General features: G+C 41.4%; 3 protein-coding genes across 10 annotated transcripts; all 3 read right to left on the bottom strand.

Annotated features, from left to right (window-relative positions):
- Positions 1-18,678: 18,678 nt before the first annotated feature.
- On the bottom strand, positions 18,679-259,778 carry ROR2 (receptor tyrosine kinase like orphan receptor 2). Of its 2 annotated transcripts, none has more exons than XM_073344892.1 (9): positions 259,252-259,778; positions 80,875-80,952; positions 62,440-62,727; positions 61,218-61,248; positions 37,739-37,866; positions 26,458-26,772; positions 24,957-25,202; positions 22,886-23,088; positions 18,679-21,721 (listed from the first exon to the last, which is right to left on the bottom strand). In XM_073344892.1, the coding sequence occupies exons 1-9, from the start codon at positions 259,358-259,360 to the stop codon at positions 20,279-20,281; spliced, it is 2,841 nt and encodes a 946-aa protein (XP_073200993.1). In that variant the 5' UTR covers positions 259,361-259,778; the 3' UTR covers positions 18,679-20,278. The 2 variants fall into 2 exon arrangements, with proteins under 2 accessions (XP_073200993.1, XP_073200994.1); XM_073344893.1 differs by lacking the exon at positions 259,252-259,778 and adding an exon at positions 82,541-82,577.
- On the bottom strand, positions 248,976-252,618 carry LOC140911725 (histone H3.3C-like). Its single transcript, XM_073345341.1, is given in 3 exon segments — positions 248,976-249,213; positions 249,215-249,374; positions 252,576-252,618. Coding segments are annotated over 3 exon segments (441 nt in total).
- A 38,863-nt stretch (positions 259,779-298,641) lies between the features above and the next one.
- Positions 298,642-351,278, bottom strand: SPTLC1 (serine palmitoyltransferase long chain base subunit 1). 7 transcript variants are annotated; one of them, XM_073344881.1, is made up of 15 exons: positions 351,152-351,277; positions 345,016-345,123; positions 341,868-341,962; positions 337,000-337,093; positions 334,477-334,549; positions 323,318-323,450; positions 319,329-319,458; positions 316,039-316,128; positions 315,232-315,339; positions 311,469-311,564; positions 311,069-311,165; positions 310,233-310,287; positions 303,854-303,971; positions 301,802-301,875; positions 298,642-300,334 (listed from the first exon to the last, which is right to left on the bottom strand). In XM_073344881.1, the coding sequence occupies exons 1-15, from the start codon at positions 351,260-351,262 to the stop codon at positions 300,241-300,243; spliced, it is 1,476 nt and encodes a 491-aa protein (XP_073200982.1). In that variant the 5' UTR covers positions 351,263-351,277; the 3' UTR covers positions 298,642-300,240. The 7 variants fall into 7 exon arrangements, with proteins under 7 accessions (XP_073200982.1, XP_073200990.1, XP_073200983.1 ...); XM_073344889.1 differs by lacking the exon at positions 351,152-351,277 and adding an exon at positions 344,362-344,392 and having other exon boundaries at positions 345,016-345,062; XM_073344882.1 differs by lacking the exon at positions 315,232-315,339.
- Between the last annotated feature and the right edge of the window lie 84,442 nt (positions 351,279-435,720).

Below are 435,720 nucleotides of genomic sequence, written 5' to 3'. Positions count from 1 at the left end.
AAGGGTTGAGGGGTACAGCACACAGAAACAAGAGACCAAGCTCTCCCTTTATAACTTGTATACTCTGCTCCTAGAGAATGCAAGGTTAATACTCACACTAATTCCCAAGATATATGAAATTCCTTTTCATTGCCTTACTGCATTCCACCCTTTGAAGCAGTGATAAGTTATCACTCACTTTTCTTGGACTGGTTTCAATATTGAGTACTTTAAGTTTATTCCTAAGAGCCTTAGATTTTTTTTCTCCATTTTAAATTCCTATGGACTTTAAATGACCTTCCCCAGACTTCTGTACATTTTTTAAAAAGCAATCTCACTCACCATTGCTCCTTTTCTCCAATTTTACCAACACAAAACTACCTCCACTTGCTTTAGATAGATGGCTTAAACTAAGATTTTTATACATACAGAAATAATAGCCCAGCCCCATCAGTGTGACTTCTCCCATGGGTAAAGTTAAGCACATTCATGTTTGAAGGACCTGAACCTAATAAATAAGATTCTGTTACTGTGTGGAATCCAGTTAGAGCCCAAACCCAAAAGCATTCTGCAAGAAGAACTGCTACTAGCTTCAGTGGGAATTCTGGGAGAGAAAAACTGGAAGAATCAGTCCCATCATTTCCTCAGAGGAATGCTCACTAAAGATTTTCATATGACAATATCAGACCATAATTACTTTGATATTGCAGTACAATTTTTCATTAAAAAAAGTTTTCAAGCTTGGCATTGAAAGAAAGTAAAAGTAAATTTAACGTGTGCAGCCCTACGTTCACTGGAAAATTATTCAAGGAGAAATACAGGAAACAAAAAATGAAATACAAGAATGTAGGAAAATACTGATTACAAAGACTTGAAGAATGCCAAATTCATGCAAAGCAAATATGTAAAAATGTGATATATACACTTAACACTTAATGCATCTATTTGGTATTATAATAAAACCTAAGTAGTAAATCTCTATGAAGGATAGGCAAAATTTCTCTTTAAAAAAAGAGCTTAATCTAAAACATGAACTAGACCTGAATGCAAATTTTTCTGAGATTCTGAACAGTTTCTCCTTACTTATTTATATTTTCATGCATCACCACATTTTTGGGGGTCCAGACAAAACTGGAAGTGCTGAAATAGCACAGGACAGGATGCTGTATTTCTACCTTAAGTAGAAGTAAGTAGTACTGGAAATCTTGTTTCAAAGTCTGTTTTCCAGTCCACTTTTACTGACACAGGAAGCTCTGACAAGGTTGAGATAAATATCTAATTCTAGGTGCTTATTCTGATCTGCACCATCCAGTATTTTAACTTCTCCTTTCCACTAATATTAGTTGGAAGTTTAAAACAAACTCTGAACCTAACACTATGCAACTCTGGTTTGCTTAATGCTTATTATTATTATTTGTATGACAGTAGTCCTCAGAAGCCACAATAAGGATTGGGGCCTTCCTGTGCTCAGAGCTGTACAGATGAACAACAGACAACTCCTGCCCCAAAGATTAAGCTCATGGAGAAAAAAATAAAGTGACAATGCAAATGGACAGTTATAGAATCAGAAATTCCATCAGGATGAGCACAAAAGTATTCTGCGGATTCTACCCTAAGGCGGCATGTAGAGAACCTACACAGCATGCCCCCCAGCATGGCTATAGTCTAGACAGTGTGACACTGTTTAGGCTAGAAGAGTACGGATATGCCAGAACCCTACACATCTCTCTACACACCCAAGCAGCGCCTCCCATAGCTACACTGCCATTTGTAGCAATGTAGTGTCCCTGCTGCCAGAGCCTTTCATTGCTGCATGTAGCTACTCACTGCTGTGTGGACGCAGATCAACTTTCACTGTGGTGTGTAGCTACCTATATCCTACATGCCACCACCAGTGTAGGCAATGCCTGAGATACAGTCTTAATTGGCCACAACTTTAAGACCGTGCCTTCAACCCCTGTCTTTAGTACTATGCCCCAGCACTATGCCTCATGGCATGGTGATGGCAGACCTGGCAGCTGCAAGGGGAGTCTGGTGCAATAGTGGCTGGAAGAGCCAAGCACAAGGGACCTATGGAGACTCTTTTCAGCCAGAAAGGCCAGAAGGCTGCAATAGCTCCGTCCTGTACAAGTAGGATTTGGGGTGTGCTCATGTGTGAACCCTGACCCAGGGGCTGGCCCCTTGGTGGTGGGGGATCTGCAGGAGGATGGGTGCACGTGTCGGTGGGTTCTCTCTGCCTGGGGGGTCACTCAGTCCGGGCTGGGCCCAGAGCAGTGCCTTCAGCTGGGTCATCCGGGCAGACAAAGCCATATCCCCTTTCCGGTTCTCCTTCCTATGGCACCACGCCCAAAGAGGGAGCCGGGGTTGGGGAGGTTGTGTGGGTTCTCCTGCTGTAGCACTTTGACCCCTCCACAGTCCCTTCCCCTTGGCCCTCCAGTCTCATTGGTGGGGGAGCCACCCAGCAAGTGCATGGGGCACTGCTCCTGGTCTGGGCGAGGGCAGAAGCGGAGGAGTGGTGTGCACGGCGTATAGCCTCTGGTTCTCCCACAGCAGCTCCAACCAGTGGCACAAATGCATTGTCCCTGTTGCACCTCAGCCAGTAGCCAGGGTCCATTCATGACTGCAACTGCCCCACAGGAAAGGGGTATAGGAGCTGCCTGCTGCTGGGTGGGGCCACTGCATCCAGCAGCTTCCCAGGGGAAAGGAAGGGCTCTGACCTGGGGATGGGCTGAGTCCCAGTGGTCCTGTACTCCTCTCCATCCCTGGGTTGATGTGTGTGGCCCAGGCTGGCTCCTAAAGCCAGGTCCAATACGCTCAGTGACAAGAGAGAACAGGATGAGATGAACCCTCCGCCCAAGAGAGGGACTGGGGACAGAGAGCCCCAGGAAGCCCAGCTCATTGCATCTGTGATGGGCTATTATAGCAGGGAAGCCCTAAGGGATGCATAGAGTAGAGTTTGGTGTCCATTAATGAGTTAATTGATTGCCAAATAACCAGTGTTAACCAACCATCTTAGATCAGGGTTAGATTATAACATCACAGCCACGGGGCCCCCTGTGAATACTTAAGTACAGACCAGACCACTTCGGTAGGGTGACCAGATGTCCCAATTTTATAGGGACAGTCCCGATATCTGGAGCTTTGTCTTACATAGGCGCCTATTACCCTCCATCCCCGTCTCGATTTTTCACACTTGCTGTCTGGTCACCCTACACTTCAGTCTCCTTCATCACCACCATGTTGTAGTATATTCTTTCAATAGGCCTCTGTCTGTAGTGCTATTTACATATGTTTAAAAATACCAGCGAGCTCCCCCACATGCTTCAGGCTGTCTACCTCTGCCTTCCTTCAGGCTCCCACTTCTCCCGCCTTCCAGGGCTTCCCCCTCTATTTACCCCCTCAGCTCTAGCACCAATTGTTAATTGATCTTCCAATTAGTCCCAGTTAAACTATATTGGTGGGAATTTGAGTGACAGGGTGCTGAGTCAACTCCTGCCTCAGCATACCCTATTACATTCACCTTGCCAGGACTACTTCCAAGTCCTCCTTCTGCCCTTCCCAATGCAGTTCATTATTAGGATTTTAATCTCTGCTACTGGACAGAGTTTCACTTGTACTGTTTCTGCTGTTGTGAGCAGACTTCATTGGCCCTCCCAAGTGACCAGAACATTCTCTCACACTGGCCCAACAACTATTTAAATATTTTTGTAAAATAAGTGAAACAGCTTCAGTAGGAAAGACAGCAGTTCCTCAGAGCCCCTTGCACAGTGGTCCAGGCACTCATCTGGAAGATGGGACACCTGTGTTCAAGTCCCTGCTCTGAGCCAGGCAGGTGAGTGCTCTAAACACTAGGCTATGGGGTAAAGGGGGGCACCACCACCCTCTTGTTTTTTGTGAGAAAGAGCTGACCTGGCTTAAGCAGGTAACTCCACACCAGCTGTGAATGCTAAGTAGAGGGAAACACCTCCTTCCAGCCCAGAGTTTGGTGCCTGACTTCCTCTAAAAGACAGGGCTTAAGCCACCCCACTCTTTTCAACGTTTCCTACTGGCTAGTTTAGGTGGCTCCTTGCTCAGAGTGCTGGCTCTCATAAATCCCATTCCTAGCCGACTAGCTCTCCCCGTGCAATGTATAAGGAGCCCGTATGCCTAAGTCAGGGCCAATGATTCCAATGGCTGGCCGGGCACCTAAAGATAGCTTATGCAATACTGAGTTTAAGTCCCTTCTGTGGATCTAACCCTGACTGACTTCACTAGAGGACTGAGACAGCCAGTTCCAATGTAGGATACCAGTAAGATCCTTTGGACCATATTTGTAAATCATTGCTTCTTGTTTATCCCAAACCTTTAGCAACTCTGGAACCTGTATACAAGCACTGAGTGCCTCAGGCTCCTTGTTTTGTGTAAGTACCTGTGACACTAGATCAAATAACACTAACTCTATGGTTGGTTGCTTTCAAAATACCCCACTGACAAAACAAAGTTTTACTCCCACCTGTTATTGTCGCTCTGTCCACGTGGCTCAGGATCAAACACTGGTACATCATCTGAAAGGAGTAGTGAGACCTTTTTCAGGGCACTTTGGTGTAACCACAAATTCTTTTAACAAAAACATAGCCAATCTCATCAAATATGTGATCAGTTTTAGACTATATATATATTCAACAATTTCCAGAACCAGGAAGTTATAAATCTTTGAAAAATATAATGTTTCACTCACAATTAAATTTATAACTGTATTTTCAAAATAAATGTATTAACTGCTGTTTATTAAAAGCAGACCCTTGCTAATATATGCATGCTAGTTTCCATGCACAAACCAAGAGATTAGATTTTCCTGCTAGGTTATTTTGGCAAAGATCATGCTCATGGGCATAATCAAGTTAATGAAAGCCATGACAGAAAACACAGTATGTTCTATGAATATATATGGTATCCACAGAACAAATTAAGGTGTTAGTATGGCACATTACCATGTAAAATAAACGTTTGGAAGTGCTTTCTGGAGAAAGGAAATGTAACATTTGGGTTATATTAATGGCACATATGCTGGAAACAATTTTAAGAAACCAGAATTCTACACCATATTTTAATAGTACAATGATTACAACATAGTGAGAACTTATCTTACAGAACAAAAATGGTTGTTCATGATGGCCTTGATCCAAAGCCCATTGAAGTCTATGGGAATCTTTTCATTGACTTCAGAGGGCTTTGGTTCATTCCCTATAAGAACATTTGTCATTATAAGATGCATCTTTTTACTTCAGACCATTTTTCAGAAGTAAAGTGCCCTTTGTCAATTCAATGGTGTCTATGTATCTGGGTGCTTACACATCATAGTAGTAACTAAAGTACCTCACAGCCAACTTAAACTGTAAGCATCCGGAGGCAGGGATTGACTTCGTTATGTGCTTATACAGTGCTTAGCACGATGGGGTCTATAACTGGGATTAGTAGGTGCTATATATAAAAATGATTAATGAATTTACCCCATGATACCCGTGTAAGTTAGGGAAAAAAACATAAGTGACTGCCCAGAGCCACACAAGATGACTGTGGCTATGTTGTGAGTTGAAAGCAGCACCCAAGTCCCAATCCAGTCCCTTGTATAATGTATTTTATTTTTTTGATGGGAATTATGTGCATGTTAGGAAAAGTCTAGACATCCCCAAGACTACCATGGGGGAATAAGGAGTTAAAAAGACAATCTCAATTTTGTGCATAGTTTTGTCCATGCAGACACTTAAATGGACAGTTTGAACATTCACTTATGCGTGCAACTGAGAGAATTTACCCGGACCAAATCATCACTTGGGAGGAGAACTATTGCCTTCACATGCAATTATCAGAGTAGGTGCAGGGGGATCCCATTACATCTCTTGTACAGAGCAGACTCTCTGGCTGACATGGAGCTATCAATACAGGAACTGTAGATATTGTTTTCATTAGGACACATGACCCAGCTGTCATGCTGTCACCCAGGAAAGAGTGTGCCTGAGAGGCCTGCGATGCTTCTACAAAAATGTATCCACAAAAATGTTGCTATTCATATTAGCATTGTTACAGATTCCAGCATAGTATTGGATTCGACATGTGACAATTCATGGTTCACATTACACATTTGATCTTGGAGTTATAAAACGAAAACATTCCTAAGATTTGAAGAAAAGGAAGCATTCATGTTTTACAAGGTTTACATGTAGAGGCCATAACAAGATTAGAGATGAGCTCGAACTGCAAAATAAGGATCTGGGTTTCAGATAGACACCTTAAGGTTGTTTGGATGTGGGTAGGATCCATCAATAAACCACAAAATGAAAGACATTTCTTTTGTGCTTTCTTTTATGTTGGTGCGTGTTTTTCAGTATTCTAAGTATATATTTGAAATAGAAAGAGTCTTGTAGGTTGTCTCTAGTGAACACTATTCCAAGTTTCAGAGTAACAGCCGTGTTAGTCTGTATTCGCAAAAAGAAAAGGAGTACTTGTGGCACCTTAGAGACTAACCAATTTATTTGAGCATGAGCTTTCGTGAGCTACAGTGTAGAAAATACATTAATGAAAATACATTTCCCAAGTGTAGAAAATACATTAATGAATGCTGTTCTTTACTCCCTGACACATTTTTCAAAGGAGAACGTCAGGAATAGGTTCTAGGATGGGGAAATGGAGGAAAGATAGAATGCAAGTTACCTGCTCCACAAGAAGAAATGAACTTGTAGTCCCAAGTATTACACAGTTAACCGTTAGGAGTCTAAATTATTCCACCATTACTTTATACAGAAATAATCATTCACTATGGTGGGACTTAAGCAAGGCAAGCAGAGATACATGAAGGAGAGGCATACCCTGGCTGGGGAAATGAGGTATATTGTGGGAACAGCCACAATGTGAGAAGCCTATAGTCAAATCTATTTTATAAGCCTTTTCTCTATCCTTTTCAGGTAGCATCTCAAATACATATTTAATTAAAATTTGATATGACAATAATGGAGTAGTAAACAGACAATATCAGATTCATAACTATGTCTTTCATAGGATTAACAGTTTTGTAAGATATATCTTTACCATAATTGTAAAATCTCAAAATATGTTTGAGAATAACCAGCCCCTATTTAATGTAAGTCACATTAAATCTAAATTAAATTCACATATGACACTGAAAGTCTTACCATTTTTAAGGCCCCAGAGACTACCTCAGCTTAGTCAGCTGCTGCTCTAGTCTGCAATCAAGTTTCTTAGATACACTCCATAAATTAGTAAAACGGTTTGTGATTCTGAAAGGAATTCATTTAATTTGTTAATGATGGTGCATGTTGAGTTCACACAAAGTGGTAAGTAACAGGGTTTAAAATTCCTACAATTTTACAAATCCAGTTTCATTCCAATAAACTCCCAACAAACAGCCAGGAGAGATTTTGGCAGCTGTTATTTCTTGAAAATTAATTTTGATTTAGGACAGTCAATAGTTCCAGTCTTATAAAGTACTTCAAATCTACTTCCCTGGACTATTTTAGAAGTAATTATTTTCAAATTTAATTTGAAATTAGACTTTGAGGCAGAATGTCTAACTGAGCAAATATATCTTTCAGCCACAAAAACACAGTATGCAGTAACCAAAGCACATTTATATAATCAAATCCTCTGGTGATTAATGCTTATTTGGTGCACAGATACAAACATTTGATTTCATTAAAAGGAGGTGGTAAATTCAGTCCTTAAGTCTTTCCAAATTATTCTGTATTTAGAGTTAACAAAAAACCCAGTGAGCAGATGTATTATTTCCCATTTTAGTCTCAGGTGTTAAGGAGGACAGTTAAACCATCAGGTCCGCTGTATTTGAGATAAAGTAAAGTTCCTCTTTCAGATCAATGGAAATGAGAAGTAACTATATCTGACCACGAGTTCCTTTAATATTGTATTATTTTAAAATCTGACTCTCCTGGAGATTTATAACCTGTGAACCCCATACAAGTTCCACTTCCTGCCATAACCTCAGTTATATTACTTCCCTCTGCTTGTGCAATGTGCCACTGCTCTGCTAAGATTTAAAGCTATGTTTTCAGTGTGTTCCATTTAAAGAAAGTGACTTCGTACTTCTTCTTCTCTACTTAATGTTTTGCATTTCCCCTGTTCTACCTCACAAGCATATCTTGTATTAGGACAAAAAGTTAAAGTTAAGTTGCTTGTGTATTGAAGAAATGACATGGGGGCCGGAGGGGAAGCATGAGGGAGGTACTAACATACATAGAATCATCTACAAGGATTTACTCCCTAATAAAACAAAGAATATAAAATAGTCTACACCAGTTGCGGCACATACTAGGTGAATGAGAGTCACAATTACTTAGGCCTAGAGTTTGACACGTGCTTATAAAGATAGGCACAAGAAAGGGCTTTCAACGGGAGTTATTAGATTGTAAACTCTTTAGGGCAGAGACCATATCTTTTTATGCTTTTGCAGCACCTAGCACAACGGGAGCCTTATTAGAGCATTTTCGTGCTACTGTAATAGAAATATTATATACAAATAATAATTGGATGCTTTGGATGTTAAAAGATTGGATGTTTTTTGGGGGGAAGCTCTTTGATCTGTGTTACACAGGAGATCAGATGAGATGATCACAATGGTCACTTCTGGCCTTGGAATCTATGAATCTCCTTGTGTCTCACATGAAAGGGCCTTCAGAATTGCAGTGTCTGCACTATGAGTTGCACAGGAATTGCTTCCTCAGTGTACCCCAAAGTTGGTTGGGGCCATAGTCCACCCCCTCCCACTCAGCACTAGCCCACATAGGGGCAATATGCTTTACCCCATGACTGCATGAAGGGTGATCTAGAAGAAATTATGTCTCCTTGTGCCAGAATCCCCGCTGGAGCTTATTGTGAAGTGGTGTAGCTGTTCCCAAAGGGCACCTAAATCATTAAAGTAAATAAAAGTTTGCTTACTACTGCTAGCAGAAACTCTTTGGTTTCAGACTTGCAAAATGTCTCACCTCACATTCATGCCTAGAATCAGACCAGGTGCCCCCTTGCTTGTTCACATAAGACATCACTCTGGAGTTGTCAGTGAGTAGCTGGACAATCCTGCCCTGAATGTGAGGCAGGAACTACTGAGATATTGTGTGCAACTTGAGTATGTTTATGTGAAGCTCCAGCCTCGTTGGCAGTCCACAAACCCTGAGCCTGAAGGGTGCCCAGATGTACCCTGCCAGTCCTACCCCATGGCTGAGACAGCCCTTATCAGAATCATGGGTGGGGACTTGGGGAGAGAAGAGAACTCCCTAAATGTCTTGGCTCTTCCATCAGTTCAGCAAGGACAATATCCTGTCTGGGATGCATACCAGCCTATCTAGATGGGGAAACTGAGGATGACAGACTGCCTTGAACCATGCCCCCAGTGCCCTGAGGTGCAGCCTGACATAACAGATCAAATATGTATATGCGGCCATGTGACTTAAAACATGAGGCAAATGCTGACAGTGGTTTGAGGATGGCCTTCAGGGGGGTGCAAGGAGATCCCACTGAATTTGAAACCTGGAAAGAAGCAGGAATGCTCCGGCACATATTGAATCCAAAATGACATCAATGAATTCTATTCTTTGCAGAGTGATCTCAACTTCTCTTTGCTTATTTTCAGGCCCAGGATGTTGAACAGTCATGTTGTTTGATGGACTGTGGCCTGTACCAGGTGCGGAAGGACCCCAGACTAACTAGTTGTTCAGGTAAGGACACACGTGGAGATCTTTTTTGCAGAGGTATGTAGCCACTAGTGTCATGCACTTGGTAAAAACCCTCGGTGCCAATGACAGGCCAAATATCAGGATGGTGAATTGGTAATGATCTTCTCCTACAACAAATCTCAGGAATTTCCTGTGGGCAGAATGAATTGCCACATGGAAGTATACATCCTTTAAGGTTGGGGAAGCACACCAGTCTCCTGCATCTAAGGAAGGGATCATCATAGCCAGAGACACCATATGGAACTTTATCTTCTTGATGCGGTTCTGAATGTCTAGGATGGGTTGGAGACCTCCTCTGGCCTTGGGTTTTTGAAAATCCAGGAAATAAAATCCCCTTTCCCAATGAAGAGAGGACACCTCTTTTGTGGCTCCTAAAGAATGTAGAGCCTAAACTTCTTGTCTTAGCACAGACTTATGAAAGGGGCACATAATGAGGGCTGTGGAGGGGAGTTGAAGTGGGGGTGGGGAGCAGAAAAGGAAGTGCAGAGTATATCCGACCTGCTTAGCACCCATTTGTCTGAAATGGAGGACGGTCATGAATTTAGGAAATGGGATAGCTTGTCCTGGAAAGGTGGGGAGGGCCCAGTGAGATCCAGATCAGGTAGTATGCTGTCATCATCATAAGAGTTAAAATTGCTGCTTGGAGATGCCTTGAAGAAGAGACAGAGGAAATAGAAAGCATTGTCTTTCTGCTCTGGAACCTTTGCCTTTTCTTAGATTTTGGTCAGCTGGATGAAAGGGGTAGGCTATCGTCTAGTCTGGTATTGAGGACAATATTTTGTCCTCTTCATGGCAGGAGCATAGAGGCCCAAGCACTTCAGAACAGCTAGACTTCTTTAGGGTATGCAAAGCTTAATCCATTTTGGATGAAAACAAGGCACATCCTTCTAAGGGGAGGTCCTCAAATTGTGTGTTGCACTCCACAGGAATTCCAGAGGACTGTGACCAGGTGGAATGGCACATCATTATTGTCATCACCATGACCCTGGCTACAGAGTCTGCCCTATCTAGGGAAGCCTGTTGGGCTGATTGAGAAATAAGGTGGCCCTCAGCAATGAGTTATTTGAACTGCTCACTGAGGATGTTGGAATGATACTGGGCTCCAGTCATGTCTGGTCCAAGCATCCCAATCCATGGCAGAACTCTTTACCAAGCCACGGTGATAAGAGTGGGAGCTCTCGACTCTCTGTACTGTGACACTTGAGAGCCTACTTCAGAGTAACCTGAAAAAGGTGATGTGATACTGGAGGAGTCCTCTGTGACTGATATCTATAGGGGCAGGAACAGAGCTGGAGAGAGCACAGATGGCTTTCTAGTAGCTGGTGATGTGTGGCATGGAAGATTTGGAACTGAACCAGAGGAGGTGGGAGGAGGTGGTACTGAGCCCAAAGCCGGTGACCCCAGAGAGAAACATCCTGGTACCAAAGATCTCTGTAGCTGCACAGGTCTTCGGCCTGAAGCAATAGCAGTACTTACAGGCATAACAAGTCCCTGGTCGCAGCGTAAACCTCTGGCTTAGTTGGTATGGAACAGGTTGCTGACCTACAGGGATCACATAGATGACTGCTTAGTTGCCACCAAAGTAGCTGGTCTCAACAGTCTCTGAGAGGGCAGCAGCGTTGACAGCTCTGGTCACTGTAAATAAGCCAGTAGAGGGGAGCAGTGAGCTGAAGCGCACATGCTACCATTGGTACTGGAATGCCTTTCTGTGGAACAGTCCCGCACTCTGGACTTCAAACAGACAGATTCCAACATCTGGTTATGCTTTTGCGGCTAAGTCTGGGGCCTCATAGAAGACAGTCATGGAAATGGGGATCTCCTGCAGCCTCTTTCTGCAGGCAGAACTGGAAGAGCACTTCAGGAAGGAGTCCTGAAAGAGTTTCCCTTGGACGACTCAGGGTGCTCTGGTGCCAGTCTAAGTTATATTGGAAGCGCTCATCCCTCAGGTTCTTCATTCTGCTCTTAAAGCTGTGACAAACGGAGCACCTGTCTCTAACATCACCCTCACCCCAGCACTTAAACAGCAGGAATGAGGGTCACTAACAGGCATAGATGTTTTGTAGTCCGCATAAGGTTTGAAACCTGGGGACCTTGGCATAGGGCACCTGGTACAGGGTGGGATCTGAACATCTGATGGAGTGGAAAATCAGACTCAAAACTAAATTTCAAAATGAAAAGGAGGAAATAAGAGGAAAAAACCTAAAATTCAAGAACCAAGAGGTTTACTTTGTTCATAGAAAACACAAACACTTCAACCACCGATGACTTTGCCTGTGTGACCAGAAAATAAAAAATTCTGCCCGTGTAAACTTGAAAAAAGTCAGAACTTGATTAGATAAACTTTACTTCCAGGTATAATGTTAGTGCTATTGAGCTGTCTCAGGGGCATTGCTAATGAACTATATAATGTTACTCTTGGGTAAGTATCTGAAAGTCTGAACCCAAATCTTCTGAGACTAAGTGATCCCTGTGAGAAGTCTTCTCACAACAAACCTCAGCTCACTCGCCTCACATCCCACACTGCCAAAGAGGGCTTCAGTGGAAGAATCCTTCCCATATGGAATTAAATTCAATTGTTCCTTTCTGTACTGAGAAGCAGAGCTCAAAATCAGATCACTAGTGAGATTGGGAGTGACGGCTACACTGAAGCAAATTTTCCTTAGCGTATTAGAACTACAATGTGCCCAACAGGGGCGGCCCTAGACCAGCTGTCAGCAAATGGCGCCCTAGGTGAACCATGCAATCAGCGCCCCCCACCCCCAAACCCCAGGGGCAGATCTAGGCTGAGGTTTTTGGTAAACTGGGAAATATTTTGCCCCTTTTTTTCCTTTTAATGTTTTTTAAGCGTGTTTTTTTTTTTAAACAGAGGCTTAATTTTTCAGTTTGTCCATCTGTCTGTCCAATCAATGTTTCTGAGATCAGATAAAATAGAGACATGAAATTTTCAGAATAGATTTGTACACGACAGCTAGATGATATTTCAGGCTAATTTCAAATAAAAATGCATTAAAAATGTTAATTATAATTTTTATTTTTACAAATCCAAAAACATCCATTACACTATCCTGCTTCAGCTGCCATTACCACCACATCCAATATAGAAAGAAATAAGAAAACTCTTAAATGAACTTTAACCTGTACTTACAAAACATTGAATAAAAAATACTCTGTGCTCTTAAAACATGACTTTCCTTGCTTTAAGTTTAAAAAATTCAGTCACTAGTTCTTTTAGATCCAGTTTTCCAACTATTTCATGCTCTATTGACATAGCGGCAAGTCCAACAAGTCTCTTGCATCGCTGTTGAATGCAAATATATTTTTATCAATTTTAACTTTGAGAAGCTACGTTCCCCACTAGCTGTAGAAACTGGCAAAGTGAAAAGAATGCGTAGAGCTATAAAAATGTTTGGAAAACTGTCTGTGAGTTTATTTTCACAAACAAACTTCAACACTTCTTCAGGAGTGGAATGTTTCTTAAGTTGTCTTGAAAAAGCCTGAAGCTCGCTACACAAATCTGTAGCATCAATGCCTTTTGAATTTTCATGAGTCAATGCCGACACCAGTTTTATACAAAATTCTCTCATCTGTTTTGCTGTTTTCTTTTGCAAGCTGTAGATCTCATATAGAAAGCCAAATACTGACTCTAGTTGCTGCATCTGTTGAAATCTTTCATCAACCGAGTGAATAGCAGTGTCAAGGACTGCAAAGTAGAAATTAACTTTGAACCTTTGTTTTGGGTTCTGAATGGGTGTGTCTCATCCTTCATAAGAAAACTGCTGTTTCTTTTGCCAAATGCAAACTGGCTCTGGTTCAAATTCTGTCGGAAAGTCTATTCAGCAAGCTTTAAATAATCTACCAGAGTTCTTTCGAACCCTTCATCACTTCTGAATTCCTCCAGAATATTTTTAGTTTGCTGCAGTTTTTGAATAGCAGAATGTACATTCAAGTTATTTTCCTGAAGCTGCTTACTAGTGAGGTTAATCTTGAAAAAGATATTATACCACAAAATGAGTGAAGTCACAAATTTGAACTTGGAAAGGCCATTTGCAAGAGCTTCTGCATCTGAATGTCCCATATTGCCAGATAATCCAGTAAACGTAGTATCATCAGAAATTTCAATTAGGGCATCATAAATGTTTCCAAGTTCATAGCGAAGAGGCTTCAAAGCATCAATGTGACTCTCCCATCTTGTCTGACTAAGTGGTTTCACAGTTAGAGAATTCACATGGCGAGTCAGAATCTCCCAACAGCATGTTGAGCTTGAGAAAAACATATAAACACATTGCACCAGGTCAAAGAAACTGCTTGCCTCCAAACATCCGGCAGCATCACAGACAATCAAATTCAGAGAATGTGCACTGCAAGGAACGAAAAGGCCCTAGGATGGATTTCCATCATTCTCCTTTGCACACTATTGTCTTTACCCTTCATATTACTCCCATTATCATAGCCGTGGCCACATGAGCTTTCAATAGATAATGACATTGTTTCAAGCTCTTGTAGAATAGTTTCAGTCATAAATGCTCCAGTCGTGTCCTTCAGTGGTATGAAACCCCCCAAAATGTCCCTCTATAAGCACTTCAACATTATCTTCATCTGCAGACTTTTCCATATCCACAAAACGAATGATTATCATTTGTTCAACTTGACTCACATCTGGTGTACAGTCCAGTATTATTGAAAAGTATTTTGCAGAATGGGCAGATTCTACAATTCTCTTTTTAATGGTATTTGCTAGGATTTGAATCAGTTCATTTTGCATATTTTTTCCTAAGTAATAAACCTGTGTTTCATGATCAGTTATTTTAAGTAGATGCTCCTTCATGACTAGATCAAACAAAGCTAGGTATTCCACAAATTTTTTAAAGTTTCCATTAGCTGGAGTGTATAATTTTTCATTTCTACCATGGCCGCAGAATGCTAAATTTTGCCCATCGAGAACTCTCACTAAAGCAATCAGATGCTCTAATATTTATTGCCAGTATTCTTTTTCCTTGATCACAAGTACATTTTCTTCATCGATAGTTTTTCCTTTTTTCAATTCTAATTCAAGTTTTCCAATTTTGACAACAGTCCAAATGTTCTGTACTTCTTTCATGTGAAGAGAGAATTGAAGATATGCTTTTCCAGTCCTTCGAACCATTTTCAGTAATTGATGTACCAATTGCTTGATTTTCTAAACAACTTGCAGCAAAAGCAAAACACAGAGTCCTTCGACACTGAATTTGTAATCAGTTTCAATGAATTTCTTCCCCATTAATGAGTTTCCTCTTGTAATGCTGAGCAGAGAATTTTCTTTTATTTCCATCCTTAGGGAAGGGAAATTCATGAACTTGTTCGGGTCCATGTTCCACGAGAATTTGCCACACACTGCATCACATCTGAGCCATGGATCTGTGTCCCCATACTGTAACTTCCTCATCCTTTCTTCCTTCTACTTCAATTTCTGCATGGGTCTCTGAAGGTGAATACATTTTCTCCACTTCCATATCAGTCTGATGCTGTGAGCTGCCTTCATCTAGAAGTAACTTTCCATCATCTTGAGTTTCCAAGTTGCTTTTTTGTGGATGTGAGCTACCCTCATCTCGAAGTAATATACCTTCATCTTGATGTTCCAAACTGCTTCCATGCGAGTGTGAGCTAACCTCCTCTCCAAGTAAAATTCCTTCATCTGGATGCTGTGAACTGCTCCCATCTTTATTTGGATTAAAGCAAAGATATTACAGGAAGGATCCCGGCTGTTTTGCTTGGTCCTTTTCCTTCTCAGCTCATTGATGATACTCAGCTCCTGAGGGTTTTCTTTTTCCTCTTTGTGCCATGGGGCATTTGAATATTTTTATGTACTGTGCTCCTGACTGCAAGCATTATAGTGTTAAGGATAGTTGGCGATTTAAACCACATTGCAGCCATCCCAACATGTCTTTTCACTTCTTAAAGGTTCAGTGATTAGTAACATACTCTAACGTACTTATTAAAACAGTTACTTACAGCTTTTACACGGAAACAAAATGACCTTTTTTGATGTTATAACCTGACATTGGCTGTTTGGAAAGTAATCCCCTTCCTCACGGTTACCCGCTTGGAGTGTGATGCCATCGCTTTTGTAGTCTATTCAGCGTTAATGCTGTAAGTTTTCTTTTATGGACCTTATTTATTACATTTGAACCAGTTATAACAAAGAAAGTTCATAATTATATATTCTGATAATAAAGCTAAGGTTTAATAATGCTTAAAGATACTCACATTTTGGATTTATAATGCTGAGAGACGTTATTCTTTATTCTTTGGCACCAAGAAACAATTTTCCACAGTACTTGTTCATTTCTTAACCATCTACCTGCGACGTGTGTTAAAATGACCGTTTGACATCTATCAACTCGTGATATCTCCGCTCTACATGAATTTCCAGCTATGCGACCTTGATGTATATTCGAGTTAGGTGTCACTAGCATTGCAGCTCTTGCCGCTGGTGGATGTTTCTCATTGTGGCTGAGTTATTGCTTATCAAAACTGTGAAGTGGGTCATCTTGACCCTACGTTGCAAATTGAAAAAAAAATCACTAAAATACTATTTATATTTGCAGTAAATAAAAGATGACATATTAATAAATTCTCAGAAATATAGAGAAATGAATTACAATTCATATTCTCTCCGTACATGCACAGGAATTGAAATAACATCGTAGTTATTTATTTGTATTTTTCTCCATCTTTTTCTTTTTTGTTTTTTTTATTTTTCCCCCTCAAAATTGGTGCCCCATTTAACTTGGCACCCTAGGCGACCGCCTAGTTCACCTACATGGACGGGCCTCCCCTGACGCCCAACCCTGGCAGATCCAGGAAGCTCAGTACACATGTTCTTATGGAGGGGTGTGCATGTGATCACTTAGACTTGTGGGTCAGGCTTTATGTCAATTATTAGTGTCAAATATTAAACAGTGTGATTTAAGTGATGCCTAAAGAATGAAACTTCCTCTCAAAGCTCAGAAAAATAGGATACATCTGTATTTATAAATTTGTGTTATTTATGAAATTGTATCTCTGCTTTCAAATTAGTTTTTCCCCACATAAGTAAGAGCCTACAATGCTCTTGGAGTGGTATGGCAGAGTGACTTTTGAGGGACTGTTTTAAATCCACATGAACTGAGGCACTGAATTCATTGGCTGGGAAAGTCTTACCTCTTACAGATGTATCAAAGTCATAGAAGGGCTGCAAGGGACCTTGAGAGATTATCATGTCCAGCCCCCTATGCTGAGGCAGGACCCAAGTAAACCTCAACCATCCCTGACAGGTGTTTGTCTAACCTGTTCTTAAAAACTTCCAATGACAGGGATTCCACAAGCTCCCTTGGAAGCCTATTCCAGAGTTTAACTACCCTTATAGTTAGAAAGCTTTTCCTAATATCTAACCTAAATCTACCTTGCTGCAGATTACACATTACTTCTTGTCCACTGGAGACGGGACATGGAGAACAACTGATCACAGTCCTCTTTATAACAGCTCTTAACATAGTTGAAGACTTGTCAGTTTCCCTTCCATCTTCTTTTTTCAAGACTAAACATGCCCAGTTTTTTTAACCTTTCTTCATAACTCAGGTTTTCTAGACCTATCATCATTTTTTTGGTCTCCTCTGCACTCTCCCCAATTTGTCCACATCTTTCCTCAAGACTGGCATCTGTAACTGGACACAGTACTACAGCTGAGGCCTCACCAGTGCCAAGTAAAGCCAGACAATGACCTCCCATGTCTTACATACTACACTCCTCGTACTACACTAGAGTGATATTAGCTTTTTGCAACTGCATCACATTGTTGTTGTATTCAATTTGTGACCCACTATAGCCCCCAGATCTTTTTCAGCAGTACTACCACTTAGCCAGTTACTTCCATTTTGTAGTTGTGCTTTTGATTTTCCTTCCTAAGTGCAGTACTTTGCACTTGTCTTTATTGAATTTTATCATGGTGATTTCAGACCAATGCTCCAATTTGTCAAGGTAATTTTGAACTCTAATTGTATTCTCCAAAGTGCATGGAACCCTTTCCTGCTTGGTGTTATCTGCAAATTTTATAAGCATGCTCTCCATTCCACTACCCAAGTTAATAATAAAAATATTGAATATTACGGGATCCAAAACTGACCTTAGAAACAGTTTTTCAACAAGTGGAGGACCCCCACTTTATAGTATCTTCATCTAGACCACATTTCCCTGGTTTGTTTATGATTATCATGGTTTCTCAAAAGCCCACGGGTATATTTTGTACTGCCGCCTTTCTTCTGCTCTGTAGTAAAAGCAACTAAAATAGCTGGAAAAACTAGAAGCAACATCCCACCACTATGTAACGTGAACTTTGATTTTATATGCATCCTTTAGTTCAGAGCAGCATTTTGCAATTCAGATAATTGAAGTATTTATATTTTTCCATGTCTCACCTGATTTTACAATGTTTAGAATACTCAAAGGCCTGGCAATTAGCAGAGCACAAATGGGATAAATGGGGAAACAAATGCCTAAAGAGTTCCCTTACACTTCCCCTCTTCCACCATCAGTTGGGTTGAGAGATGATTTAGGCTTCACATAAGGAGAAAACAAATCATAAAATGCTTGATTTTTTTTCTGATTGCATTGATACGCTAAATTTATGAGCGGTGAGGATGCAGATTAGGAGGGTTTATAAAACCAAAAATTGTGAAGATGTTGGATTGTATTAACTGTAGTAAACTTTAGGATGTATTGTTCAGAACTGGTTCCATTGTGCATCAGTAATTAATATTTGATTTCTCTTACTGGAGAATTTTGGACATCACTTGACCAGCCTTGCCTCTAATTCTTTGTCAGTAAATAAAAAAGTAAGCAAAAGAGAAGATGACAAGCGGAATATGCTGTTACATATCAAAGCCAAAATAATTAAAAAAAAGACAAAAGTAGTAATTCCAAAATATTTATAATGTTTTATTAATAGCATCCAAAGCCGCCTTACATGAACAAAAAGCAGTAGAGCTTTTTCATTGTTTTCCTACCAGTGCATTTCCAAGTCCAGGTGAAAAGCTAGAAACCAGTAAAGCAGTGACTTAGGCTGTAGGTTACAATGATGCACACCTTGTAAGTAGATCCAAATTGAGTATAGTAGTAGTTCAAAAAAAGCTGTAACCATGAGGAACTTTGGCCATTTCCACTTCTACAGTGTACTTCATTTCACAAAGTGTTGTAACAAAAATAACTTCTGTAGGAGCTGTAAAGATAACTTAATCCAACGTTTTGCATCACTTTATTGGATATGCTGTGTTGGATTTACAATTTATGACTATACTGCGTGTAGGCTATTACAATACTACAGTGCGTGTGTGTATTACAGAAACAGTCATGAAATGTATAGACCTGCTTATATATTTTACAAAATGAACCAAAAAAATACAATAAAACTGCATCCCAAGTGGATAATGTAAACGATTAAATTATAAAGCCTTTTCTTCAAAGTTCAAAATACTTAAATGAAAAAGGTATATAAAATGTAATAAAACATAAATTACATTTAAAGATCTGTACATGATTCATCTTGCAAGAAGCACAAAAACAGCATTCTGTACAATACTGCTTATTTTGGTCTTCTAAAATTCAAAAATCCATTTTCACTAAAAAGGCAAGAAACTAACAAGGTTTTACATGCAATCTAGCACTATCCTCACTAAAATCAGGTGAGTTCATAACCCTGCAAAAAACTTTTAAAATGTAGAAATATGTATCTTAAGCCCTTTTCTGTACTTGACAACCAACCTGCAACAGAAGTTGGATTGTTAAGTTAGTGCACAGCCTCCAATGTGTCTGCTTTTGGTTAACAATGTATTAAGGCTACTTGCTGCTAAAAATATGCAGCAGTGAAGGAACTCATTCACAGAGGAAATCAACTGATCTCATTGGAAGTTTCTGCCATAGTCCCTGGGAGTAATGTAAGAAAGACATTCTCTCTTTTCTCACGTTATGTCCCATTTCCCTAATTTTCTGCCTATTGTAATACAAACATGGAACGATATTCTTAACTTGTTTTTTTCAGATTTAAAAAATAAACATACAATCTCTTGTCCATTATATCAAAGAGATAAATACTATATGCTAAGCTGTCCATCACATCCAGGGCACTTCTTCACACTCAGAGCAATCCTGCGTGCTACTGTAGTTTGATTCCTTTTTCTGTTATTGACTTAAGAATAATTCACTAAAATTACAATCACAGATCATGATATACATGATGTGCAATGCTACTCCGCAATATGTTGCACAGCAACAGTACATTATAGTAAAGCAGCCTCTCTCAAGAACGGTAGTCAAAAAAATTAGAAACAGCAATTCTATACCATCATGTTTGTTGCCATCAGATTTTTGCAATGATCAATAAACTTGGTATATCATTACTGCTGAATTTTATTTGATTTTATTTTTAAGTTTGGTCAGTTGTGGCTAAAAAGTCAGATCAAAATGAATGATCTTAAGTCAAAGGGACTACAGTCTCCAGCTGCACTGAAGTGATGTGAAACTTTCTCTTAGAAGTGAGTCCAATTTTATTAGGCTTCGGATTGAATCTCCGCTTCATCCATCTGAAGAGTGTCATTATCCCCTAGTAATTCTGTTTCTGGTACAGAACCCTCCGCCTCCTCCTCTTCCTGGACAGGTTTTTGGGCTACATCTTCTGCTCCATTATGTGTATCATCTGTACCCTCTGAGAGCAGAGCAGCCCTGTCAGCCACAGATGCATTGGAGGGTGCTGTTGTTACATAGCCTGTGCTGGTAGAACCACTCCCACTGTGATGGGAGCCTGGTTTTGGAATCATCTGTGGAGGGATTTGCTGTGGAGCCATTTGCATTGGGATTTGGACAGGGTAAAAATTTGGCAAGTAGGCGCCATACGCTGGCATCGGTTGATAACCATTGACAGGAATGTAGAGCTGAGGCGGTGGGACCATTGGTCTGATCTGCCCTTTCATTTGTATGAACTGTGGTTGAGGGAAAGCTTGAGTTTTCTGCTTTGGTCCAACGTACCTGGCATTGCTGATATTACTAACAGGGCTTGTGCTGAGAGAACTTGTTTGTGTGGTGTTGCTTGCCCCAGAGGTTTGTGCTGAGCTGTTGTAATTAGAAATGTTTCCCCACGTTCTTAGTCTATTGTGAATATCTTTAAATCTTGGTCTTCTGTTGGGGAATTCATTCCAACATTCCAACATCAAAGTGTATATCCATGTGGGGCAGTCGTCTGGACATGGCAAAACCTGTCGATTCCTTATCATTTCAATGACATCCTGGTTAGAATAACCACAGTAAGGCTGTAGGCCATAGCTGAAAACTTCCCACAGCACAACTCCATAGGACCAAATATCTGAATCAACAGAAAATTTGCCGTACATGATAGCCTCAGGGGACATCCATCGGATAGGAAGAAGGGAATTTCCCATGAGTTTAAAGTAATCAGCAGAGTAAACTTCCCTGAAAAGGCCTAAATCAGATATTTTCACATTAAGCTTATCAAATACCAATATATTTCTGGTGGCTAAGTCCTTGTGAACGATATGATGACTTGAGAGGTATTCCATTCCCGCAGCTACCTGAGTCACAATGTGAAAAAAATCTGCTGGTTCCAGAGCTGATTTTACTGTCTTGTCATCATCGGTGCTGCCAACATCAGAATGGGGAGATCTCATAACTAAAAACTCATGGAGATCACTGTGGGAACAATAACTAAAAATCATGCTGATGGGCTGTTCTTTTGTCACAATTCCCAGCAAGCAGACAATATTTGGGTGCTGTAAACGTGATCTCATCATTGCTTCATGTTTGAATTCTTCCCGAAGAGCCAATTCTGCTTTGTCTTTGAGTGTTTTGATGGCAATAGCTTGTGTCTGTTCACCAGGCGTTGTACCAAACAGATGCCCCTTGTAGACTTTTCCAAACCTCTCTTCCCCTAGCTCTTCCATAAACCTCACAGTAGACAGATTGATCTCTTTAAGTTTAGTCTGGAAAAAAAATCAAGGTAATTCATAGTATTTTGTAACACTACAATTCTCTATTAAAGACAAAACTAATGGTTACATGCTACCACAGGATGACGGTTTTGTCAAAGTTTATTTTCCATTTATATCATTGTTGTATGTTCAACTAGATCTTCATTTTACTCATAACCCTGAAATGGATGATACTATTATCAGAAGTCCAAATTTAATTCTGTTGGAAGGTGAGCATGATTATTTCAATTGATAAATACAAAAGAGCACCATATTTCTGCAAGTTGAAAAGATTATCAATTCTGGGTAAAATTGGCAGCTTTAGAAACAAGGGAGTACTTGTTTAACCATAGGGCAATCAGACCTGGTGTATACTGCCCATACAGCTCTGCCATTAAACCTCATTCCTTAATGGATTCACAAAATTAATACACAGTTTGGTTCAACTGGAATGTCCATTCTTTCAGCTGACAGTTTCCTGAACAGGTGTTGCCAACTGTACCAAATTGTGTATTGTCTTTTTGAACTAACATTTAGTAAATACTAGGATAAAAAAAATCTACTTTAGATCTGAACTGAATTCTAACATGGAGACCTTTTAATTAGCCAGAAAATCATTCATATTCTGGAAGTTAAAAAATAGACGTTTATCAAAAATTTAAAAAGTCATTTTGATTGTACTGTCTTCTGAGGTACCCAGGCTTAGAAGAATATTGTACATAGACTCTTCCATATCCTCTTTCCCCGGTCCAATGAGGACTTCAGCATATTGGAAACCAAAGTAGAGTAATTTGGAAGGAAAACTGTTGCATGTACTGCTGAAAACAAGCAAAACTACAGGCCATTACTGGGGCAAAATTAAGAATGAATCATAGATATCAAGATTTCTAGTCACTTAAGTAAGAAGACAAAGCAAAGAATGACTAGGAGTGCCAGTTACACACACAGATACAAACTACACAGAAATAATTTTGTATTGAAAGCTGTATTGACTGTGGATTTGGGTGCTCAATTTTGGGAGATACCACAAAGGGCCTGATTTTCATAAGTTGGGTGCTTTGTAAACACTCTGAAAATCAGGCCTTTTACAGATGCCTCAATTTGGCCAAAATGTAAGGCATTCAAAACCACGACATTTTTCACAATCTTGTCCTTTAAAAAGTCTGCAAAAAATACCTGTTTGTGCTGATTAATAAGTGGCATTTCCATGTCCTGGCTAGGAGATGCCATCAACTGGCGACGTTGGGGTGTAGCAGCAGATGCCTTTTGTTTGTTTCTACACACGCAGACCAAGAAGAAAAGGCAGGCAATAACCAAAGGGATGGCTATGCTAGGAACCAGAATGTAGAGGATCCCCATTTTGCTGTTGTCACGTGGACCTGTTGGGATTTAAATATTTATTGTTTTCAGGTGATGTTGTTTTTTTAAAGTATTCAAAAGCAAAGTAAATTTAAAAAAAACTCGTGTGAATATTGAGACTAATCTTTAAACAAAAGAAGCAAATCACATGATTTTAAAACAGAAGTTACATTCTAAGTACAGGCTTTTAATTCCATCAGCCACAAACTAATTTTCCGTCAAATATTCCTGAGAATAAATGTTGAATGGACATGGCAACTAGTGGGTTCAAGGATACGCAATGAAAGCATTGGATCCATTTAATTTATAGTGTTTCAGATGTAAAATAAACTATTATTGAACTTTCCCAGTACAGAAACTGCAGAATACAGACTGTTGTGGAATTGCATTAACTTGCTTACTGGATGAAGTACAGTGATTAGTCTTCATCATTATACATGTAGGTATGCACGCATGGGCGATCTCAATGTGATAAACTGCAGAGCATATGACAAACAGTCCTTATCATCCAACTTTATCCCTTTCATGAGCACTTTGCCCATTACTTTAACTCTGCCAACACTACTGTGTTGGCCCACAAAATGTGAAATCTCTCCCCACCTCCAAATTATTTAGATACCATTGAACTTTTTGGTATCAAGGTAGTCTTATTTCTCAGGCAGACACGGATAAAAAATAGTGTCAATATAAGGATCTCTAAAGCATTTCTAAAATATTTTTCTGTAAAATGTGTGGCATATACAGAGTACAGGACAGCATGGTATGGTACAAAAGGTTTTATTGGCACTCATGTGGGATGCCTTATGAAATTTGTGACTATGCCATTTGTGAGTGCTTCCCTCCCAAAGTCATATGAATAAAATCTTCATAACATATCATCATGTAATATAGATTTTTTCTTTTTAAGTCAAATCAAGTAATGAAGTGAGGTAAACCAGAAATTTTACATTTTACAGTTTTAATTTTAAGTACTGCCTGTCTGTAATTAAGCAACGTTTGTGAGGCCTATACTTCACACTTATCGCAGCAGGGATCGTGCCTTTTTCCTTGTTCTGCACAGTACTGAGTTCACCTTTGGCACTCAAACTACCAGTAATGTCTCTAGAATGAATTCTATGCTAATGCATTGAAGCTAAAGGGCTGTAATAAAGTGTCACTATAGGGCAGGACTCCGTTGGGTTAACTAGGATGGCTTCTTGCTAATACTAATGTAAAACTGATTCATGAGCATTTTCACTACTAGGTATTTAGTCTAGAAGATTTATTTTAAAATCATGATCTGCATGGTGCCTTTGATTCTATGCTTTTGATTTTGTTTCCTATAACCAAGTATAATGCTTTATCTCCCTCTACAGGATGTGTGAATTATCATCTCCTTTTTCCAATGCCAAAGCTGGGTAAAGGCGACTTTTGTTGGTTTCTTGGCTTAGTACATAGATTGCCATCCACCTCAAGGCCAGACTGAGAATCTATGTTCTCCAAACTAAGATGCCTTAGATAGAAACAGTAAGATAATGCTGAATAGCGTTACATAAAACCAAATTATTTCTTAACCTATATTCAGAGCAACACCAACTATATTAACCAAATCAGAAACTAAACTGTATACGGAAATACGATATATCAAATGTATGTAATATCGTTAATTATTGTCTCTGTTTTTTGCTCCAGAAATACCATAAATAGGCAGTACAGAGTTCCAGGCAACAAACTTTGGTCTGAAAACAACATTACAAACGTGTAACAAGAAACAATGGTGCCACACTACAACCAATGAAAACATTAGAATTGTAAATTTCTCAATGAGTGATACTCTAACAATTAGCAATATTTAAAACCATAAAAGCTTTAGGACAGTAGTAAAGGGGAAATAAAAGAGAATACATACTACAAGACGGTACTTCACACAGTTCCATGCGTACGTTTTTATTCTGTGTAAAACACCAGGGACCATCCATCTGACTTCCAGGATTTCGGCAATATGCATGTCCACCTCCTAGCTCTGGAAACTGTGTGCTTGTCAGATCATGGTTATGAGGATGCTGGGAATTCCAATGCTGACAATTGTGGCCTGATTTGGTGACACTAATGGTCCCTCTATAATCAGCTCCAGAGCCATTGTAACACTGGTGATCTGTAACAAGGGATTTCACATAAAATTAAAATAAACGAAGAGAACACTTTATTACTGCTGTTCTCACATGTAGAACTTCACCCATTAGAGGGAGTGCCATGAATCCTAAGAAGCATGGGAAATTATGCTTGCTATTAGCCCCTGGAGCCAGATTTGATTGGCTGACTCCTTCCCTTGCTTGGTTATTCTCTTTCCCCTGATCCCAGTTGCTTTTGTTTTCTCCATTCCCTCCGGCTGGTATCTTTTCCAACTCCCTGGCTGATTTTTAATCCCTCTTCCCCCACAAACACACCTCTTTGGCTGATTCTGCTTCTCAGCTACCTGGAACTAATCAGCTCCTAAGTACCTCTGCATTGCAACTCAAATGGTTACATTTCATCCTAATTGACCCCGACCAGCTCTACAAAACTGCCCCTGCTGCTCAACTCTGCTGATTGCTAGAAGAGGAGGAGGTACTGAAAGGATGGGAATTCAGAGTAAGCTTAGCAGACTATGAATCTTGTCAGCTATCTACGTATAGTCATGTTAGTCTAATGTAGCTGAGCACGTGGGTATGGCGATCAGTTATAGGGGAATGGAGTAGGTAGAGAAAAATAGCAGCATATAATAACAATGAATCTAACCCTTGGATGCTAATAAAACACCCACAGATGCATGCATCCAGTATAGCAAGGAGAATTACAGTCCCAGCTTGATTTGCAGGATTAATAGTCCATATTAAAAGAACAAAAGTTAATTATCCTAAAATGTATAGTTTCTTAACAGCCATTTCAAGTGAAGCTTTTGTGACCTACTTAAAGATTATTGAAATTCAAACAAAACCTACACATAGATGGATACGGAGTCTCAGCCAAGAGGCCAAGGACTGAACAGGACAGGTGAGTGAACTGCACTCTTACTACACAGGGATCCTACAGAACAGAGTTGTGATACACTGACAGTGGCGTGGGGAAGCTTTCACTTGTTTCTGGTGTACTTCTTGTGTGGATACAGGCCTTTATCTTCCAGAGTTGTTAATTCAGCAGCTTTCATGATCACTCAATTCCTCTAAGCGTCCCATCTAGCTCTATATTTCGCAACAGTGCAGATTATGATCAGTATTATGCATTATGAAAGACAATCAGATCTCCTTATGAAAACATTCAGTATGACAATAAGTTTATGTAGCTAGAGTCACTGTAGACCATCTCATTTTATAATCTTGTCAGTGACAAGAGAAATAAAAAAGCTCAAAGCTTAAAACATTAAACCTTACATCTGTTGAGCCGTTCTACAGGGATCCCAATTCTTATGCAGTTGGCAGCCTCCAGAGTGTCAGGCAGTGGCAGGTCCTCACACTTGGGCAGTTGTAGTTGCATCAGGATGAGGGGATTGGACCTAGCAATGTTATATTCCTGCCTACAGAGGTCATTCTCCAGAACTTCACATTCATCCCGACACAGCTCCCTTGGCTTGGGGGTCCGAGAGCGCTCATCACACAGTGGAAACACAAAGTGGCAGAATGATGGAATGGCAAACTGCGAACACTGATCAGATAAATGGGTAGAAGTGCCAATCATGGTAAATGCGGCTGGAAATAAGCAAAAATTACTGGATGAGCACTAGTACATAATAAACTAAACAAAACAAATAAAATAGTTTTTACGTTAACACAGCACCCTGTGTCTTGAAGGATCTCAAAGCCTATCTTTCTGCAGTATCAATAAGGTGGAGTGTGGAAGCTAGGCCGACAAATAATTCACAGAATAGTGGAAAGGAAATATTGGCTAGACTTAATGGGGCAAACCCAAATGCTGTTGTATCTTTAACGTCCATGCAGAGTGCACAGGACCTCAGTTTCGATGGTGTGATTCAAGAAACCCTTATAGAGTAAACTGTATGGTGCTTAATTTATTTGTCTTAGAAGGACTGAGCCAACCCTGTCAGGACTTCAATCTGTAGTGTCAAGGTTTCTAGTTAGGTCAAACCTGAGTTTAGATCACTAGGCCTCATGCTTTCTCCAGACATTTTCATTAATAAGCCACGCAATCTTTATTTTCAAACCTTGCCAGACAAAAGGAAGGACTCTATTAACATTTTGATGATATTTTACAATGAGAAGCCCGATAGCAGGTGCTGAGATAAAATGCATATTGATAATCCCAAAGCCCCAGTCCGATTAAGACAAGTGTCACAACTCACTAAGGACTTGATCCTCCCCATAGGCACTGAACGCCTACATACTGCCATTTATCTGGGAGTTTTCTTTAACGTTTTAAAGAAGAGATAAATAATGATGTGCATCATGTATCCGAGGGATGAATCAAGCCCTAAATATAGTAATATTCCCACACAAAAAAAATTAACTTTGAGTTAGGATTGTTAGACCACTTATTCCACCAACGCAAACCATAAAAAGCAAGGAAATAAGCTGTTAAATCATTCAATGCCCCGTCTATGATCCACTCATTAGGTCCTCTCCTCAGCTTCACTACCATACTTCCACCAATTATGCCAACATATCTCTTCCTGAACAGGCAGAATGTAAGGCAGTGGGTCACGGCAGCTCTGGTCAGCACTGCTGACTGGGCCGTTAAAAGTCCCATCAGTGGTGCTACCCGGCTAAGGCAGGCTAGTCCCTACCTGTCCTGGCTCCGTGCTGTGCCCTGGAAGCGGCCAGCAGCAGGTACAGTTCCTAGGTTGGGGGCCTCAGGGCTCCAAGTGCTGTCCCCTCCCCGAGCACTGGCTCCGCACTCCCATTGGCCAGGAACCAGCCAATGGGAGCTGGGGGGAGGAGGGAACAGTGCCTGTGGGCGAGAGCCGCATGCCTCCGCCTAGGAGCTGAACCTGCTGCTGGCCGCTTCCGGGGCGCAGCAGGGTCCGCAGTGCCAGGAAGCCTCCCTTAGCATTCCTGCTGTGCCGCTAACCGGGAGCCACCTAAGGTAAGCTCACACCGCAGTCCCCTGCCCCAGCCCTGAGGCCCCCCCAAACCCAGAGCCCCCTCCTGTACCCCAAACCCCTCATTCCTGGCCCCACTCCAGAGCCCTGGCCCCCTCCCGCATTCCATCCCCCTGCCGGAGCCACTTCCCACACCCCAAACCCCTCAACCCCAGCTCCACTGGGTCACGGGCATCAACAATTTTCTTCAACTGGGTCGCCAGGAAAAAAAAGTTTGAAAACCACTGATCTATCCCCTGCACATCCCTGATAATTCCTCATCTCCCCAAAGACCCACTCAACCCTTCATGTTTCTCAATCTGCCTACTCCCCCAAAGTCTCCCTAGAAGCCATCCTCATATCCCCTAGCCTCTAGATTGCTTCCCTTATTCACCAGGTATACTTATCTAATTCTTCTTTGAACTCAGTTATACTTTTGGCCTTCACAACATCCGCTGGAAACGAGTTCCACAGCTTGACTTATGCATTGTGTGAAGTACTTCCTTACGTTTATTTTCAACCAGCTGCCTATTAATGTCATCGGGCCATCCCCAGTTCTTGTGTTATGTGAAGAGGTAAATAATACGTCCCTATTCACTTTCTGCACACCATTCATAACTTTATAGACTATTACCATACATACTCGATCATAAGCCGACCCCCCCCCCAAGATGGATAAGTAAAAATGGAAAATTTTTATGACCCATTCATAAAATGACCGTATAATTCAGTGGTCAGCAAACTTTGGCTCCTGGGCCATCAGGATAAGCTGCTGGTGGGTCGAGATAGTTTGTTTACCTCAAGCATCCACAGACACGGAGGTAAGCTTAATTAAACAAAGTGTCCCAGCGCGCCAGCTGCTTACCCTGACGAGCCAGGTCAGAGACTGGTGGGGAAATTTTTTGTGGGGGGAGTAATCCCTGTGGCCACCCCCCACATGACCCCACCCCTAGCCTGGGACCCCCACACTCTCCCCATCTCATCCCTTCCCACCTTATCTGGGGAGGATGTCTCTGGCCTGACCGGAGCTGCTCCAGCGGGCCAGACCGGGCGGCGTGGCCACAGCGCGTTCCAGCGGGCTGGGCCGGGCGGCGCGGCCACAGCCTGCTCTGGTGGGAGGGGCCGAGTGGCCTGGCTGCAGCCCACCAGCCCTAGAGCTGCAGCTGCTTCGGAGGCTGCGGGGGAGAGCAGCATGGCCAGAAGCGGAGAGACTCAGGCCCCGCCTCTTCCCTTCTGGCTCTGCTGGCTCTCTTTGCATCCTCTGTTGTGGGGAGGGGCTGTGTCCCATCTCTTCCTCTTTATACCCATTCATAAGCCAACTCCCTTCTCTGGTGCTTCCCTTTTTTACTAAAAAAATTCGGCTTATGAATGAGGATATATGGTATATCCCCCCGTTAGTCGTCTCTCTTTTCTACGATGAGCAGCCCCAGTCTTTTCAATCTCACCTCAAAAAGAAGCTGGCCCAAACCCCAAATCATTTCTGTTGCCCTTCTCTGTACTTTCTCCAATTCTAATATATCTTTTTGAAATGATGGGCAACCAGAACTGCATGCAGTATTCAAGGTGCGGGCATACCATTGTGACGTTATGATATTTTCTATCTGATTATCTATCCTTTTCCTAATGGTTCCTAACATTGTTAACTTTTTTGGCTGTTGCTGCATATTGAGCGGCTGTTTGCAGAAAATTATCTAAGACGACTCCAAGACCTCTTTCTTGAGTGGTAACAGCTAATTTAGACCCCCATAATTTTGTATGTATAATTGGCATTATGTTTTCCAATGTGCATTACTTTGCATTTATCAACACTGAATTTTCATCAGCCATTTTTTTGCCCAGTCACCCAGTTTAGTGAGACCGCATTGTGACTCATCACAGTCAGCTTCGGACTTAACTATTTGGAGTAATTTTGTATGATCAGCAAATTTTGCCACCTCACTGTTTACACTCTTTTCCAGATAATTTATGAAAATATGTTGAACAGCACTGGTCCCAGTACAGATCCCTGGTGGGCCACCCCTCTCCATTGTGAAACTGACCGTTTATTCCTACTCTTTGTTACCTATCTTTTAACTATTTAGTGATCCAGTAGAGGTCTTTCCCTCTTATCCCATGACTGCCTACTTTGCTTAAGAGACTTTGGTTAGGGATCTTGTCAAAGGCTTTCTGAAAGTTCAAGTGCACGGTATCGACTGGAACACCCTTGTCCACATACTTGCAGACCCCCACGCCAAAGAATTCGAATAGATTGGTGAGGCATAATTTTCCTTTACAAAAGCTCTTCCCCAACATATTGTGTTTCTATATATGTCTGATAATTCTGTTCTTTACTATAGTTGCACCCAATTTGCCTGGTACTGAAGTTAGGCTTACCAGCCTGTAACTGCCAGGATTGCCTCTGGGGGCTTTTTAAAAACTAGGTGTTACCTTAGCTACCTTCCAGTCATCTGGTACAGAGGGTGATTTACTGTGACAGAGAGCTGAGGGCTAGCTCTTGAGACAGCACTCTGGTCAGTGTTAGTACTAATTACTAGGGCTGTCGATTAATCGCAGTTAACTCACGCAATTAACTCAAAAATTGATCATGATTAATCGCAGTTTTAATTGTACTGTTAAACAATAGAATCCAAAATAGTTAATAAATTTCAATTGGTATGTTTTTCTGAATTTTCATGTATTTTGTATTCTGTACTGCAATTGAAATCAAAGTGTTTTTTTTTATTATAAATATTTGCACTTTAAAAATGATATACAAAAGAAATAGTATTTTTCAATTCACTTCATACAAGTACTGTAGTACAATGTCTTTGTCATGAAAGTGCAACTTACAAATGTAGATTTCTTTTTGTTATATAACTGCGCTCAAACAGTGTAAAACTTCAGAGCCTACAAGTCCACTTCAGAGTCTACAGTCCTACTTCTAGTTCAGCCAATCGCTGAGACAAACAAGTTTGTTTACATTTACAGGAGATAATGCTGCCCTCTTCTTATTTACAGTGTCACCCGTAAGTGAGAACAGGCATTCGCATGGCACCTTTGTAGCCAGTATTGCAATATATTTACATGCGAGATATGCCAGACATTTGTATGCCCCTACATGCTTCGGCCACCATTCCAGAGGACGTGCTTCCATGCTGATGACATTTGTTAAAAAAAATGTGTTAATTAAATTTGTGACTGAACTCCTTGTGGGAGAGTTGTATGCCCCCTGCTCTGTTTTACCTGCATTCTGCCATATTACAGCATGTTACATGTTACAGCAGTCTTGGATGATGACCCAGCACATCTTGTTCATTTTAAGAACACTTTCACTGTAGATTTGAGAAAATGCGAAGAAGGTACCAATGTGAGATTTCTGAAGAGAGCTACAGCACTCGACCCAAGGTTTAAGAATCTGAAGTGCTTTCCAAAATCTAAGAGCGACAAGGCGTGGAGCATGCTTTCAGATGTCTGAAAAGAGCAATGCTCCAATGTGGAAACTACAGAATCCGAACCACCAAAAAAGAAAACCAACCTTCTACTGGTGGCATCTGACTACATAATGAAAACGAACATGCATCAGTCTGCACTGCTTTGGATTGTTATCGAGCAGAACCCATCACTAGCATGGATGCATGTCCTATGGAATGGTGGCTGAAGCATGAAGGGACATATGAGTCTTTAGCACATCTGACACAAATATCTTGTGATGCAGGCAATGACAGTACTATGAGAACGCCTGTTCTCACTTTCAGGGACATTGTTAACAAGAAGTGGGCAGAATTATCTCTTGTAAATGTATACAAACTTGTTTGTCTGAGCGATTGGCTGAACAAGAAGTAGGACTGAGTGGACTAGTAGGCCCTAAAATATTACATTTTATTTTTGAATGCAGGTTTTTTTATACATAATTCTACATTTGTAAGTTCAATTTTCATGATAAAGAGATTGCACTAAGTACTTGAATTGGTGAATTGAATAATACTATTTTGTTTTTTACAATGCACATATATAAATATAAAGTGAGCACTGTACACTTTGTATTCTGTGTTGTAATTGAAAGCCATATATTTAAAAATGTAGAAAACATCCAAAAATATTTAAATAAATGGTATTCTATTATTGTTTAATAGTGCGATTAATCAAGATTAATTTTAATCGCTTGATAGCCCTACTAATTACAGACTTCGGGTATTGTTGCTCTCTGTTCATGCGAGGAGGACCAGGGAAGTGAGCGGGTGAAGGAATAAGCCTCCTAACAAGATTCCCCTAGAGAAAGTACTCAGGGGGAAGAGAAGGAGACAAACTGAAAGCTAGGAGAGCCTGACAAAGGGAGTCCTCTGATTAGAGACACCTTGCCCCTCACCACCTACCCCTTTTGGAGAAGGGGTTGAAGCTGAGATACAGTGTAAAAGTGTGGACAAACTGACATGTATTGGTGGAGGGATTAAAGCACCATAAATAAACTACAAGTTGGTGCTTACAAGCACTAAGGTCTCAGGGCAGTCTGAGTTTGCAAAAGAGGCAAAAGATATTGCACGCTGCCCTGTCACAACTCAGGGCTTGTCCAGGATTGTATCCATGAGAATGGGGAACTTAACAGAGAAGCTGGTGTAGAGATCTGGCAGTCTGGGTGACGGAGGGAACACTGCAATGGTGGTGGAGCCACAAAGAGATATGCAGAAGACTGTCCTGACTTTCCAATCCCACAAGAAAGAAAACTGTCCTGGCTTGCCTGGTAGGCTGAGCAGTGAAAGAGCCTTCAGGAATTTATAAGGGAGCAAGCTCAGGTTCAGCAGCAACTCTTGTAAAGTTTGGTGAGTCCTGCGATGGGAAACCGAGCACAGGACTCTGGAAGATGGGACCTGCAGGTGACCCTGATGTGGTTTTGCTTACTTTAGAAAAAGTGGACATAGGAGCCAGTTGGGACAGAACAATGTGGGCCCTTCAGCAGCCACCCTGTTTAACCAGGGAAGCACAGTTTGCGTATATGACTCTCAGTAGAGTCTTTGCCGTGGTTAAGGGAGCCACCCTGAACCAGGTGGGTGTGTCCACAGAAAAATACTGCCAGAAATTGAGACGCACAAGATGGATTAGGGGGTTACAGCCCTGTGCATTTGCACAGAAATTAACAGACTGGGCCACTCATTGGTTAAGGCCTGATACCCAAACTGGAGCGGGAGGCAGGAGAGATTATGGGCTCTGATTCTGGAACAGTTTCTTCAGAGTCGCCCTGACAATACCAGAGTATGGGTTAGGTGCATCAACCAGTTAATTTTACAGAGGAGTTTGCAGAGGTGGACATTCCTAGAGTAAGTCGGTGGGTTATGGAACTAGATCTGGGAAGGAGGAGGAGGACTGGGACACCTACAGCTGGAAAGGGCCCCAAGAAGATGAAGGAGGAGCCCGATGAAACTCTGGCAGGGGCTTGGGCCACAGTGTATTTCCAGTGTGGACATGACAGACATATACATGGACTGTGGGCTTTCATTGTTTTGTGGGTAGGCCGAGACCCCCAGGCAGGGAAGAAAAAAGAAAGTACAGTACCTACCATCTTAGTAATGGTAAGAAGGAGGTACCGAGATAGGGAGGAGGCGCCAAATGGATCCAGTGGACATGGCTTCATTCCTTTCGCTAATAAGGTGGGAGTTAATGAAACCACAGAGGATACTGGAGGTAGGGTCAAAACTGAATGTGTACATGGGGACATGAAATTCTGCCCCATGGCACAGGTGTCCCTGGAAGTCAAGGGGACATGAAGGTGGAAACATACAGAGGTAGTGGATGGATTGCCCCACTCCCTTGTAGTGGGCACAGAGGCCCAGGAGGGAGGAAATACAACCTGCAGAGCAAGGAAAAAAAACGTAGAGGAAATAAATGAAATTATAAGCCACGGACAGAGAAGTCCCCCCACTGACGTGGGGGTGGGGCCAAAGGGTTCGGAGTGTGGGAGGGAGCTCAGGGTTGGGGCAGAGGGTTGGGGTGTGGATCTGGGGTAGGGATGAGGGGCTCTGGGCTGGGGTAGAGGGTTGGGATGCAAGGGGAGAGGGCTGTGGCTGGGGGTGCAGGCTGCTTCAGGACTACAGTGGGGAGAGAGGACTCCCCACAGCAGCACCTGGGCTTGGGGGGAGAGGTGCCTCTCCTTGCCACGATAGCTCCGGGGCTGGGGCTGCGGAATAGGCGCCCCTCCCCTGGCAGGGCCGGGCCTGGGTTTGGGCTGCCCATCTCCTGGCTGCGGCAGGTCTGGGGGCTGAGTTGAGGCCGGGAGAAGGGTGCTGCTGGAGCTGGGCTGCTCCTCCCTCAGCCATGGCAGGTTAGGGGCTGGGCTGGGGCCTGGGGAGGTTCCCTGAGCACCTGTGCGTTGCTTAATAGGCTGCTACATGGCCGCACAGTTTACATGGAACTTAGGACCCCATCAACAACAAAGAGGACTCAGGCAGGGAGAACAGCTCAACAGGCTGCCCTCGGTATGATGACATGTGGGCAGAGACATAATTATGAGGACAACCCGCATCCACCCAATGCAATTTTTGTGGGTGGAGAATGGATGGACCCTATAATAGGACCCAAAATGAACAACATGAGGACTAGAAGGGGCAGAAGCCTGATAGATCCTCCTGTAAAGGAGGAAGAGTATGAGGGAAGAAACTCCTAAGAACATAAGAACAGCCATACTGGGTCAGACCAAAGGTCCATCTAGTCCAGTATCCTGTCTTCTGATAGTGGCCAGTGTGAGCTGCTTCACAGGGAATGAATAGAATAGGTAAACTCCCTTCTGTTGGGAAAGGGGAGGAGGTATGTGACAGAGTACTGAGGGCTAGCACTTGAGCAATCACTCTAGTCACTATTAGGACTAATTAGGTTTCCCTGGGGAAGACTTAATTGGACCGTGGTGTGTATCTGGTTATCAGGCTAGATTGGCACTAATGAGCTGATTAACAGGGAATCTGTATAAAAGGGCACAGGAAGAAGGCTCAAAGGCTCAAGGGGAAGAGAAGGAGAGAAACAGAAAGCTAGGATAACCTGACAAATGGAATCCTCTGAGTAGAGACGCCTTATGCTCCACCCCCTCCTTTTGGAGAAGGGGTTAGAAAGTTGAGCTACAGTGTAAAAGTGTGGAAACACTGATGTGTTTTGGTGGAAGGATTAAAACACTGTAAATAAAATACATGATGGAGTTTACAAGCAAGAACATCTCAGAACACTGTGTTCATGGAAGAGACGTGGGTACAGCACACCATTCCATCATCACACTTACATACCACAGTTAGTAGTTCTGCAGTTTGGTATTTGAGTTCCTTCAGAACTCTTGGGCAAATATCATCTGGTCCTGAGTACTTATTACTGTTTAATGTATTAATTTGTTCCCAAAGATCCTCTGTTGACACCTCAATCTGGGACAGTTCCTCAGATTTGTCACCTAAAAAGAATGAGCCAGAATGCGTGTGAATCAGCATGCACAAAGGAAGTTTGGAGTTCTTGAGGGCTGAGGTTGTTTAGCTGGAGAAACCCAAAGAAAGGTGAAGAAAATGGCAACTGTCAAGAAGGGTAAATTAAACAAACAAACAAAAACCACAAGACGTCAGCTGGCTTTTCTTTAAATTCCAAGAGTTGGCAACATTGTGAATAACTGAATACTTCACACCACCACAAAATGTCAGGCTACCACAGGTAAAATTTGCTCTTCAGTTCCTGAACAAGACTATTTTATTCTTCAGTGAAGTAAAAATGACTGCAAAGACCATATTGCTTACTTCACTGAAAAAACAAAACTGATTTTTTAGTGTTAAATGATACAACAATATTGCTAATCCTGAGCATCCAAAAATCATGAGTCAGATCTCCAATAATCATGAGATTGGCTTAAAATCATAAAAATAATAAATTTGGGTCTCTGTTTATTTGCCTTCTGACTTTTTGAGTCTCTAGAGGTCGTGTTTACAAGCTTTTCTCCAGAGCCATAAAGGCTGGAAAGTTTTTTTTAAATGAAAGCTGAGATTCTCAGATATCACATGACTTTAGGAGATAAGATTTTAATTAAAAATACCAAATATCAGCTGGCTTTTGTTTAAATTACAAGAGTTGGCAACACTAAAATGAATACTTCACACCACCACAAAATGTCAGACCACCATAGGTAAATTTTACTCTTCAGGCCCAGAACAAAACCCATACCTACATGACATTTTAACTGTCAGTTTTAGCTTTGGACAGTAGGTGTCCCTACTACCCATTCACAAAGAGCCACAGTCTTCACTATACAGTATATACCTCTATGCAAGTACAAATGGAGAGGTTTGGGTTTGTTTGTTTTTTTTAAAAAAGAGATTGCTTATTAGTTGAGAAACAGCTAACAAGCTCAATCCCCCAAATACAAAGATATTTACTTAAAGGCTTTCAATATACACTGAAGGGTTACATTTAAGAATCTCCACAACAACTGAGCACATTGCAAAATCTATAGCAATTAGTCCACAAGGCATTTGGTAAACATCTCTCAAAATTCAGATACTTTTAAAATACTATTTGGTCATGCCTTCTCATTACCACCTATATATGCACTAAGGCCCCAATCCTGCAGTTGCCTCTGCATGGTGGATCCCTGTTCCTGCACATGGCCACATGGAAATCAGTGGCACTCTGGGCAGGCACAGGGCTAATGCCTGCACAGATCTATTTGCAGGATCTGGGTGTAAGTGCTGTATCAAACTTTATTAATAAAGAAAACTGACATCAACTCCACAAAAAACATAATTCGAACCCCAGGCCTGCATACCAAACACACAACCCCCACAAACACCAATATTACTCAATCAGCATGCAGAAGGCCACATGTATATGGGAACAAATTTAACTTGATCAAAAAGTAGCTACATTTTCTGGAAAACCTCACTGCAGCAAACATGTTAATCCTTTTCTTAAGAGTTTAAATATACAGTGATGATGGTGAGCTAAATGGTAATAAATAGGATCATGTTTGGTTTGCTTTGCTCCTTAGAGGTGTATGGATTTATCTGACTGCTCTAGCAGAGGGGCATTAGAATCAACTGCTGCTAATATCACTGATCACTCTGGCGTGGTTCTGTGAAGAAACTGAATGTTCATCTACTGTGCCGGAAAAATAATTAAACTTTTGAACACCAAATGTTTCTGAGCATGTATCAAAATGGTGTTCACAGAAAGAATTATCAGGAGTAGAGCATGGAAAGGTCATGACTTCGTTTATATAGATCAATGTTAAATCAGAACTCTCCTGGGATTTTGCAGAAAAAGGGAGGAAGCCTAAGGACAAAGTCACCACAACAGTTTTTCATTACACTACAATGCACTTGGACTTTTAAAAATGTACTTCCATTTGAATCTATCATGTAAAACACACCAATATAAATTACAAGCTGTTAAAGAGTCAAGCCTTTGACACTTCACTTAAGATGAAAAATGTTTTTAACATGATAGCAGATTTTTGGCCTGTAAAACAATGTTTTTCAAATATAAGAGAGAGAAAGGGGATTGCTTGTTCAAACCTAACTATAAGGGTAACTTATTGATAAGTCTATGTGGTAATAAAACTAGTAATGTTGGCGCTTGAACTGAATACTGGAACAAATGATTATTGTCCCACTAGAGGCATATAATCCTACCAGTAATTCGGTTTTCAATTTCTCCTTGCATCTGGAGGGAGTCCACGTAAATGGTCCTGTTTCCAATGATTCGTGCACATGCAATTCCCCTGTAAGGCTGACAGAACCCGTCTTCATGGTAATCTTCTCTGCAAAAGACAAGGGGAGTCTATAAGTGCATCTGCAGATGTCCAGCTGTCCCCAATGAATTTTTAAGAAATATATTCTTAAAATGACTTAAATCTGAAACTCCTCAATACTCCAGGTGCTACTGCCTCCCCTATGCCTACCTTCACACCACTTTGGAAGTATTTATGGGGGCACCACTGCAAACATCTAATTCAAGAAAGAAGGTAAAACCAAGAATAATCTCTAAATCATAGGCTAATGGTAATGGGATTTGACATATGAACCTATTAAAAAGCTGTTAAACTGAAACAGTAATATAGATCATGTTACACATCCTCATGTATTTCTGGCATCTGACTGCATTGAATACAATTAGGCAAGCAGTTGGCTCTCGTCTCCCACCTCCTACAATTCTTTATTTCCTTAAGCAAATAGCAAAATAGGACTTGCCCAAGATTCATTTAAAATACGGCATAATTCTGAACCAAGAGTTGGATAAACAGAATGAAAAGTAATTAGGTGTTAACTTCTTTTCTACTCCCCTTGTTTAGATTCTTGAGACAGACACTCCTTTGCATGGGTGAATAAAGGGGAAACGGAGGGAAGCAAACCTGTCACGCTGTGGTCTCCCATAGGAGGGGCCACCTTATTATAGACTGCCATTTATTACATATTTGCCAAGTGCCTAACATAATGGAGCTCTGACCTGGTTGAAGCCGCTAAGCCAGGGGTGGGCAAACTATGGCCCACGGGCCGGATCCAGCCCCGGCACCTCAGGGCCTTGGATCCGGCCTGCGGGATTTCCCCCCCGTGGTGCCGCAGGCCCTGCGCCACTCTCAGAAGCGGCTGGCACCATGTCCGTGGGGCCCTGGAGGGGAAGGCAGAGGGCTCCGTGCGTTGCCCTTGCCTCCAGGCACCACCTGCCGCAGCTCCCATTGGCCGGGAACCGGGAACTACAGCCAATGGGAGCTTTGGGGGAGGTACCTGGAGGGGTGGCAAGGGCAGCCCGCGGAGCCCTGTGCCTCCCCCTCCCCCAGGGCTGCGCAGGGACGTGGTGCTGGCCGCTTCCCGGAGCAGCAGAGCCTGCCCTGGCCCCGGTGCGCACTGCTGCCACCTGAGAGCTGCTTTAGGTAAGCAGTGCCAGGCCGGAGCTCGCACCCCTCCTGCCCCCTGCCCCCAACCCCCGGCCCTGAGCCTCCTGCCACACCCACACCCCTCCTGCACCCCAACTCTCTGCCCTGAGCCCCTGTCGCACCCCAATCCCCTGCCCTGAGTTCCCTCCTGCACTCTGCACCCCTCCTGAATCCCAACCCCCTTCCCTGAGCCCCCTCATACACCTCACACCCCTCCTCTTCCCCAATCCCTTGCGCTGAGCCCGTTCCTGCACACCGCACCCCCTTCCCCCGCACTCCCTCCCGCACCCCAACCCCCTGCCCTGGCCCTGCATACAATTTCTCCACCCAGATGTGGCCCTCGGCCCAGAAAGTTTGCCCACCCCTGTGCTAAACCCTACCACAATATACATGTTAAACATTAATAAAGTAAGAATTCATCCACAAATGCTGAATGAAGATTAACCACCACGGAGACATTTCACTTTTCTCCAATGGGAACAAAGGACAGGTGGAATCAGAAGGACAAGTTAATTGCCACAGTGAACAGTTTTCAGCTGCACACTCATTATCGTATTAAAACCTCATTTTCTAACAATTCCTAAATACTCAGAGTCCAAAAAAATTGAAGTGTTGCACAAGCTGCACAGTTTAGTCAGCCCAGACCACACCAATAGGAAAGTCAACGATCTCCATAATGAACCGCATGAATATGAAACCTGTTTGACCTCTTTCATGAAGGCAAAGTTCAAACACTGATCATGAGGAACAAAGTCAGTTAAGAGAACTATGTGTAACCATATCTCACCCTCCTGCTCCACCTCCCTGCCAGCATAAAGCATTTGAAGGAATAAATAATCTAATTAACAAGGTTTTGGTGACAAGAGCAGTATGATCACTCAGGTTCAGTTTGTTTATTTCTGTCAGAACTTGCAAATATCGTTCAGATATGTTGTATATACACATGTTAATACAGAGTTTCTCTGTGGAATTTTATAGTCAACTACTGATTAAACTGAAATAAGGCCATTATCTTGGATGGGCACAAAAATTAACAGCAATCAGATGTCAGAGGTTCTGACAGAAGCAAGACTCTTGTTATTAAAATGCCATGTTCCAAATGAATCCTTTATATCTCTCTAATATAGCCAGGCAAAGCACTAAAATGAGTCTGGCAAGTCTGGCTGACAACTTCAAAGAAAACGGTCTCAAATGCTTATGGGTCAATATACTAAGAGATAAAGTGTAAGGTGTAGTATTAGCTGGTGTCTGCTACAGACCACCAAATCACACTAGGGAAACAGGATGATTGGCTCCTTATGCACCTACCTCTAATGTGTAAGGAAAAAAAGCTGCATGATCACAGGGGACTTCAGTTTGAGTGACACATGTTGGAAGTCTCATGTTTCCAGTGCTAAAATATTATTGGAATTTCTATATATTATACATGACATTTTCCTAATTCAAAACATGTTACAATCAACACAGAGGAATTCTATAATAGACCTAATCTTGACAGATAAAGAGGTACTGATCACAGAACTAAAAATTAATGGTAGCTTAGGTACAAGTGATCATGACTTGATGATATTTATAATGTGCAAACAGAATAAAATCCAAACCAGTAATATATACTTGGTGCTTTAGAGGGGCCAATTTCACAAAGCTGAAAACAATTCTGAGCCATATCAGCTGCAAGGAAGAATTTAATCAGAAAAATGTGGAAGATAATTGGGAATAGTTTAAGAACGTTTTACTACTTACCCAAGAAGCCACAATCCCATAATCGAGGAAGAAGGCCATACTGGTGAAAATCAATCAATCGCTCTGTGTGTGTGTACCCCAACTCTCTACCCTGAGCCCCCCTGTCGCACCCTGCAGCCCAATCCCCTGAGCTCCCTCCTGCATTCTGCACCCCTCCTGAACCCAACCTCCTTCCTTGAGCCCCCTCCCACACCCGACATCCCTCCTCTGCCCCAATCCCTTGCCCTGAGCCCATTCCTGCACACCGCACCCCCTCCCATACCCCGCACTTCCTTCCGCACTCCAACCCCCTGCCCTAGCCCTGCATACAATTTCCCCACCCAGATGTGGCCCTCGGCACACACACACACATGCACGTATACATTAGAAGAATGGGGAAGTTGAATGTAATGAATATAAATCAGAAGCTAGGAATTATAGAACATTGATCAGGGAAGCAAAGGAACACAAGAAGAACTCTATGGCCAGCAGAGTTAAGGTCAATAAAAAAGGATTTTTTAAAGTATGCAGGGAACAAAAAGAATCCTAATGAGGGTATTGGTCCATTGCTAGATGGAAATGATAGAATTATCAATAATAATGCAGAAAAGGCAGAATTGTTCAATAAATATTTCTGTTCTATACTTGGGGAAAACAGATGATATAGTCTTATCATATGAGGATAACACTTTGCATTTCACTAGTATCTCAGGAGGATGTTAAACAGCAGCTACTAAAGTTAGACATTTTAAAATCATCAGGTCCAGATAACTTGCATCCAACAGTTTTAAAAGAGCTGGCTGAGGCGCTTACTTGACTGCTAATACTGACTTTCAATAAGCCTTGGAACAATGGGAAGTTCCAGAAGACTGGAAGCAAGCTAATATGTGCCTATATTTAAAAAGAATAAAAACAGGATGACCTGGCTAATTATAGGCCTGTCAGTCTAGCACTGATCCAGAGCAAGACAATGAGGCAGCTGATATGGGGCTTGATTAATAAAGAATTAAAGGAGGTGTAATATAATTAATACCAATCAAGGTGGGTTTATGGAAAATAGATCCTGTTAAACTAGTTTATCTTTGGTTGATGAGATTACTAGTTTAGCTCAAAAAGGTAATAATGTTAATATAATATACTTAGATTTCTGTAAGACTTGATACTGCACAACTTTTTGACTAAAAAACTACAATGATATAGAAGTTAACATGGCACATTAAATGGACTAAAAGCTGGCTGACATTGAGTGGGTGTGTTTCTAGTGCAGTTCTGACAGGGACTGGTTCTTGGCGCTATGGTATTTAACATTTTTATCAATGGCTTGAAAGAAAATATAAAATCTTCACTGATAAAGTTTGCAGATGACATAAAAATTTGGGGGAGTGGTAAATAATGAAGACAGAGTGATCTGGATTGCTTAGTAAACTGGGCACAAGCAAATAATACGTGTTTTAATACATTTAAACATAAATGTATACATCTAGGAACAAAGAATGTAGGCCACACTTACAGGATGGGGATTCTGGGAAGTAGTGATTCTGAAAAAAAGATCTGGCGCGCATGCGGGATAATCAGCTGAACATGAGCTTTCACTGTGATGCTGCAGCCAAGAGAGCTAATGCAATCCTGGGATGCATAAACAGGGGAATCTTGAGCAGGAGTACAGAAGATATTTTACCTCTGATTTTGACACTGGTTTGACTGTTAAAATTACTGTGTCAGTTCAGGTGTCCACAATTCAAGAAGGATGTTGATACATTGGAGAGAATTTAGAAAAGAGCCACAAGAATGATTAAAGGATTAGAAAACATGCCTTATAGACTCAAGCAAAAATCTATTTAGCTTAACAAAGAGAAGGTTAAGGGTGATTTGATCAGTCTATAAGTACCTACACAAGGAAAATCTACATTCATAATTAGCTTTTCAGTCTAGCAGAGAAAGCTGTAACATGATCCAACGGCTGGAAGTTGAAGCTACACAAATTCAGACTGGATATAAGACATATATTTTTAATAGTGAGAGTAATTAACCATTGGAACAATTTATCAAGGGTTAAATCAAGGGATTTTCCATCACTGACAATTTTTAAATCAAAACTGGATGTTTTTCTAAAAGATCTGCTCTAGGAATTATTTTGGGGAAGTTCTCTGGCCTGTGTTATACAGGAAGTCAGAGTTGATGATCACAAAGGGCCTTTCTGGCCTTGGACTCTATGAGTAGTAGTGACTTTGAGTACTATGCTACATTTAATCCTTTTGACAAAGGTAGTCATGTTCAACAAAGCTACAGAAATGGTGGCACAGATAGCCCACTCCATGACTAATGTTCAATTAATTTCACTCAGCTGCGCATATAGTCAGCATGGGGCATAACACATGGAGCAAAAGTACAGGGGAAATTGTTGAAAGAAAATGAGAGGGGCTTCATTCTCCATTCAAGCAGAGTTCTTTGGAGTCACACGACGCTTTTGATATTTGTCCCAAACTAGATGCCAGTAACTGAATTTCTGGATGGAGCAGAAGTTAGAGTGGCTGAAAATAGGCAGAAACACAGCCTCTTCAATTTTCTGCTGCTTGAGCTGAAAAGGTTGCTCTGATCAACGGTACAAGAACAAATCTTAAATTTAACTCAGCAGCTCATGACAGCTCAGTTTGTCCCAGGCTACTGAGATCCTAAAGATGAACTGCAAAGGAAAAAAATTTTTTTGCTTTTGTCTTTTACTAATTATTTATGTATGTTTAAAGATTACCTCACTTTTCCCAGGTTGTTATTGTTGGGGTTTTGTCATTGTTGCTGTTTTTTGCTTTCTACTTGTTTTTAACAGAGAGGTATCAAGAAGACTAAAAGTCTTTACTTCCTGCTTTGTTTGTTTGCTTTTTTGCTAAAGAACACTCTCAAAGTCTGGAGATCTAGAGCAGCAATTTCTTAGGGCTGGTCTACGCTACATTGTTAGGTTAACATAAGCTACCTTGCATCGACCTAAGCCGTGTAAGTGTTTTCATTTGTATTTGGTTCCCATCGACATTAAGTGCCTCTCTACAACAATTTAGTAATGCCACCTCCATGAGGTACGTAGACTCATGGTCAACGTAATTAGGTCAACGCACTGTCAGTGTTGATGCTGAGTTGCTTATGTTGACTCCTGAACGCCAGCAACAGTCATCCTATTATGCCTGACACTGACAATACAATTGACATAAGCACTCCTGGTGAGGACACGCACTGCCGACACAAGGAGCCAAGTGTGCACACACACAAGCAATGTAATAACTGCAGTGGCTGTATACCAACGTAAGTTTGGTCAACACATTTTTGTAGCGTAGACTTGGCCTTAGTGTTTCATTAAAGGGGAGATGCAATGCAATTTTTCTTCAAAAAGAATTATTCTCCCAAGTGTTTGTCAGTAGTTTTAAACAAACAATCTGACTGAACATTCCCATTTCTCTTAACACCCAATTTCAGTCTCTTGTGATGATAATCCCACTGGTCTTCCTGCACTGCAAGGAGTACTCCAGCAAAAGAGAGAAGTCAAGAACTGATATTTCTAATGTAAAATCAAAGAGGGAGAACAACCTTTTGTGGGGAAAAGATGGGGGAGGAGGGGGAAATAAAAGCCAAGAAACACCGAGGTTTGTCTTTATGCTTCATAAGAAAAGAAAATGGTCTTTTTAACTTTTGCAGCTGATGTTCAACTCATGCCAGGCTCACAGGACCCATGTCAGAGAGTAAAGAGGGCTCAGCATTGATAAGGGAGTGTGTGTGGGGGGTGGAGTTAGCTCCTTATCACACATACATTACAACCTAGTTAAACACAGTCTCTCCAACTGCTATCCTACAACTTTGAATCTGTGAAAGGAAGGAAATATATATGCAATATGGGGAAAGCAAAACAACAAACAAAGCCCTAGATTCCTTTTCTCTATAACGCAAAACACACTAGAGTGCCATCTTCCCATTCAGGTGGCATTTCAGGCCCCCATAAACCTTTTGTGTGCTTTGGAAACAGGAATGTTATAAGAGATCTTTCGAAATAATTTGTTATGCAGAACTGAAAATATCTTCAATTACTGGTGTTTTGTTAAACATTTATTATTTCCATATAAATAATCACTTTGCAATCATGTAACGTCAACTGTACTTAAAGGTTATAGAACAATATAGCTTCATGCAAACATACATCTCATTTGAAATATTTACAATATATAAAATGCTGTGTACGACAGGCATTGCATAAATATACTGAACCCACTAATACATACTATTTACACTACTATTATTAATCATGTTTATTATGTAGTGCCTAAGAACCAAATCAAGAATAGGGCCCATTGCACTAGGGACTGTACAAACACAGAGCAGCAGAGCCCTGATGAGCTCACAATCTAACTAAGCAAGACAGGCAGGGTGGAGGAAGGGAAACACCACACTGTGATGTCAGCAAACAGCAGGTTAGTGCCACAATTTCTTTTTTTGGGGGGAGAAGGGGGTTTAGTAAGGAGGGGATCAGCTACATGGGCAGAAAAGGGAAGGGAGAGGTGACACTGAAGGGAAGGCGGGTGAGGGAACAGGGCAGGGGAGAGGGGAGCCTGAGCGACAGGTGTGGAGTGAAGAGACTGCGTAAGGGGGAAGGAGAAGGTTGCAGCAAACAGCCAATCAGCACAGTGCAGTGGCGGCATTTTCCTCATCATGGCCCCCTGCAAAGCGCAATTCGGGGGCCCCTACCGGCGTTGCTGCCAGTCATGTTAGTAGGGGTCTGTGTCCCTGCATCATCTTGCTGGGCAGTGTTTGTGATTCACTTTGGCTTTCACTTTGTCACCAGGGACAAGTAACTGAGTCACCCTATCGGAAGCCCAACTCACTGCTTCAGACCCCCCTGCAATTGCATGGGTTGCAGGTGCCTAATGCTGCCACTGAGCATAGAGCAGAGACAATCCAGTTAAAACTGCAGCAAGTTCTCTGAATGTCCAAAGATCCCTGCTTTGGCTGCAGCTGCTCCTCTGGGCTGGCGTGTCTGGCTGGCTCCTCTTCAGTTTTTTAGGAGAGGGGAGGCATCATCTGGGTTCTAGTACCCCCAAAGTGGGGGTAAGAGAGAGTCTCTGCTGCATTGTTCTGGAGCCAGAGGTGCTAAGGGGTGGGGTAGCTCCACCTGGCCCCCTTTTTACCCTTTTCCCCCAGTGCAGCAGTCCCTGCTTTGACTGCTTATCTAACTCTTCTTACCGTCTAGAGTCTCTAAATATTACTTTAACTTTATAGATGATACTCCACCACCTAGACAAAGACATCAAAGAAAAGACCTACAAAACAAAGGGGCCTTTCTTAATGGAAAAGCTGAAATAGTGAAAAGAATAAATATGAACAGAATGCAACACACGATAACTGTAACACAATCTATTGTACACAACTGTCACAGCTGAACAGGCTGGAGGGCATATTAGAGGAAAATGTCCAAACAACTGAAGAGTGACGCATGGAAACTTCATTCTATATTAAATTCCTTTCCTGGAGGTAAATAGGAATAGATAAACCAATAAGAGCCTAAAGTGGGCATGCACTTGGTGTCCTTGACAATAAAGAGGATCAGACCCAGTGGCTTATGTTGAAAAATGTAGAATATTCCTAGTTTAAATTTGGATGTTAAAGATGATATTTCATATGTTAATACATGTTACAAAATCCCAGACAGAACTTCAGGCAACAGGAACACACATGATGGCACACAGGTTTTACATAGATGGAGCACAGAAACACGATGATTTAGAGATTTTTAACTATCAAACAGAAGGGTTCATTGAACGCATTTTGAAAGCAGGTACTGCTAAGAGGGACCTAATATTTGCTAACGAGAGCTTTTCTTCTTTCTGTCTTGGTCCCACAAACTCAAGCTAGAACATAAGGAAAACTTATACATTAAAATTACTTTGTTTAAGAAGTTAAAGATACCATACTCTTTCCTGCAAAGCTGTGTGTCAACAATAAACAGGAATTCTCCTACCTTGAACATTTTACTATTGACTAACAAATTGTTAGCTAAGGCAAACTAAGGATATGAATTGTTATCCATTAAGTAGGTATCCAGAACTCGTTTATATCCTATTCAACTGCTATCAGTAAATCATGGCATTAAGCGTTGTTCATGAATAATTTAGTGTTTTACTTTAAATCAAAGATGTCTGTGACAATAGGAGATAGAGAGATTCTTAAGTGTTCTTAGTAATAATGTTGATTCATTTCTCTGCTCCGATAACAATTAACAGATTGAACATTAAGTAACTAGGAGCCCAATCCTGCCAGATGAGTGAACTGGAGTTGAGGGAACTCAGCAACTTGAAGGATATTAAATCTTAATGCAAAAAAGTATTTAAGAATATGCTTAAATCTGTGCCAATTCAGGAAAACACAGAGGCAAAAGCGCATGTGTTTTCCTGAATCAGAGCCTAAAAGATTAAATAGTAAAGAGCCTGATGGAGTTTGCATTTCTGCTGATCGATACACAAAATAAAAATGTAATTGTACAAATATTTGGTCTACAGGATTGTTAGATCTGGGCTGGTTATTGTGCAATATCTACTATTGTCACTGTCCACTACGTGCACCCAAACATCAAGATGATCAGCATTCTAAGAATCTGGACAGATATATTTCAGAAAATTAAGTTTTAAAAATAAATATCCCATTAATCTATTGTACCATATGCAAGTAACACAAAAGGATTACTTAAAATAATTTGAGGGGGATTTCTCTTTTAATGTAATAAATGGATAAATAGATTCATGGCCCCATATGATTGTTATCAAATTAGTAGGAGGAACCCTCATATTATATTCTAACAACCATGTAAGAGCAGAGGTGGGTGAACTTTTTGGCCCGAGGGCCACATCTGGGTGGGGAAATTGCATGCAGGACCATGTAGGGTTGGGGCAGGGGGTTGGGGTGTGGGAGAGAGTGTGGGGTGTGGGAAGGGGTGTGGTGTGCAGGAAGGGGCTCAGGGCAAGGGGTTGGGGCAGAGGAGGGGTGTAGAGTGTATGAGGGGGCTCAGGGTGCAGGAGAGGATGCGGAATGTGTGAGAGGGCTCAGGGCAGGGGTTGGGGAGCAGGAGGGGTCTGGCAGGAGGCTCGGGGCAGGGGTTTGGGGAACAGGAGGGGTGCAGGCTCTGGCCTGGCACCACTTACCTGGAGTGGCTCTGAGGTGGCAGCAGTGCACAGCGAGGCTAAGACAGGCTCCCTGCCTGCCCTGGCCCTGCGCTGCTCCCGGAAGCGGCCAGCACCACGTCCCTGCGGCCCCTGAGATGTGATGTGCAGGGCTCCATGAGCTGCCCTCGCCTGTGGGTATCTCCTCCGAAGCTCCCATTGGCTGCGGTTCCCATTCCTGACCAATGGAGCAGCGAGGGGCGATGCCCGCACGCGAGGGCAGCGCACCAAGCCCTCTACCCCCCACTCTCCCAGGGATGTGGTGCTGGCCACTTCGGAGAGCGGTGCAGGGCCTGCGGCGCCATGGTGGTGGCAATCCTGCAGGCCAGATCCAAAGCCCTGATGGACCAGATCTGGTCCGTGGGCCATAGTTTGCCCACCTTTGATTTAAAGCAACCTACAGAATATAACAGATATCTATAGTTAGTTTAAAAATTCTGTAGAAAGGATATCATGAAAGGAACTGGTAAGTGCCTTTAAAAATTTCCATCCATATGTCCACAATAAGCATGTAAACCTCAACTTCTGACTCTCTCCCTATGTTACTGACCTCACCTACTCCAAGATAAGAAATATTATTTAATTAAAAATTATTTAATGTGGGAAGAGGAGATTTAAGCCATCCCTAACGACAAGTAGGAGTGGAGTTGCAAAGATATTGGGAAGACTAGAGTTGGCTAGTGCAACAGGCTCAGTAGAGTGCCTAAACCTAAACAGACGGGACCAGATCTTCAACTTGTATAAACAGTCACAGCTCAAGCAAAGTCCATGGTGCTATGACAATTTATATAAGCTGAGGATATGGCCCATGAATGTTGGAACCACACACTCATTCAGTTTTGGAGCACCCCAGAATATAGTTGTTACAATATTTAATGTTTCAGGCCTTTAATCTAAATAAAGTGAAATGGGATGTTATCAGACTTTCACTGGCATTTGATTGGTTGGCGATTAACATTTATTTAATTTTGTTAAGAAAAAGTTATCTAGAAAGAATTCCCTGAAAAAAATGGGACTTCAAGCAAGGGGCATTTTATTAGTCGAAGCTCCAAAATTACTATCTAAAAATATCTAAAAAATAAAGACTGTCCTCCAAAACAGCATCAGGCATGTTTAATTTGTTACTTTTAATTAGATCATGTGATGTAATGTATTAAACCAAGTATTCAGTATGCACCCAAACATGCTCATGGCATTCCCATTTGTTGAAATGGTTATACTGAAATTTTATTGGCTGAGCTCGCGCAGGCCTTACGCTCAATTTGACCGCATTTCTCTGTTTGTACATCTGTAACGTGATAATGTGCTGCATCCAATCAATTCTGAAATTTCAGGGAATGTTCTATGGAAGGTGGGTGAGGTAATATCTTTTATTGGACCAACTTTGGTTAGTGAGAGAGACAAGCTTTCAAGCTTACCCAGAGCTCTTCAGGTACACAACAGCTGGGAGATGCGATTCCCTCCTTGGGAAGACATTTACAGGCTAGCTCTGCTGGACCTCGTGCCTAAAAATAGCAGTGTGGCTGTGGTGGCTTGGACAGCTGGGGATTATACTTGGGCGCTCAGTCCTAGCCACCACCTCTGCTGTTGCATCCACACTGCTACTTTTAGGTGCTAGCTTGACGAGAGCTAGCATGCATCTGTGCTTAAATTCCCTTAAATTTTCTATGACAACTCTGCCTTCAGATGATGGGGTTTTTTTGAAAGTTTCAGCAACAGTGGCTCAGTCATTTCTAAGAATGAGGTTAGGGAAAAATACATGTTTTGCTCATGATAAAAAAAATTACAACCATTTCATTGAGAAGCTTTGGCACCCTCATGCTTCATGAAATTAGGTGGGGGAACAAGCTTGGTGTCAGGAATGTGCCTTTTGCAGTTCCCATGAAAAACTGCCCAAATTTGGCCAAATTATAAGCCTTTCTAAAATCTCAGTTCACACACACAGAGTAGAGACTTGACAGAATTTGCCAGTCAGTTCTCCAAAGATTCTTCCTGCAGCTACTACTTCTGGCTACTGCAAGTTGCTGGGGTGCTGGGACCTAGAACTCAGAGCAGGGAGACTGTCTCTCCTGTGCTCTCAATGACTGCCCCTGTTGGCACCCAGGCAGTATGGAGAAAGCCACCTGACTGAAATTCAGAAGGGTCAAGAACCAGATTTGCTCGTGGTGGAAGGAGCAGACTGAGACAAGGAACCTGGCTGCGGGAGGGGTAGGAGAGACTAGGACTGAGAATAGATGCGGAACCTCGGACAGGGAGCCTGGGAGTGAGGGGGAAGACTGGAACTGCAACAAGGAGTTTGGTGGGAATGGAAAGGGGCAGACTGGGACAAGAAGCTGGGGGATGGGGAAGCGATATGGTACTTGGACAGAGTTAGAAGTGTCTAATTACTAGAGAACACACCCCTCCAGAACCTGGAATGGAACCCAAAATTCCTAAATCTCACCATTCCTCCGCTGTCAGCAAATATCTATGAAACCCACTGGCCAATTGTATCTCTCATCCCCTCTAGTGCTGGCCCACACAGAGGATGAAAACCTGCTATGGCTATCAGTTACTCACTTAAGAGGCAGAGATCAGTGTAGCGGAGCCAAAGTTTCCAACCCTGATGAGCCATGCAGATGTCAATATAATTCCACATGACTGATATTTTTTCAGTTTGCTATTTTAAAGCGCTTGGAATGACACACCGATCTCAACCAATGCCTCTGGAATTCAAGGGAAGTTTACATCAAACAGCTCCCAACTACTATACATTTCCTGAAAGGGTGCAATATGCATAATACTAAATGATCATTTTCTTTTAGTTTTTGTTCCTTTCAATTCAAAACCAATTACTGGGTGTCAATCATCATTTATTTCTAAAGCATTCTCTTTTTTTCTCCATCCTCCTTCGAATTCATACTTCAGTGCAACATCTATTCGTCTGAACTCTGCTACTATATTATAAAAATTAGTGGACACTATCGTACAAAGCTCTGGTAAAGCAAACTGGCCTATGTTCAAAAGTCACAATTGTCATTTACTTTGGGACTCCATGCACGTCAAGTTATGCCAATTTATTGGTTATAAGCAATGGTACATGGCAGCTGCATAAATTCACCTAATCATATATAAAGTTAATAATCAATAAAAATACTTAGAAATTCAATTAAGAAAACAAATATTGTTCCTAAACTTAGTACGGAAGCACTTAGCTTTTCATGCCTCACACTAATGTCCTGCATGTATTGAGATTTCTGTCAGCTTGGGTAATGGAGATATGAATGTACAATGACCATTGTTTTCATCCCCCCCCCCCCCCGCCAAAAAAAACCCAACCCAACTAATAATGGCAGAAAAACACATTTTAATAGCAGCACCTGGTAACCTCCTAAAGCTTTTACATACTAATCTCAAACATGCTGCTGACAGCAATCAGAGAGATAGTGAGAGAGAATGAGAGACACTGGAGCACTGGGCTGTAAACAGTCGACTAAGCACACCACAACCACTTCAGACCATCTCGGATCATATTTAAGAAGCAGCTACAGTATTTCAACCCTGCAAACACAGAATACAACCTCCAAAGAATGTTTTCTCTAATTTCAGATTCTGGTTTAACAGATTTGGCAGTTATAATTATGATTTAGTGTAACATTTAATAAACTGCAGTCCATTGCAACAGAGGAGAGAATGGAAAGATAGACTCTGATCTTAAAAAGAAAAGAAAAGAAAAGAAAAGAAAAGAAAAGAAAAGAAAAGAAAAGAAAAGAAAAGAAAAGAAAAGAAAAGGAAAGGAAAAGAAAGAAAGAAAGAAAGAAAGAAAGAAAGAAAGAAAGAAAGAAAGAAAGAAAGAAAGAAAGAAAGAAAGAAAGAAAGAGGGAGTTACCTTCATATTAAACAATTTCCTAATACCATTGACAGCTCAGGCAGGTTTTTCCCCACTTTCTGGGAAACCTGCTGTAGTAACATTACACACATTTCATGCACTTCTTTTAGCCCTTTGAGTATTGCAAAACAATGAGCCATTCTATTAACACTTAGTCAAAAGAGGTACTTTTCAAAACTGATTTTGTAGAATAAAGTAGGTGAAAATGTCAAAATTTCTGTAGTTCAACATATCGAGAGAACAGTTTCACAAATACACAGAAGGGCTGTAAATGCAACAAGAGAAAATTTACCTCCCATTCTGAATTTGGAAAATACTGATTTTCCAACTCTAAAGCAGGGGAGATATAGCTTAGGCTTGTGAATTTCACTTGTAAACCAAAAAAAAAATTTCACTTGTAAACCAAACAAAACTAAGTTTGAAACTACTTCTTTCATGCTTGCAGCTATATAAACCAAAACTGACAAAAATGTGGCTATGAAGTAACTACCCCTTTTTTTCATATTACTATCAGACTTAATAAAATGTCAAAAAAGACATTGTGGTTAGTAATTTTTGGGCGGGAGGGTGTAAATGTTTTACATTACTTAATTTTTAGAGAAATATTTCCTATGTCACCTCATATTTTAGACTTAATGGGGAATTAGAAGCTTTTTTTTAAAAAAAAGTCACTTCTATTGGAATTTTTAACCTATTTTTATTACAAACACCATCTCAGATAATTTTAGTTTAATTAAAAAGTAAAAAGCTGTCTTTTTTCAGTTTGTTTACTTTGTACTGTCTGTTTCACTTTTTCTCAAACAACAGTCAATTAGGTACGTTTCACATATTGTCTGTGTGGTTCTATCAAAGAGCAAAAGGGGAAAATAAAGCATTTAAAAATAGGAAAGCGTGATTATGAAACCATAAAAATAGGCAGGATGCCTTATGGGCAGGTGTAATACCTGAAATTACTTTTAACTCATTTTTTGAAATTGACTAGATTTTATGATAATAGTGTTCCCTCTATCTTCTTGCCTCCCCTCACCCATGCATACCTTTCACCCACTTTAAGGCCAGTATGCATCCTAAGGCACTCTAATTAAACTCAATGTGGCATAAAATGCTGCACAGGAAGTCACAGGAACAAACAACTGCCCTTTTGTAGGGACACAATAAATACTTTGAAAGCCATTTAAGTTACTGAACAGTTGGGGTTAAAAGTAAATTCAAAACAAACTAAAGATCATCAGGGATGTCCAACAGCTGCAGTAGCGGAATAAGCCTTAGGGCTATCGCTAATTCGCATATCGATTTACATATACACATTGTTTAAAAATAACAAATGCACAAACAAGCCCTACTTGTAACTTCTTTGACAGAATAATTCAAATTGTTTCTTTGATCTCACCAAAAATAAGTACCTGTTACCGATCAGCTCCCTTCCCTGGGAGAGGGCATCTCTCCCTTGTGTTCACTGGGAGAGGGCATCTGGGAGTCAAATTTTATGAGGTCAGAGATGCATTTGGCCTTTATCTATACGCTGTGCACCTGAGTTACTGCTTCCCACTTGACCAATGTGATAGCATGCTGACTACTAAAAACAAACTGCAGCTCTCTAGCCAAAAAGATACATTTGACCTCTACTGCATATGAAGGAGGCACCTGGGGAACACTCATACAAGTTGTGTGTCAAACCTCCCACATGGTGACATTAGACAGTGCATTTATATCTGTCGGCAAGTTTACATTTTAAACTCAAAGTATGGGATTTACAGGAAAACAAACATTTACCACATTTTTATACTTTTATCTTTCATCAAATACATTACAGGACTGTATGTTGTAGCCTATGTGAAGCAAGGTTGCAAGTAATATGTCCAAACCCTTCAGACAATCTTAAAAATTCTGAAGTATTATAAACAGATGGCAATTTTCCCATTTAGCTATGCTTATAGCAATAAAAACAGATACATACTTCACAAGATGTGACAGAAGAGATTCAACTTTTAAGGATAAATAAGCCAGAGACAGATGCTCTATCTTCTGACCAAAGTCAACAAACAGATTTAGAAGAGTCATGTTACAGGGAAGAACAATGGCCCAGATCTTCAATTGTGGCCAATGAGAACACAGCACAATTAAGGAAGGGGAGGAGAGGCACCCTTTGCATTTCCCCCAACCCTGTATTAGCTATGTGTCAGGTATGTCCACCGTAACATTAAGTTAGCGCAGCCTGAAGTATGCTTTAAATTATGTCAGCTACCCATGTCCAGTAGGGGCCAATCTGACAGCTGGAGCTCTGCAGAGCATAAGGAAGCTCTGACCAGAGCCCCTTCTTTCTGTGTCAACAACAGGGTGCGGGAGCATAGGATCCCCAATGTTACTGTAAGATCTCACAATAAATGACCCTCCTATAGCTGATATTCCTGTTTTGAGGGCCAGGATCTGCTAGTGGTGCAATAAAAATATCATGTTTAGACAATGGCATGGAAGAAGGTAAAGTTCCATTGTACGACTTCATTTTTATATTTGGGTTAGTATTTGTTTTGAGAATCCAAACCACGTGTATTAATAGCAACAACCTCTATTAGCCTATTTTTCAACTTTTCTCAGTCAACCCTTTCTTTATGAAATCCAAGACCATTTTTTATAGGAAGGGAAAAATCCAATCTGTTACAGTCCTGCTACCAATGCCACTCAAATGATCAAATTGCATGTGTAGAAACTAACATTTATTGAAACTAGTACATGTAGCATTAACTCTGAACACTTTTTTAAAAGGAACCGTGAATGAAACCATAAAGGAACAGACACCCCAAAGAACCTAAAAACTTTGCTGCCTATGACCCTATCTCCTTGGCCTTGACCTCCCCATCCCCCAAACAAGGGGTGAGGGACATGGTGGCAGAATGTTCTGGGGGACAAATGGGTCATCCCCTGAGCAGGGTTTGGGGGCCAGATACATGCTGGTCTTCAGGCACAGTCTCAGGCTCATTGTTCCCCTCCTGCATAGTCACAAGGCTCCCCAGGAGGGATTTTGGGTGCCAGTCCAGGATGTTGTGCAAGGAGTCCTGTGGCTACGTCATCGTCATGGGGTAGGTGGTTGGGTCCTATGTCTCAGTATTGATACGTTTCAGCATTTCAGGAATGCAGTTGTTCAGCATCCTTCAGTATCACAGACAACTTCTGCAGCCCCCCAGAAAGGAGCATCTGCTGAAAATGGAAGGGTGCATGAACTAATGGTTTTAAAATTTTAATGCATTGACGTGTATGTATTTCTTCTTTGAAGGCTGGTCATCAGTTGGAGAACATACAATTTTGAAAGTACCAGACTGGAAAAGGGCATGATGTGGGGATCCGGCAATCTATGCCAGAGAGATATTTGTACTACTTGTCACCCCTGTACTTATTGCTGAATGGAGGGGTCTGGAGAGCTATGAAGGTGGACCAAGCAAATTGGCACTGCCATTGAACCTTAAGAACCAGCTTGAGTTTCTGCTGTACCAGAAATTTGCTGACATATGCTTACAGGACTGGCAAGCAATTTGCATGGAAATAGACTATATTCCAAGCTAGCAGATGGAGCCTGCATGGAGAGGGAGTCGCAAACCAATGCAAATGCCCACCCACCCCCAAGCCTCCCCCTGCACTGTCAGGAAACCTGGTCCCTTTATCCAGCAAAGACTGGAGAAAGGAACAGGGAGGAATAAAGAGTCACATTCCGTGAACTTTCCAATCAAGACTGCAAGCCACTCGCCTCCCCATTGCAAAGGGACACTGCAGGGTGTCTGTGCAGCTGTGGGAGCAGATCCCTCACCCATCCCCCTTTCTCCTGACTTGTGCAGCCTGGCTTCAAGCAGGAAGACGCTGGACACTAGGGACCGGCAATGCTTGAGAACATTCATACTGTGACAGAGGACCACTGTCACATTCCTCTCAGAAGCAAAGGTTCTCCTTTTCCGTCCCGGCCCTGATACTAAACCGACCCTCCCTTTCGCATAGCTCCCATTTGTAGAGCTGTGGAGGATTACTGTACTGAAAGTCTGTGATCTTGAAAGGAGCAGAAAACAGCTGTAACTTTGGAGAACCATTAATCACATACAAATGTCCTGTCCCCAAACCTGAACTTTCTCCCCACCCCCACCCTTGCTGTCAGACTGTTGGCCAACAAACGCACAGACCCATGAGTAACATGATAGTTAGCTGATAATCTGTTCTATAGCTTCTGCCAAAAGCTGCATAGTGGTTCATGGTAATTCAATAAAATGTTGAATTTAAGTTGCGTTTTGGTTGGGGACCATTGTATGTGTTGACAGAAGGGGTGGGTGGCCTTCCAGTCCTCCATGCAGACCCAGAGAACGAGGGAGGGGATGTTGGTGGGGAGGGTGGAGTTTTAGCTTACTTGTCTTGGGTTCTGGTTTCTGCTGAGTCTCAGGGCCTCCCTCCTTTTCAGAAGGGACTTGCAGAACCAGCTCCTTCACGCAGAGGTGCAGGATAACATCCTCTTCTTCCTCTGGGGCCTCCTCCTCCCCTGTCCCCACTGCTTCCACACCCTGGCCTTCTTCAGCACCCTGTCAGACAATGAGGCTGGCGGGTTTGAGGAAAGGGGTCATGTGTCCCTCAGGCTCAGTACTGGGAGTGCTGGAGAGCACCCAGTCCAGCTCTTTGAGAATGGTCATGTTAGAGGCCCCTCCCAGCGCAACTGCTGGAGTCTTTTGCCCTGTGGTACTGGAACCTGGGATGCTTTATCTGTCCCTGGCACTGGGCTGGAGTACAGTGAATGAGACTGGTGCCAGCCCCTCCCCAACTTCCCAGTACAAGTGTAAGTTCCTCATGCTGCGGGAGAAGTCGTGGAGTACAGTGAACTCAGACCACACATTGATGAGCACCCAGGTGTGCTCGGCTGACCAGATGGCTACTTGCTATTATGGGTGAGAATGATGGGACAGAGACCTTTATAGATTTGGGTAAGGGTCAAGCAGGAAAGAGTTTGGCGCATTGTGAGAACAGGGCTGGAAGACTTTTGATCGTGGGACTCAGGACATGCTCCTTGCCCCTGTCCACACTACAAACTGGCACAAGTAGAGGGCTATGCCATTGCCCAAGGCATGTTCATACCCACACTGCTCAGGTATGCTAGCGTTCTTGCCCTACACATGCCTTCAAACCCATATTTCTGAGGTTTAGATGTGGATCGCAGAGGGATTCTCATACAACCACCTGCTTGGACCCACGTCCAGTTGACGGTGGAGACATAGCTCTAGGGCAGGGACAGGCAAACTTTTTGGCCTGAGGGCCACTTCGGGTTTCCAAAATTGTGTGGAGGGCCGGTTTGGGGAGGCTGTGGCTCCTCAAACAGCCAGGTGTGGCCTGGCTCTGACCCCTATCTGACCCCCTGCTTCTCGCCCCTGACGCTCCCCCCCCACTCCCCGGGACTCCTGCCACATCCACCTCCCCCTGCTCTCTGTTCCCTGACTGCCCCCCACTGCCCCGTCCAACCCCTCCTCTCATTCCTGACTGCCCCCCGGGGACCCCTTCCATTTCCCACCCTCTGACCGCCCCAATCCCTATCCACACCCCAGGCCCCTGACCACCCCCTCAAACTCCCCTTCCCTCTATCCAGAGGTGAAAGTAAGCCGGTCCAGTCCGGCTTACCGGCAAGAGCCAGTATACCATGCCGGACCGGACCGGCTTCCCCGGCGGTGATTTAAAGGGCCCAGTGCTCCTGCCACTGCAGGGAGCCCCAGACCCTTTAAATCACCTCCGGAACTTCGGCAGCTGGACTTGGGCGGTGCTTTAAAGGGCCACGGGCTCCCCGCAGTGGCAGTACCCCTGGGCCCTTTAAAGCACCACTGGAGCCCGGCTGCCAGAGCTCTGGCAGTGGGACTTGGGTGGAGGCTCCCAGCATTGGCTGGAGCACCGGGCCCTTGAAATCCCCGCCTGAGCCCAGCTGCCGGAGCCCCGGGGCTCTGGCAGCCGGGCTCCAGCAGGGATTTAAAATGCCCGGAGCTCTGCGGTGGCCGGGAGCCCTGGGCCCTTTAATTCACCCCCTGAGCCCTGGGGCTCCCAGCCGCCTCTGCAGCGGAGTGATTTAAAGGCCCCAGGGCTCCTTCTTTTCTGATAGAAGGGCAAATTGCAATTCCTTTTCAGAAGTGAGTAACGTTGATCGTAGACGATAACAGGATTACACAGTAAAACAAAAAGGAATGAGTTTTTGTTGTGTCTAACCATTCCTCTACTGCTGTATTATGAAACGGAAAATGTGACAACCTTCAAACCACAGCAAAGGACGGTCAGACACTTTAAAAAAAATAAAAACAAACAAAAAAACCAACTTTCCATTATAGATTTGAAAGTGTGCTTTTACCACGGCCATCAGCCAGGGAATTAAAAGTTAATGGTTGGATAATACAAATCACCAAACTAGAATTGATTTACAAACCAAATGTGGTAATTTTGATAAATCTGTATTTTTACATCTTTCTGGAAACATACTCCAGAACTTTACAGATAATTATAAACCTTTATGGAAAAATTTTAAACCAACCTCTTCTAGAAAGTCTTTAAAAGAAAATTAAAATCTGTATGTCTTTAGTGTAAATGTTATACAACCTTACTTAGGCTTTTATGAAACCCTATTGACCTCATCCTTATTGAAGTCTACAGTCCTTTTTTATATGGGCAAATCTGACTCTTAATGTGTTTGGCAATCCTTGATTGTTACACAGTCTTCTAGAAGCCCGGTTTAGCATATGGCCGCAACATAAGCATATGGATTAAATGAAAATTTATATGATAGATTATATCAAACAGATAAAGGTTGATATTCTTTAAGACTTAGGGATTGTTTTAAAATGAGGTACAACTGACTTCAGTGTTCTCACTGAAGTGTATCTTTTTAAAAAACATTAATACCAAGAGGCATGGAACTTTGTGCTTCAGATGGAAACTGGATTGGATGGCTAATGAATAAAATGAGCCCTTTGTTCCGCACCAATTCCTTCTGTAGTCTAGTTCTGCTGGCAGTTCAGAAGGCCATCTCTCTCCTCCTCTTCCCTCACGCCCTGCTCCCACCCACCCATGCATACATGACTGGTTGCATAATTAAAAAAAAAAAATCACTTGCAGCCACAACAAAAATTAATACTTGACAAAATACAAGACCCCAAAATACAATGAAAAAGACAGAAGTATTGATCGGATATACCTGGAAAAAAAACCCCAGATATTTTCAACTAGAAGACGAGCAAATAAGAAAGCCCAGAATCTTGGTGCATGTCAGAATTACATTCAGCATACCTCAGAGAGGGGCAAAAGACGTTAAATAAAACTGGATTCTCTGGCTAGCAAGGCTACTTTAACCTATGTCTAGCAGCTTATGTTCTTGATGGACTGTTCTGACCGCTAGGAATAAATAGTTGGATCACCCCAGTCACATCCTGTTTTTCCCAGCCATGTTCCCTATGCAAAGCTTCTGGAACGGGAGCCTGAATCTGTCTCAAATACTTCTTAAATACACATATTAATTCCTGAAAACAAAAAATTAATTCCAAGGCATTTAAAGATTGCTAAAGTGATAATTCCACCACCAAAAATAAAAGGCAAGAAAACATTAAAGTGCTCACCCAACCCTTGCAACTTCTTCCATATCCACCAGCCAAAGAACACACGTCTTCCCATTTCCACACAAAATATGCAGTCTTCAGTTCAGACACTAGAGTCATCAGGGATGGATGCTTTCTAATTGTTTGGGATGATGATCTCTTATTGTGTTGAAGGAGAAGGCTAGTGTGTATAGTCAGATGAAGATTTAATTGATGGTGACATTTAAGACTGGTGTGCTAGATTATTGTTTATGGGGCGTTTAACACTTTGTGAAGTTATTGTTGGTAACATTCCCCAGGAATATTATTTAGGTGATGTAATGAGGATGTACAATGCTGTGCACTGTTTTTCAATAGCTGATATTTGGTATTGAAGTTAAAGTTCCTCCTTGTGTGTGAAGATGAAGAGAGGAGGCGTGTGGCTCTGGGTGGTGGATATAGTCAAGTTACAGTAATGCTGAGAAAGCAAAATCATAGTTGTAAGTTGCAACTGTGGGGTGAGGACTAACTAGTGATTTTCTTGCTTTTTTATGCTTGTTTTCATGGTATATGCACTTGAATGAGCACCTATGTAGAAGGAATTTCTGAGTTTCTAATGAAGTCTGTATCAGTGGAGTGAAGTCTAATAGTTATCAACATTGTTAGCTATCAGTGGTGACATGTATTCTCTTCCCTATGTCTCCCCAAAACCCCACTCCGCAACATCTCTCTCCATACCCACATCCATTATTCCCTACCCACATTCCAGATCCCCCTATTTCCCTACCACATTCAGATTTTAAACATCAATTGTAGGTGGTTTGTGCAAAGAAATCTGTATTTCAAGTTGCCCAACAATTTCCATGATAAGATCCTGTTGCTAACTGTTAAATTTAAACCATTTCATGCAGAAATTGTCTATGTAAGGTGTCTGCCAATGGCCACTTTTTTTTGTGGAAAGTTTCAGGTAAAATGGTTCAGTCATTTCCAGAAATAAAGTTAGGGGGAAATATGTTGTTTTGCCCATGTTAAAAAAAAAATCTTACAACTATTTCTCTGAAAAGCTCTAGTGCCTCCATGCTTTGGAGAAAAGACTTAAAATTTGACAAGGGACTGGAGGGGAGGGGGAGGTGGGAAGCTGGGGCGAGTCAGCCTGGTGTCAGGACTTTTGCCATACCTGTGAAAATGTGCCTAAACTGACCCAGTTATAAGCCTCTGAACAATCTACTACTGAACACTAGCTTCACAGAATTTACATGAAGAAATGATACAATAAAGCTTACTTAAATTTATTCAAACAAATGCAACAGTAATGGCAAAACAAAGCCAATCTTCCTTCTTTTTTTTTTTTTCTTTTTTTTTTTTTGGTAATTTGGTTAGCCCACCAACTCCAGGCAGCTGACAGAAATAAGGAAGCCATCATGAAACATTCATGTATAAATTACATTACAGAACAGAGGTTTCCTAATTATTCAGAGACAAATACCTGAACTAATTTTACTTGATTTTTCAAGTTACAGTAACATAACATGGGTAAAGTTACAACCACAGTGACCTAAAATTTGACCTCTTCATTTCTGACCACCAGTGTTGCTCATGCTTGTCCTGTAAATGGTTACTGTCTAGAATCACAGTTTTGCAGTATTTTGCATCTCTAAAATACAAAATATGCAAGCAGAAGTTGCTTAAGAAAATTCTGTCAAACCAAAACTAACTGTAATACAATGCTATCCTTGTTTGAAAAGACTTCAGCCATTCTGAGGGTTTTCAATCAAGCTAAATATTTTTAGCAAAGACATGTGGTGACTGCCAGCAGTGTTTACAGGATTTATGACCCAAATTCTTTCACAGCAAAATCATTAAGGATGCAGTAAATGATTTCCAAAAAGTACTTACTGAAAATTGTGATTTGGGCTGTTTGTTGGACCTATGAACATAAAACAAATACAAATTATTGACAAATTCAGCTCATGACTGTAGCATTAAGAAAAGCTAGTAGCAGGCTAAATAGAACTCCATAGATTTCTTTAAGGAAGGTTTGCAAAGCATCAAATAAAAGGCTGTGAGTTCCTGCCCATAATACGGTTATTTTCAAAACCACAAATAAAAATCACATGAATCTTCTGTCTACTCAGGCAGAAACCTGAGTGGACTTCATTTTTGTTAGAATGCATCTCATGGTATAGAAACATACACCCTCAAAAATACAAAGCATTATCTTGGCATATCACTTATCTCTTACTAAGCCCAATTAAAATCATTTTAGGCTTAATATCAGAGCTGTTAGGATGTGTCAGGGGCATGCCTATAACCTGTGTCACAAAAGGAACATGATATGATGCCCTAGTATTTAATACATCTCTCTAAACAAATAGCGGAGTTAGTCATTACCTTAACAATATTAAACAGTATCTAGAAAATGGAGCGTCCCTAGAGTTTTGTGCCACCACCTCAGGGACTTTTAAAAAACACATAAAAAGAAGTCCTGGCTGCAGATTAAGTGACCGATCCCTCAAAAGGGATGAGCTCCTCCTACCAGGTACTGTGTGCCCTCAACTTCCATTAATTTCACCCATTGGAGGGCATTCAGTCTCTCACAATGATTGGGCTCCAAACTACAAACACCAGTGAACACTTTGAACTGTTATTCATTCCCCTTTTCCTTTCAAAAGCTCTTTTTTACAGAGTGAGTTCAGGGAGTGGTCCTGCTTTGAGCAGGGGGTTGGACTAGATGACCTCCTGAGGTCCTTTCCAACCCTGATATTCTATGATTCTATGAATATTGTGATAATTTGAAAGCAATGAAACATACCATTTTTGTACCTTGTACTGGGTCTTCTTTAACATTTGTGATTTTCTTTGAGATGTATATTTACAGACCATTCCATCTGTATTTCCTTTCTTTTATTGCAAGTAAATGGGTATCAGGTTTAGCTAAGAGCTCTTGTGCATAACAAGAGAGGTCTTAGGCAATAACTTTTATTTATTTCTTTTAATGCTGAGGGAGTTTTTTAAACAGCAAATTAATTTCTCATTTTGCTATTGTGAAAACTAAGAACTAGGCTATAAACTAATTAAAGTAGTCATAAAAGCCACATTTTAATGCAAAATGACTCACCAAGCCTTACAAAAAGAACTCCTGTTGCAGTTATTGTCTTCATTCCATTAGTAGCTACACACTGATAGTACCCAGTGTCAGTAGTGTCGAGATCTTGGATTCTTAACCGTGAACCATAATCTGTTTTTCTTATGATGATCCTTCTTGGCTCCTGAACCACTGGTGCATCATTTTTTAACCATCTGACATTGGGGGAAGGATTTCCTGCTACCTTGCAATGGAGAATTGCTGTCTGGCCCTGGACTATGGTGATATTGTTGACTGGTTCCAGAAAGGTCAAAAAGTAACCTGTAAAAGTGAAAGTTCAGAAAAGATCAAACTTCAGTGAAATTTGCATAAGAGACTGCCCAAGGGCTCATTTTTATGAACAGCTCTTTAAAATGGTTTCAGTTTTCTTTTAAATATATGCTAGGCAGAAACACAATTCTCATCACCCTGGATTTGGAACAGTATCATTCTCCAATTTCTGTCTCATGAATGAGGGCTTACCTACACGGCAAGTTACACGGAGATAAGGTAAAATGTAAATTTATACTACTATAACTGCCTGTGTGGAATTCTGGAATAAGATTTTTTCTCGTCTATTTAGCTTGTGTCATAAGAATAGCCATACTGGGTCAGACCAATGGTCCATTTAGTCCAGTATCCTGTCTTCCAGTGATGGCCAGTGCCAGATACTTCAGAGGGAATGAACAGAACAGGGCAATTTCAAGTGATCCATCTGCAATTTTTGACAGTCAGAGGTTTAAGGACACCCGGAGCATGGGATTGCATCCCTGACCATCTTGGATAATAGCCACTAATGGACCTATCCTCTTTGAATGTATCTAATTCTTTTGTGAACACAGTATATTTTTGGCCTTCACAACATCCTCTGGCAACAAGTTCCACACTTTGACTGTGCATTGTGTGAAAAGCTTCCTTATGTTTGTTTTAAACCTGCTGCCTATTAATTTCATTTGGTGACCCCTAGTTCTTGTGTTATGTGAAGGAATAGGTAACACTTCCTTATTCACTTTCTCCACGCCATTCACGATTTCATAGACCTCTACCATATCCTAGAAAATGTACTATAAAATGTACTGTATTTGTAGAAAGATGGACCAATTTATTTATTTTAATACTAACGTCTAATTAGTGAGGAACTACTATATTATTTAGAAGTCTCCACACTTGGATGGCACAAGCCTCTTCAAATGGTTTGCAAAATGGAGTGAATATGTATTCAATGTGTTGTGGAAAAACATCTCACCAATGATGTAAGGTATAACTTAGATGTGTTGATATCATCACTGAACTGAACAGTATTTAATAAATAAACACAGGCTGTTTAACATTCATATCAGTATCAGCAGTTTTGAGCTCAAGAACGGCTGTTGTATATGTAGAAGTAGCAGCATCGGGATGACCTGAGGTAAGGTCAGAAATCTAGGAGATCCTTAGGGGAATGAAAAGAGGGAAGTGGAAAGAGGAGGAGGAGAAATACAGGTGGGGATAGAAGGAGAAGAAAATGAAACAAGAGAAAAACATAAGGGAAAGATGAAGGGAGGAAATAAAAGAGGATTGTGAAAGACAAACTAAGACAAAGGAGAGAAGACTGACAAAAAATGTGGATGTGGGAGAAGCTATGCTGTTGGCTCACTGGCAATTTAGTCACTAAGCCACAAAGGGTAGAAGCACTGCACAAATAGGATACTGACCCATGGTTTTGGCCAGGTGGGCAGAGATAGGGAAGACAGAGAGAACAGGTTACCAGAAATCAATAAGGCACTCTCCTGGAAGGAGGAGCATTAAGAAGGAAACATGTCCAGCCTCTTCAAAAGAAGTGGAAGTGTCACCTTGATGTAGGGCCTTTTTGAAGGAAGCAGTTAAAGATGGTAAATAAGACATCCTGAAAAACCTCTTCAAAAATTTGATTCTTTTAAAAAAATAAGAGGGGAAGGGGAAGGAGGGAAGCAAAGAGCAATTCAAAAGGGAAAGAACATAGAAATGAGGGAGACAATGATTAAATGGAGCATCGGAGAATAACAAAAAATACAAGGCGGCAGAAAGTAAAATTATAAAATTGGATTGGTAGTTGCAAAAATAAAATTCTCCCCAATACTTTGCAATTCTATTTAATTGTCTGTATGAAGGAGATTACACAATCACGCACAAATGAAGCTACATTTGTTGTAATATAATTCTAGTTAGATTTTATTTTTGTAGTGTTTGAACTAAAAGGATGACATGCCTGCATGTAGACAGAACATCCTCACACTGAGGATATGTATCCAGGGGAGGGGACCCCATTATTAGGAAGAGACGAGTAATAGTAATGGAAGATTTAATTATTAGAAATATAGATGTCATAAATATAAAGGGAAGGGTAAACCCCTTTGAAATCCCTCCTGGCCAGGGGAAAGCTCCTCTCACCTGTAAAGGGTTAAGAAGCTAAAGGTAACCTCGCTGGCACCTGACCAAAATGACCAATGAGGAGACAAGATAAAGGGTCTCTGTCTGTCTATACGCTATTTCTGACGGGGAGAGTCTTAGAACTTTTAGTAAGTAATCTAGCTAGGTACGTGTTAGATTATGATTTCTTTAAATGGCTGAGAAAAGAATTGTGCTGAATAGAATAACTATTTCTGTCTGTGTATCTTTTTTGTAACTTAAGTTTTTGCCTAGAGGGATTCTCTATGTTTTGAATCTAATTACCCTGTAAGGTATCTACCATCCTGATTTTACAGAGGTGATTTCTTTACTTCTATTTCTATTAAAAGTCTTCTTGTAAGAAAACTGAATGCTTTTTCATTGTTCTCAGATCTAAGGGTTTGGGTCTGTGGTCACCTATGCAAATTGGTGAGGCTTTTTATCCAACATTTCCCAGGAAAGGGGGGGTGCAAGTGTTGGGAGGATTGTTCGTTGTTCTTAAGATCCAAGGGTCTGGGTCTGTAGTCACCTCGGCAAATTGGTGAGGCTTTTTACCAAACCTTGTCCAGGAAGTGGGGTGCAAGGTTTTGGGAAATATTTTGGGGGGAAAGAAGTTTCCAAACAGCTCTTCCCCAGTAACCAGTATTTGTTTGGTGGTGGTAGCGGCCAATCCAAGGACAAAGGGTGGAATATTTTGTACCTTGGGGAAGTTTTGACCTAAGCTGGTAAAGATAAGCTTAGGAGGTTTTTCATGCAGGTCCCCACATCTGTACCCTAGCGTTCAGAGTAGGGAAGGAACCTTGACAATAGACAATTGGGTGACAATGTCATGTCACAACTCATGATGAATTGCTTGTCGGATGCAAAGGTTGCAGACCTCTCGAGTCACTTAGACAGAATTACGTGCAGTACTGCAGAGCCATTGGTAGTTGTGGTACGTGTAGGTACCAATGACATAGGGAAAGATAGGAGAGAGTCCTGGAGGCCAAATCTAGGCTGCTAGGTCAAAGATTAAATCCAGGACCTCCATGATAACATTCTCTGAAATGCTTCCAGTTCCATGTGCAGGGCCAGTTAGACAGGCAGAACTGCAAGGCCTCAAGGCATAGATGAGCCGATCATGTTTGAAGGAGGGATTTTGGTTTATTAGGAACTGGGGAATCTTGTGGGAAAGGAAGAAGCTATAGAGGAAGGACGGGCTGCACCTAAACCAAAATGGAACCAGGCTGTGGGAATGTAAAATTAAAAAGGTTGAAGGCGAGTTTTTAAACCAAGGGAAAGCTGACAAGTGCAGGGGAGCACATGGTTCAGACACAGACATTCTTTAGGGAAGGATTTATTAAAAGGGATACCCCATATCCTAATAAAGAGGAGAGGATAGAAGTTGAAAAGTACAGGTAGGAACTAAAGAAAAACTATCAAATGAAAAAGAGGCCCATTCAGTTACATTACATGAAGACAGACAAATATTGACAATTTTTATAAGTCCTTCTATATAAATTCTATGTCTAAATGCTAAAATGGGTTAACTTGAGTACCTGGTATTAAATGAGGATACTGATATAATAAGCATCATCGAAACTTGGTGGAATGATGATAATTGATGGGGCATGGTAATAAGAGAACAAAATACACAGGAATGGCAGAGTAGGTCACAGTGGTGGAGAAGCGGCACTATATGTGAAAGAAACCATACAGTGAAATATAGTAAAAATCTTAAATGAATCAAACTGTACCACAGAATAGCTATGGATAGAATTTCATGCTTGAACAACAACAATATACCAGTAGGAACACACTACTGACTCCCTTCACCAGTATGATGACAGGGGTTGTACAATACTCAGATTGAGATTAGAGAGGCTACAAAAATAGAACACCCAATAATAATGGGGGATTTCAACGATCCCTGTATTGACTGGGAAAATGTCACCTCAGAACAGGATACAGAGGTGAAATTTCTAGACACCATTAATGACTGCTTCTTGAAGCAGCTAGTTCTGAAACCCACAAGGGGAGAGGCAATTCTTGATTTAGTTCTAAATTGCGTACAGGATCTGGTCCAAGAGATTAATATAACTGAACCACTCGGTAACAACCACCACAATGTAATTAAATTTAACGTGTGTGTGTGTGCGTGTGCGCAGGGGGATACTAAAGAAACCCACCACAGTAGCATTTAACTTCAAAAAGAAGAACTACGCAAAAATGAGGAGGCTCTTTAACCAGAAATTAAATCACAAGAGTGAAATGCCAGCAAGTTGCATGGAATCTTTTTAAAAACACCAAAATATAAGCTCAAATTAAATATATGACCCAAATTAAAAAAAAAAAAAAACAATTAAGAGGATGAAAAAAATACCACCATGGCTAAATAGAGGAAAAGAGGTGGTTAGAGACAAAAAGATATCATTTAAAAATTGGAAGTCAAATCCTGCTTAGGAAAATAGAAAGGAGCATAAATACTGGCAAGTCAAGTGTAAAAGTATGATTAATCAGGCCAAAAAAGAATTTGAAGAGCAACTAGCAGAAGATAAAAAACTAACAGCAGCAAAAAAATGTACATCAGAAGCCCTGGACAATTGTGGTGCTAAAGGAGCACTCAAGGAAAACAAGGCCATTGTGGAGAAGCTAAATTAATTCATTGCATTAGTCTTCACTGCAGAGGATTTGAGGGAGATTCCCACACCTGAGCCATTCTTTTTAGGTGACAAATCTGAGGGACTGTCCCAGATTGAGGTGTCAATAGAGAAGGTTTTGGAACAAACTGATACATTAAACAGTAATAAGTCACCAGATGGTACTCATTCAAGAGTTCTGAAGGAACTCGGATATGAAATTAAAGAATTTCTAACTGCAGTACATAATCTATCACTTAAATCACATTCTGTGACAGATTACTGGAATGTGATGCCAATTTTTTAAAAAGGTTCCAGAGGTGATCCTAGCAATTACTGGCTGGTAAACCTAACTTCACTACCAGGCAAATTGGTTGCAACTATAGTAAAGAACAGAATTTTCAGAAACACAGATGAACATGATATGTTGTGGAAGAGTCAACAAAAAACTTTTGTAAAGGGAAATCATACCTATGTGAAGGCCCAAAGTATAATTGGTTCAAAAAAGAATTAGATAAGTTCTTGGGGAATAGGTCCATCAATGGCTATTAGCCAAGATGGTCAGGGATGCAACCCCATTCTCTGGGTGTCCCTAAACTTCTGTCAGAAGCTGGGACAGGACAACAGGTGAATTGCCCTGTTCTGTTCATGGCCTCTGAATCATCTGGCAATGGACAGTTTTGGAAGGCAAGATACTGGGCTAGATGGACCATTGGTCTGACACAGTATGCCCACTGTGATAATCTTATGTTCTTAGAAAATCACCAATTGACCTTTCTGTATCTTTTTATACCTTCTTTATTGGGAGGGGTACAAGTAACTAATTTCTAACTATTATTTGAATTTAACATTTCTGAAGAACACCCACACACCAGTATTTCAATTCGCAACAGAGAATGCACTTCCATCCCACCACAAATTAGAATAGCAATTTCCAAGACTATCTCATCCTTAACATAGTATTTAAAAATTCCAAAACTGATATTGCCACTTTTACAAAGCCAGTAACAACAACATAGTTTACTTTCGCTTTGGGTTGTCAAGGCAGAGATGGGAGGAGGAAGATGGCCAGGTTGCAATGATTCAATATACTTGTCAAAGTATGGGTTTCCAACGATACCACTTACGTCAGAAAAAATATTTAATGAAAAGAAACAAAAATAAAGTTCTGCTCTCCAAGTTTGACAAAATCATCAAGCCCTAAGTTTGGGGCATTTGTATGTAAAGACATACAGTTGACAGCTCTAGTGTGGTAGCTATCTAAACGGAAGAGGAGTGGAACCATAATTCTTGTGACTACGGATGGGGGCACAAGTTTAAACAGGAAGTTTAGCAGCTGAGTGGGCCAGGAGTAATATGTTAATCACAGGTGATGGGGCAGGAAGGTTCGGCAGAAAAGATGAGACTGAGGTCTGTGTCGTCGTGTGTGTTTGTTTGGGGGGTGGGGGGGGGGGGGGAGTTTTGGCTGCCAGAGAACGTTTTGCACACAAGAGTAAGAGACACTGGGATGCAGCAGCACCCTGTGCAGTTTGCCAGTCTTATCCCACAATGGGATCCTCAGACGCAGAGGCACTTGCAAACGGGGTGAGGCAGTAAGGGAATATCTGAGTCTCCGTTAAAGGGCACCCGATACAAAATTATTAAAAGTTTGGAGCTCAGTTTCAGAGACTGCTCACATCATTTATCCATCCTTAACGTCATCAGTGAGAATGTTCTTTGAATTTGTTGGTTTCATGGCAGCGTCTTTACCTGAGGACAGTGAAAGCCTGGGCACGATCATTACAGCACATAGTTCTATCACATACATAGGGCAGGATCTAATATAGTAGTACCTACCCTTTTCAGTCCCAGGGCCCAACTTTATTCCAAAAGGGTTAAGGGGCAACAATTGATACTTTGGGTCATTTCTTCTCATTTCCTCCACTATACTTGTGCCACCCAAACAGCAATCAGGGAGAAAAAGCCACCCACAAGTCACTTGTCTGGATTCCCCAGGCATGGGGGATTTTCGAGGGGCTAGCATATTTGGCTACTATATTCTCTTTCTGCTACCCCTGGCTGTTCCCAGGCTGTTATAACCTGAACCATGTCATAGAGTCAGGGAGCTGTAACTGGTTGCTGGTGCTTTCCTCCTTTTCTTCCTCTCGTGGGCGTTCTGCATGGCTGTATGGAGGAGAGGGGCTATCCTTTACTAGGTACTTCCTTCGGCTCAGGCAGAACCAGTTGAATTCCCATCCTTGAACTACCCAGTTACTCTCTTCTCTCTTCCCTGTGATATAGCAGATGGACAGATCAGAAGCTGCTCTGCAGTTGTAGCCGGGAAACAACAGCTGCTACTCAGAGCATTCCCAGGTCATATCAGAGCTGCTTCTGGTTCTGCCAGGCAAGTGGCAGAAGGCAGTTGGGGTCACCGTGCTGCATACCACCTCTCTGTAGTGAAGGGGCTGCTTTAAGCACTTTTGTTTGAAAACCAAAGGGTGCAGTCAGGAAGCACTCTTTCAATTCATAACTAAAAACTTTTTCTTCTTAATATGATCACCCTTAAGAGCCACAAATTGGCCTCCAGCTCATAGGCTGGGCACCACCTGCTTCAATACTTTTTACTGTAAGCTATTTAAAAATCTTGACTTGGAGTGAATTTGGCTAAACCAGCCTAGTCACAGACATTCCCTTGTAAATTAAAATTTATTCAACTATAGAATGGTATTTAATTCAGCGAGATAGGATGCACGAGAGGTAATTATTACAGATCAAAACCTCAACCACAAAGGATTACTAGACAAATTGGCTCAAATTCATTTCTGTGCAATTTCAGTGAAACCAGTTACTCTAAGAATGAATTTGCACCACATCTTTTAAGTGATCCAGAATGTGTGATCTGAACTTAAGAACCAGATACAAAAAGTGACAGGAACAAAACTGCTATCAGAGAAAGAAACACCAGTATTCTATGGCCAAATTCAGATCTGCTGTGACCAGATGCTATTTCCCTGAAGTCAATGAAATGAAATCCACTTTCATTAACTCTGCCTTTGACTCAAATTCATTTTTTTCTCCTGCCATTTTTACAAACATGTTCAATAATATTTTAAGTTACTTTGTTATGACAAATCAAGTAATAAATATTTTTGACCTACTGAACTACGCTGGCACCAATGTTTCCTACCAATATCCTACAGAAAAAGTTAAAAACATAAGCACAATGTACTACACCCACCCCATTTCTGTATCAGTACCCTGAAGCACACATTCTTTATTTGGTAGTTTCATTTCTTCTGAGAAATGATACAGAAGCCTGCTGTTTACAGAATTTACTAAATCTGAAGTAATTGTATGACATTGCAGCCAGCCATTTGTTATGCTGCCCTGTTATTTGAAGTTCTTTTCAGATAACCTATAATTGCAAATCTTCCAAACAAAGTGGAAAATTTAACCAACTATATTGTTAAGAATGTTTTCTTTATTTAATTTCTGTGGTGATAATGAACAGTTACTTTTTATGGTGCATGGTATGCCACAAACATTGTGTGGATTCCACTTAGATGCAATGATTTGGGGTAAGAAACTGATTTCTTTCATTAATTGTGCATCTCATGATTCCTAAAAAATTTGGCGCTCTCTCCTTAAAAATATTCTGTTTCCCATAAATGTATGAAAAAGTGAAATGCAATGTAACAGAACTTGAATTTATGTTTACGTATTTAAATTGTGTCTTGTGAGCAATACTTCAAATACTGTGCCAGCCAACTGGAGACTTTGTAAACTTAAACCGATTTAGTAATCTGCTATAGCAGTGGCATATGTTAAGAAACAAGGAAAGAAAAGCCCCTACAAAAATGGCGAAGGTTCACTATGTTCAAATAGTATTACTGCAGTTATAAATATGCGTTATGTTCCAACAATTACATTTGCTTTGGGATACAGATATTCAAGTAGAAAACTATTATTTTTAAAAGTCCTATTATATTGCACACTAATTTGCTCCATTATATATAAGTTATTGTTATGGAAACTTTGCTTTACTCTGACTTTGATCCAAAGCCCATTGAAATCAAAGGAAAAACTCCCATTGCCTTCAATAGGCTTTGGATCTGCTGTCTGAATGCCAAAGATTCAGACAGAAAAATCTATCTGCTGGATATTTCTGCATTTGCCATAGGCACAGTAGTTTTAAATTAAACTTCTCACATGTTATGGTTTATAAAATGTCTTACAATCAATTCTACTATTCCATCTTGCCTGGACAAATTCAAAAAACTGTTCTGTCAAGAGTTTAGAGGTTAGCAAAATTTAGTCTACATATCAAATTATGATAGCCCTGGCATCCCACATATACACTAAGTTACAGAAACAACTGACACTGCAATATAGTCAGAACTCTTTTATATATTGAATTGCCTCTGTTAGATTGCCTGTTCCTCATCTTTTAAAATGGAATGAAAATAATATAAATTACAGCAAACAGAATCTCACAGTAAACAGATTAAGATGGAGCAGTGATTCTTGTGACTGTTGGAAAGACGGTAGAAATAAGGAAACGTCTTTCACAGATTATGGGAATATTATCAAACTGTTACCAAATTCTCAAGAACAGTTATTAAACAGGTTAAAAAACATACGCTACAACTACCACTAGACTGATCATACTTTTGGGCTTCCCAATGAAGAAAATATATATGGTTTAAATAATATCCATCTTGGAACACATAGCTGACTGCAGCAAGAAGTGAAATCACTGCTACATGCAAAACCTCACTCACAAAGGAAGACCTTTTAGGTAAAGATCTCAAAACAACATTCTGGAAAGAGGCCCTACCCAGGTCAATGATAAAAAATGCATGTGCAATGCCGTAGCTTACATTTGTGTGTGTGATCACCATGAAAGCATATTTGTATACACACATAGGGTAGTTGCTTCATGTAAATGTAGGCACACAATTGTGGGAGCATTTGTGAGTTTAGATGTTCAGGCACACACATAGATGGCTCAATTTTCAAAAGTGCTGAACTCCCAGAAACTCCTGGGTGCTATAAGGTTTTGAAAGTTGGCCAGAAATTTCAAAGGCATCTAAAAGAGTTACATGCTTCAAATTCCAAAGAATTTCACTGGGTCTTGGACAAATGACTCCCTTAGGGTGGAATTTTCAGAAGAACCCGTGTCTAAGTATTAATTTGGAGCCAAACTTTAGGCTTCTATTTTTTTAAATCTTGGTGGTCATTCTTCTATTTTTTTCCAACTTTTCTGTTTGCTATATATTTCCCCAAAATTTGTTTTCAGTTTGACCTGAAACTAATTCTATTTTCCAATTTTTCAGAGTTGCCAACAAACTAAAATATAAAATAGTTAATAACTTTTCATAACGTTTGTTCTTCCAGATGCGTTGCTCATGTCCATTCCATGATAGATGTGTGCGTGCCGCATGCACACTTGCTGGAAATTTTTCCCTCAGTGGTATCGGTAAGGCAGCTCTAGCACCCTCTGGAGTCACACACGTATGCGCCGGTATAAGGGGTGCCACCGGCCCCATACACACTCAGTTACTTCTTGCCAGTAACTCCAACAGAGAGGTAGGAGGGTGGGTCATGGAATGGATATGAGCAACACATCTCGAAAAAACAATAGTTATGAAAGGTTAGGAACCATTTTTTCCTTTTTCAAGTGCTTGCTCATGTCCATTTCATGCTCAGTGACTCACAAGCAATAACCCCAGAGGTCAGCTCATGGATGTGCTGACTGCAACACTGGTCTCCTGAAACTGGCATCGTCACGGGCCTGTTGGGTGATGGCGTAGCAGGATGCAAAGGTATGAACCAACGACCATGTGGCGGCTCTACAGATATCGTGGATTAGTACCTGTGTGAAGAACGCTGCTGATGAAGCCTGGGCTCTCATGGAATGTGCAGTCATGATGGCCAGAAGTGGAACCTTTGCCTGCCCATAGCAAGCTCGGATACAGGCGGTTATCCAGGATGAGATTCTTTGGGATGACACAGGTAGCCCGCTCATCCTTTCTGTTACTGCTACAGCGAGTTGTGTGGACTTGTGGAAGAGCTTGGTACTCTCAATATAGAAGGTGAGGGCCCACCTAACATCCAGTGTACAAAATATGATGTTCCTCTGCCGTCTTGCGAGGATTTGGGAAGATAGGAAGAAAAAGGTCCTAGTTGTTGTGGAACTGTGACACCACCTTTGGTAGGAAGGCCAGATGGGTTCCTTGAAGAACACCATATAAGGGAATTCTGACATCAGGACTTTGATCTCAGAGACCCTTTGGCCAAAGTGATGGCCATCAGGAAGGTGACCTTCCAAGAGAGAAGCAGTATGGGGCATGACGCTAATGGCTTGAAGGGAGACCCAGTGAGCCTCAACAGGACCAAGTTTAAGTCCCATGAGGGGATCAGCTCACGAACCTGAGGGTAGAGTCTTTCCAGCCCCTTGAGAAACCTGTCATCTCATGGGAGAACACTCATCTGCCATGAACTGGAGGGTGGAAGGCTGAAATGGCTGCCAAGTGAACTTTAATAGATGAGAGAGCCAGACCTTGATGCTTTGGGTGGGGCAGATCATCCAAGATAGATTGCAGAGAGGAGTGGAATGGAGAGAGATTCTATTCAGAGATTCTATTCTATTCTATTCAACAAATAAAATGTCTCCACTTGGCCAAGTAAGTAGTCTTGGTGGAAGGCTTTCTACTACCCAGCAAGACCTGTTGAACCTGTTCCAAGCAGGCCTACTCTTCAGGGTTCAGCAACCATACCATCAGGTGCAGGGAGGTGAGGTTCTGGCCAAGCAACCGTCCATGGTCTTGTGAAATCAAGTTGAGGCAGGGTGGGAGCATGAGTGGAACTGCCACTGAGAGGTTCAGAAACATACCGAACTGTGACAAGGTGCTGGGCAGGAATCCCTGAGCCAGCAGACAGAAAGGGGGAAGCCAGAGAATGGAAGAAGAAGGGTAGTTCTTCCTTCCTGACTGCAGAGATTGAGAATTCCTTAAGGCTGAAACCCCGAAGCTTTAGATGGTGAGAAGGTGGTGAGATTACATGCTGTAAATAAACTGCACAAGTGATCGCTGAGCCAGAATGTCTCTGAGTGGTTTTTGGAACAGAGTAGAAGCAGGAGCAAAGGGGGGGAGGGCACCCCTGCTACGCCCTGTTACACAAACCAATGCTGGTGTGACCGCGCAGGAGTTATCAGGATAACCTTCGCCTTGTCCCGTTTGATTTTTAGGAAGACCTTGTGAACCAAAGGAACAGGTGGGAAGACATACAGTAGGCAATCTGCCCACAAGAGCAGGAAGGCATCGGAGAGGGAGCCCATGCTGTGCCTGTGCAGTGAACTGAACTGATGGCATTTCCTGCTGTGTCTGGTGGCAAACAGGTCCACCTGGGGGGACCCCCACTTCTTGAAGATGACACTGACTAGCACTGGGTGAAGAGACCATTTTTGGGGAGAGGAAAAGGATTTGCTGAGGCTATCCACAATCATATTTCAGACTCCTGGGAGATGTGACGCCTTGAGATGAATAGGAGTATTTCACGCCCGAAGTCCCACAGCCTGTGGACCTCTTGGCACAGGGCTGAAGATTGAGTCCCTCCCTGCTTGTTGATGTAAAACAGTGGTCTCCAACCTTTTTACACACAAGATCACTTTTTGAATTTAAGTGCAACCCAGGATCTACCCTGCCCCTTCCCTGAGTCCCCGCCACTTCCCCGAAGCCCCCCCTCCCCACTTTCACCGGGTTGGGGCTGGAGGTGTGGGCTCTGGGCTGGGACCGAGGGGTTCAGAGTGTGGGAGGCGCATCTGGACTGATCCTGGGGCAAGGAGTTGGGATTCAGGAGGGGATGAGGGGAGCAAGCTCTGAGATGGAGTTTGGGTGCAGGAGGGGGCTCCAGATTGGGGCAGAGTGCTGAGGTGCAGGAGGGGTATGGGGTGCTGGCTCTGGGAGGGGGCTCAGGACTGGGCTCCCACCGGGCGGCACTTACCTCAGGTGGCTCCCAGGAGGCTCCCTGCCTGCCCCAGCCCCATACACTGCTCCTGGAAGGGGCCAACGTGCTCCTATGGCCCCAGGGGCAGGCACATGGCTCTGTGCATTTTCTCTCTCTGCAAGCACAGCCCCTGCAGCTCCCATTGGCTGCAGTTCCCCATTCCCAGGCAATGGGAGATGCAGCAGTGGTGCTTGCAGGCAGGAGCAGTATGCGGAGACCACTGCCCCCCACGCCCACCCCAGGGCCGCTGAGGCATGCTGGCCGCTTCCAGGAGAGGCCTGAGGCCAGGGCAGGCAGGGAGCCTGCCTGAGCAGCAGCCCCATTGCACCACCGGACTTTTAGCAGCCAGAGATTGCCATCAACTGGCAGAGGCTCCAGGATCGACCAACCTATCGCAATCTACAGGTTGGTGACCACTGATGTGTAAAACATTGATGCCGTGTTGTCTGTTAAGACCTGCACCACTTTGCCTGAGATCTGGGGAAGGAGCACCTGGCAAGCCAAGCGTACCGTAGACATTTAGATGCAGGGAGAGTTCTTCCTGGGACTAGAAGCCCTGGTTCCTGACACTGCCAAGGTCTGACACCCCAGATCTGACACATCTGAGACCAAGGTTACTGATGGATGAGGGGCAGCCAAATGCACCCTTTCATTACAGATCCTGGGTCTCTCCACCAGGTCAGTGAAGCAAGGACCAGAGGTGAAGTCATGAGTATCGAGTCCAGAAGGTGTCTGCTAGGAGAGTAGACTGACACCAGCCATATCCAAAGGTGTCTGAGGTACAGCCTTGTGTGCTACACCATGTAGGTGCATGCCATGTCACCCGCCATGTCACCCAACAGCCTGAGGCAGACCCCAGCTGTCGTTAGTGGGTGGATCATGACTTTGGAAATCTGGTCCAACATAACTTGGAAACGGGCAGCCGGTAGGGAGGCCATGACCTGGGCTGAATCGAGCAATGCCTCGATGAACTCTATTCTCTGAACCGGGACCAGGGTTGACTTCTGCTCGTTTATCAATAGACCCAGTGCCTGGAAGGTGACCTGTACTGTGCTGATACTGTGCCGCAGCTGAGCCAATGACCGACCTATGATCAACCTGTCATCAAGGTATGGATAGACTTGCATGCTTCGAAGCCTGAGGAAGGCTGCCATCACCACCATACACTTAGTCAAAACCCATGGGGCTGCTGACAGACAGAAGGGAAGAGTAGTGTATTGGTAGTGGTGTTACCCCACCATGAACCTGAAGAATCTTCTGTGGCTGCAGAATAGAGAGATGTGGAAATAGGCATCCTTTAAGTCAAGGGTGGAGTATCAGTCTCCTGGATCCAGGGAGGCAATGATGGAGGCCAGAGAGTCCATGGAGAACCTCAGTTTCTCGAGATATTTGTTGAGGCCACGCAGGTCCAGGATAGGCAGTAGTCCCCCCATGGTCTTTGGGATCAGGGCTCGAGGAACCTCCTCCACCAGCTCCATGCACTGGAGGGCTTGCACCTCCTAGATGAGAAGCTGCTTGTGAGGGGTGGATGAAAACTGAAGGATATAACCAGCTGTTACTGTACTCAATATCCAACTGTCTGATGTTATATAGGACCATGCTGGGCTGAAGGGTGACAGGTGTTCAAAAACAAAAGAGGAGGTGCATCTGGAGCTGAGACTGGTATAATGCCCTTGGGCATACCTTCAAAAGGCCTGCTGGCCCCACCAAAGTATGTGTGAGAGCCTGACTGGGAGGCAGAGGTAGAAGGGAGGGGTTGTTGTCGTTTATAATCCTTCTCCTTACTTCTGTAGGGCTCCTGCTTGGAAGGTGCGTGAACCTGGAAGGTTGCTGGTGCCTAAAGAGCTTCCTGGAGGCTGGTGGCATATAAAAGCCTAATTAACAAAGTGTAATTCTTGAGTCCTTGAAGTTGTGGAGCTTCAAGTCTGTCTGCTCAGAAAACAGGGAGGAGCCTTCAAAGGGGAGGTCTTGGACAGTCTTCTAAACCCCATGAGGAAGGCCAGACAATTGAAGCCACGAACAGTGCCTCATGGTGACAGCTGAAGCCATAGTCCTGTCTGCTGAGTTGGCCACACACAGAACTGCCTAAAGGGAAGTTCTGGCCACAGTCTTGTCCTCCTCCAAGATGGCCATAAATTCCTGCCTTGATTCCTGTGGGAGGGAGTCTTTACATTTGGACAGCGAGTCCCACAGATTAAAACTGTACCTCCCCAGTAGAGCCTACTGGTTGGAGATACATAGTTGGTGTGGAAGAAAAATAATCTAATAAGACCTTTCCAATTTTTTTAAGAACTCCCTATTGCAGGATAATAGTATGTGCTAAGGAAAGATGAGTAAAGGTCATCTTAGTGGGTGGCCAAGAGAAAATATGACAGCAAAAGAGTTTCTGAAAGCCCGACTATCCAGCCAGTTCCGCTTAAAATTCCCCTAACCGCAATATTGTTATGGCCTACTGTTAACTGCACTTGGCCTATGATTTACCCTCAAAGCTTGCTTAAACTGGAAAAGTTGCTTATTGCTGCAATATGTATGATCTTGTCCTTATAAGGCATTATTGGAAGGGTCTGTGGAAAAGTATCCATGCAGAAGCGTATTGTTCGAGAATGCTACTGAAAACCCTATATAAGTCTGTTGAAGTGTATGGAAAATAGAGCAGCTTGCCACCCTGCGTGGGGCTATGCTGACTCTCCTTGCATATATGCTTGCATAAAATAAAAAGCCTCAGGCGATTCTGACTCCTAAAATGACGAGTTGTTAATTTTCCACTACATTGGAAACTGCCCATTGAATAAACCTTCTGTCCAAAGAAGTCCAGTCTCTTAGCTTCTTTATTTTTGGGGGTAGCACTCAACTGCCCCGTCTTTCCTGCTCATTCACCACCGACACTACCAGGGATCCCAGGGGAAAGTGCGAATAAAGGACGTCAAACCCGCTTGCTGGGACATAGTATTTGTTTTCTGCCTTCTTTGAGGTGGGGGGCAGAGAAGAAGGGGTCTGCCACAGTGTCTTAACAGGCCCCAACACTACCTCATTTATGGGTAAGGCCATGCTGGAGGGAGGAGCGGCAGCCAGATTGTCCATCAGGCTGTACACCAACTCCTTAAGCTCTTCCACCTCCAGACCCAAGTTCGCCATGAACGTTTTCAGGAGGTCCTGGTGGGCCCTGAAGTCGTCTTGAGGGAGTAGGGTACTAGGGCCTGCAACTGCCTCATCCAGGGAGGAGGAGGAGGCGGCCTGTGCTGGAGGAGGGGCTCCCTCCTCTTCCTCTGCTTTGAATACATCCATTGCAACCACCTGCTGAACATCGGCACTGGGATCGATGCTGGAATCCGGTGCCGGGTGGATGAGGTAGTGGCCCACCTTTCTGACACCATCAAGTCGAGTGGTGGGAAGGGGATCCTGGTATCTGTGGAAACCCCCAGAGGTTCCAGTACATTGGCCAGTGGCCTGGTGGCTAGCTGCCGGCGGGAGGGCCGGTACCGAAATCTGGAGGCTGGGTATCGACAGGTCTTTGAAGGGGAATCCTTCACTCCTTCCAACTCCTAAGAGGATTCTTTCCTTGGAGACCATGGTGATGCAGTACTCGCTTCCACCATTGGGCAGTGCTGAGAGACTGGGGACCAGTGTCAGGACAGTGACCATGCATTGATACCATGGAGGGCTTGCCTCAGGACGGTGCCTCATACTGGGACAGAGCTTGATGGACTTCTTCCCTTCTGACCCTGGTTGCCCTCACCGGCAGGGGTCCTTAGGAGTCAGCGGGACCAGAAGGGACAGCAGATCCTTCGCAACCTGAAAAGCCTCCGGTGTCAAGAGGGCCAGGAACCATCTGGCTACATGGCTGCTCATGGGATTCTGTGGAAGGTACTCTAGGCGGAGTCTGTGGAGCCATCAGTGGCTCGGGGGAGGACAAGTGGACCGATGCAGGTCTCACTATGCCAGCTCCTTCCTGCTTGCCTCTATTCAGCACAGGGAATGGAGAATGGTGCTGGGAAGAACATTGTACTGGAGGAGTGCTCGGTGCTGATTCGGAGAGGCTTAGTTCTGAGGCTGGTCTGAGGGCCATCTCCATAAGAACGGCTTTCATTTGAATTTCCCTGTCCTTTCTGGTATGGGGTTTGAAGTCCCTGTAGATCTGGCCCTTCTCTCTAACATGAGACTCCCCAGCCACTTTAGACAGCTAGTGTACGGCATCGGCTTGCAGCAAGAGGCACATGGCTTGAAGCCTGGGGAACAGGGCATGTCCAGCCCTTGGAGCAAACAGTCCCTTGATGACAGGGACAACTACTATATACACTAACTCTAACTAAGAGCTATGTACATTAACTATGACCAAGAAAATCCAGCCATTGGGAAAGAAAACCTTGCCACAGCAAGAAGGAGAGAGAGATGGAGTTATTGCACACAAAGAAAACCGTTAAACCAATGAAGATACATAAACTCAACACTAAATATGAAATAAGACTCTCCACCAACAAGAGAAAAAAGAAAAGATAAATAGCAGCTTTGCTGAAAAATATGCTTGTTACTCCCCAGGATGCAATAATTTATAAAGGGCCATATGATTCTGTTCCCATCTCCTCCTCAAATATCTGCTCTGTAATATTATCAGCAGTACGATGTTTAATGATACTATACCATGACCATTATTCTCGTCAATTAATAGTATTTTGCTTGTTTATAGCATCCTTTATATAATGGCAGTTCTGGGGCTTTGTCACTGTTTTCCTTTCCCCACTGTGACCTTGCTTTAGTATTGTGTGTGGTAAGCGAGCTGGCAGAAAGACATTACCAAAAACAGTCATGTCAAAATACAGATAAGTAATGCAAACATGCATTTCCTGAGATTGTATCCAAACTGGAATGTAGCATCTCATAGGTATGTCACTTTTAATGCTCCCTATGGAGTAACAGAATGATATGGTTTTATTGAGTATGTAACAGAAACTACTATTTTTTGTTTTTTTGTGGTTCAGTCATCAAATTACCCAACACATTTCTGAAGGAAAGTTTAAACAAAAATTAATCCTGAGACTCCTGGAATGTAGATGAGACCACTGATGAGGGTGAGTATTTTCCATACCAATATTAAGTCACATTTGGGACACAACAGGGGCAAGCCCTGTGGTACAGCAGTATGTCAATACACACTATGGAACTTTTAGTGCACATCAGTAGGGTCCACATGGACAGTTAGCGTGCAGAATGCTGGAGTACTGTAGATTTAAACCCTGGCTTGTCAAGCAGTAAGTGTTTGTGTAGACATGCCCTATCTTTCTCACAACATATTGATGCCTGGGTAAACAAAGGAAGTACATAACAAAAATGACTCCTTTGCAGTACATTTAGTACATTAGTACATTTTAAAGTACACTTTTACTCAAAAGAAGAAAAGAATTGAAATCATTCTTATTTTTACCTTTAGGTGTTGGAATTTGCCTGTCATGTCCATCCATTTGACTCACAGGATCATTGGAATCTGGTATCTCCATTTCACCTAAGTGAAAAATAAACCATTGAAATTTTAAACCAGTTGAGATTGAGTTGATCTTTCTCTTCTTGAACAGAATAAAAATATTGGGTATTTAAACTCACTTGGGGCCAAAACTTGGCCCCACTGAAGCCTGTGGCAAAATTCCCATTGACTTCAAGGGGATCAGGAATTAGCCCTTATTGACTATAAGATCTATTCAGCACAACAAATTGAAGGTATTGTGCTTGACATAGTGACAGCATTAAAAAGTGTGTTACAGTTCTATCCACACATAAAAAATAAAATTCAAATACTTTCTGCAAACCGCCTTTGTCATATCAGATTACTCAGTAGTGAAACTCTGTTGACATTCTTGAGCAAAACATGGCATAAGATTTACTTTTGAGAATATATTACATTCATTTAAATTCTATTTTCACAGGTTAGACCCATCTCTGATGCCTTGTGCTTCCCAGCCCCAACACCACCTTTTGAATGATGATCTAACCACCCACCAAGGCATTGAAAGACAGCAAAAGAATTCAAATCAGAGTGTTTTATAACTACACATTATTTGCTATTTGTAAAAGTCTCTTAGAACTGGGGGCTTGAAAATCTGGTATTTTCCCCAGCCAGTTCTATCATTTTACCATTAGCGCACACTCAGACTAAGGCCAGAAGGGACCATCATGATCATCTAGTCTGACCTCCCGCACATTGCAGGCCACAAACCTGCCCACTTCTGAAATAAACCCATAACCTCTGGCTTAGTTACTGAAGTCCTCAAATCTTGATTTAAAGATTTACAGAGAATCCACCATTTACTCTAGGTCAAACCAGCACACTGAACTCTCTTCCTCCCCACCCCAATATTCCAAATGGTGTTGAAATTAATATCTTTTTGTTCAACTTTTTGTTTACGCACCAGTATACAATATCACAGCACAGCACTGGAAACTGTTAGTTGGCTGCTCCTGAAGAGCAGTAGGGACAGCATACAGAGGGTTTTTTATTTTTATGGTTTTGGGGAAAATTATGACTACTGTTGCAGGGTTTTGACTTTTTTTGTTTTAAAACATTCTTTCAGCAACAGGGAGTGGGTAGATTTATAAGACATACAGTTATAGAGCTGCTTTCACTAAACCTACTTCTCGCAAGAAACAGCTCAGCCACTAACTCCACCAGAGGGGTTCCCAGCTCAAGCAGAGATAGGTGCCTCCCTGCAGCTCAGATGTTGGACACTGAACTCTGTGAGGAGGTGGGGCTTGGGAACACCCCTCACTGACATCTCCCATTGGCTAGTGTGCTGGCTGTTATGGCTCCCATTCTCAAGCACCTCTCTCTCCCCACACATTGTATCGGGAGCACCTAACACAAGCTTTAAGGATTCCAGTGTCTTTCAATGTGCCCAAGTCCCTTTGTGGATCCAGGCAAAAGTACTTCATAATCCTATACTCTTTCCTGTGGTTCACTTCACCTAGCTACTTTGGTAAAATTACACTGCCTTGTCTCCACTAGGATTGTTACAGTGGGACAGCTAATGCGTGTTAATTATTCTGCTGTAAAAACACTTTTTTTTTTTTTTTTTGGCAGTGAAGCCAAAGCCTCATACCAAGAGTTGGAGGGGAACGCAGAGTGTCACAATCCTGGAGAGGCGCTCTTTGAGTCACATGTGCATAAACCCAGCCTGTTCTCAATGTTTTTCTCTCAACTGATGACTTCAAGTGATCGGAGTACACTGGGAATTACAAAAGAACAGGACAGTTTTACAAATAAAATTTTGGACAGGCGCTGTTATGATACATGATGACCTACACTCACACTCCTCTATGGAATGTTCAATGCCCATGCAATGATTTAAGTTCCTTGACTATTTTTTTTATGTTATTGATCTATGCTCAACTTCATTTCCTGTGTTTTCTGCATTCCTTTATCAGTTAAGTGGGATTCTCAAAAGGGACAAACATGAGAAGCCTATACAGAGCGGTCTCTCTCTTCCCACACCCACATCCCTAGTTGGTGTTTTTTAACTCTCACATTAGAATGGAATGAGACAAAAGCATCTGCTGATTTTAAAATGCTTTAATAATAGTTTTATGTAATTCCTCCTTGTGCTTGGTATGTTTACGTCTGGCAAAAACATTTGTCTCCAGATGTGCCTTATCAGAAAATAACTGCAAACCACAGACAGTATACACCAGCAAAGTCTCCATGACTAAGCAATGTTAAATTGAAAAATGCTCTGTGTGGGCTGTAAATTATAAATCCGAAACAGATCTGCCATTTTCAACTGTCACTATAATGAAAGAAACATTTTATCTTTTAAATATTCTAATCTGAAAGTTTTCTTTTTTAAACCATATTTATTATGAACTCTTAATTTTAATTAGGGCTGTCAAGCGATTAAAAATAATCACAATTAATGACAAGATAAAAATAGTAGCAATTAATCATGGTTTTAATCACAGTGCTAACAACAGAATGCCAATTTAAATTTATTATAAATATTTTTGAATGTTTTTCTACATTTTCAAATATATTGATTTCAATTACAACAGAGAATACAAAGGTTTCAGAGTAGCAGCCATGTTAGTCTGTATCCGCAAAAAGAAAAGGAGTACTTGTGGCACCTTAGAGACTCACAGATTTATTTGAGCACACGAAAGCTTATGCTCAAATAAATTTGTTAGGCCTGGTCTACAGTATGCGGTTATTTCGGAATTATCCGAGTTACCTCAAAATAAAACTGGTTCCGTCCACATGACCAAACCAGTTTTTTTCGATTTAAAGGGCTCTTTACTCCGATATCTGTACTCCACCTCGGCAAGTGGAGTAGCACTAAAATCGAGATCGCAGTTCCGGATTACAGGTACTGTGGACGCAATTCGACGATATTGGCCTCTGGGAGCTATCCCAGAATGCTCCCTTGTGATTGCTCTGGACAACACACTGAACTCTGATGCACTAGCCAGGTAGGCAGTAAAAGCCCCAGGAACTTTTGAATTTCCTGTTTGGTCACCATCAGCACAAGTGACTATCAGCACAGTACACCATCACAGGTGACCATGCAGAGTCCACCATCACAGGCAATCACGCAGTCCCGGATTCGCAGACGAGCTCCAGCATGGTCCGAACGGGAGGTACTGGATCTCATTGCATGTTGGGGAGACGAATCTGTTATGGAAGAACTATGTTCCAAAAAAAGGAACGCAAATACGTATGCTAAAGTCTCCAGGACCATGCCGGAAAGAGGCTACTCCAGGGACACAAAGCTGTGTCGTACATAAATCAAGGAGCTCAGGCAAGCGTACCAAAAAGCCAGGGAGGCAAACGAGCGCTCTGGGTCACAGCCCCAAACATGCTGCTTCTACCGTGAGCTGCATGCAAATTATGGGGGGTGATGACACCACTAACTCCACCACTGTCCGTGGACACCTGCAAGGGGGGAGTAGCACAGAGCGAGGAGGATGAGTTTTTGGAGGACAAAGAGGAGGAGGAGGACAGTGCACAGGCGGCAAGCGGGGAATCTGTTTTCCCCCCTAGCCAGGAACTATTCTTAACGCTGGAGCCAATAGCCTCCCCCTACTCCCAAAGCATGCTCCCAGACCATGACCCTGGAGAAGGCACTTCTGGCGAGTGAGAGCTTGATCGGAGCCACGCAGGGGATGGCGGGAAACCTAGTCGCGCTGGGCTGTTCGCATTTAGTTTAAAGGGCTCATCCCTGCTCAGAGCCTCATCAGAGCCCTGCGGGGTGTGGGAGGGGGGGGAATAGGGGGGAGGGTGTTGTGTGAAGCAATCATCCCAGAGAGCTCGCAGGCTGCCTGCAAGCTGAATTCCGTTGCCTGGCCGCTGCCTGCAAGCTGAATTCTGTTGCCTGGCCGCATGTGATGGCTTACTCACACCAAAGTGGCAGGCACTTCAGTATAAGAGGCAAAATGAGACCTTGTACAGAAAGAACATGTGCTGTGTACTATGAATTGCCTGTTTCACCGAGAAACAGTGTCCCCTTTGTTCTCTAAAATGTATCTTTTAAAATACTACCCTCCCTTTTTCTCCTCCTGCAGCAGGTCCAAATGTTTCAATGTGGCCCCTATCTACTCCATCCCAGAGGCTGGTCCAGATTAGAAAGCAGAAAAAAAGAACTCGGGACGACATGTTTGCCGAGCTCATGCAGTTCTCCTGCACTGATAGGGCCCAGTTGAATGCGTGGAGGCAAACAATTGTGGAGTAGCGTAAAGCGTTACATGAATACGAAGAGAGGAGGGATATGCGCAGTGAGATCAGGCAGGATGCTATGGTCAAGCTCATGGGGGAGCAAACTGACATGTTCCGCTGTATGGTGGATCTAATGCAGGAAAGGCAGCAAGACCACAGACTGCTGCTGCAGCCCCTGAATAACTGCCCTCCCTCCTCCCCAAGTTCCATAGCCTCCTCACCCAGACCTTAAAAGTCTGACCTTAAAAACTTCTAAGGAAGGAGATTCCACCACCTCCCTAGGTAACGCATTCCAGTGTTTCACCACCTTCCTAGTGAAAAAGTTTTTCCTAATATCCAACCTAAACCTCCCCCACTTCAACTTGAGACCATTACTCCTTGTCCTGTCCTCTTCTACCACTGAGAATAGTCTAGAACCATCCTCTCTGGAACCACCTCTCAGGTAGTTGAAAGCATCTATCAAATCCCCCCTCATTCTTCTCTTCCGCAGACTAAACAATCCCAGTTCCTTCAGCCTCGCCTCATAAGTCATGTGTTCCAGTCCCCTAATCATTTTTGTTGCCCTCCACTGGACGTTTTCCAATTTTTTTCACATCCTTCTTGTAGAATGGGGCCCATAACTGGACACAGTACTCCAGATGAGGCCTCACCAATGCTGAACAGAGGGGAACAATCACGTCCCTCGATCTGCTGGCAATGCCCCTACTTATACAGCCCAAAATGCCATTGGCCTTCTTGGCAACAACTGTTGACTCATATCCAGCTTCTTGTCCACTGTAACCCCTAGGTCCTTTTCTGCAGAACTGCTGCCTACCCATTCGGTCCCTAGTCTGTAGCAGTGCATTGGATTCTTCCGTCCTAAGTGCAGGACTCTGCACTTGTCCTTGTTGAACCTCATCAGATTTCTTTTGGCCCAATCCTCTAATTTGTCTAGGGCCCTCTGTGTCCTATCCCTACCCTCCAGCATATCTACCTCTCCTCCCAGTTTAGTGTCATCTGCAAACTTGCTGAGGGTGCAATCCACACCATCCTCCAGATCATTTATGAAGATATTAAACAAAACCGGCCCCAGGACCGACCCTTGGGGCAGTCCACTTGATACCAGCTGCCAACTAGACATGGAGCCATTGATCACTACCCATTGAACCCGACAATCTCGCCAACTTTCTATCCACCTTACAGGCCATTCATCCAGCCCATACTACTTTAACTTGCTGGCAAGAATACTGTGGGAGACCGTGTCAAAAGCTTTGCTAAAGTCAAGGAACAACATGTCCACTGCTTTCCCCTAATCCACAGAGCCAGTTATCTCGTCATAGAAGGCAATTAGATTAGTCAGGCATGACTTGCCCTTGGTGAATCCATGCTGACTGTTCCTGATCACTTTCCTCTCCTCTAAGTGCTTCAGAATTGATTCCCTGAGGACCTGTTCCATGATTTTTCCAGGGACTGAGGTGAGGCTGACTGGCCTGCAGTTCCCAGGATCCTCCTTCTTCCCTTTTTTAAAGATAGGCACTACATTAGCCTTTTTCCAGTCGTCCGGGACTTCCCCCGATCACCATGAGTTTTCAAAGATAATGGCCAATGGCTCTGCAATCACATCCGCCAACTCCTTTAGCACTCTCAGATGCAGCACATCCAGCCCCATGGACTTGTGCTCGTCCAGCTTTTCTAAATAGTCCCGAACCACTTCTTTCTCCACAGAGGGCTGGTTACCTCCTCCCTATGCTGTGCCACCCAGTGCCTGCTTCCAGGAGTCTGGGAGCTGACCTCGTTCGTGAAGACAGAGGCAAAAAAAACATTGAGTACATTAGCTTTTTCTACATCCTCTGTCACTAGGTTGTCTCCCTCATTCAGTAAGGGGACCACACTTTCCTTGACTTTCTTCTTGTTGCTAACATACCTGAAGAAACCCTTCTTGTTACTCTTAATATCTCTTGCTAGTTGTAACTCCAGGTGTGATTTGGCCTTCCTGATTTCACTCCTGCATGCCTTGTCTTTCAGATCAGCAATGATTTCACTGTTAAGCCACGCTGGTCGCCTGCCACATTTACCATTCTTTCCACACATCGGGATGGTTTGTCCCTGTAACCTCAATAAGGATTCTTTAAGATACAGCCAGCTCTCCTGGACTCTTTTCCCCCTCATGTTATTCTCCCAGGGGATCCTGCCCATCAGTTCCCTGAGGGAGTCAAAGTAAGCTTTTCTGAAGTCCAGGGTCCGTATTCTGCTGCTCTCCTTTCTTCCCTGTGTCAGGATCCTGAACTCGACCATCTCATGGTCACTGCCTCCCAGGTTCCCACGCACTTTTGCTTCCCCTACTAATTCTTCCCGGTTTGTGAGCAGCAGGTCAAGAAGAGCTCTGCCCCTAGTTGGTTCCTCCAGCACTTGCACCAGGAAATTGTCCCCTACACTTTCCAAAAACTTCCTGGATTGTCTGTGCACTGCTGTATTGCTCTCCCAGCAGATATCAGGGTGATTGAAGTCTCCCATGAGAACCAGGGCCTGCAATCTAGTAACTTCCATGAGTTGCCAGAAGAAAGCCTCATCCACCTCACCCCCCTGGTCCGGTGGTCTATAGCAGACTCCCACCACGACATCACCCTTGTTGCTCATGCTTCTGAACTTAATCCAGAGATTCTCAGGTTTTTCCTGAAGTTTCATACTTGAGCTCTGAGCAGTCATACTGCTCCCTTACATACTATGCAACTCCCCAACCTTTTCTGCCCTGCCTGTCCTTCCTGAACAGTTTATATCCATCCATGATAGTACTCCAGTCATGTGAGTTATCCCACCAAGTCTCTGTTATTCCAATCACATCATAATTCCTTGACTGTACTAGGACTTCCAGTTCTCCCTGCTTGTTTCCCAGGCTTCTTGCATTTGTTTATAAGCACTTGAGATAACTCGCTGATCATCCCACTTTCTCAGTATGAGGCAGGAGCCCTCTCCTCTCTCGCGCGCTCCTGCTCGTGCTTCCTCCCTGTATCCCACTTCCCCACTTACCTCAGGACTTTCTTCTCCTTCCCCCGATTAACCTAGTTTAAAGCCCTCTTCACTAGGTTAGCCAGCCTGCTTGCAAAGATGCTCTTCCCTCTCTTCGTAAGGTGGAGCCTGTCTCTGCCTAGCACTCCTCCTTCTTGGAACACCATCCCACGGGCAAAGAATCCAAAGCCTTCTCTCCGACAGCACCTGCATAGCCATTCGTTGACTTCCACGATTCGATGGTCTCTACCCAGGCCTTTTCCTGCCACGGGGAGGATGGAAGCTTCTCTGATGTGCGTCATCAGAGAAGCTTCTCTGATGTGCAGCGCGCCTTGCTGCACTCTTCTAATTGCCCTGTTGTCTGGCTGTGCAAAACTGGCCATCAGGCGATTTGCCTCAACCTCCCACCCCGCCATAAATGTCTCCCCCTTACTCTCAAAGATATTGTGGAGCACACAACAAGCAGCAATTACAATTGGAATATTGGTTGTGCTGAGATCTAACCAAGTCAGTAAACTGCACTAGTGCGCTTTCAAACATCCAAACGCACATTCTACCACCATTCAGCACTTGCCCAGCCTATAGTTGAACTGCTCCTTACTACTGTCCAGGGTGCCTCTGTACAGCTTCATGAGCCATGGCATTAAGGGGTACGCTGGGTCCCAGAGGGTAACTATAGGCATTTCAACATCCCCAGCAGTAATTTTCTGGTCTGGGAACTAAGTTCCTTCCTGCAGCTGTTCAAACAGACCAGAGTTCCTGAAGATGCGAGTGTCATGCACCTTTCCTGGCCATCCCATGTTGATGCCAGTGAAACGTCCCTTGTGATCCACCAGTGCTTGCAGCACCATGGAAAAGTACCCCTTGCGGTTTATGTACTGGCCACCCCGGTGTCCCGGGGCCAAGATAGGGATACGTGTTCCGTCTATCGCCCCGCTGCAGTTAGGGAACCCCAGCCCATTAAAGCCATCCACAATGGTCTGCACATTCCCCAAACTCACTACCCTTGATAGCAGCTGGTCAATGATTGCATTGGCTACTTGCAGCACAGCAGCCCCCACAGTAGATTTCCCCACTCCAAATTGATTCCCGACTGACCGGTAGCTGTTGGGCGTTGCAAGCTTCCACAGGGCTATGGCCACTCACTTCTCAACTGTGAGGGCTGCTCTCATTTTGGTGTCTTTGCGCTTCAGGGCAGGGGACAGCAAGTCACAAAGTTCCATGAAAGTGGCCCTACGCATACGAAATTTTCTCAGCCACTGGGAATCATCCCATACCTGCAACAGTATGCGGTCCCACCAGTCTGTGCTTGTTTCCCGGGCCCAGAATTGGCGTTCCACAGCATGAACCTGGCCCAACAGTACCATGATCTCCCAATCACCACATGCCGTGCCATCTGTGTCCATGTCCTCATCACTATAGTAATTGCACTGTCGTCGCTTCCTCGCTCGGTTTTGCAGGTACTGCACATACTGCTGGATAATGCGCGAGGTATTTACAATGGTCAAAACTGCAGCAGAGATCTGATCGGGCTTCATGGCTATGGTGCCTGCATGGGTAATCCTGGGAAAAGGGCGCGAAATGTAGGAGAGCAGAGTGGCAGCGGAAGCTGTGCTGTTTGGTTCATGGTAGCTGAACAAAGGCTGAAAATGATTGTGTTCTGTGGCTTTCACGGAGATGGGAGCCCAGGACAGACAACATGGAGAAGCTCGGAAGCATGGCAGTAGCAGGAGAGCAGAGTTGGCGGCGGAAGCTGTGCTGCTTGGTTCACGATGGCTGAGCAGAGTTGAGTTGGAGAGGTGGATTCATAGTAGCAGGAGAGCAGCGGTGCACTGTCTGCTGAAAGCAGTATGGCGTTTGCATGCCAAAAAGGTACAAAACGATTGTCTGCTGTAGCTTTCTGACAACACACACCCAGAAACACCTGCGAGAATGTTTTTGCCCCATCATGCACTGGGAGCTTAACCCAGAATTCCAATGGGTGGCGGGAATTGTCGGATAGCTACCCACAGTGCACCACTCCGACATTCGATGCTAGCCTTGGTACTGCGGATGCGATCTGCTGAATTCACGCGCTTTAGTGGAGACACAGAAGACCGAATGTATCAAATAGCTTCCGAAAATTCGAATAGAATAATTTCTAAATAATTTTGTCCTGTAGATATATCCTTAGTCTCTAAGGTGCCACAAGTACTCCTTTTCTTTTAGAGAATACGAAGTGTACAGTGCCTCACAGAGGAAGGGAGGACAGGGTAAAGGACGAGAGGGAGAAATTATTATTCTTTATTACAAATATTTACACTGTCAAGAACAAAATAAATAGTATTTTTCAGTTCACTTCATACAAGCACTGCAGTGCAATGTCTATCATGAAAGTGCAACTTACAAATGTAGAATTATTTTTAACACAACTGCACGCAAAAGACAAAACAATATAAAACTTTAGAGCCTAGAAGTCAAAGCACGAAGAGGCATATGAATGTTTAACATATCTGGTATGTAAATACCTTGCAAGGCCAGCTATAACAGTTCCTGCAAACGCCTGTTCTCACTTTCAGGTGCCGTAAATAAGAAATGGGCAGCATTATCTCTTGTAAATGTAAACAAACTTGTTTGTCTTAGGCCTGGTCTACACTGGGGGTGGGAGGGGCAGAAATCGATCTAAGATGCGCAACTTCAGCTACATGAAGTTGACATACTTAATTCTACTCACTGCGGTGTCTTCACTGCATTGAGTCGACTGCTGACGCTCCCCCGTCAACTCCACCTGTGCCTCTCGCTAAGGTAGAGTACAGGAGTCGACGGGAGAGCACTTGGCGGTCGATTTATCGAGTCTACACTAGACACGATAAATTGACCCCCGTTGGATCAATCGCTGCCCGCTGATCCGGTGGGTAGTATAGACATACCCTTAGCTACTGGCTGAACAAGGAGGACTGAGTGGACTTGTAGGCGCTAAAGTTTTACATTGTTTTGTTTTTGAGTGCAGTTATGTAAAAAAATAATTCTACATTTTTAAAGTTGCTCTTTCACGATAAAGAGATTTCACTACAGTACTCACATGAGGTGAGATGAAAAATATTCTTTTGTTTCTTACAGTGCAAATATTTGTAATAAAAATAACAAAGTGAGCACAGTACACTTTGTATTCTGTTGTAATTGAAATCAATATATTTGAAAATGTAGAAAAACATCCCAAAATATTTATAATAAATTTAAATTGGTATTTTACTATTAAGAATGTGTTAATTGACCGCCCTAATTCTAACCCTGACATTTCTGAACTAACAGTTAAAGCAACACAGAGCTGTATTCAACATGAAATATTCCAAAGATTTTACATTGTACATGCCTCTGAATCAGACCTGCCAATGAGTCATTTTGCACATGGAAAGCTTTTTCCCTTTAAATTAAACAATATGAGAGAACCACAGGTTCAAAAGTGCCAAGAGCCGCTCAGAGGAAGGGTTCATGCACCCACTTCTCCATTCCTGTTGACTGCTTCTCTCAATTTTTCATAATTTTACATTCCTGACGTCTTAATACATTCTCCTCTGCTAGAACTGGATCCACAGTGCTGAGCTAAAACAGAAAATAATCCTTGATGTATCCCCCACCCATTCACTCCCTGGATTGCTATGGCAGAGGGAGCCACGTTCCTTGTGATCTCTGCATGAAGTCTACACTGCTGCTAGTCCTTTGAGACCTCACACATCTCTTCTCCAGCCTACATCTGAGACCTTGTCTGTCATTGCATCTCTTCTCCACTCCGCTGTGTCAAGATCCCAAATCTGATTTCCCAATTTGCCCCTTCCTGGTGGCTACTCTCCCATTTTTTCCTTTCTTCCCATGCATTTTTCACACCATCATGCACACATGGACTGAACAAAAAACCTCCAGTTTATTTCCTTCCAGGGCATCCTGTTTGACCATTCTAGACTGTAAATTCCTTGAGGCGGCTACGGTCTTCACTGATTTCTTGCAGAGTGAACAGTATATTTATTACTAAGCATATGAATAATAATTACAAATAAAAATAAAAGTAACAGTAATAATGGTATATCATATCTGTGTTCCTAAACATTAATTTGGTTGGGAGTCTGGAGAATAAAAGGTTTTAAAACTTAAAGGCTCAAGCTGTTCCTCATATTGTATACAGAATTTAAAATATTATGCATTTAAGGCCATGGTTTAGATATTCCTGCTATTACAACTGGGGGGAGAACTGGTTGGCTGCCATGTTACCCAATACTTTAATTGGTAGCGATAGAGGAGCAGACCTACTGGATCTTTTCAGATGCATGACTTTTATGTTTGTGCTACAGTGTCTTTACAAGTAGATAACTTTTGGTAGATAAGACCTAATTGCATATTATTACGTTAATTTCAGATGTGACAAGAACACCAGACTTCATGTAGCAACAGTGCTGTTCAACCTTACCAAAAAATGCCACCCATTCACTTCAATGGGTGGAGCACTTGACAGGGCTGGCACTGAAGAGGGAAAAGTCCCGTCCAGCGAGGAAGGAAGATACTCACTGTGGGATACCAGATAGCTCTCCCCTCCCCTACGGGAGTCTTGATCTCCCACTGGCCAACTGGGGGGAGAAGGATGCTGATTGGCCAGCATGCCCCAGCTCCCAGGATTTAACCTAGTACAGGGACCATGTGGAGCCTCTTTCAGCTCCATTCCAGCAGCCCTGCTCTACCCATACTGACCTAGGAGTGGACCTGACAGATGCTGGGCCTGGGGCTCATAGGATAAAGTAAGACCTTGTGGCCCTTATGGGCCATGGTCCCCCGCCAGCACCTCCTGCACTCTCTGTCCCCCTCGCAGGGAGGAGGATGGCAGAACTCAGAGCGAGTTGAATCCTGGTAGGTAGGCTGAGGAGAGCCAATCCTGAATTACGGGTTATATGGTAAGGAGCACGTAACCCCCTCACTGTAACCTATTAAATACTTGGTATAAAACAGTATGGGTGATGGACAGGTAGTTCCCCTCTAATGTGTTAAAATGTATTAAAAGTTGTGACCTGCTGTTTATTCCATGAATGTGACTGTCGTCATTTTGCCGCTGAGTCCACATCAAAACTTAAGTACGTCAACTAGCAAAGGATGGATACGCAAGTGAGCAACCAGGATTACAGGTATGAAAGAATAGGTGGAGGATGAACTGCCATCACATTAACTGTATGCAAACAGCTATTATTAAATAATTGACTTGGAGAGAAATGCGCATGATCTGAAGCCTAGCTGCGATAGTATCAACTCACATTGCTAAAATGTTAGCTGAGTAGCATGCTGGTATGTAAATATGTAGTTAACTGAAGTCAGACAAACCACCATGGCTACTGTGGAGCACTCAGTAACGAGAGTGTCAATAGTCCCCTTTGAAAATACTGACCGACAGAAAAAGGAGCTATTAATCGCTCAGGCCAACAGAACAGATCCTTAAGAAACCATAAATAGAAGAAAGAGATTGACGTAATTTCATCTTTAATGCTTTATCTGAAAGACAGCAGCATCGGATAGTACTGCTCTTTCTTTGGATTGGTTGAATTATACATTGGTCATAAAGAGTAAGACTACAGAGACAGGTCTGTGAACTGAACTCCTAACCTTTTGGTACTAAGCAATTAAAGTATACTGATAAAATCTGAAAGAGCAGTAAGTCTCATCACTAGGTTCTAGCGGTTTTGTTAGTTCATTGTGTGTGCTATATTTGTTGTTTGCATAGATAAGAAATCTCTTAGTTCATAAGAGCTTGTATGCCATAAGCTAGTTATGAAGATTTTATTTTTTAAAGAGTCTATTCATTATTCAATAAAAGAAAACATAAGAGAACAGACTGTGTTTTTGCACATACTTTGCAAGGATGCAGCCATGCTTGCAAATTTCAGAAAGAAAAACAGTAGTGTAAAAATCAAGGTCCTTGCCCAATTTGGATTTAAAAACCAACCCTCTACACTAAGCACGGTATTATCCCTTCCTCTGTCAATTCCATCCCTTTCAGAATGTACTCTTTTGTGATAGAACATGAGGAAAAGTGGTCAACTTGATAGGGATTTGGGAGGTAGACAGTTTAGGCCACCTTTTATAAAAATTCTTGGGACTCCTTCTCATGAACTGGCATAGAAGTAAACATCCTGTAAGGCAGAGGCAAGATTGTCCTAGCACATGTACCAACACAGAATTCGTGATTTCTCAGTTGAACAAAAAGTCTAATCACAGGGCATACACAACTGGTAAAATAATAGTTAAATACTCATTTCAGAATTTAACTATTTACATGTTTATCAGCCATACAAAAAAAAAACCCCAAAACAGATTACATGTAAGCTCCCACTGCTTAAACACTAACCATTTTTATATTTTAAAAGAATTATTTGTAAATTATAGCTGAGGAGCAAACCTTAGGTCTTAGTTCTGTCCAATCCTTTCACTTATCAATATATATTAATCCAGGAGCTGAATTAATTTTCTAGAATTAAAATAGTAACACACCCCCTTTACCACTCACTATGTCAACCTTTGACTTAGGTTCTAACTTTATTTCAATAATATAAAACTCCCAAAAGAAAAAAAAACTTCAGTTTAATACCCCCTAATATTCTGTTCTTTTCTTCATAAAACTTTGTTGACCTTCTGTCAATTACTAACCTCTAGAACTCCCCAAACAAAGGGCCCACTGTCGGCTTTGATTCAGCTGCCAATCTGATTACTTTGGATTTGGGAAGCAGGCTATTTAGGTTGCTGAATCAGGGCCTTTAATTGAAATTCCTTTTCCAACATCTTCAGCCCTGGCAACCAATTGCAAAGTGAGCTTGGCAAACCTGTAAAGGGCGGTGAACAGTCCACAAAAGATGCAGTTAGTACTACATGATCAGTACACTGCTTTTATAGTTACAGAAGATTTAGGAGTTCTACTTTTTCTGTGACAGTTGTCATTTCACATAAAAATACAAAAGAGGGAAAATGTCTAGACTTTTTGATTCAGTTGTTTGGTGCCAGAGGCATTACATACAGTTCTTAGAACATACACAACACACTGTGAAGTTATCTAAACAATTATTTCAGTGTAAAAGTTGATTTTTTTGATTCCTCAGGGAAAGTATCCTTTAACATGATCTCAAGCTAAACTGACAGCAATAGGAGCTTTCACTGTTAAAATGTTAGAATTTGAGTCAGCCTTTCTACATCTGCTCTAACTTCAACAAGAGCTAACCAGCAAATTCACATGATACAAGAATGTTGAACCTAAGAGAAATGCCAACCTTACAAGTAACTAAAACTCAAGTCGGCACAACACACATCTAAATAAGAAGCCATTTTACTAGGAGTCAGAGAGATATATATAAGTTGTTCTCATTATTTATAAGCATCTCTCTTGGAATCATGAAACTTGTTTCCTTAACATAAATTTGTTCTGTTTTTCATGACTGCTAGACTGAAATCGTTCATTTTTAGAAAAATAAGAAAAAAATACATTGAAACAAAATATATATGAACTAGAGGGCTAGCTCACATTTGGGGCCAATCAACCTTGACAGTGGCTAATGCATTCACTTTTTGGTCAGAAATTTTTGCATAAAATTAAAATAAGTTTTTAAGCAATGCATGCTATATCACCTTCATACAACCCTCTCCTGTATTATCTACAAACAAGATTTCCAGGATGGACTTTTGTATAGAGGGTGCCCAATCTTCAAATGATTGCATTTTAATAGGACTTCAAAATCGCATAATCAGAGACTCAGTTGGCACTTAGGCACTCAAAAACGGAATTTGCATACATGTACTAATCTGAATGTTTGTGCTCATATGCTTATTACGATATATTAATTTGCCTATGTTTGAAAATTGATCCTCCAATATCAAATGCATGTCCCCAAAAAGAGATAAAACACCTTATTCAGTGTAGCATTAAAAAAAAAAGCGGAATCTACATAAAGCTGGAATGATCTTGATCTCCACAGGAAACCTTACCCCCACTTCCAAAAAGAAAAACCTTACAATGAAGATTTGTAGTATATCTACTTTTTACTCATTCTCCAGGTGCCCCTACATGTAGCATCAGGTCAATGTTAAATGCAGAACCAGTCCAGCCATCTAAAATAACAATACCAGAGATTCATACACAGAGTTCAGCGAATCATCTGATTCATTCAGACTCCTCATCTCATTTATGCATATTCTATACCACACAGCATTTCCAACTCCCTATCAATTTTTTGCCTTCCATTTACACAGCTCACATTTTGTGAGTTAAGCTGTTAAAATGACTTAAAATTCTTCCCTCTGCATATCATAGTTGCATCTTAAAAGTGAAAGGTCAAATGCTATATAAACCTTAGAGACACACATGGAATAAATATTTATTCCGATCTCCTTCAGAATAAAAACCTCATTGAGAAACAACAACAACAACACTGTGCTAGCAACTAGTTATGGTTTCATATTTAAGTCCCCATTTTCAAATACAAATTATTTCTGAAAAAGCTGAACTATGGTATAAAAATTGTCAGTCAAAAAGATCTTTAAAAAAGGATAGGGTATAATCCAATTTATCTGGTTTTGTTAGATTGAGAGAGAGAAGTAGAAGGTAATAGAAGACCTGAGTTCAATTCTCTGCTTTGCCACAGATTTCCTGACTGGCCCTGATCAAATTACCAGATTTTCACAGGTATTTAAGCACCTAGAGATGCAGATAGGCACCTTGTGGGATTTTCAAAAGTGTGTAGGTACCTAACTCCCACTGACTTCAAAATCTGTCCCTTAACCTCTTTGTTCCCCATCTGTAAAATAGAAATAGTAGTATTTCCTTTCCTCATAGGGAATTGTGAGGCTACATATAATACAATATGATACAGATTGTGAGGTGCTCAGATATGATAGGGGGGAGGGGACATATAAGCACCTAAGACAAGACAGCTAGAAAGATCTAGGCATGAAAATAGGGGAGGGTTCAGCAGTTAACATAATTTTCAGAGTTCTAACTGTAAAACAAGTCCTGATTTGCCAGGGACTTACTCCTCAATGAAAAGGAGTACTTGTGGCACCTTAGGGACTAACAAATTTATTTGAGCATAAGCTTTTGTGAGCTACAGCTCACTTCATCGGATGCATTGAAGTGAGCTGTAGCTCATGAAAGCTCATGCTCAAATAAATTTGTTAGTCCTTAAGGTGCCACAAGTACTCCTTTTCTTTTTGCGAATATATACTAACACGGCTGCTACTCTGAAACTCCTCAATGAAACATTTAAAGGAGTTTGGTTTAGAAACAATGAAGCTATAAAAGCAAAGAGAAGGACGTGAATGAAGGTGAAAACACACTTGTTAGAGCATAGGACAGCAGGGGACCCCATCAAGAGTCCATAAACTTTATCTACTAATAGAGGCCATATTTTTCTATACTAAATGGAGAAACTATATTGTCTATGTACTCATAATAAAAAGGGGCAAGGAAAACAGGCTTTGTGAATATTAATAAAGAGATGGCCAGGGCCAAATAAAACTGTGTTTCAAGATAGTTAATAATAAAACTCTGTGGTATTTATGACATAAAACACTTGAGTCATTTAAGCCATGAAGACACGTCAAAGTCGTATGTGATTTTTGCAACTTATGAACCCCTAAATTGACTAGCTATCACAAATACACACCATGTCATACGTAGAAACCATATCTATGTTAAACAGCTCTGAAGCAAAAACACACACCGCTAAGTCAATACATTCAGGAACATGTAAAAACCCTTAAACTTTGTGGGGTTTTTTGGTTTTTTTTTTTTTTATAAAGGGAAAGACATGGAACTCAAGCTAGCTTTCATAACAGACAGTAATTATTGGTTAAGTGTTCTACTAAATAAAACCTTTTGGAAAACATGGACACATTCCAAAGCTCTTCTCCACCTCAGCTGTAAAATCTTAACTTAAAAGCACTCAACAGCAGCACTAAACACACCTGCAGCTCAAAGAACCTCAAGTTAACAAGACAATTATTCATGACGTTATCACATGATTCATTATTTTACTGCTTCTGGCTGTGAAAATAAAACAGTCTCAACCAAAAGACTAAAAATAATCATGATTTACGAGTATAACACTCCACCATTAGGAGAAAACAATTTTCATAGTTTCTCAGTTTCTAAAAAATCATTTAAAATCCAAAAATACAAGTCCTGTGTGCAGCCTTGGGCTGAAATCTTTAAAGACCCCAGATGAGAAAAACACCCCTATTCAAGGAAGACACTTAAGCCTGGGCTTAACTCTCAGCACATGCTTAAGTAATTTCCTGTATTAGGGTCAAAGTAATAACATTAGACCCTCTGTTATAGGAAGTAGGCTGAAAAGAATATAGGTCACAGTTGAGTCTGACAAAGAAAAAATATTTTATCCTAAAAGTCATTTTCACATTTTGATGGTTGATTACCATAAATTACGATGCTGCAATAACGTTAAACTTTTGGAAGGCTATCAACTAGGGCTGTCGATTAATTGCAGTTAACTAAAAAAAATTAATTGTGATTAATTGCACTGTTAAACAATAGAAATTTATTAAGTATTTTTGGATGTTTTTCTACATTTTCAAATATATTTTACAACACAGAATACAAAGTATACAATACTCACTTTATATTTTTATTACAAATATTTGCACTGTAAAAATGATAAAAGAAATAGTATTTTTCAATTCACCTCATACAAGTACTATAGTGCAATCTCTTTATCATGAAAGTGCAATTTACAAATGTAGGGTTTTTTTGTTACATAACTGCACTCAAAAATAAAACAATGTAAAACTTTAAAGGCTACAAAGAGATTCATATGTCCCCTTCATGCTTTGGCCATTGCTCCAGAGGACATGCTTCCATGCTGATGACACTCGTTAAAAAAGAAGGTGTTAATTATATTTGTGACTGAACTCCTTGGGGGAGAATTGTATGTCTCCTACTCTGTTTTACCTGCATTCTGCCATATATTTCATGTTACAGCAATCGCAGATGATGACCCAGCAAATGTTGTTCATTTTAAGAAAACTTTCACCGCAAATCTGACAAAACGCAAAGATACCAATGTGAGATTTCTAAAGATAGCTACAGCACTTGACCCAAGATTTAAGAATCTGAAATGCCTTCCAAAATCTGAGAGGGTGAGGAGTGGAGCATGCTTTCAGAAGTCTTAAAAGAGCAACATTCTGATACAGATACTAGAGAACCTGAACCACCAAAAAAAAAAAAAAAAAAAGTCTGCTGGTGGCATCTGATTCGGATGATGGAAATGAACATGCACTGCTTTGGATCGTTGTCGAGCAGAACCCATCATCAACACGGACATATGTCCTCTAGAATGGAGGTTGAAGCATCAAGGGACATTGAATCTTTAGCGCATCTGACATGTAAATATCTTGCGAGGCCAGCTACAGCAGAGCCATGCGATCGACTGTTCTCACTTAAAGGTGACATTGTAAACAAGAAGCAGGCAGCATTATCTTCTGCAAATGTAAACAAACTTGTTTGTCTGAGCAATTGGCTGAACAGGAAATAGGACTGATTGGAGTTGTAGGCGCTAAAATCTTACATTGTTTTATTTTTGAATGTAGTTTTTTTTGTACTTGATTCTACATTTGTAAGTTGCACTTTCATGATAAAGAGATTGAACTACAATACTTGTATTAGGTGAATTGAAAAATACTATTTCCTTTGTTTTTTACAGTGCAAATATTTGTACTAAAAATAAATATAAAGTGAGCACTGTACACTTTGTATTCTGTATTGTAATTGAAATCAATATATTTGAACATGTAGAAAATATCCAAAAATATTTAAATAAATGGTATTTTACTATTATTTAACAGCTTGATTAATTTTTTTAATCGTTTGTCTGCCCTAATATCAACATCTTGTAACTATCTTCCAAAAATAAAAAAATTACATCAGTCTGAAAAGAAGGGGTGGCTTGAGTGCTAGCCAATCTACTCTCCTACAAATAGCAAGTGCAAAGTATTATACAGTACTCAAGAAACGAAAAGTTTTTTTAAAAATGGTAAAATATTTGTGGGTAAGCACTTACCATCTCTATCTTACCAATACAGAATTTGAAATAGAGACAAATTAGCACTAAAATTTTTAAACCTGTGAGCCTAAAGTTAAATATTAATTGAAGTAATGTAAGCACCTAAATAAAACGTGATTTTTCAGAGGTGCAGCGTACTCAAAACTTCCTAATGCACTGTAGTACAATATTTATTCTCAAGTAGTTTAGTGGATGCTTAGAATTATTTTCTTTGAAATCAGCTGACATGGCAATGCTAGACAAATTCCATGCAGACAAACAGGCAGATGTGCGTTATTACCACCATGTTTGGGCTTGTCTTCACTAGAAAATTAGGTCATTTTAGAACACAACTTTGCAAAGTTATGTTAACAAACACAATGGGATTGTGACCATTGTGTTTAAAACTTCATGTCAGCTGATCGCAGATCAACCTTACTTCAACCATAGGTTTACTCATGACCAGCTGACGTGATGGTTAAACATAACGTTTCTGGATTTGTAGATTGCAAAGTTGTGTAGAACACTGCATTAGTTAATATGACTCCTCAAGGTGATGTTCTAACAAGACAATTTTCTAGCGAAGAGAAGCTTTTAAATACAACTACTGCTTATAGTTTCTACATATACAAAAGGTGGCCACCTCTCTCCCTTGCTAGGGATAACTGTACAGAGATGAATGAAACTGGATGGCTCTGGAAAATGGGATAGAGTCTCTGTGAAACATGCCACCAGTCTGAACAGAATTCAGGTAAGCAACATCTGAAAGTCATTACCATTTTGGTGGATTTGTGTGGTCTAGGTGAAACAAACTGTTCTAGTTCCTACAGCATATGTATTCTCATCACAAAAACTGAAGTACTATTGCAATTGATGTTAACTGGCATCACTGTTGACCGTTTCAGTGCAGCCCAAAGGCTGTGTTAGCACAAAGACTCAGGGCTGGGATAGAGGTGCATGAGCAGGTAAGCTTGCAGTACTATTCTGTGCTGTAACTGCGTTGTGGACAGAGAACTTCTCAGTCTGCATGCAGTCAATCTGAACTTTCACAAGCAGTCATGGATGGTTTTTAAAAAAATAAAAAATAAAAACAAAACTAAAGTGTGTTTAGTGTATGGAATCTGAATTCCCAGGTAGGGAGGATTCAGGAGTAGAGCTCGTCAAAATTCTTCAATTTTTAAAAACATAAATAAAAATTTTAACAAAATCAGAAAAAAAAAATCATGAACATTATTTATACCGGTTTTTCAGTCAGCTTCTTCTAATGTTTGGGTTCACTGCACCCAAATTACTATATTTTGATGGCAATTACATTCTCTTTTGAATGGGCTTTCTTTCCAATCCAAAAATGCACACAAAAACTATTCTTAGTGCACATCCCACAGTCCTGCACGTGCATATTGGGGCACCAGGGCTAGTGGTATTATCTTTAGAAAATAAGAACAAGGACCTTGCAGGTACACTCCCTGTTCAGGCATAGTCAGTGCTGCATTTCCTATTTGCCAGTCTTTGAGTGCTGCTTCGGAAACTGCCACTCTGCACCACTTTCTCAAGCAACCAAACTACCTCTGTGTTTTCTGGGGAGCTATAGGGGGATGAGTTTTTAAACTCAACACAGCTCAGCCTACTTTCAGCACTGAGCTCAGGTTCACATGCTGTTTAACTGTTCTAGGCAGGACAAGTGCTTCCTTCTCCCACTGAAGAACCTGTCTGAGCTCTCTGATTAAAACTGAGAAAGGATAAACAATCTCCACATGAGAAATTCCTGTTTCTCCTCCTTCTCAAGCCTCCCTTAAAAGCTACAGGAATGATTCATAGCTCAGCAACCTAAAACAGAGCTGCTGCCAGTTACTCTTAATATATTTATTTTAATTGGTAGAGCTATAATAAAAAACTTTTCTACGCTACAAAAAGACAAAATTTACTGAGCTTTATTCTTTCCTCAAAATAAAACACTAAAGCAAGTAACTGAATGGTGGGAGTATACCCAGCTGGAAACACTTGCAGCTTTCAGTGGGTGGACAGCATGCAACCAAAACTAAAATCTGGTCACAGTTCCACAGATTCTAGCCAACAAGCTCATTCTCAACAATACACTGATGTACAGAAAATGTCTTCTGCTGAGCTTGCCTGAATGCAAAGGGCACAGTTTCCTAAATCAGCATGTGAGCACATGCACATGCAGGCACACGCACTTGTGGGTGGGTTTTCAAAAGCGTTGGCAGTTTGAGCTGAACTGCGACATTTTCTCCAAGTCAGGCAGGGAACTCCTATAACTCATTATCCAGTTACATGACTGCAACTCATGTTAATCACACGCAGTTCATCTGTAATCACATTATGATGATCTACTCTTAATAGCATCATTTAAGGAAGTCGCCACACTGTCACATTAATGAATTGGCAAAGTGAATGGCTATCCAGAAAGTGACAGCTACTGAAAATGCAGTTCAACTCAGAAAATGATTGTAAAACTGGCACTTTCTTACTCAAAAGGTCTGTTCCCTGTGCATACTTGTATCTGCTTCCTTTACTGTGTAAAACATGCTTTACTATTTTAAATTCCTATTACCACTGTAAAGCCAACACAACTTTAGGATAGTGAGCTTCATAAAATAATTTATGAAGTTTTGATCACAGAATTTCCATTGTTGTTGATACATAAGCCAGAAACACATCTTGACCTTTAGATTCCAAGGTGAGAACTGAAAATCAAAGAAAAAAACAAACCCCACATCTAATAAACTGAGTAAATTTGATCTTGAAGTCAGTCACATTCAAACACAGAACACCACATGCATGTTTTTACACTCATTTCCATTGTATTACTGTAGTTTAATTAAGGCCACTTAATTTCAACACATGCAACAAAAACTGATGTCCATGGAAAAAAGTGCTCTAAACATATTCATACGCAGAAGTGGAACAAGCTGTGCTCTATTATACCCCAGCAGTATTTACTCATGTAAAATTGATTGGTTCCACCCTTAAATTATGAAGTCCACAAAAGTAGACACCAAGGCCAAGCAACTGTCAGATACACCCAACAGTACTCCTAACAGTTCTGAAATATGACACAGTTTCACTTATCTTTGGCATTTGAATGGGATTTTGTTTTCAAGACATTTGTGAAACAGAATACTATCCACAGTGAGAATACAAAGTGAGCAAAGATATGCATTTCATCTTAATGCATTTAAATAAAATGTCTACACTTCAAAATATAGATGATATATATATTATAGGCGCTTTACAATCCCACAGGTATTTATGTACACACCTTAACTGTCACTTTTAGATTTGATCCATTTACTTACAACCACTGTTTACCTAATCAAAAAGGACAGGTGTGGTTTTCATTATCCTTAAGCAAATATTTGCACAAGTAATACTTATTTGTATGATACATTACAATAAAGTTACGCAAGTAAGAGTAAAAAAAACACCAACCCACTTCTCTTGCAAACGAATACTTTATAACAGCTAGGGGCAACTGACAAAGGAATTGTTCCAAGCATGTAAGCAATCAAGTTCCTTTACGTTAGTTATAGGTATCTTTTAAAGTTTAGGATATAGAAAAGGGTACAGGTTGGTAGATCTAATATACAGGAAAGCACACAAGAACCAATAGCGCTTCTTTATATCCAGGCACTAAACAGAACAGTGTTAACAGATTATGTGACTGTAGGCCCTCGGAGAAGATGCGGTAATGAGGCTTCATGTGGATTGGCGCACTCCATGTATCTGATATTTGTAGAAGCAGCATGGTTATCTTGTGCAATGGAAAGTGAGAAAGCTTAGGGGGTAAGGATGCAGCAAAGGTTTCAACAGCAAATTATCTCAGTTCTTATAAAACACCTAGGAATATGAATCCAGTCAGGTTATTCAATTAACTAAACATTTCAAAGCCTTTCTTGGGAGAGTGATGTCATGGGAGGAGATTACTGGATAGCTCAGGGTATTAATGAAATACAACAGACTATCACTTCTAGTTAGGGTGGCCAGACATCACCAGGGCTGTTCAAGTCAATTCTGTGAAACTAGGGGTTTGTTCTGGTTTGTACATCTCACCTGGTCACCTTCTCTGTGCTTCGTGAGTGGTCTCGAGCCCAGCTGTACCTGTACCTATCGGATTGTGAATTATGGTGCTTTCCCAAGTGAGTTCCATAATCCATAGTGTGACAGTGCAGCATAATCAGTGAGGAGTTTGCCAGAAGGCAGAAAGGTGACACGTTGGGGTTAGCATACAGCTGAGGCTCAGATAAGGAACATGAAGGAGGAGATCATAGCAGCAGCACCCAGGCTCCATAAAGGTAGAGGAAAGGGTGGGTCATAAGAGAGTGGGAGGGTAGCTGGCTGACAAGGGAGGCTGAAAAGCAATGGACTCTTCCTCCAATGTCAGAAAACTTTGCAACTCACATCACCCATCACCATCAACACTCCAGTAATAGGTTTCTCATCTTAAAAACCTGTTCACTAGCTGAGGTTGGGAATAAAAAGTAGGCAGCTGATGGCTGCTTCCTGGTAAATGAGCATTTGCATCACAAAAGACTACCATCAAAACTAGCAATAACTGGCACTCGTTAGCAGTCTCGTAGAGGTGCCAACATTTAGCAGTCAGAAATGATCCCTCAGAGACATGCAGGGTTCAATTATACTGTCAAGGCAGAAGGGGTGAGGGAGGTTTACAATACCTGGCACCCAAAAAGTAACTTTTATTAACACAAAAGTTGTCTCCAAGGCTGTCATACTTGAATTTCTCAGCACCAAGGGTTTTTTTTTAAGTGATGTTACTTTCATTCATTTTGTGAACTTACAAACTATTTCATTGTCCCTAATTGGGGGATGGACAGAGGCAAATGTTTACATTCTGATCTAAATAATAAACCACAGCCAAATTGTGAAGATCTTTTTGGTGGGAGGGACTATAATTCGTTGCACTGGGTATTTGCTGGCATTGTAATAAAATATGAGGGCATTGCTGCCATGTAATTTGTGTACTTTGGGGAAATATTTTAAAAATTCTGTTCAAAGCATTAAACAAAAACATACCATGTTAATCAGTGTTATGGGACTAAAGAAATGCGTGTCTGAAAAGATCAGAATGACCATTTGTCTGCACTGCACTTTCTGCCATGAGATAAGAAGTTACGATGCACTAGAAAAGCTCCTCTAGACTTTCCATTACATGATGGTTCTCAGTTTTTCTACAAAGCAGCTGACATGAAAGAGACTTTGTGATTTACAATACTGCTGTATGGATGTAGATAAGATCTGGTCAAAGATCTAACACCAAGAACTCTGTACTACTCCTAAAATGGGTTCTCAAATATTTAAACTATGACCCAGAAACTCAAAAGATGGATATATTCTCCTCTGACCTTGTTTTATTCTTTTGCTGGCTCTGTTCTTCTCTGTTCTGTTTCTGTGCCCCTTTAGTGTAGATTAATTTGAAATAGCTAACCTGATTTGCTTGACAGAATAAGCATTGTATTTCTAATAAATTAAGAAGTGCTCTGCTCAATTATGTGTTTGTCCATTAGTGTCTCTTAGCTTCATAGCATGGGTTCGATAAATGAGGCATCTCTTTTGCTCATTTGATGATTCATCTAAGAAAAACATCAGTGGGAGAAGTTATTAAGATACTTAAGAGTCAAATGTCAAGTAACACTTCAAACGTTTTAAAAAGAGCAGTTAACTTCAGATTATATAAAAACGTAAAAGGTGCTATCTGCACAAACCTCTTGTTAAACTAAGACTCACAACTAAGTAAAAAGCTGGACACTACATGGTTGTATGCATCAAAATGACTGGAATCGCCATGTTCTAATGAACTTCTCCAATTACCTGCAATAAAGTTGAAGGCGGTCAAAATTCTTACCTCACTTCCCTCAAGAAATAATTTGATAAAATAAAGGCAAACTCGTTCCTTTATATATATTTTTTCCTGTATAGGCAGATTATTGATAAAACATAGGCAAAACTTTGTACCAGAAATAAGTAACAGTCACTTTGAACATACAGACATGACTTATGAGTTTAAAAAAAAAAATGAAAGGAACCCAAACATATTCACTTATATACAAGCAACAAAAATGACTGCAGAATATCATGTAATTATTCAGCATTTATGTTTACACACAAACACACACACAGAGCTACGTGAAAAAAATCAGAAAATAACCTAAAGTTTACAGCTGCTGTATAAGACAAAAAAAAGATGCTAAAAATAAAATGGCCTGGCACTGCAGTTCTTGCATATTCAAAATTTGCATTGATATGAACAGAAGTCTGAGTACGGAACAATAACATATTTGAGTCCTTAACTGGACTAAATCCCCTTCCAGGAATGGGTATACAAAATGGGCAAAGTAGAATAAAATAATGACAGAGTTCCATAGCATGTAATAGTTGAGTTGAGACATATCCTATCCCAGTCACACTGTCACAACTCAAGTCCTAACGGGCAACAGAAGAGTTGAATTCCTTTATCAGTATCCAATTTTACTCTCTTTACCAATTACCGTTTCATGGGACAAAAGGTCAGAGGAATTGTTCTCCAGTCATATTAACTTATTAAACAACTCCATAAACAAAAGAAGCAATGTATATACCTTCTTATGTTGCTAAAGCAAGGCCTTTAAGGGGATTACAAATGACCTTATTGATCTGAGTCATGAAAAAGTGATCTTGGTGTACTCATAATTTATGGTCAAACTTAATTCATTTGGAAAGGTTCTTTGTGGCTTTAGTTTAGCACATAAAATTAAATCTCCTACTTTATTAAATTTTGATCTGCATGTTTTTTGTTGATTTAAAGCAAAAGGAGCCATAATAGGCTGGCTATTAATAGAGCTCCAGCATGCTATTACTAATCAAGTCACTAATCAAAGAGGAATTAAATGCATGTATTCATTTTGCTACTCATTAAAAGACACAGACTCAACATCAACACCAAGGCCTAAGCTACATAGTTTTTGCACCATGTAATTATATTGATATAAAACCTAAAATTGTTAGATTGGTGTAACAACATGTAGAATAAGTTATATTTATTTAAAGTATCAATGATAGGCAGGGTCTGTAGGGTCTAGACCCAAGGATGCCCCAAGATCTATGGGATTTCCCCCTTGATAAACAGTTCCTATTTTACATTAAAGAGGAACTACACTGATGCAGTGAGGTTAAATAAAGCCTGATATTAGCTTTACCTACCTTCCTAAGTCTGATATTTTCTCCCCTTGACTTCACTGAATTTATAGCTACATAGCTACACTGTACACTACACACTAGTATAGAAACACGACAGCGAACATACTGAAAAATATTACAGGATACGCTGCTGATGTCCAACATTCAATACAAATACTTTCATCACCAATAAACTTTCCTTTGTAAAGATCCTGAACCAATAGCATAATGATTTTACTCTTTTTCAAAATGATATTTGGAAGGGGAGATGAAGTTAGAGGCCCAGGCAAGCTATAACAGAGCAAAGAGCCAATGATGAAGCAGAGATTTGCATATGCAGCCAGTCTAGCAGCATGAACTCAGGGTGAACTATCATTAAGTGCAGATAACCCAATCAGAATGTAGGCATATTCACTGAAATAAACTGGGACTGTAAATCTGATTGACAAAAAATTAGGACCTTCTGAGGGGAATACTCATGGAGTAAGGTATTCAATTGGTGCACTTCTCTCTCTCCAGTATTCACTTGTGGCACATAACAAGCTGGTCATCTATGGTTTCATTTTGGTTGTGGGGTTCAGTGTGTTGGTGGCTTGTGATATATAGGCAGTCACACTAGATGTCCTGGTGGTCTCTTCTGGCCTTTAAGTCTGTGAACATGAATAAAGGTGGCAGAATCTAGCCCAGAGGTGGGCAAACTACGGCCTGGGGGCCGCATCTGGCCCCCCAGACATTTTAATCCAGCCCTTGAGCTCCCATCAGGGTCCAGGGCTTGGCCTGCTCCGGTGCTCCAGTCGGGGAGTGGGGTCTGGGGCTTGCCCCACTCTGCACGGCTCCCAGAAGCAGCGGCATGTCCCCCCTCTGGTTCCTATGCATAGGGGCAGCCACGGGGCTCCGTATGCTGCCTGCGCCCCAAGCGCCGCGCCTGCAGCTCCCATTGGCTGTGCAGGCAGCACACAGAGCCACCTGGGTACGCCTCCGTGTAGGAGCCGGAGGCGAGACATACCGCTGCTTCTGGAAGCTGCTTGAGGTAAACTGCTGCCCAGAGCCTGCATCCCCCCCCCTTCCCATGCCCCAACTTCCTGTCCCAGCCCTGATCCCCCTCCCGCCCTCCGAACAACCTTGGTTCCATCCTGGAGCTGGAAGCCCAAGGCTGCGCCCCAAGCCCTCATCCCCAGCCCCACCCCAGAGCCCGTACCCCCAGCCAGAACCCTAATCCCCACCCCAACCCCACACCCTAACCCCCAGTTTTGTAAGCATTCATGGCCTGTCATACAATTTCCATACCCAGATGTGGCCCACAGGCCAAAAAATTTGCCCACCCCGATCTAGCCCATCATTTTATTTCAGAGTTTTTTATTTTGTACTATTAAATATTATACAGGTTTTGATCTTGATTACACATAGGATTTGTGCCTGTGAGATTTAAAAAAAAACATACTACACTCCATACTTAAAAACAAGAGTTCATCAAAACTCAAGAAGAAAAACAAATTAGAGTCCCACTAGAAACTCCTGTATTAATTCCTCTGTTCTACGCTGTTGATGGTCTATACAAGTAAGCTTTTAAGACAGGTGGAAAAAACTCTGCATTGATTGTGTGACTGACAAATCTCTTTTCACTTTATATTTCATGTAGTAGTTTGAAAGTGTGCTTCTTGATATTAAACTTGTGGGTGGTTGTTGCTACAGTTAAGAATGTGTTTACATTTTATTGTAAATAAGAAAAAGGTTTTGTCACAGATATTATTAGTAAAAGTCATGGACAGGTCACTGACAACAAAAATTCACAGAAGCCTGTGACCTTTCCCTGACCTTCACTACAAATATCCCTGACAAAATGGGGAAGCGGATTCAGCACCCACTGCTGCTGGGGATTCTGGGGGTCCATCCCCCCCCCACCACTGAACTGAGGGGGAGCTCCAGGGTACCCCTGTTCATGGGCACTGGGCTGCTGTGAGGTCCCCTCACCTGCCACTGTGGCTGGGCAGCTGCAGGGTCCTCCCACCAGGGCAGTGGCTGAGAGCTGCCAGGGGGTGGGTGGTAGGGGGATGGCTGGGAGCTCCAGCCCTGGGGCAGAAAATGTCAGGGAGTTCAATGGAAGTCACAGATTCCATGACTTCTGTGACATAATCATAGCCTTAATTATGAACACAGTTTCCTGCCCTCTCCCCCCGGCCCCCCGCCTCAGAGGTTTAAATCCAGGCCATTTTAACTCACATCAAGCTGAAGCTTGTCAGGAGATCCGGGTGCAATACCCAGCTTTCACACTGACTTCCTGTGTGACCATGGACAAGTCAGCAAATCTCTCTGTGCCTCATTTCCCCATCGGTAAAATTGAGATACTTCCTTACTTCTGCTCTTTGTCTGTCTTGTCTATTTATATTGTAAGCTCTTAGGGACAGCGACCATCTCTTATGATGTGTTTGTATAGTGGCTAACACTGAGTCCTACACATGGTAGGGGCCCCAAAGTGCTTCTAGTATAAAAATAATAAATAATCACAATAGTCAAAATATTCCATAAAATGGGCCACTAATTCCCAGTAGGAGATGTAATACTTCATATTTCGTAAACATTAACGTTTTTCAGCAAGGTGGAAGAGGTAGCGGACAAGGTTATATAACTGAAGACCAATTTCAGTTGCAATTCCCAAGTGCAGAGAATGTCTCAAAATCCTCAAATGAAAACCAAATTAAGAACATACTTAGTGGTGGTGTCAGAAGTTGCTCCACAATAGCAACCATCAGGGCCGTCCCTTGGGGTTGCGGGGCCCAGGGCAGAAGTGACGGATTCATCTTTTTTGGGACCAACAACAATGGTCAATTGCACTGGGCCTCAAAAGCACGGGGCCCGGAGCAGCTGCCCCAATTCGCCCTACCCAAAGGACAGCTCTGGCTACCACAAAGATGTAAATATATCAGAAATCAAAGAATAGGTGACTTTTACTTGAACTAAGCAAGAGTGTTCTTTGCTGCATAAATAAAGTACTTAAATACAAAAGGAAGAGAATCTGACAAAGAAGATCTATTAGTGCTCTTTGCCAGGTTTCCTATTCCTGTGAACAGAAGGAAGCCTGGTCTAGCATACATTGGTGAAACTGATTTAAGACCTGGGATCAGAACTGTTGAACAAAGAACAGGACCACCTATGTATCGGTCTGATTTAACTCCCAAAGACATCAATCGGAACTGGATCAAGTGCTATTTGAGCACAAAGTCTGGACACATTCCTGCCAGTAGTCTGCCGTGTAAATCAGATTTATCGTCCTATAAGAGTGGGTAACCATATGACTGACTGAATAAACTGAGGGAAAGTGCCTGGGTTTTGTGACACATCATGATTATTTTTCTTAAAATGGATCGCCAGATACAACTAATCACTAGGCACAACCACCCATATCCCAGTCACTGACAATTCCTATCAACATACTGCTTTATATTCATAATGGGACCAATCCATCTCTTAAAATCAATCCCTTTATATCAAGTTATAACTTCAGGGGTTTTTTTATATCTATGTATTATCATGGGCTATATCCCTACAGCACCTCAGTACCTCCCTCATCCCCAACATCCCTCTCTGGCTGACTCTTTGGAGTGTAGGGTGCAGTCTCCTGGGTGTAAGTCCTAGGGCTGCAATTCCCTCACTTCAAGGCATAACCTCAGTCCAAGACGAAAACAAGGGCAAACTAAATAATCCTGCAGCCCACAACATGGGACAGGATAGCTGTGCTGTTCCTCATAAGGCAGCCTCTCTGAAGGGCATTCCTATCCCCCTTTGTGTCTAATAGCCCCAGGCTGAGCACCCTGGCTCTAATGAAAAGGAAGCAAAGCAAAGATAAGATAACCCCTCTACCTCTCTGGTGGAACCAGGTAGCAGAGGCTTGTCAGCAGCTTGCTGGGCAGGCAGCCCTGCTCTAGGGGACTATGTAAATTTGCTTCCCTCCAAGTACTGCCCTCCACTGGGCTTAGACTCTCTCTTTTAAGGATCTGCCCCTCTCCAGGTGCCACAGAGGCACCAAGTTGGGGCTCATTGTGCTCAGAGGAGCTCTAACTCCTTTCTGACCAGGGTGGGAACCTATCCCACTACATAACCTGCCCCTCAAGATGGAATTCTGGTTCCCCTCACCCCCCCCCCCCATATTCATTCCCTCATTTCCCACAAAAAGACGTTTGTATTGTTGTGTTTTGCTCTGTCACAATGTTGCACCCTAAAACTATAGCGCTGAAGAACTAAGTGCCATTGCATAATTCAGGAATATGTTCCTTTCATTGTGTTTAGCCAACGGAATAGGCATGGTCTGTAATGAAGGAAAAGGGGTTACCAAGTAAATAATACCTAAGGGACTCTATGGTTCATTTGACTGAGAGTGCCTCCTTTTCAATCACAGAGTAGGCCATCTCCTTGGGGAACACCTTCCTATTTAGATACAAAACTAATGAATGCTCAGCATTCATCTCCTGCAACAGTACCACACCAGGCCTACCTCTGAGGCATCCATCTGTAAAATAACTCCTTCGAGAAATTTGGATTGAAAAGACAATGAGGCGTCCTTGTGGCACCTTAGAGACTAACAAATTTATTTGGGCATAAGCTTTTGTGGGAGATAAACCACTTCATCAGATGCATGCAGTGGAAAATACAGTAAGCAGGTATAAATATACAGCACATGAAAAGATGGAAGTTGCCTTACCAAGTGTGGGGTCAGTGCTAATGAGGTCAATTCAATTAGGGTGGAAGTGGCCCATTCCCAACAGTTGACAAGAAGGGGTGAATATCAACAGAGGGAAAATTATTTTTTTAGTGACCCAGCCATTCCTAGTCTTTATTCAGGCCTAATTTGATGGTGCCAAGTTTGCAAAATTAACTCCAAAGTTCTGCAGTTTCTGGTTGAAGTCTCTTTTGGAAGTTTTTTTGTTGAAGAATGGCGACTTTTAAGTCTGTTATTGAGTGTTCAGGGAGATTGAAGTGCTCTCCGACTGGTTTTTAAATGTTACAATTCTTGACGTCTGATTTGTGTGCATTTATTTTTTTGCGTAGAGACTGTCAGGTTTGGCCAATGTACGTGGCAGAGGGGTATTGCTGGCACGTGATGGCATATCTCACACTGGTGGATGTGCAGGTGAACGAGCCTCTGATAGTATGGCTGATGTGATTAGGCCCTATGATGGTGTCCCCTGAATAGATATGTGGACATAGTTGGCAACGGGCTTTGTTGCAAGGATAGGTTCCTGGGTTAGTGGTTCTGTTGTGGTGTGTGGTCCCTGATGAGTATTTGCTTCAGGTTGGGGGGCTGTCTGTAGGCAAGGACTGGCCTGTCTCCCAAGATCTGTGAGAGTGATGGGTCGTCCTTCAGGATAGGTTGTAGATCCTTGATGATGCGTTGGGGAGGTTTTAGTTGGGGGCTGAAGGTGATGGCTAGTGGCGTTCTGTTACTTTCTTTGTTGGGCCTGTCCTGTAGTAGGTGACTTCTGGGTACTCTTCTGGCTCCGTCAATCTGTTTCTTCACTTCAGCAGGTGGGTATTGTAGTTGTAAGAAAGCTTGATAGAAATCTTGTAGGTGTTTGTCTCTGTTTGAGGGGTTGGAGCAAATGCAGTTGTATCGTAGAGCTTGGCTGTAGACAATGGATCGTGTGGTGTGATCTGGGTGAAAGCTGGAGGCATGTAGGTAGGAATAGCTGTCAGTAGGTTTCCGGTATCGGGTGGTGTTTATGTGATCATCGCTTATTAGCACCATAGTGTCCAGGAAGTGGATCTCTTGTGTGGACTGGTCCAGGCTGAGGTTGATGGTGGGATGGAAATTGTTGAAATCATGGTGGAATTCTTCAAGGGCCTCCTTCCCATGGGTCCAGATGATGAAGATGTCATCAATGTAGCACAAGTAGAGTAGGGACATTAGGGGACGAGAGCTGAGGAAGCTTTGTTCTAAGTTAGAGATAAAAATGTTGGCATACTGTGGGGCCATGCGGGTACCCATAGCAGTGCCACTGACTTGAAGGTATAAATTGTCCCCAAATCTGAAATGGTTATGGGTGAGGACAAAGTCACAAAGCTCAGACACCAGGTTTGCCGTGACATTATCGGGGGTACTGTTCCTGATTGAAAAGGATTCACTCCTGGCAAAACCAGTTCTTCAAGGGGCTATAGGGCCTTTTTCACAGTGGTAGCTCCAGTGGATCTTCCTCAAACTACAGCCTTTTATTAGGTAGCTAGAAGAGTCGCCATGGTGGTGAAACCAGGGACAGATCGCTGTAATAGGCGGGCAACTGAAGGATGTGTCTTATCTGTTTTTTTTTTGTTTTAAGAATGGGATGTGCTGACAATGCCTGCACTTTGCTAACTAGTGGCCTAAAGTGGCTTCTTCCTATATATAACCGAGGCAGGTAACTTCTTTATTTGCCAATTTCCATTTGGCCAGATTGGCTGAGAGACCCGTTTCAACCAAGGACTGGAGAACAGTTTGTACCTGTTGCATCTGATCACCACAGTTGGCACTATATATAGCTTTATTGTCCAAATATGCAGTGGCATAGTGCTGAGGAGGCCTGAGCACCACTGAACGTTGAAACATTGTGGTTGCTCAAATGTAAGCCAAAGAGCATTGACCTGTAATGAAAGAGATAAAAGGTTCAGAAGGCTGTGTTTTCTTACAATGTGGGTGACAAAGGGATCTGCACTTTTGTAAGATCTGAAGTACTGATATATTTGGCAGCCCCTAGCCACTCCACTGGGTCATCCAGTTGTGGCATCGAGTACGCCTCACACTTAGATGTCATATTAACTTTTTGGAAGCATGCAGAAGCATATTGAGCCATTGGTTTTGGGTGAAATACAATGGGACTTTGTCAGTCATTTCAGGACTCCTCAACTACTCCTTGATCCAGGATAGTCTATAACTCCTCACAGACTGTCTTCCACATCTTCCAAGGTAGGGGGCTGAGGATTACCTCCAGCTTGTCTTGAAGCGATAGTATACAAATTGGCTCTTGACAGCTACAGAGAACACACTGGGGAAGGAGCAATGAGATATAAAACTTGGGCTCTTTGTTCTGGTGGAAGTTCACCCACCCATCTGCACTTGTGCTGACTCTTGGTGAACGGGTGCTTGAGCACCTTACCTGCCAGAGCTGGAGTTAATATCATCCCCTCTCTGGTTTTGCAAGGCTTGAGCAGATTTCACATGGTACAACTTAGTTTCTTTCCACCTCCCAGACAAATAGATCTCACTTTCTACAAGGCAAAAGTGATGGATCTCTTCAAAAAGTCCTTGCCATCTGTGAGCAATCTGAGTTCCAGTCTGCTCCTCCCGCTGTAAGCACTGCTAGCAATGGTCCTTAGTTTTTGTGCTACCACTCATCGCCAGGCTCTCGGGACACATTTCCAAGCAGAAGCACAGCTAGTGGTATATCTGATACTGAGAAAGTCCAGAACGGCAGCCTTCACCAGTGTAGAATCCTGCAGAGACACAGGACCAAGCCCCTGCCTGGAGTGGGCCAGCAAAGAAGGGCCAGCACAAGGGCTCAGTACTCTGGAAGACACGGCCACCCACTCAAAAGAAGTCAGAAAGAGAGGTCAGCATGAGGCCCCAGATTAGTCAGCTTCATGGGTACTGATGGGAGTACAGGCCCTGGGCTCACAGCTCCAGCCATTGGATCCTGGGCTGCCTCGGCCAGATGTAGCCTCATCAGTAACTGCTGTACCTGGTTTTGTTACAGGTCTTTTGGCTAGGTCACCATCTCATGCAGCAGCTATTGGGTCACTTGGTGCTATTCTTGAGTGGCCCACAGTTGCAACAGTTGCTGCTGGCACTGCTCTACTGGGTTGCCTGTTATCGCTGGCTCTCTCAGCCACTTGAACTCTGGATCTATGCTGTTTAGGTTCTTTCATGCATGGGCTTTCAATCTGCCTTTGATTTACTCTTGCATGAGGAACGGAAAGTGAATGCCTGCATTCTCCAGCATATGTCACAGGCTGTCCCTCTCTAGAGGGACTCTCTCATCCCCAACATCTCTCTCTGGCTGTAGGTGTTGCTCTAGCCTTCACGACACGACTGCAACCCTAGACAAAAGAGGGCAAACAAAATAATTCAGTGCCCACAAAACAGTCTTGGCACACCCTGCTGCTCTTTGCAAAGCAAGAATCATCACACTGAAATAAATCAATGAGGGCTTACATAAATGTTCTGGTTCCATGTGGTCCCCACCTGTGGCTGCTGCCAAACCCTTCAGGAGGATTCCACAGAGCTGTCATCAAGATGATAGGGTCAACATTGCACACATCAGTAAATTGTAGGGCTGTCAAGTGATTAAAAAAATTAATGATGATTAACCGCTCTGTTAATAATAGAATACCATTTATTTAAATATTTTGGGATGTTTTCTACATTTTCAAATATATCGATTTCAATCATAACAGAATACAAAGTGTACAGTGCTCACTTTATATTTATTTTGGATTACAAATATGTGCACTGTAAAAAACAAAGGAAATAGTATTTTTCAATTCACCTCACACAAACACTGTAGTGCAATCTCTATCATGAAAGTGCAACTTACAAATGTAGAATTATGTACAAAAAATAACTGAATTCAAAAATAAAACAATGTAAAACTTTAGAGTGTACAACTCCAATCAGTCCTACTTTGTGTTCAGCCAATCACTCAAACAAGTTTGCTTACATTTGCAAGAGATAATACTGCCTGCTTCTTGTTCACAATGTCACCTGAAAGTGAGACTGTTGTAGTGACATGGCACTATTGTAGCTGGCATTGCAAGATATTTACATGCCAGATGTGCTAAAGATTCATGTGTCCCTTCATGCTTCAACCACCATTCCAGAGGACATGTGTCCATGCGGATGATGGGTTCTGCTCGATAACAATCCAAAGCAGTGCAGACCAATGCATGTTCATTTTCATCATCTGAGTCAGATGCCACCAGCAGACTGTTTTTCTTCTTTTTTGGTGGTTTGGATTCTCTAGTATCTGTATCAGAGCATTTCTCTTTTAAGACTTCTGAAAGCATCCTCCACACCTCACCCCTCTCAGATTTTGGAAGACACTTCAGATTCTTAAACCTTGGGTTGAGTGCTGTAGCTATCTTTAGAAATCTCGCATTGGTACCTTCTTTGTGTTTTGTCAAATCTACAGCTAAAGTTAAAATGTTCTTAAAATGAACGTGCTGAGTCATCATCTGAAACTACGATAATATGGAATATATGGCAGGATGCAGGTAAAATAGAGCAGGAGACATACAATTCTTCCCCAAGGAGTTCAGTCACAAATTTAATTATCGCATTTTTTTTTTAACAAGCGTCATCAGCATGGAAGCACGTCCCCTGGAATGGTGGCCTCAGCACAAAGGGGCATACGAATGTTTAGCATATCTGGCTCAAAAATACCTTGCAATACCGGCTACAAAAGTTCCATGTGAATGCCTGTTCTCACTTATGGGTGACACTGTAAATAAGAAGTGGGCGGCATTATCTCTGGTAAACAAACTTGTTTGACTTGGCAATTGGCTGAACAAGAAGCAGGACTGAGTGGACTTGTAGGCGCTAAAGTTTTGCATTGTTTTGTTTTTGAGTGCAGTTATGTAACAAAAAACCCCTACAATTGTAAATTACACTTTCACAGTAAAGACATTGCACTACAGTACTCATATGAGGTTAATTGAAAAATACTGTCTTTAGTTTATCATTTTTACAGTGCAAGTATTTGTAATCAAATAATATAAAGTGAGCACTATACACTTTGATCTGTGTTGTAACTGAAATAAATATATTTGAAAATTTATCCAAAAATATTTAATAGATTCCAATTGGTATTCTATTGTTTAACAATGTGATTAAAACTGCAATTAATCAAGATTAATTTTTTTAATCACGCTTAATTTGAGTTAATCGCGTGACTGTTAACTGTGATTAAATCGACAGCCCTAGTAAATTGCCATAGGTATGCCTGGGTGGGGGAGAGAAGGGAAAGAATGCCCCGGGGAGTGCAGAGCCCTGCAAATCTGCCTTATATCCAAGGATATCCGCATCTGCAGACTATGTTTGCGAATCATGAATCGAATGCAGATACAGATGTATCGACCCAGGGCTCTAGAGATCTGGTCATTCCCTTAGGTCCCTCCTATCCTCTGTCTCTATAGCCACAATGTCATTGTGTATCCACAGAAAGGTTTCTACAAGATTGATGCAGGAAGAAGACATGATTCCACCAAGCTTCTGCTGCATTTGGATCTCCTCCATGTGAAGTCGCAGAGGGGAGTATAGCACCTGCATGTTAAGGATTGAACAGCGAAATGAACTCTGGTTTGGTAGACCCTTAATGTCACTTGAATGTAGTCCATTTAGCATTTAGTATACTTCTACCTGTTTCTTATTTTTCCTGAATTAACTTCGTCTTTTCTTCAAGGTGGAAAAGACTTCTTCCATAAATCTGTGCAGCTCTTAGAGGAGAAACCTCATGCTACAGACTTGAGTTCGGGGTTTATTTTGCACATCAGGTGTTATTGCTTTGAAAAACATTGCTGTATTATAAATAAAAACAGAACATTAACCAGACTAATGAAAATAGGGGGGCTAAAAAGAAAGTTAACACATCTGTGAAAAAAAATCCTATGATGTAATTCAAAAATCCAAGATCCCCACTATTAATGATTTCGAAACATGCCAGTTAAAACCAATAACTAACTTTAATTCTATGTCCCTGCTCACAAATGTAATAGCACATGGGCAGTTTACGATTACTTGTGTGGTCACAATCTCAGACTAACCGGCGGTACATACTGTGGTGCTCCTGTACAAATTCTGGATTTATGCCATAGAATATGAACCATGCTCTGTTTAACAAAAATTCCCTGAACCAGAGACACATTACACCTTACCCTTTTGTCTGTAAAGGAAAACTCTTAACTTTACCCATGTTGTCATTTTTTACAATCTCATCCAAAAGACTATATTCAACATAGCCAAAATATTCAAACCTGGATGTTTAAAATTAGGCTTTAAAATGTCAGTCACTTAAAGAAAAGGGGCCTGATTTTCTGAAGTCTAGATCAACCCCAGATTCCACTAAAGTATATTGCAGGTGCTTTGTACTTTCAGAAAAAATCAGTCCACTTTCACTTTGTTACTTTAATATGGATTAAAGCATTTATTTTAAGCACCTAGGTTTGAAATTTTTGGCTCCTATTTCTTTAGCCAGAAGAGGATCAAACTTTTAAAGTTCATGTTCTAATTTCTGAAGCATATTTCTGGACTGAAATAGTTTTTCAAAATTACCTTTAATGTTATTAAATTTTTACATATTGGCAAATACTGTATGTAAAGAAATGTAATTTAATGGATACTTGTTTTCCTGATTCTTTTTTTCCCTAATTTCATCTTGTTAGGAAATATTTACTAAAAACAGACTTTTCTAAGATGAAGATTTATTACTAATAATGTAGTGAAGTGCTATATTCTGTTTACAAGAAGATATAGCTTAATGCATTTTGTGGAATTCTTTGCTGCCAGATGTTGCCCTAGTCAAACCTTGTACCCAGCAGAGGAAACATAACGGTGAAATCTTGCCTGTTGGCAAAGTGACAAAATATACATACACTAAATGTCGACTCTCTATAGTTTACATCACTCACACCCTCCGTCTACAAGGACGTACAAATTACAGCTGTTGAAGTTTTTGCATAACCTAAACTTTCAGCTCCAGAGAACTCTTAGTTGTCTAAATTTATTTATATTCTCGGTAATGGAGTGGTTCATTATTTATACTAGTTGTTTAAACAGTAACAGGGTTGTTTTAGGGATTGTGCATTTGTGTAGACATGGGGTATAACTTTTTATGCATCTAAAGAAAATCAAGTTTCAGTAATCATAATAAGTTAACCTAAATCTGAACACTCAAAGTAGTAGAAATTTTCCCCTAAATTGTTTAACAAGTGTTTTTTAGCAAGGAAATTGTATATGGATTAAATCTTTGCTAGCTCTGTTGCATCACTGTTTAGATTTATCATTGTTAAAAACTAAAATGCAGTGCTTTTTATTTATAGCTTTTACTTAGAGTAGCCTTTATTTTATTTTTTTTCATGTGTAATGTTAATTATATGTTAGCAACTACTCTGTGGAAATGTGGTATCAGAGAGTTATTACCTATGTAATAAATAATCCCCTACCTGAACCCAACCCAAATCCAAGTTTGGCACTCTACAAATATTCAAAGATATGGATGGGTGAACCTTGTTGAATTGGAAGAGTTTCAAGGCTCAAACTCATTTGCGGGGCGGGTGGGGGCGGTGTTTGCAGCATTCATTGCAGTAGCTGGAATACACACATCTTTTAGCCACCAGTGTTTTAAATCCATATTTCTTTTCAAGGCTGATACCATTAAAATATTTAGTCATGATTTGTAGTTAAACAGAAATCTATGCTAAGTATTAACAAGATATAAATGATGCCTCAAAATGTAGGTTGGCATAAGCAGGCATACTGTGTGCATAAGCAGGCATACTGTGTGTGCATATCCCCTTCCCACCATTTTATTATTATTTTTTCCCTCTGCTGTTTCCCTCATACACTGCCTTTCAAGCAGAGTGGAAACCCAATAATGTAGGAATGAGTGTTTCATATTTGAAACCTATAATGTTTAGCGGGTTCAAGATAAGTAAAAATTAGTTTGCTCATACCCCAAGAAAACTTTCTTAATCTACTCTTCAAGAATTCTAAAACATATCAACATATTCTGGATCTCATATCCCAGACCTTAAATCCACCTAACAAAGACGTTACAGAATTCATATTAAAACATGGCAGTGACCATGTACCAGTACAAAGGTGAGTGTTTATGACCTTAGTGAGATGGGATTTCCATTTCCTTTAATGAGTCAAGACATCAGAGCAGCACTCAACTCACTCTTCTACAGAAGCTCCCCCTGGGACAATACATCTGTTTTACGGGAAGCAAAGCTAAGTAGTAGTGCAGAATGGGGGAGGGGAGCTGCCTAAGAAATATTTGGGCAATGAGGCTCTTTGGGGTGGCCAATCTTTTTCAGGACACTTGTTTACGAAAGGAGAAAACACAGATCATACAGTGATGAAAATTCTCACCTAACTGAGAAGGCCTCTGTGGCTCATAGTACTCCCTGTTCTATGTAAGCAGTACCTCATCATCAGTTAACTTTTTGCTCTCAATAGCCACTCCAACAATGGCACATATCAATGTTAATTACTTCTTTTTTAACTATCGTTAGCCTGATCTAAGTGTCAGTTGATTCACTCTGTACATTTCCCACTGCCAGAATGATGACCTGAGCTGATGGAATGGAGAGTTTTCTCACAACAGCATGGCCTTTGATATGATGGAGACTTGTCCTTCATGCCTGGCTTATAATCACATACCATTTAGTTTTGGCTAGGAAAGAGTGCCAACTAGGCCAGAAGTGGTGCATGGCATTTTGGAGCTTATGGTGTCATTCTGCCATTCACTCTTTCCTACCCACTATAAACGCATGTATCTCCTCCAACTGATACACCTAAACTCTCCACATTTGGTATGTATGGTCAAATATACTTAACCCAAGCAGTTCAACAATATGAAGATTTAAAAAAACCAACTACGTTGGAAAGCTCTTTGGAGGTGTAAGACAATGGGGGGGGGAGAGAAAGATATACTTCAGTAAGCTAAATTAGTTAAGACTTACATATGCTGGATATATGATGCACAAGTGCTCAAGCAAATTACTAGCAGATGTTTCATACCCTGAAATGCTTTGATTTATTTTTCTATCATTTGCAGTATTGAAGGAGAAGCTGATACAGCAGACTATATAATCTTGCATAACCAAAAACAATGAGTTTATTTTTAGAAGAAAGCATTATCAAAGTATCTAGTTTGCCTCTGAACAAATATATTTTATACATACATCTACTGCTAGGTTTGGAATTCTTAGAGAATGAAATGGAGAGTTGCTCTTTGATACTGTGAATTAGACTATGTTCTCACGACTTTTAAAACAAAAGATGAGTTGGTATCTAAACTATATTTCTCAGATTCCTAAAATTTAGGGTTCCACTTGCTGAACTCTTACAAAAATGCACCCCAAAAAAAGTAACGCACACAGTGTGGTTCTTTGAGGTTTATGAGTCTGAAGTCAACTGACCTGGTTCTTTACCTCATGCAGTAGAGGCTTACACTTTTAAATCCAGAGTGTGATGGGTTCCCCCTGGGGTGCCAACTGGAACTGGGGTACCGCTGAGCATTCTGACCCACCAACCTGGGCTCCCTCTCACTCTGTGATGCTGTGACAAACTGCAGACATGCTCCTGGTCTTACACTTCCACCAGCATACACACAGGTAGAGAAACACCCAGCTGCAGTTACATGCAGCTCTCTCTCTCTGACCAGCCACTGCATATGAACCAACAATAGCGAGGCTAAAGCCAACGTAACTCTCAGCTCCCCAGGCACGCACCCTCTCTGGAGCATAAACCCCAAATTATACTATCTTGCGCTGCACAGGGAACTGTACAGTATAAGCTCAGAGTTCGCCCACCCCAGCCCCCCACCCATGTGGAGAGAAATATGCAACAGCCTCTCTGAGCTAAGATTCCCATGCACTTCATTCAAAACTCACTGGTTTAGATTAAAACAAAATAAAATCTATCTTTTGTAGTTAATAAATTGAAGAGATAGCAAACACATCAAAGCAGATTACCTAGCAAATAAACAAAAATGCAAACTGAGTTTAATATACTAGATAGATTGGATATGAATTAGCAGGTTCTCATTGATGGTACAGGCAGACTTGTAGATTCTTAAGGCACAAGTTGCATTAACTTTACAGCTTGGGTTTCTGAGGTCTTTCATACATAAGTTAGAAATCCCTTTAGCCTGGGTCCAGCACTTCCCCCAGTTCAGTCTTTGTTCCTCAGGTGTCTCCAGGAGTCTTCTTGTGTGGAGAGTGAAGAACAACAGATGATGTCACTCCCTGCCTTATATAGCTTTAGCATATGGTGGGAACCCTTTGTTTCAAAACTTGATTCCCAGACCAGTTTGTGGAAAAATACTGACATCCCAAGTTGGAGTCCAGAATCATGTGGCTTGATCACATGACCTTGCAGTGTTATAACAGCCATTGCTTACAGGCTGGCCAAAACACCCACAGGAAGATTAAGATATTCCACAGTCCATTGTCTTTGCTGATGGGCTATCAGCATTGTCTGGCTTCTTCAGTGTTGTACCAGAAAGGCTAGTTGTGGGTGTCACCCAGAGTAAGCACAATTGAAATACAGATACATAGTCAATATTCCTAACTTTATATACAAGAATGATACATGCATACATGTAGGATAGTCATATTCAGCAAATCGTAACTTTTTCAATGACACCTCACATGACTTATCTTGTACAAAATGCGTCATAATTATGCCATAATCATATCATAATAATACTATGACAAATATGGGGTGCAGTATCACACAGAGGACCTGGGTTCACTCCCCCTAGAGGACCCAACCAGGGATGTCATTACACAAACTATAGGAAACAAGAACATTATGAGTAGGAGCAGGGTAATAAAAAAAAGTAAGTGTTGGCTAACTTTTTAGCCAGTTTTCAAAAAGGCAATGAAGTCCATATATGCAACTGGCAAAGAGTCTTCTCAAAGACAGTTTCCATAGAGATTTGCCTCTAATATCCACCAGGAATTATATACGACTCACTGTCTTATAATTTCCACTTGCCTGAATTCTTCCACAAGGAGAATAATGGGGCCCCTGCCCTATTTCCTGCAGATGAAATGAATAGTGGCTCAGGGTACAAAAGGTGTAAGAGGAGCCACTCTGGAGGGTCTGGCTAGCTGTGAAGGTACAATGACTGGGAACTAAATGCCAGAAGAGCATGGACGACAACTATGTGTGTGGTAGAGCCCAATGTTAATGCAGTAATACAAAACTCTTTTTAGTCCATTTTGCCTAATAGTAGATTGAGGCAGCAAATAGAAGGTCCAATTGTGTGATGGAGCTAAGAAATCAAATTATAAATTTAGACATTTAATTTCCTACTTAAAATAGGCCAACCAATCTTAATAATCCCATATTACATACACTACTACATGTGGGTAAATAAGTTATAGCCCCTTTGTCATTTATTATAACAGTATAGTGCAAGTTATTTTCCTCTGAAGAATAGTTTTATAACAATTAGCAGTGCATTTTACCTCAGTAGCAATGTATTACAAAGCATTTTCATTCGTTAATATGATTTGTCATTTCAAAAGTGAAACTTTAAGGCAACTGGAATACGACATGAAGCTACAAAGCAGTACTTGAAACAGAACATTAAACGTTTAAGGAAAAATGTGTATATTTTAATACAGAATGAGGTACTAAATCAACTAAAACCTACTTCTGTCAGACTAGTGATGAATTATGGGATTTTCACTAATCCTCAGCTAAACAAAGTGAATACTGTTCTTGATGCAGAAATTGCCTGTTAAATCATACACAGCATAGTTCTGATATTGCTGGAAAATATGACATTACCTTGATTGTCAGACAGCCTTCTAGAAACACGCAATTTTCCAGCTGCCCGCTGTATAAGCATACAAATTAAAAGAAAAATTATGTGATAGAAGGTATAAACACATAAAACACTACCTAGCAATGTAGATGTTTAAAAGAGCTTTCTATACTCATGATCAAGGGAGAAAAACGCCTTTAAAATGTACTAAGAAAGCAGTAAAAGGAAATAGATGTAGTTGGAATTATTTTGTCTAAGAAAATGAAGCCCTGTCATCCTTCACCAACGAAAAGGCTCTGAAGGTACTCCGTGCCTGTGTCAGTTTGTTACAGACAAGAGGTAGAATACTGCATGTTTGGTTTCATGTCTGCATTACAAAGATAATCCACATCCACGCTTGGTGGTGAGACTCTAACATTGCAATTCATGACAAAACTATATTTGTGTGTAATGCACTGGATTATGGAATCATGAATAAAACATATTTGTTTCAAAGAAATACCCCGTGAGTAAATGCAACATATGTAGGGCTCTACACTGCAAACTGAAGATTAGCCAAGGCAGGATTTGCAAATGGAGTCTTTCCAGTTTAAGCATTTTATTTTAATGTTTGTCAAGTACTTCTGGTTAAAAATTTAATAAGTGTAAATGGCAGATCAACAGAATTAGATTATATCAGTCTCCCTTCCTAACAGACACATAATATTATGCTTTTGTTGAATAGGAAAATTTATCCATGCTTTCCTCAAACATTTCTTTTCTTCAGGTACTCAGGTCCACAGATCCCACAGTGGATCTTCAACCAGCCTGAAGTTTGGAAGCACAGACCTGTTACAGTCTTTGGAAATGGCTTAGCCCTTTAATATTTCACAGTCAGAAAGTCTTTGTTCAAGGAAAAGAAGTAAACAAAGTTTATTTGCAGCTCATCCTTTAAATATCTTCACCCAAGAGTTATGGATGATGCAGCAATGGAAGCAGAGCTAGATTAACCAGTTCCAGAACTGGCTTGCAGATGCTTTGAGGATTCTGGCTTCTAGTCCTAAAGTCTGTATCTCAAGCAGGCAGCCTCAGTAAATCCACCAATGCTATCTGGTCCTGTAGGTATAGTCCTCTTTCCCTTAAAAGTGGAGATGATGACTTTCCCCCCCCCGTGCAGTATACCATAGTGGTGCAACCGCACTGTTCTGGAGCCAAAAAAAAGCACTAACTCACTTTTTCCTGTTACATAAGCAACTTATGTTACCTTTTTACAAAACTGATCTCCTTGTCTTCTGCTACTTGATGCTAAATTCTCATGTTTTCTTGTTTTGATGTTTGCTGGGATACATTATGTAATTTTTTTTCCCATCGAGTTTAAGGGTGACCTGCACACTGCAGGCCACAGAACCTCACCCACCCAAGCTTTTAAAGACCCCTAACTTCTGGCTGAGTTACTGAAGTTCTCAAATCATGATCTAAAGACTTCAAGTTACTGAGAATCCACCATTTACACTAGTTTAGACCTGCATGTGACCCATGACCCATGCTGCAAAAGAAGGTGAAAAACCCCCTGGGTCTCTGCCAGTCTAACCTGTGGGAAAATTCCTTCCTAACCCCAAATATCACGATCCATCTCCAATCAGCCTCTGGCCTTAGGTGTTTCACATAAAGTCTCCTCATCTTCAGTGAGCATCTTCAAAACATTTTGAGATGAGGTTTAATTACCATGCAAATGGAAGAAAGTCCTAATACAGAAAACTAAACATTAACATTGTGACGTTGCACTCTATATCATTTTATGAAAATATGCTAATGAGTATGAATATAATGCAACTGGAATATGCTTCATGCAAAAGGTCTCTTGTAAGGTATCATTACAAAGCTTATAATCTACTGAGTATGGTCATCCTATTTGTATAAATGTATCACTCTTATCTGAAACTAGAAATATGAAATATAACTGAGGGCCTATTGTAACTATCCAAAAGTGTGGGCCATTAATGGTGGTTGGGAAACTTGATGGCTCCCATCAGCCAGGACAATTGACTGTGGATGGCTGTTTGTAGAAAGGCCTTCTTGTGAGTCAGGCTGGGAGGAATGAAGGCTTGGGTCTCACAGGACATGTGACCATGTCACCTGGTACTGAAATCCATCTTAAACCTGGTACTTTTCCATTGTGGAGGGGACTCAGAGAGAAAGGATTCCCGCCTTGTGCCAAGGCCATATAAGGGGGTGGAACAGAAAAAAGGAGGCAGCCATCATAAGAAATCCCCTAGCTACCTGAGCTGGAACAAGGGTTGTACCAGGGGAAAGGACTGTACCCAGACTAGGAAGATGTCCAGTCTGTAAAAGAAACTTATTGAAACATCTATGAGGGTGAGATTTTATCTGAATTCAGTTTTATGACTGTATTAGGCTTAGATTTGCATGTTTTATTTTATTTTTGCTTGGTAATTCACTTTGTTCTGTCTTTTACTACTTGGAACCACTTAAATCCTACTTTCTGTATTTAATAAAATCACTTTTTACTTAATCATTTTTTTACTTATATAAGCTTTATACAGGGTAAAACAGGTTTATTTAGGGTTTGGACCCCATTGGGACTTGGGCATCTGAATGTTAAAGACAGGAACACTTCTGTAAGCTGCTTCCAGTTAAACCTACAGCTGTTAGGGAACGTGATTCAGACCTGGGTCTGGATTTGCAGCAGGCTAGCGGGTCTGGCTCAAACCAGGCAGGACACTGAAGTCCTAAGCTGACAGGGCAGGAAAGCAGGAGCAGAAGTAGTCTTGGCACATCAGGTGGCAGTCCCAAGGGGGTTTCTGTGATCCAACCTGGCACAAACATTACCATGATTAATATAGTAGATACAGTTCATATTATACAGGCTCATCATTGACTGTGACAGTTACATATGCATTCTTATTATTACTTTAACTTCTATTTTATTTATCCTGGTGAAACTAAACGTCTGTGGTACCCACTGACTTTTTGACTAGGTCCTGGTCTACACACAAAGGGGCATCCATTTAACAAAAAGCGTGAAGCTGCACTGATTTAGTTAAATTACTGCACCTTTAGGCTGGTTTTTACACAGGTTTTTTAGGGTATGTCTACACTGACAGAGATATAGCGCCGGCAGTTACCGCGCCGCGCAGAGCGCACTGAAGAGAAACCGCTGTTGCGTGTTCACACTGTCAGCTGCCTGCACAAGAGCATGTTCACACTTGCGGCACTTGCAGTGGTATTCGGAGCAGTGCACTCTGGGCAGCTATCCCACAGAACATCTCTTCCTCTTCTGCTGCTAAGAGTTACAGGAAGATGGAGGGGGTTGCAGGGCATCCTGGGTCCTGCCCCAATGCCCAGTGATGCATTGCTTTGCATCCCAGCAATCCCTGTGCTTCCATCCACATTTGGCGCCATCTTTCAACCATTTGTGTACTGCGCGCTCTGCCTCTTCAGTCTGCAGGAATAGATCCCGCACTGTTGATCAATATGCTGCTCACTCTCACTAACACGTCACAAGTGGCAATGGAGTTATTCCTTAAACTACAAAGGCCAGAGGAGTTCAACATTGATGTCACCACGTGTAGTAGCTATGACACGAGATTGCTTGTGGCATTCACGGAGGTGCTGACCATAGCAGAATGCCACTTTTGGGCTCGGGAAACAAGCACTGAGTGGTGGGATCACATCGTCTTGTACGCCCGGGATGATGAACAGTGGCTGCAGAACTTTCGGACGAGGAAAGCCACATTCATGGGACTGTGTGATGAACTTGCCCAGCCCTGCAGCACAAGGACACGAGAATGAGAGCTGTCCTGCCGTTAGAGAAGCACATGGCGATTGCACTGTGGAAGCTGGCTACTCCAGACTGCTACTGATCAGGCGCTAACCAGTTTGGAGTGGGAAAGTCAACTATTGGACTCATGTTGACGGAAGTATGCAGGGCCATTAATCATATCCTGCTCTGAAAGACTGTGACTCTGGCAACATGCATGACATTATGGATGGCTTTGCACAAATAGGCTTCACTAACTGCAGAGGGGCGATAGATGGCACGTACACTCCAATTCTGGCACCAGACCACCTAGCCACCAAGTACGTTAACTGGAAGAGGTATTTCTTTATGGTTCTCCAGGCGCTTCTGGATCACTGTGGGCGTTTCATGGACATTAATGCAGGCTGGTCCAGAAAGATGCATGACGCACACATCTTTTGGAACACTGGCCTGTTCCGGTAGCTGCGAACAAGGACTTTCTTCCTAGACCAGAAGATCACCGTAGGGGAAGTCGAAATACCCACTGTGATCCTGGGAGACCCTGCCTACCCCTTAATGCCGTAGCTTATGAAGCCATATACTGGGCACATTGACAGCAGCAAGGAGCAGTTCAACAACAGGCTGAGCAAGTGCAGAATGATTGTTGAGTGTGCTTTTGGCCGTTTAAAGACCCGCTAGCACTGCCTATATGGGAGGCTGGACCTGGTTGATGACAATATTCCTATGCTTATAGCCGCATGTTGTACACTCCGTAATATTTGTGAAGGGAAGGGTGAAAGTTTCACTCAGGGCTGGACAGCTGAGGCTCCGCCTGAAGGCTGAATTTGAACAGCCAGAGACCAGGGCTATTAGAGGGGTGCAGCACGGGGCCATAAGGATCAAGGATCCCTTGAGGCAGCAATTTGAAGCTGAAAGCCACTAGTATTTGTTGCTATGCTCAGAAGTGCAGTGCTTGTAATACTAGGAGGTGATTGTGATTGGTGCAGTTGATGCACTATGAAGGTTTAAGAAAATTGCCTGTTGCTTTGCAGGGCTCTGTTTGCTTTCAGTTACTGGAATAAAGATTGCTTTCAAACCAAAACAATTCTTTTATTAAAAAACAACAATCGGAGGGGGGAGAGAAACAAAATAAAACACATCAGCAGTGAGGGGCATGGGGGAAGGGAAGGTCCCAGGAGGAGGTGGGGTCCCAGGACGGTTAAAGATTTGTGTATGTCCAGGTAGTATATCCAACCTTCTCCTTTGGAATACAGTGCATCAGGTACTGTACTTCAGCAGGGCTGAACTGCAGAGGGATGGGTGTTGAGTGCAGTGGGTACTGGGAGTCTGCACTGATGGACTGTGACAGGGGAAAAGTGGAATGCCGCGGGTACAGACTGGAGCCAGGAGGTTGATAAGAGTGTTTTGGCGGTGTGTGGGGCGCGCATCAGAAAGAGTTTTGCAACAGTAGCTGCAGGGGAAGACAGGCATGGAGCTGCCCGGTTTGCAGGGCCAGTAGCGTCTGGAGCGCATCTGCTTGGCGCTCCATAATGTTTAAGAGCCGCTCCATGGCTTCGCTCTGGCACGTCACATTCTCCTTTCGGTCCCTCTTCTCGCTGTTCAGCCACTCCTTCATTTCTTGTTTTTCGGCCATGGAGTGCAGACCTCACAGAGAAAGTCCTCTTCAGTACTTTGTGGGCGCTTTCTAATTCTGCACAACCATTTGGCCACCGATAAAGAGGGAGGCTGGGCTCCCAAGGTCTTATCTGTGAAGCCAAAATGCAACATTTTACAGAAGCAGTATTGTTTGCAACACACAGACCACTGATTCAGTGATTTAAAACACAGCCACTATTCACATACCTATCACTAACTGGCTGACCCCAGGCAAGCACACATCAGTCACAAGACCCCCAAAATGGTAAATAACCACATGGGCAGGGGACATCAGAGTTCCCGGACCGTACTGTACCCTGGACACATGGCTGTTGGGGAGAGCCAGAACTTGTCACGAGGGGCCTGATAATCATTCCTATCCCCACATTTTCCACAGGCTGTGCTCATTATGGAAGATATCTCACTGCTGAGGGTGAGCAGGTGAATCAAGGGAGGGTCTTCTCCAAGACTGCAGCTTCCACCCTAGCCCTTATGTGGCTTGCCTGTGTGCAGCCATGGTCCCCGCCTCCCTCCCTCTCCCGCTCCGTACGACAGCAGAGTGGTGCAGGAAAGTTACCCTTAATGGGGCAAGAAACAAAGCAGCTCTGCCAAAGAACCTGTGGCAGGGGATTGCCCAGTATCTCCATGAGAGTTTCATGGAGATCTCTAAGGCAGATTCTCATGAAGTGAGGTAGTCAGTCAATACCCTCTTCTGCCGCTCAAACTAGGCATGTGGTAGTATGCGCATCATACAGACACAAGCCTGCTTTCTGCAACCCTCTTGCCCCCAACAACTTGCTTCAGCAATTCCCAAAATCAAAGACACTTACCAGGGTCCTCCTCTCCTGTTTGCGCTTTGCCAAGCTTCGACAGCTGTGACTGGCTAGTATCCTCCAGGGTAGAGAAGAGCTCCTGATTACATGCATCTCTGACCTCCGAGTCATCTTAGAATCATAGAATATCAGGGTTGGAAGGGACCTCAGGAGGTCATCTAGTCCAACCCCCTGCTCAAAGCAGGACCAATCCCCAACTAAATCATCCCAACCAGGACTTTGGCAAGCCTGACCTTAAAAACTTCTACGGAAGGAGATTCTACCACCTCCCTAGGTAATGCATTCCAGTGTTTCACCACCCTCCTAGTGAAGAAGTTTTTCCTAATATTCAATCTAAACCTCCCCCACTGCAACTTGAGACCATTACTCCTTGTCCTGTCCCCTTCTACCACTGAGAATAGTCTAGAACCATCCTCTCTGGAACCACCTCTCAGGTAGTCGAAAGCAGCTATCAAATCCCCCCTCATTCTTCTCTTCTGCAGACTAAACAATCCCAGTTCCCTCAGCCTCTCCTCATAGGTCATGTGTTCCAGACCCCTAATCATTTTTGTTGCCCTTCGCTGGACTCTCTCCAATTTATCCACATCCTTCTTGAAGTGTGGGGCCCAAAACTGGACACAGTACTCCAGATGAGGCCTCACCAATGTCGAATAGAGGGGAACGATCACGTCCCTCGATCTGCTCGCTATGCCCCTACTTATACATCCCAAAATGTCATTGGCCTTCTTGGCAACAAGGGCACACTGCTGACTCATATCCAGCTTCTTGTCCACTGTCACCCCTAGGTCCTTTTCCGCAGAACTGGTGCCTAGCCATTCGGTCCCTAGTCTGTAGCAGTGCATTGGGGTCTTCCGTCCTAAGTGCAGGACCCTGCACTTATCCTTATTGAACCTCATCAGATTTTTTTTGGCCCAATCCTCCAATTTGTCTAGGTCCCTCTGTATCCTATCCCTGCCCTCCAGCGTATCTACCACTCCTCCCAGTTTAGTATCATCCGCAAATTTGCTGAGAGTGCAATCCACACCATCCTCCAGATCACTTATGAAGATATTGAACAAAACCGGCCCCAGGACCGACCCCTGGGGCACTCCACGTGATACCGGCTGCCATCTAGACATGGAGCCATTGATCACTACCCGTTGAGCCCAACCATCTAGCCAACTTTCTACCCACCTTATAGTGCATTCATCCAGCCCATACTTCTTTAACTTGCTGACAAGAATACTATGGGAGACCGTGTCAAAAGCTTTGCTAAAGTCAAGAAACAATACATCCACTGCTTTCCCTTCATCCACAGAACCAGTAATCTCATCATAGAAGGTGATTAGATTAGTCAGGCATGACCTTCCCTTGGTGAATCCAGGCTGATTGTTCCTGATCACTTTCCTCTCCTCTAAGTGCTTCAGGATTGATTCCTTGAGGACCTGCTCCATTATTCTTCCGGGGACTGAGGTGAGGCTGACTGGCCTGTAGTTCCCAGGATCCTCCTTCTTCCCTTTTTTAAAGATTGGCACTACATTAGCCTTTTTCCAGTCATCTGGGACTTCCCCCGTTCGCCACGAGTTTTCAAAGATAATGGCCAATGGCTCTGCAATCACAGTCGCCAATTCCTTTAGCACGCTTGGATGCAACTCGTCCGGCCCCATGGACTTATGCACGTCCAGCTTTTCTAAATAGTCCCTAACCACCTCTTTCTCCACAGAGGGCTGGCCATCTACTCCCCATGTTGTGATGCCCAGCGCAGCAGTCTGGGAGCTGTCCTTGTTAGTGAAGACAGAGGCAAAAAAAGCATTGAGCACATTAGCTTTTTCCACATCCTCTGTCATCTTCTGCCTCTGGGTCCCCTTCCCCATCCTCATCCAAGATTTCCTCCTTCTGGCTCGGTCCACTCTCAAGTGGCACGTGAGCTACCGAAGTAGCCACAGTAGCCTTCGCAGTGGAGGTTTAGTCACCACAGAGTATCAAGTCCAGCTCTTTGTAGAACTGGCAGCTTGTGTGGGCGCAGCACTGGAGTGGCAGTTTGCCTACTGTGCCTTGTGGTAGGTGTTCCACAACTCCTTCACTTTGACCCTGTACTGCACTGTGTCCCGGTCATGGCCCCTTTCTGTCATGCATTGTGAAATCTCTTCATAGCTATCATAATTCCTACGGCTGGAGCGCAGCTGGGACTGGGCAGCCTCCTCTCCCCAAATGCTGATGAGGTCCAGCAGCTCGCCATTGCTCCAAGTGGGGGATTGCCCTGTGCATGGAGCAGGCCTGGCCACCTGGAAAGATGCACTGAGCCCACTGCACGCATCACCGAGCAAACAGGAAGGGGACTTTGAAAATTCCCAAGGAATTTAAGGGTTGGGGATGACAGTTGGTCGCCTGAGGGCAGGGCAGCAGAGTTCAAACCGATGACCAGAGAGGCGAGAACAGGCATTGTGGGACCCCTCTCAGAGGCCAGTCGCAGGGCCGTAATCGACCACTGTGTCTACACTGGCACCGTGGCGCTGTACCCCGGCGCAGACAGCTGGACGCCTCTCATCGGGGTGGGTTTTTTTACAGCGCTGCAACTGTGCAGTTTCTGCGCACTAAGCGGCTTGGCAGCGTGTACACCTCGGGAGTTACACCGCAGAAAGCTGCTTTACTGCGCAGAAACGTGCCAGTGGAGACAAGGCCTTAGACCAATTTACCTCTATCTGTTCAGAAACTGATTTAGGGTTGTCCGTACTTAAAATGCTACAGCGGAACAACAGCAATACTGCAGCTGCACCAGTGTAGCACTTCAGTGTAGATACTCCCAAAGTAGATGGCAGGGATTCTCACATCGACAGAGGTAATCCACCTCCCTGAGAGATGGTAGCTATGTTGACAGAAGAATTCCATCGGTCTACACAGGGACTTAGGTCAGCTGAACTACACTGCTCAGGGGTGTGACTTTTTCTTACCACTGACTAATTTTCTAGTGTAGACCAGGCCTTAGTTAAAGTGATACCAGCCCCCTAGTAAGGACACAGTTATGCTAATATAAAGGTGCTTATATTGAGATTGTTTGTTTCTGTTCCTTTACAGCTTCTGAATTGATTTAGTTAAAGAAATACAAGAATTGGATGTCAGCCAGCCCTTATGTCTGGACACTCTTACACTGGTTTAAACCAGGTTTACATCAGCTTAATTTACCACAGTTAAATAAAGCCACTTCTACACACAAAAGTTGTACCAGTTTAACTTAAATTGATTTTCAAACTGCTTTGGGGAGGAGAAGTAGTAGTAAAGAAGACATCAGCAATTAATGAAATAAAAAAGTATAGACAAAAGAAAGTTAGGGAACAATACATGGGTCCAATTTGTTCTTCCATCTCAGTGGAGAATGGAATGGCAGTCTGTGACAGACTATACCCATGTTCACACACTATTGTAATAATGTTTGTACAAGGTCTGTCTTGTGAAGTATCATTTAAAAACTCATAATCTGCTGATCAATAATATAATGGAAAATGCATGTAGCAGCATTACATGTGAAGTTATAAACAAACTGATCTCTAGAAAACATATTTTTAGTCATGATAAGTCTGGAGAGTGGCCAAACCAGTTCCTCATAGAAAAAGGGTAGAGCTGATGGCTCAGCCAGAGATAAATAAGGCTGATGGATCATTACATGCTAAGTGGCCATTCTTTGGCAGGAAATGGGGCAGAGGCAAAAAAAATCTGCATCTCAGCAAAGAAACATCATGGAGTTCCCTTCCACACAGACTGCCTTGCCCCCAGCTGGAAATGCTTCTCAAAGAGGGGACAGGACTATAAAAAGAAGGGGCAGACAGCGCCCCTACCAACTGCATTCACTGCACCTGAAGCGACAAAGGAACCATTCATTGGACACTGGGGGAAGGGTCCTGACCAACAAGGTTTGGTCTGTGAGACTGCAGGAAAACTTTGCTTGAATCTGATATAGTTGCTAAGTTAGGTTGTTTCATTAGTAAACATCTTATCTTTATTTTTCTTGTAACCATTTCTGACTTTTATGCCTCGTTACTTGTACTCACTTAAAATCTCTCGTTGTAGTTAATAAACTTGTTTTACTATTCTGTGTCATCCAATGTGTTTAAATTGAAGTGTCTGAATAACTATCTGAAATAATACACTGGCATATTGTTCCTTAAAGGAACAATGAACTTAAAATATTTTGAACTTGCCTGGAGGGGGCTGGGCAGCACAGGACATACATTTCTGGGGGAAATCTGGGACTGGGGTATGTGTTGGGTTCTCCCTGCACAAGGGTTACAATCTGGCTCTCACCAGCCAAGTGTGGCTGGCAGGCTGCAGTTACACACAGACACTCAGGGTGTGGCTTGCATGCTGGCAGGCTGTTTGTGACCAGCCCAGATGGAAGCTACTACAGCAAGGCATTAAGGCACCTACAATTGCAGGGCAGGGGTGACACAGCTGCTCATTAGTCTGGAGTGTACGCTGGTATGGCCCACACTCCAGAAGACCTCAGTACAGGAGTACTATTAAAGTATTCAGAACTGGCCAAAAGACCCTGAACAGGTTTAGTAATTACATTTTTCTAACTTGATAAACAGAGATTCTCTCTTTTAAATAGTGATGAATCTCAAGAGAAAAATCCCTACAATATCCTGCCAACTGAAGTGTGTTCCAAAACACAGATTAAAAGCTCAAAGCCAGATTTTCAATAGAGCTCATCACCCCAGAGCTCCCACTGAAAACAGAAGCAGCTGCTGGGTGCCAAGCACTTTTGAAAGTCTGGTCCTACAAGTTAGATTTCCATTTCTAAAAACTGTATGCCACTTTGTTAATTCTTTCAATTCAGAAAAATGCAGGGAACTAACTCCAATTCATGCCAAACTCACTTATGCATAAAGAGATAAACCTTACTACTACAGGTTTCAGAGTAACAACCGTGTTAGTCTGTATTCGCAAAAAGAAAAGGAGTACTTGTGGCACCTTAGAGACTAACCAATTTATTTGAGCATAAGCTTTCATGAGCTACAGCACAGTATGCATCCGATGAAGTGAGCTGTAGCTCACGAAAGCTTATACTCAAATAAATTGGTTAGTCTCTAAGGTGCCACAAGTACTCCTTTTCTTCTTACTACTACAGTTTGTTAGGAACTATGAATTTAAATACTACACCTTTTTTTAAAAATAGCCAACAGGAAACTAATTTGTTTGCAGCAAAAAAGTATAAAGTTATGTTTGTGACTGAATTCTCGTGAGCAGAATTACCTGAATTCGGATTAATCCTCTCTAAATCTCAAGAAATCTATATCAGTTAGAATCTGACAGGGAATAAAATATTTACCTTCATGTCTAAACAATTTTCAAAAACCTTTCATGAAGATTTTTAAAACAAATATTTAAAATAGGTAATAGACCTTCTAACAGGTAATTTACCCAAGTGAGAATAGTAACTTAGCCAACAAATTTCATTATTCTCAATTTATTATGTTAATTTACTTTTTTTTTAAATGTTTACAATTATGGAAACTCATGGAAACTATCTTCAGTCATGGGTTCACACATTTTCCTGTTTTTCCTAAAGGCCTAACAAAACATTGGGAACCTTGTGCTATACCAGCTTTGAAAGTAGGCTGAAGAGACAAACCTGCTAAACTAGCATGCACTTGAGCAAATATTTCCACCCACCACACCCAGAGGAAATGTCAAAATAGTTCTCTAGAGTCACATGAAGAGAGACAGCCTTACTAGGCATGCTATTAATCCAGCTTTCTTAGTTCCTGTCCACTTCACACACCCCTGAAGATGTCTCAAAAACAACAATATAATTAAATTTGCAATCTCAACCAACTCCTCATGGGGACCGTGAGGGGAAGAAGCTTTAAAGGAACTGAGTTAGAATGCAATGGCATGCATATCTTCATATCATTAGGAATTTATTTTCTGTTCCAAAGAGTAACTGTGCATAATCCCATTTGCAACAAAAAGGCACAAGACAATGGAAAGCAGTTACTTAAAACAAGGAAAACCAAAGCAGTAGTTTGTTTTTCCCACAACATTAAAACAGACTGACATTACCTGCTCAGAAAATGTCATCTAAACATCCTGGAGAATTCCAATAAATCTTTATAACACTAAGGATGCAACAAACATCGTCAGCATCTCTCCTTCCAATGTTTGTGTTCTCTCCCATTATCCTTGAGTAAAACAGAAACACTCATCTCCCTTGCCTCACATCAAGTACTGAACACCTCCACAGACTACCCTAGAAAGCGGAATCTCCATGCCTTGCTGACCCTGCATTTTTATGCTGTAGACTCCCTGACTGAGTCTTCCCAGCCTCAAACTTGACATTCTACTGTAACATGCCTCTCCCTTCCTGTTTCCCAGATAAAGAAGGAAGGGAGCAGCAGGAGACATCAACACTGCAGAGAAGTGAGGTGAAAGGGAGGCTGGCAGTATCCAAAACCTCCCTGGCACAGCACACAAGCACGCTAGGAAAATAGCCAGCTCCCAGTAAAACTGGGGATGAGCCAGTTTTGTAAGGGTTAACAATTTAGTTTCTGTCCTTTCTTTATAGCTGTTCCCGACAACATGAAATTGGAGGCGGGGTGGGGAAGGGGTGTGTGCAAAGAATGAACTTTTGTGAATTATGCAATTCTTAGAATCATTTCCTTTTCTCTAGGGCCAAAAATTGTGTTCACTTCAGTCTTTGCTTTTCTAAAATACATATTTGTTGTGTAGTTTCTGCCAACTTAAATCAATTCAGCTTGTGACAACCTTTAAAGAGTCATAATTTGCTTGGTCACACTTAAAGTCTGACTTTTTTCAAAGAATTGTCAACATAATTTAACTAAGTTTTACAATTAATGTCACTAATTATTCAGATCTGTGTCACATAACTGTAAATTAGTGAATTGTAAAGTGACATCAGTGAACACTGAGCTCTAAACACATTTTTTCTCTCAATAATTAGGACAGTAATAGCTTATTTCTTCTGCAATGGCACAACCTATATTTAATGAACTCTTTTGTTAAAATGAGCCTCACAATACAAAGTACTGACCATCGAACTGCCTCACACTAAGGGACACTGGCTACCAGATTTTATAAAGAATATTTTCTAAATATGTATTAGGGAGAAGCTTTTCTTAATGTATACCACAAAGTTAAACATGTCACTCTGAAGTACTCCAATTATCTGACTATGCAGATAACTGACATACCCAATAATCCACTTATTTAAAACTACAAAGTGAAAAGAAGGAATACACAAAATGTTATACCAAATTCATGGTCCATTTTGGTCAATTTCACGGTTATAGGATTTTAAAAAATCATAAATTTCATGATTTCAGATATTTAAATCTGAAATTTCATGGTGTTGAAACTGGAGGGGTCTTGACTCAAAAGCAGGTTGGGGGGTTGAAAAATTATTGTAAGGGGGTTGCAGTATTGCCATCCTTACTTCTACACTGCTGCCTTCAGAGCTGGGCTCTCCAGCTCCCCAACTCTGAAGGCAGTGCACAAGTAAGGGTGGCAATACCGCGACCCCCCTACAATAATCCTGCGACACCCCCCCGCCCCCTATAGTCCCCTTTTGGGTCGGGATCCCTAGTTTGAGAAACTCTCATCTCCCCTGTGAAATCTGTATAGCATAGGGTAAAAGTACACAAAAGACCAGATTTCACAGGCCGTGATGCATTTTTCATGGCCATGAATTTGGCAGGGCCCTAAATATTGGTAACTGGGGCTCCAATACATATTTTCTAACCTATTTTAATGAGCTCTAAAACTCAAAACAAAGCAGAACATTTTGTAATTTCTTTTTCAAGTATACTATAGCTCATAAGGCCTCATGGTAAGAAAAGGGAGGAATTTCACAAAGCAATGAACATCCCTTCCCACCCAATTTTTTAGGTGGGATTGTAACAGGAAGATGTGGTCTAAAAATGAAAAATTAGTTTCACAAAATTTCAGTTGTTTTCATTCTGAAGGGTTCAAACTAACCCATTTTTTTTTTATTATAAAAGAAGAGAGAAATCTAGCCCAGAACAGTAAAATCAAAGGAATATTGGTAGGTGGTAGAGATAAAATCTTAAAGTCTTCTGTGCAGGGATTGTGTGTTCATGTGTGTGTTAACAGCGTACATTGTAGGTACTCACAGAATACAAATAATTAAACCAGTAATAATTAATAATAGTCAAGTGGACTGTAATACGAGAGTATTTAGTTATCCCTCTATTACTTTCAAAGAAAAGATGACAGAGCATCCTACTTTAAATGGTCCAAAACAGTACAGATTACAATAACGCTGTTACAATTTCACTACTGTAAATATATACAGTATATATAGTTTACAGTATCGTATACAATATATATACACACTGTTTATAGTTTATAGTAGTGAAACTAATAGCACTATTGTAATCTGTACTATTTTGGACCATTTAAGGTAGGATGCTATCTACACACACACACACACACAGGATGAGGAAGTCAGACTATTATGTCACTGCATGGTTCTGAATATAGAGAAGGCATTTGGCAGGGTGAATGGGAATCTCTCTTACCAGATGCAACAAAGATCCATGCTTTTTCATCAGATAGGTCAACTCAATCCCAGAGCACTAGTGCTCTGCAATTGCCCAGGTTTTTCCTCTTCCTCATTTTCTTACGGTTTAAAATATAATCTACTGTCACTAGTATGTTTGCAGTGCACTGAGGAATATGCAAATTTAGCCCCAGGCTTCCGTTGTTTTGTCTCTTTATGACACATCATATTGTCATTTATTTATTTTTTTGTCTATACACTACGACTGATTTGTTTAGTTATTTTATGATTATGTATCCAAGAGTGGAAGGCAAAATAAAGAGGAAAAGTTTTCAGAAGACTTCAAATAAGCTGAGACTGAACCAATCATTTACGAAGTCTCCACTGCCTGACACCATAATAAAAACCCTGCAGATCTGTTAAGTCAAGACAAATTCCAATATACTATTTATGCAAAGCAAGAGTCTGATGCAAATCCCATTGAAGTCACTGGGAATCTTTCCATTGACTTCAATGGACTTGTGCTATTGAGGTTTGATGCAAAGTGAGATATGTAAACAAGTTACTTAATATTTACAAGAAAACACCTTTAAATGATTAGGTACCATAAAAAGAAAAATTGAAGCTATTAAATGTGTGCTCACATAACTATGCCAGGCCAGGCTGCCTTAGGCCTGTATACTCCATTTACTCTTACATCAATTTATCAATTTATCTCAGTCCATTTGTAGTTAGAGTTTAAACAAATTTCTATTACTTTTGAAATATTCTACCAATTTGACCAACCTATTGTCCCTTTCAAAATACACCCACAGTAATAGAAAAAAGATTTTACTGGTCAACAAGAAAAACAGACTGTACATTTTAAATCTGATGGCCAAAGGAAAAAGAAAGGTGAGATTTAATCGACACCAAGCTTGCAGCCAAATACACAAAGATCCCAGAGAGCTATCCTACCAAAGAAAATAGTTGTACCTTTGAAACCTCAAGGTATTACCAAAGTACAGGCAGACTTACAGATCAGGTGCATGGGGAGCCAGTGTAAAAATTTAACTTCTCAACCTCAGAGGTTCATATCAGCACTGAAATAATCAGCTTCCAGAGCTTTTGATATTTTAAGTCATAATTTGGGGCCCAAACATGCAGCCACTATGCAAATAGAACTCCATTTGAGTTCTTTTGGGAGTTCCAGGTTTAGAGTGGTTTCAGCACTGGGCCTATAAACTGAACTGTAAAAATTCAAATTTCCAATTCTTAAGACACTTAACAGAATTAAATCAGAAGTTCTAAAAGTCACCCACTTTAGGTACAGATAGTTTGTGTTCCAGGGGCTTGTCATAGAATCATAGAATATCAGAGTTGGAAGGGACCTCAGGAGATCATCTTGTCCAACCCCCTTCTCAAAGCAGGACCAATCCTCAATTTTTGCCCCAGATCCCTAAATGGCCCCCTCAAGGATTGAACTCACAACCCTGGGTTTAGCAGGCCAATGCTCAAACCACTGAGCTATCCCTCCCCCCTAAACTCTTCTAAACTCTTGTCTCTTCTAAACTTCTCACTTCTAGTTTTGCTTGCAGTAAATTTCATAGAAGAAATGGTTGTAGGGGATAATCTTGGCTCAAGTGATCATGAGCTAACTCAGTTCAAACTTAACGGAAGGATTAACAAAAATAAATCTGCAACTAGGGTTTTTGATTTCAAAAGGGCTGACTTTCAAAAATTAAGGAAATTAGTTAGGGAAGTGGATTAGATTGAAGAATTTATGGATCCAAACGTAGAGGAGGCCTGGGATTATTTTAAATCAAAGCTGCAGAAGCTATCGGAAGCCTGCATCCCAAGAAAGGGGAAAAAATTCATAGGCAGGAGTTGTAGACCAAGCTGGATGAGCAAGCATCTCAGAGAGGTGATAAGAAAAAGCAGAAAGCATATAGGGAGTGGAAGAAGGGAGGGATCAGCAAGGAAAGCTACCTTATTGAGGTCAGAACACATAGGCTAAAAGTCAAGTAGAGTTGGACCTTGCAAAGGGAATTAAAACCAATAGTAAAAGGTTCTATAGCCATATAAATAAGAAGAAAACAAAGAAAGAAGAAGTGAGACCGCTAAACACTGAGGATGGAGTGGAGGTCAAGGATAATCTAGGCATGGCCCAATATCTAAACAAATACTTTGCCTCAGTCTTTAATAAGACTAAAGAGGATCTTAGGGATAATGGTAGCATGACAAATGGGAATGAGGATATGGAGGTAGATATTACCATATCTGAGGTAGAAGTAAAACTCAAACAGCTTAATGGGACTAAATCGGAGGGCCCAGATAATCTTCATCCAAGAATATTAAAGGAATTGGCACTTGAAATTGCAAGCCCATTGGCAAGAATTTTTAATGAATCTGTAAATTCAGGGGTTGTTCCGTATGATTGGAGAATTGCTAACATAGTTCCTATTTTTAAGAAAGGGAAAAAAGGTGATCTGGGTAACTATAGGCCTGTTAGTTTGACATCTGTAGTATGCAAGGTCTTGGAAAAAATTTTGAAGGAGAAGGTAGTTAAGGACATTGAAGTCAATGGTAAATGGGACAAAATACAACATGGTTTTACAAAACCATGCCGAACCAACCTGATCTCCTTCTTTGAGGAAATAACAGATTTTTTAGACAAAGGAAACGCAGTGGATCTAATTTACCTAGATTTCAGTAAGGTGTTTGATATGGTGCCACATGGGGAATTATTAGTTAAATTGGATAAGATGGGGATCAATATGAAAACTGAAAGGTGGATAAGGAATTGGTTAAAGGGGAAACTACAACGGGTCCAACTGAAAGGTGAACTGTCAGACTGAAGGGAGGTTACAAGTGGAGTTCCTCAAGGATTGGTTTTGGGACCAATCTTATTTAATCTTTTTATTACTGACCTCGGCACAAAAAGTGGGAGTGTGCTGATAAAGTTTGCAGATGATACAAAGCTGGGAGGTATTGCCAATTTAGAGAAGGACAGGGATATCCTACAGGAGGATCTGGATGACCTTGTAAACTGGAGTAATAGTAATAGGATGAAATTTAATAGTTAGAAGTGTAAGGTCATGCATTTAGGAATTAATAACAAGAATTTTAGTTATAAACTGGGGACACATCAATTAGAAGTAACGGAGGAGGAGAAGGACCTTGGAGTATTGGTTGATCACAGGATGACTATGAGCCACCAATGTGATATGGCCGTGAAAAAAGCTAATGTGGTCTTGGGATGCATCAGGAGAGCTATTTCCAGTAGGGATAAGGAGGTTTTAGTACCATTATACAAGGCACTGGTGAGACCTCACCTGGAATACTGTGTGCAGTTCTGGTCTCCCATGTTTAAGAAGAATGAATTCAAACTGGAACAGGTACAGAGAAGGGCTACTAGGATGATCCGAGGAATGGAAAACCTGTCTTATGAAAGGAGACTCAAGGAGCTTAGCTTGTTTAGCCTAACCAAAAGAAGGTTGAGGGGAGATATAAATATATATCATAAATATATCAGAGGGATAAATACCGGAAAGGGAGAGGAATTATTTATGCTCAGTACCACTGTGGACACAAGAACAAATGGATATAAACTGGCCACCAGGAAGTTTAGACTAGAAATTAGACGAAGGTTTCTAACCATCAGAGGAGTGAAGTTTTGGAATAGCCTTCCAAGGGGAGCAGTGGGGGCAAAAGATCTATCTGACTTTAAGATTAAACTCAATAAGTTTATGGAGGAGATGGTATGATGGGATAACATGGTTTTGGTAATTAAATATTCATGGTAAATAGGCCCAATGGACTGTGATGGGATATTAGATGGGGTGGGAGCTGAGTTACCCAGGAAAGAATTTTCTGTAGTATCTGGCTCGTGAATCTTGCCCATATGCTCAGGGTTTAGCTGATCGCCATATTTGGGGTCAGGAAGGAATTTTCCTCCAGGGCAGATTGGAAGAGGCCCTGGAGGTTTTTCGCCTTCCTCTGTAACATGGGGCATGGGTCACTTGCTGGAGGATTCTCTGCTCCTTGAAGTCTTTGAACCACGATTTGAAAACTTCAATAGCTCAGACATAGGTGAGAGGTTTTTTGCAGGAGCGGTGGGTGAAATTCTGTGGCCTGCGTTGTGCAGGTGGTCAGACTAGATGATCATAATGGTCCCTTCTGACCAAAATATCTATGAATCTAAAAAAATTAAACACATTAGCAGTGCAATAACCCCTTTTTGACTACCGTAAGTCTCTCTCTCTCTCTCTCTCTCTCTCTGTAGGTATGACTAATTGACAATATGGAGGTATACAAACTCAGACGAAATTTCAGTAATAGCCAAAATAGCTAATTACCCTAAATCTGATAAACTGGCTAAGTCAAAACCAACCATAACTCAAACAAAATTTCAGCTCCTACTCCACAATCCTACTGCTATTATTAATCACTTCCATGCACCTCCGCACATTGTGGTGATGGCAAGAGTTGGCAGTAGAAGTGTCAAATTAAGCAAGATAGCCAGTTCTGTACATCCCAAAGGACTGAAGAACTTGGATAAGGTCTCAAGTAAACACCCCAAAATTTGCACACTTATCCAAAATTATCCTCTGAACATTGGTTTGTCCAAGAGCTAGTGAAAATAATAGTGAAATAAATGTTTAGCAATGACCTGCATGGTTGTATTACTCAGAACTTGATCAGATCACCATTAGAATTACAGTTATTTAAAAACATATGTAGAATAATTAATTATTATTATTATTATTATAAACTTGCAATAGGCTAGCTATTTTACATAAAAAGGACAGGTCCCTATACAACACAAACTAATATTTGAATGGCAAAATTTAGAACCTTTACAGTCTTTTCTCCTTATAGACTACTTATACTAAATAGGAATCTTTTAGAAGAGCACAGAGAAGAAGAAAAAAAAGATTGGTTCCTCTTAAACTTCTGAGGTTTAAAAGCTTTCACATCCAGGCTCTGCTGTTGAGAAGCCGGCATTTGTATTGCAACAGTTACTTTTGATAAAGAGCTTACATAACTGGAGAGATAAGGAGAGTGGAAAACTGGGGATTTCCAAGCTCTCCTCAACTTCCCAAAGACAGGCTATGAGTCGATGATGGAAGTTAGTTAAAGGCCAACCAACTCCTATCATCGATCAATAGAGTAACTAATTTTCAAAATCTGTTACCTTGAACAGTCTTTTATTGTTGAAATATTTTGGGGTGCTTAGTGCCTACAGAGCAGCTGTTCTTTGTCACTAACTGATGAACCAGGCCTGCGCTGACATGGAACAGGACTGCAAAGGGCTGTCATACATACACACTGAACCAGGGCATATGATCAGTCACTTTTTGAGCCCAGTGACCTGCTCTTTATAAATACTCCCATGTGTTTGCAATTAGTTAGTGGGCTACTTTAGCACAAAAAGAGGGCTGCTGAAGTCCGTTTTCCAGAAAAAAAATCTTTCTGAACAACCAAGACTCAGCCTTAGCATGGTTTATAACACGACAGCCAAACAGTAGGCTCCTCCTGCATGTGTATAATCTCACTGAGAAAATTAAATGGAAGGATTCATCAGCTTTCTTCTGCAAAAATCGGTCATGCTGTAAATCATAAGGACCACAGATGGACTTGTGCAGCTCTCAGAAGCTGATGACAAACAGACGCCTTGAAAAGTATAGTGAAATTTTTAGAAAATTCACATCTGTTTTTATCCATTTCAATGAGGTCTTAATGCACAGAAGCTCAAACTTTTAGGATTCTGACTATCACAGATACAGAGGAAAGCATAGGATAGTTTGTGAAGGATTCAAATACCTGCTGATCTCAATCTCATAGTGGAAGTGGTTTAATTACTGCATTATGTTAGTTGCATGTTTCCCATTGAAATTTTCAAGCATCTGCCCAATGAAAAAGCTGTAGGTTGTATCTCAAGAAAGATATGCATTTTTTCTTTGCAGGAAGGCACAAAAGTGGAGGCCCTTCATTTCCAGGAATTTACATAAAACAGAGATGCAAACAACACATTATTGGAGTAAAACACCACAGCCTTGAAACATGCACATGGGTGTATAATGGTGACCTGCATCATCTTCTGAGTTACCTTACAATATATCGAGACATGACATCCATTTATTGCTTTTATACCACAAGATAACTCAGATGTTTAACACATCACCACTGTATTCAGTAATTATGAGATACTGTGATAAGGGTAGACGTCAAATAGTCCATGTGTTGTAATAATATCTTGAGATAGCTCAATAAACACAGATGTTAACTCATCATTAATGGGATTGTATGCTTAATTATTCTCATTGAGAGTGCAAATTTCAAGATGTGGATAAGCAAATGAAGACATACATTGTAAACTGACAGGTTTCAGAGTAGCAGCCGTGTTAGTCTGTATTCGCAAAAAGAAAAGGAGTACTCGTGGCACCTTAGAGACTAACCAATTTATTTCAGCATAAGCTTTCGTGAGCTACAGCTCACTTCATCGGATGCATCCGATGCCATAGCTCACGAAAGCTTATGCTCAAATAAATTGGTTAGTCTCTAAGGTGCCACAAGTACTCCTTTTCTTATTGTAAACAATGTTCAAATTTTGAAAGCCTATCTGAGTTACTGGCTGAGATTTAAACTGTAGCACTTAAACTAAGCAGCACAACAGGTTACAAATAATTAAACGGCAGATTCAAGTTGCATTATATCCCAGGAAGAGTGCCTAGCATCATTAGCAATGTATCAGCCACCCAACTACAAGGAGAATTTCCAGACACCTTTTTAAAAGTCAGGGCAGCTACTCAAGCTTTAAGAAATAAAATTAAAAACCCAAATTTGGCACCTGTGCCCAGAGTCTCATCTGAGTTGGTGATTCTGTTTCCCGCATAGTATTTTCATTACAATGGGCAAAAAGAGTGCCCAAACAAACACAAAAACATACTTTGCCCCACACATGTTTACAAGCCATTTTCTCTTCTTTAGGTCATCCCATTGCTACACTGCCTGGTGACTGCTCAATGTATCCCAAACAGTGGCAAGCCAGCTGAGTCAACAGCAAGCATCAGTGGCTACACTCAAGAGCAGCAGCAGTTAACTTGGGTACAATTCTATATTACAAGAACGATTTCATTCTACGGTGGAAGTCTCCAATTACATTTACTAGTGAAATCAGCAATAATTTAGAAAATATGGAACTAGGGAAAGAAAACACTGTAAAGTTGGGATTAAAAGTAATTTTCGTCCTTCATTTTACTGTATTCTATACAGTAAGTTTGTTGATTACACAGAGAATAGGTAAAATGCAAAAATACTCCTAAAACAAAAGGAGAAAGTATCCCTGAAGTAGACCTTAGTTTCACCAATGATTTTAAAATTTGTATTTAGTTGTCATAAATTATGTTTTCTCTGTTAGCATATAACATGAGTTTATTAAGAGCTGGAGTCAGAAAAATACTCTCAAGGAAAGCAGACAGATTATTATTTATATACAACAGACATACATGACATTTTACAGAACAACTGAAGTTCCAAAAAGTGTACAGGCAGGAGGCCAATTCTGCAAAAGACAATTACACTGAGTTCCTATCAGTGGGATTACTCGTTATCAGGGTTGTCAAATCAGGCCATACATTAAGAAACGAACTAGAGAAGTAGACAATACTGGTAAAGGATGAAAATGGGCAAGATAAAGGTAAGGACAAAAAAAATTATGCCATCTCTTGGGTGGCTGTTGACGACTTACATGTCTGTGTAAAAGAAAATTAGTAGATACTGGAATTCCATATCTGGTCAACAAAAAAAATCAAAAATATATAGTTTGAATGTAATTAATGTATTTTATTATATATTTAATACAGATGGGTCAAAAAACAACCAACAATCTGAACCGCTGCAGTTTCTTGGAGGAAATGGGAGCCCAATCTCGGTTAGATCCAAAAACCAGATGGGATGGAATTTTCCAGTACTGATTCAGATGCCAACAATCTCACAAGGTAATCTGATCTCATATTCTTACCATTTGGGGATGAAATGCTCTGATAAACTGTTCCCAGGAATTCAGCATAATTGAAGTCAGACCCACATCACAGTCAGGATTCAGGCTTGAACCCAAACCCTAGGTGAAAACTAGCCCACATCCAAATACTGCTTCCTCAGGCACCTCTAATAATTAACACTATTAGAAATGCAAGAAAAACAAACCTGAGTAGAACAACAACATTAGGAAAATTTGTACTATTCTATGGTAATGGATAAGATCAATATTTACTGTTATCTATTTAAAAACAGCTACAAATGAAAACTAGGTATGTCTCATAAGGCAGACTTCTTGCATACTTCAACGCTCCCCTTGCCTCTCTATGCTGTTATTGTGAGCAGAGTGGAGGAATAAAACATGTAAGGTCATAAAGGCAAAGTAACTCAGCACCCGTTTGTTGTGAGTACACTGTTAATTTCCCAGTACTTTTAGTGAGGCAGTAGTTACAAACCTTGTTTTTGAAAGAACATTTCAAAAATCAGGTTATTTATAATAAAGATGAAATTGTATGTTTTACCTTTACAACATCCCTTTGAAAAAAATAAGAAGAGAGAATTAAAGAACATAAGCTTTGTAATAGCTTCTTTTTAGGCACTATTACATGTCACAGATTATCAGGAAAAAAATCTGTCAGCAATTTACACCCCAGATTTATCAAAACTGATCACCACTGTACTAGATACAGAGGATGAACTGTACTGTGGGTACAGTGGAGAGTTTCACTTTATATACTTCATCCACTTCGGGGGGGGAAATCCCAGTAGTAAAGTTATAAACCTTTTCATCACTGTGTAGGAAACTAGTTGGAAATTTCTGCCACTGAACACTCAGTATTTTCAGATCACCATCATCTCTGTTTATATAGAATGTTTCCCTTTATAAGCAGATGGCGTAGTTTGATGTTGTTACAACATAGTGACCTCTGATGTCAATGGCTTTCCAGAGTTTACAAGCCTAAGGCTTCACTGGAATCCAGCACAGTATCCCATTTACAATTGATTATAGTTAAGGAATGTTTGTCGTACGAAGGAACCAGCAGGCAGATAAAGAAACAAATGTGGCCAGTAATATGACTGTGAAGAGAGTCTAATATCTACATTCATTTTACATTTCTTATCCATAATGTATTAGTCACTAACAATATTTTGCACTTATGATTCAGAAGTGCTAACGGATGTTAAAATATACAATAGATCACCTACCTGTCTCCCTGCCAAAAAAAGTATATTTTCTAGTGTTTTACCCAGTCTAGTTCTGCAAGTCTTAAGTAATGGGACTCCCACCACCTCCCACGAGAAACAGTTCCTGAGAGCAAAATATATTAAGTTGACAGTGAAACTGAAAAAACGTTGTTTTAGTTTCATCCCATTATTATTCCTAGTTACGTTGTGCCCGTGTACCACAATATACCTGTATACACCATCCAAATATTCGTAAATGTTGTAAATTTAAGTCTCTCTTCATGTAGCCCTCACTTAGCCAAGCTATTCACATTTAGCCCTTTCAACTTTTCTTCATAATTCCATATCTCCAGCCCCTGATTATTTTTTTGACCTTTTCTCAACTCTCTCCTCTTTCCAATAATATGGTAAACGGATCTGAACAAGATATTCACTTCCTCAATCCACTCAAGAAGGATCTGACTTAAGTAAACATGACAGTTCCACCTCTAAAGAGGAAGAATCAGTTACACCAGTATCATATGAAGGACTGGGTTTTTTTTGTTGTTGTTGAATCAATCAGCACTGTTTAAAGAGTAAAGTCACTATGTTCCCATAGGCTCTAGACCAGGGGCGGGCAAACTTTTTGGCATGAGGGTTTCCGAAACTGTATGGAGGGCCCTCCCCAAACAGCCAGGCGTGGCCCGGTCCCCACCCCGTATCCGATCCCCCCTGCTTCTCACCCCCTGATGGCCCCCCAGGGTTCCTGCTTCATCCAACCCCCCCGGAACCCACGACTGCCCCCAGATCCCCCACCCCTAACTGCCCCCCGCTGCCCCATTGAATCCCTCTTCTCATTACTAACTGCCCGCCCGGGACCCCTGCCCCATCCAACCACCCCTTCTCCCTGTCCCCTGACCGCCCCTGGAACCCCTGCCCCCGACTTCCCCCCACCGCCCCATCCAACCCCCCTTCTCCTTTCTGACTGTCCCCCCTTCTCCCCCCTGGGACCCCTGTCCTATCCACCCCTCCCTGTCCGATGACCGTCCCCGGATACCCCACCCCTGACTGCCCCTCCTGCTGCCCCATCCAACCCCTCTTCTCATTCCTGACTGCCCCCCAGGGACTCCTACCCCATCCACCCACCCCTTCTCCCTGTCCCCTGACAGCCCCTGGAAACCCTGCCCCTGACTGCTGCCCCCCACTGCCCCATCCAACCTCCCCTCTCCTTCCTGACTGCCCCTCCGGGACCCCTGTCCCCATTCAACCCCCCTGATCCCCATCCTCTGACCCCTATCCACACCCCCACCACAACCCTGAACTCCCCTGCCCTCTATCCAACCGCCCCCTCCTACCTTCTCCCCCCTCCCCCGCTCCCTGCCCCCTTACTGTGCTGCCTGGAGCACCAGTGACTGGCAGAGCTACAGCCGCACCGCCCAGAGGACCAGGACAGGCAGCCATGCCGCCCAGCTGGAGCCAGCCATACCACTGCCCAGCGCAGAGCACCGGGTCAGGCCAGGCTCTTCTGCTGGACTGCCCAGCAAGAGCTCACAGCCACGCTGCACAGAGCATTGCGCCAGCGACGCAGTGAGCTGAGGCTGCAGTGAAGGGGGAACAGCAGTGGAGGGGCCAGGAACTAGCATCCTGAGCCAGGAGTTCAGGGGCCGGGCAGGAGGGTCCCGCGGGTCGTAGTATGCCCACCTCTGCTCTAGACCAAGGAAACTGCTACCAAAACCGAGATCTTAAAAAATCAAGAGGCATAAGGAGAAGCTATCCCACTGCCTCAATAAAATATATGCTGATCAACAGTATAATTAAGGCTCATCTGTGTATTTATGATATAAATCACATTGGAGATTAAACTCTTGGGGGGATTGTGCTTCATGAAGTCACAATGCATCCTGGAGCCCCTGAGAATACAGGCAGAGTACTTCCATTACACCATTCTGTTAAAAGGTGTGCCATCTGCTTACCTTATACCTCATCTCTTTGGCAGATGAGAATGCAAGGCCTTGAATCAGCCACACTAACTCAAAATGTTCAAAAATCTTAAGTTGGGGAGACTAAGTCATAAGATTTTAAAATAATAAGTCAGATAGGGTATATCTACACTGCAACAAAATCACCATGGCTGCCCATGCCAACTGACTTGGGCTCACAGGGCTGGGGCTACAAGATTTCAGTGTAGGTCCTGCAAGGTCCCAGGGCTTAGGCCAGAGCTCGAGTCTGAGCCTCTACACAGCAATTTTGTAGGCCCGCAGTCTGAGCCCCGCAAGCCTGAGTCAGCTGACATGGAATACAGCTGCAGGTATTTTATGGTAATGTAGCCATACCCAGAGTTCTTACCTGCGTTTTGAATTCTCACATTTGGGAGGAAGCCACTGATTCCCTACTTGTGCGCGATCACCCCTCAGGGTAAAAATACCATCCTTAAATACACAAAAATGTTACCTCTCTATTCATTGACTGAAGAGAATTCTACCCATCCACTTTTGCCCCTGGGGTATGGAGAGTATCCCTCACTTATCCCACACTACCTAGACAGGAAAGACAGTTGCGCCATGCATGTCCTCCCTACATACTCCCCCACCCCGTCTCTTGTCCCACGTGCACCTCCTAAATTCCCCTCCCTTTCCCCTTACAGTCTCCTACTCACAGGGGTGTAAGTAAGTCTAGGGACTTACCAGTACGGGGCTGCTGCCGGCTCTGGCCTCCGGAAGGGGCGGGGCCTCAGGCGGAAGGGGGGTCAGAGCCAGCCCCGGCCCACCCTGTACCGGTAAGTGCCTCCCCCCGGTGGGGTAACAGCGGCAGCTGGGGCTCTGGCAGAGGTTTAAAGGGCCCGGGATGGTAGCGGCAGCCGGAAGCCTGGGCCCTTTAAATTGTCCCTGGAGCCCCACCGCCGCTTCTCCAGGGCTCAGGCCGCCGCTACCACCCTGGGCCCTTTAAATTGCCGCCCCAGTCCCCCCACCCCCGCCGCTACCCCAGGGCTCTGGCAGCAATTTAAAGGGCCAGGGACTCCAGCCACTGCTGGGAGCTGCAGGCCCTTTAAATTGTGCCTGGGGAAGCCGATCCACCCCGGTATGGCGTACTGCCTTACTTTCACCTCTGCCTATCATATTCTCCCTCTCTATCATGCCATATTCCCCTGCAACACCAGTTTCCTGCCCAGGTCCCCAACACATCCTCTTCCCCACAGTCCAATTCCAACATCAGTTCCACATTCTCTTGACCGCTGCCAACAAATACAGTGACTAAGAGGTCACTTTCTCCTCTGAGGACAGTTTGGCTTCAGCCTCTTTGGAAACAATGATCCAACTTTTCTGGTAGCACTCTCACCTTCATTGCAATTGTTAAAGTGACAGAGGCCATCTTGCTAAGGGAAATCTGTGGCTTTCGTCCCATGACAGGAATGGGAGATGGGTGCTATTTTGGATCCAAACAATGTGGGAGATTCAAGTCAGAAATTCACAAATCCCCTTCTCCCTCTCCCCTCGCCCCACCAACAAATCAAAAAAACCCAAACCCAAGTTATCAGAAGACTTATAAAGTTACGAGAGATGGCAACATTGAATTATGCCCACTCATCCAGTAGTTGGAAGTTTCTTGGGCTCTCAGACCTCATACAATGTCCAATACAGGCCCCCAATATCCAATGTGTGCATTTCACATCTCCCTTCCTCCTCCTGTATGAAATTTAAAATGTAATTTTTATAAGGACAAATGCATATTTTGCTCTGTAAAATATAAATTAGCATGCTAATAATTATCTAGACCTATTTTGTATCATTATCATATTTCCTTTTACTTGTAGATGTAAGTAACATATATGGCAGTTAGAAGATGGCCTGAAATATTCTCCATCTGATGTGCGCATACTTAATATTGTTGCCCATTGGAAAAGAAATACAATAACTGAAGGATTGTGATGTTTCTGTAATTTGTGATAGTATAATAATTGTTTTGGATGATGGATGAAATAACCAGCCAACATGACTGCTTTGAAATACCTCAAACATGTCAAAAATCAAAGGTTTAGGACTCTCTCTCTTTCACCTCTCTCCTCACGACAATAAAGCATATGTCTCACCACCCCTGATACAGAGATACAGGGAAAGGAACAGCTGATCTGACAGAAAACAAGAAAGAATAGGACCATTATTGCCACATAGTATTTATAAAATAGCTATCACTGTAGTACCTCATTGCACTACATAAAGGTCAGAACAGTACCAAACTTTTACTCCAACATAGAAAACATTTCCTTTACACTTGCAGGATATGACCCAGACTCACTTAGAATATACATGATGGCAGATAGTAGCCAGTAAAGAAAATCTCAGGAGGTTCCATATTCTGCAGTTAGTGAAAAGCCTGAACAAAGAGGACTCTTACACCTTGCACTGAAAAATGGACAGGTTCAAGAGCCTGTCTCTGAAAAGTACCCTGCCTCCTGTTTCTGCAAGTTTCACCTTTGGGACAAATATCCAACACCTTCCTTCTGAAAACAGATGTTATAAGTGGTTCAAGATAACAGGCGCCTGGATCAGTAAGGACTGTATTTAACAGCATCTTCAGCTCCACCCTGAAGTGCGCTGGCAGCCAATGAAGAATTGATAGCATAGGTGTAATAACTCTTCTTCAGTCTGTTTTACCTCAAAAGTAAGCAAACACATTTTGCACTAACTGAAACAATATCAAGGCTAATCCCAGGCAAAGCACACCACAATAGCCTACCCTCAAAGTATAAAGGTATGGTTGATATTTGAGAGGAATGGTACCATCTCTCAGCCAGCCAAAGACGAAAGGATATTAAGGAAAACCAAGCAAGAATGCCATAAAAATATGCTTCTACTTGTTGCAAGGCTCTGATGAATTATGTGCAAGGTGAACATTACAGGGCCAGGTGAGTTTGTCAGACAATACAGATCTAAACATAAAAATGCTGCCAATTTAGGATGAAATGAGGTTGTAAAGGCTTCACTGCCTTTGATCCAGGGGGTGAATTAGCTTTATCCCTCTCCTTTTGTGCTATAGGTTCCATGGCTGTATTTTGATAATGTTTCTGAGAAAACAAGTAAGCTCCCAGTCTACATGGCCTCTGACTGAGATACTAGACTTCTTTCCCCCTTAGGGTAACAGCTGCCTTGGTGCAATTAGCCCAAATTGACCCCACAATTGTAGGCTGACGGGATTGCCTGCATTCCAGACCTTTTCTTTCCTTTCTGTGTGCACAGTGACATTTGAGAGGGAGAAAGAAAAACAGCAATTCAACAATTAGGAGGTCAAGTTACTGGGACTCTCTCATAAGGCAGAACAATTGTAGAGGAAGTGTCACAGCAGGACAAAACAGCCACTGTGGTACCAAAGTATGCTTGGTGGTGATCAGCGGTATTGCTGCCTGTTTGGAAAAGGAGGTGCTACAACCCCTCAGTTCCAAACTAGCATACTCACAATGAGTACTCAAGAGTACTCACAACGCTTTTCTGCTTCATATGGACATTTGTCTTAGTTAATTATGGGGTATCAGTCACCAGTATCTAGGCACAAAATACAATGTAAAGATCAGCCTAATAAGATTTGAATTCTACTCTTTCTACCTTAGCAGTTTAAATAAGCTTTTGGTTTCTAGTCTCTTCCTTCCTGCTTCTGCCTCTTATTGAAGGTCAGCTATAAAAACAGGCAGCTTTAAGTTCATTCTGATACCTGCCAGGAGGGTGTTTGAAAATCTAGGACCCACAGTGAATGCTGAGCCTTAAGCGTTTACACTTCACACATCCCTAATGAGGGAATTTGCAGCTGATGAGGCAATCCTTGAGACAGCATAGTACAAGAACAACATCAGCTTTAACTAGAATGAAACGAGGAGCCAGTAGTGTGCACCATTCTCTACCCTCAAGATGTGGGCTGTAGTGTGCTGTATCATATATGGAGTTTTTGGAATGGCTTTGACTAACACAGGAAGTTACAGTAGTCCAGTCTTGAGGTGACTAATGTGCAAATCGTGGTTGCTAGATCTTCATCCAAATTTCAAACATGATTTGTGTCAGAAGTCCATGTCCTGAAAATTTAAGGAAGAGATGAGCATTTGGGGATGTATTCATATTCCAGCCCAAATACAAAAACACAGTTGTTCTAGCCAATACCTTATTTATACTTCATTATTCACTTTCCTTTCCCTGCAAGCAGAGTCAAGCAGTGCATAAATCTCTTCAGGCCCATGTTAAATATTATGAATAAGCATTTATTTTAAAAAGGGGAGGAGATTTTAAAAATACATCCCATCAAGGAAAATACTGTTGAAATGTGTGCAGATGTTATGCATCTCTGTCTTTTAAGCCTCTGGCTTTAAGAGTTTTCAGCTCTGCAAAAGTGACTTCTGACCCTTCTCAGCCCATAGGAAAATATTCCATTTCATGCAACAGAACAGTGCTTAGTAACCATCATCCTCAAGAAGTGCTAGCTCTCAAATCAGCTGCAGAAATCCTGATCTAGTTTTTGGAGTCTCAGTCATGACATGTGGATACAGTTCCTTTCTAGCCTACCAGAATTATCTGCGATGAGAAAAGCAAAATGAGTTCCACAACACATATATCTCAGCCACTTCAATTAATTAAAAAATGATTCAATACTTCCAACCCAGAGGAGGCTCAAATAATAATATCTACTCTTCAATTATTTTAGCATTATTCAGTTAAGAATCAGGATTTACAAGGTGTTTCTCCTTGCTCAAATCTTCCGTTCCAAATTATTTGTTTTAGAGTATATCTTTATATTCACAAGTGTTACCATAATTAAAAGTGCTTGGGGGGGCGGGGGGAGAGGTTAAACCACATTTCCTATGTTTTTTCCTCAGTGACTACTATGTGCAGCTCAGAGATAAACTATACTGCCCTTATTAGCCAAGACGAATACAGTGTAGTGTAAATCACTGAAATAATCATCTGAATACTAAGAATTTGATAGGCAGGGCTGCTAGTCTCACAAGTTAAAAAACAAGACAATGAATAGCATTATTTATGTCAATATACTCATTCTCTAGACCAAGTAGATTTAACAGATTAAGTTTATAATCCAACAAAAGGTAATGCAGACTGTACATGACTGCATTTACATTTATTTTTAAAACAACGCAAAAATAATATTTTCAAGGCCTACAGTCTAGTCAAAATACCAGCATTATATAACCTCACAGCCACATCTATCAAAACAGAAGAACTCTCCGGAAATATAAAAATATGTTTTGTTTATGTTATTTTTTTAATGAGTCATTTTCACAAAAGGTAATTTTCAAAACTGAAAAGTGATTTCAGAGTTAAATAAAACACTTTTCCTCAAGCCTACATTTCATACAGACATGACCCATTAGATGCAGCACAAAGGTTTACCTAAAAGTTCTATTTAAACAACTTCTTTTGACTCCCACAAGGCCCAAGATAAACAGGGCCCTAATAAAAGTTGATAGCATGGGCTCTGTTCACGTGAAACCACTTTATAACTTGACCAACTGTGTTCTCTGCCAGGAAATGATTGCTTTTCCAGTTCAGCTCAAGAATGTTGCTCTGCCTTATGTCTGCTGGCAACAATGTCTCTGTTTATGGGTGGGCTAAAGAAGGAGGATTCAGAGGCTAAGTTTAGGCCTTAGATAATGGTGGCAGAATTAAGATTTGGTCCTGTATTTTACGGTTCTGTCATACTGCTCTTGTTAGAAGCAGCTAACATATAAGGAAGGCGCTGTAAGGTATTACGTAGTTTGCTAAGCATCTGTTTTTCTTCCCCTTAATTTATACTTAGCCAGTACTTCATCGTTCAAATCAGAACAAGGTTTACAATAATAAAACCACAAACATGCATTATTTATTTAACTTACTATACAACATTAAAAGATATCATGTACTCTCTTGTCTAAATTGTTATAAACTCAATGTAGTTCTTTGTAAGAAACTTTGTATCTGACAGCAACTTCCTTTTCGCTTGAAGATCTTTCCATGATATGGCACTAGCCCTGCAGCAAAAACAGCCATGTCTCTTTCCCTACTATGTACTGCAGCACTCTCCTCTCACTAAAAAGAAAAGAAGGACTTGTGGCACCTTAGAGACTAACAAATTTATTTGAGCATAAGCTTTCGTGAGCTACAGCTCACTTCATCGGATGCATTCAGTGGAAAATACAGTGGGGAGATTTATATACATAGAGAACATGAAACAATGGGTGTTACCATACACACTGTAAGGAGAGTGATCACTTAAGATGAGCTAATACCAGCAGGAGAGCGGGGAAGAGAAGAAAACCTTTTGTAGTGATAATCAAGGTGGGCCATTTCCAGCAGTTGATAAGAACGTCTAAGGAAAAGGGGGGGGGGGGGAGAGGAGAGAGAGAGAGAATAAACATGGGGAAATAGTTTTACTTTGTGTAATGCCCCTTCCAACCCCAGTCTCTATTCAAGCCTAAGTTAATTGTATCCAGTTTGCAAATTAATTCCAATTCAGCAGTCTCTCGTTGGAGTCTGTTTTTGAAGTTTTTTTTATTGAAGAATTGTCACTTTCAGGTCTCTAATCGAGTGACCTGAGAGACTGAAGTGTTCTCCAACTGGTTTTTGAATGTTAAAATTCTTGATATCTGATTTGTGTCCAATTATTCTTTTACGTAGAGACTGTCCAGTTTGACCAATGTACATGGCAGAGGGGCATTACTGGCACATGGTGACATATATCACATTGGTGGATGTGCAGGTGAACGAGCCTCTGATATTGTGGCTGATGTGATTAGGCCCTATGATGGCGTCCCCTGAATAGATATGTGGACAGGGTTCCTGGGTTAGTGGTTCTGTTGTGTGGTGTGTGGTTGCCGGTGAGTATTTAATTCAGGGTGGGGGGCTGTCTGTAAGCAAGGACTGGCCTGTCTCCCAAGATCTGTGAGAGTGATGGGTCGTCCTTCAGGATAGGTTGTAGATCCTTGATGATGCGTTGGGGAGGTTTTAGTTGGGGGCTGAAGGTGATGGCTAGTGGCGTTCTGTTATTTTCTTTGTTGGGCCTGTCCTGTAGTAGGTGACTTCTGGGTACTCTTTTGGCTCTGTCAATCTGTTTCTTCACTTCAGCAGGTGGGTATTGTAGGTGTAAGAATGCTTGATAGAGATCTTGTAGGTGTTTGTCTCTGTCTGAGGGGTTGGAGCAAATGTGGTTGTATCATAGAGCTTGGCTGTAGACAATGGATCGTGTGGTGTGATCTGGGTGAAAGCTGCAGGCATGTAGGTAGGAATAGCTGTCAGTAGGTTTCCGGTATCGGGTGGTGTTTATGTGACCATCGCTTATTAGCACCATAGTGTCCAGGAAGTGGATCTCTTGTGTGGACTGGTCCAGGCTGAGGTTGATGGTGGGATGGAAATTGTTGAAATCATGGTGGAATTCCTCAAGGGCCTCCTTCCTGTGGGTCCATATGATGAAGATGTCATCAATGTAGCGCAAGTAGAGTAGGTGCATTAGGGGATGAGAACTGAGGAAGCGTTGTTCTAAGTCAGCCATAAAAATGGTGGCATACTGTGGGGCCATGCGGGTACCCATAGCAGTGCCGCTGATTTGAAGGTATACATTGTCTCCAAATGTGAAATAGTTGTGGGTGAGGACAAAGTTACAGAGTTCAGCCACCAGGTTAGCCGTGACATTATCGGGGATACTGTTCCTGACGGCTTGTAGTCCATCAGAAAATAGTCTTCCTCCAAAGCAGATTCCCATCCATGTTAGCTATGAGGTATTGCCAGGGTACAAAAAAAGCGTTCTCACGCACTAAGATTGAAGGCATCACATCAACAATATGACCACAGTCTCTAGCACAGGCAGTGAAAGACAACCTACGGATTATCTAAATTTTCATTCTAATGACAGCAAAATACCTTAACATTAAGCTACCCACTTCAAATAAATAAGGAATTTTTTTTCCATCCATGAGCATTAGGCATAATATTTAACATCTGTCATGACATTAAATTCAAAGAATTACGTTTTAACTACCCAGTGACAATCTGTGTCACTGTCAAACAGTCTCCAATATTGAGTATTTTGGGATAGATGTGTTTCATTTCTTCGTTAAGCATGCAACCTACAGTTTCAACTGATCCCTTACAGCGGGCTGCATGCCATTCCTTCCTTAATAAATGTTGTGCAGCACAAAAAGGCTTCAGTGTTGGGCCCTTTTGAAAGGAAAGCCAGAAAGGTAACAAAGCAGAATGACTGTATCAGAGAGGAGCAAGGCAAATGAAGAAGAGGATCAGCCCCAGGCTTTTTCTAGTCAAGAAAAGCAGAGGAGAGGGAGAGAACGTAAAGGAACTGCCCCTAAGAAAAAACACAATGGGAACATCTCTCTCATGATGTCCCAATTTTTTTAAAATTAAAAAGTGTGTTGACCCTCAGTAGGCCCTGCAGTAAGTGCAAAAAATCTTTCTTTATGCTGCTTACACTACTGTGCTGCCTGCAATACCTGGTATGCTTTTCCCCTTCTTGGCTCTCCAGTCAGAGTGTACAACGTACAGAGTTGGAAAATGAGTGAATTCAGTAGCATGGGATAAGCACGCCCGCTGAGAGAAGTGAGCACGAGATCACAAAGTTAACGGATCAGGATTATGCAGCAAATAGAGGTGGTCACAAAACTAACGTTCCCACAATTTTCATATACCAGACAATCATGGAGGAAAATGAGGAACACAGCAAGATGGGAGATCAAAGGGGCAGAAGTCGTCAGATAAGGCAAAAGAAACAAAGGGGAAAGGAGGAAGAGAAAAGAGGGGAAAGGGGCATAAAAGGTAACTAAAGAAAGATGAAGATAATCCAGCGTGCCAGAAACAGCACTTCTTGCCACAGGCGATGGTGTTGCCTTGAGAAGCTGATTCAGGCTTAAGGCTGTAGGAGCAATATGCAAGGACTATACCCCCTACACGGACATTGGTGGATGCAAGTTTATTATGTTCCGCTATGCCATCAGAAAAGCAATTATATTACTAGGCCTCCATTTCCCAGGCCTACTCTGAAGGTTAGATCTGAAGTATGCGAGCTTGCATGACTTTACCTAGCAGCTGCTAAAGTAACCGCATGGTTGTAATGCAGGCCTTGAGATCCCTAGCAAAAATATAAGTTATTAATGGGCCCAGCAAGAATTCAGTTAGCTCAGGCAGTCATCTAAGAAAGTAAAGAGGTGATCTTTACACCACCAAAATTCCTAAATTAAGGTTTCCCACTATTCAGACCAAGCACACTCAAATTTGGAATGGGGTGCCTCCTACAATTCAGGCCACATGTAAAAGGGCATGACCATACCCCATTCATGAGTTTGTCCTAAACTGAGTATTTTACAGCAGATGGCACAGCCAAACAGGGTGAGAATATTGTTAAGCAAGTCTAAATGATGAAAATAAGGTGCAACATCTTGTCTATATCAAACTGTGGAAAACTAATGAACTAGCACTGGCAGGAAATTAGACTCCTTGTATATTATTATCTCAGAGTTATGTCCAAAATTGACAATTGGGGGATAAGTGTTTAACACGATTTAATCTGATTAGTAACCTCTTTGAATCTTGTTTTTCCAGATCCATCATTACAGATATTTGAAGACCCTATCCACTCAAAATTATTTCTTTCCAAGTCCTCCAAATACTCAAACTGGTAATGCAGATTAAACTATTTTGGCCATCCTAACATAGCCTCTGAAGAAGAGGCCCATCTGTTTAAAGTGGGGTCCCAAGAGATGGACCACAAATTATGCTCTCCTTGGACATCTGGAAGAACACACTTCACTTCATCCTGCCTGCTACCATCTGAGTAGTCTTTGGCCTGTTTTTTATTTCAACTTGCTCTCCATTAGAGGTGAATAAGAGGGGAAAAATTAGTTTTGGATAAAATGTTGCCATCTTTTAAAAAATAACCCTTTCATTTAGCCTGCTTCTCTCTTTTCCAAATTTCACTTGCCAGAATTTCAAATATCCAAAAGGGATATCTTAATGAGCACACATATAGATATACACCAAGCTGTATTTCTTCCCTCCCCACCGCAAATCAGACTCATCCCAAATTTTTGAAGGCTTATCCTAATATCAAATTCCAAGTTTCATCCATAATTTTCAGTAATTTTATAGAATAATTATTGTAACACTATTGGTTTAATTCTCATCAAATTCTGTAAGACTTTTCCAGAAGAGTCACAACATTCCATGGAAATAACTTGAACATTTAATTACATATTAAAAGAATAATATTGCATGATGGACTTCTTTGTATCACTGTAACGATTCACAAAAGGCTTGAAGGAAACTGTCTATGGACTTACAGGTGAACGGAAACATTAAGTAACAAATTGGCATTTCATTACTATTAATTGGTGAATGCCCTAGGGAACAAAAATATCTAAACATTTGAACTGTCTCATAAGCATGCACAATGTTTTACAGACTTAGAATTAAGACAGTCGTGCCCTGGGGAGTTTATAATTCAAGACCAGAAAACTAGTGCATGAAAACCAGTGTGCAGAGACATAAGTGAGGACAAAAATGTCAGAAAGATTAATAAAAAGTGAGCAGGAACTTGCAGTGGTAGGCAAAAAACAAAACAAAAAAACCCAGGAGACTTTCAAGCATAGTGGGTAGCAAGATCAAAGGCAAAAAGGTTACCTTGGGGAAAGGAAACAATGAAGTAATAGAATAGGAGGAATGTGAAGGAGTGAAAGGAAAACGAGGGTGAAGTGGAAGGGACAGGAGCGGAGATATTATGTGGGACGAATGAGACAGAGAAGGAGGAGATGACGAATGAGTTCAGAGGGATACGGTAACAAATAGGAAGCCAATAAAGAAGTGGAGCAGGAGAGGGAAAGAGAGCAGCTGGAGAGCAAAATGATTTTAGCATCACTATTTTGGATATAGTTTGGATATAATGAAGAAGGTTACTGTAACCAAGGTGAGAGTCAATATGTGGACAAGGATACAGTGAGGCAAGCATTTCTGCTGGTTGATTTATTTGGGCTCATCATCTTACTATCCAAGAGCAAAACATAATGTGAGGGGACAGAACTTAAAAAGATCCTTGTTGAAAAGTGTAGAGGAGGAGGAAGAGAGAGAAATCAAAGACAATCCCAAAAGTTGAGAGCTGGAGTGAAAGAGGAGGAATGTCAGCAGTAAGCAAAGGGAGGAAGTGGGGAGAGGAGTTTGGGCAGACAGCTTTTGAGATGGACATCCAAGAAAAGACGTCTGAAACTCAGTTCAAGATGCAATATTGGAGATAGGATGAGTTGTCAGCCCACTGTCAATTAATGTAACAATAGATTTGGGTGTGGCAGTTGAAACCCTGAGAGAAAAAGGTGTGTCCAAAGGAGAAAGTATATAGAGTGAAAACAAGAAAGGTCAAAAGACACTGATGGGGATGTTTTCCCTTATTTAAAAAGGTATCAAGTTTAACGGATGGAATTTGGATGGAAGGAATTTTCAAAAAAGTACTCAGCATTGGCTTAACTCCATCGAAGTCAATGCCAACTGAATACCACAGCTACCGTGTATAGTATGGGCCAACTGGTTTGGACAGGGCTCACAGATCCATACTTATACTTCTTGATATCTCAATAACCTTCTACACAGTTGTTCAGATCATGATGTACTGACGGTCATGTGTAGACAGAGAAGAAAATTTTAAAAAGCCTGAACTACTGAAAATAGCTTGAATTCCATGAATATAGAAAAAGTTTCACTAAGTATCAAGTGGGTATCCGTAGTGAGACCCATATGCTGAAAATGGTTATTCACAAATGTGAAATTACTGAAGATAAGGTTTGTAGGATCGGGATCTAATTCTGCCCATAAATTTGTTTAGTGTAATTATATATTTCCATCATTAAACAAACTGTCCAGAGCCTGGAAAAGAGACCAAATGACAAAAGATGGAGATTGTATTCAAATCACCATCAGTCAATTATGCACACCACAGCAGTGGCAACGTAGCCTAATGCTAATCAATCACATCAATACCATTGAAAACACATTACAAATTAAAAGCACAAGAAAGCCAGAATGGAATACAGGCAGTCCTCAGACTTGCGACACAATTGGTTCCTAAAAATTGTGTTGCAACTTGGAACCACAATATACTCCATTGTGGGACTGAGCGTCGTAAAGTCAAAACCAACTGTTGTAAGTCGAATCAGGGTGTCAAATCAGAAACGTAAGTGTCGTTCATTGCAAGTCGAACATTGTAAAGTCGAGGAATGCCTGTACCTTTATCATTGTCAAAAGTTGTTCAAGCTATTCATAACAAAACTGAACACACTGAAAAAGGTGGCACCTTTTTGAGCTCATAGGTTTTTTTGTTGTTGTTTTTTAAATGTAGTTTTAGACAATTTCTGGTCAACTTTTTTTTTTTTTTAAGTTTAATACTGATTCCCCGTCCCACACACTCACTATGTAAACCACACACCTGGGGAACTTTCAAAGCCACTATTCTTGCTGGACCCTCTCATTACCAATCACTTATCATAAAAAGCCTCAGACTGAAACTTGCTCTAGAACTCCCAGTTGTTTTGTAGTCTTTCTATTTAGTCCTAGATTATGCTATGCAAGTATAGCACAGACTAAGCAGTGGTACACAACCGCATTGTACCAACAGGAGTACCACCAAGCAGCCTAGAGTGTTCCCTGGGTTTCCCTGGTTTGATAGGGTGCACTTGCTGCTACACCCGGTTATGCAGTACAGCCTTTTCCCCTCTGCATGCTTATCCTGCTCCATGTGCCTATGCAGAGGGTTACTGAAGTATGATCCTGCCTTCTCTTTATCCACACTGGGATGCTGTATCCCAGTAACACAGGGACGGTTATCCTCCCTCGCCTTAAAGGAGGGATGGGAAAGACTTCTTATGCTCTCCCCCTACTGCCACCTGCATAAAGACTAGGAAAAATTGCAGCCCCAGCACTCAACATTTAAAAAATTGGCCTTAGATTGTAACCTCCTCTGGAGAGTTAAAATGTCTTCTTCTGTGTCATACTTTGCACCAAGTACACAGTTAGCCCTTAGAAAACAGTAAAGGATCCAAAATGAAGTTTTGTGATGGCTTCTTTGGATAATGCAGATAAAAATCATATCGTTTTTTGTTTCATATCGGTTCTGTTTCCTCATCTGAGCCTTCCCATGTGAGTGGATGCCATTTTGACTAACCACAGTCTCTCTCTGAAAAAGATGTAAGTATGGCTCTGCCTTAAATGGAGACATTTAAAAATGGCCATTTTTTACCCAACAGCTCTGTCTCTTGTGTGATTCAGAGTAAGGCCCTCATTTTAAAGACAACAATAAGTAATTTTCACTACATTTTACTTCCATTATTCCTGAAAGGCCAAGACAGTCAAGAGGAAGTAAAATAGATTGTGTTCCTTTTTGCACATCAATATGCTCATTTACCGACTACCAAACTGTAAAACCTGCATAACCACACTGAAGACAGTGGTGTTACACAGCTGTAGGTAAAGGCACAATGTGTGATTCATGAGATTAAAGAGACTCCAGCTTGACTTCTTCACACAATGCACAGTCAACCTGTGGAACTCCTTGTCAGAGGATGTTGTGAAGGCCAAGACCATAACAGGGTTCAAAAAAGAACTAGATAAATTCATGGAGGATAGGTCCACCCTATTAGCCAGGATGGGCAGGAATAGTGTCCCTAGCTTCTGTTTGCCAGAAGTTGGGAATGAGCGACAGGGGAGGAATCAATTGATGATTACCTGCTCTGTTCATTCCCTCTGTGGCACTTGGCGCTGGCCACTGTCAGAAGACAGGATACTGGGCTAGATGGACCTTTGGTCTGACCCAGTAGGGCCATTCTTACATTCTTATGACTCTCAGAACCCATGCTGAGTTTGCAGGGCTGGCAGTTAGAAAAAAATATTTTACTCCAGTAGAGCATTTATTATATAAAATTTGAGACAGGACTCCATGATTCTATTTGAACAGTCACTTTTCAGCAGAACTATGTTTACAGCAGGGATCTCAAACACACAGCCCATGGGCCACGTGCAGCCCACGGATTATTTCCTGCAGCCTGCCATAGGCACCGACTCCACCGGCAGCCAAGCTCCCCTCCCTCTCTGCCTCCCTCCGCGTGCACCGGGTCCCCGCTCCTCTGCCTACCTCCCAGCGCTTAGGACTTCCCAGGAGAGAGGGGGAGGAGAGGGGACTCAGCGCGCTCAGAGGCGGCGGCGCAACAGAGGCGGGGCCAGAGCGGGGATTTGGGGAAGGTGCGGGGCCTGATGGACTAGACAAGCAATCTGAGGTATGAAGTTCCGCATGTATGATTCTTTGCTGTGAGCAGTTGGGAAGAATGTTTGCTAAAAGTGGCAATGTATTTTGTACGAATAGTGACTTTAAAAAGTTGCTGCTATTACAGCTATGTTGATAGACTGTTAGTGTAGATCAGCATCCGTGTGACTGACCACATAAGGAATAGTTACAGGTATTTAAATTTTATTAAAGCCCCTCTTCGCATTGCAGTTTTTAAAAAGTTAATACACTGACTTTTAATAGCATACTATATTACTTTTTGTTTTTTTCATTTTTGACTATATTTTTGTATCGTTGCATGAAAAGGTTTCAATGATGCAGCCCTCGGGCCATGTACTAGTCCTCATGTGGCCCTCATGGTGATTTGAGTTTGAGATCCCTGGTTTACAGCTTATTTGAGACCATGATGTTTCTGACTACCTGTACTTTAACTTTATCACAGACTAAATAATTATATACCCAGAGAACAGATTACTATTCAAGCTCTGAATCCATAGATCTCCCAAAGTTACGGATTTAGTTTTATAAAGGAGAACATGAGCAGCCCACCTTCTGAGGGGACTGGGAAGCCTATATTCCTCAAGGCTTATTGCCTTGTGTAATTCTCTGATTTTCCCCATCTATGTACTACATGACTGCGGCCTGACTCAAACAACAAGTTTAGACAATTGCTTTGTTTAATCTTCCCTTGGCTATACAGCCAGGGAATTAACTGGATTTTAATCCATTTGACATTAGAACTAAGCCCTGCATTTTACCTCACTTTTAGACCTGGAACACAGAGGTCTTTTCTAGTTGAGTGAGGCATCAGTGTGTTTCAACACACAGATAAAATGAGTAGTAACAGCACCTTTAGCAACAGAGGTCATTAATACATCTCCAAAACATGCATTATTACCAAAGCCAAAATTTTCAACAGGATGAAAATCAGAACACCCAACACTGGACACACACATTAGTTAACTTCTGAAAATCTGGCTACAAGACTCTACTGCAGGAAGTAAGAGAAGCTTCCCTATAACTCCCAGATAGTTCTATTTACATCTCCTTTACAGCTAGCAAAATAAATGTCTACACTCAAAAGTGTAATTGGTATGAGCAGGTAAACAAGGACTGGAGGGTGGAGAAAGGGAATATATGTGAACTTGTGCTGTGCATACTGCTACTAAGTTGTGAGTCTCTGAGGATAAGGACAGGATGTTTAGCTCAGCCTCTAGCACCTGCAACCACTTTAACTAGTCCAACTTCATGACATCATTGTAAGGACCTCCAGGTGCCAAGTCATCTTCACTGCCACAGGAGGCAGTAACAGTCAAATTTCACGCTGTACATGGTACAATGGCTGTATAAGCAATCCACAGAAATGTAACAGCTGTACTTGTGTTCCATCGAAACCCAGAAGACATGAACCAGTCATTTCTCTGCACATTACCGGATTTTTCAGGTACTCTGAAAACAACAGGTGAAATTGTTGCATTTCCACAGAATGCTCATATAGCCGCTGCAGCATGTAAAGTATTGGATTTTACAGCAGACCTACCTCCTGTGGCAAGAAAGATCACTTGGCACCTGGAGGTCCTTACGACAGTGCCACGAAGTTGGACTAGTTAAAGTGGTTGCAGGTGCTAGAGGCTGAGCTAAACATCCTGTCCATATCCTCATTTACTCATGAGGAACTGCCTCGTAACTAAGTTCAAGCAGTATGCAAAACCAAAGGATAGTGAGTGTGATAGTGCCATTTTATCATTTGCCAGTTTATACTGATGGGTCATGGATCTGAGGCTCTGATTCCGAGATATAAATTTAAGTGTTTTCCTAAATAGGGGACTAATTTGTAATGTAAAAAAGAAACATGCCAACACCACTACTACAGGCAGCAAAAAACCCAATACAATGCACTTTTTGGGTGCAGAGCAAGGAAAGAGGCTTTCTTCAAACATAATAAAGAAGCAAAAAGGAGGCAAAAAGCCAATATTTTATTTCTCTTCACATGTCATTCTGAAATCTAAAAATCTGTGTTAGCCATGATGTGCGGCCTTGAGTTTGAGCAGCAAAGAGCGGTGGGGACAAGACATACAAGGAGATCTTCAGGGGTGAAAAGGACCACCCTTCTCCTCCAACTGGAACTCACATAACATGCTCCCTAGTAAAAGTTATCTGAATATAAACTATTTAAGTTGAATGTTAAGAACCAAAATATTTACAGTACAACCGGTAAAGTTTAACAGGCTTTAAAATGTCCATTATAAAATAGAATACTAGTAGATAAATGACAAAACTGCATATGCATGGAAAGATATTAGGAATGGGTAAACATTAAATCTCCATTCAGTCTTCTTTATCTACACAAAGTAAAATTAAGAGACAAAGACACATTTTTCTAGCCAATTAAAAGTAAATGAAAGGAAATTTTAAAAAGGTAACTTCATCTTGCCTCATTCCCGAGAGCCCCTCTGCCATCCAATTTTACAGGTGGTATGTCCAACTTTACTCTGTTTGCAAGCTATACAGCTCCTGCCATATACTGTCTTTATTGCCTTTTCTGCATTAACATTATTTTTAATGTGGTAGTACCTAAAATGCGTTCAGTGCCTTACAAACAAGGAAAACCACACTGCACTAAAGAGCTTCTATGACCCCAATCCTCCACAAAGATTCATATAGGCTGATGCTTGCCTCCACGAGACTACTGAAATAAAACAATTATAACATCAGTGGAGCTCTGTTCATGTGCACAGGTTAGGGATGCCACCCCTTCCAGACTGGCCAGGAGTCTTCCGGAATCGGCCTCAACCTCTCAGTTGCTACTGAAAGCAATCCGGGAGATTTTAACCCAAACGTCTGGTCGGCAGGGATAAGACAGGCTCCCTACCTGCCCTGGCTCCGTGTGGCTCCTGGAAGTGGTTGGCATATCCCTGCGGCTCCTAAGTGCAGGGGCAATCAGGGAAGCTCCACACACTGCCGGCTCCACAGCTCCTATTGGCCAGGACCCGCAGGCAATGGGAGCTGCGGGGGCAGTGCCCGCAGACGGGGGCAGCGTGCAGAGCCACCTGGCCACCCCCAAACCTAGAAGCCGCAGGGACATGCTAGCCGCTTCCAGCGGCCACCTGAGATAAGCACCCCCCAGCCAAAGCCTGCACCCCAAACCCTCTCCTGCATCCCAAACCCCCTGCCCCAGCCCTGAGCCCCCTCCCACACCCAAACTCCCTCCCAGAGCCCGCATCCTCCACCACAACCCCTTGCCCCAGGCTCAGCCTGGAGCCCCCTCCCACACTCCAAACCTCTAGGCCCCACCCCCCAGCCCACACCTCCTCCCACACCCCAACCTTCTGCCAGTGAAATTGAGTGATGGAGAGCAAGTGAAGAGCAAGTGATGGAGGGAGGCGGGATGGAGTGAGAAGGGGAGGGGCAGTGGCGTTCGGGATTGTGCAACTAGACAGTTGGCAACCCTGGCACAGGTCCATCTGTGTGCATCCTAGTGCAGGACTGGGGCCTAAAACGTATATCTTATTCCCTTTGAGGTCTTTGATATATAGCTGATACAAAAGGCAGTATCGAAAATACATCTGTTTTCTATTTTGACTAAATATTGAGAAAAAGTAAGATATATTGACTTTAATGTATCTTAAAATATGAAGAAAAAATGAAAGTGAAGTAGATGATCAGTGGGAAATGTCATCCCAGTATAATCATTCATGCTACATCTTTTTAAGTCATTTTCATAAAATAGACAAATGTTCTGTTCTTAGCTAAAAAAAGTGTATATAGGAATAAGAATACAGAGTTTTGCCACATATAGTAAAACTGTACTTCACTAAAACTGAAAAAAAGGCTTCTTTGTGCACTCTAAGGGGAAAACTAGATTAATTTCTGTTTTACCAGAGAGGAAAACCTAATAACCAAATCCCGGGCACAGTGTCAAAAACGACATTAAAATAAAGATACAGAAAATACATACTGCACAGGATACTGATGATATCCATACTTCTTAAGGGCAAGGCTTACCTCAAAGCCTTTAATGATCCAAATATGGAACAATAGCACTTAAAAACTTAATCATGTAACAGAATATGAAGTAACATTTACACAAAAAACCCAAACCTTTGGACCAATTCCTGGCGCCGCTGGTTGAGCAGGGAACCACAAGCACAATGTATTTACAGCAAGTTTTTCAGATCACGCTGCAAGAGCCAGGAGCTGTTTCTGTACACTGGAGGCCTCACCCCACCCCAAGAAGTCACTTCACATCCGAGTTGTGTGCATTTAATAAAGCCTCTCAGTCACATTTTTGTATTTTCATGTCACATTGTTTATATTACTCTGTATTAATTTCCTCTTTGTAAAATTCCTCTAAACTGCTTGTAAAACTGCCTAAAAAAGGAAGAAACGGATCCAGGTTGGGAATCAAGGAAGAGAAACGAGGCTATTGTTCAGTAGAGCTGCAGAGAACAAAAGTGAAATAATTTAGAACGGATTGCTGTACGGGACTTTCCAACAGATCCAAATCATGGATCAGAACCCGCACTGTGTGCTTCTGAGTGGTGCTGAGCATCCTCACTTTCATCCATTTCACTGGAGGCCCTCAGGGCCAGACAAAGGTATTTAGGCCTCTAAAAATACAAAAAAGCGCCAGTGGGTTTTCAAAACCACCTAGGTGCCTAACTCCCATTGATTTCAAGGAGAGCAGTGGTGTAGTTGAATTGGAGGATACTGAAACACTGTTTTGGTACTACTGAGCAGCCCTGCTCAGCCTTCTGACCCCCGCCCAGCTGCACTCCCCGCTACTGCACCTCTCAGTGTTTCCGCCAACTGGCACCAGCTAAGATGCTCCCAGGGGCAGGAGATTGCTGCACCAGGGACCCCTGAGCAGCAGCAACAACAGAGTCCAGGGCCCTGACACTTAAAACCTCTGGCCGGGTAACTTGGTGCTGGCCCCAGCTCCTACTCCCTTCTCCAGCCTCAGAGATGGCAACGGAGAAACTGCTGTTCTGGTTGGGCTGCTCTGGGCCTCAGAGACAGTGCTGACACCCGTCAATCTCCCCGCCTCATCGCTGTCCCTCCCTCTCCCCCCAAAAAATCAGGGAGTTCAGAGTCATCCCCCAGGGCAAGGAGCCCAGACATCTCATGTCTGCAGCGCATGTCTGAGCGGTGGCAAGGCCAGCTCCAGCATAAGCTGCTGCATTGGTGAGGAAGCCCCAATCTGACCCTCCCCTATCCCCTACTGACTCCTCTACTGAGCTTCTACCTTCTCCCTGAGCCCCCATGCCTCTAAAGTACAGGCAAGAGGGGCAGACAGGGGTGTCTCTGGGCAGTGGCAGATATTGGAGTCGGGAGCTAGAGGCACCACTTCCCAGGAGTGACTAGGAGAAGCTTCTCTGGGATTCTGGATCCCACTGCATTAACTCTCCTTAGACCCTCTATACTAGACACTCCGGGCCAGAGCCCTAACCAGCCACTATACCCCACCCCCCATAATAACCCCCCGTTCCTTCTGCGCCCACCCCTAAGTCTCACCCCCATTCTCTGCCCTTTTAGTGAGTGGCATTCCAGAACCTTCAGATTTAGGACTACACCACTGAATGGGAGCTAGGCATTTTTTGAAAATCCCCCTAGGCACCTATCTGCATGGTTAAGGGAGACTAAATACTTTTCCAAATCTGGCCCACTGTTCCTTGCAGGATCAAGCTGCATAAGCGTTAGTGCCTGCTGCAAGAAAAAGACCACTCGTATGAAGAATGAGGCAAAGCAATGGTAGGCAAAAGTTGCTGAAAATTAACTGTCACAATCCAAGAATAAGAAGGAAAACCTAAGACCCACCTTTGTCATGATGGAGTACATCGGTAACCATGATAATTATTTCCAACTGCTATCTTATAAAGAGACATCCTTAAATTCCCATTTTCATAAATCTTCACTAATAAGATATTTATTGCTGTTGAAAAGTGTCATTGAGTTATTACAAATGTTGCAAAGTTTCCATTTCTTCCTCTTTTTATTTTTTTTGAAAAAGGACAAATATAGTCTATTTCTGTTTTCATGTAAGTAATCACTTACAGGTTTCATGTAGACCCATCCCTCTGAGTAGGGCTGCATGTCTGCCATTAGGTGCTAAGGGGGTAAAACTGCCCTTTAGCAGCACTATTACTTTTGTGCTATCAGTCATTTTGATTTCCACTGTTTCCTTCATTGGACTCCATTCTACCATCCCAATTATATTCACATCAGACCCCTACCACACGCCAACCCCACCCAGTGGAGAAGAGCAGGAAGAGAAGCAACGGAATCCTGTATTTTGAGTTCCTATGTTGTGCAGCAAACAAACCACAATATGGTTTTGAGTCAGCAGAAAAGCAGTAGGCAATGACTGCATGTTTCCTAGCAACCTCCAAGCTCTGATGTGAGGACAAGAGATAAAATATTATCTCAAGTGCTTTGGCTTCTTTGATCCTCCTCCAAGGACAACTCAACATATTAGTTTCACAGGAATATTGTGAACTACTGTTTGTCACCCAAAGTTTGGGAAAGATGTCACAGGGCACAAGTCATCCAGTTAGGCTCTAAATGATATTTAGAGCAAGTAATTACTAAAATAATTTGTCGTTAAGATTCCAGCATTTGTCTCCATACTGAGTCCCACTAAACATACATTTATCATACATTTGGATTATCTGTCTATTCGAAAGCCATAATTGTTTGACTAGAAACTAAAACAGTATTTAAAAATAACCAAGATCTGGCTGAAGTTCAATATAGACTTAGGGCCAAGAGTTTCAAAACTGACTAATGATTTTGAGTGCCTCCATTTTTTTGGTATCCAACTTGAGAAGGCTTAAAGGAGCCTGATTTCAAGTGGGCAGTGCTTAGCACTTTCTCAAAACTGGATCCTTTTAAGGTGTCTCAAGTTGAGCACCCAAAAATCACTAGATTTCTAGATCAAGATTTTCAAAAACGATTAATTTTATGCTTAATTTTTTTAAAATCTTGCCTCGCTTCATTGTGGTTTCTCTCCCACTACCAAAATTCTTGCAATCTACCTACACTTTTTAATTTTAAAGACATGATTACAGATTCAGCTCGTAATATTAATATTTTCCATTCTAACCAAACTTCTGTCAGGCTATAATGATAGCTAGACACTTTCTCCACCAAGGAGCCAGCTTGTTAGAAGTACAATGACGGTCAGTCTCTCTCTGCTGTTGAGAGCACAAGCCTGCGAGGCACTAAACAGTGGCACCACAAGCAAGGCAGAGGCCACAGAACTTCTAACAAGCTGGGTGTCTGGAAGGACTGGTGGATAATTCTAAGGAGCTGCCATATTGGTGAGGGAAGGAGTGTCATCTCCAAGCTGGCTCTTGAATACTCAGCACTGTCAACTCTCACAATATTACTGCAAATCTCACAGTATTTGTTTTTTTTCTTGAAACCCCAGCTCCTGGAGGAACGTGAATAGTTGTGAATCTTAGTTTTCATTTAACAAATAAATTAAGTTTTCTGGCCATAGTGGTAAAAGCTTGAATACAGAACCTTAAACACTCAAATACTAGAACCCCAAATTATTACTTTTAAAATCTGATTATTTTTAAGCTATCATCTTTATTTTTTTAAATTTAATTCATTATTTTTGAAAGCTGGTGCCGAGCAATGCTGGATACTCCCAGACAATGTCCTTCTCCAACAGCAACACCTGTAGGCTGTGCACACACCTACTCTGACTCTCCCCAAAAGAGCACATGAATATGCAACTGCCACATCAGGAAACCAGCGGGTGAGCATAAGCAAGGCCTAAACTCATGCTGGCATAGGAAGAAAGCAGCTCCTGGCCACAGTCCAGGATTTAATTTAAAGGGAGAGATTTTCCTAAAGTTACTTTTTAGATTTTCATTTGCGATGAAAAGGAGGTGAAGGCTGAAACTTTTCATAATGTGGATGAACTGACTGGAAACCAGGATTAAGCAAAAACCAAGCAGCCAATCTTAAAAACTGTAAATCTAAATAAATTAGAGGGGGAAAAGATCACCACTAAGTTTCTCACAATCAGAAAGCGGAGAGCTAAAAACATGTTATCCCCAAAGTTTTGCAGGAGAGCATTTCAATTATCATAAATGGATTACCAGGTAACATAATAATAGTAAACCATAAACAACATTTAAGCATTGATTTCTTGTGGATCATTTGTTGGAAGTTCTGCACAGTTGAATGCAATATATAACCAACTATCCAATACCTAAATTTTAAAAGCTACTTGAACTTGATCTTATTTAACAGAAGTGATTTATTGCCATTCTAGTTTCCCTCCCTCATTCAAAACTGTTAAATAGTTCAAATAAACTAACTCTGGTGTAACAGTAATTCTGGGACAAATTCTGCAGTTGTTAATCTGGAGTTTTACTCAAGTAAAGAAGTAAACCAAAGTCATTTCATTTCAGCCTTAACATCCTGTGTCATAAATCCTCTTTCAGATGCCAATGTCCTTCCATTATCTGTTTTCTAGCACTGAGATTCCTCCACAAACTACCTTAAGTACTTCAACAACTGTAAAACATGCAGAACGTAAATCAGAGTACATTTTAGTATTTCTGGATATATAAGATCTTTCTTCAACTAAATCCCTACCTAAAGTTACCTTGATTTAAACCTCTGCTCAGAAACAGACTATGTTGGTACTTACCTTAGGAGGTTTGTCCTAACAGATTCCAAGCATAAAGGAATCCATACTCCCTTTGTGTCCTCCCAGTATACTTTCCACACACTGAATTGTTCACTGGGTGGTCTAGCTCTAGGACAGCTTATTTCCACAACTGACAGGTCACTGTCTGGAAGGTGGAAAGTCAGAACTGGGAGGATGTGACCTGACCCCTGCTATTCAGTACTTTCATACAAATTATTTCTGCTCATTCCAAAACACCCTTTGTAATATTTAGCGATGATTGTTTCCAAAGAAAATCATTGACATTTCAGAAGAGTGCACAGATCTCCTTCTGAAAACACTTCCTACAAGCATATTCAATTCTTAGAAGTGAAGAAAGCAAGCCAGGGCTAACATGAACTTCAGGATACAAAGGACAGAATTTTGAAGGAATTCTGTTTGCACAAAACAGAATTGAAAAAAAAGAAAGTTTTGCACTATTGAAAGGAAAAAGACTGGTATGAAGATTATATATATGGCAATTTAAATTAGTGATAGGAGAAACCTGAAAAGATTTAGCCCCCAAGAGTGATTCCTTTCCTGACCTGACTTTTTTCTACCTTCTTACAAACAGTGCCTCACATCCAATTCCAAATTATCAAGGCCCAGCTGCCCTATGTATAAAACTATTCCCCTTTCCAATCAAGGCTGTCCTAATTCTTTCCCCTAATTAGTTATCCTTATGCTTGAAGACCCAACCTTGTGATTCTGAATAGACGACAATACCTTCAAATGTTTCTACAGCCATTCATCAGAAGGGTAGCCATGTTAGTCTTTATCCACAAAAACAACAAGGAGTCCGGTGGCACCTTAAAGACTAACAGATTTATTTGGGCATAAGCTTTTGTGGGTAAAAAACCCACTTCTTCAGATGCATGGAATGCAAATTACAGATACAGGCATAAATATATTGGCACATGAAGAGAAGCGAGTTACCTTACAAGTGGAGAACCAGTGTCGACAAGGCCAATTCAGGCAGGGTGGATGTGGTCAGACATCAGGAATGGTAACATACAGAAGCCAGTAGGAGAACACTTCAATCTCCCTGGACATTCAATAACAGACATAAAGTAGCCATCCTTCAACAAAAAAACTTCAAAAACAGACTTCGAAAAGAAACTGCAGAGCTAAAATTCATTTTCAAACTTACCACCATTAATTTGGGCTTGAATAGGGACTGGGAGTGGATGGCTCACTACAAAAGCAATTTTCCCTCTCTTGGTATTGACACCTCCTCCTCAATTATTGGGACTGGATCACATCCACCCTGACTGAATTGGCCTTGTCGACACTGGTTCTCCACTTGTAAGGTAACTCCCTTCTCTTCATGTACCAATATATTTATGCCTGAATCTGTAATTTTCACTCCATGCATCTGAAGAAGTGGGTTTTTTACCCATGAAAACTTATGCCCAAATAAATCTGTTAATTTTCAAGGTGCCACTGGACTCCTTGTTGTTTTTTTACAGCCATTCATGACTTTCTTTAAGCTCTAATTTAAAAGAAATGTCTTTAGCTCCGAAGACAGGTCCTTTGGATCACAGACAAGTATAGAGGTTCAAACCATCAGTGCCAAACCAGTGACCCACACTGCTTCCTTATCTCAGGCAGTCCACAATGCAACAGTACTCAAAATAAAAGCATAAGGTAGTAAGGGCAGTAAGAGTAACAGTACTGGGTCAGGTGATTCACTTCAGAAGGGTGCGGAGGGTGGAATGGGAGACAGGAGAAGATCATGTCAGATATTTGCATGGTTTTCTCTATAAATTGTGAAGAATGCCCTGATGACTTTGAGTAACATAGAAGCTGCCAGAGGAAACTAGAACTTATGTATCCAAATACCGCAGGAATTAGCCAATATGCTACTAAAAAACGTTAAAAAACCCATAATGCCTGTTTTTAGGTCATACTGGACACGAAGAAAGAGAAACTCCTTCATGTCCCCATCAGGTGTTCAGTTTATACTCAGAAGCTTGGGGTTTAATTGACCACAACAGTACCTTCAACCACAGAGCGGCAAATGTTTACTGTCATAAAATAATCCAGTCTTTTTCATAAAACAATCCAGCTATAATATTTGCCTTGATAACCTCCACTGGTGGTGAACAGCACATATATCAGCTAGCTGTACATTGCATAAACCATCACAGTATTTCCTCTTATTGATTCTCATTTACTACCCTTAAATTTAGCTTTTAGTGTTTTCATATTATACAATGAAGTAAAAAAGGAGTGATTTGATCATTCCCACCCCATGTCTTTGCCTCACAGCACCACTGATGTTACAACGAATTGTGCCAATTTAAGAATCTAAATAGATAATTCTACCTTCTTCAGTCCCAGTCCCATCTAACTCTATCCTTTTCCATGCCAAATAATTCTAGACTATAATGGAATGAACGTCACTTAATTTTTTTTTTTAATTTGAACTGACCTAAACCTTTTTTTAAAAAGAGCTTTTGTTTACACAGGTGGATGTGCCAAAGATGTGAGCCAGCTCTGATTTTTTTCCCTGCAAAGTGATTTGTTTTAATATATCTGATCATGACAGTGTCTGAGAAAATAAATTCATTTAAAAAATTCCTTAACAATTCAAGTATATGAAGAAAAACAACAGCAGGATATTATCTTTCATTGCTTCATAGTTACCACAAGATATATCCCACATTGACCAAACTAGCCTCTCTATAGTTCAGCATTCTCCTTTTGATGTTGATGGAAACCTGCTTTCTGATTAATTTACAAAGTGAAGCACACATATTTCCACTGCAACTCCAATGCTAACATCTCAAAGTAGTATAGAAACTCCATGTTAAATGCAAAACAGATGACCCTAAAAAGAAAGTTATTTATATCATGGAATCTTTCAGTTAAATTAGGAACTAAGGGTGACTTATCACCTGTGGCTCACCACTAATGATACTTCAACATTGATATTAAAACTATGCATATGTTGAAGGGAAAGGGAGGGGAAAAGAAAATGAATTTTTCACTAAATCACAAACTTTTATAAACCGATGAAACTTCTAATCTATAAGTTTTGGCAGAACAAATTAATAAAAAGAGGTTAATTAGTGAGGGTTAAAAAGGCAAAGATTATTTAAAACTTCCCATTTTAATATTAAGCACAGCTCTTCTCTGAAAAGCAGCTTTCTAAAATGGCATCATGGGGTTCCATGTTTATTGCCCCTCAGTCTTTTCCAGAGTAAATGTGCTCAATTTACAAGTTTCTTCTCCCCTCATGAGACAACTCTACAAATTCAACCTGGATACAGAGAATCAAGCTGGGCTCTTTCCTTCTTGTGTATGAAGATAGGAGAGGATAGCATTAACATTCAAAATGATCTGGACAAAATTAGAGAAATGGTCTGAAGTAAACAGGATGAAATTTGATATAGACAAATGCAAAGTACTCCACTTAGGAAGAAACAAATCAGTCTCACACATATGAAATGGAAAATATGCCTAGGAAGGAGTACTGAGGAAAGGGATCTGGGGGTCACAGTGGATCACAAAGTAAATATGAGTCAACAATGCAACACTTAGCTGCAAAAAAAATATACCAAACATCATTCTGGGATGTATCAGCAGAAGTGTTGGAAGCAAGACACAAGCAGGAATTCTTCCACTCTGCTCCATGCTGATAAGGCCTCAACTGGAGTATTGTGTCCAGTTCTGGGTGCCACATTTCAGGAAAGATGTGGACAAATTAGGAGAACAACAAAAACAGTTACAAGTCTAGAAAACATGACCCATGAGGAAAAATTGGGGGAAAAAAAGTGTTTGTTTAATCTCAGAGTAGTAGCCGTGTTAGTCTGTATTCGCAAAAAGAAAAGGAGTACTTGTGGCACCTTAGAGACTAACCAATTTGAGCATATGCATCCGATGAAGTGAGCTGTAGCTCACGAAAGCTTATGCTCAAATAAATTGGTTAGTCTCTAAGGTGCCACAAGTACTCCTTTTCTTTTTGTTTAGTCTGGAGAAGAGAAGACTGGGGTTGGGGAGAACATAACTACAGTTTTCAAGTACATGAAAGGTTGTTACAAGACAGAGGGTGAAAAAATGTTCTCCTTAACCTCAGAGGACAGGACAAGAAGCAAGGGGCTTAAATTGCAACAGGAAAGGTTTAGGTCTGACATTACGAAAAACTTCTTAACTGTCAAGGTAACTAAGCACTAGAACAAATTGCCTAGGGAGGTTGTGGAATCTCTGTCATTGCAGGGTTAGCCAGCACCTGTCCGGAATGGTCTAGTTATTACTTAGATCTGCTTTGAGTGCTGGGGACTGGACTAGATGACCTATTAAGGACCCATCCAGTTCTATACTTCTATGATCAGCAATAATGAAGGCCAAATTCTGCCCTCTGTGACACCTCTGCAACTTCATGGTCTTCAGTGGAGTTGTACGGGGTGTAATTGATTGCCTTGTAATTGAAGTTTAGTAAACTATTCCATACATGGTGCACGAGGAGGAATAAAATCCAGCTCAGATTCTTAGCTGTGCTGACTGCAGGGTCAACATGATTAAAAGGGGGTACACATTTATTTTAGTCACTGATGTCCACAAATATACCTCTAAATACACAGAGTTGAACAAGAAGTTGCCATTCTTACATGGTTACTTTTCAGACTAGATCCACACTTTAGCAATATTAAAATTAAAATGCTCAAACTAAAAAAATATAGTGCAGTAATAGATGTGAGTAATGCCAATGAAATCAGTGTGACTACACGTGCATAAAGTGAAACACTTATGTAAATGTCTGCAGGATCAGGGCCTTAAGTAGTATCACATGGAGAAACCAGATATGCAACACCAGCATACATTGATTTAGTTCTGGACCTAGTAATTCAAGAGTCAGATAGTCATCCCAAATACAGGGAAATAAATAAATTCAGCTACAGAGAATATTGTAGTTTAGGGTATATAGTAGATACAGTGATTTATAAGAGGAAAATACCTCTTCCTTGCCCACACATATTCTCAAAATAAGACTTAGCGCCTGTAAAAGTTTCCACATTTTGGATACACCAATCTGAACCCCTGGGTTAGTAACTGACATGCACCCTGTAACTGACATCTAGTGGTGCCAAATCAACTGTGCCAGATATTGTTGTACAAAGAACTTGTCATCTTCCTTTCTCCTTTTTCCCTCCCTCAGTTAGGGTTTCTATATCACAGAGAACAAGAAGGGAATATTCAGCAGAATCTGATTACTTTTCCCACTAGAACGCCTTAGGGACAGCAAACAGATCCTTGTTCACCTAAAAGCAGTGGGCTTTCATGAGCCAGAAAGCATAGTATGTTATTCTCAGCAAGGTCTTACAGTGCCTGTTCTAATGGTTCCTCAGAAAGGTTCTTCACTCCCTCATTATACAGGTTGAACTTGAGCTAAGTAGCAAGATCTCCACCTATCCCTGAACATAACCAAATGACATTTCCAGTATATGGGCAGAAGCACAAAGATGACTCTGCCTCCCCTCCCTTGAGAAGGTCAGAGGAGATTCTTGCTGCTGCAGTGGAGACAAGAGATATGGGTGGATCTTTCCTTTATGGCTAAGGTCTTTGACTTCAGATTTCAGACTGAGACAAATGGACAATTTTAGACAAAGGAACTACTAAGGCTTTGGACACACAAGCAGATCAGCTTATCTTATTTCAAAAGAGACTTAGCGAAGGGGCTCCTATGCATTACTACAATACAAATAAAATACCTACCTACCTAAAGTCTGATTGGGCACTATGCTGATAGTGCATGATTTCTGGCAGGTGGTATGAAATAAGCACCAGAGGTCCCCAAGTATACAAAGTTTCCTATACCTTCTAGAGTTTTCTATGCTGCCGGGAAAAGCTTGTCAGAATTGATGATGAATCACAAACTTGAACGTCCCTAGCTAACAGCTGTAGCAGACACCATCTCATTTAATGGCTAAATACGCTTGAGAACCGAGGCAAATAGATCCCCAAAGAGGCAGGTTGAAGCAAGACCCCACTTGCAAGGCATTTCTTGCCCTTGTTTCTCAGTTCTTCGGATTCATTTCCTTTCACACAACAGGAATTGCTACTGTGACCAACTAATCAAGGCAGAGTATGCGGTTGGGAAAAAAAAGTGACGCTATGATGTATTCTTTAGTACAATTTGATTGTAATTTCTGTCATTCTCAGAATGAAAAATTATGAAGTTATCAACTCAGATTTGTGTTCAAAAGTACAGAAAAATATATTCTTCTAATATCCTCCTTTATCAACCCCATAATTTCTGACACTATCTTTGTTCATATTATTGAGAGAGGGACATGGCATAATTACTAGCATATCATTAGGAACCAATGAAACTTGGATTCCAATTCAGACACTGACATCAGCTCCCTCTATCACCTTGGTTGGAGCACCTCTGTTTCTATTATAATAGATGCTAATTGTATCACTTTAATAAAACTAAAATATTTAAAGCTTTAAAAATGAAATGACTTTTTTAAAAAAAAAAAGGGAAATGTATCAAAATATACTTTTCCCATGTAACACTGAAGCACAAAACAACAACAATACAGCCAGAGCTGAAGACAACTTCATCTGCAGCTTATTCACATGTTTTCATCTAAAATTTGGAAACTAAATTATATAGGTAGAACTATACACTTCTATAGTACATTAAATAACTGTAGGATGTCAAGTTTCTCCGATGCCCGAAAACAAATCCTGATCCACCACAAGTTAGCAATAAGTCAGTAGAATAGAAGTGGAAACACAAATACAGTTTTTCAACAAATATCTGAATAAAAAGACTAGCAATTGGTTTCTTTTGTTTACCTTGCAGTGTTCTATCACAATTTTTATACAATGTGTTATTCTTTGCAGGTAACTGTAACTAGCTGGAAGTTGAGAACAACAGTGGAATTAAGTCAGCCAGAAATATACATTTAAAAAATTGCAAGCAGGCTTCGTTATTTAAAATGAGACTCTGAGGCACCATAAGGAGAAGCCCTTTATAAATCAAGAGCACTGTGTACACAGTAATTCACTTATCGTACTAAAGAGAGATATTGTTAAAATCAACCAATCCTTTTTTGGTGTGACCTGCAAACAGGCAAGATGGTTTACAAATTCAGGTTATAAGCACTATGCTAGGGCTGCCATTCCTATGATCTCAGTCTAACTCTGCAGCATGTAGCTTCCTTTCTGAAAAGTTTAAATATGCTCTCTTTCCTCCTCACCCCCCAGCTCAGGACAGTTGAATCATTCTCACAGTAGATAAATCTTTCTGACTGCTGATTATTTAGAAAAAGGGAGGCAAAGTGTGTGACAGGGTCCCTTTTGTTTCAATACAGGCCCAACAATCTGTTTTTCATTTAACAGAGTTTTTAGTTCAATCTCCACAACATTTTCCTTTAATTATGATAAAAGACAGTAACTTAATCAAGCATAAATCCTGTTCAAGTGAAATAAGAAAATAAAGGGGTTAACTTTGGAAGGAAAAAGGTTATGCATTGGGACTTCTCTCAATTACAACTGCAGGTAATATACCCCTTACGCACTGTCAAGTGAAAAATTGTTTGTGCTCAAAATATTGCAGTAATGTCAGACTGAAAGAATGAATAAACCCAAGTTCATGGTGGTTGTAATTAATATGCTCCACACAGAATGTAACTATTCAGTTAAGAAATAATCTTTACTCTCACTCCAAAAGTGTAGCATTATGCATTGCTGCTCCCAGACACACAAATTTCCATTGTCAATGTGTTTGCTACAGAGAGCTTGAGGACTAGCACCTCAATATGCCTATTTACCTGATGCAAGGAAGGAAAAAGTTGGGACAGAGGCCTGGCGAGAGAGAGAGAATATGCACTTATATTTATGCTAGCTACTGCATAAAATCCTTACAGAAACGCATAGGTAAGTTAGAATCAGGGTAATCAGAAAAATAATATTAGTGAATTGCTTATGGCAGTTTTTATATGCTAGATGATGTCCAAACACACAAGGAATGGTCCATGTGCTAAAGGAACTCAAAAATCTAAAGGTAGACTGAGGTTAGGGATAATAAGAAACAGAATATTTTCCCCCTTTATTACTACTTAATTTAGATGTCCTCTCAATACACTGGAGACAGCATGGGAAAAGTAAGTGGGTCAAGAGAGACTTATATGTCCAAGGGGTAGAGCCCCTAAAAACAAGCTCAGGAAGGTGGGTCCATGAATAGGAGCAGGAGGGAAGAAGGCACAGAGGAGCTTATGGGTAAGTCTGCACTACAGAAAAAGTTTGTTTTTACAAGGTGATGGCTGACATGTTATAAGATCCTAGAGTAGATGAGGCAAGTTGTAGTTTTACCTCAATTTAGCAAGGGATCACTTCGATCAGCTAAATAACGGTAAAACTACAACTTGCCCTACCTACTCTAGGATTTTTCATTTCAGCTTTCACATTATAAAACACACACTTTTTCCCCTAGTGTAAGCATACCCTATGTAAGAAGCTTAAAAGCAAACCGTCATGGCTGGGGACAACGGCAGAGCAGAAAGGAGGGGAAGAACAGAGACAAATTTAGATAATCTGGGAGGGGTGAAATTATATACTTTTTTTAATAACAATATGAAGAATATGGAGATGCAGTTGAATAGAATTCTATCATTTCCCCTCTTTACTATACTTTATAATAATTTCTCAAAGACTCGAAATAAAATTTGCTATGTGATGTATTCATCTATGCAACCTCTATGCCTTTGATTCCTGTAGACTTTACTGCTAAATTTTTTAAGGACCCTGATGCCTGCAGAGAGAGACAGGTATATATTCAGTTCAGTGCAACTATCAGAGATAGTCTGATAAACAGTCACTCAATATGATCTCTCATTGGGACTTTACTATTGTTCTAACTTGTTTTTCCTCTTATTCTAAAGAGGAGGCAATTTGGATTGAAAGTATATTTTTGCTCTTCATGTCTGGAAAAAAATACATCATAGCTGGTACAATGGTACTTGCCTTTTATATCTGGAGACCTCAGTCATATCCCAGCTCTGACAAGTGAGTAAGTATAGTGGTCTAAGCTTAATTGTCCATTTGTCCACCACACAACCACACCATTTCTCATGATTGGCTGTCTCTGGTCAAGAAAAACCCCAAACAGAAAAGTTGGGTGCCAATATGAAGACACGCTTGTTTTCCAAACTGTCCACACACATTTACATGCCGTCACAGAGAGTGTGTGTACAAATGCACCCAAAATTTTGCATACACAATTCTGAATATCTGGGCCAAAGTATTATAGAATATGAATCTCCAGGCATATAGGCTGAAACAATAGCTCTGAGAGCTGTACCCTGTCACCATTCAAATGTCACAGTTCATCTCAATGAAGTATTCATTCTGAAGTACAGCGTGGACATTATAACTATTTACTCCTCATCAATTTACCTATGATTCTGTATTGTTGGATGTCAAAAGACTGAGATGGAGAGGATGTACTCAATCATCTCATCCCCTTGCCAGTCATGACTGTACTTAGAGCACTTTCTCTCATGTTTTGTCCCCTTCTGCTACCAACGAAGTGGGAGAAGGAAAAAGGAAAGCAGCAAGCACCAATGGGGTGAGGATAGAAAAGAAGAGCCACAGCTATCAGAGGAGGGTGCAGGAGAGCAGAGGGGAACCACTCAGGGAGACAGCATGATGAATGGGCCATGATTAAGACTTCTACCACTTTTCTTCTTTCCTTTGACCACTGAGTGACACCTACATCATCACTCTGCGTTAGCTAACCCAACATTTGAAGATAGCAAGGGACAAAGGAAGAGGAGAAAGGAAAGGAGGAGAGTGCACTAAACATTGAAAACAGAGTGGGGAAAAGGACAAGTCAGAAAGACATTTCTAGGTGAAAGAAGATTTGAGCGAAAAAAAGAGGCCTTTTGAGAGGATAAAGAATTAGAGGGAGGGAAAAGAATGTTAGAAAATGCTGCAGGAAAAGAGAAAAACAAGAGAAATACAACAGGTGATTTTCTAATTTTTATAGGAAATTTGCTTTATTTTTTATTCCTTTTTAATTTATGATTTAACATTGACTTGGTTATTTCTAGTAAAGACAGAATTATTAATATATTACTAGTTCTATTTGCTGACTTTAACTACAGTTACTTTTTAAAATAGGTAAAAAATTCCATCTGCGAACTTTAACAGTGCTTGGTACAAGTAACGTATGTGGGTACATATCTCACTTATGACTAACCATATTCTTTGGATATACCTGTACCTGTTAACGGTATGTTAACTCTAAGGCCAAAGTAACTCAAATGTATAAATGTTTATAGAACTGTGCCTCTATACTGCATACTTTCAACACCAATCCGCTCTATTAATTAACAAGCTGGCAGATGAATACTCTCAGTCTTGTTTAGAATGACCAAATAGCAGCTGTGAAAAATTGGGACAGGGAGAAAGAGAGTAGTAGGTGCCTCTATAAAACAAAGCCCTGAATATCAGGATTGTTCCTATAAAATCTGGACATCTGGTGACCCTAGTCTTCTTCCCATTAATTATACTTGTGTTAATGTCTGTCCTAGTCACACTGTGACCTGAAAAAACCTGCCAAAAATAACACTATTAAGGACTTGATGAAGCCATGGGGATTTTACTTGAGACTCAAAATGGCCCTAACATTAGCATGCAAGTAATCATTACAATTGCCTACAGAATTTAGCTTCTTTTGAATGTAAAGAAACCGAGATTTTGCTCTGAAAATTAACTGTCAGCCAAGATGCCTCGTCTACATAAAAATCACAGAATAACTAATATGTATATGCAGCAGCTTCTATTCTAGCAAGAACAGTTTAATGCATTTTGTGAATGAGATGGACTGCCATTCACATGAATGGAAAGGTCCCACCAGTCACTACACTGAGCTTTCCTATCAAGACTTTCAAGATCATCTATTTTGTAGTTAACACCTTCTCAGCATTTCATCCATTTAAAAAAGAGTTTTTAAGATACAAGTTTTTAAGATGCTAGTTATATAAACAATATGTTTGGTTTCTTAAATGAAAGACTTTTCTTACTTAAAGCTGAATAAAACGTTAAATGTGTAAACTGTCAAAAGGAAGAAAAATTCCTTTGTTTTTTAACAATCTGGAGTACATTATTTCACGCAGCCTGGAAATTGCCTCCAGCTACAGTTATGGAATGGATTTTAAATGAAAACTGATGTTGGTGTGCATAACATTTTGTGCACCTGGGGGAAATATTTATTCAGGCTACATTCAGATCTGAGGGCACCAAACCTGCAGAGGATTTTCTTGAAGTGTCTACAATGGGACTGTCTAAATTACCTGTAGTTTTGGATTATTTCAATTTTAGCTTCTATTTAATGTTCGTGATCCAAAGTTATTACTAATTACTTTTTTGTAAGATCTGTTTTATTGTGCTAATTAGCATCTAGGATATAAATACAATGAGGTCAAATTTGGTACATAGCTCATTTCATGGTACTGTGTTTTCAATATACTGACAGGAACACTGATGTTTTAAAAGTACCAATATCTTTGTATTTATACCATTGATTGTGGGAAGTTTAAAAAAAAGAATTAATCCTATATTTCCAGCCAGTCCAAACTTCTCCCTGATCCCATTTCTGTTGTTCCCTATTGCATTGGATTGCATAGTGTCAAGGGAGAAGATACGGAATGTGTCATAAATATACTGCATCTTTTCCCATATGCATGAGACAAAACCTACATAATTGATTAAGAACTCAAAGACCCTTTGGATAATCTTTCAGTGGCCTAATTTTAACTAAAACCAATTCAATCAGTTTCCCTTTATACTACAGGATGTGGGCTGTTTCCTTTTCTTGGGATGAAATCACACACTCTCCAACAACGTATAAATCAAACTTGTGGTGTGTGCCTCTTTATAAAGAGATTACATATACATTTATACATATACATATAACCACCATTCTGAAATACTGAAAATATGCCAAAAGGAAATAAGTTCTACAGAGTTCACTGAAGTACTCAAAACTGCATCTGCAGCGTGTGTTCACTGGGGTACATAGGCATTTTTCCTAACCAGTAAAATATTTTATCATAACAACTGTAAAGACTGAACTGTTGACAGAACTGTGATGTATGTGCTGCAGTACAGCTGGATCAAGCCATGTCAGAAAGCATCCAAGGCACATCATCAGTGTTGGCCTGCACTTTAGCCACATGCTCCTTGGAACAATCCCCTTTTCAAAAACTTCAAGCTATAAATTACCTCTGACAAATTGACTTTCACTTTGCCTTCTGAGATAAGACCAGGGATGCTACTCAAGACTATATTAAAGAGAGCCTTTTCTGACCCCCAATGTGCATGTTGCATTCAACCATGACCAACCCTGCCTCCAAACCTTTTGTTCTTATGACCTGCAATGTATTTTACATCAATGGGTAGTCAAACAGGCAGGGGAACATGACAGAAGCCACCTGGAAAGGTAAGTTAACAAGCCCCCTGCAGCACAAACTGCCTTGACGTTCCATGAAAGTCATGATAAAACTACAGGGGGAAAATATTTGGGGGGGTTGCAGGGGCGGAATCTAGTTAATTTTGAGGAAGTGTGAAACAGAAACAGATTCATACTGGGATTATCTCAGTGTGAAATATGTAATGTTGCAAATGAAATGAGTTTATAAATATTATCATCAAAGAGTTTTTATATTATTTTACTGTTTGCTAAAAAGACCTTTAGTCAAAGTAGTTGCATTGTATATCGAGAATAATGTAAGTTTTGGCTATTATAAATTAAAGTTCTAATTTAGAAAACATTTAGAAACCATTATTATATTTATGCAATGACCTTCATACCAATGCATCTCTGAAGGTATTTCACCAGTTTATATAAAGACAGCTGCTTTTAGCAACCCAAACTAAGCCAAATGAATAACATTACATTTTGATTAAAACAAAACAAAAGTAGTGACTTTGTATGACCAGTCTTCACAAAATAGGAGGGCTTGGCATCTCAGTCATAAAGCTTTCTGCCTTGATTGAGTGGATGTGTATTGCTTGATCACAAACATGAGATCAAGGACCACAGGAGTGGACATGATTTAAATCAGCAAGCAGGAAACCTTAAATTATCAATTGTAATCGGGTTTCACATTTACACTATGCTCCTAAAGAAAGGTTGATTTTCATTGGTTGGTGTCATGTTTTGGGGGTGCAATCCAGACCAGGAAGGGGTTGTGTCACTACCCGCCCGGTTACCCTGGGTGCCTTAAATGCTCTGCTGGTGTGACTCACAGCCTCAGTACCCAGAAAACAAGCATGCAACATCCTGAGTGTCAGTGTGCTGTGCAGCCATAGTTCAGTGCTCTCATCCCAAATGGTTCACCCGGTTTCCACCAGTTTTAGTTACATCTGGCAAGATGATCCAAACCCATTTCCAGTCCCAAATTTCCTCAAAACTGTCTGACCTGAAGCATCCAGCCCTGTGCTGGCCCACTAAGAGAAATAATAAGGTTTGTTGCTTTCAGTAGGTAGTACCAAGCAGCATGCCACAGTAACCGAAGTTAACAATTACTTCAATTCAAACATAGTACTGGGTTGCTTTAGATAAAAATAAAACTAACATTAACAACAGGATATAGGTTAGATGATGCCAAGTAAGAGATGGTTACAAGCAAACAAAAGTGAAAAACAATCTAGCAAGATAACAGTCTTGGTGAGAGATACCATCTTAAGCAAAGTATACTTTGTCCAACAGGGCTGACTGTCTTTCAGTCAAGACCTTCCACAGAAGTGCCGATTTTCCCTGACTTCTTAGTGAAAGAAAAAGATAGAGTCTCCCTCAGCCCATTATAGCCCCAACGAATCGTCTTTGTTCTCAAAGTTAGGAAGGCCTTCTGAGGATTCAGTCTCCTGTATCTCCAGGGTGCAAGAGCCACATTTTCAGTCTCTTGAGTTGAGGCTCAAGACAACTCCCACTGGTTTAGCTTGATAGCTTTGTTTTTGAATATATAAATTGAGGTAAACCCACATTCCTTTTTACAGGACAGACCTGCTTATCACCTTTATCTAGGCTAGGCTGTCTTTGTCAAATATATTCCAGTAACATTATACAGAGAGAATTCATAACTTCACATATAAGGTTAACTAGGGTGACCAGATGTCCCAATAAAAATCAGGACTGTCCCAATATTTAACCCTTTGTCCCACGTCCCGATCAATGTACAATCGGGACCCCATCTGTACCGATATTCAAGTAAGGAGACAAGTGGGAGGGGAGCATTCACAGGGAAAAATTAGCAGGTGCTCCACACCCACTGGCAGCCAAGCTCCCCCCTCCCCCCGCCTCCCTCTCCCCACCAGCGCACCACATCCCCACTCCTCCCCCTCCCTCCCAGCCACCAGCTAACAGCTGTTTGGCAGCACTTAGGACTTTCCAGGAGGGGGGAGGAGGAGGAGGAGCAGGGACACAGCGCACTCAGGGGAGAGGGTGGAGAAAAGACAACGAAGGGACGGGGACTTGGGGGAAGAGGGTGGAATGGGGGCGGGGCGATGGCAGTGCGAGGGGCGGGTGACCATCCACCAGGCAGAGGGGAAGCTGATGCCTCAGCCAAGTGGTGGGCGGGGGGAGGAAGAAGGCGAGCAGTGGGTGGGGGACTGAGGAGGGACGCAGCAAGCCAGCAGCGGGTCGGGGGATGAGAAAGGGCACCAAAGCAGGGGGGCCGAGTAGGGAGGGGGCGGGACCTGGAGCACATTGGGGGCAACACGGGTGGACTGTGGGCGGGGCTGATGGCACCCCAATGTGTCCCGATAGTTTACTGTTGTGATCTGGTCACCCTAAAGTTAACACATGTGTTTTACAAAGATATTAATGACGAAGTGTGTTGTTTGAACAAATTGTAGCTTGTAAGGTATCATTTGAAACGAACATTACAATAGTGTGTAGGGTGTGAATCCAGGGGTGCTTAATGTGTCAGTTGGTAACCATTAAAACACGTTGATCTGCAATTAACTATAGCATTAACACTAAAATTGGTGCTTATTTTTACTACCCAGAAGGATACTCTATCTATACACATTTAAGGTAATACATAGATTTTGTTTTTTGTTTTTGTTTTTTTTTTAAAAAAACACGTTTCCTACATCAAATTCTCTTTGGACAGAAATTCAAATTCAACTAAAAATGCACAAAAACACAACTTTTTTTAAATTAACTAATAACGACCTAAAATGTGCTGGATATTTAAGGAAAAGCTTCTCCAAACATGTTTTGCATTAAAAACTAATGTACTGAGCAAAGGAAACAATATCTAGTTAGTGAATTGAACTGATTGTTTCTAGCTAACATGTCCTTCAAGATTTTAGAAAAAAACTCTCATCCTCTCGCACCTAATTTTTCATAGATTGGAAGAGGAAGATAAGCTTTCCTGCTTTTTCAACTCCTTATTTAATTTTATTTTATTTTTAAATAATCTAATCACTGAACTGAACTAGTTGAACAAACATAAGTGAAAAAAAAATACTGCTGTCAAAAGCTGGTTTAGCACTTCAACAAACTCTGATTCCAGGTACTTAGTCGTGACTTCCAGCAGTTTGACTTTCTTTAGAACTTGGCAGCAAACATATACTGCTTAATTTTTTTAATCAATTTAAACTATTTTAATAGATTATAGTAAATTTAGACCTTAAGGTAGGTTTTCAATTTCAAGTTGAACAGTTTTTTTTAAAACTATTTAATTTAAATTAAAAATCTGATTTACATTAAAAGAATCTGATTTTTTTAAATAAATTATTTTTATCCACCCAAAAAAAGAGATATCCTTCATATATAAATATAAAACCACCTCAGTTCACAATATAAAACACTATCGAAAGACCAAGAATTTACAATTGATAGTGTTACCAGAATCCTAACTTCTTCGCAATCTTTCCTTTAAATTTGGCTTTAACAAAAGATAGTTGAAATAGGTCACAATTCAGAAAAGGCTGTAGTAGCATTCAACTCCATGATGTCTTGATAGTAAAGAGATAGTGAAAATTTGCAACGCTAATATTTGACACTTCTCACAAATTACTCATGCTTCTGAAACATCAGTTAGCATTTTCACATTAATAGATCTTTGAAAATGTCTGTAGATCTCCCTTATTTCATTATTTATTTGGAAAAAACATAAACATTAAAATAACAGTTAGATTTGCTAGTTTATTTACCCACTGATCATAGCTGCTGGAACTAAGGCTGCTGGAGGTGCGGCCGCACCCGTTTACTTGAAATGGTTTCTATTATATACAGGTTTCAGAGTAGCAGCCATGTTCGAAAAAAGAAAAAGGAGGACTTGTGTAACCTTAGACACAAACCAATTTATTTGAGCATAAGCTTTCGTGAGCTACAGCTCACTTTATTGGATGCATTCAGTGAAAAATACAGTGAGGAGATTTAAATACACACAGAGCATGAAACAATGGGTGTTATCATACACACTGTAAGGAGAATGGTCACTTAAGATGAGATAATATCAGCAGGAGAGTGGGGAGGGGAGGGGGGCAGGGGGAGAAAACCATTTGTAGTGATAATCAAGGTGGGCCATTTCCAGCAGTTGACAAGAACATCTGAGGAACGGGGGGGGGGGGGGGGGGAAATAAACATGGGGAAATAGTTTTACTTTGTGTAATGACCCATCCACTCCCAGTCTCTATTCAAGCCTAAGTTAATTCCAATTCAGCAGTCTCTTGCTGGAAGCTGTTTTTCAAGTTTTTTTTGTTGAAGAATTGCCACTTTTAGGTCTGTAATCGAGTGACCAAAAAGATGGAAGTGTTCTCCGAATGGTTTTTGAATGTTATAATTCTTGATGTCTGATTTGTGTCCAATTATTCTTTTACGTAGAGACTGTCCAGTTTGACCAATGTACATGGCAGAGGGGCATCGCTGGCACATGATGGCATATATCACATTGGTGGATGTGCAGGTGAACGAGCTTCTGATAGCATGGCTGATGTGATTAGGCCCTATGATGGTGTCCCCTGAATAGATGTTTGGACACAGTTGGCAACGGGCTTTGTTGCAAGGATAGGTTCCTGGGTTAGTGGTTCTGTTGTGTGGTTGCTGGTGAGTATTTGCTTCAGGATGGGGGGCTGTCTATAAGCAAGGACTGGCCTGTCTCCCAAGATCTGTGAGAGTGATGGGTCGTCCTTCAGGATAGGTTGTAGATTCTTGATGATGCATTGGGGAGGTTTTAGTTGGGGGCTGATGGTGATGGCTAGTGGCATTCTGTTATTTTCTTTGTTGGGCCTGTCCTATAGTAGATGACTTCTGGGTACTCTTCTGGCTCCGTCAATCTGTTTCTTCACTTCAGCAGGTGGGTATTGTAGTTGTAAGAGAGCTTGATAGAGATCTTGTAGGTGTTTGTCTCTGTCTGAGGGGTTGGAGCAAATGCGGTTGTATCGTAGAGCTTGGCTGTAGACGATGGATCGTGTGGTGTGATCTGGGTGAAAGCTGGAGGCATGTAGGTAGGCATAGCGGTCAGTAGGTTTCCAGTATCGGGTGGTGTTTATGTGACCATCACTCATTAGCACTGTAGAGTCCAGGAAGTGGATCTCTTGTGTGGACTGGTCCAGGCTGAGGTTGATGGTGGGATGGAAATTGTTTAGATCATGGTGGAATTCCTCAAGGGCTTCTTTGCCATGGGTCCAGATGATGATGATGTCATCAATGTAGCTCAAGTAGAGTAGGGGCATTAGGGGACGAGAACTGAGAAAGCGTTGTTCTAAGTCAGCCATAAAAATGTTGGCATACTGGGGGCCAAAGCAGTGCCACTGATTTGAAGGTATACATTGTCCCCAAATGTGAAATAGTTATGGGTGAGGACAAAGTCACAAAGTTCAGCCACCAGGTTAGCCGTGACATTATCGGGGATAGTGTTCTTGACGGCTTGTAGTCCATCTTTGTGTGGAATGTTGGTGTAGAGGGCTTCTACATCCATAGTGGCCAGGATGGTGTTATCAGGAAGATCACCGATGGATTGTAGTTTCCTCAGGAAGTCAGTGGTGTCTCGAAGGTAGCTGGGAGTGCTGGTAGCGTAGGGCCTGAGGAGGGAGTCTACATAGCCAGACAATCCTGCTGTCAGGGTGCCAATGCCTGAGATGATGGTGAGTCCAGGATTTCCAGGTTTATGGATCTTGGGTAGCAGACAGAATACCCCTGGACGGAGTTCTAGGGGTGTGTCTGTGCGGATTTGTTCTTGTTCCTTTTCAGGGAGTTTCTTGAGCAAATGTTGTAGTTTTTTTTTGGTAACCGTCAGTGGGATCAGAGGGTAATGGCTTGTAGAAAGCGGTGTTGGAGAGCTGCCTAGCAGCCTCTTGTTCATATTCTAACCTATTCATGATGATGACAGCACCTCCTTTGTCAGCCTTTTTGATTAAGATGTCAGAGTTGTTTCTGAGGCTGTGAATGGCTTTGTGTTATGGGGCAAGTGATGCTGCTTTTCCACAACTTCAGCCCGTGCACGTCGGTGGAAGCAGTCTATGTAGAAGTCCAGTCTGTTGTTTCGACCTTCAGGAGAAGTCCACCCAGAATCCTTCTTTTTGTAGTCTTGGTCGGAAGGTGTCTGTGGGTTAGTGTGTCGTTCAGAGGCGTGTTGGAAACATTCCTTGAGTCGGAGACGTCGAAAATAGGATTCAAGGTCACCACAGAACTGTATCATGTTCGTAGGGGTGGAGCGGCAGAAGGAGAGACCCCGAGATAGGACAGCTGCTTCTGCTGGGCTAAGAGTATAGTTGGATAGACTAACAATATTGCTTGGTGGGTTAAGGGAACCACTATTGTGGCTCCTTGTGGCATGTAGTAGTTTAGATAGTTTAGTGTCCTTTTTCTTTTGTAGAGAAGCAAAATGTGTGCTATAAATGGCTTGTCTAGTTTTTGTAAAATCTAGCCATGAGGAAGTTTGTGTGGAAGTTTGTTTATTTATGAGAGTATCCAGGTTTGAGAGCTCATTCTTAATCTTTCTCTGTTTGCTGTAGAGGATGTTGATCAGGTGGTTCAGCAGTTTCTTTGAGAGTGTGTGGCAGAAGCTGTCAGCATAGTCTGTGTGGTATGTAGATTGTAATGGATTTTTTACCTTCAGTCCTTTTGGTAGGAGACTGGTGCAAAGAAGACGTCAAGAATTATAACATTCAAAAACCAGTTGGAGAACACTTCAATCTCTTTGGTCACTCAATTACAGACCTAAAAGTGGCAATTCTTCAACAAAAAAACTTCAAAAACAGACTCCATCGAGAGACTGCTGAATTGGAATTAACTTATGCTTGAATGAAGACGGGGAGTGGACGGGTTATTAGACAAAGTAAAACTATTTCCCCATGTTTTATTCCCGCCCCCTGCTGTTCCTCAGACATTCCTGTCAACTGCTAGAAATGGCCCACCTTGATTATCACTACAAAAGGTTTTCCCCACTTTGCCCCACCCCACCCCCACTCTCCTGCTGGTAATAGCTCACCTTACCTGATCACTCTCCTTACAGTGTGTATGGTAACACCCATTGTTTCATGTTCTCTGTGTTTATAAATCTCCCCACGGTATTTTCCACTGAATGCATCCGATGAAGTGAACTGTAGCTCACAAAAGCTTATGCTCAAATAAATTGGTTAGTCTCTAAGGTGCCACAAGTCCTCCTTTTCTTTTTATTATATACAGGATTTACAGTTTGGTTCAATGGTTCTCAGCACCACCACTATAAAAACTGCTCCAACACCGCTGCTGAGGAGAAATAGCTGGATCTAGCAACAACCAGAGCTTTTCTATACGGAGTCCTTTCTCCTCTCTCCACCCATCCCCAATAACTCATTTGGCACAAGCCTTGATTGCTGGCAATGTTTGGGAATTCAGTTGTACCTGGATGACATCCAGCTCAGTAATGGAAAGTACAAAAGGGCCATTCCAAAAACCAATAAAACAAGAAAAGCAACCCATGAAATTCAATAAAGCAGTGAGTCACACACATCTTCTGTTCTGTAAAGTCTCTAAACAAGAAATGGTTACTTATGATAACTGTGGGTCTTTGAGATGCGATGCAGACACATATTCCACTTAGGTACTACGTACTTGATCCAAAGAAACATGCCTAGCAGTAACTGTAGAGGGATAGCACTTGCACCTCATGGCTATAGGCCCTCCCCTGGCTATCTGAAGCAGTGCCACCCTGACCCTCCCTCAATTCCTTTGCACCACAGGCACGGAAATGCGACTCTGATGCAGAAGGAGTGGAAGGTGTGTCATGGAATACACATCTGCATCACATCTCAAGGAACCACAATTATAGTCAGTGACCGTTTCTTATTCTTCAGGTAGATGCACCCGTGCATACCAGTTAGGTGACTCCTCTTGAACCATCTGCCGATAACACTACATTTTTTAATGTGGGCCCTGCTAAGACAGAGTAAGCACCGTGTGTAGGGAGCGCTGCTAGGGATCACTCCCCCACACAAAAGACAATGTTAAAATCCCAGTGAGGGCATCACCGAGTAAAACTAAACTAATCCAACCAACATTAAGGGTAATAATTATATACACAACAAGAGAATGCTATGCTAGTTGACAGGTTGTGAGGTTAAGGCCACACAAGGCTGCGACTCCAGGCATGGGTGCTAAGAAATAATGGAGGGAAGGTTGGGGCAGTTATTCACTGGGGAGAAGGACCCAAAATATATAGGTTTTGGGATATGTAAAGTAATCCGACCTCTTCTCTGCAACCTCTCCATCATCTCACAGCAGCTAGTTGGCTCTGGGGGAGCAGTAAAGATCCTCACACTTTGCAAGAGGCAGAACATACAGAAGCTTCTTCTGATTCTTAGCAGATAAAGTGGGTGGCAATGCAAAATTTATCATTCAGAGACTGGTACAAATGGTGGTGCCCCCAGCATCCAGATATAGCACACTAATAGGAATCCCAACATCATTCCAGTTCCCAGCAACAGAAGAGTTGTGCTTTTCACCAGGGCATTGCCTCTGCTGCCCCCAAAAACAGTTTTTAGTACCCTCTGCTCTTGTCACATGAATTCAAGTTTCATTTCTGGCTCTTTATAAGGCAACATTAAATCAAAATATTTTCTGTAGGGTCCAGCTACTTGTGCCCCTCATTACTCAAAAATTCAATATATTCTTCTGAAAGTAGGTATCCTAAAAACTACTTAATTAACTTTGAAACAAATGTGGATTGTCATCTCATGTACCCTGATCTTAGAACACTAGATATATTTATGTTTGATTGTTAGGGAAGATAACACTTATAAACCAACCATAAATGTCTATAATAATTATTTAAACCTGATTTGCAGCAGTGGACAAGTTTAACTGCATAATCTCCACTAGAGAGAACATCAATCAACTTCACCCTCATCAGTCAGGTATGCAAACTTTGGTTAATTGTTATTCATGTCTCAAAGCTCTCAGTTATAGGAGTAAGATGTTCACTTAAAATAAAGGCAATTACTTAAAATAATAAAGAGCAAAACATATGCATTAGAAAAGACTAGTGCTTCTAGATAAACTAATTAAACAGATTTTAAAAGTATTTCAAAAAAGTAAGAGAATAAAGCAACTTAGAAGCTGACTCATTTGCATCCAGCTACTAATCACAAAGGTTCTTTTATAAGCCAGTCTTAGACTATAGAATGATTGTATTAAAATTTGAGCACCTCCCTGTATTAAATAAATGCTACATCTTCTGTCACAAAACATGAAGCCAATTTATCACAACTCACCAGAGTGCAACTATAGATATACAGCAGAACCTCAGAGTTACGAACACCAGAGTTACAAACAGACCGATAAACCACACACCTCTCATTTGGAGCTCGAAGTATGCAATCAGGCAGCAGCAGAAGCAAAAATAAATAAATAAATAAATAAACAAAACAAGAAAAAAGCAAATATAGTACTGTGTTAAATATAAACTACTAAAAATAAAGGGAAAGTTTAAAAAAAGATTTGGCAAGATAAGGAAACTGTTTCTGTGCTTGTTTCATTTAAATTAAGATGGTTAAAAGCAGCATTTTTCTTCTGTGAAGTAAGGTTTCAAAGCTGTATTAAGTCAATGTTCAGTTGTAAACTTTTGAAAGAACAACCATAACTTTTTGTTCAGAGTTACGAACAACGTCCATTCGCAAGATGTTTGTATCTCCGAGGTTCAACTGTATGGAGAGTGGAAGATGGGGGTAACGTCCCAAAGAAAATTGACACCTTTCATAAGCCATAACTGTTCAAGACATTTTTTTAAACTGCCAAAAATCACAGGGGGCTAAATTATTACTGTTACTGGCATCTCCTTAACACAGCTTCATCCAAAAGGTTTCTAAACCATTAATCTTATCCTTCCTAATTAGAAAAACATGATAAAATGAAGTAAATATAGTATAAAAATATAGTAAAACCTATTTCTAGAATAAATCTGGTTGGAAGATTCTTTTTATCACTCAGTGAAATCTTGAATGGGTTACAAGAACAAGACTTCAAATGGATCATGTCAGCCATTGTTAGGTTATTTTCAGTGAAAAGAAAAAACAAGTCTGGGAATATGTTACCTTTCAAAAAAAATTAAACTGTCATAGTTCAGATACACACATGAAAAATTCAAGAAATTAGTAAAGTTTTTACCACCAGCCGTATCTCTGACCACGTGTCCATACCCTCCTTCCACCTCTGTGGAGGTAGGAGTCCTTACAGTTGGGAGGATAGAGAATCAAGGAAGACATTAAGAAAAGATATTTTGGAGAAATTATGGCAAAAGTAACCCAGAAGTTATAAGGGAAACAAAAGTAGTGTAGCAATGTGATGGGGGTGCTTATCCCACACAAGCTCTGAGCAGGTTAATGTGGGCCAGAATGGGCAAAATTAACTTTATATGCTGCACCTGGAGGAGAGCCAAGGATTGATAAAGCCTAATAGCAGATAAAGCCCAGTAGGGTAGGAGCTGGGCTAGGATTATAAAAAGACAGGAAGTGAGCACAGGAGGAGGCTACAGGGTGGGAGGCTGCAGTCCATTCCCTAGAGGGAAAGAGAGTTAGCTGTCAGGGATAAGGAGGGAAGTCCAGAAGGAGAATAAGCCCTGGGATCCTGCCCTGGACTAGAGTTTGGCAAGAGGGTGAAGTAGCTGGGACAGGCAGAGGAAGCTCTGGTGTTAGAGCCTGAATTAGACCAGGAGATAGAGCAGTTAGGTAGGGAGGAGCCCAGGGAAACAAACAAGGTCTGAGACTGAGCAGACCAGGATCCCTCATCACAGGGTCCTGGGAGTTGTGAGTAGGCCTGGATTCCCATACCATCCACTTACAAGACCTAGAAGTGGAATGAAAGGCTCTCTCAGGTGGCATCCGGACAGCTTGTCTACTCCAGAAGGGGGGAGGTGGGGGGCTGTACAGTGACCTGTCTGAAAGGTTGAGCACCTTGAGTCACAAAGAGAATGTAACTGCAGTGTGAGCAACTGATGACGGGGGTGCCACATAAGGCAAAAGCTAATCCCCAGACCTAGTCACAAGGAGATACACCTGCAGTGGCCAGAGCCCTTTAGAGGTTAACATACATGTCAAATGAGTTACTTTTTGTATTTTTTTTTTAATAAAACAGAACTTAGATTACATGAAGTAGAGTAACATTTGCCACACCTCTCTTGGAAGTTATAACATATGATAATGTTAATTCTAATAATTTCAGACTATTGCACTTCTACTTCATAACAGAATAGTCCTTGTGCACTAGCTCTCACTTAAGTTTTTACATCAAGTCATTTTGAACAGAAAAACAATTAGAACAACTGAATGAAAACACACCATTTTTTCAATTACTCAAAAACAACATATCTGAATAACCCCAAACTTCCCAAAATAAAATCTTCTCCAAACAAAGATTACATGACAAATTTTAATCAAAAAAGGGTTTTATAAAAAAAGCTGGGTGGAGTCAACATTAGTTTTGTAATAAAAAAAGGCTGATCGGGTTAGCTATGGAGTCATGTGACTCCATATTGGTTCCTGTTCACATCAAAGAGACCATTTCAACACCTTTAAAAGGATACAGCTGACCTGCCCAAGTGCTTCTTAAGAACGTTAAGTTTGTTTGTCAAGAGCTCATTTAAAATGAAAACAAAACATATTACTAGCTCTAGATCAAACATTATTGACCTCTGTTAACTTGTATTCCCAATACAATTTAGTATTTACGTTTATAGAAATATAAAGTGAGTTAATCACTCAACTGAATGAATACTGGTCATAGCATACAAACCTCAATAGTTCGTTATCTGCCCATCCATACACAAGTACACAGTTGGAGACTTTCTAATACAAACCCTTCAGACTGGCATATTCCCTTTTTTTTTTTTTTAAACAAGGTAAATTGAGCTGCAGAATATTAAACCATTTTTCCAGGTTTGGTTTATTTTCCTAAATAATTTGCAAATTATAATGGCATTATCTAGGAATGCTCCTTCTCAAGCCATCTCCTGTTGTATTTTAAATCCTGCCACAGTAGTGTTTCAAGGCAGAATACAGGATGAAAGCTTCCAATGGAAAGTTCACTGCAAAATTCCAGAGTCACAGAAGCAGACATGCTTGCTTAAAAATGAAATGTTTTTAAATTAATTTTAAAAAGTTAATAAGGTAAACTGGGGATTAACAAGTAGCTTTGAAAGTGTCCCTTCAGTTTTTGATTTTTTTTCTTTTTTTAAAGTAAAAGTGTGTCCATTTCAAACCTGAGGGGATTGGCACTAAGCACAGGAACAGTTCCAGCATCTGTCTCCTTTCACCAGGCTTCATTCCTTAATCTTTTGGGTAGAACAATGTCTGGTAGTTCTTTAAGTAAAATTTATTGTAGCTCTTGGATTATTTGAGATTTGTTGTTCCCTCCCTCCAAAATAGGGCCCGATCCTGTTCCCAAAGCTCCCAGTGGCAGATTTGCCATAGACTTTAAACAGGACCAGGAAGAGGCTCTAAGGATAGACCTGTCTGAGTCCAATGCTCAGAACAGATTGATCTGAGAATCTGATCCTCTTTAGAAGTTAGATGCGTCTGCAATTCATTTACAGAATTGGGAACACAAAACCTGTTAAAGCTGTGCACATAGCACAAATAAGAGGAGAGGGTGATCCATGCACAATTGTGATTCCCCTGATTTTTTTGAAATTCTGATGGCATTTTCTCTGTAAATATAGGTGCTCAGTTAAACACACAAATAGGCATGTAACTAAGGGGTCAATCCTGAAAAGTTCTGAAATTCTAAATGCTCAGACACACAAGGCAAAATCCTGTATTTCCAGTTGGACTCAGCATTTAAATTGGCCTTCATGATTAAAAAAAAGGGGGGGGGGGCTGCAGGCTTGGGACAATCTGAAGGATTGAGGGGGGGAGGGGGGAGGGAGAAGCAGAAGAATGGAGTAGAGATAGGAAGAAAGGGGTTGCCAATGTCACCGTGTTTTAAAGTGACAGGGAGAAGTCACTCAGGAGACAGCTCAAAGAACATTGTGTTTCAGCCTACAGCTAATGGGATTGTGTTTTGAATGTAGAATTCATTGAGACTACTTCTCAAAAGGAGAAGTCATATTCATCAAATGGATGGGAGACACAAGGCTTCAGTCACACAGGGGAGACATTTTTCTTCTTCCAAATATAAAGCCAAGATATCAGGAAGGGAAGCATGGGCTGAAAGGACCAGATTATCTGTAACACAATGTTTTCCAAGCATGGAAGAAGACACAAGTGGATGTTTTGTCCCTTACATTACTTAGGCAGTGCTGAGAATGTGTGTATTTTCCTACTGTTAATATCAAGTTACCACGCTGTTTTGTTCTGAAATATATAGTATTCCTGGATTTCTTAACTATGTCTTCTTATTCCTCAAACTTCATGTTTAGACTACATAAGTAAATCCAGATTTTGTTTCACCTTACTTTTGCACACTTATGAATAGTTAAAAATGAATAAATAAATAAATAAATAAATAAATAAATAAAAATAATTAGCCTAAATTTGATCTGTCTTTGAATCTATGCTACATTTCAAAAAATACATAAAAGGGATTAAGGAGCTTTCACCAACAACTTAACTAATGAGGTCACGGCAATGTAAATTATTGAAACTCCTTAGAAAAGTGCTTTATTACAAATGGATTGTCTAATAAGGGAGGGAGGTACATAGCATCCTGTTTATTTGTATAAACAATCAAATACTTAATTACAATTTGCTACATACTTAAAATGCTTGAATGGAAAAGAAATACCAGTTTAACACAGAGATACATTTTCATATATTTTTAACATAACTATTTTGTAACCAAAATAAATTCATTGAATTACAATTTCAGTGGGAGCTGCTGGCAATGTTCCCTCTAATTTTTTCCATCCACATGCGGAATGAATTTTGTTATGTGCACCAATATCAAGGTAATATGAGGATGTGTGCCACCAGTAGAAACAAAAAACCTAGATAGAATATATATTTTTTTTAAAAGTTATCATACAGATAATTACTCCAGCCAGGACAGGTTAGGCATTTTAGAACTCACTACTCAAAGAATTAAATTTAAGCGCAAGAGAAATACAAATTATGAAATGCATAGACCAGTCACAAAACTAAAACAGCAGCACTTTGAAAGAATAAAATAAAATTACAGAGAATATATGTGCATTGCAGGAACTATCAAGAAATAACAATAATACAAGTATGTGCTGGGAGGGGTGTGTGTGTGTGTGTGTGTGTGTGTGTGTGTGTGTGTGTGTGTGTGTGTGTGTGTGTGTGTGTGTGTGTGTGTGTGTGTGTGTGAGAGAGAGAGAGAGAGAGAGAGAGAGAGACATACCCACACCCTGCCCTTTTAAGTAGATCTGGCACTACCAGTCTGAAGCCTGCTTGTTCAGATTCAGCAGCAGCCACCAGCAAGCTATGTCCCACTCCTGAGCCCTGTCATGTCCCACGGCCCCCCACCCCACCCCCACTCTATGGAGATGGGGTACAGGGACAGGGGACACCCTGACATCAGCACCCACGCTCTGCACAGCAAGCAGGAGGGTCCCAGGAGCAGCTGGGCCAGGGGCTCCAAGGCAGAGGGGGAGAGGCACCTGAAGTACAAAGTACCTGATAGACCGGTGGGCGGCTGCACAGCTTAGAGGGAACTTAGGCTGCTGAGTACACAATTTTTCTTTTTTAAATAAATCAAGCAAGTGTTTACAAGTGTTTTGGAGGATAGGATAAAAATTCAAAATGATCTGGACAAACTGGAGAAATGGTCTGAAGTAAACAAATTCAATAAAGGACAAATGCAAAGTACTCCACTTAGGAGGGAACAATCAGTTGCACACATACAAAATGGGAAATGACTGCCTAGGAAAGAGTGCTGTGAAAAGGGATCTGGGGGTCATAGTGGATCACAAGCTAAATATGAGTCAACGGTGTAACGCCGTTGTAAAAAAAAAAATTTTTTTTTTAAAGCAAACAACATTCTGGGATGTATTAGCAGGTGTGCTGTAAGCAAGACACGAGAAGTAATTCTTCTGCTTTACTCTGCCCTGATTAGGTTTCAACTGGAGTATTGTGTCCAGTTCTGGGCACCACATTTCAGGAAAGATGTGGACAACTTGGAGAAAGTCCAGAGAAGAGCAACAAAAATGATTAAAGGTCTAAAACGATGACCTATGAGGGAAGATTGAAAAAACTAGGTTTGTTTAGTCTGGAGAAGAGAAGACAAGACAACGGTTTTCAAGTACACAAAAGGTTGTTACAAGGAGGAGGGAGAAAAATTGTTCTCCTTAACCTCTGAAGATAGGATGATAAGAAAAATGGGCTTAAATTGCAGGAAGGGCAGTTTAGGTTGGACACTAGGAAAAAGCTTCCTAACTGTCAGGGAGGTTAAGCACTGAAATAAATTGCCTAGGAAGGTTGTGGAATCTCTGTTGTCAGAGATTTTTAAGAGCAAGTTAGACAAATATCAGTCAGGGACTGTCTAGATAATACTTAGTCCTGCCATGAGTGCAGGGGACTGGACTAGATGACCTCTCAAGGTCCCTTCCAGTCCTATGATTCTATGATCATCAGACAGGTTTTCCTGCTCCTAAGCAACAGGATTGAAAATGCTTCTGACCGCAGCTATGTTCTAGCTCCAAGAAAGTTTGGGGTTTTTTTTAATTATTTTATTTATTTATTTTAGATAGTAGAGGGCAGGGGAAGTCCACAGCCTGTTTGGTGGAGACAGAATCACAGCCCCAAAGCTTCATACAAATTTAGTATTATGTTAGGGCTTGTGCTGTTGAGGCCTGATCCCAAGTGCACTGAAGTCAGTTGAAGTTTTTTTAAAGGGCTGTTGTGGATCAAGCCTATTGCGCCTAAGAAACCACTATCTAACTTTAAGCAACAACATGCTTCTGGGATGGGGACCATAATGAAAAGAGAAAAGATGACTTATTATGTTAGAGAACTTGCTGCAGCAAATATTTTTTAGGGTTGTTTTGTTTTGCATTAGCAACAGCAATCTCCTGTTGCTGTCTTACAGTTTCTGTAATGTATGCAAAAATAGAAATTCTTTTTCGTGATGTTTATACACTGGAAATTTTTTTTTGCTGCTGTTTGTGCTGAATTGTGAGTTTCAAGAATAAAGTGCCAAGACCTTTGGATATCAATGATCAGTAAACATAAGGCATATTCTAAAACTGAGTTAGAGCACTCACCCGCCCCTGCCACAAACTTTGAGGTGTATTAAGAGTGATATTCTTGCTTTTTTTTCCACGGGTCTTATTGTAGCACCAACGGGGCAGTATTTGACATCCATATTGTGCCCCCTCACCATGAGACAGCAGTTTTTCATTTTAGAATAGGGTGCCAAATCTTCGGTCTCTCTCAGGCTTGAGTATTTCTAGAACACCCATCACAATGTTACCTAGAGAAGTAGTTCCCAAACTGCAGTAGGTGTACTACTGGTGATCTGTTAACTTGATGTTCCATCAATTCATTCACAAAAAAATGTTAAGAAGGTTGTACACACATCAATTAAGTTTGGGGACTGCTGACACCTAGGGTCTTTTAACCTGTGATGTTCTGGAAAGCAATAGATGAGGACCATTGTACAAACTTCCTCTTTCACCATGTAAGTGCAGGCAGTTTGATAAGAGAGCACAAGAATATTATTTTAGATTTGCAGCTGGTTTGGTTAAGTTTACCACTGTAACCACTGTATGTTCAGTAGTATTTGTGGGCCTAAATGAGATCCTACTCATGCACCAAATATTCTACTTCTAGATTAATCCTTACAGATGTGTAGGCTCTCTTCATGTGGCAAGAGGTAAGTACTGAAATGAGGTATGTTACCCAAAGGAAAAAGGGAGGTTATGGAGAGAAATGATGTGCAGTAGAGCACGACTGTGTTTGCTGGGGCCAGGCCAAATGGAAAGTGGATGCATGTCAGGACTGATTACAGAATTCTGCATTGTAATAATACAGTACTTGATGATGGTGGCAGAATGATTGGAAAGTAGTAAGAAAAACGCAGGTTTAGACACAGCATTGTTTTGTTTTAATCAGTTCTGAATTTAAAGGAAAAAAATATGCTTAGAAGTAACTTAAAAGGGAATTAAACATAGAATTTTTTAAAATGCTCTCATTTAGTTAGCAAGTTTAAATTTATAAAATCTTAGATAAAAATAGTATAATATAACAATACTTCTCTTTGTTCTTTCATGAAAATGAAACAGTAGTAGGGACTGAAGGTAAAAAATCCATTACAAACTACACACCACACAGACTATGCTGACAGCGTGTGCCACACACTCTCAAAAAACTGCGGAGCCACCTGATCAACATCCCCTACAGCAAACAGGGAAAGATAAAGAATGAGCTCTCAAAAATGGATACTCTCATTAAAAAACAACCTTCCACACAAACTTCCTCGTGGCTGGACTTTACTAAAACTAGACAAGCCATTTACAACACAAACTTTGCTTCTCTACAAAAGAAAAAGGACACTAAAATTTCTAAACTACTACATGCCACAACGGGCCACAGCAATGGTTCCCTCAACCCACCCAGCAATAGTGTTAACCTATCCAACTATACTCTTAGCCCAGCAGAAGCAGCTGTCCTATCTCGGGGTCTCTCCTTCTGCCCCTCCACCCCCACGAACATGATACAGTTCTGTGGTGACCTAGAATCCTATTTTCAATGTCTCCGACTCAAGGAATATTTCCAACACACCTCTGAACAACATACTAATCCACAGAGACCTCCCTACCAACACGACAAAAAGAAGGATTCTAGGTGGACTCCTCCTGAAGGTCGAGACTGCAGACTGGACTTCTACATAGAGTGCTTCCGCCAACGTGCACGGGCTGAAATTGTGGAAAAGCATCATCACTTGCCCCACAACCTCAGCCACGCAGAACACAATGCCATCCACAGCCTCAGAAACAACTCTGACATCATAATCAAAAAGACTGAAAAAGGAGGTGCTGTTGTCATCATGAATAGGTCGGAATATGAACAAGAGGCTGCTCGGCAGCTCTCCAACACCACTTTCTACAAGCCATTACCCTCTGATCCCACTGAGAGTTACCAAAAGAAACTACAGCATTTGCTCAAGAAACTCCCTGAAAAAGCACAAGATCAAATCCGCACAGACACACCCCTGGAACCCAGACCTGGGATATTCTATCTACTACCCAAGATCCATAAACCTGGAAATCCTGGACTCCCCATCATCTCAGGCATTGGCACCCTGACAGCAGGATTGTCTGGCTATGTAGACTCCCTCCTCAGGCCCTACACTCCCAGCACTCCCAGCTATCTTCGAGACACCACTGACTTCCTGGGGAAACTACAATCCATCGGTGATCTTCCTGAAAACACCATCCTGGCCACTCTGGATGTGGAAGCCCTCTACACCAACATTCCACACAAAGATGGACTACAAGCCGTCAAGAACACTATCCCCGATAATGTCACAGCTAACCTGGTGGCTGAACTTTGTGACTTTGTCCTCACCCATAACTATTTTACATTGGGAACAATGTATACCTTCAAATCAGCGGCACTGCTATGGGTACCCGTATGGCCCCACAGTATACCAACATTTTTATGGCTGACTTATAACAACGCTTCCTCAGCTCTCGTCCCCTAACGCCCCTACTCTACTTGCGCTATATTGATGACGACATCATCATCTGGACCCATGGGAAAAGAAGCCCTTGAGGAATTCCACCATGATTTCAACAATTTCCATCCCACCATCAACCTCAGCCTGGTCCAGTCCACACAAGAGATCCACTTCCTGGACACTACAGTGCTAATAAACGATGGTCACATAAACACCACCCTATACCAGAAACCTACTGACCGCTATGCCTACCTACATGCCTCCAACTTTCACCCTGACCACACCACACGATCCATCGTCTACAGCCAAGCTCTGCGATACAACCGCATTTGCTCCAACCCCTCAGACAGAGACAAACACCTACAAGATCTCTGTCAAGAATTCTTACAACTACAATACCCACCTGCTGAAGTGAAGAAACAGATTGACAGAGCCAGAAGAGTACCCAGAAGTCACCTACTACAGGACAGGCCTAACAAAGAAAATAACAGAACGCCACTAGCCATCACTTTCAGCCCCCAACTAAAACCCCTCCAATGCATTATCAAGGATCTACAACCTATCCTGAAGGACGACCCATCACTCTCACAAATCTTGGGAGACAGGCCAGTCCTTGCCTACAGACAGCCCCCTCAACCTGAAGCGAATACTCACCAGCAACCACATACCACACAACAGAACAACTAACCCTAAGGGAGTTACCTTACAAGTGGAGAACCAGTGATGACAAGGCCAATTCAGTCAGGGTGTATGTGGTCCACTCCCAATAACTATCAAACAAAGTGGTCCCCCCACTTTTAAAAACTCTCCAGCTAAAAGGAAAGGGAACAAGGGTTGTTGTTAAAATGAAAACCTTATTCAATACGTTACATTTCAAATGGTTTAATTTTTTTCCTTCTTTTCTGTATCTTTAATAAAAAAAGTTTAAAAGATTTTTAATGGCGTTTGCCATGCAGCCAGGCAGGCTGAAGTCTCTGTATACCAAACCCTGAACCTTGTTTAAAATGGTTTAATGTTGGACAGTGAAAGGGTTATATTATCTCCTTTGACTCTTTGGGCCCACCTATTCCATCTAAATTAATACAACTGGCCTTAGACCCTGTCTACAGTACAGCTTCTCTTGTGGTTGTACCCAGATTGTGACTTATCAGATTTTGACAATTCCACTAGAATCTCAGATGTTAAACAGCAGCTACAAAAGTTAGACATTTTAAAATCAGCAGGTCCAGATAACTTTCATCCAAGAGTTTAAAAGAGATGAGTAGCTGAAGAACTCACTAGACAACTAATGTTGATTTTCAATCAGTCTTGGAGCACTGGGGAAGTTCCAGAAGACTGGAAGAAAGCTAATGCTGTGCTAGTTTTTTTTAAAAAGGTAAACAGGGGGACCTAGCTAATGATTGGCCTGTCAGCCTGACATCGATCTGGACAAGATAATGGGATTCAATTAATAAAGAATTAAAGGAAGGTAATGTAAGCAATGCAAATCAGCATGGATTTGTGGAAAACAGAACCTGTCAAACTAACTTTTTTTTTTATGAGATTACAATTTTGGTTGCTAAAGGTAATAGTGTTAACATAATATACTTGACTTCTGTAAGGTGTTTGACATGGTACTGTGGTTTGAGCTTTGGCCTGCTAAACCTAGGGTTGTGAGCTCAATCTTTGAGGGGCCCATTTAGGGATCTGGGGCAAAAATTGGGGATTGGTCCTGCTTTAAGCAGGGGGTTGGACTAGATGACCTCCTGAGGTCCCTTCCAACCCTGATATTCTATGATTCTATGATCCTTGCAACAAAGCCCGTTGCCAACTGTGCCCACATATCTATTCAGGGGACACCATCATAGGGCCTAATAACATCAGCCACACTATCAGAGGCTCGTTCAACTGCACATCTACCAATGTCATATATGCCATCATGTGCCAGCAATGCCCCTCTGCCATGTACATTGGGCAAACTGGACAGTCTCTACGTAAAAGAATAAATGGACACAAACCAGATGTCAAGAATTATAACATTCATAAACCAGTCGGAGAACACTTCAATCTCTCTGGTCACTCAATTTCTGATCTCAAAGTGACTATCCTTCAACAAAAAAACTTCGAAAACAGACTCCAACGAGAGACTGCTGAATTGGAATTAATTTGCAAATTGGATACAATTAACTTAGGCTTGAATAGAGACTGGGAATGGTTGATTCATTATAAAAAGTAACCTATTTCCCCTTGTTTATTCCTTCTCCCCACCCCCACCCCCACCGTCCCTCAGACGTTCTTGTTAAACCCTGGATTTGTGCTGGAAATGGCCCACCTTGATGCTCATACACATTGTAAGGAGAGTGATCACTTTAGATAAGTTATTACCAGCAGGAGAGTAGGGTGCGGGGAGAGAAAACCTTTTGTAGTGATAAACACCCATTTTTTCATGGTCTGTGTGTATAAAAACATCTTCTGTATTTTCCACAGTATGCATCCGATGAAGTGAGCTGTAGCTCACGAAAGCTTATGCTCAAATAAATTGGTTAGTCTCTAAGGTGCCACAAGTACTACTTTTCTTTTTGCAAATACAGACTAACACGGCTGTTACTCTGAAAGTAGTAAAGAATGACAGGAATACGTTTTGGGGCCTATATGAAAAGCATAGATGCTGAATTTTTCATAGTACCAAGAATGATACAGTCAAATGCAGTGATAGCTAGTCCCCTCAAAATATATATTGGTATAAATAAATATTAATGTATTAGAGAGATTTCACATTGAGATTGAGTTCTGTTTTTTGAAGTATTTTTTGTTGAATCATTAAAGAAAAAACAATTGGGGAAGGAGAGACAGAAATTTGCCATAGTCTTTAGTTCCATCTGCAAGTCAGCTGAAGCTACAGCATATTAACCATAGAACCTGCATGATGTTTTATAAATAATGTAACAAACAGATGGATGAAACTGACAAAGTTATTGATATTTAAGCTATTGCTGGGCTAAAATTAAAAGCTTCCTTATTTCAGCTGCGTCTACCCTCTTAGGTTTCATCCTCTCTGATACAGGTTGGCAGCACCAAATATCTTCATTGGCATATGAGACACAGTAGCCAGTTGAAAAGCCACAAGGCAATGTTGACTCAGTGTGTCAGAGAGCATGGGCAGAGTAATAAACATTCATCTGCTTGTGCCTGAGAACTGGGTCTTTTAAACAAATTAGGTTTGAATAAGAAAACAACACGGAACTTGCCATATTTACAAAGCCATGTTCCTTTATCAAGAAAAACAAAAGTGCAACTTTTTAAAAAAAAAAAATCAGGCTTTATGTTTGATAAGCCAAATCTTAGCCTGTTGCCTAACTGAAATATCTTTTGCTCATGACCTTTGTAGTGGTAGCTGCTGAATTATGGGTTCTGTTTAAAAATACAAAAAGTACGATAAGAACTTTTCACCTTGAGAAGTCAATAAAAACAACCTTATCGTGGGTTTTATTAAACAACTGTAAATATTTAAGAACCCAGGCAAAAGAGGAATTAGTGTTTCAATCAATTACATAAACAGAGATTGTGGCACATTTTTATTCTTTTGTATAGAGAAAAAAGCTTTCATGCTTCTTGGGTTTTGTTTGTTTTGTTTTCAGAGATAATACTTTTCAACAAGGTTAAAGAGATAACTATTTCAATTCTTGTTGAGATAAACTATCAAAATTCCCCAACCTGATGTTTGACTTGTATCACTAGGATTAGCAATGGAATGTAGATGTAATATTTCAGGATGTTAATTTATGATTCACACTTCCAATGAAGTTGACAACAGACGACCTACTACTATATTTGCACCAAAGTAAATCAAATACAGAGAAACTCCTGACAAAAGAAACATTTTTGTGCACCCAAATGTAAAGAAAAAGAAACTGGAGTTAACAAGTATACATTTGTTATTGTGGATGAAAATACAGAAAATCCATTTAAGGTTTGTAACAAACAGCAAAGCTCTATTAAACACCTGTTGTAAAACAATCTGAGGCAACCAAGTTATGCACTTTACAGGTTCTTCCTGTAATATTTTAAAATCCCAGCAGGAGATTCTTCCCTCTGGCGATCTGTGTGAATCACTACTGACTCCAAAACATTTCCTTCATGAAGATAAAATTTTGCTCCCATATTTAAAAAAAAACAACCAAACAGAAAACCAACAAAGACACAAACCTTTTCCTTATTTTGTTTCAACCAACACTAGTACACAAATACTGAAGCAGACTTCTATACATTTTCAATTACTATAATAATAATTTGTAATAAATGTTTGTTATTGTAAGTGAAATGGTACAATTACTATCACAAGTGTTCAGTGCAACTCAGGACTTCCTTTCTTCTTAAAAGGAAAAATAATCCAGAAACCAAAAATTATTTCCTCCCCAAAAAAAATCCAGGGTTAACTTTGGTTTCTTTTTAACGCTTTGGAATTTAAAATGCTAATATTAGGTGCTTCTCGCTAATTAAACAACATTAAACACAAAAATTAAGGTAATTAATAAGCTATTATTCCAACATTTATACAAAAGTTCACTAGCTAGTCACAAAAGCTACTCCCATTCAACCCTGGTATATCTTTCCCCTCAACGGTTTTCCTACAGGCCTGTGGAGGACAAGAGATGGGCTTGCAGCATTCGGAGGAGGTTAACAAATATGGGCTCTGGTGGACAAATGGAAAAAAACAAGTTCCAAAACCAAGGACCCTTTCATAAAGAATGCAATGCTGCCAGACCCAGCCCATTTAAATGCCATTTAAACAGAACAGCCTTTTTTTCAATCACCTCTGCAACTGCAACAGTAATGTCTTTTGGGGGGGGGGGGAGGAAGGGGCGGAGTTTCTGTTGTAATCCCAGTTTTCAAACAATTAGGGTTTCACAGGTGAAAACCAACATCTCAACCACCAGAGAATTGTGGAGAACCAGGGCAGATCCCAGAGCACTTCTGTGATGTACCTCATGCATGGAAGGTCTACTTAATCAGTGGACATCTGCACTGGCTTCAATTTCCAAATGAGTCTCAAAAGCTAGCCCTTGTCCAGACTCTAATCTTAGAGAAACACTGGATCATTTGTTCCACTGCAGTAGCCAGGTCTAGAGCAGGGTTCATGAACATCAAATCCCATGTCATTCCACTAACCCTCCCAATAACCTATATATATATACACACACATACACACAGGAAATATAGAGAAATCATGTATTTGGAAAGCTCCTAATAGTATAGACTCTACTGAAATACAAACTACACCCATGATCCCAATAAAACAGAGCCTTGTTATACCTCACAGAAGAGATCCCACAAGGCAGAGAAGGAATTGCTCAATATTACCCTCAGAGATTTCCCTGAAAAGAGAAGCATAGAGCAACTCCATCCACACCTAGTAAAGGACTCAAATGTGCCAACAGAATCTCATTGCTGAAGTCTTCATACCCAAGGCAACTAACAGGGCCAAAAGACTTAGCATGGATAATCTCTCTCTCAGAAGGAGATCAAGCAATACCACCAGTTCAGTTAAAGGTAAGCCCAAAACCCAGCCTAAAAACTGACTGACAGATGCAATGGAAATTTGATGACCTAGAAAAAGCCAGAGTTGCCAGGTTACCACCGTCTCAATTACTTTCCCCCAAAATATGAAATTGGGTGCAGCTCACGAGTTAGCAACACTGCCAGCATAGAAAGATAGTTTACTGAGTAAAAGATAGGAGGCACCTGCCTTCCACCACATTCCCAATCAGATGTTGACAAGCTCCACCAACAATGGAACCATGTTTCCTCAATAACCCACATCCAGAAATGGATGTGAATACAAGCCCAGAGATCTGTTGCCCAGGTTGCCTCAGCACCTCACAGAACAACATGAGCCAAAATTCAAGCAAAGATGACTTATTTGTCTCCGCAGGACACTGTTTTAGCTCCATGGTGGGAGACAGCTCAGCCCACGTCAATGCAATTTTCTCTGTAAAGAAAAACAAATTCTGCACAGCAAGTAGGATTCTATAACCAAGGGGAGGCAGCCTGATTATCTAGGAGATAAACCACTCAGCACAATTCTACTGAGGGACAACTTTTTCTAAAGGCTACAGCGGTGAAAGTAAGCCGGTATGATCTGGAACGGTGTACTGGTAAAAAGGGCTGACGGTACCAGCAGGGCCGCTTATTTTTTGGGGGGGGCATGGCGGGGCAAAAGGGGCAGCTGCCCCATGGCCCAGCGATTTAAAAGGGCTCCCAAGCCCCCAGCACCGGTGCCCCGGGGCTCCAGCAGCAATTTAAAGGGCCCACAGCTCCCGGCCACTGCTGTGCCTGCGGACAGAACCTCTGACCCTTTAAGTCACCGACGAAGCCCTGGGCAGCGGGGGCTGGGCAGCGCTGAAAGGCTGGCTGGGGGGATTTTGGCCCAGCCCCACCCCTTCCACCAGAGGCCCCACCCCTTCCAGTGACCCAGAGCCACCCCCCACACACCTTGCCCAGGACCCCAGCCACCCTACGTACCAGTAATTTAAGTTACTTTCACCCCTGAACGGCTAGCCCCATCAAAAGTTTTAAAAAGCGGTTTAAGCTGGATTTCTGACATGTCATGATCCATTTAGGCCTCATGAATGGTCAGTGAGTCTCCCGTTATGAAACATTTTTGCTCTACAAACAACTAATCATTTTTAAATGAAGTCACAACTTCATGTATTCTTCTACTCACTATCATACTCTGTCTAAATATATGGTTCTTGTATGTGGCCCATCACCTTAGCATCTCAGTACTTGTGTACAGTGATGATAAATATAGCGCTACAGTTCATAAACACTGGCCAGCAGTGCCTTATTTCTTGATTTAAAGTTTAGGTAGTAATGAGCAAAAGAACACAGATGTTTAGGTCTTCTTTGATGTTTACCTTAATTAAAAGACTAATTTGTAAAAGTGACTTAACTAGTGAGGGTAAATATCAAACTTTAGATATCACCTTCTGTAGAACTAAGTACAAAAGCAACATAAAATGCTGGAAACTTACATGGATAGCGACACATCTGGTATTAGGAGCACAAAGAAGAAAAGGAAGAAGCCAACATGGAGGTAAAGGGGTAAACAGAAAACAGAAGAGATACAAGTAACCAACCTTATCACTAGAGCAGAGCTTAAGCCATATTTGGTTGAGGCTCGTTTTTGTTACTTCAATTCTCAGGCTGTCAATTAATCACAGTTAATGCATGCAATTAACACAAAACAAAGTAACTAATTAATTAAACAAATTAATTAAACAAATTAAAAAGTCCCATTAATCACAGCTGTTAAACAACAACAGTTTAAATTAAACAACCAATTTAAATTTATTATAAATATTTTTGGATTTTTTTCTACATTTTCAAATATATTGATTTTATTTACAACATAGAATACAAAGTGTACAGTGGTCACTTTATATTATTTTTATTACCAATATCTGCACTGCAAAAAAGATAAAAGAAATAGTATTTTCCAATTCACCTCATACAAGTCCACTCCATCCTACTTCTTGTTCAGCCAATCCCTAAGACAAACAAGTTTGTTTACAGTTATGGGAGATAATGCTGCCCACTTCTTATTTGTAATGTCACCTGAAAGTGAAAACAGGCATTCGCATGGCACTGTTGTAGCCAGCATTGAAATGTATTTACATACCAGATATTCTAAAGCATGATGGACATACAAATGTTTGTGTTTGAGTGCAGTTATGTTAAAAAAAATGTAAAATGTTAGATTCAAAGCATGAAGGGGCAAACAAAACAAAGTAATAATTCTACATTTGTAAGTTGCACTTCTGCGATAGAGATTGTCCTGCAGTACTTGTATGTGGTGAATTGAAAAATACTATTTCTTTTATCTTTTTTACCATGGAAATATTTGTAATAAAAAATAATAATATAAAGTGAGCACTTTACACTTTGTATTCTGCGTTGTAATTGAAATCAATATAGAATCATAGAATATTAGGGTTGGAAGAGACCTCAGGAGGTCATCTAGTCCAACCCCATGCTCAAAGCAGGACCAACACCAACTAAATCATCCCAGGCAGGGCTTTGTCAAACTGGGCCTTAAAAACCTCTAAGGATGGAGATTCCACCACCTCCCTAGGTAACCCATTCCAGTGCTTCACCACCCTCCTAGTGAAATAGTGTTTCCTAATATCCAAGTTAGGCCTCCCCCACTGCAACTTGAGACCACTTCTTCTTGTTCTGTCATCTGCCACCACTGAAAACAGCCTAGCTCCATCCTCTGTGGAACCCCCTTCAGGTAGCTGAAGGCTGCTATCAAATTCCCCCTCACTCTTCTCTTCTGAAGACTAAATAACCCCAGTTCCCTCAGCCTCTCATCGTAAGTTATGTGCCCTAGCCCCTTAATCATTTCCGTTGCCTGCCGCTGGACTCTCTCCAAATTTGTCCACATCCCTTCTGTAGGGACCAAAAATGGACACAATACTCCAGGTGTGGCCTCACCAGTGCCGAATAGAGGGAAATAATCACTTCCCTTGATCTGCTGGCAATGCTCCTACTAATACAGCCCAATATGCCGTTGGCCGCCTTGGCAACAAGGGCATACTGCTGACTCATATCCAGCTTCTCTTCCATTGTAATCCCCAGGTCCTTTTCTGCAGAACTGCTGCTTAGCCAGTCGGTCCCCAACCTGTAGCGGTGCATGGGATTCTTCCTTCCTAAGTGCAGGTCTGCACTTGTCCTTGTTGAACCTCATCAGATTTCTTTTGCCCCAATCCTCCAATTTGTCTATAATTGAAAATGTAGGGGAAAAAAATCAAAAAATATCTATAATATATTTAAATTGGTATTTATTGTTTAACAGTGTGGCTAAAATAGTGATTAACTGTGACTATTTTTTTAAGCTTGCAATTAATTGGAGGGAGAGGGTTAATTGTTTGACAGCCCTGATTAATTCTGGAAGTCAAATCCTAGACTGCAACTCCAACAGATGAGAGCTCTTCCAGAATCCCTCCTGAAATCTTGAGGGACTGAACACAAATTTCATATTGACCGCTCAAGATTTATTGGATACTTAACCAGAAAATGGAATTTTGATATGATCTCAATGTGGAAAAGGAACTCCAAGAGCCCACACACTCAACAGGTCATAGACTTGGAATCAAAGTGAAATAAAACTATTGCTTCCAAAATCAAAAGATAAAATCAGCAGTGCAGGCCAGAGGAAAACGAGTCCAAAAGACTCATCTTCTGCAACTTCTTCTTTTCACACTTTAAATCTCCCTTTCAAAATACAACTTCCTTCCACCCTTGATTAGTAAATAAGGTCCATAAGACTAGCAGTTGAATACACCTCATGATTAAATACTGTTCTTCAAATTTCAGAGTAACAGCCGTGTTAGTCTGTATTCGCAAAAAGAAAAGGAGTACTTGTGGCACCTTAGAGACTAACCAATTTATTTGAGCATAAGCTTTCGTGAGCTACAGCTCACTTCATCGGATGCATACTGTGGAAACTGCACAAGACATTATATACACAGAGACCATGAAACAATACCTCCTCCCACCCCACTCTCCTGCTAGTAATAGCTTATCTAAAGTGATCACTCTCCTTACAATGAGTATGATAATCAAGGTGGACCATTTCCAGCACAAATCCAGGCTCTCTCACCCCCCCCCCTTTTTTTTTCCCCAAAAACCACACACACAAACTCACTCTCCTGCTGGTAACAGCTTATCCAAAGTGACCACTCTCCTTACAACGTGTATGAAAATCAAGGTGGGCCATTTCCAGCACAAATCCAGGTTTTCTCACCCCCCCCAAAAAACACACACACAAACTCACTCTCCTGTTGGTAATAGCTTATCCAAAGTGACCACTCTCCCTACAATGTGCATGATAATCAAGGTGGGCCATTTCCAGCACAAATCCAGGTTCTCTCACACACACACCCCAAAATATCCAATTTGCAAATGAATTCCAATTCAGCAGTTTCGCGCTGGAGTCTGGATTTGAAGTTTTGAAGTTCATAAACCAGTCGGAGAACACTTCAATCTCTCTGGTCACACAATTACAGACATGAAGGTCGCTATCTTAAAACAAAAAAACTTCAAATCCAGACTCCAGCGCGAAACTGCTGAATTGGAATTCATTTGCAAATTGGATATTGTTAATTTAGGCTTAAATAGAGACTGGGAGTGGCTAAGTCATTATGCAAGGTAGCCTATCTCCCCTTTTTTTTCCTCCCCCCCCCCCCCCCCCCGACGTTCTGGTTAAACTTGGATTTATGCTGGAAATGGCTCACCTTGATTATCATACACATTGTAAGGAGAGTGGTCAGTTTGGATGGGCTATTACCAGCAGGAGAGTGAGTTTGGGGGGGGGGGGGCGGAGGGTGAGAAAAACCTGGATTTGTGCTGGAAATGGCCCAACTTGATTATCATACTCATTGTAAGGAGAGTGATCACTTTAGATAAGCTATTACCAGCAGGAGAGTGGGGTGGGAGGAGGTATTGTTTCATGGTCTCTGTGCATATAATGCCTTCTGCAGTTTCCACAGTATGCATCCGATGAAGTGAGCTGTAGCTCACGAAAGCTTATACTCAAATAAATTGGTTAGTCTCTAAGGTGCCACAAGTACTCCTTTTCTTTTTGTTCTTCAGATGGAGATGAAGGTATCAGGGATCCTTAAAAATCCCCCTTGATAGATCAAACTGGAATTAAAACCCTATGTCTTTGGGAATGGTGGCAGTGGCAGGAAGAAATATGTAGTACAAAGAGTATTTTTAGATTCCATTTGCTATGTATATTTTGCTTTTGGCTAGGAAACTTTGGGTAACTGCTGAAGACTGCATATTAAACAGAATTTGGAAAATTATAGGATAGATTTACTTGCAAGTATGCATGGTTAATTTTTTTAAAATATTACAAACTTCAGCAAGACCATGAGAGAGACATCACTTACAAAAAGACCCTGTAAATTATATTGAATGGTATGTGGCCTCTGTAGAGCTGTGTTTCAGCAGGAGAAACTGACATCATTACAGCAGCTGTGGAAGCCATGCCCTATCTAGCAACAGCTGATTGACAGGACAAGCATGCTATATCTGGCAAACTGAGAATTGGCTGGCCATTTTGAGGAGGGAAGCCAGGCCATTGGAGGGGGGAGCAGGGACTGAGCCAAAACGTCAACAGTCTGATAAAGTGCGTGGGACTAAATGGCTGACTCAGGGCAATACATGCACACTGACGCTCTGACTCCCTTAACTCCTTACACCATCAATCACAACTCAGATGGCGTCTCTATTTATCCAGATCTGAAACATATATGGCCTTAAAGGTTGTAAACGGGGATTGGGGGGGGGGATGAGGGGGAGTGTTACATTAAATCACATTTGATTTGTGAATTTAGTGCTCATGAATGGTACTAGTTTCGGATGGTAGACAAAGTCGATCAAGCAATAAAAGGCTCTCCCCCTCAGATGAGCAAGGGACCACAGAACCCAGAATTTAATGCATTACAGGGAACAAAAATGAAAAAACAGGAATGGGGTTGCAGATCACTGTATCAAAACAAGGAAAGCACCAGAGGAACTGAGACTACTCCCACGAGGAGTTAGAGGATGCTGTGCAGAGGATCTCCGCTTGGATGCATGCATGGATGACAGATTGGAGAAGCCCCCATCCAGCTTTTTCTCCTGGAATGACAACGGTGATGAAGACAGAAGTCCTCCATCACAAAGTACAGATAGTGGCAGTACAAATTTCCAAACAAACACTGCCCCACAACGTGCCTCCACCCTGACCACCTGTAAGAATATGGTTATGTGTCTTTATACAATAAACCGTAGACCATTCTACCTGGGATGGCCAAAAAGGCTGCCAACCACAATGACAGTTTATGTAATGTGGACAACAGTCCACTGGGAATTGGACCTAAATCAGTTACCCCATCTTAAATAACGTAGAAAAAGCATTGAACCCTAATTCTGAAGGAAAGGCACCCAGATTATTTTGGCAAATAGCTTTAGATTTATGAGAGCAATCTCAATAAGAATGAGTTCCAGCATACAACACAGACAAGCTTTTCAAAGAGCACCTTACTGAACCTCATGGTGAATAGATGCTCATATGGTTAAAGCTAGGCAGCATTACGCCATATTGTCATTACATTCTATAGAGAAACAATAACTGAGTATAATTTAAAACAGCTAATAGATCACAAGCTTTAATGCAGTGTTTAGCTTTCAGCTCTGCAATGCCTGAAGAGATTCTGAATTGCAAAAATAAGAGGATTATTGTCGTCCTCCCCCAATAATTAAATGTTACAGAGTCCAGGAACAGAATAGTGGAGGGCAATCTAGAAGATCTCAGTACCATTAAATAATCTCACTTTTATAAGGTGTTTAAATAATATTCCAGTCCTAGAGAACAGACATCTTTATTGTGCACTACATTCCTGCCATTCCAACCTGTCTACAGGTTCCTGTTCATGTTCTATCTTTTTTCTTTCCCCCCTGTAGAGGGTCTCCTTCCATGAAAACATATTGCATTGGTAAATTTCACAGAAACCTAAATTTTCAGATGACATGCCTGAAGTTTAAAATATTACTTGAAAAAAAAATGTATCCTTAAAAAAAACCTTGAGACACAGACCAGATGGTATAGAAAGCAAATCAAAGCAGCACAAGGGTTATTAAATTGCATCCACTTGGAACTCTTAACTGGCTGACAACCAGTGCAGATGGAGTTCCAAGTAAGCCTAAACATGGGATAAACAGGGATAGAGTTCTAGGCCCTGATTTAACAGCAGCAACTCAAAACAGAAAAATACCATTGTAAATTTAATGAGGAAAGATGCAATATAGTTTTTAACTGCAACAAGGAAAAAAAAGTTTAAACAAAAGAATACTTTAATACAATTTACAACGACCCCCTTGATGGGGAGAATCTGAAGACAGGACACTATCCACAGTAATCTGCTTAAACAGAAAAATTCTTCCACTATAATGTGGAGTGGGAGGGAAATTTAAAAGCCCTAAAAATATGATACTTCCTGAAATTCTCACACATGTATTTTTTCCAACAGAAGACAAAGGTGCTCAGTACGTCTGAAAATCAGCCCACTTTTATTTAAAAGTTTGAAAAGTTTAACCCTACTGCACAATGCACAGGTGTAAGGGTTTCAAGAATGCAAAAATTAGCAAGAGTTTTTCCATTGCATTCAGTAGCTGTATCAGGAATGGAGAGACATAGCGTCTCCTTGTTGCTCTTCAACGCAGGTCCACAACTCTTCAGATACTGTTCACGGAGAACAAAATATAAAAAAACCACTCCACAAGAGAGGAGTTTGTTCGCGTTAGAGCCAAAGATTAGTGTTATTACACCACAATAAATCATCAGTTTGGCTACCCATTTAAAAATAGCTGGTTGGCTGAGAAAGCATTGGCTCATATTCTAGAAGGGGCACCATGACAGCTCAAGCCAGAGTGTTCCAGGGCAAGTAATAGAACGGAGCAGTTAGTAAATGGGGAGGAGGACTTAAAAATAAGTACTTCTACTTTACAACATGTAATTAAGAAGTACCAATGAAATCTAGAAGGAGAAATCAAAATTGAAGGGGAAAAGGCAAATGGACCAGTTCAGGAGGAAAGGGAATTACAGACAGTCTGGAGAAATGATTATTAATAATATCTAACAAAACTTTTTTCATCTTCAAAGCACTTCACAATCAGTCTCCTCCTGCTGAGGTTAAGGAAGCATTATCCCTATTTTGCAGATGGTGAAACTGAGGCACAGGTGGCTTGCCCAAGGCTGTAGAGTCATTCAAGTATCAAACCCAGCATCATCAGTTTCTGGCTCACAAGGGATTTTCAATTGAAAACAAAAGAACAACTCTTGACTGGAAAGAAAAAAGAAAGAGACCAAAGCAATAACTATCAGGAAGAGGTGATGAACGAAGAGAGCCACGCTCTGTTTTTGTTTTTGATGTTTAAATTGAGGGACAAAAGCAGTGACTGGTAAAATTGTCCAAAGCTGAAAGGAAGCAAGGGACAGCTGCACTAGCCCAGGGCCTTGGAAGCAGACGAAAGGTGAGAAAACTTGTATGTGTTTAATTATTTCTCCTAGTAATCCAAGAGGCTGGGAGAGGGGAGGCACTAAAGACTGTTTTGGAACTGAGCTTTTTCTTGGAATCCAGAAATTATGGATAACTTCTGCCTTTACAGACTGTCAGACTGAGTGCTGCCTGGTGACACCATATCCCAGAACACAGCGACAGCTGTGAGTGGAAATCTCAGAACTAGACTGGTGTCTTAAATGGTATTGAGTGTTTGAGGATTTTTTTTAAAAAATTTTTATTATATATATATATATATACACACACACACACACACAGAGAGCACATACCTGCCACTTGATTAATCAGTTCTTTGACTAATACACCTGTTTTCTGGTATCTGTAAATCTATTTCTTTTGTTGTACTTTTTACAACTGTTTTGTTGCAAATCTGGATGGCAAGATAAGCCGCATGAGGCTTCAGGTTGTACACATGCATTGCAACAAGGGAGTCCCATAGATCAAAACCCATGCATCTTCAGCTTATCTGCCATTTTGAAATACAGTCCATCAAAAATATGAAGAAACACTCCATATATGGTCATTGACAGGAATTTAAGTTTAAATACTAAGGCTCTCCAAAATAATTTACTCATCAAAAATGCAAAGACTGAAATTTGAACATCCTTTAAGGCAGGAATCATTTCTCATCCCTGCTGCACTGGGGAAAAACCAAAAGCTTGATCTGGCTTTAAGGACAGTGCCCAATATTCTCACAGTTAACAACCACCATGAAACTGAGAGCTATTGAAAATAATATATCCAACAATCAAAATTAGAGTCTGTCATGTTTTGGGGTTCTACCCAGACAAGTAGACACCACCCGCCCTGTAAATGCGAGGCCTTGTATGCTCTACTGTTGTGGCTCACAGCCCAGACACCAGCAGCCAAGCATGCAGTTCACGGAGTGTCTATGTCAGTGGTGGGCAACCTGTGGCCCACAAGACAGTGTTTACATTGACCATCCACAGGCACAGCCGCCTGCAGCTCCCAGTGGCTGCGGTTCCCCATTCCCAGCCAATGGGAGCTGTGTAAAGCAACGCAGGCCGCAGGGACGTGCTGGCCGCCACTTCCTACAGCTCCCATTGGCCAGGAACAGCAAACCATGGCCACTGGGAGCTGCGGGTGGCCATGCCTGCGGACGGTCAATGTAAACACTGTCTCACGGCCTGCCAGCGGATTATCCTGACAGGCCACAGGCTGCCCACCACTGGTCTATGTGCTGTGCAGCCTTGGTTCAGCATTCTGACTCCAGCAACCTCCCTACAACACAACAGTGCCACACTGGTCTTCACGAGCCTGGATTACTACCAACATACTCTCAGTTCTGAATTTCCCCAAAACTATCTGCCCTGAAGTGTCGAGCCCTCTCCTAGAACACTAAGAAGTAATAAGGTTAATTGCCCCTTTTAAAGAGACAAAAGCACAACCTATTACTTTAACTAGAGCTAACAATCATTTTAGTTCAAACACAGCACTGAGTTGGGTATAGATTAAAAGGAAAACAAGTTTATTTAATCAATAAATTTAAAAAAGAGCCAAATAAGAGATGTTTTAAATGAGTTCAGGTACACGGGATAAAGACAAAAATGGTTACAAGCAAATAGAAGAAAAATTATGCTTTCTAATGGCTAAGACCCAACTTAACAAGCCAGTGTCTTTGTTCAAGGTAGATTTCTTACCAATCTTTCTTTTTTCCAAAATGACTGACTTTTTGCCAGGGAGGACCTTCCACAGAAGTACAAGGTGCTGGTTTCCCTTGTCTTCCTAGGTGAAAGATAAAGATGGAGTCTCTCTCTCTCTCTCTCTTACTTATATCCCCAAAGGGATATCTTTGTCTTACAAGTCAGGAACACCTGATCAGGATTTAGTTTCCTGTGTGTGTCTAACAAGCAGGAACCATGTTCATTCTCCATTTCTTGAGTTCAGGAACAGGATAGTCCCCACTGGTTTAGCTTGACAGCTTTGTTTACTAGTAATATGTAAAATGAGGTAAATCCACATTCTTTTGTCTACGACAGACTTGTTTATCATATTTTGCACAAATGTCATTGCATTAGTGTATAGGGTATAAATACCAGGGTGCCTAGGGTCACACAGTCCATTATGCAGAAAAATCAGTGGGTGAAATCCTGGTCCTGTTGAAGTCAGTGGAAAAAAAATTCTTTCATTGATCTCAGTGGGATCAGGATTTTACTGTGTGTGTTTGCGAAACAAACAAACAAACAAAAAAAAAAGACAACTTACAATCTGTGCCAAAGTCATGGGTAATTCTATACAAGATAAAGACGCACCATCTAAATTTTTACAAATTATCCTTCATATCAGCAAGCTTTGTTTTAGTATCAAACATTATCTATGGGCTGTTAGGAGTCATCTTCTTTCTTTATCTTCCCACACTCTCAGATGCACAGGGCATTCACCAGAGTGTCTACCATTTATTTCTTTCGGTCTTGTGCTGGTCTGTTCAGACTTCTGAGTGTCATGTTGATGAATTTTGCTTCTTTCTGTATTGCTTTGCACAGTGTTTCTCTAGGTCACCCTCTTTTTCTCTTTCCAGGTGGTGTCCACATCATCACTTAACATGAAAGTCATGATGGTGGAATCCTTAAAGTACATCCATCATCTTAAAATTTCTGATGTTGCAAGAAATTCTTTCTAATGGACTCTGAAGATCTAAGGGAATTATTAGTTAAATTGGATAAGATGGGCATCAATAGGAAAATTGAAAGGTGGATAGGGAATTGGTTAAAGGGGAGACTACAACGGGTCCTACTGAAAGGTGAACTGTCAAGTTGGAGGGAGGTTACCAGTGGAGTTCCTCAAGGATCAGTTTTGGGACCAATCTTATTTAATCTTTTTATTACTGACCTGGGCACAAAAAGTGGGAGTGTGCTAATAAAGTTTGCAGATGATACAAAGCTGGGAGGTATTGCTAATTTAGAGAAGGACAGGGATACCCTACAGGAGGATCTGGATGACCTTGTAAACTGGAGTAATAGGAATAGGATGAAATTTAATAGTGAGAAGTGTAAGGTCATGCATTTAGGGATTAATAACAAGAATTTTAGTTATAAGCTAGGGACGCATCAACTAGAAGTAACGGAGGAGGAAAAGGACCTTGGAGTATTGGTTGATCATAGGTTGACTATGAGCTGCCAATGTGATATGGCTGTGAAAAAAGCTAATGTCGTCTTGGGATGCATCAGGAGAGGTATTTCCAGTAGGGATAAGGAGGTTTTAGTACCGTTATATAAGGCACTGGTGAGACCTCACCTGGAATACTGTGTGCAGTTCTGGTCTCCCATGTTTAAGAAGGATGAATTCAAACTGGAACAGGTACAGAGAAGGGCTACTAGGATGATCCGAGGAATGGAAAACTTGTCTTATGAAAGGAGACTCAGGGAGCTTGGCTTGTTTAGCCTAACTAAAAGAAGGTTGAGGGGAGATATGATTGCTCTCTATAAATATATCAGAGGGATAAATACCAGAGAGGGAGAGGAATTATTTAAACTCAGTACCAATGTGGACACAAGAACAAATGGATATAAACTGGCCACTAGGAAATTTAGATTAGAAATTAGACGAAGGTTTCTAACCATCAGAGGAGTGAAGTTTTGGAATAGCCTTCCGAGGGAAGTAGTGGGGGCAAAAGATCTATCTTGCTTTAAGATTAAACTCGATAAGTTTATGGAGGAGATGGTATGATGGGATAACATGGTTTTGGTAATTAAATATTCATGGTAAATAGGCCCAATGGCCTGTGATGGGTTTTTAGATGGGGTAAGATCCAAGTTACCCGGGAAAGAATTTTCTGTAGTATCTGGCTGATGAATCTTGCCCATATGCTCAGGGTTTAGCTGATCGCCATATTTGGGGTCGGGAAGGAATTTTCCTCCAGGGCAGATTGGAAGGCCCTGGAGGTTTTTCGCCTTCCTCTGTAGCATGGGGCATGGGTCACTTGCTGGAGGATTCTCTGCTCCTTGAGGTCTTCAAACTACAATTTGAGGACTTCAATAGCACAGATATAGGTGTGAGGTCTTTTTTTGGAGTGGTGGGTGAAGTTCTGTGGCCTGCATTGTGCAGGAGGTCAGACTAGATGATCATAATGGTCCCTTCTGACCTAAATATCTATGAATCTATGAATCTTCTGCAGCACTTGCTTTGGAATAAATTGATTTTCTTATCCTATTCTTGGGCGTTTAAAATACCTTATTTTTCTAATATTCACTTGCAAAGAACTGAGCAAACGGTGAACAGTTAGACCATAAATAAGCAAACCAAATGGAATAATCTGCACACTTCTCAATTAAATGTTAATAGAAAAACAACAAAGCAGGTAAAATGGAGGACTAGTGATAGGCAATTTCAAAAGGATACCAAAAAAGCTTGAGATTAAAATCAGTCACTATACCTTCATCCACAGCTAAAAGAATAGGAGTACTTGTGGCACCCTAGAGACTAACAAATTTGAGCATAAGCTTTCGTGAGCTACAGCTCACTTCATCAGATGCATTCAGTGGAAAATATAGTGGGGAGATTTATATACATAGAGAACATGAAACAATGGGTGTTACCATACACACTGTAACCAGAGTGATCACTTAAGGTGAGCTATTACCAGCAAGGGGGGAGGGGGAGGGGAACCTTTTGTAGTGATAATCAAGGTGGGCCATTTCCAGCAGTTGACAAGAACGTCTGAGGAACAGTGGGGGGCAGGAATAAACATGGGGAAATAGTTTTACTTTGTGTAATGACCCATCCACTCCCAGTCTCACTCATATTGACAGAGCCAGAAGAGTACTCAGAAGTCACCTACCACAGGACAGGCCCAACAAAGATAATAACAGAACGCCACTAGCCATCACCTTCAGCCCCCAACTAAAACCTCTCCAACGCATCATCAAGGATCTACAACCTATCCTGAAGGACGACCCATCATTCTCACAGATCTTGGGAGACAGGCCAATTCTTCCTTACAGACAGCCCCCCAACCTGAAGCAAATACTCACCAGCAACCACACACACCACACAACAGAACCACTAACCCAGGAACCTATCCTTGCAACAAAGCCCGTTGCCAGCTGTGTCCACATATCTATTCAGGGGACACCATCATAGGGCCTAATCACATCAGCCACGCTATCAGAGGCTCATTCACCTGCACATCTACCAATGTGATATATGCCATCATGTGCCAGCAATGCCCCTCTGCCATGTACATTGGGCAAACTGGACAGTCTCTACGTAAAAGAATAAATGGACACAAATCAGATGTCAAGAATTATAACATTCAAAAACCAGTCGGAGAACACTTCTATCTCTTTGGTCACTCGATTACAGACCTAAAAGTAGCAATTCAACAAAAAAAACTTCAAAAACAGACTCCAGCGAGAGAGAGCTGAATGGGAATTTGCAAACTGGATACAATTAACTTAGGCTTGAATAGAGACTGGGAGTGGATGGGTCATTACACAAAGTAAAACTATTTCCCCATGTTTATTCCCGCCCCCCCACTGTTCCTCAGACGTTCTTGTCAACTGCTGGAAATGGCCCACCTTGATCACCACTACAAAAGGTTCCCCCTCTGCCCCCCCGCTTTCCTGCTGGTAATAGCTCACCTTAAGTGATCACTCTGGTTACAGTGTGTATGGTAACACCCATTGTTTCATGTTCTCTATGTATATAAATCTCCCCACTGCATTTTCCACTGAATGCATCCGATGAAGTGAGCTGTAGTTCACGAAAGCTTATGCTCAACTAAATTTGTTAGTCTCTAAGCTGCCACAAGTACTCCTTTTGTTTTTGCAAATACAGACTAACACGGCTGCTATTCTGAAACCAGCTAAAAGGATGTTATTTACTATGTTACTGATAACTCCCGTGTATGTGAGTTGGCCTTAAGTCAGACCTTATTATCTAAGCCATTCTCAGCAGTGAGGAAAGTCATCTGTCAACTTTACAAGGCTCAAATTTAACTTTTTTTTTTATTTAGTGATAGATCCTCAGAAGGTGTAGATCAGTGCAACTCCATTGACTTCAATGGAACCATACTATGCATTAATCTACACCAGCTGAAGATCCAGCCCATATTTTTTAAAGTGTCTTTCTGAACCCATAAAACATAAGTCTTGTAAAGGAACAGATTTCACGTTCTAGCTATGTCCATTGAGACAGAACAAAAATGGAAAACTGACGGGTGAATATTCTATTGTAGTCAGCAGTATAAAAAGCTACGTACCATGTGAGTGAATGAAATGGCAGAGCAATTCTGTAAAAAGTGGTTTCAGAGTAGCAGCCGTGTTAGGCACGAAAGCTTATATTCAGATAAATTTGTTAGTCTCTAAGTTGCCACAAGTACTCCTTTTCTTTTTTCTGTAAGAAGTGTGTCTGTTCCTGGGCTCTACACTAAAGGCACAACCTGCCACCTACCTCCTGTAAACTAGTCAGAAAAATATTCCATTTCATTTTGAGCAAATTCTTCCTTCAGGATATACCCAGTGTAGTCATGATTCCATTATGCTCTAGGTACTCAAAACATTTGTACTGTAACTGACCTCACTGCAGCGTGCTTCTGTGGTACACCAGACCCCTATGATGACTGGTAGTGTGCTCTGTGAGCTCAGAGATAGGCTCTGGAGGCACTCCAAATGCTAGATTCTACAGACAAGACCTTGGTGAATTTCCATAAACATTTTTGCTTTGAATAACAGAGTTGTTTTACTAGATATGGCAAAACATGGGGTGCAAACACCCTAATACTTACAGTAAACAATCAGAACAGTTCCTAATTCAGCCACAGGGCAGTCCAGTACATGAGTATAAAAGCAAGAGGGCAACCAGAATTTTCTTATGGATGGGAGGTGGGTAGAGATGGTGATGGCTTGTGAACTTTGGGGGAAGTGGGGCATTTACCAACTCAGCAGAGAGGAGTTGGGAGTTGCTGGGAGGAAGATAGAGGCAACGAGGGAGCTCGGGGTGACCCAAGAGAACAGGCAGTGACTCCCTGTAGAGTCCATCCTGTCCCATTTCCCCTCTATCTGTGCAAAGCTCCTGCTCCCCATAGAGGACTCCACTGTGGGTGGCCACACTACCCAGCTCCCCACATCATCCAACTCTGCCTAGGACTCCGGGTGGCTCCAGCCCCCTCACATCCCTCCCCAGCTTCAGTTCCAGCTGCAGCACCTCAGCTCCCGCCACAATAACCCATTGGCGAGCACCTGCCAGCTTGGAGGACACTGCAGTCCAGGAGAGAAAAAGGCCACCTGGCCTGGGACCATCTCCCCTACCAGGTACTAGCGCCAGGGCCCTGTGTGCGCTCTGTAGCCAGGGCCCCAGGCAGGGGCCTATTTGTAAGGGGACTGTTGCCCCCTTACTAACATTCAGTGGGGGTGTTTTAGTTGCTAGCTCCCAGTACTAAAAAGGGGGAAGAGTTGATGGGGAATCAGGACCCTGAGACTGTCAGCCCCCAGGAACAATGGGGAGAGGCCAATGCTCCAGGTCAGCCTGAATGACAGGACAAGCAGGCTAATCAGGGAGTCAGGAGGCCAGAGAGGTCCCGTCCTCCGTGAGAGCTAGATTTGCCTGGGTCAGACAGAGTGGGGCTGAGCTAAGGAGAAAGCAGGGGCCCACGCTAAACTGGGGAGCAGAGCTATTCCAGATCCAGAGGGACCAGAAAAGCAGCCCAGAGAGAGCAGCCCCTGTCCTGGGAGCAGAGCTGCAGCCCCAAAGCCAGAGACACAGCCCAGAGAGAGCAGCCCCTGTCCTGGGAGCAGAGCTGCAGCCCCAAAGCCAGAGGCACAGCCCAGAGAGAGGCAACTTGCCCTGGGAGCAGAGCTGCAGCAACCAGAGCCAGAGGGGCCAGAAAAGCAGCCCACGAAGCAGGTCAGTGCTGGGAGCAGAGTCACAGAAGCAGCCCGCAGAGCAGATCTGTCCTGGGAGCAGAGCTGTAGCAACCAGAGCCAGAGGGGCCAGAGAAGCAGCCCAGGGAGCTGGAGGCAGAGCAGCAGCAGCAGCGCTGAGACAGAGTGGTGGAGCTGGGGCTGGAGCAGTCCGGAGCTGGGTGCGGTGAGCAGCTAGGGAGAGTGAGGGGGACCCTGGGCAGTGGGCCCAGCACAGGGAGACGCCTCAGCCAAGAGGCTCTGCAGGCCAGGCTTGGATTGTAACCCTGACAGGGCAGGACCGACACTGGGAAGAAGGGTCCTACCACTTAGAGCCTGAGCGCATGTGGTCACCAACAGAGCAAGTGTCCAACCCACAGCATCCCTGCAGCACAGCCAGGGCCTGAGAAGGAGGCCTGAGACTTACAAGGAACAGACTGTGAACTGCCCTGACATTCCAGAGACACTGTTTGTGATGTTCCCTGCCACAGAGCGGGTTGATGTGTTTCCTTTAACCTTTCCCATTTTTCCTTATTCTTTTTAATATTTAATTAAATAACTTGCATTTGCTTTAATTTGTATGTAATGGTCAGTGGGTCAGAGAAGTGCCCAGTGCAGAGAGAGTACCCTGGAGTGGGGACACCCTAGCCCCTGTCCTAGGTGACCACAGCAGGGGTGGGGGTCGAGCCCCCCAGGAATCCTGGGCCCAGCCTTGTTGGGGTTACGAGGACTGTGCCAGACAGGAGAGTGGAAGGGTAGTCCTCAAGGGCAGGGAGGCCACTGGGTAAAGGAAGTGGGAGCGAGGACTCAGATCCTTTCACTAGCTCACTTCACCAGCGTAGTGCAGAAGCCAGGAAAGTTCCTCACAAGAGCAGGACTATTCCCCCCTTACATATTGCCAAGGGGATCACACTCACCTCATCCCTCCATAGTCCCAGGTTCATTCTGCTCTGAGGTCTTGCCCCAGAAGCTGAAGGACAGGGGGAAAGGGCAGAGAGCACCCTCAGCTGCAGAGCCCGGGGCACACACTGCACAGGGATCCATAGTGGGGCTAAGGAGAGCAGGAAGACCGAGGGCCCAACCCTACACCTCCAGCTCTTTGCCTCTGGTATAAATGTAGCAATTTCAGTGTAACTCCTCCATGCTACTCTCCTACCTGCCAGCCTCTTCTGCTGCAGCTACTGATTGCCCTCTGCCAGCAACAGAGTGAATTTGTTTGGCTCTCTGCCTTCCAGTCCCAGCACCCAGGCTACAGTTCATACTCTCATGCAGCTTCTGGTTGTCTCCTGAGCCTAGAACCCTCTTCCCCCAGATTGTACTTCCCTTTCTCATTCACTGGGGATACTGAGTGAGGGAAGTGGAAGTACCCAATAACTAGCTAGTACAAGGGTTTTCAACCTTTTTTTCCATTTGCAAACCCCTAAAAGATTTCAAATGGAGGTGCAGACCCATCAGAAACCTTAGTCATAGTCTGTGGACCCGCAGGGGTCTACAGACCACCGACTGAAAACCACTGAGCCAGGAGGTTCTATTGCTTTTCTAGAGATGGAAGTTAGAATTGCCAGCATTGTTCTGTTTTCAGAAAAAAGATCAGTATCCCACTGCTTTTCCCTGACCTGCATGCCTTGGAGCAATTAGGGGAGGGGACATACTAACCGCTAGCCACAATCACAGTCTAAAAAATATTCAGCTTTTCCAACTGTTCCAATACAACTAGAATGACAAATTTTTCATTGTTTTCTAATTGTTCGTATTTCTTTTCCTATTTTTCTCGTTAAAAAACAGATTTAAAAAGAGAGTTCAGTGGTTAAGCCATTTTAGAAAGATTGTTGATTTTAACTATTTATGAACAGGCCTACTTTTGCTCTTGTATTTCTGTTTTCCCCCAATAAAACAGCTTTTCATCAGTTGTTAGCACTGATTTATTCTGCAGGCATAAAAACTCTGGATATCTGTGACTGGATCCCTCTCCCCTTTTTCATTCCCAGTACTACATTTCCATTACCAGTGCATCAATCCTGGTCAAGATAATGGAATGGCTGATATGGGACCCAATTAATAAAGAATTACGGTAATATAATCAATGCCAATCAACATGGATTTATGAAAAATAGATCCTGTCAACCTAGCTTCATATTTTTTATGAGATTACAAGTTAGTTTGATAAAGATAATAATGTTGACATAACAGACTTACGTAAGGCATGTGACTTGGTACCCCACAACATTTTGATTAAAAACCTAAAAGGATATAAATAGCAACTATGTGGGTGAAACCAGACAATCACTATTCTCTCGAATGAAGTCACACAGGAAAATGATAAAAGAAAAACACCACGTCACCTGTGGGTGAACACTTGTCTGACCTATCCATCCTCAAAGGAAACCTGCACAACACTTTCAAAAGATGAGCCTGGGAGCTTAAATTCACTACTCTGCTAGACATTAAAAATCATGGACTGAAGAGAGACACTGGATTTATGGCTTATTACAATAATCTGTAACCCACTAAGAACCTCCCCCAGCTGCTTTCCCCCACCCCTTCCATTCCTCCCTATTACTGGAGGGGTGTTAACGGGCCATTTCACTTTGAATGGTCCCTTAAAATGTGTTAACTACTTATGCTAAACAATCTTTGTACCTTGTATTTAGGTGTGACACTCGGAGTACATTTCCCAGGCCTTGTCTACACTTTCACTTTATAGAGCTGAAACTTTCTCGCTCAGGCATATGAAAAACTACCGCCACAGCGATACAAGTTTCAGTGCTGTGAAGTGGCAGTGTAGACAGTGCACCAGCACTGGGAGCCAGTCTTCTAGCACTGGTAGCTACTCCCATTGTGGGGGTGTTTTTTTACAGTGCTGGAAGCGTGCTGGTGCCATGGCAGCGCTTTAACATTGGCAGTGAAGACACACCCCCAGACCTGAGGAAGAGCTCTGGGTACACTCGAAAACTTGTCTCTCTCATTAGCAGAAGTTGGTCCAATAAAAGATATTACCTCACCCACCTGGTCCCTATAAAATAGACATGGCACACATTAAATGAATTAAAAGCTGGTTAACAGATTGGTCTCAAAACGTAATTGTAAATGGGGAATTACCATCAAGCGGGTATGTTTCTAGTAGGTCCTGCAGGGATAAGTTTTTGGCCCTAAGCTATTTAACATTTTTATCAATGATCTAGAAGAAAACCATTGCTAATAAAGTTTGAGTGACAGCAGACTTGGGGGAGTGGTAAATTATGAAGAAGACAAAAAGAAAAGGAGTACTTGTGGCACCTTAGAGACTAACCAATTTATTTGAGCATAAGCTTTCGTGAGCTACAGCTCACTTCATCGGATGCATTCAGTGGAAAATACAGTGGGGCGATTTATATACACAGAGAACATGAAACTATGGGTGTTACCATACACACTGTAAGGAGAGTGATCACTTAAGATGAGCTAATACCAGCAAGCTGGGGGGGGAGAAGAAAACCTTTTGTAGTGATAATCAAGGTGGGCCATTTCCAGCAGTTGACAAGAACATCTGAGGAACAGGGGTGGAGGGGGGGAATAAACATGGGGAAATAGTTTTACTTTGTGTAATGACCCATCCACTCCCAGTCTCTATTCAAGCCTAAGTTAATTGTATCCAGTTTGCAAATTAATTCCAATTCAGCAGTCTCTTGTTGGAGTCTGTTTTTGAAGTCTTTTTGTTTCTGTAAATCAGAACCTTCAGTCTGTAATCAAGTGACCAGAGAGACTGAAGTGTTCTCCGACTGGTTTATGAATGTTATAATTCATGACATCTGATTTGTGTCCGTTTATTCTTTTACGTAGAGACTGTCCAGTTTGACCAATGTACATGGCAGAGGGGCATTGCTGGCACATAATGGCATACATCACATTGGTAGATGTGCAGGTGAACGAGCCTCTGATAGTGTGGCTGATTTGATTAGGCCCTGTGATGGTGTCCCCTGAATAGATATGTGGACACAGCTGGCAACGGGCTTTGTTGCAAGGATAGGTTCCTGGGTTAGTGTTTTTGTTGTGTGGTATGTGGTTGCTGGTGAGTATTTGCTTCAGGTTGGGGGGCTGTCTGTAGGCAAGGACTGGCCTGTCTCCCAAGATCTGTGAGAGTGATGGGTCGTCCTTCAGGATAGGTTGTAGATCCTTGATGATGCGTTGGAGAGGTTTTAGTTGGGGGCTGAAGGTGATGGCTAGTGGCGTTCTGTTATTTTCTTTGTTGGGCCTGTCCCGTAGTAGGTGACTTCTGGGTACTCTTCTGGCTCTGTCAATCTGTTTCTTCACTTCAGCAGGTGAGTACTGTAGTTGTAAGAATGCTTGACAGAGATCTTGTAGGTGTTTGTCTCTGTCTGAGGGGTTGGAGCAAATGCGGTTGTATTGTAGAGCTTGGCTGTAGACAATGGATCGTCTGGTGTGACCTGGGTGAAAGCTGGAGGCATGTAGGTAGGAATAGCTGTAAGTAGGTTTCCGGTATCGGGTGATGTTTATGTGACCATCACTCATTAGCACCGTAGTGTCCAGGAAGTGGATCTCTTGTGTGGTTTGGTCCAGGTTGAGGTTGATGGTGGGATGGAAATTGTTGAAATAACGGTGGAATTCCTTGAGGGCTTCTTTGCCATGAGTCCAGATGATGAAGAGGTCATCAATATGAGAGCAAGTAGAATAAGGGTATTAGGGGATGAGAGCTGAGGAAGCATTGTTCTAAGTCAGCCATAAAAATGGTGGCATACTGTGGGGCCATGTGGGTACCCATAGCAGTGCCGTTGGTTTGAAGGTATACATTGTCCCCAAATCTGAAATAGTTATGGGTGAGGACAAAGTCACAAAGTTCAGCCACCAGGCTTGCCGTGAGATTATCAGGGATAGTGTTCTTGATGGCTTGCAGTCCATCTTTGTGTGGAATGTTGGTGTAGAGGGCTTCCACATCCATAGTGGCCAGGATGGTGTTTTCAGGAAGATCACCAACGGATTGTAGTTTCCCCAGGAAGTCAGTGGTGTCTCGAAGATAGCTGGGAGTGTAGGGCCTGAGGAGGGAGTCTACATAGCCAGACAATCCTGCTGTCAGGGTGCCAATGCCTGAGATGATGGGGAGTCCAGGATTTCCAGGTTCATGGATCTTGGGTAGCAGACAGAATACCCCAGGTCGGGGTTCCAGGGGTGTGTCTGTGAGGATTTGTTCTTGTGCTTTTTCAGGGAATTTCTTGAGCAAATGGCATAGTTTCTTTTGGTAGCCCTCTGTGGGATCAGAGGGTAATGGCTTGTAGAAAGTGGTGTTGGAGAGCTGCCTAGCAGCCTCTTGTTCATATTCTGACCTATTCATGATGACGACAGCACCTCCTTTGTCAGCCTTTTTGATTATGATGTCAGAGTTGTTTCTGAGGCTGTGGATGGCATTGTGTTCTGCACGGCTGAGGTTATGGGGCAAGTGATGCTGCTTTTCCACAATTTCAGTCCATGCACGTCAGCGGAAGCATTCTATGTAGAAGTCCAGTCTGTTGTTTCGACCTTCAGGAGGAGTCCACCCAGAATCCTTCTTTTTGTCGTGTTGGTAGGAAGGTCTCTGTGGATTAGTATGTTGTTCAGATGTGTGTTGGAAATATTCCTTGAGTCGGAGACGTCGAAAATAGGATTCTAGGTCACCACAGAACTGTATCATGTTTGTGGGGATGGAGGGGCAGAAGGAGAGGCCCCAAGATAGGACATATTCTTCTGCTGGGCTAAGAGTATAGTTGTATAGATTAACAATATTGCTGGGTAGGTTAAGTGAACCATTGCTGTGGCCCACCATCAACCTCAGCCTGGACCAGTCCACACAAGAGATCCACTTCCTGGACACTATGGTGCTAATAAGCGATGGTCACACAAACACCACCCTATACCAGAAACCTACTGACGGCTATGCCTACCTACATGCCTCCAGCTTTCACCCAGATCACACCACACGATCCATTGTCTACAGCCAAGCTCTACGAAACAACTGCATTGGTCCAACCCCTCAGACACAGACAAACACCTACAAGATCTCTGTCAAGCATTCTTACAATTACAGTACTCACCTGCTGAAGTGAAGGAACAGACTGACGGAGCCAGAAGAGTATCCAGAGGTCACCTACTATAGGACAGGCCCAACAAAGAAAATAACAGAACGCCACTAGCCATCACATTCAGCCCCCAACTAAAACCTCCCCAATGCATCATCAAGGATCTACAACCTATCCTGAAGCACAACCCATCACTCTCACAGATCTTGGGAGACAAGCCAGTCCTTGCTTACAGACAGCCCCCTAACCTGAAGCAAATACTCACCAGCAACCACATACCACACAACAAAAACACTAACCCAGGAACCTATTCTTGCAACAAAGCCCATTGCCAACTGTGTCCACAAATCTATTCAGGGGACACCATCATAGGGCCTAATCACATCAGCCACACTATCAGAGGCTCGTTCACCTGCACATCTACCAATGTGATTATATGCCATCATGTGCCAGCGATGCCCCTCTGCCATATACATTGGTCAAACTGGACAGTCTCTACGTAAAAGAATAAATGGATACAAATCAGATGTCAAGAATTATAACGTTCATAAACCAGTCGGAGAACACTTCAATCTCTCTGGTCACTCGATTACAGACCTAAAAGTCACAATATTACAACAAAAAGACTTCAGAAACAGACTCCAACAAGAGACTGCTGAATTGGAATTAATTTGCAAACTGGATACAATTAACTTAGGCTTGAATAGAAACTGGGAGTGGATGGGTCATTACACAAAGTAAAACTATTCCGCCCCCCCCCGTTCTTCAGACGTTCTTGTCAACTCCTGGAAATGCTCCAACTTGATTATCACTACAAAAGGTTCTCTTCTCTCCCCCCCCCACCCCCCACCTTGCTGGTATTAGCTCATCTTAAGTGATCACTCTCCTTACAGTTTTCAGAGTAACAGCCGTGTTAGTCTGTATTCGCAAAAAGAAAAGGAGTACTTGTGGCACCTTAGAGACTAACCAATTTATTTGAGCATGAGCTTTCGTGAGCTACATAGCTCACGAAAGCTCATGCTCAAATAAATTGGTTAGTCTCTAAGGTGCCACAAGTACTCCTTTTCTTTCTCCTTACAGTGTGTATGGTAACACCCATGTTTTCATGTTCTCTGTGTATATAAATCTCCCCACTGTATTTTCCACTGAATGCATCCGATGAAGTGAGCTGTAGCTCACGAAAGCTCATGCTCAAATAAATTGGTTAGTCTCTAAGGTGCCACAAGTACTCCTTTTCTTTCTCCTTACAGTGTGTATGGTAACACCCATGTTTTCATGTTCTCTGTGTATATAAATCTCCCCACTGTATTTTCCACTGAATGCATCCGATGAAGTGAGCTGTAGCTCACGAAAGCTTATGCTCAAATAAATTGGTTAGTCTCTAAGGTGCCACAAGAACTCCCTTTCTTTTTGCAAATACAGACTAATACAGCTGCTACTTTGAAACCTGTGAAGACAGGTTACTAATACAGAGTGATCCAAATTGGTTGGTAAGGTAGGTATAAGCAAACAATATGCGTTTTAATAAATATAAACAAATAGATCTATGAGCAAAGAATATAGGCCATCCACACAGGATGGGTGACTCTATCCTGGGAATGCAGTGACTGAAAAAGATATGGGGGAGGGAGTGAATAGTCAGCTGAATATAAGCTCCCAGTGTGATGCTGTGGCCAAAAGGGCTAATGTGATCCTCGGATTCATTAACAGGGGAATCTCAAAAAAGGAGTAGACAGATTATTTTACCTCTGAGACCACTGATGAAGCACTATGTGCAGTTCTGGTGCCCACAATTCAAGAAGGATGTTGATAAATTGGAGATAACTCAGAGAAGAGCCACAAAAATGATTAAAGAATTAGAAAACATAGCAGCAGTTCTCAAAGTGTGGGTCGGGACCCTGTTTTAAAGGGGTCGCCAGGGCTGGCTTAGACTTGCTGTGGCCCAGGGCTGAACCCTGAGCCCCACCGCCTGGGGCCAAAGCCCAAGGCCTTCAGCCCTGGGTGGTTGGGCTCAAGTTACAGGCCCCCTGCCTGGGGCTGAAGATCTTGGGCTTCGGCTCTCGACCTCCTGCCCGGGGTGGTGGGACTGGGACTTTGGCTTCTGGGCTCAGGCTCCACTCCCCTCTCCTGGGATCATGTAGTAATTTTTGTTGTCAGAAGGGGGTCGCGGTGCAATGAAGTTTGAGAACCCCTGCCTTATAACAATTGAGCTCCTTGAGTTCATCCATTCGACTTAATGAAGAAAAGGTTAAATGGTGACTTGGGGTATGTTTACACGGCAATAATCCACAGCACAACTGCTGCTGGCCAGGGTCAGTAGATTCAGGCTTGGACTGCAGAGCTATAAAACTGCAGTATAGAATCCAGGCTCAGGCTGGAGCCCAGGCTCTGAGACCTAATAATGGGGGGAAAGTGTCTCATAGCCCGGACTCCAGCCCAAGCCTGAATGCCTACACTGCATTTTTAGCTCCACAGCCCAATCCCCGCAAGCCCGAGTCAGCTGAACTGGCGCTCAGACTCAGTGCTTCAGGTTTTTTAGTGTAGTGTAGACAAACCCTTGATTTCAATCTACATGGGTAACAGATATTTGATAATGACCTCTTCAGTCTGGCAGAGAAAGGTATAACAGTCGAACAACTGGAAGCTGAAGCTACACTAATTCAGACTGGAAATAAGGAGTAAATTTTAACAGTAAGGATAATGCACCATTAGAACAATTTACAAAGGGATGTGGTGAATTCTCCATTCCTGGCCATTTTTAAATCAAGATTCAATGTTTACTAAAAGTATACTGTGGAAATTATTTTGGGGACCTTCTCTGCTCTGTTATGCAGGAGATCACACTAGATTATCACAGTGATCTCTTCTGGCCTTGGAATCTATTAACCCTCATTAAGAACTGTAGTGCTACAAGGTTTAAATGCATCACGATTTTTTTTAATTTCTCACTTCCCATGATCAAAATCTTCATGAAATAAAGTCAGCATTATCTGCACTAGTTTTTTTTTTTTTTCTTCTTCCCTCTAAAGTTAAAACAACAGGAACTTCTAGTTCAGGATTTTTATTTTAGCATTTTGGTTGGTTATTCTCTTTTTTAACTCTTACAGGCTCATCCGTTAATATATTATGCACCTATGTGTGCACATAAGAGATTAGCTTATATCAAATAATACTTAAATAGACCCTACATTTCCCTTGCTGTATTTAAGTGTAAGATTATTTGCAAGATTTGTCAAAGGAGACTAGAAGATTAATGACCTTCCAACATTATCCTCTGCCCAAGTCATTAACTGTATTCAAGTCTCTGGGGCTCATTTACAGTTTTATTAGTCTTATTAACTTTTTTCCTACTTATCAAATGCATGCAATGATTCCTATACAGTTGCCAATCTCCGATCAAATGGTTTCTTTTGGCTTTTTTTCCTTACTACCTTTATTAATTATTATTATTTTAACAATCCAGCGCAATCTACAGGGTCACAGTACATTCCTTTTTTATTGGGACATGTCTGACACCAAAACATTCATTCTCCATGCAGAAATTGCCAAACTGAATTAACCAGGATCAAAGTCAATCTTTGCAGTTCTGTAATGGCAAAAAAAAAAATCAAATAAAAATACATTGTTTTATTTACAGTTGAAAACAGTTTAAGAAAAAAACTCACATCGTGAACTCGTTTAAGACATTTAATCATTATACTTCAAAACGGAGGCCTGATGATGATCCCCTAGCTTAAGTCTATGGAAGTTCCACTATTCTCTTCAACAGTTGCAGCACTGGGTTCTTAAGATTTTCAAATATATTTCAAAATAAAAGACACATTAAAAGCAGTTCTTAGGTTACCACAAGATGTGACCTAAGCACAGGACTGGAAGCCAGAAATTCCAAATTCTAATGATGGCCCTGACAAAACCTCTCTGTGGTCTACTCACTTAGCCTCTCTGTGTCTCAGGCTATGTAGCTAAGTAGTATTGTTCCAGTTTAATAGCTGTGGAAACTTAGGCCCGGCCCATACCTAAAACTTAGGTCAAACTAGCTGTGTCAATCACAGTTTGAAAAATTCGCACCCATGAGATGCGCGGGCACGTCCACGCTACAGCCCTAAGTCGACCTATGTTAGGTCGACTTACAGCCACTGCAGTAAATACTGCATTGGCTGATATCCACACTACCCTCCTTCTGTCAGTGGTGCATATCCTCACCAGGGTGAGGGGCTGAAAGCCAGGACACTCAGGTCTGTGCAACTCCCTGCTGTGAGCTCAGCTGCTTCCCTGGGCTCTCGCCTCCCGCCCAGGAGCAACAAAAATAGCCGCCCAAGGGTTTTCACCTCTCTGAGCAGGTAAGCTGGACAGGCGCACCCCGGCGGGGAGTGGGGAGCCAGGGGCAAGGGGTCTCTAGCTGCCCAGCTTTCTTGTCAATTTCACAGTGCCAGCATGGAGCCGTGAAATCGACAAGACAGCCAACAGCTGATGTACATAATGCAGGAAGTCCCCCTAACTACACCAACATAAGCACTATGCCTCTTGTAGAGGTGGAGTTGTTATATCCATGTAATAGGGCACTTATATCGGCAGGACAAGGCTATAGTATGTACACCGACATAATTAGGTCAACCTAAACTACCTCATGTTCACCTAACTGTGTAGTGTAGACCAGGCCATAGTTAAACCAAACCTAAGCCCTGATATAGACACTGCTAGGTTGTCAGGAGAATTCTTCCATCAACCTAGCTACCACCTCTTGATGGTGTGGATTTAACTCCAGTGAAAGGAAAAACCCTGTCTGTCGCTGTAGCAAGTAGCTACATTTTTTACAGTGCTACAGCACAGGATTTGAAAGTTTAATTCATGGTTGTAAAATTCTAGGAGATCTTTGAATTTAAGTAACACCTGTTACTTAACCAACCCCCAAATCCAAAGTATTATTATTTACTTGCCAACTCACAATATCTCAAGCATCTAAAGCTGTGTAAGGGATGTAACTCCCTGCTGTGTTTTAGGGGTTACTCATTAACTGTTGGAGAAGCAACACAGAAACCTGGATTCAAGTCTCAGCAGGTAAACTTTTCAGTTCCAATTTTATAAAGCAATATTGTCTCTGTATAGTCCTTTCCATACTTTGTTATGGATTCAATAAAGTACTATACTTTCACTGAAATAACCTGGTTTAACACAAATGGGAAAATTTGTTATCATATTTAACAAAGAGGAGGAAAAATTATCTCAGTGCACTTTTCCTAGGATTAGCACTATATTCGCAACAAAGTGGTTTTGAGAAAACCTGTGGTGCTTAGATCAAACAAAAAGAGAGCGTCTGTGATTTAATTAACTCCTTGCACTTCATCTGTTGAATTAGATTACCACTACTTTAATATCTAATGAGTAGCCTTTACCACTAGGGAGTGTGTGTGTGGAAATGTCTGGCAGAGATATTGGCCTTCCACACTGCATGTGATAGAGCAGAACTGGGGGGCCTTTAGGCATCAATAGTATGCAGAGGGTAAGGTTTTACCATCTGCTATGGCTAGACACACAGAGAATACTTACATAAATGGCTCCATTTAACATGGGATGCGTAAATTCACTGCCCTGCACAGGATCAGTCCCAGCAGCTGTATATTTGACAGGTTGAAAGAAATAACTGAGGGACGTATGCACAGGAAGGACTAATTCCTGTACTGTTGTTCAATTAGAGATCATTATTTTCCAAACAAAAATATATACCTACCCTTCAGAGTTTGGTATGCCACTGGCAAAGCCAGGGCTGAATTAACCCATAGGCTAATAAGGCTTAGCCTTAGGCTCTCTTATTTTTAGGCCCTACTGTAGGCCCTCCATTCCATACTGAAGTAACAGCTGAGTGATGATAGCAGGGCCATCGGAAATTTTCTCTCTAATTAGATATTGCTTTGTACAAATTAATCCATCAAGATTGTGAATTCAATTCATAGTGGTTGTGATTTTGTCTTCATAGACTAAGCAAGTGTTTGTGGGCCCAAGCAATATTGAACTTTGTACATAGTAGGCCTACACTGGACAATAGAAGCCATGTTGAAAAAAGGAGACTGGCAGAAATTGAAGGAGGCCAAAGAAAGACAGCAAAGACAAGATGTAGTGCTGAAAGGTACTCCTTCTCTCCTAACGTTTTTTCCTCCTACTAAGTCTGGTGGTGAAGGCGGCCAGGAGAATACCAGCCCAAGTGATCCTGCTTCACCTACATCTGGAGCAGCCTCCTGTGACTTCTCTAGCTGCAGTCTCACCCCACTCCTCTGAAGACTTTCCCAGTGATAGTAATACAAAAATATCCTCCTCCAACGATCCAGGCAAGCAGGACATGACTTCAAGATCTCATTTCATATTGGACTGAGAAAGGCCCACAGAAGTGCCAGAATCTAGATGCTGACTTTCCACTGACAAAGTGAGAGTACACCAATCAGAATCGTTATCTGACCAAATCAATGTTTGAATATGTGAAGCCTAACAGATGAGCCATTCTCGATTGCCAATCTATTCGCCTTCTAAGAAGGAAGTATTCTGTTTTTATTGCTTCCTCTTTTCTGATACCAAAATGTGGGGAATATTCAGTGAAGGCTTCAGTGATTGGAAGAATACTGCATACATTACCAATCAAGCAATGAGTGAGCAGTGTACGTTGTCAGTTAGCAGCTATCATGCCCAAAAGAGTTAGTGGCAGAATTGATACCCAACTGGAAAACCAGTTTTTGGAAGCTCATGTTTATTGGAAGAATATCCTCATATGCATAGTTGAAACCATAGTTTTTCTTGCTAAGCATGGTCTGCCATTCCGTGGCTCATATGAGACTGTTGGATCGAAACCCAATGGCAATTACCTTGGCGTTCTAGAGCTAATCGCTAAATTTGACCCTTTCTTAGCTCAATACATCAATGATCATGCAAATCATGGAACAGGCTATACATCATATCTATCAAAGACTGCTTGTGATTAATTCATTGCACTGCTGGCAAAGACGACACTATCAGCCATTGTAGATGAGATTCACAGATTCACAGATATCTAGGTCAGAAGGGACCATTATGATCATCTAGTCTGACCTCCTGCACAATGCAGGCCACAGAATTTCACCCACCACTCCTAAAAAAGACCTCACACCTATCTGTGCTATTGAAGTCCTCAAATTGTAGTTTGAAGACCTCAAGGAGCAGAGAATCCTCCAGCAAGTGACCCGTGCCCCATGCTACAGAGGAAGGCGAAAAACCTCCAGGGCCTTCCAATCTGCCCTGGAGGAAAATTCCTTCCCGACCCCAAATATGGCGATCAGCTAAACCCTGAGCATATGGGCAAGATTCATCAGCCAGATACTACAGAAAATTCTTTCCCGGGTAACTTGGATCTTACCCCATCTAAAAACCCATCACAGGCCATTGGGCCTATTTACCATGAATATTTAATTACCAAAACCATGTTATCCCATCATACCATCTCCTCCATAAACTTATCGAGTTTAATCTTAAAGCAAGATAGATCTTTTGCCCCCACTACTTCCCTCGGAAGGCTATTCCAAAACTTCACTCCTCTGATGGTTAGAAACCTTCGTCTAATTTCTAATCTAAATTTCCTAGTGGCCAGTTTATATCCATTTGTTCTTGTGTCCACATTGGTATTGAGTTTAAATAATTCCTCTCCCTCTCTGGTATTTATCCCTCTGATATATTTATAGAGAGCAATCATATCTCCCCTCAACCTTCTTTTAGTTAGGCTAAACAAGCCAAGCTCCCTGAGTCTCCTTTCATAAGACAAGTTTTCCATTCCTCGGATCATCCTAGTAGCCCTTCTCTGTACCTGTTCCAGTTTGAATTCATCCTTCTTAAACATGGGAGACCAGAACTGCACACAGTATTCCAGGTGAGGTCTCACCAGTGCCTTATATAACGGTACTAAAACCTCCTTATCCCTACTGGAAATACCTCTCCTGATGCATCCCAAGACGACATTAGCTTTTTTCACAGCCATATCACATTGGCAGCTCAAAGATGTGGGATATTTTTCAGTGTCCATTGCCTCAACACCGGCGGTGTCGTATATAGATCAGCTGACTGTCATCTTGCGTAACGTGCTACCCAGCAGACCAGTTGAACGTTTCAGGACCTTCATAAACATCACCAGCCACACAGGGGAGAAACTTGCCTCATACCTACTAAATTTCCTCACCGAAAATGGGATTGACATCAGACTTTGTCATGTCCAAAGCTATGACAATGCAAGTAATATGAGTGGCAAATATTCAGGGATGCAGGCAAAGATAAAAGAGCACAATGCTTTGGTTGATTACATACCACGTGCTGCTCACTCACTCACTCACCCTTGTTGACCAGTCTGCTGTGGATTGTTGTGTTGATGCAGAGAAAAAAATTGTACAATTCTTGGACAAATCCAAACCGCATCAACCAGTTGATGTAACCAAATGCCGCAAAAGACAAAAGACATGCGACAATGCAACTGCCCACTCACTCAGTGACAAGGAGGCCTTCGAGTTACCTTCATCACAATCATCGACAAACTGAAGAGTTCACTAGACCATCGAATTGAGCTTATGAAAATATTGACAAAACTGTTTGTGTGCTGACAAATTTTTCACCTCACATTTCAAGTTCCAAAGTCAGTGAAGGTATTAAATGTCTGTGTCAGAAGTACCCAGATGATCTCCCAGTAGATTTTACTAAAGAATTTCTTCAGTTTGTTGAATTCACATCACTCTCAGATATATAGAGAGAAAAATGATGAAAGCAAATCTATTTGGATGTACCGAGTTACCACTGAATCCAATATGATATAATGTTTCCCAAATGTTGTAACTGCATTATGGCTGTGTGTGTCACTAATGATCACTAACTGTAGTGAAGAACGTTCCTTCTCTCTTCTAACAAGGGTCAAAAATGCCCTCCGATACACCATGAATCAAGAGCATCTCAGTGCTTTGTCCCTTTTGAGCACTGAGAATGAAAATCGTCAGGTCTTTGAATTACAATGACATCATTCATGACTTTGCCACAGTTAAAGCAAGGGAAAAAATGTGTTTGGTTGAAGATCTGAGTTTAGTGAGAGTAGAATAAACTTGTTAATTTTACATAAATAATACGTATGTTTGATGACTTCATATTTTTTTGCAATATGTAATTCATACTTAGGCCCTTCCCTCCCATTAGCCCCTCATAACCTTAATCCAACCCTGGGCAAAGCTACATTATTTGTGGCACTAATCATGCAGGACCAGATCTATGAGATATTAACTATAGGTGATAAGTAGTTTACAGGCAAAATATGAACTCAAAACATGTTTATGGAGTCATGTCTTTCAAGTTCAGTTCAATGGAGGGAGGGGGAGAATCCGGGACAAATTTCTGTCAGAAATGATTCCTGGGTCCTGAAGTTTGAAAAAGGTCCATGTTCAAACAAATGCACTTTCCTCCCCATGGTCAGATCTTTCTTCCCCATAATCAGAATCTACAAGCAAGGTTTAGCTTCAGGGCCATTCTCACCACTTTGCTGGTTCACTGAAGCTGGAAATTGAATAAGATCTCATCCCTATTGCAAAAACAGAACTTCGTCTCAGGGAAACAAATTTCCCCTTTTAAGTCTAACCTTTAATTAAGTGAGCCAAAATATAAAATAAAATTGAGCTATTTCCCAGTAACTGGAGGAACTGCACTACAGAAAGCCACTACCTGCCAGAGTCAGACAGAAACAGAGACTACAAAAAAAAAAAATAGTTTTTTCCACCTAAACTGGAACTCAGCTAACTTGCAGCCTCTCTCAGAGAAACCAATCAAGAATCACTTCTGCTGAGCTGACACTCAAGAGGCACATTTGATATGCCCAGCTAATTAATGACAAAGGTGAAATACTGTGCAAGTTCCCCCACATGATGAATTACAATAAACACTACTCAATATTCAATATATCATAGAATAGCAGTCTCACAAAGTTTGCCAATATACAAAAAGGGAGAGGAAAGTTTGCAAAAAGCTTCTACAGGCCATTCATAGATATGAACAATATTTAGAGAAACCACTGCTGGTTCATGGATGCAATTGAAATTCAAACCAAGATTAATTTTCAATAATTTTGCTGGCAAGTCAAAAAACCTCCCACTAATTTACAGAGAACAAACTTTCTGAGGAGGAGACCATCTTTCCATTACGGGTGGATACAATGCCTAGCACAATGAGACCCCTATTTCTAACTAGGCCTTATGTACTACCACAATACAAAACAACTACAGTAACTAGACAAAGATAAAAAAAAACATACTGCTGGTATCACAAATGTCACTTCACCACCAACAACCAAAAACACAAAAAAAAACCTACCACCACTAGCAGTCGATCAGAAATGCTAATTGTAAGTCAACATTTCAGGTCCATTATTAGGCAAAACTCATGTAAGTCAGTCAATGGGAGCTTTGTCAGAGAAAGGAGCTCAAGAATGGGTCTTTATTTTCAAATACATTTCAGAGTTTATATACAGCATAAAGGTATGAATTTAAATTGTTCTGTAAATCAGAAACTTTGCTCCCTGGGACAGCCTTGTGCACTACTCATCTAACTGAAATGGTTTCAGCCTTTCCTATGGCAAAGATCAGCTTACAATAGTTCTGAGCAGTTTCCAGAAATTTAACTGATTTAAGTGGTTCTAAAAGATTAAAACTATTGCATTTAATTTTAACATATAATTTGAAAGTGTATTTATTTTATTTGCTAAGCAGCCAACTTTTTGCCCTACTCCAGAGACTAAATTCACCACAGAGTAGAGGAATTTTACCACTTCATAAATATCTTGTTAACAGCTAAACTATGACCTAGGCAGGATACTTCATCACAAAACAGAACATTAAATCATCTGAACTCATTTTTGTTAAAGAGGCAATGTAAACTGTAGCCCTTGCACAGCGAAAAAAAAAAAATCCCCTATGGAGGGAGGAATGATAACTAAGTAGTAAAACTGAAAGCTCTGGTCTTTTACCCCGGGACCTATGGTTCCAGTCCAAATTATGTTTTTAAATTAAAGACATTTGGTAGTCTCAAGTCTTAGTCTATTTTGGACATTCATCCAAATTACAAAACCACCACACATTTCAGTATAACTTGGCAATCCCTCCACAGAAAAGCCCAAATCTGACCTAACTGACTCAGAATTACCAAAGAGAGCGGCCTTGCTAGTTCATAGATAAAAGTCACTGGGAGAAAAGTATGAAGAAACTCGAACAGAATGCATATGTTATATGTACTAAAAGGAGAAAGGATTTCACAATTTCCACTTTTCTGTAACCAACAGTATTAATTCACAGAAAAAAAGAATGTTGACGTCTCTCAAATGGTTAAAAGCCAAGCCCATTATTTTTACTGTAGCATTGTAACTCTCAAAATAAAATGGAGGAACTCATCTCTCATCACTGATTCAAATGTAACCATCTGACAGCTGTTCAGTGACTTGAGGTACCTGCCCATCATAAGAGCCACCACTGTAAGTGGCAGGTAGACCAAGATCTGGACACAAACTCCACTCTCTTCTAATCCTTAGAGTAGGGCCCACACTGGTGGAGATGCATGTACTGACAGTGCTATACCTGTTGACTAAGGCAAATTAAGAATCTAGAGTTTTAGGAGATTGGGAGAAAAGGGCCAGAATGAAATTGAGTGTGGGCAGAGAACAACATACCTAATCGGGTGGAAACAGAAAATATGTAAAGAGAAGGGAGAAGTTAGAATGAAGAAACAAAACATACAAAGATGGGGGTTAAAGGAGATGGACAGGGAAGGAGAAAATGCATGATACATGGCAAACATTTATGAAATGCATATTTTTATAGTATTAATTGGCTTTAGTTCTAAGCTTAAATATTTATTTAAATTAGTCTGAAGATTCAAGTTTACTATGATGAAGAAGAAGTTGTATGTTCCGAACTATGCAGATACTTGGCTCCTGGCTTGCACTGAGCTATAGTGTGGAGCCAAGTCATCCCAAGGGGAGCTGAGGGAGAGATTGGTCCTAAGGAGGAACAATCCCTCCTATATCTCTCTGGCACACAGTGGGAGCATTCAGCCTGCAAAGTCTGTACAGTACAGACCCGTTTACGCACGGATGTCAGGAGTCAAGCCGCCACAACCGCGTGTTAACGGACTGCGGGTTAAGAAGGCCACGCTGAAAAAAGTGTCTCTGATTCACTTAGAAAAAAACGCCGTTTTTTTCTGCTCTTTCTTATGAAGTCTGTCATTTGCCGTAGATGAATGATTTCGATATTTTCCGCATTTTGCTCCTCCATAAATCTTACAACAGTTTCTACAGCACTAAGGGCTTCTGGGGGCAAAATTTTGACCTTTTCAACAACGTCCTCGCCATCACTTTTGTGGTCCAACGTAGCCTCTCAGCCCGTTAATATTTCTTCCTCGGACAGAAATTCTGAAGTCAGGCAATCTTCATCCATCTCCACCCACTCGGTAATGATTCCAGTGACGTATCCAAACTAAAATCTTTTATCATTTGAAAGGGAAGTTTACCTTTATCCTCTTTTGTCTGCGTGTGTGTTTGTAGAACGTCTTCTTCGGAAAATCATTCGAAATCTGGCTCTGGAGCAGTGCCACCGCTGGAGTTTTCCCGAGTCTGAGCTGTCTTTGACAGAAAAGGCATCACCAAGAGCCTTCATCCAGCAGTTTTCAATGGACTTTTGTTTACTCCATCCCAATTTAACTGATTTAAGCTTTTTTAACTAAATAAATAATTTCCCTCATGTTTACCTGTTTCAGGAATTCGGAAATGCCTGAAGATGTGCATGACACGATCGCCGAAATCAGCTCCCGTCGATAATTGTTTTTAAAATTCTGAATAATGCCCTCGTATAAAGTTGAATTTTTGATGTTGTGTGATGGTAGGTACAGCACTCGACTTTTTCCATCACTTGATGCCAATGATTTGGCTGGAGGATGGGCTCGATAATTGTCAAGTAGCAAAAGTGCTTTGGCTTCAAGTTTCTTCGACCGCAGATGCTTATGAACAGCTGGAACAAAGCTGTTGTGGAACCAGTCATCGAAAATGTGTCTCATCATCCAAGCATTTTTGCAGTTAGCATATATTACTGGCAGTTTGGCTCTATTGAGGTGATTAAAGCGGCAAGGGTTATGAAAGCAGCCAATGAGAAGAGGGGCAAGCTTATGGCTGCCCATCTTACTACTACAGAAAAGAAGAGTCACACGATCTTTTATCTTTTTAAATCCAGCTATTTTCTGTGTCTCGTAATGAAAAGCTAAAGTCTTATCAAGTAGCAGTTTTGCAAATAAAGCTGTTTCATCACAATTATAAAGTTGTTCTTTGTGGTAGTCTTAATTTTGTAAAATAGATTTTAACTCAGTGGGAAACACACTTGCAGCGGATTCATCGGCTTTCTGCAGAAATCGATACCTACTATGCCATGACACTTTTTAAAACTACTTATCAACCACTTGCTGGCTTGGAATGATTCATCCCCCATTAAATTTCCAAATTTCGTCGCATAGGTTAGAAGAATTGGCCCACTTCGCAGCATTCCTTTCAGCTTTCCTGAGCAAACCACGTGCGCATGACTTTGTCTATTGTGGGTTTTGCTGAATAGTGCACACTTTTTCGCTTAAACCCCGTGGCAGAATGAATATTTTGTACAAAGCCATTCAGTTTAGATTTGTTTTTAGCAATCCTCGGAGAGTAGATTCGGCAATCCCAATATCTTTTGGGACTTTGGCCTGGGTTTCTCTGCTATTTACTCGATCTATTGCAGCTAGCTTTTCTTCTACAGCATAGGAATGCTGACGCTTGCCCCCTGCTATTATATTAGGCCTACAGTTAAAATTTTCTAATGTAGTATATACGTATATTACTACATAACTACTATATAATATATATCTCTCCAGCGTGACAATGACTAAGCATACGTGATACGTCTTTACCGATATTATTAAGATAACACGTTTCTGCTCCGCACTTCCTGTCGATTTCTACATCAGTGAGCAAATCCGTAGCGCTACATAGCAAGTTCCTGTACCGTGTGTTAACAAGTCTTGCGTGTTAAACAGGTAACACTGGGAGGCATGGCGCTACCGCATGTTAAGTGGATTCGCGCGTAAATGGGTCTGTACTGTATATCCATGTTGCCTAAAGTGTGGGTGACATCCCTCAACAGTGAGAGAGTAGTGCACAAATGACTAGTGGGGCTAGGGGTGCAGACAGACCTCAATTCTTCTCCAGAGCCTCAGCTTTCACCTCTTTCGCCCCCCCCCTTCTTTCTTTAAAACTTTAGCTGTTACCGTTGCAAAAAAAAAATGAAATAAACCAACAACCACCACCTCAGATTGTTAATCAGGTATAACAGATGTAAAGATGCTTTACTGAGATTGCAGAGAGCCTAAAATCATAGCTCTGAGATATGAACTACCCCATTCATTTCAATAGATGGTACTCCTCCAGAGTAATCTGGACCTCCAGGAGTGCACAGGGAATACATGTAGTACCTGAACTCTCTGAAGTTCTCAGAATTGTTCCTTGCCATTGGATGGGGTACAATGTCATAGGAAAGAATCAGTCCTGGAACTTTCGCTTCCTCCCCCTACACAAGGGCCAGGGGAGTCTGGTCCTTGCTTAGTAAGACCACGTTCAAAATAATTTCTGTATGGCAAATCCATTGCCTACTTTTGAGGTAGATTTAACATATCACCTCAATGAGATGTGCAAGTTTTCTTCAAAAAATGACATGATCAGAAACAATTATCTAGAATAGACAGAACATTTGTAAGACATTTTTCATCTAACATTTAACCCATGCACACTGTCTGCAACAGCAATTACTAGATTCCCCATTCCATAAAATTGTTCATTTAAGTATCCCATTCCTAACTTTGTGAATGATTCCCAGAATCCTTCTGTTTGATGCCCCTATGGGCACCTATTAAAATGTTTTAGTAATATTATGATCACACCTCATTTCTTTATAATCTTCATTATGTTAGAAGATTTTGTAAAAATGTCTAATCTATATGCCCTAAAATTTTCAAAAATAAATCATGAAACTCTAGCTAGTTTGATATACTTAAAGTATCAGGATTTAAAGAGATTCAGTAAGTCTTCTACAGCACTATGCTGACAAAAACAGGACAAGGCAAATGAGAGAGGAGCCTCAGAAGGTTCTAAAAGCTGGATAAAGTACCCAAAAATTCACATATTAATGTCCAAACCAACTGAGTCTGCAAAACTGGGTTACAATTCTCACAAGAACAGACACAGTCTTTCAAGACATCTAGTACTGCTTCTGGTCTGGCTGGAAATACTTCAAGATTATTCACCCTTGCAGCATTAAATTACTTCCAGCCAGAACTAGGAAGTGCAGTTATTAAAAAAATTAAAATAGCAAAGTTATCCTCAAATAGGTTTGGTTCAGATCCTGTTCAAGCTTGTAATTTTACCCAAGCCAGATCACCTATCCCTATGCAAGGGATTTTGGTCCAAGAGAAGAGAATTTGCTATTAGCCACCACAGTAACCAGAGAATATTTTAAATTTTCAAGGTCCCAAATAGTGTCAACTTCAACTATCAGGGTTCCCAGGGTACTCTAGGTGATGTCTTTATTTCCTGTTCCCCAGTAAAGGTATTCCCCACAAGGTTAGTATGTTTTTGGCTTGTCAAAAGATTTTTTTTCTTCAGCTTTATTTTAAAACATCTCTTCAAAATGATGTATGGTCTACATCACTTCTTTCAACACACTGTCCTAATACTTATGGGGTAATTATGAATAGACACACCTTCTTCCTTGATACTTTGAATTCAGTTTTATCCTAATATATATTCCAACTATACTTTATTTTTTTATTTTAAATATAGTTAATGTTTTAGTAGGAAGGTATAAACTTCCTCTAGTTGGCATGAGATCCCAGTAGCACATAATTTTTATCTCTAGTCCATATATCATTTTTATGTCATAAAAATAATTATGGCAGAAGACTCTCCTACCTGACACATTCAGTTTAAAAATGTTCATTCATTTTTACCTACTATGATGCAAGGCTTAGGATGTAGGTCCTAAAACTGAGCTAAGCAGCATTTGCTGGAGTTTACAATCCAAGTGGTTTTTGAGGTTCATTACCTTCCTCATTCTGGTAAAAGAAGTGGTGCTTTTGAGCATTTCTCTTTAACCAACAATTACCTAGAAGTTTGCCTCCAGACAGGACACTTGGAGGCCAATGATGTCCTATATGGACATTATGGATGGAGCTCAGGAGCATAAGATTTGCGGACATTTGAATCCTAAGTGGCAATCAGCGGTGAGAATATCCTGAAAAGGTCTGTAATAAAATCAAGCCCAAGCAATTAGAAAATATACGGCATATGCAAAAATATTATCTCTCTTTTAGGTTGTTTTAGGTACAAGATAAAAGAGAGTATGTGAATTTTATTCTAAAATTTATTTGAAAGTCCCAATTCAAGTTCTCAAGTTTTGTTAGTAAGAGAGGTTATAAATTAGAACCACACAGATAAGAGATTATTACTTGTAACCTGTAGAGCATCTAAGGCCTTGTCTACACTACACAGTTTTGTTGACAAAACAGTGGAGGTGTACACACTGAAATGCTTCTCCTGCTGACGTAACTCCCCTGATATGCCAACATACTAAAACATGGGTGGCGAAACTATGGCTCGCAAACCACATGCGGCTCTTTTACAGTTAAAGTGCAGTTCATGGAGCTCCCCTCTCCCGCACCTACCAGACTGGGAGAAGGGGGGAGCTTGGGGTTTCTACCATGCAGCAGGGTGGTGGGGCTAGGGGCTTCTGCCAAAGACAACTGGCCTACTGAGAGCTGGGGGAACAATTTAAAGATTCATCTCCCCCAACAGCTTGAGTCACGCACCCCAGACATGCCCCCCGTACCCTAAGCAACCCCTCCATGCAGCTCCCAAGTGTTAGCTACACCTAGACATGGAGTGGCAAAGAGCTGCTGCAGGGAGGGGCCACTATTTTAGCTCCATGAGGAGAGGCTTGTTTTGGGAGCCGGTGGGCTCCGAGTGGGTGCTCTAGGCTCTCTCCCCGCAGATGTGGCACACCAGCTGGATGTCCTTGGGCATGATGGTGACTCTTTTGGCATAGATGGTGCACAGGTTGGTGTCCTCGAAGAGCCCCACCAGATAGGCCTTGCTCGTCTCCCGCAGGGCCATGACGGCTGAGCTCTGGAAGCGCAGATCAGTCTTGAAGTCCTGGGCAACCTCCCGTACCAGGCGCTGGAAGGGCAGCTTGCAGATCAGCAGCTTGGTGAATTTCCCGCAGGGCCATGGTGCTGGGGCAGTAGCAATAGGGCTTCTTCACCCCACCTGTGGTGGGGGCACTTTTCAGGGCAGCCTTAGTGGCGAGCTGCTTGCAGGGCGTTTTGCTGCTGGTAGATTTACAAGCGGTCTGCTTGGTACGGGCCAGCCTCACTGCAGCGCACTACCAACCTCTCTATAGCCCAGCAAAAACAGCAGCACTCCCTGCAGCTCCCTGCTGTTTGCTGCTACCTCTAGCCATGGCCACAGCTCCCAGCTGGGCTCTCAGTCCCCCATACTGCCCCTCTTCAGTTGGTGGAAGCACTCCTGGTAAGGATGCATACTACCAACAGAAGGAGGGTAGTGATGACATCAGGCACCGCAGTAATTAATGTGGTGGCTGTAAGTGCACCCAGCATAGGTCGACTTAAGATGGTAGTGTAGAAATAGCCTAAAGCAAATGTCTCTTGAGTATAAATAAGTGACCCTTCAATATAAACAATTAAAGGGACTAGAGATATTAAATCCACCATCCATTTGGTTGAAAAAAAAAAATTTTTTTTTCCCTTTGATGACAGTCCACTGGAAGATTTTTAAGGTACAGGGATACAGACAAGAGAAACTGATCTTTCTTAACCTCTCAATGAATCAAAATTACCTTACAGCTCAAATGGAAGAATAATGTTGGGAAATTACAAATTTAAAACATTTTTAAAAAAGAAATTCTAGAGGAGAAATTCTAGAAGTGTATTTTATGGAATTCTCTGGATCTTAGTTGGGAAATGCACATTTATTAAAGTACTGAAAATACTACTGATAGGGCCATATCAGAAAATAAAAAGGGAACTTCTGGTTGGCATATCCTTTCACAGACACAGAACTACCATAAGGGTAAATTATTTTAAAATTGTGTACTCTTGGATCTCATGCCAACTAGACTAAATTTACAGGAGAGAAAGTCTAATAGGTGTTGGGGGGTGATGCAGGAAATTCTCTACATATTTGGTGGGAATGCCCAAAGGTAGTAAAATTTTAGAAGCAAACAGTTATACATCTTAAAGAGATTACAAGTCATGACCTTCCTCTTGAGCCACCGATATTATATTTGCATGTCCCAAATGAGAAAGTATATATTTTAGAAAAACAAATTAATGAAACAATTTACTGGTGGCAGCCAGATGTGCAAGTGTTGATGGCTGGAAGAGGAAGGAAGTATCTAGTTTAAAAATGCAGCAAGGCAGAATTTGTATTGATCATGGAAAAACTAGTCTAACAGACATAATAATAAGGAAACGGTATTTCCACGTGCATTAACTTTCATCAATTCTTAAAATTTCTTAGCAAATAAAGTCAAACTCTTTATTTCATATACTAAACAGTATAGATGAAGAAATTCTAGATATTTGACCCAAGTCCTGATGTGCAGTATTATGTTACCTTATTTCAGACAGTAGGATTCTTTGATACTCTGATTTGGATTAATGTTGCTTTATACATTTTGTGGACATATTATTGTATTACTGAAGCATTTTCAGGGATGAGAGAGAGTTGAAGAACAAAGGGAGAGTTCACACTGTCTCTCTTTTGTTTGCATACTTCTTTATGGTTGATCATTTTAATGTGTGGATATGCATAGCTCTGGTGTGTGCATATGTTGAATTATTAATAGATTAATGTCTTACAGATGCAGATATATGTAAACAGATGCTGTTCCCATCTTGCTACCAAGTATATACATAATACAAAAGGTCTTGGTCTATATTTACCCCTTTCCTCACATGTGTCTTTATTGTTAACTTAAAACAAGAAAATATGAACCTTAGCCTAAGCTTTTTCTGGAGTTAGATTGTTCCTAAAGTTCTCTCTTCTGAACCTCTCTTTCTTTGTCCCTGGCTCCCTAATCCTCTGAAAAGCACTCAATCCCTTTTCTATATCTGAGTTGGTGCTAATGAAACCCACCTGGTCTGGCTGTCAGGTGAGTCAGCAAAATAATTTTCTGAGATTCTCCCCATATAGTAACCTTATTTAAATGTCCTAGGCTGTAGTTTATGTTGTGATAGAAATTTATTTTTCTTTATAATAAAATTTAAGAGAAGAAATGTATTTGGCTAGTACAAACAATATTGATATCTCTATGCAATTACACTTGTAACTGTTTTTCCTGGGGAAAAAATGTGAGTTTAAAAATTTAATATCTTTTACTCTAGGTTACATGGTACTCCAATCACTCTAAACAAAAATGCTATATTGTATGATCTATAAGGATAATATTTTATTTTAACATTGTAAAGTTCAGTTTACAATTCAGTTGGACAGTTACGTATGTTGTGTTGAAAAGTTAGTTTGAATTAATTGAGTGTGAAGACTAACTTGTAGCAGAACCATGACTGAATTTATCTTTTCTTCATACAACAAAGTAAAGTCATTCTAGTTAAATACACAAAAGTATAGAAAAAGAACGTTAAGGCATTAAGCTGGCAAAAGCAAGGAAAATCAGTTAAAGAAGCCTCTTCATCCTGAAATAATACTTACCAGATGAGCTGTTAATGAACCGCCTAAAACAATTTTAAACAGAACAAGGAGCAGTGACCTAAAGTGATGGAAGAAATGTTTAGGCTATAGATATTCGAAGAAGTAGTTTGTAGCAGTCAGAGCAATTGGAAGCCAGAAATCTAAGTTCAGTGAGGTTCATAGGTCCCCCCAGGTTTCTCAGTGAGTTTTTTCCAATAGGAGAGAATAACACTGATTAATATTAAGACCACTAAGTCATCTAGTCTGACTTCCACTATGTTGCAGGACATGAAATTTTATCCAGGTACTTTATATTAAGCCACAAAGACTTTAGTTAGACTAAAACATTTCAGTCCCCAGGGGACTTAACTGTGTGCTACAGGCAGAGAACAGGAGTGGCCCAATGCCACCAATGCCCAAAAGTTTGTGCAATGGCAGTGAACTGATTAGATGAGATATGCCCAGATGATCCCAGCTGGCAAATCATGTGCCATATACCACAGGAATGCAAAAAAAAAAAAAAAAAAAACCACAAAACCCTGTTGGTGAGAGAGAAAAGCTTACATGGAGCGCTTTTTTAGGTCCTTAAGACCTTGTTTGTCATCAGTACTTTTATTGACCGCCTGTTTATTGAATGTCTGTATAATTGATTACAACTGGTAATATCTTTCAGTGGCTGGTTTCAAAGAATATAACCTTAATTGATGATTGGGTAATACCAAATCTAGTAACAGGCAAGCCCAAAGGACTCGGTCCGTGGACACAAATGGACTTAGGCTCAGCACTGCAATGTCCAACTTCAGGTGCCCTGCCACCACTCTAATGGAATCTCCTGTTGAAACTTTCTCACTTTGTTTAAAATACCTGAATTTTCATTGGGGCAAGGACTTGAACCTGACTCTCCCATGTCCTAGGAGAGTTTCCTAAATACTGGAATATAGATGCTGTCTCTATTCCCTCCCACCCCCAGAATATTTCATTATTTTGTACAAAGTAGAACTGCTTCAATAGGAGAGAGCTCTGCTGCAAAATACTCTATAGGACAGTCAGCTAAGAAGTGGAAGACCTGGATTCAAGTACCTGATCCAAATCAGGCAGAATGGGGATCTGAACCCAGGTTTTCCTGCATTGTGGGAAAGTATTCTAATGACTTGGGAGGACATGTGATGCCACCTCCTCTGGTTGTGTTTTATGCAGGGCCTGATCTGGTAGGTGTGCTCTGAACCTAGTCTGGGACTCCCACTGGGGCTTAAGGCATAAGATAGGCATTGGGCATCAGGATTTAAGCAGCTGTATGCATGCCTATTGGCAGAAACTCAGGCACCATGGGAATTTTGGCACCAACAGGTTCAGGCAGAATCTGAGCATCTAACTATTGAACTTAGGCACCTAAAATAACAACAGACATCTAAATGCTTTGTGGATTTAGTCCAAGGATTTTAAGGCATGGAAAGCATATCAACTCAAAAAATTAGGATCCCCTAGCAAACCAAAATAACGCAAAAGCAACTCCTTGGCAACGCAGTATGACCTTGATAATATTGAAGTGGTCACCTATGTGGTAAAAACCTCACATCATATGTAATGCAAAATATGACCATATCAGGGAAAGAGAATAATATAATGCCTAAAGGGATTCAGAATGCTACTTTACTTTTTGCAGTCTGCATTTAATACAGAATAAGACAATGGTTAAATCAATGTCCTTTACAGGCAGGCATGGTGTAATCTATTTCTAATAATTATGTGCACTGGCCCTCCCCTCTAGAACTAGAATACCCAGTATGAGTCAATTGGAATCAATTGCTGCTAGGTTCTACATTAACTGTAACTACTAGGAAAAAGAGCTGAACCTTGCTGTAGATAGCTCAATTAAAAACAAAGGCAACAAAACACGGGTATGTATAAAGAATGGGATAGAAAATAATGAAAATATTATAATACCGTTATATAAACCAATGGCTCGCTCTCACTTGGAATATTATCTATAGGTCTGGAGGTGACCCCATCTCAAAAAAGATATGAAAGCAAAAGGAGTCTAAACACCATTGGCCAGAATGATTAGTGAAATGGAAGGATTTCCACACAGAATATGAAAAAGATTGCAACGACTTAGTTTAGAGAGGAGACAAACATAGTGAATGGTATAGAGAAAGTAAACCAGTTGCACCTGTTTAGCCTTTCCTAATACAAGAACAAGGGGACACTAATTTCAATAAGGAAATAGATTTAAAAATAAGAGGAAATGTTTTTTACACAATCTATAATTGACCTGTGGAACTCAAGTCCACAACATATCACACCTAAAAATTTAGTGGTATTCATTTACATGCGGCAGTAGACATTTATATGTATGAGAACCTCCACAGTTATATTAGACAGAATAAAACTTTTTAGAAGAGACAGAAACTCACCTGGGATAAGAAAGAATCTCTCTCTATGGGCAGTTATTCCATAACTGTCCACTACAGAGTTTCCTGCACCTTCCTGTGATGTCAGAGAGGGGATACTAGGCTACATGAACCACTGAATGCTCTGAATCAAGCTGTCAATTCCTAAATTTTGGGCCTTTAATTTACCTTTTAAAGTTTTCAAGAATCGCTTACATTGTTCTCTCTTGGCCACTTGTAACAGTTCTAAAAATAAGCTGGGTACCAAAACACAGTTTGTACTCACAACACAAAAGTGAAAGTTTGTTTCCCCTTCTTGGATTCATAATTTCCAAATCGGCAAACTATAAGAAACAGAAAAAATGTACTAGGAATTGATAGATATGATCAGCTTATTGACTTTTGTGCAGATAATGAATAAGCTAATTGTATCTGTCCAAACTGTTTCGATTTCATTTTGAAACAGAAACATCATTGAAGAGAACTATTTTCTAGAATGCTTTTTGCAACAGAACTAATATTGAGCCAACAGCTCAAAAGGCTTGTACAGAAGTAAATTGGTAAGGGACATTTTACTTCAAACTATTCACATCTTTAGAAGAAAGAATCATTTAAGTTAAATTGTTATTTGTCCCAAATAACTATGCTGCAGGAGCCTGCAGTATTAGTAACAATAAAAAACAGGATTAACAAACAATGCATCTTCTGTCAGTGCAGCAAAATCCTGTTGTTCCTTTTCTTTGAAGCTTTAACTACTTTGTAGTCACTGGATTAGAAGACTTGAGCACTTGCCTACTTTCCAGACATGCTGACCCTAGTGACAACTTCCTTTACAAAGCAACAGCTCCAGAGAGAATAAACAAGCCTAAATAGCAAGCCATCCTTCACACAGGGAGCCTAGTTACAAGAACATTACAAACTAAATGAAATATTGTAAGCAGCATTTCTTCCCTGTTAAGAGAAACACCACACCGCACTTCTATAAACATACTGAGCTGATGCATAACAAAGGTGGTTCGCTTTATTTGACACAACTGCTGGGCAGACAATGTACGAACTATGAAAAGGGGACTCTGAAAAAAAGAACTTGACTACTGACTGCGAAGTTGTTTCCAATATATACAGAAGCTAAATGCATCTAGCTATCATTTTAACTGAATACAACATTTCACTTGACAATAGAGGTTCTCTGAAGATACAGTCTGAGAAAGACACTAACAAATCTTTATTTAGAACTCATATAATTATCAATGGAGATTCAATACGTCTTGCAACAAGACCCTTTCCTTTTTAATTTCATTCCAACCAGTATTTGTTGCTAAAGCTGCTAGTTTCATAATTAATGAACAAGTACATTTCCATACAAATGACAATACTCAGTACTATTAACACCTTGCCCAAAAGTGCAGTGAATTTAAAAAGAGATCAGCTTTCCTGCAAACAACTGAAAGCTCACTAAATAGGATTAATTCACCCAGCCTGTTAATCTGCCTTTTTCTCCCCACGAAGTTGCATTTCTGTGCTATTTACAGCAGAAAAGAGATTATGGAGAAAAGCATTTGTGATGGAATTGCTATTAACAAAATCAAGACACTCCAGGGAAAAAAAGTTTCAGTGGAAATTTCATTTACCTTTTGACTCAAAGACAAACTGAATTGCTATACAACTGGCGTTGTAATTATAACAAAAAAGATTTGTGTCTTGTATGTGGAAAAAAGCTTAGTGAAATGTATTACTAACTGTATTAAGATTCCTCCATTTTCACAGCTGCATGGGAATTAGCCAAATAATCTATATTGACTTCCATGGGAAGTCTCTGGCTAAATCCCATTTATTAAAGTCAAAGGGGAAGGAACGGGTTGGTAGATAAATCCAATGCAACTTTAGAAATTCAAGGTTTTTACTACATCTAGTAATATATTTAAAGGCATTTAGATGTAATCTGCACTATAATAACTTTAATACCGTACTCAAAGAAATGTGTTCTCTTCATTAGTAGCATCTACAATTTTATAAAGTGCAGTATTCGTAAAATCATAACACATTTCAGTTTTGATTTCTCTACAAGTAGGAATTTTATTAACAGGAAAAAAATCTTGCACCAATGTCCTGCATCCTTTCTAAGGTACATAAATGGTTGATATAGGGTCATTAAAATGTGCAGGTCTTGCACCTAACATTAAAAAAACAACATTTTTAGAGCCCTGCAAATCTGCAGATTCTGAGGATCGGATGCAGATACGAATTCTGTATAATAATAGGCGTTCTACCACATGCATGCTAATATTTTCAGATCAATGTACGTTTCAGCCAACCTAGCTCTAGGAAAAATAAATAGAGGAAAAAAATCTTCCAACATTTTTTTAATTGCATTTTTTTATTCTATTTTTAGGATCATTCCAGCACAACCAAGACATATTGCCTACAAAGGCAACTACAGAAATAAAACTAGTATTGTCAATAGAATCTCAGACAACAACAAAATTAAGATTGTGCATGCACAGTTTATATCACCCAACTGGGTTTCCTTAGAATATTTTGTCTTCCACTCAGTGCTTTTGTCCCCACCAAAAAGACATTCCCCTACTAATTCCCAGTAGAGACAACTGCTGCTCACAGGAGATGCAGAGAACTGTTTGGCATGTCTTTGTTTTTGCAGTCAATTATGCAGAGCTGTGTCACTAGCAAACGTTGTGTGACTACACCCTGCGAATCATACTTAAGGGGTCACCCATCAAAGACATCCGCAAGGGAGGGGGAGGGGAGGTTTCTTCTGCCAGCACATGAAGGGAAGGAGTGAGTCGGGAATGTCAGATAATCAATGAATATGCAGATTTGTGTAACAGGCAGCCAAATGTTTGGATTATATTGTTTAGTTACCATGCCATTCATCTATGATTTCACTGCCGAAGCCCTCAAGAGTTTTTCAAGAGTACAGAAATCATCTCACCAAAATCAAACTAAGCATATAAGGCAGTTTAGGACTTTGCCTAGAGACTCTTTGTTGAAAGGGGAGGGAGGCGTCCTGTCTTGCAGAGAAGGGTAGAGTAAAACTTTCTGGAAATCCTGTGCAAGTCCTTCATGTTGGTCCCTAAAAACAGATCCATCTGTTTTGAGAAATTGGAAGAAAATGGTGGGGGAGGGGGATGGTATCTGGCATTCGAGCTGGAACGACAGCATACACCGAAAGATCGCCATCTCCACAGCCCAGACTTTGGAAGGCTTTTAAAGGCACCCACTGAACGTCTGCCCCCCGGCTCACACCCCGCACCGCTAGGGGCTTGCTGCTTGTGAAATTTCGGCTCCGATGTACACCGAAGCTGTGGCTGAAGTTCCCTGCAGGGAAGCCAGGGCAGCAGTGCAGGGCGCTGCAATCTGCTAGCGCTGCCCCCAGGCCCTTCAAAGGGAGCAATAAAAGCCTCAAGAAAAGACGGGCAACGGGAACTGACCCCAAGTCTCTGAGGTGATGCTCCCCTCCTACCCCACCGCCTCCCCCAAAACCCTCCAGCTTTCTCGTGCCTCCCCCCCTCCCTCAATGCTAATGCAGCAAATGGCACGACCGAGGAGCCCAGAGCTGACCAACAGGAAATATAGACATCTGTCACCTCCCGGGGAGAGGTAAATGGATTACGAAACCAACAAAGGAAAGAAAAACCCTTTCAAACATGCAACTGATTAACAAATCCCCTCCAATCTGCAGCATCACTGTTATTCCTTACAGACATCGTCGGGTTCCTCATGCACGTCAGGGCAATTAAGTTAAAGCCTCTTAAAAAGTAATGAAGAGTCACTAGTTATCAGCCAAACCATTCCGTCCTAAAGTTGACCCAAGACGGACCGGTTACAAACCTGAAATGCACATGACGACTCGGTGTCATCTCCTCCCCAGGATCACTGGGCAAAACGCCTCCGGGAAGGGGTTTAGGGAGCAAAGTTTATCAGCTGGGGGGGGGGCACTTTTCCAGAGAACGGTTCTGAGAGAGATCAAAGAGTGTCGGACTGAACCCAGCAGCAGCTCCCATCACCCGTTCCCACTCCACAACCTAGGGGAAAGGAAACGTTAACCCTCTCCCTGCCTGCTTCAAGGGGAGGGCCACACAGCTTAGCTGGGCATAAAACACGCAGTCCATGGATGGAGCTTCTCTTACAGACACTGTAACGCTTACACCAGAGCAGCTCTCCCGCCCCACAGGCTCCCAGAGCTCGCTATAAATCCTGGCGTTGTTGGACCAGGGAGATGCCGGACAAACTGGCAACGTTTCAGCAGCCGCAGCCAGTCCGCCACGGTGCGAGGTCAGATGTTAATAGGGCCAGTTTATTTAGCTCTCCAAACAATCGCAGTGCTTGGTGAACCGAGTCCGGACGCTTCCTGATCCGCAGGGCTGCCCCCTCGGCTCTCTGCGGAGGGTACACACAGGAAACGGGACCCTCCACAACACACACACACACAAAAAGAGACTCAATTAAGCCTCCATCAATGCCAAGCACCGGTGCTTCCCCCCCCCCGCATTCAACCTTAATCCCCACCCCCATCGTGACTCTGGCAACACTCAACAGCCCAAGTAACAACACATTATTATAGCGCTCGATGGGGGGGGGAGGACCCACCCTGAGCTCCCCATCAGGGCCTCTGACTGCAACAAACGTCCCCCCTCCCCTTCTTTGCTGCCCCCCCTCCCCTCAAAAAACCAACAAACTTCAGGCCGGGGCACCCATGGCTGAAACCCATTAAGCGGCTCAGCTGCAGGAGCAGCTGGGGGTGAGGAAGAAGAGACGGTGATGGATCACGGGAAGGGGAAGCTTCAAAAGCTTTTTCTCAGCAGTCACCTCCCCCCGCCCCAGCTCCGGGCCTGTCCTGCACAAAATGTAACATCAGGTTTCTATTGGGCCCCCGAAGACAACAACAAACAAACGGGCTCCGCCAGCCCCGGCTCGGAAGGAAGGCGGGCAGGCTTTGCACAGCTAGTCTTCAACCAAGAACACCCCCCCACCACAAAAAAGTAGCATCCTCCCTCCGGCCGGGTGGGCAAGGCGGGCAGCCAGCGAATAACGACCGAGCCCAACCAGCGGGGGGGGGGGGCACCCACGGTTGAAAAAGCCCTTCCCCCCCGCCCCCACCAGCCCTGTAAGGGTGTCCCAGAGCCTCTTACCTGCCGCATAGAGGAGCAGGAGCGAGGAAGCCGCCAGCAGGGCGAGCAGGGAGCTCGCCGCGCCCCGCCGCTGCGCTGGTGCCCCCCTGACCGCCCGGGTGCGGACCATGCTGCCCGCGGGGCTCCCTCCGGTTCTGCTTCGCCTGCGAGGGAGGCGGGCGCCCGGCCGCCGCACAAAGAGCCCTTTGTGGTTCAGCCGCTCCGGTCCCCGCGGCCGCTGCCCCCTCGCAGAGGCGGCCGGGGCTTTTCCACGCCGCGGCTGGAAGCGGAGGCGCTGCCCGGAGCTCGCTGCGCCCGGTGACAGCCCGGGGCTGGGGGGATTTCACCTCCTCGCTTCAGCGCCGCGCAGCTCGCGTCTGCTCCGGCTCGCGGTCCCTCCAGCGGCGGCCCAGTGCCCAGCAGGCGGGGGCGGGGGCGCCCGGGCTCCAGCCAGCGCTCACTGTAACGGGCCGCCCCGGACTAAGCGAGCAGCGAGCCTCGCCGCCGCCTCCGGCATCCCAGCGTCACTGGGGAGAGTCTCACACAGGGGACGGGGGGCGTGCACAGCCCGCGGCTCACGCGCGGCGCCGAGGGGACGGGAAAGCCCTGCGCTGCTGCCCCCTCTGCTGGCAACCCAGCAAATGCCAGGAGGGGGAGGAGAGCCGGACCCTCGGGAGGGGCTTTTCCTGCTCAGTTCAGGGGCGGCTGGCTCAGGTGCAGTCCGATCTCCGGCTCTGCCGCGAACCGGCCAGGAGTCTGCGTTTGGCAATTTACTCCCGTTTTCAGGTAACAAAACAGTCGCTGCTGGGAGAGCTGAGCCCGAGGTAAGGGCTGTTAGGGGAAAAGAGGCCGCATTAAGGAATGAATTAAGTGGGCAATATAATATTTGCAGAGGACTAGGCACATTTAGGCCATGCAACAAGCGCGTCCCGTAGGGAAAAGCTCCAGTATTCTTCAAGATACCAAAAAAGGGTTTGAAAAGGAAAACGTGAGGGAAGAAACAATACACCGCTTGATGGGACTTGCCTCCCTTTCCCTAGCAGAAGAAAGAGCAGCTTTTTCACTTCCAGCCCCTGTCAAGTGATCACAAACCATTACTCTTTCCAAGGAAACGTCAAGCCTCATTAGCGCTGTAACGCACATGAGAAGAAAAGGAGGACTTGGGGCACCTTAGAGACTAACCAATTTGTTTGAGCATGAGCTTTCGTGAGCTACAGCTCACTTCATCGGATGCATGGACATCCGATGAAGTGAGCTGTAGCTCACGAAAGCTTATGCTCAAACAAATTGGTTAGTCTCTAAGGTGCCACAAGTCCTCCTTTTCTTTTTGGGAATACAGACTAACACGGCTGTTACTCTGAAACCTGATACATGAGAAGATGAGAGTACCCCGAGAACGTGATCCCGCCTTGAAAGCACAGTGGATACTCTTTAGTTGAAATGTTAAAAATAAATCGTCGAATTTTACCCATGAGGGGCAGGATTTGTTCTCTTAAAGCTGCAAGACACAAACCGTAATTTATTACAGTTAGTGCTAAATATTTTGAGCACAATTTAAACTTTTTTTTTTTTGCTTTCTGAAATTTCTTTATTTTGCACATACAAAGAGGTCTTCAATATGAAGAAATCATTCCCTAATGATAATGCAGAAAACAGAGTAGGGACTTGTTCATTCCATGATATAAAATCTAGAGGCCTGATATATTATTTGCAACTGAAATAGTATTTCTAGATATGTATTTGATTTGTTGGAATAAATAAAAGTTGGAATGTTGAAATCTCATCAAATAATTGAGGCTATAAATATATAAGATCTTACAAATATTATTATTCTTTGTTATAGGTATTGTGTGTAATAGCCTGATGCTGAGTAGTGCTCAGCCCACACAACTCGCATTGATTTCAGTGCCTCTCAGAATCAGGCCTTGAATGTACATTTCTTTCAAAAAATATTATTTTGTCCAAAATGTTCTACTTACCATAAACAAAGACAAACACAGCAACATAGTCCTTTATGTCTTTGTGGCCAGTTTCTTTCCTCTAAGTTTTCCAGTCCCAAACTGAAGATTTCTGTGGCACCTCATAATGAAAAAGGAAAGAGACTGGAATAGTCATAATTTCCTCTCTGGTTATTGCTTAGTTAATGCTAACACCAGATCATCATTAGGCAAAGAGGCCTTGATTCATGAAAGCAGTTAGGCACTTTTCTGAACAGGGATGCTTTCTTGAATTGGGGCCAGTAATGCCAGGACTACATTGAATCTGTTTCCACCTCCAGCCATCCTCAGGAAACTTTTACCACCAAAGGCAACCTACACAGCCAATATGCCTGAGACACAGTTTATGGGCCCTGTCCAGATGAAAAAAATCATTCTTGAGATTTTCAAAGTAATGTAGGGGTTTACGTAATTTCCATTAAGTTTAAAAGAAGCTAAGTATCCAGATTCTCTAGCCTGCTCTGAAAATGTATATTTATTATAAAAAAAATCTTATGTTAAAGGAATTATTATTACTAACAACAAGTCTGATTAAATTATAACATTAAAATCAAATTTATTGTTAACATTTTATGTTAAATATTGTCAGGCCACACAGCTTGGACAGGAAAAGTAACTAGATTGGTCTATTTCACTTTCTAATTAGTAAACTTCACCTTGCTGGTTTTTATGTACTAGCACACACCCTGCTGCTGCCTTTAGGATTCCAACACAACATTCCAACTTATATCTACTGACTATAAGGACAAGAATAAGATTTTCCCACTTTTTTGCTCCTGTTTGTACTGTAGAGCTTACATAGTCATGGGAGAATAAGGTAGGCTTGATTATTCTTTCTCCTCTGTCTTTAACAAAACTGTCCACTACATTCTGTTGTAAAAATCTTTTTTTCCCATGCATAAATAAGTAATTAAAAATAGTTGAAGTAACTATCCTATCAGTTACTTAAAAGAAAAAAGCTAGTAAGAGAACACTGTAGTTTTCTCAAAAATAAAAGGATTCTAAAGTATGGAAATGTGCAGTGAGCATTATCTAAGCAACCTTAACTCTTTTCCTGTCCCCTGGCAGATCTCACACTTGTTATAAGTAAGGCCATCCTGCTTATAACATGGAGACAGATTCTGAAGCCAGTCAAGTCACTCTGGTGTAAATTAGATCAGAATCTGGTCCAAAGACTAGGAGTACTTGTGGCACCTTAGAGACTAACCAATTTATTTGAGCATAAGCTTTCGTGAGCTACAGCTCACTTCATCAGATGCATACCGTGGAAACTGCAGCAGACTTTATATATACACAGAGAATATGAAACAATACCTCCTCCCACCCCACTGTCTTGCTGGTAATAGCTTATCTAAAGTGATCATCAGGTGGGCCATTTCCAGCACAAATCCAGGTTTTCTCACCCTCCACCCCCCCACACAAATTCACTCTCCTGCTGGTGATAGCCCATCCAAAGTGACAACTCTTTACACAATGTGCATGACAATCAAGTTGGGCTATTTCCTGCACAAATCCAGGTTTTCTCACATCCCCCCCACCCCCATACACACACAAACTCACTCTCCTGCTGGTAATAGCTCATCCAAACTGACCACTCTCCAAGTTTAAATCCAAGTTAAACCAGAACATCTGGGGGGGGAGGGTAGGAAAAAACAAGAGGACACAGGCTACCTTGCATAATGACTTAGCCACTCCCAGTCTCTATTTAAGCCTAAATTAATAGTATCCAATTTGCAAATGAATTCCAATTCAGCAGTTTCTCGCTGGAGTCTGGATTTGAAGTTTTTTTGTTTTAAGATAGCGACCTTCATGTCTGTGATTGCGTGACCAGAGAGATTGAAGTGTTCTCCGACTGGTTTATGAATGTTATAATTCTTGACATCTGATTTGTGTCCATTTATTCTTTTACGTAGAGACTGTCCAGTTTACCAATGTATATGGCAGAGGGGCATTGCTGGCACATGATGGCATATATCACATTGGTGGATGTGCAGGTGAACGAGCCTCTGATAGTGTGGCTGATGTTATTAGGCCCTGTGATGGTGTCCCCTGAATAGATATGTGGACACAGTTGGCAACGGGCTTTGTTGCAAGGATAAGTTCCTGGGTTAGTGGTTCTGTTGTGTGGTATGTGGTTGTTGGTGACTATTTGCTTCAGGTTGCGGGGCTGTCTGTAGGCAAGGACTGGCCTGTCTCCCAAGATTTGTGAGAGTGCTGGGTCATCCTTTAGGATAGGTTGTAGATCCTTAATAATGCGTTGGAGGGGTTTTAGTTGGGGGCTGAAGGTGACGGCTAGTGGCGTTCTGTTATTTTCTTTGTTAGGCCTGTCCTGTAGTAGGTGACTTCTGGGAACTCTTCTGGCTCTATCAATCTGTTTCTTTACTTCTGCAGGTGGGTATTGTAGTTGTAAGAAAGCTTGACAGAGATCTTGTAGGTGTTTGTCTCTGTCTGAGGGGTTGGAGCAAATGCGGTTGTATCGCAGAGCTTGGCTGTAGACGATGGATCGTGTGGTGTGGTCAGGGTGAAAGCTGGAGGCATGCAGGTAGGAATAGCGGTCAGTAGGTTTCCGGTATAGGGTGGTGTTTATGTGACCATTGTTTATTAGCACTGTAGTGTCCATGAAGTGGATCTCTTGTGTGGACTGGACCAGGCTGAGGTTGGTGGTGGGATGGAAATTGTTGAAATCATGGTGGAATTCCTCAAGGGCTTCTTTTCCATGGGTCCAGATGATGAAGATGTCATCAATATAGCGCAAGTTTTATATATAGCAATATAGCAATATTGCACTATATTGATGACATCTTCATCATCTGGACCCATGGAAAAGAAGCCCTGAGGACGGAGTCTACATAGCCAGACAATCCTGCTGTCAGGGTGCCAATGCCTGAGATGATGGGGAGTCCAGGATTTCCAGGTTCATGGATCTTGGGTAGCAGACAGAATACCCCAGGTCGGGGTTCCAGGGGTGTGTCTGTGAGGATTTGTTCTTGTGCTTTTTCAGGGAATTTCTTGAGCAAATGGCATAGTTTCTTTTGGTAGCCCTCTGTGGGATCAGAGGGTAATGGCTTGTAGAAAGTGGTGTTGGAGAGCTGCCTAGCAGCCTCTTGTTCATATTCTGACCTATTCATGATGACGACAGCACCTCCTTTGTCAGCCTTTTTGATTATGATGTCAGAGTTGTTTCTGAGGCTGTGGATGGCATTGTGTTCTGCACGGCTGAGGTTATGGGGCAAGTGATGCTGCTTTTCCACAATTTCAGTCCATGCACGTCAGCGGAAGCATTCTAAGTAGAAGTCCAGTCTGTTGTTTCGACCTTCAGGAGGAGTCCACCCAGAATCCTTCTTTTTGTCGTGTTGGTAGGAAGGTCTCTGTGGATTAGTATGTTGTTCAGATGTGTGTTGGAAATATTCCTTGAGTCGGAGACGTCGAAAATAGGATTCTAGGTCACCACAGAACTGTATCATGTTTGTGGGGATGGAGGGGCAGAAGGAGAGGCCCCAAGATAGGACATATTCTTCTGCTGGGCTAAGAGTATAGTTGTATAGATTAACAATATTGCTGGGTAGGTTAAGTGAACCATTGCTGTGGCCCACCATCAACCTCAGCCTGGACCAATCCACTCAAGAGATCCACTTCCTGGACACTATGGTGCTAATAAGCGATGGTCACACAAACACCACCCTATACCAGAAACCTACTGACCGCTATGCCTACCTACATGCCTCCAGCTTTCACCCAGATCACACCACACGATCCCTTGTCTACAGCCAAGCTCTACGATACAACCGCATTGGTCCAACCCCTCAGACACAGACAAACACCTACAAGATCTCTGTCAAGCATTCTTACAATTACAGTACTCACCTGCTGAAGTGAAGGAACAGACTGACAGAGCCAGAAGAGTATCCAGAGGCCACCTACTATAGGACAGGCCCAACAAAGAAAATAACAGAACGCCACTAGCCGTCACCTTCAGCCCCCAACTAAGACCCCTCCAACGCATTATTAAGGATCTACAACCTATCCTAAAGGATGACCCAGCACTCTCACAAATCTTGGGAGACAGGCCAGTCCTTGCCTACAGACAGCCCCGCAACCTGAAGCAAATTTAGTCACCAACAACCACATACCACACAACAGAACCACTAACCCAGGAACTTATCCTTGCAACAAAGCCCGTTGCCAACTGTGTCCACATATCTATTCAGGGGACACCATCACAGGGCCTAATAACATCAGCCACACTATCAGAGGCTCGTTCACCTGCACATCCACCAATGTGATATATGCCATCATGTGCCAGCAATGCCCCTCTGCCATGTACATTGGTCAAACTGGACAGTCTCTACGTAAAAGAATAAATGGACACAAATCAGATGTCAAGAATTATAACATTCATAAACCAGTCGGAGAACACTTCAATCTCTCTGGTCACGCAATCACAGACATGAAGGTCGCTATCTTAAAACAAAAAAACTTCAAATCCAGACTCCAGCGAGAAACTGCTGAATTGGAATTCATTTGCAAATTGGATACTATTAATTTAGGCTTAAATAGAGACTGGGAGTGGCTAAGTCATTATGCAAGGTAGCCTGTGTCCTCTTGTTTTTTCCTACCCTCCCCCCCCCCCCCCCAGATGTTCTGGTTTACTTGGATTTAAACTTGGAGAGTGGTCAGTTTGGATGAGCTATTACCAGCAGGAGAGTGAGTTTGTGTGTGTATGGGGGTGGGGGGGATGTGAGAAAACCTGGATTTGTGCAGGAAATAGCCCAACTTGATTGTCATGCACATTGTGTAAAGAGTTGTCACTTTGGATGGGCTATCACCAGCAGGAGAGTGAATTTGTGTGGGGGGGTGGAGGGTGAGAAAACCTGGATTTGTGCTGGAAATGGCCCACCTGATGATCACTTTAGATAAGCTATTACCAGCAAGACAGTGGGGTGGGAGGAGGTATTGTTTCATATTCTCTGTGTATATATAAAGTCTGCTGCAGTTTCCACGGTATGCATCTGATGAAGTGAGCTGTAGCTCACAAAAGCTTATGCTCAAATAAATTGGTTAGTCTCTAAGGTGCCACAAGTACTCCTTTTCTTTTTGCGAATACAGACTAACACGGCTGCTACTCTGAAAACTGGTCCAAAGACTGTTAGACAAAACAATGTAGAAAAATTTCCTAAATGCATCCTAGCAGAGAGTTCTTTTCCCAGAACCTCCTCCCTGGGTAACTGCAGGAGAAGTTGATTTTTCCACACACATACCAATCCTCCCCTCCACCCCCCACGATTACACTTTACAGAATTAGATGCAGTGACTGTTCTGTAAAGAGCAATTATGGATAATATATTTACTGAATTTATCAATTAATTTATCAAGGGACAGTCAATACTGAGAATGAACTACTGTACCGCTAAAGAAAATTGCACCAGTTTAACTAAAAATTGTGTTTTAAACTGATTTTGTTAAACCAGTACAAAAGGCTGTGCGGACACCCTTATTTCAGTTTAAACCAAGAATATTTTGGTTTAATTTAATCTTTAAATTGATTAAGATTCAGTTTAAATTAAGTCACTCTTAAATGAAGAGTGTCTACGTAGGAATTTGAACTGGTTTAACTAAATCATTTTTAAACCCAATTTAAATTAAACAGTCAACTGACGGCCTATACATAAGACCTAACTCCCCCTATATTTTATCCTTATACAGCTGAGCTTTCTTTGTTATATACACTATGAAGCAGCAAATCCAAATGCATTTACTTTCATGTATAACTCGTTTTCATTATGCACATGTCCCCATAATAATAAATAAAATAATAACATAAATAAATACTTTGCCTTTATTCAGTGCTTTTCATCTGTGGATCTCAAAGCACCTTGCAAAGTAATTAGGATATTGGCCTGAAACAAGATCCTGTATCCAAATAACTCTGAATTTAGCGATTGATCAGATTCTGATGGAAATCTAAATGAAATATCATTATTCCCATCTCACATAGGAAACTGAAGAACAGGGAAACTTGACCAATTAATGCAACGAACATTTGTATTCAAAGGCATATACAACTAGGTCTCTTTGACTCCAAAGACATGGTTTCATAATATTCCACTTATGAGCATACTGCATGCTCTGGGAGAATCAGTTGGTAGAGCTAAGCATAAGAAACCACAGTATAAATTCCTTCTCTGTATAGCAAGAAATATGTGCTGCAAGCACAAAATGGTACATTTCTTCTGGGTTTGCTCACCCTACTAATTTAAAGTATTAGAGCATTCACTTGTGTTCTTTAGCATATGGTCCCAAACTGTTCTCTTGCTATTTGATTACAAAAGATCTGTGCATGGATTTATTTGAATGACCAAATGGTTTGAAAATGTGCCTGATAGGAGCAGTTTAAAGCAGTAGGTGGGGCTAGTTGGTGGATACTTATTTGAGAATCTGATAAAAAATTGAACAGATTCCTTTTACCATATTACTTCTATATCCCATATTAACTATGTTTTAAGGAGGCTTATGAGCTCTGGTGTGACTCGGGCTTCAGTTCATAAAGTTTCAATGATCCCATAATCACTTCCAAAATCCAGAGAAAATCTAATTCATGCACTAAATCTACTACATAAATCAACGCCTGGTTAGGGGCCCAATATTTATGCTCATGTAATTAGGCCCATGGAAGGCAATGAGACTACTTGCACAGGAAAGGATTGCTTCTATGCCTCAGGCTTGCTGAATCAACCCCTAGCTCTTCACGTGTAGTTTTCATTAAACAGTTGGCAAGTACCTGCCACATAATTCAACTAAATCAATGAAGTTTCACTAGAGATGAATTTGGCTCCTCATTCCTAAACACAACCTTTTCCCACCCCCACTAAGAATGTATGACCTCCACAATAAAAGTTATATTTTTATAGCTTTATACAATGGCAGTATTAATTACTAATATATTTTAAACATACACTACATACAAAAACAAAACTCTAGTTTTATGTTAAAGTTTTCAGAAGACTCTACTAGTGGTAATAAAACTCGGAGAGATGTGACCTTCTTACGACATTGGAAATGGAAATATTTTTAACTTTACAAACTTCAGGCTAACAAAATGGATGAAATTGTTCCCTGTGCAGAGGGTCAGCTCAAGGTCTAAGTACCAGTTAAGTGCCACGTAAGTCCTCAGCATAGGACTTGAATGCTACATAGGCCTTGTGCATTTCACCCACTGTGAATTATGCTCTATGTAATGTCCCTATTATTCAGAACAAATTTGCAGGTTTCCCACATTTTTTTAAAGAGACATAGAAATTACAAAAAAAAAAAGGAGTACTTGTGGCACCTTAGAGACTAACAAATTTATTTGAGCATAAATAGTCTCTAAGGTGCCACAAGTACTCCTTTTCTTTTTGCGAATACAGACTAACATGGCTGCTACTCTGAAACCCATGGAAATTACAGTTCTCAATATCGACCAAAATATGAGACTGGACAAATTATGTTAATTAGAAAGCATTTTTCTTACAGAAGTGTAATAGTGATATATTTTTGTAGATAACTACATATTTTATAGCAGATTACACATAGTGTACATTAAATATTACACACACACACACTTGCACTAATTAGTAAGTTAGCACAAAAGAAATAAAGAAAAAAAATTGCAGGAATCTCTCGTCTCTCTCTCTTCTGCCCTCTCTCTCAAGTGCACACACAGGGCAACTGTCTCCATGTTTCTTTCACCTACATAAATATACCACACTGACCACAGATGTTGGTCAGTCTCATGCAGCCAACAGATGCTGACAGGCATTCATGTCATTATAAGTGATATGTTTAAAAGTGAACACATTATATCTCTAGAATTTCCCCTTCCTAAAAAATAAAATAAAATAAATACAACTTTTTATTATTTTTTAAAGTATGCTCAAGAAATGTTCAAAGAGACAGCTTGCCCCCATAATTCATAGGTGATCTGGATTATGAAGCTCTGAGTAGTATTTTGCCATCTGAACCCTCTGACACTCATAAAACCAGAAAAATTGAAAAAGGGGGAAAAACTTCATTCCATCTCCTCAATGTCAGTTATTACTACAAACAATGCAACCAAAGAATTCCTTGCTGATGCTCAAAACTGAACACAGTGTAAGATCAAGCTTCTTTAATAAGGGCAAATAAAAAATTGAAGTGCCCCAACCTGGAAAAAAAATTTCCATTTAGGGCGAAAGTCATCCCTGGTACTCCTCTGATTTCACTGAAGAATGAGTTTGTCTGTTTTAATCCTCCTTTCCCCAAATAAAAATAACTTAAAAGAAAAGGAGTGCTTGTGGCACCTTAGAGACTAACACATTTATCTGAGCATAAGCTTTCGTGAGCTACAGCTCACTATGTAGCTCACGAAAGCTTATGCTCAGATAAATGTGTTAGTCTCTAAGGTGCCACAAGTACTCCTTTTCTTTTTGCGAATACAGACTAACACGGCTGCTACTCTGAAAAATAACTAAGATACTCTTTTTAATGTGATTCCCACTATAATTAGTTGTTGATTGTACTGAAAGACTCCTATGAATCTTAGTGCAAGTTATCAATCTTAGATACTTCCATGGCCCCCATTACCATAGTATCTCAGTCTTTAGTGTATTTATCCTCACACTATCCCTGTGATGTAGGGGAGTGCTCTTTCTCCCCATTTTCCAGATGGGGAACTGAGGCACAAAGAGGCTATGTGACTTGCCCAAGGTTCCACAGGAAGGATATGTCAGAGCAGGAACTTGCTTCCCAAGTCCTAGGCTAGTGCCCTAATGATTGGATCATCTTGTTTCTCTCACCAAGAAAACTGAAATACAAAAAGAACTTTTGTTGTTCCTAACTTAGATGGGTACAGGGTCAGGACTATTACAGGTCTAGATACCATGGAACGATATACAAGAGAGATGGTAAAACTAACTAGAAGTGTATTGACAAATATACAGGAGCTCTACAACTTAAAGAACACACAGAACCAGATTTTCAAAGGAGCTCACAGCCAGATTTTAAGTGCTCAGCACCCACAATTAGAGCCAGAGTTTCAAATGGATCTTCCCCATTGTGGGGTGACAGAACCTAGGCTCCAGACAGAGCCTGAATCTCTACATTGCAATTTTATAGTCCTGCAGCCCAAGACCCACCAGCCCAAGTCAGCTGATCTGGGCCAGCCACAGGTGTTTTATTGCAGTGCAGACCTACTCTTATTTTGGTGCCTAAATGAGACCTGAGCTCTTTTCAAAGTCTGGCATCAGTTATGGATGATGGGCACTTTTGAAAATCTGTTCCGGTCTCCGGACCACGTAAAACAGGAATAAGAAGTTGTCTACTCCCAGGAGTCAGAAAGAGGTCTCCAGATGACAGAGCTAACATGACCAGCCTTGTAAAGGTGTATCAAAGTAGGCCACAGCTTTGGAAAAAATAGCTTGAGATATCTAGCTGACATTCCCAAAAAGTTGTACGAGTGGCAAAGTGCAGGAGAAAATAAAATAAAAAACAAGAATTGCAACCTAATATTTATCATGCCCAAGAAAGCAAGTTTGTAGTAACTTTTAATGGGTGTGGTGGCCAGGAAGTGATCAGAACATGTGACAAGCCCAGCCAAACAAAGAGAAATTAAATATGTGGATTTGTCAGTCAGAGATCAATTGGGTGGTAAAGCAGAATTTCCCCTGCTCCGTCGGGCACACATAAGACAGCAAAAGCAACCATGGATAAATATCAAAGACACAAAAGACATCGCTCGTGGGAACATCCACACAAACTAAAGCTGGCCGTAGTTGCTGCTTTCTGTGGCAGTTAAGTGCTGTTGGATTTGAGTCCATTTTCTGATGTGCTTTTTCTTGCGTTTTGTGATGTTTTTGAGGAAGTCATGCCACATTTTCTTCCTCTCTCATCTTATTCCAACCACTTTTATTTAGCCCACAGCCTCCTCTATTCCTACTATTTATTGTTCAAATTTGATTTTTAGTTAAACAGCCCCTGAAATTGACAAGAATAGGTATGTGTGCAGAAATAAAGCTAACTAATCTTTTTTTCACTGTCCAAGGAGAAATGCAAAAAGTAAACAAACAGCATGAAAATAAATTGGGCAGCTGGTTAACCCCACTGACATCAGTGGGATTAGGACTTCCCTTAAGAGTCAATGGAAGTCAAGCGACTAACTACCATTTGTGCCTTTGAAAATCTCCCCTCTGAAGTGCTATATCTAACAGGTTTTTTTTTAAATAAATAAATATATTTGACATGTTTTTGGAAATGTTAAGGTTTTTATTGTATGTGGATCTGCTGGCTTCTAGTTCTCCTCTTGCAGTTTTACCTACAGCATATTATTTTGTCCATTTTCATCTGCTTTGTCTTACTATATTACTTTCCCCTTGTCTATGCACAATGCAATACACATAAGCATATGGCTCAGAGAGAACAGATATGTGAGAGGAAACCATAAATTTCAGTTCACTCTGTCTTCCTTCTTGTTTCCCTTCCCAATCATGAAGTCAGAACAATCTGAACAGCTATTTTAAATTACTTTGTACAGACACTAAGGTGAAAGAGCAACTGCAGAAAAAAACAGTCAGCTTTATCCCTGCTGATATGCCATTGATTTTAATGGAAGTACACCAGCAATTAATTTAGTCCCAAATAGCTAAATATTATCATTTCTTGTATATTAAAATTATGCAGTTAATAAACATGCAGTTCTGTGCCAAGATCTCCCTTCTGTATGGATACCTCTGCCACTCACACTCCCTTCTATTGCTCCTTTTACATCTTTGCCCCTCTTTCATTCACTAAGTGGCAAGACCAGAAACAAGCAGCAGTTACAGAAATTATGTGTATTGTCTATCAGGGCTAAATTGTGACTTCACAATCTGCCCTGAGTAAGGGAAGGCAGCAGCTGCTCCATCCAGCAGATCAGACAATAAATTGTCACTCAGAGTCACAAACTGTCCCCTGCTGCCTCCTTTCTCTCCAAAGGGTGGGGCAAGAGTGGAGGGGAAGTATATTACTTCACCCCTTTTTGTCTTCCCTGAGACCTGACCAGCTCTGTGTGTGGAGTGGGGGCAAAGTTAGGGCTCCTCTCACTCTATTCCCCTCTGCGTCCTCTCTTTGGTCACAGCTGGAACTATTGGGAAAGTTGCTCCTGTTCTCCCATTACATCAAGAATCACAATCTGAGCAAGATCAAGGAAACCTGGCCTTATCCCTTTACTCTCTTCATGACTGAGTAAAGACTCTGACAACTAAACCCTCAGTGGTTTTAGTTGCTGCTGGTGAGACCCTAGTTAATGTTGTGAAAAGGTTTCCATTGTAACCCTCTTGTCACGGAGTCACCGGGCAATCCTTGGAACTACTCCATATGAATCCAGTCAGGACTCTGGGGGAGCGTGCCTCCTCTCTCTGAGCATACTGTCGCCAGGGCAAGAAGCTTACACAGCTTCGACCTTCCTGGATCTGACCTCAAAGTATTCAGCATCCCCTTCCACACCCTGCACTTCCTGCAGCAAGTCCACCTGGGCGGAGCTCCTGAGGAAGCCAGAGGGCCCTGCTCCCTAGCTCCGCAGTCAGACGTGACTCTCAGCCAGCCAGTAAAACAGAAGGTTTATTATTCAACAGGAACACAGTGTAGAATAGAACTAGTTAGCACAGAAATCAGTGACTTTCAGCCAAGTCAGGCCAGAAGCCCTGGACTCCACCTCCTCCACTCACCCCAAGCAGACTGCCAGCTTCCAGCGACCCAACCTCCGACACCCCCGTTGCTCCTTCGCCTTCTCTTGCTTCCCGGGCAAAGAGTCACCTGGTCATCACCAGGTTGCATCCTCCTCCTAGGTCTCAGGTTACGAAGGGCACCGGTCACAGCACACATGCAGGCAGCTGGAGCAGCCTCACATGCCCCAGAAGTCTCAGCCAAAGTCACACACCCCTATTCCCACCACTGAGGTACTGGTGCAGCACACAGGGAAACTGAGGCACACACAGTATCCACGCAAAACAATAAAACTCACATAGGCTCAACAGTAAGATGTGCATAGACTTACATACAACATAACAAGAGAAAACCCCCACTTCGTCACACCTCTCTTTCCACATGTTCATATCTTTCCTGAACTTCACCTTCTGTGTTGAATTTTTTTATGCTTGGCCACAGCCTCAGGGCTGGCTCTAGGTTTTTTGCCGCCCCAAGCAAAAAAATTGCCATCCAAACCTCCGAGAGCACAACTGCCCAAGCAAGAAAGAAAAAAAAAAAGGGAGTGGCCGGAATGCCACCCCTGGAATTGTGCCACCCCAAGCACGTGCTTGCTTTGCTGGTGCCTAGAGCCGGTCCTGCACAGCCTGAACATGGTATTTGTATGTATGGGAATACAAAGTTGAAGCAAGATACCATCATCTGTGTTTGACTAATAAGTGAATGGAGGAGAAAAAAATCACTTTTCCCATCAGAAAATAGATTTATATGCAGATGATGTAATATTATTTTAATCTGTACCAAATATTTCCCTAAAATTAGTATCTAAAGAAATCAATCACTTTGGGAAAGCATCTGGATTTAAAGTAAATTATGCCAAATCTAGCTATAAATTTACCAGACTCTGATAAGTAATTCCCCCAGAAAACTGTTGTCTAATGAGACAGGGTGACTTGCTCCCTTAAGGGGAATGGGACCTAGTGGTCAGCTCATAACTTTAGGATGGTAAGGGGCATGGCCCCTTTAAGAGTCTGTAAGTGAGCTGATGTACAAAGGCTGAGGGTATAGGGGGAGAGATGAACTGGTCCTGGGAATCAGTTGTGCTTGGAAGGAATCCTGCTACTGTATCTTTAAGGGCCTGGGACTAGGAACCTTGCAGAGTGAATGGGGCAAGGCTCCCTTCTCCCAACCAATTGGGATGAGCTTTGGGAAGAGGACCAGCATATACCCTGCGTCTTCCCTCATAGCAAGACAGACATCATCAGAAGAAGGTTCCAAGCTGGAGAATGAATTTGAAAAAGGGGCTCAGCTGGTTAAAACTCTGCAGCTGGCCTGAACCACTGATGGCCTATGGTGGAGGAAACTCCTGCCTTAAGGAGGAAAATTATAAGGACAGTTTGGACTATAGCCTAGTGTGTGCCAGAGAAGCTGAGGAAACACCAAGAGCAGAGACTCTCAGTAGTAACTGGCTGTGAGTAACCACCCAGAAAACCAGGATCTTGGAGGAGACAATTAGAGGATTGAATCAGAGGAACAGCCTGCAGGGCAAGCGTGGTAGGTAGCAGGCCAGGGACACATTAAAGGGTTAGGGGGAGACTGCACCAATGACTTTATACAGGGTCTTGGCCTGGAACCAGAGAATGGGTGGGCATGGGTTCCCGTACCAAACCCAACAAGAGAATTTTCTTAAGGCCTTGAACAAGTGGACCACACATAAAGGGAACAGGGACTATATGCCACTCAGCTAGTGCTACAGGTCTCCTGAATCATTGAACTCTTCAGTACCCTGAAAGAGGAAAGGAGTATCAATAATCCAGCCATAGGGCTATGGTCAGGACAAAAGACTAATACTAAGTGAGCTAGATGGCGAGGGGTCTATTGGAGGATGTAAAATGAAGCGGGCTTGCTGTGGTGCTTGGTTTTGCTGCAAGCGGGCACCCATGTCAGAAGCCAACCAGTTAATGGGTACAAATGAGCAACAAATTCTACAAGATATCTGGGAATTCAAATATCAAACAACCTAGAAGAGCTCTATGATTTAAATGTCAAACCACTACTTCATCAATTGAAAACAGATCTGGAGTGTTGGGGGAAGTATGTAATTTCTTGGTTGGGAAGAATAGCCACAGTCAAAATGAACACTTTGCCAAGGACATTTTTCTTGTTTCAAAATCTTTCTGTAATCACCCCAGATAATCCTCTAGCAGGAATACAGAGAATGTTGTTAGAATTTATACAGAATAAGGAAAGACTGAGTGAGTGCAGACGCTTTATACAGACCCATTAAACAGGATGGACTAGCTGTTCCAAATATTGTACGGTGCTATCAAGCCAGCCAGCTCAACATACCAGGGGACTGGGAGCACTCTAACCCACCCAAAGACTGGATCGTTGTTGAACAAGCAAACAATAGCAGTATAAACATGCATAGGTTACTATGGATTAGTAACAGGTAATAATTAAAAAAAACACTCCAGAAATGTATACACCACCTTTAGCACAAAAAAATTCTGTATGTACAAAGAGGCTGAGTTAATGCCATTGGTGAAATTTTTTTTTTAACTGACACCTTAATTTTTCTTTAACATAACAAATAATAGCAACATACTTCTCTATAGTATACTTGAAGAATCCCAGTATTTACTATAGTACATATTGCATGACTAAAATGCAGACATCTCTATGTGAAAACTGGGATACAGAACACTTCCAAGCAGGAGTGAGGAAGAAGGAATTGTTGCCAGAAACTCTGGACCAAATCCCTTTAACAAAGAGTTATAAGATGTTCAGCATTCATAATAGTGCAGACAGGATAATGACATTTAAGGTCTTAGCCAAAAGACACCTCCACCTCCTGCCGTTTCCCTTCTCTCCCCATCATAAATGAAATGGGACTCATTTATTTGCCTTCAGTAGGATGAAAAGTCAATATGACCCTGCCAGGATTTGAACCTCTGGTTCCAGTAAGTCTGTTTAATACTAATGGGAGTTACATGCCTGTATCAATGGAAGGATATAGCCCCCAAAGAATCCATTTAAAATCAAGAAGCTGTTTTAAAGATGGAGATTTGTATCAGAGTATTCTACAATAACTATGCAAGGATTTCAACTTGAACCACACTTAATGGGGTGTGTCTTCATTCAAACCATGTGTTATCCGCTTGGCATGTAAGGTCTAACACTGTTGCTGTCTGCATTTATTTTAAACTCTGATGAAATATATTATAAAAAAGACTTGAACAATGACAACTAAAATTTGTTGGGAAGACTTGAAACAAAGAGTTGAATAAAGTTGAAAACTTATGGAAATAATATAAATCCGAAATGTTATAAAGAAAAATTTAGTATCCACATGGGAACTACCCTATAATCTTCTTGGCAGATCCTAATCGGACATGTCTAACAAAAGTAATATAACTAGCTTCTATATAAACAAAAACATGCATACCTTCCACCAAAAGGATTAAACATTGAAGTTAATGTACTGTTAGGAGTACCATATATAGAAATTTCATGGCAATGAGCTTTATAAAGAATGTGCAGAAGAAGAATGGAACTATTTCCAATACACATCTATTTAGATGGTCATCTCTTACTAACTTTATTTTCCGTGGTGGAGAATGTATTTATACTAATATTTGCAATGTAATTCTATCAGTTTTGCTCCATGCAGCAACTATTTTAGTCTTTTTAAACTTCAGGAGATACTTTTTTGTCCAAGACATATACTGACAACTATATAAGCCTCTCAAGAACCTGCCATATTTAAACTCCTATAAAGTTTTATTAGTAATGCCTACGTATTTTATCATAATTTCCTATTTAGACAGACCTGTCAGAACCCAAGGAGGAGTTCAGATGAAGTAATTTATTTCCCAGAGTGATCTAAAGAGCAACTTAAATTACAAAGCACAGACAGTGCATGAAGGGCTAACTAAAGACACAAAACTTGGCAATAGAGTCCTCTTTCATAACAATAATTTGCACTTATATAGCTCTTTGCTTCTGAAGCTCTCATAGTGTTTTAGAAACATGTATGAATAAAACCTCAAAACATAGCCTATGATGTAAGGAAGCATTATTACAGTAGAGGAAACTGAGGTATAGGCATGTTTAAAAAAACTTGCCCAACCTCCCATAGAAAGGCTGTGGCAGATTCGGAAATAGAATCCACATCACCTGTCTTGTACCTTAATTGGAAGATCAGCTGTACTCTCTAGGAAAATCCTTCCTTCTTTCAGCAAAAGGTGAAGCCTCCTCCATGCCTTAGAACTATACCTGATCTCATTCTGATTAGCTTTAACATCTTGAGAGCCACAGTATGGGAGGGGGGAGGAAGGGAGAAATATATGGAACCAAGTAAGAGTTCAATGCCATATATTTCATACAAACTGTATCCCAAAAATGCTTAATAGAATTAAATATAAGATAGGGAATACAGTTACTTTGCAAAACAGCTGTGTAAAGGCACTGGGTAAGATTCTGTGCTATGCTTCTTAGAGGGAGAGCGGGAGTTAAAGTGGTTTTAAATTATCTTTGCATAATCTCATCCCTGGGAAGCTGCTGGCATAATTTAGACAGTATTTAGGAGCTAAATTACAGCAGCCTCCCAGGCTGTCCTAGGGGTGGCAGAAGAACTGACTAGAATCTTTACAACACTGTATACTGTAGTGCCACCCTGCCTGCTATGCCAGGGCTTGCAAGGGAGAGCTTGGAGGTTAGCCTGGAGTTGTCTTCTGCAGCCCGTGCATTGGGGGAATCATTCCCAAATCAGAACTTGGGCTTTTAGGGCCCTTGAACTTGGTGAAAAAGGAGCAGAGCAAGGTAAGGATCTCACTCGTGTGATTAATTAAAACAAAACATTCATAAGGCCATTAGTGAGAGGCAAAGAAAAATAGAGAATGATGAGCAAGGAAGAACATATGTTTGGGAATAAAATCTGATAAAAAACAGAGATGAGATATAAGACGACTGTTGCAGATGGTAGAATAGAACACTTTTGCATTAACTCTTCTGATAACCTCCCCACAAAGAAAGAAAGGGGACCAATGTTATAGGGACCTGACATAAATGTCACTGAAATCAGTAAAAGTCTTTCCATTGACTTCACTGATCTTTGGATCAAACCCTTTGTGAGTAGAAGGAATGGGAGGGGAATAGTACAGGAGTACTTCAGCCTGCCAACTATCAAATCTGGGACACATTGTGATACAAAGACCCAACACACAAGATCTGTGTGGAATGTAAGTAACTTTCTGACTAACAGTAGGGACATAAGGGAGGTATGGGGACATGTTCTTTGGGATAGGTTGGAGCAAAGCCATGGAAAGGTTTGGAAACAAGGAAAGCAACTTTGGATCCTAAAATGAATGGGAAACCAGAAGAATAATATGAGGCTGGAGGTGATGTGGTCATGCTTCTTGTAAGTGTGAGAGGACAAGCAGTAGCAATCAGCACATGCTGGAGTCCAGAGAGCTGGCACTTCAGGAGGTCATAGTTTCAGTAATAATGAAAAAGAAAATGGAAAGTAAGGCATAGATTTCAAAAAATGTAGAAATGAAATTGTGGCACACAGGGGCAGTGATTTGAAATGTATGACAGCTGTATCTGAAGACAAAGGAGAGTGAAGGGAGGAGTGTTCTGGGTGACCGTTGGTATCCGGTTAAATGGTAATGGAGGCAAATAGGAGGTCTGCGTTGAGGAGTGATAGATGACATGGAGTGTTGACAGAAGATGCTTCTTCCCTCACTCCTGCGCTCCAAAAGAGGCACTTCTGTTTTCAAGACATCTAATTGAAAGAAGCTGAAACCAAGGACCTAATTCTGCCTCATTTAAATCAATGGCAAAAGTTCCATAGGTTTCAGTGGGAGCAGGATTTGATCCCAAGCCGTGAATATAGACACAAATAGTGACAGAGACATTCACAGTTGAGTGTGATCAGTATAAAACTGGTAGTTAAATGTAGAAATGAAATGAAGGAAGGGCTAAAGAACGAGAAAGGCTCAGAATTGAAGACTGGCGGCAGTGTTAGCATAGATATGGTGCTGTCATCATAGAAAGAGTGCTTTACTAGGCGGTAGTAGAACCACAACAAAGGAGAACAGAGGCTCCCAGTGGAGATATGGAGGAGAATGGAATGCTTCGTAGTGCAAAGGTTGCATAGACAATTAAGCAGAGTGAGGAAGAAATAGCATGCTATTGTCAGCAGGATTGAGGCTATTAATAGAGTGTTTGAATTTTTCAGTTGCATAGGCACAGGTATTGAACTATCCAAATCTGTGTATGAAAATGCATTCATACAATGGAAGCTGGGTTGAGAGCCTTCTGAAAATTGGGGTCAAAATTCCTTCTATTATATTTTATTGTGGTCTTTCTCTAGCTTTCATCACAAAGACCAAATATCCGATTTCCAGGCACGTACTAGTATCTAGACAAAGATAAAGCGTAGGGCAACAGTATGTTAATTTATCTTCATAGTTTCTAGGGGCAGGAGGACAATGCATGTGGGGCATGCCGTTATCACATTATAAACCACTCCTTGACATGCATTATTACTAATTTTTTCTTACTTGTCTTAGCTTCAACATCCATCGCTCTATTAATTGGCCAAATTCATCCCTAGTGTGCCAAATGGATTTGTACTCCAAGGCCTTATATCAGCAGTGAATTTAACCCAATTTTCCCTATCATAAGGGGATTTATATAGATTTTTACTTTGAAATTTTCTCCATTTCCTCATGTATCATTTCTGGGAAAGATAATCAAATAATAAATAACAATTAACAACAGTATAGTTTACCTGAGCTTTACCTAATGCTTTGTCTTCTGCTTGAGGAGTCTGGAGGGTAAAAGGACACCGACAAGCTTTCATGCGTTCTGGACTGCTGCATTCTTCCACCAGTCTCTTTGAAGAAACATTTCCCCTGTTTGCTGTATTTATACCATGTATACCACAATATGGTAATTCATTTTGGCACTCTAGTGCTGCAGCATAAGGATCCTTAAAGATCAGTTCAGTGGGGCTCTCTATCTAGCCACAAAGCACAGCACCTCCACACGTTGCCCCAGATTGGACATGTGCCAGAGCAGGATTAATGTGAACTAACATCTCCATGTTAGATGAAGACAGTGATACTGCTTTTGCATCAATGGATGTTGCATCGTTCCTGGATAAAGGCCGTGGAGGGTTAGCTTCAAGGTACGGTAGCTGGCACTAAAATGTTAATATTTGCCAACAGACACCACACTGTTTTCATCATTACTTCCTGTTCCAAGTAACTGTTGGCCTCCACACTGAAATATAAAGCAATGTGTATTCCAGCCTGATCTTTTTCATACTTAGTTTAACATTCAAGAACAACCACTGACTCCAAAGAAAAATATTATAAACTGAAATGACTATTGCTGTTTAAAACTGTTCAAAATCCACAAGTGACACAGAGGAAAGAAACATCTGTACTACTGATTGGAAACGTAATGCCCCTAAACAATTGAAAAGTTGTGCTGTGCCTTCATAATCCATTAGGAACAAAGAGCTGATTTTTCTCATTTCCTAGGTTTCCTCATGTCGTTTCCTAGGCGACATGAGGGTCCCATGCCATATCCCAATGCTTTAAAGTCCTGATTATCATAATTTAGGAAAGCATCCTCCCCATTCATCATTATCTTCAGCACATCAATGTTTTAATTATCAGTTCCTGCAGTCTCAGGTCAAGAAGTTTCAAATGATACAACCTTGGCACTTACTGGATCCTGAATCTCATCCAGACACTTCTCAAAGTCCTCTTGAATCTTTCAGACACTGTTTGAGCCCGTGCTATAGACTGGGATGGAATGGATGGGAAACTAGGAGGCTTTGTGGAAGCTTGTGACAGACTTGCTGATCTCTTTAGCATGTCAGTGTTTTCTAGTCAGGCATTACACAGCACACCTCTGTCTCTCCAACTACTACCATCATCAACACAAATTGCTAACAAAGGCATCTTTTAAAAGCAGGAAAAATATCAGTTGCATGCCATCTACCAATATGGCCTACCCGTGTAACCTTCAGTCCCATACTTTCTTTTATGATCACAGACTTTCTTTCTATCCAGGACTTTTCAAAGTCTGCATGGGAGACTTTGGACCACACTGAACAGCATCTGAACAAACCATGGAAGATGCAGCTACTTGATGCACAAGTGGAAAATCAAAGGCTTTCATTTGTGCAACTGTGGTGAGCAAATCAAATACATCATAACACAGTGCCCCAAATATGGATTCTACAGTGAAATGGATGATATCCATAGCACCACAGAGGAGGCCTTGAAATGGCTTACGGACCTACAACTGCAGCTGCAGAATGTTGCTCTACAGATGCAATGCGTGCATGTGAGGACTTTTCAGAGTTTATTTTTCACCACAGGCATAGGAGGGAAAAGTACAATTGAAGACATAGTTTGGGTATGAATAATGACTTGTAGACAACTGTTTTTTATTTTCATTTTTGTTTTCACTGACTGAGAATGTAAATTGAACTTCAGTGCTATTGTGCTTTGTTCTCGCTCTCTGTGTAGAAATGTGTTCTGCATTACAGTGCATGGATAAACTAGAACAGTCCCAAATATCACCCCTCAGCTTTTGTATAGCACAAAAGCCAAGAAAAGATAGAGAATGTGGTTTTATGACCAACAGATGGTGTAATTGGTATCATAGATGTTTTTATGTTAAGGGGTCAGAGGTTCAGCCTCCATCTGGAGCCTTCTCAAATCCACTGTATATCTAAATGATTAAAGAAGTTACACTGGGTCAAAACATAACCATCTGCACACTGGGGAAAAATGTGGCTTTCTCCATTTTAGCTGTTAGACTAGTTAGGCTTTTTGTACTCCCTGTTGTACACTTTACACTGATCAATATACTGATGATATACTAGCCTTCTGTCTCGCAGAATCATCCAACATCCATTATTTCTCCATATCCTCAAAGACTAGTTATCCATGACACACCTTCTGAAGAATAAAAAGTGCAGCTTTCATTACCTTTATTCTGATCTGAACTAATGAACGAACAGAAAGAAACATTACAATTATATTTGCAATTGGATGTAGAAGTTAATTTTGATGTGCACCAGAGTCAGCCTCGTCTAGTGAACTAGATATGTGTCTAGGACCCAGCAACTTTCAGCTTTCTAAAGAAAGTCTTTTTCTCGGTCTTGGTTTTCTCATCTGTAAAGGAGATAGACCCCAGCTGTAAAGTCTGGCTTAGAATCAGAACATCCTCAAAGGTGATCAGATACTATAGAGGGGACAGGGCACACAATGACCTGGATGGATGGATAAATAAATCTGTGGCTAAAGTTCAGGCACAGCTCTTAATTTAGTTCTCTCTCAGGGGGCTTGTGAGGTTTAGTTTGTTAGCAAACTACTACAGGTTTGAAGATGTAAAACCCTACAAGGGCTAAGTACAGAAGGTGGGTGAATTTCTGGCCTCAGCAAAGTAAAGGGCAAAACTCTGATTCCAGTGGGCCAGGATTTCATCTGTTTTTCTTCATCTCTTGCCTTATACTGTTACGTAATTTTGCTGCATCACTAAATGGTTGTCACATTTACCCCAGTAGCAGCCGCATTTCAATGGTGATTGAAGTGATTCCTATATGTATAGCTTGTGGAATTATTTTGTAGGATCTTTAGGATCTCTTTGAATGAAAGATGCTGAATACACTTGACATTATTAATGCTAAATTACAAATTAAATGACCCCTTACTGTTTTTGATTTGTTGGTTTACAGTACACCAGTGATGCTATGTGTTGTTCCTAAGGAGGGTACATATACACACAGCTACTATAGGAAAGCATCATTTGGAAATTTTATGTCCTGTTGTCCAGAAGTAGTAATAACTTGATGTATTTTTGGTGAAAAGGGACATGAACGCTTATCCTCCAGGAGAATGTTGTGAGGCAAGTAGTAGATGAATTTAAAAGGGCAGACTCCAGCACCTTTCAAATATAACTGCACTAGGTATTAGAAATGTATTAAAATGGAATTTATGTTATGAAAGCTTAGTGCTCACTTATTACTTGTTTTCTGCCTGAGTTAAAGGTGTAGACAGAATTTTCAAAACAACAGTTTACTCAGAAAACTACCTCTGAAGCAACAACAGACTAGGATTTATATTTTTTTCAGAATATTAACAAGAAATGTAAAGTTACCATCTCATAAAAATCCTGTGACTGGAATATGATGCACCTTCTTGATTTTAGTTTGCCCTGAATAAAACAAGAGATCCTACTCCATTTGGTGTCAATCAATTTTAATACAATAAGACTATATTAAGAAAGTCTTGAATAGGTATTTTAAAACTGACCAAAAAACTGGGCAAAGGGGTGTGGGAAATGGGAAACAAGGATCAGCTATTTCAAATTAAATGACAGAATTATGCCTACTGTATTGCTTTGTATCCAGCTGCTATCATTGAATGCCACCATTACTTAGATTTAGGTATGTTATGGGTGGAGGGGGGATGTGGATGTGCATATTTTTATCATAGTTCCAATTTTAAAGAAGGTTTCAGAGTAACAGCCGTGTTAGTCTGTATTCGCAAAAAGAAAAGGAGTACTTGTGGCACCTTAGAGACTAACCAATTTATTAGAGCATAAGCTTTCGTGAGCTACAGCTCGCTTATGCTCTAATAAATTGGTTAGTCTCTAAGGTGCCACAAGTACTCCTTTAATTTTAAAGAAGTGTGTGTGTGTGTGTGTGTACCATTATGCCGAATATAGTAAAATGGAAGCAGCAACTTTAGGTGTCCATATTTGAAAATCTTGGCCTTCAAATACATTTCTTTTTCTCTAGCTTTATTTTTATTTATTTATTTTAAAAGGCAACAAACATCCTGCACAAACATCTTTCTTTCCTTCCCCTTCTTTTGCTCTGTCTCTCCCTCTCTGTTCCCTCTGTGAAGAAGCTCATGCTCTATGGGCTGGGGAACATCCAGTGTTGGTTGGCTTCCTGGGCCAGATGGCATATGGTTTTGCAGCATAGCTAAGTGCCACAGAAACAGAGAAGAGAAGCTTAGGCCTGCAGGCTATTTCCCGAGACAGACTGTAGCCCAGTACGTGAGAGCTGTTTTTGTAACCAGTTGTAGTCAACTCTCCCAACCAACCCCCTAGGCTTAAGCTCAAGTGGCTCACCTGAGTCTCCACTCCGCAGCCACAACATCCATGCTATTTTTAGAGCGCTTGCTGGAGCCCCGTTACTGCAAGTCTGTCTACCTGAGCTGGGAGGTTCATTCTTGTGGAAGCAGGGACAGAAACTAGGTGCCTTTGAAGGAGCAACCCACTGCTTAATCTACACCAGCACATTTGCATAGGGTGATGACAGATCCAGATCCATGCAACTTTCTGCAATTCCACTGCTCCCCTTTGCTCCAGGCCACCCAGACAAATGTAGGCCCTGCCAAGGTGGCTGCCTTCAAAGTTAAGAAGGAGGGATATAATCACTGAATACCAATTTGAATATGTCTTAATGTCTTCCAAATATTTTTGTTTTGCTTAAAAAATGCTAAATGTCTAAAAGATGTTTAGTGCCTACTCTGGAAAGTTTTCAAAGGGAAGAGGGGGGAAAACTTTGAAAAGAGAAGAAGAAAAAAATAAGATTCAGAAAGATCTGAACACAATCAAATTGTGTATGCTGCGTAATGTGAAGGGAAAGTTCTGTTCAGGTGTGTGTATTTGCATGGGTTTACATGATATAATGTATTATAAATACAAAGACCTACACTTCCAAATTCATAAGAGTAGTTTGGGAAAAAAGTCCACAATCTACACAGCTGGAACTAAACTGCTGTAGTGTTCACAGATCTGTGTCTAATATGCATAAAATTAGAATGTTCAAACAATCAATACAGAATGACACAGAGGTAAGAAGCAGAAGAACAAAAATGAACAGACTTAGTTAACTTCTCTCAGATAATTTTTCACGCTGACATTTTAAAAATGCAAAGTAATAAACAAAAGAAACAAATTGCAACAAGAAGCACAAGAATTGACAAAACAGATTAGAACAGATTTCAAATCTACCATACAAATGCCTATTCAGAAAATTTTAAAACTTGGTATCATGAGAACCCATGTATGTATTTAGAGACTACTTACTAAAAACCTTTTTGAAAAGTAGCAGTATAGCTATGGGGGAATAATTTTCATAACATGGTTTCTTTGCTCACCTCTTTCTGTTCAAATATCTGAGAACAGCTCAGGAATTTGTTATTCAAAACTATTTTCTGAATAATTTCCAATAGTTTGTGATGTGTAGCTTGTCTGTGAACATTCTGAGGGTTTGCTATAAAAATCTGAGCTATTTTGATTGGACACAAGTCACATGGTATGTTTCTGTTCTCTGAAAATAACTCTTACAAATCAGGTTTCAGAGGAACAGCCGTGTTAGTCTGTATTCGCAAAAAGAAAAGGAGTACTTGTGGCACCTTAGAGACTAACCAATTTATTTGAGCATGAGCTTTCGTGAGCTACAGCTCACTTCATCAGATGTTTACCGTGGAAACTGCAGCAGACTTTAGAGTCCCCATGCAAATACTTAGGAATCTGAAGTTTGCTTTCTGTGAATATTCTCCAATATTCATGGTTTCCAAAGTTATTAGAATATTCACTGGGAGCAAAATTCACTGTCATGCAGAGGGCCAGCAGCAGGCTAAAAAGTCCTACGTACATCCAATTAAAACCCTCAAATTAGGGCTTAAATGAAATGTAAGTAAAGCATGGGCTTTGTGGTCACCCTCCACTCTGGGATGAATTTCACCCAAAATGAACACGAAGTACACACACAGCCAAAGCTAATTCATTTACAAATTATAACTTAAATCATGGCAGTATTTTTTTTTAAGCATTCATCCAGATCTTATGATGACTGACTGTACTTAGTAGCCATTCCACCATCTTACCTCATCACACCCAAACCTAGCAAAATTATTAAAGGGAATCAAATCATTGAGACATTTGTCTCAGAGTAACCCTGCAGTCTTATAATTGTTGTCCTTGCCTTCCTCTCCTCTCCTCACACCCTTCAATGTCTGTCTGTCTGTCTGTCACATGTTTGTAGTCTCATGTTGAAGTTAGATTGTGTGTTTTTCAGACCGGGAACAATGTTTTCACTTTATAGCATGAGATAGCTAGCACATTTTTGGATGCTTGAATAATAGTAAAATACTTGATCTGATGGAAGACGTATTTTGAAATTGAAGCTGGTTTTGAAATACGCAAATAGGAAAAGCTCTTTTGGCCCAAGTGATTAGCCAATATTCAAGACCTTGCTGGGTTATTTTCATCAGGAATAGAAATTGGGGATACAAGGTAGGTATTTCTTTGGTGCAGTCTTGTTTACTTACAAACAATGCGCACAAAGTCCTGTTGCCCTGAATGCTGTAGGAACAAACAGCAGGCAGTTAAAATTCAAGTCTGCCTTTGCAGCAAGTGCTGTGTCCACAAGAAACTATCTTTCGTCTTCCTCCCAAGGCCACAGTCACCACTAGTTCATTTGCTTCATGCCTCACGGACTCACAGCTGCAAACAATGAACCCCCTAGCTCCTGCATTTTATGATCAAGCCCAGGGAAAGCCCTCAGCCTACACAGTTTAGCCTATGATTGGCCTTGTCATGTGACCTTTTGCCTTGGGCAGTGGCTCACTATTGTTTCCAGCTATCACTACATAATACATTTAATTGCTTCCATTTAGCCTCAAAGAAAAGTGCTTAGCACCCTCATCAACTTTAACAAAGTCTGAGATTGTCTATTGTTAGCCATTAACACCTCCCAGTCTAAAAAAACCCAGCTTAAACTGACACTATTTAGAAATAGATTTTTGTTTCAGAGTAGCAGCCGTGTTAGTCTGTATTTGCAAAAAGAAAAGGAGTACTAGTGGCACCTTAGAGACTAACCAATTTATTTGAGCATAAGCTTTCATGAGCTACAGCTCACTTCATCTGATGCATTCAGTGGAAAATACATTAAGGAGATTTATATACACACAGAACATGAAAAAATGGGTGTTATCATACACACTGTAAGGAGAGTGATCACTTAAGATGAGCTATTACCAGCGGGGGAGGGGGGAGAGAAAACCTTTTGGAGTGATAATCAAGGTGGGCCATTTCCAGCAGTTAACAGGCACATCCGAGGAGCAGTGGCGGGGGGAGGAGGGGGAAAGGGGGGAGGAAAGGGAAATAAACATGGGGAAATTGTTTTACTTTGTGTAATGACACATTCACTCCCAGTCTCTATTCAAGCCTAAGTTAATTGTATCCAGTTTGCAAATTAATTCCAATTCAGCAGTCTCTCGTTGGAGTCTGTTTTTGAAGTCTTTTTGTTGTAATATAGTGACCTTTAGGTCACAAATCGAGTGACCAGAGCGATTGAAGTGTTCTCCGATTGGTTTATGAATGTTATAATTCTTGACGTCTGATTTGTGTCCATTTTTTTTTTTTTACATAGACACTGTCCAGTTTGACCAATGTACGTGGCAGAGGGGCATTGCTGGCACATGATGGCATATATCATATTGGTAGATGTGCAGGTGAACGAGCCTCTGATAGTGTGACTGATGTGATTAGGCCCTATGATGGTGTCTCCTGAATAGATATGTGGACACAGTTGGCAACGGGCTTTGTTGCAAGGATAGGTTCCTGGGTTAGTGCTTCTGTTGTGTGATGTGTGGTTACTGGTGAGTATTTGCTTCAGGTTGGGGGGCTGTCTGTAGGCAAGGACTGGCCTGTCTCCCAAGATTTGTGAGAGTGATGGGTCATCCTTCAGGATAGGTTGTAGATCCTTGATGATGCGTTGGAGGGGTTTTAGTTGGGGGCTGAAGGTGATGGCTAGTGGTGTTCTGTTATTTTCTTTGTTGGGCCTGTCCTGTAGTAGGTGACTTCTGGGTACTCCTCTGGCTCTGTCAATTTGTTTCTTCACTTCAGCCGGTGGGTATTGTAGTTGTAAGAATGCTTGTTTGTCTCTGTCTGAGGGGTTGGAGCAAATGCAGTTGTATCATAGAGCTTGGCTGTAGACGATGGATTGTGTGGTGTGGTCTGGGTGAAAGCTGGAGGCATGTAGGTAGGAATAGCGGTCAGTAGGTTTCTGGTATAGGGTGGTGTTAATGTGACCATCACTTATTAGCACTGTAGTGTCCAGGAAGTGGATCGGTCCAGGCTGAGGTTGATGGTAGGATGGAAATTGTTGAAATCATGGTGGAATTCCTTAAGGGCTTCTTTGCCATGGGTCCAGATGATGAAGATGTCATCAATGTAGCGCAAGTAGAGTAGGGGCATTAGGGTACGAGAGCTGAGGAAGCATTGTTCTAAGTCAGCCATAAAAATGTTGGCATACTGTGGGGCCATGCAGGTACCCATAGCAGTGCTGCTGATTTGAAAGTATACATTGTCCCCAAATGTGAAATAGTTATGGGTGAGGACAAAGTCACAAAGTTCAGCCACCAGGTTTGCCGTGACATTATCAGGGATACTGTTCCTGACGGCTTGTAGTCCATCTTTGTGTGGAATGTTGGTGTAGAGGGCTTCTGCATCCATAGTGGCCAGGATGGTGTTTTCAGGAAGATGACCTATGGACTGTAGTTTCCTCAGGAAGTCAGTGGTGTCTTGAAGATAGCTGGGAGTGCTGGTAGTGTAGGGCCTGAGGAGAGTGTTTGTTTGTGTAGGGGAAATCACTCAGATTCTGGGCCTTTGCATGCCAAATTTCAGCCTGCATTGAATGTGCATGTACTTTGGTAAATACTATGTCTAGTGGAAATATGCATCTGACCAAAACACTGGCAGTGTAATGAGACAGTATTATAATATGTTCTTTAGGTGCTAAGGGAGATATGTCTTCTAAGATGCAGTCTACTCCTACTGTGCTGGGTAATTGGAGGCCTCCAAACTTATTTTTCTTGTAGTCTTATTATATAAATTGCAGAAGCATCTAGAAATCCCAGCTGAGATTCGGACCCATTGTGTTAGGCATCATGCATACATGTAGTAAGAGACAGTCTTTGCCTCCCAAGAGATTTTAATCTAAATAGGGTGGCAGTCACCCAGATCTAAATAGATCTCTTCAAGAGTTTATAATCTAAATGGATATCTTAAGTCTGAATTTTACCTCTTCCCAAGTTTTAGGCCCACACACCATCCAGATCTCCATGCTTGTGGTGGTTCTGTGTCCAATATCCACTCCAGGTGTCATAGTGCCATTCCAATTCCACCTCCTCATTTGGCTCCAACATCAGTGGGCTACAGCAGAAAAAACTGTCTTCCCTCATTGCCTTCCCCTGCTTGGAAGGGTGACTTCAGTTCTACCTCTTAGCTTCCCAGTGTACACATGTGCCTAAGTGGGGTGTATGAAGCCCCATAAACAGGTGAGGTGGGAAGGTTGTGTAACACCCTCATGAGTGTCGGACAGTGGATCATGAGTACAAGAAGATGGGGAGATGTGATCACAGCTGGCAAGAGAGTTGGGTGCAGGCCCATGCTACATTTTCAAAGGGCCCCTCAAAAGGTTGCTTTGTTACTGAGTATCTCTGATTTCTATATGCCTATTTTAGAGTGATTCTAGTATAGAGGCCAGGAAACTAATGTTTGAACAATCCGGTTAGTAGACCTATTTTTTATTAGCACAAAAACTGCCAATGAACATAAAACACAAGACATGTTCCCCCAAATGTTTCCTTTTATTGGGACACTGAAACAGTTTAATGCTCAAATGCTTTGGGTTAACCCTAAATATTCTCTTTTTTTAAGGAGCTTTTACAGCTCATGTACATTTCTTGTATCTTAGGATGCAAAATACTTTTGCAGTAGCAGCTTCATAGATCAGTGAATGCCAACACCCCGCAACCTAGTTTAAAATAATAAAGTCCAGATGGAGTGACAGAAAGGAGACAGTACACTATTCTCTGCAGTGACCTGGATCATATTTCAAAAGTGTAAAATCAAAGCTACTCAGCCATACCTTCACTTCATTCTTAATATTTTCCTTATGTATTTCACCTCCCATCCAAAAAATAATGATCTCTACCATAAACAGAAAAGGGAATTGCAGATTTCCTTAAAAAAATGAAACTAAATACAATCACTTATTTTCAAATGTTCAAGTAAATAATCTTCTTTGTGTTTATAATCTTTGAGAAACTGATGGCGTTAGGTAGCATGGAATTATGAATTTTATACTGTAAAGATAATTTTGCAAAAGGAAATTATCTGGTTGCCATCAAAAAATACCCAATCTATATTACTGATCACTGGCCACTTTAAGAGGACAACTTCAATAACTCACTATTGAATTAAGATTTTATTTTTTTCCCTAGAAACCAGATGCTAAATTTTACTAAAAGTGTTAATGCTCATTATTCTTGATCAGCTACTTTTAACCTATTTTTATGGCACATCAACCTGCTATCCCTATTGAGGTGAAACCCTCAGGGCCAGAACCTTAGCTGCTGTAAAAAAATCCAAGAATCTGGACCTTTAACTGCAAGAGAAGCATTGAAGTTTAGGATGAGGCTCACATGGATTTCATCTTAATCCCACCTGAATTTGATGAATGCTTTTCCATGTACTTTAATGGGAACAGGACCGGGTCCGATGTATGTTACTTGAAGAAATACGCCTTATGATGAAATACATGACCAAACTGATTTATGCAAATATAACAACAAAACACCTTTGCCCATAAAATTGTCTGTATATGGTTCATGCAAACCTAAAATACTGAAATTTAAAGTGTCCCAACTAAATATTGCAATCTGTTAACTTCCTAGTGTGAAAAGCTTAAACAGATTCACCAACCATCATTATCACCATTCCCTTGCCCTGGCCTACATAAAGAAACAGGGCTAGATTCAAAAGAGGGACTTAAGAAGCCTGTTGCCTAATGGAATTCACAAGCCAAGTCAGGGGCCCAAGCATAGTATGGGGAGAGTTAGGCAGCTAAAAAGGGATTCATAGAAGCCATCTCACTGACTAGGGAGCTGCCTAACCTACCGAATAGGAACTGCCAAGAAGAGGGGTTGGTCTCACAATTAGTTATTTTTCTAAAAGATCTGCTCTAGGAATTATTTTTGGGAAGTTCTATGGCTTGTGCTATACAGGAGATCAGACTAGAGGACAATGGTCCCTTCTGGCCTTAAAAATCTATGAGTCAAAGGGAATTAGGCACCTAAGTCTGGCCCAGAGGGAGTTGCCTCCCTCCCTTCAGGATTCACAAGTATCCTGAAGTTAGGTGCCTAAGCCAGGTCAGTCCTTTCTTATAGCCAGAGGTGGTGGTGGTACGGCTTCTGCCAGCAGTGCACCGCCCCTCACACCCAAGAGTCCCGTGGTTAGAGCATTCAGATAGAATGTGGGATACACAGGTTCAAATCTCCACTCTTCCTGATCCAGAGCAGGGACTTGAATCCAGGTCTCCCACATCCTGTGGGAGTGCCTTAACTACTGGGCTTTTGGGTGTGGGGAGGCACTGGTAGTAGCAGCAGGACCACCATCTCTGCCTGTAACAAAAAACGGATCCAGTGAACATTTAAGTGTTTCATACAAAGTGGAACAGCTTCAACAGGGGAGAGTCCCACACTAGAATACCCTCCATTAGGCCAATGGTCAGAGTTCATCTCAAAGGAAAAACGGGTAATGGAACGGACATGAGCAACACATCTCAAAGAACAACAGTTACGAAATGTAGGTACCCATTTTTTTCCTTCGAGTGCCTACTTTTGTCGATTCTATTCTAGGTGACTCACAAGCAGTATCCATGGAGGTGGGCTCGGAGTTCACGGCCGTGTGGCTTGCAACACTGCTCTAGTGAAGCCAGCATCATCATAGGCCTGCTGGGTAAGTGCGCAATGAGACGTAAACATGCAGATAGATGACCAGGTAGCAGCCCTGTAGATATCTTGAATCAGCACTTGGGCCAGGAAGGCCAATAACAACGCTTGTGCCTTAGTCGAGTGGGTGGTTACAATCGCCAGTGGAGACACTTTCGCCAGATCATAGCAGAAAAATGGATTAAGGCAGTGATCCAAGATGAAATTCTCTGGGCGGACACTGGAAGACCATTCATCCTGTCTGCCACTGTGACGAACAACTGCATCAACTTACGGACCGGCTTGGTCATTTTGATGTAAAAGGCTAGTGCTCTCCTGACGTCCAGAGAGTGTAATTTGCATTCCTCTTCTGACTTATGAGGTTTTGGAAAGAAGACAAGCAAGTATATGTCCTGCCTTGTATGAAACTGTGAAACCACCTTGGACAGGAAAGTCAGGTGTGGTCACAGTTGGACCTTGTCCTTGTAGAACACCGTATAGAGCGGCTCCGAGGTAAGCACTCTCATCTCAGAGACCCTGCGGGCAGACATTATTGCGACCAGGAAAGAAACCTTCCAGGAGAGGAGGAGAAGGGAATGGGAAGCCAGAGGCTCGAAGGGGAACCCATGAGCTGCAACAGCACAAGATTCACATCCCAAGGAGCGACGGGGTCCCAGACGTGGGGATAGAGTCACTCCAGACCCTTAAAAAAATTAAACATCATATCGTGAGCAAAGACTGACCTGTCCTGAAACAGAGGGTGGAAAGCTGAAATAGAGGCCAAGTGGAACTTAACTGATGAAGGCCCTAGAGCTTGAGATGTGGAAGGTAGTCCAAGATCGACTGCAGCAAGGCCTGCTTAGACCAGATACCCTGATCCGAGGCCCAGCACGTGAACCTCTTCCATTTGGCCAGGTAGGTTGTCCCGGTGGAGGACTTTCTGCTACCCAACAGGACCTGCTGGACAAGGGTCGAGCATTCCTGCTCTTTCCTCATTCAACCACGCAGCAGCCAAGCCATCAGGTGCAGTGCTGCCGAATTCGGGTGTAGTAGACTGCCATGGTTCTGGAACAGCAGATCCAGCCAGAGAGGCAGCTGCAGCGGGGTGGCCACCAAAAGGTCTGGCAGCATGCCGAACCAGTGCTGATGAGGCCAAGTTGGGGCTATCAGGATTACCTTCACCTTGTCCTGTTTGACCTTCATGGGGACTCTGTGGATTAGTTGCACTGGCAGGAAGGCAGACGTTAGAGCCCCGACCACAGGAGCAAAAAGGCATCTGACAGGGAGCTTCTGTCAATCCCCTGAATCAAGCAGAACACATGGCACTTCCTGTTCTGTTGGGACACGAACAAGTCCACCCGAGGAGTCTTTCACCCCGCCTTTGGAAGATCACACTGACCATTCATGAAGAGAAGGACCTGCTGCGGTGATCCACTAACATGTTCCTGGCCCCGGGGAGGTGGCTAGTCATGAGATGAATGGCACACTGCACACACAAGTCCCAGAGATGGACAGCTTCTCAGCAAAGGGCTGATGACCTCGCTCTGTGCTGCTTGTTGATACATAACATTGCGGCCATGTTGTCTGTCAAGACCTGTACCACCTTGGCCTTCGGGTGGGGCAGGAAAGCCTGGCAGATCCAGCGAACCGCTTTGAGCTAACATTTATGTGGAGGGAACGATCGTCCCGTGACCACCAGCCTTGTGTGCTGAGATTGCCCAGGTGGACTCCCCAGCCCAGTCCGAGGTATCGGAGACCACAGTCAGCGACAGGGACGGGGCTGCAAAGAGGCCTCCTCACAACACCAATCAGGGATCCAACCACCATTCCAGGGACGACCGTATGTGATCCGGCACCCTGACTACTAGGTCTCGATTGTGCCTGTTGGGGATGTAGACCAACAACAACCACGCTTGCAGTGGTCTGAGATAGAGCTGGGCGTGATGGACCACTTAAGTACATGCTGCCATGTGGCCTAACAACCTCAGGCTGGTGCGAACAGTGGTGAGCAGGTGAGCCCTCACATGAGAGATCGGGTCTGACATGGCTTGGAAATGGGCCTCTGGAAGGAAGACTCTGGCCTGCATGGAGTCGAGGACTGCCCCATGAATTCTATCCATTGCACCAGTATTAGCGTCGATTTCTTTTTGTTTATTAACAGGCCCATATCGTGGGAGGTGGAACATACCAGATTGAGGCTCCTCTGCACTCGATCCTGAGATCTGCCCTTGATGAGCCAATCATTGAGGCAACAACAGAGAAGTGGTGTGAGAAGAGCAATGGCATAACCAGCATGCCCCACACAGTTCAATATGGCTACTGGCCTTGCTGCCAGGTCAGCACTGTGAAAGCTGAGGTGGTCTCAGGCACCCACAAGGGACACTGCTGTTGTAGTGAGAGGCCGAAGTCCCGTTCCAATCCAGATGAGTCCCCTTCTGGTGGCCAGGGTGGAGCCAGAGAAGCTTTTGTCTGGCAGCTGACCGTAGCCAGGGGAGAGTGATGCCTCGAATAGGAAGACTGTTTTTCCAGAGACCAGTGCCGAGAGCAGGGAGATTGTTGCCATGCTGCTGATTGGTCCTGCAGTCAAAGGGAACGATGCACCAAAGGAGATCTAGGCCGAGGGATTGGCTGGATGATCAGTGCCAGAGGTATGGCAAGAGGTAGGCAAGCTATGCTGTGCTGATGGTGACCGCAAGCATGATGCCAGTGCCCTAGGTCATCTAACGAGCGACCTAGGCTTTGGAGACAGGGAACACCACCTCTTCTCTGATAACCGGATGGCGTTCAACTGCCCTCTGGGGCAGTCTCAGGGCTGGCTTACCCCCATGGGGAGCCTTAGCCGGATCCAATGCCATGAGCAGTACCAGCAGTGCCAGGAGAGCACTCTGATCCCTGGATGCCAGGAGAGCCTCAGATGTGGACAGCCGCGCCAAATGTCTGGGCCCCTACCACTCCCGGGAGTCGGATCCCAAGGGGGGTTGGGGAGTCTGGTCCGAGAGGTATTGTGGCTCTGGAGAGGTCAGGTGGCCCAAACTTGGTCCTTTGCCCAACACCCCTTTGATCTTTCTTGCTTGGTGCAAGGGAGTCTCGCTTCTTCAGCTGCTTCTTGGGCACCGGTGAAGGGGAGCAGTGCAGTGCACTGTGTACCAAGGCAAAGGTGCTGGGTGTAGAGTCAGAGTGGGAAGACTCCAACACCGGGCAAAGTGCGCCCTCCATGAGGAAGGCCCTTAGACGAATATCACGCTCCTTTGGAGTTCTAGGATGAAAGTTCTTGCAAATACAACACTTGTCCTTCATGTATGACTCCCCCAATCACTTTAGGCAGCTGCTATGGGAGTCGCTAACAGGCATAGGCCTATTACAGGCAGAACAAATCTTAAAACCCGGGGACCAGGGCATGCCTCCCCTCGGGGCTAAGTCCCTGCTGGAACTCTCCTTCACTGACTAACACTACTTAACACCTACTTACTAACTACCATAAACAACTATATACAAAGCTAACAATGATGAGAGTTGGAGAGAAAACAGGTATCCACTTGCAAGGCAAGGGGAAGGCACTCCGACCATCATGGGTGGAAAGAAGGAACAGAGGGCATAGGACCAAGTAGCGCCGAATATACCGATGCATGAGCGTGCACTCCAGAGGGCACCACTGCCAAACCTACAGATACCATTTAGGCAAAAATCTCCAATGACTGTGTACATGGCTGCGCACACACCTAGAATGGAGTCAACATGAGCAAGAACTTGAAGATGAGCCATCATTACTGCACAAGGTGAGTAACTTCTTTCTTCCCTCACCAAAAAGAGAGGAACCCCTTATTGCTTTTTACCTCCCACATCCTGGATGAGCCCTCTAAACACTGGACTATCGAGAGCTCCTCCTCCACCACCACCACCACCACCTTTTGTGCATGTCACGCACACTCAGAGCATGCCTATGGATTGAGCCTCACAGGCAAGATAGGTAGGGGAATGCCTCGTTTGTAAATCCTATGGGGGCTAACGTGAATTTAGGTGCAAAGTAGTTGGGTAGTGTCAGGACTCAGGTGGCTTTGCGTATGCCCACTGCCTGGAATGTAAGCACCTATTCTATTAGATGGTAGCTGAGCAGTGGTTATGTGAATGCCAGTGGCATCTAAATGTTGGACTTAGATGCCTAAAGGAGGATTTAGGCACCTAAGTTCGCTTTGTGAATCTAGCCCATCATGCTTTTTAATAAATAAAATAAATAAATGCTAAGATGCAGCAGGCCACATCTGCCTAAACCAGCACAGGAACATCTATCCCTGTGCCAGCTAGCCCCCCTGTACCTCAGGGAAGAATTTACTTGAACGATAAGTGGCTTTTTAGCCTGGCTGTAGGAACATTCAGTACCAAATACCTGTTAATGCTAGCCGTAACAATTCTACTTTACATCAACTAACCTCAGGTTAACTCTATTAAGCACTATCATCACTGGAAAAAGGATTTTCTGTTGATCTCAAAAATAGTAAGGGCAGGTTTTCAGATGAGATGTAGAAGTTAGCAAAAATGGGACGGACTATAATGCACATTAAAAAGAGGGGAAAATAAGCCATGATTAAGTCCAGGTGTATTCCTGGACTTTGAATTTGTGGTGGAATTCTGTCACTTATTATCAAATGATGCTTCAGCATCTGAGCTTTAATTTTTAAAATGTTCCTAGCCCTTTTAATTGCAAAGAAAACCCTTCCAAGGGTAAACAGAACATAAATCATTAGTAACCTTTGAGCATGCAGATAGCCTGAAATAAAAAGTGAGAAGTGAATGTGGTATTGACTCAGATACCTAATATTTCAGTGTTGGTCAGTGTTATTACATGTTAATATGTTTATTATTCACTCCCAACCCATTTCCTACGCGGCCCTAGTGTCAAATGCTTGAGATGGCCCCCACCTACTGTCAAATGCTTAACTTTGCCCCAACAAGTTTAACAATTCAGTTGTGTTAATACAAAAATATGGCATACTGAAAGCCTAGTGGCAGGATAAAATTAACTTAAAGAATACTGTGTGCTTATTCATTTGCACATTTAAGTTAGGAATAGGTTCCCAGAATAGTATAGCATTTAGGTCTAGCTTGTTGCACAGTAGAAGGGCCTTTTATTCTGGTCCTCTGCCAGACAGATTTGGGAGTTAGGATGCTCATGTGATTTAGACAGAGTCTCAAGAGAGCTGGGTTCTATTCCCAGCTCTGTCACAGGCTTTTTCTGTGAGTCTGGCGTCTGTGCCTCAGCTCCCGTCTTGAAAGTGGGGATAATACTCCCTTCCTCACAGCCATGCCTATTCAGATTGTCATCTCTTCAGAGTCTTTTACTGTTTCTTCAGTCCCTAACAAAATGGGGTCTTCAGCAGTTAGAGATCTCTGGGGTGCTACTGTAATACAAATACTTAAGCCATCCCTTCACATTTGTGTGAAGGCCTCTCTGTGCAGTCAACTTCAGGTTACTATTCTTGTTGCCAGCAGCAAATAGTGTCAGTCATGAAGGTGTACTAAACCATACAGTGTACTAAAATGGATTGCCCTTGTAAAACACAATACAGTGGGATTCACTCTTTTGGGCCAATGGTTTTCTTTGAAAGGGTTGCATTAGAAGGGAATGTTGACCTAGCTACAAGATGTGCAGAAACAAATTCTCCCATATCTGACTGCACAACAGAAGGTAAAGCACCTGCACGGAGTTAAGAGGGAGCTGATGAGGGATAGTGAAGTTGCAAGCTTGTTTCCCAGTGGCTGGACACCTCTGATATATAATGGAAGCATGTATCCTGAATGATGTGGTGATACCTTAGAGAGAGCGCATTTGTGGGAGGATATTCTTGTGATGTTCGGCTACCTCTACAATGAGCTAAGTGAGTCATTCCCTGGCTTGTGTACACATGTTAACGGTAGCTCAAGTATAAATAACAATGTCGCCATGGCAGCATAGATAGCAGCAGCCCTGCTTAGGCACATCAAGTACAAGCCTGCCTGAAACTGGTGGGTACTAACTTAGGACAGCTAAGCCAGGCCTTTGCTTACCCCAACTACGCTACCATGGCTACGCTGGTATTTATACTTACGCTAGTTCTCACTGAGCTAGCGCATGTATACACGAGCAAGGGAAGCCTAGTCTGAGCTTGCAGTGAAGGCACAGCGATCAACTGAAGCCCAAATGTAATTACTGCACACAGAAACTGCTCCTATGACCACACCAAATGGCATATGAATTGCATAAGCAGAAATTCTCTAACCAGTTAACCCCTGCTTATTTGCAAGTCCTCCTCATTCAAAATGGTTTGTTTGGCAGTTGAAAAAGATAAGATGCAGGACCCGAGTATCACAAAGGTTTAGGAGTCTAACAGAGTAATTGACAAGCCGCATTTTTGGATGAAGTTTTTTTGCGGTTTTTAGCACAGTGTTTGCACCTTGTGCAAGTTTATTGTTGGCAGCACACAGGCACTGTTCTTAGAGCATGCTCCGCTAACATCCTTAAAAAAAAAATAAAAATTTCCTATGTGAGCTTCTTTTCCATGCTATCCTGACATAGAAAGGAGATGTCTTCACAGTTTCCTGTAGCCCAAGGCCTGCAGTCAAAAAGAGAGGAGGATCTGTCCTTGTTCTGAATCAGGATTTTGGCAGTACGTGCTGATAAAATATACTGTCAATACTTCCAGAAGTAGGGCTCTGAAGGAATATAAAATACTCCAAGCAGAACACAAACATCACACAACTTTGGTGGTGTATCTGAGTTCAAATATCTTGTTATACTTGGAAAGACAGCACACAGACAACCTCACTATGTACTGAAAAATTTGACTGAAGTGCTGATGTAGAACATTCCACAAAAATTTTAAAATTTGGTAGTAATTTTACTGTGACACATGACATTTTGAATCAAAGATGTTTAACTTTATTTAAACAAAGTTCTTTCCCAAATATAGCACTGTAATCTTTGTAGCAGCAACCAAAAAAGACGACATAAAACAACCCAGAATACAGAATAGGCAGAATACAAGAAGTGTTTTCAAACACAGTTAGCTTTTCTAAAAGGTCCTGGAGTACACAGTAATGGTTCATATGTTATAAAAGTCACAATAGATTATGTCACCCTCCCTCAGTTGTTGTTTTCCAAGTGATTGGTGTTATGTTTGTACCCTCATCTGTGTTTACTGCAAACCTGCACATGATTTTAAGGTGGAGATTTTCAAAAGTACATAAGTTCAGTTGTATCTCAGTGGGACTTGTACACCTAAAATCCTTTAAGCATTTCTGAAAATCGAAACCTAAATTATAGTTATTGATAAGTAAACCACAGCATAATTTAGAGATCATGTTTCAGAACTTTCACATTGTTATTGTTGGTATACAGTGGGGGGGGTGGTGGTGTCAAAATTTTGGTTAGTTCCCCACCCCCCCGCCATTTAAAGTCTCTCCTAGATCTCTTCAAACTAGTAGTCTTTAGCCCAGTGGTGGGAAACCTGCGGTCCGTCAGGGTAATCCGCTGGTGGGCCGTGAGACAGTTTGTTTACATAACACATCCCTGAGGCCTGCGCTGCTTCCTGCAGCTCCCATTGGCCTGGAATGGTGAACCACGGCCAGCCGTGCCTGCAGACCTTCAGTATAAACAAACTGTCTCGTAGCCCACCAGCCAATTACCTTGACGGGCTGCAGGTTGCCCACCACTGCTTTAGCCCCTTGGCTGCATACAGTATATGAAAGGTAGCAAATTCTAAAACTAGATGTGAGTTAATCATAAGAAAAACCTCATCTATAACAGTCAAACCAACATATACTTACAGATCAAATGCATTAATCAAACTGTATTTGATGTGAATATCTCTTTTTGGAAAATGGACTATTATAGGGGCAATGATTAAGAATTGGTTTCAAGGAATGGTTAACCAAAGAAAGTTTTAGTTTATAAATATAGGATGTATATCATTTTAATAATAAAGTACTTACGTACTTAGTATAGCTCAAAACCAAGAATTCCTTAATACGTTAACTATTTAGCTTTTAAATATATTAGAAATATCTTGAAATAGGTAATATTTTAAACAAAATTAAATTTACTTTATCGAGATTATATTAAAAGTTCCTACATTCTCATAATGCTCATCAATCTTGAGAGAAATGGAGTGTTTAGATTTTCAGGGGACTGAGGAAAGTGTAAGGCCTTTACAAAAGGTGGGGGGAAATCAATATAAAATACTGCTGCACAATAATGATATTCAATTTAAAACAGTACTAGAAGTAGAGTTTGTACTCTTTACATATGGTGTATGTCATTTAGTAATTCCAAAATTCATTGTTTTTCCCCTCACCAGATCTACACGATTCTGGAACGGTCCCATTAATTATCAAGGTTTCAATTCTATCAATGGGTGAGCCACAAACAGCTGGAACCTTTGGAGCGGAAGCCAAGACACCATACAGTGGAAAACATTTTTTCATAATGTCAGGATACAAGTATCCAAATCAGCAGTTTAATTCAGTACAGACTCTGCAGCTTCCCTGATAATCGATGCAGCTTTATCCAATTCTTCTTCAGTTTGTTCCACTGTTATCACTACTCGAATACTGAAAAGACAAAACCAGAAGAGTTGGCTCTTGTAATGGCAATGACACTTATTCCTTGCTTTGTTTCTCCTGAACCAGTTTTAATTTATATCAGAATTGTTGGGTAAAAAACTTGGTTCACACCAACTTAACAAGCTTTATTAAATTTTAAAGCTTTAATGTGAGAATTTTAGAGTATACTACCACCTTAATTAAAACACAATATAAATGCGTAAATAAAACAAAGAAGAAAAGGGCAGTAATCAGTTATCTGATCAGGGGGTGCAGGAAGGCTGTTTCTTTCATTACCAGATCCAGACTGGTTTGATCTTGTGGTGGGGGTGGAGGGGAGGGTGTGTGTTCTGCATTGCTTTGATTATTTTTATTCTTACGTAAGCCGTACATTTCTGCATACTCATACCTAATCACTTATTTCCCTTGTCATATCGGATATATTTCATGCTATGTACAGGCTACATTTTTTTTGTATAGAAAACACCCTTCTAATTGTTCCTTCATATCGATTACATGCAGATCATGCATAGCAACAGTGTCATTTTGCCCATTCACCCTATTCATATGTTTGCTATTTTTCCTCGACTTATCTACTTTGCTATCTGGAGTACTTGTTCCTGATGTTTGGGGTCTAAGGTACTTTGTTCTTCTCAAACCACCTGTTTAACTTTTAGCAAGAATCTGTTTTTCTTAACTTTTAGTTAAGACACAATCTGACAGTTTAGAACATTTGGTCTAATAAACAAGATTATGTTGAACTGAGCAACTACATTTTCCATTCTTAATAAACATTACATAGATTATTAAAGCTTGCTAAGGGTTTGGTTCATTTAATGATAAAGTCCTTAACTTAACAGGCCCCTTATCCTAATAATAAAGAGACTAAGGCCTAGCCTTAACTTAACTTAGTTATTTATGTAACTATGACCCTCACTCAATATTTTGATTCTCCAGCAGAGTGAAGGAATGGCTCCCTCACTCAAAGGCAATATTTGGGCCATAAACTCAGGCACAATGACAAGTAAGGTATACGGCAAGATAGAGAACTTGTGAAGCAATGGCTCTCTAGCAAAGCAAACAGACATAGTATCTCTTTCCAATTCGGCATTGAGCATGTCACTTGCCTACCACACACCATCTTATTCCCAGATTTAGATGTACTTTCAAGTTCAGTGGGCCTCTTATGAAAACCTGTGTGGTAAGCAGCCAAGGTAGTAGTGAAAACAATACAATGCTGGTACTGAAGATTCAGTTTATTTTGATACATTATCTTGTAAATAACCATTATAACATGCCATAATACCCATTTAAAGTTTATTGTAGACAGCATATTTCCCATTCCTCACCTGGCAAACTATTAAAAGGCCTAAAGCAAACAGCTTTTTTTTTTTTTTTTTTTTTGGGTAAAAGTCAGGTGGTTTTCTTCATTCAAGACAGATAAAAAGAAACAGAGGTTTCTGAATTTCCACTCACCTCGGCGGCGGAAGACATTTCTCTTCCTTCTCCAGATAGCGGGCCTGAGTTAATGCAATACTTCTATTCATACACTGCAGACATATAAATAAGCAGTTATGCAACTGGGAACTTTGATACCACATTACCATTACATTCTATGAACAGTGGTTATTTAATGTCTGGAAGACAAACATGGCAGAATTTCATACAGCACAGTCAGAGCAGAAAGAAGTATACATCAAACCAACACCAAGTCCAGTATCAGAAGAGAATTATTAGCATCTCTCTAATTAGCTGCAGTAAGAAACATTCCTGCACACAATGCATCCTTTAAAAGTTTAAAATTTTAGAAACTCATTTGAGGCTTTTTTAAATATAGGTGGCTGGGTTATACAAGAAGAATAGAGATAAGGGGGTAGGTTTGACCTGTCCTTCTACAGCTTATGACCAGCTTTTGGGAGTGGTGAAGTTGTTTTTTAGAGAAGGAGGCCTGAAATGGAGTATGACGACTGCTCTCCTAGGTATTTCATAAGTCAGTTGAAGTTCTTACATATACCAAACTGGGAAGACTAAGGATAGGCTTCTTTAATTTCACATTTGTCGAAGTTCAGCTCAAAAATGTTCCTTGAAATAGGATTAAATTGCCTATTTACAGAATAGTGATATTTAAAACAAAAAGGACTAAAGAAATCCAACTATGTCTGCTTTGCTTCTATGGACCAACATTTCTATCTATCCTAGGATGCTTCATAAATTGTTCACGTTGGTTAATATACGCTGACTACATGTCTGTATCTAGTAACCTTGTCTGTAGAAGTCGTTGCTGCTGGAAGTCAATACAACTACTGTGACTAGATTTAAGAGAGGACTGATTAACTTCATGACTTAACATTTGTAGCTATACTGGCAGAGAATAAGGTAACTGCAGTCTTTAAGGAATAAAAAGTTATTGTAGGTTATATACCATGAGTATTATCTTATTCTTTAATAAAGACTCCCATGGAAAAAAAGGAGAGATGTACAATGTAATGGCTGTACATTATTCAACTTGTACTAAAACCACCAAGGCAGGCAGTTACTGGGCATATATAGAAAACTGTTTAATATGAACGCTGACATTTAAAAGATCTCTTAAAACAGAAGAGCACCTCTTTCAAAGAGTTACATTCTTCGAATTTGGATAAGTTAGATGAGCTCAAGCACAAAACAAGTACTATCATCCTCCCCCCACCCCAAAATGCACAAGACACATCACTCATCTATAACATACTTATACACTTCTCAAATTGGGTGTCTTGAGAATTAGTTTCAGAGTAGCAGAGTGTTAGTCTGTATCCGCAAAAAGAAAAGGACGACTTGTGGCACCTTAGTGTATAGTGATGATGGAAAGTGCTTTAAAGTGCTAAACATTATAAAAGTCTGCCAAATAATAATGTTCATGGACTCAAACGTAAAATTTCATCCTGTAAAAACAAACAGCTTTATAAAAAAATACAGCTGAATCACAAGTGGTTCAGTACAGCAACAGAACTCTGCTCAGAGAATAACCTGAATTTCTATAAATCTCAAAAGTTCTCTCCAATCTGTTCATACACATCCATTCTCTTAAAGTTAAAGAGAAACTTGTGTTTTGATGTGTCTATGACATGTATTAATGTTGTCCAGTACCAAGGTCAAATATTTTATTGATGATCAAAATCAAAGCGGGAGAGGGGAGGGAGACTACCACCATGGGGTGGATGATAAAGACGACTTTTGCAGCTGGGGAAGTGAGTTTTTGAGTGGATGTTTCCTCCCCTCTCAGGCTATTTTCCTAACCTCACCCCACTCCTGTGATTGTTTTTTTTTGTTTACACCATTTCCTCTACATTACCATCTCACTTACATTTTCAAGAAGTGAACACAGGCCTCTGCTGTTCTCTCTATCCAACTGCTATTTTCCCAATGGGATCTGGAACACTCCAGGTCATACAGTAATTCAACCAACTACATGCCATGGCTTTGCACAAAATTATTGCTTTGCTAATAATTAAAGGGCAGATATGCTTTAATTGCAAAAGCAACACTTACATAATCTGCAATTCTCTTGAGTAACTTCATATCATTCTCTCGAGATCCACTGGTCTCTTCTAACTGAAGGTGTAATGCTGGAGAAAATGACTCTCCCACAACTAGTAGACCAGAGATTCTGAAACAAATCAAATAAATAGTTTCAGTGTACATCTGATCAGAAGTGTATAAATAGACAGCGAAAAGATGCTATTTAAAGGCTTGCTCAGTTTTGGTGGTATTTCAGGAAAACTTTCTAAATTGTTTTACATTGGGAGTATTTGTTACAAAACAAATTCGGACGCAAACAAAGCTTTACACCTTTGAACTTCTGTATACCAGCAACCACAATACAAAATTTAAACTACGTAGCCATGAATTACTCATGAGAACATCTAATTATTGACCAAATCAAACAACCCACTCCACATTGTTTCTTTCACAAAGAATGCTTACTCCTGGTGAATCTGGGCAAGATAGAGGATTTATTTTAATTCAGTTTTATTGCTTTAAACAATTCCTATCCCATATATTCTTCATCTGCTTTCTTCTGTTTCCCCCCCCCTCCCCGCAAAACTAATTAACTTTAATAGCTTGTCCTGCTCAAACAAAAAATTTACAAAACAAATGGGGAATCAGTTGTCTGCCATAGCTAATGTTAATTTTTAAAATAAGGTTTTATATCAATTGAATGCCCTTCCTTTAGAGTTCCTTAACGTTTGTAATACACGAACTTAACATAAAACTTATTCCGTGATTTTCAAGACTCTGATCCTTTCAAGAAAAAAAAAAAAACAAAAAAAAACCCCACCAAAAAACAGAACACTTGAGGCAAGATGTTCACGTGCAATGTGTTTTACCAATAAAAAAAGAAGACACCTGGACACCGCAATCATAATTTAGAATCAGTAGTGGGAGAGAGGAAGAATCACCTTCTCTCATGCAGAGCTGTAAATTCCCTATCAAGAAAGGATGAAAAAAGCCAATCCTTTGCTCCCAAACATTAACAGCATATCACATATATGCACTATTTTGCTACTGTCAACCTTAACTTAGATTTTCTGACTTTGGTCAGTTTGTATTACACACAATGTGTTGTAAATGTATAAAGTATTTTTTATCCCCATATTAGTTTCCTATTAAAAAAAGCAGCAAGCAGTTAGGGTCTCTTCAGAAAACACAAGTTGTCAAATCCATGGGAAGAACAGAGTGCCACAGACACAATGAATAATCGAAAGAGATGTTTTAAGGTCTGAAATACGCTTTGTATTTCCACAAAGCTCTACTGATTTGGAGCCCAGTTTTGAAAGGGAACTTAAACTGGCCCTCAATTTTTGCAGCAACAAAACCGCACTCACAATTGGTGTCATGTAGATATAAAATCTGAAGTTGTTTCTAAAAAGAGAGTCATGCAGTTAAAGAGCAAATGTTCAAATACTGGCATATATCTTTAGAAATCCTGGGGAAGACAATAAGTGGCAACATACGGAGCCATGAGAAGCAGTCTGAGGCCATTCTGTAATGCAGAATCACAAATGGAATATATAGCATGACAGATGTCAGTCATTAGGTATGTTCTAGGATAGTGACCTGATGGTATAGAAGCACAATTCTAGAAATTAACAGATAGGCACTATAGTCAGACATGTTACTATACAGCTTAAATTAATAGATAAAAAGGTTTCCTTGCAGCAAATAATATTCTCTTAGTTTTAAGACAGAGTATATATCCGCTAGAACTTAATGAATACTTGCTACTAACAATGAGATTTTCTTTTTAAAGGCTGTGCATCAATATATTAATGATATCAGTAGCTAATTACATAATATGAAATTATTTTAATTTAAGCTAGGTAAAGCATTCATGAACAGCCTCAAAAAGAAAGGAGGGGAGGGCAGGAGAGGATGAGTAAGAGTTAACGTATTTTAAATCAGGAAACCGCCTTTGTATCACTGCCAATTCAAACTTTGAATCTCACTGACTCTGCCCAGACAACAATGCCTTGTATTAACTATACACACTTGACTTAGAGGCTGCTTTGCAAATCCCAGATTGATGTATAATTTGAAGTTCTGTCAGTTACAACTCTAGTTAATAAACCCTAATCCGACTCAAGCAGCTGTCTAACCAAGGATGAACAATAAGAAATGCAAAAAAGCCAGTTCAGCACAGTTTTATCAGAGAAAGGGACATTCAGTATGTGAAAGAAACAAAAGGTTGGCTGTGCTTTTCTTGCAAGCTTTGGTTAAGTGAAATAACATTTGCAAGTCCACAGCATACACAGAGTAGAACATCCCACCCCGCCCCCAATCTTAACTTTTCCAGTGAAGCAGCTAAATTATGGAACCTTGCATAAAAGTGTTTCCCACCTCTAATCACTGCCATTCATCCATTTTTAAAATAGGATACAAATTCATACTATTTAAAGACAATATTGTATAGGAATCTCATCCAATGCCTTGTCTGCTACCTCAAGAAAAGGCGAAAGAAACTTAAGAACAGAGAGTGATGGAATAACTTTACTATCGGGTTTAGGAAGAATTACATCCTCCCCCCACTCATTAGCTAATGGTTGGCTTGTGCCCTGAAGCATGAGGCCTTATATATACTTACCTCCTTATTTTAACATATATATGGGAAATGTGGATTTTCTCATTATCCTTATGAAGATCTAAACCTATTCTGAATTCTATTAAGCTCTTGGTATCAGTGGTATCTTGTGACACTGAATTTCAAAGTGCCTACTTGTGCACTGTGTAAAAAAGGATTTTTTGCTGGTTTTAAATTTGCTGCGTTTCAATTTGCTTGTTTTTGTGTTATGAAAAGGAGGAAAATCACACACTCCTGTTTACCTTTCATTATTTTATACAGTTCTATTGTACTTTTCACCTCTAAAAACTTATATCCATTCTTTTTAATCTTAGTTAAACTGTATAGATATGTATATATGGGAGAGAGAGAAAAATCAGAAGTAAATACCGTATTCCAGACAAAGGCATACTACTGCTTTATATAATGGCACAATACATTCTGTATTTTCTATATACTTTTTTTTTTTTTAATACATCCTATTTCTCTCCCCTCCCCCGCTATTTTGGCAGTCACTGCACATTTTATAAAGCGATTATTAATTTAAAATCCAGCAATATGCAAGAGTAGTTCAAATTATTCCTTCTAACGTGTTTTTACGTTTGTCAGGGAATTTCATCTACCCTCGAGTGCCCACAACTAGCACCAGTCTTTTAGTCTTCTCTAATGCTGCCGAACTTAAATAATTGCGTCCTCTACAGTAACTCCTTGCTTAATGTTGTAGTTATGTTCCTGAAAAAATGCGACTTTAAGTGAAACGATGTTAAGCGAATCCAAATCCCCATAAGAATTAATTTAAATGGGGGGTGGGGTTGGGGTTTAGGTTCCAGGGAAATTTTTTTCACCAGACCAAAAAAGTGTGTGTGTGTGTGTGTGTGTGTGTGTGTGTGTAATATATTTTAAAACAATTTAATACTGTACACAGCGATGATGATTGTGAAGCTTGGTTGAGGTGGTGAAGTTAGAAGGGTGGAAGAGAGTGGGATATTTCCCAGGGAATGCCTTACTGCTAAATGATGAACTAGCTTTCGGCTGAGCCCTCAAGGGTTCACATGTTGTTAATGTAGCCTCACACTCTACAAGGCAGCACAAATGGAGGGAGGGGAGACAGCATGGCAGACAGAGACCCACACCCTGTGTGTGTGGTGGGGGGAGAGAGAGAGAGAGATGCGCATTGCCTCTTTAAGTACACTGACCCCACTCTTACGTGCACTGTCTTTTTAAGTCGATCAGGAAGTTGAGACAGCAGCTGCTGCCCCAAGCTCTCTCCCTCTGTGTCCCCAGCCTGTTCTATATGGACGAGGGGTAAGCGGGGTGCAGGAGCAGGGGGGAGGGGGACACCCTGACATTAGCACCCCCTTCCCCGCCCACACAGCAAGCAGGAGGCTCCCAGAAGCAGCTCCAGGGCAGAGGGCAGGAGCAGCACATGGCAGTGGGGGTAGGGACAGCTGAACTGCCGGCAACTGATAGCCTGCTGGGCAGCTGCTGCATAGGGAACTTAGGGGAGCAGGGAGCTGATGGGAGGGCTGCCAGTCCACCCTGGTTCCAAGCCCCCACCAGCTAGCTCTAACGGGCTTCTCTTCCTGCAAGCAGTGGACAAAGCAGGCGGCTGCCAACATAAGGGAGCACTGCACAACTTTAAAAGAGCACGTTCCCTAATTGATCAGCAACATAACAAAACAACGTTAACCGGGACGACTTTGAGTGAGGAGTTACTGTACAAGTTTTGCCATTATACAGTTGCTCAAGCCCTTATCAAGAAGAATGTAAAAAAGGCCATACTGAGTCAGACCAATGATCCATCTAGCCCAGTATCCTGTCTTCCATAAATGCCAGATGGTTCAGGCGGAATGAACAGAACAGGACAATTTCAAGTAATCTATTGCCCGTCATCCAGCCCCAGCTTCTGGCAGTTAGGGACACCCAGAGCATGGGATTGTCCCCCTGACCATCTTGGCTAATAGCCATTGATGGGCCTATCCTTCATAAACTTATTAAATTCTTTTTTGAACCCACTTCTACTTTTGGCCTTCACAACATCCCTTGGCAATGAGTTCCACAGCTTGACTGTGTGTTGTGTGAAGCAGTACTTCCTTGTGCTTGTTTTAAACCTGCTGCCTATTAATATCATTGGGTGAGCCCTGGTTCTTGTGTTATCTGAAGGGGTAAATAACACTCTCCTATTCCCTTTCTCTGCACCATTCATGTTTTTATAGACTATCATATACTGTCCCCTCAACCCACGCCGGTCATCTCTCTTTTCTGAAGTGAGCAGTCCCTGTCTTTTTTTAAAAAAATTTCATATGGAGGCGGTTCCATTCCCCTAATAATTTTTGTTGCCATTCTCTGTACTTTTTCCAATTCTATTATATTTTTTTGAGCTTGGGCGACCAGAATTACATGCAGTATTCAAGGTGTGGGTGTACCATGGATTTCTATAGTGACACCCCCCCCACCCCCCAAGCCGTATTCAAGGGGTGTGTGTGTGTATGCCACTATATTAAAAAAAATACACAGTTCCAAACATTGTTAGCTTTTTTGATAGTGATATTAAATACCAGTCCTAGTACCGAATCATGAGGTACCCCACTGTTAGCCATTTGTCAGATTGACACTTGACCATTTGTTAATCCTACTCATTTTCAATTTTGCCCAGTTCCTAAACCGTGACAGTACTTGTCTCACCCTGTGCTTAATTTTCCATAACCTCCTCTTGTGAGGATTTTGTCAAAGGCATTTTGATAGTTAAAATAAATTGACATCCAGCTCTTAGACACTTGTTGTAGACACCAAGAGTTCTAATAAATTAGAGGTGCACAATTTCTTCTTACACGCGGTTTGTCCCTATCACTTTCATCTACGTTTGTAAATATCTTTGTAACCAATTTTTCTCAATACTGAAGTAAGGCTCTTGTCTGTATTTCTCAAGATTATTACTAACAGCTTTTTAAAGGTAAATTCAAAGTTTCCAGTGTAGTAGCTGATTTTAATGAGATTGTTACTGACAGTTTATCTACGTGACATTCAAACTTCTAGTCTGTTCAGAGTGAATTTGTTTGAGTCTGCTATTGTTCCTCTAGCTACACTCATTAATTTCTTAAGAAAAAGTTTATATGGCTCCTATATAAATACCTACAAATATAACTACAGAAGAATAGCACAGTTACATATCTGCTATGACCATTTTACCTCAGTTACAAGTTTCAATCATCAATTGTTTAGTGCCCCCCATTACGATTAGTTGTAAGAGAATTTAAGCTTATCAAGCAACATTGAAACCAAACAAACAGTTATTGGCACAGAAGCACAATTCAAGGAGACCAGACTGTTCTGGACTACTTACATCACCTTACAAGGAAAGCCTTAAGCAAAAACTGACTTTATTTCTTTATCAGAACCATTAGAAATTTTTTTTTCTAGATTACAAAACTAACCACTAAAAGACTATCAGAAAGAATACAGATAAAGCAAATACTGTTGTGAAATAAAAAGTAGAATATTGTAATTGCTTGACCACTGCTAAAAATCAGTGGTCATTAAAACTGGATTATAGATTACTGCAATAACTGACAGAATTTTAAGAAACTTTAATTGGATATAGAAATTGAATTGGAACTATAGAAGCAGGTAGGTATTTATTCTGAAAAATACATAAGGTATCAAATCTAGAATACTTACTGTATTATCAAAAATCTGTTGCCAGAAGAATTATATTAAACTAATGTAATTATAGAGGGTATTATATTCATGATACTTTGTGATCTATAAAATGCTGAGCAAGTTGACAGTAGTCAAGATCAAAGAGTTTACCTTTGCAAAGCTTTGTGAATCCGTTTGCATTTCTCTCGTAAAATCTGAAAAATGACTAGACAAAAAGAAAAAAGAGTCTCAGTCTCTTGCTGTATATTTCTATAAATCCCAAATAAATGTTTAAAATATTAAAGTTTAATACTAAAGTTTGAGCCTCTTTTCCTCTTCTTGTCACTCCTAAGGGGTGACAAATGTGTTCTCTCCTCCTCACCCCGCCACTGCTATTCCAGTGGAGTAATTTCTGTCTATAACTTTTTTGTGTGAGCCAATTAAAGGACATCACATGGAGAATCAAGACACTATAGGCTGAAGGAATATACTTGGAAAGTAAGAGGGGGCTACAACCTTTGATAACTATGTCCCCCTTTTTTCCTTAACTTACCTTGAAAATTACCAAATATGTTCTGGTCAAATGGGAGGAGGGAAATCAGTAGGACATTTGTTCATAGTGAACAATAACAGTTTTTAATAAGTGTTCAGTGGCTCCCTTCTCTGGCTGTTTCCGTGTCCACTTCTCTTTTTCACTGTGTGTGAAAAAGGAAGGGGGTAGGAAAAAGATGTATGATGGGAAGAGAGAGTGGGAGGGAAAGTTGAGAGAATGAGTGAAAAGGAGATAATGACTGTAAGATGCAGAAAGAGTCAGTGGAAAGGGAGCAAAGAGAATGAACGAAAGAAATGGAAAAGTAAATGAGGAAGTGCTGGACTAAGAGGGTGAGGGATGGAAGTGGGGGAAATTATGCCCACAGGCTATAATCTTGAGCTCCAACAGTTAGTGTTCTCTCTGAACAGAATAACTTGTCACATTACAAAGTATTTGATTTTTCAGAATGAAATACCTGGATTTTCTTCCATGATATTGAGGGCCTCAATAGCAGCAGCAGCTAGTAGGGGAGGCAGAGAGGCTGAAAAGCAGTAACCCTGACCCGACAATCGCTGAGAAAGAAAATGAAAAGTCAAACAAAGCTGAAAAGCTTTTATATCAATTTTGCTTGTTCACGACAGTACAGAAAAAAAAAAATCTTTAAAGTCATTTGGTTTAAATTAAGGAAAAATCATAACTGAACATTGGTTCTCTAACTCATCCACACAATCTTTCTGAAGAAGTGGTCTTCTAAATGGAACAAACTCCTATGTAAATCATTTATATCAAGATGCAGCTTACAAACAGAAGTCAAGTCACTGTCATTTCTTAGAAATTCAGTCTGCTATTCCATTTAAAAATAAGAGGTGGCATACCTGATGGTCAATAACAAAAGATCTTCCACAGCAAAATCCTCCAATAGAAGCCAGGGAATTCTCCATGTTTGCACTAATCAGATCTATATCATCAATCTGCCATTCAATTAACAGAATATATTATGAGAGAGAAATGAGGTGGACAGAAGTGAAGTGATGCTTAATTAAATCAAGGTAATTTACAATACATAAACTATGCTTCAAATTAACATGTGTACTAGGGCAAAATATACCAGGCTACCTACCACGCACACACAGTTTCAAATTAAAATGGAGACAGTTCAGCCATAACTATGTTAAAATGACACAAACAAGGAGCTTTAAAACTATGTTTTTAAGGATTCATATTTATTTCACTTAAATGTTTTCAGGTATTGCAATATATGCAGCATGTAACAATAAAATTATGCATGTGTAGGCCCCGATCTAATGAAGTACTTTGATACCTGATCTATTTTAAGCATGTGAGTTGTCCCAATTAAGTCAATGGGACTGAATGTGATTTAAGTTACTCGTGGCGGGATTCTGCGCCAATGTGGAGGCGCAGAAGTCATGTGGCCTGCATTTTTCTGTGCCCCCCACGCAGAAAAATGCAAAACCTGCCAGGGGACACGCGCCTCTTCCCTGGCAACGCATCTGTTCCAGCATGCCTGGAGCAGCCTTAGAGATGGGGGCTGGGCGGGGGGAGGGAAGGGAAGGCTGAGCACACATGCATGCCAGTGACTGTACTCCTAGGGGGATTCTGCGGGTCTGAGCGCCCGCAGCAGAAAATGGCCCACCCTCCCCTCTCCCCCCACATTTCCTGCTTTTCCCTGCAGAAAATGGTAGGGAAGCCTCGTGGGGGCGCACGACCACACGTGCAGTTTTTTTGCGGGGGGCTGTCCCCCAAACAGAGGTGAGGCATGGGGGGTGGGCACACAGGGTTATGTGCCACTGCCCCCCTCAGAGGCCATCTCTGGTCTTGGGCTCCGCTGACTCTGCAGCTGAACGCAGCCTTCTGGGTCCCAGTACTAGTTCTTCTTCCATTTTGTGTTTTGGGAGCCTTATTTTTTTGTGGAACAGTGAGTTCCTATGGTGGGGTTGGGGGAAATGAGGGAAGGTGGGTGAGGAGGTGGGTGGAGAAGAAAAAGGGACAGGGGAATCGGGGGGAGGGGGGGAGCAGAATCTCAGCAGGCAGTGTCCTCTTGGCAGCAGCTGGGGCTCCCCCATTAAGCAGGCCCATCAAACCCTCACCCTGAGGATCCCTACCCCCCTACACCTGGATCCCTCCGACAAGTCCCCCACACCCAGACCCCCACCCCACTGAGCCCCAACCAGCTGCACCTGGACTCCCACTACCCAGACCCCCCACACTGAACCTCCACACCCAGACCCTCCCACCAAGCCCTATCTACCCCCACCCGCTGAGCCCAACCACTATCACCTGAATCCCCTGCAGAGTCCTATTGCCCTTGCACCCAGAACCCACCAACCAGCCCTTGTGCATCCAAATCATCCACTGAGCTACCCACACCCAGATTGCCCCCACAAAGAAACCTCTCGCCCCACACCTGGATCCCCCCACACTAAGCCTCTCCACACTTGGATCCTGCTGGGCTAACCCTTCCTACTCACACCTGGTGCACCTGGCACAGAGGGGCAGGGCCCTGAGGTGTTTCTGGGGCAGGCCCAGCTCTTGCACTCTGCAGGGTCAGGTGCAGCCTCACTGCCGAGTCCCTGTACTGGGGGAGGTGAGGGCTTCAGGGTGATCTCCTCCCACCTCAATGCAGCCAGTGGCCTGTGCTCCCCACTGCCATGCTGGAGCCACATTTATTGACAAATAAAATTTGCAGAATTTTGAAATATTGGGCACATAATTTTTTATTTTTTGGTGCATAATTCCCTCAGGAGTATTTAAGTACATGCTTAACTGGAGTTGGCTTTAAATCCGAGAAATACCTAATTGTCCCATTAACTCATTGGTTACAAACAAGTTCTCTTTTTGAGGTGTGCAATACAGCACATAGAAAGAAATGGTCTTTACCACAAAGAGCTTTAATTCTAAATAGACAAGACTGACAAAGACCGGGGATGGGCAAAGAGATTTTACAACAAGCCAAGCAATCAAATGATGCTTGGCAAACACCATGGTAGTCCCACTTGCACTGTGTTTCTTCAAATTGCTTTTTGATTTTTTTTCCCAAATATATTATGTGGGTTGGATGAGTTAGAGCAAATGAGCAGGAAACAAAGGCAGGAGAAGTGGAGAAGACATGGGAGTGCAATGTTGGGAGAGATCAGCAGAGAAGAAAGGATGCCAGAAGTCAGATAGAATTTGACATTACCAATGTTCAGAAGGTTGCAAAAGTCGCTTCTGCTGAGGAACCACTGCCTCCAATGTGCACTTTTCTTCCTTCCCCAGCTAACGGCTGATGACGAGACGGGCCCCTGGTGGCCTCACTATACAGGTCATGCCAAACCAGTGTTCCCAAGCATAGGGAACCCACTGAATTTACGAGCACAATGAGCAGGGCTATGGCTAGAACCTACCTATAGAAAGTCTGACTTCATATGCCAACCACCCTGTGCCCCACTGAAGGAGAGTCAGGAATGGGGGCAAAGTACAAAGAGAGGGACTTGTGACCTTCCCTACTAGAATATTTTTCTGTTAAATGTAAAATTTTGAGTTTGTGGTGGTGTAGGTGCGGGCAGTGAAAAAAATGCCTGGGCCCAATTTATAAACTGAATGGACTTAATTTATCTTGAAAAAATGGCAAGTATTTTTAGAGACTAAATTCAGTGAGCTGTCAAATAGAGAGAAGTTAATTATGCTTTCAGTGAAAAGCGGAATGCAACCTTAACTGTGGAGATACCTCCACAGTACCTTCCACTTTAGCTTTAAGATACCCTCTTTCAAGTCCATGTCTTGGTGTTCTGAAGTGTGCCATGCCCGAGTACAGGCTAAAACAGAGATATTGGTACCTAAACAAAGTATGATACAAATGTCTTTGGAGAAGTTACAATAAGTTGTGCCCATCTGTAGCATGGTGATATTTAATATTCATGCACTTTAAAAACATTCTTTCATGTAAGCAGGATTGATTATTTTTAAACAGCATTTCTTTCCCACTTAACATTTTGTTTAAGAGTAAAAATATTCTACTGCATTTAAAATTAAAACTCATCTCTACTATCACACATGCAGGCTCACATTACTATGTAAACTGATGAGTCTGTTGCCACACGTGTATGAGCAGAGTATTAGACTAAAGACTCCCCAGTGCCAAATGTATTCCACCTACAACCCCAAGTACAATGTCCTCATAAGACAAAAATAGCATATCACATTCACTAGTCCCCTCCATTCTAACAAGAGATATTTTTTATTCTAACAAGAGATAGTTTTTTTATTAAGACTTTTCCTAAAAGTAGTTCACTCTTCAGAGAACTCTGTGCAAAATTCAAATCCAAAGTGAATGTTAATGGCAGATGATAAAAGGGGTCTTTTAAAGGGGAACAGTGCCAACTCCACCTACCTCCAATGCTGCTATTTAAACTAAAAAAATAAGTGGTTGTATCTTCTATTAAACAAAAAGATCAGCATAGTAATTGGATAGACAGATTGACTTAAAATTCCTACCATACACAGATGAACACTTAAAATCTGTAGTACTGTCATTGCCAAAAATATACAAGAAAACCAGTATCAGAACTTGTTCTAGGCTACAACCTTCTTGCCAACACAAAATAGTCCCAATGGAAGAAAAAAGAGCCTGGCACTTACATTTATTCCAAAGTGTTCTGTAACACCTCGTCCATATTCTCCGAGGACTCCAAAGGAAAGGCTTTCCTCCAAAAAAATCCTCACTTTATATTTATATTTCAATTTTATCTGCAAATTTAATAGTACAAATGATACAAGACAGTCTGATATTACTGACATAATTTGCAAAGAAATAAGTACAACATACATGTACAAAAGGTTGAAAATCACATGAAAGATCCTATCAAGTGAAACGGTTAATCCTACCAGAATACTCAGCCACTGTGTGCGTTTTAGAGTCCTACACACCAATACCACTGTTTAACACTTAAAAGAAGTATAGGAAATCTAAAATGCCCATAGTCATTTATGAGACCTAACTTGGATTTTCTTTTTAAGAAACAGGCTATAAAATACTTTAAAATATTACCTAAAATATGCACAGCACTCTCTCCATCATCAGGAACAGTGTTGTACACAAAATCTATGTTTAATAGAGAAGGTTGTACTCCCTGGAGACAAGCGTACTGTTTTCATTATTTAAGAGACCAACCTCAATTTTTAAACTAAAACAAAAATGTGATTTTAGTCTAAACCTATCATACAGGTATATACTCTGTAAAAACGGATCATTGCTATAGGATATGTACATTACAGAACTGCAAAATTCCAAACCTGATTATGAATACCTCAAAAATGTCAATTCCAACAATCCACTTTGTAGCTAACACTTACTCTTAAGGCTCAAACATGCAATATTAATATTTTATTAATAATGTGTGTATATAACATACCACAGCTTAAACAAACAAAACTGAAACCACTTACCAATTCTGGAAGAGGACAAATATCTCCAGTATTCATATATAGCCCTTCCACCAGAATAAACCTTCGAGTTACACAGGCCTTACGAGGATTCTTCAGAGAAAATGTATGTTCAGTACATATGAATTGTTCAACAACAAAAAATACAAACTTCTATTAAGATAACTATTTGTTTTGAAAAAAACTTTTATATCCCTAGTTGGACATTAGTATTTCAGCTCTTATAACCATATAAAGTGTCTTACAGTTGGCTATTTGGCTTTATTATTTTTAAAGTTGCTGTATTTAAGATTCTGTGCCTCTGTGTAACAAATCAGGGACTGAATACCACCGATTCAGCTAAACTGCATACTTACACTAAGGGAAAAAAATTCAGGACTGTATATTTTGAGACCAGGTCTCTACCACAGAGAGCAGAAATGCTCCTTTAGCTGTGAACAGCGTTCAGGGTGTACTTCCTCTTTGTCATGAAAAGATAAGTGGAAACAGTGCAATTTAAAGACTTGTAGGGCTTTTCAGCATAAGGTCACTGCAGTCAGTTTCAACTCAACAGAATCCTGTTACAAAGGCCCTTTTATAACATACCTCAAATATATTCTTATAGATTATGAGGCCAGAAGGAACCACTGTGATCATCTAGTCTGACCTCCTGAGTAACAAAGGCCCTAGGACTTCCCTGAATTAGTTCCTGTTTGAACTCTCTCTTTTAGAAAGACATCAATTCTTGATTTACAAATTTCCAATGATGGAAGAATCTCTCACAATGCTCAGTAAATTGCTCTAATGGTAGATATATCCTCACAGTTAATATGCACCTTACATCGAGACTGGATTTGTATACCTTTACCTATTAGGTTTAAGAGCCCTCTTATCAAAGTGCTGTTCCCTATGTAGGTACAGTAAAAGCTGTGTTATCTGGCCCTGTACCAACTGAAAAGATCTATAAACCGGCATTCCTAATCTTCATAGAAAGTCCGGTTTATAGTTTGGTTGGTGCAGGGCCAGCAGGCTCGCTACCGGGGTCCGTGTGGTTCCCCAGCTCCGTGTTCGGAGTGCGGGAGGGGGATCAGGAGGGGTTTCTGGGTGTTGGGGCACGGGAGGGACACTTACTTTGGGTAAGTCCCCGCAAGTGGCAAGACGTCCCAGCTGCTCCTAGGCAGACGTGCGGCGGACAGCTCTGCATGCTGCCTCTGCTTACAGGCGCTGCCCCTGCAGCTCCCTTTGGCTGTGGTTCCCAGCCAATGGGATTTGCGAAGCCAGCGCTTACGGCAGGGGCAGCATTCAGAGCTGCCTGCTGTGCCTCCGCCTAGGAGCAGCAGGGACAGGTCGCTGCTTGCAGGGGGCCGCCTGAGGTAAGCGCCCCCTGGATCTGGCACCCTACATCTCCTCCCGTGCCCCAACCCCCTGCCCAGAGCACCCTCCCGCACGCAAACTCCCTCCCAGAGCCCATGCCCTGCACCCCCTCCTGTGACCCAACCCCTAGCCCCACACCCCCTTCCAGAGACTGTGCCCTGCACCCAAACTCCCTCCCTCCCTCTTAGTTAACTGGCATTTTTCACTTACCGGGACCCCCCATTTCCCCAACATGCCAGATTAAAAAAAGGTTTTACTGTACTTATAGACCCATCAAGTTACCCCTTACATTTCTCTTTGATAAGCTAAACAGATCAAACTCCTTGAGTCTTGCCTATAAGGCATGTTTTCCAATTCTTTAATCATTTTCCTGGCCCTTTTCTAAATCCTTTCCAATTTACCAACATCCTTCTGGAAGTGTGTACATCAGAACCAGACAGTATTCCAGCAGTGGTCATACCAGTGCCAAAAGCATACGCTACCTATCCTCTTTACTCCTACTCACAGTTCCCCTGTTTATACATCCAAGGATTGCATTCGCCCTTTTGGCTACAGCCTCACATTGGAAACTAACGTTCAGCTGATTATCCACAAGGACTCTCAAGTCTTTTCAGCGTCACTGCTTCTCAGGATAGAATCCCTCATCCGGTAAGCATAGCCTGCATTTTTTTCCCCCTAGATGTAGGATGTTATATTTGGCTGTATTGAAACACACTGTTTGCTTTGGTCCAGCTTACACCAAGTGATCCATGTTGCCTCTGTATCAATGACCTATCCTCTTCATTATTTACTACTCCCCCAATCTAGGTATCATCCGCAAACTATCACTCAAAGCTATATTTTCTTCCAGATTATTGATAAAAACGTTACATAGCACAGGGCCAAGAACTGATCCTTGTGGGACCTGACACACCTACTCAATGATTTCCCATTTACAGTTACCTGCTGAGACCTAATCAGCCATTTTTAAATCAAGTGTGTGTGCCATGTTAATTTTGCATAGTTCTAGTTTCTTAATCAAAATGTCATGCAGCCCAAGTCAAATGCTTTACAGAAGTGTTAGAATAGTCTATCAACACTATTTCCTCTATTAACTAAACATGTAACCCCAAAAAAGGTAAGACATTTTTTCATAAACCCATATTGATCAGTAATTAATTATATTACTCGCCTTTAATTCTTCAGGATTAATGTCACACTGACTGGCCTATAATTACCCAAGTCATCCTGTTTACCCTTTAATATTGGCACAACATTAACCTTCTTCCAGTCTTCTAGAATTTCATCAGTATTCCAAGACTTATTAAAAAAATAAATAAATAAAAAATAAAACCCAACATCAACAGTCTAAAGAGCCCTTTGGCCAGTTCTTTTAAAACTCTCAGATGAAAGTTAACTGGACCTGCTGATTTAAAGAGGTCTAGCTTTCGCAGCTGCTGTTTAATATCCTCCCAAGTTACTGCTTGAATGGAAGTATTTCATCATCATATTTGGCTCTAATGATAGTTTTTATAAAGAGGGAGCATGTGAAGAGTACATGAGGAAAACCATCTCACCTCTTCTATAGTTCTGGCCTATAATTATTTATTTATAAAGTTAAGTCTGTTCTAACAGTTTTGGTACGGATTTACTTATAGTGGTTTGGAAACTGATAGTTAATCAGTGTCACCCCTAGGATGGGGCAGTTACACAGATTTCAAAATAAAAGTGTATAGGTACAAAAAACTGCATTTAAAATCACAAGCCCTTAGTGACCACCTCCGTCACCTACTCTTAATACAATTATGGTAAGCGAACACAGCAGCCAAATCTATTTTAACTATATAAGCAAAATTAAGCATTCAGCAGGGATTTATATAAAACAAATAGACTACGAGTACTGGATCTATTCAAATATACAACCTACTTAAGAAGGGCAAAAGACTACAAAGAAATTTTACCTTTTGATCTTCAATCTCTTGTTCTTTCAGAAGTCGCTCAAGGTCAGCCATATCATTATGTTTAAATAACTTAACGTTACTTCGAGATGCCTGTAATCCTTTCTGAATAGCAAAGCAGGCAGCTTCATCTCTATAAACAGAGAATACTCTTTCATTTTGCACTTGGTTTGTTAATCACTTTTAAACAACAGCATAGGTCAATTACGTTTTTAGGCCTGCTTTACTTTTAAACTGCCTTGTATACTTATGTGTATAAATAAAATCTATGTTTTATTACACACAACTTTAAATAATTTAAAATTGGTTTCTAACACCTGTTATCCTCTGCGGATATGTGGAGACATCTTTACACTTTCTAAAATGTACATTTCACAACTAGTTTCTCTCTAAAGCAACGATCAGTACACAGAAATCATACTAAAGTATTTTCTGGTTTCCAAATTATACTGAACTGTTCATATGAAATCACAACAAATATATGTAATTAACTATTTCCGTTGAGAAGCCATTTTACTGTCTCTGCATCTAGGATGACTATCCGGCTTATTCTGTAGTTACCTATTTTTCATTGTGGCAGTTAAGGCTGGCATAATTCCCAAGACCAACATTCCATCAATAGGGGTATTATACTCCTACAATTATCCATTGATTCATTGATGGAGAGGATGTGCCTGACCTCTCTTACCAGTCTTAAGAGTACTCATACTTCCTCTTTTATTTCACCCTATGGGGAGCATTTGTCCCAGTTTTGCAGGCCTGGTAAGCCATTTCTTCAGACTTAAAGATGAATATGTAATTCTTCCCCAACTAAGTTATGCTTTTTGGTAATTTCTTAATTGGATATACCCAGAATTCCTTTTGAAGTTGGAAATCCCTCCTTCTGCACATACTGAACAACAGTCATTTAAGTTTTCAAACATCAAATTCATAACATGATGCTATGAATACCCTTTTTTTGTCAGTGATAAATACTGTGTGCTACTGAAGCAGAGACTCTTAGGGTACCTTTATACTTAAGGCAGCGTGCAAGGTACAGACACCACATTCCCAGGTAGCATAGGTACAAACAGCAATGTAGATAGTGAGACACATCTTAGGCAAGTAGGGTGCCCTACCTTCCTGAAGCCTTAGGTCATATTTCCTACACAGGCTCTCTACATGCCCAAGCAGTGCCTCTTCCTTGCCAAAGCCTTTCCTGGCTACAGTGAAAGGCTTTGGCAGCTCTGCCGCACGTAGCTACATGCTGCAGTGACAAACAGGGATGCAGCCTGACTCACTGCAGCGTGCAGCTACACATATGGTGCCCATACTTTATACACCACAGTAAGTATAGATTATAGCCTTACTGCAAAAAGAATAAATATATGCATGAATTAAGCATATCAAGCTTAAAATATTCTGGTCACTCAATGCAGTGCATTTTAATTTGCTTTAATTTAAAATGTGAATACACAAACTGCAGCTTTTATTAAAAAGTCAAGAGAAACAAGTTAGGGAATGCAGCCTTAACCATGAGTCTACTGCTACTTATTGCATGGGTTTTTGTTCTCGCAGAATACAATCTAAGTTAAATACAGCCTATTTTCTCATCACAAAGTGGGATACATTTCTTTGGAGGAAAGAGGTTAGGTCTGAAGCTTTTCTGTTTATCCAGCAGAACCTTTCTATTGTAGCTTTGTGGTTGCAGAAGCATTTTGCATGATAGGAGAGGCAAGATTTACTAACTCCCAAAGAAAGCATTCAGCTAGTAAGCACTTTTTCTTCATTAACTTTGAAGTGTTTTGTTATTTTAGACATTTGATACCAATTTTGTCAACTGCTCTCCATACTATTGCAATAATTGCTTGTCAGATTGTCATCAACTCATTTTAATTGACAGTGTGAGTGAGGTAATTTGAAAGTAACCATAAGTTGTCAGCAGTATTTAATACAATAACTTCCAAAGATTTCTATAAACTAGTTATTTTTGCCCATAACAAGAACAAATGTTATCACTTATAAGCTTAGACTCTCTACACATCAACTTAATGCATTTTTAAGCATGCTAGAATCACAAAGATAGTACATTTGGGTCCTGACTTCTTATCAGATGCAGTTAGCTCTATAACTAAAGTTTCAAATTTTTTGCAATGTACCAGGTTTAAAGATTTAGGTTTTCTAGACCATCTACAGATTTTTTTCCTTTAAGCACTGTGTGCAAACCATTATGCATCAGGCATCACTGCTTCAAAGCAATGTTTAAAAAGCATACCCGAGTCTAAAGCACTGTTTTAAAATAGTTTACCTAGTAAATGGGTTTTTTTCTAAAGTTGAGTATGTTTTAGGTAGAAATTAAGATAGGCAATTAGGCATGGAACTGGTTACTTTTTAAAAGTGTCAATCGATTTTTAGAGTAGAACTAGATGTTCAAAGTTAAAATTGAAGCAAGCTGATTTTGTTTTAGAAGATAAAGATTGCAAATTCTTTGAGGTAATGTACTCATCATTCTATTTCTCTGTAAAACATCACATGCCACAATGGTGATCTGCAAATAATTTCGTAAGTTTCTATCAGAAGTGTAGTTTGTGGTACAACCCTTTTTTTTTTTTTTTTTTTTTTTTGGTAAAGAGGGAAAGTAAGTGATTGCCATAATGCAATATAGGTAAGTGTAGCTTGAAATGTCACAGGGAAACCAGAAGGCAGTAGAAATATTTCTGAAAGTTATTTTATTTTTATTTAATATTCAAGTCTCTTCGGAATGAGTTCAGTACCTCACAGAAGCTTGCCTTCAAGCTGCTCCATTCAATCTTGCTTATGATTAAAATTCTTGCTCTGTCACAGTATTAGTTCTTTCAAAGATAATATTAGTCTTATGATAATTTTTGGCATGACAGAGCATCTGAATATCTAAGTATAAAGTGACCTATAGCCCCACTATCTGAGAAAGCATGTACCTGAGTTCTCACCTTCCATAGACAATTCAGGATTTAGACTGGCATGAGTGTTGTCAGACTTAATTTGTCAATCTGGGCTGGCCTCTCTCTCCCCTGACCCTTCTAACAGTTATGAAGGCATCAGTGCCCTGCAGGCAAGACAGAAAAACCTGCCCATCTCAAATGAGTTGCCAACGACACTGCACAATGGCTAATAGAGGAAAATTAACCACTGCAACCTTGCTATTCCTTACATACATGGGGACATGTGTTCCCTCTTTAGGTGGCAATCATTGCCAAAGTCTGATTTTCTTGGGTAACAGCAACAACTGAAAGCTAGCAAATTTGGTCTGAAGAACAAATCAGAAGAGAGAGGAGTTTTAGGCCCACTGATCAGTTTACATGTTAAATATTGTTATACAAACAAGGTTAAATTGCTCTACAAAGTGGTTTTATTAAAGTTTTCCTTTTATTCTTAGGACATTTAAACTTTTTCATTTTAATCCTGTCTGACTTTCAACCTACTGATCAAGCTTAAACCATTTCATGACAGCTTCTATTCATTGTAGACATTCAACTTTAGAAATATGTTCCAGATTCTCCTCTCTGTTCAGGCTGCTTTGCAGTGTGCAGCTGACAAGAAGTGGCTCTCCTGCAGTTGGCTATGCCATATTTAGGATCATCCCTGTGGGGCACAAGACTGTCTAGTGGCACAGAGTTGGTTTACAACTTCCCCACCATGACCCATTGAGTTCACCAGTAGGTGATGCCACTTAAAGTGAGTTTCAAAATGTTCTACTTTAAGCCAGGGGAATTGCTTAATACACAGCCAGCCCAAATAGCCATCTTTGCATCCCTCCTTCTAAACTGCACTGTACGCTTCTCAGGAACAATTGAACATTAAATGTACAAATCTACGTGGAGATGCAGTTATCTGGCTATAGAATACCAGAGACTTTTGAACACACACAATCAAGGAGTTCTTCAAGATCTGAGTAATATTCCCCCCTCCCGCAAGCCCCCCCTCCCCCAACAGAAATTTTACTCTGGGATCTCTGCAAGATAAGTGTTACTTACACAAACACTATGTCCCCTCGCTTTGAATATGCTGGAATAGCACTGGCAATTGTGGCAAATCCATATGAGTATATAATAGATTCCTCTGTCCTCATAAATTTTGCTAGTCGATCTTCCAATTCCAAGTGTACATCTGAGGGGAAAAAAAATAAAATTCTTAGACAGTTAAATTGTTCTGCTTTTGTCGCAGAATGGCTTAACAGTTTGTACTCAGAAATGTAACACAGCCATGTATTGAAACAGAAATTTGCTAAGGAAGAGTGCAATTGTTTACCTCTAGTAACAGTGTCACAGTAAATGAATCACAAAACACCAAAGCTGATGAATCCATCCCTGATGGGCATTGAGTGGTGTTTGTCAAATTCAAGCATCAGAAGTTCTAATAGTTGTCAAACCATATACTGAAATATTTTTAAGTGTTACATATTTGTAGAGCTAATATGCTTGTGTACTCAGAATAGCAATGAGAATTTCCTTACACTTAGACTGTAAACACCATGGGGCACGGACTGCCTTTTTGTTCTGTTTGTACAGCGCCTAGCGCAATGAGGCCCTGGTCCATGACTGGGGTTCCTAGCTGCTACTGCAGTGCAAACAGTAATAAGCAACGCAATTTCCAGCAATTAACTTAATCCTGGCTGGCTGAACTTCTGTCCATCCTAACCCAGAAAAATCAACAAAACCCAATATACTTGCCCAACAATGCACTGAAGCTTATGCCTTATTGCTTTGTTTTTACATGAACAGAGAAAAAGTGAAAAAAGGTAGACCATTCAGTAGTCTACAAACATTCTACTGCCCCAAGACTGATGTGTCTGTTATGGTATCAATGTTAAAGATGCAGGTTTTCAGATTTAAGAAAAAAAGAAAAAAGAAAAAACCAAACAGGAATTGCAGCAAGATCCTGGATTTGACCCATCATCTCCACATCATGTGAACCACAAATATATACCATTTCCCAGAAGTGTATTTCTACTAGAGGCCTCATCTGGAGTACTGTGTCCAGTTTTGGGCCCCACACTACAAGAAGGATGTGGAAAAATTGGGAAGAGTCCAGCGGAGGGCAACAAAAATGATTAGGGGACTGGAACACATGACTTATGAAGAGAGGCTGAGGGAACTGGGGATGTTTAGTCTTCAGAAGAGAAGAATGAGGGGGGATTTGATAGCTGCTTTCAGCTACCTGAAAGGGGGTTCCAAAGAGGATGGATGTAGACTGTTCTCAGTAGAAGCAGATGACAGAACAAGGAGTAATGGTCTCAAGTTGCAGTGGGGGAGATTTAGGTTAGATATTAGGAAAAACTTTCACTAGAAGGGTGGTGAAACACTGGAATGCATTACCTAGGGAGGTGGTGGAATCTCCTTCCTTAGAAGTTTTTAAGGTCAGGCTTGACAAAGCCCTGGCTGGGATGATTTAATTGGGGATCAGTCCTGCTTTGAGCAGGGGGTTGGACTAGGTGACCTCCTGAGGTCCCTTCCAACCCTGATATTCTATGATTCTAAGTATATGTACGTATTACTCTTTGCATATCATAGGTCTTCCCACTATAACCCTCATCCACGTGATCTGGAGCCATTTTATCCAGTCCTTTCAATACTTTAGAAACTGGAAGCCTTGGTCTACCACACCTCAATTTGCCTAGAATATCACTGGTGCAAATAACCGGCTTTTAGTCTAAAATTCAATTTTTAACCACAAACCCTTTGTCAAAAAAAAGTTATTTCTGGCACTTAGAACCTACACTGATCAACATCTTCCAAATGGAGACAGCTGGAGTACCTCCCTAATGTAAGGGGACTGTTGTCCCCTTACTAAGGCTCAGTGGGGGTGTTTTGGTTGGCTAGCTCCCAGTATCAAAAGAAAGGGGAAGAGTCGATGGAAAATCAGGACCCTGAGACTAACAGTCCCCAGGAACGATGAGGAGAGGCCAATGCTCCTGGTCAGTCTGACTGACAGGGCGGTCAGGCTAATCAGGAAGTCAGGAGGCCAGGGTGGGTCCCATCCTCCGTGTGAGCTGGAATTGGCGGGGTCAAACAGAGAGCAGGGGCCCAAGCTGAGCTGTGCCAGCCAGGAGGGCCAGAGATACAGCCCAGAGTGAGCAGATCCTGTGCTGGGAGCAGAGTTGCAGCCACAGAGCCAGAGAAGCAGTCCAGGAGGCTGGAGGCAGAGCAGCAGAATCAGTGCTGAGGAAGGGTGGAGCTAGGGCTGGAGCCAGGTGTGGTGAGCAACTGGGGCCAGCCAAGGAGGAACCCTGGGCAAAGGGCCCAGCACAGAAATACACCCCCAGCCAAGGATCCTTGCAGGCCAGACTGGGAAGGGGATTTTAACCTGATGGGGCGCTGACGCTAGGAAGAAGGGTCCAACCACCTAAAGCCCGGAGGTGTGTGGCCACCACCAGAGCAAGTGTCCAATCCACAGCATCCCTGCAGCACAGCCAGAACCTGAGAAGGCAGCCTGGGACCTGCAAGAAACAGACTGTGAACTGCCCTGACATCCCAGAGACACTGTTTGTGACGTTCCCTGCCACACAGCTGGGTGATGTGTTTTCCTTTAATCTTTCCCATTTTTCCTTATTCTTTTTTTAATTAATTGTTGATTAAATAACTTGCATTTGCTTTAGATTGTATGTAATATCAGTGGGTCAGGGAAGTGCCCAGTGCAGAGACAGTACCCTGGAGTGGGGACACCCTTGCCCCTGTCCTAGGTGACCGCAGCAGGGTTGGGGGTCGAGCCCCCCAGGAAGCCTGGGCCCAGCCTTGTTGGGGTTACGAGGACTCTTCCAGACAGAAGAGTGGAAGGGAAGTCCTCAAGGGCAGGGAGGCCTCTGGGTAAAGGAAGTAGAAGCAAGGACTCAGATCCTTTCACTAGCCCACCTCACTGGGGTTGTGCAGAAGCCAGGAAAGTTCCCCACAATACAAAGCATGTGCAACTTAATCTTGTGGGGGCCCCTGTGGCATGGGGCCCTGGGCTGTTGCTCTGCTTGCTATACCCTAATGCTGGTCCTGGCTTTTATATGCAGAAAAACAGTTGTTGTGGCACATGTGGGCTGTGGAGTTTTTAATAGCATGTTGGTGGGGGCCTCAGAAAGAGAAAGGTTGAAAACCCCTGGTCTAGAGGGGGAAAAAAAAAGCTTTCTAGAGAGGTGTATGTGGATGACTTATGCCTTTCAATAAAAATACTTTATCTGAAAGCTCAGAACATCAGGCAGCTATCTGGGGAATGAGGGAGAGAAGACTACATCTATAGATTTACTAAGCTTTAATTGATAGATACAAACACCACACACACAGTGAAGGGGCTCTATATACAGAAAACATTGTTATTTGCAGCAACCAGGAAGTGAATATAATCAGTTTCTCATTTAAAACTTAATACTTGACAATCATGATAAGTTACAAAAGTGTTGCCAATATGTAAGAGTCCGAACACTCAGGTCTGCTAGAGGTGGGTAGTGAGACTACTGCAATGAGTAAGAAATCTGTAGCACACCCAAAGTATACACAGCACCAAAAAAGAAAATGAATTTTATATAATACAAACAGAATACGGCTTAACACAAAAAGTAAGACCAGCAGGACTCTATTCATGATCCTGAAAAGCTCAAGTCCAGAGAAAGCCAGGAACCTAGTCTGGGACCTAGCCAGAAAGTTGACTGAAAAGATGAAGCTGAAATTGAGAAGTCAGCGACTGTTCAATCTCCTTGCCTAGGTCTGAGATTGGGTGATAATGTGAAGGTATATCACGCACAAGCATTAATAGTGAAGGGACATCACAGATATATACCACTTTCCTTGAGAAACCAGGACATTCAGATCCCCAAAGAACCCAGAAGATCACAGACAGTGACCAAATCAAATGAAAAATATACAGCCACCAGTTAGAAGCCCATGATTCTCATATTGAAGAGGACTAGAGACACCAGCCTGGAGCCTCTCATTCACAAAACACCCCAACTTGTCTCCACAATCCATTTGAAGAAATTACTAAGAAGGTGAGAGAGACTGAAACAGACACTTAACTAACCAAGAGTTAGTCTGGCCTCAGCCATAAACAATGCAAAGAACATTAGCCCTGGTCTACACTAGGAGTTGAGGTCGAATTTAGCAGCGTTAAATCGATTTAACCCTGCACCCGTCCACACGACGAAGACCTTTTTTCGACTTAAACGGCTCTTAAAATCGATTTCTTTACTCCACCCCTGACAAGGGGATTAGTGCTGAAATCGGCCTTGCCGGGTCGAATTTGGGGTAGTGTGGATGCAATTCGACAGTATTGGCCTTCAGGAGCTATCCCAGAGTGCTCCATTGTGACTGCTCTGGACAGCACTCTCAACTCAGATGCACTGGCCAGGTAGACAGGAAAAGAACCGCGAACTTTTGAATCTCATTTCCTGTTTGGCCAGCGTGGCAAGCTGCAGGTGAGTGCACAGCTCATCAGCAGAGGTGACCATGATGGAGTCCCAGAATCGCAAAAGAGCTCCAGCATGGACCAAACGGGAGGTACGGGATCTGATCGCTCTTTGGGGAGAGGAATCCGTGCTATCAGAACTCCATTCCCGGTTTCAAAATGCCAAAACATTTGTCAAAATCTCCCAGGGCATGAAGGACAGAGGCCATAACAGGGACCTGAAGCAGTGCCGCGTGAAACTTAAGGAGCTGAGGCAAGCCTACCAGAAAACCAGAGAGGCAAATGGCCGCTCCGGGTCAGAGCCCCAAACATGCCGCTTCTATGATGAGCTGCATGTCATTTTAGGGGGTTCAGTCACCACTACCCTAACAGTGTGCTTGGACTCAGTCAATGGAGAGGGAGGCAACATGGAAGCAAGTTTTGGGGAGGAGGAAGATGATGATGATGAGGTTGTAGATAGCTCACAGCAAGCAAGCGGAGAAACCAGTTTTCTAGACAGCCAGGAACTGTTTCTCACCATGGACCTGGAGCCAGTACCCCCCCGAACCCACTCAAGGCTGTCTCCTGGATCCGCCAGGTGGAGAATGGACCTCTGGTGAGTGTACCTTTTTAACTAGTATACATGGTTTAAAAGCAAGCGTGTTTAATGATTAATTTGCCCTGGCATTCGCGGCCAGTACAGCTACTGGAAAAGTCTGTTAACATGTCTGGGGATGGAGTGGAAATCCTCCAGGGACATCTCCATAAAGCTCTCCTGGATGTACTCCCAAAGCCTTTGCAAAAGGTTTCTGGGGAGGGCATCCTTATTCTGTCCACCATGGTAGGATACTTTACCACGCCAGGCCAGTAACAAGTAGTCAGGAATCATTGCAAAACAAAGCATTGCAGCATATGTTTGCTGGCGTTCAAACAACATCCATTCTTTATCTCTCTGTTTTATCCTCAGGAGAGTGATATCATTCATGGTCACCTGGTTGAAATAGGGTGCTTTTCTTAAGGGACATTCAGAGGTGCCTGTCCCTGCTGGGCTGTTTGCCTGTGGCTGAACAGAAATGTTCCCAGCTGTTAGCCACGCGGTGGTGGGAGGGGTTAGCCCACGTGGTGGGTAGAGGCAAAATGCGACCTTGTAAGGAAAGCACATGTGCTATGTATGCAATGTTAACAGCAAGGTTCACCGTGAAAGAGTGTACCCATTGTTCTATAAAATGTGTCTTTTTAAATACCACTGTCCCTTTTTGTTTCCTCCACCAGTTGCATGTGTTTCAAGGATCACAGGACCTTCTCCTTCCCAAAGGCTAGCGAAGATTAGAAGGAGGAAAAAAAAAAAAAAAAGCACTTGCGATGAAATGTTCTGAGCTCATGCTGTCCTCCCACACAGACAGAGCACAGGAAAATACGCGGAGGCAGACAATGTCAGAGTGCAGGAAAGCACAAAATGAATGCGAGGAGAGGTGGCGGGCTGCAGAGAGTAAGTGGCGGGCTGAAGATGAAAGGTGGCGGCAGCGTGATGACAGGAGGCAGGATTCAATGCTGAGGCTGCTGGAGGATCAAACTAATATGCTCCAGTGTATGGCTGAGCTGCAGGAAAGGGAGCTGGAGCACAGACTGCCACTACAGCCCCTGTGTAACAAATCGCCCTCCTCCCCAAGTTCTGTAGCCTTCTCACCCAGATGCCCAAGAACGTAGTGGGGGGGGGGGGGTGCCCTCCGGCCACTCCACCCCAGAGGATTGCCCAAGCAACAGAAGGCTGGCATTCAATAAGTTTTAAAATGCTGTGTGGCCTTGTCCTTCCCTCCTCCACCACCCCACTCGGTGCTTTCCTCCTCCACTACCCCTCCCGGGCTACTTTGGCAGTTATCCCCCATTCGGGTGACAAATTAATAAAGAATGCATGAACGTGAAGCAACGACTATTGCCTCTGCAAGCGGTGATCGAAGGGGGGATGGGAGGGTGGTTAACTTACAGGGAAGTAGAGTGAACCGGGGGGGGGGGGAGGGGAGGGTCATCAAGGAGAAACAAATAGAACTTTCACACCGTAGCCTGGCCAGTCATGAAACTGGTTTTCAAAGCTGCTCTGATGCGCACTGTGCCCTCCTGTGCTCTTCTAACCGCCCTGGTGTCTGGCTGCGCGTAACCAGCGGTCAGGCGATTTGCCTCAACCTCCCACCCCACCATAAACGTCTCCCCCTTACTCTCACAGATATTGTGGCGTGCACAGCAAGCAGCAATAACAGTGGGAATATTGGTCTCGCTGAGGTCTAAGCGAGTCAGTAAACAGCGCCAGTGCACTTTTAAACGTCCAAATGCACATTCCACCACCTTTCTGCACTTGCTCAGCCTGTAGTTGAACAGCTCCTGACTACTGTCCAGGCTGCCTGTGTACGGCTTCATGAACCATGGCATTAAGGGGTAGGCTGGGTCCCCAAGGATACATATAGGCATTTCGACATCCCCAACAGTTATTTTCTGGTCTGGGAATAAAGTCCCTTCCTGCAGCTTTTGAAACAGACCAGAGTTCCTGAAGATGCGAGCATCATGCACCTTTCCCGGCCGTCCCACGTTGATGTTGGTGAAACGTCCCTTGTGATTCACCAGTGCTTGCAGCATTATTGAAAAGTACCCCTTGCGGTTTATGTACTCGCCGGCTTGGTGCTCCGGTGCCAAGATAGGGATATGGGTTCCGTCTATGGCCCCACCACAGTTAGGGAATCCCACTGCAGCAATGACCTGCACAGCAATGACCTCCACTATGACCTGCACATTTTCCAGGGTCACTACCCTTGGTATCAGCAGACCTTTGATTGCGTTGGCTACTTGCATCACAGCAGCCCCCACAGTAGATTTGCCCACTCCAAATTGATTCCCGACTGACCGGTAGCTGTCTGGCGTTGTAAGCTTCCACAGGGCTTATCATAAATATAAAGGGAAGGGTAAACCCCTTTAAAATCCCTCCTGGCCAGAGGAAAAATCCTCTTACCTGTAAAGGGTTAAGAAGCTAAAGGTAACCTCACTGGCACCTGACCAAAACGACCAATGAGGAGACAAGATACTTTCAAAAGCTGGGAGGAGGGAGAAAAACAAAGGGTCTGTGTGTCTGTCTGTATAATGCTTTTGCCGGGGACAGAACAGGAATGGAGTCTTAGAACTTAGTAGGTAATCTAGCTAGGTATGTGTTAGATTATGATTTCTTTAAATGGCTGAGAAAATAGCTGTGAATAGAATGAATATTCCTGTCTGTGTGTCTTTTTTGTAACTTAAGGTTTTGCCTAGAGGGGTTCTCTAGGTTTTGAATCTAATTACCCTGTAAGGTATTCACCATCCTGATTTTACAGAGGTGATTTTTTTTTATTTCTGTTAAAGTCTTCTTGTAAGGAAACTGAATGCTTTTTCATTGTTCTCAGATCCAAGGGTTTGGATCTGTGGTCACCTATGCAAATTGGTGAGGATTTTTACCAAACGTTCCCCAGGAAGTGGGGTGCAAGGGTTGGGAGGACTTTCGGGGGAAAGACTTTTCCAAACTACGTTTTTTCAGGAACCCAGATAAAGTTTGGTGGTGGCAGTGGAAGTCCAATGGTAAAATAGTTTGTACCTTGGGGAAGGTTTAACCTAAGCTGGTAAAAGTAAGCTTAGGAGGTTTTCATGCAGGTCCCCACATCTGTACCCTACTGTTCAGAGTGGAGAAGGAACCTTGACAGGGCTATTGCCACTCGCTTCTCAACTGTGAGGGCTGCTCTCATCTTGGTATTCATGCGCCTCAGGGCAGGGGAAAGCAAGTCACAAAAGGTCCATGGAAGTGCCCTTACGTATGCGAAAGTTTTGCAGCCACTGGGAATCATCCCAGACCTGCAACACTATGCGGTCCCTCCAGTCTGTGCTTGTTTCCTGGGCCCAGAATCGGCGTTCCACGGCATGAACCTGCCCCATTACAGCACCATGATGCCCACATTGCCAGGGCCCGTGCTTTGAGAGAAGTCTGTGTCCATGTCCTCATCACTCTCGTCACCACGCTGATATCGCTTACTAGCCCGGTTTTGCTTTGGCAGGTTCTAGTGCTGCATATACTGCTGGATAATGCACGTGGGTTTAATGTGCTCCTAATTGCCAAAGTAATCTGAGTGGGCTCCATGCTTGCTGTGGTACGGCGTCTGCATGGAAAAAAGGCGCAGAACAATTGTCTGCCATTGCTCTGACGAAGAGAGGGGCAACTGACAACATAGCTTACAGGGAATTAAAATCAACGAAGGGGGTGGCTTTACATCAAGGAGAAACAAAAACAACTGTCACACAGAATGGCCCCCTCAAGGAATGAACTCAAAACCTTGGGTTTAGCAGGCCCATGCTCAACCTACTGAGCTATCCCTCCCGCCTGTATTCCAGGCGGGACTGACTCTCCATTAAACTTTTCAAGGTGCCCCTGATAAACCTCACCGAAACGATTGTTGGCCGTTGATTTCAAGGAAGGAGGGAGAGGGGAGCAAATGAATACAAAACAAATCTGGTCTATTTCTTGTTTTGATCCATTCCATCTATCTTTTACATCTTTGGCTGGCAGCAGACGGTGCAGTAGGACTGCCAGCCATCCTCATCTCCTGGCTGCTCGGCAGAAGACGGTGCAATACGACTGCCGGCGGGACTAAAGAGAATGACCTGGTCGAGTCACTCCTATTTCAGTCCCTGGGCCCACGTCTGCCCAGGCGCTCCTGACCGATCTTACCGAGGCGTCCAAGAGCACCTAGGACATGATGACGACGGTTATCAGGCCTATTGCACCGTCTGCTGCCACAAGGCAATGAGCTACTGCTGTGTAGCAATGCAGTACCGCATCTGCCAGCACCCAGGAGACGTACAGTGACAGTGAGCTGAGCGGGGTCCAGGCTTGCCATGGTATGGCGTCTGCACAGGTAACCCAGGAAAAAAGGCGCAAAACGATTGTCTGCCATTGCTTTCATGGAGGGAGTGAGGGAGGGCCTGACATGTACCCAGAACCACCCACGACAATGTTTTTGCCCCACTAGGCATTAGGACCTCAACCCAGAATTCCAATGGGTGGCAGAGACTGCGGGAACTGTGGGATAGCTACCCACAGTGCAACGCTCCGGAAGTCGATGCTAGCCTTGGTACTGTGGAAACATTCCGTTGAGTTAATGCACTTAGAGTATTTTGTGTGGGGATACACACAATCCACTATATAAAACGATTTCTAAAAAACTGACTTCTATAAATTCGACCTAATTTCGTAGCGTAGACATACCCTTAGACTCAATCATAGCTCGCCTGCATATCAGCACAAATTCCGCATACAAGATATCACCTCTAAAGTCTTCGAGCAAGTTTTTTGAAGTCCCAGAAATCACCACTGAACTAGTGACTCCTGGACACAGGGCAGCCAATATATGGTGAGGAAGTCAAGGGATCAAAAGCATCCATAAATGCTCACTAGTAACTATTATTAGATGACTATCACCTTGGTTGGAGAGGCAGATCAGATATGTTGTGACATTAATGAACAAAGTCTGCAGGATTAAGTCTCAAAGGCTGCAATACAACAATCTTGCTCTAGCAGATATGAAATATTTATCAAATTTAAACACAAAGTGATTGCCTGACCACTCAATAGGGCTGACCTGACTAAATGAAATATCTAAACCAGCCTTCTGGAGAAATCAAACATATGGTTGACGCCAAGGGAGCTCTCTACAACCATCTCGGTTAACAAAAGAATCCATGACTCCCAGGGAGTGACATGAAAGCTCACAAGACAAGACAACATTTGAAGCCTGTAACTATCCTGCCCTTTACGTCTGAGTGGAGACAGCAAAGGAATAATAAATGCCATAATTCTGTAATGAAATATTAGAGAAGCTAGTTTCACAACTAAGCTGATTATAAATAAAAAAACAAAAAAACAACCTTCACATTGAGATTTGTCACAACTAGAACTCTTCCCACCACAAAAAGTCTTAATGTTTCTTGTAGAGGATATTTCATTCTGAATACAGTATCATACAAATAAGACAAGTTTCATCATTAGAATTTTAAAATATACAGAAGTCAGACTGCCCTCTTGTGGTCTATTTAGCATTTAATGAAGGAGTTTAAAGTGCATTTCTACTTCAACCATTTTAAACACACTTCCCAGTATGGCAAATTCCACAGCATTATAAACAAGTGAAATTTTGAAACATAAGGAAGCATCTAAAGAGAAAAAAAGTATAGTAACAATTTACTTGACAAGTAATTTCTATATATCCTGGCTGTTACTGACGTTATGTATTAGAAGACAGTTGGGTAGCTAGTAGTAATGAAAATAGTTACTTTATTACATCTTTTAAAAACACTTAAATATTTCTCAGTCTTGACTGGATTGTGCATATTCCCTCTTTTAGACTCAAACCCATCATCATTTAATTGTACTTATTTGGACTCTAGTTTATCCACATTCTCTCTATGGTGCCCTAAACTCAATACATCAAATTCAGCATTATGACTTGGCTAAAGGATCTGTTAGATGGACTACGTGAGAAGCGCCTTTTGTTTAAACACTTGTTTAATTTAATTTTAACAATGATAAGCATCACAGATCATTAGCAATCATACCAAAAAGTCTGTTGTGTGCCAGCCATTCCCTGCATTGAGAAACAGACAGCGTACAGAGTACCTATTTTGGAAATACCCAATACCTCAATATGAAAATCTTTAAAATAAGATGAATTAAAAGCATGTTAGTAATAGAAAGCAAAGTTATACTTACCAAAAGTGCCGTAAAACCCTCTAGGTCCACAAGTACCAACTCCGTACTTCCTCAAAGATGCCTGGGCTGCATTCTTTAGTGAAAACATTACATGAGAAACAACATTTAGCTTATTTCTACAATAATATATTCTGCACAATTCACATTGTCAATTTTACATAATTGTCAACATTGCTTTTCTTGTTCCATATAAGTTATATAGCCATAGAACCAAATGCAATTAAAATGTTGTACAACAACTAATTTTGTAAACTCATTTGCCAATGAGACTTTACTATTTTAATCAGGTATTTAGGCTTAGTTTACTGTATAACAATACTACACCGATGGTACACTGAGGAAAAAAGTACCTCGTAGGTACCAATAAGTTAACTTTAAAATCAAGCAACTATATACGATTCCATACCTACTGAAATATCAGCCATTTCAGTAGTACTGTTCTAGCTGAAGGACAAATTTATATTTCACAAAAAGGTAAAGATTATATTCTACTACCACCTCAGAAGTGTATTATTTACTTTGTCCTTTATTTCCTTCACACAAAGAAACTAAGGAAAGATTTTCAAAAGCACCTTATGGAGTTATGCACCACTGCAAATTTCACTGAGACAACAGTTGCTTTGAGAGGTTTAATTTAATAATAATGTAACAGTCACCTACTAATTTAAGAACTTTCATTTTGATGACAACCTATAGTAAATGTCACCCTATCTACTTTGGTATTTCACATAAGTAAACTATATTCCTTAAAACTTCAGGAGCATAAAGAGAACTTGCTAAACTCTCTCTCAAAATCAAGAAAAGGAGTACTTGTGGCACCTTAGAGACTAACCAATTTATTTGAGCTCACAAAAGCTTATGTTCAAATAAATTGGTTAGTCGCTAAGGTGCCACAAGTACTCCTTTTCTTTTTGTGAATACAGACTAACACGGCTGCTACTCTGAAACCTCTCAAAATAAAGTTTTCAAGCCGACACCATCCATCAATGACTGCACTTTACTCAGCTATAAACTAGTTATAGTCTTCTCTGTTTTTATCAATATCAGTTGGGGAGAGTGCCTCTTCAACACCTGAGGAGAAGGAGGAAGTCATTTCTATCAGATTACCTCCTTTACAGTAAGAAAAGGAATATTAGATTAAACATTAATTGAAAAATTATTCAGCTCTTGCAACAAGATTATATATAGTTCTGAATACAACCTGAACAAGTTATAAAAACTGATTTGACTTTGTCTTCTTATACAGAAAGCAGTTTGAATGGAATACTCAGGGCCATGAAAAGATCAAAGTTTAAGCGCATCGCCCCCTTTCCTGCAAAGCATGGGCATGATCCTGTTAACACCTCAATATTTGGCACAATGCGTACTATTGTACCATGATTAGTCTCACTGAAGCCAGTGAGCGTACCGAGAGTAGCAAGCACTATGCCACAAAGCAAGATGTCCATAAACTCCTCTATCAGATGCCATTTAGAATCTCAAAGTTTTTCACTAAGTTTTTCTAGAAGATACTTCCTGAAGTGTTTTTAAACAATTCTCTGTATTCTTTATTTTTGGTTACAAAATTTAAACTCTGTCACTTTTTCTAATCTGAAAGAATGACAGGGTAGATGAGGCTGTTTATTTCCCAAAGAATTCTGTTTGGTCGTGCTAAAATTGCTAGCCCATATAAAAGCAAGGATAATCAAGGAAGGGGAAAAAATTGATTATCTACCCAACTTTGGAAGAACTTACATATAGGGACTTGTCCTTTTCAAACCTATAAATGCCTCAGAATTGAACACAATTATGGATACAATTTTGTCACAGCAGAATTAGGTAAAATTCACGGAACAGTCATGGTAAAAACGGACAAAATCAGTGTATGGTCACTGCAGGGCTGAAGCCTGAGCCTGGGCACCCAGGGCTGAAGCCTGAGCCCCACCACCTGAGACTGAAGCCCCAGAAGTCACAGACATCTGTTAAAGTCACGGAATCTGTGACCAAACAGTATCTTATTTATAATACACAAACTACAATGATGCATATACTGCCATATTTAAATGTTGATTAAAGTTTTGCCATTTAAATTCCTAGCACTTTCACACTTCCAGTATACACTGGAAATAACTGAGGCATAACACAAGTTATTACTATCCATTTATTTCATGTTGTTACCGGACTGCACTCATGTGGAAACACCTCACCCAAGAATACTTATTTAATATTTGCATATGGCTTTGAACATGTCTAAATATAAATGCTAAATGTTTTTAATTTTGGTAATTCCTATGAGGTAGGTATGTAAAGATCTTTTCTTTACAAATAAAGAAATGTAAGCAGAGGTGAAGTGACCTGCTCAAGGTGACATGGTAAGGCATCAGCAGTACCAGGCTTAGGATGTGATGTGGATGAAGACTACTACTATGCTAAGTGTTTGAGAGAGTCATATTTTGAAGTCATCCCCAAACTCAAGATAAAATGCAATAGCACATTTTTAAAAATCCCTTTGTATATAACTGTGCAATCATATAACCCACTCACCTTTACTCTTTCGTTATCCAGAAGTCCAAGAAAGTTAAAGGATGCAAAATTTATACATTCCTTGCCGTTCACTATAATTTTATGACTTGGGGGGCTACAAAAATATAAAAACAGTGCTATAGTTAAAGTTAAATATTTGTCCATTTCATAATGGTCAACCAGTACACGGATTTTTTTTTAAAAAACATAGTAAGATTAATTAAAATATGATTTCCCCCCCCCATTCTGCCATGTTTTCAAAGTCTTAATTTTACTCTGAACCTAATGCCATGTCTACACTACCACTTATGTCGGTAAAACCTTAGGTTGCTCAGGGGGCGGGGGGGGAGAGAAGAGAAGAGAGGGAGGTTCACAACCTCGAGCAACACAAGTGGTAGTGTGTACAGTGCTATGTCAGCAGGAGAGCTTCTCCCACCGACATAGCTACCGCCGCTTGTTGGGGGTGGTTTAATTATGTCGATGGGAGAGCTCTCTCCTGTTGCCATAGAGTGGCCACACAAGATCTTACAACGGCACAGCTGCATCGGTACAGCTGAGGTGGTGTAAGCATTCTATGTAGACATAGCCTAAATACAATACAAACAGATATACTAACCACAGCATCTTGTCAAATTCCAGTTTGAAAATTATATTCTGCCTACCTAAAATCCCATCTCTTAAACTAAATGGAGTATTCTCTGAAGTTCTGTTCTGAACTGTTTAGGATTGCTGCTTGTTTAAATAATTGCTGGTTCATGTCACAAAGGTGATATATTTAAGTAATGGTTAAAACTTCTCCTTTGTATAATTTGCAAAATGCATTTGGGATCCTTTGGAATAAGAGATGCTATATATAAACAAAAAATAAAAGTGGGATTTAAAAGTTCGCTAACAAGAGTTAACTAAAAAACAATAGTTTCATCATAAAGCAAGATCACCCTTGCAAACACGTATGGAAAAAAGTTATAAAAATAAAAAGGCACCAAGTTTGTGCAGACACTGAACACAAGATGCTTTAGAATGCTTGGGAAATCTGACATGCTAGATTTCATTCTGTTTAATTGATAGAAGTTACAGTAATTTCAGGAACTGTTTTTGCTAGGAGTCAGCCAGCCAAAGAACCAGGATTTGGAAATAAAAATCAAGCAATGACGACAAAAAATAGTGCAGACAAAAATGTGACCAGAGCAAAATGTTCAGCAAAATCTAGAACGAGCAGCCTGTACCAGGAGAATAATGAAATCTTTTACACTGCAAGCATTTTACCAGACACCTTTACTGAAGCAATGAAAAAATCTGATTATTTAAGAGTTTGCATTAGCACTAGCTAACTCAGTTTGACTTGCTTTTCCTAAATTTAGGCATCAGGCCAGAAACCCCTAATCTCTAACCTACAGATTAATCAGACCTCAGTGTTCTATACTTTCTAACAGTGATTATAAATGCTAAAGACACTACTAACTCAACATTAAAGTTTTGTTTAATAACAAAGTAACAGGAAGTAAAGTACTAACGTAATGATTGAATACAAAAACCATTTCTCCAAGCTTGTCTAAGCAGGGAATAAACAATATTATGTGACCTATATATACACAATCAAAACCGACCAAGACCGCTCAAATATCAAACTTCCTCAGACAATTGCTTCAAAACTGTTTTCTTACCCTAGTTCACCAAACAATTTTTAATACATTTTGAATGAGTTAAGTTTGGAGAAAGTTTTAAGTTGAACAAACCACAAACAGAAAGAGGCTAAATTTGAATTCACTACAAATTGTAAGAAATGTTTCAGCTTACTGCACACAAGGGTTCATAACTTTGAAAAAACATGGATTCAGTTTTCTTCAAACTTGTTAATTCCGAAGATCAAACTAATGAGAAAAATCAGCAAAACAGTTTTGAAAAGTGTTCAATTAACTCGCTCTATGTCCTTCTGAAATGCATCTCTAAGGTCCTGGACATTTAAACATGCCCACAAGTAACCAGACAGGTTAGTAGTCCCGTTGAGGTCAAAGGAGTTCTCATGTACATACGTTTTTGCAAGTTCAGGGCTGCTTATTGCAATGATCAGTACATTCCCAGATGCAATTTTTTAAACGCTATTAACTTTGGTAATTAAAATAATTCCCCATCACTCCCCAACTCTTTAGGCCCAGTAAAGACACACAGTGTTCACTGAGAGCTTGCCATGGACAGTCTCAAAACTGTAGCCCTACTTAAGGAAGGTATGGTCAGATTCCACTCTCATATTTCAGATTGATAAGATTTTGTTCAAGCTTCTAAAGAAGCATTATCCTTGGGCAAAGACCAAACATGGAAAACTTCAGTCCAAATGCAATTGCACTGGAAAGCTATAAGCATATGGAAACAAGATACTGAATTCTGTAAACAACTTTGCAACCTCAGTTATAGCAGGTGCTACAAGATGAAAACTTCACAAAGAAGCGTGGGAATGTGGAGCAGCCTTAAAGCATTAGTGTTTTTTTATGCTCCACAGTTCCTACAGTATCACCTATGGGACCACTAGTTATAATCAGACATTGTTTTTATATAAACTAAGAATGTGGGCCACTCAAAGAATTCCAAGTGATGTTCATGGAATCTACATGTGTATTGATTGGATAATGTCTTTTGGGGGTCCTAAGACTCCAAATCTGTGCTTGGGGCTTTCACTGATATCGGGAGTTGCAGACAGAGGCAAACACTGAATTTCATCTTCAACATAAAACACAAAGATATATCAAAAGTTATAAGAAAACAAGTAATAACGTTTTATTAAAGTTAGCATAGAACAAGTACTAATGTTTAGAAAGTTTTTTGGGGATTTTGTTGTTTCAGGAATACACTTCATTTTTAGCATTTACGTTTCCAACATTTCATTATTTTTCCCTTAAACATTAAGGTGCATATTTGCTGAATGAGAATTCAATATGATCCTGTCCAAATAGGCTATCTTGCAGATAGTTTCCCTAAAAAGAATAGGCTATTGTATTTCATGAATCAGTTAATTCAACATAGATGCTCTTCGAGTGGTCTTTACATAGCTTTTAACAGTAATTAACTTAAAATTGGTTGCTCTTTGTTAGGAAAATCCTCTGCATTGCTGGTTTTGCCACCATTAACAACATTAGCTGCTGGAACTTTTGGTTAAGTAACAAATTCATCTGTTTAGGTCAGACAAGAATCTATGTAAGCGAACTGAACATTGGGTATAGAACGGTCTTACACATTATGGTGGAGGTATTATTCTCCTTTGAAGGTTAGAATAAATCAAGAGTTTTCATTCTACTTTTAGCAGACAATATTTCATACTTCTTAAGGTGCTGTCAGCTACATATGCTTCAAATCCACAAGCTGTATTAAATATGGCAATAAAGAACCCCCATCACATACCACTATAATTAAGAGATGCATTACAGGCACTTTTGTGGAAGATTAACATCAAAATCACTGAAGGAAGACTGCCGTTACTGTCAACAGGATACCTGAAACACTAATTTAGCAGGGAACAAGATGGCTCTTGAACTGCCAATAGGATATGGAAATTTTCACTTGTATATTAATTCTAAGACATGAACTAGGCTGACAGCCCAAGTTACAATCCAATGGCTGTTCAATGGCCTATGGGAAGGTAGCTAGTTGGTGGTCTTAGTGTTACCAGCAAGGTGCCAGGATTCTTCCTCCTCATCCCTTAACTATTAAGTGTAGCAGCCCTGAAAGGCTTTGAATAGTTTATTTGGGCATTTTTTAACTCAAATGAAAGATTTTCAAACACTGAATATTTTCCTTCATCCCATACCCACCGAGACATTTTGATTGTTTCCCCACACCCTTTCCCAACATCTTTGAAAACTGCTCTAGACAGGGAAAAAGTGACCAAAAGTATCCACATCATAGAAGCCACAATTAAACTTGGCCCCCATTTTTTTAAATTTTATTTATTTATTTATTTTTAAAAGCAGAGCTGCTTCCTCTTTGACAAGGTAGAGGCACATTGCCAGGCTAACATGCGAAAGCAATCACTGTGCTGCTTGTGCCACACTTGTTTCATGAGTGGATGATTTTAAAATTACTAGTGTTGTTAACCTGGCATCTTTCATGAGCACTAAAATATAATTTTATTTTTAAATGCTACCAACATAAAAGTTAAAACAAAAAATGTACCATTCCTGCAGTACTATGATGTACACTCTAGAAGAGTACTTATGTTTGAAATGCATCTGTGTTGCAACACGTATGGGAATTGTGGATCAGTATCACTCTTCTGAGAGCTTTTCTGTCTACACAGTGCATTAGTTTGCACCAGGGTGTCACACACTAATTGGCTAGTGCTCATTGGTGTAGTCCCATTTCAAATTTGTAGACAAGCCCTAAGATGTTATAGCCAAGATTTCAAATGACTCCACTTTTGAGAGCCCAGCTTGAGAAACCTTATAGTAGTGTAATTTACAAAAGTGCCAATCCTCTCAAAAATCAGGTCCCTCCAGTTGGAAACCCAAAAACACTAGTTGCTTTTGGAGATTTAGGCCTATACCTTTACAAAACTTGCTTCATTTTGGTTATTAATCATCAAACAGAAAAAGATCCTGAATAAGATACCAAGATGAAGCCCAATTACTTAATAGTTTACTATAGGTAATGAATAAAAGAATCAGATTTTCTATACTATCGTATCTCCTCAGAATTTAATTCTGTTTCGACAAAGATATAATGAACTTTGATAGGAGACTTTAGCATCAGTGACAAACCCAGTCCTGTAATCCTAATATGCAACTCACTCACAAAGATATTCCAGGAACATTAAAATCCTCATATGTTTAAAAACAGAGAAATTTGAAAAAGAGATTTATATTGAAGTTGAACATAAGACTATTTTGTGCTAAATTTACCCTGAAACAATTTTGTAGTTGAGAGCTGGATGATCTTTTGATACAGGAGGAACAAGAGGTTCTGGTTGCCACTCTTCAATCAATTCTTCCTTTTCCTGAAAGGATCAGAAGTCAAAGTACCCAATGTTTAGTATCTTTCAAATATGATTTCCATTATAGCAGATTATGGTATGATAAGCAGATGGGTATAGTTCTAACCAAAAGAACTATATCAACATGTGGCACCCTTCCAAGTCAATGTTGAACTTTTACCCCCATATACTATACAGAGGGGCTCTGCACTGCTCAAGGTGACTTTGAATTAAAGATCTCATGGCATGTTTTGTAAAAGAAGAGGTGTTGATTCTGTGTCCTGGTCAAAATTTTAGCTAAGGAGATTTCTGATTACCAACTAGCAAAATCACCCTCTAATTTAATATTGGATACAGTATTCCTCACTTCCCGTCTTCAACCATTCTATAGCACTATTTAAGCAAACAGCTCTTGCATTAGAGTGCAAAGTGAAGTGACACAACAGAAGTAACAATTACTAATCAATTTATCGCAATCTACACATTGGGTAATATTGCATAGCATAGCATGTCATAACTACTAATCCTAGCAACACATGCAAGGTAGGCAATTGTTCCTGTCCATTTTTCAGATGGAGTAACAGAGGTTATGTCACTTGCCCAAGGATACACAGTGAATCAGAGTCAGAGCCAACATTAGATTTCAGGAGTTCCTTAGTTCCACCTATTCCTATGCTCTCTAACCCCTGAACTACATTGACACTAAGTAGGGCTATGATATAAGCATTAGCTATTAAAGGGATGTTAAGTTTGAAACTACTTTTAACTTATTTTAAAAGACTAACTAAATTTTTAGATACTGTGACTACCACTGACAACCTCCACTCTTTGGTTTTATAATTTAAGTAATTCTGTTGCACTGAACGAGCCCCATACATAGGATATGGGCAATTAACTAAGGTTACATTTACACTAGGATTGGTATTGCCAATATATCCTATTATTGTTCTTAGCACCAGTGTAGAAAAGGCTCCACTCCAGGAAGGCTTCTGACATTTTAAGTACCACTCTGTCTAGCCCAACTACACAACGTTTAAAATGTCACCAGTCACTATGACCATGAGTTCTAAAATGTAACACCTCCCTTAACACTGTTGAAGAGTAACATTTCCTAAGAGTTATTTACCAGGTATAACATCGTACCTATCCTTGCAAAAAGACAAAGAAGGCCAGACACTCCTGATGATCTATTCACAAATGCAAAAAAGCTTTATGATATTGGATTTTCACATCAATATTGTAATTAAATGTCAATATAAACTGTAAGGCTAATGGAATATTTAAAAACTATATGACCTACTTACTGATACTTATTACAGGATTACTTTAAGAAAATCCATTATTTTAGTAACTTCAATTTTTGTTTGAAGATTCTGATGCAGAAAGCTCATACTTATATTTAAAGAAAAAATTTCAAAGTCTAAATGACAAAGATTAGAAATAGGAAAGGGAAGCATACATAACTATAAGTTTGTTCTGTTGTGGTTTCAATATTTTCCTTTTATTTAGATGAATGATTGTTTTTGAACTGTGACATATTTGAAGAGGATCAAAATATAAAAGGCCCTATGTTTCAGAAGAGATTTTCTTAAAATTGTTTTAAGAAAGTGTTTAGATAAAACATTTGATCTTTTACATGTTGTATTTCTTATTGGAACTATGCCCAATGGCCATATGTTTGAAAGGAAATAAAGTGACATGAATGTGTGCAACAACATTTATATTATATTTGTTTAATATTTAGAAATAGCTACAATCATGTTCGAATGTGTGCTTGGCTACTACTGAGATTGAAAGCTAGTGTGCTCATGAATGTAATTATAGCACATGCATTAGATTTCTTCTCCCCCACCCCCATTTCTTAAGCAGTCTGCAAGGGGTTAAGAATTCTCATTAAGTTCCATCAAGTATTTAGCTAGTGTTAATGCTGCTAGCCTAGCATGTTGAGGGTGACATGCTATCGGTTTTTTTAACTAAATATTGTAGTTTTAATACTGATCTCTCTGTTCTCTATCAAACTGTCAATACAGTTTATTGCTGTGCAGCATTGTCCAGCAATATCCATATTCACCATTATCACATAAAGAGACCTGGGAGATGATGCCTGAAGAGTAAAGGCAGTGTCATACTGGTGGACAGAAGGTGAGTATTTAAAATTATAACATACAATTATATTGGTTAAAAATCTCAGGAACCCATGACCTGCAGTATGATAGCCTGCTGGTGGCAATACTTCTAGCCTAAGCAGATCCACTAAGGCCTCTCAGCCCCTTATTGACTACTAGATACCAGTACAGAGGAAGTCATGGGGGCTCCCCACCATCATCACTACTTTTTAGAATATAATGGCTCTGAGTACGAGGTGAATTAGGAGAACCAAGAAAGAGAAAAATGAAGTACTGATGTTTAATTCTGATACTTACACGTGTAGTCCAACTGGAGTCAATGGGACTGCTAGAGTTAAACAAGAGTACAACTGTTTGCAGGAATAAGTTTAAAAGTTTAACAGAATTTTATCTCCCCCGATGTATAAAAGTTCTCAATCCTTTCTTAAAATTGCTAATATCTGAAGCGTTAAGTGCAGTATTTTATGCTGACATTCTATTTCCAGACTGATGATTTAGCAATTGCTTTCCAGGACAACAAAATTCAGCATGAATTTCAATTTCTCCAACAGATTTAAAAAAAAAAAAACCAACAACAACTACCGGAAGTTTCCATTGTTAAAACAAATCCATTCAAAAGTAGAGCTGATACCAATTTCATCTCTCTAGAAATTTAACAATTAATCCAATTCCTTCAAATTTCTGATTTCTAACTTTCTAAAAATTAAATTTTCCTCTAATTGGTGTAATATTTATGATCAATCTTTTTTCCTGCCCAAAAACAAAACACATATTGAAAGATCTCTTACTCCATTTTGAAGTCACTAGAAATATCACCTTATCACAGTGGTTTCAATTTGTGAGGTGACCACACCACACTCCGACTGTCACAACAGACAAATGTATTAGTATTATAAATTGTTGCTATAAGGAAAAAATCTGCATATTGAGAAGAATGTTATTACAATATACCTTAGGTGTGAGGTCAGATCGTTCTTGAAGTTTATAGGTTTTAGAGAAAAGAAGTCTGATTATCCACAGTATTAGAATTCCTTCCAAAATAAGATGGTAAGCAGGAGCCTAGAAATTAAAATAAATAAATAAAAAGTCCATATAAGTTTTAATCAGCTGGTATTTTTCCTTTCCATTATTAGATTTCTAAAAAAAAACAAAGTTGCCTTGCATCAACTAGAACTGTTCATACATACCTCCTTTATTTAAAAGGAAAAAAAAAAAAAAGCATTTTTAGGGAAGTTCATGGCTTTGCAGATCCTGCCTACTGAGTGTTAAAGTGACCAGGTATGTGTTAGCAGAAGACATAATAAACTGCTCTCAAAGTCGATATGTTAGGCAGTTTCAGTTCTAGAAAGGTGCATGGGAGGATTAGCGAGTACACTGCAGGTTAGCCTAAATTACACTAGCAAAGATGTGGATAAGGAGTTTGTATGGAAATGAATTGCATACTTTATTGGCTCAGGGTCACTTAACTGCATTAAATTCATACTTAAAAAGTTACACAGAATCACTGCTAAACAGACTACATTTGATTAAATCTGCAGCCGAATTAATAGAAACTGCATAAGGCTAAACCCTGCCCACGTAAGGAACAAGTTCATGCTAGACATAAACCTAATTCTAAAACGTATCAACACTTTATAGCTCTTTCAGAACATGCATTTAGCTATGTTTAGCTGATGTTGTGAAGGCCAAGACTATAATAGGGTTCAAAAAAGATCTAGATAAATTCATGGAGGATAGATCCATCAATGGTTATTAGCCAGGATGGGCAGGGATGGCGTCCCTAGCCTCTGTTTGCCAGAAGCTGGGAATGGGCGACAAGGAATCGATCACTTGATGGTGACGTGTTCTGTTTATTCCCTCTGAAGCACCTAGTCTTGGACACTGTCAGAAGACAGGATACTGGGCTAGATGGACCTGTGGTCTGACCCAGTATGGCTGTTCTTATGTTCTATTCTATTTTAACAAGGGTCCAGTATACAAAATGGACATCAGTTATTTTTCAAGAACCTGATAGAGACACCCTTCTACCCACTCCATATAGGAATAAAACTGTGAGAAGCTATTTCCAAAAACAGTTTAGTATTTTGCAGTTTAGTATTTTGTTAGTATAGGGCCTACAGAAATGGAGGAAGTGGAATGCAAATGCACTGAGAAACAAAAGTAATAACAATTACCAATACAGATATTTTGATAGCCACCATAAACATAGTAATAAGGACATATGCAACACATCACTTCACGTGATGACAGAAGTTGGTATTTGAAGAGCACTTTTCTTTTAACTGACATGAAAACGAAGGCACAAATTTCCCTGAGGTCACATGTTAGCAGAAGAGTTGGAGACGTTTTGGAGAAGAGTTTACAGCTCCATATTTAACCTACAACACTCCTGTTCAGTTCCACCAGTAATAATAACTAGTGCCCTACCAAATTCACAGCCATGAAAAACATGTCACCGACCACGAAATCTGGTCTTTTGTGTGCTTTTACCCTATACTATACAGATTTCATGGGGAGACCAGCATTTCTCAAATTGGAGGTCCTGACCCAAAAGGGAGTTGCAGGGGAGGGGGTCACAAGGTTACTTTGGAGGGGGGTCACAGTATTGCCACACTTACTTCTGCGCTGACTTCAGAGCTGGGCATCTGGAGAGCGGCAGCTGTTGGCCAGGCACCAAGCTCTAAAGGCAGCTTTCTGCCAGCAGCAATACAGAAATAAGGGTGGCATGGTATGGTATTACCACCTTTACTACTGCACTTCTGCCTGCTGTGCTGAGCCCTCAGTCAACAGCTGCCACTCTCCGGCTGCCCAGCTCTGAAGGCAGCAGTGCAGAAGTAAGGGTGGCAATACCATACCATGCCATCCTTACTTCTACGCTGCTTCTGGCTCTGCCTTCAGAGCTGGGCTCCAGGCCAGCACCCGTTGCTCTCCAACTGCTCAGCTCTGAAGGCAGCACCCCACCTGCAGTGCAGAAGTAAGGGTAGCAGTACCACAACCCTTCCTACAATAACCTTGCAACCCCCAACTCCTTTTTGGGTCAGGACCCCTACAATTACAACACTGAAATTTCAGATTTAAATAGCTGAAATCATGAAATTTACAATTTTTAAAATCCTATGACTGTGAAATTGATCAAAATGGACCAGGAATTTGGTTGGGCCCTAGTAATAATGGTAGAAGTGCTATAGTAGACAGGCATCCGGAGCCACCAGAATTTAGTAACTTTAGCGTACAATTCCCAATGTATTGCTCATTTAAACTAGAATTTGCTCTAAACAATACAGTGGCTACCAAAGCCTTGTTCCACTGTGATCACCAGAGGAGAGGAACTGGTGGCATCAGTTAGATAATTTCAACATTAGATCATTTGAGGGAAATAAAAGAGTATAGTGACTCTCTCTGGCCTTGTTGTCATAGTACCATTGTGAGACCTCATGGTCTCCTTCTTTTGGGTTAGCACAAACAGGCAGAGTACCAGGAATGATACAGCCACAAGATCATAGTAGTAGTAACAGCAGAATGCGTTATATAAGAGGAGACAGAGGCAGCTCCCCTCCGGGTACTGCTGACTCCTGACACTTTTGCTTCACCCCACCAAGCAAGAAGCACCCCTGACCTTCTCTGACTACACTTCCTGGGGGATCCACGAGCAGTGAGCGACGCATTGGCAGGTGATTTAGCAGGTCTAGCGAAGACCCGCTAAAATCGACCGCAGATCACTCTCCTGTCGATTCCTGTACTCCACCAGATCGAGAAGAGGTGGGGGAGTCGACGGGAGAGTGTCTCCAGTCGACATCGTGTAGCGTGGATCCCGCAGTAAGTATATCTAAGTGATGTCAATTGAGTTACACTATTCACTTAACTCAAACTGCGTAGCTTAGATCGAATTTCCTCTGTAGTGTAGACATGGTCTTAGGAAACAGGGAACTGAGAAGAGAAAAATTCTGAAGATACTCTTTCACTGCTCAACCTCCCTATTAGCTCTGAAAGTGATCAAATGAAACCCAAAATCCACTAGCCAAGGGCAGGTTGTACTACCTAAACAATTACCTAACTTATTCTCAGGTTTCAGAGTAGCAGCAGTGTTAGTCTGTATTCGCAAAAGAAAAGGAGTACTTGTGGCACCTGAGAGACTAACAAATGTATTTGAGCACAAGCTTTCGTGAACTACAGCTCACTTCATCAATGCAGCTCTCGAAAGCTTATGCTCAAATTCATTTGTTAGTCTCTAAGGTGCCACAAGTACTCATTCACCTGCACATCTACCAATGTGATATATGCCATCATGTGCCAGCAATGCCCCTCTGCCATGTACATTGGTCAAACCGGACAGTCTCTATGTAAAAGAATAAATGGACACAAATCAGATGTCAAGTATTATAACATTCAAAAACCAGTCGGAGAACACTTCAATCTCTCCGGTCACTCGATTACAGACCTAAAAGTCGCAATATTACAACAAAAAGACTTCAGAAACAGACTCCAACAAGAGACTGCTGAATTGGAATTAATTTGCAAACTGGATACAATTAACTTAGGCTTGAATAAAGACTGGGAGTGGATGGGTCATTACACAAAATAAAACTATTTCCCCATGTTTATTTCCCCACTGTTCTTCAGACGTTCTTGTCAACTGCTGGAAATGGCCCACCTTGATTATCACTACAAAAGGTCGTCTCTTCTCCCCCACCGCGCTTTCCTGCTGGTAATAGCTCACCTTAAGTGATCACTCTCGTTATAGTGTGTATGGTAACACCCATTGTTTCATGTTCTCTATGTATATAAATCTCCGCACTGTATTTTCCGCTGAATGCATCCGATGAAGTGAGCTCTAGCTCACGAAAGCTTATGCTCAAATAAATTTGTTAGTCTCTGAGGTGCCACAAGTACTCCTTTTATTAAGGTTAGAGTTGCTGCTTCTTCTGTGAGCAGTACTTTTCATTGCCTGACCTGCTAGGTAACTCAAACAAGATTCCAATACACGTAAGTAGGTCACCACCTGGATTGTATGTGGGATAGAAGAGATTAGAGCAACACCTTTACCTATGAAGTGGCAACCAGGTCATCAATTTGTTTCTAACACAGAAATGCCTGTTTCTAACAGTCTGGAAATAATTACCCATGCTATTCCATTAGCATAAAATGACAATAGAGTCCCTCTTAAGGGAAAATAAATTCAGAGTTTGAATTCATAAATCTTTGCCTTTCAATAATAGTACTAAAGGTGTAAACTAAAGTCTCCTCTTATTGCCTCCACTCTCTTACCAAAATGATATATTTCGACTCAGAAAATAAGTGTGGCAAAAACAGCATGTACCAAAATATAGCATAGAGTTTAACAGAAGTAACATCATAATATGGAACAAACTGCCTCCAAGTCAGAAGTGGCTCATAATGATGACGAGCACATGGCATAAATTCTCAAGGTGAATGTGAAGCCCCACCACAGATGGATACTAGATTTACCTTGAGACACACAAATGTCACCATATTTTAACTTTGACAAACATGCACAGCATCTGCCAACATAGGAACTGCTCTTCCGGACCGGACCCAGCGTCCTGTCTCTGATGCTTCAGAGAAAGGTGCAAGAACCTGACAATAAGCAGACAGGAAGTAATCTACCTCCCACATTAGGTCTCATCCTAGTCTCTAATAGTTGGAAGTTGGTTCATACATGATGCATAAGGTTTAATACCTCTTCCAAAACCTGATAATAAATTATGACAACTATGGATTCCCAGGGGTCACATAAATGTCCAATCTCTTTTTGAATCTTTTTTTTAATTCTTGGCCTCAATGACTTCCTATGGCAGCAAGTTCCACAGTCAAATGACAGGTCATGTAAAAAACTAAGTCCTTTTATCAACTGCAAATTTCCCACTTTTTAATTTGGCCAAACATCGCCTTGAACTTGGATTAAGTCACAGGAAGATACTCCCGCTCTACTGTCACTACTGCATTTGTTATTTTCTATACCGTGATCCCCTCCCCTCCTCTGCAAGGTCAGCAATCCCACTTCCTCACACCCTGAGTTTCTCCAGGCCACTCAGTCATGCTCCTGGCTCGTCTCTGAGCCCCACTCAGGTCTGCGAGAAGTGACCAGTGCTGCCTGCTCCAGTGGTCTTATCACAGAGGTCGGCAAACTATGGCCCGGCCTGCGGGACCCTCCTGCCCAGCCCCTCCCCCACAGCCTCAGCTCACTGCACTGCTGGTGCAATGCTCTGGGTGGCGAGCTCCTGGGGCGCAGAGCCCGGCCTGACCTGGTGCTCTGTGCTGCACGGTGGTGTGGCTGGCTCCAGCGGAGCAGAGCGGCTGTAGCGCCACCAGCCATCGGTGCTCCAGGCAACGCGGTAAGGGGGGGGGTTGGATAGAGGGCAGGGGAGTTTGCAGGGATGGTTGGGGCGGGGGTGTGGATAGGGGTAGGGGCAGTCAGAGAGCAGGGGGGGTTGAATAGGGGCAGGGGTTCCGGGGGGCAGTCAGGAAGGAGGAGGAGTTGGATGGGGTGGCCGGGGGCAGTTACAGAGCAGGAGGTGGTGGATAGGGCGGGGTCCTGGGGGCGGGGGGCAGAGGACCATCAGGGGGCGAGAAGCAGGGGGGAGGGGTAGAATCATAGAATAACGGAGTTGGAAGGGACCTCTGGAGGCCATCTAGTCCAACCCCCTGCCCAGAGCAGGACCAATCCCCACTAAATCATTGGATAGGGGCTGGGCCACGGCCGGCTGTTTGGGGAGGCACAGCCCCCCCCCCCCCCAACCGGCCCTCCACACAATTTTGGAAACCCGATGTGGCCCTCAGGCCAAAACGTTTGCCCGTCCCGGCCTTATCATCAGCTCTATCATACCCTGCCGCGCCGACTCACTGCCCCGCTCCCTGGGCGGCCAGTACAGCCTGGTGCTTGGCTCCTGCTGGAATCACCAAGGCCACCGGGTCCCCCCCCGCCAGGGCGACACAACACCCCTCCCCCGAGAGCTGGGGTCACCAGGCGGGACCGTCACCCAGCGCCCCGCTCCCTCAGGCTGAGCTCGCGGCCCCGCTGAAGGGGGATGCCGGACCCGGCTCCAGCGGGGGTGGGGAGAAGGCTCACCTCATAGAAGGCCTGCACCATCTCCACCAGCACCCACTGCTGCCCCATCCCCACCGCCGCCGCCGCCATGGCTTCCGGGCCCGCGGAGCGCGCACTGACGTCAGCCGGCATGGACGGGAGAGAGCGCGCGGCTGGTACGTCACCAGGCCGTGGCCACGCCCCTCCCCGCCCCAGCCGCAGGATTCAGGGCTTCCTCTGACGGCTGCGGCGGGGCGGGGCGGGGCGGCGCGGGGCGGGGCCGAAGGGCGCGCTGAGGAGAAGAGGGAGGCGGTGGGCGTTGGCTTGGCCGGGGCCGCGAAGCGTTTGTAAATCAGCGGCTCCCTGCCCTGGGGAGCACCGGCCGCACGGGCCCGAATGATCGTGGGCCCAGTGCATAACTGGCACGTGGTCAAAGCAGGGAGGTCAGGGAGGCAGATGGGTTGGAAGCCTGTGATGAATAGTGACTAGAAACGCCTCAAGGAAGCACGCTTCATTATTAATTGCAAAGAGAAGGGCACAAAATAACTGGCCATTTTTGCTAACCTGTACTAGACATTGGCCCAGGTTCACACAGGGTATATTCCAGCCTGGACAGAGGGCCTGAGCGGGGGAAAGTTCCCCTGGGGGTGGGTGTAAATAGTTTTCCTGCCTATAAGGACAGTATTTTCCTCTTTTGGAATAGGTGAACATACACTGTGTACACTTGTGTTGTTTTTACTTAGTACATTGTTTTAAGCATTACAAATCGTAATACACCTCTTTTTAACTTCCATGTCCTTGAGACTGTTGATTTATACAATAATTATAAGGAATTATACAGCAGGAGAAATTTAACATTGGTTTACCACTTATTTTGATTTAATGGTGTCTTATGCTTGACAGAAGCAGAAGTGGATAATCAAGCTTGATCTAAAACTCTGCCAAACACAGAATTCCAACTTCTGCTGTAGATCATGAAAGGACAGCGTACAGGGGAGAGATACTGAGCAGAGATAAGGAAAATATTAAGCACTGAAAGAACAACTTTACACATTCCCTGATCCCAGAACTGGAGGAAAGCAAGAGTCATGCTTAAGTAACCTTTCCAGGATGAAAATATAAAATATGCTAATCTCGGGGTCATGGGAGAAGAATAAATGTACTTGTTTTTGCACACTGACCCTGTTAAAGTTGCTGGACAACACCACACCTAGTTGCTTCTAGAATCATAGGAGAAGAGCTCTAACACCCCTCAACTTCTTACTTAGGTTTTGAGATGCCAGTTTATAAGCCTGAACACTATTCATTTGTTTCTTTTTCATGATGTTGGGGCAACATGCTTGAAACTTGCTTTAAAACAGTCTCTGGGGTTAGTTTTGTTCATTGTCACCAATTTCTTTTATTTAGAAATTGGGCTTGGTCCTTGTATGAGTGACTTTATCCTAGAAATACCCTGTGTAGGTAATTACTAAACTTCCTAGAAAAGTTATATGAAATTATATGACTGGTTCTTGAGTACATTTATTTGGCATGATGGCTCGTAGGATGTTGCTGTGTAGAATCTTTCCATTTCTGTTTTTCTGTAACAGTTTTGATAAATGTATCAGCTGTTTCTAAACAAGCACTTACAAATCAAAATTTGCTTACTGCGTCCTTTCACCTTTCCCATAAACCATGGACCGCCTCACAGTTCAACTTCTCTTTATCCCAACTTAACCAGTTCTGAATAGTAGAATGATTTTATTGTACTTTAAGATATTAAAGATACATATTACACTATGTATTCTCTAATGCCATCTTTGCTATTATAATAGTCTTTTAAAATTATATATTTATTTAAATTCTATATCTATATAGTTGGGTAATAATGCAACACCTGTTAAAAGTTTAATGACAAAGGTGAAATCAGGTGACAGTAGGAATAACTTCTAAAGGTGAATTGAGTAAACAGATAAAGAGACAAAATAACTTTAAATATAGGTATTTTGAACGTAAATGCCAGTAAAGGCTAACTGTTAAAGTCAACAAATGAATTTCACAATTTCAGGAAATTCGGAATGTGCTAGATTCTGGTCTTAATTATAGCTATGTTCTGGACTTTCCAAGGTAACATGGCAGCAAAAAAGGGGAATGATGTAGTTGTGGGCTGCATACACAAAGGCATCAGGAACAGGAAGGTAATTGTCCCCTCTCTGTGTACAGCTCTGATGCAACAGTATCTGGACTATTATGTTAATTTGTAGGTACCTTATTAACCAACAGATGATGACAAATTATAGGGTGTGAACCCACAAAAAAGAAAAATAATTAGTGAGTGGAAAGAAGGATGTGAGAAAAGATGAGAGAGAAATAAGTATAGCTTTTCTAAATGATGACTATGGTGGGACTATGATAAGAGTGTACACATATTGAAGGTTGTAAACACCATAGAAGGAGATGAGTTGTTTAGCATAATAAAAAAAGGAGTGTAAATAGGGGAGGTTGATTATAATTAAGAAATGGATATTTTGTTATTTGGTTCAGGTTTTTAGGGACCTTTCCATGATACTATCTGAGCATCTCTTGTGAGTTAAAAGATGACATTGTTCCCCCTTCCCTGCCATCAAGAATCCAGCTTAAGTGGTGTGCTTTGGTTTGTTTTTAAATGTGTCTGGCAGAATGAGGGTACTATTTTGTGAAACATTGGATTAAAAGGCAGGTTTTGCTCTTAACTCTGATTGCAGCAAGATTATAGATGTTCTTAATGCTTCTGGCAGTGAATCCTACATCCTTGGTTCTGTCTCTCATAGTCATGTGCCTGTCCCTGTTGTTTGACAAAAAGAAAAGGAGTACTAGTGGCACTTTAGAGACTAACCAATTTAATTGAGCATAAGCTTTCGTGAGCTACAGCTCACTTCTGTAGCTCACGAAAGCTTATGCTGAAATAAATTGGTTAGTCTCTAAGGTGCCACTAGTACTCCTTTTCTTTTTGCGAATACAGACTAACACGGCTGCTACTCTGAAACCTGTTGTTTGACGGTTTCACTGTTCCAATGGAATACAGTTGCTATGGGAGGTCATGTTCACAGAAGCAGAGGCATCACTCTGGTATCTAGAACTAATTCCCTTTAGAATGAGTATCAGTTAAATCTTCCAGAGGGTGGGATTCATTGGGCCATATAAGAATGGCTATATTGGATCAGATCAATGGTCCATCTAGCCCAGTATCTTGTCTTCCGAAAGTGACCAGTGCCAGATGCTTCAGAGGGAATGAACAGAACAGGGCAATTATTGAAGTGATCCATCCCGTATTGTCCAGTTACAGCTTCTTCACCCAGAGCCTAGGGTTGCATCCCTTACCATCTTGGCTAACAGTCATTAATAGACCTATCCTCCACTAACTTATCTAATTCTTTTTTGAACGCAGTTATACATTTGACCTTCACAACATCCCCCAGCAATGAATTCCACAGGTTGACTGCATTGTATGAAGAAGTACTTCCTTATGTTTGTTTAAAACCTGCTGCCTATTATTTTCATTGGGTGACCCCTGGTTCTTGTGTCATGTGAAGAGGTAAATAACACTTCTGTATTCACTTTCTCCACACCATTCATAATTTCACATCTGCCTTTAGTTGTATCTTTTCTGAGATGAACAGTCCCAGTCCTTATACAGAAACTTATCCATATCCTTAAAAACTATTTTGCGTTTCTTTGTACCTTTTCCAATTCTATTATATCTTTTTTAAAATGGGGGCAATCAGAACTGCACCCAGCATTTAAGGTGTGGGTGTATCATGGATTTATAAAGTGGCATTATGATATCTATCCTTTTTGTAATAGCTCCTAACATTCTGTTAGAAGTCTCCGAGAAGTGGTAAAAGGCACATCAGATGTGACTTTTCGAACTAAACTAAATAAAGCACTAAAAGAACAGGGAACAATCCTGTACTGGAAGGGAGGAGGACTGGATGATCTAATTGATTCCTATAAATTCTATGACCAAGTTCAGCTGGGAGTTTGGCATTCAGCCAAGAAGATGTCAACATCAAGCACAGAAGGTGTCCTAACTCAGTTGAGAGCTTAGCCTCAAGTCAAGCAGGCATGCCCCAACACACAGTAATAATAGAAGGCTATTTTGTGGGAAGAACGTGTAAGCCTCAATAAGAGTACTAGAATCTCAAGTTCCACAACTCTTGCCTGATGATACCAGGAAGGAAAGGAAGGTGACTGTTCACATTGTTATGTAGACTGATCTAGCATGATCTGAGACTATAAGCTACTGCATATTATAGAAAAGAAGTACTTGTGGCACCTTAGAGACTAACAAATTTATTTGAATATAAGCTTTCGTGAGAGGCAGTTCACTTCATCGGATGCTTATAAGAACTGAGCCTACCCTCTTATAAAGCCACTTTGAGCTATTTCAGTGGCACAAAGCAACCTTAAAGAAAGCTGCCATAACCAGTCATCTGCATTTTTTCATAGCTCTACACCCCCTCTACCAGTCCCTCTGGTATTGGGGAAGTGTTGGGGCAGGAGGCATAGTAGTCACAATGTGCTGCATTCTAGTTATCCCTGACCAGTGTAATGGCTCCTTGGGGATAGTTGCAAACTGGCATAAATTAGAGCAGACTTGATCCTGTTCTAATTTATAATGGGGGGCTGAACTAACCCCCAGCTGCTTGCAGTGCTGAAGGAGTGCGATGGTTGTGTACACCTATCTTTGTCCCCTTCTAAGATTCTGCACTAACAAGAGCTTAGCTGGACCCAAAGATCAGGAACTAAGTGCTTATTTACAAGATGATATATTTTTAATAGATGTACTATAGACTATATTTACTTTATACTTCTGTTTGGATACAGTTGGTATTTTACATACTCTATCCTTCTGAACATTAAAAATAGTAATAGATCACTTTTTAATCCCAATAACTATTAACCAACAGTTATAAGGTTATGAGGAATCATAACTGAGGAAGGATTCATCCTCAAACCTATAAAATGCTTGTCTGTTGATTAAATATAGAGGTATCAAAAAGACAACCCTTTAGACTAAGTAATTTATTTGGAAAGCCTCTCCAAGCTGTGGGTCTTTGGCCTCTATGTAAATCAAGTGTTTGGTGTCCTGAGTTCAGTACCTAAAACTTGAAGCTTAAAAATTAGTGACCACTTTTGAAAATTTGTTCAGAAGCAATTTTGGTTTAAGTCATGCTTTTCTGATGCTAAGCCATCCCACAGCTGGTTTAGATAGGAAATGAGACACTACAAATCTTGCTGCCTTCTTTGGTTGTGACCGGAAGCAACATTGATAAAATATTCTGCATTGTAGGAAGTAAAAGAAAAAGAGTCAGAAAAATATTTTCCTTTTTTTGTTTAACAGATGTCTTTAACATTAATACATCTTTTATGCTTAAGAAGATATTTTTCCAAAAGCATCATCAATAATGCTCCCCATCCAGCAAAGGTATATAAAACTCAAACACTTCAAAAAAAATTTCATGCTCAGCTGGATTTATATCTCCATCATCTCCTGTCTTTTTTTTGATTTCTCTGAAGTGATGAGACTTGGAAGGAACTGATCATCTGATAACTGGCTTGGACCTTTGACATATCCCCTTTTTCCTTTTGATGTTTTCACTGCTTTAAAACAAGCTGTCAATGAAACTTGGGCAAAATCTGTTTTACAAATGCCTCTAATAAATCACATAACACAAGGAAGTTCAAATGGAAGGAGTTAGTTAACCCATTAATACCAGCTGTTGGAATTTCCTAAAGCTTGCAGTAAGGGTTGTAACGATAGTAGGTTTAATAGCGTCATGAGTGCTCAAGATTCACAGCTACTAGTATAAATGAAACAAAGGATGGTGATACAATCATGTTTATCATAACAAGCATGTGTAGGAATTTAGACTTGATGCCATCTCCAAGATAGCATAAAAGTTTCATAGTATTGCTTTGCTACTGTTAAAGTCCTTTCTGAACCTGATCTGTGATGTGCTGAGCCAGTTCAGCTTGCAATGAAATTAATGGGAGTCACAGAAGCTGAGCATTTGCAAGATCAAACCCTCAGAGAGCGAGATAGAGGCATTCTATGACATTACAGACAACTAGTCAAATTATACAGCAAAAAAAAGAGAAATTATCATATGCTCTTAGTCAAATTAGTATTCTAATATACTGTAAAAACACATTATAAGTGATTATTCACTTAGCTCTCTTTCACATGACACATGCCCAATGCAGTGGGCACATATATAACTATTAAACTATAAACAATTAGTACCCATGTCTGATTAACTGAAATCTACCCAAAAAAACTGTAAGATCCTTCCAGACTTAGAACTCTCCTACCATATCCATTAACAACAGGATATTTGAGTACTTCAGAATTTGATCAGGGGTGTCATGCCAGAAAACTTCAGAAAGAGGGGAGAAATCTATGGCACTTGTATATTTCTGAACTATTCCATCAGAAATCCTCTTTTAGAGGAAAGAATACTCAGCCTCCTGGAGTAAATGGATTAAAGTAGTATATCTTGGAATTAAAAAGAAGTGAACATGTTTTTCAGAGAAAGGAGCTTAAAGGGAATGAAAGGAGCTTTGACAGTGATCCATAACACTACAAACCATCCATATCCATTTAATGGCATTCCTGGAATCTACAGGGAAAACGTGTCCAGCTGTACAAAATTTATAAGAATGGGGCAACACTGGGAATAGTAAGTTTTCATTGGATTAAAGGATTCTATTTCATATTCCACAGTTTTTACAGCCTATGAAATTTCGCATTTGGTCCATGTCTCCCTTTTTTTTGCCCTACTTAGTGTAATCTGTGTCCTGAATCCCTTCTTCGTGTTTCAGTGCCAACACCAGTGTTGGGTGTGATGCAGACGAATAAGGAACAGAAAGGGACAGATTGCAGAAACCAAACGTCTCTACTGTGTTGTGCACTCACATAGCTACTCCCAGAATACCTTTCCCCCCACCACTACCCATCCCCAGTGATTACCTCTAAACACAAGGAGAAAAATTCTGCACTCCTGTATGCTGGTGCCTGTCTGAAGTAACTCCATTGATTTAGTGCCACAGTGGAAGCCAGTGTTCCTTCAGAACAAGTTTTGGCCCAAGGTACAATTCAGTTATTCAATGGACTAATATAGGGTAGTCAAGTACACCATCACTCTTTAAGCCAAGAGTTTCAAAAGTGACTAGTAATTTTGGATAGTAGTTTTAGGATGCCCAGCCTGAAACATCAAGAAGGGGTGTGTTTATTTGGGATTTAAGGTATTAACTCAGATCTGGTGTTACAGGCTCCTCTACATTCTTAAGAATAACTTCCCCTGTGCATTGTTAGTAAAGAGAGAGGTTAATGGGACCAAACCTAATATCATCACGATCGTTACAGTCAGACAGTACAGTAGTTGAAGATTACTAGTTACACTTTTAAAAAAATATTTCAATGACATGCTGTAGATTCAGTGATTTGCAATAACAGTGTGGGAAGCAAAAAGAAGAACTGCAAAAGTTGTAAATCTTATCTGATGGCCAGGAGCAAAACAAGCAGAAGCCCAGAAGGCTGGCTTTGTAGAATCAGAGATGCCACACCCTGCCTGGATTGCCATGCTGATTTAATTGCCTCACAAGAATGAAATTTTAAGGGGAGCAGTGAGGAAGTGTCATATGCACACCTTAAGCTGTGATCCCAAGAAACCCAGAGTCCTGCCCTTTTTCTCTCATCAACCAGGATTTTAGGTATGTTGCAGCCCTTGAGGGCTGGCTGATACATATGACAGATATTTATTATAGCTGACTGCTATACCAAGGATATAGATTTATCAGAGCTGTGCAAATCAGACAGAGTCTGGTTGCTGAGGTTGGCAGTGAACCAAGCTGTGATATTCACTTGAAGATTCAGGTAGTAAATTAAATCAAACCTCCAAAAGTCCCATTCCAAAAGTGTCTTTTGTACCCAGACTCCAGCGACACCCTCCTTGATACCACGGTGACTTTAGGGAGGGCTTCATGCCCTGTTTCCCTCCTGGAACTGAGTGGCCCTCCTCATTTTCTCCTGAATGTTGATGGGAGCCAGACATCCACTACCCTCCACAGAGTTTTCAGGGGCCACCTGGTCCAGGTCACTTCTATAGTGAATGCATTTAATTAGTATTATGGGGTGCAAGCAGACATGGTCCCTTCTCACGGAGCTTGCAATGAAGGTTAATTCTGGACAATTCTGAGCATGGTAAGTAAGGATATGCACTAGGGAAATGAAGCCCCATAATCACTAGAACAGTCATCGAGACCATAAATTTCAAAAGTGATCACTGATTTTGGATGCCTAACTTGAGACACTTGAGGCCTATTTTTTAGAGGTGTTCAGCACCCAGCCAGAATGCCAATAGAAGTAAACAAACACTGAGGGTGCACAACACTTCTTAAAATTAGACTCAAGTTATGCACCCAAAAAATCCAAGCTATACAAAATCACTGGCGACTTGTAAAAATCTGGTCTGAATGTCTATGTATATAAATGATTGCACATGGGAGTGGAGTACAAGGAAAAGGGAGACAAATGTGGGGCTTTCAAGCTTGATCATGTCTAACAAATAAAGATTGAAGCAATGTGAAAGAGAATTTAAAACATAATCTCTCTCTCTCTCTGCTTGTGGTCAAACATCTGTACAGGAAGGAAAACGTTCAGTGTTTTCTTTGGAGACTTGATCTTATGCACCTCTCTAATGGAATCATGAGTAAACTCTCCAGTATGCTGGTTGACAATTTCTGGAGTTTTGTTTTATTTAAGTTCACCCTAGAAATAAAACTCTTTTGACCTTTACATGGCTGGGAGGCCACATCATTATGATGACTCTCACTGCATTTACAGTAACATCATCCACTAGCTATTCATCGCAGACTCCAGTTTGTGTGCTCTAACCACAGCAGGTTCTAAGGCTAATATCTGGGAGGCTAAATTCAGCTCAGGGTCTGCTGCAAGGCCCCAAAGCATACTCTACAAGAGAATAAGGTCCCAGCAGCAGAAGCCAACCACAGCCTCCTCACTGCCAAGGACAGGGAAGCTGTGGGATGGCAGTGATGTCCAAAATGCATACGGCTATGGCCAGGGTGTAGTCTGGATGGATTGATGAGGGATGCTTTGAGACATCATCTCTGTGAAAAGCCTGTGCCTCTCTGGGGCTGCTAATGGATTTTAAAGTTGCTTTCTCCCAGTTAAAATACCAGGAGGTGAGAAGCAGCAGCAACACCGAGTGACCAAGCTGGTGCAAGGGAGTGGAAGTTATACCACCCTGCACCTAACTTTGTGAATTTGGACAATAAGCTGGTAGCACATACATTCATTTTCTATCCTTTCTGACTCAGCTTCACTGATTATGTGCGCAACATGCTTAGTGAGCTGCAATAAATTCCTTGTGTTGCTCAACCTGGACTTGCCTCCCCATACAGTCTGATTAGCTTGATTTTCCACAGTTTTTTCTTAAATTCCATTTCTTCACCATTCAGGTGGTTCCTTGTTTTAATGGTAACATATGGTCTGCAATGCATGCCTTTAAAATTCTTATTGACATGTTTGAACTTCAGAAATACTTACTCAGACAGATTTATCAGCACTGCCAGGGAAATATAAAAAGTCATAAAGACTATGGCATTTAAAAATATTACTTTCATCCTTGAGGAACTGAGGAGCAAGGCCTGTGGCCTATTCCCTTGAAAGACATGTATAATATAAAAAGGCAACCAAACTTCAGCTAGAAAAACCCTAAGTAACTAGTTGCCAATCTGTCAATCTTACCAATATACCTGAGTTCAGAAGGGCATTGCACTGTTTACAGGGCCATATAATGCAGACCAGAACACACCACACAACTTGGAATTCCTTGTGGTTATAGATAAAATGTGTATGAATGTGTTGGCAGAGCTATTCAAGACTGACAGGCAACACCTTGCATGTATTTGCTAGCCAGAGAACCACAATATAACAACTGCTGTGAATCTGGAACAGCTGGGGCTGAAGAATATTTTGAACATGGCTTTCCAATCTCTGAGATTCTTACTCAGTTTTCACTCAGGTAATAAGGCCACAAAAGGACCAAAGGAATCACAGGAACGTAGCAATCCACAAAGCCTGAGTTAGGTGTATAGGTTCACTGTATAATGCCTGGGGAGAGATAAGTGCCCTAGAATATGATCCATAAACCCAGCACACGCTAGGTAGCCATTAGGAGATGCTAATGTGGGGGTTTGTTCTAAGTTCCACCCCTCTTTCGGAGTTTGGCGTCAAGTTTGGGATGCAGGAAAGTACCTATCTCTGCTTGTGAGTCATGAAGCAGGGTAAGATAGGTGTTTGGCTGCCTACATTGCATGCAGGGCCTGATCCACTAGCCATCACCTTCAGGCCCCAACTAAAACCGCTCCAACACATCATCAAGGATCTACAACCTATCCTGAAGGACAACCCATCACTCTCACAAATCTTAGGAGACAGGTCAGTCCTTACCTACAGACAGCCCCCCAACTTGAAGCAAATACTCACCAGTAACCACACACCACACAACAGAACCACTAACCCAGGAACCTATCCTTGCAACAAAGCCCGTTGCCAACAGTGCCCACATATCTATTCAGGGGACACCATCATAGGGCCTAATCACATCAGCCACACTATCAGAGTCTCGTTCACCTGCACATCCACCAATGTGATATATGCCATTATGTGCCAGCAATGCCCCTCTGCCATGTACATTGGTCAAACTGGACAGTCTCTACGTAAAAGAATAAACGGACACAAATCAGATGTCAAGAATTATAACATTCATAAACCAATCGGAGAACACTTCAATCTCTATGGTCACTCGATTTCTGATCTCGAAGTGACTATCCTTCAACAAAAAAACTTGGAAAACAGACTCCAATGAGAGACTGCTGAATTGGAATTAATTTGCAAATTGGATACAGTTAACTTAGGCTTGAATAGAGACTGGGAGTGGTTGAGTCATTATACTAAGTGAAACTATTTCCTCTTGTTTGTTCCCCCCCCACACACCCCACTGTTCCTCAGACGTTCTTGTTAACTCCTGGAAATGGCCCACCTTGATTATCACTTCAAAAGGTTTTCTCTCCCCCCACTCCACTCTCCTGCTGCTAATAGCTCATCTTAAGTGATCACTCTCCTTACAATGTATATTTTTTCATGGTCTGTGTGTATATATAAAATCTCCTCACTGTACTTTTCACTTTATGCATCCGATGAAGTGAGCTGTAGCTCATGAAAGCTTATGCTCAAATAAATTGGTTAGTCTCTAAGGTGCCACAAGTACTCCTTTTCTTTTTAGGTGTGCTGAGAGGCTGCTACTGTATCTGGTCCTACAGGCAAGTTCACACAAAATAGCTAGGGGCAGAAGGTAAGGGGGCTCCTAGAGTGAGGGACTAGTGAGCATGCTCAGAGGCAGAAACATAGGCACCTAGGGAACTTTCACTGCAAAAACTTAGGCACCGAGCAACTTTAGTCTCCTGTAGGTTTAGGTGGCAGCTGAGTGGGAGTTTTGTGGATTGTAGTGGCTCCTAAAAACAGGACTTAGGGGCCTAAATACCCTTTTGGATTCCATGCTAGGAGTTTCTGAGCAAAAACCGAGTAATCTCCATTTCCACCACTGTGTTTGGGATCACCATCAATTAGTGAAACCCAAATTGAATGCTAATTATTATTATTTGTTAGGCATCAGCAGTTGTGCTGGGTGCTGTACGAGATACAAAATTAAGACATTCACTGTCTAGAGCTTCCAAGACAAAAACGGACAGGATGCACTGAGAAGCTCAGAAGAAATGTTAACTTGGAAGCATCTTCTTAAAAAAATTTTTCCAGTGGGTGGTGCAGAATTCAATCTTTCATGATTTCAGAAGGACATGAATACAATAGGGTAGCTTGGCAAATTGAGACAGGAAGGGTATTCAGTTAAAGTTAGCACTTTAACAAAATCTGTCTTACTTTAGAACAAATGTCAGTAGGTCTAGCTAGATTCTGAACTTATTGACATCACTGTTGAAATCACTGTAACTCTATTGAAATCAAAGAAGAAAGAAAAGTGTCTCACGAAGCTTTTTCACAAAGGTCACATCTAAGCACTTTTCTCATTACTTTCTGCAGCAGCATAGAACATTTATTGTTTTTACAGCTTAGCTCCTGTGAGATGTTTGTGTTGGAAGACAAGTCTGCCACACGCATTTATTTATGTCATCCATTAATGTGAATGGGCAATTTTGACTGGCAAAGTTGGTGCATTGTGGCTTGTGCTCATTCTGCAACCTGCCCTCGAAATATCCTGATCATTTTTGTTCTCCTCTTCTGAGAAATAGGGAAGTGACTGCAGTCTTGTGGATGGTATGGTATGAGGTTTAGCATATAAGTGCCTATGTCGCCTGCATGCTGCTTCAATGCATAGCATACTGCTATTCTAATTACTTCCATCAAATTTACTTTATAGTTTACAGTAAAGATAAGAAATTCAATGTTTTAAATTATAACAAGCCAGCCTGCCTGAAATGAAGGAGCCCTGAAATTTGAGGTTTTTCGAGGTTTTTGTTTGTTTGTTTTTAAATCTAGTTTAAATTTCAGCTCATTTTTTTCTTTGTGATTTTATATGCCCTGAAAACTCATAATGTGACCTATTGTTTCAATACCTGGTACTGATCTTACATTTACTTAGCACCATTAAAGACCCCAAAGCACCTTAAGACCACTAAAAAGAAGCCACCTCTGTGATGAAACATAGCAACAGTACACACAGTACTTCACAGGTGCATAAGATTGGAGTTAAAATCCAGACCTCATGTCAGTGGGCTCAACCTGTGATTTTAGTGGAGGTGCACCTGGTTACACCTTCTCTAAGTTTGGCCCAAGGGGTAGAAAATACCATATGCAATTGAAATACATAATTATAGGGGTGCAGTTGCATTAGTACTGTTACTACTCCAGTTGCAGTCACTGAAGCAGGCCTATTAGTTACCATAAATGTTCTGTTTCACACATGTTCTTTGATGAGCTGCAAACACTGCCACACATGCAAAGAAACACATTTTGCTCAGTACCTACCATGCCCTTTATTCATATCCCACTGTTACAAAGACGCTGACAATTGTTTGCTGAAAGTAGCTCAGAGGTCACCCAGATCTAGACTTGATGGAATAATGGCCTGAGCCAATCCCACCTGAATATCTCTTCTACGTGAGTGGAGTTGGTGGCATTTTGCTGATTACCTTTGGGTTATTCCCAGTTGGATTTTCATAGGTGACACCTTCCAGCATTTGCATTTTTTTCTAGAAAGGAGGAAAGGACAGAAATATACAAATTCTCTTAGCAATCAGATTAATTGTTATAGTAGGGAAAACAGGAGGTTACATTCCCATTGCAGTATCGGTAACAGAGACCATTAGTTAAAGTAAACAGGAATTCACAATAACTTGACCTCTAGTCATTCTTTCCCATTGCCAGGGCTGAAAAGCACTAAAAAGTGTTGCAAAAAAAATCACAATTCTTTTCAAAATTTAATAGGTTTTTGCAAAATTTTTCATGTTTGAAGAATGGGCATTTTTCAATGAGAAATGTTTAGCTTGAAAAATTTCAACCCCCTGTAATCCATTGTGCAAATCATTGTCTAGACTGAGTGATATATCTAGATTAATCTATTGGCATTCCCTTGGTTTGTTACTATTGGGATATAATAGCTAAAATAACATTTATAAATAATTCAGCCAAAAGAGTGATCTGCCCAGAACATCACATAAAGATAGCATCTAAAGATGTAGAAAAATCTAGCAAATTTTGATCCTTAAATCAAGACAGGTTTCCAAAGTTTTGGCTCAGGCTTTGGTTCAGGTAGGTGTCTGTGTTAAAGAGAAGAAAGAAGGAAAGTGTTAAGTGCAGACTCTGTTGTACTTTTATTCAATATTTCTACTTCCTTATCTTCTCTTGTGTTCTTCTCTCTGGATGTTGCAACATTACATGAGTTTTCTTCACATTCTGTGCACTGTTAAGAGCAGGAGACAAATAATGTCTTTTGAATTGTCCAGCAGCCTTACCTTGAGTTAAATGGTTTGAGCAACAGCAACACTGCAGTTGCTATGTTGTAGCTTTTTTGTGTAAGGATCTCATCAGGAAGTGAGTGAGTCAACAAGAATTTGGACTCACAGTCAACAACATTCCCAGACGCATTTTGTTACTTCATTTTGGGAAACAAATGTATAAAAATCATTACAAAATTACAATGCACTTTCTAAATGATTTGCTGATAAACATTTTGTAACTAAAATGGAACATATGTGGCTGGTTACAAAAATAGCAGGTATTTTTCTTAACCACACCAGCACACACAGTCATAAAGCAGTGAAAAAAAATCCAAGGAGCAGATCCCCCGCTGGTGTCAATTAGTGTCAATTTATACCAGCAGGGGATCTGCCCCTAGTATTTTTATCACTGCCTTAAGTGAAAGCAGGAGCAGGCCTTTTATTTGAGAGCGATAAAACTCCTTGGGGCAGATCCCCTACTGGAAGCCAGTGTCATGTATATTAAAGTAGAATGTTCCACTTTTTAAAGTTAAAAGACAAAACTGTGGAGCCAATATTCAAACTTGGATGTCTCGAGTTAGACACCCATTTATTTGGGTGCCATTTTATTTAGATCCCTTATATTTAGGTACATAAGGTGCCCAAATCAGCACAAAAGAGATTAACCTGGGTACTTAAGTATGTCTACTTAGGCATCCAACTTTGAAAATTGAGTTCTGTAATAAAACAGGGAAATAAATGAAATACAGAGGTGAAAGTAAGCCGGTCCGGTCGGGCATACCGCCAAGAGCCAATACACAGTCGACCATACCAGCAGGGGGAAGCTTCCCCAGGTGGGCAATTTAAAAGGGCCCTGGGCTACCGGCTGCAGCAGGAGCCCTGGGCCTTTTAAATCGCTGCCAGAGCTCCACTGCTGGAGCCCTGGGGTTGCCGTGACGGATCCCCGGGGCTCTGGCAACGATTTAAAGGTCCTCGGGCTCCTGGCAGTGGCTGGAGCCCCTGACCCTTTAAATCACCTCCAGAGCCCCAGGGCTCTCAGCCACCGCCATAGCTACAGCTACCATGGGGCTCCAGCGGCAATTTAAAGGGCCCAAGGATTTAAAGGCCCCACCCCTTCTGCCCAAAGGGCCCTCCCCCCCGCTCAGGACCCCGGCCCTGCAATCAATAAGTCCCTTAAATTACTTTCACCCTGGCTGAAATACTAGTCAAAACCTCATAAGACACTTTTCCATAGACTGACTCATGATTTGACAGGAAATAGGAAAAACGAATTTAAAAAAACCAGGCCAGTTTATTTCTTTACTCTTTGAAAGCCTGCAATGAAAAATAATACATTGAGTTGTAGGAGTTAACGTTCATGCCATTCTCCTTATTCCATCAGCCCCACATGTAAGCACAAAAAAGACAGGGCCAATATTTTGTGCTATATTTTGCAGAGCACAGCACCATGCACACTGGTACTGCTCAGTATATAAAAGTCGATCAATAAAAATTACATGAATGGATTTTGATGTCTGCTACAGGACATGAATCTGTGTTGGTGTGCGACTGGTAGCCTCTCATACAGTATTAAATGATCTGCACAAGGGGATACCTAGTGGTGAAGTAGTGGCACTGCACTCAGTTCTCTCCAACTAGTTCATTGTATGCTTACAGCGGGAAAGGCATAAAATCATAGAAGATCAGGGTTGGAAGGGACCTCAGGAGGTCATCTAGTCCAACCCCCTGCTCAAAGCAGGACCAATCCCTAACTAAATCATCCCAGCCAGGGCTTTGTCAAGCCTGACCTTCATCTTTAATTTTTCAGGTCAGTTCTGCAAGAGCTACTTATATGTTGTCACTTTGCATTGGAATCCTCTAAAATGCCATCGTGATACAACTTGATCTGGTGGTCTTGTGAAAAACCGATCAGATCATGCATGTCACATGATGCTGAAGATGACGACACGCCAAATATAATTACATTGTACTGCACCACACTGATACAACATCACAAGCATTGCTACAGCATGAGGGAGGAGTTTGCCCTATCAGGCAAAACTAACAAAGGCAGATCCATCACACCAAGATCCCTCAATTCTAAGGTAGAGAGAAAAAAAAAACAGCTGCATCTCTCTACCATGGTTAAAGATCTAGTCTGCACTGTAACATATATAAGAGTATTATAAGCTACAGGAGAATTTGGGACCCTAATCCCGAAAGCAAACTAAAGATGAAGCTATTATTTCCCATTAATGCCTGCACTGTTCTTCATTCACCGAACCTATGCCAAAGTCTAGTCATATCCTCGGCAAGATGTTTCACAAGTTTACCACCCTTCCAGGTGATTTTTGCACAATTCTCCTTCATGGTGACATCTTAACTTTCAACTTTGTGCCACCATTTCTGTGGTTTAACTGGAGTTTAAAAAGCAAATGTATGTCCCTTTAAAATTTCAGTCAACTAAAGTGTCTGCTCCCCACTTTAATGTATGGAAAGCCAGAGATACTCAATTTGATTTTTTAAAAAAGTTTATTTTCTGACAGAACACCCTTTTAATCCAAGGTTTAAAAAAAAAAAGTTTTTTCTGCCCCATCTACCTGTTGAGAAGGGTATTTTAGGCAGGCTCAAGAGCAACAAACATACATGCTCAGTGGGGAGCCCCTCGCCCTTTTCCTCAGAGCACACACTTGCAATCCTAATGTGCTCAGCTTGTAACTTAGTATTTGACACCAGGAAAGTCTGGTGAATTATTTTGATTTTGGAAAACCAAGATTGTATTTCTGTGCATGAACTTGGACACTTCTGATCAGGAATATGGTTCTGCTCACCTCCCAGTGAGTCCATTGGTGCCTGTGTGTTCTTGTATGGATAACAACAATGGTTAGGATTGGCAGGGCTGCAGCAGATCTACCAGGCAAACTGGGGGGTTCATCATGAATTGTTTATCATCAGGAAACCCACAAACACTAGGAATTAATGTTTTAGGGGATTAATAATAGAAGGTTGGAAGCCCATTGCATGCATCTGATGAAGTGGGCTGTAGCTCACAAAAGCTTATGCTCAAATAAATTTGTTAGGCTCTAAGGTGCCACAAGTACTCCTGTTCTTTTTGCGGATACAGACTAACATGGCTGCTACTCTGAAACCTCACTGTTAGAGGTGATTTCAAATCAGGGATGAAGCATATGAATAGATCATGGGCATGTACTATTATGGCCTGTTCTCTGTCTTCTGTGTTTAATTAGAGGACTTTCAAAGGACTCAGAAAAGTTGAAAATCACTTTCCATATGACAATTCTGTATGTACATGTAACCCCTAAGATTTATCTTTTGGAAAGAGATTAGAAAAGTGGAAAGATGCATTTTTGTCTCTTTTTTCCTTGAGTTTGTTAATTTGTGCATTGGACAGCTCTTTGTGTGTAGATGCTTTCACTGCTTTGTTGATAGTGAATGTCCTTTCCCAGGCTCCACAAATGAGTGTTACCATCAATTAGGGCAGCAGCAGAGCTGAAACAAAGTCAACAGGCAGTCATATGCACAGATTAAAAGGGCAGGTGGGAAGAATAATGATGAAATTGTTCTCAATATGTAAGAGTCTTTCTGCTCCCTTGTATAACTGATTTTCAGTATGTTCTGAGTTATATATGTTTCCTTTACTGATTCAAACCTGGCGCTCAGGGACTGATTTTCTGGTCTAGCTGGCTGAAGCGAAATCCAGATAAGACTGAGGTAATATTTATAGAGTGGGGGAAACAGTGATAATTGTGGAAATTACATCAGCATCCCAGACTGCGTATGGCCTCCATTGGTCAAAGAGCTCTGCAGTTTGGGAGTACATTTGTCTCCAAGACTCCTGCTAGATGATCAGGTAGCAGCCACCGCTAAAAATGTATTTTCCATCTGTGCTTGGTGAGGCAAGTGTGACAATTTCTTTTGGAGGCAGGGTTGCACCGCTTAGAACCTGAAGTGGGTGCAGAATGTGGCAGCCTGCCTCGTAATCCAGACCTCCCCAAGAACATTTAACACTGATGCTCCATGGGCTTGCCTGGCTGCTTCTGGGTTTCTGTGTGAAATTCAAGACATTGTATTTTGAACTTCAAAGTCCATACTGGCATGGGACCAGGCTCTCAGAAAGACCACCTTTCTCCCATGCCATACCCTTGCAGTTGCAATCAGAGGAGGTGCTAGAGCTGTTCCTCTCTCCTTGAAACTGAGAGAGTGCTGCTGACAGGGTGCTGTCTTCTGGGAGCCCTTCAGTTCTGAATGATCCCCCCCGCCCCTTTAGTCAGCCAAAGCCCTGATTAGCTAACGTTCCAGGCATAGTGCATAGCTCCTCTTTTTTACAGGGCTTTTTGGGAGGGTGTTGTTGGGATGAATTGGAGGTTGCAGGGAGATTTTTGAACATGTAATGTTTTTAGATGGCTGTTATTTTAATGTTGAAAAAGCAGTCTGTCATCTGGTTTTATCATCCCAGCCATGGGATGCCCAGATCAGCCTTCATATGCTCTTTAATTAATCTAAATAAATAAGTACATAAAACTTAAATGTTTTAGGTATTTTTCCTGTTAGTACTGCAGAGCCAACACCAATCAGGAAAAGTGAATTGGATTCAATTATCATTCATCCATCAACAGACCTGCTAACTAAATTCTAGTTGCAAAATCTTTATTACTGGTAATGATGTGTGAACCAGAATGAAAGTCAAGCTGTGTTTCAATTCCAGACTGAGTTTTCAGGGCTTGCAGTTAGAAAAGCCATCTTTCCATTTGAAAGTGGAGCAAATTTGATATAGAAGCATGTAAGAGACAATAAACATGGAACCCCAGAAAGCCATTTTCCCATAGTCACTTTTCAAAAGTATACTTGCATTACAATTTAAAAATGAACAAAAAACAAGACAGAGACAGAAAATATCAGACTGCAAAGGGTTAACTGCTACAGTAACTTAAAGGAAGGTACTTCTTCCCAGTAACTGACAAAGTGTACTATATTTCTAATAATTCTTCCTGTGGTTAGTAATCCACTCCCTACCTTTCCGCTGTAAGGAATGTTGTCTTAACCACAAGCCTTTTTTCTCCCCTCCTAGTATTCAGTTATTTCTGTGTTTGATTCTGAAGATGAACATGAACATCTTATGGTTTTTGTAAGAAAAGACCTTCTGGGAGCCTTTTTTGCCTCTAAGATAAAAGCTTGGGTTGCATCATTGTGACACCCCCGTATCCCCACCTCTATTCTGATTTCATGTGATACATTATTTCAGGGTGCTTTGAAAGAGTACTGCAGTGAGCCTTAGCAGTAAACAATATTGCTTTAATTCAGCTTTCCAGAGTGCTTTGGAAGGGCTGGCAATCGTATTTGACTTAAGACTTCACCAACACATCTGGTATGATCAGTACTGATCTCATTGCTTTTAGGAACTGCTGGTGCTATATATAAAGTAATGACTTACAGAACAATTTGTTTACACCAACAAGGCCAGCCCAAGGTTATCAGCTGACATAGTTCATACAAACATTTTTCAACATAATATCTTGGGAATGGGTAATATGTGCTGACTCCGAAGTCTGTCTTGAGTAGGGATGGATGCCCCATGGAAATCTCATCTCTGCCACTCTGAGATGTTTCCTGACCGCAGAAAATAATATCCCTTTGCTAGTGAAGACAAAAAAGGGGTTAAGGCTCTTCTGCCGAGCCTTGGAATATCTGCTTTTTAAATGTATTTTAAACAAATTAAATGCAAAACACCCACTAAAAGATTGTCTGTTTTTGTGTAACAGGGGTTAAACTGCTTCACTTTATGTAGCACAACTCCATAGAACAACATGGGGAATGAGCATATTGCATGGCACAGATGGTAAATCACCTGCACTTCTTATGGAACAGCTGGTGAGTCCATTTGCTGAAAACTGTAATTGTCGTCAGGTAATGCAGCACACTGATAGCTGGATGATTTCACCAGACCTTGTATATTTTGCTGCTTAGTCTCCATGACAAATATTAATTTATTTAAGAATGACTGAAGGTCAAATGCCCTAATAATTAAATTAAATTATGATTTCAGATTGTGGGATTGATCATGCATTCATTTATTATATAATACTTTTTGGAGATTTCTAATACTAATACTTAGTTCTACCTTAAGTGAAGGGGACTGGACTAGAAGACCTCTTGAGGGCTGTTGCAGTCCTATGATTCTAGGCTCAAGTCTGAATTTGGCTAACACTTCTTGGTGGCCTCACTCCAGTCCAGTTGTGGAGAGGTTCACATCAGAGAACTCTCTGATAATTTAACATAATCAGCACCCTTTCTTCAGGAGAGATTCAGATGTGGAGTAGCAGATGTTTTACAATAAGTTAGAATAAGGTGTATGGGTATTAATGCATTGGGCAGCTTGCAAAGCATCTTCCTAGAAAATGCCTGGCTCCACCAAGGTCTAGCAGTCATTTTCCAAAAGATTCATTCTCTCAAAATGAAGGGGGGGGGGAGAAGGGAAGAGATCAAGGTATTGCAATATTTGACAGATGCAAAATGCTCTGGGCCCATTTTTTTTAAAAACAGTGACCAGAGGTCTGTGTGCAACTACCAGCACAAATCAGGAAACTGCAAGTACAAATACAGGTAATTAAAAAAAAATGTGAGGAGCTCTCTATAAACATTCACAAAGCCACCTCATTGTTCTCCTTTAAAGCTTTCATTAAGATTTTCCACTCCTGTGATGTCTGCAAATTTTTTTGCAGAGGCTAGGTAGCTGCTGTGCTGTGACTCTTGCTTATCATAATGATGATAGACCAGTAGCCAAATGCAAGTTCTTTGGCAGTACCTGATTTTAATGGTGTCCATATAACGTTTTTTGGATTCTAATGTTTGTGGATTCTAAATTTCAAGATGAGAGAACCACACACAGAACTGTTTGTCACTGCAAACTGGAAACCAGCAAAATGTGTGATAATCTGTTGTGTGAATAACACCCCCTTCTATATACTGATATTTACAAAAGATTGTCTTTGTTGTAAGCCACGGAAAATCTATTCAACAAGGTTAACTCAGTTTGTTATGGTTTTCTTCATATTCAGTATCATAAATGTAATGAGAAACAGTTGTACGGCGGCTATACAATGTGCTAATCTCTATAAGTTTGTCTTCAATTATAGGGTTTACAGGTCCCAAATGTGAAATGATTAGACCATAGAAAAGTTCAATTGTCCAATATTGTATCCTGGCTGTTGAACAATAAGCCTTTAGATCTGATTATATTGCTCAATGCCTTTTAAATCTTTCAATTTGGCATTTAATAATTATAGAAAGGGTATATTCTTTACTGATTTTCTTAGTTTCTCTGACTTTTGCAAGCAAAACTACAATGCGTATTACAAACAAAATATGACATATTTTAGCAATTTTAGAGACCTTTAAAACTAGACTGGTAAAGAACTAAAAAATATATTTAAGGAAACAAACCTCTCAAGGGAATGGTTTGAATGTCCCAATACAGCATTCCAATCTCCAATTTCTATAATTATGTATGAGTTAAAAGGGGAAGAAACTTTACTGACTAGTAGCAAACTGCCCTTTTGAGCATTCCAGCTTTCAGGCAATCATTTAAGCCCATTTACACCAGCAGTGAATTTAGCTCCTAATCTGTCAAGATAACTGATAATCACCAAAAACACATACTAGTCCCCATGAAGTACAGGTATATGAACTAAGCTGTACTGCAGAGATCAATTCTGCACTGTCAGGGAGCTAGGCTAAATGAACTAATCGAACTATTCTATCTCACTTTCCTGCAGCGCAATCCTGAAGTCTTTACAGTGTTTTTACTCACTCCTTATTCCAGCAAAATTGTTCAGTTATCCAGACTGGGTAAGGATTTGGCTTAAAGATGATTCTATGATCAATCTGCAGTGATAAGTCTCTACCATTAGAGGGCAGTTTTGCATTATGTAGAACAAAACATCACAGGATTTGAAAAGGCTTCAGTAAATCACACCTTTCAAGTTTTAGCCTCCCACTACATATGTGCCGCTCACTTTTTCGCATCAGAGACCCAACAGGGCCTTGAGCTATTGATTTTTTATTACTGTAAACTATTTCCCTCAGAAAGGATAATGTTGAAATAAATAAAGAACTTTCCCATTATTTTTAGGACACTTAACCTATCTGAAAGTCTGAACATACAGAGAAAATCAGAACGTTCAAGAAAGATGAGGTAAACCTGCTATATTAATAAGCCTAATAATGTAGCAGTTAAGAATATTTTTGCATAATGTAGCCATAAGCTGGCTGGAAGCTGATCAGTTCTTGTAATTAATTTGTATCTAGTTCTTATAATGGGTTTCTTTTCCGTAAAATCAACCTTTCTTTATGGAAGTTTCCTACCTCGCTTGAAAAATCAAATCTTCCACTAAAGCCACTTAGAAGCACCCTGAACAAATCACTTGCCTGCTTTGGGAATTGATTTTTACAGCATTTGGATGGTCATAATTTACTGAACAATATGGCCAATGTGAGCAGTGACAAATATTATCCGCTATCTGACATCTGCACCTTGGCAGGGTGCAGTGGCCCAACCCCATAACTCCCTGCTCAGACCTCATACATGGAGTCAAGAAAAAAAGGACTAAGTGTCCATTTAGAAAACCTTTGTAAGATCTACCTACCTAACAAGTGTCATGGGGATAAACCCCCTGAGAAAGGAGGAGGTGTTTCCAGTGCTATGCAGTACTTCCCTTGAATGTTCTCAGCATGTACCCAATAGCAACTCAGATGTATCTGTTTTCTTGGGGTGAAATCCTGGGCCCATTAAAGTCAGTGGCACTCCTGATGCTTTACTCTAGTTAGCAGTGGTGCTGGAACGCTTTTAACAGTGGGGGTGCTGAAAGCCAGCCTCCTTACCCCTGTTCGCCTCCCCCTCCCCAGAGCTGGGGCTGGGAGCAGGGCCATGTCTCCAGGAAGGGGGGACCTGGACAAGGATAAGGGGACCCCCCGTAAAACCTGCAGCACCCCCCACACTCCTAGTTCCCGCACCTATGCTAGTTAGTGGCAAACACAAACTTTGCTATCAGACAGTTTCCCCTGACCTGGATGTATCTGCCATATCATATAATTAAAATTAACATTATTTGAAGCACATTTATGTACTGTAAATCCAGTGCCACAGCTATTCCTTCAAGAGATTGTTTTATGGTGGATCATATCAGACAATTGTTTCCAAAAATACTGCATATCACAACAACACCACTTTGTATTTATAAGTGAGTGCCTTTCTTTCAAAGATCTCAAAGCATTTCCCAAAGTTAAGTAAGTATTATTATCTTCATTTTATGGAGGAACTGAAGTATATAGACCTGCGAGACCACAGTCAGCCAGTGAGTTAGAGACAAGACTAGAATCCACATTTTCTGGTACTCAGTGCCCAACATCAAACAATGTTTCCTATGACCATGCAACTAGGTTACAAGAGAGAGCAGCAGGGATCTGTGGTATTTTGTGCTGGGTTCCATGTATGCAGTGAAGTGAAAAGTACAGGAGAAATGCAACCACACTGAACTATGTCACATATTAAAAGCAACATGGTAAATGTAACAACTAGGCCTCGCAAATTGGATCTGTTGTATTCCTTTCATTTCAGTAACACATTCTACAAGCTCTTCACTTGCAGGGTTTAGAAACTCTGGCAAGAGCACAACATGTAACCTGTTGAGTTTAAAACCATTGAAAGAAATTTCTCAAATTCATAAGGGCTTCAGCAAATGAACTTTTCTGTGCTAAGAAATTTTCTGCATCAGACTATGTTATTTTAATTGGTTCTTATATTTTTTTTTGTTAAACTTTCTGCCTCCTTAGAAGCTTGAAAACAAAGAGATCCTAATGACACCCTTCTCCACTGATTCCTCCTCCAACTGGTTCAAATCATGCCATGATTTCACCAACAATAGCCCCTGACTTTGATAACCAGTAATAACAAATGGGGTTCCATGGACGAACTCCAGGATTGGGTTTTTTAAAAGAGCAGAGAGTGATAAAGACTTGCCTACAGAAAAAAGTTGTACCACTTTTCCTATACCGGTATTGTTAAAGCTGTGCAACCCCTCTAATGCAGGCACAGTCATATCAGTAAAAGTTGCTTATATTGGTATAGCTTAATCACATATGGATAAGCTGTATCAGTATAAGGCACCCTTATACCAGTATAACTGAGTCCACACTAGGGGCTGGTCTACAACAAAAAATTATATTGGTAGAACTTTGTTGGTCAGTGGTATGTTTTTTTCACACCCCTGACAAAAGTATCTATGAGGCTATAAGGCTAGTGTAGCTGCAGCCAAGTCGATGGAAGAAGGCTTCCATTGACATAGCTAATTTCATTCAGGAGGTGGTGTTCCGACTGACAGAAAACTGTCGGTGTAGGCTGCAGCTACACCATGGGGTTATGCCGACATAGCTATGCTGCGATAGCCTTCATAGTGTAGATGTAGACATATCCTGGGAGTTGTACCAGTATAACTAAATCGGTAAAAAAAAAATTAGTCTATCTAAAATAATTATATCAGCACAAAAACTGTAGACCAGACGTAATATGATTCGCTTATACTTACTTCTGTTTGTGTACCAATATCATCAGTAACAACTGCAGCAGCTCAGCGCAGCTGCAGGCCTCATATAGTTAATTGCTATAGGAAGGATCTACACATTTTGGTTTTTCGTCCGCCAGACAAAAAATGGGATGGAGAGACAGACGTGGTCTAGTGAGCAGGAGCACGTATAGGGTTAGAGGCTGTATGACTGGGACATTTGGGTTCTATTCCTGGCTCTGTCACTGGGCAAATCTCAATTTCTGTGCCTCAGTTTTTCTATCTGTAATATAAGGATAGTGACTTCCTTACAGGGGCATTGTGAGGCTTAATTCATGTGATGTTTGTAAACTGCTTTGAGATCCCTTGATGAAAGGCACTATAAAAGTGAATGTGCAAAGTACTGTTATTATTGCGGGTTCTTGTTGCTTTGGTGTTTTTTCAAGGATTTTGGTGATACAGTGTTGAAATTTTTAAAGACTGATAGAATTTGGAAGGAATTCCCCATTAGTAGGTGGAATTGTCAGCCTAAATTACTTGACTGTTTAAAAAATAGAGCAATAAGTTGGGTGAGATCTTTTATTGAACCAACTACTGTCAGTGAAAGAGACAAGCTTTCAAGTTACACAGAGCTCTACAATGTACATCTATACCTAGTTGTACTTAGCTAGGGGTGGATAGATATTCAGGGATCAATGGAAAGTGAGATGGTCCTGTCACTCCACTTCTTAATATACAGGAGTCCACATTTCATTTACTTTGTCCACATTTGGCACTAACTGGCACTTCTTTGTGTCAATCTTGTCAGAACTTTCCTTTTCATTTGTAGAAGTAACCTTTTCAAGTAACTTAACTTAGTATTTGGGGAAGCTGACAGACTAAAGTGATACTAGGGGTTGACCCAGACCAAAAACATCAGATCAAAACACCTCCAAACTTTCGGAAAATTTGGATTTGTAACCAAAGTTTGCAGCTCCTGCCTATCTCTTCTAGCAAATATCGTTATCCCCATCTCTGAAATGCAGATAATGAGACTTACCCACCTTTACGATCTTTGAGATGCAAGGTAAATCCTATATTATTGGTTGTCAAGGTTCCTCCCCCACTCTGAACTCTAGGGTACAGATGTGGGGACCTGCATGAAAAACCTCCTAAGCTTATCTTTACCAGCTTAGGTCAAAACTTCCCCAAGGTACAAAATATTACACCCGTTATCCTTGGACTGGCCGCTACCACCACCAAACTAATACTGGTTACTGGGGAAGAGCTGTTTGGACGCGTCCTTCCCCCCAAAACTTCCCAAAACCTTGCACCCCACTTCCTGGACAAGGTTTGGTAAAAAGCCTCACCAATTTGCCTAGGTGACTACAGACCCAGACCCTTGGATCTTAAGAACAATGAACAATCCTCCCAACACTTGCACCCCCCCTTTCCTGGGAAATGTTGGATAAAAAGCCTCACCAATTTGCATAGGTGACCACAGACCCAAACCCTTGGATCTGAGAACAATGAAAAAGCATTCAGTGTTTTACAAGAAGACTTTTAATAAAAAAATAGAAGTAAATAGAAATAAAGAAATCCCCCCTGTAAAATCAGGATGGTAGATATCTTACAGGGTAATTAGATTCAAAAACATAGAGAACCCCTCTAGGCAAAACCTTAAGTTACAAAAAAGATACACAGACAGAAATAGTTATTCTATTCAGCACAATTCTTTTCTCAGCCATTTAAAGAAATCATAATCTAACACATACCTAGCTAGATTACTTACTAAAAGTTCTAAGACTCCATTCCTGTTCTGTCCCTGGCCAAGGCGACTACAGACAGACACAGACCCTTTGTTTCTCTCCCTCCTCCCAGCTTTTGAAAGTATCTTGTCTCCTCATTGGTCATTTTGGTCAGGTGCCAGCGAGGTTACCTTTAGCTTCTTAACCCTTTACAGGTGAGAGGAGCTTTCCCCTGGCCAGGAGGGATTTCAAAGGGGTTTACCCTTCCCTTTATATTTATGACATTGGTAAATTGTTTTTAGCATTGATCCACAGAACAAATACAGCAAGGGCACGGACAATGGAAGATTCTCTGCAATGCCCAGTTATTTTCTCTCAATCCAGACCTGAAGAGATCACAGGTAGAAATGATAAGAGATTAGATCTATTTAAGGACATGGCTTTCTGTTAAGAATGCCAACAAAAATGCAAAATTAGTGTCAAGCATCCATTGGTTTTGCATTGTTGATGATGGTCCACCAGGATGTGGACTAAGACCACCAAACACATTTAGGTTAAGACATTGAACTGACATCAGCTGGTATCAATTTTTAATCAAAACCAACTTGAACAGGATTTTAAGCAATGATCCAGGTTAAAGGCTATATTTCCTACTAGCCAACCTCTTAGCCAATCAGTCTTCCTAGTTAGATGGCTACTTCTAGGTGGGATATAGATGGAGCAATATAGAATAGGATTTCTGGTTCCTTCTAACATCTGTTTTGCAACACATAAATTAAGCAGCATTTGGGGATATTAATGAATTTCCCAATTTCTTCATTTGTCACAGCATGTGTTTTGTGATTCTATGTATATGCACGTACGTGTATGGCTATACTGTGTGAAATAAAGTGTTACTGAGTCAGTGTGCCTCCTAGTATAGGTGGAAATTCAATGCAGATGACAGGTCTGATTTTCTTCATACATCGTTAGAGTCTTTAAGGATTGCCTCAAATGATGATGGATATTAGAATCATCACAATGGGATATTTCTTCAGAAATATTGCTATTGTTAAAATGCCAAGCTGCAGGTATGTATTAACAGTGTTTAGACCTACCACAAATATACAACGAGGGAGACAGTTTGAATAAAAACCACATGGTATGTGGAAAGTTAAGTGAGAATTTCATCAACTGACATTTCCAAAATTTCTCACACAGATTTTAAGGCCTGAAGGGACCGTTGTGATCATCTAGTCTGACCTTCTGCACATTGCAGGCCACAGAACCTCACCCACCCACTCCTATAAAGGACCCATAATCTCTGGCTGAGTTACTGAAGTCCTCAAATCTTGATTTAAAGACATCAAGTTACAGAGAATCCACCATTTACTCTAGTTCAAACGAGCAAGTGACCTATACCCTGGGCTGCAGAGGAAGGCAAAAAACCCTCAGTCTTTGCCAGTCTCACCTGGGGGAAAATTCCTTCCTTCCTGACACCAAATATGATGATCAGTTAGACCCTGAGCATGTCAGCAAAACCCAGCAGCCATCTCATCAAGGGTTTGGAGGCTTGGCCCTCTAATCAGGGGATTGTCCTGAGACCAGTGGGGAAATCCAGTAGCTCTCAGGACATTTGTGAAGATATCCAGCCCCTCTGAGGGTATATTTACAGTGCACTCCTGGGGGATGTTTGCACCTTGTGAAGACATATCCATGCTAGTTTTAATCTAATTAGCTCAGGTACTGGAGCTGTGAAACCATGGGAGCATGGGCTTTGGCATGGGGAGTACAAGCATGCCCAGAACCCGGAGTAATTACTGACATGGCTAGCCAGAGCTGACGTGCGTGCTGCTGCAGATACACTACACCAGTACCTGCGCTAGCTAGGTTAAAGCTAGCTTGGGGATGTCTACATGAGCTGCAATCACACCCTGTGACTGCAGTGTAGACATATCCTGAGTTACTTCCTGAGTCCTCCTCCCCATCAGCAGCCATGCTGCCATTGCCATCCAGCCCCTCAGGAGAATGGATAATATGGAGAGGAATCTGCTTGTGAACGCAGACAGAATTATCTTTACAGTAATGGCTACATGCATTTTACTTGAGTTTGCTGGGGGCTGATACTAGATAGAATGACAGTCCCTTAGCTCTGCTCCACTCCTCTGGCCAGCCACACCACCCCTAAACTCAGAAAAGAAAGATGGTCTTGCAGTTAAAGTTCTAGCTCGGGCAGAAGGAAATCTGGGGTCAGTTCCCAGCTCTGCTACAGACTCCCTATGTGACCTTTGGTAAATCACTTAATCTTTCTAGGTTTCAGAGTAGCAGCCGTGTTAGTCTGTATTCGCAAAAAGAAAAGGAGGACTTGTGGCACCTTAGAGACGAACCAATTTATTTGAGCATGAGCTTTCGTGAGCTACAGGTACTGTACATGACTCCGATGAAGTGAGCTGTAGCTCACGAAAGCTTATGCTCAAATAAATTGGTTCGTCTCTAAGGTGCCACAAGTACTCCTTTTAATCTTTCTAGGTTCCCCATCTGTAAAATGGAAGTAATTATAATTCCCTACCTCGCAAGGCTTTTGAGAGAACGCATTCATTAGATGTTTGTGATGAGCTCAGCTACTATGGCGATGGATGCCATATAGGTACATAGATACAGAGCTTGGAATGCATGATGTTCATATAAAGGGAAGGCAAATGCCACCTCTTTTGCTATACTCACATATAGACTTTAGGCACTGGAATATGTTTTTACTCTTCTCAACTCTGAGCTGCATTGGGGGTGGCGAGAGGAAGGAATGATGATATATCTCACAAGTTCTCTTTTAATGCACATTTCCTTAGTATTAAAAGAGCAAGAAGAAGAAGAATACAGAAAACTTACTGGTATGTTAGATAAACAAAACTGTCTCTAAATAAAATACCTTTTGAAGCTTACCAGAAGGCATCAGTAAATCCAGACAATGTTCTAAAGACAAAACTGTCCCAGGGCAAATTCAGCTACATTCAAATAATATTGTCTGCCTTCCTTGGTGTCAATATCTGTAGCACATTTTCTCTTTGATATTATTAGTTTTCTGTTTGTGAGCTCAAACGGAGATGTCTGAGTTGCCCTGCACAAAGACTAAAAGCTATCATCTTATTCACACACATTATTTGTTAAGTTAGCAATTGTACAGCGTTAAAGGTATCAAGTGGCTTGCATGGATCTAGTGCAGGGGTGGGCAAAGTACAGCCCATGGGCCACGTCCAGCCCATCAGGCTTTTTAATCTGGCCCTCAAGCTCCCGCTGGGAAGCAGGATCAGAGGCTTGCCACACGGCTCTCAGAAGCAGCGGCATATCCTCCTGCAGCTCCTACACGTAGGGGCAGCAGGGGGCTCTCCACACACTGCTCCCTGCAAGCGCTGCCACCTGCAGCTCCCAATGGCCAGAAACCACAGCTAATGGGAGCTGCAGGGGCGGCATCTGTGGACGGGGCAGCGCGCAGAGCTGCCTGGCCGCACCTCCATGTAGGAGTGGGAGGAGGGACATGCCGCTGCTTCTGGGAGCTGCTTAAGGTAAGCGCTGCCCAGAGCCTTCACTCCTGAGCCCCCAACCCATGCCCCAACCCCCTACCCCAACCCTGATCCCTCTCCCGCCCTCCAAACTCCTCGGTCCCAGCCCGGAGCACCTTCCTACACCCCAAACCCCTCATCCCTAGCCCCACCACTGAGCCTGCACCCCCAGCCGGAGCACTCAACCCGCTTGTGCCCCAGCCCAGTGAGAGGCAAAAAGGCATCCTTTAAAAAGTGGAAGTTAAATCCTAATGAGGAACATACAAAGGAGCACAAACTGTGGCAAATAAAGTATAAAAATATAATAAGGAAGGCCAAAAAAAAATTTGAAGAACAGCTAGCCAAGTAATAGCAAAAAAAATTTTAAGTACATCAGAAACAGGAAGCCTGCTGAACAACCAGTGGGGCCACTCGACAATCGAGATGCTAGAGGAGCACTCAAGGAGCTCAGATAAGGCCATTGCGGAGAAATTAAATGAATTCTTTGCATCAGTCTTCATGGCTGAGGATGTGAGGGAGATTCTGAAACCTGAGCCATTCTTTTTAGGTGACAAATCTGAGAAACTGTCCCAGACTGAGGTGTCATTAGAGTCAGTTTTGGAACAAATTGATAAACTAAACAGTAATAAGTCACCAGGATGAGATGGTATTCACCCAAGAGTTCTGAAGGAACTCAAATGTGAAATTGCAGGACTACTAACTGTCATCTGTAATCTATCATTTAAACCAGCTTCTGTACCAAATGACTGGAGGATAGTTAATGTGACTCCAATTTTTAAAAAGGGCTCCAGAGGCGACCCTAGCAATTACAGGTCAGTAAGCCCTGACTTCAGTACCAGGCAAACTGATTGAAACTATAGTAAAGAACAAAATTGTCTGACACATACATGAACATAATTTGTTGGGGAATAGTCAACATGTGTTTTGTAAAGAGAATCATGCCTCACCAATCTACTAGAATTCTTTGAGGGGGTCAACAAGCATGTATGTGGACATGGAGGATCCAGTGGATATAGTGTATTTAGTTTTTCAGAAAGCCTTTGACAAGGTCCCTCACCAAAGGCTCTTAAGCAAAGTAAGCAGTCATGGGATAAGAGGGAAGGTTCTCTCATGGATTGGTAACTGGTTAAAAAGATAGGAAACAAAGGGTAGGAATAAATGATCAGTTTTCAGAACAGAGAGAGGTAAATAGTCATATCCCTCAGGGGTCTGCACTGGGACCAGTCCTATTCAACATATTCATAAATAATCTGGAAAAAGGGGAAAACAGTGAGGTGGCAAAATTTGCAGATGATACAAAACTACTCAAGATAGTTAAGTCCCAAGCAGACTGCAAAGAGCTACAAAAGGATCTCTCAAAACTGGGAGACTGGCAGATGAACAAAATGGCAGATGAAATTCAATGTTGATAAATGCAAAGTAATGCACATTAGAAAACATAATCCCAACTATACATACAAAATGATGAGGTCTAAATTGGCTGTTACCACTCAAGAAAGAGATCTTGGTATCATTGTGGATAGTTCTCTGAAAATATCCACTCAATGTGCAGCAGTAGTCAAAAAAGCAACCAGAATATTGGGGAACCATTAAGAAAGGGATAGATAATAGGACAGAAAATATCATATTACCTCTATATCAATCCATGGTATGCCCACGTGTTGAATACTGCATGCAGATGTGGTCGCCCATCTTAGAAAAGATATACTGGACTTGGAAAGGTTCAGAAAAGGGCAACAAAAATGATTAGGGGTATGGAATTGCTGCCGTTTGAGGGGAGACTAATAAGACTGGGACTTTTCATCTTGGAAAAGAGACGACTAAGGGGGGGATATGATAGAGGCCTATAAAATCATGACAGGTGTGGAGAAAGTAAATAAGGAAGTGTTATTTACTCCTTCTCACAACACAAGAACTAGGGGCCACCTAATGAAATTAATAGACAGCAGGTTTAAAACAAACAAAAGGAAGTATTTTTTCACACAACGCACAGTCAACCTGTGGAACTCCTTGACAGAGGATGTTGTGAAGGCCAAGACTATAACAGGGTTCAAAGAACTAGATAAATTCATGGAGGATAGTTCCATCAATGGCTATTAGCCAGGATGGGCAGGGATGGTGTCCCTAGCATCTGTTTGCCAGAAGCTGGGAATGGGCAACAGGGGATGGATCACTGGATGATTACCTGTTCTGTTCATTCCCTCTGGGGCACCTGGTATTGGCCACTGTCGGGATACAGGATACTGGGCTAGATGGACCTTTGGTCTGACCCAGTATGGCTGTTCTTATGTTCATGAAATATAAAACCAAGTTTGGTGCTCAACTTCTGGATGCGCTCAAGATTTAGAAGCTGCAAAAATATGTTAATTTTATTTTTCTGTTATTAATATTTCATTTTAGACCCTTGACTTTGTTCTGAGCCAGTTTTTACTTAGCTTGCCTGGGTTACTGGGCTAGTAAGTAGCCTATTGATCGGATTACAAATATGGATGGGTGAACCACCTCAGGTATGAGCCAAACTGACTTTTTCACACTCAATTTTTTGAGGTTCAGAAAACTTCAGATATTTGTTTTTTAAACTTTCATTTTAGCTTGAAGGAGGAGCATTGAAATGCCATGGGAGAGACTGTTCCTGCAATGTGTAACTGAATTAGAAGTAAGAATAACTAGAAGTCATAGGATACAATTTTTGCTTAGTTTCTAACTGAGTCTCAATAGGCTAAAGTGGTTCAATAAAAGATTCAAATTACTGTAGGTGTCTATGAACTGCACCATTTACCGTTCTTCCATCACCTACAGCATCAAATTCAATGTAAAACTGCCATAGACTCTAAATTTGATCTGATCCATTGATAGGCACCTAACCTGCTTAGGTGCTTTTTAAACTGACATTAGGCACCTATCTGCAACTTTAGATGCCTAAACACCTCTGAAAACCTGGCCCTCAGGGGCTGTTTCTTCTTTCACACAGACCTGTTTTACATTTGTGCAACATCATTGACTTCAGTAGGGTTACTCTGATTTACAGTAGCCTAAGTGAAAGGAGAATCAGACCCTTAGTCTTTTGGGCCTATGCCTTTTTGAACTGGAAGCCTGAAATATCCTAACCTCCTATAAGAGGACTAAGTGTTTAATATGGTGGTTTTTTAAATCAAATACTGTTATCCTACACCCAGAACAAAAGCTTGGAGTCACTTGAAAGAGATTCATAGACAAAGTTTTGTTAATAAATTGTTTACCTAACACTCCCAGATGTAAATGTTTAGGAAGAAGACTCCTTTGCAGATATAGAAAAAACAGGAATTGAACTGCCAATACTCAAGTACTAGGTATACTCTGTAATTAAACATATGGATCTACTCAGCATACATTTTCATTAGATGAATAAAATTGATTTTTGTCAGAAATGTATAGTCAAAAATCTGCACTCAGTTTTAGCCTGCATTATAAAATCTTTTACAAGACAGTGGTTATCAGTAAGTATTTTAGATATCCAGCCATCTGGAAAAACCAAGGAGGAATTAATAAATCCTGTCACTGGTTTTCAGTAGTTTATGAACCATTACAGAGAAAGCTACAGGAGATTAGAGTCTTCATTCTATCCTCTGACTTATTGCTATGTGAGGAGCCTACAAAAAAGTCTTTCTATTTCAATGTTAACCTGGAGGGTGAGGTCAGAAGGGCACTAGCCAGATAGTTGTGTGTTTTGTTTGGCAACCTTCTGCTCTACTTTGCTTTTCAGAAGAGACCAAGCTAAATCTGAATCATCTCTCATTGCAGTTATTAGTGACGTCACAGCCTGAGATTCCAGTTAAAGCTTAATAATTTGGGTTGGATCATTATCTACACTTTCACAAAATCATCCATTATGCAGAGCTCAACTTGTCTTTAATAAATTGGTTTCCCAATAAAATGAATTAAACAACTTGTCAGCTATTTATTAAATGCAGAATTCAGTGTCATTCAACTAAGGCAACAACATGAGTAACAACTGTTATTAACTTACTGCAAAACATCTTGCATTCAGTCTGCCCTGATGAGTCAAACTCTTCTCCTGTCCAGTATGAAATCAGGATTATTAGCCTAGCCACATATCCCTTTCCCTATAAGGCAATGCACTGTACACACATATCATTTTAAGTGACTGTTAAATCCAGCATTTTATGTGGTTTTGGCTAGGAAACATATGAAGGAGATGATCATGTATATAAGAAGACAGAGTCTTGTCCTTTGAATTGTTTATGGCCCATAGACTCTGTGCATGTTTGTTTTAGCTTGATTATGAGTTATCTCAGACACTGTCACTGTTGTATAGTATTTCTCTATAACAGCAATGACAAGTCAGCATTTCTAACAGTGATTTCATTCCTTAAATTACAGTTCTGCTAAAGTGACCCAGTATGCCTGGAAACTACATTAAAATGGCACTACCATGCTTATTTGTCTTTCTTATGAATGCCCAAACTTTTCTATTAATGAAAATTAACAGCAGTTTATTTACTAATAAACAAACCTGATTCTTAGTAGTCCACATCTAGCATCTCTCTCACAAGAATTTTGAGGCCATGGTCCATATCCTGATCTCAGTGATAAGGCAGTACATCAGTGGTGGGCAACCTGCGGCCCGTCAGGATAATCCACTGGTGGGCCACCAGACCGTTTATTTACATTTCCACTGCCGCCCGCAGCTCCCAGTGGCCGCGGTTCACTGTTCCCGGCTAATGGGAGCTGCAGGAAGCGGTAGCCAGGATTACCCTTACAGGCCACAAGTTGCCCACCACTGTAGTACATCCAGAATGACTTCATTGGCATCAGCTTCAGAGTGGTGTGACAGCTCAGAACCTGGCCAGAGACTGTATCTCTCTTTTCTTCTGATCATTTGTACTTGCCATGCATTTTACATAAAGACAATTCTTGTCCCCAAAGGGTAATTGGGTTAGACATTAGTATACAAGGCCAGATAAGGGTTAAAGGACCAAGTTTTCTCCACAATTACACCAGTTGAACCCCATTGCCTAGTATAAATGGAAGGAGAAATTGGCTCAGAAAGTCTTTTTAAAAACAAGGTTTGAGTGATGACTAAAGATAGCAATGCAGTTGTGAGCAACATCTCAGTGCTAACTAATCAGTGTTAATACATGCTACAGCCTCCTGCCCTTCTCCACAGGCATGCATGGACAAAAAGGCAGCAAAATCAGGGCAGTTTCTCTGTGTGCCAGGGCAGCAAGCCACATTCCTATCATCACAGACCTTAGAATCATAGGGTTAGAAGGGATGACAAGGGTCATCTAGACTAATCCTCTACCAAGATACAAGACAGATGGCTATCCAGACTCCACTAATCTGCCACTGGCCCCAATCTGGCCTGGTAATCAGGTACACACCTCTGCCCAATTAGGCCTTCTTCGGGGGAACCTAATTAGTATTAATAGTGACTAGAGTGCTAATTCCAGTGCTAACCTTCAGCACTGTCACACACTATATGAGGTGTTGATTCCTGATCACCACGAAGTAATGTTCCATGAGGCTCTTTTCATGGAAGCATGGAAGGCTGTTTGTGGGGGTGGGATGGTAGAGGAAAGGCCACTCTGACTCCAGAGATTCACTGGGGAATCCATCTGGGGGCTGAGGAGGAAAGAGGATGCAAGCTGGTGCAGAGGCTACTGAAGTCAAGGGAGAAGACTGGGGGAGATCCATCCCTATGGAGCACCTTGCCCAAAGCTTAATTGTTTGGGCTTTGCACAAAAGAATGGGTCAGTCCCCATCAAAATTGCCTGATCCCACAGGGAGTCCTGACAATTGTGTGATGGGGTGTATCAACCCCACACTGGCCAACAGGGGCAGGGCAGAGCAGAGCAAACAGTCTATAGCCCCCTGAGCCTCCTGGCTGGGGCCAGCAATAGCAGTTGGGAGCTCTGACCCTCTGGGCAGGGCAGAACAAACAGTCAGTCTGTAGCCCCTGGGCAGAGCAGAGCAAACAATCAGTCAATAGGTGTAGCCCCCAGTAGCCACATCTAGTGGCAAGTAGGGGGGTTAGGGGACCCAAGCCTACCCTACTTCACCAGGTTCCAACCCAGGGCTGTATGAAGCCGGGAAAGTCCCAGTTAAGGGTTTAAGCATCAGTTCATATACATTCCCTGGGTCACTTCCTACCGCAAGGCTCATCTCAGGCATCTCTTTGGCTGACAGCAGCTAGACATCCCAATCAATCTTCGTGGTTGGCTGGTCATCCGCAGTGTATTCCGGATTCATGGTTCCCACCACTTGGAGAGTCATAGGTACCTCTGCAGGAGCCTGCAGCACATATCCTTCCTCCTCCTCAGCAAGTCCAGAGTGAGCTGGGCTGCCCCCTTTTATCTGTCCCTTCCTGCTGAAGCATGTGCAGCAGGGGCAAGGTCCCACTGGCCCAGTGCAGGATTGTCAAAAAAGAGCAGGAGTGACTGAAAGACTGGAAAATATGCCTTATAGTGAGATATTCAAGGAGCTCAACTATTTTGTTTATTAAAGAGAAGGATAAAGGATAATTTGATCACAGTTTGTAAGTACCTACATGGGAAACTGAAATTTGATAATAAAGGGCCCTTTGTCTATAAGCAAAGTTGTAAGAAGATTCAGTAGCAGGACGTTGAAGCTAGACAGACTAGAAATGAGGTGCAAATTTTTAATAGTGAGGGTAATTAACCATTGGAACAACTTACCAAAGCTGGTCGTGGAATCATTATCACAGGGTGGGGATGGACCAGCGTTCATGTCACACTCCCCATCAGTACCCAGCCTAAGCCAGGAAAGCTAATGATCCAACTAGTGGACCAAATTCAGTGATGGATCCTGGTCACGTGCCACCTGAAGCACGTTGCATATATGCTAAGAAATTATCATTAGAAATTTTTAAATTTTGATTGGATGTTTGTCTAGAAGACATGCTTCTAATTCAACTAGAACTATTGGACTTGAAGCAGGAATTAATTCAGGGAAGTCTTACAGCTGGCATTGTACAAGAGATCTGATCTGATGATCACAATGGTCCCTTTTGGTCATAAAAGCTATGAATCTATGAGCCAGTCATACTGAGAATAAATCATATTGAGGTATGTTAATGACATTGGAATACATCTCACTGTAATATATCACAGTGTCAGGACAATTTGCACACACATGCTGGGTCAAATTCTGTGTAGAGGTAACCATTCTGTCATCCAATTAACTTCAGTGAATTTGCAGTGGGTGTGTAAGTCATGTAGGATTACATATGTTGTTTGAAAAAATGGCTATATATAAGCTCTGTGTTTTGTGAACAAATTAGGTGCTCAGTTGCACACCCAATATGTGCAGACATTTACCATAAGCATGTGTGCAAGTTAGGCAATTATGCACACAAATGACAAGCATGATCATTTGAGTCTAATCTGCATGAACAATTGCTGTATTTGCATGTGCAAATTGTGTATGGAATATCATACACATTTTGAACACACACAACTGCATTATTATTAGTTTTGACATTACTTTAGCTATCGTTAGAGACCCCCCAATCGATTTCAGGGCCCCATTGTGCTATCTTATTTGAAAACCTGACCTGGAAAATTATGTATTTGTGTGTGTATATGGGTGTGATATTTTCTATATATGCCCAACACACAGTATAATTGCATTAATATCAAAATGGAAAACTAAAACTTGCAGCTTTACTTTTCACTCATATTTTTCTGTTTTCATGATTATTATGGATTGAATATTTTCATCTCTACTGTTTTCACCTTTTGCCAAGGACACATTATTATAGCACGTAAAAGCTGACAGTACATTTTTACATTATAATCTTAGACTTTCCTTTCCTGAAATTCATATTTAAATACAAAAAACCCATAACTAGCTCCCAGATTCATTATCTACCAGCTGCAGAGACGAATAATCACAATTTACATCTTTCATTTAAAATTATTTGTGGTTCTTAGGAACCCACATGCATCTTATGGGTCTTCAAAATCTTGGATGCTAAATTTGTGACGAAGCACATATGACTTAGCTCAATTATATAAATGAGTTTCATCTTCCTCATGAATAATATGTCGAAAAACGTTTGAAGAAAACTTTTTCTGTATTGCTGCCTTACATTCAACCTTAACATCATCAAAGAAAATATAAAACATTCTTCGTGCCACCAGTTCTCCCCTCTTTTGAGACTTTTAAACATTTTAAATATATATATTTCAATAGGGACATATAAGATAGAGGAAATGATGTCTAAGCAGTGTCCATATAAAATGTCAACAATTTGTACCTCCATCTGTAATGCAGCATTGAAGGACTCCCCAGCTATTTTGTAGGCCAACTTTAATAGTATGTTTCACATGGAACAAATGCCCTCGCCCAAAATTAATGGTTTCAGTAATGAGAACCGGGAGTCTTTTTGCTAACTGTTGTTTAAATCAGCATGTTTTCAGTGTTCTGATGATCATAAACTGCCCATTTTTACTGCATAAAGAATTCAGATATTTAATAGTGCAACATAGTAGGTGTCTTGAAATGACCACACAATGGTGAAGATCTTCAAAAGTGACTGTTGGTTTTGGGTGCCTAACCTGAAAAATCGTAAAGGGGCCTGATTTCAGAAAAAACTCAGCACTTTCTGGTGTAATTTCACTACAGCTTCAGTGGAGCCACACTAGGGATGAATGAATCCCAATGGACCCAATCCTGAAGCCCTTAGTCAGGCAAATCTCTGAGGTTTGGATAGCCAGAAAACATCCAGATATTTAGATAAACACACAGATATTTGGTTTCAGAGTAACAGCCGTGTTAGTCTGTATTCGCAAAAAGAAAAGGAGGACTTGTGGCACCTTAGAGACTAACCAATTTATTAGAGCATAAGCTTTCGTGAGCTACAGCTCACTTCCTCAGATGCATATCGTGGAAACTGCAGCAGGCTTTATATATACACAGAGAATATGAAACAATACCTATATTCTCTGTGTATATATAAAGCCTGCTGCAGTTTCCACGATATGCATCTGAGGAAGTGAGCTGTAGCTCACGAAAGCTTATGCTCTAATAAATTGGTTAGTCTCTAAGGTGCCACAAGTCCTCCTTTTCTCTTTACACAGATATTTGGGTGCTTCTCCAAACTGAGACATGCTAGCTTCAGTCATCTCTAATTAGAAGTAGATTCTAGCTCTGCAATGTATAACATGCTATAGCTCTTCCTTGTCTCAGGTCACATAAATGGAGTTGGAATGATGTAAAATCTTATTCACATGCTCTCTCTTTCAGTTATCAGATAACTTGAATTTTAAAATAATCAATAATCTACCTGAAAGCTTCAAGGAGATCTGGATCTGACCAGACTCACCATTCTGTTACATGATTTTCTGCACCTTGTGGCCTCAGTTCAGCAAGGTAGTGATACTTAAGCAAATGCCTAATTTTAAGCAGGTGAGTCATTCTATTTACTTCAGTGAGACTGCTCCCGTGTTTAAAGTCAGTCATACATTTGAAACCTTTGCTGAACAGAGCCTAAACAAAATAGGTCCTACCTGTATTCGTGGTTGACTGTAACAAATATACCAACACCTCCCAAGAAGCAGTTACTTCAAAGCTATTTCTGTCAGGACATGTTTCTACTGATAACCTGTAAACTTTACATCTCTCGTGAGGAATGTGTCTGAAGTCATGATCTTGAAGATAAGGGCTCTCTAGTCTAGTATTTATGTCTTGCATATTTCACATTTTTACACCATTTGAACAAACCAGTGGTTCTGTGTAGCCCTCTTGTTCACATTACCACATCTTGGGAAAGTTGCCAGCTACATGGCAGTAAGAGGTACATGTTGAAGAGAAGCAGAGACTGTAAAAAAGGGATGTAACTTACACTAACGAGTAAGTAGACGATCTCCTTGCAGCATTCTCTTGTATTAAATTATATACATAAATCAGTGCGTAAATTACAGAAGGGGCATGGCTTCCTCAGCCTGTAATGCACAGTTAACCCCTGGCAGAGCCAGGGCGGGGTAGGTGCACCCTGTCACACCACACATGAAACAAACACGCAAGGTGAGGAACAGAAAGGTTTACATATACCCTAATAAAAAGCTAAACATTGCCTGACATCCAGTGTGTTAAGATGCTGTTCCTCTGGGGTTGCACGTGGCTTACAGAAGAACACTGGCGGATATGTAACTTGGTTCAAGTGAAAATGGGAAATCACCTTTGCTAAAACTTAGGGTGCATGTCAGGAGACTCAACCATCAAAGCCTGCAGCTTGCACACTCTCCTTGCACAATGTTATCTCCATAAGGAAGGCAGTTTTCTAAGACAGAACGGGGAAAGAAGACTCGAATGGAGGTTCCATATGAGCGGCTAAGACAATATTAAGGTTCCACAAAGGAACTGCCTCTTTAACGGGTGGGTGGAGATGAGTGACTCCTTTCAAGAATCTCACTGCCATGGAGTTTGAAAACACCCACTTCCCATGGATGAGAGGATGAAATTGCTGTCAGGTGGACTCTCAGTGAACGAAGTACAATATCAGAAGACTAAAGGTGTAACAGGTATTCCAACATGACCTGGATATAAGTCAGCATCGGTTGAACTTCCCGGGCTAACATCACATCATATCACACCACATGAAGACCACATCCACTTTGCTGCATAGGCTGGCCTGATGGAGGGCTTCCTACTTTTAAGCAAGTTCTGCCTGACCACCTCCGAATGGCATTCCTTTTCCTCTCCTATCCATGCAGCATTCATGGTGTGAGATGCAGGGAGCTGAGTGCTAGATGCAAAACCTCACTGTGTTACTGAGCAAGGAAGTCAGAATGAAGAGGAAGGAATATGGGAGGCCGAACTGACAACACGAGGAGGTCAGAGAACCAGCATTATCTCAGAGCCATTGACGCAATGAGAATGCACTTGGCTATGTCCAATTTAAGCTTGAGAATGACCTGTGGGATGATCGGTATTGGAGAAAAGGCAAACAGGGGTGTCATTTCTCAGCTCACGTGAAAAGTATTGATCAAGGAAGCTGGACTGAGATACCTCTGGGAGCAAAACAACTGGCATTTCTTGTTGTCTCTGATGGTAAACAGGTCAATCACCGAGATGCCCCAAACTGCAAAAATGGATGGCAGTACTCTGGGCTTCAGAGATCACTTGTGATTCATGGAGAAATTTCTGCTAAGGTGATCTGCCAGGTCATTGTGGATCACAGGCAAGTGATCAGCCACAGGGGTAATGTTTTCCCTGATGCAAAACTGCCAGAGGCTGATTGCCTTCTGACAAAGCATGTTCGAGTGTGTACTACCCGTCTGTTTACATAATACATCATGGCGCTGTTGCCACTGAGTATGAGAACCGTTAAGTCCCTGATGTGATCTTGAAAGGTCTGTCAGGCATTGTAGATGGCACAAAACTCCAGGACATTGATAGGCCGAGAAGCTTCCTGCTCTGACCACAGGCCTGGAACTTCCAGCGAGTCCAGATGTGCTCCCCTACCTGTTGAGGAGGCACTGGAGACTATAGTCCTAATCAATGGGGGTTGAGTGAAACTACATACAAGAAAAAGTTCTCATAAAACTGAGAATGAAAGTGAGAATAGTGAAGACACCACACAGAGCTCTGACTCTAGCCATGGGCAGTGAAAAGGAACTGAGGGGGTTGTGGCGGTGCCACCCTTATATGGCCAAAGTAGGGGCTGGGGCACGCACATCTACATAGACTACACAGTGGCAGCTACTTGAAGAAGAACAGAGGAAGCTCTGGAGGGGAGAGATTCCTCAGGGGAGCTGGTTAGGAAGCTATTCCCAGTGGTATCTCCGTATAGAGCAGAGGCTCTTGGAAAAAGGAATAGGCCCAGAGAGAAAGGGCTCTCAGAAAAGGGTCCAGAGCAGCACACAGGAACGGGCTGGGCATGGGACTTCCTGAAGAGCTACTAGGCACTGTCACTTGCTCAGCAGAGGGGAAGGCACTATCAGGGGAAGAGTGGCATTTGGCTAACTGCCCTGCAGAGGCCCAAGCTCCAGACAGGGAATTCAGCCTGAGAGTGTTCCATGGCTAGAGGGGTGAGACATAACATTGATTAACCCAGAGGTGGAGAGTTTCTGATGGAGTAGCTGACTGAAGCTTTCATTTATGTTTTTGTGTTGTCCTTTCTGTTAAATAAGTGGGACCATCCAAAGAGGGCACTCTTTAATGCTAGAAAGGCCTATATGGAATTGTTTAAACTCTGGATGAGGGAAAATCAAGGCATGAGCTTACCTGCAATGCCAAGTCTGAGCACCAAAGAGTGCACCGAGATGATCCTCACACTGTAACAGGAGATAAAAAGGACAGAAAGAAGGAAGAGAGAATAAAATTTGATGAATACTGAATACTTATGTGGGACCAAAAAAACCCACTTTAAAGTTGCAGAATATTTAAATTGTATGTAAGAAATATATACGCTCTGAAAAAAATCTGCTTGCGGTTGATGAGACAATCCCTAGTTTTAATCCAGGTCTCTTTGGCCTACACAGGGAAATAGCTTCGCCATGGTCTTATGAAAAGCACAGTATATGTAAGTATTGCAAATAGCAATCAAAGAATGACCACATGTTATCAGTTAACATTGTACCTTCTGCTGCATATGAAAGAGATAAACCTGGCTTGCAGTGATTGTGTGTCTAGATGAATCAGTGTTCAAGGCAGGAAACAGTAGGCATGTTGAGCTAAAAATAAATGTTTTTATATGACACTATTTCTACCTTGAGGAAAACACTAGCTGATGTGCAATGTGTACTATGTTTCATGCGTAAAAGGTTTTTACTAACAAATGTAGGCTACCAACGTACTGTGGCATTTCTCCTGTCTTATAACATCTACAACAAATGCAGTATTATGTGTTGTGCCAGGGGTTTAGGTCAGCCATAATTAGTGAAGCAAAGAATGAGTCAGAAAAGGAAAGAGTATAAAAAAAATTCTGCTAGCAGAAAAAATGCCAGATGCTTTTACAGCTCAGCTAAAATGATGTCATTTTAGAAGTGATCCTCATGATCATTAAAAAAACAAGGTATGGGGGAATTGTTCTGTTTTTTCCTTCAATAGAACAACAGATTGTTCAATAGAACATCATCAAAATGCTTGAATGAATGAATGTTCACAAGACAGAACAAATTCCTTATAAGGATCTATTTGTTCCAGCAAATATTCATATGGAGTAGCAATTTAAAAATTAGACTGAAGTCTCTGCATAGATTTAAAAAAAAATAGACACATTGAGGGGTTTATTTTAGTCTGGTAGCATTTAAATGCTGATAAAATGTAGAGCTTTTTCCAAAGATGTGAGGGGTTTTGTTTTGTTTTTCATTTTTCAAGACACACATATGGAGCAAGATGCAAAACTGAATCCAGAATGCCTGATATTGGTAGTTTTAAGTAAAATGGATAAGATTAACTAACACAAGTGGAAATTATAAAGACAGTTTAAAAAAATAAAAGAGAATTAAAAGAATAATACATCATATCCCCATTATTGGTCAATATGGGAGCACCTGGATTTCATAATTTCATCAGTGATCTCCCCACGTACATCAGCTCTGGTTATCAGAAAACTCATTCCATATTAGTGTTACTGAGAGGCTTTTTTAATTCCTGGCGTGTTGAACGTGGAGGTGTGTGTGGATTTTTTCCCCTTTTTTACATTTAACATGATTCCAAAGAAACTCAATTTGATTGAGATACGAGAATTATGAAGACCTGTAACGACCCTTTATTTGTGGAAAATGGCCTGTTAAGAGCAGAGGATGTAACATTTTCCTTCCCTTCTCTTCCCACCCTCAAGAGAAGAGAAAAGCTCCCAGCCCTCAAGAGGCACAGGCTCTCCATTTGAGTCTGATGATGGGATCTGCTGTGCAGTTGGCTTCTTTACAAGGAGAATTGATAAGGAACAGATAGTAACCATAATGAATAGTTTATGAGCCGGTTGTACCAAATGATGTAATAACATTTTTAAAAAATCTGCGCTGGAGAAGTGGCATGTAAGTACATTAATAAAGAGACAGTGTCCAGCTGCCCGAGAAGATAAAAGAAACTGTGACCGTGAGAGAAAGGATACTTGAAGAACAAGGAGTTTAACTTAAGTACAACTGCTGAGCTAGATCACATGGCCCAACTGAGCAGGCTGTAAGCTCAGACAAATACCCACCCTCCATCATTAGGTCATATTACAGTTAGTTTAATAGACTAGGATACACAGAGTGGTGTAGTTTACTGATTTAACCACAGACCTGGGAATTAGGATGTCCTGAGTTGTAGTCCTAGCTATGCTGTTGATGCTCACTATGGTCCAGGATGGCCTCAGTCAAATCATTTAACTTCTTTGCATCAGTTTCCTCCACCTGTATGAGAGAGTTAATACTATGTACCTACCTCATAGGGCTATTAACCAGCTAGGAGTTGCTGGAGCTTTAATTTAAAACAGGTTTGGAATGTCTGGAAATGTTTTTTGCATTTCGATAGATGCAAATAGCCATTGTGAAACATCCAGACACTATGGAGTCTAATCCTTAGCCCAGATATTGCTGCTTTGCACTGCTCAACAGCACAGGGAGACCAACTGGCTTTCAGGGGTTTCCCTTAGTGGCATAAGACATGCTACATCAGCCCTAACCTACCACCTTTCAGCCCTTGTGTAGAGTGTGTGTCGAAGACCTGGGTGGGGGACAGGGAGTATGGTGGCCAGCCCCACGATTAGGTGGGCATAAAGGTGTGAAAGCACCTTTGCTTCTCTCTTCTTAGCTCCCCTGTGGCTTTAAATGTATGTAATTATCGAAGAAATAAAATCAGCATAAATCCTTCATTTTTTTTGTAATGAAAAAAATGTCACAAATGCTTCCCTGGTCTTGTTGACATGGTCTCTAGAATAATGTATCTCAACTTATTTTGGCTCCAAGTTGTATTGTGCAATGAGCCAAAACTGTTTAAATGAATTCCAGTATAAAGGAAAGTAAACATTTATCAATGTAAAAGCAAAGGCATCTTTTTTTTGTAACTATCACCACTCCTTTGCCTCTTCAGAATGAGGATTTCTAAAACGTATAGTGCTTTTTATTAGAAATATGCTGTTATCCAAGGGGATTATTTGTGCTGTTTGGAAAGCAAGTTTTAGATTTAAGTTATGTATCCATAATTAACTAAGCAATAAAATGAGACAAACAATGCATTTCTTGGTGGTTATTACAAGAAATATTTCAAGTTAATGTTATGAAGCAAGTGGCATCAGGCAAGTAACTTGAACCACCTGAGAAGTGTAGTAATCCATGAGAAATTCATTGCCTGGAGTGTCTGGTAGCTCCTTTCAAACGACAGAAGAAATTGTCCCATTTGTTCATTGGAGAGTTAAATCCTGCTCCTGCTGACTTAAATGGGAGCAGAACTGGGCATTACAGAACATTGTTGATGTTTATGGTTGAATCTCAGAAGGTTCTAAAAGGTTTAGCTAATCCCTCAAAATATGAATCCTTATCTGAAATTTGAATTTCTTCTATGCAAAGACCGGATCCAATTACTAGCCTCCTTTCTTTCCTACACCATGTCCATGATTGACTCTCCCTTCCTTGAGAATCAATGGTTGTACCAACCCTTCTCATTCTTCCCAGGGACCCTTCCCATCCTGTAATAACAAATGGCCTCCTCCACTTTACCGAAAATACAGCTATCCTGAGTTTCCTGACCCAATCTTCTCCATTTTCTCTGATCTGTTATGTCTTTGGCTGTGGTGGCAATTCTGGTGTCTTGTCACCAGCTGGTTGTGTTTGCTGTTGCAATTGCTGCCTTGAGTTCTTGCTGTGGGATACTGTGCTTCCACATACTACCTCTGCTCATAGTGCCCCGAAAAGGAGCATGTGCCTAAAGGAAGCAGTGCAAAGAACAAGATCACTGAGTGGGAACTGAAAGGAGAAACAGCAGTAGTGGACTGCAGTAGCAGAATCATCAAAGTAATCAGGAGAGGAACTGGCAGGTGAGTGGAGTTAGGAGGAAAGGAGAGAAGAGGGATGAACAAGTCCAGTATGTGGAACTCCAGAGGGTAAGGGCAGCTGACTGGTATAAAAACCCTATTGAAATTAAATTTTTCCTATGAGAATTGATCACATAATCTTAATGAATTTTGGTCATTGGCCCAAATTGACTTACCCTACACTATCTAACTAGGTCCAATAATCAGAATTAATGAGCTGGATACACCACAGTACAAGTCATATCGAGCCAGATTCTACTCACATTTAAGCCTATCATTTAGACTGTGAGCTCCTCAGCACAGGGACTGTCATTTTATTTCTGTAAAGATGCTGTGTAAATACTTTCAGATAGTAATTTTTAGTCTTGGTCTCTTACTTCTTGTCTAGCAGGGGATAGAAGTGCTGGAGAAACCACATGTTCAGCTCTTGGACAAGGAGAGTCTTGGCCTTTCATTGTTCAGTCTGGGCCTTGCACTGCTCAACAACAGTGATTCTTCAAGTTACGGGGTGGAGTTGATGGGCTCTGAAGAGAGCTCTGTTCTGTCCAATCTACCTTGGCTTCAAGGATCATGAATGATATAGGGTCTTGATGGTGTGAAGCAGAGTAAAGCTGGGAAATCCTGAGAAGCCAAACAGAAACATTATGGATTCCTAAGAAAACTAGCTTTCCATTTGGGCAAGAGACAAGAGCACTAATGTTTGATGTAGTTAATATTTTTTCCCAAGACTGATGCCTATTCCAAACTTTTGAACATGCATATGGGCTAGTGGCACTGGCAACCATACAGTCATCTCCATTTCTGTTCAAATTTCCAAAGCCATCTAACAACTATGCACCAATGTATGTGGGTTTAAAATTTTGTTTCAGATTTCATCATGTTAATGCAGGGAAATCCCAAGGAAATGTTAATCCCAAGGAAATGTTAATGCAGATCTCTGCTTTCCTTTCCCCACTGAGCCTTTTGCAAACTCAGCGAGGGTAAACTCTGCTTTCGCTTTTTCCTACCCAATCAGATTAACATGCTGGAATGTAAAAGTTCTGTCCAGAAACACGGCATTTTCTTTTTTCAATGAGATTTAATTTAAAAAGGAAGCTCTGGACTTCAGAATAGGACTTTTAAGCTCAAGAATGATATTTGAATCTAGATGACAAAGCTCCCCACAGAGACACCTTTAGAAAAGGTTCATCTTGAGAAGTCCAGTGTATGGGATTTTTTAACAAAAAAGAACCTGGAGAAATAACCTATCCAGACCCTCACAAACAAATACTTCAGCAAAGAAAAATATAGAAAAGTTTAAATCTCCAAATACATTGGTAAAACATCCATAGCTCATGGTAACACCATTGTAATTTAGAGGTAGTGGAAGGGAATTGATAAAGTTTGGTCCTGATTTGTAAAGGGCAACCTCTCATTTTGTTGGAACAATTTGCACTCTCAAAAATTGTGCCTGCATTTCTGAGCTCCATTTGAAAAAGTCTTAGTATCTGATTGCAGGTACAAATCGAGCACTAGAGCTGTATGCTTGATGCCTGCAATTAACTACAGGGGAAGACAAATGTGGGCATAATTTTTGTGGATACATTTTATAAGGAGGCTAGGTAGGAACCACTTTAAAATCTGATCCTTTGTTCCTTAGATGAGATTTTTAAATCTCTCCAAATGGAAGACAGAGCTTCCATTCCACTGTCTGAAAAGAACAGAGGATAATCCTACCATTTTCTGGCTCAATAAAGTCCCTTTTCTGAAAGGTACTTAAGAACATGACGTTAATAGGACTGCTCATGACTTTAAAACAAGGCCCATGTTTAAGTACCTTGCTAAATGAGAGCCTAATGCAGGTTCTAATATTCAAGAAGGGGTCTTTGCTACTCTTCAGTGCATAATATCTGGCACATTTGTCTACCTGGTCACTTGCAAAATACTTAGGAATATTTTGAGAGGGGAAAATGCAACATACAATCAAGTTTTACATTTTTTTTAAACCTATTATGCCTGAAAGCTGAGTTATTCTAGGAAATGGAAAAAGATACTTATATCTCTCAGAATGCTGATATGACTTTGTTTTCAGAAAGGGTCATCTCATTTTGACTTTAACAGTGTTCTGATCATGTGTAAAAGATCTGCCTGGATATGATGGTGAGATTTTCTTGAAGCAAGTGATTAAATCTAGAAAATTATTATACGCCGTCTAAAGAAAGGAAGGACCATAAGTTTAGGTAACAGAAATGCACATCCACCATGTTGGGCATGAACTGTGAAGTTTGGATCTGGAGCTAAAATGTTTTTTTTTTTTCTGGTGTCTGGGGATGATTTGGATTTGGTTTTGTGGCTTTGGCACATCTCTACTCAGAAGCAAAACAAAGTATATCATTTCTTAATAAAGTAGTGGTTTAAATGTCCCAATGCATAGATTCCTCTGAAAGCAGGACCCAAAAGGTATATAATTAACTGGAGAAAAGACAGGACATTTTTTCTGCCTGTCTCATTGCACTTGAAGTGAAGAAAAAATAAGGGGTGATTCTCCCTCTCTCTGACACTGGTGCAAACCAGAGCAACTCCTCAGAAATTAGTGAAGTTATTCTGGGGTAAAAGTAGGGTGAGAAAAGAAGCAGGCCCATACTACATACATTAAATTCTCAGGCAGTGGTAATTAGAACTAAGCAGGTTATTAAAATGAATCCAATTTGCATCTTTTTATGCATGCGTCATAAATATTGATATAGATATCTGCATGGCTTTTTTGATTCTGGGAAGTAAAGTAGCTTCTCTCTTTGCAGCTGTGTTCATTCATCCTTTATGTTACACTGGGGATTTGAGTGTTCAGTAACTGCTAACATTCACCTAATGGTCTGTGGAAATTTTATGTGCTATATTCTAGCAATTTTAAAATTTAGCTAGAAAATGGCACCCATGAAAGCTGCACCAGCTGAATACTCATTCCCACTGGCCTTTGCAAAGATTATTCTTGTCAGGAGCAAGTATAATCTTGGGTGGGGTGAGGGTAAGAGGGGGTGAGTCTATACTTTATTAGAGACTAGAGCAAAATGATCTGCTGAAGGACCTATAGAAAGACTTCTTGCAGGGTGTGACAGCCCCATATTTCCATCTCTGGTTGTGGTCTTTGGATGTATGTATAAATTACAGGCAGAATTTGGCACAAAGACTAGATTTTCAGGAGTAGCTTCTAATTTTGTAGGCACAGTCTTTTACTCTGAAATATGTCCACATTTTCAGCAGCAATGAACACAAGGAGCTGTTTAACTACAGACTTGCACTTCTCCCACATTCCTCCAAACTCTCTTTCCTGCATCATATCCTCAACAGGGTAGATATAGACTCTGTAAAGACCTGGCACATTGATAGAGAAGGCTAAATCAAGTGCGCAGACCACTCTAGAGTGTGAAAGGGTTTAAACTAACAGTGCAAGGGCGGCTTCAGCCAACACAGGGAATGGGGAATCCTGGGGCCAAATTTGCCTTGATAATTCAGGCATAACTCAATGAAAGTCCATGTTATTACTACTAAAGTTGTGAAGGGAGAAATTATGACAGGATAATTTCATATTATCAAGACACTTTGGATACTAAACACATTCAAAAAATCTGTTTGCAGGATGGGGAGATTGCTGGATTTTTTGCCAGTTTCCTTTTCACTGGAGTCTTGAGACTTAAATGTAGTGAGACAGTGACAATGTAGGAGCTGGAATTTGTGCTGGAAATTGATGTCTTGAACAAAAAGATCACAAAATTGTGCTTTTAGGATCATCCTTGGATTGCATATTCTGGATTTGTTCCCTTTCTGGAACTCCCATTCATGTAAATGGAATTGCACTTAGGGGTTTGAAGAAAGGATACATGACATCTCCACAGTACAAATCTGAAGAATATTTTGCTCGAAATACAGATTTTCATCCAAAATGCTGGGTTTAGTTTATCCACTGCTATTTTACTCCAGTCTGGATTCTGGTTACCAAGTTATCAAACAGAAGCAAAGGTCATCGTCTCTCACTTGTGCTCTATATTCTCTTTCACTGATTCACACACGTGTATCTATATATACACACATACACACCATATTTTTATATGTATAAAAATAAATTTAAAATTCACTGGTAAAAACTTTTCCATTTGTATTCACTAAACACTGATAGTCTTTTCTCTCTTTTAATTATACATGGTGTAGGTCTGATCCCATGCTCACTGATGTCAATGAAAAGACTCCCTTTTTAATCCATCTATGCACAGACTTTCTGTTGTGTTGGTGAACATACATGTTCATCCATCCGTCATTTGAAAAACTGATAGCACGCTCTGCCCAATTCAAGATACAGAAGAAGAGCTGGGCTCTTCCCTGAGAAGCCTACAATTAAGGAACAGGTCTTTCAACCTGAAATGTGAATCCTCTGTGCAATGGTGGAACCTCTTTGAACTCATTGGGTCAATAACCATCAACCTCCACAAGAGCTATTTGAATAATAGAATCTGCGAGGAGGTCTATCAGGCCTTTTCTGCTGTTTGCTGGAGGCGTCAGCCCCCTACTCAAGGAAAACCCGCTCAGTTGGACTTCCAGTAAGACTTAGTCCTCCAGTGATCTAGAAGGGACAGGAGGAGACACTGACCAATTAGGAGCCAGCAAGCCAGTTAAGAAGGCTTGCCTGATTTGGGGGTGGGTGGGGAGTGGAGGGGTGTGCTGGGTGAGACTGGGATAGAGGAAGAGCTCCTCTGTGCTAGCACAGGGACGGGTCAGGGCTTTGCCTTCCAGTGTTACAACTGAGCACTTACCTTCAAGATTTGTTTGTTTAAAGATGCAGACACCCGCATTCTGAGTTTGTTATTCTTAATGTGTACAGACTGATGCTGAGCTTATGGCACAGGCTGCCCTGCTCCCAGCAGGCCAGCCACAACTTGTAAATTAAGGTAGGGAGTGCCTGAAGTGCCACATTTGGTCACACAGGGGGTGCTGTGGAGCAGCCTCACCTGTGACAAACATTTATCAATCAGTTGGGGATGGGGAGGAAGAACAGTGCTGGATAAACAATGTGAATCTTCTTTAGCTAGCTGGCATAGCATCTTCCCAGCTTTTTAAAAAGATGGTCTTAAACACCCAGCACACATGATGGGGGATATTCATCCTTCTGAAGTAAATCCAGACATCTATAGCAGCTCAGCACTGAACAAAAATATGGGGACTCAAGAGACTTAAGATCAGATAACTGAAAATATCTAAATCATCTTCTTAATGAGAACAAGTGTGCACATCTGAATGGAGATGGAATTGCAATCATTTTTATAACCTTTTGAAAAGCTACTTTTTGCCTAGTACAGAGATAAAGTATTTCCCTTTAGGAGGGTTTTTGTTCGCCGTGTAAAGCTTTCAAGAATTCTGAGGCATCAGAAGGAAACAAAGGGGAAAATCACTTCTCTTCTCCTGAGGATGGAGCAGAGGCTGTGAGCTAAAGATGAGAAGTAAAAACTTATGGTTTTATGACTGATCAGATCAGTCTCCTCCACTGATGGAGAAATTTCTATTTTTCTTCTTTCTTCTTCTAGGCTCTTCAGTGCAACAGAGCTTGGCAATTTTAACTACCTGTCATTTCGAGGTCCTTGGCCATGCATAGCCTTCTGCAGTTTTGAAGAAGCAACATGCTTCTTCAATTTTGTTTTAACAGCATTGTATTTTCTAAAACATTGTACAATTCCAATAAATTATGTCACTGACATACATTTGGAGGAAAGTGTGGTACCTTTTAGCAAGTGCATTACCTGTCAACCCATGTATTCTGGTTCCCAGGACTGCAATCACCTGCCAAAAATTATGGTAGAGTTTTGATTATCTATATCATTTTCAAAGAATAATGAGTTACAAAAAGTACTAGCATCCTTTTCCAACGCAAGAACTATTGGGTCAATAACCATCACCTAACGCCCCCTGCCACCAAGAGCTATGGTAAGACATTCGATACGTTACAGTCAGTGATAGAGCTAACTGTGTTTACGCCTAAATTGCCATTATTAGTTTTCAGAGTAACTCATATGTTAATGTTCATTAAGATTAATAGGAGCAGGTCAAATCTCTCAGTTTTTCTTTCAGGTTGCTTGCAGATGCAAGATGACAGAATCTGGCCAGAATTAATACACATGTATGTCACCCATTTTAAAATTTGTTTTTAAATCATCCAGTTACTGGATGGCAGTACAAAAACAGCTCTTACTCACTGCTCAGTGATTTAACAGATGACAGACTGATATATGCTGTCAATTTAGGACCCTAATTCTCATTTTCAGAAGCGAATTGGGCACTTAGGAGACTAAATCTGGGATGTTGTCTCCTAAAAACCTAAAACCCTTTTGAAAGTGAGATCTAGGTTCCTACATTAGCTTTAAAAATCTGGCCCTAAGTCCCAATAGCATGTGTAAGAGAGAAATTATCTCCATGTACTGAGATTGGTTTGCTTATCAGATAAACATATTGACAAAGACTTTTCAATTTGCTTTCATTTCTCCTTCATCAACTCAAATTATAAAAGGCAAAGCAAATTAATTTGCTCAGTTAGATTCTGCAGGATGCACCTGTATAGGATTAGAACTGAGTGAAATTTTGCAACAGATAATTTGATTACTTTAGCATCATTTTCTGCTTTTGGACTATCTTCAAATACAGCATGATTTACTCAAACGTATTTATTCATTAAACAAATTTGGATAATGAATATCTTTTCTCATTTTGTATTACATGAACGGGCCTGCAAGTATTCAAACTCAAGCTGTGTTGACTATTTGGCTATAAAAGTATATGATAAAAGACCATCTTGTGCTCCAGGTGACCTTCTATTAAATAGAAACAACACAGAAATAACTACAAAAGCAAAACAAAAGAGGCCCTTTCCTTCCCCACTCTCACCACTAAATAATAATTGCTAGTCTACAAATATATTGCAAATAGAAGCTGCCCCGCAAATGCCCACTCAAACAGGTGGGCTTTGCAGCATGCCTGGAAATCAACAGATTCAGACTATTTCACATGATTGGTAGTGCGGGGATGGGTGAGGAGGGGTGGAAAGACAGGAGGGAGAGCAAGGGAAGCTACAGAGACTCACAGAGGTAGCCCAGCAGTTCCTCAACAGTTGGCATTCTGTGGTCCCCACCACCTCCTCAGCAGCAGGTTCCTTATGTATTGACACCACTCGGCCTCTCCACTCACCTGCCAGTGCTCTGTACCACCCCTCACCCGGGCAGCTGGCACATGTGCTCCTTCCCCTTCCCTGGACTGGAAGATGGGGAGTGGAGTGCTGTTTGTACTGCATACACATGGGGGTGGAAACATAGCCGGATCCCACTCTTGTCTCTGAGCTATTGGGGGGGATGGAAACATGCATCAGCCCCCCACCAATATTTCTATTGCAGGGGTGCTAGTCCCCCTGTTTCTGCCACCTGGGATTGTTTGCCAAAGAAAAGAGGCCCTCACAGAGAATCCCTTACCCACTCTTTACAGCTGGGGTAGGGGACAATCCAGCTTGAAACTTTTTCTGTGAGCTCAATTATGTGGTAGTATGAACCAGGGAGAGAAGTGGTCTCTGAGGTAGAGAATTCCCAGTCTGTTTAGAGCTTTGTACGTCAAAGGTCTAACATCTTCAACTCTACCCAGAAGCCAACTGGGAGACAATGCAAATTTTGGAGCACACGTGTCACACCTGGCAAGAACTATGATTCACCTGGTAAGTCACATGTTATGGTTTCTAACCCCTGAGTGGATAAATATGGGAGCGCCTCTGGCACAAATATTTGTGTGTAAGCAAATTTAAAACTTGGCTTTTGCAAGTATTCAGAGGACTTTCAAATTCACTTTCCACAAATATTTTTGCCAGTAAAACTTGATCAACTTGTATGTTGAATGTAATCCTGAAGACAACACAAAAGGGACATGACCTTGGCTGAGACAAAACTAATTTAAAAACTCAAAAATATGCTCAGGTTTTTTTTTCGTTATTCATCCAGATGTAAGTGAGATGATGAAATTCTACTTCCCACATGCCACAGTGCGTACAAGAATACAAAGCAATAGTAAAAGAATGTCCTAGCTGAGTAGCTTTAAACAGGAATCCAAATGAAATCTGGTTTTCCAACATACATAGTCAAGCAGACTTTGAAATGCAAACAGAAGCCATGCATTTGTAGGTTCCTATGCTTAACTTGTAGCTGATGGTGTACTACAGCATTCTTAGGCAGGAAATGACTTGCATTCTGGGATCTAATTATTGAACATCAGAAGCAACAGAAAACATAGATAGCATTTTATACTGTCCACTGAAAGCATGTGGCACTAAACACTAAGGAAAATCCATCTGGAGACACATGAAGATTCTCCAGACTTGATTTTTAGAAACAGTAGAATCACGTGAACCTCTATGGAAATGCCATGGGATTTGGTTATGCTTTTGGTTCCTTTCTTTTCTTATTCGGGTTCTTTTGACTATAGGACTAAGGGTTTGTCTATATGAATTGCATGGCAAACTGGGGTCTAAATATAGCTTGTACTAGCCTGCCAAGGACTAATTGTCTTTGTGAACTCCCTTAGCATGCTTTGATCTACCACACTTTGAAATTGGAGTAGATCAAAGGACATTATAGAACTTTTAGTTCACAGCAGTAGAGGCCATATGGACAGTTAGTGTGTGACAGGCTCATGTGAGGTAGATTTACACACGTTTGCCATGCACTGTTTATACAGACAAACCCTAAAGACACTGACTGCTGTAATAGCATGCCCTCACCTCAAGGGCACCCCCTCATGCCTGGATGCAGCACTGCAAGAGCTCCTCATCTCTGACTCCCCCTCGCAGACACTGCTTCACCTCCACAATGGCCTTTCCTAGCCTGTGTCTTCTCCCAAATCTCCGCCTGTGTGTTCTGTGATCTGGCTCTCCAGCAAAGTCACACAAAAGTTCAGTCCCCTTCCAGGGTAAGAAAAGGTGTAACTGAAAGTCCAAACAGATATCCAGATAATAATTCTTGTGCTCCTCTCAAGATCCACTGAAGTTCTCTGTTTCTTGCCCCTGCTCGTGGCCTCTGTAGAGCTTCTCTGATGCTGATGCTTCCTCCCAGCCAGTTTTCCCCCCACTGCCTCCTCTCTCTCTAGAGAACTCTGGCAGCTTCCCCCAGGCATCTCCATGCTCCTTTTAGGTCCTAGCTCAAGGCTTCCCACACAAAGTAGAAAGTAGCTTCCCGCCTACTTTGTTTCCTGTGGGTCACTTCCAGCCTAACTTCCCCAGGCATTTCCCACAGAGCTAATGAGGATCTTAGGGATAATGGTAGCATGACGAATGAGGATATGGAGATAGATATTACCATATCTGAGGTAGAAGTAAAACTCAAACAGCTTAATGGGACTAAATTGGGGGGCCCAGATAATCTTCATCCAAGAATATTAAAGGAATTGGAACATGAAATTGCAAGCCCATTAGCAAGAATTTTTAATGAATCTGTAAACTCAGGGGTTGTACCGTATGATTGGAGAATTGCTAACATAGTTCCTATTTTTAAGAAAGGGAAAAAAAGTGATTTGGGTTCCAACACGCCTGTTAGTTTGACATCTGTAGTATGCAAGGTCTTGGAAAAAATTTTGAAGGAGAAGGTAGTTAAGGACATTGAAGTCAATGGGACAAAATACAACATGGTTTTACAAAAGGTAGATCATGCCGAACCAACCTGATCTCCTTTGAGAAAGTAACAGATTTTTTAGACAAAGGAAATGGAGTGGATCTAATTTACCTAGATTTCAGTAAGGTGGTTGATATGGTGCCACATGGGGAATCATTAGTTAAATTGGAAAAGATGGTGATCAATATGAAATTGAAAGGTGGATAAGGAATTGGTTAACCAGGAGACTACAGCAGGTCATACTGAAAGGTGAACTGTCAGGTTGGAGGGAGGTTACCAGTGGAGTTCCTCAGGGATTGATTTTGGGACCAATCTTATTTAATCTTTTTATTACTGACCTCAGCACAAAAAGTGGGAGTGTGCTAATAAAGTTTGCGGACGATACAAAGCTGGCAAGTATTGCCAATTTAGAGAGAGACTGGGATATCATACAGGAAGATCTGGATGACCCTGTAAACTGGAGTAATAATAGAATGAAATTTAATAGTAAAAATTGCAAGGTCATGCATTTAGGGATTAATAACAAGAATTTTTGTTATAAGCTGGGGACACATCACTTGGAAGTAACAGAGGAGGAGAAGGACCTTGGAGTATTGGTTGCTCACAGGATGACTATGAGCCACCAATGTGATATGGCCATGAAAAAAGCTAATGTGGTCCTGGGATGTATCAGGCAAGGTATTTCCAGTAGAGATAGGGAGGTTTTAGTACCATTATACAAGGCACTGGTGAGACCTCACCTGGAATACTGTGTGCAGTTCTGGTCTCCCATGTTTAAGAAGAATGAATTCAGACTGGAACAGGTACAGAGAAGGGCTACTAGGATGATCCGAGGAATGGAAAACCTGTCTTATGAAAGGAGACTCAAGGAGCTTGGCTTGTTTAGCCTAACCAAAAGAAGGTTGACGGGAGATATGATTGCTCTCTATAAATATATCAGAAGGATAAATACTGGAGAGGGAGAGGAATTATTTAAGCTCAGTACCAATGTGGACACAAGAACAAATGGATATAAACTGGTCATCGGGAAGTTTAGACTTGAAATTAGATGAAGGTTTCTAACCATCAGAGGAGTGAAGTTTTGGAATAGCCTTCCAAGGGAAGCAGTGGGGGCAAAAGACCTATCTGGCTTTAAGATTAAACTTGATAAGTTTATGGAGGAGATGGTATGATGGGATAACATGATTTTAGCAATTAATTGATCTTTAAATATTCATAGTAAATAGGCCCAATGACCTGTGATGGGATGTTAGATGGGGTGGGATCTGAGTTACTACAGAGAATTCTTTCCTGGGTATCTGGCTGGTGAATCTTGCCCATATGCTCAGGGTTTAGCTAATCACCATATTGGGGTTGGGAAGGAATTTTTCTCCAGAGCAGATTGGAAGAGGCCCTGGAGGTTTTTCGCCTTCCTCTGTAGCATGGGGCACGGATCACTTGCCGGAGGATTCCCTGCTCCTTGAAGTCTTTAAACCATGATTTGAGGACTTCAATAGCTCAGAGATAGGTGGAAGGTTTATCGCAGAAGTGGGTGGGTGAGATTCTGTGGCCTGCATTGTGCAGGAGGTCAGACTAGATGATCATAATGGTCCCTTCTGACCCTAATATCTATGAATCTATGAATCTAGAATGAAATCCCTTTGGTCCTCTCTCCTGAGTCTCCTCCCTAACTGCTTTCAGCTCTGTTTAGGTAGTCCTCTGTCCGGACCCTGTCACAGCTAAGGTCACTAATTATCATTAAGTTGAGGTATCAGCATCAGTTGTAAGATAGCTGCTAGGTCACAGGCAAGGCTGAGCCTGGCTTTCCTTAAAAGGCCAGCCAGCCCTGACACTACTGACAAACTACAAAAAGGACACAGTGGCATGACTATCATGCTTGCTTTATTTTTAGACAATGAACTGTGACACTTGATCTGTAAGATAGGCAGATGTGTGTGTTATCTAGCAATAATATTTTTCTTTACAGGGGCTACCATACAAACTGTTAAAATATAATAAGCAAAGACATTAAAGAGGAAACTGGATGCCCTATCAGTTTGGCAGTGGAATATAGTGCTTTGTTGGTGGTTAGCATGAACCCAGCTCAGGCTGATAGTGATTGAACTTGTTTATGATCTGATGGCCTATGTGAAACAACTGTGTTGGTGTCAATCCAATTTCCACTGGACAAAACCTACCATCACATTGGAAAAAACTCACCATCACAACCGTCAACCTTCTGAGCAGCCTCAGCAGAGAGATCAAGAACAGAATGGGTCACAGAGGCTGAATTAACCTCATCCCAACCAGAAATGGTCCTTTCTGGTCAGCACTGAATCATAAAATACACAAACCCAAACCTACAAAATACATCATATAAAATCCAAACATGTTAAATCCCAAATCAAGTATCATAATTAATGTAGCCTACTGAAACTTGAAAGCTAAATTTTGAAAAGGTCTGGAGGAACTCTAACATAGGAACTGACAGAAAACGCTAGCCAGAAAGAGGGTTTTCTCTGCACAGTGCTGTAACTCTATAGTATGCTTAAAACCAAGAAGGATAAGCTGAGATGTGTGGCCTGAAGGAGCGAGTGCCACAACCTAGCACCAAACACAGTTGTTCTTCAGACACCATTAACAAGGCTGCATATATTTACAATAAGATGCAACAACACAGAGAAGAAATAATGGCAGTAAGTATATGAAAGAAATGCTATCTGAGAAACATAAGTGAAACTACAGTAGCTGGGCCAAATCCTGCTTGCCTTACTCACATGAGTAGTTCCAGTTATTTACAAATAAATTAAATGTAAAAGGAGGCAATATGGCCTCGTGAATAGTGTAATGCTCTGGGGCTCCAGAGACATGAGTTCTGTTCCCAGCTCTGCACCTAATTTTCTGGGTTACATTGGGCAAATCCCATCATCTCCTTGTGCCTCAGTTTGCCCATCCCTATAAACTCAGATTTATGGACAAAAAGCTCTACATATGAGCCTTTTGTGTGGCTTCTTTAATTCTTTAAAGGCCATTTAATTTAATGCTAGAGATAGGAACATGAAATTGGACTGTGTTTAGTGTTCTCTTCAAGCTGATTATTTGTGCGTCTCTGCCCATGCCCTGTGAGTATAGAGACAGTTACAACACAGCTTTCCTAAAGAGCTACTTAGAATAGGCTACACGCAGGTTTATTTCTAGTGTGCAACACTGTCACATTACCAGCAGAGGGAAATCTAAAAACATTCTTAACAAGTTTGTGTGCAGAAAAGATTTTTTTACTGTACTATACAGGCAGCTTGCTGGTATGTGTGTTCTGGAATTACAAGTTAGTAAAGAGGTTTTATTTTTAATTGTATGACTACAGAGAACAATTAACATATGCTGTTGCTGAGTGTATTTTAAAGTATGTGTGTGCTTGCTAAACTATGCTCCCCAGAATAAATCTAGGGCATTAATACAGTCATGGAGTCATTTGTTTTCCCTATGAAAATGAAGTTGTGTTTGGCAAGTTACTAAAACTTTTGAGTTTTATCCAGTAACAAGTGATAATATTTGGGATTTTTCCATTTTCAACCTTTTTGTATATGCCTGAAGTAATTTACCAGCTCCTTAGTACTCTCAAAAACAACAAGGAGTACTTGTGGCACCTTAGAGACTGACAAATCTATTTGGCCATAAGCTTTTGTGGGCTAAAACCCACTTCATCAGATGCATGGAGTGGAAAATACGGTAGGAAGATATATATACATAGCACATGAAAAGATGGGGGTTGCCTTACCAATTCTAATGAGACAATTCAATTAAAGTGGGCTATTATCAGGAGGAGGAAAAATCAATGATAATAGCCTACTTTAATTGAATTGTCTCATTAGAATTGGTAAGGCAACCCCCATCTTTTCATGTACTATGTATATATACCTTCCTATGTGTAACACTGCCAAAGTCTTCACCTGCACCCTGCCCAGTTTCCCTGGAAAATTCCTATGATTAAGTTATGAGTTGTCAGTACAAAAATTTGCACCATATTGAACGTTTAGAAGCAGAGTAAAATGAACTACTAGCAGGGACACTTTCTGAATGTATTCGCAAAAAGAAAAGGAGTACTTGTGGCACCTTAGAGACCAACAAATTTATTTGAGCGTAAGCTTTCATGAGCAGCTTATGAAAGCTTATGCTCAAATAAATTGGTTAGTCTCTAAGGTGCCACAAGTACTCCTTTTCTTTTTGCGAATACAGACTAACACAGCTGCTACTCTGAAACCTTTCTGAATGTATGTTACATTTTCCAGCTGAATTCAATAAAAACCTCTGTATTTCAATTCACCTGAATTTCCACTCAGCCACACCAGAGTATCACACAGCCTTTCTGGGCCCAGCTTGCTGCAGAGGTCTTGATGATAGCCATTATTCCTGAGCTGGCCCTAAGTTTTGCAGAGCCCTGTGCAAAGTCAGATCTCCATAACCCAGTGCATTGGGGAGGTGTGGCTGCTGGCCAATCTGGGGATGCTTGGTGTGTGAGAATGGGCTATCTGAATGGGTTCCCATTCTCTGGAATCCCCTACCTAGCCATGCCCTAGGTGTTGGGTGACCATTGTGCAGACCCTCTGCAGCTGTGCTACTGGCAGGTGTCTAGGACTGCACGATCTGGCATGAAATAGCTATTAAATAAATTAAAATGAGGGCAATAAAAAAAATCAGGCTATAACAGGCATCTTGCACCTTTTAAAAAATAGCTCCACAGCTAAATCAATAAAGTGTCATTCCATTCCTGACCCCTGGCCTTTTTCAATGGAATAATGAAGCTTGCTAGGGTTTATTTTGAGGGAGGTAAGTTGCTCACTCCACATTTGTTGGCAGAAAATGTGCTCTGCTGTTCCTTACAACCTCAGCAGTAAAGCTGCACAGGTACTTTAGACACCTGGGAAAACCTTGATAATAAAAAGCCTCCTTGACTGGAAATGCTGGCCGAGTCTTTTGATTTATCTGTGTGGGGAACGAAGGGCGTGTTATCACTGACACCTACAGGTGGTTCCACAAGATAACGGTCTACTCTGCTAGACAAAGACTTTGTTATCTGATCATCAGTACTGTCCTATCTGCAAGTGCTGGGTCAACAGGTTAATTGGGAATTTGTGACTAGTTGGACCATAGGGGAAAACTGATGTGATATCCCACAGGTTTGCATTGGAAGGCCAGAAATATGTAGGGGTCAGGAAGTCAAAGGGCTCAAGGAAGCATCACTGAATTGTTTCAATTCCTCTGTCAGCAGAGAGCTGCAATTGTTTAGCACTGTGAGATTTATTGCCAGTTGGGAACTTTTAAAGCAAGGATCCTGGAGGCTGGTGATTACATAATTCTAAACTGGCAGCATGCTGATTTTCACATCTTTTATGACTCTTTCCTGTGGGGAGCCGAGGGATGCAGCCTCAAGATCCCTAATTTTCTCAAAATGATTTTCAACACGTTCACATGGTTAGGTGGGTCTGATAGAGGCGCTCAGATGCCATGGTGCTTGGTGACCTTATACAACCTAGATAGATAAGAATGATGTGGCTTCGACTGGCATGTTCAGAATCCACAACATTATGGGTGGCTGTCTCAATGGGAGTGAAAAAGAATTGGGCAGACATTTTATTGTTGCCCATTGTTGAGATGTTACTATTATTTTGTCTGAACCAATAAGTTCTAATCTACACTGCGTTTTGCTGTTCCAGTACCTGTTGCAGCATGTAAGAGGAAGTGCATCCCATGTGTTGCATTTACCTATGTGGCTCAAGGAAGTTTCTTCCCACTAGGTTTAAGCAACGATCAAAAAAATGACAATATAAATGACTACCACAAATGCCATATTTTACATCCTTGACTATACCAGCCCCCTATTATCAGAAACAATACCTCCAACATTTCAGTTGCTCTTGTACCAACCAGTAAACAATCTATTCTCTAAGACCATCTAGCAAACTTTCAACACTGTGGTTTTTTATCAAAGAATTTAAACATAGTTGCAGCCATTTTCTGCAAACTTAGCTGTCTTGGGCTGTGCATGTGGTGGTGGGGAAGCTGTCCACAGGGTAGTAAAACTCATAAGCATCAGTTGTTCAGAGACTGGTTCACATGTGAAAGCAGTATGTAACTCTACTTTCTGCTGCCAAAAGTATCTGCTTCATTTTAGGTCAAATTCTTTTCTTTTTTTTAAATAAAGTGTGTATGGGGGTGTGGAATTCATGTGCATAACAAAGTATACATTGACTGATTGGGCCTGGTGCTTCTTTAGGCCACTCTGGCAGTGCAAAGGAGTCTTAAAGTGAGAATAAATTATATTTACACCCACTTTAAGGCCTTTTTACACTGCCAGAGTGCTCTAAAGTGGTATTAACAGAAAGGAGAATCTGGTCCTCTCTTTCTAAGGCTGTTTGGTATAGTAGCTAAAGTGGAAACATATTTACAGAGTGGCACATTGTAGTATGACTGCATTCTGTGGCATGCTGTAGGAACCTTGTCTTTCAATAACTGAATGTAGAAGAAGATTTACTGCAATCATTCCGCTGAGCTAGCTCTGTGGCCTTTGGCTGTTTTGGAGTAAATGGGTTTTTTTTCTCTCTGTTTCAGCAATTGTCAGCTGTTTGCTGACAGTTCTTACTGTTGTGCCCCCATTTTGTTAATGACAGAGAAGTAGACTAGATTTAATTGCTCTGAGAATATTAAGATGAGCTCTTCACAAACACTAATATGCATGGGTAGAGAAATGAAAGATCCACCTTCACTGCTATCAGCATTACACTGATTGGTACTTGCATTTAGGGTAGCTCAGACACTTGAAGGGAAAAGAGACTTGAAAAGAGAGAAAAGACACTTGAAGGGAAATTGTTGTTGTTCCATTACCAGATCCACTACCTGCTATGTCTGATCTGACCCAAAGAGGTGAAGGCTTCAGCCATTGATGCGGTATTAAGTGTAACAGTACTGCTTGGGTTATCAGACTCAGACCCTCCTATTGTTCTGCTGCCCAATGATCACTGACCTCTCATTTTCATGGTCACAAGCAGATGATTGATTCCCTTCTTTGTCAGATTCCACAGCCCCACTTCTCACCAACACTGTAACAAAATTAGGCATTTCCTGTGTCATGGTACTTCCAGCAGCTTCTCTCTCTTTGTTGTTTTTGGTACATGACTAGTTTGGAAGAAATATCTTGTTCAATTTGCTTCCACCAGAATTAGGGAGGGAAGTTTATTTTGTATATTTCTTTCTCTTTTAACCATAGAAGAGATTTGGAAGAAGTCTCATTTGGAGGAAATGTCCATTTTCTAAATAGATTGCAATAATTTATTAATCCTATGTAATAGATTGCAATAATTTATTAATCTTGTCAATTGGTTAAAAACTGGAAAAGTACCAGTTCTGGACAACATCCCAATGGATCTAGTTAAGGCAGACTCAAAGAACGCAGTAGATATTTTGCTAGGCCTTTTACAAAAGATATGGGAAGAAAAATAATACCAAACGAATGGAGAAATGGCCATATTGGGAAACTGCCAAAGAAAGGAGATGTCAGTGAAAAGCCTGAAGGGGCATTCAATTGCTGTCCATTCCAAGTAAAATACTTACATGCATTATCCTAGACAGACTAAAGAAAGCAGTGGATTCAAGGCTACCTCAAGAACAACCAGAGTGAAAGACCAGAAGAAACCACGCATGGACCAAATAGTAAACAATTTATCATTATAGAACCGTCGATCAAATGTCAGTCACCAGTCTACATGAATTTCTTAGACTTCCAAAAAGCCTTTGACACAGTAGACAGAACAGTTTTTGGAAGCTGATATGCCACTATGGCGCTCCCCAGAAATTTGTAGCTATTATTCAGAACTTCTATGAAAACATGACATGCCAAGTAATACATAACAACGAACTGACTAAGCCATTCAAAGTAATTACTGCCATCAGACAAAGATGTCTTATGTCACCTATGACCCTCTTACTGGAAACAGATTGGATCATGAGAAAAGAGCCAAGAATAACAACATGGTATACGATGGATTTTCACACAGACGCTAGAGGACCTTGATTTTGAAAATGACATCAACCTGCTGTCCCATACCCACAGAGATATGCAAGCTAATACAAATGAACTCCAGATCTTTGCACAGTTAGAGATGAAAATAGACCTTTAGAAAACTCCAACCATGGGAATCAACACACAAGAAGAAACACCAGTAACACTCTTTGGATTGACATAGAAGTGGTCTGATATTTCTCATATTTTGGAACAGATGAAGATATTACATGCAGAATAGCAAATGCCAGACGTGCCTTCGTGACCCTAAAGCCAATCTGCCTTCTGAACTAAACTTCAAATATTTAAAGTTTGTCTTACTATATAGAACTGAAACTTAAAGACTTATCAAGGCCTTACTATCTAAACTCCAAGTTCTATAAATAGCTGCCTTAGACAAATCCTCAAAATCAGATGGCCAGAAAAAAAATCACAGATGAAGAGTTTTGGAGGAGGATGAATCAAACTGATAAGACAGGAAATTGTGGAATGAAAATGGACATGGCTAGAACACACATGGAGGAAAGAACTGAACAATATAACAATGCCGGCATTGGACTGGAATCCTCAGAGCAAGAGATGATAGGGTAGACTAAGGAGAATTTGGAAAAGCACAACAAAAGCAGAACTGAAAGCTACCAAAATGACATGAGAAGACTGCAGCAAGAGAGCACCAGAGATGAAGCAGTAGTGAAGATCTTGTGCTGTGCTTGGAATAAAGAGGCATAAGTCAAGTTATGCATGATTCATAGATTCCAAGTCCAGAAGGTACCACTGTGATCGTCTAGTTTGATATCCTGCATAATACAGGCCATAGAACTTCCCCAAAATACATCTTTTAGAAAAACATCCCATTAAAAATGGTCAGTAATGAAGACTCCACCGTGATCCTTGGTAAGTTGTTCCAATGGTTAATTACTCTCACTGTTAAAAATTTACACCTTATTTGCTGTCTGAATTTGTCTAGCTTCAACTTTGAGTTGTACCTTTCTTCTGCTAGATTGACGAGCCCATTATTAAATAGTTCTTCCCCACGTAGGTACTAATAGACTGTGATGAAGTCACCCCTTAACCTTCTCTTTGTTAAGCTAACAGCTCCTTGAGTCTATCTTTATAAGACATGTTTTCTAATCCTTTAATCATTCTTGTCCTTAATATGTACGCTCATCCCTCTTCCTGAAAAAGGAAATCAATCCTTGAGTCCAAACTCTCCTGATCACTCCAAAGTTCATGCATATGTTTGTGTGCCCGGGCACATATGAACACACACACATTTGAACATTTGCAGAACCTTGGGTGGGATCCATGAAACAGCTTAGGCATTGCAATGCTGAGTATCATGGTGCCTAATATTTAGGCACCTAGAAAATCACAGGAACAATACTGTGATCCACAAAGCGGAATTAAATATCTAGGTTCCCTATACAATGAATGGTATCCACAAAAGCCAGCACGATAGGTGGGGTATGGCCTAAACTAGCCAATGGGAGATGCCAACAAGAGGGTGTGTCCTACACCTGCCCCTCTCTTGGAGATAGGCACCTATCTTTGCTTAGCAATCCATGAATGGGAATCCACCACCTGGATTCAGGCAGCTTAGGTACTTAAGCCTTTTATTTTTTTTTCAGGAATGAATTAGGCTTCTGCTTATGCCACACAAAATCCAGGGAGTGCTTGGGAGTGGAGGAAGGTGCCACCTCTTTAACTTTTAGCCCAGTGGTTAGAGCACTCTCCTGGGATGTGGGAGATCCAGGTTCAGTTCTCCCCCTCTGCCAGAGATGGAGGAAGGATTTGAACAGGGATCTCTCCCCTCTCAGGAGGGTTCTCTAATCACTGAGCTATAGGATTTTCTGATATGGGTCATCCTCAATCTCCCATGTTGAAGCTGTTCCACTGTGGACAAATAATGAAAGAGTCATTGGAGCTGAGGGAATGGACCCAGGGTCTCCCACAACAAATTTTCTCTCTCACTCTTTCTATGACCCAATGACTTTTAAAGTATTTATCCACAATGGAACAGTCATTGGGCCAGAGAGAGAAAGTCCCCAGACTGGGATGTGGTGCCTAATTCTGGGCTTTGTTGAGCCCTCCCCTTATGTTTAAATAGTCTAGTCTGACTGTATTTTTGTCAGACATTTTGCTATAGTTGTTTTGCTGTAGTTGTTTTGATTTCAGTAGCTTTATTTTCCTCTTTGCCGAATGGTATTTTAACATAGTCATTGGCTGGCATAGGACTTGTCTAAACTAATTCAGACAGTTGACTGAAGGCACACAATAAACAAAACATTTATTAAAGTGAAGGATTTCTATTCTCCACAGAAACTTTCTCCGTTTCTTGAGCAAAATTCCACATTATGAATTCTGTTCCTGAGGCCATCCTAAGCCTTTCTTCAACTGACATCCCTAGACCTCCCAATGGAAAGCCCCACAGGCTACTATTTCCAGCCTCTTTCATATAGCAAAAGTGCACTTATTGCCTCACTTGCTGCTAACTGCTGATTGCCACACTTGGCATGCTCTAAATTAACTACATGCAGCTGGACTGGCCAGGGCTTTGTGAAGAGGGTGCCAACAGGAATCTACTCGCTTTGGATGAAACTGCTACTAATTCCTCTTCAGATAATATATTGCAGCCCTTTTGATAGGGAAAAGAAAATAGGATTGGTTTTTTCTTTGCTTTGAAGAGGGTTGAAAAGACATAACTTTGCACCCATTTAGTGAAAAGCGAACTTAAAGAGAAGGCTAGTAAAGTACCACTCATATTCCATTTGTGTCATTCACACACGCACACACAGAAAATATGTCTGAAAAGGTTCCCAGTGTAGGAAACATTAAATTGGAGAGGTCATTTCCCATTTTAATCCCAACCTCCTCCTTTCAGACGCTCCACTTTCAGACCCCTAGACAGAAAACATTTCTTTGCCATACATGTTCCCTAACCTTATTACAACCCCAGAGGACTAAAGACAGAAAAAAAAAATCCTTAAAAGGATAAACCAACTTGGCCTCAGTATTCATTTAGGTTAGTGGGTTTTCAAATTAAAGCTGATGCCATCTACAAATGAAACAGTCTTTTTCAATTAATCTACTGTGCGCCTATAATGCAGAGTTAGAATACAGGCAAATTGTCATACAGCTAGAAAGGAAATTGTCTCCACAAACTCGAAAATGAATCATTGTTTTAAAGCACAGGGTTACGTGCTACCCTCCCTTTGATAAACCAGTGGGAGAGTAAAATTTGCTGAGTTAGCTCTTCAAGAGTTATAGTTCATGAAGTTCCCCTCCAGTGAGGAAGCATTTGTGCTATGGTGAAGTGAATGCAGCTTGTGAATGCAGTAGATCCCCAGGATCACAGAATGTGAATTGTAGGCCATCACTGCAGAGAGCCTTCTCCTCAGCTCAAACAGCTGTCCAGCCTTCCCTTCCTCCTGCAAAATAGCTTCCTCAGTAGCTGTGCCACCCTTGGATGCCACGCACCTCCCTCACAGTCTCAAAACTGGAGCTGCAGAGGGAACTCAGCATGAGCATGCTGCTTTTAGTCACACTAGCTCAGACTCTCAAGCCATTAGCGCCCTTTAAGTCTTGCATGAATTTCCATTAAGAAATTCTTGGGGTCCTGAGGGAAGTATGCCTTGGAGAATAGCTCTTCTCTTGCTCCACTCCTCCTGTCTCTGTCTCAGCATATGATACAGAGAAGGAAATAATATAAAAAAATCAACACTTCATCAGAGATCCATGAAAACAAACATATGGAGATTTCAATACTTTCTTAATTTACTGTATTAGCAGGAAGAACAGTTACAATAATAAGATTTGAAAAAACAAACAAAACTCACTGAACCCAAACTTTTAAACATTCCTCAAAATTGCTAATATTATTGGTTTTTCATAATACAAAGATATTTAAAGTGGAGACTAAAATTGAGCACAATTAAACAAGTTTGTAGATTATCTAAGTATTTCTAGTTCACCTCTTGTCTTTGTATCTAGTCACTTTGTGCATAATTTAGGAAATATCAAAGGTCATTAATGGTGCAAAACTCTACTCTCCTACCTCATTTTAGGCGGCTCCTCAAGTTGAATAAGCCTCACTTCCTGACTTCCAGGAGGAAGGGCTTCACTTTAGCTTCCTTAAGCCCTGGTAAAGAGACGGGTGTCTAGTATTACACTCTGAAGGTGGCTATGTGTCAGAACCTTCTGCTCCACAAACCGAGGCTTCTAGTACTACTTGAAGTAAGCTATAATCACTAGTAGCAATCAATATCACTGGGGCTTACTCCTCTTTGCAGACCAGACAGTCACAAGAAGGCAAGACAAACACCTAAACAACTCCTATTCTGTCTAGTAAAGGACAGTGAACGCAAGAAGTCAGTGCATTACACGCTGTGACTAGTTTGAAATTCTAGGGGAATCATTTTTATTTTTTGCCAGATTCTTGTTATTTAGAAGCTTTGAAGATACAATCTCAGAGAGTCATCAAGATATTAAAAGGCCCCCTCCCATTCCCACTAAGTAAATGGATAAATTCCAAATGACTTCAACAGAAGCAGGATAAGAATCTTAAACTATCACTTTCTTCTCTTTGTTTGTCTTGCTGATTCACGATGACCCTGCATTCACAATGTTTTCTCTAGTACCAATATCAAATGTAAGTTTCTCTATGAAAGTAGAGAGGATGGAAACAAGTTTCTCTCAAAACTTTTGATTTTAGAGGTGATCTGGATTAAGTCCTTTAATCTTTCTCTGTTTTAATGATCAGTATATTTAGATGGGGAACTATGTTCTCTCCCCCTTTGTCTATTCATATTGTAAGCTCTTTGGAGCAGGCACTGTCTATTACCGTTTGTCCAGTGCCTAGCACAATGGGGTCTCAAGCTCAGCTAGAGCCCCTAAATTCTTATTATCATCATGAAATCCAAAAGTGATGTAGCCTCCTTACAGACCAAGTGCCACCCAGATCAATATCTAGCTAGGTCCTTAAGATGACCTGGCTGGATGTTCAGTTTATGTCGGTCATAGTCGATCTTGTCAGACCACCAAAGCTTGTGGTGACTATGTGATCACTGACATGTACCAGCATTCCTTGGTAAACAAGCTTCATAATTCATTAGTCTTCCATCCCAATAACATATCTGAAGCAAAAAATGCCACAGAATCTGAATCAGTGCTGATGGAGTAGTTTCTGGGTTCAGCTATGGATATCCTCATTGCTAATCTTGTCCTGCCTCTAGGCACTACTGTAATACAAAAAATAAGTTTAGTAACTATTTTAAGTTGCTCTTCCAAGCATCCTAAAGCACTTGTTCTCCCCTCACAGAGGCATTTTAAAATATATTTGGTTTTTAATAAACAAAGGCAAGTCCTAAAGACTACTGCTCAGTAATATCCTTTGTTGTAGCTCATCCCATTCCCTTGAGTCATTCATTGTCTATGTCGACTATAAGCTTTTAAGGGGAGGGATCAAATCCTATTAATCTATAAAAGTACCTAGAACACTTTTGGTACTACATGAAAACTGGCCTACCCACTAGAAGAGATTTATACAGGAGCCAAGGTCTTCATAAACATAGCAGTGTCTAGGTCCTTTATTAAGTTTTGACACCAAAGTAAAGTTGCTGTGTGTGTAGGGCTTGCACTAAAATGAGAAGAAGTGGAAAAAATGAGAAACATGTTAAAATGACGTGGCCAGGCAATAAGCTACATTTAATAAGCCAGATAGAGCCCCTATTCACTCTTTCTCCATACACAAACCTTCCTGCCTACCCTTCTCTCCCACTCCCACCCAAAAACCTCAACATATACAGAGTTTAAACATAAACACAGGCTGACTGAGTTAACTTGAGAGAGGATGGTTTGTCTTAGAGCCAATAGGCTCTGCCCCAGCCTGTGTTTTATAACTGATGATACTCTAATATTTTAGTTTGCATGTTTGGCTGATTTCTGCAGTCGAAGATTAATTATAGCTCTCCTACCAGCATAGCAGCATCTTCCCTGAAGTGTTACAGTGGTGTTGCTGCACTGTAGCGCTATATGTGAAGACAAACCTTTCCTTTGCTTCAGATTGGCACAAGTGAAGGCTTTATAGGGAGATTAAATGAGTGTGTGGCATCAATTGTTTTTAATACTTCATCAGCCTGAAGCTAGAGTACGTGCGTCTCTGGTTGTTATTTTATGAAAACACTTGTCTTCATTTGCAGTTCCCTGTATGGAACTCTAGTCTCGTTTGTTTGATAAATGTATCTGCTAGAAGCAGCTATTTTTAGGTCTAACAGCAATGGGAAAATTGAACAATGTGCAGACTTCTGGAAAATCTTGCAGGGCAAGAGCAGCAGCACCACATCCACTGAAAAGGAATCCAGACTGAATACCAAAGCAATGTAGAGTAAAGGGAGACTAAGAAAACAAAGGCGGGTTAAATTCATCCACAAAAACATTCACTGGAGGTGCCTTGGGGAATGAGACTTAGGGATCCCAAATGTCTTAAGTATCAAAAGATGAACCACCTTGGCACCCCCATGAATGAGGCAGTCATGAGAAAGGTATAATTAACAAGTGTTGCAGTTCACCCCACTAGAAAGAGCTTTCGTGATAAAATGTGCTTTCTTTCAGCAAAAAGGTTTACATAGATTGTTCAGGTCAGTCTGTCGAAAAAATAGCATCAAAGTGAGTTAGCAAAACTGTTGCCTTACCCATGTAGACAGGATAGCAGGTTATGAAGTTGTATCATATCCCTTTAAAAAACAGGGCTATTTCATGTTTTGGTATCCTGGCTACCACACAGCATAGAGAAGACCAAACTGTGTTGTAACATGGTCACAAGCCTATAATACAATCACCAATACAGTCATTTGGCTAGTGTAGATTACTCCCTAGGCAAAGAAGTTTTAAGATATTGTGAGAAATGTCAAAAGAAGAGAGGAAAAAAATCCTAATCCATGTTGAAATCTTATTCATTCACAGCCAGTAACATTGGCACATTTAATTGACCAGCACATATTGCAATGCTGACTGTGTGAAATAGGGCAGGAGGAAGGGGAGTGAAAAGTGAGAGCTTCTCTCTGATCTTTCCTCTCCTTAATGCACATTCTCCAAAGAAACAACGTTCCAAGTTCAAGGTTTTATTGTGTAACCTCTCCAAGACAGCACAGAGCAGGGCAATCCAGGAAACAGTTGCCTTTTTGTTTTTTAGCAAAAGGAAACATTAGTCAATGTAAGTTACTACATTACATTTTTGTCTTGGGTATTGGCTTTTCCTGATACATTTCCAGCAAAAACACATATGGTGCATTGTGCTACTTTTACTATTCTAAATTATATTAATTATTGCAGAAGTTATTTAGCTAGTACAGGTTGAAATAACACTTCCATTATAACCTTCCCTAAATACTACCCCTTTTAGATATTTACAGGTTTGGTAAATAAACTACAAGTAGGGCAAAATGTTCCACGCCTGATCTTAGCCCGGTTGTGAATGTTCTGGGGAAGGTTGGGCAAAATCTGCTTAGCCATTTTCTGAGTTTCTGCTACAGAATTGGTGGTTCATCATTTGGAAGCAAGAGAGGAGGAGAAAGACCGGGGCACGCGGGTGAATCACAGGAAGACTGTGAGCCCCCAATGTGATGCGGCCATGCAAAAAGCAAATGAAATCCAAGGATGTATTAGTAGAGAGAGAAGGGTTAATGGCATTGTACAAGGCATTGGGATGACCTGATCTGGAAAGCTGTGCACAATTCTGGGCAACCATATTCCAGAAAGATTAGTTTAAACTGGAACAGGTGCAGAGAAGAGCTATTAGGATGATCAGGGGAATGGAGACCCTAATCTTATGAGATTGGAAGAGCTTGCTTGTTCAGGCTAGTAAAAAGAGCTGTGAGGGGATGTGATTGCTCTCTATAAATGCATTATCAGGAGGGTGAAGAGCGGTTTGAGCTAAAGGACAATGTTGGCACAAGAACAAATGAATCTAAACTGGCCACAAATAAATTCAAGCTGGAAATAAGAAGAAGGTTTCTAACCATCAGATGCGTGAGGTTCTGGAACAGCCTCCCAATATGAATTGTAGGGGCAAGCAATGCAACTACTTTTAAGAGGGAGCTGGACAAATTTGAGAGTTGATTTTTTGGCAGAGTTGCTTGCGATGGTAGGGCACAGGGTTCAACTGCCCTGGGGCTTGCTTCTGGTTTATGTCTTATCTTCCTAAAGCCTATGCTTTAGGATTTCAGATGGCCACCTGCAGGCATCAGGAAAGGAGTTCCCCACCCTTCCCAATGTATTCTGGGAGGTATTTTTAAATCTCCTTCCTCTGAAGCATCAGGGATGGCCACAGCTGGAGATGGGACACTGGATGCGGTAGGCTAGAGCTCTGAGGTGGCACTGAGCATTTTCTCTCTCAAGTGCTTGGCTGGCTAGTTCTTGCTCACATTCTCAGGGTCTAACTGATCCACAAATGTGGGGTCAGAAAGGAGAGAAAGGGGTCAGAGAGAGAGAAAGAGAGAGAATCAGCAAGGGTCCGAGTTACCTGTTTTCTCCCACTTGGTCTTTTCTCAATTAATATCAGTTGGAGGTGGCTTTGTGATATGGACACCAGTATCCTGGAAACTGGGCAGAGACCACGGAACTCATTTCTTCTTGCCATCATATCATAGCTGCTCAGGTTAGTAGTGACCAAAAGTTGGATTTGAATGAGTGACCTAGAACTGAAAGGTTTATGTTCCATTATCCATCCCTTGGTCCAGTCAGTCCTAAGGGTTTTTACTATTTAATACATTAGGAGGGGAAAATATTGGAAAAGCAAGTTGTAAATTAAACTGTCAACTGGCTGTATGAGCTGAGCTCTAAGGGCTAAGATCCTGCAGCCTTTATTCAGGCAGGTAGTCTCGTTAAAACAAATGAGACCATTTGCCTGAATAAGGCCTTCTGGATGTGGTCTTACTTGCCTCTCACAATCCAGTTTTTCAAGTTTCCATTACAGTTTTTCACATCGTGTGGTGATGGCCTGAAGCAAGTTGAAGCTCCTCTGTTGCTATATGGTTCCTGATTTTTCTTATCCTGCTGGGTTTCATCAGATAGCATACAAGCAGCTGAAGGTTTTACTTTTTTAATGTATCTTTTGCACATTGGGCGTGTATAGGTTTGACTCATTCGAAGACTGTGCAGTAACATGTCAAATAAGTTATATTGAACTAGGAAGAATGTCTAAGGATGCCAATTATTTGGTATAATTCTATAGAAGAAAAATGCTTCATAGATGCTATCCCTTTGAAGAATTTGGCCTATAGACCAAATTTTTGAAAAGCTATTAATGCCGTAACTAAATCACTGAAAAATCAGTCTAGTAGATTTTTTCTGTATTATATTTCATTTCTCTTCCCACTTTTATTGCTATGCTCATTTGCATGAAGAGGTTTTTTTCATTTTTAAATTCATTAGTGCTTGCTTAGTCCTGATAATCCCTTGTTACTAGGACTGTGATGCCATTCAGAATGAGAGGATTAGGGAGACTTCACGTGGAAACAAGCAACATCACCAGCAGATGAATTCTTAAGTAGTTTTTTAAAAAACCATCAGCATCCTCAAGTAATAAGCAGTGGGAGAAACAAAAATGAAGAAAATATGGCACCTCCACAGAACTGAAAGTGCAAGAAAGCTTTTCAGCAGCCCTTCAAAAGGAAAGCCCAAGTTGTGAAATTTGGATTCACACAAATACATCTAAACGTTTGTAAAATATTTGAAATTTGTTTGCAACCCTCCAGGTCCCAGATCTTTTCTGGTTCAAGCTGGTGTGGTTCAGGAGAAGCCGTAACATGCACTCATTCTCCTGCCTGAAAATTCATTTGAGATACAACTGTGTGATGTTTCTCTCAGGCAAGAGTGAATAACTGGCAGCCTTGTCCATTATGCAACCTTGGGCATCACCTTGAATTATGTGGTGCCATCAGCTATTGATGATTGCTTTTGACTGGCTTAAATATTTATCATCAATTGTTTAAATGTCTTGTGCTAAAAATCATGAAGGCAACAACAATTTTGGGTTCTATACTGAATACAGTGAGGGCTTTGACTGTCTCCTTAAGGGGAGGCGGCATACACTTAGTAACTAATGGCCCTCCTGAACACTACTCACCAGTATCAAAAATCTTAGGGTAGATCTACTTGAGACCCTATGTGCACACTCAGGGAAGCTAGCCCCTCCTGCTGCTTGCTCTGCTGTAGCTTCCCTTCTATTTTTAGCAGGGTAGCAAGGATCAGAGCTAGTGTGGGTATGTTTACTCGAGTTGGAAGTGAACCTTTCAGCTCCAGTGCTGACACGCCCTTAGAGAGGATACTGTGATATAGATGTTTTATCAGCATGAGCTTGGGGCGGCTGCACAAATCTCAGGTGGTAAAGCCATTCATACAGGTCACCAAAAATAAATTCTAGAAAAACCTTTCCTCTGCTATCAAGGATTTAGAGCATTAGTATGCATATGTTTGCCCCTGAATTTAAAAGTGAAGCTGGCTCATTGACACTGGGGTATAATCGCCAGACAGTGAAAGATCCTGGGTTTAAGTTCTGCACCTGCCTTCTAAGGGGTATATCTTTCCAGTAATTGGAAGAGGGATTGCAGCATGCCTAGGCAATACCTCAGCTAGTTCTGATTGAGCTGGCTCACTGGACATAGCACAAAGCCACGGTTTAGGCTAGCTGCCTAAGTACATATAAGGGGTCCAGGGTGGGTTTGTACTCAGCTGGCTTGCCTGTGTCACTACCCATGCTGCTGCAGCTTCACTGCTATTTATAGCAAGCTAGCTCAAGTAAAGGTATGCCTACACATGCTGCAATCCCATCTCCCCATGGCTGTGTAGACATACTCTACCAGAGCAGGCCATCCGGTAATTTGGTGACTCATGTAATTAGCATCAAATAAGTACCTCATGAAGGCTGAAGTAAGATCTCGGTGGGATGAAATAGAGATGGATTCCCTGAATTAAAACAGCTTCATTTTGCTCTAGGAGTGGCTGGGCAGAGGACACTTGTCAGAATTACCGCCCAGGGCCAGAAGAACTGTTGGCCTCAAAGGAGCTAAAGCAGAGTTTTTGTGCTCTGTAGGAGTACAGTGCACACTCTTCTCCCCCTGAAGAGAGAGAACAAACAACCCAGAACAGATGTTAAGCACATTAAAGGACTGAAAATACCTGTTTGAGATTAAGTTTCAGTAAGTTGTTTTCTCACAGCAACTTTGTGAAATTCTAGGCTTTACAGAACTACTGCTTTGGCCACACAGTTTACTTACATCACATATTTCCCAGTTGCCCTAGTTACGGTTCAGGAAATGAATAAAGAGGCAACTAACCAGAACACATAGCCAGGTGCATCTGTTTAACTCCCATCTAAGCTAGACTTTGCTTCAGCTGTCATTAATATCGCTTCCAGCAACGAGACAGACAGGTTAACCGCACACCACATTGTTGCATTGCGTGTGTAAGTTAAGAATTGAAGATATTTTAAGAGTCAGCGTGCTGCATAGCATGGTAATCTGTGTGCACAACAATGTCCATATAAATGATGTTCTTTGGTGGACGTAAATAGGTATCCATAGAACGGTTTCCATGGTAAAGGTGGGCAGTTGCATTCATGTACTAGAGGCAGTATTTGAGAGGCTGGCCAATGCTGAGCACCTGCAACTGCTATCAGCTTTAATAAGAACTCTGGGTACTCAGCTCCTCTGGAAAGTAGGCCCTCTGTGTTCACTATGAAGAAAAGTGGTGTGTGCACTAAATGTCTGTATATAGCACACCGATTTCTGAAGCAGTCAGGAAATCTCATTTCATAGCTGTAGTCACCCCAGTCTACCAAGGTACGCTTGGCAGTTTGACTCTAAATTACTGTTAGCAAGCCATCTTTATTCTCTTCAGTTGCTCATTTCTCTGCTACTAGGGTTTCCTCTTTGTATGACTTTTTGAGAATAAGTGCCCACACTTCCTGCCTACAACATAAAGACAGGACCGCGTCTAGCTAGGCACCCGCTGCTTAAACCCAGTGAAAAAGTAAACAAACCCAAAACACCTTGCTGAGCTAGACTCTGTGGCTTTGTGCTTGGAGCCAGAAACTGTTTTTTCAAGAGAACTCCATGGATATGTCCCATTCCAGGGCACAGTGCTGGGGCATCTGCAGGAGCCTTTCTATTTAGCCCTATCTAACAGGGTGCTGCCCTCAAGCACACCCTCCTGTGGCGCTGGATGGCTCTGTAGATGCTTTGCCCTTGGCTCTCTCTTGGTGCTTGCAATCCTTTTCTCAGTCCTGAGTACTTCAAAAGATACCTCCTCTGTGGGGGTCTCATTTATTAACCTTTCCTGCTCTACATAGGTTTTTATATCACATAGTCACGTTGCTTGCACTAACATCTGAAATGGGTTATCTGTTCTCTCCTCCTCAACCCCGCAGGAGAAATGTGTGCAGTGTACAGAGCACAGAAGCTGTTCTTTAGCCCCTTTGAGTCCAACCCTTTTTCTGGGCTGGGGCAGTAATTCAGACAAGTATCTTCTCCCCAGGTTCAGGAAACCCCAGCCCTTCTTCCTGAAGCAGAGTTGTATTTCAAACAGGCTCAGATGAGGAGTACACAGCTCTCCCTCTGGAGTTGGACTATGATCCAGGTCACCTGCAGCCCTGTCATCTTCTCCCTCAGCTGGTCCCCTGTTACTCAGTCCTTTCATCTGTTGACTTGGAGAAGTTAGCAGGCAACAATCTTCTTCCTGCTAGTCTCTGTTATGAGGGAGGAGGTGGCGGCAGCAGCATATATGCTGCCCTCCTTCCCAGGGCACATCCTGATTGGCTGGGACAGACAGGAGCTTTGTCACACTCTGCACTATAAGGCTCCAGGTCATGGGCCGTTAAAGGAATACTAGCCTGACTTCTCCCAAACATTATTCCCCCAGGACCATTTCCTCTCTCCCAGTATCTACTTCTGCCACTTCTGAGGCCCGTGTATATATCCCAGCTCCCAGGAACAGGTGTTGGCTGATCCCTAGTCTCTATTACCTTTAAAGGGAACAGACCACCCCATTATACCCTCCCTTCTTTTCCACACAAGACCTTTATGATTCCTCTCTCATTTTCTACTCTACCTCAATCACATCCTTAGCCTTGCTGTCCTTGCCACAATCATTGCTCTCCAATTCTATATTCTAAAACAATTCTCTTCTTCGCAAGTGTGAAAAGAAGTGCCACCTCAAACTCACAAACACTGACCTTCACTTTATCCCAGTTATTTAATTAATGCATGGCACTTTGAGTTGCTAGAGGATTATGGTATTGCTCCAAGTGGATGAATGGTGTTTTGTGAAGAAAGCCATTCCTGTCATCAGGCGCTTTCTGATGCACAGCACCAAAAGTTCTAGTAACATTAGCCATCTGAAGAGTGCAATCCTCTCCAAGGCCTATGCATTTTAAAATATTTTATTGCTAAGACAGAATTTTTTTTTGATAAAAAGGAAACCTATTTCAAAATAGCATATTCACTAGGGATTGTCACAGCATTTCTGAGTTCAGAGTTTTAAATCTAGCCCATAAAAGTAATTGCCTGCTTTCTCCCGGGTGTGGTGTTTTGAGGTTAGTATTTACAGAATAGTCTATTTTATAATTTTGGTGAATAATTTCGCACTGAGACCAAGAGAAGTGAGCCGGGTCCACATGAAACACGAAAGCTACCTCACGCCTTTGTTTAAGAGCACAAGTCACTCAGTTCACTCAGCCAGCTGCCACTTCCTGCTATGACACACAAATGCAAAATGTATTTGCACCTCAGAGAAGGTATTTTAGGTTAATTATTGCTAGAGGGTAAATTCATCATCATCTGAGTAGCTGTGTTTAGCATGGTTAACCCTTTGAAAGCTGGCCGTTAAGATTTGTCAGTCAACATTGGCTGTTACCCAGAAAGCTTGATTGCTGGAGCCATAGTATCCCTATTTACTCTTCCTCAGTGTCCTCCTCTTGAAATGCTTCGTACCAGCTAATTTTCCTCTATCTTTTTTTTCCTTTCAAGAAATTTGAAATGTAAAACAAGTCAACAAGCAATTTACAGATTTTAGAAAAAGGTTCACGAATATCTTCGGTTCTTACAACCCTCTGACTGTCTAGCCTTCTTGTAAGTGACAATAATTGTGTTTCCTATGGGAGTGCTTCTTCTTTACTCCTACAGCATGGATTTCACAGGGAAAAAGGGACATATCAAACAGGATAGGAAGTGGTGAGTTGGGGCCACAAGCTCAAATTCTCACCTGAAGACTGCGATGCATATCCTGTTCACTGCTGCAGATGTACAGCCATGGAGAGCCAGTTCTCTGCAGACTCTGATGGAGACTGTACTTTTCTGTTGCAGCTGCTGGTTCACCTGTGCTTCTTCACAAAGCAAATGAGGTATATTTGTTTGTTGCTGGAGTACCTGGCACATATTCCTCCCAGTTTGCATTAGAGGTTGCAATATGCCTCTTTTCTGTATCACTGAAAAGCAGGTCTTTGGAAGGATTATGTGCTTTACGAACTTAGAGCTCTTTTAACAAAGCTTCTTTTGAATTATGAGTGCTCCAAAAATTAGACAGTTCAGAACATGAGAAATATGGTAAATATTTGAGCCCAGAAATTAAAAGTTGGTTTGGGTAACTGTATATAACATCTACCTAGAGATATGGCTGGAGAATTTTTAGGACAAAAGATTTTATCATCTGCTTTTTTGGGAAAAAAGTGAAAGGGGGTTAAGAATAGATGTGACTTTAACCAAGGAATTGGACATTTATACTGATATTAAGAATATCAAAAGTCATCATAATTAATTATACAAATTTTGGAAGGGATATTAAACCTCATGCTTTAGGGTTTATTATCAGACACCAGAAAGAGACCTAATGTGGGGTGGGGCAGAGTATCACATCTGCCTACTACTACTGAAGCATCTGGTACTAGCCACTGTCTAAGACAGGACACTGAACTAGATGAATTTTGGGTCTGATCCAGTATGACAGTTCCTATGCATGGATCCACAATCATGGTCCTCATCATGAAATCATAGAATATTAGTGTTGGAAGAGACCTCAGGAGGTCATCTAGTCCAATCTCCTGCTCAAAGCAGGACCAACACCCACTAAATCATCCCAGCCAAGGCTTTGTCAAGCCGGGCCTTAAAAATCTCTAAGAATGGAGATTCCACCACCTCCCTAGGTAACCCATTCCAGGGCTTCACTACCCTCCTAGTGAAATATCACGCTTGTATATTGCAATTAGAGGGAGGAAAATACTATTAAACAAATAATTTATGCATAATGCCATTATTTGTTGAATATATTATTTAAAATGTTGCATTATTCAAGCCACTGTATGCTGACTGAATAATATCAGTCAAGTAATATAGCCAGCAAGTGATGCATTATTCATCAAATGTTATTTGACAAACAATGTTATCCAATATTCATGTAACTGCAATATACTTTGGATCGCTCCACAAAAATAGTGAAACTAAATACATCATCTTCTGAGAATCCAGGACATGCAAAATTCTGCTTTATTTAGCTATATCTGCTTATCACCACCAAAACACTTTAATGAGTTTAAGTGACCGTATCAAATTCACTTACTGTTGTTCCAGTGCCCAGATTATTATTGGGGGACAAAAATTAAATTTGAATTATTTCCTGCCCTGGGATGCATGTGTGTCATAATTAGTACTTCTGGAACACCCTCATTTAACCGTGCTCAGCAGCTCCTCAACCCCCAAGCACTCATGGTGCAACTGCCATCTTTCTAGTCCAAGATGGCTTGACACGACTCCCTCTGAAACAAGTTATTACTCACCTTCATTCTTAAGTGCTTTGCCGAATATGGATTTGTTCATATGTTTAAGTGCTTTGCTGAATCAGGCCCTATGGCTGTAACCAGTGTCCTATTGTGACTTTGATTCCATTTATAACTCAAAAACAAAACAAAAAAATCTACTTTGTGTTCTGAAGATTTTGAGTAAACTGAGCAAGTACTTTGAGATCAAGACTTTAAAATGGCTCCTTCTGAGATTTTTGCAAATTTTCATTTCGGTGTGTCCCTGTATCTGTCCAATGAAATCACTTTATAGCACAAAATCTGAAACATGGACAAGATGTTGACATTGAAAGAGGCAGTTTTCAAGGTCAGGAATAATAGAATGTTTAAGAAATTGCCTTTACATGAAAACTAGACACCATATTCCTTTGGTTGAGCTGATTGAGAAAGTGACATGGCAACAGAGAAGCCTCTTGTCATTGACCTCCAAAACCAGCCTGGGGAATTTTCCAAATTTGAACCGAAACTCAAGAATCCTGCAAAATGACCACTTCCTCCTGCAGCCCCTGCAAAATGTCTCTTTGACCTAGGGGAACAGCTACTAGTTCTGAGTTTTAGGCCCAACTTTTCTATTGAAGAGCCTTAGTAAATATCTGAATATGATAACCCTTCATTAGTGAGACCTCACACCACTCCAGAAGGGCAGTCTCATTACCTGTTTTCCAGATGACAGGCACCATCAGGAAGTTTGTGTCAAAGCTGGGAGCAGCCCTCTGATCTCTGAAGCACTAGTACTGATGTCTCAGAACAGTGCTTCAATACTTCATACTTTGACTAACTGACCTAAGAACGCTTACGCACCCTTCTAAAGCACTTTGATATCTACAGATGAAAAATGTGAAGCACCAGTATAGCCATATTTTTCAAATGGAGTATCGAGAGAGAGAGAGAGAGTTTCAGGGACTTGAGTGGAAGGCACTAGTGGGCTAGGTATTTCCTGTGTAACCCAGAGACCCGGCTCTGACATTTAACTCATTGCAGTTTTCCTCCCAAAACTGTTTTTTTACTAATACTTGGAGTGAAAGCAGGTAACTTAGCTGCATAATAAATGTGCATATCTTGCCAGGTGTGTCTCAGCTTGTTTATTTTCTAAGGTGCACAGTACAGGAGTTCATTACCAGTATACCTCCTAATGGCTGGGTGATGGAGGATGTTTTAAAAAAATCTCTGGGAAATTCCTTAAAGAAGAATGTTTCAATAACCAGTTAACGTTGCTAAGAAACAGTAATGTACTTAACTATGACAAATTTACAAAACCCAACCGCTGAAAAACCAAGGAAATGAATAATTATGGAAATCCATAAATGTTACACTGACCACATAAGACACGTGCACATGATTTTCATCCAGGACAAAGAGAATATTATTCTTTCATGAAAAATCTCAAAATATAAGCCTAACACAAACCTCTTCTGAAAAAGCAACAAAGTTCTTCTCTGTTTACACATACAGTGTTGCCAGTTCTTGCAACTGTATCACAAATCCTGGGATATTTAAGTGTTTTCCTTAAAGCTCCAGCTTCTGGAGTCAGGGCATGTGAGACTAAGTAAGTTTCTAGGCCCTTATGATTGTGGAGAAAACTTGAAAAATGTGACAACCTATGGACTCCGAATCAGAAGGCAATTTAAAAAATAAATAAATAGATCTCCCAATTTTTAACCTAATCTTATATGTTTGGGGGGCATGTCTTGTGATTCTGACTGCTTGTGGGTGGGAATACTACATTCATAAACACATTGATTAGTCTCAATCCAAGTCAACATACATAAGTAATTGCAACAGGAATCAATTTTATATACTTTTTCTATTAACAAATAATTTTGTCACAAAACAGCAATTATAAGTCCTATTAAAAATGCTGTTAATGAATTACATAAATGTCCCATTTATTTTATCCCTAAAAGAAAATACTTAGATCCTGGAATCAAGATAACAAAATGTGTCATGATGAAAGCTGTGTGTCTTTGTACTGGGAAAGAATAATGGGTTTATGTTTATTATGTACTCAGTGTAAGATTTATGAATTTCCTTAATTATTAATTTTCTTGCTTTTAAGTGATTGGGTTTTATAAACTATGTGATGGTTCCATATGTTTTTGTCACATAGCAACCATAACAAGGCTTAGAAACAAGCCTTTTGTTTATAAAATTAAAATAGTTTTATATGGTTCTCCCAGCTGCATTTCTGACTTATTTTGTGATACATATTACAGAGCTAAAATGTAATGCTTTCCCGTTTCAAAAATGGAATGGGCCTGTCAGACTGTTTGATTTCTTTTAAAATGGTGTTTAGATCCTGTGCTAAACATCTAAACAGTCTTCATTAAGAGTGAGATGACCTTTGTGAAGAGACCAAGTAAAAGCAGTTCCCTTCACACCCCAGTTTAAGTAGTACCAAAAAATCCCCCTTTTCAGGCAAGCGTTAGGCTTTGATCCTTTTGGATATTTTAGTGGGTCTTTGCTGTTGCTCTTTTTCTTTCTGGGTTTTATTAAAATATATCTAGTAATTCAGAGCCTCTCTCTTATTTCAATCATAGCTATTCCTATTACTTTGACTAAAATAAGCAGTTAACTTGGTTATTTACGTGGCCACCAGGGAACATATGACAGCACAGACAACTTCTTGAGGGATGTGCAAATTAGTGTGTTTTATGTTTAAATATAATTTTATCTGCTGATCACTACAATGATATGACAACTGTAAAATTTTACAACTGGCTTAAGGGACCTAGAGTGAAACCTTTTTTAGAGACCACCCCCTCATTATGCAACCTCTTGTCTTTACAGTCCTCTCCCAAGTATCCGCACAAAGAGGGACTGATCCTGCTCCCACAGAAGTCAATGGCAAAATTCCCATGGACTTCTGTGGTGCAGGATCAGGGCCATAATGAGTACAGCTGTGCTCCACTTTTGTTAGAAGTCAACCTCTGCTAATATACTTTTTTTAGACCTTTGAAAAATTTCTCTATATTCTCTTCTCCCCCTATGTTTGTGTATGTAATGTATCCAGTTTTAAAAGGTATAAAGAGAATATTAATAAATATATTTAAGCTGCCTCAAGAAAGATGCATCTAATGTTACTTTTAAAACATTTTTTGAAAGGTCCTTTGAAAAACCTGAAAATTATACCTAGACCAAAATATTCAAATCCAGGTGCCTAAAGTTCAACTCTTTTGTACAGAGGCATCTAGATAAGTAGCTTGATTTTCAAAGGTACTGATCATCCTCTACTTATACAGATTTCCATAAGTGTTGTCTATACTCAGTGACTCTAAAAATCAGGCTACTTATCTAGATGCCTACATATGGATTTTAACTCTTTAACTTAAAGCTCCCCGTGTTCAAAAATTTTGGCCATAAGGCTCAAATCACTGGAACCTTGAACCCAGATTGTGTGAAAGGTGACATCTTCATATCACTAAGTGTTTGCACCAAGTTGTTTGCGAAGTGTGTAGGTTTTTGCTTTTTGGATTAAGAACCAGGCACCACTTGGTAAGAGAAAACATTACTAGGAATTCCATTTTTAAAGAATTCTCCTGTGTTACTGGATCCTCACTATATGCTTGTTTCCCTTCTCCCACTAAACGCCCCTTCATTCTGTTCTTTGGATTAGCCGAGACAGCTCCAATCATGCTTCAATCCCACCTTAGAACATTTCAATTCCGGAACTGCCTCATCCACTCTCTACCCACTAATTCTCCCACCAGTTTGCTGGTCTCCCTCACACCCCAGTCTCTAATCACTACTCAAATTCAAGGAGCCCAATTCTCACACCACCTCCACACCTTCTGTCTTTGCTCAGGCTTATCTTTCTCCAAATTTTCATTAGAACAAAATCTCACGTTGGACATCCCCTCTCTTTTGAAACCTGCTGTGTTCCTCATCATACCGTTTGCTCCCAGAGGCTCCTGTCCCTTGATTCTATTTGCTTGGATTCAATTGGTCATACTGGTAGGAATGAAAGACTGGTACTTCATAAATACACAACTGAGAAGTATTTGATGTGTAAAAATGTAAGCTTAATAAAATCCAGTTTGTAGTATTTCTTCCACACTTCCTGTATTGAAGTTATTAATCCATTAATTATTTATCAATTTTACCAGGCTTGGAGTTTCAGTAACATTTTGGGTTTGGTTTTTTTTAAAAGTCTATACAATAGGAGAAATCCTGGCACCCACTGAGGTCAATGGCAAAATTCCCATTGACTTCAATGGGGCTAGGATTTTTTTTTTTTTTTTGATTAATCTGGCCCAGGGGTGAATGTGGCTTTTTAGCTTTTTGACACTCTGGGAATGGGAGCTATAGAAATGCCCTCAGGTATGCTTACACAGTATCTGGGAGGTGAGAATTCCAACTCAGGCAGACATACAAACACTAGGTCTACTTGAGCTAGTGCCTCAAAATAAGCATAGCTGCGGCCACATGGACAGCAATCCCTGCTTGAGAGATACCATTTTTGGTTTCTGGAAATGCAGAAATTCAATTAATACATAAAAATTCTCATGATTGCACTTCCTGTCACCAATTTTAATTGTTGGGATCTGTCCAGCAGTCCCATAAGACTGACAACTATGTCCCATATTTCTAAAAGTGCATTTGTTTACATGCACAGATATGAACAGATCTATGTAAATCCCTGATTTGCTCTTGCATAGTTGGTGTTTAGAACAATTTCCTGCGTTAAACATCAAGATCACGACACCACTTTAAATTACTGTTATGTTTGTGGAATTCAGATTCCGTCTTCCCCTCTTTCTAGACTTTGTTCAGGAGGGCCATTAGTCCAGGCTCAAGAGGGCCTGTTAGAAAGTGCAGGAGGGCATCATCAGCAACTTACCTGCTCTAAAGAGAACAATTCATAATTGTCCCAACTCTGTGCTAGGGGCAGGAAAGCAGCTACAACTTTCTAGTATGAATGCTCATGTGGCAGTCCCATCCTCCTCTCTGTGTGGGTTAGGTGATGGGGGTAGGGTGGGAGGGGAACAGAAGCAAGGCGGAGGAGAGCTGGTACAGTCAGCCGATTCCTTCACAGACAGGCCTCAGCATCTGCCTTCAGAGCGTATTGGTCCCTTTACGTCTTTAGGGAAGGCAGAGGAAAAACTGGGAAGCATAGAAGAGGGAGGTGTCCAAGCTTCAAAAGGCATCCAAAAGCAAGTGGTTGGCTCTGCTGTTTGTATTAGTAAGGAGAAGTGAACAGTAATGGATCAA

Source organism: Lepidochelys kempii, chromosome 5 (genome assembly GCF_965140265.1).
Source record: "Lepidochelys kempii isolate rLepKem1 chromosome 5, rLepKem1.hap2, whole genome shotgun sequence".
Taxonomy (NCBI): Eukaryota; Metazoa; Chordata; order Testudines; family Cheloniidae; genus Lepidochelys; species Lepidochelys kempii.
Note: the sequence above shows the minus strand (reverse complement) of the source record. Positions and strands in the feature narration are given on the sequence as shown.

What these genes read in the sequence shown, in the direction of transcription:
- ROR2 (XM_073344892.1), bottom strand. Translation starts at nt 259,360, where the DNA reads ATGGTCCGCACCCGGGCGGTCAGGGGGGCACCAGCGCAGCGGCGGGGC. An exon ending in AATTGAAAACCGAATTACTG is followed by an intron (nt 26,773 to 37,738) that starts GTAGGATTATAT and finishes GCTTATTTCCAG; the next exon opens with CCGCATTTACCATGATTGGC. An exon ending in GTGTGAAGTACCGTCTTGTA is followed by an intron (nt 23,089 to 24,956) that starts GTATGTATTCTC and finishes AAATCCCAACAG; the next exon opens with GTCCACGTGACAACAGCAAA.
- SPTLC1 (XM_073344881.1), bottom strand. Translation starts at nt 351,262, where the DNA reads ATGCCGGCTGACGTCAGTGCGCGCTCCGCGGGCCCGGAAGCCATGGCG. An exon ending in TGGTGCAGGCCTTCTATGAG is followed by an intron (nt 345,124 to 351,151) that starts GTGAGCCTTCTC and finishes TTTAATTTCTAG; the next exon opens with GCTCCTGCTTACCATCTTAT. An exon ending in CGAGGGGACATAGTGTTTGT is followed by an intron (nt 319,459 to 323,317) that starts GTAAGTAACACT and finishes CTCTGTTTATAG; the next exon opens with AGATGAAGCTGCCTGCTTTG.